Source organism: Kogia breviceps, chromosome 3, assembly GCF_026419965.1.
Source record: "Kogia breviceps isolate mKogBre1 chromosome 3, mKogBre1 haplotype 1, whole genome shotgun sequence".
NCBI lineage: Eukaryota > Metazoa > Chordata > Mammalia > Artiodactyla > Physeteridae > Kogia > Kogia breviceps.
This window is the reverse complement of record NC_081312.1, coordinates 93,594,769-94,081,031: the sequence shown is the minus strand read 5'-3', so window position 1 is coordinate 94,081,031 and position 486,263 is coordinate 93,594,769. Positions and strand designations below refer to the sequence as shown.

At 37.5% G+C, this 486,263-nt stretch overlaps 6 protein-coding genes and 4 pseudogenes across 26 annotated transcripts; 8 read left to right on the top strand and 2 right to left on the bottom strand.

Annotated features, from left to right (window-relative positions):
• Window positions 1-37,093: 37,093 nt before the first annotated feature.
• On the top strand, window positions 37,094-86,517 carry SPPL2A (signal peptide peptidase like 2A). Of its 6 annotated transcripts, XM_067029239.1 has the most exons (18): window positions 37,112-37,335; window positions 43,910-44,037; window positions 44,153-44,281; window positions 55,314-55,433; window positions 56,114-56,296; window positions 56,722-56,811; window positions 57,294-57,427; window positions 61,327-61,478; window positions 65,944-66,040; window positions 66,700-66,801; window positions 67,798-67,879; window positions 68,919-68,993; window positions 72,983-73,039; window positions 73,235-73,288; window positions 73,719-73,821; window positions 76,546-76,620; window positions 78,399-78,559; window positions 86,213-86,517. In XM_067029239.1, the coding sequence occupies exons 4-18, from the start codon at window positions 55,356-55,358 to the stop codon at window positions 86,282-86,284; spliced, it is 1,515 nt and encodes a 504-aa protein (XP_066885340.1). In that variant the 5' UTR covers window positions 37,112-37,335; window positions 43,910-44,037; window positions 44,153-44,281; window positions 55,314-55,355; the 3' UTR covers window positions 86,285-86,517. The 6 variants fall into 6 exon arrangements, with proteins under 6 accessions (XP_058913885.1, XP_066885340.1, XP_066885341.1 ...); XM_067029240.1 differs by lacking the exon at window positions 43,910-44,037; XM_067029241.1 differs by lacking the exon at window positions 73,235-73,288 and having other exon boundaries at window positions 37,113-37,335.
• A 24,934-nt stretch (window positions 86,518-111,451) lies between these two features.
• Window positions 111,452-232,154, top strand: TRPM7 (transient receptor potential cation channel subfamily M member 7). 2 transcript variants are annotated; one of them, XM_059057877.2, is made up of 39 exons: window positions 111,452-111,739; window positions 137,831-137,910; window positions 142,002-142,040; window positions 143,797-143,995; window positions 145,910-146,123; window positions 148,503-148,627; window positions 149,664-149,835; window positions 151,091-151,265; window positions 152,344-152,467; window positions 155,185-155,257; window positions 157,052-157,152; window positions 171,829-171,963; window positions 175,325-175,378; window positions 178,160-178,300; window positions 178,586-178,720; window positions 179,311-179,591; window positions 180,616-180,844; window positions 181,934-182,089; window positions 182,167-182,310; window positions 188,863-188,991; window positions 190,476-190,754; window positions 196,673-196,847; window positions 198,753-198,879; window positions 199,947-200,131; window positions 201,145-201,277; window positions 202,086-202,801; window positions 204,577-204,644; window positions 209,051-209,147; window positions 211,393-211,463; window positions 214,712-214,746; window positions 216,900-216,925; window positions 218,205-218,255; window positions 218,342-218,407; window positions 219,031-219,314; window positions 219,440-219,522; window positions 220,096-220,301; window positions 221,520-221,571; window positions 221,673-221,779; window positions 230,068-232,154. In XM_059057877.2, the coding sequence occupies exons 1-39, from the start codon at window positions 111,737-111,739 to the stop codon at window positions 230,196-230,198; spliced, it is 5,601 nt and encodes a 1,866-aa protein (XP_058913860.1). In that variant the 5' UTR covers window positions 111,452-111,736; the 3' UTR covers window positions 230,199-232,154. The 2 variants fall into 2 exon arrangements, with proteins under 2 accessions (XP_058913860.1, XP_066885337.1); XM_067029236.1 differs by lacking the exons at window positions 137,831-137,910; window positions 142,002-142,040 and having other exon boundaries at window positions 111,514-111,739.
• Window positions 232,155-243,044: 10,890 nt separating this feature from the next.
• On the top strand, window positions 243,045-243,138 carry LOC131753909 (U6 spliceosomal RNA; annotated as a pseudogene).
• Window positions 243,139-246,491: 3,353 nt separating this feature from the next.
• USP50 (ubiquitin specific peptidase 50) lies at window positions 246,492-274,818 on the top strand. Its single transcript, XM_067030614.1, has 8 exons — window positions 246,492-246,509; window positions 246,602-246,624; window positions 251,787-251,981; window positions 252,220-252,415; window positions 254,042-254,251; window positions 255,507-255,649; window positions 259,186-259,318; window positions 274,570-274,818. Exons 1-8 carry the CDS (start codon window positions 246,492-246,494, stop codon window positions 274,759-274,761), a joined length of 1,110 nt encoding a protein of 369 aa, XP_066886715.1. The 3' UTR covers window positions 274,762-274,818.
• Window positions 269,692-270,609, bottom strand: LOC131753076 (acyl-coenzyme A thioesterase 9, mitochondrial pseudogene; annotated as a pseudogene).
• Window positions 274,819-275,803: 985 nt separating the features above from the next.
• Window positions 275,804-375,247, bottom strand: USP8 (ubiquitin specific peptidase 8). 10 transcript variants are annotated; one of them, XM_067029227.1, is made up of 20 exons: window positions 374,806-375,247; window positions 322,385-322,553; window positions 318,575-318,719; window positions 313,295-313,380; window positions 311,429-311,591; window positions 308,803-308,845; window positions 306,901-307,045; window positions 302,824-302,986; window positions 299,389-299,533; window positions 298,867-299,087; window positions 294,872-295,453; window positions 288,349-288,435; window positions 285,758-285,835; window positions 285,087-285,349; window positions 282,944-283,156; window positions 281,692-281,902; window positions 280,567-280,803; window positions 279,698-279,840; window positions 276,874-277,006; window positions 275,804-276,705 (listed from the first exon to the last, which is right to left on the bottom strand). In XM_067029227.1, exons 2-20 carry the CDS (start codon window positions 322,486-322,488, stop codon window positions 276,520-276,522), a joined length of 3,348 nt encoding a protein of 1,115 aa, XP_066885328.1. In that variant the 5' UTR covers window positions 322,489-322,553; window positions 374,806-375,247; the 3' UTR covers window positions 275,804-276,519. The 10 variants fall into 10 exon arrangements, with proteins under 10 accessions (XP_066885328.1, XP_066885331.1, XP_066885327.1 ...); XM_067029230.1 differs by having other exon boundaries at window positions 299,416-299,533; XM_067029226.1 differs by having other exon boundaries at window positions 374,609-375,096.
• Window positions 290,671-291,131, top strand: LOC131753078 (ATP synthase F(0) complex subunit C2, mitochondrial pseudogene; annotated as a pseudogene).
• On the top strand, window positions 362,699-363,013 carry LOC136793930 (peptidyl-prolyl cis-trans isomerase A pseudogene; annotated as a pseudogene).
• Window positions 375,248-375,295: 48 nt separating the features above from the next.
• On the top strand, window positions 375,296-442,464 carry GABPB1 (GA binding protein transcription factor subunit beta 1). 5 transcript variants are annotated; one of them, XM_059057912.2, is made up of 9 exons: window positions 375,296-375,577; window positions 413,555-413,662; window positions 419,407-419,574; window positions 421,187-421,381; window positions 422,606-422,717; window positions 423,105-423,218; window positions 433,235-433,420; window positions 436,665-436,780; window positions 440,961-442,464. In XM_059057912.2, exons 2-9 carry the CDS (start codon window positions 413,555-413,557, stop codon window positions 441,111-441,113), a joined length of 1,152 nt encoding a protein of 383 aa, XP_058913895.1. In that variant the 5' UTR covers window positions 375,296-375,577; the 3' UTR covers window positions 441,114-442,464. The 5 variants fall into 5 exon arrangements, with proteins under 5 accessions (XP_058913895.1, XP_058913894.1, XP_058913893.1 ...); XM_059057911.2 differs by having other exon boundaries at window positions 375,306-375,577; window positions 422,606-422,753; window positions 433,238-433,420; XM_059057910.2 differs by having other exon boundaries at window positions 375,336-375,577; window positions 422,606-422,753.
• Window positions 442,465-458,099: 15,635 nt separating this feature from the next.
• Window positions 458,100-481,405, top strand: HDC (histidine decarboxylase). Of its 2 annotated transcripts, XM_059057899.2 has the most exons (12): window positions 458,100-458,130; window positions 460,424-460,596; window positions 464,098-464,211; window positions 465,338-465,460; window positions 467,751-467,885; window positions 468,134-468,277; window positions 468,746-468,812; window positions 469,675-469,837; window positions 469,913-470,003; window positions 475,311-475,409; window positions 480,422-480,523; window positions 480,659-481,405. In XM_059057899.2, the coding sequence occupies exons 1-12, from the start codon at window positions 458,100-458,102 to the stop codon at window positions 481,403-481,405; spliced, it is 1,989 nt and encodes a 662-aa protein (XP_058913882.1). The 2 variants fall into 2 exon arrangements, with proteins under 2 accessions (XP_058913882.1, XP_058913883.1); XM_059057900.2 differs by lacking the exon at window positions 475,311-475,409.
• The last annotated feature ends 4,858 nt before the right edge of the window (window positions 481,406-486,263 follow it).

Below are 486,263 nucleotides of genomic sequence, written 5' to 3'. Positions count from 1 at the left end.
AAGGCTATTCATGTGTGGAGGCATGGGGCATGTGGGAACTCTCTGTACTTTCCACTCAGTTTTGCTGTGAACATAAAATTGCTCTAAAAAATAAAGTCCATTAAAAATTCTATTCACCATTACTGAATTGAACTTATAAATACTTTATCTAATGGGATAATTATGTTATTAAAAAGAAATTACTAGAGTTTTATCTTGAAATGATTGGCACAGAGTATTCCCAGTACATTTTTTTTTCTCTAGTTGGTGACAACATAAACTGAAGCTCAGATTGAGCCACCTCCCTGACACTTGGGAAACTGATGACAGGACAGATAAAGGCCCGTCACGGCTGATTTCATGTTATGACTTGTTAATGTGTCCAGCCCACCCACAATGGTTCAGGGAATTAAAAAAGGATCCCAAGGGTATGCAGCAAGAACATTTCTTGCATGAGCAGATTGGGAAAATAAAGAACATTTCTTTGAAAATTTGCTTGATGGCCCAGGTTTAAATATAGGCCATAGGATAAAGAGCACTTTTCATTCACCCTCTTGCCAATTATCCTGTTGCTTGCTCTCACCTTGTCTACTGAACAAGTAAACATGGAAAAAGCTATAGGCTCTGAAATCAGTCAGCCTGGATACAAATTCCAGCTATGCCTTGGCCAGATTATTTAATTTTTCAGGTGATTGCTTTCTTCATCTGTAAAATAAGAACATAATAGCACTGACCAATGGTGAATACCCAGGAACTGTTTTGTGCTTTGTTGTTAAAAGATTAAGAACCAGGTTTTGATACAAATTTGGAATAAAGTATACCAATCTAAAAACTCCTGAGGGATTAATCACAAAACTGGTAACAGGGGACTTCCCTGGTGGAGCAGTGGTTAAGAATCTGCCTGCCAATGCCGGGGACATGGGTTCAAGCCCTGGTCCGGGAAGGTCCCACATGCCGTGGAGCAACTAAGCCCGTGCGCCACAACTACTGAGCCTGCACTCTAGAGCCTGCGAGCCACAAGTACTAAGCCCATGCGCCACAACTGCTGAGGCCTGTGCACCTAGAGCCCGTGCTCCACAGCAAGAGAAGCCATTGCAATAAGTCCATGGACCACAACGAAGAGTAGCCCCCACTCGCCACAACTAGAGAAAACCCATGTGCAGCAATGAAGACCCAATGCAGCCAAAAATGAATAAATAGAAAAATATTTTTAAAAAAACAAGACTGGTAACAGGAGATTTTAGTACAAATAATCAATTTATCAATCTCCCCAACCTCTCACTAACCCCTTCAGCCTTCTAATACTAAAAGTTTATACACACAGTTTTGGAATATGAAATATTTTATCAAAATATACTAATGTTCCATATTATTAAGGAACTATAATCTTGGGATTGCTTGCATTTTTTTTCCAATTGTTTACTGTTAAACAGAAAGCCTATTGAGAGATTTTATAAACATTAAAAATTGAAAAATCATTTCTATTTTTTTATCCATCTATTTCCATTTTTTTATTTTTTATTTTTTTTTTTGCGGTATGCGGGCCTCTCACTGTTGTGGCCTCTCCCGTTGCGGAGCACAGGCTCTGGACGCACAGGCCTAGCGGCCATGGCTCACGGGCTTAGTTGCTCCGCAGCATGTGGGATCCTCCCGGATCAGGGCACGAACCCGTGTCTCCTGCATCGGCAGGCGGACTCTCAACCACTGCGCCACCAGGGAAGCCCTATCCAGCTATTTCCATTTTAAAACTGATTTATCATGCAGTCATATTCTAAGAAAAGCTTTCAATGAAATTATATGAAATACAATGAAGTTATAATTTAATACACTTTTATCTAGTTCAAGTGCTAAGAGGTTTAGTTCAGCCCAGGTTAATCTGTGTTGCACAGAGCATAGTGGTTCAGTTCTGGACCTAAGGAAGGTTTGATCTGAAAATTTGGACCTCTCTACCAACTCAAAGAGATTAAAAACCTTGGTTTGGGGCTTCGCTGGTAGCGCAGTGGTTGAGAATCCGCCTTCCAATGCAGAGGACATGGGTTTGAGCCCTGGTCTGGGAAGATCCCACATGCCGCGGAGCAACTGGGCCCGTGAGCCACAATTACTGAGCCTGCGCGTCTGGAGCCTGTGCTGCGCAACAAGAGAGGCCGCGATAGTGAGAGGCCCGCGCACCGCGATGAAGAGTGGCCCCCGCTTGCCACAACTAGAGAAAGCCCTCGCACAGAAACGAAGACCCAACACAGCCATAAATAAGTAAATAAATAAAATTTAAAACAAACAAACAAACAGAACACCTTGGTTTGGCCTAGAATTGAACTAGTCCCTCCAGAAATCCTCCAATGAGAATTTACCTAAAACAAGTTAAAATCAGACCAAGGTCTAAGTCGAGGATGAGAATTTTTCACTTTGATGCATTCTACCTTAATTATTTTTAAAAAATTAACTAAAAAATAATTTTTTAAGTAAATGGAAGATGCAGCAGACAGTAATACTCACACAATACTCATTTTCTCTCATACACTTTCTCCCATTTCTGCTCAGCTTATAGCAAGTAGTTGGAGCCATGTGACTAGATCTGGTCAATGGGCTTTGAGGAGAACTGATGTGTGTCACTTTCAGGCCAAGGCATAAAAAAGCCAGTGCTTGATTCTCTACATTTCTTTCTTTCCACTCTGACTCGAGTGGCCTCATGGATCCTTGAGTGACAATGTGGAGTAAAACCCACTGCCTACCAGTCTGGAACAGTGTGTCAGAGAAATAAATTTTTGTTGTTTTAAACCACTGTGACTTTGGGGGTTGTTTTTTACAATAATTTAATTTAGTCTGTCCCAATTCACAATACTTTCTTAAATGCAACGTGTTCTTTCACTCCTCATGCCTTTGCACATGCTGTTCTCAATACCTGAAAGGTCCTGGCACCTCAACCATCAAGCCAACTCCTGTTTATTTCAGGATCCAGCCCCAGTATCTTCTTGTGCCTAATGAAATGCAGAATGACATACAGAGGAAAGAGTATGGGTTTCAGAATTTGCTAGGCTCAGGTTCAAATGTGGTTCCATCTCTTAAAAGCTAAGCAACGTGAGAAAAGTTATTTAACCTTTCTCTGCTCTGGTTTCCTCATCTACAAAGTGAGGAAAATAACTTCATTGTATATTTGTGAGATTAAATAACATCAGGGGTATAAATTGCTTAGTGCAATGTTTACCACATAGGAAAAATACTAGATGTATTATTTCCAGGCCTCTACCACCCCAGCTAAATTCAGATGCATTTTCCTCTTGGTTTCCATAGCACCTCTATTATAACATTAATTGTCTTCCATTATATTTTTTGCATCCATATCTATATTCCCCATTAACCTATGAATAACTAGAAGTTAGTGGCATTGTCTGATTTTTTTTGCAGTTCTGTTCCCAGCACCTAGAACACTGTTCGGCAATAAGAAGTGTTCTACTAATATTTGTTAAGTAAACTCTTCTTGATGTGCTCAGCACAGTCCATCTTTAATAAATTTTTATTGGTTGGATGAATAGAGCAATGAATAAATCAATTAATGAATAAATGATTATCTCTTGCTTTTCCCCATAAGTAAACTGACTTTTTCAAAGGGGAACCATTTTAACCTACTTCCTATAAGCTTCATTTCATTCCTGCCACCTCTGCTTTCTTCTCTCATGGCAGACTGGCTACCTATTTATTAAAATTGTGTCTTCTTCCATAACATACTTCTGGAAAACATTTATCATTCCCCTTGAAACTAGGCAGTGCTTTGTGACTAATTCTCACCTATGGAAAATAAGCAGAAATGATATATCTTCCTTCAAGCTGAGCCCATAAAGTACCTTCCTTGAGATCGTCCCTATCCATTGGTCCCTTCTGTTGGATGCAGAGAAACTAATGGAGGATGCCAATACCTGAGAAGATGCTGGAGCTACCAGATGAAAAGTGCTTGGAGCTTGAGTGCCTGAATGACTGTGTGGAGTAAACTTCTACTTACTTCATCCCAACCAATCACATTGGACTATGAGATTAATAAGAAATTATTATTCTGTTAGGCATTGGGATTTTGGATTGTTTATCACCTTCAGAGCCTTATATTCACCCATCCAGGGCTGGGATAAAAAGCATTTAAGCAGCCTGGCACACACCAGTCATCCCCCTGAATCTGTAAGTACTTGAAAGAAGCAGGTCCTCTTGTAGTGCTGACCCCTGTCTCCTGTGTTTTCCACCACTTCCTCCCTGACTGAGATCCAGAATGGGACTTGGCCAGTGCTGCCACCGGAGAACTAAGGAGTTGCAGTTCTTTATGCCCACGAGGTGCCCTGTTCTGATAATGGGCACTGCTTCCTGAGGCTGGGTTCCAACACTGTTTATAAAGCTTAGTCCTGCTTTTGGATTCTTTAACTTAATATCCCAGGAGTTCCTAAGAATGAGACCTTGCTTCGCTTTTGCTGGGTCTTGCACCAGAGCTATGCCCCCTAATCCAGAGGCCATTACGTGTTAATTAACCATGGTGAGCATGGTAAGTTGGCTTTCTGTCTGTTTGTAGTCTTGAGTTTTGCCTACCGCCTTCATAACTTATGCTGGGAAACCTTGCTCTGCCCTGATGACCTAGCTGCAGACCAAGCATTTGCTTAAACTATGTCCATTTCTCCTGCAGTTCACTGAGGCACCTTTGCCCTGCTGAGCTGTCAGATCCTTTACACTCAGCTGGGCCCACACCTTCCTTTCACCACCTGGGATGGGTGGATCTGGAGCGAAGTATCCTCCTGACATTCCTCTCCAGCCTAGAGTAAGCAGTGCAGCCTCACAGGGACGTTCTGAGATTAGCACAGTTCAGATGTCATCAGGTCCTTTGTTTTTGCATTGGCATTTAGTATTTCAGTGAATGCTTTATATTGTGATAAATATACTTTAAGTTTAGAATATAGCAAATAGGTTAATGGTTTTAGAGCCTTATATTTTTATGAGATATGGATACACTACATTACATTTAGGGCATGCTTGGCATACACACATTATTTTATTGCACTAAATCAAGTCTGCTGGGACCTCAGCTTAACATTTAATGACTTAATATGCACGTTTACTAAAGTCCCAGCCAGTCGTCTTATTGCCCAGTCACCAAATACCCAAGCATTTAAAGTGCGTTTCTTCCTTAATCTCATTTTTGTCCTACAGTCTTTTCTAATGTGACTTGCTTTCGTTTGCTGGCCTATATCTTTACTGTCCAGCTAAATAGACCAAGTCATTTCTAAACAATGACTTTTATTACTGAGCTTAAGAAAATTAAAAAATAAAATCAAACCTGCTGCTTGTAGGTACAAGTTGCCAATAGTCAATTCTCAGGAAAGCAGCTACTAGAAGTAGTCTGTCCTATACTCCTGTCAGCAACAATGACAATAAAAGCCTTGCCCTACAGATGTCCTGGAAACACAGAGCTTCCATCCTAGAATGGCAGAGAATTGCATTTTCACTCAAACTTTATTATCTACACTTAGGATGTTTGCAGAATCCAGTGAGATAGCTAACACTGAGTGTGAACTATATGACAGATATTGGGCAGCACATTTTACATACTCCTTTACTCATTGCAGCATTTTTACAAGGTAGGTGCTATTATCATTACTATCCCTCCTATTTTACAGATAAAGAAACAGAGGTTTAGATGCTTTAGGGAACTTGGTCAATGTCACAGTGTGTCAATTAGGATGAATTCGGCTGAAAGAAATAAAAACTTATGAGGAGTGGCTAATACCAGTGCCTCTCAGATTTTAATGTGAATAAGAATCACCTAGGATCTTGTTAAACTGCAGGTTCTAATTTAGTAGGTTGGGAATTGGGGGTGAGATTCTACATTTTCAATAAGCAATCAAGTGATGCCAATGCTGGTCTGGAGACCATACACTGAATAGCAAGTGTTTAACCACAAAAACACTTACTGTTTACTTAGTGAGAGGTTTGGAGGTAGGCAGTTCCAGGATTGATTCAACAGCTCTACAATGTCCTTCAGGACACAGACTCTTTCCATCTATCTGATGTGCCATCATAAATAAGTTTTGTATCTTAGGTTATTTCCTCATGGTCACAAGATGGCCATCTCTGCTCCAAGTGTCACATCTGTATGTGGCTAGAAACACAATTCATGCCCCCGGAGACTGGACACATTGCCAGCTTAAAACAATTCTAACAAAAATCTTACATGGAGGTAAGTGGGGAATGGAAGTGGGGAAAGGCATTAAACATGTATGCCATAGCTAAGAAATAGTATAGCCAAGATTCAACCCATCTGTATCCAAGCTATACTACTTTGCATCTGTTGAATTAACTGTAGCTGAGGTGACCTGAAGTCATCTCAGAAGGCAAACCTGGAATGCCATTGTTCTAAACATGCTCAACTTTGATTACTTGTACCATGGCAGCCTGAAGAATGAGTATGCTATATAAAAAAAGGAATGGATTTGTTTGGAGCCTAGAGATGAAGAGCCATATAAGTACAATTCACAAAGATTCGGCTCAGCAGAGAACTGTTCTTCTATGGGGCGGAGATTGTTCAGCTGGATTAGATGTACACATAAAAACATCCCTTAAAATGATTTCTCTTGACTCCATGCTCACCAGGAAATTTTATGGTTCTTCACTTGATCTGCCGAGTAATCAGAAACCAGGAAGGGAGAGGGAGCTCCCCTGGTGAGTCTACAGGTGTTATTGTTTCTCTGAGAGTACAGAGTTCCCACTGGAAAGAAATACTTGCACTTGGACAGAGAGAAGAGCTCAGAGACATACCTATGTCCAAATTGAAACTTATTATGCAATAAAAGTGGAAACACAAATCACTGTAAAAGGAACAAGTTGTTTAGGAGATTTTGGGAAAACTGGCTCCCCATTTGGGAGAAAATTTTTAAACAAAATTTCACAAAGACAATGAGACATCAAGTTTACATCAGTTAGACTGGTCTCTTAGGGAACACACAGGAGGGTGTTCATTAGAGCTTTGTTTATGGTTCTGGAGAGTTGAAGGTAAACTGGGTGGCCATCACGGAGAGAGTGAACAGGTTGAATGCAATGGATTAGAGGTACCATATGGCAACAAGAATAGGTCTTTAATATATAATACTTAATGACAAAAGATATAGAATGCAATACTATTCATGTAAACTAAAAATACAAGCACATAATATACAGTTTGCATAACACATTCAAATAAAAAGATACACATTAAATACATTAAATTACCTATGGGGATGGGGAATGGGAGTAGAGTATGATGATCAAAAAAATGAATGGATGGATAGATAGATATATAAATAGGACAGAGTGGTCTCAGTGGTACCAATAATGATAACATGCCAGCAACTGAAGAATGTCATTAACTGAACCTTCTGCACCTGAGATCCAAATAAATAATTTAGCATCTGCAGGCAAGCACATACACAGACTTAGTTATCTATATATACATATACTGATACAAATTATTAAAAGTTAAAAATGAACATATGAAGATTCTTGTTTGCTCATTCCCTTTCTTGTGATTTCTTGTAGATGTCCTGACAAAAATGAGTCTCAGAGCCTGTGCTGAGTCTGAGCCAAGGCCTAAGACCCATCAAAGTCAGCTCCCCTGAGTAATCCACCTTCCTAGTCCACAACCAGCACATCTCTCTAACTATAACCTTAAGTTTGGAGATTCTAATTATTAAAGTTGGATATCACCTTTCTGTCTAGCTAGAATGCATCCTCCCTTTCCTTCAGATAGAAAGTTCATTTTTATTTCTACTCAGTTACTGTTTCATTGTCTAAGTTCTTCGGTTAATGGAACAAGTTAGACTGTTAATATCTTCTCATTTGCACTAATAGTTTTCATATTGTCACTGCTATTACTACCACAGATAATTTTCCTGGCCAACATAGATTTTTTTTTTTTTTGGTATGAAGATAGATATCCCTTTCTTGTGTTTTAGAAATAACTCCTGATACTATTTGAGGGACTACATTTAAGGTGAGGAGACTATAAATAGAAGAGTAGCTCACTGAATTGTAAACTGGCATTTGGAATGGAAAAAAAAGCGGGGGGAGTGTGTCCTTAAGTGGAAGAGACTATTTGCACAAGAGGTCAACTGTTGTTTTAAATTAACTTTGATGCTAGGATTTAACCCTTTGCTCCCAAGGACATTAAATAGGTTAATTTCTAACTAATTGGAATCCAAGGGTTACAGGGGCAAAATTATGAAAATGCTTAGGTCATGCTTGAATTTGGAAATTCTATAATTTAAAGTGCTAAGGAAAGTGTCAAGACAAATCCTTTTGGGCCTGGCTTATAAAGGTAAGTTGTAAGACATACAATGAAATTTTTAAGGAAAATAGCTGCACGAGCAAAGAGAACTGTCAGACTATTTTCCTTGATATAAAAATCCAAATGAATACACATATACTTTCATAAAAACCAGTGGAGAACTTAGAACAGCTAAAAATGTAAATGCCTACATGGCGTGATTTTTATAGGTACAGTCCAGCTGTAAATTAACGTTATGACTTTGTGGCTTTATGCTTTCTTCTTCTTAAAATGCCATTTATATGCATGCAGGTGTGACTCATGCTAGTGACTGGTGTTCCAGTTTGCCTCTAGGCTAGTCTAGCTGGTAATGAATTTTGCAAATGCCAGATACTCCAGGCTCTTATCTCAGATAAGATGTGGGGCCCAAAGGCAAGATTATAACAAATTCTAATTGTGCACACTTCAGACAAAAATCTGTGAATAAAGTCACTGCAATTCTAGAAATAGAAAGTGGAATCAATCCAATCAAAATGCCAATATGAGGAAATAATTCATAAAAGGGAGTTCTCAGAGGAATCATGTTTTCATAAACAAGCAAAAAGGAAAATATTTGAAATCAAGATTACTAAATTGATGAGTAGCCTTGAAAAGATGTGCCCCTTTAGGATTTTATTCAAGGATCAAGACTTACTAAGTTATCTGACCACTTGCTGAAAAAAAGTAATACTCCACATGCTGTCATATGTTTCCTGGTGCTTTCCAATTTGAGAATGAAATTTGAAAAAGGAGGGAAAGGCTTAGAGATTATTAGGGGCAGCCAACTCAAGGAAGTAACTTTGAGAAGATTCTGCCTTGCACCTATTCTTCAGGCTTTAAGCAGAGAAAGGGTTATAAATAAGGTAACTAATTTATCATCCAGATATTTTGAAAGTGAAAGGGAACACTGGTTAATAAATATACAAGAGTAATAGGTATAAATCAGGACTGTCCCAAGCAAATCAGATGTGTATAATTCCTCTCATTGTAACCATGATGTTATTTCTGAGGATAGATCCTCAGCTGATGTCTGAAATTCCACAATTAGAGCTTTATTTCTTTGCCTTTTTTTGGTTGCGTTGTGTCTTCGTTGCTGTGCGCGGGCTTCTCATTGCAGTGGCTTCTCTTGTTGAGAAGCACAAGCTCTAGGCACATGGGCTTCAGTAGTTGCAGCACATAGGCTCAGTAGTTGTGGCATGTGGGCTCAGTAGTTGCAGCACGTGGGCCCTAGAGTTTGCAAGCTTCAGTAGTTGCGATGCATGGGCTCAGTAGTTGCAATACGTGGGCTCTAGGGTGTGCGGGCCTCAGTAGTTGTGGTGTGCAGGCTCAGTAGTTGTGGCACATGGGCTTAGTTGCTCCACGGAATATGGGATCTTCCTGGACCACAGCTCGAACCCGTGTCCCACCAGAGAAGTCCAGTAATTAATATTTTAACATGAATAAACCTTTCAGATTCTTCCCAGAGGGCAAGCTTGGAGTCTGTTGAATTCTGGACTGTATTTGGCTGAGGGAAAAGGGAAAGAACACTGCATGAGGGAAGCTGGAGAAGTCTGAGGATGACCCTGACCATAAGACCTAGTCTTAACTCAGAGAAATATCCACAAGGATATGAGGCAAGCCTCATTGGCCCAAAGGATCTATGCTCACCTCGCCCCAGGGGACACATCTCTAGCAGAATATAAAGATCTCATTTCTAGCAGAATATAAAGAACGAGCTCCCAGCTGCTTATGAATCACCTTGCTCCAAATAAGCCAGCTTAGATGCTCACAGGATAACTGCAATTTTTATGAAGTTTAGAGACTGCGTTCCCTTCATCACACAGAACCAGCTAGAGAAAAGTCTGTGGTCAGACCACCAAGTTTTGATGGTTCCATTCCTAATTCAGGAAGCACTGGAGAAGTAGGGGGTGAAGAACCCTGAGTTAACCCTCCAAAACATCCTTTCTTTTAAAGAGTTGTTTTGCATTTCTTGACTCTGAGCAATATACATATTAGATTTAATCACTATTTAATGTGAATCCTTAGTATTGAAAACAACCACAAAATAAATAAATGAATAAATTAAAGTCTCTAGGCTATAATTTGGGCCATTTTTGACCAGTAATTTGCATCTACCTCATCCTTGCTTTTCACAACAACAGGTTATACAAGCCAGGTAATAGCTAGTGACCACTCACTTTTTATGAATATATAAATGAACTGGAGGATGTCTCTGGAGAAGATTACAGGTTTTATGTAAAGCTGCTTTCAGAAATAAGGTCCTGAAATAGAAACTTACAATCTGAGCAGAAATCAAATGGCTCCAGGATGCCTGTACCAAGTTGTCCTTGCCAAAAGTTCTGCTAGGGCAACTACACCATCCATAAGTCACTGGAGAAATCAGAATATGTCAAAAATACCTGCAGAGAAATGAAAATAGAAACACAACAATCAAAATCTATGGAATGCAGCAAAAGCAGTTCCAAGAGGGAAGTTTATAGCAATACAAGACTATCTCAGGACACAAAAAAACTTTAAATAAAAAATCTAATGTCACATCTAAAGGAACTAGAAAAAGAAGAACAAACAAAACCCATAGTTAGTAGAAGGAAAGACATAATAAATATCAGAGAAGAAATAAATAAAAGACTAAAAAAATAGAAAAGGTCAATGAAACTAAGAGGTGGTTCTTTGAAGAGATAAATAAAATTGATAAGCTTATAGCCAGACTCATCAAGGAAAAAAGAGAGAGGCCTAAATCAATAAAATCAGAAATGAAAGAGGAGAAGTTACAACCTACACCACAGAAATACAAGGGATTATAAGAGATTACTACAAACAATTACATGCCAATAAAATAGACAGCCTAGAAGAAATGGATAAATTCCTTAAAATGTACAACCTCCCAACACTTAATCAGAAAGAAATAGAAAATACAAAGAGAATGATTACCAGCAATGAAATTAACACAGCAATTTAAAAACGTCCCACAAACAAAAGTCCAGGACCAGACAGCTTAGAAGGTGAATTCTACAAAACATTTAAACAAGAGTTAACACCTATCCTTCGCAAACTATTCCAAAAACCTGAAGAGGAAGGAACACTTCTGAACACATTCTATGAGGCCAACATCACCCTGATACCAAAACTAGGCAAAAACACCACAAAAAAATTACAGGCCAATTCCATTGATGAACACAGATGCAAAAATCCTCAATAAAATATTAGCAAACCAAATTCAACAGTACATTAAAGGATCATACACCATGATCAAGTGGGATCTATTCCAGGGAATTAAGGATGGCTCAATATTTGCAAATCAATTAATGTGATACATGATATTAACAAACCAAAGAAAAAAAATCACATGATTAAAAAAAAAAAAGAAAAAAAAATCACATGATTATCTCAATAGATGCAGAAAAGGCTTTTGACAAAATTCAACATCCATTTATGATAAAAATTCAAAGTGAGTATATATGCAACATACCTCAACATAAAAAAGGCCACAGCCAACATCATACTCAGTGGTGAAAAGCTGAAAGCATTTCCTCTAAGATCAGGAACAAGACAAGGATGCCCACTCTTGCCACTTTATTTAACATAGTATTGGAAGTCCTAGCCACAGCATTCAGACAATAAAAATAAATAAAAGGAATCCAAACTGGAAAGGAAGAAGTAAAACTGTCATTGTTTGCAGATGACATGATACTATATATAGAAAATCCTAAAGATGCCACCAAACAACTATTAGAAATAATGAATTCAGTAAAGTTTTAGGATGCAAAATTAATATACAGAAATCTGTTGTATTTCTATACACTAACAACAAACTATCAGAAACAGAAATTAAGAAAACAATCCCATGTACAATTGCATCAAAAAGAATAAAATACCTGGGAGTAAACCTAACCAAGAAGATAAAAGACATGTACTTGGGAAACTATAACATTGAGGACAGAAATTGAAGACAATACAACAAATGGAAAGATATACCATGCTCATGGATTAGAAGAATTAATATTTTAAAAATAGCCATACTACCCAAGGCAATCTATAGATTCAGTGCAATTCCTATCAAAATACCGGTGGCATTTTTCGCAAAACAGAACAAATAATTCTAAAATTTGTAACACAAAAGACCCTGAATAACCAAAACAATCTTGAGAAAGAAGAGCAAAGCTGGAGGTATCATGCACCCTGATTTCAAATTATAGTACAAAGCTACAGTAATCAGTTCATTAGTTTTAACAATAATTTTTAGATATGTCACCTCAGTCAAGGGAAACAAAAGTAAAAATAAACAAATGGAACAATATCAAACTAAAAAAGCTCTTGCACAATGAAGGAAACCATCAACAAAATGAAAAAGCAGCCTACTGAATGGGAGAAGATATTTGCAAATGATATATCTGATAAGCAGTTAATACCCCAAATATACAAAGAACTCATACAACTCAACATCAAAAAAACAAACAACTCAATTAAAAAATGTGCAGAGGGAATTCCCTGGTGGTCCAGTGGTTAAGACTCCACACTTTCACTGCCAAGGGACTGGGTTCAAACCCTGGGTGGGAAACTAAGATTTCACAAGCCACGCAGTGCAGCCAAATAAATAAATAATTTAAAATGGGCAGAGGACGTGAATAGACATTTTTCCAAAGACGACATAGAGATGGCTGACATATGAAAAATGCTCAGCACCACTAAACATCAGGGAAATGCAAATCAAAACCACAATGAGGTATCACCTCACACCTGTTAGAATGATTATCATCAAAAAGACAAGAAATAACAAGTGTTGGTGAGAATGTGGAGAAAAGGGAACCCTCTGTTAGTGGGATTGTAAATTGGTGCAACCTTTGTGGAAAACAGTATGGAGGTTCCTCAAAAGATTAAAAATAAAACTGCCATATGATCCAGAAATTTCACTTCTGGGTATTTACCAAAAAACACTAATTCAAAAAGATATGTGCATTCCAATGTTCACTGCAGTATTGTTTACAACAGCCAAGATATGAAAACAACCTAAGTGTCCGTTGATGGACGAATGGACAAAGAAATTGTGGTATGTATGTATGTATATATACACACACACACACACACACACAGAGGAATATTAGCCATAAGAAAGAAGAAATTTTGTTATTTATGACAATATGGCTAGATCTAGAGGCTATCAAACAAGCAAAACAAAATAAAAACAGATTTATAGATACAGAAAACAAATAGGCAATTGCCAGCAGGAAAGGGTGAGAGGTGGGCAAAATAGGTGAAAGAGATTAAGAGGTACAAACCTCTAGTTATATAACAAGTAAGTCACAGGGATGTAATATACAACATAAGGAATATGGTCAATAATATTGTAATAATTTTGTAGAGGGACAGATAGTTACTAGATTTACCATGGTAATCATTTAATAATGTATATAAATGTCATATCATTATGTAGTACACCTGAAACTAATATAACATTGTATGTCAACTATATTTCAATTTTCAAAAAATGCACCATCCATGAAAAGGCTAAGAACAAGTGCCCAGCCTATAGTTTTTTGTTTGTTTGTTTTTAAGTTTTAATTTTATTTTATTTACTTTTTTATACAGCAGGTTCTTATTAGTCATGAATTTTTTAAAAAATGAATTTATTTATTATTTATTTTTTGGCTGCATTGGGTCCTCATCACTGCGTGCGGCCCCCTCCAGTTGCGCCAAGGGGGGGCCACTCTTCACTGTGCAGCCTGGGCCCTAGGTGCACAGGCCTCAGTACTTGTGGCTTGAGGGCTCCAGAGCGCAGGCTCAGCAATCGTGGTGCACGGGCTCAGCTGCTCCACGACATGCGGAATCCTCCCTGACCAGGGCTCGAACCTGTGTCCCCTGCACCGGCAGGTGGACTCCCAACCACTGCACCACCAGGGAAGCCCAGTCATCAATTTTATACACATCAGTATATACATGTCAGTCCCAATCGCCCAATTCATCACACCACCATCCTCACCCCCCCATGGTTTTCCCCCCTTGGTGTCCATACGTTCTCTATATCTGTGTCTCAACTTCTGCCCTGCAAACCAGTTCATCTGTACCATTTTTCTAGGTTCCACATACACGCGTTAATATACGATATTTGTTTTTCTCTTACTGACTTACTTCACGCTGTATGACGGTCTCCAGATCCATCCACGTCTCAACAAATGACTCAATTTCGTTCCTTTTTAAGGCTGAGTAATATTCCATTGTATATATGTACCACATCTTCTTTATCCATTCCTCTGTTGCTGGGCATTTAGGTTGCTTCCATGGCCTGGCTATCGTAAATACTTCTGCAATGAACATTGGGGTGCATGTGTCTTTTTGAATTATGGTTTTCTCTGGGTATATGCCCAGTAGTGGGATTACTGGGTCATATGATAATTCTATTTTTAGTTTTTTAAGGAACCTCCATACTGTTCTACATAGTGGCTGTATCAATTTACATTCCCACCAACAGTGCAAGAGGGTTCCCTTTTCTCCACACCCTCTCCAGCATTTGTTGTTTGTACATTTTCTGATGATGTCCATTCTAACTGGTGTGAGGTGATATGTCATTGTAGTTTTGATTTGCATTTGTCTAATAATTAGTGATGTTGAGCAGCTTTTCATGTGCTTCTTGGCCATCTGTATGTCTTCTATGGAGAACTTACTGAAGAGACTGTCTTTCGTCCATTGTATATCCTTGCCTCCTTTGTCATAGATTAGTTGACCATAGGTGCGTGCGTTTGTCTCTGGGCTTTCTATCTTGTTCCATTGATCTATGTTTCTGTGTTTGTGCCAATACCATATTGTCTTGATTACTGTAGCTTTGTAGTATAGTGTGAAGTCAGGGAGTCTGAATTCTCCAGCTCTGTTATTTGTTCCCTCAAGACTGCTTTAGCTATTCGGGGTCTTTTGTGTCTCCATAAAAATGTTAAGATTTTTTGTTCTAGTTCCATAAAAAATGCCATTGGCAATTTGATAGGGATTGCATTGAATCTGTACATTGCTTTGGGTAGTATAGTCATTTTCACAATACTGATTCTTCCAATACAAGAAAATGGTATATCTCTGCATCTGTTGGTATCATCTTTAACTTCTTTCATTAGTGTCTTATAGTTTCCTGCATACAGGTCTTTTGTCTCCCTAGGTAGCTTTATTCCTAGATATTTTATTCTTTTTGTTGCAGTGGTAAATGGGAGTGTTTCCTTAATTTCTCTTTCAGATTTTTCATCATTAATGTATAGGAATGTAAGAGATTGATGTGCATTTTGTGTCCTGCAACTTTACCAAATTCATTGATTAGCTCTTGTAGTTTTCTGGTGGCATCTTTAGGATTCTCTACATATAGCATCATGTGATCTGCAAACAGTGACAGTTTTACTTCTTCTTTTCCAGTTTGTATTTCTTTTTCTTCTCTGACTGCCATGGCTAGGACTTCCAAAACTATGTTGAATAATAGTGGTGAGAGTGGACATCCTTGTCTTCTTCCTGATCTTAGCAGAAATGCTTTCAGTTTTTCACCATTGAGAATGATGTTTGCTGTGGGTTTGTCATATATTGCCTTTATTATGTTGAGGTAGGTTCCCTCTCTGCCCACTTTCTGGAGAGTTTTTCTCATAAAAGGGTGTTGAATTTTGTCAAAAGCTTTTTCTTCATCTATTGAGATGATCATATGGTTTTTATTCTTCAATTTGTTAATATGGTGTATCACATTGATTGACTGCATATATTGAAGAATCCTTTCATCCCTGGGATAAATCCCACTTGATCATGGTGTATAATCCTTTTAATGTGTGGTTGGATTCTGTTTGCTAGTATTTTGTTGAGGAGTTTTGCATCTATATTCATTAGTGATATTGGCCGGTAATTTTCTTTTTTTGTAGTATCTTTGTCTGGTTTTGGTATCAGGGTGATGGTGGCCTCACAGAATGAGTTTGGGGGTGTTCCTTCCTCTGCAATTTTTTGGAAGAGTTTGAGAAGGATGGGTGTTAGCTCTTCTCTAAATGTTTGATAGAATTCACCTGTGAAGCCATCTGGTCCTGGACTTTTGTTTGTTGGAAGATTTGTATTCACAGTTTCAATTTCATTACTTGTGATTGGTCTGTTCATATTTTCTGTTTCTTCCTCGTTCAGTCTTGGAAGGTTACACCTTTCTAAGAATTTGTCCATTTCTTCCAGGTTGTCCATTTTATTGGCATAGAGTTGCTTGTAGTAGTCTCTTAGGATGCTTTGTATTTCTGCAGTGCTGTTGTAACTTCTCCTTTTTCATTTCTAATTTTATTGATTTGAGTCCTTTCCCTCTTTTTCTTTATGAGTCTGACTAATGGTTTATCAATTTTGTTTATCTTCTCAAAGAACCAGCTTTTAGTTTTATTGATCTTTGCTATTGTTTTCTTTGTTTCTATTTCATTTATTTCTGCTCTGACCTTTATGATTTCTTTCCTTCTGCTGACTTTGGGTTTTGTTTGTTCTTCTTTCTCTAGTTCCTTTAGGAATAAGGTTACGTTGTTTACTTGAGATTTTCTGGTTTCTTGAGGTAGGCTTGTATAGCTATAAACTTCCCTCTTAGAACTGCTTTTGCTGCATCCCATAGGTTTTAGATCATCGTGTTTTCACTGTCATTTGTCTCTAGGTATTTTTTGATTTCCTCTTTGATTTCTTCAGTGATGTCTTGGTTATTTAGTAACGTATTGTTTAGCCTCCATGTGTTTCTGTTTTTTACGTTTTTTTCCCTGTAATTTATTTCTAATCTCATAGCATTGTGGTCAGAATAGATGCTTGATATGATTTCAATTTTAAATTTACTGAGGCTTGATTTGTGACCCAAGATATGATCTATCCTGGATAATGTTCTGTGCGCACTTGAGAAGAAAGTGTAATCTGCTGTTTTTGGATGGAATGTCCTATAAATATCAGTTAAATCTATGTGGTCTATTGTGTCATTTAAAGCTTCTGTTTCCTTATTTATTTTCATTTTGGATGATCTGTCCATTGGTGTAAGTGAGGTGTTAAAGTCCCCCACTATTATTGTATTACTGTCTATTTCCTCTTTTATAGCTGTTAGCAGTTGCCTTATGTATTGAGGTGCTCCTATGTTGGGTGCATATATATTTATAATTGTTATATCTTCTTCTTGGATTGATCCCTTGATCATTATGTAGTGTCCTTCCTTGTCTCTTATAACATTCTTTATTTTAAAGTCTATTTTATCTGATATGAGTATTGCTACTCCAGCTTTCTTTTGATTTCCATTTGCATGGAATATCTTTTTCCATCCCCTCAATTTCAGTCTGTATGTGTCCCTAGGTCTGAAGTGTGTCTCTTGTAGACAGCATATAGATGGGTCTTGTTTTTGTATCCATTCAGCAAGCCTGTGTCTTTTGGTTGGAGCATTTAATCCATTCACGTTTAAGGTAATTATCAATGTGTATGTTCCTATGACCATTTTCTTAATTGTTTTGAGTTTGTTTTTGTAGGTCCTTTTCTTCTCTTGTGTTTCCCACTTAGAGAAGTTCCTTTAGCATTTGTTGTAGAGCTGGTTTGGTGGTGCTGAATTCTCTTAGCTTTTGCTTATCTGTAAAGCTTTTGTATTCCCATCGAATCTGAATGAGATCCTTGCTGGGTAGAGTAATCTTGGTTGTAGGTCCTTCCTTTTCATCACTTTAAGTATATCATGCCACTCCCTTCTGGCTTGTAGAGTTTCTGCTGAGAAATCAGCTGTTAACCTTTTGGGAGTTCCCTTGTATGTTATTTGTCATTTTTCCTTTGCTGCTTTCAATAATTTTTCTTTTTCTTTAATTTTTGCCAATTTGATTACTATGTGTCTTGGTGTGTTTCTCCTTGGGTTTATCCTGTATGGGACTCACTGCGCTTCCTGGACTTGGGTGGCTATTTCCTTTCCCATGTTAGGGAATATTTTGACTATAATCTCTTCAAATATTTTCTTGGGTCCTTTCTCTCTCTCTTCTCCTTCTGGGACCCTTTTAATGTGAATGTTGATGCATTCAATATTGTCCCAGAGGTCTCTTAGGCTGCCTTCATTTCTTTTCATTCTTTTTTCTTTATTCTGTTCTGCAGCAGTGAATTCCACCATTTTGTCTTCCAGGTCACTTATCTGTTCTTCTGCCTCAGTTATTCTGCTATTGATTCCTTCTAATGTAGTTTTCATTTCAGTTATTGTATTGTTCATCTCTGTTTGTTTGTTCTTTAATTCTTCTAGGTCTTTGTTAAACATTTCTTGCACCTTCTCGATCTTTGCCTCCATTCTTTTTCTGAGGTCCTGTATCATCTTCCCTATCATTATTCTGAATTCTTTTCCTGGAAGGTTGCCTATCTGCACTTCATTTAGTTGTTTTTCTGGGGTTTTATCTTGTTTCTTCATCTTGTACATAGCCCTCTGCCTTTTCATCTTGTCTTTCTTTCTGTGAATGTGGTTTTTGTTCCACAGGCTGCAGGATTGTAGTTCTTCTTCATGCCCAGTCTATAGTTAATCTCACCAAGGTTACTGCCTAGAGCAGCCCCATCCAATGGAACCTTCTGCAATGATGGGAATGTTCTACATCTGTGCTGTCCTACATGGTAGCTATTAACCACCTGTGGCTGTTAAACACTTGAAATGTAGCCACTGCAAGCATGGAACTAAATTCTTAGTTTTATTTTATTTTAAGTAATTTAAATTGATTTTATTTAACTTAAACTATTAGATTATATTAATAATTAATGTTTAAATTAATTTAAATTTAAATAGCTATCTGTGACTAGTGGCTACCAAGGCAAGTCTAGAGGTTAAACCAGTGGAAGGAAAGCAATTCAGAAGTCACGTTTGAATTCAGCAGGGAATCTAACAAGTTAACATTTGATAATATATTTTAACTCTGTAAAAATCTGCAATTGCTCCTATTAATTTCTCTCAAGTCTTTGCAGTGGCCTTCTAGACCCTTCATATTCTGGCCTTCCAACCCTCTCCTGCTTCTTCATCCATTACCTGCAGGATCTCAGCTCCTAGTACTCTACCCCTTCCTCACTTAGCTCCAGCTCTAGTGGGCCTCTTGCAGCATTCCTGTTTCAGGGCCTTCCCACTGATGCTTCTTTCTGTCTCAACCAGTGTTCTCTTAGTTATATGCATGGCTTACTCCCTCCTCTCCTTCAAATTAATGCTAAAATATTATGTTCTCAGTGAAAACTTTCCTGACTACTTTATTTAGAATTGCAATGCCCATCATCACACACACTCCTTATCTCTTTCTGCAACTTTGTCTGTTTAGTGTTTATCTCCTTCTGACATACTTCTAATATAATTCACTTACTTATTTTGTCTGTCTCCCCAATTAGAATGGAATGTGAGTTCCACAAGGGCAAGGATTTTCCTTGGTTTGTTCACTTCTGTAGTCAGTGGTATGCACATAAATGTTTAAAAACTGGCTCTGTGTGTGTGGGGGAATTTCCTGATTTGTAGCATTTGCCAATTTCTATGGTATAAGTACTCCTACTATGAACAATTTCAGTTTGCCAACAAGAATTTACCCAACGTGGATCTGGGAAGAGATATGCACAATCAACTTGCAAATCAAGCCAGCTCCAGCACACCACTAACTATACCCCAATTCCTAAAACACTTGGAATTTCTCAGACAGCATTTCCTATACTTTGCTCTTGATAAGAATTACTCGGGGCTCTTAAAACAGGCTAAAACCTAGGTAATCCCCTCCCCTGGAGATTCTGATTAAGAGGCTCTGATGGGAACTGGGAATTTGATTTTTTAAATTAAAGTATAGTTGTGTTAGTTTCAGGTGTATAGCATAGTGATTCAGTATTTTTGCAGATTACACTCCATTATAGGTTTTTAAAAGATCATGGGTATAATTTCCTGTGCTGTAACACTATATCTTTTTTATCTATTTTATATGTAGTGGTTTGTATCTGTTAATCCTATACCCCTAATTTGTCCCACCTCCACCTCCCTCTCCCCTTTGGTAATCACACATTTGTTTTCTATGTCTAAGAGTCTGTTTATGCTTTGCATATACATTCATTTCTATTTTATTTTTATATCCCACTTGTAAGTGATATCATATAGTATTTGTCTTTCTCTGACTGACTTATTTCACTAAGTATAATGTCCCATTGTGTATATATAGATAGATAGATATGTGTATATCTTAATCCAACCATCTGTTGATGGGCACTTGGGTTGCTTCCATATCTTGGCTGGGGTACATGTATCTTTTCAAAAAAGTGTTTTCATTTTTTTCTGGCTATATACCCAGGAGTGGATCATGGTAGCTCTATTTTTAGTTTTTTAAGGAACCTCCACACTGTTCTCCATAGTGCTTACACCAATTTACATTGGGAGTTTATAAATATATATATAAATTTAATTTGATCATGGAATTATATGTCAATGGAATTGAAGAGTCAGTATTTTAGGACTTCCCTGGTGGCGCAGTGGTTAAGAATCCACCTGCCAATGCAGGGGACACAGGTTCGAGCCCTGGTGCAGGAACATCCCACATACCAGGGAACAAGTAAGCCCGTGTGCCACAGTTACTGAGCCCGTGTGCCACAACTACTGAGACCACATGCCTGGAGCCTGTGCTCCGCAACAAACAGAAGCCACACAATGAGAAGCCCGCACACCGCAACGAAGAGTAGACCCCGCTTGCCGCAACTAGAGAAAGCCTGTGCACAGCAACAAAGACCCAATGCAGCCAAAAATAAATAAATTGTTAAATAAATAAATAAATTAGCCCACATGCCACAACTACTGAAGCCCACGTGCCTAGAGCCTGTGCTCTGTAACAAAGAGAAGCCACTGCAATGAGAAGCCCGCACACGGCAACGCCACAACTAGAGAAAGCCTGTGCGCAGCAACAAAGACCCAATGCAGCCAAAAATAAATAAATTCTTAAATAAATAAATAAATTAGCCCGTGTGCCACAACTACTGAGACTGCGTGCCTAGAGCCTGTGCTCCTAAGCAAAGAGAAGCCCACAATGAGAAAGCCCACACACCGCAAAGAGGAGTAGCCCCTGCTCGCCGCAGCTAGAGAAAGCCCGTGCGCAGCAATGAAGATAAAATGCAGCCAAAAATAAATAAATAAATTAGCCTGCGTGTCTAGAACCTGTGCTCTGCAACAAAGAGAAGCCACCACAATGAGAAGCCCACACACTGCAACGAAGAGAAAGCTGCGTTGCGTCTTCATTGTTGCGCATGGGCTTTCTCTAGTTGCGGCGAGTGGGGGCTAGTCTTCATTGCGGTGCACGGCCTTCTCTTTGTGGTGTCTTCTCTTTGTTGCAGAGCACAGGCTCTAGGCACGTGGCCTCAATAGTTGTGGTGCGCGGGCTTAGTTGCTCCACAGCTTGTGGGATCTTCCTGGACCAGGACTCAATCTAGTGTCCCTTGCATTGGCAGGCGGATTCTTAACCACCGTGCGACCAGGGAAGTCCCGGGAATTTATATTTTTAACAAATACCCTACGTGCTTCTTATCGTCAAGGTAGCCCAATCCACATTCACATTCCAACTCAGGTTATCCCTTCCAAAGCTGAAAACTAGCCTTTGGCCAGAGAATTTGGAGAAACCAGCCTGTCATCCAAACAAAAATACAGAGACTCGGGTGGGAAAACTCCTGACAACCCTTCAACACACCTCTTTTTCCAGAGAACGTGGAGACTTGAGAGTACTGCAGACATGTTTTGAATCTAGCTTCACAATGGTCCTAGTTCTCTAACCAACAAGTATAAAATACCATTGAAACAGCAGGATATGTAGAAAGCTGTGTTTCAAGAATGCTGTTTGAAAAGAAACATATTTTCCCTTTGAAAATGTGCATATTCAATTTCTGTATTCATCAAAACTGAGGAGAAATTACAAAATAACCAGATCATGTCCTGTTTCTATGAAAGTTTACTAGGTCTTAAAATGATGAGTGTGTATCACTGAATTAATTACTTATTAGATTGTAAAAAATAAATGTATCCAGCCAAACCTGTGCCCACTCTACACTAAGCACCAGAGATAGAATACACAGAGAATAAGGCAGCCTCTCTCCGCAGTCTCCTGGGGACATATTCGAGTAAACTGGCAATGCAGAAGGATAACCTAATTAGACGTTTAGAGGGAGGTGGTTGTTTTCTAGAGGAAAAGGCATCCAAACTGAGACCCAACGGAGGAGTGGGTGTTATCCAGGTTAAGGCATAGGTGGTGGGAAACACGTATTCCAGGAAGAGAGAACCGAATGTTCAAAGGGCCAGGAAATGAGCAAGAGATAGATTCTACAACAGAAAGTTCATCAAAAAATTAAAAATTGAACTACCATATGACCTAGCAATCCCACTTACGGGTATATATCTGAAGGAAATGAAATCAGGATCTTGAAGAGATATCTGCACTCCTATGTCCATTGCAGCACTATTCAGAATTGCCAAGACATGGAAACAATTTAAGTGTCCATCAACAGATGAATGAATAGGGATTTCCCTGGTGGTCCAGTGGTTAAGAATCTGCCTTTCAATGCAGGGGACGCAGGTTCAATCCCTGGTCGGGGAACTAAGATCCCACCTGCCTCCGGGCAACTAAGCCCATGTTAGCAGAGTGCTCTGTAGCCCGCGTGCCAGAACTAGAGAGCCCGAGCCCCCCAACTACTGAACCCACGCTCTGGAGCCCACTCACCACAACTAGATAAGCCTGCGTGCTGCAGTGAAGACCCAGCGCAGCCAAAAAAAAGAAAAAAAACCATGAATGAATAAAGAAAATATGGCATATATATATACAATGGAATATGATACAATACCATAAAAAAAGAAGGAAATCCTGCCGTTTGTGATAACATGAATTTTGAGGGCATTATGTTAAGTGAAATAAGTCAGGGAGAGAAAGACAAATACTGTATGATTTAACTTATATGTAGAATCTAAAAGAGTTGAACTCATAGAAACAGTAGATTGATGGTTGCCAGAGGCTGGAGGGTGGCGGAAACGTGGAGATGTTGGTCAAAAGATTCAAACTTCCAGTTATAAAATGAATTCGTTCTGGGGATTTAATATTCAGCATAGTAACTATAGTTAACAATACTGTATTGTATACTTGAAAGTTGCTAAGAGAGAAGATCTTAAATGTTCTCACCACCAAAACAACAAACAAAGAAACAAAAAACCCCAAGGTAACTATGTAAGGAAATGTATGCATTAATTAAACTTATTATGGTAATTATTTCACAATATACAGAAATATCAATCCATCATATTATACACCTTAAAGGTAAACAATGCTGTACTTCTGTCAATTATATCTCAATAACACTGGGGAAATAAAGAAGTCAGAAAGCAGTTACTCTTGGGAGCGAATACTAGCTACAAAGAAATACAACAGGGATTTCTCAGGAGTTAGTTATGTTCAGTTTCTTGATTAGGTGCTGGATACACAGATGTGTAGAACTGAGGTGTACCCTTACAATATGTGCGCTTTCCTGTCTGTGTATTGTACTTGAAGAAAAAGTTAATTTAAAGGTATAGAGAGCTCTTTTATCTTCATAAGTTGTAAAATACTGCTCTCACTCTTTCTTATTTCCTGTGCTCCACCCTTTTGTTATTGAATTTTAAGCTCCTGGCCTTAAGTCTGTATCTCGTGATAGTGGGTCACCACCCTAATTACACTTTCATTTAAATTGATGTTCTCATCTCAGCTGATCCAAGTGGCTGGAAATGACCAGCTGCAGTTGCTGACTGGGTTGCACACTAATCCCTAGACTGGGCTGTCAATATCACATGGCCCTATCATCGGGATCTCTGGCATGTACACCTGACACAGAATGGCAGGTGTAGGTTAATGAAAAACAAGGAAAGGTGGGGGAAAAGCTCAATACTGTCAAGGCTTGTTAATGAGAAAATATAATTATATACTTTGCATTTTCAGCAAATAACTCATGGAGGTCAGCCTACACATTGGGATGAATGTAATAATTTTCCTACTAAATCAGACAGTTGATAAAACATTGACTTAAAATGTTAATTTCTTTTTGTGAATTTGTGTCATCCTTTATCTGGCAGTGGGGAGGGTGCTGGTTTAAGACCAAAAATATCCCTTATTCATCTTGCACATAATAGAGGCTGAATATAGTTTTGTTGTTGAATTGCACTATTAGCCAAAAAGTCCTGAGTCTGTTTTCTTCTGAGCAGGTAATAATTCTTAGAATCACAGCAAAATAGAGCCAGAAAAGTCATGTGGAAAGTACCCTGTTGTATAATGTATGGCACCTTAGGCTTGAAAGCATCTTTGTGTATCAAAGAGCATCTAGTTGCATATACTTGCTGAGGGTGATAGGTTATTAATCTGGAGGCTCCTATAAATAAGCTTCTTTGGTTTTAAAAGCCCAGAGTAGTCTCAACATGTCAATAGATAATACTGTAGTGCCCAAGCAAGAATACCGTGTCGATTCATTCATTCATCTGGAGCCAGAGGGGGATTTTAGCAACATGTGAGTCAATCTGCTCTGCCTGGGAAGCTTGGAAGCGAGCTAGGCTTTGTCTTTCCCAGAAACATCTAAAATCAACCACTGCTCCTCACACTGATTTATACAGACAATAGCACCTGTTGTTATGCCTCAACAGCAAGAACAATATAACTCTAGTTTACAAAACAATAGGTTATCACTTTCAGAAAGTTTACTTTAAAAGATTCATTCATACACATATGTACAAAAGTATATATACAGGCTTCCCTGGTGGCACAGTGGTTGAGAGTCTGCCTACCGATGCAGGGGACACGGGTTCGTGCCCCGGTCCGGGAAGATCCCACATGCCGCGGAGCAGATGGGCCCGTGAGCCATGGCCGCTGAGCCTGCGCGTCCGGAGCCTGTGCTCCGTAATGGGAGAGGCGACAGCGGTGAGAGGCCCGCGTACCGAAAAAAAAAAAAAAAGTATATATACACATATGGGTATTCTTTTATATGAATAAATTGTATATATAATATTTAAGATTATCTTATGTAGGTTTCAGGTTATCTTTTCATTTTTAGTGTGGAAGTATGTCCTGGAAGGAAAAAAATCAAGCCTATTATTAGGGACTCACTTGGTAAATTTAAACTGTTCAGAAAGTTGCAAAACTTTTAAAAAATTTCTGGGATTTAATAAGTCTTAATGGCCAAAATTATTCATCTTAATATTGAATATGCAACTAAAGTTTCTTCCTCCTTGTTACCAGTCAGTGAGGAGACTTTCAGATTTTCCAGGCAAATCAAAATCCAAAGAACTGATTTTGTTTGAAAAATTAGATCTGGCTATTCCTCAAAAGACTAGATTTCTTTAAGCTTGAGATGATGCTTTAGTTGAACCCCAAAATATTCAAAACCAGAATACAGGCTTCTTAATTACTGACAAATTTTACTAATTTAGGAAACATTTATTGAGCACCTACAATGATATACCTAGGAATCCAACTGGCAGATTCCCGGTGCTTCCTACTCTGCTATCTTTCCAGAATCCTCTCTGATTGGGTTTCAATTCCTGCTCCATAACTTGCTGGGAGATTTCATATGCATAATTTGATATCTAAATTTCCTCATCTGCAAAATGTGAGCAATAATTTATCTCATAAAATTGCTTCAAATGAATTAAATTAGATAATGTATACAAAGCATCTAACCCAGAAGTAAATAGGAGCTTTAAAATGATAATAAAGTAGTTTATAAGACATTATTATTAAACTTTGCATTGCTTTGCATTCAAGAAGTTCCCTTGCTAAGAGCTTACAAAGATTTCCCAAGAGAAGGAGACCAGAGCCTGCATTTTGGTCCTGTCACCTTGGGTCACATGCTCCCCCACAACTGTGAGCTTCATGAATTTTTTCTCAGAGTATTTCCATCTGTTGCATATTTCTCTTCTGCATGCCCTGAGATTCAAGTTAATATGTAAATTCGCCTCTCAGTAGGAAGTGTCTACTATGTTTCACTTACTGACAAAATTCCAACTGGGAGGCAGCTCCGTCAAGAACAGTATATATGTTGCACAGGTAAACAGAAGATCTGGTGATGAAACCACAGCTGTCAGCTTGCGTCTCTGCTCCTAGTCACCTCCTATGACCCAGGAAGCATTCAAATCACATGTTCTGCTCAAGGATAAATACCTCAGAAACAGGTATTAGAGGAGGAAAGTGTTTATCCAAAGCCAGGTAGTTGCTACAGAAAAACAATAGCAGGAAACTAAGCAGCTTTTTAATCTGCTTTCAGGATAATTACTGAGGCTGAGGTGGCAACATTGATTATTCCTATCAGAGTTATAAGCACAAAAATAAACTCAAAATGGGTTAAAGACTTAAACATAAGACCTGAAACTATAAAACTCTTAGAAGAAAATATAGGGGAAAAACTTCACAACTTTGGGCTTCGTAATGATTTCGTAGATAATGACACCAAAAGCACAGGCAACAAAAACAAACAAGTGGGACTACATCAAACTAAAAAATTTCTGCACAGCAAAGAAAACAAACAACAAGATGAAAAGCAACCTATGGAATGGGAGAAAATATTTGCTAACTATATATCTGATAAAGGGTTAATCTCCAAAATGTATAAAGAACTTCTAAAACTCTATAGAGTTAAAAAGCTAATTTAAAAATGGGCAAAGGACTTGAACAGACATTTCTCCAAAGAAGACATACAAATGGCCAACAAGTATATGAAAAGATGCTCAACATCATTAATCATCAGGGAGATACAAGTCAAAACCACATTGATGTATCACTTTATATCTGTTAGTATGGCCATTATCAAAAACCCCCAAAAGATAACAAGTGTGGAGAAACTGGAACAGTTGCACACTGTTAGTGAGAATGTAAAATGATGAAGCCACTATGAAAAACACGATGGAGATTCTTGAAAAAAATTAAAATTAGGACTACTATATGTACCAGCAATCCTACTTTTGGGTATATTTACAAAAGAATTGAAATCAGGGTCTTGCAGAGATACCTGCATTCCCATGTTCACTGCAGCACTATTCACAATAGCCAAGACATGGAAGTAACTCAGATGTCCTTCAGTGAATGAATGGATTTTAAAATGTGATATACACACACATACACATTTAGAGAGATAGATAGATAAAATAGATACACACAGTGGAATATTATTTAGCCTTTTAAAGGAAGGAAATCCTGCCATTTGCAAAAACATGGATGAACCTAGAGGACATTATATTAAGTGAAATAGGTCAGACTCAGAAAGACAAATACTGCATGATTTCACTTATATGTGAATCCAATTATCAAACTCATAGAAGCAGGAAATAGAATGGTGGTTGCCAGGGACTGGGGGAAGGGGAAAATGCGGTGAAGTTGGGCAAAGGGTACAAAGTTTCAATTATGCAGGATGAATAAATTCTTGAGATTTAACATACAGCATGGTAATGACAGTTAACAACACTGTATTGAATACTTGAAATTTGCTAAAAGGGTAGATCTTAAATGAAGTTTTTTCATCACACACACACACACACACACACACACACACACAAATGGTAACTATGTGGAGGTGATAGATATATTAATTAGCTTGCAGTGATCATTTCACAATGTATACATATCAAAGCACTAAGTTGTACACCTTAAAGATATACAATGCTTATATGTCAATTACACCTCAAAAGAGCTGTTTAAAAAAAAAAAAAGGTTGGGCTTCCTGGTAGCACAGTGGTTAAGAATCCGCCTGCCAAGGCAGGGGACACGGGTTCGACCCCTGGTCTGTGAAGATCCCACATGCCCCGGAGCAACTAAGCCCGTGCACCACAACTACTGAGCCTGCGCTCTAGAACCCGCGAGTCACAACTACTGAAGCCCGCGCGCCGAGAGCCCATGCTCCGCAACAAGAGAAACCACCGCAGTGAGAAGCCTGTGCACCACAATGACGAGTAGCCCACGCTCACAACTAGAGAAAGCCCACACGCAGCAACGAAGACACAACGCAGCCAAAATTAAACAAAAAAAATTTTTTAAAAAAAGATTGTCTCCTATAAGTTGTGCTCAGAGATAGATACCAACACATGTACCCAACCCCAACAACACAAATGCTAAATGAAAACTCGTGGGATACTTTTTCCCACTCTTAGAGAAGAAGGAAGGAATGAGATCTGGCCTATAGCCTCCTCTGTTGGAAACGCCTAGAAAGTCTGAGTTTACTAGTAATAACGAGTTGATTTCTCTCTACCAGTAATTCCCAGCTCTGGCTGCACAGTAGAATCACCTAGGGAGCTTTTAAAATATCGATGACTGGCCCTACCCCAGACCAAATAAATTAGAATTTCTTGGGGATGAGGTTTGGGCATAGAATCTTTTCTGGTATCATTTATTAGTGTGTGTGTGTGTGTGTGTGTGTGTGTGTGTGTGTGTGTGTGTGTGTTTACAGTTTTTTTGAGGTATATATGGCTACAGTAAACTGTACATATTGAAAGTGTGACGAGTTTTGATGTAAATATACATTTGTGAATCCGTCACCACAATCAAGACAACAAATATTTCTATCATCATCCAAAATTTCTTTATGTACTCTCGTATCCCATCCCTCCATTCATACCCTCCCCAGGGAATGATGAATCTGCTTTTGGTGACTATTTGTAAGATTATATTTTTCAAATATTTTCTTCATTTTTTTCAATTGCATTTTTTGTCTTCTAATTATTGAGACATGAAAGTTTCTTATATATCCTGGAGACAAGTCTTTGTTGGATATGTTTTGCAAATATTTGCTCCCAGTCTGTGGCTAGCCTTTACTTCTCTTAACATTATCTTTCAAAGAAAATAAAATTTTCATTTTGATGAAGTCCAGTTTACCAATTTTTATTCTTTTATAGTTTCTGGTTTTTGTGTTTTATTTAAGAAATCTTTGCCTAACAAAAGGTAGCAGAGAAAAAGGAGAAAAAGATTTTCTCCTATGTTTTCTCTTGGAAATTTTTTGGTTTTAGCCTTTGCATTTAAGTCTATGATCTATTTCAAGTTAAATTTAGAATATGTCATGAGGTAAGAACTGAGTTTCATTTGGGGGGAAGTTTTGTTTTGGGAGGCATGTACCAAATAACCCAGTTATTTGTTGAAAAGATAATCCTTACCCCATTGAATTGCCTTAGCATCTTTATCAATAATCAATTGGCTATATATGTGTAGGTCTAATTACAGACTCTATGCTCTTTCATTGATCTATATGTATATATGTGTGTGTGTGTGTGTGTGTGTGTATATATATATGTATACACACACACACACACACACACATATATATCCACTACCACACTCGATTACTGTCGAGCTTCTAAAACGTCTTGAAATCATGTATTTAAGTCCTCAATTTGGTTCTTTCTTTTCCTCAAAATTATTTTGGCTACTCTAGCTCTTCTGTATGTATTTCCATATAAATTTGTAATTGGCATCCTAGTTTCAAAAACAACAAAAATCTGGCTGTGATTTTGATTGGGATTGCATTATTTCTAAAGATCAATTTAGAAATAACTGACTTTTTAAAAATACATTTATTTTTGGCTGTGTTGGGTCTTCATTGCTGCACGCGGCTTTCTCTAGTTGCGTCAAGCAGTGTCTACTCCTCGTTGTGGTACATGGGCTTCTCATTGCAGTGGCTTCTCTTGTTGTGGAACACAGGCTCTAGGTGCGCGGGCTTCAGTAGTTGTGGCTCGCAGGCTTAGTTACTCCACAGCATGAAGTATTCTCCAGGACCAGGGCTCGAACCCATGTCCCCTGCATTGGCAGGCAGATTTTTTTTTTTTTTTTTTTTGCGTTACGCGGGCCTCTCACTGTTGTGGCCACTCCCGTTGCGAAGCACAGGCTCCAGATGCGCAGGCTCAGTGGCCATGGCTCACGGGCCTAGCTGCTCCACAGCGTGTGGGATCTTCCCAGACCGGGGCATGAACCCGTGTTCCCTGCATCGGCAGGCGGACTCCCAACCACTGCACCACCAGGGAAGCCCGGCAGGCAGATTTTTAACCACTGCACCACCAGGGAAGTCCCAGAACTGACATCCTAACAGTGTTTTGACTTTCCCAATCCATGAGCATAGTGTATCTCCCTATTTATTTAGGTCCCCCTTTAAGACCTCATAGTAATTTTTTAAACCATCTTTATTGGAGTATAATTGCTTTACAATGGTGTGTTAGTTTCTGCTTTATAACAAAGTGAATCAGCTATACATATACATATATCCCCATATCTCCTCTCTCTTTCGTTTCCCTCCCACCCTCCCTATCCCACCCCTCTAGGTGGTCACAAAGCACCAAGCTGATCTCCCTGTGCTATGCGGCTGCTTCCCACTAGCTATCTATTTTACATTTGGAAGTATATATAAGTCCATGCCACTCTCTCACTTCGTCCCAGCTTACCCTTCTCCCTCCCCGTGTCCTCAAGTCCATTCTCTATGTCTGTGTCTTTATTCCTGTCCTCCCCTAGGTTCTTCATAACCTTTTTTTTCTTTTTTAGATTCCATATATATGTGTTAGCATATGGTATTTGTTTTTCTCTTTCTGACTTACTTAACTGTGTATGACAGACTCTAGGTCCATCCACCTCACTACAAATAACTCAATTTCATTTCTTTTTAGGGCTGAGTAATATTCCCTTGTATATATGTGCCACAACTTCTTTATCCATTCATCTGTTGATGGACACTTAGGTTGCTTCCATGTCCTAGCTATTGTAAACAGAGCTGCAATGAACAAAGGAAAAAATATGTAAAAATACAAACACACAGAGGCTAAACAATACACTACTTAATAATCAAGAGATCACAGTAATGTTTTGTAGTTTTTGATGTTTCAGTCTTGCACATCTTTGCCAAATTTATCCCTAAGTACTTGATATTATTTGATGTTATAGTAAATGGTATTTTCTATTTCAATTTCCAAATGTTTGTTTCTAGTGTAGAGAAATTCAGTTGATTCTTTTATTATTGACCTTGTAGTGTGGAGATGGTGAGGTACATTGATTAATTTACAAATGTTGAATAATCTTGCATGTTTTAGATGAATCTTAATTAGAACTGATATATCATTTTTTTATTTTGCTGGATTCAAAATATGAATTGTGAAGTATTACCCCCTCTTCAAGTTTTGGAAAGTGTTTGTGTAGAATTGATATTATTTCTTCCTCAAATGTTTGGTAAAATTCACTCTTGAAGCCACGTGAGCCTGGAGTTTTCTCTGTGGGAAGGTTTTTGATGACAAATTTTTTTTTTTTTTTCCTGCACCATGCAGCTTATGGGAGTTTAGTTCCCCGACCAGGGATAGAACCCAAGCCCTCAGCAGTGAAAGCGTGCAGTCCTAACCACTGGACCACCAGGGAATTCCCCAAGTTCAAATTTTTAAATAGATAATCTATCACTAATATCTATTTCTTTTTGAGTAGTTTGTCTTTCAAGGACTTTCTCCATTTCACTTAGGTTGTCAAATTTATTGGTATAAAGTTGTTCATAATACTTACATGTTATCCTTTTAATGTCTTTAGGATGTTTCGTAATATTCCTTTTATTGTTCCTGATATTAGTAATTTGGATCTTCTCTTTTTCCTCTAATCACTTGGACTAGAGTTTTCCCAACACTTATCAATTTTCTCAGAAAGCCAGCCTTCGGCTTCACCAATTCTCCTATTGTTCTTTTTTTGTTTGTTTTCTATTTTGTTGATTTCTGCTCAGATATTTTAATTTCCTTTCTTCTGCTCACCTTTGGATTTAATTTGCTCTTCTTTTCTAGTTTCTTAAGATAGAAGCTTAGGTCATTGATTTTATTTATAAATAAATTTATTTATTTATTTTTGGCTATGTTAGGTCTTCGTTGCTGCATGCAGGCTTTCTCTAGTTGTGGCAAGTGGGGGCTACTCTTTGTTGTGGCACGTGGGCTTCTCACTGCAATGGCTTCTCTTGCTGTGGAGCACGGGCTCTAGGCGCGTAGGCTTCAGTAGTTGTGGCACGTGGGCTCAGTAGTTATGGCTCGCGGGCTTAGTTGCTCCGCAGCATGTGGGATCTTCCCCAACCAGGGTTCAAACCCACCTCCCCTGCATTGGCAGATGAGTTCTTAACCAGTGCACCACCAGGGAAGTACCGGTCATTGATTTTAAATGTTTATACCTTTCTATGGTCAAGTGCTACAAATTTCTTTTAAGCACCCCACAACTTTTGACATGTCATGTTTGCATTTTCCTTCAATTCAAAATATTTTCTTAATTCCTGTGACTTCTTTGGTTCATGGGAAATTTAGAAAAGTGTGTTGGGTTTCTAATTATTTGAAGATCTTCAAGGTATCCTTCTGTTATTAATTTCTAATTGAATTATGTTGTGGGCAAAGAACATACTTGGTATGATTTGGAAACTTTAAATTTATTTAGACTTGTTGTATGGCCAAATGGTTTATTTTGGTCAAGGTCCCATGTACACTTGAAAATCATGTGTATCATGCATAAGTTGGGTGGCGTGTTCTATAAATGCCAATTAGGTCAAATTGGTTGATAATGTTGATCAAGTCTTCTGTATTTACTGATTTTCTGCCTACTCATTCTTTCAATTATTGAAAGAGAAGAGTTGAAATCTTTAACTGTAATTGTGGATTTGTCTGTTTTTCCTTTCAGTTTGGTTAGTGTTGGAGCAAAGGGTTTGCTTTTTATTTTAACTTTGCATCTGATTCTAATATGCAGGCAGAATTAAGGAATGTTGCTCTGAAACCAATAGTTCTCAAACTTTAGCATGCATCAGAATTGCTTAGGGGGCTTATTAAAACACAAATTGCTTTTGTTTCTGATTCTATAGTCAGAAGAACCAGAGTTTCTGATTCTATAGGTCTGGAGGAATTTGCACTTCTCACAGTTCTCAGGTGGTGTCAATACTGCTGGTCCATGAGGCCACATTTTAAAAATCACTGATTAAGCCAGTTTCTCAACCTCGGTTGCATATTAGAATCACCTGAGGAGCCTTAAAAATTATTATACAAAAAAAAATTATTATACACAGGCTACATCCAGACCAATTAAATTTAGGATCTGCATGGGGAAAGGGAAGTAGTGGGACCCAGGTATCATTATACTTTAAGCTCTCCTATGTGATTCTAATAAATAATCAAGACTGAGAATCACTGCTCTATACTAAAGTAATGATCTAGATTGCCCAAGAAAGTCTTTGGGGCTCATTACCAACACTTCATCAATGTCCTCTGAGTAAAAAACACTATGGAACTACCAGCAAACAACAGGTTTACTTACTGTTAGTGTACTAAGGTAGAATACTGAGTTTTAGCTCCTCCTCCTCTGCTGTCATCTAGCACATTTGTAAAATGAAGCCAATAGTTCCTGACCATTTCTTAGACTATAGAAAGGTTCTGACAACCAATAACATTCTTTTATCATTGTGGAAAAAATTCCATTAACTAACTATATTTAGAAATTAAAACAATCTTTAATGATAGTTATTTTCCATAATTGGTTTTTTTTTTTTTTTTTTTTTTTTTTGCGGCACGCGGGCCTCTCACTGCCGTGGCCTCTCCCGCCGCGGGGCACAGGCTCCGGACGCGCAGGCTCAGCAGCCACGGCCCACGGGCCCAGCCGCTCCGCGGCACGCGGGATCCTCCCGGACCGGGGCACGAACCCGCGTCCCCTGCATCGGCAGGCGGACTCCCAACCACCGCGCCACCAGGGAAGCCCGGTTTTTTTATACACAGCTTATTTAGAGAAGAAACATATTGACTAAAAATTATGCAGGTAAATTTTATCCTACCTAATACTTCCAGGGAAATTCATGTGTAATAGAGGTATACTCCAAATGTCCTTTAACAGCCATTCCAACAGTAAAGTCATGAAATAAGAATCTTTTCAATATTCCATTAACCCTCCCATTTTCCTTCATCATGCACAGGGACTTTGACCAAGAAGAAAAAATTCTGGCAGAAGAATTATGACAAACAGTGCTGACACTGGACTAAAGTGATAACACAGCCTTCTGTTTTTCCTCTCCTCTCCTTCTTTTTCTTTTTAAAAAAATTTTCAGAGTAATTATACCCAAATTACAAGTCATGTAATTTTTACAATACTCATCTGAGACAGGCAGAACAGGTATTACTGTCCATATTTTTCAGCTGAGAAAACTAAAGCAGGCAAAGAGAGACTGCACAAGGAACTAGCCTATAACACAGGTTCTTTGACTGCAGGTACAAAATTTTCTCCTACTGAGGGGAAGAAAAAATGGGCATAACTCTAGACAGGAAAACCAGAGATCTTCAGCCTGAGGAGCCACTTTGCAGATTCATTAGGCGAAGGGCCATTATGGACAGAAGGGACTATTTAGAGATGAAGTCGTCTAATCACAGTCATTTTACAAAAGGGAAATCTGGCTTGCCCTAGGCAGCTAGAAAATGTGAAAAGAGTCTCGAATTGACAGGCAGGAGACCTGAGTTCTGGCCTCATTGTGCCACTAAGTTTCAGACCAACCCACTTAGCCATCAACCTACAGACATTTGCAATTGGATGTCCCACAAACATTTCAAACTCAAGTCCAAAATTCTTTCCTCTTCCTCACCCATCCCCCACCTCCTCCATCTCCTGGGATGATCATCTCAATAAAGGCCCAGGGCAGGATCCTGGGAATCATCCCTCTCCTTCATCTCTCATGTACCCTCAGTTATACCAAATTCTGCTACGAATTTTCAGATCCACCACCTCCTTCTTTCCATTTCTTCTGCCACTGTCTCAGTTCAGGCCCTCACTATCCCTGCCTGGGTTAGGTTACTACTATTGTCCAACAAGTCTCCTGGCTTCTACTCTTGCCCTGTTTCAATCCATCTGCCATCCCGCCTGCCATCACAGAGAGCTTTCTAAAACAAAAACTGTCTGTCACTGTGCTTTCCATCACCAACTAGACGAAGCTTAAAGTTCCAAGCAGGATACCCCAATCTATTTGTGATTTGGACTCTGCCTTCTTCTCTCTCTTCATCTATCATCACTCATAACTTCAGCCAAGCCCAAATTTGCAGTTCCTCCAATGTCACCTTTGGCTTTGACACTAATGGTGCATTCTTTCTGGAAGTCTCCCCCTTCTCCTACCCATTGCCTGGCTAAAATTAACTCAGCCTTCTAGACTCAGCTTAGGTTGAAATTTTTCCTGGCACCCCTTTAAAATGTCCCTTTGATACTCCCATAGCATCTTGTGCAAACAAAAGGGTCACTACTCACCCTGAACTGTTTGCTCACACATCTTATGTCCTTCACTAAACCATGAGCTGTGGGATGGCAGGGACAGCATTCTATTCAGTGTTTGGTATTGAATATTCATCCAATAAATATTTGAGGACCAACTTTAAGCCAAATGTTGTAATGGATACAGCAGTGACCAAAGCAAAGATACACCTTTCTATCAAGTGGGAATCTACATCATAAATAAACAATGAGATAAATAAGTAAGAGTGAAAAGTGCTGTGCAGAGAATTAAATCATGTGGTATGAAAGTGACTGGGTGGCTACTTTAGATTGGGTATGTCAATAAGTTCTCTCAGGACTTCCCTGGTGGCACAGTGGTTGAGAATCTGCCTGCAAATGCAGGGGCCACAGGTTCGAGCCCTGGTCTGGGAAGATCCCACTGGGCTGTGGAGCAACTAAGCCTGTGTGCCACAACTACTGGGCCTGCGCTCTAGAGCCTGTGAGCCACAGCTACTGAGCCTACGTGCCATAACTACTGAAGCCCACGCACCTAGAGCCCGAGCTCCGCAACAAGAGAAGCCACTGCAATGAGAAGCCCACGCACCATAATGAAGAGTAACCCCCGCTCACCGTAACTAGAGAAAGCCCACATGTAGCAACGAAGACCCAATGCAGCCAAAAATAAATTAATTAATTAACTAAAAAAGTAAATAAATAAGTTCCCTCTGAGGAAGTGACATTTAAGCTGATAAGTGAATGCCAGCGTGCCAGGTATTCAGAGAGAGGAGCGTTCCAGGGAGGACTACCAGTACAAAGGCCAGAAGAACCGAAGGCGGCCCATACGGCTTGAAGAGAGTGTAGGAAAACAGTGAAGATGGGGTCAGACAAGCAGGCACGGACCATGTTATATAAACTTCGTCCTCCAGAGTAGAGTGTTTCCGTTTTTCTAAAAGATAAATTTATTTATTTATGGCTGTGTTGGGTCTTCGTTGCAGTGGCGGGCTTCTCATTGCGGTGCCTTCTTTCGTTGCAGAGCACGGGCTCTAGGTGCGTGGGCTTCAGTAGTTATGGTACACGGGCTCATAGCATGTGGGATCTTCTGGAACCTGGACTCGAACCCCTGTCCCCTGTATTAGCAGGTGGCTTCTTAACCACTGGGCCACCAGGGAAGTCCCAAAGTAGAGCTTTGATTTTATTCTAAGTGTGGTTGGGAGTCACATGATCTGATTTACATTTTCAAAATGATCTCTCCAGTACAGCTGTGTGGATAATGGGCTGTGGGGTGTGGAAACGGAAACCAGTTTGGAGGAGAGAAGCAACGGTGGTCATGGGGTGGTCACTGCGGTTTAGGAGAAGGTGGGCGTTTGGGGGACATACGTGTGGGAGAGCCTAGGACTGCTGATAAGCAGGTGAATGTAGGTTTTTGGCTCGAGCACCTGGGTAGTTGGTGGGGAACTGAACAGGCGCTCCGCCGCTTCTAGAAAGAAGGAAGCCTTGAAAAAGTCCCTTCGCCTGCCCGGACCGGGTAACAGTTCTGGTCACGAAGCTGGAGAGAGACACGCCCAGACCCGCTGCCGGGCCGGGAGCCTGAGCGAGCCCGGCGGGCGGCGCGCGCGGACCCGGCTTCCACGTGCCCCGTGGGGGTTTCCGCGGCCTCCGGGCGGGGCCGGAAGAGGAAGTCGGCGCTGCAGTGGCGGCTCCAGCAGCCGCGGCGGCCCCAGCTCAACCCCGCCGCCCGCCCCTGTCCGGCCCAGCCACCGAAGCAGCGCCGCGAGGGGACCCGGAGCCCGCCCCACCTCGCGCCGCGCCGCCGGGCGCTCACCAGGCAGTCTGATGGGGCTGCAGCAACCGCTGACCCCCGCCGCGGCCGCCCTGCTCTGGGGCTTCCTGCTCCCTGTGGTAAGGGGGACGGGCGGGCGCTCGGGCCTCCCCGGGGCGGGGCCGGGCGCCCCCACCCTCCGCCGCCTCACCACCCCCGGGCTCCCTGCCGGCCTGCACTCTCCCGCGCCTACGCGGCCTGCTCTGGGTTTTTGCTTTCATCCCCATCCCTGTCCCACTACTCCCTTTCCGCCAGCCCCATTCCCGTCCTCTGAAGTCCCGGTACCTACCCCCGAGAAAGCTACCTGCCGAGCCACTAATACGACTTGGACTTTGGTGCTTCTCCTCTATAGTTTTTCACTGAACCAGACGTTTTGAATTGACCTCTGAATTTTATTGTTCAGTCTTTCTTACTGGTGCTTAACCCGCACTCCTCCCAACCCCAACCCCGAAAGAAGGAAGAAAACGTATACCCGATCCCTGGATGTTTAGCGGTTCAAGGACTGGGCTTTAGTTTAATTGCTCTCATACAGATTTTTTTCTTCCTCCTCTGTAGTTTCTGCTTCGCCTTAGGGCTCATTTGATTCCATTCTGGGGCTTTCTGGTAACAGTAATAATTTAAAATACTTTTTTAAAGAACACACCAAAGTGTAATTCTTTTAGTGGGTTTTAGTGGGTTTCAATTCTCTGCCTATTTTAAAGGGGAGGAGAGCCGGTTAAGTAACAGTAACAAATATGTGTACACAAGTTTGTTTTCGTAATTAGAGAAAAGTAATAATGTCTTAAAATTCAACACCAAGCAGAAGCTTCAGTGAATGGGTGGTAAGGACGCCAGTGTTCAGTGTTTCAGTTTTTGTTTCTTGTAAATTTCACTAATGGAGTTTCAGGTTGGAAACTTTTATGAGCTTTATACAGAATTGGTATGGTGTATGCCTGTGTAGTTCTTTCCATTAGAATGTGTAACTTCTCTGAAAGAGTATATTTTGCTTACTCTTCAGTTTAAAGGATTACTACCAGTGAATATATTCAATATGAAAGTGTTTTTAACATTTATTGAGAAACCAAACACAAAGCCTGAAGTGGTTAAGTGCCTTCGTTGTATTCAGAACTTTGCTAGGCAGCATTAAGAAGAATGTATCTAAAAATTGCTTGAGGTGGGTTGGGGGGAGGAGTAGGATATAAAGAGAATAGCAAAGTGGCAGTGTTGGTCTGAATCTTCGAGGTGTTGTTTACCTTGTAATCAGACGTGTCCAAAAGATAATTCAGGTAGTATGTAAATACACATAAAACTGTAACCTAGGTATGAAATTTTTTGAGTGTTTTTGCACTCATTTTCATTTGAACTTCTTAAGCTAATTGTAAGAATATATACATGTGTGTATAAATTCCCACCTGTCCTTTCTCAACACAAATTAACAATTAACCTAATAATACATCAATTGCTCATAAACTCATTGAAATTCTTAATAAAAGCTCTGAAGCCTCTCACTAGAAAAATGGAAGCAAAATTTTCATGTAATTTCAAGTGCTTCACAAGTCTAAAGTTTGTCCATTTTCTAAATTGTAGCTAGTCTGTCTCTCCCATGTTCTAGATTTTATTCTTTTTGTATTGCACATACATATTTTGTTATATTTCACCATGTTAATCTTGAGTTCTATATTCCCGGTTGCAGGGTTGTTGTGAGGACTCAGTAACATCCTTTCACTGCACAAATATTTAGTGTGTTATCTCTTATATGCCAGGAGCTGTGCTGGTAACTGTGAATACACTGACAAGATGTTTCGAAATTGGGAAGATCATTTTCAGTGCTAACTAGTATTATTGATTTTCTATTTCTTAGTGATTTCTCAGTGGATTTTTTTCTTCTCCACTCTTTCTTCCTTTAAATTCCTGAAAGGGTCTCTTTCTCATTCCTTTCCTTTTCTGAGGAACTCAAATAAATCTGGTATCCTTTTTCTCAGCAGGAGCTCTGTCTTTCCTTCTGTTTACTAGATACCTAGTTCCCTTCCTCCACTATTTTAAGTTTTTTGTTATTTTAACCATTTTCTCCCTGAAGCCCTTGTTTACTCCTCTTCCCTACTCTTACAGCCCTAGGTGGCCTCTCTGAGTTCATTTGAATGAATGATGCCAGCTTAATCATTTCTTCTTTCTGGTCTCTGGAACCTGGCCCTACTGAGCCTCTTTCCCCTTGGTCATGTTAGAAAAGGGCCATCATGGGCTTCCCTGGTGGCGCAGTGGTTAAGAATCTGCCTGCCAATGCAGGGGACAAGGGTTTGAGCCCTGGCCTGGGAAGATCCCACATGCCGTGGAGCAACTAAGCCCATGCACCACAACTACTGAGCCTGTACTCTAGAGCCCATGAGCCACAACTACTGAGTCCGTGTGCTGCAACTATTGAAGCCTGTGCACCTAGAGCCCGTGCTCTGCAACGAGAAACCACTGCAATGAGAAGCCCTCACACCACAACGAAGAGTAGCCCCCACTCGCCGCAACTAGAGAAAGCCCACGTGCAGCAACGAAGACCCAACACAGCCAAAAATTAAAAAAAAAAAAAAGGTCATCATCCTCATCTAGAAGCAGCATTTAATCTCCAGAAAGTGTCACATCCTTCCTATTTAGCATTGGAAAGCCCCTTCAACATCATGTAGCCTACCCTACTCTGTTTGTCCTTATCACATCAGAGACCTTACCATGTATCTTGAACACAAGCTACAGCACATCTGGCTGTTTTAATGACTTCTAAACCCATTAAACATTTAAGTCTAGACATGAAAAGAGTGCCTGGCAGGTAATCTCTCTTGGCTTTGCCATATTTCCGTATCACACTTGTCCTTTCCTAGTCCAACTTCCATTGCTAGCCCCAGCTGTTAGACCTTTATTTTAGTGTTATTCGGACCCAGTCACAGGGTTCTGTTTCAAAGAGAATGAGTGAAATTTAGCCTGGATCTGTTTTCTAAAATTGCTTCAAAGTTCTCTGAAGAATCCTGAGTCTTTCTCATAATGTTTTTATAAAAGTTGTATTCATGTTTTAATTACTTCAAAGAATTTGAAGTGTCATTTAGCCACATCTTGAGCTTATGAAAATTAAGTGGTAATCAGAATCCCCAACAGAAAAATCTCTTGCTGAAATCTGCATTCCTTTGGTATACTACACCAACTCAAAGAGTCTTCTTTAATTCCTTCTCTTCTGCCCTCCTCCCTCAACCTCCTGTGGAAACTAGTTGTGTTCTGCTACCCAACCTATCAGAGACATGCTGAGCTACTGTACTATTGACTGAATTGTGTCCTCCCAAAATCCATATTTTGAAGCACTAATCCCCAGTATTGATGGTATTTGGAGATGGGGCCTTTGGGAGATATTGATAATTAGGTTTAGATGAGGTCAGAGAGTAGGTCCCTTGTGATGGGATTGGTGCCCTTATGAGAAAAGACACCAGAGAGCTTGCTCTCCCTGACCCGTCCTCCTCCCCCATCGTATTTTTTTATGGTAGCCCAAGCTGACTAAGATTTTGGTACCAGGAGTGGGGTTCTGTGGTAAATACCTAAACATGTGGAAGCAGCTTTGTAACTGGGTAATGGATAGAGGCTAGAAATATGAACATTAAAGGTGATTCTGGTGAGAACGCAGATGGAAATGAGGAACAGTTTATTGGAAACTAGAGGAAAGGCAATTCTTGTCATAAAGTGGTAAAGAACTTGGCTGAACTATGTTCTAGTGTTGTGTGGAAGGAAGAATTGTAAGCAGTGAAATCAAATATTTAGCTGAGGAGATTTCTAAGCAAAGTGTTGGTGGAGCAGCTTGGTTTTTTTCTAACTGCTTTTAGTGAAATGCAAAGGGGAGAGAGGAATTGTTAAGCAAAAAGGAACCAGAATTTGAAGATTTGGAAAATTCCCAGCCTATCCATGTTGCCAAAAAAAAAAAAAAAAAAAGAGAGAGAGAGAAAGTTTGTTCTGGAAAGAACGCTAAGAGTGTGGCTGAACAATCACTTGATAAGTAGCTTATGGGATTCTATGAGCAAAAACACTGCCACTTTTAGCTCCGGGAGAAGGAGACAGGATGAAGTGAGGAAAGGCTGTTGGACTTTTTGGATCTGACAGGATGGGATGATAGAGCTATTTGGCTGTGAACGTGCATTATTCTTCAAGAAGAGGGAGAAATGACCCCCAAAGGTGATTCAGAGATCATCAGGGCCACAACTTCAGTTTCAACAAGGCTTTTGGCCTCTACCAGGAGCCTTGGGGGTGGTATCCCACAGAGCCAAAGGCTACCCCACAGAGCCATGGGGGTGACACTTCCACCCCAGTGGGCCTGGAAAGTGGGACATAGAGCCAAAAATGATACTTCTTGAGCCTTAAGATCTATGTCTTACTAGGTTTTGGACTTCCTTGGGTCCCTTCACCCCTTTCTTCCTTCTGATTTCTTCTTTTGGAATGGGAATGTCTATCTTATACCTGTCCCACCATTATATTTTGGAAGCACATAACTTGTCTGGTTTTACAAGTTCACAGCTGGACAGGAATCTTACCTCATGAAGAATCTTGCATCTCACCCATATCAGATTTAGATGACATTTAGATGAGCTTTTGGACTTTTTAGAGTTGTTGCTGGAATGAATTAAGACTTAGGGCTATGGGATGGAATGAATGTAAATATTTTGCATGTGAGAAGCATATGAATTTTGGGAACCAGGGGAGAAATGCTGTGGACTGAATTGTGTGCCTCTAAATTCTCATGTTGAAGCCCTAACTCCCAGTGTGATGGTATTTGGAGATTGATCGGGCCTTTGAGGATAATTAGGTTTAGATGAGGTTATCAGGGTGGGGCCCTTACAATGGGATTATTGCCTTGCTCTCTCTCCCCCCGCCCCCCACAACCATGTGAGGACCCAGTGAAAAGGTGGCCATCTACAAGCCAGGAAGAGAGCCCTTACCAGAACTGGACCATGCTGGCACCTTGAAACTTCTAGGCTCCAGGCTGTGAAAAATAAATTTCTGTTGTTTAAACCACCTAGTCTGTGGTACATGTCTAAGCCCAAGCTTAGACATGCTGGTTATGTCACATTCCTCCTTTAACTGTCAGATTCTTCACAATCAGAGCTGTCTCTGTGGATTCTGCATCCCATTGTCCAATTTCTAAGTCACTAATTGCTGTGTTATCTCCTTCCCAAAATACAACACCTAAACATACATCTCCTGAGAATCTCAAAATGATCCTGAGAGAAGTTTCAGGAAGATTACAATTTGTCCTAGACCAGATAGAAAGTCATGAAAAAGAGGACTAGAACCCAGAGTTTCTATAGATCACAAGACTGATTGGATAAATTTGTGAATTTATTTTCATGAAAAAAGGTTTAAAGATATAAGTCATGTTTATTATATATTTAATAATTTGTCTTTGTTAAATATTTACCTGAAATTGGATCTGTTTACAGAAATCTAGACCATAAAGTCTCCAGGTATGGACTCTTACCCCAAGATACTAAATTTTTTTTCAAAAATTTCATTGCCTTTAGGCCAGAGTTTGCCAAATGTTACCATGTCCTATGGTCTTAAATCAACTCTGATTTACCTGCCTGGCCTTTTAGCCATTTGAGTTTATGAATTCTAGTGTAAGTCGTAAATTCTATGATAGTTAAGTAGTAAGATTACTTAAGGAAACCCAGGGAGAAGGCTGGATCTAGGTAACATAGAATATAGGCCCCATGAAGGAGAAGCTACCTGACTCATTCTCTGCTGTCTCCCTTAGCACCTCATAGTTTGCAGAGTACTGAATGAATGAATGGTTACATTGTACCTTCCCTCCACCCTAGTACATCTTAGCCTGTTACATGCCCCCAGATTCTCCAAGTGTAAGGAATGATCCTGGGGATCTACTTTCCCCATGTCCCTCAGACTCCTCTGATTCTCTATAAATCCCTGTTTGGTGCCCTAGCTCCCACTGAGCCTACTAATTAAGTAATTAAGATTTCACTTCATCTCTGAGGGTCTGAGTCTAGTCAGTTTCAGTGCATTATGGTTTCCATTAACCTTGAATATTGGAAGTAGGAGTAGAAAGAACATAGATTGTCTTGATTATATAACTTATTAGTGAGGAAAGAGGCATAGAAAATATAATAGTGAATAGTGAATCAGGAAGTTACTTAGACCTGGCTTTGGAACATGTGTCATTCAGACATATAACCCCAATTCTGCCTTTCCTGTAGAGGCTGCTTTCAACTCTTAATGTATTGCTATTGACTTAAAACTCAATCTGTGTAAAGAGAAAGATGTTTGTAAAGAAAAGGATACCTCCTACATTGTTGCTATGATACAAGGGTAATGCGTAGATGACTGTTACTCTTTGGCATTTAGCACTCAGTGATTACATTTTAACGTTTTATCTTCTGGTTTAGAAATAGAGATTTTTTAAAATTTCTGTTCTCATTTTAAATAAATTCTGTTTATTAGCAAAATTTGCCCCAAACCCCCAGCCCTCATATTCGGTATCTAAAGATAGAGGAGTAGTTTAATTTGTAGATTTTATGAAGAAAGATTGCAGGGGGTGTTAATTGGAGAGAGAGTTCATCATATTCACACATTGTCCCTTGAAACCAAAGGATTAAGTATATCTAATGGATAACAATATGAATAATGTGAACCATGTTTAATTGACAGACTGTGGAGGTGTGTGGGGAAGCTGGGGCCCAGTGATACAAATGCTGAAGAGTTTTAAGTGAACTTATGGGTGAAATGGGGGAACTGCTGGCCAATACATGGACGTTGGCTATACCAGCATACTGCAGGTACAGTGTGACTTTCACCCCTTAAGAAAATTCCTAGGAGAACCCCAGTAATGTTTGGAAATCTGATGAGTTTCACTGCTATTCATGATGAAGTCTATAACCATGTACTCTGCAGACCAACATCAGAGCATCACTTGGAAGCTGGTTAGAAATGTATAATCATGGGCTCCTCCTAAGACCTGCTGGATCAGAATCTGATTTTAACAGAACATTAAATTCAAGAAGCAGTGATCTATAATAAAGGGTAAGAAATTGTTGCCCAGATTACTCACCATTATCTCTAAGAAAAAAGAACCATGCTTGACTAATCTGTTAAGGCTTTTAAAGGGAATTAAATATATACATGGGTAAAAGTTAGCATTGTATTAATCAGAGCTCCATCGTGATCAGGTGAAAATGGGCCAAGATACAGAGTCCTGGCAGACCCAAAGTATGGCATGGATTCAGGGTAGGGGGTAGTATATTAGATAAATTTTTATCTAAAGAATTTTTATTTTCAAAAGAAATATGTGAAGACTTAAATTTGGAAAGTAGATCCAATGCTGGTAGATACCTTTTGAAGGAGAAAGAAGAATAGAAGGCAAACTAAACCTGTGAAACAAAGTCACAGAAGAATCGAACTGTGCTATTAGCTTGGACAGGAGTAGAAAGGCCTGTTTCCTAGGCTAATATTGGGCTGGTGAGTCAGCATCAGGAGGCCGTTTGAACAGAGGCCAGGAATACAAATGCCCATGCTTGGGACTACCAAGAGAGTGGAGTATGAAGCATAGATATAGCCTCAAGAGACAGGGATGTGAAGGTCAGTACAAGACTGACTCAGTGTAAGTACACTGATGAAATACAGCTCCTTATATATGTCCCATTGTTTAACGTCTGATTGGTTTGGGAAAATGAGGAAATAGGACACCTGCAAGGATGTGAGTATAGTGTACTCCATTACAGTTGAGGTGTTTTTAGACTTTGAGTAATCATTTGGCACTTATTATACCAAAAATTATTTAGGAGAAAAATGATCAAAAGAATAGGCGACTCTGACATTAAGATAGACCTAAACATTGATTTAAAAAGAAGATGATATTGAATAAGACTGAAGTCAAGTGATCTGGGTAAAGTAAATTTGGAAATGTTCACAAACAACAGGCATCCGATGAAGTTTTATGTGAGGTAAATTTGAATCAGAAAAACAGGAAGTACTACTTCACACTGTGGGCTAGTAAACTTGCTTCCCTTGCATGTGAGGATCAAGCAAGATGCAGAATATAAAGACACGGGTGTGAGATTGATGATTTGATGGCCATGAAGAACACTTGATTCCACCGCCAGTGGTTGTAGGAACTGCCATTAAGAGGCAGGATTTGGGGTGAGCAGTAAGGAGCACTTGTCATAGGGAAAGGAATTCCATGAAACTCTAGAGTCCTAGAAGTGGGGGTACTTGGAAGAGTATAAGGAAAGGAGTTAGAGTTTGGGATGTTTAGGGTGTGGGAGGAACTAGTTGGGTATTAGAGGAATTTGAGTGGTCGTAGGAGACCCATGCCCAGAATCACAGCAGAGAGGGAGTTAACAGCTAATGCAGAGATATATATGACCAATATTAAAACTGGAGGATGATGATTGGGTACTAAGGGGTGCTGGCGGATCTAGCTGCATAAGGGAACTTGAAGTGATAGCAGAGCTGAAAGACTGCTGGTCTGGTTTTTAGAGAGCTCAATTCTAATCTGGCCCCTGAGACTTCATTTTGATCATTTTAGACCTGTTTGAGCTATGAAATGAAGGGACTAGATTATGTTATCCCTAAATCCCTTCAAGCTCTTGATACTAAGCTTTTTACTAAGAGAATATTTTCATTATTGGTTGAAAATATAAACATTTTTTAAGGGTTGAGTAAAGTCATAGAAGACCAGGCCACAGTTGATTACAAAGGAAAATTCAGATGTCTAGAAGCATGTTTCTAACTTGAAAAATGTAAAGGAAGGTATCCTGTCCTTCCACCATAGGGTCTTTGTCAGATGATCTAATACTAGCACGGGTAGACCACAAGTCTCACCTGATTTGGTACTTGTAATGTTTGAAGGGACACTTGATCTTTCAGGCCTCTGTGCTTCCCAACCTAACTGGCCCACAGTGATGTGGTTTCTACTACAGTTGGCCCTTGAACAACATGGGTTTAAACTGTGTGGGTCCACTTATACTTGGATTTTTTTCAATACATATACTTTGTGTATGATCTACAGTTTGTTGAATTTGTGTGGAATCAAATCTATTGGATTTGAGCATACCTGGATTTTGTTATCTGTCCTGGAACCAGTCTCCCTCAGATACCAAGGGATGACTGTGTTCTTTTTCCCATACAGCTTTTGCTGCTCAAGGTTGGGCCCATAGAGCAGCAGCATCAGAATCACCTGGGAGCTTGTTAGACATGCAGAATCCCACATTCCACCCAGGCCAACTGAATCAAAATCTCCCTTTGAATATGATCACTAAGTGACTTGTATGCACGTTAAATCTTCTTTTGTTTGGTTTTTTTGTTTTGTTTTGTTTTAACATCTTTATTGGAGTATAACTGTTTTACAATGGTGTGTTAGTTTCTGCTTTACAACAAAGTGAATCAGTCATACATATACATAAGTTCCTATATCTCTTCCCTCTTGCATCACCCTCCCTCCCACCCTCCCTATCCCACCCCTCTAGGTGGTCACAAAGCACAGAGCTGATCCCCCTGTCCTATGCGGCTGCTTCCCACTAGCCACCTATTTTACATTTAGTAGTGTATATCTGTCCATGCCACTCTCTCACTTCGTCACAGCACGTTAAATCTTGAGAAGCACTGCTCCTATGGCTATGGTACCCAAACCTTAACAAGCATCAAAATCTCCAGAAGGCCTTGTTAAAAATAAACTTCTCAGAGTTTCTGATTCAGTAGGTCTGGAATAGGGTCCAAGAATTTGCATTTCCAACACCCTAAGAACTACTAAAGGTTTTACTAGAGACTGACTTAAATCACATTCTGTTTGTGATTATCTTTTTCAGGTTTCTTTTTAATCTTCCCAGTAAGACTATAATTTCTTGTTTAGTGTTTCTTGGTGGGGGCAGCTTTATTGAGATATAGTTCATATACCATAAAATTCATGCATTTAAAGTGTACAGTTCAGTGGCTTTTAGTATATTTACAGATATGTACAACCGTTACTATAGTCAATTTTAAAACATCTACATTACCTCAAAAAGAAACCAAATAGGGGCTTCCCTGGTGGTGCAGTGGTTAAGAATCCGCCTGCCGATGCAGGGGACACGGGTTCGTGCCCCGGTCCGGGAAGATCCCACATGCCGCGGAGCGGCTAGGCCCGTGAGCCATGGCCGCTGAGCCTGCGCGTCCGGAGCCTGTGCTCCGCAACGGGAGAGGCCACAACAGTGAGAGGCCCGCGTAACGCAAAAAAACCCTAAACAAAACAAAACAAAGAAACCAAATAGGTAGAGCACAGAGGATTTTTAGGGCAATAAAACTACTTCATATTCCATATGATACTGTAATGGTGTATACATGTCATTACATATTTGTCAAAACCTATAGAATGTAAAACACCAGGAGAGACCCTAAATGTAAACTGTGGACTTTGGGTGGTAATGAATTGTCAGTGTAGGTTCATAGGTGGTAACAAATGTTAATAATGGAGGTTGGAGAGAGGCTATGTTTGTGTGTGGTAAGGGAATATGTAGGAACACTGTACTTCGTGCTCAGTTTTGCTGTGACCCTAAAGGTGATCTAAAACATAAAGTCCATTTTAAAAAAAGAAAGAAAGAAACCTCATATTCTGTAGCTATCACCCCCATCCCCACATCCTACCAAACCCTAAGCAACCACTAATCATCTTGTATTTCTTCTGCGTGGTGCAAGTACTTGGCAAGGTGCTAGATGTATTATTAATAATAATAGTTATCATTTATTAAGAGCTTAATATGTGTAAACATTTGCATCATCTAACTTAATCATCATGACAGCTCTGTGAGGTCTGGACATTTTTTGTCATCTCAAAGCTGAGGAGGGAATCCCCTGGAGGTCCAGTGGTTAGGACTCTGTGCTTTTACTGCCAGGGCCCAGGTTTAATCCCTGGTCGGGGAACTAAGATCCTGCAAGCCTCGAGGTGGGGCCAAAAACAAAAAACAAAGAAAAACAAGATGTTGATGCTTAAACAGTTTAAATGACTTGTAACATAGCCAATAAATGGTGAAACTGCCATTCTGTCCCAGGTCTCTTAATTCCAGAACATATGATATCTATTGTTGATAAACTGAATTTTCAAAGCTATATATCTCTATGAGGAATTTTACTAAGATGTTAAAATGTAGTGGAAATGCTTAAGTTATTTGGATATGTTAGCTTGCTCATGAAATTTGCTGCATGTTGCACATGCAATACAAACTATTCTACAATTATGTATGGTTATACTTTCCTCTCTCATACTAATCTTCCACTAAAATTTGTGTTTTGCCTTAGTAATTCCCATATCAATGAATTTTGCTTATATCAATGATAAATTTTCTACCACTGTAGAAAAGACTGTAATCTGTCTATAGCAATAAATGTTACTCATAGTTGGATCTTTGTACTGCCTTGTACTTTTAAGCTTTTTAAAAAATCCCTTAGCTTTTGTAATTATAAAAGTAACACTATTATACAGTTGTGTAAAAGGAGGTAGTGTATATGTATCAATATGGAAAATCTAACATAAAATTTAAATTTTACGGCTTAAAGACTTAAATATAAAACATGACACCATAATACTCTTAGAAGAGAACGTAGGCAAAACATTCTCTGACATAAATCATACCAGTGTTTTCTTTGGTCAGTCTCCCAGGGCAATAGAAATAAAAGCAAAAATAAATGGGACCTAAGCAAACTTACAAGCTTTTGTACAGCAAAGGAAATCATAAACAAAATGAAAAGACAAACCTACAGACTGGGAGAAAGTATTTGCAAATGAGGCAACCCACAGGGCTTAATTTCCAACATATTCAAACAGCTCATACAAGTCAACAACAAAAGAACAACCCAATTGAAAAATGGGCAAATGAGCTAAATAGACATTTCTCCAAAAAGACATACAGATGGCAACAGGCACATGAAAAGATGTTCAACATCGGTAATTACTAGAGAAATACAAATCAAAACTATAATGAGGTACCACCTCACACCAGTCAGAATGGCCAGCATTAAAAAGTCTACAGGGCTTCCCTGGTGGCGCAGTGGTTGGGAATCCGCCTGCCGATGCAGGAGACACGGGTTCGTGCCCTGGTCTGGGAAGATCCCACATGCCGCGGAGCAACTAAGCCCGTGAGCCATGGCCGCTAGGCCTGCGCGTCCGGAGCCTGTGCTCCGCAACGGGAGAGGCCACAACAGTGAGAGGCCCGCGTACCGCAAAAAAAAAAAAAAAAAAAAAAGTCTACAAATAACAAATACTTGAGAGGGTGTGGAGAAAAGGAAACCATCCTACACTGTTGGTGGGAATGTAAATTGATGCAGCCACTATGGAAAACAGTATGGAGGTTCCTCAAAAAGCTAAAAATAGAGTTGCCATATGATCCTGTAATCCCACTCCTGGGCGTATATCCAGAGAAAACTATAATTCAAGAAGATACATGCACCCCAGTGTTCATAGCAGCACTATTTACAGTAGCAAGAGACATAGAAGGAGCCTAAATGTCCATTGCCAGATGAATGGATAAAGAAGATGTGGTACACATATACAATGGAATACTACTCAGCCATAAAACAGAATGAAATAATGCCATTTGCAGCAACATGGACGGACCTAGAGATTATCATACTAAGTGAAGTAAGTCAGAAAGAGAAAAATACCATACGAATCACTTACATGTGGAATCTAAAATATGACACGAACTTATCTATGAAACAGAAACAGACTCACAGACATGGAGAACAGACTTGTGGTTGCCAAGGGGGAGGGGTGTGGGGGAGGGAAGGATTGGGAGTTTGGGATTAGCAGATGCAAGCTATTATATATAGGATGGACTACAAGGTCCTATTGTATAGCACAGGGAACTATATTCAATATCCTGTAATAAACCATAATGGAAAAGAATATATATATGATGGAATCACTTTGCTATACAGTAGAAACTAACATTGTAAATCAATTATACTTCAAAGAAATACACTTTAAAAAATAAAATTTTATAAAAGCTACACAGTAGTATATATAGTATGATCCCATATGTGTAAAACAGACAACAATGTATATGTTTGAGATCTATCTATCTATCTATCTATGTATCAGGTTGGCCAAAAGGTTCATTCGGTTTTTCCATAAGATGGCTCTGGTAGGGCTTAGTTGTCTTTAACTTCATTCAAAGCAATTTTGTTAGATTGTAATGTGACAGCTGTCATATCAGCGTGCATTAAAAAAAAATCAAAATTGGTGAATTTTTGTGTAGCCATTATTAAATTGAAGATGGAAGAAAAAAGCAACGTTTTCGGTATATTATGCTTTATTAGTTCAAGAAAGGTAAAAATGCAACTGAAACGCAAAAAAGAGAGTTGTGCAGTGTATGGAGAAGGTTCTGTGACTGATCGAACGTGTCAAATGTGGTTTGCAAAGTTTCATGCTGGAGATTTCTCACTGGACGATGCTCCATGGTCGGGTAGACCATTTGAAGTTGATAGAGATCAAACCGAGACGTTAATTGAGAACAATCAACGTTATACCGTGCAGGACATAGCCGACATACTCAAAATATCCAAGTCAAACATTGAAAATCATTTGCAATAGCTTGGTTATGTTAATCACTTTGAAGTTTGGGTTCCACATAAGTTAAGTGAGAAAAACTTCCTTGACCATATTTCCTCACACGATTCTCTGCTGAAATGTAATGAAGTTTCTGTTATTAAAACAAATTGTAATGGGTGATGAAAAATGAATGCTGTACAATAATGTGGTATGGATGAGATTGTGGGGCAAGTGAAATGAACCACCACCAACCACACCAAAGGCCTGTCTTCAACCAAAGAAGGTGATGTTGTGAATATGGTGGGATTGGAAGGGAGTCCTCTATGATGAGCTCCTTCCAGAAAACCAAATGATTAATCCCAACAAGTACTTCTCCCAGTTAGACCAAATGAAAGCAGCACTTGATGAAAAGTGTCTGGAATCAGTCAAGAGAAAATGCATAATCTTCCATCAGGGTAGCACAAGACCTCATGTTTCTTTGACGACCAGGCAAAAATTGTACAGCTTGGCTGGGAAGTTCTGATTCATCCGCCATACTCACCAGACATTGCACCTTTGGATTTCCATTTATTTTGGTCTTTACAAAATTTTCTTAATGGTAAACATTTCCATTCCCTGGAAGACTGTAAAAGGCACTTGGAACAGTTCTTTGCTCAAAAATATAAAAAGTTTTGGGAAGAGGGAATTATGAAGTTGCCTGAAAAATGGCAGAAGGTAGTGGAACAAAAGGGTGAATACGTTGTTCAGTAAAGTTCTTGGTGAAAATGAAAAATGTGTCTTTTATTTTTACTTAAAAAACCGAAGGAACTTTTTGGCCAACCGAATGTCTATCTATCTTAAATATTCATAGATAGTATCTGGAAAGACATAAAAGAAGCCCCTAAGGGGTGACTGTGAGAACCAGGATGAGAGGAGAGGGACTTCATAGCTTTTTGTTTTGTTTGATTGCTTTTTCCTTTTTTTTTTTTGCGGTACGCAGGCCTCTCACTGTTGTGGCCTCTCCCGTTGCGGAGCACAGGCTCCTGACGCGCAGGCTCAGCGGCCATGGCTCACGGGCCCAGCCGCTCCGCGGCATGTGGGATTTCCCGGACTGGGGCACGAACCCGCGTCCCCTGCATCGGCAGGCGGACTCTCAACCACTGTGCCACAAGGGAAGCCCTGTTTTTTCTTTTAATTTTCTCCTTCCAATCTTTTTACACCCTCATCTTTGCTTTTGTTTTCCTCTCCTTTTTTTTTTTAATAGCCTGGTCTCTCTCCACATCATTCTTTAAGTTCACATAACAGTACAAATACATATAGGGAGCTTTGGGGGGGGGGTCATTTTTATAAAAATAGAAAACACTATAAATATCTTTCTGGAACTTGCTTTTCTCACCATGGACATCTATTTATACAGGTAGATCTAGTTATTTCTTTTTTTAAAATTTTTAAATTTTTAAATAAATTTATTTATTTATTCATTTATTTATTTTTGGCTGCGTTGGGTCTTCATTGCTGTGCACTGGCTTTCTCTAGTTGCAGCAAGTGGGGCTACTTTTTGTTGCAGTGCATGGGCTTCTCATTGTGGTGGCTTCTCTTTGCTGTGGAGCATGGACTCTAGGTGCTCAGGCTTCAGTAGTTGTGGCATGTGGGCTCTAGAGCTCAGGCTCAGTAGTTGTGGCGCACGGGCTTAGTTGCTCTGCGGCATGTGGGATATTCCCAGACCAGGGCTCGGACCTGTGCCCCCTGCATTGGCAGGCAGACTCTTAACCACTGTGCCACCTGGGAAGTCCTATAGTTCTTTCTTTTAATAGCTGTGTACTATGCATACCATAATGTAATGGATTCTTATCTGTGGAAGATGTTTTTTGTTTTTGCTATAACATATTGCAGTGAATATCTTTGTACATTTATCTTTGTAATCTTTGTGCATTATGTAATACATCTCTAGGATATGAATCAGATAATTATATGTATTTAAAAAGTTTGATTGATATTGCCAATTGTCTATTTTAAAGGTTATACCACTTAAGCAGTGTGCATTGTTAAAACCCAAATCCTAATTTAAATACAGTTCTCTCTAAAAGGAGCTTAGTAGAATGACTGATTCCAGTCTATGGCAGGTAAAAGATAAAGTCAGCCTAAAAGAAGGAAGTCCTCAAAGACTAATGGGGTCTTGCCAAAAGGATACAAAGAGCAAGGTGGAAGAGGCTCTATTGGCCAAATTTGGGATAATTTGAACATCAAACAAATAATTGTAATTGCACTACATTGAATTTTAAAAAATCAATTAATCTCTAGTGATAGTAAACAAAAGGTGGTAGAGAGAGAGTAAAGCTCTTTTTTTTTAGAAAAGAAGAGTACAAGGGCTTCTGTGGTGGTGCAGTGGTTAAGAATCTGCCTGCCAATTCAGGGGACACGGGTTCGAGGTCTGGTCCGGGAGGATCCCACATGCCGCGGAGCAACTAAGCCCGTGCTCCACAACTACTGAGCCTGTGCTCTAGGGCCCGTGTGCCCCAACTACTGAGCCTGCGAGCCACAACTACTGAGGCCACATGCCACAACTACTGAGCCTTGCTCTAGAGCCCATGTGCCACAACTCCTGAAGCCTGCGTGCCTAGAGCCCATGCTCCGCAACAAGAGAAGCCGCTGCAATGAGAAGCCCTCACACCGCAACGAAGAGTAGCCCCCGCTAGCTGCAACTAGAGAAAGCCCACACGCAGCAATGAAGACCCAAGGCAGCTAAAAAAAAATAAATAAAATAAATTTATTAAAAAAAGAAGAGTACAAGCTAATAAATGTAGAGGATTGACATTCACCATTTCACAACCCCCAACATAATATGTAAAATTAAATCCAGGCATGGAGGCTAAAACACTAGGTGAGAAGTTGCTGAACTGTTCACATTGTGCTACAGATTACTTCCTAATCACAAGGGGAAAAATATTTAACTTTACACTGGAGAAACCCTGCAGTTACTATGTTAACCAAATAATCAAACTCAGCATTGCTAATGGCGGGACATCCTGATATCATGCGCCATTTTGTTGGGTGCAATAAGAAGTACCCAATTCACTTACATAGTATTTAAAAAATGTTTAACCTAAGTCTAATCAACCCTTATGATTATCTGTAGAATTACCAGCAATAGTTAGAACTGTAGATGATGTTAGTGTGACCTTACATAGGTTGTTAGTAACTACTCTGAGTCTCAGAGCCATCATTTATAAAACAGTGACAATGAATCAAATAAATGTATGACAATAACCTAAATATACTTTGTTGAATTTTTGTAGTTTGTTTACAACCTTAAAGTAGTTTGTGTATATTACAGTAAGAATTTAACATATCAGTTTACCTCTTCTGTCAGAATCCATTCATGGCCACCAAGTATATAGCTGAATGAAAACTACATTTCTTTTTTCCAGGTAGATTCCTTATGTAATTACTTTATGTAATCTGATGGCATGTTTCAAGAATTCCCTGTACTTGCTTAGATCCATAAGCTAATAAAGTCCCAAGTATGCTAGAAAGTTTTCTAATCTCGAATGTTCAAGGGAGATTTCAGGTAGGAGAGCATGGATTAGAGCATTTCTGTACTTCTTAGACATTTAGATTGACTTCTATGTAATAAACAATTTTATAGATCAAAAATGGTCAAATATCAGCAATTTCCTGTAGCTTAACCTAATGCATGCTTTAGTGGCAGAGGCTTAGTAGTACAACATATTTATCTGCCAAACAATCATTTTTCTCCCTTATGTTGTAGAGTAAGATTTTCTCAAAGGAAGAGAGAGGAAGGATGTGGACTGATCCAAGTTTGAAGGGAATTGGGATGTGGAGTGGTATTCTAGTTACCTTAGGCTGTTTCTTCATATCATAGGCTCCACTCCCATCCCCCACCCCCATGTACAACGGATATTCTTTTCAGTCACTTCTTACCTCTTGTCTCTCTTTTCTAGGTAGTGAGAAATGAGGCAAAAGGGAAGAACATTTTTCTATATCTTCTTTTTCCACTCTAAACTCTAGACTGGTCGTTTGGAATAGGCAGTTGCAGGGTCTTGAAAACTTGAGATTTCCAGTTTCTCTGGTTCTCTTCCAAAGATAGCACTTAGAAATAATGATACCTTTTTTTTTTTTTTTTTACCCCAGTTGCTCATAGAATGTGGAAGGTAATATAGGTTGTGGGACTTCAAGTGCATTTTCTTTTATAGAATATGAACAATGGAATAATAACTCATAAGAGATTGGGAAATAAAGTTTCAGACCATAAAGGGAGTATTGAACTTATAAAATCATAACAAGATTCCTCCCTGGGATATGGCCCTTATAACAAGGGCCTGTAAGAAAGTGACTTATCTTCCTTAAAGAATGAGTTCTGGGCAACCATGTACAGTTTTACCATTTCCTCAAACAAGAAGAAATCAATTTATTGGAGGACCTTCCCCCTTAAGGAAATGTGGTCAAACCTGTTTTATAAATAGCTTTATTAAAATCCTTAGTTCTTGGCAAGCCGAATTATTGCCACTGTGAAAATTATTGTTTGTGTCCTAGACAGCTGCTCAGGAAGCAATCCTGCATGCATCTGGAAATGGCATGCCTTCACCATCTAAGGACTACTGCATGCTATATAACCCTCATTGGACAGCTCTTCCAAGTACCCTAGAAAATGCAGTAAGTAAATCACAGCTTCTATTTATTTATAAACATAAAAATATTGAATGGTAAGAATGAGTTATGTTTTAGTATATAAACTAGTTATATTATGATTAATAAATATTTATTGCTTTTGTTTAAGTATTTCTCTCTGTGAGAAAAACAAGTTCGAGAATTTAAAAATACTTGCCTCAAAGCCTTATTGTCATCAAATATTTCTAATTTAAAAGAACCTTGGGACTTCCCTGGTGACACAGTGGTTAAGAATCCACCTGCCAATGCAGGGGACATGGATTCGAGCCCTGGTCTGGGAAGATCCCGCATGCCACGGAGCACCTAAGCCTGTGCTCCACAACTACTGAGCTTGCGCTCTAGAGCCCTCGAGCCATGCGAGCCACAACTACTGAGCCCATGTGCCACAACAACTGAAGCCCGCGTGACTAGAGCCCATGCTCCGCAACAGGAGAAGCCACCATAATGAGAAGCCCACGCACCACAATGAAGAGTAGCCCCGGCGCCCCACAACTAGAGAAAGCCTGCGTGCAGCAACGAAGACCCAACACAGCCAAAATTAAATAAATAAATAATTTTTTTTTTTAAAAAGAACTTTGTATTAAACCAATGTTGATACTTTGTCATTGAATGCATTTAGGGTGAAATATGATATTTATAATATTAAAGATATTTCTTCTTTCCAGACTTCCATTAGTTTAATGAATCTGACTACCACACCACTGTGCAACCTTTCTGATATTCCTCCTGATGGAATAAAGAACAAAGCAGTTGTGGTACAGTGGGGAGCCTGCCATTTTCTTGAAAAAGCCAGAATTGCACAAACAGGAGGTGCTGAAGCATTGTTGGTTGCCAATAACAGTGTCCTCGTAAGTTATAAAACTATAATAACTTCTTTTGGGTTCATGATATCAAATTTCACAGGAATTGAACTATCTTCTTTGTGTGTGGTTTAGAGGCTGAGTTTTGAATAATCTGATGGTAGGATTCTTTTTAAATAAACATTTTGGTTATGATCGGTGTTTAATTGGAAAATTTTGTTTCTTTTCCATTCCTAAAGTAGACAAGACCATATTAGGAATGTGTGTGTGTGTATCTGTGTGTAAAGTATCAGTTTAAGTTTATGCTAAACGGATTCCAGTTTGAGAACTCTTACTATAACATTAAAAACACATGAAACTTCGTTTTATAACTTTAAAAAGATGTAATGTTTGTATTTAATGAATAACTTGTATTTTATTCTGTAAATACACTAGTAGTTCATAAGTCTTCACAATATGTTTTTTTCTTTTAGTTTCCTCCCTCAGGGAACAAATCTGAATTTCATGATGTGAAAATACTGATTGCATTTATAAACCACAAAGACTTTAAAGATATGAAGCAGGTAAATTAGTAATTATATATTAGATAAAGTTTATAAATAGTACAACTTTTTACTTTTAACCATGATATTTAATTTAAATTATTATATATGTTCCATTTGCTAACAAGAGGTTATAAAGGCCTATCAAGTTTTTATTTGGAAAGTATGCACCCCCCATTGAGCACAAGGTGTTTCAGAGTCCTGACTTTAGAAGGGATATTTCTTTACTTTGACCTCTTTAAAAATCTTTGTGTTATATCACTTAACTTTAAATCCTTGAACAAAATGTGATTGTGTGGAACATTGCACTTTCAAGATTTAATAAACCAAAGCATAGCCTCATAATTTTGACAAAAGACTATATATCATGATGTCAAAACAGTTGTTATTCTTGGCTATCTTATGTATAGTGTCCATTCCAGAATGAAATTGGAATATTGCTGCCATATGCTATAGTAAAAAAAAACTAATTCCGGTGTATTAACTGTTATTTTGCCTTTCAGACTCTCGGAGGTAACATTACTGTGAAAATGTATTCTCCATTGTGGCCTAACTTTGACTATACTATGGTGGTTATTTTTGTAATTGCTGTGTTCGCTGTGGCATTAGGAGGATACTGGAGTGGGCTAATTGAATTGTAAGCTTAATTAAACTTCATTGTTTTTAAGATAAGTGGTTAAAAATTGTTTGTTAATCATTTTATCGTGTAACAACAGTTAAAGTTCTGCTTGTTCTTAGAATATAGTGCTGATGATTAGATTGCAGGTTTGTCCTCATACAGGTCTTTAACTTTTCACTGAGAAGAAGGGAGTCATAGGTTCCTTTTGTTCTTCTTTTGGCAAGGAAACATTGAAATTTCACCAGACTCTTAAATTAAAATGTTTAATTACCTCTCCCAGAAAAGGTGGAGATAGTTAACATTCTAATGTGCCTATTTATTTAGATTAGAAGAAAATAAAGAGAAGATGGGAAGTTTTTCAGCTCCTCCTGAGTTAAGTCATTACAATGTGACCTCATCATTCTATTTAATGCTTTAGGAATTCTAAGGATATTAATTAAACATGTCCATATTTTAATTTAAACATAGAAATGACAAATGTATGTGAAATTTAGATTTCTCTATTTAATAACAACCTAGGCCCAGTCTTCTTACAGTTATGTACTTTTGGCTATAGACTAAAGCAAGCAATGTAGTTTATTTATTTTTTAAAGATTTATTTATTTAATTTATTTTTGGCTGCATCAGGTCTTAGTTGTGGCACGTGGGATCTTTGTTGAGCCATGCGGGATCTTTTGTTGGGGCACAGGCTTCTCTCTAGTTGTGGCGCACAGGCTCCAGAGCACGTGGGCTCTGTAGTTTGCGGCATGTGGGCTCTAGTTGTGGTGTGTGAGCTCAGTAGTTTTGGCACACAAGCTTAGTTGCCCCGTGGCATTTGGGATCTTAGTTCCCTGACCAGAGATCGAACCTGCATTCCCTGCACTGTAAGACAGATTCTTTACCACTGGACCACCAGGAAAGTCCCAGCAATGTAGTTTAGAAGGATCAGTTCATATTTATAACTCTGAGTAAAAAATTGTGCTCAGAGCATATTATTTTATGCATAAATGACGATATATTCACTTGTGAATTGATCTATAGATTCCATTCAAAAGGGCTTACTTGACCCTAGCCAAAGCTAATAAAGCTTATTTGTAATTTCTTAAAGTACTAAAATTTGATTGACTTTCATCAAGAGAGAAGTCTAGGGTTTAACAAGTGTAGATTCCTAGAGTATTGAGCTTAAAATATTTTACATATTTGGAAAACACATTTCAGCATGTATTAGTCACATGATTTCACATGAGTAAGCATTATTTTTGTTCATTATTAATCTTTATAAAGCATAGTATGTAAGATCTCCAAAATCATTTTCTAGATTATATGGTGAAACTTTATAAATACTTTCCCAAAAGCTACTGATTCATTGAAAATGTTTTTCCATTTAATATATATCTTCACTATACTTACATTATAATGTAAATTGTTTCATCTCTAGAGTAGTGCTTCTCAAACTGTAATGTGCATACAAACTGTCTTGAGAGCTCATTAAAATTTTTAAAAATTCAGATTTAGTAGGTTTGGGATGCGTGGTGAGACTGCATTTTTGACAAACTGGCCCATGGACCACACTTTGAGTTAGCAAGGCAAGCTTCATATACATGTCAGGGCAGGCTCCTCCTCAAGAAAACTGGAGGTGGGAGAGCAGCACATATAAGTTGTTTTATTCATAAAACATGATGGGCAAAAGCAAAGAATGTGTTGCCTTCAGTAGCCAGATTGGGAGAGGAGATGTCCTTTACCTGCAGGATTATGGATTTTGAAATTGAGGAGGCTGATTCTAAGAGCAGGATAAAGATAGAAAGAACTAAATGTGTGTGTTGGTGGCGGGGGGTGACAGTGTAGAGAAAGAGAGTATGAATCAGTAATAAAATGAAGAAAGTTTCATAAAAAGTAGAATTATTGAGGACATAAGGACTGTTCGCAACAACATGGCTGGATTTTGATGGCATTATGCTGAGTGAAATAAGTCAGATAAAGGAATACCAAATGATCTCATTTATGTGTGGAATCTTAAAAAAAAAAAAAGAACTCATAGAGCAGAGAAAAGATTGGTGGTTACCAGAGGTGGGGAGGTGGGGCGGGGGCAAAATGGGTGAAGGTACAAACTTCCAGTTATAAAATAAATAAGTCCTGGGGATGTAATGTACAGCATAGTGACCATAGTTAATAATACTGTACTGCATATTTGAAAGTTACTAAGAAAGTAGTTCTTAAAAGTTCTCATCACAAGAAAAAAAATGTTTTAACTGTGTGGTTATGGATGTGAACTAGACTTATTGTGGTGATCATTTTGCAATATATACAAATATAAAATCGTGTCATACATCTGAAACTAATATGATGTTATGTCAATTATATCTTAATTTAAAAAATAACACAAGGACTGTTACTTAGCAAGTAAAGAGAGTTAGACTGAAAGAAAAGGGAAAAGAGAATAAGGCTTAGGGAATGGAAAATTTATCAGAACAGGATCTCATAACGCAGAACTACCCTGTCAAATGAAAGAGGTACTTTTTGCAAAAGGGAAAAATGCCTTGATTCCGTATAAAGACTTTTCAGTAGAGAGTTAAAGTCTATTATAATGAGTCCTTCTTGTAACAGGTTCTCATCATAAACTCAAGATGGCAGGAAAGAAAGCTTAGCTTCTCATTGCATGTGGCTCTTGAGCTGATTTAGGAGTACAATTTTTTAAAAAGATGAATTGTATTATTTTAACATGATATAATTTTAGTATATGTTTTCCTTCAAGAAATTGCCTGGTGCTTTTTAGTACACTGAATATGAATATATGACTCTTTGATTATTATGGCTTATATATGTTCTGTGATAGAAATGTCTTTAAATGAATCTGTTTGCAATGAGAGATACCAAAGGTTGGCATGTTTTCCCACTCAGGTACTACTTTCATTGAAACTTTTGTTAATACCCTGTCATCTAGCTCTATAGTTTCAGGGAGGTACTGTGTGTCTCTCCCCAGTCCCTCTCCCAGCTCTTTTCCCAGGCAGCCTCCCTAGTGTCACAGATGCCTAGAATAGTAACCATCCCAATCCACAGTTTTCTAATAACAAAGTGGCATGTTGGTAAATAAGCAGTTTGGCAAATGTACAGTTTCATAGAAATAAATCTTTTTTTAACCTAAAGTTTGTATTGAGCCCAGACCTGATGAAAAGGGTCAGGATATACGAAAAGGGAACAGAATTTAGTAGACCAGAGTTGAAGGAACTGGAGCTGGAAGAGTATGTAGTGGGTTCCATATAACTGAGAAGAGACAATTAGGTGACAGAACAGAGACTCACTGCTCAACAAAAGAAGCTTGTGACCCTTTCCTCTTGAACTCCTGTGTCTGCCTTTTATTAGCTGTGTGACCCAGCAAGGTTGTTGGGAGAATTAGAAACTATTTTGCTATCTTATATCAAGGTAGGACTAAGCTATGTCTTGAACTCCTTTTGAATCCTTCATAATATGTCAATGAGCACTGAACAGACATATAGAAAATACTGAGTTGACTGAGAGAAGAATTTAGTGTTTTACATTGAAGAGAAGCTAATTTTAAAAGTACTTTCCTATTTGCAAGTTGGTAATATTAAGTGTGTAAAAAGAATTGGTTATCATTTGAAACTTATTATGTCAATGTAATTTCCAAATTAGATAATATAAACATTAATTTGTTTATGTACTAAATGTCATCTGTTTCAACAATTTTGCCTCCAGAAAAAAATGCTATTTCAAAAGTTAGTGGTTAATAACAGATCAACTCTTGAGGGTAGAATTATAGGGAGTTTTTACTTTCTAGATTAAATATTTCTTTTTTGTGTATAATTTTTAAGTATATTACTTTGTAATCAGAAACAAATCTAAGTTGGTGTTAGAGATAGATTTTTTAAATAGCTATACTTGGCAGAGATTTGCTGAAGTTCCTGTGTATGTTTATGCAGGGAAAGCATGAAGGCAGTGACAAACACTGAAGATAGAGAAATGAGGAAAAAGAAGGAAGAATATTTTACTTTTAGTCCTCTAACAGTTGTAATATTTGTGGTCATCTGCTGTATTATGATGGTCTTACTTTATTTCTTCTACAAATGGTTGGGTAAGAAATCATATTTTATATTAGCTACTTTTAGCATACATCTTTTTATTTACTTTGCCAGATTTATCGTTTCCTTTAAGGCATTCTACCTGGAAAACTTAAGTGAATAGTTAAAGAGTGATATGAACTTTTTAAATTGTCAGAAGTGTTAGGCCCTTATTACTCTGGGATTAAAAAAATATTCCAATTAAAAAAATACTGTGTCCAGTGGGGTGGTGGTGGTGGGATGAACTGGGAGGTTGGGATTGACATGTATGCACTACTATGTATAAAATAGATGACTAGTAAGAACCTGCTGTATAGCACAGGGAACTCTACTTCACTTTGCTGTGCAGTAGAAACTAACACAACATTTTAAAACAACTATACCCCAATAAAAAAATTTTTAAAAAAGAAAAGAAAAAAAATTTTAAAGAGTAGAAATTAAAAACTAGTGTGTCCTACAGAGGTGGAGAACAAACGTATGGACACCAAGGTGGGAAGGGAGGATGGGATGAATTGGAGATTGGGATTGACATATATACACTAATATGTATAAAATAGATAACTAATGAGAACCTACTGTATAGCACAGAGAACTCTACTAATGCTCTGTGGTGACCTAGATAGGAAAGAAATCCAAAAAAGAGGTGATGTATATATACGTGTAGCCAATTCACTTCGCTGTACAGCAGAAGCTAGCACAACATTGTAAAGCAACTATACTCCAATTTAAAGAAAAAAAAAGGAAAAATAATACTGTGTCTTGAAATAAGAACACTTCTTCATGGATGACTTGAAAGAATTACTGTGGCCCTTAAGTTTCCCTCTCTGCAGTTAAAGCGTAATAGGCCAGTATCTAAGCAGAAGACTAAGGATTTCTTGGTGGCTATATATAGTTATATGAAATAGAAGATTATTCAAATTACGGATTTATTGCTTCTGCTTACCCCCAAAGTGTGGTTTGTTCTTTTTGTCATTTTGCAAACCAAGATGTTGTATTGCTCCAATTTTGTTTTACTTATATAAACATTTAAGATCATACTACATCTAAAAACACACAGGTACTTGCCTGTGGTCTAGAGAATAAATTATACTTTTTCCTTTAAGAAGGTAGGATAATGGCTTGCCCATCCCCTGGCCAGTCTTATTAGTGGTCTGATAGGATGGAAATTTGCTATTTGTGGCCAACATATAGCAAAAAGAGGAGGGAGCCCTCTTTTTCCCTCCTCTTTTTGGAGAGGGCTCCAAAAAGAGGAGGGAAAAAGAGAGTGTGCCTGATGAGAATTAAAAACCCTTTGTAAAAACCACCACAGGCTACAATGCTTATTTAGAGAATATTAGTATAAGTTTCTGGACTAGAAAACTGAGGCCCCAAAGTTAGTTTCAGCTTATTGTTCAATTTCTCCTGTCCTATGGCAGCAGTTTTAAAACTATACTTAAGACATATATTTCCAATTAGAAAAATTTTTCTTTGAATATCACTCATATTTCAATATGTTGCTGGGAGAGTGGATAGCAGGGTGATATTTGTATTAGGTCATCATTGCACAGCTAATTTTTCTGATTTAATTCTCAGCTTTCAATTGTTTGTGTCTGACCCTCAGTTGATATAATATAATGGTCTTTGACAGAAAAAAGAGATTTTTCTACCTTACCCTAAAGCATGTTTTCATTTTTGGTAAGGAATTACCTTAAACTCATCCTTATTTTAAAAGTTAACCCTGCTTATAACTGTAATTTTCAACATAGGAGGAAGATCAATTAACCTCATGGTTATCCTAGGACATGGGATTTAATTATGACTCTGACAATGGTGTGTGATATTGCAAGATTTAATATACTTTCAAATGGTTCGTTATGGCTAAAATTGCTGCCATTTCTTAATATGTTCAATGTACTAAATTGCTAAGGTTCTCCTTACCAATTTATGTTGTTATACTCAAGAAAGTAACTAAAGATAGTTATATTAACCAAATTCTTTCTCATGTCAAATCATTTTCTTAGGTATAGTATGACATTGAATGAGACACCTTAAAACTCTCTTAGGGCTCCAGAGCATGATTTCCACCAGAGTTTTAAATCTTGGGTTGGAGACCTTTGGTGGATGACTAACCAAACTCAACTTGGCAATCTTTGACTGTCAATCTTACTACTCAGATTACCATATATATCCAATAATAACAATAATGAATGATAAGGAAATGAAAAAATAATTTGTCCAAGATCACCAATTAGAAAGTTTCTATCCCTTATTTACTGTCTCTAGTTTACTGTCTTTTCTCACATACAAAACAGTTATAGTTTTCTGAAATCTAGTGGAATTTGCAAAATTCAGTTAAAATTTTTCTTTCCATTGTGAAATTTTGAGAAAGTTCAGAAAACAAACACTTTTAGAGTACAATAATTTCTCCCCCTTTTTAACAATAGCAAGATCAAATGTTTATAATTTTAAATAATTCTCAAATAGGTATAGCTAATATGGAAAAACATTTGTGAATTTTAACTACCTTAGTATCGTATCTAGACAAAGAGGCTTGTTTAAGTGGATTTAGTTTTACCACATATAAAGTTGTTAGAGATAAATTCCACCGTAGGAAAATATAGACATCATGATTAACATCTAAGGTAGGTGTCAGTTCTCATCCTTAAGATGCAATTTAAAAAGCATTTATAATGTTTTATTAATTGCTCCATTCATTACATTTAAATTAAATACGCACAGATGTCTACAACTCACTTTATAGACGTCTTTAACAAACGTGAGTTTGAATCATTGAATGATAGAAAATGCAGAGCCACTGACATAAATTGTAGCAATATTTTCTTAAATCAGTCTCCGAAGGCAAAAGAAATAAAAGCAAAAATAAACAAATGGGACCTAATCAAACTTACAAGCTTTTGCACAGCAAAGGAAACCATAAACAAAATGAAAAGACAACCTATGGACTGGGAGAAAATATTTGCAAAAGATGCAACCAACAAGGGGTTAATATCCAAAATACACAAACAGCTCATACAACTCACTATCAAAAAAACAACCTAATCCAAAAATGGGCAAGACCTAAATAGACATTTCTCCAAAGAAGACATACAGAGATGGTCAATAGGCACTTGAGAAGGTGCTCAACATCGCTAATTATTAGAAAAATGCAAATCAAAACTACAATGAGGTTTCATCTCACACCTGTCAGAATGGCCATCTTCAAAAAGTTCACAGATAAATGTTGGAGAGAGTGTGGAGAAAAGGAAACCCTCCTACACTGTTGGTGGGAATGTAAATTGGTGCAGCCACTATGAAAACAGTATGGAGGTTCCTTAAAAACTAAAATTAGAGCTACCATATGATCCAGCAATTCCACTTCTGGGTATTTATTCTAAGAAAACAAAAACCTAATTAGAAAAGATATATGCACCCCATGTTCATTGCAGCATTATTTACAATAGCCAAATTATGAAAGCAACCTAAGTGCCCATCTCTAGATGAATAAAGATGTGGTGTGTATATATATATATATATATATATATATATATATATTCATATACACACACAGTTTAATATTACTCAGCCATTAAAAAGAATGAAATAATGCCATTTGCAGTAACATGGATGGACCTAGAGGTTGTCATGCTAAGTAAAGTAAGTCAGACAGAAAGAGTAACATCATATGATATCACATATGTGGAATCAAAACATAATACAAATCACCTTATTTACAAATCAGAAACAGGCTCACAGACATAGAAGAGAAACTTATGATTACCAAAGGGGAAAGGGAAGGGGGAGGGATAAATTAGGAGTATGGGATTAACAGATACACACCACTATATATTAAAAAGATAAACAAGGATTTACTGTATAGTACAGGGAACTATATTTAACATCTTGTAATAACCTATAATGGAAAATAAGCTGAAGCTGTACACCTGGAACTAACACAATATTGTAAATCAACTATAGTTCAATTAAAAAATATATTAATTTTTTTTTTTTTTTTTTTTTTTTTTGTGGTACGCGGGCCTCTCACGGTTGTGGCCTCTCTCTTTGCGGAGCACAGGCTCCAGACGCGCAGGCTCAGCGGCCGTGGCTCACGGGCCCAGCCGCTCCGCGGCATGTGGGATCCTCCCGGACCAGGCCACAAACCCGTGTCCCCTGCATCGGCAGGCGGACTCTGAACCACTGCACCACCAGGGAAGCCCAATAGTACATTTTTTTAAAAAGAAAGAAAATGTGGAGACAGCTTCAGCCCCTAAAGAAATCTTACCTGTGTGTAATGGAACTAAAACAACACATAAAATACCCACCCTTAAAGCTCAAGATCAAAATATTTTCAGTTTAGTAACCAATTCAGATTATGGTATGGTCTCTGCATTGAAAGTATTATGATCCAGTAGAAAAGCTAAAGAATTAATATTGATTGTATAAATATTTTCTTATCATGTTTCTTTCTGTTCTCATATAATTTAGTATCTTTTTTGTTTCTAGTTTATGTTATGATAGCAATTTTCTGCATAGCATCAGCGATGAGTCTGTACAACTGTCTTGCTGCACTAATTCAGAAGATACCATGTGGACAATGCATGTATGTATCTCTTATGAGGAAGCCTATAATGTTGGTTTTTGTAATTTAAAATAATACAAGGAAAAATAGGAGCATTATTTTAAACCTGTGCAGTCCAATATGCATGTCGCTATTTTAGTTTAAAATAATTAAAATAATAAAATTAAAAATTCAGTTGCCCAGGGCTTCCCTGGTGGTGCAGTGGTTGGGAGTCTCCCTGCCGATGCAGGGGACACGGGTTCGTGCCCCGGTCCGGGAAGATCCCACATGCCGTGGAGCAGCTAGGCCCGTGAGCCATGGCCTCTGCGCCTGTGCGTCCGGAACCCGTGCTCCGCAACGGGAGAGGCCACAACAGTGAGAAGCCCGCGTACCACAAAAAAAAAAAAAAAAAAAAAAAATTCAGTTACCCAGTCTCATTATCCACATTTCAAGTGCTAAATAACCATATGTTGCTAATGGCTACAGTATTGGACAGCACAGATATAAAGCATTTTCATCATCACAGTTCTACTGAACTGATAAATATTTTATTATGTATCATTTGTTGTACTTAAAATCAAGACTTTTAAATTGATATTTCGAAAGTTTTCTTGTCACTGTGGCTAACTTTGTTTGTCACATTAACTGAACATTGTGTTTCATCTACAGGGTAAATTAACATATTTCAATCTCTCTTTTAGGATTATGTGTCGTGGCAAAAGCATTGAAGTGAGACTTATTTTTCTCTCTGGACTGTGCATAGCAATAGCTGTTGTTTGGGCTGTATTTCGAAATGAAGATAGGTATGAATACTCATTGTATTTGCTTTTAGATTAGTCTAAGGATGGATTATTGTATATCTTGCCTTGATAATTGTTCATTATGATTATTATGGATTTTTTTGGCTTTTATCCCAGAACATCATAGTCTTGAAACATGCTAAATAAATTGTTAAATAAACAGATCTTGTGCTAATGGATTTGAGGTTCTCTCGAGAAGGAAATAATGAATTAGGATTTAAACATCTAAGCTGAAATACACTTCAAAAATATACTTAATTATGGTATAGCCACACAATGGAGTGCAATGCAGCTGTAAAGAATGAAGATCTCTCTGAATTAATATGCAGTGATTTCCAGGATATATTTTTAAGTGAAAAAAGAAAATATGAAAGAATATCTAGAGTATGCTACCTTTCATGTGAGAAAGGAAATTTCAGAAAATATACAGGTATCTGTCCATTTGCAGGAAGAATAACCAGAAAAAAAATTTAACAGTTGATTAATAAAATTATTAATACCCAAAAGGATTTAACAGCCTAAAGTTTGGGAGCAAAGCTCGTACAATTTTAGGCAGCTTCAGGTATGATAATCAATTGATAATTTTTCATGTTAATTGTCAGTTTCTGGTAGAGTATGTTGTATAGCTCTCATTTCCTTTATGTTTTAGCTATCTGGCTGTATATTAACATCAATGTCCTTTGTTATGAGCTACCTTTCTTAAAAGAGACATGTATAAATTCAAAGATTAAGGATAAATATGCACTTACGTCTGATATACATTCTTCTGAGGTAGCCTTTCAACTTTTTCTTAGTGTAGTAGTAGTATTCATTATTCTACTAGCACAGTAAATTACTAAATATGGAGAATATAAAAGGTTTTTCTGTTATAATTGCTGCTTAGTAATTGAATACTCATATCATACCAATTGAACAGTATTACTTTAGTGATCTGTTTCTTTTGAAATGTTCCATTTAAAAATAACAGTAAAACAATAGAGTAATTTCTTTTGATTTTAGGTGGGCTTGGATTTTACAGGATATCTTAGGGATTGCTTTCTGTCTGAATTTAATTAAAACACTGAAGTTACCCAACTTCAAGGTAAAGTATACTACTTTGCTAACTAAAATAATTTTTTTCTTTTTTCTTTTTTTTCTGCGGTACGCGGGCCTCTCTCTGTTGTGGCCTCTACCGTTGCGGAGCACGGGCTCCGGACCCGCAGGCTCAGCGGCCATGGCTCATGGGCCTAGCCGCTCCGCGGCATGTGGGATCTTCCCGGACCGGGGCACGAACCCTTGTTCTCTGCATCGGCAGGGGGACTCTCAACCACTGCGCCACCAGGGAAGCCCAAATTTTTTCTTTTTAAAACAACTTTATTAAGGTATAATTTACATATAATGCACCCATTTCAGGTGTACAAATTGTTGAAATTTTACAAATATGTAACTTTGTAACCACCATCCCAATCAATTAGAGAATATTTCTTTTCTTTTCAAAAGCTCTATCATGCCCTTTAGCAGTCAATCCTAATCGCCAACCCCAAGCAAATACTGATTTGCTAGCTAAAATAATTTTGATCATTCATATAATATGCCAAATTCATATAATCTGTGCAAGACTAAATATCAGGGAAGAACATTTCTTTGACTCAGTGATTTTTTTGTGTGTGGGCTCCTTAGTTGTGGCAGGCAGCTCCTTAGTTGCAGCTCATGGGCTCCTTAGTTGCAGCTTACCTGCTCCTTGGTTGTGGCATGTGTGCTCCTTAGTTGCGGCTGGCAGGCTCCTTAGTTGCGGCTCACCAGCTCCTTAGTTGTGGCATGCAAACTCTTAGTTGCGGCATGCATGTGGGATCTAGTTCCCTGACCAGGGGTTGAACCCAGGCCCCCTGCATTGGGAGCGCGGAGTCTTAACCACTGGACCACCAGGGAAGTCCTTCAGTGATTTTATTTTTGAAAGAATGACTTAAAGCAGATAAAAGTTTGAATGTGATTTGTAGAATAAAACTACAAATAGTAATAACATTAATTGCCTTTAAAAAGTGTTCAAATGTGTGTTACATGTTTATTTGTATTTGTAAAATAATATATCTTAATTTAGATATGGGAAGTTTGACCTTTAAATTTGTTTCTTTCTTCAACAGTCATGTGTGATACTTCTAAGCCTTCTCCTCCTCTATGATGTATTTTTTGTTTTCATAACACCATTCATCACAAAGGTATGATATTTTTTAAATCCATGAGAAACATGCTAAAAGATGAGAATCTTAAACGTGCTCTTAGAGTATTGATTTTGCAGATGTTTACCACTGACTGAGTTTTAATTCTCTTAAGAGAATTATCATTGAAATTGGCCTTTTAATAGAGGATATTTTTAAGCCTTTAAGCCATTCTGCTAAATAAAAAAATCTGTCCTGATTGATGTAAACATGAGAATATCTATACATTTTCTTCCTACCCATTTTAAAGTAACTTTTCTTCTTATTGTCAAACTATAAATATGTGCTATAGAGAATATAGACAGCAAAAAGAATAAAAAAGTGTCATTGCTACTTTCATTTCTGTAACCCTAGTGTGAGAATAAGAAAGAGCACCACACTGAAAGTCTGAAGACCTAAAGTGTAGGTCTGTAACTTTATAACCCTGCGCTGCTAGTCACTTAGCCCTCAGTTTCCTAGTCAGTTAGGTGAGGGAGTATTGTTAGCATTCCATCCTCTCTTTCCATCAGTAGGATTCTTTTGGTTGCCACTGCCAGAACCCAACCTAACCTTTCTATATGAAAGAGGTCCCATCTACCCAGGACATGTTCAAAGGCCAGGGTGGGCCTGGCCTCAGGAGAAACTAGACACAGGGGCACATGCTCTTCCTTTCTGCTTCTGTCCATCTGTTCATTGTCTCAGACTGACTTTTTCCATGAGGTTAGAATCATAGCACTCAAATATCTGTCGAATGTTGACTGATCAAAAATCTGGAATCACTTGTCACATTTTAAATCTTAATAAATTCTGCTATGAATGAATTTGAAAGTAATTATTGTGACACAAATAATAGTCCCTTCACTTATAAGTTATATTTGTTCTCATATTTGTATTTTTACTTTTCTCCTGTGTTTTGACCCTCATAAGTGATCAATAAATATCCTTGGAATAAATGAAAGTAAATTTTAAAAAATAGGTCATCTATTCCCAGGTTTTTGTGGTTTTTTTTTTTGGCGGTACGCGGGCCTCTCACTGTTGTGGCCTCTCCCGTTGCAGAGCGCAGGCTCCGCGGCCATGGCTCACGGGCCTAGCTGCTCCGCGGCATGTGGGATCTTTCCAGACCAGGGCACGAACCCGTGTCCCGTAGCATTGGCAGACGGACTCTCAACCACTGCGCCACCAGGGAAGCCCTATTACCAGCTTTACCACTAGCTCCTCAATAAAATCCTGGTGCTGTTCTTAGAATAAGGGAGAGGTGTTCGATGAGTGTTGTAGTCCTTCATTGCCCAGTTTTTCTACCTTGTGCCTATTCCTGTCTCATGAACATATTAATTATTGCTTAATTCTTCCACTTTCCCCACTTTGAGTCTTGCTTTGTAACTTTATATCATTTCTTTATCCCTTGTCACTCTTGTATATTTAGTGTTTGATATTATAATCACTGCTTTTTTCCCTAGTAGTTCTTTATTCTTTAGCCCCTGCTATCTGTGAAATCTCTGCATTTCTGATATTTGCTATAATGGCATAAGACAAACATGTGCTCCATTGGGGAGCTAAAATTGCAACTAGGTAACAAATGTAGTTAACTGTCCCAAAGCATTAGCACCTTTCCATGCTTTAATGATGAGCCATCTGGCTCACTGACTTCATTTGCAATAGTAACCTAAAAAAAGCATAGCACTAGTATTATGGATTATAACAAAAATTGGTAATTTACTAAAGCATATTTTAAAGTTCTATCCAAAGCTGTTCTAGCTTGTGTCAGTTTATTTGGTTAAAATAAAAAATGTTTCAATAAGTCACTCCATCAGAGATCTCATAATGAAAGTAAAGCACTCTCTCTACAAAGCCATTTCCATAAGTCAACGCATAGTCATACCATATGATATATATATTGCACAGTGGACATAGCTATAAACTATAACTAAACTCTATTTATTTATTTATTTTTGGCTGCATTGGGTCTTCATTGCTGTGCACGGGCTTTCTGTAGATGCAGCGAGTGGGGGCTACTGTTCATTGCGGTGCGCGGGCTTCTTGTCGCGGTATTTTCTCGTTGCAGAGCACGGGCTCTAGAGCGTGCGGGCTTCAGTAGATGCGGCACATGGGCTCAGTAGTTGCAGCGCACGGGCTTAGTAGTTGTGGCACACAGGCTTAGTTGCTCCACAGCATGTGGGACCTTCCCAGACCAGGGCTTGAACCCGTGTCCCCTGCATTGGCAGGCAGATTCTTAACCACTGCGTCACCAGGGAAGCCCCTAGCTAAACTCTTTAAAAAATAATTTTTCCATTCTGTTTTAACACTAGTATCACTTTATAAATGCCAAACTTGTCTGCCAACAAGCTATGTCCATTCGCTACACATTAAAAGTTTTAGTATTTTAAAGGTATATGGTAATAATAAAGATGTTTTTGAGTCTTCTTTCTTATGTGCTTAGGGAATTTTTCATCTTTTTTTCCTTCTTTGTTCCCAGGGACTAGGAATGTGATTTCTAGTAATATTATCCACTGGAAAAGATTGAAGTGCTCTTTAGCGTTCACTGTTGTAGATTTACCTTAACACCTTCTTCTCAGTCTGGTTTGTTTGTTAGGCAACTCAAATTGAAAATTAGATACGTGATTTCTGATTTTTGTAGTTTTCACTGAAAATTTCAAGGATTAAATATTAAACATTCTAAACATGTTCTTGACCCTGGTATTAGTAGACTGTTAATGAGTTGTCAGGGCAGGTAGCCATAGGAGTATAGGTAATAAGAGCCTGTCTTCATTTTTTTTTTCATCCACCACCATACTAGGTATAGTATCTTGCAGATAGTAGCTACTCAGGTAGATATCTTTGAATGTATAAGAGGATGTCAATAATGGTCTTCAGTTAAATGTTTTAAATAACAATTCAGAAATGAACCAACATGAATTCTATCTGGAAATTGAATCATATAATGGGAGTTTGCTGTAAAGAAATGTATTTAATATTAGTTTATTTTCATAAACTCCTGTGATTTAACCCTTCTGTAACCCAAAGCTTAACATGAGGAAAAGATTTCTGTAGCTAAGGATTTTATCCTTCTTTCTGCTCAGCTCAGGTATCAGTGAGTCTTAAAAATATTTTTAAGTCTCCTTAAAAATACTCAAGTAATTTCTCCTATGCACCGCACCCACATGGCAAATAGTATAGCTAATCAATCAAATTTTCCTAAAATTCAGCATTTATTTATCTTCCCACTACCTATTTGGGGCATGTATTTATCATAATATGAAGTGTGAGATGGGTGCTCATGCAGTCTTAGCTACATCTAAATGTTTTCCCTCTCCCCAGTAGATTTGGATGTCAGGAAATAACTTTTAATAAACACAGCCCACATAAGAAGACCTTAGGCATACACAAAGAAAAACTTCGGCTAAGGTTAATGTTTTGATTGGTGCATAAAAAGCAGGCAGGGCTGAAATTGGACAGGAGTCAGGATAGAGAAATGTTCTCAAGTTCTTTAGGGCTGGGTCTTTTCAAGTTTGGCTTCATTGTTATTGTGGTGAGTAGTCGGAAGGTCGAATGTAAATAAAGTTACCAATATTTATTACAAATCTAAGTATAAAAAATTTCTATGTCTCTGTTCATTGTTATTGCTAATAAGAATGACTAAGGACACATAGTATATGACATAGTGTAATTAAAAGCACTTAAAATTTATAGCCCATTAGAAATGCTAGATATTAGTTGTCAGCATAAATCAGTGCTCAAGCTCAATTGAGTAATCTTTGTGTGGTTTATCTGTAAGTTTCTGATAATTGTTGAGCTCTGATAAAGTGGAACAGCATGCTAGATGAAATTTGTTTTAGATGACTCCAAGTTTTGCTATCTACAGAGACCGTTTTAGGAAAAAAATCAGTCTACAACCCATTTTTCATCAGCTTACAGTAGGCCATGAGCCATGGGGTCAAATCTTTCTTGAACACTGGAAGATTGTTCTCTTTAAGTGATTGAACAATTTCTTTCACCTTTCTTCTCAATTTTAGAATGGTGAGAGTATCATGGTTGAACTTGCAGCCGGACCTTTTGGAAATAATGAAAAGGTAGGGATGGCAATTAAATACAAATGGCTGCCAGTGTATGTGTGTGTGTCCAGTTAATAATTTTGCCTTCTTGTGTAATTCATTGGTCACGTAGTGCATGTTAAGGTATTGTAAAACTTTATTTCTCACAAAATATAGCCCTTTTATTAGTTATTCTAAATTATTAAATACCTATTGACTTGGGTTTCATCCTAGAATGATGGAAACTTGGTGGAAGCCACTGCTCAACCCTCAGCTCCCCATGAGAAAGTAAGGATTGTATTTCAGATATGTTCATTGGACTTTAAATCATACCCTGTGAGACAAGACTCTTCTTTGGGGAAAAAAAAATCCAGATTGCCAAAAAAAAAAAAAAAAAAAAGTTTCAAGGCCTGAGTCCTATTTTTGGTAAAAAGGAAAGAGAAAAAGGTTAGATATGGGGATACTGGATTAATACTGCTAACCCTACATGTGTGTTGGGTTTTTCCAAAACTACATATCTATTTCTTTCAAGCTTCCTATAAATTCAGAGTATATATATATATGCTTAATTTATATTCTCTGATTCTAAGCTTTTCTAAAATGTTAATTCTCAAATGTTAAAACAATTATTCTAATATCAATCCTTCCATTTCTAAAGATATGGGTAAAGATTCCTAAGAGGTTTATTGGTGGCCTCTTTTTTTTTTTGTAATTACAGTTACCAGTAGTCATCAGAGTACCAAAGCTGGCCTATTTCTCAGTAATGAGTGTGTGCCTCATGCCAGTTTCAATACTGGGTTTTGGAGACATTATTGTACCAGGTAAGCGATTGTTTGTAATGAGTGGAAATATACTGATGGTTTAACATTGTCAAATGTATAGTATCAAATGTCAAATGTTAAAAGTTACCTACTCTGTAGTAAGTATTTCTGGCTATAACTAGAGCTGGGATCAGCCACAGAGACAGAGACAGAGAAAAAGTGTTTTGGGGGGTAGAAGATAAAGCCCAAATAGTAACAACCAAAGTATATTTTCCATGGCTCAAAAAGTGTCTTAGAAGAAATAACTAGTATCAGTTTGACCTTCTTTCCCAAGAAAGTATATAACAAATCCCCTTTTAAAAGTTGAATTTAATATTACCAAATGTATCATAATAAAATAATAGTTATATTCTAGGAGAAGTGGTTTAGGAATACTAAGCAAGGTCATGACCAAGAGGAAAACACAGTAGAACAATAGCTTGTAGGGCACTATAATGCAAAAAAAATACAGCATGTGGTGGAAATTGATCACCTTCTCCTAGCATGTCTTCTCTGACAGTTATTGCAGTTCTGCATTATCTTCCTCACTGGGCTACCTGTAGAATAAAGTTAATCCCAGCCCAGGAATAATATAGTGTAGAAATAATTAATAATGTTTCTCAATCAGCTGAGAGTTTTTCCTTCCTCACTTTTCTTATATAGTCTCCTTATGTACTAACTGCCTGTGGCTGGGTAAAGAATACTGGCTCTTCTGAAAAAGCCCTTTCATTGACATAGTAAAGCTGGATAGAGAGATAAGCAAAATGTGTTGCTGTGTGAGCTGGATGGCAAAGACCAGTGTAGCAGATCTCTTAGCTCAGTGAGTCTCCATTCACATAATTGATAAAGTAGGGAAAGCATTCTGTTGAGTAAACTTAAGGTTTCTTGAATATCTTTAAATGTAACCCCCAACTTTACCAGTCCCACACCATGTGCTATAAAAAGCACATAGCATAGAATTGATGAAAATAGTGTGATCATATGTAAATACTGCATTCTTGAAGTAAATGTTGAAGGTCACTAACAAATATTTCCCCCAAAAGCAGAGTTTTTGATAATATGTGACTTAATTCTAAAAGCTAAATTCTAATTTGGGGGGATGGGTGTCACTGTTTTTAATGTATGGAAATGTTGATTAAACAGCAAATATAGTAAAAAATAACAAGGACCTACCAAGAAACGTATTTGATTAATTATGTAAGGACCAAAACTAATTAACTGAAACAACTAATAATAGTAAAATTATTTTCTGATTTTTTTAAGCAGTTGAATGTCATTCTTACTGTTTCATAATAGTGTTTAGCAAATAAATACAGTCTGAAATTTCTTCTTTGGAGAGGTTCAACACATTTCTTAAATAGGTAATAAAATGGTTTTTTTCCTGTATACTTGCATGCTTACAAATTAGAATTTATATTTCATTGCCATTTGAACTCTCTGTATTAAAATTCTAAATTATTTTATTCTCCTTGGAAAAGAGATTTCTTTGATCACAATTTGAAATTGTCTTCCTTGATGCTCTTTCAATACATTTTTTTTTTTTTTTTTTTTTTTTTTTTTTTTTGTGGTACGCGGGCCTCTCACTGTTGTGGTCTCTCCCGTTGCGGAGCACAGGCTCAGCGGCCATGGCTCACGGGCCCAGCGGCTTCACGGCATGTGGGATCTTCCGAGACCGGGGCACGAACCTGCGTCCCCTGCATCGGCAGGCGGACTCTCATCCACTGCGCCACCAGGGCCCCCTCAATACATTTTTTAATGATACATTTAAAAATTTTTGTCAACACTAAAGACCAAATAGACTAGAGACATGTACAGAATATTCCATCCAACAACAGCAGAATGCACATATTTCCGAAGCACACAGGGAACGTTTTCTAGGATAGATCATATGTTAGGCCACAGAACAAATCTTAGCAAATTTAAGATTGAAATCATACCAAGTATATTTTCTGACCACAGTGGTATGAAACTAGTAATCAGTAACAGGAGGATAACTGGAAAATTCATAAACACATGGATATTAACACACTCCTGAACAACCAGTGGATCAAAGAAAATATTAAAAGAGAAGTAAAAATGTGTTGTGAGACAAATGAAAAGAGAAGCACAACATTTCAAAACTTATGGGATGCAGCAAAAGCAGTTCTAAGAAGTTTATACTGATAAGCATATACATCAAGAAAATAGAAAGATCTCAAATAAACAACCTTTCTTTACACCTACAAGAACTAGAAAAAGAAGAACAAACTAAGCCCAAAGTTAGCAGAATGAAGAAAATAATAAAGATTAGAGCAAAAATAAATAGAGAACAGGAAAATAATAGGAAAGATTAACAAAACTAAGAGTTGAATCTTTAAAAAGATAAACAACATTGACAAAACTTTAGCCAGACTAACCAAGAAAAAAAGAGAGTGTCCAAATCAATAAAGTTATAAGTGAAAGAGGAGACATTACAACTGATACCACAGAAATATTAGAAAAATTTCTCCATGACATGGAATATTAAGCAGCTAATAAAAATCATCTTTAAAGACTGTTTAATAGCTTAGGAAAATGTTTAATATATGGTATTAAGTTTAAAAAAATCAGCATGTAAAATTTTGTCCAGAATTTGAGGTAGTTTAATGTTCTAATGATGCAAAAATGAAGGTTAAATACAATACAAAATGTTCTGTTGCCATAGTTAACAGTTGAATTTGTGTTGCTGTTGTTGTTTTAAGAAAATAATGTAGAGTGTTTTTATAGGCCTGTTGATTGCATACTGTAGAAGATTTGATGTTCAGGCTGGTTCTTCTATATACTATGTTTCCTCCACAGTTGGTAAGTTTTTGTTTTTTCTTTTTATTATATTGAATTGTACTGTCTGTAGGAAAAGGTCTAAAAATAAGGAGTCTTGGATTTTAATTCTTCACCATGAATGAATCAGACATATTTTTTCCATCAAAAAGATAATTATACTTTACTACCTATATCACAAGGTTTTTGAGGTTTAAAGAGGAAATTATATGTGAAAGAAAAACTTTAGGTTCTACACATAAAATGCTTATTAAAGCACATGGCACGTAAGTAGTCAATAAATTCTATAATACTAGATTTTAAAAAAATACAGTATAGGGACTTCTCTAGTGGTCCCTATACTGTTAAAGAATCCACCTTCCAATGCAGGGGACATGGGTTCAATCCCTGGTCAGGGAACTAAGATCCCACATGCTGTGGGGCAACTAAGCCCGTGTGCCACAACTACTGAGCTCACTCACCTCAGCTAGAGAGCCTACTTACAGCAAACTACAGAGCCCACACACCACAACTATAGAGCCCATGCACCCTAGAGCATGTATGCCACAACTAGAGAGAGAGAACCCGTACGCCACAGCTAGAGAGAAGCCCATGCGCTGCAACGAAAGATCCTGTGTGCCTCAACGAAGATCCCACGTGCCGCAACTGAGATCCGATGCAGCAAAAAATAAATTAAATAAATAAATAATAAATCCTTAAAAATACAGTACAATAATTACATATTAATATAAATAAATTTATGACACAATAACATTTCACCTGGGACAGCAGCGGTAGCTGTCACTCATCCTCTTATTTCTATTTTTGAAAACAGGAACAGGCTGTAAGCCAAAAAATACTTTTCTGCTTCTGAACATATCAAATAGATATCTCAAAGCCTGTACACCAAAGTTCTTTATTCTTAGGTAAATGGCTTGCACCAGAGCCATTTAGATACTGTTCTAGCAAGGTTTTCAATTCCACAGTGGAATTAAATCTAGTAAATTAAAAGTGTACATTAGTGGTAGAAAAGGGTGTTGCTAGAAATAGTTACCCTGACAGTAAGAAAGAACAGCTAAGTAAGTGAAAGGATGAAAACAGGGAAATTATAAAGAAATAAGAAAAGCAGTCTGAGGCCATTAAGTATAGTACTCCCCAAAGGCATTAACGTATTAGGGTCCAGCACCAATCAGTGTGATGGAATAAAAGCACTCAATGAAAAGACAGATAATAGGACTGTCAACTCTGCTGTGTAACTTTTGGCAACTCACTTAACTTCACTGGTCCTCCATTGTCTCATCTATAAAGCAAGAAGGTGGACTGCATTGTCCATAAAGGCCCTTCTAGTTCCTATATTCTGAGATCATGTGTTCATAATGAGACCCTGAATCATTAATAAAAGATCAAATGACGTTTGGTATGTGCTTGTTGAAGAAGACCAGGAAGTATATAATCAATATTAGGAAGATTTTTCAAAGCAACCTTTAGTACCTACAGGCACAGATTTTAGTTACCTAAAATGTGGAACAACTCAGCATCCTTAATAGTGGCAGATAATTGAGGCTTCCTTGAATTATTATCTTTTCAATGATTAATGATTAGGGTATAATTATAATGAAAATACTAACCAGTTTCCAAATTTTTCAAAAGCTCTGTAGAATATCTCTCCTAACTACTGTCTAGGAAAATAATGAAATTATGAAAAGAATTCATAGGGCAAAAACGTCCTTAGAAATATTCGAAAACCAGTACTTTAGTGACAGAGTTAAAATCCACCTTTGATAGCATATAGAAATTGCTGATACTTAATATTCTTCTTGCAGCCTATGCTGTCGGTATGATACTTACATTTGTTGTTCTGGTGCTGATGAAAAAGGGGCAACCTGCTCTCCTCTATTTAGTACCTTGCACACTTATTACTGCCTCAGTTGTTGCTTGGAGACGTAAGGAAATGAAAAAGTTCTGGAAAGGTAGCGGCTATCAGGTATGTGCTTATATCTTGGTTACCAAGTTATCTTATGACATTGCCTAACTTTGGATGGGAACTGCTTGTATATATCAAAGCTTTTACATGCGAAAAAGTTGCCTTGAATTTGTCAGGATGTCCTAAGTTTTTTACAGTACTACCCCCTTACTATTCACCTGCTGCATCATCAGTTCTCATCCCCACTGCAATCTGATGCCAAAATTCTGGTGACTGAAGATAAAACTACCAAGAAGCGTGGGAGGGCATCAAAACGGCATTTCAACATGAGTTTTCAAAATCCACACAAAAGTCGCCTTCATGAAAGATAAAACCCTTGTTTAAGTACTAAACTTTGATACTGACATTAGCTATTTATAGTAAGAGTCCTGAGATTTTGCAGATAAAAAGTACTCTCTCCAGCATCTAAATGGGCCTAACAAAATGAAAGAGGGCACTCATTTCAGATTTAAATGGATCAAGATTAACCTTTCTGTAAAATTCCTAGAACAGAGAATATCAGATACCAGAATCTATCATGTTTGAGTTATTTCTTCATTGAAGTTAAACCCCTTTCTTCTTTTCCTAAATGTTCTTGGTATTCCTGTAAAGTTTGTTTGTTTGCTTCGAAATTAAAGAGGGTTGGGAAACCCTTGCCTGTTGAGGTCATGGTCATGGCATTGATCCCTTCATGAGGCAGTTAGCTCTTCTTTGCCCTATTACAACAAACTACCCTCTGTCATCCACCCTCATGCATGCATGTCAGTGATCACATGAACAAAAATAGAGATACTTTGGGTAGATGGCTGCAATTCTGTTAGTAGGTAAACAGTTCAAAGTTCATATCCACCTTGTGGTTGGTTGTAGTGTCATCTTTATTTAACAAGAGGTGATTAGCACATTAAGTTAGACTACTATAATTGAAAAAAGCACCTGCTTAGAATTCTTTGGGGTAAGTCTTATAATTTCTCTAAGATTAGGGTAAATACCTGCCTTTCCTACCTCACAATGCCATTGTCTCAACTTGTATTTATACACATAGAATTAGTTTATGGCCACAAGGTCCTTGACTAAACTAGTAAGACAGCTTGTAACTTCCACGAAGAGGACACCCACATGGAATGTTTTATAGATTTTGAAAAGTAAAAGTATGTCCTACAACACACGCTCTAATACTTCTTTTGTTTTGTTTTGGTTTTAATATTTATTTATTTATTTGGTTGGTTGTGCCAGGTCTTAGTTGTGGCAGGCAGGTTCCTTAGTTGCAGTAGGTGGGCTCCTTAGTTGTGGCATGCAAACTTTTACTTGTGGCATGCATGTGGGATCTAGTTCCCTGACCAGGGATAGAACCTGGGCCCCCTGCGTTGGGAGCACAGAGTCTTAACCACTGTGCCACCAGGGAAGTCCCTAATACTAGTTTTTGAAAGCAACATCCCAAGAAGTGCTCTTTGTCATCATTTTTTAAAAATAGTTTTCTATTTCTTCACTTAGCAAATGTTTATTGAGTAGTTCTATTGAGCCAGGTACTGTTGTAGGTGCTGTTGATAAAAGATGAACAAGTTAGAAGCAGGCCTACTTTCACAGCCTCTTGAAAGTAGAGTCTAGGGCTTCCCTGGTGGCACAGTGGTTGAGTCCGCCTGTCGATGCAGGGGACACAGGTTCGTGTCCCGGTCTGGGAAGATCCCACATGCCACGGAGCGGCTGGGCCCGTGAGCCATGGCCACTGAGCCTGTGCATCCGGAGCCTGTGCCCGCGTACCACAAGAAAAAAAAAAGTAGAGTCTAGTGGAGGATACAAATAGAGTCACTAACAATAAAGTGTGATGAATGTTAGTTATGGCAGGTGCCATGAAAACTAGAAGTGGGACACCCAGTGCTTATGGTTTTGAGACAGTCAAAGGTGATTTGGGTAAGGCAAGCTTCTTAAAGAATGTTAAGTTTATGGGACTTCCCTGGTGGCGCAGTGGTTAAGAATCTGCCTGCCAATGCAGGGGACAAGGGTTCGAGCCCGGGTCCAGGAAGATGCCACATGCCATGGAGCAGCTAAGCCTGTGCTCCACGACTACTGAGCCTGCGCTCTAGAGCCCGCGAGCCACAACTACTGAGTCCGCATGCTGCAACTACTGAATCCCGCACGCCTAGAGCCCGTGTTCTGCAACAAGAGAAGCCACCACAATGAGAAGCCAGCGCACCGCAACAAAGAGTAGCCCCCGCTGGCCACAACTAGAGAAAGCCCGTGCACAGCAACAAAGACCCGATGCAGCCAAAAAGAAAAAAAAAGAATGTTAAGTTTATATTGAGACTTTTAAGACTGAGCCATGTGTTCCATATTGAGAGAACCATAACTTCAAAGGCTTGGAGGGAAGAGCATTGACAGATTTGGGAACGAAATTAAGTTTAGGATGGCTATCCTATTTAGTAAGAATAGGGGAGCAGTAGGAGATGAAAACTGGAGAAGGAAGCAAGGGAAAGAGTCTGTAGGGTCTTGTAAGCCACGTTCAAGAGCTTGGACTCTATCCTAAGAATCCTGGAGACCACTTTAAGAGTTTTAAGAAATCTAGAAAATGGATTGGAGGAGGGAGCAGAACTTGAGGCAGCTATATTACAATTAGAAGCAGTAGTAGCCAGAATTAGAAAGGTAGTGAGATTGAGAGAGGTGAACAAGGTCAAGAGAAATTTAGAGGCATAATTAATGTGATCTGGTGATAGATTCAGTGTAGGGAGAGGAAATGGAGTCCAGGATTTTTGGTTTGGGGGGCTGAGTGGGTGGATGGTGACACCACTCATTGAGATTAAGAAGGGCAACAGATTTGAGAGATAAGATGATGAATTCAATGTGGGACATTTCAGAATACCTATGGGACTACCAGGAAAAGAGAAGTAAACAGTTGAATAAACATCTCCTGATATGCAGGAGACAGACCTAGCTAGAGACAGAAATTTGGGAGTGTCACTAGCATACTCCATGAGTAAGAATGTAGAGGGAGAAGAAAAGGCTCAGGACAGAACTGTGACCAAGAGGTTTCTCCTTTTAGGGGCACTTATCTTATTAACTGATTATGAGGCAAATCAGGACAAAGAGGATGAGCAACATGGGGAAACTTTGTTTAGGGTTAGAGTTTAAATTTGGGACAGTTAATGAGAGCACGTGGTACTATCTTACAGAATTAAGTATGTTTGTTGTTATTTTCATCGCCAGCATTTTATTTTTACTTGTAAATATTTCCTTCCCCTTTAATGCAGCTTTAAGGGTCTGTCCTCCTTTCTCTCTCCATGCTTTTTATTGAGGAGAATGGGGATGGTAGGTAAGAATGGACTTCAACCAAGGGATGCATTTATATTCCCTATGAATAAGTGCTCTGCCCTGGACCATTCAAGTTTCATTCTTAAAAATTGTGACCTTGAAAGAAATGATGATTCTGATTCACAACAGCTGCATATAAAGTTAAAGATCATTGCAGCTGGACACAAAGCCATAGTACATAGTTACAGAAGGATGGACTCCAAGGCCTTCACTATAAGACATACACACTAAATAAGACAGTTGATTGTAGGAAAATCCATTTTAAAGTGTCAAAAAATAGGACAATTTTGGTAATACACTTCTCACTTTTGTAGTGTGGTATCATAATTTTATTACATAAGACATTCAGAATATAAAATACCACATAGTAATAAAAAGCATGGAGTCTGGTGCCAGATGGCCTAAGTTTGAATTCTGATTTTGTTAATTATTAGCCATGTGACCTTAGGCAAGTTACTTAGCTTCTCGGTGCCTCAGTTTCCTCCAATGTAAGATGGGATAATAATCAACCTACTTCAGAATGTTGTTGTAATAGATGCAAATTGCTTAGTACAGTACCTGGCACGTTGTTAGCACTGTAAATGTATTTGCTATTATTATTTGTAGGAATTGAGTTTTTTTGTTTTGGTTTATTTGTTGGTTTGGTGGTTATTTTTCAATTCATTAACTGATTTCTACTTTCCTGGTTTAGATATTAAAACTTTGGGTATTTGTTAAATCTGCTTCCTTTTAACTTATTTGTAAAAGGCCATCACAAGCCTCAGAGAAAAGATTTTGTTAAACATGGTCATTTTCCCACAGAAAATATTAAGCATGGACATTTCCTGAAATTTTAAGCAACCTAGTTGCAGAATATTATAAACTGCTGCCAGGAGAGAGTCTATTTTTCCATAAAACTAGCCTTTTTAAAAGTTATAGAATGTAATGCCTTCTGTTAATGTGAAAAAGAAAATCTCTCATTCCTTTAGTCCAACCTTTAAAGTCCAACTTAATTTAGTTCAAATGTTGTCATTTGTGGAAGACAGTATATTATAGTTTTGGCATCAGTTCTGGCAAATTATTTAATCTCTGAAGACTTCTCGTTCATAAAATGAGGTTGGGTTTACAGGGAGGTAGGAGAATCTAATCTATAGAGGTAGGTTAGCCCAAAGCTTAGTGAGGCAAGTGGATGTTGAAATCAGATAAGGCTATCAGAAGCTTTGGAAGTAGAACAGGGAACCTCAACAAGCCTGGGAAGATAAAGGGAGACTAGGTATGGACTTAGTGTAGGAGAAGCCTGAGAATCAGTCCTGAAGACAACCCTCAGGCCGTTACTGGTTCATCTCTTTGGCTAACAGTATAAGAATCCTTTCCCTCTTCTCCCCCTACCTTCATTATCTGTTTCCAGAATATCCCTTATATAACTCCCAACTCAAAATCTGCCTTCTCCAAGCAGATATCCAAGAGTTCTCCAATTGAAATCAGGTTTACCTTTCCCCATATTTTTTTTAGACTTTGACTTTAAATACTTATTGACACCTGCCTTGTAGTGTAGATATTTGTGTATGCTTCCCTCACTTAAGTTATTAGCTCCTAGGTGTTAGGAACCCACAGTGCTGATAACAGTGTTTTATACACTGTAAATTCTCAGTCTATGTTATTGAACTTCTTCATGCAAAGCAATTATAATGTTCAGTCCTTAAGGCACTGACCTTTAATCACTTTTGTGTGTGTGTGTGTAAGCTTCTGGGTTGTGTTTTAGCAGCCTTCATAAAATTACCAAAAATGTTAATAAGGTATTGTAAAAGTGTGGCACTTTTGAAACATTAAACTAGACGTATCTCTACAGTCTTTATATAACCATTTTTTGCAAGTGCCGAAAGTTTTTGCTACTGTTTTGAAAAAAAAATCAAATGTAAAGCAAGTAATATAAATTAAAATCAGAATCTAACAGCACATTTGTTTATGCTGTTATCATTTGATTCATTCTAATGCCTGATATTAGCATTAAGTATAAGAGTAGTAGAAAGCAGGACTTTTCCACTGGAGATTTTTAAAAGTCACGGGTAGCCCAGATAGCCTTTTTATACTGTTTTCAAAGGGCAAGTTATACCTTGTTTTTCGCTGAAACTTAGAGACTTCATAGAAATACTTTAGTATTTTACTTGGAGTCATTCAGCCCTTCCATGAATTTCTCTAATCAAAAAAGTAAAGTTTTCTGTAGGATTTCATTAAATGATACTAGTTTGGAAATCTTAATTGTATATTCTTTTCTATAGTTCAAAGCTACTTACACTATATTTTTTATGAACTATTTTTCTGGAGTGCTTTAAGAGCTACAATATTCAGTTTCCCTTATTTTATAATGAGTGTAGAGAACGTTAAGGTGTTTTTTCTCTAAGGAGAAAAATTAAGCAGTGGCATAATTACTTTGACATATAGAACAATTAATAGAAATCATCCTTTGGGGAGAGTTTTTTTGTTTCTAATCCTAAATCAGTGGAGTTAGGTTTATACAGCAACCTCCAATGGGCTGTTTTACTCTGGGTGGGAAGTAAATTTTCAGTTTGTTAATATCCAGTAAACAGTGGGTTTGTCTCTGTTAAATGTCACTAGTGCTTCTAATTATTTTTAGAAGTCACAAGCTGTAACTGACAAGTCAGAATACCGAGATACTTAGAACAACTCTGCTGTAGTATCAACAACTTTCCAGTTACTGCACTTTAATTAGCATTTTATTAGACTGTTTCTGGAGATTGGTTCAGAGCTATCAGTAAATGCCAGGTTAGTCGACCCAGTTTCATAGAACATCTTTTCTAAATTGAGCTTGCCTATTTACAAATATTAAGAAAAAAATTTACATGAATTTTCTGGTTAATTTTATTATCGATGTTAATTTTTATTGTTTTTAAAATCCTATTTCAAGTTTGGTCTTTATTTTTCTGTGTTTTTTTTTTTTTTTTTGAAAAGTCACTAAAGAAAAGTAAATACAGAGTAGAGATGTCACTTCTCAATAAGTTGATTTTGCAAGTGTTTTTCTTTTAACTAATATATTTCTGTATTTAGAGATCAGATTACAGTGCCAATGAGGTACCAGAGGATGAGGAAAGAAGAGGCACATTATAACTTAGAGTTATGTAGGCTATTATTTCATTAGGTTACAGTTACCAGAGTCAGCAGGTCTTGGGGAAGAAAGAGGGTTTTTCCCCAACATCCATTCTGCGTTTCTCTGTCCCCACAGCTCCAGCCTCTTACACCGGAGTGTCTATAAATTGCTTGAAAAAGAGGGCGGCTAAATGTATCTTACGTGCTTCTTCTTTCCCTCTCGTATACCCGTGTCCCCTGCATTGGCAGGGGGATTCTTAACCACTGCATCACCAGGGAAGTCCCTTTTTTCCTATTTTTAATTAGTTTTATCTGAAGAACAGGGTAAAAACACTGAAAACATTTAAGTGTTTCTTCCTTCATTCCCAAACATGCAAAGATTTTTATGAGAAAATATGGGAGGAACTGAAGTGATCATTTGAGAGAAGTTTAACTGGTAATTCCCCTAAAATAGTCTATGGCAAGTATATTCGTGTTTTTTTTTCAGATATCATTTGACTTTTAAGTATCTTTAATTTCTTTGCCCTTAGTAGAAATTTTTGTCATACAGTCTTTTTTTTAATATTTCATGTATCATTTTTAAATGATCCTAAGGTCAATTCAAGGTGTCAACCAGGTTATACTGTCCCTGAACCAGCTGGTATTCTCACAGTGATTTGTGGTGCCATTTTTAGTTTTTCCACCTGTAGGAGTGGACACTGTTTGGAATAGTGTCCTCGAATAAGCATCAGGAATATCTTGTGATGGATCTTCCCACTGCCATGCAGGGCAGTATTCATACTGGGAGATGGAAATAGTGGAAGATCCAGAGAAAGCACTTATCAGATTGGCCCTAGTCTAATGATGAAGCTTCCTGAAAGAGTCATTGTCACCCTGAGCATGTCCTTCCTTAGGAGTGTGGATGTTGAAACAGTACATTGCTCCAAAAGGAGTGCTTGGTTCCATGAAGCACTCTGTGTGTCTTAAAAACTGGGACTTCTGGGCTTCCTTGGTGGCGCAGTGGTTGAGAATCCACCTGCCGATGCAGGGGACACGGGTTTGTGCCCCAGTCCAGGAAGATCCCACATGCCGCGGAGCGGCTGGGCCCGTGAGCCATGGCTGCTGAGCCTGCGCGTCCAGAGCCTGTGCTCCGCAACGGGAGAGGCCACAGCAGTGAGAGGCCCGCGTACCGCAAAAAAAAAAAAAAAAAACAAACAAAAAAAAAACTGGGACTTCTTTTGCCAAATTAGTGAATACTGGGGGCAAGTTGAAAATTTGCATTTCCTAACATCTTTTATTTATGCCTAGATGATGGACCATCTGGACTATGCAACAAATGAAGAAAACCCTGTGACTGCTGGTGAACAGATTGTCCAATAATAATATTATGTGGACTTGCAATAATGTGTCAATTGATTTTCTACAAATAGAGTTGGCCGTTTTAAATTGGCTTTTGAATTGACAATCTGAAAGAAACTTCAGTGATGTGCTTGCAAATATGTATTTTTAAGAGCTGGTACTGACAACTACATGATAAGTAATTAAAATACATTTGCTTTTAACTATGTTAAAGTTGTGCCTTCACATTAAATAAAAGCATATGGTCTGTGTAATTTTCAAGATGTAATATATACAGTATATTTTTCTAAAAAAAAATCTTCACCCACCCCTGTACTTTTCTTACTGAAATCTCTTTCTTTCAACTCTAATGATAGCTAAAAGTATTTGTCAAAGTGAGTTTCTGAGCAGATTTTACTGTAAAGAATTATGCAAATTTTATGCTGTATAGAAATAACTGTTTAAGACCATGTAAGAAGGCAGTTCAGCAATGGAATTTTCGAACTTTTTTCACTGCAGAGGTTAGAAATGTATAATTTGGGAATATATATAAATGTGTATTTTTGTAGCATAAGTTTAAAAAAATCCCAATCCTTTTTAAAACTTGAGAACCTAAATTACTTCAGACTACATATATATTATATTAGAATATTTTTCCAGATATAGAGAAACATAATATATAGAACTAGTCATTAAAAGGAAACAAAAACTGAAATCCACAGTTTTCAGTTATGCTGTTTCCTTGAAGATGTAGCTTAAATTTCTAAACTAACATTTAATTCCACTATGGTATTTCTGATCTCTGAAGCTTGGTTCTGCTAATGTTAAGACTTAATATTTTGTAAAAATTATTTTCCTTATTAAATTATGTATTAATACATATGACTCATTGTTTGAGTGTTAACATCCCTAATAATCCCCTCCCCTACCTTTTTTCCCCCCTGATCCTTACTCCTTTCTCTGTAGGAAACCACTGTTAACTTTTTAAAATTTGGATGGAGATTGGTTTACTAATATACAAAGTGTGCTTCAGAGAAAAGAATTAGAGACAGAAGACAGGAGACTGGGTGTTAGTCTCAATTTAATTACAAGAGTTTGAGTAAATTTTATTAGCTCAATAAAACTGTATCTCAGCTTTCTCATCTGCAAAATGAGTATGTTAGACCAACTAATCACTTTGGTATCTTCCAACTTGAAAAAATTTTTCTCATTCTTTGCTAAATCTCAGATGTGGACTTGAACATCATCCTGGGAGTCATAGGTCACATTATCTTTCCATTTTCTTTTATTTTCTCTAAGAAATTCCCAAATGAAAAGTGATTGCAAAGACAGCAGGATTTTGTATTTCTCTGTGAATAATGTACAAGATATGTGAACAAATCCATGATTTTTCATCCTAAGGCCACTTTAACTGATTAAAAGATAAAGCTAATGCCTTTAAAAATGGATCACACCTTTGATGTTTGAACTAAATTTAGTATTTGAGGGAATTAGAAGCTTTTGATTAATTGTTAAGTTGCTGAGTAATTTATAGATGTAGAAGCTCCCTTGACAGTCAGCCCTTCTTTCTACTTAATACACTTATGGGTCATTTGGTTTATGGCAAATGACAAATAAGTATCTGACAAGTAAGAGTTCATGTTAATTTTGCCACTATAATATAAAGTTTGAATTTTTTCCAAAGAATTTAATTTATTTGGCAGACTCTGATAGAGAGAACAGATTAAGTGCCATGTTAAAGCTCCAACTATATTTTCATTTATAATATCAATAAAATGTTTGCCAAAATACAGCTTTGTTAACTAAAATTATCTGCACTCTTATCCCAGCTTTAGAATATTCAAAAGCCTCAACCACATTTTATGAAGAATGTTAAGAGAAAATTTTACATCTAGAAATCTGGAATCTTAATTCTTTGATGCAAATTCTACTTTATCCAACCATTAGTTATCAAGAAGGTAAAACCTTGTTCTAGTTTGCTATTTAAATCTTACAGATTAAATAGAAATAACATAAAAAGTGAAATTTCTTAAGTTTCTCCATCTTCAATATCAACTTTATATTATATTTAGTCCTTCTAGCAACTGAACTGAAAATATTTATAGAAATTACAATAAAGTACAGAAATATTTTATTTGGGGAATCAAAATATAAGCAAAAGATAGCAGAGATGGAAATTTGGCTTTAGAAGACTGAATCATTTCTTCCTCTCTTGCCCTCCCACCACGAATAACTTTAAGGGGAAGAGAAGTTTGTTTTTTTCCTAAACATGTCTTTGAAACAATAATACTGTAGGAGATTACTTACTTCCAAAAAAAAATAGTCTGAGAAATTCCCTATGAACATTCTTGTAGTTTATCAAAGAGAAATTATTAAATACCTCAAATTGTAAAGTCAATGATATTTACTTCAGTTTAGTTCGGCAAAGATAAATATGAGGTTTGTGGGAAAGGACTTTGATATTTTACTATGTTATGTTTCCTTCTAGCTTGTAGATTTTTTTTTTAGATTAGCAATACATTATTAGTAGACTCGGTAATTTATTTCTCTTTTGAAGGAAGAAAATTTTAACCCATCTGCTGTTGGCATTCATTGATTTTAGTTACATGTTCATAGAGATTTTGATGAAATGGTACATTTGGAGTAAATACAAATGAGCTTTCCAGTTTTCCTTTGTTTTTTAAATTTCTGCCTTAGATATAAGCAGAAACTAATTTATTTAAGTTTGGTCTCTAAAATGTCAACTTGATCTCAGCTAATGAGACTTCACAAACAGGAATTGCTTTTCAGAATACTGGATTGTACTAGTTTGAAAGGCTTTATATTTTCCCATTAACAAGGAAAAAAGTTGTTATGCCAAACAACCCGTTTTACAGTTTAAAAAATTTATTTTCAGTGCTCTATTTACCTCAGAGGTAATTCTAAAGGAGGTAGGGGAGGGTAATGAAAATAAAATCAAAATACTGAATAAAAATCAGTTTATGTTTCCTGGAAGAAAGATACTCTATAAATTCAAGAGGTCTGAATCAAATGACTTAACCTTTGGAATTTGAAATAAATTATGTAGTACTCACAATTTGGATTACTGAATTTTCAGAGTAAACAAAATAACTTATAAGAGTAATATACAGGCCATATTACAGTGAAAGTCATATATGTAAATTTTCTTGTTTAATGTTTCCATAAGGACACCTTTTGTATCTAAGAAAATGTTCATTGGCGAAAATTTTTTTAACTAAATTTTTTAGAATAGTCCTACATTATTTCCAATTAAGGGACAACTAAAAGAAAAAAATGTGGAATATTTAATGTCATGATTTGTTTCTTTGATTAGGCATAAAAAGTAAACAACTTATTTTCCTTTGGAACATGGATTTTTTTTCAGTATCTAAAGTTTATCTGGTTAGCCTTGAGATTTCCCAATGAGACAAGTCAATGTAAATTAGGTGGGTTTTGCTTGTTTTATACCTTCTGTTGTCTTTTGATCATATGAGAACCTTTTTAAAAGTACATGATTGAATTTTTACTTCTTAGATGGAGGTTTGAGTGTGAAATTCTTTTAACAGTTTGATATGTTAGTGTAAATTAGTACTTTTATAGCACTACTAGGCTTTATTTTTTTATGGAACATGATTTAAAATTTTTTGAAGTGCTAATTTGGCAGTGCTTTAAAACTCTTCATTATGTGCCAATACTGACAAGAAAAAGTTTTTTTTTAATGTATTGAATTCACTATGGTATTCAATAAATTCTATTTTAAAATAAAATTTGAGTTTGTTTTATTTTGAATGGTGAAAAATAATTGAAAATGAACTAAAAGCTACTAGATCATGTTCACATAAGGTGAAAATGATAATAATGACTTATGAAATTGTGTGGTTATTTTAAATCTGACAAAGTATCCATAAAACTTAGATTCCATAATAGTCATTTACTGGAAATTTATATTGATACATAATAGCTCTTAATAAATATTTATTGAATTGGTATATCTATAGACTTTTTTTTAACCAAGAAACTGTCCTACCTGTTGTAATGAACATCCCTGACATTTGCAGCTTTGCTTATGTTCTCACAAATTACTAAGATCCCTGCTGCCATTGTACAGGGTATTTCTTTTTTTAACTTAGATGTGGATGGCCCAGATATGTATCTGTAGTGGTTTTGTCTTGACCATATGTTGAGGAGTCTTGTTCAGAGGAACCTTGTTTCATCCCAAAGGCCCAGATACCTGAAAAGATACATAAAAAACTGGAAAGAGAGGCTCTCTTTAAGAAGAGAGGGAATAAGATGGGTTGAGCACAGGAGTGAGAGGGAGACTTATTTTTCACTGTGTACTGTTGTACCTTTTACATTTTCTATCATATACTTCTATTAAAATTCAAAATACAAATCATAAAAATCTATTGAATTATTTTCCTCTTAATAGGTATTCATACTAACAGATGGTTAACTAATAAATTACTCATATTTTCCTTAAGATAGTAAGCCTTGGAAACAGTCTAATATGTATAGTGGGAGTAAAGGGAGAAATATTTAACCACTTGTCATGTTTTTTGTCTTAAAATTTATGTTCTGTACAAATTTATTAGCTTGAAATTCATTTTTTGCTAGAAAGTAAGAGTAGAACTAAATTTTATAAGCTCATTCCCATTTCTATAATCCCATGAAGACTCTAGAATTGAGATCAGAAGTTCTCAACTTAATATTTCTTTGTGGCCCTTAACCAAATGACCGACAACAAATTAAAAATAAAGCAAAAGTGGGAATCCCCTGGCGGTCCAGTGTTTAGGACTCAGTGCTTTCACTGCCGGAGCCAGGGTTCAGTCCCTGGTCCAGGAACTAAGATCCCACAAGCTGTGTGGCACGGCCAAAAAAAAAGGCAAAAGTAAAAATAATGAATCACTGAAAAGCATTGACAATGGGAAACAATGTCCAATTCCAGGCAACACTAATGATAACAAAGTATCCTTCCTAAAAATTTTGGAAATTTCAACTACCTGCATATGAGCTCTTAGAATAGACACTTTGCACTTGCAGCAATAGCCAGACTCGGCAGAATTCTGGAGAGCTCTGTAAACTGCAGTAAGGTTACTAATTCTTAACAGCTCTCTTAGGAGGTTATGGGAACAGTAAGTCCCCTACATACGAACGAGTTCCATTCTGAGACCGTGTTCATAGGTCCAATTTGTTCGTAAGTTCAACAAAGCCTAGGTACCCAACTAACACAATCGGCTATATAGGGTAATAAGTTTATAATACTTTTCACACAAATAATACATAAAAAACAAACACAGGGCTTCCCTGGTGGCGCAGTGGTTGAGAGTCCGCCTGCCGATGCTGGGGATACGGGTTCGTGCCCTGGTCTGGGAAGATCCCACATGCCGCGGAGCGGCTGGGCCCGTGAGCCGTGGCCGCTGCGCCTGCGCGTCCGGAGCCTGTGCTCTGCAACGAGAGAGGCCACAACAGTGAGAGGCCCACCTACCGCGCAAAAAATAAAAATAAAAATAAAGAAAACATTTTTAATCTTACAGTGCAGTACCATGAAAAGTACAGCACAACAGCTGGTATACAGGGGCTGGCATCGAGGGAACAGGCGAGAAGAGTTACTGACTGGAGGAGGGAGAGGAGGTGGGTGAAGGTAGAGCTGAAGGATCGTCAGCAATAGGGGACAGAGGGCAAGCTGCAATTTCACTCACGCCTGACGTTGACAGCACAGGTTCTGGTTCCTTGCTGGATTCAATTCTATCTACCCTCTTGAAAAAACGATCCAGTGATGTCTGGGTAGTGGCTCATTTTTTCTCGTCATAGATGATAGCACTGTAGCACTGGATTGCATTCTGAACGGCTGCTGCAAACTTCGTGTACCATTCTATGTTCTGGTCCCATGCCTCAAAAACTAACAGTGCCTTGGGACTTCCCTGGAGGTCCAGTGGTTGAGAATCCGCCTTCCAATGCAGGGGATGCGGGTTCAATCCCTGGTCAGGGAACTAAGATCCCGCATGTTGTGGGGCAACTATGCAGGCACGCCACAACTATTGAGCCCATGCACCACAACTAGAGAGAAGCCCGTGTGCCGCAACAAAAGATCCCACGTGTGGCAACTGAGACCTGACACAGCCAAAAATAAATTAAAACAACACCAAAAAAAAACTAATAGTGCCTCCTCAAATAAAGACAATCCGCCTGCCATTTCCTGCATAGTGAATCTCTTTAGTTCTTCAGCTACTTCTTCCTCTTGTCTCTCTTCGTCCTTTCTCTGGGCCTACAATTCCATCAGGTCTTCATTAGTAAGCTACACAAAGTAAGTACACAAAAGCACAACCACCTGTAGAGGATGCATGCACGTGACAATGTAGGCCAGACATGTGAACTAACTTACGTGATTGGACGTGTGAACACAGGTTTGCATCTTTGAACGTTCACAACTTGAAAATTTACTGTAAATAGTTCTTAACCTTAGCTGTAAATGAAAGTCTATGATTTGGCATGTCATTATGTTAAAAACAACTTTCCACTTTAGATCATAGGGTCACTTCTTTAGATAAGTGGGAAAGGTATCAATTGGATTCTAATTAATAGTTACGTGTTAACAGGCTCTGCTAGCTATGGAAAACCAAGTAACTTTTTACAAATGAAGAGTACTTCATCCAAAAATTTATTATATGTGTTTGGAACACTGATATTGAAGCCTCACATATTATTATTTTTTCTAGAAAATCTACTCCAGCCCCTTTCAGTGCAGAGAAATAAAATAGACAAATGCAAGTGCCAAGTCCTCTCCATACTCTTCCAAATGTCTCTCAAAGAATCCTGGTACCCGCCATTCCCACTGCCACTAACTCAATTTAATTCATCTGTACTGTAACAGACTTTTAATTGGTCTTCTAAATATTAATTTCATTATCAATCCCCCTTCCATATCATAGCCAGTGATCTTTCCAAGATGAAAATCTGATCATGCAATTCAAGCACTTTACAAAAAACCTTTAATAGCACCAAATTGGTTTAAGAATAGTCTAGATACCTTAATGTGGTTTTTCTAGTCCCTGTTTCTTTCCAGCTTAATCTCCCATTATTTTCCTCTCCTTCATTCCTGCCCCCTTACACTCTTCCTAGGAAGCTTTTCTGAACACAGCCCCACCTCCTACACCCAGCCATCCCCTATGGACCCTTCAAATCTCAGTTTAGGTATCACTGTTTGGAATGGGAAGAGATAAATGTGGAAAGAACAAATACAATTCCTTTATGGAGTTTTATTAAAAAGGAAGATGAGAAATGAGCTCAAGAAATAGTTTGGTAAATGGGAAAAGAATTTGAAAAAGAATAGACGCATGTACTTGTATAACTGAATCACTTTGCTGTACACCTGAAACTGTCACAACATTGTTAATCAACTATACTCCAATATAAAAAAATTTTTAAAAATTTAAAAAAATTTTTAAAAAGAAAAAAGTTTGGAATGGGGGTGGGGTATTGACAAGGGAAGAAATAACAGCATTTTTGAATGTTAATGTGGATCCAATAAAGGGGGATATTTTGATGATGTTGGAAGGAGATTGGAGAATTAACTAAATTTATTTCCTTAAGTAGGCCAGAGGTGATGGGATCTAGTGCCCAAGTGGAAAGGCTTGCATTAAATAGAAATATGGAGCGTTTGCCTCCAGTAACTGGAGATAAGGTAGTGTATGTAAGTATAAATGCATAATAGGGGGCTTCCCTGGTGGTGCAGTGGTTGAGAGTCTGCCTGCTGATGCGGGGCACACGGGCTCGTGCCCCGGTCCGGGAGGATCCCACATGCCGCGGAGCGGCTGGGCCCGTGAGCCATGGCCGCTGCGCCTGTGCGTCCGGAGCCTGTGCTCCGCAGCGGGAGAGGCCACAGCGGTGAGAGGCCCGTGTACCGTCAAAAAAAAAAAAAAAAATGCATAATAGGGAGGTGGATGTGATAGGTGTGTGCGTGGGAAGTTCTATTCTGATTGCTTTTATATTCTGCCAGTGAAGTGCTAATCAGGGTCATCAGCTGAGTCAGTTTAGGGAGCAGATGCAGGAAGTTTGAAGAGAAAGAAAAAAGTTAATCTTTCAAAAGTAAGAATGATTGGTATAGGGACAGGTTCTCAAAGTGTGGTCCCTGGCTCAACAACAGCATTACTTGGTTAAATATGCAAAATTTTGGTCCTCACCCAGACCTGAATCAGAAACTCCAAGGGTGGGGTACAGCAATCTGGTTTTTAACAAGCTTTACAGGTGATTCTTTTACAAGCTAAAATTTGAGACCAGGCATATCAGACTCACTTGGAAAGCTTATTGAACCACAGGGAACTGGGCCCCAGTCTCAGATTTTCTAATTCAGGTCTGGGGTGGAACCCAACCAAGAATTTCCATTTCTAACAAGTTCCCAGATAAAGCTGGTACTGCTGGCCAGAGGACCACACTTTGAGAACTATTGGTCTAAGGAAATATAATATGATATAGTTGCATCAGGGGCATATCATGAGGTCTGTGGTCTTAAATTTAAATTGGACTTTCTGTTTGTGTGTGTATGTATGTGTGTGTTTCCCCAGCCACATTCAGTTATACAGGTATAATATTGAATTGAACCAGGGCTGTGATTTAGCCAAGCAAATTCAAAAGCAAAAGAGGAACAAGGGAATTTAGGATGTGTGTGAAGGAGTGAATATAACTTATTAACCATGAAATTTAAGCTAGGTAAAGAAGAACATGAGGGTTTGGGGGGGCAGTAAATGATAGTGAAAATGTGTTAGGATAAATGCATTATAGATACCTATAGAATTGAATGATTGTTGGGTTTGGAATACTAGAAAAAGTTCAATAGATGGAAAGTGGTGGTCCAAGATGATTGTTCGAAATAGAAATTATGAGGAATTGCCACTATTGGTAATGATAAGGTCAATGTAGGTTTCCCAGATCAAATACAGGATGCCCATTTAAATTTGAATTTTAGATAAACAATGGATACTTCTTAGTATAAGTATGTTCCAAAGTATACTTAGAATGGGTTTATTTTCATCCATTATGCTGATCTTACAATGGGACCCTTCAGCCTAGTAACCTCTGTCCTTCAATTTTGGGATATTTTCTTAAATTATTTGGTTATTTCCTCCCCTTCATTTTCTCTGTTCTTTCTTTCTGGAATCCCTTATATATTGATGTTGTCTTACCTGTTTACCTGTCTTACCTGTTTTCTCAAATATTCCACCTCTTGTCTTTTTGCCCATTATCTGGAAGATTTCCTTAACATTATCTAATCCTTTTATTGAATTTATTTCTGCTAACATTTAAAAATTTCCAAGAGCTCTTTTTGCTCTCTGACACTTTATTTTTTATTGTATTCTGTTGCTGTTTCAATAATGCCATATATTCTCTTAACACTCTGAAAATATTAATCATAGGGTTTCTGTTTGCTTGTTTTTGAAACTGTCCTCTGTGTATAACCACCGTTTTCTTCCAATTCCATTTTTGTGTGTTATTTCTTAGAAGCTTTCTTCAGAAAGAAGGTAATCTTTAGTTTTCTGCTCATGTTTAAGAGTGAGAGGCTAAAAATACAGTTGGACACTCTGAGCACATAAAGGGGTTATTAAATGTGAGGTACATTGTAGGATGATCTGGCTTTGCTGCTGGGAAACCCCAATACCAGTATATTTAAATGTTTTCTCTTGGGCTGATCAGATTCCTCAGAAAAATGTCTCCAATCTCTTGGAGTCATGTGGTTGGGAAAATGTTGAGGGTCTCAGCATTCTACATGCAAACATTCACTCAAACACAATTTTCAGTCTGTTACCCATGCACACCCTTGACTGTAACTGGTATCATCCCAGCCAGTAAAACCCCTGTTTTACTCTCTGCAAAGAACAAAGCTCCAGCTATCTGCCAGAGTTAGGGGAAAAAATTTGCCCAGCTACATGAACTATAAGAGGAGATGTGTGGCTCTTCATGAACGATAGGATTAGAAAATAACAATTTTGTAATCCCAAACAAAAGAATTGGTTTAGGCAATGATCATCAGTGTATAAAACCATTAGATGAGAGGAGGGCTTAATGTGTCAGTACCTGAAATCATTGTTAATCTTAGCATTATTAAGTGTGGGACAACCAGACATTGTAGGACTTTCAACATGGTATAGTATGAAGCACAAAGCACCATGAAGTTTTCTTCCAAAAAAAAGATAACCTGGAATCTCATCAAATCTACAGCACAAACTTCAAACTATGGGAAATATAGAGGATGAAGGGAGAAGTTAAATGACACTCAAGGGAGCAAATTTACAAATATAGAATATGCAACATTCTCAAGGACAACTGAAATGGTTCTTGTAATAAATCAATACCATAGGGGGAAAAAGTGTGGAAGGAAGAGCTGTTCTAAATTAAAAGACTCTTCTGTGACATGACATCCAAATCACTTGCATTGATGCTGTTTGGACCCCAATTTAATAAACCAATTAAACAAGACATTTGAGAGCCAACTGGGAAAATTTGGTTATGAACCACATATAAAATAATACCAAATAATTATTGGTTTTTTTAGATGTGATAACAGCATCATGTCCATTTTTTTAACAAATGTATTTTGAAGTATAGAGAAGCAAAATGGCATGCTGTCTATGATTTATTTTATTTTATTTTATTTTAAAAATAATTTTATTTATTTAATTTATTTATTTTTGGCTGTGTTGGGTCTTCATTGCTGGGCATGGGCTTTCCCTAGTTGCAGCGAACAGGGGCTACTCTTTGTTGTGGTGCACGGGCTTCACATTGCGGTGGCTCCTCTTGTTGCAGAGCACTGGATCTAGGCATGTGGGCTTCAGTAGCCGTGGCACGCAGGCTCAGTAGTTGTGGCTCAAGGGCTCTGGAGTGCAGGCTCAGTAGTTGTGGTGCACGGGCTTAGTTGCTCCTCAGCATGTGGGATCTTCCCTGACCAGCACTGGCAGGCAGATTGTTAACCACTGTACCACCAGGGAAGCCCTATGATTTACATTAAAATAAATCAACCTCAGCTAAGAAAATAAGAAAAAAGGAAAAAAACAGATAAGGAGAGGGCAGACAGCAGAAGCAAGAAGAGCTACAATCCTGCAGCCTGTGGAACAAAAACCACATTCACAGAAAGGTAGACAAGATGAAAAGGCAGAGGGCTATGTACCAGATGAAGGAACGAGATAAAGCCCCAGAAAAACAACTAAATGAAGTGGGGATAGGCAACCTTCCAGAAAAAGAAATCAGAATAATGATAGTGAAGATGATCCAGGACCTTGGAAAAAGAAAGAATGGAGGCAAAGATCAAGAAGACGCAATAAATATTTAACAAAGACCTAGAAGAATTAAAGAACAAACAAACAGAGATGAACAATACAATAACTGAAATGCAAACTACACTAGAAGGAATCAATAGCAGAATAACTGAGGCAGAAGAACGGATAAGTGACCTGGAGGACAGAATGGTGGTGTTCCAATACTGTGGAACACACTAAAGAAAAAAGAATGAAAAGAAATGAAGACAGCTTAAGAGATCACTGGGACAACATTAAATGCAACAACATTCACATTATAGGGGTCCCAGAAAGAGAAGAGAGAGAGAAAGGACCCGAGAAAATATTTGAAGAGATTATAGTCAAAAACTTCCCTAACAGGGCTTCCCTGGTGGTGCACTGATTGAGAATCCGCCTGCCGATGCAGGGGACACGGGTTTGTGCCCAGGTCTGGGAAGATCTCACATGCCACGGAGCGGCTAGGCCTGTGAGCCATGGTCGCTGAGCCTGTGCATCTGGAGCCTGTGCTCGGCAGTGGGAGAGGCCACAATAGTGAGAGGCCCACATATCGCAAAAAAAAAAAAAACAAGAAAACCCCACAACTTCCCTAACATGGGAAAGGAAATAGTCACCCAAGTCCAGGAAGTGCAGAGAGTCCAATACAAGATAAACCCAAGGAGAAACATGCCAAGACACATAGTAATCAAACTGGCAAAAATTAAAGACAAAGAAAAATTATAGAAAGCAGCAAAGGAAAAATGACAAATAACATACAAGGGAACTCCCATAAGGTTAACAGCTGATTTCTCAGCAGACACTCTACAAGCCATGATATATTTAAAGTGAAGAAAAGGAAGAACCTACAACCAAGATCACTCTACCCTGCAAGGATCTCATTCATATTTGATGGAGAAATCAAAAGCTTTACAGACAAACAAAAGCTAAGAGAATTCAGCACCTCCAAACCAGCTCTACAACAAATGCTAAAGGAAATTCACTAAGTGGGAAACACAAGAGAAGAAAAGGACCTACAAAAACAAACAAACCCAAAACAATTAAGAAAATGGTCATAGGAACATACATATCAATAATTACCTTAAACATAAATGGATTAAATGCTCCAACCAAAAGACACAGGCTTGCTGAAGGGATACAAAAACAAGACCCATCTATATGCTGTCTACAAGAGACCCACTTGGATCTAGGGACACATACAGACTGAAAGTGAGGGGGATGGAAAAAGCTATTCCATGCAAATGGAAATCAAAAGAAACCTGGAGTAGCAATACTCATATCAGATAAAACAGACTTTAAAATAAAGAATATTACAAGAGACAAGGAAGGACACTACATAATAATCAAGAGTACAATCCAAGAGAAGATATAACAATTACAAATATATATGCACCCAACACAGGAGCACCTCAATACATAAGGCAACTGCTAACTGCTATAAAAGAGGAAATTGACAGTAACACAATAATAGTGAGGTAATTTATCACCTCACTTACACCAATGGACAGATCATCCAAAATGAAAATAAATAAGGAAACAGAAGCTTTAAATGGCACAATAGACCACATAGATTTAACTGATATTTATAGGACATTCCATCCAAAAACAGCAGATTACACTTTTTTCTCAAGTGTGCACAGAACATTCTCCAGGATAGATCACATCTTGGGTCACAAATCAAGCCTCAGTAAATTTAAGAAAGTTGAAATCATATCAAGCATCTATTCTGACCATAATGCTATGAGATTAGAAATGAATTACAGGGGAAAAAAACGTAAAAAATACAAACACATGGAGGCTAAACAATATGTTACTAAATAACCGAGAGATCACTGAAGAAATCAAAGAGGAAATAAAAAAATACCTAGAAACAAATGACAATGAAAACACGAGGATCCAAAACCTATGAGGTGCAGCAAAAGCAGTTCTAAGAGGTAAGTTTATAGCTATACAAGCCTACCTCAAGAAAACAGAAAAATCTCAAATAAACAATGTAACCTTACTCCTAAAGGAACTAGAGAAAGAAGAACAAACAAAACCCAAAGTTAGCAGAAGGAAAGAAATCATAAAGGTCAGAGCAGAAATAAATGAAATAGAAACAAAGAAAACAATAGCAAAGATCAATAAAACTAAAAGCTGGTTCTTTGAGAAGATAAACAAAATTGATAAACCATTAGCCAGACGCATCAAGAAAAAGAGGGAGAGGACTCAAATCAATAAACTTAGAAATGAAAAAGGAGAAGTTACAACAGACACTGCAGAAATACAAAGCATCCTAAAAGACTACTACAAGCAACTCTATGCCAATAAAATGGACAACCTGGAAGAAATGGACAAATTCTTAGAAAGGTATAACCTTCCAAGACTGAACGAGGAAGAAATAGAAAATATGAACAGACCAATCACAAGTAATGAAATTGAAACTGTGAATACAAATCTTCCAACAAACAAAAGTCCAGGACCAGATGGCTTCACAGGTGAATTCTATCAAACATTTAGAGAAGAGCTAACACCCATCTTTCTCAAACTCTTCCAAAAAATTGCAGAGGAAGGAACACTCCCAAACTCATTCTGTGAGGCCACCATCACCCTGATACCAAAACCAGACAGATACTACAAAAAAGAAAATTACAGACCAATATCACTGATGAATATAGATGCAAAAGTCCTCAACAAAATACTAGCAAACAGAATGCAACCACACATTAAAAGGATTATACACCATGATCAAGTGGGATTTATCCCAGTGATGCAAGGATTCTTCAATATATGCAAATCAATCAATGTGATACACCATATTAACAAACTGAAGAATAAAATATATAAAAAATATAAATAAATATTTATATTTATTACAATAACTGAAATGCAATAATATATATTATATATATATTATATATATTATGTCTATATATATAATAATATATATATATATATATTTTTTGGTACGCGGGCCTCTCACTGTTGTGGCCTCTCGTGTTGTGGAGCACAGGCTCCGGATGCGCAGGCTCACCGGCCATGGCTCACGGGCCCAGCGGCTCCGTGGCATGTGGGATCTTCCCAGACCGGGGCACGAACCCACGTCCCCTGCATCGGCAGGCGGATTCTCAACCACTGCGCCACCAGGGAAGCCCAATAATATATATCATTTTATATATTTTATAAATATAAAATATATTTTAAAATATATGATCATCTCAATAGATGCAGAAAAAGCTTTTGACAAAATTCAACACCCATTTATGATAAAAATTCTCCAGAAAGTGGGCATAGAGGGAACCTACCTCAACATAATAAAGGTCATATATGACAAACCCACAGCAAACATCATTCTCAGTGGTGAAAAACTGAAAGCATTTCCTCTAAGATAAGGAACAAGACAAGGATGTCCACTCTCACCACTATTATTCAACATAGTTTTGGAAGTCCTAGCCACGACAATCAGAGAAGAAAAAGAAATAAAAGGACTACAAATTGGAAAAGAAGAAGTAAAACTGTCACTATTTGCAGATGACATGATACTATACATAGAGAATCCTAAAGATGTCACCAGAAAACTATTAGAGCTAATCAATGAATTTGGTAAAGCTGCAGGATACAAAATTAATGCACAGAAATCTCTTGCATTCCTATACACTAACGATGAAAAATCTGAAACAGAAATTATGGAAACACTCCCATTTACCATTGCAACAAAAAGAATAAAATACCTAGGAATAAACCTACCCAGGGAGACAAAAGACCTGTATGCAGAAAACTATAAGACACTGAGGAAAGAAATTAAAGATTATACTAATGGATGGAGAGATATGCCTTGTTCTTGGTTTGGAAGAATCAATATTGTGAAAAAGACTATACTACCCAAAGCAATGTACAGATTCAATGCAATCCATATCAGATTACCAATGGCATATTTTATGGAACGAGAACAAAAAATCTTAAAATTTGTATGGAGACACAAAAGACCCCGAATAGCCAAAGCAGTCTTGAGGGGAAAAAAAGGAGCTGGAGGAATCAGACTCCCTGATTTCACACTATACTACAAAGCTACAGTAATCAAGACAATATGGTACTGGCACAAAAACAGAAACATAGATCCATGGAACAAGATAGAAAGCCCAGAGATAAACCTATGCACCTATTGTCAACTAATCTATGACAAAGGAGGCAAGGATATACAATGGAGAAAAGACAGTCTCTTCAATAAGTGGTGCTGGGAAAACTGGACAGCTACATATAAAAGAATGAAATTAGAACACTCCCTATCACCATACACAAAAATAAACTCAAAATGGATTTAAGACCTAAATATAAGACCGGACACTATAAAACTCTTAGAGGAAAACATAGGAAGAACACTCTTTGACATAAATCACAGCTAGATCTTTTTTGATCCACCTCCTAGAGTAATGGAAATAAAAACAAAAATAAACAAATGGGACCTAATGAAACTTCAAAGCTTTTGCACAGCAAAGGAAACCATAAACAAGACGAAAAGACATCCTTCAGAATGGGAGAAAGTATTCGCGAACGAATCAACGGACAAAGGATTAATCTCCAAAATATATAAACAGTTCATGCAGCTCAATATTAAAGAAACAAACAACCCAATCCAAAAATGGGCAGAAGACCTAAATAGACATTTCTCCAAAGAAGACATACAGATGGCCAAGAAACACATGAAAAGCTGCTCAACATCACTAATTATTAGAGAAATGCAAATCAAAACTACAATGAGGTATCACCTCACACCAGTTAGAATGGCCATCATCAGAAAATCTACAAACAACAAATGCTGGAGAGGGTGTGGAGAAAAGGGAACCCTCTTGCACTGCTGGTGGGAATGTAAATTGATACAGCCACTATGGAGAACAGTATGGAGGTTCCTTAATAAACTAAAAATAGAACTACCGTATGACCCAGCAGTCCCACTACTGGGCAATACCCAGAGAAAACCATAATTCAAAAAGACACATGCACCCCAATATTCACTGCAGGACTATTTACAATAGCCAGGTCATGGAAGCAACCTAAATGCCCATCAACAGACGAATGGATAAAGAAGTTGTGGTACATATATACAAAGGAATATTACTCAGCCCTAAAAAGGAACAAAACTGGGTCATTTGCAGAGACGTGGATGGATCTAGAGACTGTCATACAGAGTGAAGTAAGTCAGAAAGAGAAAAACAAATATCGTATATTAACGCATATATGTGGAACCTAGAAAAATGGTACAGATGAACCAGTTTGCAGGGCAGAAGTTGAGACACAGATGTAGAGAACCAACGTATGGACACCAAGTGGGGAAAGTGGTAGGGGTTGGGGGTGGTGGTGTGATGAATTGGGCAATTGGGATTGACATGTATATACTGATGTGTATAAAATTGATGACTGATAAGGACCTGCCATATAAAAAAATAAATAAAATAAAATTTAAAAAAACCAGATAAATAAATTGCAGTAAAATCTTGATAATCATTGAATCTAGGTGGTGGGTTCTTGTTTCTACTCTTGTATATGTATGAAAGCATTAATTAAATATCATTGAAAATGTTGCTTAATGGTATTTTTAACAAGGGAGCCAAATTAGATGTGTGTTTATTCATCACCTTTCATGTGCAGCTCTCCTTATGTTTTAACTCTTTTCTTCAGCTATACATTTGTAGAAATTTGGTGTGAAGCACCTATATTGTATTTAAATAGTATTCAAAGCACAGAGCCAATTAATCCAATTAATACCTGGTTGCTTGGTTATTTTATGTTTACATGTTTCAGTTTTCCTCAGAGTGTTAGGTATACTGTAATTGGCTTTTATGATCTTAAAGTATATTAGGTTAAGATTAGCTACCTGAAAGTTACCCCTTTGAGATCTTCATGAAACAAGATGAAAATCTCTTAATAGTGAGGCAAGTATATACATACTCATACACATAAACAAACATATATGCTTATAGTAATTCCATTTTAATGCCATTTAACTTGCATTTTAGGACCTTCCTTAGATAACCTTATAATGTTAAAATGTTAATATATCAGTATTAAGTTAGCAGATACATATTAGCAATGCTAATACATAGTAGCAATAATGGTATCCAGTATCAGAAAATCAGATCTTTTTTGAGATCCTTTTTTTCAATTGTTACCAATAACCTATTTAAAGAAAACTTTTTTTTTGCGATCCAAAATAATTATCAAAGCAAACAGCTTAAGTGTCAAACTAGATAATCAAGTTTCTTTAAAAAAATATATTTATTTAGGTTGCACTGTGTCTTAGCTGTGGCATGCAGGATCTTCCTTGCAGCATGCAAGGTCTTTACTTGTGGCCTGTGGGATCTAATTCCCCAACCAGGGATTGAACTCAGGGCCCTGAACTGGGAGCTTGGAGTCTTAACCCACTGGACCACCAGGGAAATCCCTAGATAATCAACTTTAAACAGACTTACCTTTTTATGTATCTTACCTGAATTTTCTTAAAAATATTGATATACCAGTGGAAATGAATAACAATTCACAACTAGAACCACCAATTAATAATTTAAAAACTGACCATGAAAATTAAAATATATAGCACAGACTCATGATCCCTAAGATTCAAAATCACTTTTATGTACAACTTAATTGTTCATCTCCCCATTTCATGTGATTAAGTCTCTGCCTCAGACTGAAATTTAAGGATTAGTTTTTTACATAAACTTCATTATTTTTTTTTCCACTTTCTGGGGAAGAGGAGTCAAATGATTTAGGGCTAACTACACCATCTAAATTAGTTTTAGGAAATTATCATTGTTTATCATAGTTTAATGCATTTATCTTAGACCCCTTTACATTTCCTGTTCAACCAAAGTAATCCATTCATGGTACACTCACATATGCTTCAGAGAAGTTCTTGTAGTCCCCCAAATAACATTCTTTATCAACACAAAGGTTTTGCTAAATTCAAAGGGAAATTTCTCTCTATGTTTACTGGTAATTGGTTCCAGCTTTTACCCAAATCTAGTCACTTGGAGTAGAGTTTTAAAACATTAGGAAGAATTTTTTTTCCCTTAAAAATAAACTAGGGCCAAAGAAAACAGTTATAAAAAATGTTTATCATTTGTATATTGCATAAATATTTGCATACACTCTAATTCAAGAAGCCTGATTTTCATCCTCTCAATTATTCAAGAATTATTTATTGAATACCTATGATATGCCAGGCACTGTACTAAACTATTGGGGTTAGAGATTAGTACTTGAGGGTCTTCCCTGGTGGTGCAGTGGTTACGAATCCGCCTGCCAATGCAGGGGACATGGGTTCGAGCCCTGGTCTGGGAAGATCCCACGTGCCGCGGAGCAACTAAGCCAGTGTGCCACAACTACTGAGCCCACGTTCCCTAGAGCCCGTGCTGCACAGCAAGAGAAGCCACTGTAATGAGAAGCCCGCACACCACGACGAAGAGTAGCCCCAGCTCACCACCAACTAGAGAAAGCCTGCACGTAGCAACGAAGACCCAACGCAGCCAAAAATAAATAAATAAATTAAAAAATATATTTGAAACATTCCAGGTATTTTTGGTGCCATTTTATTAGCTTTCCTCTTACAAAACAGGTTAATTCTTTTGAAAGAATGCCTAAGAAAGAAAAATCCATTAATCCTCAATCCAAATTACTGCAAAATTTCTTGGAACTGGTTTAATCGCTCTGCTTATGCAAACAAAGGATTTGCGAAACATCTATGAGGGTCTAATTTTAAGTGACAGGGAAATTGTACATAAAACAGATACTTCATATATTGGCTCTCTTTTTAATTGTTTTGATGTTTTAATCAATTTTAATTGTTTTAAAGTTGCCAGTATTCTTCAGGTTTGAGACACAGTGTCCCCTTCTCAGGTTGCTCAGGGACTTAACGCTGGTGGCAAATCCGTTTAGGAAGAAGTTGGAGCATGATTAATGTGAAAGCAATCATATAAGCCAAATATTTGGACCTAGTGAAGTAAATAAAGAATCCTGATTAGCTGATTAAATAGTTTGAAGAAAAGATTTTGTGAAAGGGTGAATAATATATATCTGTTCTCTATTATTAGTGACAGCTTTCTCAGTGTGTTTTACTGTCACAAGAGGTAATATAGCAGAAGGATTAAGGACATAAACTCTGGAATTAGGCTGACTTGGTTGAAACTGTGGTTCTGCCCTGTGCCTCAGTTTCCTCCTCTGTACAATAGGGATGATAATAATAGTATGTAGCTCATAGAGTTCAGAGGACTTGAGTTAATACATGTTGAGTGACTAGAATAATACCTGGCAGAGAGAAACCATTCAATAAATGCTTGCTCTTCAGTGTTAGGAAGTAAGGACTCTGATGCTTTCCAACTGTTTTACTACGGAGCCTGCTTTTACTTATCTGAATGTAAACCTCTATACACATTTGTGTGGACATCAAGGTGAAACATGTTTTAAATAATTGTGGGAAGTCATAAAACCTGGCTAGTGTCAGAGATAGTCATCACCCATAAACTGTACTACTTATTGGTCCCTTTAAATATAAATTACAATAAACTTGCAGCATTCTAAAAATACTTTTCCTAGGTTAAAATTTAGCCTCTATATTATTAAATACCTTAAAACTACAAAGAATCTGCTAATGTTTAAAATGGTTGTTTTATAATTGCCACATCCCTACTGCAGCTGTTGATGTGTTTAAAACAGCAAAATGTGCTTCTGAAACATTCTAAATGTAAATACAACACCGAGTATTGTATATTTTTGTTAACAAATAATAAATTACAAAAACCAAGAGGAGACTGTGGGCTAATCACTGACATTTTTTAGATTGACTGAATTTTTGTTTTTGTTTTAATCTATTTCACCTCTCTACAGTTTGGGAGTTATATAATCCATTTCTTTTCTCATGGTTCTTAATCTTATTTTTTTAAATGTCCTTATGAAACTTGAAGTCTAAAATACTATGGCTGTATCTATCTTCTTCCAAAATAATGAAAGAGACTTGGAGTGATGGTCTTCAAGTATTTTTGTTTACATAACATTTAAAATAATTTTGAGAAACTACTATGGATGGATGGATATTAACTAGATTTATTGTGGTGACATTCTGCAATATATACATATATCAAATCATTATGATGTACACCTGAAACTAATATAATATTATATGTCAATTATATCTCAATAAAATATGTATCAATGTAAAAAACACTGTGTAACTCTTGTATATTTTATCATAATTTAAAATATTTGCAATAAATGTAATTAACATAATATTAAAAATTTAGAGATTTTAAAATGTAAATTTTATCACTTAGATTTTAAATATTATTTGATACCCATCATTATTCATTTAAGAAAGGTAAACTTCTCAAGAATAGGAAATTTTGCATTATTCTTTTTTTGTCCTTAACTTGTGTTTCTATTCCACTTTGCCCATATGCTTTTTAAAAAATTAATGCACTTTATTTTTAGAGCAGTTTTATACTTACAGAAAAATTGGGTGAGAAAGTATAGAAAGTTCTCATATACCCCTTTCAAAACCCTCCCCCTCCCCCCAGTTTCCCCTGTTATTAACATCTTGCATTAGTGTTGTACATTAGTCACAATTGATAAGCAAATATTGATACCTTGTTATTAATTAACGTTCATAATTTACATTGGGATTCACTCTTTGCGTTGTACATTCTACAGGTTTTGACAAGTGTATAATGACATGTATCCACATTACAGTATAATACAGTGTAGCTTCACTGCCCTAAAAACGCCCTGTCTTCCACCTATACATCCCTCCCTCCCTCCTCTCAAATCTCTGGCAACCACAGATCTTTTTTTTTTTTTTTTTTTTTTTGTGGTACGCGGGCCTCTCACTGTTGTGGCCTCTCCCATTGCGGAGCGCAGGCTCCGGATGCACAGGCTCAGCGGCCATGGCTCACGGACCCAGCCGCTCCGCGGCATGTGGGATCTTCCCGGACCGGGGCACGAACCCGCGTCCCCTGCATCGGCAGGCGGACTCCCAACCACTGCGCCACCAGGGAAGCCCTACAGATCTTTTAAATGTCTCCATAGTTTTGCCTTTTCCAGAGTGTCACACAGTTGGAATCATACAGTTTGTAGGCTTTCAGATTGGCTTCTTTCACTTAGAAATATTTATGTAAGTTTCCTACATGTCTTTTCATGGCATGATAATTCATTCTTTTATCACAGAATAATATTCCATTCTGTGGATGTACCACAGTTAGTTTATCTATCCACTTACTGAAGGACATCTTGATTGCTCTGAATATTTGGCAATTATAAATAAGGCTGCTATTAACAACTGTTTGCACGTTTTTATGTGGACAAAAGTTTTTACCTCATTTGGGTAAATACCAAAGAGCACACTTGCTGGATCCTATCAAAAGAGTATGTTTAGTTTTTGTCATACTATCTTCCAAAGTGTCAGTACTATTTTGTATTCCCACAAGCAATGAATGAGAGTTCCTGTTGCTCCACTTTCTTGCCAGTAACTTGGTATTGGCTGTTGGGAGGTCTCAACCCCTTGCCACATGTACCTCTTCAGAGGCTGTTTGAGTGTCTTTTAAAAAATATTTATTTAAAAAATATATGTATTTACTTTGGTTGCGGCGGGTCTTAGTTGCGGCATGCATGTGGGGTCTAGTTCCTCCACCAGGGATCAAACCCGGATCCCCTGCATTGGGAACGCAGAGTCTTACCCACTGGACCACAACGGAAGTCCCAACACTTTTTTGTGAATGAATATATTCATCCTTCAGAATTAATTACTCACTGAAGGTCAGCATATGTGAACTTCAGGGCTGTCTGATCACCTGTAAATTAAAGAATTTATTTTCAGTAGTTCAATTAAGGTGTCAGTGGGAAAAAATACACAACCTAAAAGTTGAGAATTATGTTTTATTCAAGAACATTACTGAGCACTATAGCCTGGAAACAGACTCTCAGATAGCTTTGAGAAACTGTTTCAAAGAGGTAAGGGAGGAGCCAGGTTATGTAGGAGTTTTTGCTAGAAAAAGACATGTAGTCAAACATCAAAACATTACTGCTAATTACAAAAAACAGACATCTCAAGTTAATGATGTTAGTGCTTTTCTATGTATGGGAAGATGCAAGAGTCTGGGCTCATTGAGGGACTTCCCTGGTGATCCAGTGGTCGAGAATCCGCCTACCAATGCAGGAGATACCAGTTCAATCCCTGGCGGGGGAATAAGATCCCACATGCCGTGGGGCAACTAAGCCTGAGCACTCCAGAGCCCTCTACATGCCACAACTACTGAGCCTGCATGCCATAACTAGAGAGGTGCCCGTGTGCCGCAACAAAAGATCCCGCATGCCTCAACTAAGACCCGATGTAGCCAAATAAATAAATAAATAAATGGTCTGGGCTCATTGAAATTACTCGTTTGATATGCATCTTAACTATCTAGAGCCAGAATCCTCTCTTTATCCTGAATTCCCCTCAGAGCACAAGTTGATAGTGGCTGATGGCTTGATCATGGGCAACATTCGCTGTTTACTGAAATGGCAAGCAACATTTCTAACTCTAAACTAAATGCTCCAATTTACCAAAAATTTCTGGAGACCAACTATCATGGAGCTATTCTTGTTTCCTTTCTACACCATCCAAACAAGGGGACTTGTGGGTACAAAAAGGCCAGAGACATAAAGACCAAAGAGAACAAAGCACTCTTATCTCATTTTATTTTGATTTTCTGGTTTGTTTCCACTTTCTAGATTATAAACTCCCTAAAGGCAGGAAGTGCTAGGCCCAGCTGAGATCTAGAAAATAAACATATAGCTCCCTGCCCCAAGGGGCTGACAATCTAGTAGGAAAGGTATGACACGTGTTTTAAAACACTTTTTTAGGACTTCCCTGGTGGTGCAGTGGTTAAGAATCCGCCTGCCAATGCAGGGGACAAGGATTCAACCCCTGGTCGGGGAAGATACCACATGCCGCGGAGCAACTAAGTGCACCACAACTACTGAGCCTGTGCTCTAGAGCCTGCAAGCCACAACTTCTGAGCCTGCGTGCCACAACTACTGAAGCCCGAGCGCCTAGAGCCTGTGCTCCGCAACAAGTGAAGCCACAGCAAAGAGAAGCCCACGTACGGCAGCAAAGAGTAGCCCCTGCGCTCAGCCACGAAGACTCAATACCGCCAAAAAAAACCAAACCAAAACAAAAACACCCATCTTTTTAACCTTGGTCCTGCTGGACCTCCCAGATGGGGAAGGAATATACAATACAGGTGTACCTTGTTTTATTGCACTTCACTTTATTGCTCTTCAAAGATACTATTTTTAAAACAATAAAGTATTTAAATTAAGGTATTTAGTTTTTTTAGACATAATGCTATTGTACGCTTAATAGACCTCATTATAGTGTAAACATAACTTTTATATGCACTGGGAAGCCAAAATATTTATGTGACACAGTTTAGTGCAATATTCACTTTATTGCAGTGGTCTGGAATGGAACTTGAAATATCTCCAGGGTATGTCTGTAATTGAAGATTGTTCACAAGTATGGCCAAAGTTTGTTAGGGAAAATGGGTGGATCAGTTTTGTTGAAGAGAAGATCCTACTTCAGTGAACTGTGTTTTAAAAGGTTTACAAGGTTATAGCTATGCTGAGTGGAAGAAGCCAGACCTCCTCTCCCTTCCCCACAAAAAGTACATACGGTATAATTCCACTACATAAAACTTTAGAATATGCAAACTAATCTATAGTGACTGAAAGCAGATCAGTAGTTGCTAAGGGATGGAGATGGGGAGGGACAGGATGGAAGAATTATAAAAGGGCAGAAGGAAAGTGTGAGGTAATGAATACGTTCACTGTCTTGAGTGTGACAATTTCATGGGTGTATAAATATGGCAATACTTGTCCAATTGTACATTTAAATAGGCATAGGTTACTTATTGACATGTCAATTATTCCTCAATAAAGCTGTTTTTAAAAATTATTTTATTTAATTTATTTATTTTTGGCTGTATTGGCTCTTCGTTGCTGCTGACAGGCTTTCTCTAGTTGCGGACCCATCTCATCGAGATGGCTTCTCTCGTTGTAAAGCACAGACTCTAGGCTTGCAGGCTCAGTAGTTGTGGTGCATCTGCCTAGTTGCTCCCTGGCATGAGGAACCTTCCAGGACCAGGGTTCAAACCCGTGTCCCCTGCATTGGCAGGCACGCTCTTAACCATTGCACCACCAGGGAAGTCCCAATAAAACTGTTTTTTAAAAAGAGATAGGATCAGGATCAGACAGAGGAACTCTTGACGTTTTTTTCGGTGTGTGAAAAGCAACAGTTAGTAAACTATCCCTAATAGTCGAGCCTGGGCTGTTGTGAGAGCAAAGGAAAAGGAAAGACAGAAAGCCACAGTCTTTGGTTCAGGTGTGTGGTGTGTCCGCGCCGGTAGGATATATCTCTGGAGGGAAAGGCTAGTGCCCACAGTTAAAGCCAAAAGAATTTTTGCTGGCACAAACAGGGGAAGCTAGAGGAAGAACATGATTTGGGTCAAGATAATTTTCCATATTGCACTAGGAGAGAGCAACATGGAAGGCCTCCACCCTCGCTGAGGCACTGCTACGGGGCTGGAGAGAACGCTGCTCCAGAGCGCAGGCAGACGCCAGGCCCAGTTAGCGGAGACGAGACCACGCCACAACTCCCGGCGGGATCCCAGGGGCCTGAAACCTTAACCCTCAACTATCGCTTCCTTAAGTTCCACTCCTTGAGCTGAGGCAGATGTTTGTGCAAGTCCCGCCTAGGTATCCCACGGAGATCTGGGGAGAACACCCCACCCAACCGGGCAGACCTGAGGCGCTGGGACTGGGGGCGCTCGTGCCCGACGCCTGCGCGCGGCGCGCAGGGAAGCGGCCTGAAAGTGAGGGAGCGCGCGCCTCTCACGTGACCCGGCCCGCGGGCGGCTACGCACACGACGCGCCCCTCACGTGGTGTGTCTTCAGCCCCGTCGCCGGCGGAGGCGGGCGCGGGCGCGTCCCTGTGGCCAGTCACCCGGCGGAGTTGGTCGCACAATTATGAAAGACTCAGTTTCTGCTGCTAGCGCCGGAGCTGAGTTAGTTCTGAGAAGGTTTCCCTGGGCTGTCCTTGTCCGGCGGCCTCTGCTGCCGCCTCCGGAGACGCTTCCCGATAGATGGCTACAGGCCGCGGAGGAGGAGGAGGTGGAGTTGCTGCCCTTCCGGAGTCCGCCCCGTGAGGAGAATGGTACTGGACCCACGCAGGCCCCGGCGGGGGAACGGCCCTGGGGGTTGCGGGCAGGGAAAGGGGAGGATTCGGCTGGCAAGTGTGTGCGCGGAGCCGTTCTTCCTGAGGCTATGGACCGCGGGCTTGCCTTGAGGCTTCCGGACTTGCCTTGGCGGGACGGGAGTGCAGTTCTTTCGCGGGTGAAGAGCAGGAAGCAGGTAGCAAATCTGGCGCGACACCTCGTCCCGGGAATCCCCTGAGCGGAGGCCGGGCTCAAGCGTGGGCTCTTCGGGGCGGCAGAGGCGGGAGCCGCGGAGGTCCTGGCAGAGCTGAGCGGCCGCAGCGCGCCAGAGGCAGCGCTCAGCCTGCAAGCTCCGCTTCTCCCGGGAGCGCGTTCCTCCTGGCGCTTGTTGCTGGCAGATAAGGCAGCCAAATGCTCTGCTCAAGTTCTGCATGGAAGCGGAGGGAGGGCTGAGAGGGAGCAAAAACGGGATAGAGGATACGGCTTTGGAGCTGTGCCTTGTTTGCTGCGCAGCGTGTACTCCACAGGTACATTTTCCTCTGGAGCCCAAGAGGAGGGATTAGACGATATTGACGCTAGATCTGGTTTGGAATTTTCTTTAGCAAGAATTTAGTGTTCTATTGGGGGCGCTGCTGTAGGTACCGAGGCGATATGTTGTCTGGATTTATGTCGAACCGCCTCATCCGTTGCCCTAGAGAAGGGTTGGTCGTGTTTTAAACCAAAGTTGCGAGAGGGATGCGGCTCATTTCACCTTTTGATAGAGGTTTTTGTTAAGGCCAGGAATAAAATTAGAAGATTTTTCACAAAGAAAGTCATTTAGATCAGAGACTTGTAGAGCGGGTAGATATTCCTGGTCTGTAGTTGAATTAGATAGGCTTCATGCAAACAATTCTCCCTCTGCTGGAATCTGGCAGGTTTACTTTTCTCTAGAAACTAATTCAAGTACCATACAAATTGAAACCACGAAAGTAGTTATGCTTTGAATAAATAGTACACCTTTACATTATTTTCCACATTTTGCGGTAAAGTCAATAAAAACGTCGTTTTACCTTTTTTCGTAATTTTTAAAAGAAGGATTTGTTAAGTTCCTCTACCGACGCTAAATTTTAACATTTATTACATAAGTGGATTTTAAGGGAATCTATTTTTTTGGGGGGGGGAAGTTGAATCAAAGTGCCTTTCATTAAAAAAAAGCAAACCATTAATACTGTTCAGTGATGTGTCTAGTTTTCGTTTTTTTACATGGTAAATAGCATACATTTGAACATACCACTTAAGTACTTAGAAAAAAATTTAGATGCGTTAGAAAATGGAAATGAAGATGGATTCATCGTCTTAAAAGCCATTGCTTCCTCCTGTTTGGTTAAAGCAACCAGATGACTTTGTTTCTAGTGACATTCTAGTGAAAGTCAATTTCTTAGTCTTACCTCAGGTGCCGTTCTTAAGTCCCGCCTCTTAATGTCGCTATCTACACACTTTGAAATCTAGCCTTCAAAAATTGATGTGGTCATAGTTTCTCTTGTGTTTGTTGTCTTTCCATTTTTGTAGCAGATGCACCCCCCCGCCCCCGAAACAACGTGTGTATTCAGCATTGTTGTTTCTACAGGGAGAAATTTTCACTTTAAAATTTGAAATTAAGAATCTGATTTTATTTTTTACGTTGCTTGGGTCCTGACTGCTATTGAGTTTTGTGATTTTCCCTACAATTTCGAATTAAATTACAGTGAAACCTTAGGATAACCTAATACTGAGGTTCTCCAATAATGATAATTTGTTGAGCCTCCTCAACTTTAAGGTCAACACTGTGACCTGAAAGTTTCCCTAAGTATGTTGCAGCTACACTGTATAATTCTTATTGTAAACTCTTGTTTAAGGCCTTCGCTTTAAAACTAATCAGCCAAGAGACCAAAAAACAACACAAAACCAGTAAAATACCAAGAAACACAAGGGAAACTGGAGTGGAATAAATTTTGTTACAAAATTAAAAACCATGGCTATTAGAAATATTTGTTTCATTCATTTGTTAAACACTTAGTGTTTAATATATTCCAAGCACTGGAGTGGCAAAGATGTGTTAGACAAGTTTCCCACTTTCAAACCACTTACATTCCAGTTATTTATAAAAGAACTACCTGTCTGTTGTCAATGGAAGATGCATACATCACAAAACAAACGTTTAGTGTCTAGCAGGCTCTGTGATACTCTGTCTTGAAGGGCAATATAGATATACAAAAAGCAAAAAGGTGGTGTGATATTACTGCATAGATTACTGTGAATGTATAGGGTAGTCAGGGAGAAAGGAAAGTCTGGTTAGGCTTGCAAAGGAGCTGATAGGAGAAGTGAGTGTCGTAGAGGCAATAGGAATTAATTAACCGGGTAATAGAAGGTATGTAGAATTTGGTATTGGTGGTTTTTGTCTAAGGGAACTGAGCTTTAGAAGAGAAGAGCATCCAGGGAAATCCCTGGTCCAGTTTTTAGGACTCAGTGCTTTCACTGCTGAGGGCCTGAGTTCGACCCCTGGTGGGGGAGCTAAGATCCTGAAAGCTGCGCAGTGCAGCCAGGAAAAAAAAAAAAAAAAAAAGATAAAAGAGAAGAGCATCCATAGTTTATCTTAAGATCTGTTGTACGAGTACTGTATGTAGTTTATAAAGAGTGGAGTATGGGATGATATATGGGGTACTGGTCTGGGAGTGTTATAAAGATAGGCAGGGATCAGATTTCTGAGGGCAATGTATGTTACGCAAAGAAGTTTGGATTTTATTCTGGAGATGAGGGGTCCACTGAAGGAATCAGTATGGAGGGTGACTTGGTGTGTGTTTAAGGTGAAAATAGAGACCATAAGGAAGCTGTAGCAAAATTGACCAAAATATTTAGGGCTTAAAGTAAAGAAGTAGTAGAAGAAAAGAAGGAACTGATTGAGATGTTTAGGAGTTAGAATATTTAGAACTTGGTTCCTTTGGAGGAGGTGTGTGCATGTGTGTGTGTGTGTTAGCAAATATCACTAATAAGAACCAGACATAAAATGAAAACGTAATAGTTGAAGTCATTACTTAATATGTGCAAATATAATACTTAAAGGCAGTACTTAAAATTGTATTTTTGGCTTTGATTTTTTTAAAATAAATTTATTTATTTATAACTGCATTGGGTCTTCATGGCTGCGCGGGCTTTCTCTGGTTGCAGTGAGCGGGGGCTACTCTTCGTTGCTGTGCACGGGCTTCTCACTGCGGTGGGCTCTCTTGTTGCAGAGCATGGGCTCTAGGCATGCGGGCTTCAGCAGTTGTGGCTCGCGGGCTCTAGAGTGCAGGCTCAGTAGTTGTGGCGCATGGGCCTAAGCTGCTCCATGGCATGTGGGATCCTCCCGAACCAGGGCTTGAACTCTTGTTCCCTGCGTTGGCAGGCGGATCCCAACCCCTCTGCCACCAGGGAAGTCCCTGGTTTTTGTTTCTGTTTTGGGTTTTTTTGCGTTACGCGGGCCTCTCACTGTTGTGGCCTCTCCCGTTGCGGAGCACAGGCTCCGGACGCACAGGCTCAGCAGCCATGGCTCACGGGCCCAGCTGCCTCGCGGCATATGGGATCTTCCCAGACCAGGGCACGAACCCGTGTCCCCTGCATCGGCAGGTGGATTCTTAACCACTGCGCCACCAGGGAAGCCCCTTGGTTTTGATTTTTAAATGAAGGTCTATTGAAGCAAACACTTCTAAAATTTAAGTTTGAGAGTTTTGCCAACCATAGATATTTTTGATACAGTACTCTGATATTCTCTTTCTTTAACATTCTAATATGGGAGATTTCAAACTTACAAAGATATAATAGTAAAATGAATCACCATATACCCATGACCCTTTTCAACAGTTTGAAACATGTGAATATTGTTTCTGCTATTATCCCTCTCATTCCTCCTCAACTGGATAATTTAAAAGCAAATCCCAGACGTTTTCCATCTACAGGTACTTCATTATGTGTATCTCTAAAACTTTAACACATCCACAGTAATATTAGCACACCTAAAATTAATAATTCTTTGATATCATTAAATATTCCGCATATTTCCTTAATTGTCTCGTGTTTTTTTTGGTTTGTTGAATCAGGATCCAAAGAAGTCCACACAGCATTTGGTTGATAAATAAGTCTCAGTCTCTTGTATCCCCCCCACCTTTTTTTGGTCTTGTCATTTAACATTTATTTAATGAAAAAAAGATATCCAGATTATTTGCCTTGTAGAATTTCCCACAGTTTGGATTTGTTGAATGTATCCGTATAGCATCCTGTAACATGTTCCTTTCTCCTCTGTATTTCCTGTGAACGAGTGGTTAATCTAAAGACTATGAGATTCTAGTTTGATGTTTTGGCAAGACTGCTTCTCAGGTTGTGCTGTGTACTTTGTATTGCATTACATTAAGAGGCACATGCTGTCTGGTTGTTTTTCTTTTTTTGATGTTAAGATTGACCAGTGGGTTGGTGTTGTCAGCTGCCTGATCTTTGAGTTGTGAAGTTCCCCATCATACATTCACAGAATAGTAGCAATTGATGATTATTGCCATTGCTCAGTTATTTCACTCTGGGTTTCTGTTTCTCCTTTCTTGTTGGGGGAACCTTTCAGCATATGATTAAATTTTACAGTGGTTTTTTTTTTTGTTGTTGTTGTTTTAAGAGACTGCTCTTTAAATGCCTGTTTTAAGTTTGGTGCCTGGAGGCAAAGTTCAGAGTGGTTGAATTAGTCTAGAACACGAGCAACATTTGGCTATCTGTGGGAATTTGAACTGAGTCATTTATATTAATTGGTATAAAAACACTTAGATGTGTGTCACTTTTAGAAGGGGCTTTGTAATTATTAGATTAGTTTGAATATGAGTGAAATGTGTGACTTGGAGAATTGGACCTCTTATAGTTTATCTTTATAAAAATGTTGGTTTAATTTGAATTAAGGTACTACTTTTAGATATTTTGTTGACCCTTTGGTTCGGTTCACCTAAGATTTAGAAAATTACTCTGGATCTTTTGGGGGAATATGTGTTTAGTTTCCTGACTATCTAAAGGTTTGTTGAACCCTGTTGAAGAAATTTTGGTGTATGGAGGTAAGCAATTCTTTGAAATTGATAGACTTGCCTGTTCACCTAAGCATCTTTGCCAAGTCACACTCTTTTATGAGCGTCACTGTTACTCTGTGAAAGGCAGATGGTAATCTTATTTCTGCTTCACCTCAGGAGCAGTACTAGGATTAAAGTCTGTGAAACACTATTTGTCCCTCCTTGCGTCATGAAAACATGTTAATAACTTAACACCTCAACTATCCCAGCTGCCAGACTTCTGAAAACTCCAGCCTTTGGAAACCCAACTCCTCATAGAAAGAAAAAAAGCTTTTGAGCCAAGCCATTATCAGAAATATAGCACCCTTAAGCCCAGAGTTCACTGGTTGAAAAATATGTGCAAAGTGAAATTTAATAGGCTTAGTTACCTACTTTTCTCTGATAGTTTCATAGTACATTAGGAATGATAGAAGGAAAGTTATCTGGGAAGCAGACTGTTACTATAAGGAGACTGGAGAAACATTAACTAGAATAGAAAGATGGGACTGTAAATTACCCTTCAGTATGTGAACTAGAGCTCTTCCTTGTGTTTGTTTGTTTGTTTGTTTTGCGGTACGCGGGCCTCTCACTGCTGTGGCCTCTCCCGTTGCGGAGCACAGGCTCCCAATGCACCGGCTCAGCGGCCATGGCTCATGGGCCCAGCTGCTCTGCGGCATGTGGGATCCTCCCGGACCGGGGCACGAACCCGTGTCCCCTGCATTGGCAGGCGGACTCTCAATCACTGCGTCACCAGGGAAGCCCCTTCCTTGTTTTTAAGTATAATTTACCATACCCAGTACCTGGAAGGTGCTCTACCCAGAAGGTACTCCTGACTAAACAAAGTGTGTTATAGGCTTTAGACAAGTTTTCACAATATTAGCTAACGTGTATTAGCATTTTGTGGCCATCGTTCTAAATGCTTTACATATATCAATTACATATATCACTCTCAAGACTCCATTATGAAGTGGACACTTTTTCTACCCTCCATTATTTATATAAATAACAGAGAAGCAGAATCACTCACCAAAGGTCATAAGGCTGATAAGTGGAAGAGTAGGTGTTGACTTGCCAAATTATAGAAACCTGGAGAAGGATCTTGATATTCAGGGACATGTATATTAGCAAGGTGTCAGATGACAGGTGTTACTGTTAAGTAGAAAAGTTAAGGTCATTAAAAAAATGTCACCTTTAAAAAAATTTTGTCATAACATGTATTCTTTAAATGCTATAAAGCTTAGTAGAATTTCCTTTACTACCAAATTTCTATGTAATAACTTTAGGATAGGTTATTTATAACTCAGTTATATACCTGGTATTTTGACGAAGTGCAGAGATTTACTCTTCTGAGGGGATCCTTAATAGATTGGAAAAGTCATTAACTAGACTAAATAGATTTTGTTATAGGTAGAACTCATTAATAAAAACCATAGATGCCTATAATGAATGTATCAGGAAAGTATCAGACTACTCAGGGACAGAGAATAGGTTGTTATGGTTTACTCCAATATGAAGGCTCAAGATTTGTAATAGCGAATGTCCAATACTTCTTTAGATTTCTCTTTTTCAGATTAATTTTTGTGGTATCATCTGAAAACATAACAATCAATGGTCATTGAATTAGGTATATGTGATATATCCATTTAATTCAACAGATTCTGTTGCTTTTGAAAAAATATTTTATTAGGTAATAAGGAGCCAGGAAAAAAGGTACAGAATTTAAATTGTACTATTTGACTGAGAGTACATAATATTTTAAAATAAATTATATAATTTGAGTTCTTTGCTGGTTTTTTTTTGTTATGGAATTCAGATGTATAAGTGTGTAGATCATAATGTAGCAGACAGTGCTTATCACCCAGCTTAAGAAATAAAATATTACAGACAAAATTTGATGTACCCCATCAAAATCCCATTCCACTTTCTACTTTTTCAGACATAAATCTTATCCTAAATTTAGCCTTTATTGTACCTTTGGATGCTTTTGTAATGTTGTTACCTAGAGTATGTATACTATATAGTGGTCTTTTGGTATTTCTACATTTGATATATATAGAATTATGTACATCTTTTTATGGATCTTTCTTTCTTTTTTATAATTGAAATATAATTGACATACAATATTAGTTTCAGGTGTACAACATAGTGATTCAATATTTTTATAGATTATACTCCATTTACAGTTATTATAAGGCAGGGGATATGGGGATATATGTACACTTATGTCTGATTCACTTTGTTGTACAACAGAAACTAACACAACATTGTAAAGCAACTATACTTCAGTAAATATATTTTAAAAAATAAAGTTATTATAAAATACAGGATATATTTCCTGTGCTGAACAGTGTATCCTTATAGCTTTTTTTTTCTTTTTCATGAACATTCGGTTTTGGAGATTAATTCATGTTGATACATGTAAGGTTTAGTTTATCCCTTTCAGCTGCTATATATTATTTCATGATAGGGATATTCTGTATGCTGTCCATTTTACTGTTATTGGGCATTTACGTTGTTTACAGTTTTTTTTTTTACAAATAATGATGTAACATTCTTGTATGTATCGTCTTATGTATACATGTGAGAATTTTTCTAGGAAGGATATATCTAGACATAGAATTGCTGGGTCATAGGGTAGGTGCATCTTCATCTTTGTAGATAATTGCCAAAGTGTTGACCAAAGTAGTTGTGCAGTGTCCACTCCGTCTAGAAATATATGAGAATTCTTTTTTTTTCTCCAACGTCTTTGCTAGCACTTAATTGATGAGGTTCTTTTATTTTGCCAGATTCATGAATGTGTAGTAGTTCCTCATTGTTTTAATTTGCATGTCCCTGTCCACCGATAATGTTGTATATCATTTCAGGTTACAAGTTTTTGGCTATGGTTACCTCCTCTCTGATGAATTGCTTTGCTCAGTTTTCTAATGGATTTATCTTTTTCTTTTTTATTATTTACTTCTAGAAGTTCTTTATGTATTCTGGATACTAATTTTTGTTTTTTTTTTGTTTGTTTTTGTTTTATGAGTTACAAGTACCTTCTTCAGTCTCTAGCTTTTTAAATTTTTACTTTGTTAATGGTGGGCTATTTACTTATTTTTAGGTTGTTGGTGTACATTGGTTTTTAATTTTAGTGTGATAATTTATCAGTATTTTCTTTATAGCATGTGCTTTTTCTTGAGGTCATAAAGTTATTTATTTTTTGGTAGAAGTTTTAAAGTTATGACTTTAACCCGTCTAGTATTCATTTTGAATTCTAGTGTGATAGTTCATATACATATAGTATATTGGTATTATCTCCTGATTTGTATTGCTGTGTCTGTCACACACCAGGTTTCCTTAAGTGCAAGTTTCTAAGTGATTTACTCAGTTGTTCTGTTTGTCTTTTGTGTCAATATATTTATTTGGATATTTAGCAATCTTAGGAGTCTGGTAAAATTTCTTAAGTTAGTGTAAGAAATTTAATTTTTTTTTTACCAACATACTTACCGTTTTTTCTCCTAAAACGATGAATTTTGATCCCTTTTCATTTTAATAATAATTCTTTATGGTAAAAATGAATTATTCTGGGTAAGACTTTATCTGGAATACCTAAGGAAAAAATTACTGTTGTTTGAGCTAAACTGAGGTTGGTCACTTTTTAGACTCAATGTCTAGTCTTCTATTTAATGTCTTGGACTCCATGGTATGGCATTATGGCAACTGCTCATACTTATCTTTATCAGTCATTTTCTATCCGTTAAATTGAGGGCAGTATTGGGCTGGTAAGCAGTCAGGGTAGCAATCTCCACGAGGTCAGCAGGACAGCAAAACCAACAGAAAATAAGATGGGTAGTAGTAGTTGGACTCTTTACATAGTCATGGTCTGAATCTGATTCTGTTTATTTTTTAATAGATAACACTTCCCCATCTGTTTATCATTCCACAGAAGCTTTTCAACAGTGTCTTTAAAACCTGTTCAGAGGGTTCACATTTGAATTACCAGTAATATCTAATTATTAATTAGTTATGTGGTTGGCAGCCAGTTAAGCGCAAGAGCAGAACTCTAGTGTAAGGGCCTGTAGGAGTGCCAGGAGATCAAATAAATTGGACTCTGACAGAGGAGGTCAAAGAGTGCCAACTGTTTTTAACATTTTGCTTCAGGCTAGCCTTAATTTTTCTTTGTCATTGTGCTGTTGCCTGCAGGCATGTTGACCTATGTACAAAATTATCATGTAACTCAAAATTTCTAGATCTGTAGTGTCATTTAACTTTTTTAAGCTATTGCTTTTATTAGTAGGCAAATTTCCTTTTAACTTTATTGCCTTTCTCTTGAGTATGGGTCACATTTTCCTGTTTCTTCTTATATCTAGTAATTTTGGATTGTTATCATAGGTGTTGTGAATGTTACCGTGGAGAGACTCTGGGTTCTGTTATAGTCCTCTGAAGACTACTGATTTTGTTTTTTAAAGTAATTGTTATGGACTGAATGTTTGTGTCTTCCCAGAATTCAGTGTTGATGGTATTTAAAAATGGGGCTTTGTGGAGGTAATTAGAGTTAGATGAGGTGATGAAGGTAGGGTCCTTATACGAAGAGACACCAGAGAACTTGCTCCCTCTCCCCGACATAGTGAAAAGACAGCTGTCTGCAACCCAAGGAGGGGGCTCTCACCAGACGCAGACCTTACTAGCACCTTTATCTTGGATTCCAGTCTCTAGAACTGAGAAAATGAATTTTGGTTGTTGAAACCAAAGTTAAGTGTTCCAGTATTTGTTACAGCAGTCAAAGCAGACTAGGATAGTAGTTGATTAACTTGACTGTACTCAAATTCCAAACTGTGTCTCCTTCAGTGGGCAGCAAAAATATCTCTTCAGTTATTTTATTCTTAACTGACATGCTTGAAATCTGCCCCATGTATACGTACTTCATGGGTTAGCCAGATTTGAACAGAGTTAATGTGCAGCATTTAAGGTTCCCTTTCTGTGACTCTGTCTTTTGCAGAGTCACTTTTCCCATCACTTCCCAGCTGCTGTTGTCACCTTGAAGTTGCTATTCTGGTTCTTCAAGCGAGTAAGACTGTGGGATTTCTATTGGAGTTTTAGCTACTTAGTAGGGGTGGAGTGGGGCCTGTCTTAGGCAAAAAATGGGAAACTCAGTCATAGCTGTCCCTTTATCCTAAGTACAGACTTCATCTGATTTCTGCTTGCTTTTGGTTGCCTCTCCAGAGCTGTTAAGTAGTAGTTTTTGTTTTTTTTTTAATTTCTATTTTGTCCAGAGTTTATGGTTATCTGTGGGAGGGTTAATCCAGTAGAAACTCCATAGCTGGAAGCTCCTTTCTAATATTAATATATAGAACCATAGAGTTTATTTAGTTGTAAAACTAGATTGATTTTCACATGTTACCTTGAAGTAGAATTTTTAAAGCAATCTTTTTTCCCCCCAGTTTTTGCTATCAGCATATAGGCAAGAAGGATGTGCTATTACTGACTTGTTTGAAGAGTAGTATGTGGTTAGAAGGTTTATTTATAGCATATGTGCCCCTTATTGCTAGGAGACAGACAGGAAGAATTTATAACTGAATTTTGAAGAATTGTTGAAATATGACTGTGTGTGTGGCATTTTGCTAGAACACGGATCATAGTCTTCAGAGCAACATTGTGAGTTAGGTATTGTTATTTTTCTATATTATAGGTGAGGATACAAGTTCAGAAACTTGCGTAAGTTTGCATCGACAGTATAAACAACAAAGCTAGAATTCTAACAGGTTAATCTGACTCCAGAATCTGTGCTCTTTAACCACTGAAGATCACTAAGTGATCCCTAAGTTTCTCTCTTTTGCTTTTGTTCTGTGGATATAGTTAGTTTTTACTTTACCTAGGACGTTTAAGTTTAGGAATTTTCAGATTTGTGTTTGTAGTGTGCCACCTTTTGGTAAAATTCAGTGATGCAGTCTAGCAAAAGAAGTATAAAATCAGGAATATACATATATTTATAATCCAGGGTACATTTGATTGGATACCTGATGGCAGAGCAGAAACTCAGAATTTCAAAAATTGCAGAAACCAATCATTGAGAAGGATTTGCAATTATCAGCTGGGATATGTGACTATCAGGAATGGGAAACCTGCAGGAAAAATAACTTTGTTAACGTACATCTAAAACTCTTTAGCCCCATCTCTTTTTTCACCTCATTAGAAAGCAACTCTTTAAAAATATTTTTATGTATTTATTTTTTTTGACCACAAGAAAAGCAACAATGATTGCAATTACCAAACACGAAACACACTCATACTATGTTATAATATTGACATTCAGTCCAGTAATCCTCCACTGTAACAGCTACTTTACTTTGCAGTGAAAATTGATTTGTATATTTTTTGTCTCTGAGTCCTTGTGGGATTTTTTAAAATTCAAACAGAAAGTCACAGAAATTATTATCATCCTCATCAGTTCACTCAGTCCCATGTAATTAATTTTTTTTATCTTGATCTTTTGTTAGCACTTTTACGAATTCATCAGTTTTCCATTAGAGTTCTGAAAATGCTTATTCATTCAGTTCAGCAATATAGTCAGTTACCAGAAACTTGTACTTGTCAGTCTTTTCCATGAATTCCTTGAAGATGAAGCCCTTTTATAGGAACATTTTTGCAAAAGCATCAGAGTACACCCAGAACTGTCTGTAAATGACAAAAGACTTAAAAATGACCACGGTTAAAGATTTGATGAAAGTTCATAATAATGCAATTGACAAGGAAATTTAGTTATTTCTGAGATATACATTTTAAAGTAATAACTAGAATTTTGGCTTATAACATTATACCAGAATATATAAGATTTTTAGAAATTTCATGTAATGTCTGAAACATTTATGTTAACATATTTCCATACAGATAATGCAAAGAGAGTTTAGTATTAGTTGTTTTTTTGGGTTTTTTTTAATACTGCAGGTTCTTATTAGTCATCAGTTTTATAAACATCAGTGTATGTATGTCAATCCCAATCGCCCAATTCAGCACACCACCATCCCCACCCCACTGCGGTTTTCCCCTCTTGGTGTCCATGCGTTTGTTCTCTACATCTGTGTCTCAACTTCTGTCCTGCAAACCGGTTCATCTGTACCATTATTCTAGGTTCCACATACATGTGTTAATATACAATATTTGTTTTTCTCTTTCTGACTTACTTCACTCTGTATGACAGTCTCTAGATCCATCCACGTCTCAACAAATGACCCAATTTCGTTCCTTTTTAGGGCTGAGTAATATTCTATTGTATATATGTACCACAACTTATTTATCCATTCGTCTGTCGATGGGTGTTCAGGTTGCTTCCATGACCTGGCTGTTGTAAATAGTGCTGCAGTGAATATTGGGGTGCATGTGTCTTTTTGAATTATGGTTTTCTCTGGGTATATGCCCAGTAGTGGGATTGCTGGATCATATGGTAATTCTATTTTTAGTTTTTTTTTTTTTAAGAGCTTTATTGGAGTATAATTGCTTTACAATGGTGTGTTAGTTTCTGCGTTACAACAAAGTGAATCAGATATACATTCCCATAGCTCTTCCCTCTTGCGTCTCCCTCCCTCCCAACCTCCCTATCCCACCCTTCTAGGTGGTCACAAAGCACCTAGCTGATCTCCCTGTGCCATGCGGCTGCTTCCCACTAGCTATCCACCCTACATTTGGTAGTGTATATATGTCCATGCCACTCTCTCACTTTGTCACAGCTTACCCTTCCCCTCCCCGTATACTCAAGTCCATGCTCCAGTAGGTCTGTGTTTTATTCCAGTCCTACCCCTAGTCTCTTCAAGACATTTTTTTTCTTAGATTCTGTATATATGTGTTAGCATATGGTATTTGTTTGTCTCCTTCTGACTTACTTCACTCTGTATGACAGACTCCAGGTCCATTCACCTCACTACAAATAACTCAGTTTCATTTTTTTTTATGGCTGAGTAATATTTCACTGTATATATGTGCCACATCTTCTTTATCCATTCATCTGTTGATGGACACTTAGGTTGCTTCCATGTCCTGGCTACTGTAAATAGAGCTGCAATGAACATTTTGGTACATGACTCTTTGAATTGTGGTTTTCTCAGGGTATATGCCCAGTAGTGGGATTGCTGGGTCATATGGTAGTTCTATTTTTAGTTTATTAAGGAACCTCCATACTGTTCTCCATAGTGGCTGTATCAATTTACATTCCCACCAGCAGTGCAAGAGGGTTCCCTTTTCTCCACACCCTCTCCAGCATTTGTTGTTTGTAGATTTTCTGATGATGGCCATTCTAACTGGTGTGAGGTGATACCTCATTGTAGTTTTGATTTGCATTTCTCTAATAATTAGTGATGTTGAGCAGCTTTTCATGTGTTTCTTGGCCATCTGTATGTCTTCTTTGGAGAAATGTCTATTTAGGTCTTCTGCCCATTTTTGGATTGGGTTGTTTGTTTCTTTAATATTGAGCTGCATGAGCTGTTAATATATTTTGGAGATTAATCCTTTGTCCATTGATTCGTTTGCAAATATTTTCTCCCATTCTGAGGGTTGTCTTTTTGTCTTGTTTATGGTATCCTTTGCTGTGCAAAAGCTTTGAAGTTTCATTAGGTCCCATTTGTTTATTTTTGTTTTTATTTCCATTACTCTAGGAGGTGGATCAAAAAAGATCTTGCTGTGATTTATGTCAAAGAGTGTTCTTCCTATGTTTTCCTCTAAGAGTTTTATAGTGTCCGGTTTTACATTTAGGTCTTGAATCCATTTTGAGTTTATTTCTGTGTAAAGTGTTAGGGACTGTTCTAATTTCATTCTTTTATATGTAGCTGTCCAGTTTTCCCAACACCACTTATTGAAGAGCCTGTCTTTTCTCTATTGTATATCCTTGCCTCCTTTGTCGTAGATTAGTTGACCATAAGTGCATGGGTTTATCTCTGGGCTTTCTATTTTGTTCCATTGATCTATGTTTCTGTTTTTGTGCCAGTACCATATTGTCTTTATTACTGTAGCTTTGTAGTATAGTGTGAAATCAGTGAGTCTCATTCCTCCAGCTCCGTTTTTTCCCTTGAAGACTGCTTTGGCTATTTGTGGTCTTTTGTGGCTCCATACAAATTTTAAGATGATTTGTTCTAGTTCCATAAAAAATGCCATTGGTAATTTGATAGGGATTGCATTGAATGTGTAGATTGCTTTGGATAGTATAGTCATTTTCACAGTACTCATTCTTCCAATCCAAGAACATGGTATATCTCTCCATCTGTTGGTATCATCTTTAATTTCTTTCCTCAGTGTCTTATAGTTTTCTGCATATAGGTCTTTTGTCTCCCTAGGTAGCTTTATTCCTAGGTATTTTATTCTTTTTGTTGCAGTGGTAAATGGGAGTGTTTCCATAATTTCTGTTTCAGATTTTTCATCATTAGTGTATAGGAATGCAAGAGATTTCTGTGTATTAATTTTGTATCCTGCAGCTTTACCAAATTCATTGAATAGCTCTTGTAGTTTTCTGGTGGCATCTTTAGGATTCTCTATGTATAGTATCATGTCATCTGCAAACAGTGACAGCTTTACTTCTTTTCCAGTTTGTATTACTATTATTTCTTTATCTTCTCTGATTGCTGTGCCTAGGGCTTCCAAAACTATGTTGAATAATAGTGGTGAGAGTGGACATCCTTGTCTTGTTCCTGATCTTAGAGGAAATGCTTTCAGTTTTTCACCACTGAGAATGATGTTTGCTGTGGGTTTGTCATATATGACCTTTATTATGTTGAGGTATGTTCCCTCTATGCCCACTTTCTGGAGAGTTTTTATCATAAATGGGTGTTGAATTTTGTCAAAAGCTTTTTATGCATCTGTTGAGACGATCATATGGTTTTTATTCCTCAACTTATTAATATGGTGTATCACATTGTTGAAGAATCTTTGCATTCTTGGGATAAATCCCACTCGATCATGGTGTATGATCCTTTTAATGTGTTGTTGGATTTTGTTTGCTAGTATTTTGTTGAGGAGTTTTGCACCTATACTCATCAGTGATATAGGTCTGTAATTTTCTTTTTTGTAGTGTCTTTGTCTGGTTTAGTATCAGGGTGATGGTGGCCTCATAGAATGAGTTTGGGAGTGTTCCTTCCTTGCAGTTTTTTTGAAGAGTTTGACAAGGATGGGTGTTAGCTCTTCTCTAAATGTTTGATAGAATTCACCTGTGAAGCCATCTGGTCCTGGACTTTTGTTTGTTGGAAGATTTGTAGTCACAGTTTCAATTTCATTGCTTGTGATTGGTCTGTTCATATATTCTGTTTCTTCCTCGTTCAGTCTTGGAAGGTTATACCTTTCTAAGAATTTGTCCATTTCTTCCAGGTTGTCCATTTTATTGGCATAGAGTTGCTTGTAGTAGTCTTTTAGGATGCTTTGTATTTCTGCAGTGTCTGTTGTAACTTCTCCTTTTTCATTTCTAATTTTATTGATTTGAGTCCTCTCCCTCTTTTTCTTGATGCATCTGGCTAATGGTTTATCAATTTTGTTTATCTTCTCAAAGAACCAGCTTTTAGTTTTATTGATCTTTGCTATTGTTTTCTTTGTTTCCATTTCATGTATTTCTACTCTGATCTTTATGATTTCTTTCCTTCTGCTAACTTTGGGTTTTGTTTGTTCTTTCTCTAGTTCCTTTAGGAATAAGGTTACATTGTTTACTTGAGATTTTCTGGTTTCTTTCTTGAGGTAGGCTTGTATAGCTATAAACTTCCCTCTTAGAACTGCTTTTGCTGCATCCCATAGGTTTTAGATCATCGTGTTTTCACTGTCATTTGTCTCTAGGTATTTTTTGATTTCCTCCCTGATTTCTTCAGTGATGTCTTGGTTATTTAGTAACGTATTGTTTAGCCTCCATGTGTTTCTGTTTTTTACGTTTTTTTTTCCCTGTAATTTATTTCTAATCTCATAGCATTGTGGTCAGAATAGATGCTTGATATGATTTCAATTTTAAATTTACTGAGGCTTGATTTGTGACCCAAGATATGATCTATCCTGGATAATGTTCTGTGCGCACTTGAGAAGAAAGTGTAATCTGCTGTTTTTGGATGGAATGTCCTATAAATATCAGTTAAATCTATGTGGTCTATTGTGTCATTTAAAGCTTCTGTTTCCTTATTTATTTTCATTTTGGATGATCTGTCCATTGTTGTAAGTGAGGTGTTAAAGTCCCCCACTATTATTGTATTACTGTCTATTTCCTCTTTTATAGCTGTTAGCAGTTGCCTTATGTATTGAGGTGCTCCTATGTTGGGTGCATATATATTTATAATTGTTATATCTTCTTCTTGGATTGATCCCTTGATCATTATGTAGTGTCCTTCCTTGTCTCTTATAACATTCTTTATTTTAAGGTCTATTTTATCTGATATGAGTATTGCTACTCCAGCTTTCTTTTGATTTCCATTTGCATGGAATATCTTTTTCCATCCCCTCAATTTCAGTCTGTATGTGTCCCTAGGTCTGAAGTGTGTCTCTTGTAGACAGCATATAGATGGGTCTTGTTTTTGTATCCCTTCAGCAAGCCTGTGTCTTTTGGTTGGAGCATTTAATCCATTCAGGTTTAAGGTAGTAATCAATATGTATGTTCCTATGACCATTGTCCTAATTGTTTTGGGTTTATTTTTTAGGTCCTTTTCTTCTCTTGTGTTTCCCACTTAGAGAAGTTCCTTTAGCATTTGTTGTAGAGCTGGTTTGGTTGTGCTGAATTCTCTTAGCTTTTGCTTGTCTGTAAAGCTTTTGATTTCCTCATGGAATCTGAATGAGATACTTGCCTTGTAGAGTAATCTTGGTTGTAGGTTCTTCCCTTTCATCACTTTAATTATATCATGCCACTCCCTTCTGGCTTGTAGAGTTTCTGCTGAGAAATCAACTGTTAACCTTATAGGAGTTCCCTTGTATGTTATTTGTCATTTTCTCCTTGCTGCTTTCAATAATTTTTGTCTTTAATTTTTGCCAGTTTGATTACTATGTTTCTCCACATGTTTCTCCTCGGGTTTATCCTATATGGGACTTGCTGTATTTCTGGACTTGGGTGGCTATTTCCTTTCCCATGTTAGCATAGTTTTCGGCTATAATCTCTTCAAATATTTGCTCTGGTCCTTTCTCTCTCTCTTCTCCTTCTGTGACCCCTGTAATGTGAATGTTGTTGCGTTTAATGTTGTCCCAGAGGTCTCTTAGGCTGTCTTCATTCCTTTTCATTTTTTTCTTTAGTCTGTTCTGCAGCAGTGAATTCCGCCATTCTGTCTTCCAGGTCACTTATCCGTTCTTCTGCCTCAGTTATTCTGCTATTGATTCCTTCTAGTGTATTTTTCATTTCAGTTATTGTTCATCTCTGTTTGTTTGTTCTTTAATTCTTCTAGGTCTTTGTTAAACATTTCTTGCATCTTCTCGATCTTTGCCTCCCTTCTTTTTCTGAGGTCCTGGATCATCTTCATTATCATTATTCTGAATTCTTTTTCTGGAAGTTTGCTTATCTACACTACATTTAGTTGTTTTTCTGAGGTTTTATCTTGTTCCTTCATCTGATATACAGTTCTCTGCCTTTTCATCTTGTCTGTCTTTCTGTGAATGTGTTTTTTGTTCCACAGGCTGCAGAGTTGTAGTTCTTGCTTCTGCTGTCTGCCCTCTGGTGGATGAGGCTATCTAAGAGGCTTGATGGGAGTGACTGGTGGTGGGTAGAGCTGACTGTTGCTCTGGTGGGCAGAGCTCAGTAAAACTTTAATCCACTTGACTGTTGATGGGTGGGGCTGGGTCCCTCCCTGTTGATTGTTTGGCCTGAGGCAACCCAACCTTGGAGCCTACCTGGGCTCTTTGCTGGGTCTAATGACAGACTCTGGGAGGTCTCACACCAAGGAGTACTTCCCAGAACTTCTGCTGCCAGTGTCCTTGTCCCTATGGTGAAACAGAGCTACCCCCTGCCTCTGCAGGAGACCCTCCAACACTAGCAGGTAGGTCTGGTTCAATCTCCCTTGGGGTCACTGCTCCTTCCCCTGGGTCCCGATGCACACACTCCTCTGTGTGTGTCCTCCAAGAGTGGAGTCTCTGTTTCCCTCAGTCCTGCAGTCAATTTCCCCTAGGCTTCAAAGTCTGATTCTCTAGGAATTCCTCCTCCCGTTGCTGGATCCCCAGGTTGGGAAGCCTGATGTGGGGCTCAGAACCTTCACTCCAGTGGGTGGACTTCTGTGGTATAAGTGTTAGTCAGTCTGTGAGTCACCCACCCACCAGTTACGGGATTTGATTTTACTGTGACTGCATCCCTCCTACTGTCTCATTGTGGCTTCTTCTTTGTCTTTGGATGTGGTGTATCTTTTTTGGTGAGTTCCAGTGTCTTCCTGTCAATGGTTGTCCAGCATCTAGTTGAGATTTTGGTGTTCTTGCAAGAGGGAGTAGTAAGAGCACATCCTTCTACTCCGCCATCTAGGTTCCTCCTCTAGAAAGCAACTCTTAATACAAGGATTTATTGGGATTGTAGGGCTGGTAGAAGGGGTATTAGTAATATCCAAGAAACAGTGTAGGGGAAGAATCTGAAGGGCTTGGTACATACTTGTTAGATTGAATTGACTCAGTGGAATGGTGAGATTTTTTGTGGGAAGCTTTTGTGGGATTTAGAGTGTCAGTTGGCAGACTATGTCATGTATGCCAAATCTGGCCAAGGCCTGTTTTGTATGGCCTTGAGCTAAGAATGGTTCTTATATTTTTTAGTGGTTAAAAAACAAAAGAAAGAATATGTGGTGGAGACAGTATGTGGTTCAAAAAGCCTAAAACATTTACCATCTGGCTCTTAATAGAAAAAATTTACTGATTGCCCATTTAGAGTATAGCCATACTTCTCTAAGAAGCGGGGAAGTTGAAGGAAGCATCAGTTTAAGGGGAAACATGTTCTTTTGGGCCCTGATGAGTTGTCTGTTGTTGGAAAAATAATTGCAGAGGTGAATTTGAAGAAAGGGTGAGACACCAGGACTATATTAATAATTGATCTGTAGTGTTTTTTTTTTTTTTGTAAGGCATCGTGTTAAACTATAAAGGATTTGGAAATTATCTGTTGTATCCATTCCTTTACTAGTCCAGGCTCCCATTGCCCCTCCCCAAAAGACTGGTGGCTCTAGCTTACTTTTACTTATCTCCCTGGATATTTTCCTAAAGAGAGCTCTGATGATTCCTTATGTTAAATGCTACTTGGGATTCATTTTTCTTCCATATGTAAATTAAAATGGCAATGAAAATATTTATATTTACATTTAATAGGAAGGCTTAATGTATGAAAAGTATATATACCTGTGATTTACTTTTATGAGTATTTCAATTAATAAGTATCCAAAGTTTTGCAAGCCAGCATTTAGACTTAACTGGGGCATTAGTTCATTGCTGTAGAACAGTCATTTTGAAATCTATTGATATAATTCTTCCATCCATGTTTGAATAGCTATAGTTAGAGTTGCTTCAGGTAGACTGTTGCTGAGGAGTGGAATTGGAGGAAGAAAAGAGGAAAAGCTAGTACTGGTTAGCAGTAGTTAGCAATTAACAATACCTTTTAGGAGAGGTATGTTAGCCCTCTGTTTTTTTTATTTTTCTCCATGTTCAGAAAATTTATATACATACTGATTACATAGGAATTCTACTTTTGAAAATAATTAATATATTTCTACTCATTGGTTTCAAAAAAGATGTAAGAAAGGTGCTTATTTAAAGCATATCATGAAATGATTTTGAAATGCTTATCTTAAATTTCTCTTAAAAAGCTAAAAAAGAAAGGTAGTAGAGGCTTTGGAGTCAGGGTAAACTACTAGCTGTGTGACTTTGGACAGTCTTGTAACTTTCATGTCTAAGTCTCTGTCCATACCTTGTCTTTTCTCTTTCTGGAACTCTTGATTAAACTTACGTTTGATCTTCTTCTGTTTTACATGTCTTGTAACCCTCCCCTGCCTTTTAAACAGCTTTGTTGTGGAATAATGCACATACTATAAAATTTGCTGTTTGTAAGTATACACATTTGATGGGTTTTTTTGTTTTGTTTGTTTGTTTTTGGCCACGCTGTGCGACTCGTGGGATCTTAGTTCCCCAACCAGAGATTGAACCCAGGCTCTCAGCAGTGAAAGCACAGAGTCCTAACCAGTGGATTGCCAGAGAGTTCCCCATTTGATGGTTTTTAATAAATTTATTTAGTTTTATAACCACCACAGTCCAGTTTTAAACACCTCACAAAGATCCCTTGTACTTGTTTGCAGGTTATCCCTGCTCTCACTCTTAGCCCCAGGCAATTACTAAACTTACTGTTTCTATGGTTTTGCCTTTCTAGCAATTTCATGTAAATGAAATCATAGTATCTTATGTCTGGCTTTCCCCATTACCATAATGTTTTTGAGGTCCAGCAGTGTTGTGTGTTATCATTAGTTTGTCCCTCTTTATTGCTAAGTAGTATATATCATTGTATGGATGTATCACTGTTGGTTATTGTGAATAATGTTTTTAGAACATTCAAATACAAGTGTTTGTGTGGACATTTTTTGGGGGAAGATAGTTTGGAATGGAATCTTGGAATCATATGTAAGTTTATGTTTAACATTTCAATAAACAACCGAACTTTTCCTTTATAAGTGTTTACACCATTCTGCATTCTGACTAGTAAAGTATGCGATTTCAGTGTATACATCTGTGCCAACACTTGGTATTGTCAGCCTTTGATTAAAGCTCTTCTAGTGGTTGTGAAGTGGTATTGCATTGTAGTTTTAAATTTGCATTTCCCTAATAACCAGTGAAGTTGAGCACCTTTTCTTATGCTTATTTGGTAAAATAAGCATATTATCTTTGGTGAAATATCTCTCCATGTCTTTTGCCCATTTTTGAATTGAATTTTTTTTTAATGTTGAGTTTTCTGAGTCCTTTATTTTATTTGCAAATAAGTCCTAAATCAGTATATGCTATTTTGGGTGGAGTATTTTATAAGTTCCATGAGGTAAAATTGATTGACAGTGTTGTTTAAGTCTACTCTATTCTTTCTAGTTTTTCTATCAAGAAAAAGACAAGGTTTTAAAAAAAAAAAAAAAAACAGAGGATGTGAATTGTACACGATTGCATTTCATAGCATTTATCTATGCCCATATATTTCCAAGTTCTCCCTAAGATGTTTTCCTCTTTTGTCAAGTAGTTGTCTTTTGACAGAACTCCTTAGAAAGGTCCGCTGTTAATTAATAAATTTGCTCATGTTGTGTTCACTTTTTGCCCATCTTTCATTCATATTGTAGGCTTTAGGCGTTTGTTCACGAACTGCATATGATTTAGTTAAAAACATATATATATGTAATTCATACCAGAGTAATCTGAGTGCATGAGCTTCTCATGCATGTATATTGCCATTATTTTAGTAGGTTATTTGCATATGTTAAAAGCCTAGTTCTAGAATCTGCTTTTGATGGACTTCATTACCATAGCATGGGACTGAGCTGCTGTCCTTGCCGTTTGTTTGCAAATAAGCTCACAGGGAGAAATTCCAAACAAATCTTTGTCTTGCTTCAACAACCAGTAAAAATATAGCAGCAAGTACAACCACTAATCTGTTTTTCCCCCCCAAACCAGTTCCAATTTTTTCTAGAAGAGAGAAGCAACCCTTTAAATGATAAATCACAGTATAATTTTAGTGCTGCCCCTAAACCCTGCATTTTTAATAAAAGGGGCTTAATGAAAATTTCATGAGTTTAAAGCAGTAGGTTAAGTTGGTTTTGGTAGAAATTCAGCCTCGCATTATCACGTGTCAGAGCAGCCTACCAAATGATATTTTTTTCTAGTTACAAGCAGAAGTCACATGAATAAATGTCTTCAGGTCCAGATGCTCTGCCTACCTTCAGTGTACTATGGTTGTGAAGTGGGAGAAGGGGTCAGGATAGCAATAATATACCAGCAGTTTAACTGACATGGCCAGATCTTTTGGTTCTCAGGAGTGCTCTAAATGTGATCCTGGGGATGGTTCCTTTGCTCTACAGGTGCGTAAGGGAGTAGGGGTTGATGGAGATTGCATTCCTAAATAGTGTAAGTCTCATTGAGAAGGTGACATTTGCTCAAAGACTTGAAGGAGGTGATAGAATGAAAGTAATGAGGCAGGATGCAGAGATCCAGAGCACTAGGACCTTAAAGATTATTGTAAGGATTTTGGCTTTTGTAAAACTTCTTTGAATAAAATATGAAAATATTGGAGAGTTTTGAGCAGAGAAGTGACATAATGACATATTTTAAAAGGACTACTTTAGGGACTTCCCTGGTGGTCCAGTGGTTAAGACTCTGCACTTCCATTGCAGGTGCCATGGGTTCGATCCCTGGTCAGGGAACTAAGATCCCATATGCTGTGTGGCATGGCCAAAAATAAATAAATAAAATAAAATTTTTTTTAAAGATTCTTTTATTTCTTTTGGCAAGGGTGGCATGAGTGGTTTCTGCAGTAAGCTGGGCAAGAGGTGATGATGGCTTGGGCCAGAATAGTAGCAGTGGAGGTTTGAGAAGTGGTTGGATATTGGATGTGTTTTGAAGGCAAGCTGACAGGTTTTGCCATGGGATTACACATGAAGTACATAAAATGAGAGAATCAAGAATGACATTAAAATTTTTGCCTTAAGGGACTTCCCTGGTGGTCCAGTGGTTAAGACTCCACACTTCAACTGCAGAGGGCACAGGTTCGATCCCTGGTTGGGGAACTAAGATCCTGCATGCCACGCAGCCAAAACAAAGAAAGATTTTTGCCTTTAAAAAAAAAGAAAGAATACAACTGGAAGAATAGAGTTACCATTTACTGAGATGGGGAAGAAGACTTTATGAGAAATAGTGTTTGTCTGAAAGATGAGCTCAGTTTTGGCCATGTTACGTTTGAGATGTCTGTTAGACTTCAAAATGAAGCTGTTAAGTAGGCAGTTGGATATGTGAGAATGGAGTTCAGGGAAAGATCTGACATGGAAATACAAATTAGAGAGTCATCCAGTGTATTGATGGCAAACTGGATGTGATCACTAAAAGAGTGAATATAATTGGAAAAAAAGTCCAAAGTCTGAGTGAATATAACTGGAAAAAAGAAGTCTAAAGATTGAGGAGAAGAGGAGAAATCAGCAAGGATATAAATGGAGTGTCCAGTGAAGGGAAGAAAATCAAACTAACTGATGAAAATGTTTTAAGAAGATAAGAATGATTGATTTTGTTAAATGCTGCTGATATATCAATGAAGATGAGTCATGAAAGTTGACCTTTGGATTTAGAGAAAGTCATTGGTGATCTTGTTGAAACTTATTTAAGGAGAGTGCTTGCCTTGAAAGTCTGACTGGAGTGGGTTTTAGAAAGCATAGGAGGAGAAGAAAAGAGGGAAACACTTTTTCCAATCATCTTTACTGTAGATGGAGGCAGAAACATTATGTGTTAGCTTGAGGGGCAAGTGGAGTCATGCAAAATTTGTTGTGTTTAAAATGGGAAGATTAATAGCATGTTGCGTGCTGATAGGAATAAGTTAATAAAGAGGAGAAAAAATCAGGGAGAACTGGTGGAGAGTTAGTAAAGGTGTGGGGTCTAGAGCACAAGAGGATTGATTAGACTTTAATAGGAACACAGTCAGTCACAGGAAGGAAGGCAGAATGTGTGGGTGTAGATACTTATTGGTGGACAGATGTGATAGAAGTTTGTAGAAGTTCTCTTTTTGCTGCTCAATTTTCTGAGTGAAATGGGAAGTAGGTCATCAGTTGAGAGTAAGAATGGTGAAGAAGGAGGGTTGGAGGTTTGAGGAGAGGAGGAGATAGTGTGAAATCATACAGAAGACTGAGAAAATGGACCAGGGAAATATGGTGTGACTGTTGGGCATCATTAAGGGACATTTGAGGTTTGTGGTCAGGGTTTTAAAATGAAACCAGAGGGTGTTGTTTTATTTTTTTCTGTAGTCATATTAATATAGGCAGTTATGGAATAGGTGGGGAATTGGATTGAATCAGGGTTGGGTTTGCTAGGTGTATTCCTAGTACAGTAAAGCTGGAGAGCTTGCTATTTTTTTCCCCCTCCCGAGGGGTATGTAGGGAAGCAGATTCTTCAAAGGAATACTACCAGACTTTAGTTAGAAAAAGAAGGTGGTGGTTTGCAGGATCTTAGTTCCCCAACCAGGGATCGAACCCATGCCCCCTGCAGTGGAAGCACAGAAGAATCCTAACCAATGGACCCCTAGGGAATTCCCTAGAGGTTTCTTTTTGGAATACAGGCTCTTCCTTTTTGTACTGTACTGGTAAGAAAGAGGGGGAAGGGAGAGAGATTTTGAGAGAGAGAGAGAGCATGCTAATATCTATATTTAATATATATCTAATACCTATAGATATATTAGATATCTAATATTTATCTATATGTCTAATATATATATTATGTGGAGGATGAAGCTCAAGATCTTCAATCTACTCAGTCTGAATTTATGGAGTTTCACCTATCAGTATGTAATGCCTCGTCCCTTTAAAAAAAAAAAATATTATTTATTTATTTTATTTTATTTTATTTTTGGCTGCCTTGGGTCTTCATTGCTGTGTGCGGGCTTTCTCTAGTTGAAGTGAGTGGGGGCTACTCTTTGTTGCTGTGCATGGGCTTCTCATTGCGGTGGCTTCTCTTGTTGCAGAGCATGGGCTCTAGGTGCACGGGCTTCAGTAGTTGTGGCTCACAGGCTCTAGAGTGCAGGCTCAGTAGTTGTGGTGCACGGGCTTATGTGCTCCACGGCATGTGGGATCTTCCCAGACCAGGGCTCGAATCCGTGTCCCCTGCATTGGCAGGTGGATTCTTAACCACTGAGCCACCAGGGAAGTCCACCTCATCCTTTTTTTTTTTTTCGGTATGCGGGCCTCTCACTGTTGTGGCCTCTCCCATTGCGGAGCACAGGCTCCGGACACGCAGGCTCAGCGGCCATGGCTCATGGGCCTAGCCACTCTGCGGCATGTGTGATCTTCCCGGACTGGGGCACGAACCCGTGCTCTCAACCACTGTGCCACCAGGGAAGCCACACCTCATCCCTTTTAAATCAATCACCAATAGCAGGATACAGAGTCTAGGGATCCAGGCAGAAGCTTAAGTGGTGGTATAAAAAGTAATTAAAAAAAAACTTTTAGGGCTTCCCTGGTGGCGCAGTGGTTGAGAGCCTGCCTGCCGATTCAGGGAACACGGGTTTGTGCCCCGGTCCGGGAAGATCCCACATGCCGCGGAGCGGCTGGGCCCATGAGCCATGGCCGCTGAGCCTGCGCGTCCAGAGCCTGCGCTCCACAACGGGAGAGGCCACAACAGTGAGAGGCCCGCGTACCGCAAAAAAAAAAAAACAACTTTTAATTTTGAAATTATTTCAGGTTTACAGTAATTGATGGAAATGTGTTAATCTTTTACTGTCATCCTAGATTTGTCTTATTCTCCGTACTGATGTTTTTGCTTTATGTATTTTGAGACTATTTGGTGATTCATATTTAAGATATAGTAAGATATAGTAGTCTGGTGAATCAGATATTTGAAATTACGTAGTAACCTGCACTATCCCTATTGGTGTTTAGCATCTTTTTTTTTTCAGTATTGTCTTTCTTTTGATTAGAATTTGCTTGATATCTCTTTCTATCCCTGTACCATTAGCCATTCCGTGCCCTATGCTTTAGGTATTTGTCTTAGAAACCGAGTATAGCTATTATTAGGTTTTATTTTATTTTATTTTTAGTTGAATATGACAGTCACTTTTAATTGGCCTTAAAATGATCCACTTCCCAGGATCATACCAGCCCCTCTTCAGGTTTTTGGCTGAAACTCGATTTCCCTCCTCTCTGGTTATTTGAAGCCACAGTATCTGCATAGTACTGTTGATTTAGTAATCTCAATCTCATTGGACTTAAATGGAATGATTCTAATATTTTAGGTGTGCTGTCATCAGTAAACATGTTGTATATAGTAAATATTTAGTGAATTAAAAATTGAATTATTTTCATGGATTATTAAATTTTTCCTTGTAATATTAGTTGGTTAATTCATAAACCATCTTTTTTAAACTTTCTGTTTTAGTCCCAAAAATCCTGGATAGAAAGCACTTTGACCAAGAGGGAATGTGTATACATTATACCAAGTTCAAAAGACCCTCACAGGTGAGCATACTTCTCTTTCTTCTGAGTTCTTCTAGAAATAAATAAATAATTTATTTATTTACTTACCTACCTACCTACCTTATATTTTTGGCTATGTTGGGTCTTAATTGCGGCACACGGGATCTTCGTTGAGGCATGCAGGGTCTTTCATTACGGAGCACGGTCTCTTTGTTGCGGCACTTGGGCTTCTCTTTAGTTGCCGTGTGTGGGATTTTTGTCTCTAGCTGTGGCGCACAGGCTCTCTTGTTGAGGTGCGTGGGCTTAGTTGCCCTGCGACATATGAGATCTTAGTTCCCTGACCAGGGATCGAACCCGCGTCCACTGCATTGGAAGGTGGATTCTTTACCACTGGACCACCAAGGAAGTCCCTCTTCTAGAAATTTAGATGTAAATTATATTGCTATTTATTTATTAAAAATTTAAATTATTTATTTGTAGTTACTGTTAACTTTTGTGCTTACTGTTAATTATTCTTTTAGGATTAGGAGAAGGAGCTATCATTAGCAAAATATCAGTATTCTGGAGTTCTTAATGACATTTAACAACATAAAACCTCTTCTTCAAAGTGTTGTTCCATCCCTAATCTCCCCCATATCATACTAGTGTATTACAAAGACAGTTAAGGCTCTCTTTTTTAATTGATTCATTGATACTGAGAACTTAAAAAAGTTTGTGTATCTGTTTAATGGGCATCTACTGAGTGCCCAACACTATGGTTTATGCTGAAGAAACCAATATGAGCCTAATAGTTGCTGGTTTTGTTTGCCAAAATATAGCTATAATGAGAAATTACTGGAAAACCTATCACCAGAGATTCTGTTGGCATCTCTGATTGCCTTTTGGTCTTTAAAATGGCTTTGATAATAGAAAAAATTTTAAGTAAAGGACAGTAGTTAGAATTCAAGAAAAAAAGACCTGTTGAGGTATTTATTGAAGAAACATTTTTCCTAATTTTTTTCTTTTTCTTGAGACCTAAAAATAGCAAGAAGCTTAAAAGGGTGAATCAAAAATACAGTTATTTTCTGGCCTACAGAGCACCTTTTTTCACAGGCACTTAGGAAAAATTAATTGAAAAAGGCATTTACAAGGATTTTTCATCTTCTTACCTTTCCTGTTTCCTATTAAACCTTGTTTTCTATGTAGTTATCTTCTCTGCAACTTTTACTTCCATTTGCTATATGGCTCTTATGAAAATACAGCCAAGTAGGTAATCTTTTATTAACTGATGTATTTTAAGTTATAGCACCCATCACCATTATTGTCCATAGTGAGTTTTTGCTAAATATTTGTTGAATAGAATTTCTAAACCTTTTGTTTGTTACATTACATAAACCTGCTGTTTGAATTCAACATTTCTCTTTTTTTAACAGCCCAAAATACCTAGTTTGAATATATCTCTCATTTAAACAAATTTCCATTATAAGAGGAATGTGCATGATAACTTTTGGAAACTTTTGAGATGCAGAGAGTAGGCTCAGGGACTTCCCTGGTGGCGCAGTGGTTAAGAATCCACCTGCCAATGCAGGGGACACGGGTTTGATCCCTGGTCTGGGAAGATGCCACATGCCGCAGAGCAACTAAGCCCGTGTGCCCCAACTACTGAGCCTGTGCTGTAGAGCCTGTGAGCCACAGCTTCTGAAGCCCGTGTGCCTAGAGACTGTGCTCGGCAACAAGAGAAGCCACTGCAAATGAGAAGCCCATGCACTACAATGAAGAGTAGCTCTCGCTCACTGCAACCAGAGAAAACCCGTGCACAGCAACGAAGACCCAGAGCAGTCAAGAATAAATAAATAAATTTATTTATTTATTTAATAAAAAAAGTTACTCTATCATTAAAAAAAAAGAAAGTAGGTTCAATACTCAGAGTTTCAAAACATGAAGACAGTCATTATTAATAACATTTATTGCACCTATTTTTAATCTTTCCTCAGTGCATAGCTTTCGTTTTAAAATATTGCTAAATTCAGTCTGTACGTAAAACTTTGAATCTGCTTTTTAACAAAATGTTATAGTAATTACATTTTTTCATGATATAGATATTTTATAAGAATGGTAGTTAATATTCTGTTAGTGTATGTATCACGATTCATATACCTATCTTACTCTTGGGCATTTGAGTTATTTTCAGTTTTTAACATTATAAATTAAAATTAGGTCACAATGGAGATCTTAGTTGATAAAACTTTTTTGTGTTTAAAGTTTTATTCCCGCTTAGTATGTATAATGCCAAAAAACTTTCCAAAAGATTAAAGAATACACATTATCACAAGTAGTGATGAGAATGCCTGAATATTGAGTAGAGTAATATGATCCATCATCTTCAAGAAAAAGTGATGAGTAGAAAATAGTATATGTATTAAATTTGCATTTATTTGATTACTGTTGAGAAAACATTTTTAATATTCTTTAATATTCCCCCAATTTTTGGTAATTTCTGTAAATGTCTTTTTAGATCATTAAAATAGATAACCTTAATGTCTCTTCCAATCATTATTCTATGATTGATTTGTATTTCTTACTAATTATTAAAGATAGGTTTTGTTACAAGATAAGATTACATTTCTTAACCAGAGAGCATAAGTGACATTTCCCAGGTCACATGGCTAATAATTCATAAAGATTGGATTAGAATTTAGATCTGCCAGTTCTAAATAAGACTGTGTTGTTCTTTCATTGAGAGAAAATTATGGTTTTGCTTTATTAAAAAATAGATTGTATTATCATTAAGGAGCTTATTTCTTGTAATTTTGTTTTTACTTTTCAGTAGAAATAATACAAGTCCTCATTAGGTGTTAAAGAAATCTCAAGCTGTTATTAAATACCCTTGCCTGTAGCCATCCATATGAGACCTAATTTACAAACACCATTAGCTGGTCATTTTTTCCTACACTAATTGGATTTTAAAATTAATTTAATGTGAATAGGTTAATCATTGATATACAAGATACCAAAAATTATAAGTGAAAGCCTCGTTTTTACCACTGTGCCTTAACTATAAGTTCGCCTCCCTAAAGGAAACTGGTGTTACCTATTCCTTGGGATACCTTTCAGAAATAGATATACTCTTTGCCTGAACAAGCAGATGTATATTTATTCCTCCCTCTTCCCTTTTAAATACATACTGTTTATCTCATTGTGTTTATTATCTTGGCAATAACCACTTTGTTCTTAATTGTTGCATCCTTTTTAATTATATATCTGGATCATAATTTTAGTATTCTCTTAGGACATTTTAGCTATTCTGCTTTTTTGCTGTTAGAAAAAAAATTCTGTTGGGTTTTTTCAGCACTAGCTGTCCCTGACTCCTTGTTTGGCACCTTACAATAAATGCTGCACTTTCCTTCACCACAATAAATGAATGAATGAATGAATGAATGAATGAATGAATGAATGAAAAAATTCTGTAGTGAATAACCTTATAAATGAATCATTTTACACAAATGCTGTAGATATTTTTTAACCTTCAGTCTTAATACTTTAGACTTAGAGAAAGAGTCTTCATTTTTCATTTTGATAAGTATTGCCAAATTGCCCTCCATAGAGAGTTTATCAATTTATACTCCTCCCAGCAAATACGAGGCTACTTTCCTCTATACTCTCACCAAGATATTGTCTTAAAGGATTAAAACAATTTTTTTCTAATCAAATACCTTTTCATATGTTCGTTTTTACTGTGAATTATCTGTTCATATATTTTCCTATTTTATATTGATTCAATGAAGCTAGGAAAAAAGTTAGGAAGAGTAACATTTTGTCTGCAAATATTTTTTCTCAGTTTACCTTTAGACTTTATGAGTGACATATTTTTGCCACATAAAAATGTTGTATTTTTTATGTAGTTAAATCTGTCAGTCTTTGCTCTTATGATTTCTGGTTTTAAGTCACAACTAATTACATTTAAAATATGAAAACCATGTTAGTTTTAAAAAGTAGTTATTTGAATGTGTAAATTAAGGTAAAAATGACTTGTGCTATCTACTGAAAAATTAAATACATAATTTTCCTTTGTTTTGTACTTTTTTATGGATTTTATATAGTTTAAACTAAAAAACATGTTTCCCTTTAAGTAATAGATTTACCTTGTTTTATAGATGCCTTCCAGGATGTCAAATTTGTCAACAACTCGTCAGGTAATTTTCATAACTCCATTGCACAAATTTTGAAAAATAAAACTAATGTATAAAAAAAATCAGAATACATTGGGATAAATTCACAGGCCATTATGTTTAAGGGTTACTTTACTCAGACTTGGGAGGTGAAGGATCAGGCAAAGCTGCTTGAAACTCAAGTGAAGGTATCTGAGCAGAGTTCTAAAACTGAATGTGAATTAGTCAGGTAAAGATTGAGGGGAAGGGATTTTAGGCAGAGAGAACAGGATGTGGGAAGGCCTGGCAGTGAAAGAGATTATGGTTGTGTCAGGAAAGTGCAGGCTGTAGAATGTAAGATGGATATTGGAGAGATCTGAGTCTGGAGAAATAAGTAGGGCCAGATCATTTAGGCTCTTTGTGTACTATGCCACACAGTTTTGATTTCATGTTAAAAGGATATTATATAGGGAAGTAACATGTTTAGTTGTTTTTTTTTTTTCCCCTCAATAAAAGCAGTTGGTATTTTGAGGAGATTGGATTGGGAGAAAAAAATAGTTTAGAAACTTTGGGAGTAATTCTGGCAAAAAATGAGAGCCTGAATTAAGATACTGGCTATGGTGATGAAGGAGAAGTAGGCATAGTTGAAGGGATTAATCAGATAAATTCAATAGGATTTGGTGGATGTATGGAGAAAGGGAAGATTTGAGGATGGTACCTAAATTTCGTACTTAGGCAACTAATTAAAGAGTAATGTTGTTCTTTTAAGCTGTGATGAAAGAAGACAAGAGGAAGATGAGAAGGTCTCTTGGTGGTGGGCTAGGAACAGAAGTGCATAGAATACGTTCATTTAGATATATTGAGTTGTTTTACCATCTCCAGTCCTATTCATTTGTTCCTCTAGCTGGGAAGTTTTCTGTCTGGTGTCTTTCCACTCAGGCTGAAGAGCTTCCTTTAGCATTTGGTATAATGCAGATATACTGGAGAGGAATTTTCTAAGCTTGGTTTATCTGAAAATATGTTTATTTTATACTCTCATTTTTAAAAGATATTTTCACTGAATGTGGAATTCTGAGTTGACAGTTTTCTCATTCCAGTGCTTTGAAGATACCATTATATTGTCTTCTAGCTGTTGGTTTCTAGTGAGAAGTCAGCTGTCGTTAGTGTAGTTGCTCTGCTGTGTGTAATGGGTCTTTTTTTCCTCTGGCTATTTTAAGGATTTTTTTTTTTCCTGTAATTCTGGATTTCAACAGCAGGTCTATGATATGCCTAAGAATGGTTCTTTTTGTACTTCTTCTTGCATAAATATCTGCAAGTTTGTATTTTTCACCAAATTTTTTTTCAGCCATTGTTTCCTAAAATACTTTTCTGCCCCATTCTCTATCTCTCTTCCCTCAGAAACTCCAGTTATACATACATTAGATTGCTTGATATTTTCCACAAGTCACTGAGGCCCTGTTTCATTTTTATTTAATTAACATAATTTTTCCAGTTTATTAAATTAGATCATTTGTATTGATCTGTCTTCAGGTTCACTAACACTTATTTCTGCAATCTCCAATGCTGTTTTGCCCATCCAGTAGGAAGTAGATGCCCCAAACTAAATTTAGAAGACTGTATCATCAAATACTAATGTATTTATACTATTTTAATTCTTTGGTAAAGATATTAATTTACTGATATCCTAAAATCAAAAGGATTAATTTTCATACTCTTTATGAGTTCATTTATTTTTGTATGGTTTTTCATTGACTAATTTTTTAAAAGGTCTTTTTAAAATTTTATTACTTTTTTCCTTTAGGTGTTTTTGTGGTCGCTTGGTCAAGCAACATGCTTGTTTTACTGCAAGTCTTGCCATGAAATACTCAGATGTGAAATTGGGTGACCATTTTAATCAGACATTAGAAGAGTGGTCTGTGGAAAAACATACAGAACAGAGCCCAACGGATGCTTATGGAGTCATAAATTTTCAAGGGGGTTCTCATTCCTACAGAGCTAAGGTATGTCATGTATTTGAGTTTCTTCATTTAACTTATTACCTAATAATGTACGTTTATTACCTGACAATAATATTGTATCAGAAAATTAGTTTCAGTCATTTCATTATGTGTTTTGAAGTTCTTTGTATAGATATATATATGAATATAGAATTGTTATATCTTGTTGAATTGAACCTTTTTTTTAGTTTAGTCTACTATCTCACTTTTTCTTCCTTTTTTTTGTCTTTTCGATTAAGTATTTTTTAATTAAGCTTTCCTTTATAGCACCTTATTTATACATTCTTTTTCTGTTCTTTAGATTAATCTTATAATAAATACTATAAAATGCATTTATATTATATTGTTACTATTATATTGTTACTATTATAAATTAGTACTTTTACCACTTCTTGGACAATGCAAGAAACTTTAGAATACTTGTGACTACATTTTTTTCCCTCATGACTGATGTGCTCTTGTTGGCATGAATTTTATTTCTTTGTGTATTTTAAACCTCCAAATCATAATTATTATTCATTTAGATGTATCAACATATTACCCTGTAGATTGTTCCACCTGCCTCCCTCCCTGCCTTGATTTGATAAGCAGTGCCAAATGGTGGGCCTGTCTCTCCATTTTTTCTATTCTCTTGGATCCTGATCCCACAAGTTGTCACTGCTTTGGTAGCTCACTGATAGCTTAACAACAGGTGTTATTTATCCACTTTCTAGTTTCTCTAGTTCCCAAGGGCATTTAGTCGAAAACAACCTAGTCCATCATTGTTGGAAATGGAATTCCTCATTTATTACTAACATAATCTTTTTTTTAAAATTAACTTTAGATTGTTTTCCAAACACTACTTAATGTACCCAAGTATAATAATGAGTTAAACAGAGCTAATACAGAAAGACTTAGTACAGAACAAATCTCATTGCAAATCATTCTTAAGGGATTCTGGAGTCTTCTCAGTTTTATATGATTCTGATACTTTGGGATAATTTTCCTTGGTGTTTGATCTCTATTTGTAAAGGAATTGGCAGTATGTTGTTTTGCAAAGAAACTTTATTAGAGATGATTAAAAGTGTTTTTCTTCCAACATCTGAATATTTTAGATTTCTTATGAGCTAAGTCATAGGTGCTTTAGTTAAAGAACATGAATTACAGCAGTCATAGAAAGTAAATTTTGTGATGTCACTTACCAGAAAGATCATTTTTTTAATGTTTCAAACCAGAGGAACTTACTCCACAGATATGATAGCTTATTTTCTTATAGAATGATTTTTCAAAATTAAAGTGGTGATTCCATCTGAACACCTTGAAATACTGAGCAAAATTTTTTATTTTCAGTAATTTGTGAGTCAAATCCACAGTTACTTCCAGTGAAGGAAACAATCATCTGTATTAAAAAATCTGTGTTATTTTACTGCATAGTCACAATTCTGATCAATGGATTAGATCATTGATCAAACTTTCAAACAGATAATTCAGTATTTGCCTCTCATAGTTGCAAGAGTTGTAGAAGTCTCCATGTTTTCACCATTCTTCTCTTATTTTCCCTTTTCCCATCATCATACCTATCCTTAACACTTCTCACTCAATGCATACTCATAGTTAAACAAGGCAATGAGTACTGTGGATAAATTTGTAAATCAGATGAATGGTAATTAAGTTTATATAAACAGAAAGAGTAACAAATTTACGTCTTGGTTTAAAAATTACAGTGCCACTACTTCTATACCTCTTACAGAATGATTTTCCAACTTTAAAATCGATTACTATTGCTTATTCCTAGAAGTGTAAATATATTGCATGTGGCCTATGAAATCTATTTTATAATAATCTGATCCAAACAAAATTTTTCTTAAGTCATATAATGTTGCATTTTGAAACCTATGAATATTCAATTATTAATTGTTTTAAAATCTTTTTTATTAGTATGTGAGGCTATCATATGACACCAAACCTGAAGTCATTCTACAACTTCTACTTAAAGAATGGCAAATGGAATTACCCAAACTTGTTATCTCTGTACACGGTGGCATGCAGAAATTTGAGCTTCACCCACGAATCAAGCAGTTGCTTGGAAAGGGTCTTATTAAAGCTGCAGTTACAACTGGAGCCTGGATTTTAACAGGAGGAGTAAACACAGGTAATGTGATTATACCAATTTTATTTGGTGTGCTTGTAAATTCTTCATAATATCTGTTAGGTATTTGAAAAGTCAACACTGAATATAAATATATTCAATTCTTCTGTTAAATAATCTATAGTTCTTAAGTATAAATGCTAACTGAAAAAGTATTTGGTTTTCATTTATTCTTTTAAAAGAATAATACGCTTTATCATTCACTTTTTTTATTAAGACTTTATTTATTTATTTCTGGCCATGCTGTGCGGCTTGTGAGATCTTAGTTCCTGGACCAGGGATCGAATCTGGGACCCCCGCCCCTCCGTGAAAGAGCCAAGTCCTAACCACTGGACCGCCAGGGAATCCCCAAGAATAATATGCTTTAGAGCAGGGGTTTGCAAACTGTGGCTCCATGCACCAAATCCAGCCTACTCCTTATTTTTGTAAATAAAGGTTTATTGGAATGCAGCCACACTCTTTTGTTTTTGTATTGTTTTGTATCATACTTTTGTGCTACAAAAGCAGAGGTGAGTGGTTCTGACAAAGACTGTATGCCCTGCAAAGCCTAAAATATTTACAATTTGGTCCTTTATAAGAAAGTTTGCTGACTCCCTACTGTAAAGCAAAGTGTTTTTCTTATCACTCTGTGACTACTGGTAAATTGAGAGAAGAATGGTAATTCATTGCCTAGACACTGGTAAGAAATAGCTTTTCAAATTAATTTTTAATGTACTATAATCTTTCATTCTAAGTCTTCCCTATCAGATATACAGGTTGGATATATGGAAGGCAAATTAATATCCAAAGTAAAACATAGTTATTATTTAAATTAGCTTGGAAAAATCTAATTTGTTATCAGCAATTGTGCTTTGAACCCCATTGTGTGTCAGGCACTCTTCTGGCTGCTGAAAATATATCATTCCACAAAATAAAATATTTACCTTCATGGAACTTATATTCTAGTGGGGAAGATATAAACAACAAACAGATAACTAAATAATGGATAATAAATTAGATGATAAGTGCTTTGGAGACACATGAAATACAGAGGAGGGATAGTGAGGGATGGTCAAGGGGATTTCATTGATAAGGTGACATTTGAGTAGAGATGGAAGGAAATGAAGTGAGCAAGATAAGAATAATGTGGGGCAGAGCATTTAAAGGAGAATTGGCAAGTGTTGGAAGAATAGTAAGAAAGGTCCAGTGTAGCTTGAGTGGAATGAGCAAGGAGTGCCAAGTGATGAAATCAGAAAGTTATGGGTGAGTGGTGGTGGTGGTAGGCCTGGCATGGGGTGCTGTGGTGAATAGCAGGAGCAATAGACAGATCATCATATAAGGCCTTGTAGGCCATTATAAGCACTATGACTTTTAATCAGATGAGAAGGGGAGGTTTTAAGCAGAGAGTTGACAAGAGCAAAGATCACTTGAATGATGGTTTAAAAATAGACTGTAAACAGGCAAGGCATCACTTGGAAGAGAAGTGAAGGTGCTGTTTCCATAATCCATGTTAGGAATGAGATCTAATGCATTATAAAAATCAAATCGAGTGATGCATTGGTTTGCTAGGGCTGCTATAATAAAATACCACAGGCTTGGTGGCTTAAACAAAAGAAATTTATTTTCTCACAGTTCTGGAGACCCAAGATCAAGATGTTAGCAGGTTTGGTAACATCCTGAGGCATCTCTCCTTGACTTACAGATGGCTCTCTTTTGACTGTGTCCTCCCGTGGCCTTCCCCCTGTGCATGTGCATCCCTGGTGTCTCTTTTTGTGTCCAAATTTCCCCTTCTTATAAGGACACCAGTCAGATTGGATTAGGGCCCACCCTAACAGCCTCATTTTCACATGATAACCTAAAGAACCTATTTCCAAATACAGTCACATTCTAAGGTACTGGGATTAAGGTTTCAACATATGAATTTTGGAGAGGATATAGTTCAGTCCATAACAAGTGATAATGAGAAGTTATGTGCTCTTTTGAATTATCTTTTCTACTTTCCTCCCAATTTTGACTCAGTTGGAAAACTTCTGTAGTTTTTTGTGAGTGTGTGTGTTTTGCTTATAGTCCTGAGCCATACTCTTCTTTTTTTTTAGATGATGTATAGAGCAGTAACAAAAACTACAGTTAACATGAGGAATCTAAGAGAGGAGACTAGGCCTAACAACATGGTAAAAGTTAGTTTTACGTGTGTTTCAGGCAGTTGTAGTGATTTGACATTGTGGGTTTTTTTTTCTTTTTTGTCCTCGTGTTTTCTTTTGTAAGTTTGTCTTTTGGACCTTGTTGCCTTTTATCTAGTATATGTAAAGAAAAATACCACCAATTGTAATGTTATTGAGCAAAGGATTGTTCTGAACACAGTAAAGACTTTCAAATAAAGTGAATTAAATTTTGTATGAACAGGTGTGGCAAAACATGTTGGTGATGCCCTTAAAGAACATGCTTCCAGATCATCTCGAAAGATTTGCACTATCGGAATAGCTCCATGGGGAGTGATTGAAAACAGAAATGATCTTGTTGGGCGAGATGTAAGAGTGCTTTTAAAATTTTCTTACAGTTAAACTTATGTATAAGCAAAATTAGAGCAAGAATAATGCGAAGCCAACCTAAAATATTCATGTTCATACCACAACCCTTTGGAAAATGCATTCATAGATACAAAAAGCAGTGTTAATACATTTTGTTTCTGCCTTTTTTTTTTTTTTTTTTTTTTTTTTTTTGGTGGTACGCGGGCCTCTCACTGTTGTGGCCTCTTCCGTTGCGGAGCACAGGCTCCAGACGCACAGGCTCAGTGGCCATGGCTCACAGGCCCAGCTGCTCTGCGGCATGTGGGATCTTCCTGGACCGGGGCATGAACCTGTGTCCCCTGCATCGGCAGGCGGACTCTCAACCACTGCGCCACCAGGGAAGCCCTGTTTCTGCCTTTTTTTGTATAACTATTTCACACCATTTCCATGTCATGCCAGTTTTTGTAATTTTTAATGATGACATTCTATTAATTAATTGTATTGTCTGTAAGAGTAGTAATCAAATACCGGTGTTTTATTCAAGCAGGTAAAAGACATGTGAATTGGTTATAGATATCTTTCAAGAGATTATTAAAAAGGAATTACTGAATTATAATGATCACTTTCAAGTGCGATTAAATTTATAACATCAATTTTAAAGATTCTACTTATGACTGGAAAAATAACAGTATGACATTTAATGATTGCTTTTATTCAGTGTCCTTTATATATTTCACTTTATTCACTAATAACTTAATATTTTCTTCACATTGTTTGTTTGTTTGTTTGCTGCTGTTTCCGTTGCATGGGATGATGAAATATGGTATTTTCTGCAATGAGAGCCTAAATACAATACTGTGCTTCAGCCCATTATTGAATAATCTTTAGCTGCTTAAAAGCTCATGCTTTTTGATATATTCTTTTACATTTTCTATTTATTGCTATGCATAAATAGAATCTTACCTCCTACTTGCCTTTACAGATTATTTCAAAATTTGTTTTTACTTTATATTAAATTTAATCCTGCCCACTAACTCTCATGTTTGCTATTGTTTAGGTGGTTGCTCCTTACCAAACCTTATTGAACCCTCTGAGCAAATTGAATGTTCTGAATAATCTACATTCCCATTTCATATTGGTGGATGATGGCACTGTTGGAAAGTATGGGGCAGAAGTCAGACTGAGAAGAGAACTTGAAAAAACTATTAATCAGCAAAGAATTCATGCTAGTAAGGGAATTTATAAATTTGTTGTTGTTGAAATTATCCTGGGCTGTATTAATTGTGAGCAGCATTCTAAAAAAGGTAGACTGTTCTTTAAGTGTTCATTTCCTTATGTAGCAGGATAACATACAAAAAAACCATGAATGACTGACCTTACACAAAATAAGATCTAGGAAAGGAAGTCTGAGATCAAATAGGGTACTCAGATAAAAGCCAAAGCCACAGAGGTTCATTGGAAGCTTTGTTGCTATTGTAATCCCACTGCAGCTCAGGGAATTCAGAAATATTCTTAATGTATGATATATTCCATTACACAACTTTGAAATTCAAGATTGAAGAGGAAAAACATACTTTATTCTGAAGTAAGAATCACCTTGCTTAAAGTTGATGACACGAGTAGGTATCACTCTTTGGTAGATGTGTCTTAAAAGTTGGTATTTTTGACACTGGTCTTCCTTTCTGACCATGGTCAAACTTTCTGGCTCAACATCTGGATTTTTATTTTTTTTTAAAAAAGAAATTTTATAATTTTACGACACCAAGAAGGTGAGCTCTATGACAAAGTGAAATAGAAATACAAACTCATAGAACAGTGTTTTCAGATTATAATGGAGTCATAGTATCTTCTAAAAATTAGGAATGTCTTAGAATCCTTCATACCCCACCAGGGAATGCCTATATCTTGGATTCTTTCACTGCATTACAAGTTACTGTAAAACAAAAATTGGTATTCACTAAATTTTTGTTACTCTTAATAGAGGTCTTGGATTTTATTGATCTGTTCTGTCTACGTAATCCTGATTCTGTTGTTAATTTCTATATTAATGTCTCGATGCATTTGAAATCAAAAATAGACATTTTAAAAGTGATTAAAAACAAATACATATGAGAAGTTCAACTCATAAAGTATTAAAAAACTGAAAACCAAATTGGTGTTTTAATTTCTTGTGGAGTTAAAGTAGTGAAATATACAAAATAATTATTGCTTTTCAGTGAATATATAAATTATAAGGTGTGCCTCATTATATATTGGATTTTCTAATTTTGTTATTTAGAACAGACTTAAAGTCAGTGTAAAAATAATTTATTCAGTATTTAATTTATTTATATCAGACTATATATCATGTTGAGTACATAAAATTAAGTCAACACAGTCTTATAAGAAATTATATTTTGGCATTTTATTTTTGATTGAGTGAAAACTAAGATTAAATTACTGAATTTTGCCTAATATCATAATTAATCTTTTACCTTTTTTAAGGAATTGGTCAAGGTGTTCCTGTGGTGGCACTTATATTTGAGGGTGGGCCAAACGTTATCCTCACAGTTTTAGAATACCTTCAGGAAAGTCCTCCTGTTCCAGTCGTCGTATGTGAAGGAACAGGCAGGGCTGCAGATCTACTAGCATATATTCATAAACAAACAGAAGAAGGAGGGTAAGTGTATGATTACAACATATTTTTTAAAATTTTATGTAAAGAGGCTGTGGTTTTTAGAATATTAGATTCATTTCAGTGTTTTATCAACATGAAAATACCTTCTTAAGTCTTGAGGAAATAGCCTGTCTGATACATTATTGGAATGAATTAAAATATAAGTCTTTGTAGTGGACAGTTTTCAAAGATCTGTTAAATATAGAGAGGCATGTATCCTTTGACCCAACAGTTCCATTTCTGATAATTGTTCCTACAAATGTACTTGCACACATGTGAAATAACATATGTAAAGTTACTCAATACAGTGTGGTTTGTAATAGTAAAAGATTGGAACAGAATAGAACATTTATATCAGGGGGACTAGATAAATAGCTTATGGTACATCTGCACAACAGAGTAGTTTGTACTTACATAAGGTTTTAATCTGTATACTAGATTTGGAAAGATTACCAAAATATATATGTAAGGAAAATGTACAGTAACATGTATATTGTGGCACCTTTTATGTAGGAAAAAAGAAAAGGAGATAATTGTATGTATTGAAAGAGATCCTCAAAAGTTCTACAAAGTAATAGTGTTTCTTGAAAGCAATTGAGATGGAATGGCCGATGGAAGACTGGGAAAGACACTTTCACTATGAATTTTCACAGTTTTTTATTTTATATTATATTTTTGAGCCATGTAAATATATTCCATATTGAGAAAAAGAAATAAAAATGCAAATGTGCTGATATTTAACACATTTTGTTAAAATACTGCTTTTTACACCATAATATTTTAAAATTATCTTTATACAATATCTTACATGATAAGATATTGTATAACTGATAACATTAACACATGCCTTGTAAAAAAAATTAGAAATAATTCAAAGAGAAAAATCATTCCATTCCATTTTCCACCCTTATGACTTATAGTGGGAGTCTAATGAAGGAGAAAATTTCACTCAGGGTCAAGTATTTAATATTAATACAGTATCTTTAAATGTCTTGCCTGGATCCACTGGGACTTGATATTAGATTCTGCAAATAATGGAATTTGAAATCAGTGGATTGAGTTATGTTTCCTCTTACTTCAGGAATCTTCATGATGCAGCAGAGCCTGATATTATTTCAACCATTAAAAAAACATTTAACTTTGGCCAGAGTGAAGCAGTTCATTTATTTCAAACACTGATGGAATGTATGAAAAGAAAGGAGCTTGTAAGTAGATTTCACAGAATAAGCCTTTTTTTAAATATAAATTTATTTATTTATTTTGGCTGCATTGGGTCTCCGTTGCTGTGCATGGGCTTTCTCTAGCTGCAGCGAGTGGGGGCTACTCTTTGTTGTGGTGAGTGGGCTTCTCATTGTATTGGCTTCTCTTGTTGTGGAGCTCGGGCTCTAGGCACATGGGCTTCAATAGCTGTGGCACGTGGGCTCAGTAGTTGTGGCACACGGGCCCTAGAGCACAGGCTCAGTAGTTGTGGCGCACAGGCTTAGTTGCTCTGCAGCATGTGGGATCTTCCCGGACCAGGGCTTGAACCCGTGTCCCCCTGCGTTGGCAGATGGATTCTTAACCACTGCGCCACCAGGGAGGCCCAGAATAAGCCTTTTTATTTCATTCAAAGTACATTCTAAATTGGATAAATGCTTTTTAATTAATTAATTATTTTTTGGCTGCTCCCCATGGCTTATGTTATCTTAGTTCCCTGACCAGGGATTGAACTCAGGCCCTCTGCAGTGAAAGCATGGAGTCCTAACCACTGGACCTCCAGAGAATTCCCAATTGGAGAAATACTTTTTTAAAAACTTTGGATTTAAAATTTAAAAATCTTTTCTAACCATGTAAAGATGTCATTTATAATTTTGTTCAAGCTAAGAGCATAGAAGGATTATAGTTTTTTTAAACATTTTATTTATTTATTTATTTATTTTGGCTGTATTGGGTCTTGTTGCTGTGTGCAGGCTCTCTCTAATTGCTGTGAGCGGGGGCTACTCTTCGTTGAGGTGTGTGGGGTTCTCATTGTGGTGGCTTCTCTTGTTGTGGATCAGGGGCTCTAGGTGCGCGGGCTTCAGTAGTTGCGGCATGCGGGCTCAGTAGTTGTGGCTCATGGGCTCTCGCACAGGTTCAATAGTTGTGGGACATGGGCTTAGTTGCTCCACGACATGTGGGATCCTCCCGGACCAGGGATTGAACCCGTGTCCCATGCATTGGCAGGCGGATTCTCAACCACTGTGCCACCAGGGAAGCCCCTAGAATATAGTTTTTATATGGTGTGGAGACATGTATTACACTTCTATTTTTTTTTTTTTTTTTTTTTTTTTTTTTTTTTTTTTTGTGATACGCGGGCCTCTCACTGTTGTGGCCTCTCCCGTTGCGGAGCACAGGCTCCGGACACGCAGGCTCAGCGGCCATGGCTCACGGGCCCAGCCGCTCCGCGGCACGTGGGATCCTCCCGGACCGGGGCACGAACCCGCGTCCCCTGCATCGGCAGGCGGACTCTCAACCACTGCACCACCAGGGAAGCCCTACACTTCTATTTTTGGAAAAGTTTCATAACTAAGCCTCAGTAGATTATGTCCAGGATCAAGGAAGAACTCTAAAGAGTTATTATTGGCTTCTCTAAAATATATTTGGAGGAAAAAAACCTATTTTCCTCTGAGTGAGTGCTCAAATTAAAGATCAGTGCTGCTTGACTATTGATGCTATGTGTAAAATAGATAACTAATGAGAACCTGCTGTATAGTATAGCACAGGGAACTCTACTCAGTGCTCTGTGGTGACCTAAATGAGAAGGAAATCCCAAAAGAGAGGGGATATATGTATATGTATATCTGATTCACTTTGCTGTACAGTATAAACTAACACAATATTGTAAAGCAAGTATACTCCAATAAAAAAAATAGAGACCAGTGTTGCTTAATTTCAGTCATCTAGACATGGGCTTAAGTTTACAGAGACAAAAAATTTTAACAGTCCTCTAAGTAGGTGGGTGATAACATGGTTTGATCTGCTGTTTTCTTTCATGCATTTCATATTTGTATACTTTGAATTGAAGTTAGTTGAAAAATTTGTATTGGGGTTATAACAATAGACTTTTATTTTATGAAAAGGTTATTAAATGAAAACCTCTGTCCAATGATATTATGTTTCAAATAATTTTAAATAAATTTCCAGTAAAAGGATTCAACAAAACACTTCTCATTCAAGAACACATATATTTACTTGAACTGAATAAGTGCCCACTCTGCAGAAGAAACAGCAGGATTTACTCAGATTAGTAATCTATAGCCTTAGCTCATAAATTGCTTATTCTAGTAATGGACATAAAATATATAAAAAAATAATATAATATGAAACCAAACATTTTGAATATACTTGAATTGTATTTATTTTATAATTTTTTTAAAATTTATAATTTATTTTTGGCTTCGTTGGGTCTTTGTTGCTGCACGTGGGCTTTCTCTAGTTGCGGCGAGTGGGGGCTACTCTTCATTGCAGTGTGTGGGCTTCTCATTGCAGTGGCTTCTCTTGTTGAGGAACACAGGCTCTAGGCATGTGGGCTTCAGCAGTTGTGGCACGTGGGGTCAGTAATTGTGGCTCACGGGCTCTAGAGCACAGGCTCAATAGTTGTGGTGCCTGGGCCTAGTTACTCCACGGCATGTGGGATCTTCCTGGACAAGGAATCAAACCTGTGTCCCCTGCATTGACAGGTGGATTCTTAACCACTGTGCCACCTGGGAAGTCCCTACTTGAATTTTATTTGGTAAATGATAACAAATTCTTTAATTTTCTGTGTTTTGATTGTAATGAAATTATTTCTGACCCAAGAAAACTATATCTGCCAAGTAGTTTGCAGTTACTTTGTGATTTATATGCCTTATGTCTTAGCTTATAAAATATAAAGGCATAATATTATGAATTGATCTTTAAATAGATTACTGTTTTCCACATTGGATCAGATGAACATCAAGATATAGATGTAGCAATACTTACTGCACTGCTTAAAGGTAAGACTTAACATTTATTTGTTAGATTTTTCATTTATAGTGTTTTTATATAAGTTAGGATTTTTTAATTTGACTAAATGTTTGAGAACTGAATTTTTCAATAGTTTTTCTTTGAAAAAGACACAGTGTTCACTTTCTTTGACAAAATTGCTTTTGTTTTTAATCTTATAACTTTTTAAAAAGTTCATACCAGGATTTATGCCATTAGACCTATTTAATTATCCTGTTAAGAATGTGTCAAACATGTCACATTTTTAATTGGCTGAAAAATAAGTGTTTAAAAGTAATAGAGTATTAGTGAATAGAAATTAAGGATAGCATTCTTAAATGTGCTATTTTCATTAGGAAGGAAAATTTGGAAAGAAAACTAATGGTATCTTCTAGAACTAAGGGGTTAATGCACATGCAGTTGAATTGTTTTCCTCTCATTATCTTTCCAAAGACATCTAACTGACAAGACAAACAATACTGTAGTGAAAAATCTTTTCAGAAATTAGGAACTAAAATGTTGTTCCATCTGAGTACCTGAAAGTCCAAGTATGCATTTGAGGTGGCAGAAGCAGAGCAAGAGGGCACTATCTTATCATTCACAAGAATTTCCCCAATATTAGACTATAATGAATTGCCAATAGATCAAACATTTGAAAAATACTATAATAAAATATAACATTTACATCATCTGAGAATGAGAGATCATAAGTAATAGGAAGCCCAGAAACCATAAAGGGAAAGATCAATAAATGCGATTGCATAAAAATAAAGAGAGCAGCTAATATTTGCTGTATACTTTCTGTGTACTAGCTGCTGTGCTTTAGTGGTTTATGTTGTTTACCCTTGTGACAGCCCTAAGAGGAAGATTTCCTATTATTTTCCTCATTTCATAGATGAGAAAACTAAGAACAGGAATGTGGAAGGATCACAATAAGGTGTTGTAAATTAGTAATAAAAAGATGAATACCTCATGGAAAAAATGAGTCAAAATTTAAGTAAAAGATTTTAGCAGAATACAAATGCTTGGGGGAAATGTGGAACTGATGGCAAAATGTTATAATTTTTAAAAAACCATAAATTAAAAACAGAAAAAGAAGCTTTTTATCCTCCTACTGGGTATTTGTATACTCCTGATGGATGGTATAACCTTTCTGGAATATATTTTGGCAGTGTATCAAAAGCCTTAAATTATATACCCTTCTACACAGCAATTTGGCTTCTACAGATTCATCCTGTTAAATATGTGCACAAAGATACACTCACCAGAAAATTCAAAATAACGTGAAATGTCCACTAGTTAGAATATTTGTTGAATAAATTTTATTTCACCTTTAAAAGGTATTTATATATATATAAGGTACATCTATATGTACTGTTATTGAAAACTAAATATGATACATAAAGCAGGCTGAGTATTTTGTATAGTATGACCTACTTTTGCATAAACAATTAAAAGTATATGTATGAACTTATATATGCACAGAAAACACCTGTAAGGATATTTTTCATAATATTAACAGTCAGTACTATCGCTGTGATAGAAACAGATCATCTTTCTTTTCTATTCATTCTTGTGCATTCTGGATTGTTTGCAATGGATGAGGCTGTGTCTTTTCTATAGTTGGAAAATAAAAGTCCTCAACCCTGGGGTAACCTTATCTTTCTGAGGCAGGCTACCTCTGAATAATGACTGACACCAGCTGTGTAAGTTAATTAAAGGGCAAGGGGGGGGAATTCAAAAGTGTTCATATTTTATGGAGATAAATTAATTGAACTTGTCGACTGTTTTCTTTATTCGATTAGGCACTAATGCATCTGCATTTGACCAGCTTATCCTTACATTGGCATGGGATAGAGTTGACATTGCCAAAAATCATGTATTTGTTTATGGACAGCAGTGGCTGGTATGTAAATAATCTATATAAACAGTGTAATTAAATTAAGCTAAGTTAATAACAAAGTATTTGCTGAAACTGTGACCTAACTTTATATTTACCTGTCAGTCAAAAGTGCAAACTTATTGTAGCCAAACATTTCTGCAACATTCAGATCCATTTAGGATTTAATAAGTTCTGTTTGCCTCTTGATAAAAGCTGTGTTTTTTATAGGGTATAGATCTTTAAAAATTCTGTAACTGAAAAGAGTTTCAGAAATAGTGCTCTTTGCATCTGTGTTTGTTGGGAATGTTGGCCTGTAATTTTCTTTTCTTCTGGGGTCCTTGTCTGGTTTTGGTATCAGAGTAATGCTGGACTCATAAAATGAGTTTGGAAGAGTTTGAAAAGGATTGATATTAGTTCTTTGAATGTTTGGTTAAATTCACCAGTGAAGCTGTCTGGTCCTTACTAGTAATCAGACTATTCAGAATTTCTATTTCATTATGATTTGGTCTTGATAGGTTGTATGTTTCTAGGAATTTATCTATTTCTTCTAGGCTGTCCAGTTTGTTGGCATGTAATTGTTCATATTAACCTCTTAATGATCCTTTGTATTTATGTGGTGTCAGTTGTAACATCTGTTTCATTTTTGATTTTATTTATTTGAGTCCTCTCTCTTTTTTCTTCCTGAGTCTAGCTAAGGGTTTGTCAATTTTATCTTTTCAGAAAACTAGCTCTAGTTTCTTTCTAGTTGTCTTTTCAATCTGTTTCATTTATATCTGTTCTAATTTTCATTACTTTCTTCCTTGTAGTAACTTTGAGTATCGTTTGTTCTTCTTTTTGTGATGTAAAGTTAGGTTATTTGAGACTTTTCTTATTTTTTGAGGTAGGCTTTTATCATTGTGAACTTCCCTGTTGGAACTGCTTTTGCTGTATCCCACAAATTTTGGTGTGTTATATTTCCATTTTTGTTTTTCTCAAGGTACTTTTTATTTATTTATTTATTTTGGCCTCATTGGGTCTTTGTTGCTGTGCGCGGGCTTTCTCTGGTTGCGGCAAGCGGGGTCTACTCTTCGTTGCAGTGTGCGAGCTTCTCATTGCAGTGGCTTCTTTTGTTAAGGAACATGGGCTCTAGGCACATGGGCTTCAGTAGTTGTGGCATGCGGGCTCAGTAGTTGTGGCATGCAAGCTCTAGAGTGCAGGCTCAGTAGTTGTGGCACATGGGCTTAGTTGCTCTGTGGCATGTGGGATCTTCACGGGCCATGGCTTGAACACGTGTCCCCTGCATTGGCAGGCGGATTCTTAACTACTGTGCCACCAGGGAAGCCCTCTCAAGGAACTTCTTAATTTCTCTTTTGATTTCTTCTTTGACCCATTGGTTGTTGAGTAGTATGTTGTTTGATCTTCATGTATTTATGGATTTTCCAGTTTTCTTTGTGTAATTTCTAGTTTCATACCATTGTGGTCAGAAAAGATGCTTGATATGATTTCAGTCTTCTTAAATTTATTAAGACTTGTTTTGTGGTCTAACATGGTCTATCCTGCAAAATTTTCCATGTGCACTTGAGAAGAATGTGTATTCTCTTGCTTTTGGATGGAACGTTCTGTATATCTGTTAAGTCCATTGGTCTAATGTGTCATTTAAGGCTGATGTTTTCTTACTGATTTTCTGTCTGGATGATCTGTCCACTGATGTAAGTGAGTATTAAAGTCCCCTATTATTTTGTATTGCTGTTTCTCCGTTTAAGACTGTTAATATTTGTTTTATGTATTTATATGCTCCTATGATGGGTACATAAATATTTACATATATTGTATCTTCTTGTTGAATTGACCCCTTTATCATTATGTGCCATCCATCTTTGTTTCTTATTACAGTCTTTTTTTTTATAGTCTACTTTGTCTGATATAAGTAAGCTTTCTTCTGGTTTCCATTTGCATGGAATATCCTTCTCCATTTCTTCACTTTCAGTCTATATGTGTCTTTACATCTAAAGTGAGTCTCGGGCTTCCCTGGTGGCGCAGAGGTTGAGAGTCCGCCTGCCGATGCAGGGGACACCGGTTCATGCCCTGGTCTGGGAAGATCCCACATGCCGCAGAGCGGCTGGGCCCGTGAGCCGTGGCCGCTGAGCCTGCGCGTCCGGAGCCTGTGCTCCGCAACGGGAGAGGCCACAACAGTGAGAGGCCCGCGTAACGTTTTAAAAAAAAAAAAAAAGTGAGTCTCTTTAGGCAGCATATAGATAGGTCTTGTGTTTTTATCCATTCAGCTACTCTGTGTCTTTGAATTGTTGAACTTAGTCCATTTACATTTAAAATAATTATTATAAGTATCTACTTACTGATATTTTGTTAATTGTTTTCTGGCTGTTTTTGTAGTTCCATTCTGTTCCTTTTTTCTCTCTCTCTTGCTCTCTTCTTTTGTGATTTGATGACTTTAGTGATATGCTTATATTTTTTTCTCTTTGTCTTTTGTGTATTTGTCTTTTGTGCATAGGCTTTTGCTTTGTGTTTACCATGAGGGTTACATATAATAATTTATATCTATAATGTCTATTTTATGTTGATAACCACTTGTTTGATCCCATTCTAAATCTCAACATTTTTATATTCCCCTTTCCTCTTTTCTGTTTTTCATGTCACAGTTTACATCTTTTTACCTCGAGTATCCCTTAACTAATTATTGTAATCATGGCTAGTTTTACTACTTTTGTCTTTCAACCTTTATTCTAGCTTCATAAGTGATTAATCTACTAATTTTACTATGTATTTACCTTTTCAGTGAGATTTCTTTCATATGTTTTCTTGTTACTAATTACCACCCTTTCTTTTCAGCTTCAAAGAAGCTCCTTTAACATTTCTTGAAAGGCTGGTTTAGTGGTAATCAACCCCTTTAGCTTTTGCTAGTTTGGAAAAGTCTTTCTCTCTTTCAATTCAGAATAAGAATTTTTGCCAGGTAGAGTATTCTTGGTTGGAAGTTTTTTCTTTCTGTACTTTGAATATATTGTGCCACTCCCTTCTGGCCTGCAAAGTTTGTGCTGAAAAGTATGCTGATAGTCTTATGGAGGTTCCCTTGTATGTAACGAGTTGTTCTTCTCTTGCTGCTTTTAATATTCTTTCCTTGTCTTTAACTTTTGGCATTTCAATTATGTGTCTTGGTGTGGGTCTCTATAGGTTTACCTTATTTGAAACTCTCTGAGCTTCCTGTATCTGGATGTCTGTTTTCTTCCCCAGGTTAGGGAAGTTTCAGCCATTATTTCTTCAAATACAATTTCTGCCCCTTTGTCTCGCTCTTCTTCTGGGAACCCTAAAATGTATCAGTCCATTTGATGTTGTCCCATAAGTCCCTTAAGCTAACTTCACTTTTTTAAAAGTTCTTTTTGCTACTCTGGGTGAATTACACTGCCTTGTCTCCAAGTTGACAGGTCCTTTCTTCTGCTTCATCTAGTCTGCTCTTGAACCCTGATAGTGTATTTTTCAGTTCAGTTTTTTGTTCTTCAGCTCTGTTTGGTACTTTCTTAGATTTTCCATCTCTTTGTTGAAGTTCTCACTGTGTTCATTCTTTTCCACAATTCAGTGAGCATCATTATAATAATTACTTTGAACTCTTTATCAGGTAAATTACTTATCTCCATTTCATTGAGGTTTTTTCCCTGAGGTTTTATCTTGTTCTTTCATTTGGAACATATTTCTCAGTTTCTCCATTTTACTTGACTGTGTTTTGGTTTCTGTACAGTAGATGAAATAACCACCTCTTCCAGTCTTGAAGAAGTAGCCTTGTGTAGGGGATGAGCCTTGTCAATCAACCTTGACTCAGCTTTTTGTTCTCTCTGAAACCTTTCTGCTTGTTCAAGCAATGTATTATATTTTTACTAGCTCCCAGTAATTGATAATGTGCAGTTACCTATCAGTGTCCCTAAGGGGAGTATTTCAGCATCCAGATTCAGACTGACTGGAATCCATACCCTCAGACAATAGCTTTTGAAAATCTTCAACAGAATATTTAGGAAACTGAATTCAACAATACTTTTAAAGGACCATATACCATAATCAAGCGGGATTTATTCTGGGGATCTGCAAATCAGTCAACGTGATATATCACATTAAGAAAAACAATGATAAAAATCATATAATCAACTCAATGGATACAGAAAAAGCATTTCACATGATTCTATATCCATTTATGATAAAGATTTTCAACAAAGCAGGTATAGAGGGAATGCACATCAACATAATAAAGGCCTATGGCTAACATCATACTCAATGGTGAAGAGTTGAAAGCTTTTCCTCTAACATCAGGAACAAGACAAGGATGCCCACTCTTGCTACTTCTATTCAGCATTGTATTGGAAACCCTAGCCACAGCAATTAGGCAGGGAAAAGTAATAAAAGGCATCTAAATTGGAAAGGAAGAAATAAAACTGTCACTCTTTGCCTATGACATGATACTATGTATAGAAAACCCTGAAGACTTCACCAAAAAACTGTTAGAACTAATAAATGAGTTCAGCAAAGTTGTAGGATACAAAACAAATCTGCATAAATTTGTTGTGTTTCTATACACTAATAACAAAATATCTGAAAGAGAAATTAAGAAAACAATCCCACTTGCAATTGCATCAAAAAGAATAAATTACCTAGGAATAAATTCAACCAAGGAGGTGAAAGATCTGTGAACTAAAAACTATAATATGTTGATGAAAGAAATTGAAGAAGATACAGAGAAATGGAAAGATATTTTGTGCTCATCGATTGGGAGAATCATTATTGCTAAAATGTCTATACAACCCAAAGCAATCTACAGATTCCGTGCAATCTCTATCGAAATTCCAATGGCATTTTTCACAGAAATAGAACAAGCAATTCTAAAATTTGTATGGAACAACAAAAGATCCTGAATAGCCAAAACAATCTTGAGATAGAAGAATAAATCTGGAGGCATTATGCTTCCTGATTTTAGACTGTGTCACAAAGCTATGGTAATTTAAACAGTATGGTAGCTACTCATTGATCTGCCTTAGATTTTTAACTTTCACTATAAAAAAAGGAATAGAGAGACGGCTTAAAGATGGCGGAAGAGTAAGACGCGGAGATCTTCCTCCTCACAGAGACATCAGAAATACATCTACACGTGGAACTTCTCCTATAGAACACCCACCGAACGCTGGCAGAAGACCTCAGACCTCCAAAAAGGCAAGAAACTCCCCACATATCTGGGTAGGGCAAAAGAAAAAAGAATAAACAGGGACAAAAGAATAGGGACGGGACCTACGCCAGTGGGAGGGAGCCGTGAAGGAGGAAAGACTCCCACACACTAGAGGCCCCTTCGCGGGCGGAGACTGCGGGCGCCGGAGGGGGAAGCTCCGGAGCCGCGGAGGAGAGCGCAGCCACAGGGTGCGGAGGGCAAAGCGGAGAGATTCCCGCAGAGGATCGGTGCCGACCGGCACTCACCAGCCCGAAAGGCTTGTCTGCTCGCCTGCCGGGGCGGGCGGGGCCGGGAGCTGAGGCTCGGGCTTCAGTCGGATCCCAGGGAAAGGTCTGGAATTGGCAGAGTGAAGACAGCTTGAAGGGGGCTAGTGCGCCACGGCTGGCCGGGAGGGAGTTCGGGAGAAGTCTGGAGCTGCCGAAGAGGCAAGAGACCTTTTCCTCCCTCTTTGCTGCCTGGGCGCGAGGAGAGGGGATTAAGTGCGCCGCTTGAAGGAGCCCCAGGGGCGGGCGCGGAGCTGCCGAAGAGACAAGAGACTTTTTCTTGCCTCTTTGCTTCCTCGGGTGTGAGGTGAGGGGATTAAGAGCACCGCGTAGAGGAATTCCAGAAACGGGCGCGAGCCGCGGCTGTCGGCGCGGACAGTAGAGACGGGTGTCGGACGCTAAGGTTGCTGCTGCCGCCACCAAGAGGCCTGTGTGTGAGCACAGGTCACTCTCCACACCGGCCCTCCCGGGAGCCCGTGCAGTCCGCCACTGCCGGGGTCCCGGGATCCAGGGACAGCTTCCCCGGGAGAACGCACGGCGCGCCTCGGGCCGGTGCAGCGTCACGTCGGCCTCTGCCGCCGCTGACTCACCCCGCCCCCGTGCCACTCCCTCCCCCCAGCCTGAGTGACCTGGAGCCCCCGAATCAACTGCTCCTTTAACATCGTCCTGTCTGAGCGAAGGGCAGTCGCCCTCGGACAACCTACACGCAGAGGCGGGACCAAGTCCAAAGCTGAACCCCAGGAGCTGTGCGAACAGAGAGGAGAGGGGGAGATCTCTCCCAACAGCCTCAGAAGCGGCGGATTAAAGCTCCACAATCAACTTTAAGTGCCCTGCATCTGTTGAAAACCTGAATAGACAACGAATCATCCCAAGTTGAGGAGGTGGACTTTGGGAGCAAGATATACTATTATTTTCCCCTTTTTTTTCTTTTTGTGGGTGTGTATGTGTGTGCTGCTGTGTGAGATTTTGTCTGTATAGCTTTGCTTGCACCATTTGTCCTAGGGTTAGACCGACCCATTTTTCTGTTTTTTGTTTGTTTGTTTGTTTTTTTTTGTTTGTTTGTTTTTTAAAAGGAAATTTTTCTTCTTAATAATTATTTTTTATTTTAATAACTATACTTTATACTACTCTGTCTTCTCCCTTTCTTTCTTCCTTTCTTCCCTCCTTCCCTCCTTTCTTCCTTCCTTCCCCCTTCTTTCCTCCCTTCCTCTCTTCCTTCCTCCCTTTCTTCCTCTGCACCTTCCGTCCTTGCTTTCTTGCTTCCTTCCTTCATTTCTTCCTTCCTTTCTTCCTTCCTTCCCTCCCTCCCTCCTTCCTTCCTTTTCTTTCTTCTCTATTTATTCTACCTTTTATTTTGAGCCGTGTGGATTAAAGGTTCTTGGCGCCCCAGCCAGGCACCAGGGCGGTGTCCCTGAGGTGGGAGAACCAACCTCAAGACACTAGTCCACAAGAGACCTCTGAGCTCCACGTAATATCAGACGGCGAAAATCTCCCAGAGACCTCCATCTCAACACCAAGACCCAGCTTCACTCAAGGACCAGCAAAGAACAGTGCTGGACACCCTATGCCCAACAAAGAGCAAGACAGGTCTACAGCCCCATCCATTAGCAGAGAGACTGCCTAAAATCATAATAAGGTTACCAACATCCCCAAACACACCACCAGACGAGGACCTGCCCACCAGAAAGACAAGATCCAGCCTCATCACCAGAACAGAGGCACTAGTCCCCCCAACCAGGGAATCTACTCAACCCACTGAACCAACCTTAGCCACTGGGGACAGCCACCAAAAACAACAGGAACTACAAACCTGCAGCGTGCAAAAAGGAGACCTCAAACACAGTAAGATAAGCAAAATGAGAAGACAGAAAAACACACAACAGATGAAGGAGCAAGATAAAAACACACCAGACCTAACAGATGAAGAGGTAATAGCCAATCTACCTGAAAGAGAATTTAGAATAATGATGGTGAAGATGATGCAAAATCTTGGAAATAGAATGGACAATTTGCAAGAAACAGTTAACAGGGACCTAGAAGAAATAAAGAGGAAGCAAGAAACGATGAGCAACACAATAAATGAAATTAAAAATACTCTAGATGGGATCAATAGCAGAATAACTGAGGCAGAAGGACGGATAAGTGACCTGGAAGATAAAATAGTGGAAATAACTACTGCAGAGCAGAAGAAAGAAAAAAGAATGAAAAGAACTGAGGACAGTCTCAGAGACCTCTGGGACAACATTAAACGCACCAACATTCGAATTATAGGGGTCCCAGAAGAAGAAGAGAAAAAGAAAGGGACTGAGAAAATATTTGAAGAGATTATAGTTGAAAACTTCCCTAATATAGGAAAGGAAATAGTCAATCAAGTCCAGGAAGCACAGAGAGTTCCATACAGGATAAACCCAAAGAGAAACACGCCACGACACATAATAATCAAACTGTCAAAAATTAAATACAAAGAAAACATATTAAAAGCAGCAAGGGAAAAACAACAAATAACACACAAGGGAATCCCCATAAGATTAACATCTGATCTTTCAGCAGAAACTCTACAAGCCAGAAGGGAGTGGCAGGACATATTTAAAGTGATGAAGGAAAAAAACCTACAACCAAGATTACTCTACCCAGCAAGGATCTCATTCAGATTTGATGGAGAAATTAAAACCTTTACAGACAAGCAAAAACTGAGAGAGTTCAGCACCACCAAACCAGCTCTACAACAAATCCTAAAGGAACTTCTCTAGGCAAGAAACACAAGAGAAGGAAAAGACCTACAAGAACAACCCGAAACAAGTAAATGGTAATAGGAACATACATATCGATAATTACCTTAAATGTAAATGGATTAAATGCTCCCACCAAAAGACACAGACTGGCTGAATGGATACAAAAACAAGACCCATATATATGCTGTCTACAAGAGACCCACTTCAGACCTAGGGACACATACAGACTGAAAGTAAGGGGATGGAAAAAGATATTCCATGCAAATGGAAATCAGAAGAAAGCTGGAGTAGCAATTCTCATATCAGACAAAATAGACTTTAAAATAAAAACTATTACAAGAGACAAAGAAGGACACTACATAATGATCAAGGGATCGATCCATGAAGAAGATATAACAATTGTAAATATTTATGCACCCAACATAGGAGCACCTCAATACATAAGGCAAATACTAACAGCCTTAAAGGGGGAAATCGACAGTAACACAATCATAGTAGGGGACTTTAACACCCCACTTTCACAAATGGACAGATCATCCAAAATGAAAATAAATAAGGAAACACAAGCTTTAAATGATACATTACACAAGATGGACTTAATTGATATTTATAGGACATTCCATCCAAAAACAACAGAATACACATTTTTCTCAAGTGCTCATGGAACATTCTCCAGGATTGATCATATATTGGGTCACAAATCTAGCCTTGGCAAATTTAAGAAAATTGAAATCGTATCAAGTATCTTTTCCGACCACAACGCTATGAGACTAGATATCAATTATAGGAAAAGATCTGTAAAAAATACAAACACATGGAGGCTAAACAATACACTACTTAATAACGAAGTGATCACTGAAGAAATCAAAGAGGAAATCAAAAAATACTTAGAAACAAATGACAATGGAGACACAACGACCCAAAACCTATGGGATACAGCAAAAGCAGTTCTAAGAGGCAAGTTTATAGCAATACAATCATACCTTAAGAAACAGGAAACATCTCGAATAAACAACCTAACTTTGCACTTAAAGCAATTAGAGAAAGAAGAACAAAAAACCCCCAAATTTAGCAGAAGGAAAGAAATCATAAAGATCAGATCAGAAATAAATGAAAAAGAAGTGAAGGAAACAATAGCAAAGATCAATAAAACTAAAAGCTGGTTCTTTGAGAAGATAAATAAAATTGATAAACCATTAGCCAGACTCATCAAGAATAAAAGGGAGAAGACTCAAATCAATAGAATTAGAAATGAAAAAGGAGATGTAACAACTGACACTGCAGAAATACAAAAGATTATTAGAGATTACTACAAGCAACTGTATGCCAATAAAATGGACAACCTGGAAGAAATGGACAAATTCTTAGAAATGCACAACCTGCCGAGACTGAACCAGGAAGAAATAGAAAATATGAATAGACCAATCACAAGCACTGAAATTGAAACTGTGATTAAAAATCTTCCAGCAAACAAAAGCCCAGGACCAGATGGCTTCACAGGCGAATTCTATCAAACATTTAGAGAAGAGCTAACACCTATCCTTCTCAAACTCTTCCAACAGATAGCAGAGGGAGGAACACTCCCAAACTCATTCTATGAGGCCAACATCACCCTGATACCAAAACCAGACAAAGACGTCACAAAGAAAGAAAACTACAGGCCAATATCACTGATGAACATAGATGCAAAAATCCTCAACAAAATATTAGCAAACAGAATCCAACAGCACATTAAAAGGATCATACACCATGATCAAGTGGGGTTTATCCCAGGAATGCAAGGATTCTTCAATATACGCAAATCAATCAATGTGATACACCATATCAACAAACTGAAGGAGAAAAACCATATGATCATCTCAATAGATGCAGAGAAAGCTTTTGACAAAATTCAACACTCATTTATGATAAAAACCTTGCAGAAAGTAGGCATACAGGGAACTTTCCTCAACATAATAAAGGCCATATATGACAAACCCACAGCTAGCATCATTCTCAATGGTGAAAAACTGAAACCATTTCCACTAAGATCAGGAACAAGACAAGGTTGCCCACTCTCACCACTTTTATTCAACATAGTTTTGGAAGTTCTAGCCACAGCAATCAGAGAAGAAAAAGAAATAAAAGGAATCCAAATAGGAAAAGAAGAAGTAAAGCTGTCACTGTTTGCAGATGACATGATACTATACATAGAGAATCCTAAGTATGCTACCAGAAAACTACTAGAGCTAATCAATGAATTTGGTAAAGTTGCAGGATACAAAATTAATGCACAGAAATCTCTGGCATTCTTATACACTAATGATGAAAAATCTGAGAGTGAAATTAAGAAAACACTCCCATTTACCATTGCAACAAAAAGAATAAAATATCTAGGAATAAACCTACCTAAGGAGACAAAAGACTTGTATGCAGAAAACTATAAGACACTGATGAAAGAAATTAAAGATGATACAAATAGGTGGAGAAATATACCATGTTCTTGGATTGCAAGAATCAACATTGTGAAAATGACTATACTACCCAAAGCAATCTACCGATTCAATGCAATCCCTATCAAATTACCACTGGCATTTTTTACAGAACTAGAACAAAAAATTTCACAATTTGTATGGAAACACAAAAGACCCCGAATAGCCAAAGCAATCTTGAGAACGAGAAATGGAGCTGGAGGAATTAGGCTCCCTGACTTCAGACTCTACTACAAGGCCACAGTAATCAAGACAATATGGTACTGGCACAAAAACAGAAATATAGATCAATGGAACAGGATAGAGAGCCCAGAGATAAACCCACACACATATGGTCACCTTATCTTTGATAAAGGAGGGAAGGATATACAGTGGAGAAAAGACAGCCTCTTCAATAAGTGGTGCTGGGAAAACTGGACAGCTACATGTAAAAGTATGAAATTAGAACACTCCCTAACACCACACACAAAAATAAACTCAAAATGGGTTAAAGACCTAAATGTAAGGCCAGACACTATCAAACTCTTAGAGGAAAACATAGGCAGAACACTATACGACATAAATCACAGCAAGATCCTTTTTGACCCATCTCCTAGAGAAATGGAAATAAAAACACAATTAAACAAATGGGACCTAATGAAACTTAAAAGCTTTTGCACAGCAAAGGATACCATAAACAAGACCAAAAGACAACCCTCAGAATGGGAGAAAATATTTGCAAATGAAGCAACTGACAAAGGATTAATTTCCAAAATTTATAAGCAACTCATGCAGCTCAATAACAAAAAAACAAACAACCCAATCCAAAAATGGGCAGAAGAACTAAATAGACATTTCTCCAAAGAAGATATACAGATTGCTAACAAACACATGAAAGAATGCTCAACCTCATTAATCATTAGAGAAATGCAAATCAAAACTACAATGAGATATCATCTCACACCGGTCAGATTGGCCATCATCAAAAACTCTAGAAACAATAAATGCTGGAGAGGGTGTGGAGAAAAGGGAACCCTCTTGCACTGCTGGTGGGAATGTAAATTGATACAGCCGCTATGGAGAACAGTATGGAGGTTCCTTAAAAAACTACAAATAGAACTACCATACGACCCAGCCATCCCACTACTGGGCATATACCCTGAGAAAACCATAATTCAGAAAGACTCATGTACCAAAATGTTCATTGCAGCTCTATTTACAATAGCCAGGACATGGAAGCAACCTAAGTGTCCATCAACAGATGAATGGATAAAGAAGATGTGGCACATATATACAATGGAATATTACTCAGCCATAAAAAGAAATGAAACTGAGTTATTTATAATGAGGTGGATGGACCTGGAGTCTGTCATACAGAGTGAAGTAAGTCAGAAGGAGAAAAACAAATACCGTATGCTAACACATATATATGGACTCTAAGGGAAAAAAATGTCATGAAGAGATTAGTGGTAGGACGGGAATAAAACACAGACTTACTCGAGCATGGACTTGAGGATATGGGGAGGGGGAGGGGTGGGCTGTGACGAAGTGGGGGAGTGGCAGGGACATATATACACTATCAAATGTAAATTAGATAGCTGGTGGGAAGCTGCTGCATAGCACAGGGAGATCACCTCTGTGCTTTGTGACTGCCTGGGGGGGTGGGATAGGGAGGGTAGGAGAGAGGGTGATGCAAGAGGGAGGAGATGTGGGAGCATGTGTGTATGTATAACTGATTTAGTTTGTTGTAGAGGGAAAACTAATACACTATTGTAAAACAATTATACTCCAATAAAGATGTTTAAAAAAAAAAAAAAAAAAAAAAAAAAAAAAATAAACAGTATGGTATTGGCATAAAAATAGATTAATCAGTCAGTGGAACAGAATAGAGAGCCCAGAAATAAACTCATGCACATATGGTCAATTAATTTATGACAGAGTAGTCAAGAATATACAATGGGAGAAGGACAGTGTTTTTCAATCATTGATGTTGGGAAAACTGGACAGCCACATGCAGAAGACTGAAACTTGACCACTGTCTTATACCACACACAAAAATTAATTCAAAATGGATTAAAGACTTGAAAATAAGACCTGAAACCATAAAACTTTTAAAAGAAAACATAGGTGGTAAGATCCTTGACAGGTTTTGGTGATGATTTTTTTAATGAACCAGACTAATACAGGAATGTTATTGTTGGTAACTTAAAATCCATGAGTAACAGAAGAACACCCCTTACAAGTACAGGATAAGAAAAGAAAGGAGAGAGGACCAACTGAGCAATAGAGTAGATGTTAATGTTAGAATAAGTTAATAACAAATCAGATTTGTATGTGATACAAGAAAGTAGGAGATAATCTTAACTAAAATAGGAATAACATGCCATGATCAATTACAGGCTGTTAGTATATGAGAAATTGAATAAGTATTACATCCTTATAAGTTATTTGTGCCTTGTTTTTAAGTGCAATGCCAAAATATTTTCCTTGTTATGAAATAGAACTGAGTGGTGAAAAAAAAATGACAGAAAACATATCTGTCATCTGATCATCATCCATCATGCATAAGGCATGCATTTAGTCTGTATACTAAAAAGATTTTGGAGACCTTATCTTTTGCAAAGTAATGGAAATCAAGGGTAGATTGGGTAAAGAAATGGTAATAGAAACTGTTGTAGAGAAAGAAGTTGTATAGTTGTATGGTAAACTTATGAAGACAATAAAGATTAAAAAACAACAGGTGAAAAAACCCAATGATTTTTAAAAAAATTTATTTATTTTATTTATTTATTTTTGGTTGCATTGGGTGTTTGTTGCTGCATGCGGGCTTCCTCTAGTTGTGTGGAGTGGGGGCTACTCTTCGTTTGCCGTGTGCAGGCTTCTCATTGTGGTGGCTTCTCTTTTTGCAGAGCACGGGCTCTAGGCATGCGGGGTCAGTAGCTGTGGCTCATGGGCTCTAGAGTGCAGGCTCAGTAGTTGTGGCGCACAGGCTTAGTTGCTCCACGGCCTGTGGGAGCATGCCATGGAGCATCTTCCCAGACCAGGGCTCGAACCCGTGTCCCCTGCATTAGCAGGCAGATAATTAACCACTGCGCCACCAGGGAAGCCCAAACCCAGTGATTTTGGTATTGATTTTCACCACAAAGTTTTTTATCCTATGATACCAAAATATTTAAAACTATACAGAAGCAATGAGGTATTATTACTATATTAATATATCAGTAATACTAAATATACTAATATTATTACATTAATAAGATGATTTTTATAATGCTTCTCAGTGAAATTTCTGTATTTGTGTCTTCACTGATTTTAGAGTATTTGATTCAGTGTCTGTTGAAGTCTGTGAAAGTGTCTCTAAAAACTTACAAGGGAGTGCTACAAATGCTGACTGATACGCGTGTTATATTGAACTGCAGTGCTGCATGTTGTATTGCTGTTAAGAGATGATTTTTCTCTGATGGTGAATGGTTTCTGTTAAAGTTCTAAAGAAAACTAAGTACAGTCTTTTCTGACTTATAGTAGTTGTATTTTTGGAAAGTTTGTGACAGAGTACTTTGTGTTTATATGTAAAGCAGAATTAGTGGATTTTCATTTGTGAGAATCTAACAGGATAATAGAAAGTTATATGAGATACAAGGCAATTCCTTTTTGAGTGACATTGTCTGGCATATTGCTTGATTTCTGTTATCTTTTGACCGTGTCCATTAAATGTAGTGGCCCCCAATTATTGAAATGATCCCTCTAAAAAACCTTTCTTAAACACTGAGAACCATTGCTCTAAGGTATTTTTCCCAAAATTTACTTGATTGTGGATTCTTTCTTGTCCCCCCCCCCCTCCCCACGTAACCCTTGCTGTCCTACAGAATGTTTTTTAGGGAATGCTACTCTAGTGAGGTCTTTTAATCTATTCCCTATATACCTTAAGTCCTAGCCTTTTATTACTTTGCATCTTTTAAATTTTGTTCTAAAACTGTTTAGGAACAAATATGTATAAATCCTAAGGACTTGCATGTAGAACTGTTTGTATAATTTTATTAATTTTGATACTGTTTTAGGTTGGATCCTTGGAACAAGCTATGCTTGATGCTCTTGTAATGGATAGAGTTGCATTTGTAAAACTTCTTATTGAAAATGGAGTAAGCATGCATAAATTCCTTACCATTCCTAGACTGGAAGAACTTTACAACACTGTAAGTGTATGTTAAAATTCTTTGTGGACTAAGTTTTATCATCTTTGGAAAGTGTCATTTTACCTGAGTATATTCATTCCTATTGGTAAAACCTTTAATGTTTTGATGGATTACATGGAAAAATTACAGCCAGTCTTAGTATAGATTGTTTATATGACAGTCTGAAACCCTCTCACTGTTTCTGGAGACCTTCTCTGTCACGATAGCCACATAGGAAAGAGATGCAGTGTTAACAACCCTTTCCTTCACCTCACCCCTTTTAAAAATTATAAGATCAAGTTCTTAATTATGGAGTCATTATATTTCTTCTTTTTCTTGGTGGTCATTTGTTACACCAAATTTCTTTTGATTCCTTTGACCAATGGAGAAATTACACATTGCTTTTTCTTTTCTCCTTTTTGTTGTTTACATTCATGATTTTGACCTTGTGGTGTCGTACTTTCAGTTTACATACTGTTTTTCAGTTTTTCTTTTAAAGAGCTCCTGAAAACTAATTATTCAAAGCCTTTCTCATTTTGTTTCAAATTTCATGTCACTAACATTGGAGAGGGTAAATACTACTCTTCTTAATGGTTTTTCATTACTAATGGAAGTATACCTTGAGGAGTACTATGACCAAATCCTAACTTTCTAACTTTGACTTCTCTGCCTTTTATTTATCAGTTTCTACCTATTTATCTCCTTCTTTTCATTCCTAATGTCTTTGTACTACTCAATCATTTCTGGCCTATACCACTTCAGTAATCTAATTTCCTTGTCTATTTTCAAATTTTTAACCTAAATATTCTTATAGTGACATATTTTATCATATCTTTCCCCAGTTTCAAAACTTGATGGCTCCCAAGTGTGTATAGAATAATACTCAAACCCTTCACTTGATTTTTCAAAGCTCTCCAGCTTTTGAAATTTTGCCTCAGCTATTTCTCTCACTTGGCCTTTTAATTCCTGTCTCCCATTTCCACATAGTGGATATTTCAACTATGTCATCTACCTACTATTTCCCCAAAATATAAACTTTTTAAAAAAGCATTAGTTGATTACACAGTGCTGGTATGTGTTTTTCTTCCAGCTGCTACTACCCACTTACTGGATTTTATTCTTTGTTTGGAACCTAGTTCAAATGCCAAGGCAGTGCTATAGTGAAGCCCAGTGGTGCAGTTTGTTAAGTACAGTTATGTCTTCCACTGTGGATTGTAAATTTCCTTTAAGTAGGGATTTGTTGGCGTTCTACTGTCTCTAGCAAATAGATGTAAAAATTAAAAGGATTATTCATTGTGCCGAAGTAAGGTTTATCCTTGAAATGTAAAGCAAATATAAAACACTAAAAATAAAAATTGATACCATTAGCAAGACAAGTAATTTTTTTAACTGTATAACTCAAAGTTATTAAGGTAATAATGTTCAGCATCAATTATTGATAAAATTTTTTAAAGTTTAAGGGATTATATATAACATGATAAAGCAGTGCTTCTCAAACTTTTTGTTATCAAGATCCTATTACATAAAAATTATTGAGGACATCAAAGAGCTGTTCTAGAGTGGTTTTGCTTATGTGTGTTGATATGTAACATTGGAATGTAGCACCAAGAAATTTTAAAAATATTTATTAATTTGTACTTCAGTACAAATAATAAATCCATTACATGTTAACGTATATAACACATTTTTCAAGAAAACAAAAAAGAATTACTGAGGAGAGTAGAATACTTTGATGGCTTACAAATCTCTTTAATGTCTGGTTTCATAGAAGGCAACTGGATTCTCATGTTTGCTTTTGAATTTAATCTTACAATATCACACATCATGAAGCGTCTGGAAAACTCCACTGAACACTGAGAGAATGAGAATGAATAAATGCAAATAACATTTTAACATGATTCTGAAAACACTTTTGATCTCTTGGGCCTCCTAAAAGGGTCTTGAGGGCCTTCAGGAGTCCCCAGATTGCACTTTTGAGAACTGCTGTGTTAAAGTGTACTTATTTTTTACTAAGAAGTTACATTTAATGAATAAACATTAATGGATTAAGATAAAATAGAATTAGAAAAATTGCGTTTCTCTCTGATTATATACTATTAGAGAAAATACAGTGAAGCTTCCTAATACTTAAAAATTATGAAATAATTCACATTCACTTGGAAGACACATTTATTTTTTAAAAATTAACTTACAGGCCTTCTGTCTTTATTTTTTATAATACTTTGCATTTCAGAAATGTTTGAGCTGTAAATATTTTGTAAGTCTATCTAAGTGCACTAAAATATTACCGATTTTTTGTAAATATTTCTACTAAGTTTGTTTCTTTATGTTAAAAATAAATGACCTTTTAAATTAAAAAAAATTAACTTACAGGGGAGAATGAGCTGAGGGAACTCAGCTCTTAAGTCTATAGACTAAATACTGTAAAAAGAATGCAGTATCAGTTATAGCCATCTTTAGATATTATATAGAATTTGAAAGCCAATAATATCAAAGAAAATAATATTGTTTTCAAAGGAATAGTAAGTTTACCCACTTAGATTTGAAAATGTATTACCAAGTATATGTAATCAAAATGGAGAAGTACATTGAATTGATTACTACAATAACCTCATAAAAATTAACAGTAACACAATGGTGGGAGAAAAATCTCATTTGATATTTCTTTTAAACAATAGATTTAAAGTACTGACAATAATTCTCTTGATTTGTGCTGCATAGAATCAAGTGCAGTAAATTTCATATAGGTCAGAGCACTGTCTAAAAAGTTTAGAAGAATATCTTTTTGGCCAGTTTATCTCAGTTTTGATGGGGGGAGATATACTCCTGGGTATTTTTTTCAAAATACAAGATACCATCAAAATAAGATTAATGTAAAAATGAAACTTGTCATTAGTCTACTGTAATATTATATTTAAACAGAATTAAGATAATAGGGAAAAGATGGCATATAAAAATGTTAAAAGTTTGTTACCCAAAATATTTAATGTATTGCTACAGCTTGATGATTAGTGGCAGAAACAGCGGTACAGACATTTTAACAAGAAGAAAGAGAATGTATGGCTCCATTATCAATGAAATATAAATTAAATTTAACATATAATTGTGAAGCTTGCAATGTTTGCATGACTTATAGAAAAGAAAAGCTTTTGTGTTTTGCATAAGTAAAAATGTAAGAGCATAAGAAATTATCTTGTTAAAGGTAAATATGACAACATGAAATAGTTACATCTTTTTCTTTGTTCCATTTTATGAACAGAACTTGTATAACTCAAAAACAATATAATTTGTGTAAGAACAAAAGTCCTGTAACAAAAAGGAAGTTGTTTAAGTTATTTTAGAAGGAAAATAATAGTTTGCTCTAATTATTTTCTCCTTAAAGAAACAAGGCCCAACTAATCCAATGCTATTTCATCTTGTTCGAGATGTCAAACAGGTAAGAGATTATTTTTGTTTTCAATAAATGTTATTTTTAAAAAGTCATTTATACTTCATCTTTCTATAAAGCATTTCAGTGCCTCTTAAAATTAGCAATAAAGTGACTTTTTTTAGATCAAGATTAAAATAAGGGATAAATTTGTAGTAATACAGGAGTAAAGAGCATAATGTATCAGAAATCAAGAGAAAGGAAAGTTCATGAAATTAAGACCTGAGCTTCTAGTCATTCGGGATACAGTATGGTGTATTTCATAATGCTCATTTGTTCATAAAGGAAGATCTTTCTCTGTGTTAAGAAGAAATTTGTTCCCTGGGCATGTAAAGGACATTAAGAGAAACACAGATTGGTGATCTTCAGTGGCAGATTTTGCCAATAAAAAAGCTGAAAATGTTCTTTCTCTCTGTGTATGTCTTTCTCGCTGCCCCCTGGCCACCCCCCAACACCATCTCTGTCTCTCTCCTTCTCTCTCCCTCTTCCCCCCTTCTTTTATATTCACTATTGGTGGTGATTTCATATATAATGCTCTCATATGGTCTGAAGCCATTCTGTGGTGACTAAATTTGATACACTGATATTCCTCTTCTTTTCTACTGGATTCTCTGTGAATTAATAGTTTTAAACACTTATTTTAAAATTATAACAATTTAAACTATTGATATCCAATAGTTTATTTCCCTTGATGAAAAAGTACTCATATTCAGTTAATTGAATTATTTTTAAAGTTTCTGAACTAAAATGCTTTCCTTCTAGAATTCTTCATTCAAATGTTTTACTTGCCATTAAGTGTGAGTGTACTATTAAAAAATGGAAAACTTGATATAAATGTCATTTTCTGTGTTTTGTAATATGTTTAATACTAAACTAACATTTCATAGAAAGAACTTAAGACGTTGTCATACTTAAAATTTTTTTCTTTATTTTTTTCCATGTGCTTTTCTTTGTAGCTTTATTGAAATGTATTTCACATACCATTACATTCATCCATGTAAAGTGTATAGTTCAGTGACTTTCTATATTCAGGGTAGTGCCACCGTTACCACAATTTTAAAGTATTTACAAATACCCCCCAAAGTAACTTCGTACCCATTAGCAGTTTCTCCCCATTCCTGCTTCTTCTCTTCTCCTTGCCTCTGAGCCTGCCCTAAGCGACTGTTAATTCTTTTCTATCTCTGTGGATTTTCCTATTCTGGACAGTTCACATTTATTTTTGTTTGTTTTGTTTAAATAACTAAAGCTTTCTTTTTTTTTTTTTCTTCCCAGAAAGCTTGAATAATGAGGGAGACCTTCAGTCCGGGGATTTCTTAAATACATTTGCATTATGATTTACTTATGTGGTTTAGCAGAACTATAGTTGTTAATTCTGGGAACCTCACATAGGAGATTTGTTATATGTTAACTTCTTTTACATTGATGGCTGTAATAATAAGCCCAGTTTTTCTACTTGCATAAGTGAAAAATCCTGAAGTAAAAGCAATAATTGAATATTTTCTAATTCAAATTAATGAGTTTTCTAAGAGTTATTTGTATAGTTTGAGAAATTGCTTATCATTTTTTTTAGATAACTCACATTATTTTCCTTAAATTAAGTATTTCCCACTCAAGTGATTTCATAACATAAGGGTATTTGTCAGATTAAAAAAAATAAAACAAATATGTATCATACCTGACATCCTTAATCATAGAGCATATTTTGAGGTTGCTTAAGATGATAAAAACAAAAATCTTATATTTAAAATGAAAATGTTTTTTGATTAGTTTTTAAATTAGCAATCTAAAGAATATAGATATCTAGAAATTAGAAACTTCACAGATGCAGCCAAAATATAAAAAGTATAAGCATTTTAAAAAGTACTAAGTTCATGAAGTTATAATTAGGGAAATGAAAAGAATGGTGATGGTGTTAAGAGGGCAGAATTGGTTAATATATATAAAACTCATCTGATGATTAAACCCTTTAACCAGTAATTCTTTTTTTTTTTTTTTTTTTTTTGCTGTACGCGGGCTTCTCACTGTTGTGGTCTCTCTCGTTGCGGAGCGCAGGCTCCGGACGCGCAGGCTCAGCGGCCATGGCTCACGGGCCCAGCCGCTCCGCGGCATGTGGGATCTTCCCGGACCGGGGCACGAACCCGTGTCTCCTGCATCGGCAGGCAGGTTCTCAGCCACTGCGCCACCAGGGAAGACCCCAATAATTCATTCTTAAACAGTTTTTCCAAACTCACAAATGGCTTATGTTCCAAAAGTTCATTTGTAAATTGATGCCCTGGGAAAATGAAGTTTTATCTCTGAATAGTGTTATAGGTGGTAGTTGAATTCTAGTCAAGGCTATAAAAACGTGTAATCTACAATATGGCCAATATAATGGTTAAAAATATTTATAAGTATTAATGGGCCCCTCAGGAAACATTTATAGCATTATTAATGCAGGAAAATGCAACTTATATGCCACCGTGAAACAGAATACTTGGCACTTAGAGGTTTCTTTGCCTGTGTGTGTGAAGTATTAGTACAGTGGAGAGATCAAATTATCTTCCTGTTGTAAGCCATACTCCTGTCCTGAGCTACACTGTTGGGACTTCAAAACTTCAGAATCTCTTCTTAACAAAAGGAAACAGAAACAAGTCACTCCCTTCTTCAGTAAAGGTAGCTGCTGGCAACTCCAGCTTCCTGTAACAAGTAAACGTTTGTTATTTTGGAGAGTAGTAGGCACATTTCTAGGCATGGCATGGAAATATTGAGAAATACTATTCTGTCTTTTTAAATCTAATGCTTTGTTTTCAGGGAAATCTTCCTCCAGGATATAAGATCACTCTAATTGATATAGGACTTGTTATTGAATATCTTATGGGAGGAACCTATAGATGCACCTACACTCGGAAACGTTTTCGATTAATATATAATAGTCTTGGTGGAAATAATCGGGTATGTATATTTGGGGGAAGGTCTATAGATGTGCTTTAAAATGAACTTACACACTTTAAAAGTTAAAAATTACTTAGAATGGTAAAAGTGGGATTGCCTTAAAAACATGAGATTTTAAACTAAGAGTACTTAGAAATATTTTGTAATTGAAATCCTGAAGAAACTATATTTTTATTGGTGTGCGTACACACATATATTTATATATACATACATATGTAAAAACTGATTTTTTGTAGCATATCAGCATATTTCAATCTATAAAATCTTATAAGCTTTTATTTTCAGAGGTCTGGCAGAAATACCTCCAGCAGCACTCCTCAGTTGCGAAAGAGTCAGGAATCTTTCGGCAATAGAGCAGATAAAAAGGAAAAAATGAGGCATAATCATTTCATTAAAACAGCACAGCCCTACCGACCAAAGGTATATTTGTTTAAATATTACCCTTTCTGGCTTTTGCATTTTGTTCTTTCTAAATTACTTGTGTTATGAAGCAAAAAACTACTTGTTTTAGTAAGAATTATCTTTTGTTTTTAGATATGGTATTATATCCTTGATTCTTCATTTTCCTATATGCCAAAATATATTCATTGTTAGTTAATGATTCTGTTATTTTTTAGTATTTAACTATGATAAGGACCAAAATTTTTAGATGTTTTGATTATTGCTTAACTGCTTCCTTTTATTTCATATTTACTTGATTAACAACATGCAAGACAGAGGTATATTATCCAAACTTGCCTTTCATTAAAACTGTTTTATTGGACATTAGTTGAAATATTTAGGCCCTCTCTTTAATCTTGGAAAGCTTTGTTGCAAAGACATTTTTTTGGAAATGACATTCTATAAAATGAATTGGAGCTATAATAAAAATCAGGTATGTAAAATTTATACTATTTTGATTTGTGCAGCTGTATGAAGTTGAAGAATAAAGGGTATTTTATTAAAATTCTCACATGAATGTCATATGGCCTTATTTTGATGAGCCTTGTAACATTTGTTTTCTCTTAAAGATTGATACAGCTGTAGAAGAAGGAAAGAAGAAAAGAACCAAAGATGAAATTGTAGATATTGATGATCCAGAAACCAAGCGCTTTCCTTATCCACTTAATGAACTGCTAATTTGGGCTTGCCTTATGAAGAGGCAGGTCATGGCCCGTTTTTTGTGGCAGCATGGTGAAGAATCAATGGCTAAAGCATTAGTTGCCTGTAAGATCTATCGTTCAATGGCATATGAAGCAAAGCAGAGTGACCTCGTAGATGATACTTCAGAGGAATTGAAACAATATTCCAAGTAAGTTACATTTTATCATTTGAAACATTTTAAAATACAAAATAGATGGGGTTTAAGTGGAGATTATAGTGCCATGCACTAATTAGGTTACGTATTATAATTTTATTGGAAAAATTAAGAGAAACCCATTTTCTAAATGTTTATGTTTTTTTTAGAAAACTCAGAAAGAAACTTTGCTGCCTAGGCATGTATATTGTTTGCAGTTCAAGAGTTAAATATCTCAACAAGAAAGAAGAAGTGCCAGAAATCAGTTTAATAATTAGTTGTACATAATAGCAATTAGATTAGGAAAAGTTCCATTTGAAGTGGTAGGAAAAGGAAGAAGGTGAGGTTTGAGCTGTATTCTAAGGAAATAAATTTAGTTCTGCTGGAAGGGCATTTCAGATGGTGGGACTACATATGTATAAGAATAAAATAGTTCACAAGTTTTACAGTCTACTTAGGGGAGTAATAGAATATTAAGCTAGAAAGGTAGTTTGTAGGAAGCTTTGTAATAGAGAATAGGACCACCCTCCCCCGAAATGGGCTGTCTTTGGAAGAGAGTAAGAGTTGTTACTGGAAATAGCTCAAATAGAGATCCTGTGATCATGTTACCAGGGATTTAAGATTAAGATGTTTTTCATATTAGGTTAGTCCCTATTCAAATTATTCTTCCTCTGTACTGGGTACCAACCCTCTTCTATGTTTGAAATATTGTATAGAGACTTTCTGAACAGAGCATCTGAATATTGTCAGTTTTGGTTTCCTGTGAGTCTATAGGTTTATTTCTAGGACCAGGGCAAAGTGCTCCGGAGTCACATTTTCAGTCTTGTTCCTAATGTGGCATATTTTAATATTTTGTGATTTTCACATAGTAGTGGATATCTGAAAACGTAGGGCTACTATGATTTTGATGCCTCACAATTCCCTAAGTGTGTGTGTGAAAATATTAAAAACTGTAACATGTTATGAATGACTTTAAGGATAATGGTTTAAAACTGCAATTTGGTAATCTGAATATGTTTTCGCTTTTATCTTTTGATAGTGATTTTGGTCAACTGGCAGTTGAATTATTAGAACAATCCTTCAGACAGGATGAAACCATGGCTATGAAATTGCTCACTTACGAACTGAAAAATTGGAGTAATTCCACCTGTCTTAAATTAGCAGTTTCTTCAAGACTTAGACCTTTTGTAGCCCACACCTGTACACAAATGTTGTTATCTGATATGTGGATGGGAAGGCTGAATATGAGGAAAAATTCCTGGTACAAGGTATACCTTAGAAATAATTTAATTTAAAGTGTGTGATTAGGTAATAAAGAACAGAGGAATTAGCTCAGCTGTATAGTAAAATGCCTTGATTTGTGAGGGTGGTAGGGGTTGTGGTGTTGGCATTTTATCCCTCTTAGTCTTCACTCTGAATCCTTTTCAGGTGTGGTGTATAGTGATTGTTTCCCCAGTCTGAGCCAGAAGCATGAGAGCAACAAATGGGAATATTGGCATTTATAGCAGCCATGAAAAAAAAGTTGCTTTATGAAAAGATGATTCCCAAATTCTAAAATTCAGGACCTATCTACTAACTTAATAATCTGTTACTTTTAATTTGCTTGAAGTATATTGGATCTGCTCGGGTTTTATGGTTAAAAATTGGTGTAAAATGTTGTCTGGTACTTTCAGTTTCATTACAGTGAGAGATTTTACTTTAAACTTTCCTTTTTGTTATTTTATGTCTGAAAAAAGGTATAGAAATATAGAAGGCAGAAATCAGGCAAGTAGTTTAATCACTGATCATTGTAAGTGGATAATAAATACTGATCATATACTAAAAATAATGGTGAAGGATTAACCCTGATATACAATTATAATAGAAACCCTGACACACAATTATAATTTCTTTGTGCTTGAGGATTTTGCAGGTAATACATAAAATTTTAGAAATAAACCTTTTTGTTTATAGAGGCACAAGCTGAGTAATCACGTTGTGACATGGAACACTTGCAGAGAGATTTAGGATAAAATTAAGTACATTAACTTCATAAGGCTTACATTTTATTTAGACAAAAATGTATTTTCTGAACAAAATGTAACCTGATTTTTTAACAGGACAAGTCTATAATAATTATTAAATCTTTTCTATACCCTTATATCGTAATACTCAAATGTTTTGTTACTCTTTAAAACAATCCAACCTGGCCTCTTTATATATAAGTAAAATGTGAAGTTTTTGTTTTTCCCCTGCACCACCAGGGGCAAAATGGCTAACTAATAATCAGGAGATTTTATACCTTTTTATTGCTTTTATCATATTCTTGAAGGCTATTAATTTTAAAATGTAAACTTCTGTGTTTCTAAAATTTTTAGGTCATACTAAGCATTTTAGTTCCACCTGCCATATTAATGTTAGAATACAAAACTAAGGCTGAAATGTCTCATATTCCACAATCTCAAGATGCTCATCAAATGACAATGGAAGATAGTGAGAACAACTTTCAAAACATAGCAGAAGAGATTCCCATGGTAAGGAGGAAAAAAAATTTAAAGTAAATATAAATTTGTTGTGAATAAATGTACAATAAATGTTCTTTTTATTTTAGGAAGTATTTAAAGAAGTAAGAATATTGGACAGGAGTGAAGGGAAGAATGAAATGGAGATACAGATAAAATCAAAAAAGCTTCCAATCACACGAAAGTTTTATGCCTTTTATCATGCACCAATTGTAAAATTCTGGTTTAACACGGTATGATTTTTTTTTTTTATTGAAGTATAATTGATACTATATGTTACAGGTGTATAATATAGTGATTCACAATTTTAAAGGTTATACTCCATTTATAAAATTATAAGATATTGACTATAGTCCCCATGTTGTACAGTATATCCTTGTAGCTTATTTTATACCTAATAGTTTGTACTTCTTAATCCCCTACCTTTATATTGCTCCTCCCCCCCTTCCCTCTCTCCACGGGTAACCACTAGTTTGTTTTCTATATCTGTGAGTCTGCTTCTTTTTTGTTACATTCACTAGTTTTGTTTTGTTTTGTTTTGTTTTTTTGCGGTACACGGGCCTCTCACTGCTGTGGCCTGTCCTGTTGCGGAACGCAGGCTCAGCGGCCATGGCTCACGGGCCCAGCTGCTCCATGGCATGTGGGATCTTCCCGGCCCGGGGCATGAACCCATGTCCCCTGCATCGGCAGGCGGGCTCTCAACCACTGTGCCACCAGGGAAGCCCCATTGTATTTTTAAGATTCCACATATAAGTGATATCATACAATACTTGTCTTTGTCTGACTTACTTCACTTAAGATAATACCCTTCAAGTCCATCCATGTTGCTGCAAATGGCAAAATTTCATTCTTTTTTATGGCTGAGTAGTATTCCATTGTATACATTTACCACATCTTCTTTGTCCATTCATCTGTTGATGGACACTTTGGTTGCTTCCATATCTTAGCAATTGTAAATAATGCTGCTATGAACATTGGGGTGCATGTATCTTTTCGAATTAGTAACATGGTATATTTTAAAATAGAGCAAAAATTTTTTTTTACCACATTAAAAACCATTCAGTTTTATTAGTTAACATTAAGTTCACACATGGTTTAAATAAACCTTTAACAATCCATCTGTGATTCTCTATCAAAATACAGATTATAGTAATTCAGAAGAATCCTTGTTCTTTGGATAGAATGATCTAAGAATTGTGATTTTTATGATTTACACAAAGAAGCCTAGTTATTTAGTAAAAATGGATGTACAGTAATTTTATAACTTCTTATGGAAGGGTTACCTATATTTTTCTTAGTTATTGATGAAAATGTATTTGTTTCAAATATGCCAACTAATATTCATGACTTCTATCTGTTGATTTAATGAATGTTTATCAAGATTTTAATGAACTAACATCCTTTTATCCTTAAAATCAAATGGTCACAGCTATTTAAAATTTACAGTGATCCTCTGTCTTTAATACAAAGAATGATTCCCTGAACACTTAACTAATGGTGATCTATAGGAATGATTTAAATCAATGACAAATGTCATCTCCATTTAGATTTTCATTGTACATTTTACATTACAGGGTCTTTAAACACCCATGGAGTAGTAAAAATAAATGATTGCTACCTAATATTATTTTCAAATAATCTCAAATAATGCCAGTATAAAAAAGATGCTGATAATAATTATATCTGCCCAAACATCATTCCCTGTGATCCTGTGATGAATACCAACAAACAATTTTTCTTTTTTTTTTTTTTTGCGGTACGTGGGCCTCTCACTGCTGTGGCCTCTACCACTGCAGAGCACAGGCTCCGGATGCGCAGGCCCAGCGGCCATGGCTCACGGGCCCAGCCGCTCCGCGGCATGCGGGATCCTCCCAGACCGGAGCACGAACCTGTGTCCACTGCATCGGCAGGTGGGCTTTCAACCACTGCGCCACCAGGGAAGCCCCAACAAACAAATTTTATAAGTGTTTTAACTTTAGATTATTTTCTGTAATATTCTCAATTAGAGTAATGCCAGAAAAGTTATTGACTTTAATGCTTTCTACTATGTATTCGGATATTTATTTAGATTTGATTTTTGATTAAGTACTTTCACATTTTTTTTTCATCATTCAAGTTTCTTTCCACTGTGAACTCTTCAGGTATTTTCTGAAGTATATATTTAGGGCTGATGTATTTCATCACTTATTACATTTGTAGGGTTTCTCTCCACTATGGGTTCTGTGATGTTGAGCGAGGTAACAGCTCTGGTTGAAGGTTTTGTCACATTCTCTACATTTGTATGTTTTTTGCTATTATGTTTTTTTTCTACTTTCTCTGCTGTTATTTTCTGATGTTTTTGAGAGCCAGTTAAAGGCTTTGCCACATTTGCTACATTTGTAAGGTTTCTTTCCAATATGAGATCTCTGCTGAATAAGATATGAATGCTGATTAAAGGTACTGCCACATTCTGTACTTTTGTAAGGCTTCTCTGCAGTGTGAATTATGTGATTCTGCTTAAGATTTGAGCCCTGCGTAAAGGCTTTGCCACATTCTTTACATTTGTATAGTTTCTCCCCAGTATGAATTCTCTGATGTTGAGTAAGTTTTGAGCACCATTTGAAGGCTTTTCCACATCTTTACATTTATAAAGTTTCCCTCCAGTATGAATTTTCCTTTGTCTACTTAGATTTAATGATTGATTAAAGACTTTCCTACGTTTATTACACTTGTAATGTTCCTCTCTAGTATGAATACTCTGATGTTGAGTAAGTTGATATTGAAGACTGATTAAAACCTTTATCACATTCACTACATTTGTAAGTCTTCTCTACAATATGAATCCTCTTTTATGTTGTAATATTTGAGCTTTGATAAAAGACATTCCTGTATTTATTACTTTTAGAATGGTTTTCTGAAAATTCAGTGCCCTGATGTTTCATAAGACTTGAGTCTCAGTCAAAGTTATTGTCTGATTCAATGCAGGGATAGCTTGTTACTCCATTATAAATGCTGTTGTAGTTATTGAAAAATAGAGCTCTTGGTTAAGACCTTACACAGTTTATTGCAGTTTAAATTTCCAAGTCGACAACTTTCATGTTTTCCCAGCAGCATTTTTTGGAATAAATCTTCCATGCCTACTTTGTGGTCATCAAAATCTGGGTGTCATAAGAAGACATAGCTGGGTATGTGGCTACTGTCTCCATTCCCTTCACATCCTAGAGATCCTTCTTTTGCTCCAGAAAGGTGACCAGGTCCCTATAGTTCTCTAACATCTGTCCCTGTACAATTCCCATTGATCAAAGTCCAGTCATTCCCACTCCTCTTGAGAGAAATCTATGGCCACATCTTGGAATGTCAGCAGTCCCTGAGAAGCTGCCATTTCCTCCTGTTCTTCCTCCTGCTCTGGGTTGTTTTTTCATCAATATTATGTTGAAGAAACACATCAGCATCTTGAGAATATACCTTCAAAGGTGTTAGCACATCTCCCTCACCAGCTCCTACCCACAAGCCGAACTTTCAAAGTTGACTTTGAAATGCTGAAAAGGCCAATCTCTCCCATCCTTTGTCTCAGGAGAAATACAGGAATAACCAGCTCCTGGCCTTTAAAAATGCTTTGCTGAAAGAAACCCTTTCAGGAGTTTGGGTTTTGGGGGGCATGAGCCACCGGTCTCCTTGCATTGCCCTGCAGTAAACCTTTCTCTGCTCCATACTCCAACATTTAGGTATTATTTGTCTGGGGCTGCGGCCGCAGTGGGCGCCCGCCCCCCACCCCCGGTTTGGGACACCCCCTCCACTACCCCCCTAGGGGTGGGGCCGTGCATTCTGCTCCCTCCCCCAAGTGACTGAGGGCGGAGCGGCCCTGCCCGTAATGGAGCTGGAGCCCAGGTCCCCGCAGAGCCAGCAAAATGTTTTTAAAAGGTAGACTTTAAGGGTACCTTTGGTTTAGAGTCCATACTAATCTTGATATAACTTAGATCACTGGAAATCCATTTCCCACTTAAAAGAACAATACATTCTCTGATACACAATTCTAATTTTTTTGTGCTTTTGGATTTTGCAGGTAATGTTAAAATTTTGGAAATAAACCTTTTTGCGGTGTTAGTTGATGGTGAAAAGTAATCTAGATCATTCATATAGTTTTATTTTTCAGTGATATGATAGCTTATTTCTTTAATCATAGTACATGTTTGGTTATCTGTCACATAATTGGTTTTTTCCTTGCCAGTGGAAGAACAAATTTTACTACCAGGTTAAAGAGCATACATGTCCATAGAGGAGTGGACTCCATCTGAGAAACACATGAGATTGGTGCCTACTTTTATCCAGGGGCCGAGTGAATGAGGTTTTTACTCCCCTTCCCAGGAAAACTTTTAAGTTGTTTTTGGTTTTGGTTGTCATGTTTGTTGTGTTTCATTTTCATCATTATCAGGCTTTTTTTGAATTGCCAAAGTATGCAAATGTTAGTTCTCTATTAGCTTTATGCTAATATGAACATTTGAGAATTTGTTCCTTCAACCATTGCTTTCTCACCTACACACATGCCCATTAACCTGAGACTATTTCATTATGTTTCCTTCCCAATATGAAAATTTTCTTTCTCCATCTTGTTCAGATGTTAAAATTGTAAATCTGAATTACCTAATATATAATCCCCCAATTCTATCTCCACTAATGGAAATAATATAGGTTTCATATGTTTGCATTCGTATGAACAACTATTTAAAAATGGACAATTCAGGTGGCTCTAGGAATTTCTTTTTTCTTTCTTTGCTTATTGCAGTTTACTTCTCTACCCCGCCATAGCTCAAATCAAAGATATGGCTTATTAAAACTGGTAGGGGCAAGGAAAACGATGAGAGAATTCTCAGCCACAATTGTTCAAGGATCAGAGAGTCTGGGTTTTCCTCTGAAATGAAATGACTCTTCAGATGTTATTATATATTGTTCCTTATCATCTCCTTATAACCTTTCTTGTTAAGAGTCTCAAAGGTGGGATGTTCTCTTACCTAGGGAGAATGTTTTCCATATTTGTTTACATTTCTTGGGATTCAACCTCAGTGATTGGGAGCTAAGAAAATATTGGGTTGGCCAAAAAATTTGTTGGGTCTTTTCTGTAAGATGGCTCTAGTAGCGCTTAGTTGTTTTTAACTTCATTTGAAACAATTTTGTTAGACTGTATTGTGACAGCTGTCATATCAGCATGCATTTAAAAACTTACCAAAATTGGTGAATTTTTGTGTAGCCGTTTTAATATTGAAGACGGAAGAAAAAAAGCAACATTTTCAGCATATTATGTTTTATTGTTTCAAGAAAGGTAAAAACACAACTGAAACGCAAAAAAAGATTTGTGCAGTGTATGGAGAAGGTGCTGTGACTGATTGAACATGTCAAAAGTGGTTTGCGAAGTTTCATGCTGGAGATTTCTCTCTGGATGATGCTCCGTGGTTGGGTAGACCATTTGAAGTTGATAGTGATGATCAAATCAAGACGTTGAGAACAATCAACGTTATACCACATGGGAGATAGCCGACATATTCAAAATATCCAAATCAAGTGTTGAAAATCATTTGCACCAGCTTGATTATGTTAATCACTTTGATGTTTGGGTTCCACATAAGTGAAAAAAATCTTCTTGACCATATTTCCGCATGCGATTCCTTACTTAAACGTAATGAAAACATTCCGTTTTTAAAACAAATTGTGATGGGCAATGAAAAGTGGATACTGTACAATAATGTGGAATGGAAAAGATCATGGGGCAAGTGAAATGAACCACTGCCAACCACACCAAAGGCTGGTCTTCATCCAAAGAAGGCGATGTTGTGTATATGGTGGGATTGGAAGGGAGTCCTCTATTATGAGCTCTTTCCAGAAAACCAAACAATTAATTCCAACAAGTACTGCTCCCAGTTAGACCAACTGAAAGCAGCACTCAATGAAAAGCTTCTAGAATTAGTCAATAGAAAATGCATAATCTTCCATCAGGATACCACAAGACCGCATGTTTCTTTGATGACCAGGCAAGAACTGTTATGGCTTGGCTGAGTATTTCTCATTCATCCGCCGTATTCACCAGACATTGCACATTCGGATTTCCATTTATTTTGGTCTTTGCAAACTTCTTTTAATGGAAAAATATTTCCATTCCCTGGAAGACTGTAAAAGGCATCTGGAACAGTTCTTTGCTCAAAAATATAAAAATTTTGGGAAGATGGAATTATGAAGTTGCCTGAAAAATGGCAGAAGGTAGTGGAACAAAAGGGTGACTACATTGTTCAGTAAAGTTCTTGGTGAAAATGAAAAATACGTCTTTTATTTTTACCTAAAAACTTTTATTTTTACCTAAATTTTTGGCTAATCCAGTACCAGTTGTCTTTCTTAGGAATACTACTTGGTTGAGGGAAGGAGGAACCACATAGTATGTGTTTCTTGATGATGGTGATGAAGTTCTATAGTATGATTCTTGAGGTATAATATTAGTTAAGTGAAATTATGTGGACTATACTGAGAACATGAACCTGGTATTATAAAATTCTTCCTGTGAGAAGTACTAAAAAGTCAACTAAAGTCTAGAATAACACACTTTTACCTTGGGGACCATTTATAAGTGCTTGATTGATAGATGCAATGTCTGCATGGAAGAAGAGTTACTTCTGAAACTTTTTTGATGATTGAAGCTGGGAGATACTTCACAGGGGCTCATTTCGTCTCTTTTTTTGTGTATGCTTGGAAATTTTCATAGTAAAGAAATTGTATTTTATAATAAATTTTATTCATATCTTGTATTTTCTTTTTTTTGTTAGTTGGCATACTTAGGATTTCTGATGCTTTATACATTTGTGGTTCTTGTACAAATGGAACAATTACCTTCAGTTCAAGAATGGATTGTTATTGCTTATATTTTTACCTATGCTATTGAGAAAATCCGTGAGGTATGTCTTTAGTTTTTCCTACCAGTAACTTAGTGTATTTATGGAGGGTGTTATGTTTTGTTTTGGTTATGTGTGTGGTTATGTGTTATTCATACCCACACACTTAACCATGATGTAGGTGGGTATATTCATATACCCACCTACATCACCCAGTAGGTGATGATGTTATTGAAGTATAGATTGTTTGGTTTTGCTGTTCTAAAAGTGATGGCCAAAGAATAGAGATTGTGTTGTTAATTTTGTCACAATTACAAAGATAATGATTTGTCTCAAAAAATAGATTTGTTTTTGTTTTATTTCCTCAACATTCATATTTATGTTGTTTGCCATTCTCAAAAAGTATTAAATATATATATAGCCAATCAGGTAGATAAATTATAAGTATATTCTTACTTTGCTCTTAGGTTGTACTGCTCTAAAGTGTACTGTATTGCCCATTGAATTATTGTTTAGATTTAGATCCCTATGTCCCTATGTCTATCAGAGTTTTCAGTTTAAAATTGTAAATTTTCTAATATCCTGATTTTGGAAAAAAAGGTTTTAAATAAATTTTTATACTTTCTGTTTAATCTAGTACCTGTATAAATGTTGTTTTATAACACAGTTATTTAAATACATATGAATTATTTCATGTCTCTACTTTACATTTAGAGAATACATGAAATTGCAAAAATAGAAGGCATTGCACTTCCCTCCCACTTAGGTATAATAGGAATTTAATAGCTTATGCATTTTAAATGCCTTTGAGTGCCACAGCCCATATGTTTCTGAAATCTGTTGTTTTACTAACATGTTTGAAGAAATTAAGTTGTTAAATTGTGAAAGCAAGTTGAAAATACTTTTTTTATTCATAAAACAGTTCTGCAAGGATTTATTAGATAGTAATAAAAGTGATTGCCTCTAGTGGGAAGGAGAATTAGTTGGCTAGGGGTGAAGAGTGGAAGGGAGACTTTTCAGTATTTACTTTTGATACACTGTGATTTTGAAGCTGTAAATGTATTACCATTCCCCACAAAAAATTAAAAATATTTTTTATATTAAAGAGCTAAGTATAGCTACTTAAACCATTGAGTTGTTTACTTTCTGCAAATAAGGCACCTTTGGAAGATCCTACCTGGATATCCTAGTGTTGTTTCAGTGAAAAATAAAACAACTTTTGACAAGTATCTCACATTCCAAGTCTAGAGAATTGTGTTCTAATCCAGCATTTTCAGTGTCTTAGTTGGATGACCTTGGTTGAGCAGGTCATTTATTTGTGGGTCTTTTTTTTTCTTTTTTTCCCCCTGTATATAGAGAATGAGGAAAAGAGGTATCTGTCTTTGATATCTTATTGAATTGTTTTGGTGATCAAATGCCAAGACAGTCAAAATACTTTGAATATTAAATGATATATAAAATTCTGCTATGACAGTATAATTGAATTCTGGTATGTGTTTTAATAGGAAGAAAGTGATGAAACCTTTTTTTTTTTTTTAAACCTGTAGATCTTTATGTCTGAAGCTGGAAAAATAAGCCAGAAGATTAAAGTGTGGTTTAGTGATTACTTCAATATCAGTGATACAATTGCCATAATTTCTTTCTTCATTGGATTTGGACTAAGATTTGGAGCAAAATGGAACTTTGAGAATGCATATGATAATCATGTTTTTGTGGCTGGAAGATTAATTTACTGTCTTAACATAATATTTTGGTATGTGCGTTTGCTAGATTTTCTAGCTGTAAATCAACAGGCAGGACCTTATGTAATGATGATTGGAAAAATGGTAAGTTGAGAGGTGTCTGATAATACTCATGGGTTTATTGATATTTTTTCTTAAAATCATAAAAATATGTTTTTAATATACTTTTACTTGAACCAGAGAATGATAGTTCGTGTTTATTTGCCTCATATTGCATATAGACCCTTTCCTAAGGATATTAGCTTTTTAAAAAATTTTACTTATTTATTTATGGCTGACTGGCTGGCTGGCTGAGTTGGGTCTTTGTTGCTGCGTGTGGTCTCTCTCTAGTTGCAGTGAGTGGGGGCTACTCTTCATTGCGGTGTGCGGGCTTCTCATTGCGGTGGCTTCTCTTGTTGCAGAGCACGGGCTCTAGGTGTGTGGGCTTCAGTAGTTGTGGCCTGCGGGCTCAGTGGTTATGGCTCGTGGGCTGTAGAGTGCAGGCTTAGTAGTTGTGGCTCACAGGCTTCGTTGCTCCGTGGCATGTGGCATCTTCCTGGACCAGGGCTCGAACCTGTGTCCCCTGCATTGGCAGGCGGATTCTTAACCACTGTGCCACCAGGAATGCCCAGGATATTAACTTCTGAAGAAAATATTTGATGGGATAAAGTTAGGAAACCTTATTTTATTTGTTTTCTCTTGAAATACTTTAATTTTTAAATGTTAACTTGCTAGGGCTATTTGAAAAATATGAACTTGCCAGCTCCAATCTATGAGTTTCTTTTCATCTTTACTACTGCTACCCTAAACCCAATCTGTCATCATCTGGCACTGTCAGTAGTATAGTAATCTGTTTACTCACAAGCACTCTGGCCTGTCTTCAATCTATATTATAGCTAGAGTAATATTTCAAAATGCAAATCTGGATATGTCATTTCTCCTTCTTAAAAAAATCTTTTAATGATTTTGCATTACTGCTAGAAATCAGTGTACTTAATGAAACCCATAAGCCTTGTCCAATTTGACTGTTGCTTTCCTTCCTTTCTTCTTCCCTGCTTCCTTTCTTGTCTCCTTCCCTCCCTTTAAATTTTGAGATAGTTACAGATTAACATGCAGTTGTAAGAAATAATACAGAGCGATTCTGTGTACTCTTTACCTAGTTTCCTCCAGTAGTAGCATCTTTCTTGCTTTCTTAAGTCTCACCTCTTACCATTTTTGACCTCTTATTTGTGTTCTAGTCCCACAAACCTTTGTCTTTTTCCTTTAACACAGCCCCTATCAGAGAACCAAGAATAGCTCATGTTCTTTCTGTGTAAAATGATCACCCTCATCTACACGCATATACTTAGCTTTTTTCATTAATTAACTTAGTTTTGTCCTCCAGATCTTGGCTTCAACATGGTTTTTTTTCAGGGAAGCTTTTTTGATCTTTTTCAACTAGATCAAGTTTATTTGCTGTATAATTTTATGGGACCCATGTTTTTCCCTTCAGAATATTTATCTGTGTGTAACTGTATTTTAAACTACATTCTTATTGTATTATTTATATTCTCCTCTAGACTTTAAATTCCTTGGAGTAGGAACCTTGTCTGGTGTTGGTCACCTTTATATCTGTAGTATCTCAGTACTTAATCACTTTAGTAGATTTCTCCTTAGTAAATATTTGTTGGTTGGGTGGATAAAGCCATTTCAAGTAGGAAAATAAACAACATAAAAATACTGAACATTAATTGTATTTTCATAGGTTTGTGGTTAAGATTTTTTTCTCTTATTTTTATATCCTCAGCAGCAGATTATAAATTTAAAAAACTGTAATTGTTCACCAAGTAGTTTTTAATGTTTATTATAGTCTCACTGCTATGCAAGACAATGCAGACTGGTTATTAGGATATTGTCCCTGAACTTTGTGAAACCATATTTCTCTTTTTTGACTTTATCAGTCCTGTAGTTATTTTTAACAGTTGCATAATCTAGCTTGAGGAGCCTATCCTACATAAAGTATTTTAGGAAATTATATGAGATATTAGTAAACTATCAATGTGGTTTATTGATTAAGTTAATGAGTAGGGGATATAGGGATTCATGCAAAGAGAGAAATTTATGGAGGTTTTTGTTAAAGCAGTGGAATCTGAGCCATTCTTCGAAAGCTTGAGAGAGATGGGAGTAAAAAGGAACAGCCTGACTGGAAATTTTTTTGTGATAAGGTATAGTTTGTTAGCAAATTGCCTAGACAGGATGTAGTAGCTTGGAGTATATAGAAGATTGAAAACTAGGACTTTAGAGAAGAAAAATATAGGGGAAACCATTGAAGAGTTTTCCCCCCCAATTTTTGATTTTTCTTTACCGTAAAAGAAGTAGGTTGACATTTCTCTGTCTTTCCTTATCATCTTGGAGTGACTTTTCAGTGTATGGATATTGAAAGCAGCTAGTCAGATTGTTCATTATGATGATTTTCAACCAGTGGGACAGTCTGAAAAAGTCTCACAAGGGTTCCTCATGCTCAATTCCAACCTACCACACTAATCTTCTCCTTTATTAATGCATTTTGCAAGATAATACTAACTAAACAAATACCGTCAGTGGTTTATGTCTTTAGGTACCTCTTTCCTCCTGTCTTTACTGATCCAGACTGTTTTTAAAATTTATATCCAGAACACCTAATCTTTTCCTGATATAATATGCCCAATATTTTGCTCTTTCCCATAGGCTTAACCAACTGGCAGGTTTTGTTTTTTAGATACAGATGTCAGGTTTAATGTGCAATTTTTTATGCACTGAGCTGAAAAAATCTAAAATGTACTGGGCCTACTCCTACCATAAATTTGGGCCTACTCCTGCCATAAATTTCTTTCAGTTTTCATTTGAAAAAGGCAAAAGCTCTGTTATGCTTCTGTTGCTTTTGTGAAAGTAACTTTTCTTTCCTTATTCTAAAATTACTATTCATTGTAGAAAATTTTAGCAAGTGCAGGCAAACTACCCTTCAGAGACATCCAGTATTAACAGTTTGATGTATACCTTTCCATCCTTCAAGACATATATATGAATACGTGTGTTTATTTGTGTCAAACTTCACACAAATAAATGTATATAATAGTTTTATCGAAATGGGCTCATTATGTGTATACTGTTTCTCAGTTCTTTTTAAAATTGGTCTTCTAGATTAAATTTATCTTTTAAGTAACCCCACTAGCTCACAGGATTATCAGCATTGCTTTGCATCATGAAGAAAAAATTTTTACATTTTTTGAATACAGAGTTTCATTATTATACTTGATTTTCCACACTACACGTTTTCCCTCTAGGAGAGTGTATCCTGCTCTCCCCAGTTAAGAATTACTGGTTTATTATTTGTCACATCAAAAAAGTACTTACAATTCATCCATTTTGCATTCTTTCATGAAGTAGTGGTATTTCCAGGAAAAGTTAGGGGAGTTAAGGTTTTGGGGGAGGAACTGGTTTTAGCCTAACGTTTTAGGGCAAAAAACCACTCTAGCTCTCATTGTCTACCAGCTTATTTAGTGACTTAGTGTAATTGGGTTAATTTAATGGTGCGTTACAGTAAATGGAAGGTGCAGGAAGTATAAAAGTGAACAGTCTTAATAACAGATGGAGATGGGAAAAGTAAAGAAGCCAAGAGAAAGTGGAGCTCTCTGGATTTCCATCTGAATCTTACCTCTAATGTACTCCCAACACTCCCACCGGTTCTCCCATCTCAATTATAGGGAGCTGAAATATATATTTCATTTTCTTCTTTACCTTTGATCTTTAGAACCACCCTCCACCAGGATTATGTCTTTCCCCTTGTCAACCATTTATTTATCATATCATTATCTTTTTTCTCCTAGTGCCATCTTCCCTTTCTGCCTCCTTCAGTACTCTTAGATGGTTAATGTTCTAATTATCTGCTTAAAGTAGATGCTGCAGAGTATAAGAAATCCTTCATTAAAGTATACCTTTAATGAATAAAGGAGATGAATTTTATAGTATGTAGTAGATTCCTAGAGTAACTTAACATTTTTTAATCATTGGGTATTTGTTATATGCTATGCATTATACTAAGCTGAGACTACAAAGATGAATAAGATGTGGTCCAGATCCTCATGGAATTCACAGTCTAGTATATAAGACAAGTATGTGAGCAGACAGAGAAAGATATGGTAAACTGTTTTGTGAAGACAAAGCTTTCACAAGGAACATGGTATTTGAAAAAAGTTTAGAAAATAGGAATTTTTCCTGAGCAGGGAATTTCTAATCAGGGAAAACAGCTTCATATCTTTCATAAAGATATGAAAGATTAAAGTAGAAGAAATCTTCACATTTGACATCTTTAATAGAGATCAGACTAATGAAAATTACATGGTAAATGCTGAACTCTTCCTACTCACTCCATATACCTATACATTCAAGCTAGGAACCCTCATTTTAGATATAAGAAATGGGATATTCAGATATTTTAATTAGTTATATTTAGATCAAATATAAGGAAGATTGTCAAATAGGCTTTATGCGAAAGGTATGAAATCCAGAGACCTCTGAATCATCAGCCAACAGACCTTGAATAATTTTAGAATATTTCAGGTTTGGGTTTTGATTTGAATTTTTGAGTTGGGCTTTTTCTTTACTTAATTTGGATTCCAAATTACAGCAAATGCCGTGAATAATGTTTTGATGAATTATTTGCCTTTTAAAAATCTTTTATCCCAAGATTTTGTTTATTGAAAACATATATTCTCTTAGTAGTTCTCTTAAGTGGTCAAATAAGGCATTATTTAACCATTTTACAAAGAAAAAAACTGAATCTTGGGGGGAGTGTATGGGATTTTTTTATTGTAAGTCACAGGGACTCAACTCTAACTTAATTAAAAAAAATTTATTGGCAGATCTAACAATTTTAAAGGTAAAGGATCAAGACTAAATGATTATATATAAATAAATACTTTATAATTTCTCCATCTAGTCTAGACTTACTGTCCTCTTTACTTTTCACAGTCCTGCCTTCCATTTCTACTCTCACTATATACTTGTTCAAAACATATGAAAATGTCTTAGTAATTTCTTTTAGATTGATTTATTACTGCAATTATTGTTAGTTCATAGTAGATTAAAGTATAGATTTATTGTAAATGTAGTCTCTTGATCTCCATGGGATTTTCCCCTTAGATTATTATTTGTGGATGAATATTATTACATATTACTAGAGTGACACTACATTCGCTTTCTTAGATGTAAGTGCTGAACACTTGTGCACATAAATAAGTGGATAGAAATTGAAGTTTCATTATAGCATTTCACTTAATTCTTTGAATTCCTGAGTAATGATGTCAAAATTCACATTGTGATTTAGCAATAAAAATTGTTTTTTAATTTATTATGTGATAGCTCAGGCTCTTTTTCAATTTTGTTGAAATTAAAGAATTGCAAACTACATGACTTGCAAAAGAATTTGTTAACCAGATACGGGTATCACTTATTTTTTCAACACACATACTGATAATTCCGTTTGTTGTTTTATTTACCTCTTAGGAGGTTTTCACAGCCCAGGAGACAAGGCACCATGGTAGGGGTTCAGGATGGGAGAGAAGAATGCCTTTCTTTTGTGAATTGGGCAAAAGATACTATCAAAGGAAGGTAGAAAAGATAGTCTGCCCTCCTGTGTAGGAAAACAAAACAGTTTTAGGAAAGAACTCATGGAAATTGGTTCCCTGAATCTGCCCCTTATGTCTTTACTTCTTTAAAGTCTTCATGGACATGAGATAGGCAGACTCCAGTTTGAGCCTGTGATATGGTTCATTATGTAGAAGATGCCTATGACTTACTTACCTGATGTTACAGATCAGTTTTTACATAATTTCCTTGATGTTAAGGTTTATGTAGTAATGAGGTTCCTTGAATGCTAATGCTAGGAATAAAAAGAAACTAGAAGATTCAAGTTATCTACTGGAACATTAGAAACTTTTTTAAGATGAAGCATTGTCTTTGTGTTTAAATTCCCATGTATTTTAACAGTGTTCATTTTTTAACAGGTGGCCAACATGTTCTACATTGTAGTGATTATGGCTCTTGTATTACTTAGTTTTGGTGTTCCCAGAAAGGCAATACTTTATCCTCGCGAAGCACCATCTTGGACTCTTGCTAAAGACATAGTTTTTCATCCATACTGGATGATTTTTGGTGAAGTTTATGCATATGAAATTGATGGTAAGGATTTATGTGTACAAATATATCTTTTGGTTATTTCATATTTCAAAGTCAAAATTGCATTATAGTAATATTACAAATTTTCACAAATCAAACTGTTACCAACCTAAGTCCTCCCGTAATACATTAGTTAATCCCAGAAGAAACATAACAAAAATTAATTGAAAAAAAGTATTTCCAAATTTTTTTAGCTGCAAATAATGGAATCTGGCCTAAACTGGCTTACACAATAAGGACATATATTAGCTCACATAACAGAAAGTTCAGAGGTAGAGTTGTCTTTGGGATTGGTTAATTCATGCTAAGGACACATTCTTTTTCATCCCAGTCCTCTGTAATAAGTGTCTGATTCATACAGGTTTTCCTTTAGAATTGTAATACTCTGTCACAAGCAACAGGAGGAAAGAGACACTGTTTTACATTGGTTCTCTTCAGGGGAAAAAGTCCCTTTCCCAGATGCCTTCTATTGAACCTATTTTTTAATCTCATTAGCTCAAATTGGCTTCAGTCTGCCTGTCTGTAAACAGGGCAAGGGTAATGGAATTACATTGATTAGTTACTCTTGAATTGTAAAATTCAACTCTGAATACATTCTCTGCATAAAGCTATTCTATTGTTTTAGTTAAAAAGGCTAGATAACTTGTGGACATAGTTGATACTGCCAACTTTCAATGATGTTCTTCTGACCTTCACATTGAGTTATAGAATCTTTGTTAGTTTGCTCATGTTCTCTCTTGCTCTCTCTCTCTCCCATCTTACTTTACTCCTCCATCACCCCCATTCTGTGTTGCTCCTTACCCACCTATTTATAGGTGAGTAGATCAGGGGATGGTCACATAGTAGTCATCAGTTGTTATGAGATGTTGGTTAAAACAGTGAGGTTTTACCAGCCTGATAAAATTTTGTGTTTAATGGCTTCCTGTTTAGTGTCATTTCCAGGTGTTTATTGTCTGCTTTTTCTTATGTGGCTCTAGTTTAGTTATAAAGCATTGGATATAGTTTTTTACTCTCTTGTATTCTCTTTCTTGGGTATTTGCTTCATCAGACTAATCTGAATAGAGTGGAAATAGATTCATAAAATTTTTTAAGAGTGAAAGGACCTTATACATCAGTTTGCCCGTAAAACCATTTTATGTGAAAGGAATGATACAGCCATGATGAGAATTTCAATGATGTATATTTTTTAAAGGCTTACAAAACACCAGGTGCTAAGTGTATTATAAATATTTGTATAAAACTTGTCACTAATTCAAGATTATTTAATTCAAATCCTTGCCCTACTTGAATTTATTTTACTTTATAACTCTGGTGGGTATTAAAGCTCTTCCCTTCCTTAATTCAGCTGTGTTAATGGCTTCAGAAACATTTCAGATGAAGGCAATGAAATGCAAGGAATTCAAATCTAATCATTGTATATTTAAGAGGCACTTTAACCATTCCTTCAACCCTCCTTTGTGGCATAATAAGCTAAAGTCAGTAATCATTATGTTTGTAAGTTTACTATGAGTTTATCATACTCTTTTCTGGTTCAGTTATTTTTCTTATAGAAATGTGTGGGAGTTTTACTGGGAGTTTTTCTGGGAGTTTTACTCTTCTTAATGCTCCTCTGGCTAAAACCTACCTTGGAGGGTAGACATAATACAGAAATATATACTTCCTTGTATGGAGTAGAGTCGTAGAATAGTACCCACATCCTTCACAAAATTCTTCTTTTTTGGAATACTGTTAAGTTGGTGTTTGTATGGCTGCCTGCCCAGAAGCTTTTGCTAGAATCTGTGAAACAGATATGTACATAATCAAAACTTCCTTCAAACAAACGTACACACATATTGACTATAAGCAGTAACTGGTAAATTACTGTTTTAATTTTTTTTTTTTTTTTTTTTTTTTTTTGTCTTTCTCAAGTTTGTGCAAAGGATTCCAGTATCACTGACATCTGTGGTCCTGGGACATGGTTGACTCCATTTCTTCAAGCAGTCTACCTCTTTGTACAGTATATCATTATGGTCAATCTTCTTATTGCATTTTTCAAGTAAGAATTTTATTTGGTTGCTTATTGTAATGAGATCATTTAATATATAGTTCTTTTTGAAGGAACTATACAAAATTTAAAATATAAAGATTTTATTGAGGCTTAAACTACTAAAAATTATTTTTGAAAATTACAAATAAGAAAGCATGCATTTTCAAAATCAAATTAATTCTAAATTTGAGACTCTATGTTTCAACATGCAGTTCTTTTATAAATTTAATCTTTATTTGGTATTTATTACAAGGTGGCCAGGGAATACACATGCAATATACAAAACAGAAAGGCAAATAGAAAATTCTTCAGTAATCCCATTCTTAGTATTTTGGTATACATCCTTTTTATCTTTTATATATATGAACCACTTTTTCTTTTCAAAAATAATGTTCTTATATTTTGTATACTGTTTTTAAGCAAAACATGAATATTATCCTACATTAATAAATATCCCTCTCCAGTTTTTTAATGACTACTTCATATTCCATGATATAGACTGTAATTTTTAAGCCAATATGTTATATTGCTCCATTCAATTGTTTGTAATTTTTTATTCCCCAAAACCACATTGTGGTTAAATTTTTTATTAATCCTTATGTATATTTCCTTAGAGTGTTTTCCTAAAAGTAGAACTATTCAATATATGTATATTTCAGACTTCTTCTGTTTAAGTCAAAATAGGCCTGTGTCTCCAATCTCTGCTAACAGTAGGTATTTTTAATGGTTGCTAATTAGACAGTACATAAGAGTCTTGTTTTTATTTGCACTTATTTTGTTACTACTCAGATTGAATATTTCCTTCTGTTTTTGTCACATATAATTTAAAAAGCTTAAAATCATATTTTCTGCCTATTTTTCTTAGAGTTTATAATTAAGACCCTCAACAATATCAAACTTTGCCTTATACTGTTGCATGTATTTTTTTCCAGTTTCGCATTTGCCTTTTAGTCTTGTTTATGGTGGGGTACTCCTTTGAATCCTTGTTTAGAGCAGAATTACAATAAAATTTTAGTATTTAAAACTTTAAAATGTGATTAGCTAAGTTTGTTTATTTTTATTCTTTGTTATTCAAGCAATGTTTATTTACAAGTGAAGGCAATTTCCAATATTGTATGGAAGTACCAACGTTATCATTTTATTATGGCTTATCATGAGAAACCAGTTCTGCCTCCACCACTTATCATTCTCAGCCATATAGTTTCTCTGTTTTGCTGCATATGTAAAAGAAGAAAAAAAGACAAGACTTCGGATGGACCAAGTAAGTAAAATATATTAAAGCAAATGTTTTTATTTTGTCACTTATCAGTATTACACTGAAAGCTAAGTATTTTTTTTCTAATAAATAAATTTATTTATTTATTTATCTTTGGCTGCATTGGGTCTTCATTGCTGCATGCGGGCTTTCTCTAGTTGCGGTGAAGTGGGGCTACTCTTTGTTCTGGTGCGTGGGCTTCTCATTGTGGTGGTTTCTCTTGTTGTGGAGCAAAGGCTCTCGGCACGCGGCCTCTAGAGTGCAGGCCCAGTAGTTGTGGCACACGGGCTTAGTTGCTCTGCGGCATGTGGGATTTTCCTGGACCAGGGCTCGAACCTGTGTCCCCTGCATTGGCAGACAGATTCTTAACCATTGTGCCACCAGGGAAGTCCCTGAAAGCTAAGTATTAATTTTATTCAGAAGACTTAACTGGTTAATGTTATTGTAAAGACTTTTGTTGAATTTGCCTAAACATAAAAGAATTTAAAGTGCAATATGGCTATCTATAAAAGTAAATTTAGTATTAGACTTCCTTTTTGGTATGGCATCTCAATTCGGTTTTGTTAAAATGCTAGTGTAAACCACAACACTTGCCATTCTACAAACCATTTTGACTTCTGTGTAAACAATAACATTTTTAGTACATTCTGTATACTACGTGAGACATAATAAACTCTGCCTAAAATTTTACAGTGGCTTTTTATTCTACCAAATCAGTTCTTATATTCTTCTACCTGAGTATGTGAAGGAGAGGTGTGAGAGATAGATGGTGAAGGGTATTTTATAGGAAAAGGAGATTAGAAAAGGAGGAAGTACTGGAAACTGTTCCTGCAACATCACATTGTGAGTGAAGAAAGAAGTAGAAATACTTGTCTAGGGCTTTAGAAACACATCAGTAAAAAGAGAAAAAAAAATGCAGATGATTTACATAGCCTTATGAATTCTAAATAACATAAAACTCATGAGCTAAAGTTTATCTTGATGTCTCTGTTGATTTTTTTTTTCTTTTCCCTCCTTAGAACTTTTTTTAACAGAAGAAGATCAAAAGAAACTTCATGATTTTGAAGAGCAGTGTGTTGAGATGTATTTTAATGAAAAAGATGACAAATTCCATTCTGGGAGTGAAGAGAGAATTCGTGTCACTTTTGAAAGGTTCAGAAACTCTTTAATTATAACTGATTTTATGTCAGTGGGTTCTGTTAGTTATGTCTCTTACACATGGTCATTGTTCAATTTATGTTTGTCAAACAAGTAAGTTTAGTAATGGTTTTACATAATATATTGGGAGACAGTTCAGTTCTTTACTTCTAAGACTTCATGTAAGTCAGTCAGTCAGTCTCTTAATTGTTTTTTGACCCTTGTTGCAGAGGACAGAAAAGAGTTGGTGGAGAAAAGTTAAACTGTCTTAATTATTTTAAAACATGTTTCTTTCCATTAGTTTTGCTACGTTCTAAAAGTATATGGTATTTGTGTAGGTACAATAATGGTAATAGTAGTTTATGTGTATGTAGCTGAATACACAGTTTTGTGTTACTCTGATGGGAGAATAAATAGCCTATAGTAGTACAAAGTGTGTTTTAAAATCTTATATTTTTATTATAATAGGATTAGCACTTGATCCTTCTTTTTTTTTTTTTTTTTTTTTAAATATTTATTTATTTATTTATTTATGGCCGTGTTAGGTCTTAGTTGCCATGCGCAGACTCTTTGTTGCAGTGTGCAGGCTTCTGCCTAGTTGTGGCATGTGGGCTTCTTTCTAGTTGGGGCGTGCGGGCTCCAGAGTGTGCAGGCTCAGTCGTTGTGGTGTGTGGGCTCCAGAGCTTGTGGGCTTAGTTGCCCCGCAGCACCTGAGATCTTAATTACCTGACCAGGGATCGAACCCGTGTCCCCTGCATTGGCAGGCGGATATTTTGAAACCATAATTTTTAACATTTGTAAAACTCCTGTGTTTCCCTTACAGAGTGGAGCAGATGTCCATTCAGATTAAAGAAGTTGGAGATCGTGTCAACTATATCAAAAGATCATTACAATCATTAGATTCTCAAATTGGCCATTTGCAAGATCTTTCGGCCCTGACTGTAGATACATTAAAAACACTAACAGCCCAGAAAGCTTCAGAAGCTAGCAAAGTTCACAATGAAATCACACGAGAATTGAGCATTTCCAAACATCTGGCTCAAAACCTTATTGATGATGGTCCTGTAAGACCTTCTGTATGGAAAAAGCACAGTGTTGTAAATACACTTAGCTCCTCTCTTCCTCAAGGTGGTATTGAAAGTAATAATCCTTTTCTTTGTAATATTTTTATGAAAGATGAAAAAGATTCCCAATCTAACGTATCTGGTCAGGATTTACCTGTAATACCTCAGAGAAAAGAATTCAATTTTCCAGAGGCTGGTTCCTCTTGTGGTGCCTTATTTCCAAGTGCTGTCTCTCCTCCAGAACTGCGACAGAGACAACATGGAGTAGAAACCTTAAAAATGTTTAGTAAAAATCAAAAATCAGGCAGTTCATCTAATAGCATACCACATCTATCATCCCCACCAACCAAATTTTTTGTTAGTACACCGTCCCAGCCAAGTTGCAAAAGCCACTTGGAAACTATAACCAAAGATCAAGAAACTGTTTGTTCTAAAGCTGAAGAAGGAGATAATGTAGAATTTGGAGCATTTGTAGGTAAGTTTGGCAAACTGATATTTGTACATCAACATTATTTTTAAATTATAATTATCACCTTAGAAATAAAAATAAATTGCTAATTAATAAAATCATGTACTTGTGTGACAAGTGGACTACCTTTTCATAGAGTATAGTTCTAAAAATTTTTTAAGGAGTCAGAAGTCAGGGAAGTAGGTTGAATTGGGCTGTACTAGTTATATTAGCACATACCTCTTTGGTGCAACTTACTATAACAATTGTATGGAAGGCTTATTTGGACTCTGTCTTTTGAATTAAAGCATAGTCTCTTGAATTTGGTCAACTTTTGTTGAAAGAACTTGAATGATGTTTAAGTGTTGCAAGACAAAGGTATAGGGGAGGCTAGAAGTAACTGGAAAAGAGCAGTGTTTTATAAATAGGCTGACCATATAGTTTTTCATCCAAACCAGTACACTTTTGAGAGTGAAAGGGTGTGTTACTAATATTTACATTAGGATAATCAGGAAAGCCAAGACTCTACTTGGAAAATGAGTATTTATGGTCAACCTATTTATATACCCAGAGATCATTTCAGAAAGGAATGATTCATTCTTATACCTCACCTCAAATAAAATAAGGACTGAAAATATATTTATTTTGGCAATGATAACATGTTAATAACCTTGGTGAAAACTGTTTCAGTGAAGGAAGTGATAGAGGAAGAAGCCTGATTATAGTGAAATAAAGTACAAATGGGAGGAGTGAATGTAGAGTGACTGGTGGGGAGACTCTTAAAAGCTTGGCAATGAAGGCAAAAAGAAGGAACTAATATTGTCGTTTGTATGTTTAAGGTTTTATTTGTTTTGTTTTTAATGATGATGATTTTGTTATTTAAATGTTGACATTATGCCACGTGGAAGGAAAAGGTGAAGAGGGAATGCTTTGTAGAGCTAGCTAAGCCCCAAATATTTGTAGAATATAATGTTCTAACAACCTTCCTCTTAGATTATTAAAGATAAAAGTATTTAACAAAGAATTCTTAGAAAACAACTTGGGTTGTTCGTGGACATAACCAGAATGTTCCAAGGTTTGAAGAAGGCCCTCTGTCTCTTCAAGTTTGAATTTTTCCTTCAGGTGGCTTCCTAACTTCATCTTTAACATTTATATGAGCCTTCCCAGCCTAGGAATTTACCTAGTCACGGAACATGTATAGAGATGGTTCACAGAATGTTATGTCTATGTAAAAATCTCCACATTAGGGCCAACCCCATGGATTATCTAGGTGCTGAGCATGCTGATCTCTACTGCTAGGCTATTTGAGTTCACTGTGGGTTTATAGAGGCAACTTTTCCTACATAAAATCTATCCCAATTTATTTTTAAAAAACATATTTTAGTCTGTTTGTTAATATATTGCCACTGGTATGGATATGTAGATATAGATATGTATATGTTTGATGTCTATATTTATATGTAATATGTATATATATATATATAATAAATATAATGCTTTTTTAATTGAGAGTAAAAATGATTGTTCCCCCTCTTCTAAATTTCAAGCAGTTTACTTCGTATCACATGTTGGATTCTTTTAGGATCCTGTTACTGTAAACTTGAACTACTCATCTTCTCCAGCTTTTTGATACCTATTTTCAGTATTTATCAGGAAAGCTACAGGAAACTTCAGAGCCATCAAAACTACTTACAAGACAACATACATCACTTGTTTGAATAGACTAGGCAATGACATTATTTTGATAGAATTTTAAAAAACAAGTATTTTTTGCTGTAATCTTTTCTTTTTTCTTTTTTAAGGACACCGAGATAGCATGAATTTACAGAGGTTTAAAGAAACGTCAAACAAGATAAAAGAAATATTATCCGTAAGTAAATCCTTATAGCAGTGCGATTATTTTGCTATTTTGGCGTTTACTTCAAAATAGAATTAAACATATTTTTCAGGAAAAATAGTGTTAGCAAAAACCATCGTCAGCGTGAGAGTTCCAAATATTTGAAGCTTATACACAATTTGAAAAAAAGAAACAGTTGAGGAATATGAAAAAATATACAAATACCTTGCATTTTAAAACTGAAGTTAAAAAATCACCTATTTAACATTTCTCTTAAAAAATGCTTCTCCCTATATGGTTTCCACGGACTACTCATTGAGCTCAACTCTTTCCCAGGCCCCCAAATTAATTGGAATATAACCCTGATTCTCAAGGACCCTGTGGCCTAGCAATAAAAAGCTGAATATGCCAGTAACTACAGTATTGCATGCGAGTGTAAGATGTTCAATAAATGTTGGTTAAATGAGTTTTAAAGTGTACAGAACACCTAGCAAAAAGGTGTTTCCTGGCTGAAAATTTTTATTTCTTAACTGTTGCTTTCATAAATTACCAATAACTAATTTGAGCTTTAAGGGTAATAACAGCTACATCAAGATAATTAAGAAGACCTGGAAAAGTGCTAAGCTTCTCCATCCCTTAAGAACTTAAGTTGTGGAAATGATCAAGTGATAAATGCAACAGAAATAAAGTTTTTCCTAAAACTAAAGCCAAGGAAATGATAATGATATAATATAAGCTTTTATAAATGATTATTTCTCATATGATCTATAGTTAATTGTGAAATTACTGTCAGGACATGTTACTTATTACCCTACATCTAAAAGGTAGACTCAAGTGCATTTTTTATAATATAAATACCAACTTTTTTTTGGGGGGGGGGGCATGCCACTCAGCTTGCAAGATCTTAGTTCCCTGACCAGGGATTGGACCTGCACCCTTGGTAGTAAAAGCACAGAGTCCTAACCACTGGACCACCAGGAATTCCCCAACATTTGTATTTTTAATAGCATATATTTTGATTGAACTATTGTACTAAAGTGAATAATTTAATTTAATGTCTATTAACTAGATTTTGTTAACTTTGGATTTAATTGGTAACTATATGGAAATTGAGGTGTAGTGATTCCATGAGGTCCCTTTCTTTCCATATTTGCCTTTAAGTTTGTATTTCTTACCTCAAATAAGACCATCAGAATGATGTAAGAAATACGATTATGGAGTATTCAAAGATGCGTAAATGTCAGGTAAAGTCTCTTTAGTACTTGTGGGAGTCAAAAAGTTAACTTAAAATATACATATACATTTAGATGGAGGAAGTAGGTAAGATAAACTTACCATAAGACTAATTTGCATGATGTATTCTAATTCTGTGACATACTTTGAAAGATCTGAATTTTCCATTATAATGCTTACAGAGAAGGAGAGAACTAAATAAATAGGTTGAATGCATTTAGGTAGCATTAGCTGACACATGATGATGAAAAACAAGGGAAGAAGAAACGAATGAGAAAAAGTAATAAGTAGAAAGAAGAACTGACAAAGCTCTACCAGAGTTGGTTTTATAATTCTTAAAATGTAGACGTGATATGTCTACATTCCATATGGGATTTTTCTTGAACAGGTTTTAACTGCAGTGGATTTTACAGTAAATGAAGTGTTTTATGGACCTTTGTAACTTTTAATAGAGTTTTTTTATAATTTGAAATTATTTAAGTTTAATAAAATTTCTTATCACACTCTCTCCTATATGCAAATACCCTTTAATTAAAAATATGGACCTAGTATGTTATGTTGCTCAATTGTAGACTCTATTTGTGTCAGTGTAAGAGAGCCTAATGCCTCTTATTTTAGTCCTTCCTTATAGTATAATTAGTTGTTCAAGAGAGATGTACATGATAATTTGGGTAGTATATTTGTTCACTTTTTATTAGTGAAAGTAATTTTTTAAATGTTTAAATTTTATAGTTGGGTACTTGGTATCCTAGAATTTTAGAGATATTTATTGATACCTTTTAGCAGTTAATAATAAAACTTAGTAATAGGGGCATTAGTGCCTAAGTGGCATTTGACCCCAAGTTTGACTCTAAACCTGTACACTTGAATTTTAGCCAGGAAAATTCTGAGGCCTAGGAATGGATATGGAGAAAGTAAATCTTTGGAGTGATTATGACTTAGAGAATTGACATGACACCACAGTAAAAGGTTAGAACTGCTAACTAGCTGGAACTCTTAGAGTTGTCAAACTCATCATGTCAAAACCTCAAATTCACCATCATCTCCCCACTCAGCAGACATATTTCTTTTCCTCCTGTATTTCCTACCTCTGTTAATAGCATCAGCATCCTAGTTTACCAGGATAAACTTGCACTCTTACTTCTCCCTTCCAGTCAACAGCCAAGTCTACCTGGTTTTGCTTCCTAAATACTTTTTTAGTGTCTCTACTTTTCTCAATCCTTAGTTATAGTTACCCTGACTTAGGCTGTTAATTCTCTAATTTATATTTCATTGAACTTTTAAGGTATCTTTAACAAGGTGTCACAACAGCAGTTGAAGGAATTTGATGACACTCTGATGGCATTTTGCTGTTGTGAAGCACTTGATATATGGTGGGAAATCATTTATAATAAATGGATATTTCCTAATGGTAAATGGTAGATGTTAGGGTTTCCCCACAGATTGCACCTTTTAACAATGAACTTATTAAATGAACTTAAAACAGGAGTATGCTGAAAATTTTTAAGTGAGCAAATAACTTCCTGGTAAAAACAAGAAGAAATAACAAGTTTCTGTGAGTGGGAAGAAAAGTGGTGGCTATGTTTTAAATTTAACAACTGTGAGTACTTAGAGGAAGGACTGTAATAATAGAATAATGAGCTCTAGCTCATGACGGTTAGAGGTTTTGAGTTCTTGAACATTTGTGGGTTACACATCCCTTTGAAAATGTAATGAAAACTACAGACCACCTCCCCAGGCAAATGCACATATACAAATTTTTTTCTTTTAAAGTATAGAGTTTTACAAATACCTCGAAGCCCACTGATCAGTCTTACACTAGAATTACTATCAAAGATGGTTCTATGAAATTGATGTGTCATTTCATCAAAGAGTAAATATCAAGGAAAGTACTTAAGTAAAACAATCAAGAAATAGCTAGCACTGGTTCCAAAAGAAACAACTAAAATCAGAAAGGAAATCAGAGTTGTTTTGTGACAATAGGAAAAAGGTTAGCACTTTTTGCTTGGCTATATATCAATAAATCAGCTGTAATGTGAAGAATGTGAAACATCAAAGGTAGAAAAACTTAATTTTCTTGGGATGTTTAAGTTAAATTTATTTAATGAAAGTAATAGCTTACTGTGGTAGTAACATTTTAAATCTCATTGTTTCTGAGGGGTGGTAGAGGTTTGGAAATATTTTAAAGTTACATAGTAGTATGACCTGTGTATAGCTGAAAAGAAGAAACAGGGTGAAGGTATCAGATCTTCCGCATTAATTTAATGAATTTTGTTAGTTCATCTGGAAAAACAAATAGGTAAAAAGAAGAAAATGGGGGAGAATTAGTTGTTAGATACTAAAATATCTATACAGGTGGTACAATTGAAACATGAATATTTAGTGAAACATTTTGGTGACTCCAAAATAACCCTTCTACAAATACAAATTTAATAAGGGTTGGATTAGAAATTGATGAGAAAAGGAATGCATTGTCAGTAAACACACAAATTGGACAACTGGGTAGAAATTTGGAAACGTCTGTTTCATATCGCTTCATAAGCTCAGATGAATTCCAGATTTAACTATAAAAATTCAAAGTATAAAACAACTTAAGAAAATAGAAATATTAAGTCAGTAAAGCCAGGAGGGCTTTTAAAACAAATATTAAGGGAAGGATGTAAAGAGATGAGTACCTGAAAATATAAAGCATAGATAAAACAAATCTGAAAAAAATTGAAATTTGACAAATAACGACCAGATAGATCTTTGTTATACAAATAGCTTATACAAAGCAATAAGGAAGCTACCAAAACTCCCCAAAATAAATTTCACCTCCACTTCTTTACTCTCCAAAGAAGAAAGTATTGCTGTTTCAATTTTAGTGTAAAATAGTAGTTTTTTTCTTTTTAAGGTGGATTGATAAATGTTTTATTATTTTCCCTACAGTTTCCTCTTTTCCTCCAATTTTTTAAATGAACTTGTATTGCTATGAAAAAGGATTCATTCAGATGGATTTATGAACAATAAGCAAGTAGGGTGTTTTGATGGCAGTTTTTTGCAATTGACATTGAAGAAAATAACTGTAATTTGTAATATACCCCTTGGAGTCCAGGTAGATTAAAGCATATTGAGCTAAATAGATCCAGAGGCTCTTATACTACTGAGAGCAGTGATTTGAAATTTAGTTCAATTGTTTTATAATTGTATATATGTATAATATGCAGAATGATATTCCTTCTGAAAACACTCTGAAACATGTGAGTTCTCATGCTGGATTTACTGAGTGTCACAAAACTTCTATTCCTCTTCATTCAGAGCGAGGTGAGTATTTTGACTTCATGAATTATGCTAACAAACATACTCATTTAAGCTTTACAGGTATTTTATAGACATCATTAAACTTTAAATGTATTTTATGTATGTCACACACTTGAGCAGTGAATGTTTCAGAAGTCAGAAAATGAAGATTCTGGTCCATCGTTGTTCTTAACCTTGAATATACATAATCTGAACATTCTAATATTTTTCAACAAATTGTTTAGATTTAAAAGGTGAAAGGCGAAGACTCACTTTTTACAAATCTGCTGACTTTAACTTTTACAAATGAATCGGTTGTATTTTAATCTGTATAGTCATTTAGTCAACTTATTTTTCTGCTTTAACCTTTAAAAATAACTAATACATTTATTTGGTTCAAAATTAAAATACACACACAAACACACACACAAGCACTTTGAAAATCAGTCTCAGTCTCACTCCAACCCCATGTGTAACCACTGTTATTTTTGTTTTTTCTCTAGAGTTTCATGCTTATGTAGTCATATATGACAATAGTCTTTTTTACCTCTTCATCTTTTACACAAAAGGTAGCATACCATACATGTTGTTTCCATATCATGCTTTTTTGGGGTCATAGTTATATGCGTATAAATTTATTGTTATCTAACTTTTCAGTTATGTACATGTAATCTTTATAAGGTTCCTTAAGAAAAGCAGTACTTCCTTATTCCCCTCACCATCATTTCTCCTTTTATTCTCTTCAAGTTGGGTTTATTCCTGGAGTGCAAATTAGTTTAACATTCAAAAATATAAGGCATGATAGTAACAAATTAAAGAAGAAAATCATATGATTATCTTAATAGCTGCAGAAAAGGCTGAATTTGATGAAATTCAACATGCATTCATGATTAAAACTCCTAGCAAAGTAAGTATAGAATGGACTGTCCTTAATCTGAATAAGAGTATCTAACAGAAACTTACCACAGATACCATCCTTCATACTGAAATATTGAACACCCCAGAAGGAGGACAAGACAAGGATTCTATTTAACATTTTAGCCAAAGAAGAAAAGGAAGAAAAATAAATGGTAGAAGGGTTAGGAGGAAAGAAATAAAACTCACTATTTTTGGATAACATGGATATTATTTTTAAAGTTAGGATGCCTGTAATTTTATATCCTCGTATTTCAGTTTTAGGCAGTATCTGTTGACCTCCCACTAAAGAAGACAAGGATTGAGCTCTTCCCCACTGCTGTCCCCACCCCTCTCTGTTCCCTAGCCCACATGCATGCACAGATGTCTTTACCCTTTCCCACCACTGTAGTTATGTCATGATTTTGGTTAGATCAATACTGGATTCTCTGCTCTTTGAATAAATTTCTTCAAAATATTCAGTTTCATCATCTTGAAAAAGTTTTGCCCAGTCTCCTAATATATCTCAATCTGCTCTTTTTGCCCTCTATACTTGGAATGTTCTAAGATTTGCTTTCACCGTTCATTCTTTTGTTCTAAGATTTCTCTTCACTGTTCTTTCTGAGGTTTTCCTTTATTGTATCATGAGGTTGTAAATTCTAAATTAATTTAAAATTTAACATCCTCACTTTTTTTGGAAAATAGGCTTAATTCTAAAGTTTGTTTAGCATAAACAAGCAAAATGTGATAAAAGTGGCATCTTAAATGGAGGGAAAGATGAACTATATTTTTTCCATTACTGTAAAATTATGTTTATATAAGATTATTAATTGCAATATTGTTACAGCAAGAGATTGAAATCAGGTCAAATGTCCATCAATAGGAGTTTGGTTAAATAAATTATTGTATATCTATGTATGAAGTTCAGCATAATATTGAAGTAGAATAGAGAAATCCTCTGTGTACTGATATTGAAAGATCTCCAAGCTTAAAGTTAAAAAACCAACAAAAAACCTGAAGATATATATATTATACTAGCATTTATGGTAAAAAAAAAGAAGATTCAGGGGTATATATAGAAACACAAAATATCTTTGGAAGGATACACAAGAAATTTGGGAACAGAGGAAGAGCAAGACTTTTTTTTTCCATACTCTTTTATTTCATATTGCCTTTTCACAAAAATAAATTGAATAATTTTGATATCCTGTCAAGAGACCCGTGTATAACTCTTACATTCAGCAGTGTTGGGGAGAGGATAAGTTATCTTAGGAAAGTTATATTATGCCTCGAAACACTTTGTATTGGGTTAGTTGGTATTTAAAAAATTTTTTTTAGTTGTATAACTTTTTTATTTTTTAAAATTTTCTTTTAGTGGAAAGTAACAGTAGAAGGCCATCTATAGAAGACACTCATGAAGTAGATTCCAAAGCAGCTTTACTACCGGTTTGTACATTTCAATTAAACATGCATATTTTAAAATATTTATTAGAGAAGAGCTAAAAGATGGTGATATTTTATCTGAGATTATATCTAACTTTCAAAAATTTTTTAACATTAGAAAACTGACCTCAGTGCATAGTAGCAGTTATGAAAACTTTTTTCCTGTAGTGAATAGTCAGGAATTATTAAAGAAAAATGTATGCAGAAGAAAGGTAGGAATCTCTGTTTGAATTGAAGCTAATGATATAAAATTATTGCCAGCCAACTGGAGTAATATTTGATTTTACAAACACTCTTTAAAAGCAGACTTTGGCAACCAAGACAAATAGCTTGGGAGAAAGCAAAAACAATTGCTCCTTTCTAGTCAAGTATAGAAATTAGTGCTCATAATTATGATCCTGGATCATCAAGAACATATTAACTTGGCCCCATCCCCCTGGACTGAATGCTACACATGTACTCACACCCTCTTGCTTGCTCCCACGCTGTCAATCAAGGCAACCATGAGAGCCTGGAGGTTCTTCAGAAGACAAAGAGGTCATTCAACCAGGTGTTATCAGCCCCAGGTGGGGCAAGCAAAGGTGATGGAGAAGATTCCAGGAAGCTGCCAGAGCAGGCAGGGGAGAAATCCCAGGTTGTGCATAGAACTGGGCACTGTAAGTGGTTCAGTGTGCAAATGGGATGTGGATTCATCTCCGTGATAAACTGAAAGGGAAACCCCTTGGATATTCCAGTCAACGTATTTGTACACCAGTTTTTTTATTTTTAAATCTTATCCTGTTAGAAGCCTTTGACCTGCTGCTGCTATTGTTTCACTCATTTCCATCATCTTATGCAGAAAGGAAACAAGAGGATCTTCTAAGTCCAACAGATGCCCATTCTTTTTTTTAAAAAATATTACTGTATTTTTATTCATCTCATTTATGCATGTTCCTTTGTTGTGGCCGCAGCAAGGGGGTTGGGGGAGAGGAAACTTTCTTCACACATGCACAAAGGTTGTGATGTTTACTGAAGATGATGGGAAAAATTTTTCGACGCTCGCACCAGCTGAGGCCAGCCAGCAGTGAACCTTGGAAGTGAATTCCAGTGCCCAGAACCGGCCTAGCGTGGGGAGTGAGGAATCCATCCCCTCCCCGGCAGTCGTACCTTGCCCAGGAACATTTGAGAAAAGTATTGCCCAGTCTGCAGTCTGTGACCCTGAGTGGAGAAATGCTCACCAGGAGGATCAGGTCCAGCAAGGCATCCCGGCCTCCCAGTGATCCCAGTTTGCCCTGCTCACTCGCCTGCCGGTTGTCCCAGATGCCTATTCTTTTTTTAAAATATTTATGTATTTATTTGGCTGCATTGGGTCTTAGTTGCGGCACACGGGATCTTCATTGCAGCATGCGGGATATTTCATTGCAGCATGCAGGCTCAGTAGTTGCGGTGCTCGGGCTTAGTTGCCCTGTGGCATGTGGGATCTTAGTTCCCTGACCAGGGATCAAATCCACATCCCCTACATTGCAAGGTGCATTCTTAACCTCTGGACCACCAGGGAAGTCTCCCAGATGCCCGTTCTTATTAAAACATTTTAGAAGCCTGAAGAAAAAAAGAACATATTAACCATATTAACTTACATTGTGCTGTAAGGAGATAGATTGTATTATTAAAAATCATTTTATTAAAAAAATTATTTCAATGGGAAGGGGGTTTAGTGAGTGCAGAGTTTCACAGTAACAAATCCTCCTTTCTGGAAGGACTCATCCTGAACCTAAGCTGCACAGTTTTGCTACAGATAAGGTTCCATTGAAGATGACCTTACAATGCCAAATTACAAAACTTGTGGGAGCCAGCTTATACAAACAGTATTAGACCTCTGATAACTTGAGATAGTAGAATTATTGGTTACAGATTATAAAATAAGTCTGATTAAAGTCATTAAAAAGTATTATAGGGCTTCCCTGGTGGCGCAGTGGTTGAGTCCGCCTGCCAACGCAGGGGACACGGGTTTGTGCCCCGATCCAGGAGGATCCCACATGCCACGGAGTGGCTGGGTGCCTGTGCGTCCAGAGCCTGTGCTCCGCAACAGGAGAGGCCACAACAGTGAGAGGCCCGCGTACTGCAAAAAAAAAAAAAGTATTATAAATATTTCTAAAAAAGAAAAGATACTACTCAAAAATACTGGGAAATTTGGGAAAAATTTAAAATCTCAGTTGGGGGCTTCCCTGGTGGCACAGTGGTTAAGAATTTGCTTGCCAATGCAGGGGACGTGGGTTCGAGCCCTGGTCTGGGAAGATCCCACATGACACGGAGCAATTAAGCCCATGTGCCACAGCTACTGAGCCTGCGCTCTAGAGCCCACGAGCCACAACTACTGAGCCTGCGTGCCTAGAGCCCGTGCTCCTCAACAAGAGAAGCCACCGCAATGAGAAGCCTGCGCACCGCAATGAAGAGTAGCCCCTGCTTGCCACAACTAGATAAAAGCCTGCGCGCAGCAACAAAGACCCAAAGCAGCCAAAAATAAAATAAAATAAATTAATTTAAAAAAATGTCGGTGGGGGTTAAAATAACAGATTGGGCACAGCTGAATGGAGAATTTTGCTAAATTGGACCACAATGTAACAGAATTATAATTAGGTGGGAAATGTGTTAAATGTAAAGAGATGGAAAAATACCTCTGAATTGCCTTTGAGAGAGTAGACAATTTGAAGAGATTATAAATGACTTAGAATTTTCCAAATTGATGAAATATTTGAAGATTCAAATTCAGGAAGCATAGTTCCAAAGTGGGGAGGTAAAAATAAATCCATACCTAGAAATATAATTATAAAACTGCAGAATAAAGCCCACCACATACACAAAAGGGCTTCAATGAAATATGCCTGTTATTAGTGATTTCTTTGTCACAGTTTGCATGATTTTAATTTTTCTCTTTATACTTTGATGTGTTTTGGCAACAGGCACATATTTGTTTTCTAGAGTCATAGAAACAAATATGTATTTTAAGAAAATAAAATTGTCAGCAGACAATTACAGTTATGCTGTAGGAAATAACACTCATGAAATTCTTTATTCTACCTTGTGGAATGGCCTTATGGTAGCTTTTATACCAGTTTTTTATTTTATTAGTTCAGTTGTATAAAACAAATTCATATTAACTTTTCAACCCTTCATTCATCAAACATGTAGGATACAAAACAGAGGTAAACAGTTAGGCTTTATCTAGAGACTTTTTTCTTTAACTTTTTGTTTGTGTTTGTTTCTGACTAAAGGATTGGCTACAAGATAGACCATCAAATAGAGAAATGTAAGTAAGCCTTTTCTCATCGTTAGTGTGAAAAGTATCATAGGTATTGAATGTTGTTTTTTTCCTGCTCTTGGCATCATCTTTTTAACACTTCTTGAAATTATTGCTGATTATTTATTTTGTGATCTCCTGTCTTTACATAGAAGAGATTGGGGAATCATTTATTATAAGTTAATGTATATATTTAAATTTATGATTTTATATAGTTATATTAGTCATTATAACCACAACTCAACTAAAATTTTCATTATAATGATACAATTATGATTTTATTATTTAGTCCTGTTTCCAACTTGCTTTTGAATAAACTTGTTCAACAACTTAGTTTGACACTTTAGCTAATAATTTCTCTGCCCATCGTTCTAATCAACAAGCCTTTCTTCTGCTTTTGGAAAGCACTTTGATAATTAGAGCAGTAATACACAGTGTACATTAGAAAGCCTGCATACAGGAAGATCCACGAGAAAGCTGATGTGGTAATCCAGAACCAAAAGTAGAAACAAAAGGCAATCTTACAAGTAGTCATTCCCAGAAAGTGAAAATTTTCAGTACAGATTAAACATAAAGATAAAGAAGAATCAAAGATAATCTGTTTTCCGGCCTCGAAATTAGTATTTTAGGATTCCAAAGGACATTAAAAAAGAGTAATCTTCTTTTAACACCCATTTGATACTAGAAGCATGGTAAAGTTACTCTCCAATGTGAACTGCTTGAGAAGGGAAGCCAATTTGAGGGAAATTATTATATAGTATACAGTATTTTCCCTATTTCCTTCTCTGTATCAGAAATAGATGTGAATATATAGAGAAGAAAATAAACCAGGTGCTATGTGTGTATGCAGTTGTTCAAATTGTGTAGGAATCCTGGCCCTGAATGGCACTTGGAAGACCTATTTATAATCAGACCTCTTCAGAGAATAATGTCTTTTATAAGTAGAACTGTAGGATTTAAATGCAGAATCAGTACTTAAAGTTGAAGTTAATTCAGCTAACAAGAGAACATTGAGTTACAGAATGCTGACCCATAGAAGTACCCAGAAAGGTGGAGTTGGTCAGTACTCTTTGGGTGCTAAGAGTGGTTTATCAGCCGTAGACAAAGGGCTGAGGCTAGGGTCAAAGTATTTCCTATAGGAAATATTTATGTTACTAAGGTGAAAGCCAACAGGAAATATCCAAATCAGATAGAGTGTAAGAGCTAGAAAGAGATTACCAAGGTCTCCTACTCAAGTGGTCCTTTCTGGATCTAGTTCTTTTAGTCCTGAGCAAGGCCACATAACTATATAATGGGAGAGCTAAGCTTCTGATCTATTTTTCTTGATTCCCATTCCCCTTTCCTTTCCACTACACTTGTCTCTAATTTGCACTGGAATCTTTGGGATTAATAGAACCTACAGGGCTTCCCTGGTGGCGCAGTGGTTGAGAATCCGCCTGCCGATGCAGGGGACATGGGTTCGTGCCCCCGTCCGGGAAGATCCCACATGCCGCTGAGCGGCTGGGCCCGTGAGCCATGGCCGCTGAGCCTGCGCGTCCGGAGCCTGTGCTCCGCAACGGGAGAGGCCACAACAGTGAGAGGCCCGCGTACTACAGAAAAAAAAAAAAAAAAAAAAAAAAAAAAAAATAGAACCTACACTTGGTACCAGTATATGTTGTTATAAATAAATATATTCTTGGAAAAAAATTTTTTTCAACATTAGCAATTGAATTTTGCAAAATGATATATAATTGCTGTTCTCTCTGTTATTTGCCCATCAATTCTGTTGAAGTATTTTTAGAATCCTGCAAAGTCATTTTGAGGCATTATTAAAGTACTGGAATGAATCTCCACAAGTAGAGGAGTCATGGAATATTTTACTATATTAGTACTGAACCTTCAGTTTGGCATCAAACTACTAATAATATTTATGTAGGCATAAATTGGAGGTAAAAGTTGTTGATAAAGTATATGCATATGGATTTATACATATCCATGTATGAATTTGGTACAAGCTTAAGGGAAGTGGCAAATATTCAAACAAAAGTGAATCTGAATCTCAGAGTTCCTTTAATAATGTTATATTAAATAACAGTAACTTCATAAAATAAAAAATTTTGTGGTAGCCAAAACTAATTTTAAGTTACTAAAATTGTAACTTTTATTTTTTGTTGTTTCTTTAGGCCATCTGAAGAAGGAACGTTAAATGGTGAGTCTGTGTGGTAGATTTAACATGAAAAACTGAGGATTGTATATGATCTACGTTAGCAAATACTACATTGTCCTAATTAAGAAATTTTAGACTTCATACTTGAAAAAGCCAAGGTAGTAGAAAGTTCTCCCCTCAGCTTGTTTCTCTTCATTATAAGTGTTTCACAAATCCAAGAACTCACCGTGTGAATGATGATCGTTTTACAAAAGTCTCCCCACTCCCCTTCATCCTTGCTACCCAGACTGCTTCTTCCCTTATATTCCCTGTGTTAGTGAATGGTACTCTTTCAGTCGGCTAGGTGAAACCTGAGCAGGGGGTATTCTTGACCCCCTTGACCTTGCACACACAAAGCCTTCTTCCTCTGAGATATCCTTCAACCTTTCTTCAACCAGGAGACATTTGGTACCCCTCCTCTACAGTCCTGTATTGTGTGCATGTGTGAGAACACACATGCACGTACACACACATACACACACACACACACACACACACACACACTATATTTTATACCTCTCACGCAATGATATAACTGTTAACTAGCTTTCTTCTTCTGCAAGACGATAGGTTCTTTTTCATTTATATTCTAGAAACTTAACACAGCAGGTTCAATTTATTCTCCATCTTTCTCACTGCAGTTAAAAAGTGAAGTCCTCAGGAGTTCCCTGGTTGCTTAGTGGTTAGGATTCTGGGCTTTCACTGCCATGGCCCCAGGTTCAATCCCTGTTTGGGGAACTGAGATCCTGCAAGCCACATGGTGTGGCCAAAAAAAAAAAAAAAGTGAAGTCCTCACAGAAACTAACACAACATTGTAAATCAACTATACTTCAATAAAAAAATAAAATTTAAAAAAAAGTAAAGTCCTCAGATATACTTAGAGGTGGAAGAGGGGCTTTTTTGTTATTTTATATCTTCTCATGGTCAACCCATTAAAATGGTTACAGGGCTACAGCTCCACACCCCAAAGGTCTGACACTTTTCTTTTTGAGTAGGGAATAAGGGAAGAATGCAGTTTATAACAGGAGACTGTGAACCATCATGTGCTTTTTCCCTTCCAGGTGTCATACTACACAGTTACCACTAATCTGGCATAATGAAATAGGGTAATAAAGCACATGATGGACATAATTTATTACTTGTTTTTTTTTTTTTTTTTCTGTTTTTGTGAACAGAACTTACATGAAGGAAACTTGGGGTGATTAAATGAGAATGCTTGAACAAAAATTTATGCTGCATTAATACTTTTAAAAGGGTCTCATTTGTTTATTTACCGTTTTAGGTCTTGCTTCTCCATTTAAACCAGTTATGGATACAAATTACTATTACTCAGGTTAGTAATAGTAAATATTAAAAACAAAATTTAGTAGTTCTTTGAGCTTTTGGGGATTTCATTTTTTCTCTCTCATTTTTATGCAGCTGTGGAAAGAAATAACTTGATGAGATTATCCCAGAGTATTCCCTTTACACCTGTGCCGCCAAGAGGTAAATTCAAAAAGTAAAGAAATAAGAGGGAAAATAAACCCTTAATTAACATGTGGTTTTAACTGTAATATAGAACATGGGTGGTGACAGAAAGAGGAAGGATCACATTAAGAATTGTTAATTTCATATAAATTTTAATCAGCCTGATTACTACAATATTCAGGTATGTTTAAACTGAAGGAAGCATCAGAAGTATTGATTTTCTCTATTTCTGGCATATCGGAAGCAGTGGTGTGTTTTAATTCAGAAGAGCTCTTGATCCGTAGTTTAGCAATGAAAGCGTTGATTAATTTATATTATAGGGTTTGTGGAACAGATCTAACCTCCTGTTAAAAAGTTTATCTTAGAAGTGTTTAGAAGTCTAATTGCTTTCTAAAAGGTTTTTCTTGAAAATTTTCACGATTTCAAAAATGTTTATTATTACCAAATACAGATGAATTTAGAGATACTAGATCCTTGGTTTCTGAGTATTTCTTGCCCTTAAACTTCTTTTATAAAACTACAGCTTAGTCCATCTCATCTTCTATTCCTCACTTAATCTTAACCAATGATACCTGCTAATTTCTACCTTGTGATTTTCAGAGTCATACTTTGACCTTAAAATATGTCTATTCATGTTGCAGGTGAGCCTGTCACAGTGTATCGCTTGGAAGAGAGTTCTCCCAACATACTGAATAACAGCATGTCTTCATGGTCACAGCTAGGCCTCTGTGCCAAAATAGAGTTTTTAAGTAAAGAGGAGATGGGAGGAGGTTTACGAAGAGCTGTCAAAGTACAGTGTACTTGGTCAGAACATGATATCCTCAAATCAGGACATCTTTATATTATCAAGTCTTTTCTTCCTGAGGTGGTTAATACATGGTCAAGTATTTATAAAGAAGATACAGTTCTGCATCTTTGTCTTAGAGTAAGTGCTAGTGAATGCATACAGTGAAGCATTATTTGAGCTTAATGTTTTCACTTCTAAAGTATGATAAATCAAATAATCTTAATTTCAGTGTTGAACGAGGGTTTCTTTTTTCTGTTCCGTAGGAAATTCAACAACAGAGAGCAGCACAAAAGCTCACATTTGCCTTCAACCAAATGAAACCCAAATCCATACCATATTCTCCAAGGTAAATCTTTAAAAATTTTTGAGATCTTTTAGTGTTATGTGTATAGCATTCTCTTTTGACCTTCATTATTGATGCTGAATATTTCATTATTTACCCATTTTAAAGATGGATTAGAATTTTATTAAGAAAACTACTAGTATAGGATAAAATGACTAAATTGAGCAGGAACCTTTCTGAGGGCACTGAACTTGAGTTAAAAAATATGAATAGGGCTTACCTGGTGGCACAGTGGTTGAGAGTCCTCCTGCCGATGCAGGGGACACGGGTTTGTGCCCCGGTCCGGGAGGATCCCACATGCCGCGGAGCGGCTGGGCCCATGAGCCATGGCTGCTGAGCCTGCACGTCCGGAGCCTGTGCTCTGCAACGGGAGAGGCCACAACAGTGAGAGGCCCGTGTACCAAAAAAAAAAAAAAAAAAAAAAGTGAATAAGTGTAGCTGGTTGCAGAGCTGAAAGAATTATATATGGCATAGATTGTGTATTGGTTAAGATTAAATCAATAAACATTGTCATTCGGTTGTTTATCATAAAAATAAAGAAAACTACTAGTAATATCTATAACTGTTCTTCATAAGGTTCCTTGAAGTTTTCCTGCTGTATTGCCATTCAGCAGGACAGTGGTTTGCTGTGGAAGAATGTATGACTGGAGAATTTAGAAAATACAACAACAATAATGGTGATGAGATTATTCCAACAAATACACTGGAAGAGATCATGCTAGCCTTTAGCCATTGGACTTACGAATATACAAGAGGGGAGTTACTGGTACTTGATTTACAAGGTAAATTTATTAAAATATTGCTAAAAGGGAATTATGCATTAGGTTCTCATCTATTCATGTGTTATGAGCAATATACAGAAATCTGCTAATTTATGGGTAGGTAAAATCTTAGGTCAGCAGAAACTGTTAAAAAAGCAAGTCAATAACAGCCATAGTATATAGTCATCAGGGCCCTGAACAGTAGGATGCTATCTTAATTGTTATTTAGGTAATACAGATGTTTTAATAAGCAAAAACATGTGAAATCCCCTATTCCAGTCATAGATCAGTAGCCTTAATTTCTTTAAAAGTATAAAGACCGGGCTTCCCTGGTGGCGCAGTGGTTGAGAATCCACCTGCCAATGCAGGGGACACGGGTTCGTGTCCCAGTCCGGGAAGATCCCACATGCTGCGGAGCAGCTGGGCCCGTGAGCCATGGCTGCGGAGCCTGTGCATCCGGAGCCTGTGCTCCTCAACAGGAGAGGCCACAACAGTGAGAGGCCCGCGTACCACACACACACAAAAAAAGTATAAAGACCATTTCTTTAAAACAATAACAACTATCTGTATTGTTCCTGGTGTTTCTGTTATCTATTACTGTGAACTCATCTACCTAATAGTGGATTAAAACAACCATTTTGCTTGTTTATACTTCTTTGGTTCAGGAATTTGGGGATGGCTCTTCTCTACTGTCCCCTTGGAGGGTTTGAATGGCTGGAGACTAGTTTAGACAGCTTGACTGGAGCCAAATGTCTTAGGTCTCTGTTCAAGACAGCTGAATTACTCTTTATGTAATCTGAATCTTTTGCAAGAAAATGTACTGTGATTTTTAAAAATCCAAAAGACTTTTAAAATGACCTATAGATCATGCGTTCATGTACCTAATTGTTCTTTGCTAACTAAGGTGAAACAAGGGTAGATTGTAAATAAGGAGATATTTACTTCCAGCTTGGCCTTGTTGCATCAGAAACTGGTGTCACCAGGAGATTACATGCCTACTTGCCTATTCTGACGTTTAACTGTTGTTCATGTCGTAGGAACTGTGTTTGTTCCTAGTGCAATGTTGAGGTCATAAGTCAAATTATGAAATATCAAGAGTGAAAAACTATCCTCTTTTGAATAATTTAACATCGTGTAATGGTTGATGATGCTATAGAATCTCTTGTGACTTTTTATTATACTTATGTATTTATATCAATTATATAATATAAATTGTCTTTTTAATATATACATATAAAGGTGTGGGTGAAAATTTGACTGACCCATCTGTGATAAAGGCAGAAGAAAAGAGGTAATAAGTTTTAATAATTTCATTAAGACATTTTTGTAATTTCAAATTCTACATTTCTATTTGCATTAACTGACTTTTTCTTTTAACTACCAATTCCACAGATCCTGTGATATGGTTTTTGGCCCAGCAAATCTAGGAGAAGATGCAATAAAAAACTTCAGAGCAAAACATCACTGTAATTCTTGCTGTAGAAAGCTTAAACTTCCAGGTAAGCATTTTCTTAATCAGTATAATATATAAATTGTTAGCAAAGTTAATTACTACAGAACTTCATAAGGCCAGAAGCATAAATACATATTTTTGGTTATAAATGGATCTATGCTTTCATTCATTACTTATAAAACCACAAAGTCCATTCACTTAATACATATTTATTATGTGTCTCCTGGATGCCAGGAATTGTGTTAGATATTAACAATACACAGTGAACAAGACAAACATGGTCCCTGCACTCGGTGGAGTTTAGCCAGGTCTTGGATACTGACAAGACTAACAGAGAATTATAGGACTATCATAAATGCCAAGCAGAAAAAATAGAACAGGTAAGCAGATCACTTAACACAAACTTAGAAGTCAGGGAATGTTGCCTGGGGAACTAACAGATTTGCCTAAAACTGAAGGATGAATAGACTTTCAAGTTATCCTGGAAAAGAGTTGGGAAAAGAGTATTCTGTGAAACAGGAAGAGGAACTGCAGATACAGTCTCTCATGATAGTAACTTCATCTTTATATTCGAAGAATTACAAGTTATTATTGAATCATAAGTTATATCACAAACCAGTTGTTCTCACCCTTTGGTGTGTGTCAGAATCCCCTGTGGAACTTTTTCAGAATTACAGGTGGCTGGCACTCACCCTTGAGCTGTATTTTTTTTTTTTTTTTTTTTTTTTGCTGTACGCGGGCATCTCACTGTTGTGGCCTCTCCTGTTGCGGAGCACAGGCTCTGGACACACAGGCTCAGAGGCCATGGCTCACGGGCCCAGCCGCTTCGCGGCATGTGGGATCTTCCTGGACCGGGGCACGAACCTGTATCCCCTGCATCAGCAGGCGGACTCTCAACCACTGCGCCACCATGGAAGCCCAGCTTGAGCTGTATTTTTAAAAGTCCCTCTCATTATGACCAATAATATAGTAGTAGTTAAGAGCTTGGACCTGGGAGCCAGACTCCAGGGCCTCAGAGAATACCTACATCATAGAGGTTTGTTGTTTTTTGTTTGTTTGAGGATTAAAAGAGTTGGTATTTGTGAAGTACTTAGAACAGTGACAGGCTCATAGTAAGCATGTTAATACTACTATCTGTAAATTTTAAAAAATTGTTCATTGTTAATAGATACAGAAATTATTTATTTTTGTATATTGACCTTGTATTCTGCATTCTTGCTAAACTCACTTAGTTCTAGGAGGTTTTTGTTTGTTTGGTTCTTGTTTATTGTTTGTAAATTCCTTGGAATTTTCTGGGTAGACAATAGAGACAGTTTTATTACTTCCTTTCCAATCTGTATGCCTTTTATTTCTTTTTCTTGACTTTTTGTAATGGCAAGGAATTCAAGTACAGTGTTGAATAGGAGTAGTGAGAGTAGACATCTTCCATGCCTCATTTCTCGAAGACGCTTATCCTAAATGTTCACTGAATTTGTCAGATGTCTTTTCTGCATCTATTTGTATGACCGTTTGGTTTTTTCTTCAATTGGTTAGTATTACATTGAATTACATTGATTGACTTTTTAAATGTTAAGCCAGTCTTATATTCCAAGGACAAACTCTACTTTGTCATGGTGTATTTTATTTATATATATATATATATATTTTTTTTTTTTTTGGTTGTTCTGGGTCTTTGTTGTGGCAGGTGGGCTTCTTAGTTGCAACTTATGGGCTCCTTAGTTTCAGTATGTGAACTCTTAGTTGCAGCATGCATGTGGGATCTAGTTCCCTGACCAGGAATTGAAACCAGGTCCCCTGCGTTGGGAGTGCAGAGTCTTCACCACTGTGCCACCAGGGAAGTCCCTGTCATGGTATATTATCTTTTTTATGTGTTGTTGGGTTCAATTTTCTAATATTTGTTGATGATTTTTATATCTATGTTCATGAAGAATATTGGTCTATGGGGTTTTTTTCCTTGTACTGTCCTTGTCTTCTTTGGTGTCAGGATAATACTGACCTTAAAAATAAGTTGTAAGTGTTTACACCTCTTTTGTTTGGGGGAATAGATTGTATAGAACTGATTATCCCCACTTCAAATGTTTGATAGAATTGTCTAGCAAAACCATCTCAGTCTGAAGTTTTCTTTGTCAGATGCTTTTTAATTAAGTTTAATTTTTTAAAATACATGTCAGTTTCTTGAGTGAGTTTTAGTAGTTTGTGTCTTTCGGGGAATTGGTCCATTTTATTTATTTTTTTTTTTTCCAGTTTCACTGGGAAATAATTGATATACATATCTATAAGTTTAGAGTGGATAGCATGATGGTTTGATTTACATATATTGTGAAATGATTACCACACTAGATTAAGCTAACATCCATCTTCTTGTATAGATAGAATAAAAAGAAAGAAAAAAAATGCTTTTCCTCACGATAACTTAGTATTTACTCTCTTAACAGCTTTCCTGTATATCATACAACAGTGTTAGCTGTAGTCACCATGTTGTACATTACATCCGTAGTACTTATTTATCTTATAACTGGAAGTTTGTACCTTTTGACCACCTTCCTCCAGTTCTCCCTCCCCTCACCCCTCTACCTCTGGTAATCACAAGTCATCTGTTTCTGTGAGTTTGTTTGTTTTTTTGTTTTTTTAGGTTCCATGTATAAGTGAGATCATACAATATTTGTCTTCATTTTATTTAAATTGTCAAACTTATGGACATAGAGTCAGTGATACTACTATCTTATTTTTTTAAATGTCTGTTGGTGGGGGGGTCTGTGGTGAATCCCTTCTTTCATTAGGGTAATTTGTGGTTTTTGTTTTTTGGTCAGTGTGGCTAAGGTATATCAGTTTTATTGATACTTTCAAAGAACCACTTTTTGTTTTCATTGTTTTACTCTATTTTCTGTTGTCAGTTTCATTGACTTATTGTCTGTTATTTCCATGTTTCTGCTTGCTTTGGGTTTAGTTTGTTTTATCTCTAGTTTGTTAGGGTAAAAATTTTAAATATTCATTTGAGACTTTTTTTTCTAACAAAACATTTTTGTGCTGTAAATTTTCGTCTAAGCATTGTGTTAGCTGCATCCCACAAATTTTGGTATTTAAAAAAAATTTTTTTGGTATGTTTTAGTTTGGTTTTTATTTTATAAATATTTCTTATTTCCTTTGAGATGTCTTCTTTGACCTATGGATTAATTACAGGTGTCTTTTTTGTTTGTTTACTTTTGGCTTTATTGGGTCTTCATTGCTGTGCATGGGCTTTCTCTAGTAGTGGCGAGTGGGGCTACTCTTTATTGCAGTGTGCGGGCTTCTCATTGTGATAGCTTCTCTTGTTGTGGAGCAGGGGCTCTAGGTGCATGGGCTTCAGTAGTTGCAGCACGCAGGCTCAGTAGTTGTAGCTCACAGTCTCTAGAGCTCAGGTTCAGCAGTGGTGGCACAAGGACTTAGTTGCTCTGCGGCCTGTGGGATCTTCTCAGACCAGGGCTCAAACCGATGTCCCTTGCATTGTCAGGCGGATTCTTAACCACTGGGCCACCAGGGAAGTCCCAATGAAGGAAAGTTTTTTGATAGTGTTGTTCTGGTTTTTAATATCCTTGCTGATTTTCTATATATTTATTCTATTTATTACTTAGAAAAAAGGTCTCTAAGTATAATTGTTGATTTATCTGCTTTGCTTTCAGATCTATCAATTTTTTATAAGGTCTTTTTTTTAAAAAAATGAGTTTATATATTTATTTATTTATTTACGTCTGAGCTGGGTCTTTGTTGCTGTGCGCAGGCTTTCTTTTGGTTGTGGCGAGCCAGGGCTACTCTTCGTTGCAGTACGCCAAGGGCTTCTCATTGCTGTGGCTTCTCGTTGCAGAGCACAGGCTCTAGGCACCGTGGACTTCAGTAGTTGTGGCTCGCAGGCTCAGTAGTTGTGGCGCACAGGCTTAGTTGCTCTGTGGCATGTGGGATCTTCCCGCACCAGGGCTCAAACCCGTGTCCCCGGCATTGGCAGGCGGATTCTTAACCACTGTGCCACCAGGGAAGCCCTATCAATTTTTCCTGCATATATTTTGAAGCTTTGCTCTTAGATACATACAGATTTACAGTTGTTATGACTTCTTGGTGATTTAATTTTTATTAAATTAATGCCATGCTAATTCTCCTTGTTCTAAAGTCTGCTTTGTCTGATATTAAGATAGCTTATGATTAGTGGTTTCATCAGGTATCTTTTCCCATTCTTTTTACCTGTATATATTCTATTTAAAGTGGTTTTCTTGTAGACAGCATATAGTTAGTTCCTAGGTTTAATTTGTTTTTTAAAATCTAACCATTTCCATCTTATAAGAGCTGTTTTAGACCCTTTACATTTAATGTAATTATTGATATGGTTAGATTTTGATCTGCTGTTTTATTGTTTTCTGATTGATATCTGTGGTTTGGTTTTTTTGTTGTTTTCTCCACCCCACACCCCACACCCCTTGCTCTCTTTTAGTATTCTGTTTTATCTTTAGTTTTTTTAGTGGTTGATCTTAGTTCCCCTTACCTAAGAATGTATTTCGCTTTCATTCCTGAAGAGTATTTTCACTGGATCTAGAATTTTAGGTTGACATTTCTTTCTTTCAGCACTTAAAAAATGTTCTGCTGTCTTCTAGCCTCTGTTATTTATGATGAAAACTCCACAGTCACTTGAATTGTTCTTCCCTTATACATGATGTATCATAATTATCTTCTTTCAAGATTTATTCTTTATTTTTGGTTTTGAGCATTTTGATTCTGTGGTTATGTTAACTGCAATTAGCAGTTATGTCTAGTTGTAGCTTTCTCTGAGTTTATCCTGTTTCAGCTTTACTAAGCTTCTTGAATTTGCCAATTTATGACTTTTATCAAATTTGGGGATTTTTTAGCTATTAGTTCATCAAATATTTGTCTGCATCAATCTCTTCTCTTTCTGGACTCTAATAAAAAGAATGTTAGACCTTTTGATATTGTCACCCAGGAACTTGTGGCTCTGATTACTTCCTTAAAAATTAATTTTTTTCTTTTGTTCAGACTGGATACTTTCTATTGATCTACACACACGTTCACTGACTCCTCATTCTTTATTTCTTCATTCTGCTATTAGGCTCATGCACTGAATTTTTTATTTCAGTTATATTTTTCAGTACTACAATTTCCTGTTGGTCTTTTTATACTGATTATTTCTCTGCTGAAAACTTATTTTTCCTTTCATTTCAAGTCTGTTTGTCCTATGTCATGGAGTATGGTTCTAGTAGCTAGTTTAAAGTCTTTAATTATTCTACCATCTGGGTAACCTTGGGATTGGCTTCTCTTGGTTGTCTTTTTCTTTGAGAATCTTTGAAATGTTCCTGTTTTTTGTATCTCTAGTAATTTTAGAATGTGTCCTGGATATTTTGAATATTATGTTATGAGATTTGAGATCTTATTAAAAATCCTCTATGGAGAATTTTGAATTTTGAATCCTTGAGATTTTTGGTGTTAGTAGGCAATCAACTCAGTTAAATTCAGTTCACAAGTCCCAGTATATCTTCTGTGTGGCTGTGCCTCTAATGGCAGTTTAGTTTTTAAAGCCTTTGCATTATTAATCAGGTCTCTCTCACACGTGTGTCAAACAAGGGCAAGTCTGGGACACGAGTGAAGGTCTGCACCATAGTTTAGTTCTCAAAGCCTATGCTATGCTGTCTTTCCACATATGTGCCACTGAAGCATGAGTCTGGGATTTCATACATAAATTTAGAGTGGCTCTCTCTCCATTTTCCTCCTCTCCATGATTTCTTCTGTACTTTGTGACTCCTGGGGACCTCTTGTTTCCTGTTTGGTTTTTTTTTGGTACACTGACTAGAAAGCCAGGATTTTGGCATCCCTGCACTGTCACACACATTCTGCAATTAGGTCTGTTTCTGGTGCTGAAAATAATACTTTTTAGATCATAGAGGTACCTATTCTCAATTCTTCTGGTCAGAGAGAAGGGTTTCCTCTTGGAGTTGTAGGTTCTTGCCCAACTGCCACCACTATTGGAATGCCTCTTCATGACCAGGGCTTCTGTAAAGCACAGAAGAGCAAAAAGAATAATTAAAAAGAGGGAATTGCCCTCAACATTTTCCATCCCACAGGGTCCTCCTTCCTTATCCTGTGGCCAGAAGGTCTTGGAGCTTGTGTCCACACTCACTGTATGTTTCTGTGATTGAGCTATCTTCAAGTCTAAGCCCAGAAATAAGAGATGGGAAAAAAATAGGAAGCTCACCACCATATAAATCGTTCTTCAAGTTCTGATTTCCTTCTCCTATATGTCTGCTGTTACTTTTCAGAAATCTGAGATAGTTGCTTTATGTATCATGTTTTTACTTGTAATCAGTTTTTACTTGTAATCATTGAGAGAGAGAGGATGGAATATGCTTAGTCCATTTAAGCCAGAGTAGAACAACACACAATGATAAATTTAACAGGCAGCCTAGATATAATTTTTATTTGGTTTTGATACAATGCAATATTTAATAGCATATCTGTTTTTTAAATTGTCATTTAAAGGATTTTACAGCTTGAAAGGGACCTTAAAAGCAACCCGGTCCAAGTCCATCGTTTCACAGAACATAAAATAAGAGTTTACATGATTTGCCCATGGTTACATCATTAGTTAACAGCATTATAATTGTGTTTGAATTATAATTGTGTTTCTGTCCATTGTTCTTTGTGTACACTTCAGCTGCAAATTAATTTGCATTCCCTAAGGCCTTACTGGCAAAGTCTTGAATTTAAAATTTATCAAAACTTGTTCATACTGTGTAGCAAATATATATTTGGATTATTGAATATAGACTATTACTGAAATTAAAATTAACAGTTCATATTCTGAGTGTTAGTTCTGTTTTACTTGGAGATAAAAGTATAAGGGTATATACATGACTATGGTTTGTTTATAAAGTATAAATTTGATACTACTGCATTGTTTTCCAGTTCTGCAACCATTGTCATATATGTCTATTACTCCCTGAGTTCATCCTATCCCACAGCTATAAAGGCAGTGTACATACTGATAGTACCAAATTTAATTGAAGACTGACTTCTTTCCTGAGCTCCTGTTTCTATATTGAGTATCCTACATTGATACTTGAATTACTTTTAAGTAACACTTTCGCTCCAGAACTTTTGACTTTCATTTTCCACCCCTACCCATGAAATTCTGCTTCCCTGTCTCATTAATGGTTACCCAGTTGCTCAGGCTCAAAACCTAAAAGCTAGCCAGTTCCTTTGTTCTCTTACTTTTCATAACCAATCTGTCAAATTGTCTGCTCAAATTCTGAAATCTCCCTAGAATTTATCAATTTCTCTTCATCATCATTGCCACCATTTTGTTTCCTGGATTCTTGCCAGTTGCCCTCTAACAAGACTTCATGTGATGATTGGAATGGTCATTTTGAACAAATTTGATTACATTCCTCCCTTAGGACTTCTTAATACCTTCCAGTGGATTTTCACCATAATCTGTACTTAGCTTGCAAACCATGAATCAGAGGTCAGCAAACTTTTCTGTAAAAGGCAAACAAAGGAAGTATACATTTTAGGCTTTGTGGGCCATATGGCCTGTGTCACAGCTACCCAACTCTCCCGTTGTAGTACAAGAACAGCCATAGACAATCCGTAAACAAATTTCTATGGTTGCATTCCAGTAAAACTATTTACAAAAACAAGTAGCAGGCCAGATTTGGCACACAGGCTGTAGTTTGACAACTGCTGACTTTTAACGATTGTTTGACCTCATTTTCTCCTAGTCTTTCCCTCATTCACTACATGCAAGCCATGCTGCTTCTTGCCATTCTTGGAACACACCAAGTCCATTTCCTTTTTGCAGTCCGCAGTTAATTTTCTCTGCATAGAGTACTCTTCCTGGGACTTTGATAGGTCATTTCTTAATATTCCGGTCTTATATGTTACCTCCTGTGGCTTTGCTGCCCAGCCCTATCTAAAAGAATCACCTTATACCGTCACCCACCTGACCCTCATCACACTATTTTCTTCAAAGCACTTGCTACTACTTATAATTGTCATTTTTCTATTTGTTTTTCTTCACCTGCAAGAATATAAGCTCCATGAGAACAGGGACCTTACCTGCCTTGTTCACTGCTGCGTTTCTACACTTACATGAGTTACTGACTCATGGTCGGAGTATAATAATTATTTGTTGAATGATTTCATTTTCATGTGTATAAATTTTGAGTTTTGAATTTATAACAACCTTGTAGAAAATAGATCTGGCATGTTTAGAGGGAAATTGATTTAGAAAATCTTCTTAATTTTCTGTTTCTAAGTGATACTCTTTTTTTCTTCTTTTGTTGGGGGTCATGAATATAGACCTGAAGAGGAATGACTATACACCTGACAAAATTATATTTCCTCAGGATGAGCCTTCTGATTTGACTCTTCAGCCTGGAAATTCCACCAAAGAATCAGGATCAACTAATTCTATTCGTCTGATGTTATAATATTACTGGTTTTGCCTACACCTCACAAAAATGTTACTGTCACTTTTCATTTAGGAGGGAATTGTTTGGTAATAAAGAAAATTGTGTGCTAATTGAATATGCTGAACTGGCACATTTAAAAGGTCAATATTGTTTTGACCTGATTAAATTAATCAGGAACTCCCTATACAGTACAGCTGGCAGCTGTTAAATTTTAAAGGTAAAGAAAAATTAGTATTTATAACTTTTTAAAGGGCTCTTTTTAACAGAGGATTTCATTTGGCTTTGTTCTGATGAGGGTAATACCCTCTCTTCATGTGGTGCAATACCATTAACCAAAGTTAGGTGTCCATGCAGATTTTATTGGCAGCTGGTTTATTGCCATTCAGCTAGCGAAATGAAAAAATCACCCAGTCTTTTGGTTAAATGGCAGTCAGGTGTCTTCCTCAGTGTGTTTTAGTGTGTTCAGTGATGATGTCACTAGTGCCCAGCTAGATGCTTGTTGTTTCCCATCTCATGGGAGAGGAGATGGCTTGTTATAATTCTAGATCTACAGGGATATAGAAAGCCCAAGCTGAAAACCATTTTCTAAGAGGGACCTTATGAATCAGGGTTAGGCTCCTATTTAAAAGATAGAGCCAGTTTTTTCATTAAATAGAGCCCAAATTGTGCAAAGTATTAGTGCTTTTTTTTTTTTTTTTTTAACATTGTTAAGTAGAAGAAAGCCATGGTAGACTGGTATAATCTAAATACATCAAAGGAGAAACTTAACTCACTGTCCAAGAGACGTTACCTTGTGAGAAAAGTTAAAGTGCTTTTTTCTTATCTATATCTACTGTAGTTACAACTTGGAAGTTACATACTTCTCAAAAGATTTTATTGACCAGTATATCAAATCAGAATGTAAACATGAATTCTTGCATATATTTAAAGTTGTGTAGGAACATCTGAACATGAATATTGTTTGTGGTACTTAAGAAATTGAATTGGATTATCATTATGTGATGTTGGGAGATTGCAATGCAACATTATGCCAATAAAATGTAATTTAACTGCCCCAGATATTGTTGAATACTCAACAACAAGAAAAGCTTTTCATCTGTCTGAAGTTCTCTGCTTTGACTTTTTTTCTTTTTTTTTCCCCTAGGTACTAATTTTAATTTTTATTTGGGAGGGATCAGTGTAAATCTTATTTGTATTCAGTAGTGTATCTCATAGATACAGACAAGGGAAAAAGAGATAAGCTGTTCAAATAGTGTTTAATATTGATGGGGGGAGAAAGAAAAAATGTATTAAAGATATTATACTGTATACATTTTGTATATCATTAAATCTTTAAAAGAAATTAAATAAATTTATTCTTGTTTACAGATGTCTTACTGAGTTTAATCATTCTGAAAAATTAATATTTTCAGTGTTATTTTTTTCAGAATATCAGGGTTTTTTTTAATGAACCATTTGTACACCTGTGCATTTTGATCTCCTGTCCTGTACAATGTTTAAAGTGATCTTGATTTCCTACTGGGTCTTTATTTATTTATTTATTTTTGGATCTGTTTCTTGTTATGTCAGAAAAGAGGTATATGAATTGTCTACTGATATTTAATTTTTTGATTATTTTTACATGATAATAATAGTAGTTGAGGGCTTCCTTGGTGGCTCAGTGGTTAAGAATCTGCCTGCCGATCAGCGGACATGGGTTCAAGCCCTCATCTGGGAAGTTCCCACATGCTGTGGAGCAACGAAGCCCGTGAGCCACAACTACTGAGCCTGCACTCTAGAGCCCACGAGCCACAACTACGGATGCCCGCGTGCCTAGAGCCCATGCTCCACAACAAGAGAAGCCACTGCAATGAGAAGCCCCACGCACCGCAACAAAGAGTAGCCCCCATTCGCCGCAGCTAGAGAAAGCACGCACGCAGCAAGGAAGACCCAACGCAGCCAAAAATAAATAAATAATTTAAAAACAAATAATAATAGTAGTTAAACACTTATTTAGTACTTAATATGTGTCAGATACTATTCTAAGTACTTTACATACGTTAACCCGTTTATTCCTTACAACAATCTTATGAAATAGTTGTTATTATTATCCTATGATGCTGATTAGAATCTAGATCACAGCATTAGGTAAAGTAACTTTCCTCAGATTCTTATTCTTAGTAAGTAGCAGCACTAGAATTTGAACACAGGCAGATAGGCTTTTTTGTTTGTTTTTTTATACTGTAGGTCCTTATTAGTCATCAGTTTTATAGACATCAGTGTATACATGTCAATCCCAATCGCCCAATTCAGCACACCACCATTCCCACCCCACCACGGTATTGCCCCCTTGGTATCCATACGTCTGTTCTCTATATCTGTGTCTCAACTTCTGCCCTGCAAACCGGTTCATCCGTACCATTTTTCTAGGTTCCACATACATGTGTTAATATACGATATTTGTTTTTCTCTCCCTGAATTACTTCACTCTGTATGACAGTTTCTAGATCCATCTACGTCTCAACAAATGACTCAATTTTGTTCTTTTTTATGGCTGAGTAATATTCCATTGTATATAGGTACCACATCTTCTTTATCCATTCGTCTCTCGATGGGCATTTAAGTTGCTTCCATGACCTGGCTATTGTAAATAGTGCTGCAGTGAACATTGGGGTGCATGTGTCTTTTTGAATTATGGTTTTCTCTAGGTATATGCCCAGTAGTGGGATTGCTGGATCATATGGTAATTTTCAGTTTTTCAAGGAACCTCCAAACTGTTCTCCATAGTGGCTGTGTCAATTTACATTCCCACCAACAGTGCAAGAGGGTTCCCTTTTCTCCACACCCTCTCCAGCATTTGTTGTTTGTAGATTTTCTGCTGGTGGCCATTCTAACTGGTGAGAGGTGATACCTCATTGTAGTTTTGATTTGCATTTCTCTAGTAATTAGTGATGTTGAGCAGCTTTTCTTTTCATGTGCTTCTTAGCTATCTGTATGTCTTCTTTGGAGAAATGTCTATTAGGTCTTCTGCCCATTTTTGGATTGGGTTGTTTGTTTCTTTAATATTGAGCTGCGTGAGCTGTTTATATATTTTGGAGATTAATCCTTTGTCCATTGATTTGTTTGCAAATATTTTCTCCCATTCTGAGGGTTGTCTTTTTGTCTTGTTTATGGTTTCCTTTGCTGTGCAAAAGCTTTGAAGTTTCATTAGGTCTCATTTGTTTATTCTTGTTTTTATTTCCATTACTCTAGGAGGTGGATCAAAAAAGATCTTGCTGTGATTTATTTCAAAGAGTGTTCTTCCTATGTTTTCCTCTAAGAGTTTTATAGTGTCTGGTCTTATATTTAGGTCTTGAATCCATTTTGAGTTTACTTTTGTGTTTGGTGTTAGGGAGTATTCTAATTTCATTCTTTTACATGTAGCTGTCCAGTTTTTCCAGCACCACTTATTGAAGAGACTGTTTTTTCTCCATTGTATATCTTTGCCTCCTTTGTCATAGATTAGTTGACCATAGGTGCGTGGGTTTATCTCTGGGCTTTCTACCTTGTTCCATTGATCTATGTTTCTGTTTTTGTGCCAGTACCATATTGTCTTGATTACTGTAGCTTTGTAGTATAGTGTGAAGTCAGGGAGTGATTCCATCAGCTCCGTTTTTTTCCCTGAAGACTGCTTTGGCTATTTGGGGTCTTTGTGTTTCCATACAAATTTTAAGATGATTTGTTCTAGTTCTGTAAAAAATGCCATTGGTAATTTGATAGGGATTGCATTGAATCTGTAGATTGCTTTGGATAGTGTAGTCATTTTCACAATATTGATTCTTCCAATCCAAGAACATGGTATATCTCTCCATCTGTTGGTATCATCTTTAATTTCTTTCATCAGTGTCTTAGAGTTTTCTGCATACAGGTGTTTTGTTTCCCTAGGTAGGTTTATTCCTAGGTATTTTATTCTTTTTGTTGCAATGGTAAATGGGAGTGTTTCCATAATTTCTGTTTCTGATTTTTCAAAATTAGTGTGTAGGAATGCAAGAAATTTCTGTGCATTAATTTTGTATTCTGCAACTTTACCAAATTCATTGATTAGCTCTAGTAGTTTTCTGGTGGCATTTTTAGGATTCTCTATGTATAGTATCATGTCATCTGCAAACAGTGACAGTTTTATTTCTTCTTTTCCAATTTGTATTCCGTTTATTTTTCTTCTCTGATTGCCATGGCTAGGACTTCCAAAACTATGTTGAATAATAGTGGTGAGAGTGGACATCCTTGTCTCATTCCTGATCTGAATGCAAATGCTTTCAGTTTTTCACCATTGAGAATGATGTTTGCTGTGGGTTTGTCATATATGGCCTTCATTATGTTGAGGTAGGTTCCCTCTATGCCCACTTTCTGGAGAGTTTTTATCATAAATCGGTGTTGAATTTTGTCAGAAGCTTTTTCTGCATCTATTGAGATGATCATATGGTTTTTATTCTTCAACTTGTTAATATGGTCTATCACATTGATTTGCGTATATTGAAGAATCCTTGCATCCCTGAGATAAATCCCACTTGATCATGGTGTATGATCCTTTTAATGTGTTGTTGGATTCTGTTTGCTAGTATTTTGTTGAGGACTTTTGCATGTATCTTCATCAGTGATATTGGTCTGTAATTTTTTTTTTTTTGTAGTGTCTTTGTCTGGTTACGGTATCAGGGTGATGGTGGCCTCATAGAATGAGTTTGGGAGTGTTCTTTCCTCTGCAATTTTTTGGAAGACTTTGAGAAGGATGGGTGTTAGCTCTTCTCTAAATGTTTGATAGAGTTCACCTGTGAAGCCATCTGGTCCTGACTTTTGTTTGTTGGAAGATTTTTATTCACAGTTTCAATTTCATTACTTGTGCTTGGTCTGTTCATATTTTCTGTTTCTTCCTGATTCAGTCTTGGAACGTTATACCTTTCTAAGAATTTGTCCATTTTTTCCAGGTTTTCCATTTTATTGGCATAGAGTTGCTTATAGTAGTCTCTTAGGATGCTTTGTATTTCTGTGGTATCTGTTGTAACTTATCCTTTTTCATTTCTAATTTTACTGATTTGAGTCCTCTCCCTCTTTTTCTCGATGAGTCTGGCTAATGGTTTATCAATTTTGTTTATTTTCTTAAAGAACCAGCTTTTAATTTTATTGATCTTTGCTATTGTTTTCTTTGTTTCTATTTCATTTATTTCTATTCTGATCTTTATGATTTCTTTCCTTCTGCTAACTTTGGGTTTTGTTTGTTCTTCTTTCTCTAGTTCCTGTATGTGTAAGGTTAGATTGTTTACTTGAGATTTTTCTTATTTCTTGAGGTAGGCTTGTATAGCTATAAACTTCCCTCTTAGAACTGCTTTTGCTTCATCCCATAGATTTTGATTCATTGTGCTTTCATTGTCATTTGTCTCTAGGTATTTTTTGATTTCCTCTGATTTCTTCAGTGATGTCTTGGTTATTTAGTAACGTATTGTTTAGCCTCCATGTGTTTGTATTTTTTACGTTTTTTTCCCTGTAATTCATTTCTAATCTCATAGCGTTGTGGTCAGAAAAGATGCTTGATATGATTTCAGTTTTCTTAAATTTACTGAGGCTTGATTTGTGACCCAAGATGTGATCTATCCTGGAGAATGTTCTGTGCACACTTGAGAAGAAAGTGTAATCTGCTGTTTTTAGATGGAATGTCTTATAAATATCAATTAAATCTATGTGGCTTGTGATGTCATTTAAAGCTGTTGTTTCCTTATTTATTTTCATTTTGGATGATCTGTCCATTCGTGTAAGTGAGGTGTTAAATTCCCCCCCCCCATTACTGTGTTACTGTTGATTTCCTCTTTTGTAGCTGTTAGCAGTTGCCTTATGTATTGAGGTGCTCCTATGTTGGGTGCATATATATTTATAATTGTTATATCTTCTTCTTGGATTGAACCCTTGATCATTATGTAGTGTCCTTCCTTGTATCATGTAACATTCTTTATTTTAATGTCTATTTTTTCTGATTTGAGTATAGCTACTCCAGCTTTCTTTTGATTTCCATTTGCATGGAGTATCTTTTTCCATCCCCTCAATTTCAGTCTGTATATGTCCCTAGGTCTGAAGTGGGTCTCTTGTAGACAGCATATAGATGGGTCTTGTTTTTGTATCCATTCAGCATGCCTGTGTCTTTTGGTTGAAGCTTTTAATCCATTCACGTTTAAGGTAATTATAGATACGTATGTCCCTCTGACCATTTTCTTAATTGTTTTGGGTTTGTTTTTGTAGAACCTTTTCTTCTCTTGTGTTTCCCACTTAGAGAAGTTCCTTTAGCATTTGTTGTAGAGCTCGTTTGGTGTTGCTGATTGTCTTAGCTTCTGCTTGTCTGTAAAGCTTTTGATTTCTCCATCAAATCTGAATGAGATCCTTGCTGGGTAGAGTAATCTTGGTTGTAGGTTCTTCCTTTTCATCACTTTAAGTATATCATGCCACTCCCTTCTGGCTTGTAGAGTTTCTCCTAAGAAATCAGCTGTTAACCTTATGGGAGTTCCCTTGTATGTTATTTGTCATTTTTCCCTTGCTGCTTTCAATAATTTTTCTTTGTATTTAATTTTTGCCAAATTGATTACTATGTGTCTTGGCGTGTTTCTCCTTGGGTTTATCCTGCATGGGACTTGCTGTGCTTCCTGGACTTGGGTGGCTATTTCCTTTACCATGTTAGGGAAGTTTTCAACTATAATCTCTTCAAATATTTTCTCTGGTCCTTTCTCTTTCTCTTCTCCTTCTGGGACCCCTATAATGCGAATATTGCTGCGTTTAATGTTGTTCCAGAGGTCTCTTAGGCTGTCTTCATTTCTTTTTCATTCTTTTTTCTGTGTTCCGCAGCAGTGAATTCCACCATTGTATCTTCCAGGTCACTTATCCGTTCTTCTGCCTCAGTTATTCTATTGTTTCCTTCTAGTGTATTTTTCATTTCAGTTATTGTTCATATCTGTATGTTTGTTCTTTACTTCTTCTAGATCCTTGTTAAACATTTCTTGCATCTTCTCGATCTTTGCCTCCATTCTTTTTCCGAGGTCCTGGATCATCTTCACTATCATTATTCTGAATTCTTTTTCTGGAAGGTTGCCTATCTCCACTTCATTTAGTTGTTTTTCTGGGGTTTTATCTTGTTCCTTCATCTGGTACATAGCCCTCTGCCTTTTCATGTTGTATATCTTTCTGTGAATGTGTTTTTTGTTCCACAGGCTGCAGGATTGTAATTCTTCTTGCTTCTGCTGTCTGCCCTCTGGTGGATAAACGGCAGATAGGCTTTTATCTATGCTTTTAAGCCCCGTGCTGTATTAACTTTCAAGCATAATGACCATTGATGATTTCTGTACCAGTTCCTAGTCACTTCTCTGAAACAAATTTACTCCATTAAGTTTTTTTGTTAATTCTAGAAAGTAACAGTTTACCTGAAAACCACATTTCTCATTCCAAAGATGCGTTGTTTTTAGATTACTCATGTTCATCATTATTATTCCTGGTCTGGAAGTGTCATTTACTTTAATTTCTTTAACGGTTCTTCTCAGTCTCATCCTACTTAGAACAGAGCTCCACCTCTTTACCAAATATTACTTCATAAAATATCTCCTGCAGATGTTCTCTAATAATATGCCTTCCTCGGTCTGGTGGTATATGTGAGCCACTATTATTTTAAAAGTAATGCATGTTGATCGTATTGGAACATATGGTAACAATTTTAAATGTAAATAAAATATAAAATTACCCTTCTTTTCGACCTTTAAGTTGAACTGTGTTGCTTTCATAGTTACCATCTGTCTTTATACCCCATTAGACTGTACAATACACAGTGGAAAGGACCCTTAAGATTTTTCGCTCCTGTGGCACCCACCACCTTGTATACCACATGCCTTGTGACAGACATTTCGTAAAAATAATTGAGTTTTTAAATGGTTTTCCACAATATCAAACTTTCTCTTGAGGAAGATAGATCAGAATGATACCATCTTGTGTATTTATGTAGACAGTCAAGGCAAAAGCACCCAGTAAATAGCTGTTTATCAATTACAAGACAAATGAAATAATTATTTGCAGGAAGGGGTGCATCTATGGGCAGGGAGGGATTTTTGAGGTCTCCTTGTTTACCACATCTGATTGTTTCCTAGCTAGATTTCACACAAGGCATCTGTATTTGAGGAACCCAGATCCTCTCAGATCTGTCACGGTTAACCACCTAGTTAAATACTCAGTAATTATATATTGGAATAAAACTACTCAACCACTGTGTGTGTCTCTCAAAACTAGATCGTCTGTGTTACCAACTAAGAGTTGTCTTATTTTTGTATTTCCCTTGGAGCCTTGCTGGATTTTGTAGCATACAATATAGGTACTCAATAAGTACATATTGAAGAAGTACCACAGAATATTTCCAATATTAGATGATCTGTGAGCTCTTTCTTAGGAGAAATCCCAGGGTAATGTTCTGATCCTCTCTGGAATATGTTTTCCTCCCTCTAGGCCTTTTGGAAATTCCTCAAAGCAGAGTTTCTTCCTGGGGTTCTTGATTTTACCTTAGTGGGCATGAGAGGGGTGGGAAAGAGTATGGTTATTCTTCAGAAAAGCTACATGCACCAGTTTACAGTAAACAGTACTTTTCACCAGGGTACTTTCTTTCATGCACTGTCCCACCCCACATTTAGCTCTCGCCCTTGTTTTTTCATTGGAATTTCTGTGGAGTCGTACATTATGGAACTTGACTTTCAATTATAAATGTTTTAGTATATGTTTCTAAAATACAAGAACTGTAGTATCTTCACATCTAAAAAACTTGTTACTTAATATCAGATAATATCTTCACATCTAAAAAACTTAAGTTACTTAATATCAGATAATATAGTCATTCTCAAAAATTTTTTTAAAAATAATTTGCTTGAATCAGGACCCAGAGAAGATTCATGTTTTACAGTTGCTTGATTTGTCTTTAAATTCTCTTTTAATGTATAGGTTTCTCCTCCCACCTTTTTTTTTCCAGTTTATTTTTTGAAGAACCAGTTCATTCATTCTAAAAAGTTTCCCACATAAAAGGTTTTGCTGATTATTTCCTTAGTTGTCATTTTATGTTTATGTTTCCTGTATATGCCACAAACTGGTTGTTAGGTTTAGCGGCTTGGTCAAATTCAAGATGGATTTTTTGAGAAGAATGCTTCATTGGTGGTGGTGTATACTTCCACTAGGAAACACAGGTCTTGTATTTTTGGTGGTCATTGCTTAGATGTATTAATAATTAGGTCAGTGGTTCTCAAAGTGGACCATAGACCCTGGGAGTCCCCAGGACACTTTCACGGGGCCTACAAGGATAAAACTTCTCTTAACTCTAAGTTATTATTTACCTTTTTCAATGTGTTGGAAGTTTTATTGATGTAGCAAAATTATTGATTGGTAAAACTGCTGTTACCTTAGCATGAATCAAGGCAGTAGCACCAAACTGTACTATTGTTCATCATAGTCTTCACCTTCATGCCACAGTTTTTTTTTTTAAAGTTCATTTCAATTTTTAATTAATCTTGACCTTGAAAACATGTCTTTAATAGTCTGGAACAAAATGAAAAATATGCATAAAGCACTTTTGCTACATAATGAAGTGTGATGATTGTTTCAAAGGAAAGGCAGTTATGCAATTGTGTGAGTTACAACTGAACTAATCACTTTTTTCATTGAACATGTCTACTTGGAAGAATGACTGGCAGACAAAACTGGGTTCTTCTGACTTGAGTGTTTGGCAGAAAACTAACAGTACCTGTTACTGCTAAAATTTGAATTTTCAAGAGAAAGTTGGAGTTTTAGGAAACTTGCCTCTTAACACCGTAGCATGACAGCTTCCCAATACTTTTCCAATATAATCAGTGCTGATTTAACAAGAGTTATTTTTGATAGTTTATATGAAATGTGTCAACATTTGGATGATCTGCGAAACAACCAATGTTCTCCAAATGCTCTGTGCATGGATTATAAAATGATCTGTGAGTGAAGAAGTGAGTGAAACTCTAGCAGGGTAGAAGAAGTTTACAGGGGTTTCAGATTCTACACTGCAGCTGACCTTTAAGAAACCACCATTTAGGGGGCTTCCCTGATGGTGCAGTGGTTGGGAGTCTGCCTGCCGATGCAGGGGACACGGGTTCATGCCCCAGTCCGGGAAGATACCACATGCTATGGAGCGGCTGGGCCCGTGAGCCATGGCTGCTGAGCCTGCGCATCTGGAGCCTGTGCTCTACAACGGGGAGAGGCTACAAAAGTGAGAGGCCCGCGTACCGCAAAAAAAAAAACCAAAAAAATCGTTTGTCAAATTTTAGTATTGTCTCAAATAAGAATATCCACAACTATCTAAAAAGCCTGCTAAAATACTCCTTCCCAAATAAAGCTAGACAAATCAAGACAGTGTGTTATGTCTTATAGATTAATAAAATAGAATTAAGAGTCCAGAAATTTGTGGTTTCTGGACAGCTCAATGGGGAAAGAATGGACTTTTCATTAAATTGTTTTGTGACAACTAGATACCCACTTGCAAAAGAATGAAGTTGAACCCGTACCTCACACCATATGCAAAAGTCAACTCAAACTGGATTGAAGGGACTTCCCTGGTGGTCCAGTGGTAAAGAATCTGCCTTCCAATGCAGGGGATGTGGGTTTGATCCCTGGTCAGGGAGCTAAGATCCCATATGCTGTGGGGCAACTAAGCCTGTGTGCCACAACTATTGAGCTCGGCACCTCAAGAGAGCCTGCTTGCTGCAAACTACAAAGCCCATGTGCTCTGGAGCCCACGCACCACAACTAGAGAGAACCTGCACGCTGCAACTAGAGAGGAGGCCAAGCAGATGGCACACTGTAACGGAAAGATCCCGCATGTCTCAACAAAGATCCTGTGGGCCTCAACTAAGACCCAATGCAGCCAAAAAAAAAAAAAAAAAAAGATTGAAAACCTAAATGTCAGAGCCTAAATCATGAAACTTAGAAGAAAATGTAGGCATAAATTTTTGTGACATTGGACTAGGTGATAGTTTCTTAGATACGGCGCCAACAGCAAAGGCAACAAAAGAAAAAAATAGACAAATTGAACTTTGTCAAAATTTTTAAGTTTTGTGCTTTGAAGTACACCATCAGCAGTGAAAAGACAACTCTCAGCATGGGAGAAAAATTTTGCAAGTAATATATCTGATAAAGGACTTGTGTAAAGAACTTACAACACATCAATAAAAAGACAGCTCATGACAAAGCAGTTTTAATCTTTGGTGTATGTTTATACTCAAGAGAAGTGAAAATGTCTACACAAAACCTTGTACGCAGATGTTGATAGCAGCGTTATTGATAACAGCCAAAAAGTGGAAACAACACAAATGTCCATTGGATGAATGGATTAATAAAATATATATCCCAAAGTAGAATATTGTCTGGCTATAAAAGGAAGTGCTGACATATCCTATAACATCCCATGGACCTTTCAATTCTGTAGTAACTGTGTATACACCACAGTGCAAAATGAAGCTGGATAGACTCGGATTCTTATTCTTGTTCTGCCACTTATTCCATGGCTGACCAACTTATTGAGCAAGCCTCTTTGACAATATTTGTCTCATGTTGTTGTGAAGATGCAGTGAGTTAAGTACTCAGTAAATAAAAGTACTCAAATAATAGGTCTCTTCATGCTACCCTTTTTTCTCTTGGAAGTTGCAATAGAGAGAGGAGGGTATGATGAAGAATAGAGAACATTCTGAGAGTGATTTTTCTCTTATAAAGGAACTTATTATCTTGTAGCTTCTTTTGTTAGTATAGTTAAAATATCAGCACATGCTTAAGAGATGTATATGTGTATAATGTGCTCAAAGTGTATAAGTCTTTTCCATCTTCATCTCAACATTTGAAGGCACTTTTTAGTTATCCTTTAAGACTTTAAGAGTGAGATTAGAAAAAAAAAAAAAGATGTAAAAAGTTGCCCTAAGCACAAAGGTAAAACTAAAACATCAAGAGAATTCAAGTCAAGTAGCCATACAAGTGCAAGTGTACGGAAGTCAAAATAATGGAAAATCTGTGGGAAGAGTTGGAAGCACAGAGAATAAATCTAAGTGATCAATAGACTGTGAGTTATATGAAGGTAGAGACTTGTATTTTATTCACTGCTAAACACCCAGCACAGAGACTGGCACAAAGTAGAGTCACAATAAATATCTTCTAGATTAGTAAATGAGATATAATAACTATTTAATAGGCATTCCAGATTAAAAGACCTAGAAGAGAGGAAATAAGTGAAAAGACCTACTTAATGCCACATTTTGGTCACTCTGCAAATGAGCAAAAAAGTAAGCATACAGGGCTTCCCTGATGGCACAGTAGTTGATAATCCGCCTGCCAGTGAAGGGCACATGTGTTCAATCCCTGGTCTGGGAAGATCCCACATGCCACAGAGCAACTAAGCCTGTGCGCCACAACTACCGAGCTTGTGCTCTAGAACCCGTGAGCCACAACTACTGAGCCTGCGTGCTGCAACTACTGAATCCTACATGCCTAGAGCCCGTGCTCTGTAGCAAGAGAAGCCACCGCAATGAGAAGCCGCACCACAACAAAGAGCAGCCCCCACTCGCCACAAATAGAGAAAACCCTTGTGCAGCAATGAAGACCCAACACAGCCAAAAATATTTTTTTAAAAAAGGTAAGTGTACAAAGGGGAGAAAAATTAGATTGACATAAGAATTTTCACCTGTCGTATAGTATCTAGGAGACAACAAAGCAATGTTGTTAAGTGAAAAGGGGGAGCTTGAACCCAGCTATTTAATGGCTTTCTCAGAAAGTTCACAATTTTCTTGGAAAGTGTTAAGGATAAACTCAAGCAAAAAGAAAAATAAAATCTAATTATTGCTTCAGCAGCACATATACTAGAATTGGAATGATACAGAGATTAGCATGGTTCCTGGATTACACACAAATTTGTGAAGTGTTCCATATTTTTCCCCTCAGACCCCGGCCATGCCCTCAAGCATGGCAGAGATTGCCATCACTCCTAGAAGAAGCCCAGCTCCCTCAGGGCTCCTGCTCCAGCCCCTTGGGCCCTGGACTTGCCCCCCTGATGGCAGCAACCACCACTGAACCAGGAGAAGCCCTAGCTTGCAACTGACTCTAGCCCCTCCAACCCCAGCCCTACTTCCCACTAAGGAGGCAGCTGCCGATGCACCCCAGGAGAAGACATGGCCCCTGTTCACTTCGTGTCCCGCTCTCCCACTAAAGCCACTGGCCACACACAAACTGCATAGGGATGTTCCCATACACCATGAAGACTGGGATAGGTAACTTTCACCTAATTTCATAGAGACAGAGAAAATCAAACAAAATGAGAAGACAGGAATATGTTCCAAACAAAAGAGCAAAATAAAACCTCAAGGGGGGAAGAACCCTAATAAAATGAAGATAAGTAATTTATCTGATAAAGAGTATGAAGAAATGGTCATAAAGATGCTCATTGAACTTGGGAGAGAAATGGAGGAACTCAGAGTTTCAACAAAGACAGAACATATAAGAAAGAACGAATCAGAGCTGAAGAATGCAATAACTGAAATGAAAACTATACACTGGAAGGAATTAATAGCAAATTAGGTGACAGAGCAAAACGTACAAGTGACCTGGAAGTTAGAATAATGGAAATCACCCAATCAGAACAGCCAAAAAAAAAAATTGTTTTTTTTCATGATAGTTAAAGTGACTTCTAGGACAACATAAAGTGTACTAAGGTTCACATTATAGGGATCCCAGAAGGAGAAGTGAGAGAGAGAAAGGGGCAGAAAATGTATTTGATGAAATTATGGCTGAAAACTTCCCTAACCCAAAGAGAGAAACAGATACCGAGGTCCAGTAAGCACAGAAAGTCCCAAGCAAGATGAACCCAAGGAGAGACCAAGACATACCATAGTTAAAACAGCAGAAATTAAAGAGAATTTTAAAGGCAGCAAGAGAAAACAAAGAGGTACATCCAGGGCATCCCCCATAAGGCTATCTGCTGATTTTTCAACAGAAACTTTGCAGGCCAGAAGGGAGTGGCATGATATATTTAAAGTGGTGAAAGGAAATAACCTATAACCTCAGATACTCTACCCATCAAGGTTATCATTCAGAATTGAAGGAGAGATAGTATGCCTGACAACAATAACAAAGAGTTCATCACCACCAAACTGGCCTTATAAGAAATGTTAAAGGGTCTTCTTTAAGTAAAAGGAAAAGGCTATAACAAGAAATAAAATATATGAAAGGAAACATCTCAGTGGCAAATGCAAATAACAGTAAAGGCAGTGGATTAACCACTGAAATAAGCTAACATGAAGATTAAAAGACAAAATGGTAAAATCAGCTGTAACTACAATAAACAGTAAAGGGATAGACATAAAGATGTAAAATATGACATCAAAAGCAAAACATGGTGGGGGAGTGAAAAATAGGGATCTTTTAAATTGTATTGAAGTGAAATGACTATCAGTTTAAAACAAGTAGATATAGGTCGATATATATGAACTTCATGGTAACCACAAATCAAAAACCTAAAATATATATGCAAAAATTAAGAGAGGAGCCCAAACATAACACTAAATAAAATCATTAAACAACAAGGAAGAGACTAAGAGAACAGAAAAGAACTACAAAAACAACCAGAAAACAGGTAACAAAATGGCAATATGTGCCTACCTATCAATAATCACTTTAAATGTAAGTGGACTAAACGCTCCAAAAGACATAGGGTGGCTGATTGGATTTTAAAAAAGCAAACAAGACCCATCTGTATGCTGCCTACAAGAAGCTCACTTCAGAGCTGAAAACACAGACTGAAAATGAAGGGATGGAAGATGTTCCACGCAAATGGAAACGAATAAAGCTGGGGTAGCAGTACTCATCAGACAAGGTAGACTTTAAAACAAAGTCTATAATAAAAGACAAAGAAGGGCATTATATAATGATAAAGGGGTCAATCCAAAAGAGGCTATAAATTTGTAAATGTGCACCTATCTGCACTTAATATAGGAGCATCTAAATACATAAAGCAAATATTAACAGACATAAAGAGAGAAATTGACAGTAATACAATAATAGTAGAGCACTTTACCACCTGACTTACATCAGTGGATAGATCATCCAGACAAAAAGTCAATAAGGAAACATTGGCCTTAAATGACTTGTTAGAACAGGTGAACTTAACAAATATGTACAAGATATTCCACCCCAACAAAGCAGAATACACATTCTTTTCAAGTACACATGGAACTTTCTCCAGAGTAGATCACATGTTAGGCCATAAAACAATTATCAATAAATTTAAGAAGATTGAAATTATATTAAGCTTCTTTTTGACCACAACAGGATAAAACTAGAAATCAATTACAAGAAGAATGGGAAAACAAACATGGAGACCTAACAACTTGCTACTAACAAAACCTCCAATGGGTCAATGAAGAAACTGAAGAGGAAAACAAAATATCTTGAGACAAATGAAAATAAAAACACAACTTTCCAAAATCTATGGGAAGCATCAAAAGCAGTTCTAAGAGGGAAGTTTATAGCAATACAGGCCTAACTCAAGAAATAAGCAAAATCGATAAACCTTTAGCCAGACTCATTAAGAAAAATGAGAGAGGGCCCAAATAAAATTAGAAATGAAAGAGAAGTTACAATCAATATCACAGATAAGATATACAATCAAGAGAATACTTCAAATAGTTGTACAACAACAGACATTTGCAGGACAGACCCATGTTTTTCGGGTTCTTCCCATGACAAAGTGTGAGTGGCCTCTGTGGGCATTACTGGCCTCTGTCGGAACACTTGCACTCTACCCACGTGTGTTAGAATTCTATTCCCACACGTCTTTGCAGCCTGTTCCCACTGAAAGTCCACTAAGACTTGCCTACAATTGCTGACAGCCTCATCCCACCCCAACACTTGTACACTCATTCGCAGGCTAAAAAGCCATATTACTTAGTTTCTAGTGCAGTTTTAGTGAACTTAAAGCCATCTGAGAAAAAAGACCAAAAAAAAAAAAGTAATCCATCAAAATCAGAAGCAGAAAATAACAGGGAGAGCCTGATTCCTTTCTTCTTCTCTTCCTTCGTTCTTTCACACTTTAGTCTAAAAGCCATAGTTGAGACAAATCTAGTTAGGCCTTGTATTGTTGCAGGGCAGCAGTGTCTTGACGTGGGGTGTCAGAGAAGCAGGGTAAGGATGGTGTCTGTGTGTAGTGTAATATGGTGGGGATCAAGGGTGGCAGCAACAGGAGATAATTTACATGCATAGGGGTTGATCAAATAAGGAAACATATTGAGAGTAATGGGGGGCTGTGACACTGTAATAGTGTGAGTATACCTAGCTCCCAGATCTTCTAAATACTGTTCTTCTCTAACAGGAACCAGGGCTCTTTGAGAAATGGCTGACTTCAGGACTGGGACAGGGACAATACAAGGTAAGTGTGGAAGACCTTGCTGTACCAAAAAGTAAGGAAATGCCCAAAGAATTATGGGGACATGTCAAACGGGTACAGAAAACATCTTGAAGGGCCTCCTGCTGGTTAATCTTGAGATGATTTATACATCAGAAATAAATGATAATAATAACAGATTCTAATCCAGTGAATAAAACAGAAATTCATGAGTCCACCATGATTATTTTTTTAAAAAAACAAATGAGGAAAAGAGAAAACTTCTCTTTACAGTAGAGGATCAGCTAATGAATGTAATTGGAATAACAGCATTAGGAAATCACCACTTGGCAACCACCATAGTGATAATTAATCCAGCCAAGCAACTGATTGTGTGAAAGTTTGATGAAGAATGGACCATTTACACTGTCTGTAAGTCCTCCCCACAAAATACTGATTACAAAAAGGAAAAGTAACTACATTGGAGAAAGCTGGAAGGCCTCACTTTATCTGAGTGATTGGAGTTAACATTGCCAGTGCTGGGACAGATCAAAATTGTGTTGCACCTAATATGATGCAGTAAGAACACAGCATCTCTTCTGTGATATTTGTATTACAAATGCATGAAGTGAATCTGATCGTGAGGAAACATCAGACAAACCCAAATAAAGGGGTATTCTTCAAAATAACTGGCCAGTAATCTTCAAAAGGGTCAAGTTCTTGAAAGTCAAGTAGATATATAAGAACTGTTTCAGGTTAAAGGATCCTAAAGAGACGTGATAACAAAATGCAATATGTGATCCCAGCTAAGCCACGGCCAGACTCCGACCTACAGAAACTCAGATAATATTGTAAATGGGTGTTGTTTTAAATCACTAAGTATTTGGTAATTTGTTACACAGCATAGAACACTAATCCATGGGTGTTCTTAGTCATGCACATAGATACAAAAATCTTGAACAAAAGATTAGCAAATAGAATCCAGCAATTCATGAAAATGATGCTACATCACAAGTAAGATAGGTTTCTCTGAGAAATAGAATATGGGTTTAACATGTGACCATCATCAATAATTAACCATGATAACAGAATAAAGAAGATAGAATCTCATGATTACCTCAAAAGATACAGAAAAACCTGATCACATTCACAATCTATTCATGATGACAACTCTTAAAAAAAAAACTATGCCTTTAGTAAGCATCACACTTAATGGTGAATTATACAAAGCTTTTCCTCAGTTCAGGAATGAGCTATGGATACATACTATCCCACTTGTATTCAATGTTTTACTAGAGGTGCTAGCTAGTCCAAAAAATAAAAGGCATAAGAATTGGAAAGGAAATAATCCAAAGAACCTAAATAAAAATTAGACTTAAGTAAGTTTATAAAGGTTCCTGGATACAAGATCAACATATGAATATGAATTGTATTTTTACCTTCCAGCATCAAATTAAAATGAAATTTTAGCAAGACTATATTGATTAGGAGAAACTGAAGGTCTTGGGAGAACTTCACTGACAAAAGGAGCAGGATGATAGGATTCACGTCCTCCAGAATCACCACTGTGGTGACTTCAAGAAACTCCTCTGTAAATAGGCTGCAAAGATCAAATAGCTGCAAGAGTTAGCACCTCTAGTTGCCAGGATCCCTTATCCTGGTGTCAAAAAGTGATTATTCTTAATGTCTTTGTGTAGCCTGAGTATAAGTATATAAATTTAAATGTATATGTATAACCATTTGGACATACTATAGGCAAACTCTTAAGCACCTTGCTTTTTGACTTACCAGTACTGTATCTTGGAGATAAATCCAAATTACAAATATGTCTACTACATTCTCATTTTCTTAACTTTTTAGTTTGAGATAATTTCAAACTTACAGAAGGATTTCAGGAAGAGGATAAAGAACTCCAATATACCCTCACTCAGATTCACCAATTGCAGATATTTGGGCTGCATTTGCTTCATATTTGCTTTATCACTCCCCCTTCTCTCCACGTGTGTCTGTGTTTGTGTGTGTTTTCCTGATCCATTTGAAAGTAGGTTGCATAAATCATGCCCCTTTATCCCTATATCCTTCAGTGTGTATTTCTTAAAAACAAGGACATTATCTTTAATAAACAGAATAGTTTTATAAAATTCAGCTATAAAGCTATTCTTATATAATCCATATTCAGATTTCATCAGTTGTCCCAATAATGTCCTTTTATACTATTTTTTTCCCTGACCAAGGATCCCATCCAGGATTGAGTATTTGTCTTGTTTCTCTAGTTTCTTTTTAATCTGAAATCGTTCTCAGCCTTCTTTCTTTCCTGACATTGACAATTTTGAAGAGTTGTTTCTTTTTGTTACCTCATTCATTTTACTAGATGTAGAGTTGAGAAAAGATGAATTGAATTGGCCCTAATGGCTCTTTCTTTACCTACTCTCTACAGATTCTAAGTTAGCTCAGAGGAAGAACACGTTGGTATTAGCTCCGGAACTCCAGAGGCTCCCCCTTTCTAACAAGGCCACTTCCTCTACCGGGTTGCTATCACTGCTATTGGTCGCATGTATCCTCTGACCCCTTTTCATCTAGACAGAGCATTGGGTAGGGGTCCTTTGCAGGGGTTGGGGGGTCCCTCTCTGTTGAAGTGCTTTCTTTTTTTTTTTTAAACATCTTTATTAGAGTATAATTGCTTTACAATGGTGTGTTAGTTTCTGCTGTATAACAAAATGAATCAGCTATATGTACACATATATCCCCCATCCCCTCCCTCTTGCATCTCCCTCCCACCCTCCCTATCCTACCCCTTTAGGTGGTCACAAAGCACTGAGCTGATCTCCCTGTGCTATGCGGCTGAAGTGCTTTCTTAAGCACAGTTCTCTGGGAAGAAAATGAGAGCTCAGGAGCTCATGTGTGCTTTGCTATTTCTCAACTTATAACTTCTTCTTTGATGAATATTTTTATTTGCCCAGTGTGGCATTAGTGGTGTGTGTGTGTGTGTGTGTGTATACCTCTTTTGCACTATAATTGATGACTGTGAAGGGAAATACTCCAGTCTATTCCGATATTATGCATTTTGGGAAGCAGCAAAAGCCATCTGCCTCTTTCCCCGGTGTGAGACACAGTCCCTCAAAGTCCCTGGAGTGGTGTGGTCACTGGGATGGTGGATGAGTGCCCTAAGGGGGCAGAGTTGCCATAGTATCCACTGATATGGAGGCAAATCTTCTGTGTATGTGTGTGTGTGTGTGTGTGTGTGTGTGTGTGTGTGTGTGTGTAATATATATAAACAAGAGAAACTTGGAAAGATGAAGAGAGGTTATATGTTTAGTTAATTCTATGAAATCTAATCTTTTAAGTTTGAAAGCAACCAAGTAACAGTATCTCAGGCAGCATTCTAGAATTTTGAAGTGCAATGTAAAGGATTATGATGTATGGGAAATCCAAGTTGGAAGGTACCTGAAGTACAGATGAAATCAGTTTGCAGCTACTGAAAGTAGGAAGGAACATATAAGTTGTTTATTACAAAACAAGAAGAGCCAAAGTAACAGGCTTGGAGAAATGAAGTTAAAAGGTTTAGACATAGCTCCTGAATAGAAGTGCAAGACCAACGTCATTTCACTAAAATGGCTTTGCAACAGCCTTTCACTGCAGATGACTTCGGTATCTACTATGTCCTGTGAGCCTCTGTCTACTACAGTTTTCTAGATAAGCTTAGCTGGGCTGGGGTGGGGTGGGGGGAAGCCATGCTTAAAGGGGTCAGGAGGTACATGTCATATTTTGAATGGATTCCTCAGGGTTGACCCATTGGAGGTCTCCCAAAGGGAAGGAATGGGAAGATGTTATTTAATATCTAGCCAATAGTCATTCCTAAAGAGTGACAGCCCAGGGCCTCCTATGACATTGGTAAATAAAAGGGGAAATGTCCCTCCGTGTAGAAGAGAGCACTTTTCAAACTGGCAGAATTATAAGTAGAGGTACTGACATGAGGTAGCTGTCTCCTGGAGTCCCAGTTTTAGATACTACATGGAAAGAAAACCCAAATGGATGAAGATACTGGGCTGCCTGGTACAGTAGCCAAATTACAAAAGGAAGCTCTGTGTGGAAAGAAGAGGACCCTCTCCTCTGTGCAGCTCTGGTTGATCCACATGGACACACGAATTCCGTAGCTACTGTTAAGGACATCCTGGATCAGTTATTTCTTTAAAAGAAATTTTTTTTTAGGTTACCATTAACTATGTAATCTGTGCCTCGTTCCTTGTATTGTTTAATCCTCACAATCCAACAATCCTATAAGGCAGGTAACACTATTCCTATTTTATAGATGAGAAACAGATATGAGTCCCAGATCATGTAACTAGTAAGTGACCTTCAAAATTTAAACTAAATGCTCTTCCTCTCCCCCCTCTCTATGTATGTGTGTGTGTTTATATATGTATGTATTATATATACATATATGTATGTGCTCTTAATATGTGTATATATTATGCTCTCAAATGTATATATGGCATATATATGTATACACACACACATATATACTCCTAATATTTGATATATAAATCTAAATAACTCTTGACAGACAGATGATGGGTAGGTAGATAGATAGATAGATAGATATCCCTTCTCTCTATGTGCCACTGCACATGCCTTAGTATATTACCATGGGCAAATGATGAAACCATTTATTTACACATGATATCTCACCTGTAAAACGATTTAAAAATAACTGTACCTACCCCATAGAATTGTTGGAAGAATTAAATGGGAAAGTTCATGTTAAGTACTTAACATAGTGTCAGGTCAATACAATATAGCTATTGTTATTAACTACTATATTGTTATTATTATTACTGCTAATAATAATTAAATTACTTGCCCAGCAAAAAAGGAAATACTTTGGTATTTAGAGAGGAAGTCTGCATTTTAGCAAAGCAATTCTAGGTCTCTGAAAGGCCAATTTTTTCTGTCCTCTTGCTTTGGTTTTAGGAAGAAACTTTATCTCTGCTTATTTGGCGGCAGGCACTGTTCAAAGAGTCCCAAACAAAGTAATGCAATTTTAGACTCCAAGTCCGAATACTTCTGTCTTTGATAGGGAATGTATTTGGTGGAAGTCTTATGAAAGACTCTTCTTTGTGTCATTAGGTTGAGACGGCCTTATTTCATTTGTACGTATTTTGTTTCCTCAAAATGCTTTCCTTTCTTTCCATGTGGCACCAACACAGCACAGAGTGCACAGATCACTATGACCCCTTTCCACTTAATGAGGCTGATGAGAACCAGCCCCATTTCCAGGGCGTGACTGGTCTGCGGAACCTGGGCAACACATGCTACATGAATGCCATCTTACAGTGTCTCTGCAGCATCTCACCGCTGGTGGAATACTTCCTCTCTGGAAAGTACATTACTGCTCTTCAAAAGTAAGACCATTTGCCATCCCTGCAGCCAGGCCCTCACCCCTGCTCTCCAAGGTGAGGTTAGGGAAGGGACCCTCTGGAGTCCCTATGAAGGGCTAAACCAGTTAGGAGAGGCTGCAGTGCCCCAGATCCCATTTCTAGGGTGAGTAAAATGGGAAGGTCAACCAAGAAATGAATGAAGCTTTGTTTGGGGTCTGATGCCACATGCTTAGCCGGAATCATTTCCCTTCCTTCTTCCAAGGGATTGCAGTGAGGTTGCCACTGCTTTTGCCTATGTGATGACAGACATGTGGCTTGGAGACTCTGACTATGTCTCACCAGAGATATTTTGGTCAGCTCTTGGCAAACTCTACCCAGCATTTATGAAAAAGACGCAGCAAGATGCTCAGGAATTCTTGATTTATGTCCTGAATGAACTTCATGAAACTCTAAAAAAGGTAAATAGAATTAATGGCCTTGAAATAGACCTTTAGCTCTATCAGCAACTTTCACTTTTCATTCTTTCATTTGTTCAGTCAGTATTGCCTACTCTGTGCTGAGCACAGGTGCTGGGGTCACTATGGGCAACATTCAAGTTAGTATTTGAATGGGCCTGTATTTCTCAAACTTAGCTGTTTATCAGAATCACCTGGGGAGATTTTATGGCACAGCTTCTTAGGCCCTCTGGTGTTATTGAATTAGAATGTCTGGGTTGTCTTCTAGGAAAACTCACTTGGGATTTCCAGTAATCAGCAGGTGTGGGGACCACTGGTCTAGTTCCCTTTGCAGTAACATCTGCATTGACTATTGTTTTAGAGTGAAAATTACATTTTTTTATAAAAATATATTCCTCATGAGGTATAATATATCAAATTTACAACTTAAAACAAGTGTTCTTGGTAGCTACAAACCCGAGGAAATATTAAGCTTGGTGTGAGGTGAAAGGACAGATCTTGTAACCTGCAGTTTCATCTTTATACTACATGTGCCTAACCTGAGTATTTCACTGGATTGGGACATACATTTAATAAAACATGAAATTGCCAGTTACTAAGGAGGTTGCCTTTATTTATAAGACTCACTACCTTCAGCCTTGATCTGAGACCCGCACTCTCCAAAGATATGCCCTAGGCTTTATACAGTGTCTTTGTACTGCTGTTATCTTACCTCATAGCCAGGAGACACTTATCATGAAAGACCACAAACTATTACTGTTAATCCCTCTCATCTGCAATCCTCAGCTCCATTTTTAAGTTTTACTGAGATAGTCACAGCAGCACTTTTTTTAGCCAGAGGGGAGGGTAATGGTCAGTAAAAATCACTGAGGTCCTCATCTGCTGCCAGTCTGAAATAAATAGCATTCTGGTTCTCAAGGTTAAACTTGGAGTTAGAGGCATCAAACTACTGTGAGGTGGAAGACACGGGCAGGTGGGTGTGATGAAAGAAGCAGCCAAAGCGGAGCCTTGTGCACAGTTCCAAAGTATAGCTGACTGTGGAGCTAAAGCGCCTTCAGAATGTATATTCTGCTGAGGCTGTAGAATCACCAGTCAGGGTGTGCTCCCGGAAATACTGTTCCTGAGCATCAGCTAGATTCAAATCAGGCTACAAGGCTAGTGAAATCGGGCTGCCTTTGGAGTTTAAGATTTGCTCTTAAAAAAATTTTTTTTCTAACAATAAAAGAAGAGACTAAGAAACATAACCTGAAGGGACTGGAGGAGAAATCCAATTCCTTTATCTTACCTTTAGATCAGCTTGCATGACCAGAAGCTAGTTTGCAGCTTACCCTCTGCCCAGGAAAAACTGCCTGCATGACCCTATATCACATTATCATTTACTGTCAGTTTATGGCACCATGGACATGTGTTTTACCAGGGCTAGGGTGTCCTCGTTCCTCAGCTTCACTTAAAGAGGGAAATAACTGAATTATCAGAAATCACACATATTATATGCTCTTAAGAAGATCTTATTCTGTTTATTTTCTGAATTCAAAACTAAGTGGTTTTGGGTAGCATTCTGTTAGAAAAATCAGGTCATTCTATTTAAAAATTTTTGATAACCAGTAGTTGATTTGTTCCTTTATTCAGTACCACCAAAAAAGATCATATGAAAAAAGATCTATTCCGAGATTCTACAGGAAGATGATTGCCAACGAGTCCTCCATCATCACCCGGCTGTTTGAAGGGCATCTCAATTATAGCATCATATGTTTAAAGTGTGAGAACTGTACCTACAAGAATGAAGTCTTCACCATCCTCTCCCTCCCCATTCCATCCAAATACAAGTGCTCTCTTCAGGTAGGGATTCTTACTCCTGGAGACTTCTTTTGTCTATGCCTACCCCAGCCCTGGGTTTTCCCAAGGCTGTTTCCTACATTTTCTAGTATGAGGGGAGCTACTTTATAGCTTAAAAAAATTGGAAACCCGTGATAAGAACGTTTTGTAGAAAAGTGACATACAGCCAAAAGTTACTATGAATTCAGATGTATCTCTAAATGTGCTCAATGAAAGAGCCTCACTGTAAAACTGGAAAGATGGGTGGGCTTTATTCAGTCTATTGAGATGGCTTGGTGCATATAGGGAACTTATACTTATAAAAATTTTATGGCCCTCTCTCATCCCAGAGGTCTGTAGGTACATATTAGGAAATGACTTTGACTCTTATACTTGAGCACTTATGTTTTGGACAAAAGCTGAGGAATCTGGGGGGAAGATAGAATGGAATAGTGCCTTAGTTTACCTCTCAAATTTTCTTTACCATAATACCAACAGTTAATCTGTAAACGGAGGAGTGGTGGGAGTGGGGGGCAGGGTGGGTGGAAGGTGGCAGTAAAAGCCAGGGAACTGTGAGGAGGGAGGGAGCAATAAGTTTCCTTGCAGGAAAACACACATTTATATTTTTCTTCTTAAATTGCTAAAAGTCTTGAAATACCAGAGTTAGAGAAAATAATCCTACTACTTATTCAGAACTGGGCTTTGTTCTCAGATCAAACTGCTAAACACTACTGAAGATGAATTCCAAAGCCTCTAAGTGAGGTGCTGGCAATCTGTGCTCATCTTCCTCTTTAGGTTAATGGTTTGCAGAGCGGGGAGCCTGGCTGGTTGAGGATGTCTACTGTGGGCATGAGATCTAATTCTCTCTGTTCTGCTGTCTTTATTATGGGCCACCCGCAAATACAGGAATACTGTCATTTTTCAGTCCCCAGATCACTTTTCTGATGAGATGAATAACTTAAAGCAGCTGCCTGACTTGGTTAGTGGAAATTGCATAGTTGGTATTATTCTGAAACAAACCAGAAATGTTAAAATGCTGATTCAGTGATTAGAAATGAGATGGACATTTGGATCTATTTCAGTAACTCAGTGAGAAAGCAGCACCTCCTTTGCCAGGTGGACTATATCCAAGCTGCAGCTTGCGGCGCTGGCATCTCTTGGACTTGGAGAAAAGCACCAAGGATTACATTTCTGCAGCTCTTTCAGAGTTCTGATATAGTCAGGACCCCAGGTTGCAGTGGATTCAGTTTGGTCACCAAATGCTTTTTTCCCTCAACAGGACTGTCTCCAGTGTTTTTTTCAACAAGACACACTGACCTGGAACAACCAAATTTACTGTTCTTTTTGCGAAACCAAGGAAGAAACAGCTGTGAAGGCCAGTATTTCTAAAGCACCAAAAATAATTGTCTTTCACTTAAAAAGGTATGGATTTTGACATTTTGTGAGCAGATTTTTTGAACAGCTTTATCATGATATAATTCACATACCATGCAATTCACCTGTTTAAGTGTACAATTCAATGGTGTTGAGTATATTACATTTATTTTTTAAAATCTGTGGTAGGGCTTTCTTGGTGGCGCAGTGGTTGAGAGTCCGCCTGCCGATGTAGGGGACACGGGTTCGTGCCCCGGTCCGCAAGGATCCCACACGCCGCGGAGCGGCTGTGCCCGTGAGCCATGGCCGCTGAGCCTGCGCATCCGGAGCCTGTGCTCCGCAATGGGAGAGGCCACAACAGTGAGAGGCCCGCGAACCACACACACACACAAAAAAAAAAACAACAAAAAAAACTGTGGTAAAATATATATAACAAAATTTGCCATTTTAAGTATATAATTTCACTGGCATTAATTACATTCACGATATTGTGCATCGATTTTCCAAAACTTTTTCATCACCCTCAACAGAAACTCCGGAACCATTAAGCAATAACTCCCCATTCCTCTTCCCTCCCAGCCCCTGGTAACCTCCAGTCTACTTTCTGTGTCTATAAATTTGCCCGTTCTGATACTTCATATAAGTGTAGTCACACACCATTTGTCCTTTTTGCTGGCCTATTTCACTTAGCATGTTTCCAAGGTTCATCCTTGTTGTGACGTGTACCAGAAGTTCATTACTTTTTATAGCTGAATAATACTCTATCGTATGTATGTACATCATATTTTGTTTGTTCGACTTTCAATGGACATTTGGCACTCGCTTTGAGTGCTTTTAAAAAATAAATTTCCTATAAAGATGTTATAAAATAAATAAATAAATAAATTCCCTAGCTCCACCCTTGGGGATTCTGTTCGCACAGGTCTGAGGTGGAATTTAAGCATCACTATTTAAATTTTTAACACCCCCCCACCACGCTCAGTTATTATTTTTATTTTTTATTTTTAAATTTATTTTTGGCAGCTTTGGGTCTTTGTTGCTGTGCGGGCTTTCTCTAGTTGTGGAGCGTGGGTTGCAGTGTGCAGGCTTATTGCGGTGGCTTCTCTTGTTGCGGAGCATGGGCTCTAGGGCACATGGGCTTCAGTTGTTGTGGCTCCCGGGCTCTAGAGCACAGGCTCAGTAGTTGTGGCACATGGATTTAGTTGCTCTGCAGCATATGGGATCTTCCCGGGCCAGGGCTCGAACCCGTGTCCCCTGCATTGGTGGGCAGATTCTTAACCACTGTGCCACCAGGGAAGTCCCAGTTTTTATTTTTAAAAGTTACAAATCTACAGAAAATTTGAAAAGGTATATAATGAATACCCATATACCCTAGAATATTCATTCGTTGGTGCCACTTTGCCACATTTCCTTTTGTTCTTCCTGTCTGTCTCTTTCTCCCTCCAGCCCTCCCTTCCATTTTATTAGCTGAATGGTCTAAAGTAAGATGCAAACACCATGGCATTTCATGCTTAAATACTTCAGCATGTATCACCTGAGAATAGGACATTCTCCTACATACAACACCATTATCATATAGCCCAGGAAATTTAACAATAATATTATATCACCCAAGATACAGTCCATATCTAAATTTCCCCATCCCCAAAATATCTTTCATAACTTTTCTTCCAATCTAGCATCCAGTCAAGGGTCATACATTGCATTTGGCTGTCTCTTTAGTCTCTTTTAATCTAGAAGACTCCTTCCCTCTTTTTTCATATTTAAACATATTTTTCTCATTTTGAGTTTGTTTAGATTATGTCACCCATCCTGGATTTGTCTAATTGTTTCCCCATAGTTAGATTCAGGCTAAACTTTTTTTTTTAGCAAGAATTTGCCATAGCTGATGTTATGGACTTGTCATTACATTACATCAGGAGGCAAATCATAAACGTTTGTCCCACTATTGGTAATGTTAAGTTTGACCACTTAGTTAAGGTAGTGACTATAAGATCTCACTATTTAAAGGTATAGTAGTTTTCCCCTCTGTAACTAGTATCACTCTGGACTCATGGATATTTTTAAACTTAATTGGTTTAATATCCATTACTATTATCATTCTTCACCGTATTCAGATTGTTCAAAGTTGGCCAGTGGGATCCCCTTCAAGCCAGCTCCTGTGACCCCATTAGTTAATTTAAGGTTACTTACATATATAAAATGTATCCTTCTTTTATATAGTTCTATGAATTTTGACAAATGTAATATAACCATCACTGCCAACAGAGATTCTTTCCATCACCCCAAAAAGTTTTCTCATGTTCCTTCATAATCAATTCCTTCTCCCACCCTCAGCCCCTAGAAACTTCCAACCTGATTTCCATCTTTATTGTCTTTTCCAGAATGTCGTATGTTATACCATATATGGCCTTTTGAGTTTGGCTTCTTTCACTTAGCACAATGAGATTAACCCATGTTGTGGAATGTAGTCATGGTTCCTTCCTTTTGATTGCTGTGTAGTATACCCTTTTATGAATGTACCAAAATTGTTGATCCATTCACTAGTTGATGAACATTTGAGTTGTTTCCAGTTTGGGGCAGATATGAATACAGCTGCTATAAATTTTGCATATAGGTTTCTGTGTGGATATAAGTCTTTGTTTCTTCTGAGATGATACCTAGGCATGGGATTGCTGGGTCATATGATATGCTATTCCCTTAGTTTTTTGTTTGTTTGTTTTTTGTTTTTTTTGTGGTACGTGGGCCTCTCACTGTTGTGGCCTCTCCCGTTGCACAGCACAGGCTCCCGACGCGCAGGCTCAGCGGCCATGGCTCACGGGCCCAGCCGCTCCGCGGCATGTGGGATCTTCCCAGACCTGGGCATAAACCCGTGTCCCCTGCATTGGCAGGCGGATTCTCAACCACTGCACCACCAGGGAAGCCCTTCCCTTAGTTTTTGCAAACAAGATTTCTTGCTTTCTGGCACAAGAATATCTCAGCCTCACCCAGTAATTTCCCTTCCTCCGACCTAAACCAGCTGTTTTTCCAAAATGAACATAATTTATTCTTTAAAAAGCTCTGGGGTGATTCTGATATTAACTCAGATTTGGGAACTGCTGATCTGTATAACACAGAGAATGTGACAAGATTTTCACAAAATTTTATCTTATTAAAGATATATTAAAACCTCCAAGTTGGAAAACAGGACACTGCGAAGACAGTGTGTGCTGAAATCAACATAAGGAAAAGCTGAGTCAGCTTGGTGAGAGCGAACAGCATCAGATGGAGGGAAGACTTCTGGAAGTTATCAATGTGATTCCTACTCCCCCAGATGCTGAGCTTGGCTTTATCCCTTTCTTTTTCTCCCGCTAGATTGACTCTACCCTGTCTCACTCCCTGGCCCATTTCAGCCTCAGTTTTGGCTGTGGAGATTCAAATATATGTAGATAAGAAAGAAATAATTTATGTATAGGTCTACACCAAATAATCTTTCCAAGAAATTACTTTTAACTGTACTTGGAACTTGTGAAGGTATGTGGACTTCATTCATGAGTGGTTCACAAACTAACTTTCTATTTTACACATTTATTATATCTCTGCAGGTTTGACATTCTGGGTACAATGAAAAGGAAACTGAGGACAGATATTCATTACCCGCTCACTAACTTGGACCTTACTCCTTACATTTGTCCAATTTTTTTGAAACATCCTAAATATAATCTCTGTGCAGTGGTGGTGAGTAAAATACTGAAACTATTTAAAGTAACACAGGTTTAAAGAAAACTGTAGAATTATCTGCTTGAATGACTACTGCTTCTATCTCTCCCTGACTTCTCCTATACTGCCCTTTTTAAAACAAAATATAGAACCTGGAAACTCCTTGCTTTGACCTTGAACAGTAGAGCAGTGAAAGAATACATGAAAGAATACAATGTCCTCTATGCTGCCTCCCCACTGTCCCTCTACTTTATAATACTACAGAGTATTTATTTATTAGTATTTATACTAATAAATAATACTATAACAATAGTAGAGAGAGGCTATTTCAGATCTAGGGACATGTGTGAGCTGTGCTCTGGGGGCAGCAGAAGTTGGTTCCAATAGCTTTATGTTGAATAATCATGAGCCCCTCTATGGTGAAAGCCCCAAACACTAGGTACACGGTAGTCATAGACTCACTGCTTGTTTGCGTCAATCCTAAGGAAACTCTGGGCGTTCCCTTTCGCTCTAAATCAACTGTCATCATTGAGGATTCCCTGAAGGAAAGAAAGCATGGAGTATAATTCAGACCAAATCGTCTAGAACTTCCCACAACACAAACCACCCCAAGCAACGGGACATTTTCTGGGTTTCTATTCTGGATCACAGTGTTAAAGATCTGCTTCAGAACATTCAGATTTCAGTTGAACCTGGAGGTCCAGTTGTGTCCAATGTCAGATGGGCGGGGCTCCCACTGGAGCCCAGTATTATTCACCAGAGCCCTCTGGTGTACTGAAGTCTAATTTCCCTTTTTGGCTTTTATCACTGAATTAATATAAAATGTTGATCCCACTGGTCTTTCTCTTTAACATCTCTCAGAACCATACTTCAAACTTAAAAAAAAAATCCTTCTTTACCTTCTCCTTTTTACTTCAAGCCTTGACATTCTTTCTAATTTATCCTGCCCTTAAATATGATTTTCCTACTCTCACTCGCCAATTTGGAAATCTAGAGTGACATCCTCTTCCCTATCATAATAGACTCTGATCTGAATTTCAAAATGATACGCACCCCCCCCCCGTATTTTACTGTTTTAACATCTCATTATAAGTGTTTCTGCTTGAAAAAAAATCCAAAAGCAGAATTTATAAAAGATTATGTGGTAATTATTTACAGTTATATAAAGAGTCACCCAAGCTTCCTATAAATTATTAATCCTTTTAGTGTTTAAATTATTAGTTAATTGAAGGGTAAAAATTGGTTTTGAAAGAGAAATATATCTAGAATTTGCTGCAAATTGATGATTGATCAGAAACAAGAACTAGGCATCTTAGAAACTACGATGTATGGTCATAGGGAAAGGCCCAGGCCATCCATAGCTCTGTTACTCAAGGTGTCATCCCCAGGAGACACCTGTTAGAAATAAGGAATCTCAGGCTCCATCCCACAGTTACTGACTAGAAACTTGAATTTTATCAAGATCCCCATGTGATTCAAATGCATATGGAAATTTGAGAAGTACTCAGCTAGACCAGAAGGGAAGGATTACCTCCACACCACCCTTAACAGAGATTTAGCCAGCTTTCGAATAAGCCCTTAAAGAGCTTCCTGCTTTATAAGGAAGGCTCTTTATCTGCCAGATTTGTTTGATTTATTTTACAAACATATAGTGCTTGCTATGTACCAAGCACTGTTCCAAGCACGTTATGAATAATCAATCATTTAATCCTTATGTAGCCCTGTGAAGTGTAGGCACTATTATTATCCCCATTTTACAGAATGGGAAACAGGAACAGAGGTTAAATAATCTGCTCCAATCTACTGCCTACAAAGGGCAGAGCCAGGACCTAAAGCCAGGCAGGCTGGCTCTAAACAGTCCTGCTCTCACTGCCATGTTATGCTGCCTCTGATTGTTAACTTGTCTCTGTATGGGGCACAAATCTACCTTCATCCTTGTAACTCCTTCCATTTGTCCTAATTCTGTCCTCTGAGGTAGAAATAAGTAATATGTATGTGGCTTTTTGGTTAACAAATGCTTGTACATATGTGTTAGTTAAACAGAACACATTCTTCTTTCTTATACATGATGACCCTTCAAATATTTGAAAATAGTGATAATACACCAACAGTGTTTACCTCCTTCAACCCTTTTCAGATGATTGGTTTCTAGAAAAACTTTTTTAAATTATGAAATATTTCGAGCACAGAAAACAGAATACAGTACATGTGCACACAGATGTTAAGAATAGAATATTGTAGAAAAAAATCAAGCCCCTGTGTATATCTTTAATAACCCCACTCCCCTCCCTTCTCTGTCCTGAATTTGCAGGGAATTATACCCATGCATTCTTTCGTATGTGTCTATACTATACTTTCATACTTTTATCACACATGTGTGATATAGTGTTTTGAGTGTTTTATAAATCTAGTAACATTAACTGTACATATCCTTCTGTAACTTTTTTCCTCAGCATCATTTTTATGGTGTTAATCCATACTGATATATTAGCTTTAGTGCATACATTTACCTGCATTTACTAATTCGTTGTGTCTATTTATTTATCATTTCTTGTGTTGCTGGACAGTTAGGTTGTTTCCAGCATTCTGCTCCTACAACTTTGTATAATGCATTGTCATGTGCTAACACATGAAACTTTATATATACGCATGTGTGTGTGTTCTCCAGATCACATTTTTTTTAAACATCTTTATTGGAGTATAACTGTTTTACAATAGTGTGTTAGTTTTTCCTTTAAACAAAGTGAATCAGTTATACATATGTTCCCATATCTCTTCCCTCTTGTGTCACCGTCTCTCCCACCCTACCTATCCCTCTAGGTGGACACAAAGCACAGAGGTGATCTCCCTGTGCTATGCGGCAGCTTCCCACTAGCTATCTAATTTACATTTGGTAGTGTATATATGTCCCTGCCAGTCTCTCACTTCATCACAGCTTACCCTTCCCCCTCCCCATATCCTCAAGTCCATGCTCTAGTAGGTCTGTGTTTTATTCCCGTCCTACCACTAATCTCTTCATGACATTTTTTTTTCTTAGAGTCCATATATATGTGTTAGCATACAGTATTTGTTTTTCTCCTTCTGACTTACTTCACTCTGTATGACACCAGATCACATTTTGAAGATAACTGACCTGAATCTCTCCTTTAATCTATTAACATAAAACAAATTCTTTTTTCTTTGCTAAAAATGTTTTCACATTTTTTTATATCTATTTTCACAGTCGAGAAACTAACGTGTAACTTTCTCATACTATTCTTTTCTGTTTTTGTCTTGAGGATCAGCCTGTTTCTAGCCTCATAAAATAAGCTGGCCATTTCTTTTCTATTCTTTGGCACAGTCTGCAGAAGATAAAAATAACTTGTTTTTTGAAAGGCTGGTAGAATTAAACAAAAAAACTATCTGGTCCTGAAATTTTTATTCTTGGTGGGTGGATTTTTAAATATTTGCTCAATTTGCTTTATTTAGCCAGGATGAGACTATTTCAGGACTTTCTGTTTCTTCATTTTTGAAAAAATAAACTTTTTATTGAGATAAAACATACATATAGAAAAATGCAAGCCATGAACGTAAAACTCAATAAATTTTCGTAAAGGTAACCTACCCATGTAACCAGAAAACTGTTCAAGTAGAATATTACCAGCACCCTAACTGCCCTTGTGCCCCCTTCTAGTCCAGGAGACTACTGGCTGCTGACAGAATAGGTTTTGCCAGCTCTTGTGCTTTATAGAAATGGAATCATACTGTGTGTACTCTTTTGTGCCTGGCTTCTTTTACTCAGAATTATGCAACATTCATTCATATTGTTGCATGTATTGTAGTTTGTTCCTTCTCATTGCTGTATAGTATTACACTGCATGAAAATACCACAAATTGCTCTACCGAAAGATCATGAAGACACTTAGACCTATTCTATCTTGTAAAAGCTTTGTTTTACTTTAGCATGGTTTAAAAAATTATATTCACAACTTCCCATATTAAAAATTTTCAAATTTATTGGCAGAAAATTGCTCACATTATACCCTTGACATTTTAATATCTCTATTGAATTCTCAGTTCTCCCTTTGTTTATTCTTAATATTATCTGTGTCTAATCTGTTTTTTCTTGGTCAGTCTTGCCAAAGTTTATCTATTTTGTTATCTGAAAGAACCAGCTTGTGGTTTTCTTCTTTATTCCTTTGTGTTCTAGTTCATTAATTTCTGGTCTTTATTTCCCTTCTTGTACTTTCTTTGAGTTTTCATCAACATGTTATTTAGAGGTGCATTTGAAAAATTCCAAACATAATTTTACTTAGTCGTCTTTTTGTTACTAATTTCTAACTTAACTGCATTCTTATCAGAAAATATGGTCCAAATGTTATCCATTCTTGGTATGTGTTGATACTCACTTTGTGTCATAGTTTTGTGTGTGCTTGAAAAGAATTTTTAAATTAGGTTCAGGGTTCCATATGTCCATTAAATATAATTCGTTAATTGTGTTGTTTGAATATATACTCTTAATAAGTTTTTGTTTGCTTTAACAAGATTAATAACTGAAAGATATATGATTAAAAAGACTGTGATTTTGCCAAAATTTTCCAGTAATTGTCATAATTTGAAGCTATGTGTGCCATTTTATATCTTTGTAGTGAATTGTTCCTTTTATCATGCTAGGGGAATCTTTTATACTTAGCCATACCTTTTCACCTAAAGTCTGTCTAGTCTGATATTGAAAAAACTATTCCAGCTTTCTTTTGGATGATATTATTTGTTCTTTTTCTGTCCTTTTCTTTCTTTTCATTTTCTTCCAGTTTTATTGAGATATAATTGACATACAGCACTGTATAAGATGTACAGCATAATTATTTAATCATGAAATTATCACAGTAAGTTTAATGAACATCCATCATCTCATGTAAATACAAAATTAAAGAAACAGAAAGTTTTTCCTTGTGATGAGAACTCCTAGGATTTATTCATAACAATTTTCATATATGACATACAACAGTGTTAATTATATTTATGTTGTACATTTCATCCCTGGTACTTATTTATCTTACAACTGGAAGTTTGTACCTTTTGACCACCTTCCTCCAATTCCTCCTTCACCCACCACCCCCCTTTGGTAACTACAAATCTGGTTTCCTTTTCTATGAGTTGGTTTGTTTTTCAAGTATAATTGACTTAAAACAATATGTTAGTTCTTGTCACACAAGAGTGATTTGATAGTTCTCTACATTTCAAAATGATTACAGTAAGTCTATTTATGCTATATCACTACACAAAGATATTATATAGTTATTGACTATATTCCTCACACTGTATATTTCATCCCTGTGACTCATTTGTTTTGCAGCTGAAAGTTTGTACCTCTTAATCTCCTTCACGTCTATCTTTCCTTCGCTTATGCCTCTCCCTTCTGGCAACTACCTGTTTGCTCTCTGTAGCTGTAACTCTGTTTCTGTTTTGTTTGTTCATTTGTTTTGTTTTTCATATTCCACATATAAGTGAAATTGTATAGTATTTGTCTTTCGCAGGTTGACTTATTTCACTTATCATACGACCCGCTAGGTCCAACCATGTTGTCACAAGTGGCAAGATTTCATTCTTTTTATTTTTGCGGTACGCGGGCCTCCCACTGCTGTGGTCTCCCCCGTTGCGAAGCACAGGCTCCGGACGCGCAGGCTCAGCGGCCATGGCTCACGGGCCCAGCCGCTCTGCGGCATGTGGGATCTTCCCGGACCGGGGCATGAACCCGTGTCCCCTGCATCGGCAGGCGGACTCTCAAACACTGCGCCACCAGGGAAGCCCTCTTTTTTTTTTTTTTTTTAATGTCTGACTAGTATTCGATTGTGTATATATGCCACACATCTTCTTTATCCATTCATCTATTGATGGGCACTTGGGTTGCTTCCATATCTTGGCTATTGTAAATAATGCTGCAATGAACATAAGGGTGCATATATTTTTTCAAATTAGTGTTTTGGTTTTCTTTGGATATATGCCCAGAAGTGGAATTGCTGGATCATATGGTAGTTCTATTTTTAATTTTTTGAGGAATCTTCATACTGTTTTCCATAGTGGCTGCACCAACTTACATTTCCACCAACAGTGTACTAGGGTTCCCTTTTCTTCACATTCTCACCAACACTTTATCTTTTTAAATAATAGCCATTCTAACAGGTGTGAAGTGATGTCTCATTGTGGTTTTGATGTCCATTTCTCTGATGACTAGTGATATTGAGCATTTTTTCATGTACCTTTTGGCCATCTGTGTGTCTTCCTTGGAAAAAATTCTGTTCAGCTCCTCTGCCCATTTTTTAATAGGGTTTTTGTTTTTTGGATGTTGAGTTGTATGGGTTACTTATATATTTTGGATATTAACCCCTTATCTGATATATCATTTGCAAATATCTTCTCTCATTTAGTAGGCAGCCTTTTTGTTTTGTTGATAGTTTGCTTCACTATCCAAAAGCTTTTTAGTTTGATGTAGTCCCATTTGTTTATTTTTGCTTTTGTTTCCCTTGCCTGAGAAGATATATGCAAAAAAAATATTACTAAGACCAATGTCAAAGAGCATACTGCCTATGTTTTCTTCTAGAAGTTTTCTGGTTTCAGGTCTTACATTTAAATCTTTAATCCATTTGAATTTATTCTTGTGCATGTTGTGAGAGAGTAATCTAGTCTGATTTTTTTGCATGTAGCTGTCCACTTTTCCAACACCATTTCTCTAAGAGGCTGTCTTTTCCCCATTGTGTACTCTTGTCTCCCTTATCATAGATTAATTGACCATGTAAATGTGGGTTCATTTCTGGGCTCTCTATTCTGTTCCACTGATCTATGTGTCTGTTTTTGTGTTAATTTCTCTTTCTGATAGTTTGTTGTTAGTGTACAGAAATGCAGTAGGTTCTGTGTATTAATTTTGTATCCTGCAACTTCACCGAATTCATTGATGAATTCTAGTAGTTCTTTGATGGCATCTTAGGGTTTTCTTTTTTTATGCTATTTATTTTATTTTATTTATTAAAAATATTTTTATTGGAGTAAGTTGATTGTTGTATTAGTTTCTGCTGTACAGCAAATTGAATCAGTTATACATATACATATACAGACTCTTTTTTTAAGCTTCTTTGCCCATATAGGTCATTACAGAGTATTGAGTCTAGTTCCCTGTGCTATACATACAGTGGTCCTTATTAGTTATCTATTTTATATACAGTAGTGTGTATATGTCAAAACTCCCAATTTATGCCCCTTTCCTTACCCCTTGGTAACCATAAGTTTGTTTTCTACATCTGTAACTCTATTTTTTTGTAGATAAATTCATTTGTACACTTTTTTTAGTTTCCACATGTAAGCGATATCATATGATATTTGTCTGACTTCACTTATTATGACAATCTCAAGGTCCATCCATGCTGCTGCAAATGGCATTATTTCATTCTTTTTTATGACTGAGTAATATTCCACTGTATATGTGTACCACATTTTCTTTATCCATTTCTCTGTTGATGGACATTTAGGTTGCTTCCATGTCCTGGATATTGTAAATAGTGCTGCAATGAACATTGGGGTGCATGTATCTTTTCAAATTATGGCTTTCTCTAGATATATGCCCAGGAGTGGGATTGCTGGATCATACGGTAGCTTTATTTTTAGTTTTTTAAGGAACCTCCATACTGTTCTCCATAATGGCTGTACCAATTTACATTCCTACCAACAGTGTATGAGGGTTCCCTTTTCTCCACACCCTCTCCACCATTTATTGTTTGTAGATATTTTGATGATAGCCATCTGACCAGTGTGAGGTGATACCTCATTGTAGTTTTGATTTGCATTCCTCTAATAGTGATGTTGAGCATCTTTCTCATGTGCTTTTAGGCCATATGTATGTCTTCTTTGGAGAAATGTGTATTTAGATCTTACACCCATTTATTGTTCAGTTGTTTCTTTTTTTGATATTGAGCTGCATAAGCTGTTTGTATATTATGGAGATTAGTTCCTTGTCAGTTGCTATGTTTGCAAATATTTTCTCCCATTCTGAGGGTTGTCTTTTTGTTTTGTTTATGGTTTCCTTTGCTGTTCAAAAGATTTTAAGTTTATGTAGGTCCCATTTGTTTATTTTTGTTTTTATTTGTATTACTCTAGGAGGTGGATCGAAAAAGATCTTGCTACAATTTATGTCAAAGTGTGTTCTTCCTATGTTTTCCTCTAAGTTTTATAGTGTCTGATCTTACATTTAGGTCTTTAATCCATTTTGGGTTTATTTTTGTGTATGGTGTTAGGGAGCATTCTAATTTCAGTCTTTTACATGTAGCTGTCCAATTTTCCCAGCACCACTTATTGAAGAGACTGTCTTTTCTCCAGTGTACATTCTTGTCTCCTTTGTCATAGATTAGGTAACCATAGGTGTGTGGGTTTATCTCTGGACTTTCTGTCCTGTTCCATTGATCCATATTTCTGTTTTTGTGTCAGTACCAAGTGTTTTGATGACTGTAGCTTTGTAGTATAGTCTGAAGTCAGGGAGCTTGATTCTTCCAGCTCTGTTTTTCTTTCTCAAGATTGCTTTGGCTATTCATGGTCTTTTGTGTTTCCATATAAATTGTAAAATTGTTGTTCTAATTCTGTGAAAAATACCATTGGTAATTTGATAGGGAATGCATTGAATCTGTAGATTGCTTTGGGTAGTATAGTCATTTTCACAATATTGATTCTTCCAATCCAAGAGTATGGTATATCTCTCCATCTGGTTGAGTCATCTTTTATTTCTTTCATCAGTATCTTATAGTTTTCTCAGTACAGGTCATTTGCCTCCTTAGGTAGGTTTTTTCCTTGGTATTTTATTATTTTTGATGCAATGGTAAATGGAATTGTTTCTGGAATTTCTCTTTCTAATCTTTTGGTTTGCTATTATTTTGTTGAGGATTTTTATGTCTATGTTCATCACTGATATTGGCCTTTAATTTTCTTTTTTTGGTGATATCTTTGTCTGGTTTTGGTATCAGGCTGATGGTGGCCTCATAGAATGAGCTTGAGAGTGTTCCTTTAATGTGTTGAGATTTCTGTGTATTAATTTTGTATCCTGTAACTTTACCAAATTCATTTATGAGCTCTAGTAGTTTTCTGGTAGCATCTTTAGGATTTGCTATGTATAGTATCATTTCATCTGCAAACAGTGACAATTTTCCTTCTTCTTTTCCAATATGGATTCCTTTTATTTCTTTTTCCTCTCTGATTGCCGTGGCTGGGACTTCCAAGATTATGTTGAATAATAGTGGTGAGAGTGGATATCCTTGTCTTGTTCCTGATCTTAGAGGAAATGCTTTCAGTTTTTCACCATTGAGAATGATGTTTGCTGTAGGTTAGTCATATATGGCATTTATTATATTGAGGAAAGTTCCCTCTATGCCCACTTTTTGGAGAGTTTTTTTTTTTTTAATCATAAATGGGTGTTGAATTTTGTTGAGAGCTTTTTCTTCATCTGTTGAGATAATCATTTAGTTTTTATTCTTCAATTTATTAATATGGTGTATCACATTAACTGATTTGTATAAATTGAAGAATCCTTGCATCCCTGGGATAAATCCCTCCCACTTGATCATGGTGTATGATCCTTTTAATGTGTTGTTGGATTCGGTTCGCTATTATTTTGTTGAGGATTTTTGTGTCTATGTTCATCAGTGATATTGGCCTTTAATTTCCTTTTTTTGTGTGTTATCTTTGTGTGGTTTTGATATCAGGGTGATGGTGGCCTCATAGAATGAGTTTGGGAGTATTCCTTCCTCTGCAACTTTTTGGAAGAGTTTCAGAAGGGTAGGTGTTAACTCTCCTCTAAATGTTTGATAGAATTCAGCTGTGAAGCCATCTGATCCTGGACTTTTGTTTGATGGAAGATTTTTAATCACAGTTTCAATTTCAGTACTTGTCATTGGTCTGTTCATATTTTCTATTTCTTGATGGTTCAGTCTTGAAAGGTTGTCCTTTCTAAGAATTTGTCCATTTCTTCTAGGCTGTCCATTTTATTGGTGTATAGTTGCTTGTAGTAGTCTTTTATAATCCTTTGTACTTTTTTTTTTTTAAATTTTGGCTGTGCAAAGTCTTTGTTGTGGCACTTGGGATCTTAGTTGCTGCACATGGGATCTTTAGTTGTGGCATGCAGGATCTTTTAGTTGTGGCATGCAGGCTATTAACTGCATCACGAGGGCTTCTTATTTGTGGCATTCAGACATACTAGTTGCAGCATGCGGACTCTTAGTTGCGGCATGCATGCGGAATCTAGTTCCCAGACCAGGGATCAAACCCAGGCCCCATGCATTGGGAGCATGGAGTCTTACCCACTGAACCACCAGGGAAGTCCCATGATCCTTTGTATTTCTGTGGTGTCAGTTGTAACTTCTTTTTCATTTGTGATTTTATTGATTTGGGCCCTCTCTCTTTTTTTCCTTGATGACTCTCGCTAAAGGTTTCTCCATCCACACTGCATTAGGAGGCAAAACTCAACTTCAAAAACCTATAGTCTTTGGATCCAGCATGTTAAGAAACATCTCATGTATGGTTGTCCTGTCCTCAGCAGTGGGAGCCATTTTCAGTAATGACATGGAGCTGAAGGCAACCCTTCTCCTCCTTGTTCAATTCTCCTTGTCTAAAGAACTCTTCTTCCTCTGGGCTTTCAAGGGTGAGTGGATTTACAAATGCCTGCCCTTTGTTTTCAGAATCACGAGCCACCATTACAAATGTCACATCCAAAACAGGGGAAAATTCATTGTTGTGTAACTGGAACATATGCATACTCACTTCCATGGACGTCTTCCCAACCCAACTAACACGGCCACTGAACTTGATGTCCTGTTCTGGGCTTAATTAAGCTCTTCTTACACATATCAATCCTGTCCACCAGGGCTGTAACTATCGATAAAGGAGACATCTTAGCTGAATGATTTTTGTTGTGCATGTAGCAAATAAGAACTCCTAAGCTGTCAAGATCCTCAAGAATCCTGCCAAACCTTACAGTCTTTTGCAAATATTTCTCTTGTAATTCAGGCTGACTGCCCAAAGGTAAGAGAACTTCAGTGTAACTGTCTTTCATTCTCCTAGGTGGCAGTCCTTTCTGTGACTTAGCCAAAAAACTATGAAGTAATTTTCTTTCCTCCATTGCTTTCATGTGGTCTCTCTAGTTTGTGGATGCTGCTACTATCTCCCACAACTTATCTGGAATTTCATGAATGTGGAAGACTCTGTTTCTCGGGATTCTGAGATCCTCGAGTCAGTTCTCTGATGGGAGCAAGGAGCCCTTTACTCAGGGTACAAAGCTGCAGCACCGCCCACCTCATTGTGCTTGCCTGCCACTGCACACATGACCACAGACCTGGGCTCTGTGTGCCGGTTGGTGGAGGGAAGTTGAGGCAATGGATGGCAGAAGAGGGAGACGGATAGCGAGCACCGGACTGGACCTTGCTCCCCAGGACTGCACCCTTGCAGTGTGGCCACGGGAGGGGGCAGGGGTGGGCTAGATTTACCAGAATCTTTACCAACCTTTTTGCAAACTAATCCCTCTTATATATTACTTTTTCATTAGTATTCAATTTTATTTTTGTAGGACATATTTCAGTAGACTTTTCAACAAGGGTATCTTATCCTGAAGTCTCCCAAGTTTTTGACTGAAAAAGTCTTTAGTTTACTTTTTTTTTTTTTTTTTTTTGTGGTAGGCGGGCCTCTCACTGCTGTGGCCTCTCCCACCGCGGAGGACAGGCTCCGGACGCGCAGGCCCAGCGGCCATGGCTCACGGGCCCAGCCACTCCGCAGCATGTGGGATCTTCCCGGACCGGGGCACGAACCCGCATCCCCTGCATCGGCAGGCAGATCCTCAACCACTGTGCCACCAGGGAAGCCCTACTTTGATTCTTGAATAATTTAACTAGAGACCAAATTCTAGATTATTTTATCATTTTGAAACTATTTTATGATTTCTGTTTATATGGCTGCCATGGAGTTCTACCATCATGTTATTCTTTTGTAGGTAATCTTTTTTTCTTGTTGCTTTAAAAACTTTTCTCTTTGTGTTTGTTGTCTTGCAGTATTATTTTTATTTATCCTTGGTTCACTGTATTTCCTAAATTTGAAGATTCATGCTTTTCTTTAATCATTTCTAGTCATTATCACTTTCAACATTGTTTTGCTTCTGTATTCTCTGGAACTTCTACTAGGCATATACTGAATGTTCTCATTCAACTTTATTTATTTATTTACTTTATTTGTGGCTGCGTTGGGTCTTTGTTGCTGCGCACAGGCTTTCTCTAGTTGCAGCAAGTGGGGGCTACTCTTTGTTGTGGTGTGTAGGCTTCTCATTGTGGTGGCTTCTCTTGTTGTGGAGCACTGGCTGTAGGCGTGCAGGCTTCAGTAGTTGTGGCTTGTGGGCTCTAGAGTGCAGGCTTGGTAGTTGTGGTGCACAGGCTTAGCTGCTCTGCAGCATGTGGGATCTTCCCGGACCAGGGCTTGAACCCATGTCCCCTGCACTGGCAGGAGGATTCTTAACCACTGTGCCACCAGGGAAGTCCCTCATTCAACATCTCGTCACTACTATACTCAGGGTAATTTCCTGTTTTGTTTCTATAGTTTATTCATTCTCTCTTCAATTCTATGTACTATTTACTCTCTACATTAAAATTTTAATTTCAAGTATCATTTCTGAAAGTTCTTTTTAGGTTTTCAGTTTGCTTCCTTTTCTTAAATGTCTATATACTTTCTGTATCGTCTCTATTACCTAAAGTCCCTGGAGTCTTTAATCTTGCTATTTATTGCCTTCTAACTCTTACTCATGGTGAATTGTTTCCTTGTGTGTTCTGTAATATTGAATTGTGAGTTCAGCATCACTGGCTTTTATATGTGGGTATCCTGTGCAGCCTGAATTAAGGTGCATCAATCAGAAAGTAACTCTTTTCTTTTGCCAAGCAACCCCAAAATACTTTTCATTCTCATCTTAAATTCACAGGATTCTGAGACACAGACAGTAGTGTAAATTTGAATCCCAAACCAAAGAGAAGCCAGGTCTGTGGTAATGACTTTCCAGGAATGACTTTTATTCTTTGTACCCAAAGCCTAAGCTAAGCTAAGCACTGGAGGATGGATTTGTTTCCCCCTAGTTTATTCTTTTATTGAGGGTGACTCTCTTTAAGAGGTTGTGGCTATGTGTGTGGATTTCAACCAAACTCCTCACCTTGCAGGGACTTAAGACTGTTTACCTCCAGCCCTTGTGTGACCTTTAAAACCCAAGCACTGTGGTTCCAGGGACCAGGAACTGTCTTTGCTCTCAGGCAGTCACAGCATTAACCACACATCATGCTCATCTTTTATTTCCTCTGTTCTTGGCCCCTGGAGGTAACTCTCACTATACAATCTTTAGTTAGCCATATATTTCAAAGGGTATTTACCATGTTTTATCCAGCATTCGGTTTTTTTTGGCTGGTTTAGTCTTCATTACTGCACATGGGCTTTCTCTAGTTATGGCACGTGGGGGCTACCCTTCATTGTGGTGCATGGGCTTCTTATTGTGGTGGCTTCTCTTGTTGTGGAGTACAGGCTATAGGTGCATGGGCTCAGTAGTTGTGGCTTGTGGGCTCTAGAGCGCAGGCTCAGTAGTTGTGGTGTATGGGCTTAGTTGCTCTGCGGCATGTGGGATCTTCCCAAACCAGGGCTCGAACCTGTGTCCCCTGCATTGGCAGGCAGTTTCTTAACCACTGTGCCACCAGGGAAGTCCCTATCGAGCATTCTTTACGGTTTCGTAAATAAGGCTTTCAGGCTAGCTGTCTGCCAAAATTACTGGGAATGGAGGTCTAGAATGATGCTTCACCCTACCCTATTCTACTATGTCAATTTTTTTTGTTTACATTGTCATCAAAACAGAACGTATTCCAGCCATAATCTGTCTAATCACTTTAGAACATTACTTCATCATCTGGATCCACCAGATGTTTTGTTTTTCTCAAATTACATCACACTATTATGGGCACCATTTTATAAATAAGGAAGTTTAAGCATATCAGCTTAAGGTCACATGGCCAAGACCAGGACCAGAGCCTGAATCTTTAAAATGTCAGCTTTGGAATATCTCTCTAAGGTGTAACAGGAGATGTGGGGAAGATGAAGGTCTAAGGGAACACTTAATAAGTACTTCCTATATGCTAGCACTATAAGAGAAATAGCAGTTGTATAAGACAAGGTCTTATTACCCATTTTTAAAGATAGGGGAATTAAAGCTCAGAAAGGTTAAATAATTTCCTTAAGGTCATTGTGTAGTATTAGAGCTAAATTCATAGAATTGACTAGAAAAATCCATTTTCTTCCCTCTACCTCAGGGGTCAGCAAACTTAAAAAGCTAGATACTAAATATTTTAGGATTTGCATGCCATGTAGTCTACATTCTCTCTTGTAACTATTCAACTTTACAGTTGTAGTGTGAAAGCAGCCACTTATAAACATAAACAAGTGAGCATGGCTGTGTTCCCATAAAACTTTATTTAAGGACATGGAAAAATCTGAAGTTCATGTAATTTTCACACATCACAAAATATTATTCTTCTGATTTTTTTCAACCATATAAAAATATAAAATGCATTCTTAGTTCACAGGCCATATAAAAACAGGCAGCAGGCTGTCTTTGACCCAGGGACAAATGGTTTGTCAACCCCTGCTCTATGCCATACCACCTTCTGAGAAGTGAGGTTCTCCAATGCCTTTGTTTCAAACATTGCTTTACTGGGTTAGGGAAGACATGGGAAAAAGAGAATAGAACAGGTTCTTTTTTGGGCCTTGGATGACCAAGGGAGCTGTTGCCGGACAACTTCCTCAAATTGTGTGGTAGCAGTTTGCAGTTGTTTTAATGTCTTGTTCCAATGTTAAATGTCTTTTCATGTCTATCTTAGACTGTCTTCAAAATTAAACTCTAAGCTCATTTAGGAAAGATGACTATTTTATTTTAAAATTTCCTTTGATGTTTAATAGTCTATGTACCGTTGGTGCTCAGTAAGTATTAACTGATAAATATTAGAAAATGCCAAATACTAGCCTATTTCATTCACAGAGTCTATTAAATAATCGATGGATACAATATATAACCATTTCAGTGACATGAAAAATATACCAGTCAGGCTATATGTATGACTTAATGTAACGTATGATTTAGCTTTTAATCCAGTATAAGGGACAATTATAAAAATATTTCTTGGCCCTACTGTTTTGGTTCTAATAGTTAAAGTATTCAAATGTAAATACTGTGACATTCCTTTCTCCCCTAGAACCACTTTGGTGATCTGGATGGTGGCCACTACACTGCTTTCTGCAAAAACTCAGTGACTCACGCCTGGTATAACTTTGATGACACACGAGTCAGTGAGATTCCAGATACTTCAGTTCAAACTGCTACAGCGTATCTCCTGTTCTATAGCTGCCAGCCGTTTTCTATACCTATACAAAAACGCAAGAGCTAGGAAAATGGTGTTTCCTGAAAATTGCAAAACTAGCAATTAGAACCTAGTACTTACGTTTTGCTTTGTCATTAAAACTTCTGCAACTTACTTGCATCACTGACATTTTTAAGTCTTTCTGGCATGTTATGCAACCTTTCACAAGGTAAGTCTATAAAAAGATGGGTCCTGGCCCACTGAAAAAGGCAGCATGAAAATGATGCAGTGCTAACAAAGGGGACCTTCAAAGCAATCAGATTATAAGTATTGTGTTCAGGTTTCAAAGTACAGTGTTTATTAGTGTGTATTTTTATCGTAAACTATCTCATAATAATTATATATATCCAACAAATTATTTTCCAAAGATACTTCATGGAGCTAAACCAAAATAACTTTTGTTCAAGTGGCTCTGTGATGTTAAGAATGTGATTTGAAAATATTTAATTGTTCAGATAATTTAGGCGAGAAACTATAATCTCTCAGACTAATTGTAGAACATGAAAAGTTGTCAGTTTCACAATTCAACACCATCCTTTCATCTTCTTCCTGGGAGTCCACTAATGGTGACATCTTTCAGAAGCACCTTTAGAATCTTGTTTTTATATGGAGTGTTATATATTTACTTTACCTATAACAACTAAGTCCCTGAGGTAAATGATAAATTCTAAGCTCCTCTATCCCTTTTAGTACATCACTTTGTAAAGATGTGGTTTATAATGCAGTTCATTTTGCAGTCATGTCTGACTCATCTCTTTTTATCTTAATTTAGTTAAGATAAAAAATCGTCTCTTTTAATTCTTAATCCTAAGAATTCTAGTACTCTTGATAGAATGAGTCTGGGCACTAAATTATTTATATCTTACTCTGACTCCCAACTCTGAGAGAATCATAAGTGCTATATGCAGTTCAAGGTCGAGGTGAAGGATGAGTGGAATCAAGTGATGCAAAGGAATAAATGTACTAAATTTTAAGTCATTGTAGTGGTATAAAGAGTGTATGTATAAAATCTATAATTCTACTGTTCTATGTTTAATAATATAAAATTAAAGACAGAACACTTACAGGGTTTTAAATTATTTTTCTCATTAAGATTTTAATGTAGGTGTAAATGAAAATTCTCATTTAAAAAATTAAAGAAAAGTTTCCATTTATTTTTTTAGAATAAAGATTTAGTGCACAAATACAGCCCAAAGCCAACAGAAAAATAGCTTTGCCCTGTCATTTCCCTAAGAAAGCACTGCAATTACTCAGAATAGGCCAAAAGGAAAGAAGGAAGGAAAAAAAAAAAAAAGCAATCCTCTGAGTTCTAGGCTTCACAAAAGGACCACATATTATACTATGTATATCGATTTGATGTGCAAGTGTGCAATAAATATATACACATACATTCCTATCTGTTTTACATCATTCTAGAGTATTCATAGATCAAGCTGGGATTTAGAAATGTGAAAAGGCCATAACAGTAAAAAGGAAAATGAAGGATACAATGGTTTTTAGACCAGTAGAATAATTATGCTTAATTATTTTAACTTTGGAGCAAACTAAAAAGTTGTTTTGAAATAAATGGTACCTGTAAGGAATGCTTACTGTGATACTTGTTAAATGTTCTTGGTCAGTTTTTTGATAATAGCACTGACCTGAAGTATATGGCATAGTAACACAACTCTCACTGTCCTAGAATTCCTTTAAATGGCCAGCTATAGCTATCCAGAATCTTTAAGCATTTCAAGAGTTGTGTTGCTCAGCCTGTGAAAAGATAACTAGCTTATAACCTACTTCTCCTTATGTGGCTACATCAGTTACTCGTGGTCCCAATGATGTATAAAAGAGGATATAAGCTGCTGAAGATTTCACAGAAGAAACGGAAATATCAGAAACTTCATGATCATCAAATTTAAACCACCGCTGTCTTGCTGCATTTTTACAATAGGCAGTGTAGTGGCCTCCATCCAGCCCACCATAGTGATTCTGTGCCAAACAAGACAGAAAATCAAATCAAATTGAATTATTTAAAATATGTCAGTAACTTCAAAGACTTATGTTGTTCTTACTTTCCTATGAGGTAAGGAACCACTTGAAACTGGGTTTTTTAGTTTGCTTCTAAAGAAAACGTATTTAGTTTAATGAGATACTTACCGAAACAGAAAACAAGTTATATTTCCTCAGAGTGTTCTTTGGACCAATAACATACTGTGACAAGTCAAGATTTTCTAATGGGAAGTCCACAGATGTCTGTAATTTTTGCTTCCATCTGCCATCATAGGAAAAACTGTAGAGCATAACATTACAGCAATTACAGTGACAGACCAAAGACATCAGAATGAACCCTAATTCATTCATTAACAATCCACATTTTTAGACAGGACGATAAAATCCATTTCAAACACACAATCAGAATTTTAATAGTGGAGGGACGTGTTAAAGACACCTGGTTTCAGACTTCCCTGTTGGTGCAGAGGTTAAGACTCAGTGCTTCCAATGTAGGGGGCGTGGGTTCGATCCCTGGTCGGGGAACTAAGATCCCACATGCCACGTGGTGCGGCCAGAAAAGAAAAAAAGAAGAAAAAGATAACGTAAGTCCCCTACATATGAATCTTCAAGTTGTGAACTTTCAAAGATGTGAATGTGCCCCTGTATGCCAGCTGTTGTACTGTATTACTATACTTTTCAAGGTACTACACTGTAAGATTATAAATGTTTTATTTTTTGTGTTTGTCTTTTATGTATTATTTGTGTGAAGTAAACCTATTACAGTACAGTACTATATAGAAGAGTTAGTTGGTACGGTACCTAGGCTAACTTTGGACTTACAAATGAATCGGACTTACAAACACACTCTCAGAACAGAACTCGTTCGTATGTAGGTGACTTGCTGTACTTGGTTTCATTTGTTTTACAAATGAAGAAACTGCCAGTACACAGATATTAACACAGTATTGACCAGAGACGTATTAATACGTCTCTTGTTACCCGAACGTATTGACTGTAGGCATTTCAATATTCATTTACATAACAAATTGCCAGCCACCAGGTGAAACAGCTAGAGTGGTAGAGGTAGGGCCATATCTTGGTCCCTTAACCCCTAGACCAGCTAAAGCTGTTAGATTAGTCTTCCACAAAGGTAAAAAGTTATGAAAACCCCCATTTATAATGCTAATCACCACAAAAGTACAGAGGAATGACAGAGGAGAGCTGCTCTAGATTTAAGCTTGTACTTTTGGGAGCACTAGAGCTGGTAATTGCAAGCACATAAATTAGTGACTGAAATAATGGCATTCCACTATCCTGACATATTCTGCTGCTTTAAACACCAAAATGCTGGTATTTTGGTTGGTGTAATATGGTTATTTCAGAATTATTTTTTAAAAAAGGAACTCTGAACCATTTATACTTTTAGATATTCTCCAAGAGTAACACACAGCATTAAAAATTTTAACAGAACAAATGTGTAACCATTTATAGAATGTTTAAACCTCCACAATCTGCAAGAAGCAGAAAAGGACAACTGATATAATAAGCTTTTGTTAGAAAATTTACACAAGAGGAATCTGAACGTATCAATGTGGAAGTTAACATAAATAACTGCCTAAGAATCGCCAATAATGTAAGATGAAACAAAAAATTAAAAAGAAATGCTTTCTTTGAAACAAAAATTAGAGCTCTCAATAAACAGATGAAACTTCCTTTTAAAGTTTTTCCAGGGCTTCCCTGGTGGCGCAGTGGTTGAGAATCCGCCTGCCGATGCAGGGGATGCGGGTTCGTGCCCCGGTCCGGGAAGATCCCACGTGCTGCGGAGCGGCTGGGCCCGTGAGCCATGGCCGCTGGGCCTGCACATCCGGAGCCTGTGCCCCGCAACAGGAGAGGCCACAACAGTGAGAGGCCCGCATATCACAAAAAAAAAAAAAAAAAATAAAAAATAAAGTTTTTCCAAAAAATGACTTCAAGTTATCACTCCACAGATGGATACCATAAAGACAAAGAATCAGAGCAAAAGACCTGGCACATGTTTTACAACTCTCTCGCCATTATTCTTCTACTGCTGTAGATCCAGATCTTTTTCATTGGCTGGAAAAATCTGGGCAAAAATATGTCTGCACTCTACAATGGCATCTTTAATGTTTTACCTTTTAAAAAAACTCATATTTCATTTTCAGCACAGTATCCTTTTTTGTTATGTTTACTTTATTGTTTGAATGATAAATTTTATCTAATAGTGTGTTAGAGCTATATTGTATAACATTTTTATACATTTTCACTGAATGCTTTGTAATGATTTAAAATTTTCATATTTGAAATGCAATAATTTAGTTTCACTAATTTTTTAAAATTTTATTTTATATTGGAGTATCATTGATTAACAATGTGTGTTAGTTTTGGGTGTACAGCAAAGTGATTCAGTTATACATATACATGTATCTATCCTTTTTCAAATTCTTTTCCCATTTAGGTTATTATGGAATATTGAGCAGAGTTCCCTGTGCTATATAGTCGGTCCTTACTTGTTATCTATTTTATTTATTTTTAATTTTTTTGGCTGTGCTGCGTGGCTTATAGGATCTTAATTCCCCGACCAGAAACTGAACCCACACCCTCGGCAATGAAAGTGCAGAGTCCTAACCACTGGGCAACCAGGGAATTCTCTTGGTTATCCATTTTAAATATAGTAGTGTGTACATGTCAATTTCAAACTCCCAATCTATCCCTCCCCGCTAGTTTCACAGGTTTTTAAAAACAGAATTATATGAAAGAGTGATGCTGTCACTTTGCCCTGTTATTACAAACACTAAGGTGAACTAGAATCTCATTATTTCTGCCTAGTTTCCCTAGAGATACCCTAACCAGATAATCTTCCTTTGTTATACATCCTAAGCAGGTGGTACAACAAAGTGTTTAGAATAAAAGACTTAGAAGTCCTTCATCTAAAAAGTACTAAACACTTAGAAAAATGTGTCCCTTTTACCGTTTCAGATGCACTAAAAGTACAGGTGGCAACTTCCAGATTTCTATCTTTTTTAGTGAATCCCGTCGAGCTCTGCAATGGCTGCAGTAAAACCTGTTGTTATCTGTGAGTTTTTCTTCTTTGGAAAATAATCTAAGGCAATCCTGGGGGCAAAAACAAGTAGTAGATACTTGTTAATATTTTCAACACAGTATCCCTGAGCATCTATTCAATAAGTTACTCTGCCAGGCATGAGGAACACAACAGTAAACTATTACAAAACAGTTCCTGCCCCCACAAAGTTTATGATCTAGTGAGGGATGCAGACCCAGATGGGAGCTGACAGTGACATAGAGTGTGGCAAGTGGTAGTGCTGCCTATGGTGGAGGGAAGAAGTCCTGCATGCCCTGAGAGCACTGAGGAACAACTTCTACCTGGTGGCTCAGGAAGTTCTGACTAACAGGAAGCCAACACTATAAAGGGTGTCAACAAGCTCTCTAAATCACACCGCTGTTGTCTGCAAAACATATTTATTTGACATACCCATGTAGAGCAAATTCCTATAAAAACTGTACCTAAATTAAAGTCAACATACAATTTTCCAAATTAACTTTTAAAACTTCGTCAGTAAATACAAACTTTAAAAAAAATTAACTCAAAGAATATTTTATAGGAAAATATCTTTTAAAAAAGAAAATTTCTTTTAAAAAATGCTGTTTTTTTCCTAATCTACAGAGGCCTAATTAAAACAAAATTTTTGTTTAAGTTTTAACCTATAAAATGTTTATGGGGCAAACAAGAGAAATAAATTACTGAATAAAGTACACCTCTATGTGCATATGAACAGAATTTTTCTTCAACAAATCATTTTCTCTCAATCCTAAACTTACCTGTAATGTACATTTACTTGTAGATGCTAGTGGTAGAGACAGATACATGAAAGCCTCAAATGTCCTAGACTTTTTGTGGCAGGTGAGGCACTGTACTGTGGATTTGAATTGACCCTGAAAAAGGGCAACAATGATAGATTCATTGAGCTGCTTGTGCTTCTGCCACGCATGTTCTGCAGCTTTAAAGTCATCAAGATGATCATTATTTTCTTCTTTATGTCTCTTCCGATTATCAGCCTGGAAATAAAATTTAGACTCTATATTAATATCTCAAAGTCAACATTTAAATAAAAAATTGAAAGAGTATATTAAATACAAACACTCTGCAGATTTAGAAACACTTCTTGTTCTTTTCAGAAAGGAATTCTAATCTCATCAAGTGCTACAAAAAAATTCTAGCCAAAAAAACCTCCTAAAATACCAAAACCCACTTTATCAAAAGGATGTAACTCGTTGCAATTTCTTAACAAATTTTTATTTAAAGAGCTGAAAAGTCTGGTTTTGAAAAGACATTCCACATATAGCTGGAAGTTAGGGCTACAACTAGACAGATGTTATTTTGCTGTCCTAGTCTCATGGATGGATACTATCAATCTATCTATCTATCTACCTTCACACACATATAGACACACACAACATACATATATTCAAACACATACATATACATATATAAGCATGTGTGTCTATTTGTGTATGTATATGGTCACTGGTAAGAAAGGTGACCCCAAAGGTATCTGAAAGAGGACAGCTTGGTGCCAAAAAGAAGCCACAGTACACAGACAAAGATGCCTCAGTAATAACTTTTCACATGAATCATTTGGTCATGTGGGTCACAAACATAGCATCTCTGACAACTATTTTTACAAAGTTACAACATTTACAAACTTCTTGCAGTAATACAACCTGTTAACATTTTCATAAGTAAATACAAATTGCATATACTTCCTTTCAAATATTAGACCTATCAGATATACTTGTTTTAAAGTTCCATGCCATAGTACAGAGTCACTAGGTTTCAATAAATTAGCACCGAACAATCACCAACTATAATTTTAAATTGCTATAAAAATGAGTACAATGTTAAGCAACCCTAAGGGGCCTCTGCAACTTAGAAAAATTTCTTACTTTATTAAGATCTTCATGGAGACCATCCATTAGGAACAGAAGCAGTTCTTGTGAATCTTGCTGGCTGTATCCTGCAAACTGGTCATTGATCTTCCCAATAGTGATTTTAAAGTCTTTTGGACTGATATACCTGTACTGTCCTGTCCATAGGGCTTTCATGATTATGCCAAATTCTTCTGCCACTTCACCTTTATGCCCCAACAAATTTGACCTTCGCAAATAAAATTAAAGTTACAAAAAAGCAATACAGGAATTATAAAAAGCCAAGGTACCGTGGGTTCTTGACATCAACATTAAACTATTCACATACTATAATATGTGACCCTATACTAGAATACTTATTCACAGATTTATTACCAAATACCTATCTGAATCTTACTTTGATTACACCCCTCCAACTTGCTTCCTTTTGGCTGCCAGCCCTGCACGGTCTCCTATTCCTTATCAACAGGCTCCAGTTTATGACAGTGAGGTTCCATCTTCTTGTACTGTTCCTTTCCTGTCTGTCCTTTACCAATCAGAGGAGGCTTTTCTCTACACTGCTTTTTTTTTTTTAAACATCTTTATTGGCGTATAATTGCTGTACAATGGTGTGTTAGTTTCTGCTTTATAACAAAATGAATCAGCTATACATATACATATGTCCCCATATCTCTTCCCTCTTGCATCTCCCTCCCACCCCTCCCTATCCCACCCGTCTAGGTGGTCACAAAGCACCAAGCTGATCTCCTTGTGCTATGTGGCTGCTTCCCACTAGCTATTTTACTTTGGTAGTGTATATATGTCTATGCCGCTCTCTCACTTCGTCCCAGCTTACCCTTCCCCCTCCCCATGTCCTCAAGTCCATTCTCTGCGTCTGTGTCTTTATTCCTGTCCTGCCCCTAGGTTCTTCATAACCATTTTTTTTTTTAGATTCCATATATATGTGTTAGCATACGGTATTTGTTTTTCTCTTTCTGACTTACTTCACTCTGTATGACAGTCTATAGGTCTATCCACCTCACTACAAATAACTCAATTTCATTTCTTTTTATGGCTGAGTAATATTCCATTGTATATATGTGCCACATCTTCTTTATCCATTCATCTGTCGATGGACACTTAGGTTGCTTCCACGTCCTGGCAATTTCTACACTGTTCTTAAGAATATTTTCCTCTTTCCTAATTTGACATCTCTGGAACTGGCTGGTAAGGAAGCATGGTTAGATCACCCTTTTAATACTGTACTGCAAAAAGTATGATATTTCTTTACCTATTAATATCATCCTGATAACAGTTGCGGTTGAAATAATCAGCCAGATGTGGAGTATTACATAGGCACTGCAGTATTGAGTTCATGTAACAAGTATTTCCTAAATTACGAAGTCCAGTGAGAGCTGGTCCAGATCCTCCAAAAACAGGATTGAGGTTCCGAATTTGAGAAGCAGAAAGCCTTGTGATCTCAGTTTTAGGGTAGCTTGCTGGCCTAAGGAAGAAAAAAGTGTACAAGATACCTTAAAATGCACAGCACCTGAAATGAAGGTTCACCTACAGAGGGCAGTAAACTCCAGCATCTGTACCAGAGTATTCAGTAATCTTGCAAATAGTTATTAAGTTAGCTCATAAGGCAATGGGTCTTACAGGACATTTAGTATCTAGGTTAACACTGGTTGTATTCTGTGACCCTCCCATGAAACAAACACCTTTAACCTCTTATGTGAGTCCATGGTTTTTTACAGATACCCTGAGATAGATTCTCTGGCTTCTCATGAACAGGTAGAGTCTTCTAGTAGAGAAGGCTCTTTCAAACTTCTTTAAATGATCCCAGGAAGTTTAGCAAAACCAAATGTCGTATTCAACCAGAATGCCAGACAAGGAATCAAAAAAAAAAAAAGTGTATGTGTGTGTGTATGTATATATATATATATATATATATATGGTACTGTGGAGTATATTATCAAGCAGGCAGAGGTTATTTGGGTACTATAACCTAAAGTCTAGAGCTGTGTTGACAAATATGGTAGTAGCCACTAGCCACAGGTGGCTATATAAATTTAAGATAAAATTTAAAATTTAGCTTTTTAGTTACATTAGCCACAATTTGAAATAGCCACTACCATACTGGACAGCACAGATACAGAACATTTCTATCTTCACAGATACAGAACGTTTCTATCAACATGTCTACTGGACAGCACTAGACTAGAGAATGCCTACAAGACTTTTGTTACTTAGTGTATTTGATTTATATGTGGAACTTCTAGAACTGCTACAGCATTAAGAAAACTCCTCATTGATAAGTCTTTCTTTTATTATTGATCCTAAGTATATTTCCACCTCTGAAAGGAATACTGAGAACAGATTATATTTCAACCACCTTTTCTTTACACATGGCTCAGGTGTATGCACTCATGCTATTTCTCTGTTCAACACAGATAAAAAATACATGAACTGCATATGCTGTAGTTTTTAAAACTCAAATTAACAAACTTTCATAAGAATGATAATTCAAGAAGGAATTACACCTCACTAGCTTTAACAGTGAGCCCTAAAATCTATAACTAGATTTACTAATTTTACAAAATCTCCTCCAGGTAAGTCCTACCTGGCAGGGAAGGTTCTCATGAGGAAAATATATTAACTACTTTCTGCGGAGGTGATTCTGAAGAGGCCAAAAAGACAGCCTAGTTAGAATTCCTTAGCAATTAAGAGTGTATTTAATAAATAGAAAAATCCATTTATTTTCACTTCCATCTATCCTACATCCCCCAAACTTAATGATCAGAAGTGGTAAATAGACTAGCAAACTATCTTCTCATAATCCTATCAATCATAAGCTAGTAGCATTAGAGTATTCAATAAGGGATAAAGCCAGGAATACATCTAAATGAATCACCTATTGATCACTTGTGAACAGAGTAACAGAAATGCAATGAAGGAAAAGTACACAAAATATGGATTAGAAGCTGATACACACTATAATGCTCATTATTTTAATACTATATAAGTTTGCTCCCACATTACTGGCTGAGTTAAAAAAAAAAGTTTGGAATTTAAGAGCTGCAAGACATACTCAATAATCCTATAAATTATGGTCCTCAAAAGGAGATTTAGGGATAACAGGAAGTTTATAAAACACATCTAAGCAGTCTACAGCACACTGCCTTAAAACTTAACAAGGTGTATAGTTTTATATCTATATTATTATGTATGATAATCCTCTGTGATATATTTAAGTTAGCACTTGGGAGAAAAACCAAGGACATTTAATTCTTTTTTCCTCTTTAGTAAATAAAGGCTGGGATAGCCATCCACAGAATTTTCTGATGCCCTGATATTAATAAACTGATATGTTTAGAGTAGCAGTTTTCAAATACAGCAGATGATTCTATTTCTAGGAGTTAGGATAAACCTACTTGTTTTCCCGATTAACTGTTGGAGTTACTGCTGGCCTCCTCTTCTCTTCCTCTTGAATGGCTTGGGTTATATCTGGGGAGGAGTAGGAGCGCTTCAGTTTGGACGGTTCTCTATCCCGCTCGGCAGCAATCTGTGGCTTGGCTTTATGAGTTGGAGGGGTGGAAGGAGGTGCAGATGAAGGAGCCATTTCCGGTGGATACATATGAACAGTGTTGGTGGGCGAATGATAGTAACGAAAAGTTCCAGTGATAGGGTCAAGAAACTTACATGGGGAAAAAAAAAGGTCAAAAAATGATGAACATTGAGTGAACAACAACAAAAAAGTCACTCAAAAGTATTTCACTGCTAAATTTACTTCTGGATTAAAATTATTTGAATAAAATGGTGATAATCACTTCTATAATTAAACTTTCAAAGAACTTTAGGTTTTAAAGTGATACACTGTTTCTCAATGACAAATGCCAGGATGTTCATACACTGTAGCCAGCATCCCAGACTGGATATTGAAAAATCTAACAGTGCTGTAATTAGGGAAATGAGCTATGTCCTTTATAATGAAGAAACAGAATCGACTCTGCATTAGAGAAGATGCAGAATAAACAAATACATGTTTTGATTTTTAAAAAACACTGACCATGTAATTTATTTCTGTGCTAATTTTGAATTTTACCTTGGCCCAGCCTGAAGGCAGTCCTGGTACGATCCTCCCCATTTCTTCACTTCGTGCTCTTGTCAAAGGCTCTCGAGACTAGTTTAAAGAAAAAAAAAACAAAAAAGTAAACGATTTTTAAATTACACTTTGCCACATACAAACTTAAGCTACTTGTACCAAAGAACCAAAAAGCCTTGTGTTGCTGCCCTTAATATTTTTTAAAACAAGTTCAAAGAAGAAGAACTATACATGTTTTCTTTCTTTTTTAAAACAGATCTTTATTGGAGTATAACTGCTTCACAATACTGTGTTAGTTTCTGTTGCACAACAAAGCGAATCAGCCATATGCATACACATGTCCCCATATCCCTCTCCCATTCTCCCTATCCCACCCCTCTAGGTCATCGCAAAGCACCAAGCCAATCTCCCTGTGCTATACTGCTGCTTCCCACCAGCCTACTATTTTACATTTGGTAGTGTATATATGTCGATGCTACTCTCACTTCGCCCCAGCTTCCCCCTCCCACCCCAAGTCCTCAAGTCCATTCTCTATGTCTACCTTTTTATTCCTGCCCTGCAACTAGGTTCATCAGTACCATTTTTTCTTTTTTAAATTCCATATATATGCATTAGATTACAGTATTTGTTTTTCTCTTTCTGACTTACTTCACTCCATATGACAGACTCTTAGGTCCATCCATCTCACTACAAATAACTCGATTTCATTTCTTTTTATGGCTGAGTAATATTCCATTTATATATGTTTTCTTAAAGTCCTAAAATTATCACAGCAAGGGGAAGGGGTGTGTGTGCACAAGCCTATAATAACGGTGACTTTCAAAAGTTTCTCTAAAAAAAAAACCACAGGCTTCCCTGGTGGCGCAGTGGTTAAGAATCTACCTGCCAATGCAGGGGACACAGGTTCGAGCCCTGGTCTGGGAAGAACCCACATGTTGCAGAGCAACTAAGCCTGTGTGCCACAACTACTGAGCCTGAGCTCTAGAGCCCGTGAGCCACAACTACTGAGTCTGCGTGCCACAACTACTAAAGCCTGCATGCCCTAGAGCCTGTGCTCCGCAACAAGAGAAGCCACTGCAATGAGAAGCCCGCCCACCGCAATGAAGAGCAGCCCCTGCTCTCTGCAACTCGAGAAAGCCCAGGCACAGCAACAAAGACCCAATGCAGCCAAAAATAAAAAGAGAAAAAAGTAAATTTATAAAATAAGAAAAAATAATAAATTGGACTTCATCAAAAAAAACCCAAAACAAAAAAACAGAAACACAAAGACAATTTCACTTCTAGGTGTCAACCCAAAAGAAATGAAAATACATTTCCATACAAAGACACTTAGATGAAAATGTTCATAGCAGCATTATTCATAACAGCCCCAAAGCAGAAGCAATCCAATGTCCATCAAATATGGTATATCCATACAACGGAATACTGCTCAGCAACAAAAGGAATAAACTACTGATACGTGGTACAATATAGATGAATGTCAAAAAATTACAGTAGGTGAAAGAAGAAATATACAAAAGACTATATATATATTATTTGTATGAAATGCCTAGAAGAGGCAAATCTGTGGAGACAAAGATTAGATTCATGGTTGCCTGGAATGGGGAGTGACTAGAGCTGGGCACAGAGATCTTTCTGATGTGATGGAAATGTCCTAAAATTGGATTGTGTTAAAACTGTTTCACAACTCTGAACTGAAATCACTGAACTGTACACTAAAAATGGATTACTTTTATGGTATGCAAATTATACCTCAAGAAAACTCTTAAATAAAAACAAAGGCAAAGACATCTTATAAAAGGCCTAAATAGTTTTAAAATTGTGATGAAATATAACATTTACCATCTTGAACATTTTTAAGTGTATAGATAAGTGGCATTAAGTATATTCACACTGTTGTGCAACCACTCTCCAGAACTCTCTTCATCTTGCAAAACTAAAACTCTGTACCCATTTAAACAATTCCCAACTTCTCCCAACCCCCAGGTCCCTGGCAACCACCACTCTACTTCCTGTCTCTATGAATTTAACCATTCCAAGTACCCTATATAAATGGAATCCAAGAACATTTGTCCTCTTGCGACTGGTTTATTTCACTTAGCGTAATGTCATCAAGGTTCATCCATGTCAGAATTCCTTTTTTTAAAGCTGAATAATATTCCATTGTATGTACATACCACATTTTTAATAGATTCATCTGTCAATGTATACTAGAGCTGCTTCCATCCTTTGGCCATTATGAATAATATTCTATGAACATGGGTATATAAATATCTCTTTGAGAGTCTGCTTTCAATTCTTTTGGGTATGTATCCAGAAGTAGAATTGCTAGATCATACAATAAGTCCTAAGTATCTTTTAATTTCATAAAATGAATAGAACATACCATCATACTTTCAACAGGAAGATAAGGATCTATTCCCTTTAGCATATAAGTGGATCCACCATGCAAAAACAAGCAAAAAATGCTACCAAAGATAGCAAAGATTCCCTCAGAGAGAAGATCTTAAGATGGAGGAGGACGATATGGTAGAGATAACCACATGGCTATAATCCATGTTGTTTCTCCTATCCAGTGAACTGTTGCTTACTTTATTTCTTTCAGTGTCTTCTGTATTCTCTCTAAAAGTTCCAGTCTTTAGAATTCCACTTTCTGGTTGTCCTTTAATCTTAACAGGCTGTAAAATTATTAAAATCAGAAGTGAAACAAAACTTTAACTTTTCCCCAACATAAACCTACCTATCACTAGCTAATACAAGCAAATCCATCAGACTGCAAATGTAAAAAGAGAGAAAAAAAAAATGAGGCTCTGAAAAGTTTATTTGATTTCATTGTCAAATTAGACACTTAAAATTAAAGGTGGCGGGGCCCATGTGGGATTTCCTAACTCTAAAGGTAAAGAACTAAGAAACTGATGAATCAGTGGTGGGGAAGAGATGTCAATCACAGTGGATTATGAAGCACCGATTCATAATACATGGCCAAGTATAACATGCTGGGTCATTAGTGTACACACACCATGGCCTCTTGTGAACATTACCCTTTTATTTAAATCTCTTATGATTTTGGCTACCTTGAAAGTGGTAGTGATCTAAAATCATTAACGTATTAAAGAGAATGAAGCGATTATAGAATTTCATACAGAGCAATATTCAGGAGTGCAAAATTCATTTTATATCCTCTTAGAACTTCTCATAGAAGTTCTAAGCTTTAAAAAATTCATGTTAATTTTATAGATTTAAAAAATAACTACAGTAAAGTAAAAACTTAAAAGTGTGATAATTTAAATAAAATTTATTCCAGAATAAATCACACATTTTGCCTACTTTTAAAAGGACCATACAATGAATGCAATCTTAACTTTCCTTCAGTGTGTTACATTACAGGAAACATAAAAAAACTACATGTGATCATCTCAGGGCTATTTAGACTTGTACGGATATTTGGCACCTATACTAAATGACCCCAGAAATACGAATGCTTTAAATTCTTAAGACTATCTGCCTCTGGATAGAAGGTGGCTTTGGAATTTAACTGCATATGTGATTCCCAGGCAACTTACTTAACCTCTAAGCTTCAATTTCATCTGTAAATTGAATTCCTCATAGAGTTATCATTAGGAGGAATAAGTAAGATTATGTATCAATAGAAGAAATACCTGGCATATACTAGCTACACAATGAATAATATTTAAATGCTAAGAGCTCATGAGTTCTGATTCTCCTATGAATAAAGTTAGAGAATTTTAGAACATGGGCTTCATTTTCCTAACTCTGGATGTTTAGAAGGCTTTTGCATGGGACCTACATCTTTGATAATTAAAGTTACTAGGTTAAGTGTTCCCTGGATAAATGTGGCACTAATATGAATTGTTAATTTTGGTATATGCATAAACTGCTGCTTGAGAAGTATGGAAATTGACGTCCAATAAAGGCAGTATTTCGCCTCCAATTAGAATTCATTTTCACACTACCAAAAATATATTTCCATTTATATGAAATGTAGAAAGGGCTATAGCTGTTCTTGCTATTATAAAAACTTATTTGTTAGAAGATGACATGATACTATACATAGAAAATCCTAAAGATGCCACCAAAAAACTACTAGAGCTCATCAATGAATTTGGTAAAGCTGCAGTATACAAAACTCATATACAGAAATCTGTTGTATTTGTATACACTAATAATGAACTATCAGAAAGAAATTAAGAAAAAAAATCCCATTTACAACTGCATCAAAAAGAATAAAGTAGGGACTTCCCTGGTGGTCCAGTGGTAAAGAATCCACCTTCCAATGCAGGGGACGTGGGTTCGATCCCTGGTCGGGGAACTAAGATCCCACATGCCGCAGGGCAACTAACCCTGCGTGTCACAACTACTGAGCTCACATACCTCAACGAGAGAGGCCGCATGCCTCAACGAGAGAGGCTGCATGCCACAAGCTACAGAGCCCATGTGCTCTGGAGCCCACATACCACAACTACAGAGCCCTCATGCCCTGGAGCCCACATGCCACAACTAGAGAGAGAAGACCCGCACGCCACAACTAGAGAGAAGAAGCCCACACCACAACAAAGAGCCTATGCTGCAATGAGAGAGCCCACGTGCTGCAACTAAGACCAGATGCAGCCAAGAAAATTTTTTTTTAATAAAATAAATATTTTTAAAAAGAATAAAATATATAGGCATAAATCTAACTAAGGAGGTAAAAGACCTGTACCTGGAAAACGATAAGACACTGATGAAAGATAATTGAGGATGACCCAAACAGATGAAAAGATAATACTGTGTTCACGGATTGGAAGAATTAATATTATTAAAATGTCCATTCTACCCAAGGCAATCTACAGATTCAATGAAATCTCTATCAAAACACCAATGGTGCTCTCTATTGTCTTCTCTGCACTGGGAGCAGCTCTCCTGCCATGGCCCTTCAGCCCCTGAAAATGTACACTTGCACCAAGTTCATCTCCATCCCCTCCATGATCAGGAGAACCTCTCCACTAATGAGCCGATCACTGTCTGCAGTGGTGCTGAAACGACCGGAGACGCTGACAGATGAGAGCCACAGCAGCTTGGCAGCCCCGAGTCCCCTGACTACCTCACTTATTCCTAGCCACTGTTTCCAAACCAGTGCCATTTCAAGGGACACTGACACAGCAGCCAAGTTCACTGGAGCTGGGGCTGCCACAGTAGGGGTGGCTGGCTCTGGGGCTGGAATTGGGACTGTGTTTGGGAGCCTCATCATTGGTTATGCCAGGAACCCTTCTCTGAAGCAACAGCTCTTCTCCTACACCATTCCGTGCTTTGCCTCTTGGAAGCCATGGGACTCTTTTGCCTGATGGTGGCTTTTCTCATCCTCTTTGCCATGTGAAGGGGCTGTTTCCACCTCCCATAGTTCTTTCTCCCATGTCTTGTCTGCCCTGTATGTTCCTTTTCCTGTGCCACCCCAGGCAGCCCGGGGAAAGGGGTTGGCTCAGGGTTTGACAGAAGGAAGACAAATAAATACTGTATTAATAAGAAAAAAGAAAACAAAACAAAACAAAAAAGACACCAATGGCATTTTCCACAGAACTAGAACAAATAATCTAAAATGTTTACAGAAACACAAAAGACCCCAAATAGTCAAAGTAATTTTGGGAAAGAACAGAACTGGAGGAATCGTGCTCCCTGACTTCAGCTACAAACCTACAGTCATCAAACCAGTATGGTACTGGCACAAAAACAGCCACACAGATCAATGGAACAGAACAGAGAGGCCAGAAATGAACCTACACTTATATGGTCAATTAATCTACGACAAGGGAGGAAGAATATACAATGGGGAATAGACAACCTCTTCAATAAATGGTGTTGTTGATGGATCAGGTCTTTGAGATACATAAGGAAGGAAGTAATTTTTTTCCTCACTTCTTTTTATTGGACGAAATAATTCAAAGTATGTATGCATTATGAAGTTCAGCATTCAAAGAGCACTGACATTTTATTAATATTAAAAATAAGCCAGGAGTTCCCTGGTGGTCCAATGGTCAGATACCACGCTTTCACTGCAGTGGCCTCAGGTGCAATCCCTGGTCGGGGAGCTAAGATCCCTCAAGTTGTGTGAAGCAACCCCAAAAAACCCCAAACCAAAACCAACCAACCAAACAAAAAAACCAACAGAGAAGATGTAAAACAAACAAACAAAAACCCCTAAAACAAAACAAAAATGGTGTTGGAAAAACTGGACAGCTACATGCAGAAGAATCAAACTAGACTATTCTCCTATAACATGCACAAAAATAAATTCAAAATGGATTAAAGACTTAAATGTAAGACGTGAAACCATAAAACATCTAGAAGAAAACACAGGCAGAACACTCTTTGACACTGGTCTTAAGAATATTTTTTTTGCATATGTCTCCTCAGGCAAAGGAAACAAAAGCAAAAATAAACAAATGGGACTATATCAAATTAAAAAGCTTTTGCACAGAGAAGGAAACTATCAACAAAATGAAAAGGCTACCTACTGAATGGGAGAAGATACTTGCAAATGATAATATCTGATAAGGGGTTAATATCCAAATTATACAAAGAACTCAGACAACTCAACATCAAAGAAACAAAAAACCTGATTTAAAAATGGGCAGAGGATCTGAATAGACATTTTTCTGAAGAACATATACAGATGGCCAACAGGCACATGAAAAGATGCTCAACATCACCAGTCATCAGGGAAACGCAAATCAAAACCACAATGAGATATTACCTCACACCTGTCAAAATGGCTATTATCAAAAAGACCACAAATAACAAGTACTGGCGAGAATGTTAAGAAAAGGAGCCTTACTACAACACTTTGGTGGGAATGTAAATTGGTGCAGTCGCTATGAAAAACAGTATGGAGATTCCTTAAAAACTGAAAAATAGAACTACCATATGATCCAGCACTTCCACTCCTGTTTATTTATCCAAAGAAACCAAAAACAGTAATTAGAAAAGATATATGTACCCCTATATTCACTGCAGCACTATTTACAACAGCCAAGACATGGAAGCAACCCAGGTGCCCATTAATCAGCCATTAAAAAAAAAAAAAAGAATGAAATCTTGCCACTTGTGACAACATGGATGGACCAAGAGGGTAGTACGCTAAGTGAAATAAGTCAGCCCCCAAAAGATAAGTATTGTATGATTTGGCTTACATGTAGAATCTAAAAAACAAATGAACAAACGTAAAACAGAAACAGTTATAGATACAGAGAACAAACAGGTGGTTGCCATAGGGGAGGACAGTGTGGGGAGGAAAGAAATAGGTGAGGGAGATTAAGAGTTATAAACTTTCAGTTGCAAAATAAATGTCACAGGGATGAAATATATACAGTGTGGGGAATATAGTCAATAGCTATGTATCCTTGTATGGTGACATATCGTAACTAGACTTATTATGGTGATCATTTTGAAATGTATAGAAATACCAAATCGCTATGTTGTGTAACAGGAACTAACAGAGTGTTATAAATCATTTATACTTCAAAAACAAACAAACACATAGGAAAAAACATCAGATTTGTGGTTATCGGAGGTGGGAGGTGGGAGTAGGGGGAACTGGAGGAAGGTAGCTGTAAGGTACAAACTCCCAGTTATAAGGTAAGTAAGTACTGGGGGTGTAATGTACGACATGACAAATATACTCAACACTGCTGTATGTTACATATGAAAGATGTTAAGAAAGTAAATCCTAAGAGTTCTTATCACAATTTTTTTTACTGTTTCTTTAATTTTGTATCTCTATGAGATGATGGGTGTTCATTAAATTTACTGTGATAATTATTTCATGATGTATGTATATGCTGTACATCTTAAACTTATAGAGTGCTGTATGTCAATTATATCTCAATATAACTAGAAGGAAAAAAATAAAAACAAAGTAGGATTAAAAAAACCCAAAACACTTATTTAGTGTTCAAAAGGGAAAGACATTGTTAACTGCATAATAGACAACAACAGCAACAAAATAAAACAAAAAGGGCAAAAAAAAGCCCATGAAAAGCATACATGATATTATTAGGTTAAAAAAAAAAATCTCCTCCAGGGGACTTCCCTGGTGGTCTAGTGGTTAGGATCTGGTGCTTTCACTGCTGTGGCCAGGTTCAATCCCTGATCTGGGAACTGAGATCCTGAAAGCTGCATGGGGCAGCCAAAAAAAAAAAGAAAAGAAAAGGAAAAAAAATCTCCTCCAAAATTATGAAAATCAATGTTGGGATATAGCCAAGGGCAGAAAAAGGCAACATTAATGGAGTTATTGCCAATATTATCGACTAGATGAATCAACAAACAAAATGACATAGACCTGACAAAAAAAATCATTATACACAAAGATAAATGTTGGTTCATTCAGATGTCACTGATTTTGGACATATTCTAAGCACAGGCAAACTTCATTATATAAATATTTGGCAGCGAATTCCTCCATTTGGAGATCGTATTATATTTCATTCTAGTCTTTTGAGGATCATACATCTAAAGAATGTAGAACTTCCCTAGTGGTGCAGTGGTTAAGAATCCGCCTGCCAACGCAGGAGACATGTGTTTAAGCCCTGGTCTGGGAAGATTCCACATGCCGTGGAGCAATTAAGCCCATGCGCCACAACTGCTGAGCCTGTGCTCTAGAGCCCGTGAGCCACAACTACCGAGCCCATGCACCACAACTACTGAAGCCCTCATGCCTAGAGCCCATGCTCCACAACAAGAGACGCCACCATGATGAGAAGCCCAAGCACTGCGACAAAGAGTAGCCCCTGCTTGCTGCAACTAGAGAAAAGCCCACGCACAGCAACGAAGACCCAATGCAGCCAAAAATAAATAAATATATTTTTTAAAAAAATGAAGAACATAGCTATTTATCTCAATTATCAAAAATATACTGCATTTCATAGACACAAAAAGCAATTCCATTCCCAACCAATCAAATAAGAGTAGGTAAGCAAAGGTAGGTGGATCAGTACAAACCTATCATCTCCTAAGAAAATTACTTAAAATGCCTGCCCTGTTTATGGAATGCTACTGGTGTCATCTTTTTATATACATTTTATTACATTTAGTTGGCAACTTGTACTGTTTGTTTCTGCTTACCTTGCCTGAACTCGAATCTCCTGCCACAGAGGCATGGGGCACATCTCCCGTTGACTTTTTCTGCACTTCTGGGGTTGGACACGTTTTCCCCCTATCTTCCACAGATTTCTTGGCATCAGTAGTTTCGTGTTCGCTTTTACTTTGTCTTTTTACTCCTGTTATTTCTCTACCCTTCTTTGCTGAGGCTTCTTTATCTTCTTTCTTGGCCTGTTCACTTTCTTTCTTTTCCATTTGTTCTTTTGCTTTTTGTTGCTTCTCTGTGATTTCATCTTCTTCAGCTTCTTGTTTCTTTCTGTCTTTTTGTTCTTCTTCTTTCCTCAGTTTCTCTTTCTGTTCCTCTTGCTGCCTTTCTCTAAGTTCTTTTTCTTGTTTGTTTTTCTCCATTAGAAGAGCAGTTTCCACATGAATACGAGCTTTTTCTTCATCTGTTAACATGGCAGTTGGAGGGGGAAATACTGGTTTGGTGGACCGATCAGGAACAACTTTTCCATTCTGAGGAGACTGTTGCTCATGATCTGTACTTTCAGATTTTATTCTATGATCTTCAGGCAATTTGACTGCTGGTTTTTTAGTACGATCAATCTATATCAACAAAAACAGAGAAAAACATACTTTTGTCAAAATCCAGGAACACAGTAACCTCAGTTCTTGATATCAAGTTGTAATAAAAGAACCATCACTGTGTGGAGACAACATCTACCAAAACATCTACTTGTAAATTATACTATGTCAAGATTTCTTGGAAGGCACTTGGCACTTACGTCCTCTTGATTCCACACTTTCAATACCCTGATATGTTCTGTATATGAAGAGTTCACTCTAAAACATAAAACCCAGACCTGGGCATACCTAACGTTCCATTTCTATATAACCAACTGCCTACTCAATATCTTCGTGTGAGTGTCTCACATATACCACAAACCTAAAACGGCCAAAAGTGAATTCATGATTTCGCCCCACAAACACATGGGTGTGACCACTATGCAAATAGTTGCTCAAACTAGAAAATGTATTTCTCCACACTGTTACCAGAGTAATCATTTTAAAGCACAAATCCAACCACCGACTTAAAACCTTATTTTATTTATTTTTTATTTATTTATTTTTTTGTTACGCGGGCCTCTCACTGTTGTGGCCTCTCCCGTTGCGGAGCACAGGCTCCAGATGCACTGGCTCAGCGGCCATGGCTCACGGGCCCAGCCGCTCCGCGGCATGTGGGATCTTCCTGGACCGGGGCACAAACCTGTATCCCCTGCATCAGCAGGCGGACTCTCAACCACTGTGCCACCAGGGAAGCCCAAAACCTTATTTTAAATAGCCATTCACTGTACTTAGATTACATCTAAAATCCTTGCCATGCCTGTGTGGTATCACTTTTGCCTATCTCCCCAATCTTATCTCATACTACTTGTTACATCAGCCATACTTGCCTCCCTCCACTTAATTCTGCAAAGATGCCATGCTCCTTCCCAACTCAGGTCTTTATACCAGCTGTTCATCTAGACAAACCCCACCACAACATTAGATCTTGGCTTAAATATCTCTTCCTTCAACACTTCCCTGATCCCTAAGACTAGCCAAGTCCCCTGATATATGCCCTCATAATACCCTATTCTTTTCCCTCATAGTACTTACTGGGATTCTGATTAAATAACTATAATTGTCTGTTTAAAATCTTTCCTCCCTCTGAGCACGTAAGCTCCAGGAGGGTAGAGATTGTGCCTGACACTTAGTAAATAAATGTTGCAGGGAAAATGAATAAAATATTCCATAACAACTTTCATAAGAGATAAGATACTAAAGACAAACTGAGTAATTACCTCAATTTAACAACATACTAACCATACAAAATTGTTAAAAGTGACCCTAACATCATTTCTTGAGAATGAAGTTTACTGAAACAAAAATGAGAATATCTGCCAGTAACAACCTGTGTAGTGTTCTTACAAAATGAACTATGTTTTTCCATTAGAAACACTGCCATAGGAAGAAGGAATCATTCCTTTGCTCCTTACTTCTCTTTTTGCCTCTTCACTTAAAATAAAAACAAAACTATTCCACGCCTCCTTTTCTAAATTTATCTGAGAATGAAGTGGAAAGAACCACTATGAGAATGAAGTTAATAAAAGGTGAACAAGAACCAAAATAAATGTTTTCATCCATATTTTGGCAACAATCCATTTTCCATTCATATTAAAAGCATAGCTATGATCTTGTTACTTTCAAGTTTAAAATTCTTTAATGGTTTCCTTTTGCCTACGGGATAAAACTCCAAAAGAGATCCAAGTCTCTCTTGATGACTTCTGTCCACTTTTCCAATCTTATCTACCATCACACTCACCTGTCTCCAAATGAGAGCTGTGCCCAAGCATGTCAAAACTACTCACTGACCCCAGAACATGCTTTGTGCCTTCAGTCATACAATTTTCCACTTGTTTCTCAAATCCTACTCAATCCTTAAAACTCAGGTAAAAATACTACCTCCTCCATGAAGAACCCCTGATGATACCCACTCTCAGTCAGAATTTCTCTCCTTGCTGTGTGCTCTAGTGACTATTAAAAACAGTTAGGATATTCTGCATTATGCTGTGGCTGATTTTGTCCATGTTTCTCCTAAATGTCAGATAGAATCCATGGCTTACCTATATTTGTAAACCTTCATGTCTTGTTTCATATAGGAAATCCTCAAAATGTGTTTGATAAATTGTACATATCTCGGAAAGTCACAAAGGGATTAGGGGGCAAATAACATGTTGATTAAGTTGAAAGGAAGTGCAATATCATAAGCTCTTTTTAAAATTTCTTAAATTTCCATTTTAAGAATAATTCATTCAAATACTACTTAGTCTTAAGATTTAATCAGAAATATTAAAAGCAGGCCGTAAAAAATGAAGAAATGAACCACTTCATTTTATAACAAAAAAATGACTAATTTTCTAACCAGAGCCTGCTCCACAAACCAGATGTCATCCACTTCAAATGTGAAATACTATTTAAATATATCTGAGGAAAAAAAATTAAAAGTAAATGCTAAAAAATCTTGTTGGAAAACACACAGCAAAGAATCAGTTAACCTTCCTTTAAGTAAAATGTAATGAAGAGAAAAATGCTACAAGTTTTTTACTGTAACATCTTTTTAAAAAAAATAAATTTATTTATTTTATTTATTTTATTCTTGGCTGTGTTAGGTCTTCGTTGCTGTGCACAGGCTTTCTCTAGTTGCGGCGAGCGGGGACTACTCTTTGTTGCAGCGCGCAGGCTTCTCATTGTGGTGGCTTCTCTTGTTGGGAGCACAGGCTCTAGGCGTGCGGGCTTCAGTAGTTGTGGCATGTGGGCTCAGTAGTTGTGGCTTGTGGGCTCTAGAGCACAGGCTCAGCAGTTGTGGTACATGGGCTTAGTTGCTCCGTGGCATGTGTGATCTTCCTGGACCAGGGCTTGAACCTGTGTCCCCTGCACTGGCAGGCAGATTCTTAATCACTGTGCCACAAGGAAAGCTCCCTATTGTAACATCTTTTATTTAAACTCTTTTAAATAATTATTGTTAAAACATGCCTGTTATTTATGTGTCAAATTCTAAGGAAATGGAACTAAAGAACTATTTCAAAACCAAAATATTGACATCACATATCTATCACCTGTAAGCCAAATTATTTGGGAAAATATTATGAATTAAATTATAATAAAAAACACCTGGAAGTGTTTTTCACCTTCACTGTGCTAATACTGTCTTTCATTAGTACTGCCTGTACTAAGTGGACCCAGCTGGGTTTAAAATCCTTCCAATTAGCTATTCTAATATTGCTGTGGCAGTAAGATAATTACAATGAAAAATTTTTATAGCAAAAAAGGTACCAAAACATATAGATATTTCTCAATATTTTTCTTTCTAAAATATTGAAGGCATATATATGCTAGATACATATTTCTATACTATATATTTAATATAACATTAAAAAAAGAGAGACAATAAAGTTAAAAGAAAATCAAGATCATACCTGTGGAACATTCTTTATAATAGGCACTGACTGAATTATGGGTGAAACATCAGATTTAGAAGCAGCAATTGGTTCAACTGGTGTCGACATATTCAGTGGTCCTACTCTCTCATCTTGATTGTTTATCAATTCTATGTTTTCATTGACTTCTGTAGGAGGTGTCATCTGGGCAGCAGGTTTAGAAGGAACTGATTCTTCCAGTGAGGGGTAAGTAAAATCCACTAAAATCCCCAAAAGAATAAAAATATTTTTGAAAGAACAGCAAACCCCACAAACAGTACTTCATATCTCATGCATGTTATATGTGATAGTTAAATGTAAACTAAGAGGTGACAGCCACAACAGCCTTAAAGAATTAATAAACATTAACTTTCAGGATGGGGACATCTTGTATTTTTATGCCTAAAAGCAAACTGCTATCTGACAGGACAAACGCACACACAACCAAGAACATTACCCCGAGAACATAAATAAAGTTTATTTTACCGAAGCAATTTTAAACAAAAATTTTCACATACATACATGAGACAGACACCTCTTCATTCTTGCCTCGTGGGGGTGGAGTGACTTTAGCATTTGTTGTATACTGTGGATAACAAAGGAGCCAATTTTCATAGCCTCCTTCTAAAACCAAAGGCTCATTGTGCAGGACAGTTTTACTTTCCCACTATAAAATAAGGAAATAGTATGTTTAACATGGAGGCAGCCTCTTGACAGATAAAAACGCAACAAAACTGAATATTAAAATTGCTCTTAAAAGATTCATCTTCTAAATGATTAAAAAAAAGAAGAGAGCTGAATTCAAAATTCAGCATTAAGTGAAACAAATGGATAGATCAGGTTTTTAAAACCACACGAGTAATCCATGATCTTAGAAGAAAAATAGGAAAACAACTTAATACACAATAAAAATCTTCTATAACCTCATCACCCAGAGATACCACTTTAACATTTTAGAGTTTATTTTTACAGTTCTCTACATACTTCTTTTTAACTTTATTTTTATAAAACAATGAAACTTATGCTGCTTTTCTCTTACCTGAACATCTGTTATTAATAAAGAACTATCTCATCATCTGTAATGAACAGATAATATTGTATTTTATACAGACATACACACACGCCAAAACTGAATCAATCATTTGAACAATTAATATTTTTCCTATTTAATTATAAACAATGCTGAGATAAAAACTAAAGATCCTCATACATGTACATACCCAATCAAGTCCATTAGGGAAAATCCCCACAAGTGGAGCTCCTAAGCCAAGGGTCATGAACATTTTAAGGCTTTTAATGTATATTGCTAATCTTTGAAATGATCTTTTAAAAATATGTTTGTGTATTCTGTACAATAATTTCCTAGGGGAACTGTTGGCTTAAAAGTTTGGTAGATGCCACCAAACTGCCCTTCAAAAAGACAATACCAATTTACACATTTACCAGCAGTGTATGAGAATGCCTGTTATAAGTCTTTATAATTTTTATCAAACTGGTGGACATAAAGTAGGTTGTTTTATTTTATTTATTTATTTATTTATTTATTTAGGCTCTGTTTGATCTTCGTTGCTGTGTGCGGGCTTTTCTCTGGTTGCGGCGAGCATGGGCTACTCTGTGAGCGTGGGCTACTCTTCATTGCGGTGCACAGGCTTCTCATTGTGGAGGCTCCTCATTGCGGTGGCTTCTCTTGTTGCAGAGCACGGGCTCTAGGTGCATGGGATTCAGTAGTTGTGGCACGTGGGCTCAGTAGTTGTGGCTTGTGGGCTCTAGAGCACAGGTTCAGTAGTTGTGGCACATGGGCTTAGCTGCTCTGCGGCATGTGCGATCTTCCTGGACCATGGCTTGAATCTGTGTCCCCTACACTGGCAGGCAGATTCTTAACCACTGCACCTCCAGAAAAGCCCAGGTTGTTTTAATTACTATTGATTTGTGAAGCTGAACATATTTTAATATGTTTATTAACCCTTTATAGTCTATGGCTTAACTAATCTCATCTTTTGCCCATTTTTCTATAGAATTTGCTATTTTCTTGGTAAACAGTGAATGTACTCTGAATATTAAGGAAAATAGGTCTTTATCATATTTGTTACAAATATTTTCCCTTAATTGACTTTTTACTTTATTTGCGGTGTTTGTAACATGGTCAAAAATATTAGCTTCTTGGTTCAGGATCAAGGTAATAAAAACACTTATCAATGCTTTTTCCTAGTAGTTCATTGTTTGAATCAACATATTTATATCTTAAAAAAAAAAACAAAAAAACCCATATTTATATCTTTTACCCATTTGGAATCTAGTGTGGTCTAAGAAATAAGGTAGGGATCCCCTTTCTTTTACTTGCTGGCTAGCCAGCTGTCCTCAAACCAGTTATTTCAATCCATCTTTTCCTCACTGATCTGTTATGTCACCTTTATCATACACTAAACTTTCAGGTAACTTTATGAAGCTGCCACTTTTTTAGGTCAAATCCCCTATACACGAACCTTCAAGTTGCAAACTTTCAAAGATACACATGTGCATTCCATCAAAGTCAGGCGTGAGTGAAGTTGCAGCTTGCCCTCCATCTCCTATTGCTGACGATCCTTCAGCTCTACCATCTCCCACCTCCTCTCCCTCCTCCAGTCAGTAACTCTTCTCGCCTGTTCACTCGATGCCAGCCCCTGTATGCCAGCTGTTGTGCTGTACTACTGTACTTTTCAAAGTACTGTACTGTAAGATTAAAAATGTTTTATTTTTTTGTGTTTGGTTTTTATGTAATACTTGTGTGAAAAGTATTATAAACCTAATACAGTACAGTACTATATAGCAGATTGTATTAGCTGGGTACCTAGGCTAACTCTGTTGGACTTACGAACAAATGGGACTTACGAACACGCTCTTGGAACAGAACTTGTTCGTATGTAGGGGACTTAACTGTAGTTGAATATTGGCAATCTCATATGTTGGCCTATAGCTGGGTATATTTCTAGATTCCATACTTTGAAGCATGATTTGTTTCAAGGCTTTTACTCTCCTGGAGGGCAATGTTCCATCAATTGACCCTCTTACCAGCAGACTGAGTTTTATACTTACCCATGCTCACCAGCATTCAGTGCTATTATTGTTTAATAATTTAACAAATTAAACTGAGTATTATTTTTTATCTTTGTTAATTTGATGATGAAAGTGGCATCTACTGTTTCAATTTGCATTTCTCTGATTACTAGTCAAGTTGACATTATGTTTTTGTCACTTGCATATCTTCTTCTGTTCACGTCTGTGTCCACTGCTTATTTAAACATTTTATCTTAAGTAATTTTCTTATTTATTTGCAAAAGCTCTTCAGATTTTAGGTGTTCTAAATCACTGTCATATTTGTTGCAAATATTTTTTTTTGTCTTCCACCTTCAAATCTGGTATTTTTTTGCACACCTAAGTTTTTGTTTTATTAAGTCAAACCTATCAATCTCTTTTTCCTTAGTGACTTTTTCCTTTGCCTTTATGTTTCATAACAAAAAATAACACTTTTTTCCAGACAATTTATGTTTCGGAAAATTCTAATATCCCACTTTATAAAGATCAGTTTATTGTCATTGGGTGAGTCAAAACTGGTCTTTTAAATCTGAATTTTTTTTTTTTTTTTTTTTGCTGTACGCGGGCCTCTCACTGCTGCAGCCTCTCCCATTGCGGAGCACAGGCTCCGGACGCGCAGGCTCAGCGGCCATGGCTCACGGGCCCAGCCTTTCCGCGGCATGTGGGATCCTCCCGGACCGGGGCACGAACCCGTGTGCCCTCCATCGGCAGGCGGACTCTCAACCACTGCGCCACCAGAGAAGCCCTAAATCTGAATTTTTTAAAAGTCTACAACCAAAGCATGTCGGACCTTCATGTCCTTAAGATAATCAACTAGTCGACATACCTTTCTAACAACCAGAGAAGGCTTACAATTACAGTAAACTAATAAGGAAACTTGCTAACCTTGAAAAGTGCATCTTTCAGACTCCGTAGAGTTGTTCCAAGTTGTAAATCTTTTGCAGTACTAAACCAGTCAAGAAGTACCACATAATCCACACTCCCTCTCTTCTTCCATGTGTCTTTAGAATCATCTGGGAGGTTTGCTTCAATCCAAGTAGCAGTGACTCTGAAATGTATTAACATTTGTATTGGGGCAAAAGTAGATGAGAGGTCCTAACATACTAATATAAGACACTGAGTTTTGTTCTTCAGTCTTTATCATACCATAGCAAACTTTTTTTTTTTTTTTTTTGGCCATGCTGCAGGGCTTATGGGATTTTAGTTCCCTGAACAGGGATCGAACCAGGGCCCTCATCAGTGACAGCTTGAAGTCCTAACCACTGGACTGTGAAGAAATTTCCCCATACCATAGCAAACTTTAAAACAGCTTCCTTTCTAAGGTCAGACTGTATGTTAAGATAGTATATAGCCTAAAGTGTTTAACACCTTTACCACTGCATAATATTAGAATATATTATAGTAATTATTAGAGACTGAAATAGACTCAGTTGACCCTTTATGTAAAAAAAAAAAATAGGGCCAAAAATGAAAACACAGGAAGTCACGTGAGTATGTCTCAGCCAAATATAAATAATTGGTGGTGGGGGGGGGCACCTGGGTAACACTTTATATTTTAGTTCTCTTATATCTATAGAGATAATTAATAGTTAACCAAATACCAAAATGCTTATTTAACAAACACATACAGCATTTACTATGTGCCAGGTGCTATTCTAAATGTTTTATTCTCACTGACTCTCACTAGATCCTCACTATACTCCTATAAAAACAGGCATTATTATCTTCATTTTATAGATGAGAAAACAGGCCCAAAGAGGTTAAGTAACCTACCCAAGGTTACAGTTGCCAAGTGGAGCCAGAATTCAAATTCAGGCAATCTGGCTCACGTATATTCTCTACGCTGTTTTGCTGTGCTGCCTTCTACATCATCACCTGTGAACAATACCAACTCTATACTAAAGCATGCTGTTCACGTCCTCCTTCACTCACACAAAAGCTTAAGTTCTTACCTAAGGGCCTTCCCATGGCCTGATGCATGGCCCCTCTCTCCAGTCCTATTACTTCAACTTCCTCGTTACTAACTTACCCCCCCTTTCTCCACTCCACCCTTGGCTCCCTTGTAATTCCTGGTTTATGCAGGTATGCGCCTGCCTAATTACCTTTGCTCCTACTGTCCCCTCTGTCTGGAACCCTCTTCCCTCAGATAACTGCATCACTCATTTCCCTTATCTCAAGATTAGCTCACGAATAACTTTTCCACAAAGCCTTCATGGATTAAAATTTTCAATGCTCACCCCAACATACACACTTGACACAACCATCTCCATAGCACTTATCAACAGCAGATACACATTTTAAGATTTATTGTCTGTCTCACCTATCCCACCTCCCTGTTAAAATATAAGCTCCATGAAGCAAAGATTTTTGTCTGTTCAATGATTTAGCTCCAGCACTTAGAACCACAGTAACTCAGCCCATAATAAGTGCTCAGTAAATATCTGCTGAATGATGGAATGAATAATACAGATTTGCTCCTCCAGGAAAGGAACTACATATTATTCCTAGCAAAGCACATAGGTATTTCAGGTATTTAACTGGCGATATTGGCAAGCTGGGCAGAAACTTGTATTCTAAGTAAAACTAAATGGTTTAACTAATTGAAGGGGAAAAAACCCTGTTCCTATATAATAATGTTGGTTACCGTACCTTCTAGGAAATAAAGAAAAAGAAAGAAATATAAAATACTGTTTCATAATAAGTCTCATTTGATATATAGAGATTAGAAGGCTTGGTCAACAAAGAATGAGAAAAATTGAAACATGATATTCTTAAGGACAATTTCTGATACTAAGGATATACTTGCCTAAATCACTCTAAAAACTCAACATTAGTATTCTGCAGAATGCTAGTTTGGGAAACAATAATATCAGTCAGTACTCCCCAAACTTCAGTCTTTCATGTAACCCCTTCACAAGCTGCTGCAACTCTGCTCTACCTTGTCTAATGTGTAATGTTTTAATGTAATTATTTAACTGAAAGTGATCCTTTACTTAAATTTGTTTTAACAGGAAACGGTATATTCCTATATATATGGAAAATAGCATCATATCCAATAAATAAAGATAATCCTAAAAGTAAATAAAACAGATCAGTAAATTATGCTATGTTCACATAATAGATCACCATATAGCAATGAGAATAAACGAATTACAACTACACACAATAATATACATGACTCTTATAAACATAAGGTTGAGTACAAGAAGCCAGACATAAAAGACTTTAGACTGTATGGTTCCGTTTATATAAACTACAAAAACAAAATCTATTCTGTTGGTGGTTGGTTCCCTTGGGTGGGTGGGGATAAGGGCAGCCAATGACAGGTGGCATAAGAGAGGCTTCTGCAGTGATGGTAATGTTCTGTTTCTTGGTCCAGATGCTAGGTAAATGGATGCATTCAGTTTTTGAAAACTGACTGGGCAAATGAATACTGAGGATAAGAGTGATTTTGTGTGTATATTATGCTGTATTAAAATTTTAAAACAGATAGTAAAAAACTAGTCATATAGTATTCACCATTAGCTAGCTGAAGATACTGTTGCCTACAATGAGCTCTGAGGCCTGCTCTCTTGTAAGAAAGGGTATTATCAAATACTAAAAAGGAATGCTAGCACCAAATTGAAACTTCTTTTAACTAATTCAGAAGGACTGAAACAGAAATTAAAAGGTAATAATTCTCTTGGTATGCAATTCATCTTCAATCTTCAACCTAAACTCATCTTGAGATTCACATTAGTCAAATTCTCACATTTTGGGAAGCAGTTTATAAAAGTCACCAGCTTTCTGTCAGTAAAGATTAGATCATCAAAGATTAATCATAACTTTCTCTTTTCAAATCCTGGAAATATATTCATACCTACTTGATTAGACTATGCACCCTCATCTCATTTTTTTTCCTTTTAAAATTTTTATTTTATTTTAAAAAATTTCTTGTCTCTCTTTTTTTAATTTTTTGTTTTCCTTTCTAATCTCATTTTTAAATATCATACTTACAAAGCACTTTATTCTTCAGGTTGAACATTCATAAGCCTTGGCAATATGCTAAAAACTATGCAAATTTTACTACCTAACTTTAAAAATGTATCTTTTTAAGGTTGCTTAAGTTAGTACTGGAATGAACCATAGATTTTAACTAATCCAGTCCCATAAACTAAGACCTAGAGAGGTTATATAATTTTTATAACACTCATAATAGTTGAAAATGGCACTGGACTGGAGTTTTAGCCCTATCACTATGATGATAGTTTCTAATATACCATATATTCATGCAAGTAACTTTATTTTATAGGTTAAAGGCCTTCTTATCAAAAAAAGAAAAAAAAAGGTATTTTTTTTTAGTAAGTCCTTACTAGTGCCAGGCACTGTGTTATCTGTGTGCATATATAAAATTTGTCATTTAAACTCACAACTTCTGAGATAGGTACTATCATTATTCCCATTTCACAGATGGAAACATGGGCTTAGAGAGGTTAGGCCACTAGCTAGAAGTAATGTAGCTAATAAGAGATGGAGTTATAATATATAGTCTGAATACAGTCTGATTTTAGAGCCTGTAGTTTTTCTTAATCACTTAGCTATCCTGCTTCTTCTTTGAAAAAGTATTTGTGTAATCTTTTACCACAGATAACAGTATGGGGAATTTCAAAATAGAAAGCAATTCAAATAAAAAATAGCAGGAGAAATTAGTCAACAAACACCTGGGGAAATAGGACACACAAGGGAGTTTCATTTCTCTTCTAATAAGACTCCAAATGTCACAGATAAGAAAAAACAGCCAAACTGGAATGTCCTTTACACTACCCTTCAGAAAGGGTAAGGTGTGCCACTAAGGAGCAAAGAATGAAAAGGTCCACAGGAAAAGAAAAGACTACTTTATCACATTTAGCTTGGATGCTAAGTAGTAATATTTACTACTACTATCCACAGTTTACCATTTTATCTAAATATACAGCAACCCACCCTGGACTGATGGCTTCTTCAGGAACACTGAGAGAATTTGAAATATGGGAATCCAGATAATCCTGCATTCTTCGAGCATCCATTATAATCAAGCTGATGTTTTTATCCATCCTCATTGTGTAAAGCTCCTTTGCTGTGATTGCTCCTTGGAATCGAGAGAGACAATATAAGTGACAAGAAACACCTAGTTCCGTGTGCTATCATATCACTAAATACAGGACAAACATAGCTTTTCCTAGAAGTGTCATATACTTGCTATTCTGTCATATTATTTATTACCTTTTAAACTAATTTCAAATACAGTTTATGTTTTTGACATTTATCAAAAAACTAGTTCAATGTTTTGTTTATAAAGACTTAAATACCAAAACTTGCTGGTGATATTACAACTACATTTGGTGTGGGCTCTGCTGCTGTATAAAATAAATTAGTATGTGTGTCTCATGAAAATATTCTATTTTTAAAAATCAAGCCATTTGAGAAATGTCAACCAGAAGAAATACCTGTGGTTCAAAAGTTCTTGAAAGGTTCTATATTCTTTTTTTAAAGTCTCCATGGGGGTCTTACAGGGGCTATCTGAAAAACCTGTAGGTCTCCTAGAATAATAAGCCAAAAGTTTGTTATCTGTGTTCCACATCTGGCATTGGTAAACTATGGCCACTTATTTTCACTGGAACACAGCTACACTCATTTGTTTACATATTGTCTATGGCTGCTTCCATGCAAGGAAAACAGGGCCCCCAAAGCCTAAAATGTTTAATATCTAGCTCTTTAATATTTAGCCAAAATAAATATTCCCTATGTTGCTATTTTCCTCTTCCAGGTTCTACCACCTGAAGTGAAAGATTAAAAAGCACTAAAAGGAAGCTTAAATATGGAAAGAACTATTTCAGCAGTAAGCTGTACGAAGAACAGTCACACCATCTCCTAAGCTAAAATACCCAGTTGCTAATAACCATCTTACTTCCCTTTCTAACCATAAAGATCATTCTGATAACAAAACAATCTAAAGTGGAGAACAAACCACCAAGACGTGCAACACCTAAGCAGGGTGAGACACAAAGGAACACATGGATAAAAACTAATCTTAGAATGAATTGATAACAGCTTTTAGGAAGGTACCTTACTACACTCAGTTTTATTTTTTAAATTGTTGTATGGAAACATTTTAAATAGATAATTAATTTTAGTGTTACATACAATTAATATTTAATTAAACCTTTTCTGAGAGAGGAAAACTTAGGCAATTGCCTAATAAGTCTTGTTGTTTAGGTCTCATACTTGTTACTGGAGCATCAACACCACCTACGGACAACATCCAAATTACTGGTTTAGATTTTTTTTGAGGGAAGTGAAAAAGCCTTTAAATATTTAAGTTTTCCACTTAAAGTCATAAGTACTAACAGCTACTTATATGAAGTTTACTGTGTTCTAAGAGTGTCACATACATTAACTCAGTCAATCCTCACAATAACCCTAAGAAATAGATGCAATTATTATTCCCACCTTACAGATGGGGAAACTAAAGTAGAAAAGTGAAGTAATAAGCTCAAGATGACATGCAAACTCAGAGGAGCCTGTATTCAAACCTAGGAAGTCTGACTTCTGAGAATCCATGCTCTTAACCACTATGCTAAACTATATCTTGAAAAAAAGCAATGACAAGTACCAACTGTGGTTTTCATGTTTTCAAATGCATATTACCATAAATATTCCCCATGACATGTAAATACAGAATATAATACATTTTCAATATTATTGTACAGGTTAGGAAAAATGATAAAGCTCATATATAGACTAAACGCAATGCTAAGAATCTCACTGTCTAAAATCTGAAGCTTATTCTAATTAAAAGATCTCAATAATAGCCTAAAAGAACTCCCTCTTTCTGTGCACACTTACCTTTCTCTGTAGTCTCATTTTTTTCACTCTTTTCACCATTTATCTATTTCATAGGAAAAAAAAGTTTCAACTTTAACAGAAACACACATTTTTATAGAAAGAAAAAGTTCAACTTTAATACTTCTTTGAAACTGAAAGCCTTCTAGGAAATGAAATGTGCAGAGTACTGGCATTTTATAAAAATACAGATGAACAGTAATGCCATTAACGGATTACTCTGATAACAACTAAAATAACTAGTAGCATGTCACAATCATTTGTCATTTCCTCAAAATTTTCTCCAGTTAAAGGCCAAATATGATTTCAAAGCACACATTATTAGAGAAATTTAGTATTTAACTTAACGAGAGAGCACTTCTTACAATGAAATAAAAATTCTGGTCAATCCCTTCAGTGTCCTCCATTACAGAATTACAGGAAAATGAAGTGATACAAAGTTTTATAAATTTGCATTTCCTAACCAAGATAACATGGGATAATTCTCTAAGGTACTAACTCATTTCATAGATGGGGAAACTAAGGACCCACTAGAACCTACTGAACAATTTCTACATCACTAAAAGTAAAAAAGAAATGTATATTATGTGTCTACTAATATGATACAGTATGCAGTACACAGTATCACCTATGAAGCATTCTGGCCAAAAAACAAAAACTGAACCTCAATCTAATTAAGCTCTTAGGTTGAACTTCCAGCCTACAGGAAATATAGGAGACAGAAGAACAAGTTAAGTGACACAAGGAGGAAGTAATCAGACAAATCTACAATGTGGCTGATTTTACAGAACTGATCCAGTATTAAAAAGCCAAATGCAGGAAATGAAAAATGAGAAGGAAACTCAATTAGAGAATGCTATAGAGACTTAAGAGAAATTGCAACCAAAAGACAATGAGTGGACCCTGTTTGGATCCTGATTCAAACATACTGACTTTATCATTATGAGACACATGGGTAAAATATCTGAATAGACTGGGCTTTAGATTATATCAGGGAATTATTGTTAATTTTGTGAGGTGGTAAAATAGCACTGCGGTTATTAATAAAATGTTCCTTTTGGACTTCCCTGGTGGCACAGTGGTTAAGTATCTGCCTGCCAATGCAGGGGACATGGGTTCGAGCCCTGGTCCGGGAAGATCCCACATGCTATAGGCAACTAAGCCCGCGTGCCATACCTACTGAACCTGCGCTCTAGAGCCCGCAGGCCGCAACTACTGAAGCCCGCATGCCACAACTACTGAAGCTCGTGCACCTAGAGCCCATGCTCCGCGATAAGAGAAGCCACTGCAATGAGAAGCACACACACCACAATGAAGAGTAGCCCCTGCTCGCTGCAACTAAAGAAAGCCCACGCGCAGCAACAAAGACCCAATACAGCCAAAAATGAAATTTAAAAAAAAAAAAGATAAAAAAAAAATGTTCCTTTCTTTGAGATGTATACTGAAATATTTAGGGGTAAATGATATGTTGTCTGGAATCTGATTGAAGAGGTGAGAGGTGCAGATAAAAAAACATGGCAAATGTTAGTTGATTACTGAAGCTGGGTAACAGGATTTAACTGTATTCTCTTTTCAACATAAAAATGCTAAACAAAAGTAAAGGTAACGAAAGGTAGTTGGCCCTGCTGCTGGAAAAACAACAAAATGAAGAATTTGAAAAGTCCCTTTCATATAGTTCTTTGGAATCTTAGTATTTTTTTTATATCAGCCATTTGACCTATAAATGAACATGTCTCTAAGACAGTACTATTAATCTTACATTATGAGTTCCTAAAATCAAAAGACTGATTTCTTCACTTCTTTTTACATAGTGCCTAACCCAATGTCACAAGCAATTCAACTACTACTTCTTAATGAAATCAGTGATAACCCACATACAAATGAGAGTTGAAAGCTACAAAATGCTTAAGAAAAATTAAATTAGAAATCTTTCCATGAATTTCAACAGTGCAGAAGAAATTATATTTTAGAAAGAACAGTTTCTGAGGAGGTGAAGGGAGGGAGATAAAGTGACAGCTAGCAGCTACAGGTTGAGTCACCAACAGTTTCTGGCAAACAAATGATGTAGCTGAAAAGACTCCAAGTAGTTGCTGAACAAATAGAACAAGAGGGAGAGAAAGAGGAAGGGGAAACTGAGGCAGAGAAAGGAGGAAAAAGCAAAGGGGAGAGAATGAGACACCAGAAATAGAAAAATAGCTTCACACCAGATAAATAGTGTACCAAATCTTTCCCTAATGTAAATTACATTTATTAGAAAGGAGAGACCTTAAAGATCATCTATTTCAAGATCTTAATTGGCCAAACTGAGTCCCAAAACAGTTAAGCAAGACTTGATATGGGACCAGATAGACTGAATCACAGCCCAAATGCTCTTTCCACTGCTCCAGTCAAGTCTATAGTGACTGCTAAAAACTAACAAATACACACAACATATTTCTTTAGAAGTTTCAAGAAAAACCTGGAATCCACTAAATCTAGAATAATTAATTCAATTTCTAATAAAAACACATTATACTTTATCTTTTTCGCCCAAAAGAATGATATAGTGGAATCTGAACTCTTCTTAAGCAAATCATCTGACAAAAAGAACCAGTCTTTTTATTTACCTAGCAGGATAAATCTGAAATACCTTGTGGGTTTTGTCTTTGGCATCCAATACATTTTCCAAAGAACTTTTAGCTGATGTGCCACCATCCTCTCTTCCTGTTTCCTGCCTTTTCTGTTTCTGCAGCTGCTCTTTCTCCTGTCTGTCCTTTTCTTCAAGTTTTTTCCGAACTTCAGCTTCTTCATATCTAGTTGAAAGAAGAAGTCAGGATGTCTTTTATTGGCATGATGGTGAAAGTAAAGGATTTCCAGCTCCATAAAGTTAATATCCTGCCATGAGGTATTTTATGGCTGCATTCTTTCTCCCTCCAGTTGAAATTCAACTCTGCCAGTGTTCCATTATAAATCACAACTCACAAATTTGTCCTCTGTAGATTTATTTCAAATTGCTCAAAAATCTTGAAAAGAAACTCTATGCTCTCAAGTTGAAGTTGTTCAATATTCTTTTTGCTCTTTCCCTCCCACTAATTTCAACCCTTTAAAGATTCAAATATGCTGCCATTTCCTTTTCAAAGGATTTACAATCCTAAAATCCTAAAATTAACTATAAAGCCCAATTTACTTATAAAATAGCTCAAATACAAAAAAGTACAGACAATAAATAAGTGAAAGAACCTAAAGTCCCAACGATAGAGGAGTAAAGAACATGATTATTGCTAGCAGTAGTATGATTAGGGAAAAACTAGGCAATCTAAGAGAGAAGAGTTAATAATGGGTAACCCAAAGATTAGGAGAAATTCTATTCTACTTAGTTGATTAACTGGCTAAAGGAGAAAGAGAATAGTAATTCTAAATGACTTCATCCACATTAACATAGTCCAGCCCCAAGATTAGTAATTGTGGAAAGGACCAAGGAACACACTAGTTGAAAAAGATAATTTCTAAGTAAAGGCTATGATACATACAGGTATCTCTGCTTTTCAGACATTTTCTTTATGCCACTTCGCTTTTACAAAAGACCTACATTGGTACTTGTTTTTACTAACTGAAAGAAATCTGAAGAGGATATTCACTTATGGAAAAAAGGTGAAAAATGAAAATAGCGTTTAGCACTTGTTTTGCAGCCAGCTGTTAGAGAAGTAACCACACCCTGATCAGAGAGTGGCACCGCCAAGCTCCTTCCCCAGGAATTACACAAGCATCTCAGCATCAAGCTGCTATAGCTTTGAACTGTGTCTGTGAGCATCTGTGCTTTATCTCGATTTATTTTGCACATCTTGTAGCAAGACGTGTCCTGAGGTAGTTGCTTCTTTGCCTTACGTCACTTTGGCTTAGGTAAAAGTTTCATAGGAACACTTTACTTTCAGATAGCAGGGGAAAACCTGTGTAACTATAGCAGTTAACTGATTCAAGTTTAAAAAAAAAAAAGTGGAGTAAAAATAGTTCCCTTTTAATTTTGTTATTTAAAGAGTGACTAATGACTAAATATTGAAACATACTGTTTTTAATTTCTAATTATTTTATAAGCCTGGTAAGTCAGTCATGGCAAATACTAGAGTTCGATTTTTTTAAAAAATATGTAACTTCTGCAACCAGGCAAGTCAAAACTAACATTAAATACTTCATTCCCACAAGCCCAGTGTCCAGTAGCAAGCACATTATGACATGAAGCATATGAGAATATTATGTTTTTCTGAAGAATCCTGTCAGAAACTTAGAAAAAACTGGACCTGAGCTATAATCTAATAGACCAATGCTTATCTTAACAATGTATCAGTCTAAACATTTAAAAATTTTCAGTAAAGAACATTAATGGTAACACATGAATATAAGACTTCTTCTTAGGAATTGGGATTTATACGCATGGTCATATATAAATGGACAAATTCTAAATATAATTTTAATCTTCTAAATTTACATTCTTTTAAAGATTTCATAATAGTGTCCGTACCTGAGTTTAAGGCTTTCAGAGAGTCTCTCAGCTTCTTCAATAGCTTTTTTGATGTTTGCAGGTCCAAGTATTGAATGAAAGTAGTCCTAAAATTATAGGAAAACCATCTTAAACTGTTAGTACTAGCCACTGTACATAGCACTAACGCTAAAAACACAAAATTATAGTGTTCATATGAACAAAAGTTTAGATAAAAATATTATGACTGAATAAAATATTTCTTAAAACGTTTAACCTACAAAAGTGTACAACTTATTCTCCAACTGTCTCAAAAATATTTTTTCATATTATTAGTATGTTAAAAAAAAAGCCAGTAGGTAATAATTTTACTTATTTGTAAGGCACCTTTACGAAGTGTAAATACTATTCTTATTGTTTTTGAATAAGTGCCAAAAAGCAAACCATATATGTTAGGAGCAGAATATATTTTCCTACTGTAAATATGTTACTTAGTTTTTTCTTTTAGTCTCAGAAGCAGTAAAGCAAATTCTGTATTGATCCACAGCATAGAATTTGTTTTGTTTTAAACTGAGATGTTTCCTTCCACCTGTATTTTATTATACCTACCTACCTCCCAACTGGAGTCAAATCACTTTAGACATAAAACAAGTTTTACACTTGAGGAAACCTTGAGTAACTAAAAATCAAATGGTAGAAAATAAATCAATAGTATGATCTACGTTAAAACACACATGTACACATACAAAAGGTTTAGCACATAAATTATTAACAAGCATAATGAATTGAAAAAGAAATAAATCGCTTCCCTAAGGGGTCACCCATTAGATCTTGCCATCAGAGATATTTCCAAATCAAGGCTGCTTTAACATGACAGTAGTGCAGTGGGACTCAGCTAACTGACTAGAGGATCTAACTTGCTGCAACTTATCACTATGACTTTGCAAATAGAGCCTACTAACACAGTTTATCACAAATGATACTGTAATCAGAAATTATAAAAAGAAAGGCCAGGAGGCCAGAAATATCCATCTCTGGCTCTTTGAGAGGCAGTTACAAAGAGCTGGTAAGATAGACCTGTTGATAATAGTTATCATATGTCTGTTTATCTAGCCTAAAAGTAGATCATGTTTTATTTGATTTTATTCTTCTAGATTAGAGATAAAAATATATAAAAGGGCCATTCACTATGTAATTTTTAATAAAAGTATATAGTTTGTTCAATATTATATCAACTGAAAATTACAGTGGAAACTGTAATTACTTCCATTATCACAATGTCCTGACTTCTGATGTAATACTTTTTTAAGAGAAAACAAAACTAGCCATTACTGTAATATTTCTCTGATAAAAACAAAATACAAAGTAAAACCAAAAAACACTATGACTTTTTTTAAAAATTAATTTTTATTGGAGTATGGTTGCTTTATATGACTTGTTTTATTAATTTTTTGACATGAACTCATTTAAAAGCCTGGCTTAACACTGATGAAATGCTGAAAAAATAATGTTTGGGCATGTCTGGTACAAACTCCCAGAAGACACTCCCCTAATATTAATGAGGTTTCTTGTCAATAATTACCTCTCTCTGTGCTCTTAAAGGAACACAGTTGGAATAAGTATAATTTTTTTCCAATTTTCAATAGTATTGACAATTGGCAGAATAAAAAAAAAAGTCCAATTCTTATACAACTAAAAACATTTGCTTCTTAGGTTTACTTAGTAGAACTTTCCTACTCCTGAACACACAAATTCAAGCAATTCTCATGATTTCCCAAACAAAATGGTTCACTACTAATAATATTTAGCATTAATTATCGTGATTGCCATGGATATTTAAAAATATTCTAACTGTATCTAGACTTTGCTATACTAATATTTTCAATATATTTGCCTTCCCCCCTTTTCAAATAACCCTGAAAAAATTGTTCATAAACTAAGTTTTTTCAATGAGTAAACAATAATGTAATATGTCTTCTACTAGTGAGCTTGCTAAATTCACAAGTTTTATCTAAATCTTAGTGTAAAACACGTGAAAAATGTAAGTTTCTGAAGAAGGCTGGTCACATTACATCCTGTTGCTTCCTGATTTAAAGGATAAAAACCAGAAAATATGTAGTTACTAAATTTAACACTTCACATACTTAAAATGCACTGGAGACATTGAGCTAAATAAAATAAAACAAAAAACAGTTCTAAGACAGAAGCAGATGTGGTACCCTGGACAGAGCAAATGGAAACAGTTCCTTTACTAATATCAGGAACTGAACATCTAAAGCATATGAAGTAACAGCCTGGGTTACTTGAGCCTTTGCAGGGAGCTTCCTAACCCAAACAACTCCTGCCACTTTCAACTAGATACTCTCTTTGGAAATGCAATAGATACTATGTGGAAATGGAAAAATTTCTTACTGATTAAAATTTAGTCCCAACCTTCTCAAGTTAAAAAAAAAAAGGTAGCTACAAAACCACTCCCAATCTTGCCAAAGAAAAAAAGTAACCAGGAAGTTTGAAAAGTAAGGCAAAAATTAAATAAGTACATAAAAAATTGGCCCTACCACAACAGACAAAAAAGGAAACACCAAAACTTCCGGGGCTTCCCTGGTGGCGCAGTGGTTGAGAGTCAGCCTGCTGATGCAGTGGACAGGTTTCATGTCCCGGTCCGGGAAGATTCCACATGCCGCGGAGCGGCTGGGCCCGTGAGCCATGGCCGCTGAGCCTGCGCTCCGCAACGGGAGAGGCCACAACAGTGAGAAGCCTGCGTACCGTAAAAAACAAAACAAAACAAAACAAAAAAACTTCCGAAGTTCTCCAAATTCGCAAATCTTTCAAAAATATTTATTTCAGTAAATACTTTTACACTTCTTTTTAAGAAGTATCTTTTTTAAAAAAATTTCTGACAGGGTTCAGATTTATGTTTTAATAAATAAAAGATACATTTACAATAGTAATAAGCAGAATAATTGCCACCATTCATTCATTCACCCATTCAATATTTATAGAATACTTATGACAGGTACGATAATACAAGACTTATCTTCGATTCTTATAGCAACCCACCAAGGAGGTCCCCTTTAGAGATGAATGTACTAGGGGGCTCAGGAAAGATGAAGTAAGAGAGCCCAAAGTGAGAGAGCACATTCCCAACCCAGGTCTACTCTACCCAAGTCTGTGATGTTTTTGTCATGCCACCAGGGTCTTCCAGCACTGGGTTTATCTTTATTATCTCATAAGTAAGCCAAACTTTTAGTTGTGGGTAGTCCTTCATATCCCATAGATCCTGGATATAGCAGAGTAGCTTTCCTTCAATTTTATGTTGGGCAGAAACAACATGACTCAAAGACTCTCTGAGTAAAACGACCATTACATCATTGTTGTTTTCTGAAACCTTCCAGTGGGGTTAGGAAAAATATCAGTGATGACAGAAAGTATTAAACACATGAACAGTATCCTGGCTCTAAGCAGTATCATTTTAACAGATACTGTAAAAACCATCAAAGAGTGAGCAAGACAAGCCTCTGCAGATAAGCATGTCCAAGAATGTTCCAAGGGCAGGACCAACCCAGCCATTTGTAGACAGGAAGATGAATCTCCAAATGCAAGGAGCTACCTAGATCTAAAACCCCATAAAGATTATCAGCATAATTTTGCTGGTGAGAAGAAACACCAGCAATCATCTGTCACCATTAAATAAAACATTAAAGTTATCCCATAACCAACAACCAAAAGAAATTTTATTAGTTCCATTACTGTGGACAAAATAAGGTTATTTCGAAGAATAAGAGAACTTTTTTTTTTCACTTCTATAAGTCAATTTAAATGAGGCAGGAAGATCCCACATGCCACAGAGCAACTAAGCCCCTGAGCCACAACTACTGAGCCTGCACTCTAGAGCCCGCGAGCCACAATTACTGAGCCCACATGCCACAACTCCTGAGTCTACACTCTAGAGTGCATGCTCCTCAACAAGAGAAGCCACCACAATGAGAAGCCCGCGCACTGCAATGAAGAGTAGCCCCCGCTCACAACTAGAGAAAGCCCATGCACAGCAACGAAGACCCAACGCAGCCAAAAATAAATAAATAAAACAAATTTTAAAAAAATTTAAATGAGGCAAGACAATTCTGCCAAAAGTGAACTAAATAAAAATCTCAATATTAATTCAAGAATGGCTTGTCTTGGGCTTCCCTGGTGGCGCAGTGGTTGAGAGTCCGCCTGCTGATGCAGGGGACACGGGTTCGCGCCCCGGTCCGGGAGGATCCCACATGCCGTGGAGCAGCTGGGCCCGTGAGCCATGGCCGCTGAGGCTGCGCGTCCGGAGCCTGTGCTCCGCAGCAGGAGAGGCCACAACAGTGAGAGGCCCATGTACCGCAAAAAAAAAAAGAATGGCTTGTCTTGGACTTCCCTGGCAGTCCAGTGGTTAAGACTCCATCCACACTTCCAACGCAGTGGGCATGGGTTTGATCCCTGGTTGGGGAACTAAGATCCCACGTGCCACATGCCATGGCCAAAAAAATAAAAGAATGGCTTGTCTACCAGGTAAGAAATCTATAAGCAGTATTTTGCTACTATTCTCTAGTAGCAAGATCATTCCTAGGTAAAGGTGGAACCACCAACACAATATTCTTCCCATTTCTTTAACCCGCTCTCTATTTTCTTTTTTTGTCTGTTTCTGGTGTAATAAAAATATAACCATCTTCCCTAGCAACACTTATCCTAGTCATCAGTTCTCTTTACCCATTTACACCTCTCCCATCCTCCCTCCCTCCTTACGCTTCAGCAAATTGGAAGAAAGGCACCTGGCTCAAAAGATTAAAAGCAAAAAATAATAAATAAATAGATAAAAATGATTATCTAAATTAAATAGATTAATCAACATTAATTTTGCAAACTGAGATCTTTAATATGGCTATAATGTCAATTAAATATAAAAAGCTGTCACATAAAAACAAGTGACTAAACCTTGATCCTTGAAAAAGTACAACTATAGTCATATTTTTCTTACTGAATGCATGAGTAAACTGAATCCTTCTATTTGACCTGGCAGTGATTTATTACAACAGAAGACTAATCATGAGTCTGTATGTTGCTATAAACCTGTACTAATCCAAAGCAAATTAAGTATGTGTATATAGTGTGAGTGTAACCATACATATACACATATTGCAAATAATGAAACGAAATCTTTAGTTTGCTTTTTCTATTTGCAAGAGTTTGAACTTGCAGCTACATAGTATCTAAATTTAAGTATTAGTTATAAGAGATCAATAGTTCCACTGTGTAAAATAACTTAGCAAATAAAAACATAGAAATAAAAGGTACCTGCTGTTGCTTGAAATCAGGCCTTTTTTTGATAAGATTATAAACAGTCACATATTTCATATATAGCACATAGGCCCTTTCTTCATCACGATCTAATCTGCTTTCTTCTGCGGTCTTGAAGATCTTCAGGGCACTCTGTACATAACTTAAAATGAGAGAAAAAGTAATTAAAACACTTGACATCTGGGGGAAAAGAGTCATGTATAAAGTCCACAGAGAATCTCAATAAAATACATTTCATAATTTAGGTTGCACTACTTCAGAATTATACAAAGTTAGATATAAGTTTGGATGCAACATGAAAATTTCCCTTATACTACAATTAAATACTTATGTTTCATTAATAGTTGTTTGTATGTCACCAAACTGTACAAAATGCATTCTAAATCCAGTTTTAAAAGATTTGCTACAATAGATAATCCTGAGGCAAATGGTCCTCCGGCATCCATATAATAGTCATACTCTATAATTAAAGAACATAGCTGCATACTACTTGTATTGACGTAGGGGAGCTAAAATATTTATTATTTTAATGTTAAAACAAATACTTTTCAATTCTCCTTACTCCTTTCTAACCATGATGTAAAATTCTCCCCACCTAAAAACTCAAGAAACTAGGTACAGGAAAGGGGACATGAGTTCAATCTTTTAGAGTTTTCTACACAATGGCTGAACTGCACTCTGATTCACTGGCCCTGAAAAGAGAAGAGATTTAAAGTCTAAAAACATGTCATCTTAAAATTCCACTTCAGTAAAATAATTTCATTTATTTTTTTCTTTAAATAAATAAATAAATTTATTTATTTATTTATGGCTGCATTGGATCTTCATTGCTGCGCGTGGGCTTTTCTCTAGTTGCAGAGAGAGTGGGCTACTCTTTGTTGCAGTGCGCTGGCTTCTCATTGTGGTGGCTTCTCTTGTTGTGAAGCACGGGCTCTAGGTGTGTGGGCTTCAGTAGTTGTGGCACACGAACTCACTAGTTGTGGCTCGCAGGCTCTAGAGTGCAGGCTCAGTAGTTGTGGTGCACGGGCTTAGTTGCCCCACAGCATGTGGAATCTTTCTGGACAAGGCTCGAACCCATGTCCCCTGCATTGGCAGGCGGATTCTTAACCACTGCATCACCAGGGAAGTCTACTACGGCATTCATTCTAAGGACATTTTCCTGGTTTAACAGTCTTCAGAAAGCAAATTAATAAAACAGACATTTCTGCAAGAGGAATTCATTTACTTAGGACTAAAGTTTTGGCAACTAAGTTGTAGTGCCAATGCTGATACACAATATGCTTTATCAATAACTTATTTCTATAAATCAGTGCATCTTGTTTTCTATATTTTTCAAACTGTGCTCTACGATTGAGACATGGATTAGTGATGAAGTTGGTCAGGGCAAGGAACTAGAACACCACACAAAGGAACAGGGCCAAACTGGTCTTTAAGACCAAAGATGGTCCTACACAAGGACAATTTCAGTCAGTATGCATGCCCTGCTAAGCATGGCATCGAAGTCCCAGGATAGACGTAAATCAAACCAGAGCTAGCAAGGAGATTCTCTAAGAGTTTAGGAGTGGGTGCAACAGTCCTTAGGTTTTTCCAAATTTCTTTCATTATGATGCATGTGTATCTCATGGGTCCATATGTAGCAGACACAGCTGAGATGGCTACAATGCCACTGTGAGTCCAGTGAACCAGCCAAACATCCTAAAAGGATTCTAGCATTCTCTAGAATAGTGCTACATATTGTGGTGGTACATTTAGGCCAACATACCACTTCCTGTGGGATCAGGATAGTCCTAGAGCTAAACCAGACATTGCTAAAACAGATTTATCTGTTTTAAGATTAGATGAAGCTCTCTGAGAAAGCTTCAAGGTGGTTTTACCCTTCTCACTATTTCCTATTTGAAAATCATTCAATGTGAGTTAAACAGCGCTACTTTCTCTATCACCCCATCAACATTACCAACTAAGCTCAAGAAGCAGGCCAATCCCTCTATTACTCTTCCTATCCCTTCCCCACCCAAAGATCTTTTTAAAAGCCCATTTTATACTTAGTAATGTTTAAGAATATTAGTTCATTCTGGGATTCTCTTTCCTGACCTTCTTTAAAGTTCTTACTACTCTCCTGTCTTCATCCTTAATGTTTTATTTCCTTCCCATCTTGTTTATTTCCTCTAGAAAATGACTCATAAAGATGTTCCTGTGCAAACACAGGTTTAAGATGCCTCTTCACAGGTTCATTTGGGATCATACATATCATTTTTTAGAGCCTCACATTTATCTCCAGCCACAGAACACCTGTTTTCCCCAATTTCTAAAATCTGCTTACCTCAAGTGTAGGGTGTAAGGCTGGCTAGACCCACCTTTCTTTCCGAAACTCTTACTCCCAGATCTATAATAATATAGTTATATATCTCTAAATCTTCTCCTTTGTTGGTCAAAATAAATTCAGAGGAAAAACTCCCCTACTGTCTCCTGTCCCTCCTTAACAGAGATAAAACTATCAACAAGTTAACAATTTTAGTGATATCCCATTTTTAGGAAAATAACTTCCAGTAAATATCAAAATAGGTGGACCTCTCCATCTCTATTATATTTTATCTCAGGACAAATTCTGCAACTGTTATCAGGAAAGTATCATCTCTAGCCTCTACCTCAACATGTAGTCTACCCAACATAGACTACATGCCCTCAAAAATCAAAATACATAAAATAAATCATTAGGGGACTTCTTTGGTGGTGCAGAGACTCCACGCTCCCAATGCAGAGGGCCTGGGTTTGATCCCTGGTTAGGGAACTAGATTCTACATGCATGCCACAACAAATATCACACGTGCCGCAACTATGACCTGGCACAGACAAGTAAATAAATAATAAAACAAACAAATAAGACTTTAAAAAAAAAAAAAAAGAGGATATATAAGAATCCGCCTGCCATTTCAGGGGACACGGGTTTGATCCCTGGTCTGGGAAGATGCCACATGCCGTGGAGCAACTAAGCCCATGCACCACAACTACTGAGCCTGCACTCTAGAGCCCGTGAGCCACAACTACTGAGCCCGTGTACCTTAACTACTGAAGCCCTCGTGCCTAGAGCCTGTGCTCCACAACAAGTGCACCGCAACAAAGAGCAGCCCCCATTCACCACAACTACAGAAAGCCTGTGTGCAGCAATGAAGACCTAATGCAACCATAAATAAATTTAAAAAAAAATCATTAGGTTAAAAGTTCATGTCAAATTGGTAAAAATTAAATACTTTGCTGAATACTGCATAAAAAATACATATCTCTTCTTTTTTAATCAAAGACTATGCTAGACCCAGATCTTATATGTGAAATACACAAGGATAAAAATGATCTTTAATTAAGAAGTACTTTTACATTGTTTTAGGAAAAGACATTAACTGTGGCTGAATGAGTTTTGTAGAATCCTTGCAGTCTTCACCTCTTAAACTTATGATGTAACATAATGTCCAGAAAACAGATAATATGCTTATTAGCAGAATATATATGTATTCTGCCAAGATAAAATTAAGAACTTCTCTAACTCATTTAATAAAATGGAAATGAACTAGAAGTTAACAGCTATCCCCCACTTTTCAAAAGTTCACTTTACACCACTTTGCTTTTACAGAACACCTAACTAAGTACCTTTTTCACTAATCGAAACAAATCCAGAGGCGATATTTGCTTTCATGAAAAAAGTTGTTTCCTCACTTTATGCCATTTTGGCTTACAAAAGGCTTCATAGGAACACTCTACTTTTGAATAGTGGGGGATACCTGTATATGGCTCAAATTAGCAAAGTATACATACTTCCTAGTGCTTATTTTCTCTGGTTTAACTTCTGTCTTCTTATTGAGGTCTTTTAGTGAAGAACTGAGGTAGAGTTCTTTAGGAACTGAAGCCACAGCAGGCATGATGAATAAACTTTACTTCTCCACTTTCACAATGGATGGTGTACTTCATTAAAAGTAGTTCTTTTCTGAAACAAAATGAACACAAATAATCTCATTAGTTTTCCTCATTAACAATAAAACAAGTGAATTTAAAAAACAAACAAACAAACCTCCTAAACTGTGTCCTTTGCTAACAGAGTTAATTTTCAATTATCTTGAATATTTATTTTTGGAGTTCAATATACAGGGTATCAATAAACAATCTACTTTCTCCTCCAAATTTTCATTAACGAAATGAATTACTGTTTGTATCATTTTGCATTAAGTATTAGGAATCTTTCCTGTCAAAGGAACAGAATAATAAAAGCTTTTATATTTTTCTTCTGTTAAATCTGCATTAATGTATAGTTTACAAATAGAAGGCAGTTTCATTTAGAAATATTTCTTTCTCATCAGTTTACAAAAGGAAACAAGTTGGGGGGAGGGGTAGCCACAGTACATTATATGAAGCTGGGGATGTATGAACATGTTTCTGGTAGAATACACCCAAATACTTTGGTTTACTTTGAAAAGGTCTTTGATGTTTCATGACATTCTTTGTTTCCTCATCTGCTCTGGTAAATTCTGACTAGGAAGATGGAGGTAGTAAAAAAAAAAAAAAAATGAAGAAGAAAGGCTAGGTATGTAACAATTAACACGTGTGTGTGTGTGTGTGTGTGTGTGTGTGTGTGTGTGTGTGTGTGTACCTGTGCAGGGATGCATACAGATGGGGCAGATCAGGGTGTGAGCAAACTAAATGGGAATCTTGGCAAAATCATAAGTGTCACCAAATGAAAACTTCAGGAACCCAAGTAAATTTATACAAGGTCTTCAGTTGTAAAGAACTAATTACAATTTGAATAAATAGCTGCATTAATACATTTAAGAGATAACAACTTTTTTTGATACAGCCACTATGGAAAACAGTATGGCGGTTCCTCAGAAAACTAAAAATAGAATTACTGTATGATCCAGCAATCCCACTCCTGGGAATATACCCGGACAAAACTATAATTCATAAAGAAACATACAGCCCTATGTTCATAGTAGCACTATTCACAAGAGCCAAAACATGGAAACAACCTAAATGTCCATTGACAGATGAATGGATAAAGATGTGGTAACATATATACAACAGAATACTCAGCCATAAAAAAGAATGAAGTGATGCCATGTGCAGCAACATAGATGCAACTACAGATTATCATACTAAGTGAACTAAGTCAGAAAGAGAAAGACAAATACCATATGATCTTCTATGTGGAATCTAAAATATGGCACAAAGGAACCTATCAACAAAACAGAAAGACTCACAGACATAGAGAACAGACTTGCGGTTGCCAAGGGGGAGTGGGGGAGGGAGAGGGATGGACTAGGAATTTGGGGCTGGTAGATGCAAACTATTATATTTTGAATGGATAACAACAAGGTCCTAATGTATAGCACAGGGAACTATATTCAATATCCTGTGATAAACCATAATGGAAAAGAATATAAAAAAAGAAATGTATGTATGTGTAAAATTGAGTCACTTTGCTGTACAGCAGACTGGCACAACACTGTAAATCATCTATACTTCAATTTAAAGAAAAGAGAGATTACAACTTTTTTCTATCACTTATTTCCACTACCTTAATGCTCTTCATTCTATCAGTTCACTATTATTAGACGAATGGACATCAATGAACACTGAATCCTAAAATGCTGAGTAAGGTACAACTTTAGAAGTGAAAAGGCTTCTGTTCACCTATGTGAAACTCCAAAAGCACCCCAATTTGCTTTGATTCTTGTCACATTTTATATTAAATATTAATACTTTCTCATTTCTTGATTAGGTATATAATTCATCAACAATGCACCACCAAAACAGCTAAGAGCATCCATTAAAGAACATGATAGGGATCCCCTGAATTTCCTCGTACTTATACAGACAACAGTATTGAGTGTCTTACCTTGTAAAAAAACATTGTTATATGTTAAAGACACGAAGGATACATAAGAAGTGGTCCCTGACCTTCCAGGATAAACAGTTTAACAAGAGAACATTCCCTACTCCCCCATGCTCACTGCCTCCTCAACCCCTGCTTATCCCCCTAAAGCTGAGTGAAAAAGCAGGAATACATATAACATGACACCATTTGTAAGAAGTTTTAAAACAAACTAAACTGAGCAAAATATTGTTTAAGGATACAAATCAGATAAAGTTATAAAGGCAGGAAATGGTAAATATAACGTTCTATTTCTGGAGAGGTAGAAGATACAATAAGGGAGGCATACACAAAGAGCTTCAGCGATATGTAAGGTTTTATTTCTCAAGCTGGGTGGTATGTTCACAGATGCTCACAGATGATTGTTTTGTTTTATGTATTTATTGAAGTATAACTGATGTACAACATTATATGTTACAGGTGTACAATATAGTGATTCACAATTTTTAAAGGTTATATTCCATTTATAGTTATTACAAAATATTGGCTATATTCCCTGTTGTACAATACATCCTTGTAGCTTATTTTACATATAATAGTTTGTACAGATAATCATTTTATTATCAGCCTTTTATAACATAAAATAATATGTAATATACTTAATGTATTTCATTAAAAAATTTTAAAGAAAGCAATTATATCATATAACAATGCAAATATGAATAAAAATATCCAATTGTCTACAAATATGAAAAGAATACCCAGAGAGATGGAAAAGTTAGGAAGTTATGGTTGAAACAAGCAAACGTAAAATATGTTTTAAAATACTCATTAAAAAAAAAAAACAGATTTGGACTACTGTAAGAGCCTAATATATATAACCTCATGGAGCACAGCTTCCATACAGTGGTGTTAAGTGGAAGCAAGAGCACAAGCATTAAGGAATAAAGAAATGGAAGTAGACTGTAGATAACTTAAAAAAAACCTGGCAATGAAAAAGAAAATGATGGGATAGAGTGGTGCTTCAGGAACATGATTTCTACTGAAACATAAGAAGCAACAGTTGAGAAATAATACTTTTGACTAAGGGAAAGCACAGTAAGGCCAAGAAACTAACTTTTCAGGAAGGTGCTTAAGGAAACTTGAGGCCTTAGGGATGCCACAACAGACACCATGGTGGCAGAGGGCAGGGGATGTTGGAGCTTGGACTATTAAGGAGGGCTAAAGGACAGTAAGATAATAGTAACAAGAGTTATCCCTGACTTTCCTGCCCCCACCTAGCTCAGCTAGGATCTTAAGCTTACTCAACCATGAAAAGCCAACATATGCTCCCCTGATATAGGCTAGCTCTTGAAATGTAATTTCCAAAAAGCCCAATGATATTTTACTGGCAACACTAAATGTACTAAGATAAGGATTAACACCAGAGTTAGGCAGAGTGACCTCATACCAGTGTGACAGTATCTGTTTTTCCTACTCTATCCTTTGCCTGCATCTTAAGTATTAGTGGTCTAACCACAGGACATATATTCAAAAAGTCAGGTAGAGTCTATTTTGTTGATTCATGACAATTAGGTTTCTTGGTTGGGAAAAGAAAGCTATTTATTTGAATCCTCTAAAATGAAGGTCTAGAATATGTCTCAGTGAAATCTTTTTCTCATCATTACTTTTAAAGCTTGGATCTTTAAAAGACAAAAGAATATAAAAACTATATATGCTACCTAGGCAACATAAAATAATAAATCATTAGCTATTTCAAAGTTAAATTCCATTCGAACATTCACAGGCATCCTACTGTACAGAAGACATTGTGCTCCCAGGAACTCAAAAATTAGATGTGATCCATTTCCTCACAAAGTTTAAAAAACTAATGTGAAAGAGGAAGTTGTAAGCAGTGTTAATACAACATGTATTATATCAAACTATAAAGAGTTACAAATGATGTACAATAAGAAAAATTAACAAGATCAAGTATGACTAGAGGGATCTTGGGAGGCAGCGTGGAAGAGATAGCATTTCTGTGAGTCTTGGTGAGAGAAGCCTTTTGATAGCGATGAGAAAGAGTATGAGGAAAAAGTCAAAAAAGTAAAGAACACCTTTAGGAACTAGCTAGTATACAGAATGAACAAGGATTTGCTAGGCAGTAAGGCCTGAAAAACAGTCTAGGAACAGATAAATGGAAGGCTGTAAATGTCACATTAAAGCATTTACTTTGTTTTCTAAAGGTAACAGAGAGCCCGAGCAGGATTCTAAGAACAGAGTTATATGATCTAAACTAACAGTACAAGGTTAGGCTTTAAAAGACTGGAGATAAGGAAGACATTAGTTACCCACAATAATGATCCTAAGGAAAGATGATGAAGGTCAGAACTAGGGCAGTAGAGATGGAATGGAGGAGGCAGACAGATACTAGAGACACTGCAAAGGTAGAATGACAGGACTCCAATTGAGTGACAACTGATCAGACACACCAATGGAAACTACAGGGATAAGATTTATGATGACAACAAAGTTTTTACTGAGGGTTTCCAGGAAAAAGATTGTGCTCTTTTAAAGTTACTTTTTCTGTCCTTATTTGATTTTTGAGAACAGTTGAAATAAAGAACTTGCTCTGATAATGTCATCAAAGGACCACAGCTGTTTCCATTTTCATTCATTAAATTATACTTATGCTGTCAAATAAGATGCCTGGTGTTAAAAATACTTCCAACATTGCCTTAATTTCTATTTTAGCCTCTAGAATCACATATACTTCTGCAGAAGTCAAAGCACAAGGTAAAGGGTATTTTTCCCTAATCATATGAGAAAGCAGAGAATACATATCCAACTTAAATGTATGTAAACTTTAATGTATTAAATTTTGATAAGTCATTCTGCTGCATTTTGCCATTAAAGAAATTTCAAAAGAGACTGGCATAAAATAACTTAAGGCCAGAATGACTGAATGGATTTACAATTTCCTTATTTTGGTTGCAACAGTAAAAACAAACCCACTGATACTTATATAGGAGTGTTCAATAACTACAGAACTCAAATAATTTTAAAATCTACTTGTTTAGCTCTAGAACTAAATACAACATATAACCCACTAAAACTATGTTATACTTCAAAAAGGAATGTTAAGTACAAAAAATAAAATAAGTATATGTAAGAAAAAGTTCTCCTAAAAAAATTTTTTTTAAGATGTGTAAACCTAATAAAGATTTAAGAACAACAGCTTAATCAAACAGCAATGCTCCAAAAATGAAATACAGGCAGTGCTGAAAATGAGCTGACAATAGGGAGACAATGGAAGGCATATATACCCCTCTCTCTCTTTCTGACATTTTTCTGATCATTCCAAAGAAAGGAGTAGAGGTTGGACAACCTGAACCACACAGTGATGACTAAGAAGCAAAAAAGTAAAGATTGAGGTTTGTTGTCATTCAAACTGGTCCTGATATCTTAACTAGGGCCTCACACCAGCCACTGCCAAGGTTGCTGGCAACACTGAAAGGAAAGCAGTTTGTCTTTGTTGGCCATCCATCATCTCATCTCACCCCATCTCTGGCCTTCAGATAGCAACAGTATTCATTACATCATCTGACTATCTTAAATTTCATATAATCCATTCTATACTCATTCTAGTTAAAATGCCACAGACAAGTAAGTACTGATGAAATAATCTGCTTTAAAGCAATCCTAAAGTTAAGGCTCAACCCTTTTAAGAATTAATCACTGCTAAAAAAAACCTCTAGTATTTTCTGAGTATCTACTATGAGTCTAGTGACAATAGCAGTGTTTTTTTAAAATCCCTTGAGAAGGTCACAATCACCATTAAAAAAACAAAAACAAAAACAAAACCTGAAGAGAAAATATCAGAGCATGTCACACATAGTCAGGTTAAGAACTGTTTCATGAAACTTTAGTTTTGGCTGTGTACCTGGGTATGTACATATAGAACACTGGATATAAATGTGAAATGTCTATAGGTTACGTAAAAGTCCTGCAGAGCAATGCTACTCCAAGTGTGGTCCACAGACCAGTGCTGGTTGAGGAACTGCTGGCTACCAGTCTGTGATAAAATAAGCTTATAACAGAATGTAAACCTATTAATAAGCACACTGAATTTTTCATAGCAGCAAGACTTTCTTTACAAAGAAAGCAATGTACTGATTTATATTCTAGCACAAGCTGCAAGCCTGTAAGAGACTGGCTACTTTGAGTAACACTGCTCTAGGGAGATGGAGTGTAAGAGGGCGTCTGATCACAAATACCTTAGCCTGTTTATCAAGACCAAATTAATACTCATTAAATAATAAGCCAACAATTAATTCCTACACTGTACATTAATATGTGACTCCAGTCACTGGGAAGTCAAAAGGAGGGAAAAATTCACTGTAACTTGGGGCGAGGGGGGAGCTTCTTCCAGCCCAGAGTGTACTCTTTTGTGCTGATCCCTCGGCCTGCAAAAACCAACTTAAGTTCCACCTCGTCCATCCCTGATGGTCCCAGTTCTTGGAGTTTATTTTTTTATATATATATAAATTTATTTATTTTATTTATTTTATTTTTGGCTGCGTTGGGTCTTCGTTGCTGCGTGCGCGCTTTCTCTAGTTGCGGCAAGCGGGGGCTACTCCTGGTTGCGGTGAGAGGGCTTCTTATTGGGGTGGCTACTCTTGTTGCAGAGCACGGGCTCTACGCATGCAGGCTTCTGTAGTTGTGGTTCGCGGGCTCTAGAGCGCAGGCTCAGTAGTTCTGGCGCACAGGCTTAGTTGCTCCACGGCATGTGGGATCCACGGCTCAAACCCGTGTCCCCTCTGTTGGCAGGCAGGTTCTTAACCACTGCGCCACCAGGGAAGCCCTGGAGTTTACTTCTTGATCTAAATCCTATACTATCAATATTTGTTATCTATACCATTCCTTTAGTACAGAATTTGGACCAAATGACAATTATGACTAGGCTTTAAGATACTCATACCTCATAAGCATGCAGTTTCATGATGCTGTGATAGAAACAGAAACTGGCCCTAAGGATAGGAGTTAGCTATGAATACAGTGAGAAAGGAAGGCATGCCAGAAGAGGAAATCAACACAAACAAAGACACAAAATGAGAAATCAGTATGGGAAGGTAATAAGAAAAATTAAGAATGCTATAGGGATTATTAGGAAATAATTAAATTAGATCAAGGGATTATACTAACATGTCTTTATAAGTCATTACTCTAACATGCTAGATCTCTAACATCTACCTTAGTAGTCCTTATAGTCAACCCTTAATAACTGTTGGCTAGGGCTTCCCTGGTGGCACAGTGGTTGAGAATCTGCCTGCTAATGCAGGGGACATGGGTTCGAGCCCTGGTCTGGGAAGATCCCACACGCTGCGGAGCAACTAGGCCCGTGAACCACAACTACTAAGCCTGCGCGTCTGGAGCCTGTGTTCCGCAACAAGAGAGGCCATGACAGTGAGAGGCCCGTGCACCGCAATGAAGAGTGGTCCCCACTTGCCACAACTAGAGAAAGCCCTCGCACAGAAACGAAGAGCCAACACAGCAAAAATAAATAAATTAAAAAATTAAAAAACTGTTGGCTAACAATAATAAATTCTATTAGGTATGGAAATGGAATTACATGATGGAGGACTTTTGAAGCCACCCAAAATTGTTTATATTTAATTCAGCAGGCAATAAGAAGCCAGATCTTGAATGGAAAATAGTATCTCTGGGCAGGTCAAAGTGGGGATATGCAAGACAGATTTGAAGGAAATGGGAACAAGGGAATGATACTTTAGAAAACAATAACGAGCAGGCCATAGCAAAAAAGAACATAAAAAGGTAGAAATGTACTTCGACCGAAACAGTATTTTCTCTCTTAAGTACACACACACACACACTTTCAACCCTGAGAAATGTGAAGAATGGTAGTGCTGTTAACAAACAGACAAAAAAAAGGAATGGTAGTGCTGTTAACAAAAATAAAAAGTTTAAAAAACTGATCAGTTTACATTAGCATTTCTCAACTTGGGCACTACTCACGTGCTGGACTGAATAATTGTGGGGCTGCCCTACACATTGTAGGATGTGTAGCAGCATCCCTGGCCCCTACCCACTAGATGCCAGTAATATCCACCCTTCTCCAGTTGTGACAATCAAAACTGTTTCCAGACATTGCCAAATGTCCCCTGGGTGGGGGGGCGGTGTCAAAATTACCCCCAAATAAGAACCACTGATTTACAAAAAAATTTGAACATGTTGAATGTATGCAAAAGGAACAACATCTAAAGAAGGATGCCTTGATAGAGATGTAAATACGTAATCAGACATCAGGTTTACAGAAAGACCAGATATTAAATCAACTATTAAGGTGTTAATGTTACTTTGATAATCCTCAGTGTTTTGGGAGATAACAAAGTATTGACATTGAAATAATATGCTATCTAGGATATAGTTTAAATAATTCTATTCTCTTCACTTGTATATTTTTAAACTTCTGTAATAGTTTTAGAAACATAAACATCATTTACACTAGTCACTAAAATCGGGAGAATGAATCACTACGGAAATGAGATCTTGTTTCTCTACAGGTGACAAGATACCTGAAGGGCTCAGAACTTGGGGGGTGGGGGTGGTTCCTAAAGGAGGAAAGAAACACAGAATGAAGGAAAACCAGGAAAGTGCAATATCATGGAAACCAAAGAAAAAGAGAAGTCCAAAGTTACAAAGTTCTTACAATGCTAAAAAGAAAAACAGAGTAAAATAACTAGCCCTAGTTCTGAAGAGTGATTAAAAACCAGCTTCAATGTGGTAAACATTTAGAATACCTATATCTATTCAAAGTGTAGCACTGGGGGCTCCAGGGGATACAAAGAATATACCTCCTAACATAGTTTCTACCTCTCAGAATGAAAGATGAGTACACGGTGGTAATACAAAGCAAAGTTCCATATTACAGGCACTAACGTACCATGCCCACATTTTTTGGTTTTATTAAGGACCATTCCTAGAGAAAACACGAGGGTAACTGTTTTACACATAGGTGTCTATCTACCTATATAACCTTGATCCATTTCTTATCTCCTCTTCCTCTTTATCTCTTTAAATTTTTTTTAGCAGATGCAAAATGGATGAGATAGGAACCCAACTATACTTAGTAACTACCCAAAAAAGAGCTATGGTTCTCAACCCTAGCTGTATATTAGAATCACCTACAGAACTTTAAAAAAATATTGATGCCCAGGACCCATTCCTAAATGGTTCAATCAGAATCTCTGAGTGTGAGACTTGCACATAGGTATTTCTATAAAGCTCCTCAGGTGAATTCTAGCCTGCAATCAAGACAGGGAACCACAGGCATAAAGAATGGATATAAGCATGTTACTAGAAGCAATAAAACACTATGAAGATGAGAATTAGTTTTCAGCTGAAATCAACATTTTTTAAGGTAGAATTTTATTTTTATTTATTTATTTTTAACATCTTTATTGGATTATAACTGCCTTGCAATGTTGTGTTAAGTTTCTGCTGTATAACAAAGTGAATCAGTTATATGTATACATATATCCCCATATCCCCTCCCTTTTGCCCCTCCCTCTCACCCTCCCTATCCCATCCCTCTAGGTGGTCACAAAGCACTGAGCTGATCTCCCTGTGCTATGTGGCTGCTTCCCACTAGCTATCTATTTTACATGAAATCAACATCTTAAGTTATATAACTCCCAACCTACCAAAATTATGAGAAATCATTTTAATTTTTAATATTTTGTAATTAAGAAATTTAAAACCCCAGCATTCCTATACCCACAGCTTTTCAATTTGTTTTGAAATTGGTATTAAAATGCATAATAATTTCATTTTACTACATTACAAAGACATCAGGTCAAATGTTATATTACATGTAGAATCTAAAATGATACAAATGAACTTATTTACAAAACAGAAAAAAAATCACAGACACAGAAAACAAATTTATGGTTACCAAAGGGAAAAGGGGTACGGAGGGATAAATTTGGAATCTGGGATTAACAGATACACCCTACTACATATAAAATGGATAAACAACGAGGACAACAAGGACCTATGGTATAGCACAGGGAACTATATTCTACATCTTGTAATATCCTACAATGCCAAAGAATCTGAAAAAGTATATATATATATATGACTGAATCACTTTACTGTACACCTGAAACACTGTAAATCAACTATACTTCAATTCAAAAAACAAGAAAGACATGTAGGTTCACATCACTGTTGGTACATTTCAGAGAATTTAGTATTATGAAAGACTAAACTGTAATGTGTTAGAAGAGGCAAGGTTTAGCTATCTCAACACTAACTTTATTCACTGTACATGAGTACGTGTTACTTGAATTAGTATGGTTATAAATGTTATTACAAATAAGTTTAACATAACATTTCATCATTTACTAATAAATTTTATATTATAAAAGTCTTAGTCTCATTTTCCACTTATTATCATACAACTCTGGGCAAATTCCTTAAATCCTCCACCACAACCACTGCCACTGCTCAGTTTATTATCATCTGCAAAATGGAAATAATCCACCTGCTTCTATAGAGTTTTCAAAGGTGTCAATGAAAAAATATATACAAAAAGTGCTCCAAAAATTATAACATGCCATGAAATGGCTAAAGAATCAGAAGCGTAACTTATTCTGCATCTACTATTATATCCAAGCATCAGTCAACAAAATTACGGTAGGCTAAAGATGGCCACAAGTTCTTCGGCATTCTCCTCTTCAAAAGGTCTATCATCTGGTTGGGGGAGGGTTCTGACTGCTCTAACCAATACAGAATGTTGGAAGTAACGATGTGCCAATTTCTGGGTCCAGGCTTTAAAAAACTTCAAGAGAAAGCTTCCACTTCCTGACCCTTCAAACACTTGTCTTGGAACTCAGCCTCCATGCTATGATCTGTCCAAGACACATGAAGAGGTTATGTTGTAGGCACTCCAGTCGACATCTCCAGCTGACCTCCCAGCCAACATCAACTGCCATCCATGGGAATGAGCCATCTCGGATGTCCTGCCCAGCTGAGCTTTCAGATGACTCTAACCCTAGCTGGATATCTGACTACAAATACATGAAACCCTCATCGAGAAACAACGAGCTGAGTCCAGTCAGCCCACAGAAACATGAGATAATGAATTGTAGTTTTAAGCCACTTTGTTTTAGAGTGATCTGTTATATAGCAATAGGCAACTGGGACAATGACCAAAATTAAAACAAAAAAGACTCAATAATATCTAATTTTATTAACACCTCATATTTAACAGACACTTTCTTCCCTTTCATCTCTACAAAAATGAGTACATTTTTATGTAGAAAATGTTCATAATAAAATATAATGCTAGACATTTTATGGGAAAAAAATCTGATGTACTGACTCTTAACTTTACAAAAGCCATTTTGGTTCTTTCCCATTACGTTCACGCTAATAAACAAATGACCATAATGACTGACAAAGTTCAAGTAAATATATTAAAAATTAAATTCCAGAAAGACATCTTTAAAATACTTTTGTTTTTTTCACGCAGTTTTCTCAAAAACTACAATGCATACCTATGTGCAATTAATATAAATTTATGTCATTAATGACAGGTTGTGGTTTTTCATTATAGAGTCCTTACTATCTAATTTAAAAGATGCACCTAATGTGTCACAAGAAAAGGAATACACATTTCAACATGTTAAAAACATAGCACAACCTATGGAACCTTTCAGACAGACTGGTCCACTACTCTGGAATCATGAGAAACAATCTAAATCCACCATGAAAGACATTCAACAATGAATCTTAAACAGAATCTGTTGAAATGCAAAATCTGCTTACATAGCAAAGCCGCAGAGCAAGCCTAGAAGAGGAACACTTCCCCAACAAAAATCACCTGACATTTTTCACGGCTGCAGTAGAAAGTATACAAAAATTAGGATGCTTGCTAATGTAGAGAGAGTAAAATCCTTAGTTCGGCATCCCCTACAGCTGAAACCCTCAGGGCTCGTAACAAATATTAAATTCCTTAGACTCTGCAACACCTCTGTCTTCAGGTAAATATTTTGTCAGTGATTAGGGACTTGCTCCAAGGTCACAAAATGAACTGGAGGCAAGATATAAACCAAGAAGTGTGGTCTGCAGCTTTAAGTACAAATTCAGGGTTCTGATAATTTCCGAAGTGAAATTAACTTGTCCCACAACTCTAGGAGAAAGGCCACATTTTAGGAAAGACAAGCTTTTATTTGGGGAAGTCACAGTTTTAACTCTGATGCGCTCGCAGGTTCTTTACACTCATACCTGGACTTCACTACAAGCAAGTTTGACTGTATCAGAGAAGGGATTGGAAAACACTCTGAGAGGTTGTATTAAGGCCTGGGAATGTAGCTCGACGGGCAGAAAATCTGAAAACGGAGGCAAGATGAAAGAGGTCAAAGCCGGTCTGAGTGTCCAAGAAGGTAGAAGAACGGTCAAGGCCACCTTCTAAGACCGGAAAAACCGGAGCCCACACGGAACTCGCTGGGCAACCCTAGGTGGGTAGCGGGAAAGACTCGAAGTAGGGCCCTTCCTCCAAAAGCCGATTCTATGTTCGGGGTTGTCCCACCCCCTCCGAGGACACGGCTTGTCTCCCGGGTGACAAGCAGCTGGTGGAAGGAAAGGGGTTCACTAAGGACGGATTCCCAACAAACAAATGCCAGGAATCAGGCCCGCACTCACCTTGGCGCCGCGCGCGCTTCACTAATGCCAGCCTCCTCGCCAAAAGCCCATCTCCCACCAACTCGAAGAAAATTCTCTATCCCGACGGAAGTCAGCTCAGCTCATCCCTCTTTCCCAATTTGCACTGCGTTGCGACGCGTCGCGTCTCTGACGTCACGCAGGGCGGCGCTGCGCGCGCGTGCCCTTCACTATTTGCTGTTTCTCAGCCTCATCCTAGCTTGTGAAGGCTGCGCGGAAGGGCGGAGGAGAACCGAGGAGGACGTTTTCGATGGACGGTCTGGGTAGTGTCCAGGCTACACTGAGCTGGGGCGAGCTTGTCCGCCTGTCCCCTGCACCCTGCATTTCTCGGGCTTAGTTCTGTCACCCTGGTGTTACTCTCATCCTGGGCCTTGCTGTGAAGGAAGCAGGGCTGCTCGCCTTAGCTAAGCCTCTTCCTCTTCAGGTTGGAGATTTAAGACAGACTAGAAATGGGATTTGAATCTCAAATTCTGATTAAAAGTTTAACGTTCTCCGAAGCCACGCTTCTGGTAAGAGAAGAATAGACACAGTTCTAAAGCACATTATATATACACATACACAGTTAAAAGCCCAGTCTTAAAAAAACAAAACGAGAGGTCTGAATTTTCTCGCGAGGTGATTCTTGGTAGGTGATTGAATGCTCCGATTATCTGTAAACATAAAGTTGCTTGGATGGAGTTGTGGGCCATGGTCACTAAGTCCCCAGGGACAGTCCAAGTGTCTCAGGGATGGAAAAGCTGGAAGGCGAGGTCTAGCAAATGCATTAAGTGAAAGTGTGTGCCACATAGGTGTTCAGTAAACGTGTAATGAATAAATGAAAGGACCTAACCCAATAGTGTTTCACATATAGTGGTCTTTCCATTAATGGTAATTTCCTTTCCATCACAATGAAATACCTGCAAAAATATGGTAGCTCTTTTATACCTATGCTGTACACTATTTTCCCAAAAGATTTAAGACATATAATATGAAATATAGTACCTGAGACTACTAACTAGGAAGCCTTAGCAAATTTTCCATAACTAAGGGGAAAAAATGCATCTATCTTTCGAGGGTGGATCTTAAGAAAGTAAATTGGTTATTAGTTGTTTGCTTTTTTTTTGTTTGTTTTTGGTCTGCTGAGCATCTTGATGAATTTGAGTATGCAAAGAAAAATCCAGAGTTGAGTTTGGGAGTAGGAACCAAACAAAGACAGAGGAAGAAAAGTTCTCTGAAGACAATCTCAGAAAGGGAGGATCCTAGGAATGTGAAGTGATAAAGAAAGATCGAAGCCCATAAGAATGAATCAACCAGTGAAGAGTCTCCTATGGTGGGATGGCAGAAAGGTTTTAATAAATAGGACTCTTTAACATTCACCTAAAGTTATTTTTGTTGCTCTGATGTAATTGCCCCAATACCAATCCCATCCTCCCAGTAAGTGGAATTCCCCAACTTCCCTAAAGCATCAGTCAAGTTTGCTAAAACATAAGTCATTTCCATGTGGTTTTTTTGTTTGTTTTGTTTTGGTTTTTTTGTGGTATGCGGGGCTCTCACTGTTGTGGCCTCTCCCGTTGCAGAGCATGCGCAGGCTCAGCGGCCATGGCTCACGGGCCTAGCCGCTCCGCGGCATGTGGGATCTAACCAGACCGAGGCACGAACCCACGTCCCCTGCAGCGGCAGGCGGATTCTCAACCACTGTGCCACCAGGGAAGCCCTACATGCGTTTTTTGAAAACTAAGAAGTTCCCACATGTGGGTCGACAGGTGTGGGAGAGAAACCAGGAACAAGATGACAAGATGATTTCAAAACTGAACTGAATTGGTGAAAGCAGGAAAAAACAAAACATTCCTGGGAAATTCACAGAAATCTGGGTACGGGCTCTGGACTTTTCAAAATTAGTGGAATTAGAGTTCTTAAGGAGCAGGGTTACCTAGATGAAACTATGCTTATTGAATGGAATTATAAACCCTAACTCTTGTTCAAATTTGTACTGTAACAAACCAGGCGGCAGTATCTATGGTATCCAGGTCATCCAGCATAAGCAGTAGTCCAAAACGTACTGAACCTGATTCACCCTCCATCCATTCAACAACTATATGATGAATATGTATACTATGCCAGGGATTATTTTGGACTTGGGTTATAAAATCCCTCCTCAACAGAGAGCTGACTTACATTCAGATGGGCGAGAAATATGATAAGCAAATACATACACAACATGAGTTTGAACAACATGAGTTTGAACTGCCCAGGTCCACTTAAATGTGAATTTTTTTCGATAGTAAATACTACAGTGCTACACAATCTGACATTGATTGAATCTGTGGTTGCGGAACTGAACTGGCGGATCCGGAGGAACCTGGGCTATGGACGGCCGACTCTAAGTTATACTCGAATCTTCAATGCTGCAGAGGCTTGGTGGCCCTGGTCCCTGTGTTGTTCAAAGGTCAACTGTATACTATGTTAGGTGTTGTTAAGTGCTAAAAAGAAAAATAAAACAGGGTAAACGGCTAGCAAAGACAATGGTATTTTTGATGAAATAGGGAAGAGCTCTCTGACAAAGTGACATTTCCATAGAGCATTTAGTGAAAAGAGGGAGCGAGCCATGGATACGTGTGGGGGAAAAGCATCCAGGCAATTGGAGCAGCACAGGTGAAGGCAGTGAGGGAGGAAAAGGAGAGTGTGCTGGAGGGACAGCAAGGAGGACAGTATAGCTAGCATAGAGTGAATGAGTGGGATCCTGATAGGAGATGATCTCAAAGGGGTGGGGAGAGAATAGAGCACAGATTATATAGGCTTTGTAAGCCAATAAAACATGTTTATCCCAAAATAATACAAGAAGAATCACAAGTTAATATTTTATGAGAAAATTTAGCTTTCATATGTATAATAAAATTTACAACGTTATGTACAAATGTTCATCCCAATTATCTTTTAGCCAAAGCACAAGTGTCTTGTGGTTTTTTTTATTAATCACTTATTCTTTTCTATTCATCTAGGTTTTATTTCCTAAAATCATAATGATCATCGCATTGGGCCAATTGCATGGCCCATCAAACATTTTATCTCTAGGGAATGCATCACCAGAAAAGGGGTGGTAAGTCTTGGCTATTCTCCTGGATATCAACTTCAAAGTTTAGGCACTCACCGCCCTTTGCACTTCACTAAGACTCTACCAGATTGGTTTATCTTAAGTTGTAAAAAATTTACTATATCACCACTTAAGGTGATTTGAGTTCTTTTTTTTCTTAATGTGAAGTTATATTTCTATCTTTTAAAAAAATTTTATTTGGCTGCATCAAGTCTTAGTTGTGGCATGCAGGATCTTCTGTTGCAGTGCGTGGGCCCTTAGTTGTGGCACGCAAGCTCTCAAGAGTGGGGGCTCAGTAGTTGCAGTGCGTGGGCTTAGTTGCCCTGCAGCATGTGGGATGTTAGTCCCCTGACCTGGGATCAAACCTGTGTCCCTTGCATTGGAAGGCAGATTCTTAAGCACTGGACCACCAGGGAAGTCCCTATACTTCTATCTAATTGGTCTAAACTTAACAAAGTTTTAGAGATATGTCCTCATTCTATGATTTCAGGGTTTAATGAACAACTATACTTACTTTTTTCAACCCTTAATGATTTTACAGATTTAGGTCTTCTTTCCTTTCTCCCTTTGATTTTCTATCTAAACTGAAAAGTTTTAATCTGGTTATTATGTTCTTCAGTGGTTCCCCATTGTAATGTTGTCTTCTGGATCTTCCTGCTTCCATTAGATTTTCCTTGCAGAAAGATATTTCCTTGTAATACTCAGAATACAATATTACAAATGGTGATGCACATGGTTTTATCCCAACAAGATAAAGTTTTCAGTTTGTTGATCCTATCACAGAATTTTCACCTACTTGACTGAGGTCATCAAAGAGTTACTTAAACTTCTTAAGAATTGTCTCTGCAGTTTTGTCATGCTAACTCTAACGGGCAGAAAGAGAATCCCATTCAATAACCACAGAAACTGTTGAGCTATCAGTGTATTGAATTGAGATCATAGAATCAACACACGTTTAAGCCTTTTCTACATATTTGCAAAAAAAACTTATTAAGCTTTCGATATAACGACATTTTAAGAAGCACCTAATTTGGGCTTCCCTGGTGGCGCAGTGGTTGAGAATCCGCCTGCCGATGCAGGAGACACGGGTTCGTGCCCTGGTCCGGGAAGATCCCACATGCCGCGGAGCAACTAAGCTCGTGAGCCGTGGCCGCTGCGCCTGCGCATCCGGAGCCTGTGCTCCGCAATGGGAGAGGCCACAACAGTGAGAGGCCCGAATACCGCAAAAAAAAAAAAAAAAAAAAAAAAAGAAGCACCTAATTTAAAGAAGATACTTTTTAAGTCAAAATTCCAAAAAAGTCTTTCTGTAATTTATTCCCATTTATACCACTCTTAACTATCTAAAGTAATGTAATGTCTATGGGAATAGGGGTACGATTTTTGATGTGGTATTTACGTCTTCCAAATTATAGGTAAATATATTAAATAATACATGCCCAGTGGTTCAAACTTCAGTATTATCAAGCAATAGGTGGCTTGAATAAACACAACAACAATGCAGACCCAAAACAAAAATTTACAGACTCCGGGCTAGCCCAATGCTTGGGATCCCCCAGCTGCGAGCCAACACATGGAGAGTTGTGCCTGGACGTGGCACAACTGAATGCACCTTGGAAAATGTTCTGGATGAGGGGTCCCAACTCCCTGCCTCATCACATACTTCTGGAGGAGTGGAGAGGGAGCAAGGATCACCCAGCCAATTTGGAAAACTAAGCTTTTCTATTGGGGTTACAATTTTATCAGTTTAAAAAACAAGGTTTTGGGGACCAATCGCCCGTGAAGTTTTCCTTATCAATTCTAGTTTCTGCCTGAGCCTTTAGAGCCACCCTGCTGAGCTAGCTTGTTGCTAGGCTGCAGAAAGAGAATGAGAGCACCAAGGTTATCCAGCAGACAGACTAGTGTATCTTTACTCAAGTGTGCATAAGAACCAACCTCTAGTTTACATTTAGTCGATAAGGAAAAGGAACAACAAATTTGCGTTTAAAAATATCTATGGTGATACTGATGCTGGTGGTCATGAACTCCCCCTGAAGAAATGACACAACATTCTCTTCAATCTGAATTTACTTTTGTAATAGCTGTCTGTGAGAAATCGTATGGAAGATTTTTGAGATTTTAACTAGAGGATGAGATTCTTTATACATTACTGGGGAGTATATAATCTTGTCTCTGCAATATTTTAAAATCCTAAATCCATCAGTATGTCATTCTATAATCTGCTAAATGCAGAGGTACAATGCCCAAGCCATTTTTAATGGTCCTTTTTGTGGCTGAGATGTGTAAAAACAGGGTGTCATTCGGGTTGATGTTTCTTCCATGTCAGTTATTCTGCTAGAGTTTTATTACAAAGGTGTGAGTATATTGCATATAGAGATATGTAGAAAGAGTAAGAACATGCATCCTCTCAGTGGGTCATATTAGTCTGTGAACTGGATAAATATCTCAGTGATTATGCAGTACCTCTATAGAGAGGTGAGCATATTTCAGAATGTAATAGAGTGAGTGTCTCTGCCTGTCTTTGTATAGTATATTTACAGGCAAAAATGGGATGACTGGATGAGCCTATTTACCAGTCTGTGTCTAGGAGTGTGATGATTTGGGATAAGGGAAAAATACATAAGTAGATTTTTTTCCCCACTGCTTCATGATTGGACTGTATGGAAAAGATCAAATGATTTATACTTTTATGGATTTAAAAGTATAATTAAAGGATTATAACTACTGCCTGGTACATAATTGGCCCTCAATGAATATGCTACCTGACTGTAAAGGTGGCTGGCACCTAAGAGGAAAAGCTGAGGAGTGGTTTAATACCCTTTAATAGACTCCATCAGCAACCACACCCCCTTTGTTCTTTAATGCGATCAGTTAACATTTTTATCAGTTTTTTGGTAAAGTGACATATGTAAAAGCAACTTTAAGCCTGTCCTTCCAACAGTTCCAGTGCTCCCTCCTATACACAAACTGTGGAACCGCCAATGGCTCTCTGACTCACTGACATGTGTTGCCTTTGAGATAATCTTGCTTTCTTTCTGCAATTTATTTTCCACAATTAATTTAGTTCTTCTACCTAGTAGCAAGACAGACAGACAAGGTCATTTTTAATCCCTCCTCTGACTTATCATGGTATTTGAAATGCTACCATTAAAGATTCATTTCTTCATATGAAAATGGGGCATCTCTGAAAAAACCTTCCTTCCTAGTGTTAAAATAGTTTCCCATATCAGGCAGCTTTCTATTAAAGAGAGAGAATTAAACAGAGGACAGGTAAACTTTGATAGGATTTGGAAAGTGAAGATAAGAAGATGGGAGTATTGTGAGAACCAAGGTTTCATAGAAGGCTTTGGGCAGCTGAGAGGCAGCACAGAGATTTGACTATATGAACTCCTCCCTACCAAAGGAGAACACATGGGTGCACATGGGAAGTTACATGGGCTAAAGCTCCCCGCTTTTTTTGTTTATAAACAATTTATTCAGTTTATTGTACTTAAGTTCACAGCTAAATGCACAGAAACAAGCAAGGTATTCCTGGCTTAATACAGGATCCAGTGGGGTTACACGGCACTGAGTGTCAAGTCCGAGGACAAAGCACTAAGGTTTCAGAGTCAGACCAGGCCAGAGACCCTGAGCCAAGGGTGGGCGAATGTCCCGATACTGACAGCTACTTTCTTCTAACATCTAGGCATACTGCAAGGCATGTCTTCAACACTACATCATTTCATTGATTTCAGGGGAACAGATATTAAAGAAATGGAATGCATGTCCTCGTGCATCTCAGCTGTTGTTGCTTTGTAAGTCACATACTAGCATGTGAGCAACTATCTTATAGTATTCCAGTAACAGTGGGCCACAGAGTGATAAAACCTGTATGTTTCTCCCTCAGTGCTTCCTTGACTGTTTTTATTCCTACCTGAATTCCCATCCTCAAGCCATCTGCCTTGATGTTCAATGTCTCACATATATAACAGAGTTTTCTCAGGTGACAACAGTTTTTCCAAAGCAGCATCTTGTGCAGAAAAGTTTATGACATCAAGAAAGTGTCTCTGGGACTTCCCTGGTGGCGCAGTGGTTAAGAATCCTCCAGCCAATGCAGGGGACATGGGTTCAAGCCCTGGTCTGGGAAGATTCCACATGCTGCGGAGCAACTAAGTCCGTGCGCCACAACTACTGAGCCTGCTCTCTAGAGCCAGCGAGCCACAACTACTGAGCCTGTGTGCCACAACTACTGAAGCCCATGCGCCTAGAGCCTGTGCTCCGTAACAAGAGAAGCCACTGCAATGAGAAGCCCCGACACCGCAACGAAGAGTAGCCCCCGCTCGACGCAACTAGACAAAAGCCTGTGCGCAGCAACGAGGACCCAATTCAGCCAAAAATAAATTAATAAATTAATAAATTATTATTTTTTAAAAAGTGTGTCTAGTTAGCTATCCTCTGGGAAAAGAGTCATCCACCGCTGGCTAATGCCTAATTGAAAGTATAATTTAGAAGGCAGATTTAGGAAGTGGAATATGGTTAAAAATAGGAAACAAACTCCAAAAAGCTATGTCTATGAGGGCCAGATAACAATGAATTCATGAATGGTCTCACTTGAACACTACAAAATTGTTGCTTACACAATTATTAGAAACATTAGAGTCCACAGCTGATAACATGCAAACTGTAGGTTAAAACTCTTTGTCTACAGGATGAGATGGTCAGAGTCTAGCTCAAACCTTCTCTAACCCCCACGAAAAATGCTTAGTTGGAAGGGAAGTCACACCACCTACAGCATTTCAAAGGCAAGAAAGACCTGTTAGGATATAGAAGGTGCACACACAATATTACACTTTTAATTTTAAAGGGCACCTTGAGTTCTATTTATCACTTTTCTAAGCTTATGTGTCAGGAACAGACTTAAGGACATTTTACTGGGATTTAACTTTTTGGCAAAATAGAAACTTTATTTATAGCCATTCTATAAAAATGTTTAAAAGGAGTTATTTCTAATTAAAATAATATATTTTCACAAGCGATACATAACAAGAAAGTAAACATCTTCATAACTAACGTAAGAGTAGAATCTCTCTTTTTTGTGTGTGGTCAAGCCACACGGCTTGCAGGATCTTTGCTCCTGGTCATTGAACCCACGCCTTCAGCTGCGAAAGCGCGGAGTCCTAACCAATGGATCGCCATGGAATTTCCAGAACCTCTTTACTAGCATCTTATTTTAAATACAGTAAAAGAGTCAGTAGAGCTTATGAACAGAAGTGGGTTCTCTTATAGGGAATCAGAAAAATAGTGAAATAAGGCAGACCCTGTTTTTGTCACAGATCTGTTAGGCAGTAATGTTCTTTCTGGAAGGCACAAGTTGGCAATCTTTTTTTTTTCTTTTTTTAAAAAATAAATTTATTTATTTATTTTTGGCTGTTGGGTCTTTGTTGCTGTGTGCGGGCTTTCTCTAGCTGCAGTGAGCAGGGGGGTTACTCTTCATTGCGGTGCACGGGCTTCTCATTGCAGTGGCTTCTCTTGTTGCGGAGCATGGACTCTAGGCATACGAGCTTCACTAGTTGTGGCACGTGGGCTCAGTAGTTGTGGCTTGCAGGCTCTAGAGCACAGGTTCAGTAGTTGTGGCACATGAGCTTAGCTGCTCCGCGGCATGTGGGATCTTCCCCGACCAGGGCTCGAACCTGTGTCTCCTGCATTGGCAGGCAGATTCCCCACAAGTTGGCAGTCTTATTACCCAGAGGTTTAAAAAGTGGTTCTGAAGATAATGTCATATGAATAGGTAAGCTATGAACTTCTCCAGGCCACAGCCCTCTTATTTATAAAGTGGAGACATTAATGCACTACCTGATTGAAGCTAAAGATATTTTGAAGTCCATTCCAACTCTAGGGTTTATTATTCTCCAACACTCAGAGAGCCGTGTCTTCCTTTGAGAGCTGTTATCTATCACCACCCATCTGTCTTTTAGTCCTAGGCTACTTGTGTTCTATATCCCATCCCCTCATGCCTCCTCAGGAACCCTGCTTTGTCAATTACCCTTTTTTTCTTGTAACTTCTATCTCTGTCTCTCTCTTATTGCCCTTTCCTCTCTAAACATGAACATGTTCTATCTTAAACACATACCTCCCCCCAACTTTTTCCATCCCATATCCTCCTTTACCATCACTCTCCTACTCTTTTTCCTTTCACATGCAAGATTCCTTCACACTCTTAATAGAATGCTTAAATTCAGGGTCTCTCTTTCCTCACCTCTCTCTCCGGAGTAACTCTTCTTGCTGAGGTCACCAGGGATTTCCTAAATGCAAGAGCCAGTGGAGACATTTCAGTCCTTATCTCCCTTGGCCTTTCTCTAGCATCCATTCTAACTCTCTCCTCCCTTGATTTCTGTGACTTTATGCTCTCTTGGTACCTCTCCAACTTCGTGAATAGCTCCTTCTCAGTCACCTTCAAAGATATCACTTTCTTCATCCACTCCCTCCCTAAGAATGTTGATGTCTCCCATGGTCCACCTTCAGTGCTCTCCCCATCTCACACTGTTACTCTCTGCAGGAAATTTTATTCATTCATAACTTCAACTACTCCTTGGCTCTAAGTTATTCAGCCCAGTACTCCTTCCAGATCTCCAGATACATAAGTAAATATATAAACAGCTCACTAGTCACCTATGCCTGTATGTTTCCCCATTGTGACACTTAATTTTATTTGTTAACTTGGCTAGAGTACAGGTGTTTTTGTAGATGTGATTAACATTTTTTAAACCACTTTATTGAGGTATGAATGGCATACAAACGCAGTACATATTTAATGTATACAACTTGATGAATTTGGAGATAAGTATATGCCTGTAAAACTATCACCACAATCTATGCTATAAACATACCCATTAACTCTAAAATGTTCTCCTTGCCTTCTTTATGATTAACTTTTTGCGAGTGTGTGATAAGAACAATTATAAGATCTACCCTCTGAGTCAAATTTTAGGTATACAACACAATATTGTTAACTACAGGCTCTATGCTGTGTAATAGATCTCTAGGACTTATTCATCTTATGTAACTGAAACCTTATATCCTTTGATCAAAGGAGAACATGGTACCCTTGTACCTTCTTGCTTCCTCCCCTAACCAGCCCCTGGCAACCACCATGAGTTTGACTATTTTAGATTCTTCATATAAGTGGTGTCATGGTTTGTCCAGATGTGACTAACATTTACACAATCAGTTGACCTAAAGTAAAGCAGATTACACTCCATAATATGGGTGGGCCTCATCCTCATCCAACCAGTTGAAGGCCTTAAATGCAAAAGACTGAGGTTTCCCAAAGAAATTAAAAGGAATTCTGCCTCTAGATTGCAACATAGAAATTCTGCCTGAGTTTCCAGCCTTCAAACTCAAAACTACAACATCAACTCACCTGAATCTCTAGCCTGCCAGCTTGTCCTATGAATTTTGGACTTGCTAGCCTCCACAAATACATGATCCAATTCCTTAAAATCCTTTCTTCCCTCCCCCTCCCTCCCACCTTTCTTTCTCCCTTCCCCCTCCCTCCCTCCCCCCCTCTCTCTCTCTTTCTCTATCTCCTATTGGTTCTATTTCTTTGGAGAACAGTGACTAATACACCCATCATCTATATATCATGTCTGAATCCCATAGCACACCCACTTGAATCTTCATGATCTGACTGTCTTCAACTTATTCAGCCTCACCTGCCATTTTTATACATACATCTTCTCCTCCTTTCATACTGACTCTTTGGTCATTCCCAGAGCTTGCCACACTCCTTTATACCTCTGTACCTTTGCATTCTGTTCATCTAGAAAACTTTTCATCCTTCAGAACACAGCTCAAGCTTCACCTAGGCTGTGAAGGAGGCAGGCAGAACAAGCAACTTCTATGTTCCTATTGCACCTTGTACATAATACTTCCTTTAAGCACTGGTCACATTATTTATGGAATAATTCCTTATAAATCTTTTTTTCCCTTCTTTTAAAAATCTTGTTTGAATTTCTAGCATCTAGCATAGGGTCTGGAACATGGTAGGCAACTGGTGATCAAAAAAAATATGGTAAGTAAAACTTCTCTACTTAAGATATTAAATGGCTGCCCATCACTTTCAAGATAAAGCTCCCTCAGAGCAGCAGCAAAGAGGCTTTGTTTGTTTATTTGTTTGTTTGTTTTGGCCACATCTGCGGCTTCCTAACCACTGGGCCACCAGGGAACTCCTCCCTCTCCAAGCTTATTCCCCATCAGGTCTCCACAGCACTTGAATTTCTAGTCATGCTGTAGTAGCTGCAGTTCTCTCAATAAGCTTAGCTTTCTTGCATTTACTTCTGTACCCTTTGTTCACCTAGAATATTCTCCCTCCCCTGAAACCATTTGGCAATTCCCACTGTCCTTTTAATCTTCATATCAAGTTTTCTCTCTCCTCTGGACACTACTCTCATCCCCTCCTTGCTTTTGCCTCTGAGTTCCCTTAGCATTGCATACTTATCCTACTTAGGGTGATTGTCTGTTTCTTAGTCTACCAACTGCAGCCTATAAATCACACTCTATCTCCCCCTTCTATTCTGCAGCTCCTTCCTCTCACCAGGCACTTTCTGCTTTCATGCTGCCACCCTGTCATTCCCAGCTGATCCAGCCTACCTTCCTACTCTCCACCCCCAAGGCCACTCCTCTTCATGGACCTTCTGGAATCCATACTTCCCATCAGAATGAATCCTGCTATCTCAGTCTATCAGCCAGATGACCTAATGGTCTTTGTGAAATATAATGGATGATCTTCTGAAAATCTTCAATAACATTGCCTTTGAACCCAGACCGTTCTGTTAATAATGTCTATGTCTTACCCCAAGGTGCACATTCCCCTCACTAGAACACAGAAGTGCTCTAGATTGTCTACAGAAGTTTCATAACATTTACTAAAAATGTCTTTAAATTTCATGTGTCTCTGCCAATTCTTTCTTGTTACATAATAGTATATTGTACACTCAATGTTTCTTCGTATGCCTTTTTCTTAGGCTTTCCAGGAAATATCTTTCCTACGCAAATGGTATCAAACTGAAGAAGCTAAATCTTTGGCCAATTGTAACAGAAAACCTCCAAAGAAGAAGATTGAAATCAACTAGAGTGTGCAACTTGACATGCATAAACTGAGAATCCTTTTTCACTTTTCTTTCCTTCTTTTTTTCCTCTTTCCTCCCTTCTGTCTTTCTCCCATTTACTCAGCAAGTATAATTCGAGGTCTAGAGCAAAGATTTCCTGGATGAAATGGCAGAGCAGCATAAGGTAATATTTAAGGGAGGACAGGCTCTGGAACCAGATGGCTGTTTTTGAATCCGGGCTCTGCCAGTTAATAATTATGTGACCTTGGCCAAGTTATTTCACTGCTCTGAAACCTCAGTTATGTCATTTGTAAAATGGAGATGATAACACACCTCACAGGGTGGCTCTGGGGATTAAATTATTTAGTACCTAAGAAGTGCTCCCTCTAAATATTAGCCAACTATCAACTGTTGCTAATGCTCGATGGCTGATGGGAATTAATTAGAAGTGCAGCGGGGAGTGAGGAAAAAGAGCTTTCTAGATAGAGGAAACATCATATTTGAAGTCCTGAGGCAGGAAGGAGGTGCAGGGTGTTTGGGAGAACTGATAGGAACTGAGAGTGGCTAGAGTGGGCAGGGACCAGATCATCTGGGGCCTTGTAGACCATACATAGGATTTAGGATTTTGGATTTTGTTTTTATCCTAAAAGCCATGAAAAATCTCTCAAGGGTTTTTAAACAAAGGGATGGCATGATCCGATTTGCTTTTTTACAGATAATTCCTGCTTCTGTGGGAGAGAATAGTTTGAAGTAGGTGAGAGGAAATGTGGGGAGATTGGGGGAGGGGAAAAACATGATGATGCTGAGGACTCTAACTTGAGCCACTGGGTGGATGATAGAGCCATTCATTAAGATGGGGAACACTAGAAGAGGACCAGGCGCAGGGAGAAAAGGGAAGGACTCACTGTTGAACAGGTGTTAGCTTGTAATAACACTTAATGGAGTATAATCTGTAAAAATACTGAATCACTGTACTGTACAACTGAAACTAATATAATATTATAAAACAACTATACTTAAAAAAAATAAAAATAAAAAAATTTAATTTAGTCAGCCACGCCCCCCCATCTCCTCCCCGGCCATGAACATGTGGATTTGAAGTGGCTAGGAGACCTCCAAATGGAGTTAGATATTTAGAGAAGTTGGATACATGGGTCCAGAGCTTAGAGATAAAATTTGACTTGACCTCTCTTGAATTCAGAGTCAAGGTGAAAAAGGAAATTCTCATTCAAGTTAAAGTAGACAACTTCAGTTAAGGATGGAATAGTGATCAGCAAATAAGTATATTTGGTAAGAGAGAAAAAACTTGCCTATAAGTTTTGATTGAAGCACAAGGGACAATTAGACAGCTTAGAAAGACCGAATTTCAAGCAAGCATTTCAGAAAGTGACAATTTAGCTTTTGATAATTGTCAAGTAAACAGCTCATCAAGTTAAGAATTATTTTATTTACTCAAAGAAAGGGGAAAATGGAAAGACAGTTTCTGTGTCTAGTTTTGAATACTTTTCTGCTACAGGTCAGAACTATCAAGCAAGACCTACTAATCTTTTTCAGATTGAAAACTCCCACAGGCTTAGATTTTAAGTGGATACCTGAGATAAGTATAGTGCTTTCTGGGAGTCTAAAAGGTCACTATTAATCTTGCTGAAACATTCCAGGTTAAATTAGCAGAGACTTGTATTTGCTGCATAGCTTTAAAGTTAATCTTTTAGAGACTCTTCAGGTGTTAGATTAAGTCTTTCAGAGATTTTGAGACCAAAGCTCCAGTTATGACGAGATACGGGTTCATATTTTAACAAAGAGCAGGTTATATAAAGTATTATGTCCATAAGGGTGTCAAAAAAGATATTTTTACTATAGGAAATGTCACATGAAAAAATAGAACAGTATAATGAATACCCATGTGCCCATCCCCCAGCTTCAACTACTATTACTTGTCTGCTTGTAAAAAGATATATTTAAAAAATAATTGGGGACTTCCCTGGTGGCACAGTGGTTGAGAATTTGCCTGCTAATGCAGGGGACGTGGGTTTGATCCCTGGCCCGGGAGGATCCCACATGCCACAAAGCAACTGAACCCGTGTGCCACAACTACTGAGCCTGTGTGCCACAACTACTGAAGCCCGTGCACCTAGAGCCCGTGCTCCGCAACAAGAGCAGCCACCGCACCACAACAAAGAGTAGCCCCTGCTTGCTGCAACTAGAGAAAGCCCGTGTGCACCATTGAAGAACCAATGCAGCCAAAAATAAAAAAATAAGAAATAAAAAAATTTAAAAAATAATTGTATATTTTCTTTCACAAAAGTAATACTTATTCATTGATGAAAATATAGAAAATACAGACTACCCAGGAGAAGAAAATATATACTGGTCACAATCCCAGGGCTATCAATAGTCCAGTTGATGCTTCTGAACAATTCAGAAAAAGATATCCCCTTCCCTTGGCTGTAGACAGCCCTGTGCACGAGGTGCAGGGCTAGGCGAATGGAGTAGAACTTGACCTCTGCTCTAACTCTCCTCCTGCTAAGCTCCCTCTGGAGTGCTCAACATGCAACATGGACATGGCACACCTTCCTTCTAACCTTTCTCTGCAAAGGCACACATACATTTACACAATTGTGTTGTACTATACATATTGATTTGTCATACTCCTTTTCACTTAATATTTCATGAACACTTTTCCTTGTCATTATTGAATTATTCTAAATATCATTTTTAATAACTGCACAATATTATTCAATTATCTCTTAATTATTTAACTCTACCATTGGACACTTACATTATTCCTATTTAACAATATTACAAAAAGCACCAAATATAAAAACATATACTCGTATGGATTTGTAATATAAATATTAGTGTACCTCCATGATAAACTCCTTAGAATAATTTTCAGAAGTGGCATTTCTGGGACAAAGGGCAGGGCAAATCCCAAGCTCTTTTATACCTGTTATCAAACTGCCTTTTAGTGAGGTTGAATGAGCTCATACCCCATTATCAAGCTTTTTCCCAAAAGCTTGATAACATTAAATGTGATGATGATAGATATGGATTCATATTTTTACAATAAAACCCCCAAGAGTTTGTCAGTTTGACTACTGAAGAATAGTACCCAGTGTTGCTTTATTTGGGTTTCTTTGAGTAGCGGTAGTGAAAAAACGTTTTTATATGTATATTAGTCTTTCTTTTTCCTGAACTTCCCACATGTATCATTTATCCTTTAGCACTTTTCTACTGGTATATTTTCTGACTTCATAAATCTATGCGGGTAAAAGGTGGATACATGTGTCACACTACCCACACATTACTATAAAAGGCAATTATTGGGGCTTCCCTGGTGGCGCAGGGGTTGAGAGTCCGCCTGCCGATGCAGGGAACACGGGTTCGTGCCCCGGTCCGGGAAGATCCCACATGCCGTGGAGCGGCTGGGCCCGTGAGCCATGGCCACTGGGCCTGCGCGGCCACAACAGTGAGAGGCGCGCGTACCGCAAAAAAAAAAAAAAAAGGCAATTATTAAGGAGCAGTGAATACCATGTTTAAAGAGACGTAAGTATTTATTTGACTTATTGGCACTGAATATTTTGAAGAAAGAGATGTATATGAGGTTGAACCGTGTGAAATTGCCAACCCTATGTGGTAGTGGCTCTCAAACTGTGGTCTGGGGATCCCAGGAAGTTACCAATTCCATTTGGGGGGGCCACAAGGTCAGAACTATTTTCCTAAGAATACTATGACATCACTTCCACTTTCACTTTCATTCTCTTACAAACGTACAATGGAATTTTCCAAAGGCTGTATGATGTGTGATATTCTAACAAACTGTGGAAGCAGATGAGAATCCCTCTGTCTTCTATTAAGCCAGACATTGAAGAGATCTGCAAAAATGTAAAACAATGTCACTCTTCTCACTAAATTGTTTTGGTTGGAGAAAATACAGTTCTTTTTCCTTCTTTTTTTTTTTTTTTTTTTTTTTGCGGTATGCGGGCCTCTCACTGTTGTGGCCTCTTCCGTTGCGGAGCACAGGCTCTGGACGCGCAGGCCCAGTGGCCATGGCTCACGGGCCCAGCCACTCCGTGGCCTGTGGGATTTTCCCGGACCGGGGCACGAACCCGCGTCCCCTGCATCGGCAGGCGGACTCTCAACCACTGCGCCACCAGGGAAGCCCAGTTATTTTTTCATAAAATATATTATTTATGTTAACATAATGGGTTTATTATTTCTAAATGATTTAATAATTTTTTTCAGTTTTAATTTAGATTATGGTGAATGTCAACACATAACCTACATAAACAGAAGCTCTTTAGGGCCGTCAGTTTTTAAGAATGTAAAGGGGTCTTGAGTTAAAACGTTTGAGAACCTCTGCTCTGTGGCATTTGAACATAGTTGCCTTTTATTTCAAAGACAGAGCAAGAGATGTGAAGTGCTTCCTTGACAAGTAAATGAAAGTAATCATGGGAGTGATTGTTAAGGGTTTCATCCCATCCTGAGTGTCAGAGACACTTCTGTGTTCTTTAATAATTTATTTTATCCTGGGCCTAATGGCAGTACTGTAGAAGGGCAATAATAATGAGAAAATTAGCTGATTAGAGGTAATATATTGGGACTTCCCTGGTGGCACGGTTGTTAAGAATCTGCCTGCCAATGCAGGGGACATGGGTTCAAGCCCTGATCTGGGAAGATCCCACATGCCGCGGAGCAACTAAGCCCATGCGTCACAACTACTGAAGCCTGCGCTCTAGAGCTCGTGCTCCGCAACGAGAAGCCACCGCAATGAGAAGCCTGTGCACTGCAACGAAGAGTAGCCCCTGCTCACCACTAGAGAAAGCTCGCATGCAGCAACGAAGACCCAACACAGCCAAAAATAAATAAATAAATAATAATAATAATAATAAAGAATGCTTTGCCTTTCTTCACAGTGTCGTGAGGATGAAAGCTGTGAACCAATAATTTATAAATTAAAAAAAGAGAGATAACATTAATATTTTCACCCCAACAACAGAATGGTAAAACACGACCATGTGTTTCTCTTCTTTCCTTTGTCCCAGCCAAAATAAAAAGATTTATCTGAGGCTACATGAGTAGGAAATCTTTCCTTCCCGAATTATACTAGGAGAGAAACAATTTAAAGAGGTAAAACGATTCACTCTGTGCTCATTTGGGCTCCCTTGGGAGCCCTGAGTCCCCAGGAATTTCAAAGTCGTCGCGCGTGTTTACTTAGAAATTAATTAACGCAATAAGAAATGGGCAGGGCCTAAATGAGAAATCTTTAAAACTTTACATATTAGAACAAGAAAATAAATGGAAACACACATCATATTCCTGGATTAGAAAATGGAACATTATTAAAAATGTCATTTCTTGCAAATCACATTTTCAGTGAAATGCAATACCAATCAAAATGTTCATGCCCTCTGAACCAGTAATGCATTATTAAAAAAATCCCAGGAATCCATGATATTAAGCTTATTTTTATTCTTTAAAACTTAGTTCATGTTTCATTTTTTTTCCTCTAGTACCCAGATGTCCATATTGAAGGTATTTTTACATAGTTAGTTGTCTCTCCAGAATGGTGAGTAACTAATAAACCAGAAAGCTGCCCCAAACAAGGAACTCCTGACTTTAATATCCCTCCATTACCATTATTTTCCCTTGAACTTGGTGTTTACATCCAAAATGTTCTCAAGGAGACCAGAAGACTAGCATGTGGCAACAAGAAGCATCAAAAGCACTGGCCAAACCAAGGATGTCCATAGTTGTAGTAGTGCTGAGAGGAATTTATGGTTGTGAACTCCAAACTAAATGGTTGTTATTATCCATTTGGTTATTTGATCAATTTCATTACAGTTGTGTATTTTAAGGGAGATACACTGTGCTCTATAACACAAAAGCACAGACCACAAAGCACAGAACTTGGGGTAATATTCTCTTGTGTGGAAATTGTTAAAGGGTTTCAAGATGTGGAGAACTGGGCAGTTAGAGATTTGGAAGGTAAAAACTGAGAAACATGAATAATTTAAATAAATATTCATAGATTAAATCAGAAGGAAAATGATAAATTACAATCTTGACCTTGTCTTGATTTAAGCCTATTATGAGAACAAGGCTGACAGACTTGAAAACTCTGACTAAAAAAAAAAAAAATCCTGAAGTATAGCAGGCACACAGAAAAGTACACAAATTATGAATGTACATCTCAATCAATTTCACAAATTGAATGCACCTGTGTACCTATTGTCAGATCAAGAAAGATAACGTTACCCATCCCCATTAATTTCTCTTGCTCCCCCTTTCAGTTGCTCCATTGCCCTCCCCCTGCCGCCCCATCACACACACCATGGGCAACCACTATCCTCTTCTAACTGAATAGATTATCTCTGCTTGTTTTTGCACTCTATACAAATGGAATCATACAGCATGAACTCTTTTGCCTCTGGCTTCTTTTGCTCATCATGACGTAGTACAATTCATCCATGTTGTTGTGTGTAGTTATGGTCCATTCATTCTCATTGTAGAGTAGTATTACACTGCATGAATACACCATATTTATTCATTCTTTCTACTGTAGGACATTTGCATAGAATCCAGTTGTTTCTGCTGAGTAGATACCTAGGATTGGAATTGCTAGCTCACAGAGTATGCATTTGTTCAGCTTTATGAGATATGAGCAAACTATTTTCCAAGGTGGTTGTACCAATTTACACTCTCACCAGCTGTGTATGAGTGTTCTAGTTGCTCCAAATCCTTATCCAACACTTGATATTCTGTGTTTTCATTTTAGCAGTTCTGATGGCTAAAATATTTTATTGTGGTTTTAATGTATATTTCTTTGATGACTAAAGAAGTTGCGTACCTTGTAAAATGTTTATTGGTCTCTTGGATAATCTCTTTTATGAGATGCCTGTTCAATTATTTGCCTGTTTTGCAATTGAACTGTCTTTTTCTTACTGATTTATAGACATTCTTTATGTATTCTGAGTATGTGTCTATTTTATTTACATATTGAGAACATCTTTCACTCTGTGTCTTGGTCTTTTTTATTGTCTTATTAATGTCTTTTGATGAACAAGACTTTACAGTTGTTTAATAGTCCCAGTTTATCACGTTTTTCTCCCTTTATGATTAGCGGGTTTTTGTCCTATTTAAGAAATCTTTGCCTATTCTAAGGTCATGAAGCTATTCTATTATGTTTTCTTCTAGAAGCTTTATTCTTTTACTCCTGACTTTTAAAATGTCTGAGTTGGGAAAGTTGTGAAAATCAACATCTATCCAAATTGAAGAGCTTTTTTTGAGGAGCCAGTCACAGAATATTGTGATATCAAATCTGAAGTGGTTGAACAAGCAGCTCTCTGCAGCAGGAATACTAGGGAAAACAATTACACAACTCCCACTCTACTACAGCAAAGTGTCTCTTACTAAGTAGGCCATGTTGCTAGCCAGTCAGAAATTGGTTTAATTGACAAGGGACTGGAAAAACAAAACAGGGTGAGATTTTCCATACTGGAAAAAAAATATCTGCAAATCATCTGACATTATCTTAAGTAGAAACTGAAATTCTTCACCTCTTATGCCTACAAATTATTGTCACAGAAATAGTTCATATCCTTTCCTCCACTAATACCTCTGAAACTATGACCTTGCCCCATCATTTACTCCCTTCTCTTTCATCTTCAATTTTTGGTCTGCTCTTCATTTTCCCTTTCCACCTACAAATTAGCTCAATCTCTCCAGTTCATCATACAGTGAAAACCCTCAAGATTTGCCTCATAAACTCTTTTCCTTCACTGCCAAAGTTCACAAAAAGTAGTCACATTTGTTGTCTCTTTCTCACTTCCCATTTCTCCTTAACCACTTATCCCATCTTGTCTATTGTTTCTACCAGTCTACTGCAGATTCTCAAAATTAGTGCGTGTACTTTTCACTTCTCCCAAGCCTTATCTCTTATGTTTCTTACTGCTGTTAATGGTACAGCATCCTCTCAAGCACTCAGGTTGCCAATAACCATACCCCATGTCTGCAACACTTCTGCCATTTGGCCTCTCCCTTCCATTCCTCCTGCCACTTTCTACATGATTTCGTTACCTCTTACCTAGTTATTTTAATAGTCTCCTACTTGCCCTCCTTGCTCCTAGTGTGGCCTTATCCAAACTATCCTGTACAAAACTATAAGCTCAATCTTCTTAATTCAAAGTTCTAACCTTATCCTGTCCCAGTTTGAAGATCTTTAATAGTTTTCCCCATTGTCTTTAATCGCACCACAAACTGGATCAAATTCATTAATTTCTACTCACCCATGAGAACTATTTCACTTCCTGCTTTCTTCTGATTTTCCAATCTTTGTTGATGCAATTCTGGATTCTCCCCACTTTTGAATGTCTTAATTCTTCCCATTTTTCAAGATAAAAAGGCAACTTCTTAATAAATATCCTTTCCAATCTTCTCTATCTGGGAAACTCCTCTTTATCCTTCAAGAACCAGCTCAAACATCATTTCTTCCCCAGTCTCTGTAAACTGAGTTAATCACTCTTGATCTCTACTTCCAAAGCACATTGAACATATCACTTATAAAGCACTCAGTCCCTACCACATAGTACCGCAATTATTCTTTCTGTGACTTTCTCCCTTACTAAGCTCTTAGCTCTCCCAGAACAAGTGTGATATAATTTAAATCTTGCATCCCTAGTGTCTAGCCTAATACCTTGCAGAGACACATCTATGATAAATGTCTATTGAATGATTGAGTGAACCCATTTAAAAAAATTAATTAATTAATTTTTTTGGCTGTATTGGGTCTTCATTGTTGTGTGGGCTTTCTTCTCTAGTTGCGGAGAGCGGGAGCTACTCATCGTTGCAGTGTGGGGGCTTCTCACTGTGGTGGCTTCTCTTGTTGTGGAGCACGGGCTCTAAGGCACTCGGGCTTCAGTAGCTGTGGCTTGTGGGCTCTAGAGCACAGGCTCAGTAGTTGTGGTGCACTGGCTTAGTTGCTCTGCAGCATGTGAGATCTTCCTGGACCAGGGATTGAACCCGTGTCCTCTTCATTGGCAGGCGGATTCTTAACCACTGCACCACCATGGAAGTCCCAGAGTGAACCCATTTTTGATCTTCTCCAGCTGGAAGTAATTTTTCCTTATTAAACCGTGATAGCACTTTTATCTGTGTATCTTATATACTTAAAACATACATTACTTTCTACCTTGTGTAACCGTTATTTAAGTAAATACCTTACATTCTCTAATAGATGGTTATCACCTAAGGGGCAGAGACTCTGCCTTGTCTTATCTGAGGACATCATGGAACCTAGTAAGAGGGATCCTTACATACCAATATCATTGACAAAACTAGACTTGTCCTTTGATCAGGACACACTATGATACACCTCAAGAGCACAATGTTCCAAAACTAAACTGCTAGAGACAGGCCAAGGCAAGCTACTAAGAGACCTGGTTTCTGAAGACCTGGTTTCTTCAGGAACTAGTAGCACAGGTTTCTATAAATAAGGTAAATATTACTGCTTGGGAAAGCTGTTCATTTGTTTCTTCATTAATTTGTAAACTACTTTATGGATAAGAAGGGGGATGTGCTTAGAGCAGTTACTATATGCCAGGGTTTTTCACATGCCTTATCTCTACATCACCATAACATTATGAGATGAGCATTATTTCTAAATTTACAAATAAGGAGATTTGAAGGCTAGTAGTATATGGGACTGTCAAGCACGAGCTCTTTCTCACTTCATCATGTAATATACTCAGAAGGTTTCTGGAGAAACCACTAGAGAAACACTTGAATCTAGGGTAGCATAACCTGCCATGACCAAGGATCAGGCTTTTATGAAATTTTTATTGAGGAAATCCTTGAGGAACAAAAATAAACTTGCCAAGTTTTATCTTTTTTTAAATTGTGGTATAATTGACATGCAATATTATATTAGCTTCAGGTGTGCAACATAATGATTTGATATTTGTATGTACTGCAAAATGATCACTAAAATAAATCTAGTTAGCATCTATCACCATACATACTTTTTTTGTGGTAAGAACTTTTAAGATTTACTCTCTTAGCAACTTTCAAAATGCAATACAGTATTAACCATAGTTGCCATCCTGTACATTACATCCCCATTACCTGTTTATGTTATAACTGGAAGTTGTTTGATTCCCCTCATCCGTTTTGCCCACCCTTCACTCCTTGCCTCTGACAACCACTAATCTGTTCTCTGCATCTATCAGTTTTCTTTTTATGACTTCACATATAAGAGAGATCACATGATATTTGTCTTTCTCTAAAGTTTTTATTTTGTTGAAGTGTAGTTGATTTACAGTATTAGTTTCAGATCTATCAGCATAGTGATTCAGTATTTTTACAGATTATATTCCATTTAAAATTATTACAAGATATTGAATATAATTCCCTGTGCTATACAATATATCCTTGTTGCCTATCTATTTTATACATAGTAGTTTGTATCTCTTTATTCCATACCCCTAATTTCCCCCTTTCCCCTCCCCTCTCCCCTTTGGCAACCATTGGCTGGTTTTCTATATCTGTGAGTCTGTTTCTGTTTTGCATATACATTCACTTGTATTATTTTTTTCCACATGTAAGTGGTGTAATACATTATTTGTCTTTCTCTGTCTGACATTTCACTAAGTGTTAATACTCTCAAGGTCCATCCACATTGCTGCAAATGTCATAATTTCATTCTTATTTTATGGCTGAGTAATGCTCCACTGTATCTATATATACCACTTTTTCTTTATCCATTCATCTGTTGAGGGACACCTAGATGTTTCCATGACTTGGCTATTTTAAATAATGCCACAATGAACATGAGGTTACATACATCTTTTAGAGTTAGTGTTTTCACTTTCTTTGGATAAATACCCAGAAGTGGAATTGCTGGATCATATGGTAATTTTATTTTTCATTTTTTAGTGGCTGCACCAATTTACATTCCCACTAATAGCACACAATGGTTACTTTTCTCCACATCTTTGACAACACTTTGTTATTTGTTGTCTTTTGATAGTAGCCATTCTAACAGGTGTGAGGTGATATCTCGTGGTTTTGATTTGCATTTCCCTGATGATGAATGATGTTGAGCATTTTTTCATGTGCCTGCTGGCCATCTGTATGTCTTCCTTAGAAGGATGTCTATTCAGATTCACTACCCATTAAAAAAATTTTTTTTGCTATTAAGTTTTGTAAGTTCTTTGTACATTTTATTTTATTTTATTTTTGTGGTACGCGGGCCTCTCACTGTTGTGGCCTCTCCCTTTGCAGAGCACAGGCTCCGGACATGCAGGCTCAGCGGCCATGGCTCACGGGACCAGCTGCTCTGCCGCATATGGGAGCTTCCTGGACCGGCGTACGAACCCGTGTCTCTTGCATCGACAGGCAGACTCTCAACCACTACACCACCAGGGAAGCCCCTTTGTACATTTTAGATGTTAACCCTTTATCAGATGATTTTCAAATATTTTCTCCCATTCAGTAGGCTGCCTTTTCCTTTTGTTGAGTTTCCTTTGCTGTAAAAAAAACTTTTTAGTTTGGTGTAGTCCCATTTGCTTATTTTTGCTTTTGTTTCCCTCGTCTGAGGAGACATATCCAAAAAAATATTACTGAGAATGATGTTAAAAGAGTGTACTGCCTGTGTTTTTTTCTAGAATTTTTATGGTTTCAGGTCTTACATTTAAGTCTTTAACCTATTTTGAGTTTATTTTTGTATATGGTGTGGGAAAGTGGTCCAGTTTTCCCAAGACCATTTATTGAAGAGGAATTTTTCCCCATTGTATATTCTTGCTTCCTTTGACATATATTAACTAGCAAAATATGTCAATAAATGTGGATGCATTTGAGGCTTTCTATTCTGTCTCATTAATCTATGTGTCTTGTTTTTGTGCCAGTACCATACTGTTTTGATTACTGTAGCTTTGTAGTATAGTCTGAAATCACAGAGTGTGAAACCTCCAGTTTCGTTCCTCTTTCTTGAGATTACTTTGGCTATTTGCCATGTTTTATCTTGAGCACCAGGGAAACACCTGCTTCCCAGTAGTCTTAGGGCACTTACGGGTAGGGCACTTTCCAGAAGGGACAGAGGAAAGATGGCAGTTATGGTTATGGGAAAAGGGAATGGAGGCTACAGGTTTTATAGCTGGGAATCAGAAACATTAAAACAGATTGGAAATGAAACGAAATTCACTCTTGTGGAAACACACTGGAGGGGACACATTTGTATTTTAAGTATAGGTGTGTATGGCCCTAGAGGTTTGGTTCAGTCCAACTAACAATGATTGTGCTGGGCACTTTAATGGGCACTACTAATACAAGGAAAGAGTTCCTGCTTTCAAGACACTGACAGTCTGGCATAGGCAGTCTGTTGACAGAAACAGGAGACTGGGTACCAGGGGAGAGAGTCTTTTTTAAAACATTCCCGAAAACCCAGAATGATCCAGTCCCCAGAAGTAGGATGGAAGGGGAATCTGACTAACACAGTCAGGTTAAAGGTTTTCTCTGTTTACCTAACTCTGGGCTTGATGATCAGTAATCTTATTCATCTAACACCTACATATGAGCAGCAGGATATATGTCACCCACTGCTTAGGCCCTACCCAAAAGAATTATTAAGAAAGTAAACATAAATATGGCTTCACATAAGTAGGTGAATGAATTACAGGCTTTATTGACTTTAAGTTCAATGCTTAGAACAAGGATGAAAACTTCTACCTCCACTTCCAGTATCCCAATTGACAGCTATCCATAAAACCAAGCAGTGTGTCTGGCATTTTCAGTGAACACTCAATAAATTATTGAATAAATGAACAAAGTAGTTATGGGCCAAACACTGTGTGCAGTGCTATAGAAAATACAGAGGAATACCTTCAAAGATGTAAACATTTATGAGAAAAAATTAAGACCCATGAAATCAGCAAATAAGGTATCAGTGAGTCAGTAAAAAGGGAGATTAGCATAGGCTAGAGTAGACAGCACTTATGAAGAAACCTAAGAGAAAAGCACTCAAGAGACCTGTATTCTAGTTCTGTAACAAATTTGCTATGCTATCTCATGAACATTTCCCTCTTATATTCTTTCTTTTTCTCACTTTTAAGATGAAGAAACTTGTAGGTGATCTCTGAAGGTCCTTCCCAACTCTTAAGTTTTAAATTTCTATTTATAGTTGGGAAAGCATCTTTTTTTTCTTTCTTTCAAAGGTAATACATTTAACTCATATGGTTCAAAAACAAAACTATCAAAAGGGGTACATGGAAAGGTCCTGCTCCCACTACTGTCCCCATGGGCATATATCTATATATATCTTCTCTTTTTATTAAAAGGTAGCAGCACACTATATATACTTTATGCACCTTACTTTTTAACTTAGTGATATATTTTTAGAAAATGTGCATGTACTCTTTTTTTTAAATAACGTATTTCTTTTGGCTGCATCGGGTCTTCGTTGCTGCCCGCGGGCTTCCTCTAGTTGCAGCAAGCAGGGGCTACTTTTCATTGCAGTGTGCAGGCTTCTAATTGCAGTGGCTTCTCTTGTTGTGGAGCATGGGCTCTAGATGCATGGGTTTCAGTAGTTGTGGTGCACGGGCTTAGTTGCTCCGTGGCATGTGGGATCTTCCCAGCCCAGGGCTCGAACCCGTGTCCCCTGCATTGGCAGATGGATTCTTAACCACTGCACCACCAGGGAAGCCCTTAATGATATATTGTTTATATTATACTTTTAGTGTTTTTTTCCTCTAGCTCCCTATCGATGGACATTTGATGCTACAGACTGAATGTTTGTGTCCTCCCAAAATTCTGTTGAAACCTAATCCCCAATGTATTGGTATTTGGAGGTGGCATGTTTGGGAGGTGTTTAGGTCATGAGGGTAGATTAAGTAAGTGCCCTTACTTAGGCTTTATAAACTAATATCTAACAGATGCTCATCTCCCTTTATCGCTCTTCTTTGCCAGAATTTTCTGCCCACTTTTGCTTTATTTTTCCCATATAAGCTTTAGAATCAGCTTGGCTAGCTCCTCTCCTCCCATTTCCTTTATTCCCCCCCAGAACCTTATTACTATTTTTGACATGTTAAATAACATTGTTTTTATGATGTTAAATTTCTTAGCCAAGAACAAGGTATGGTTTTCCATTTGTTACTAATTCTGTGACCTTCAAGCTTGTTTTAAAGTTTGAACATAGAATTTGTATTTGTTCATGCCTGATAGATTTGAAGAGGCAAAAGATTGGAGTGAATATATTTCTTGGAGGGAGAATACAGGCATATTTCATTTTATCAAAAAGCTTGAGCTTCACTTTATTGCACTTCACAGATACTGTGTTTTTTACAAATTGAAGGTTTGTGGCATCAAACAAGTGCACTGGCGCCATTTCTGTAAGAGCATTTGCTCATTTCATGTTTCTGTGTCACATTCTAGTAATCCTGGCAATATTTCAAACTTTCACTATATTTGTTATGGTGATCTGTGATCTTTGATGTTACTACAACTCACTGAAGACACAGATGATGGTTAGCATTTTTTTAGCAATAAAGTATTTTTTAAATACAGTGTTTTTTAATTAAGGTATTTTTTTAGACATAATGCTTTACACACTTAACAGACTACAGAATAGTATAAACATAACTCAAAGGCACTGAGACACCAAAAAATTCATGTGACTCACTTTATTGTGATATTCACTTTATGGTGGTGGTCTGGAACCAAATCTGCAATATCTCCAAGGTATGCCTGTAATCTATGAGGCTGGTACAACCATTGGTAGTCTTTGGGACAGTAAAGAAACTAACATGGTAAGAAGAGAAAAAAGAAGTCAATAGTCCTGCCATGTGCCAGGAACGATGCTAGGTGTTTTCACATCCTATCATCTTTGACTGCAGGTCTGCTCATACTCAGGGCTGGATAGGGCCTAGATACTCTGTAGGCTAATGCTCAGAGGAGTCTCAAGATGAAAGCAATATGTGAAGAAGATCATAATGGTAGTCAGGCAGGGTAGTCTGGGGGCAGGAAGGAAAGGTTAAATTCAAAGAGGGCAATAAGACTCAGTCACCTTAAGGAAAAGTGATAAAGACTCATTTAGGGTGAAGTCCTAACTTGTGGAGATACAGGTAAAAACACAAGAGATTTCTTCCCAGGAGGACAAGCAATTTGGACTAAAGAATGAAGAAAGTTTGGCTTTACAGACATCACCACCACCCAGCCAAGTCAACCCTGCTGTGTTCTTCAACATCACTATCCACAGTGAGCCCTTGGACCACGTCTCTTTCAAGCTGTTTGCTGACAAAGTTGCAAAGACAGCAGAAAACTTTCATGCCCTGAGCACTGGGGATAAAGGACTTCGTTGTAAAGGTTCCTGCTTTCACAGAATTATTGTGGGTTTTATGTGCCAGGGTGGTGACTTCACACGCTATAATGGCACTAGTGGCAAGTCCATGTGCGGGGTGAAGTTTGATGATGAGTTTCATCCTGAAGCATATGGGTCCTAGTATCTTGTCCATGGCAAATGCTGGAGCCGACACAAACTGTTCCCAGTTTTTCATCTGCACTGCCAAGATGGAATGGTTGGATGGCAGACCTGTGGTCTTTGGCAAGGTAGAAGAGGCCATGAATATTGTGGAAGCTATGGACTGCTTCAGTCCAGGAATGGCAGAATCACCAAGAAGCTCTTTAATGCTGACTACAGACAACTCCAATGAATTTGACTTGTGTTTTAACTTCCATACCATTCCTTCTACAGCTCAGGAGTGTACCCCACCACCTTCATCTGCTCACTCTATCCTATAATCTTTGTGCTGTCTGAAAATACTCAACATCTATTCATGTGCTGCAGCTCTTTGGGTTCTATATTTTCCTTATTCCCCTCCAAGTCTAGTTGGATTGCATAGTTAAGTTTATGATTATGAAATAAAAACTAAGTGAGAAAAATGAAGATAAAGTTTTGAGCCTGGCCTATTTAGAAAGGTGGCACCTTGGTAAAGATAAAAAAGTTGGGAAGGCTAAAAGCAAAACAAGTTTCATTTGAAGAGTTTAAGGGGAAGAGTGAAACCTAAGTACCTCTTCTAGATCCTGTACACGTGTGCGGATGGCAGAAAGGCAGACAAATCAGTTTTTAGAACATGTGAAAAACTAAACATCTAAATTTAAATCAAGCTATGGGTTTCAGTGCTTTACTAATAATACATTACTCCACCTACTGATTGCCTGCGGCCAGCGAAAGGTGGGTTAGCCAGGGGGAAAGGCGGTTCTCAGCTTTTCATCCTACTGAAAGCCTTCTCAGGAGGCTGGGCAGGGGCATTTTTGAATTTATGTCCTTAAATAATCTGTAGGTATTCTCTTACTCTAACTTGAAACTCTCAATCTCTCATTTCTTAGTTTTCCAACTCTTTGGGCTCAAGCATCGAATCTTTTTTTTTTTAATTTTTTTTAAAGAATCAAACATGCTATAGCTTCTCCAGTTATTCAGCATTCTTGCTTGGTCAAAGGACAGCTCTGTGGATAAAACTGGAGTTTGTGCTCTTACTAACTGTCATGTTAGGTTTCTCTGGCCTAAAGGTGTGGAAATTCAGGGGCAGGGAAAGTACACCATGGAGCTGAAAGTCTATCCCACATGACCCACTCTGTAGGCTAGTCAGCATGGGGTTATTTTAAGCACAGGTAAGTCTAGATTTGCCTAAGTATGGTGATTTTTATTTGGGGATGGGTGGGTGTGTAATAAAGGGAGTGTAAATATCCAGACTGCACATAAAGCCTTTCTTGGATTCAAGTCTTGCTTTAACCACAAGTGCTTATAAAATCTGGTCTTTTCCCTCCACACACTTCAGGATGGGACTTTTGTTAAGCTGTGCCACACTATATATGAAGTATTCTTAAAGCTCCATTGTTACAACTGGCATGGAAGTAAGGGGTTGTCCCAAGTTCCCTTATATTGCAAATTTGGCATGTTCTTGGGAAGAGAAAGGAGAAAGCAATGAGTGGCTGGACAGTCTGCTCAGTGTTTCTACCTTGCACTTAGTCCATTTCCTGAGCTGTGTAGCTGTTGCTTCTGAGGGTGGAGTAGGGATACAGGAGGGAGAAGGAGAGAGGTAAGTGTGTTAGGACTGAGCACCACCATCCCCCACCAGCTTTACTGAGATATAATTGATGCATAACATTAAGTTTAAGGCTCATAACATGATGATTTGATATAGGTTTATATTGCAAAGTGTCTACTGCAATAAGTTTAGTTAACACACCTATCACCTCACACTCACCATTTTTTCTTGTATTTTTTTTGTGGTGAGAACTTTTTAAGATCTACTCTCTTAGTAAGTTTCAACTATACAATACAGTATTAACTACAGTCACTATTCTGTACATTAGATCCCCAGAACTTATCTAGCTTATAACTGAAGGCTGCACCCTTAGACCACCTTCACCCATTCTTCCTTCTTTCATCACATCCCCTCCCCTCACTCTACGCCTGGCAACCACAAGTCTACTCTGTTTCTAAGAGTTCGGTTTTTTAGATTCCAAATATAAGTGAGATCATACAGAATTTGTCTTTCTGTCTGACTTACTTGACTTAGCATAATGCTCTCAAGGTTAGCATAAAGTCCTCAAGGGTGAGCTCTTAATTTATGTTCTGAAAGTGAGATGAGAGTATTAGTTCAGTATCTTGAACAGTAACTGACACAAATATATGTAATAATGGTCAAATGAATTCTTGCAGAACCAAAGGCTGGTGAGTTAGGTCTAGAATTCTATCAATTCATTGCTTCATGGTTTCCTTTAGATGCAACAAACCTTTAACTCCTGCTTTGGGACTCTAGCTGCCCTAACAGGAAAGGAGAGGACAAAGACCCCAGAAATCTTCCACATTTTCATATATGTTTGTACACCTGTTGTGCCAAGCTTTCACTACTAAAAGGAAAACAGCATGGAGGAAAAGGTGGTCAGGTATGTCTGAGAAGCAGCATGGTACGGTATAAATAAAACATGAATTTTGGGAGACAGACCAAATGGGGGGAAGATTCCAATGATGCTATTTTCTACCTGTGTACTACTTATCTAGAGCTTACATTTCCCTCATTTGTAAAATGGGGATGACAACTACCTTTGCGGAGATTAAATGAGAAAAATCTACAGGAAAGCATTTAGTAGCTGCTAAATAAATGCATGGTAAGTAAAGTCCAATTCATGCTCATGGCCAGCATTTAAATTTCTACACTTGAGGACATTTAACCTGAAGATTCTTTATATGTTAATTTCAGCAGGTAAAATTATAAGTCACTAGTTATACACAATCATAAATTATTTTAACAGTTTTTTAGTACAGAAAATGTCAACATATACAGAAGTACAGAACAATACAAAGAACCCCCAAGTATCCGTCATTTAGCTTCTCCAATGATCATATCCTAGACCACTATTACTTCCTTGATACTGCCAACAATTTACACCCTGTTGCAACACCACATTATTTTGAAACAAACCTCAGATATCATGTCTAAAAGACTCTGGGTTAAAAAACTTAATCATAATACTATTATCATAACAAAACATCAAAGTTCAATAAAAGTAATATGTTTTCTTGGTATCATCGAATATCCAATCAATCACCAGTGTGTATCACTACTTACAGCCCATCAAGTGAATGAGTTTAGGCCTGCATTTATATGCCTCTTATTCCAACTCAAGAGACAGAAGGATTCCAAATTCTAAGTCACTCCTGAGATACAAGTTAACATTTGGGTATATTAAATAAATGGAAGGATTCCCCAATAGTCACCTGCCATGCCTAAAGAGGTAACAGTTTCCAAATTTTGCAGGAACTACACAGACAATATGTTGGTTGCAGTTAATCTGACGAAAGACATGACACTATTAATAGTCATCACAATATTTTTTGGATGCACCTTTATGAATCTGTGGAAAACTAGAGATACACTCAGTCAACTTCGGCTGCCATAACAAACTACCATAGACTAGGTGGTTTAAACAACAGAAATTTATTCCTCACAGTTCTAGAGGTTGGGAAGTCCAAAACTAAGGTGCTGGCCGTTTCAGTTCCTGGTAGTAAGCTCTATTCCAGGCTTGCAGATGGCCTCCTCACTGGGTCCTCACATGGCCTTTCCTCTGTGCCTCTGAGCTCCAGCTGGAAAAGATCTCTCTCATCCTCTTCTTATAAGGCCACTAATCCCATTATAAGGGCCCCATTCTCATGACCTAATTTAACCTCAATTACCTTACAAAGGCACCATCTCCAAATACTATCACATTAAGGGTTAGGAGTTATGAATATTTTGGGGGGAGAGGGGGAGACACAAACATTTAGTCCATAACAAGCCTACAAATTTGTAAAATGATTTAAAAGTGCCAACAAGGACCTAATGTATAGAACAGGGAACTATATTTAATATATTGTAATAACCTATATTGGAAAAGAATCTGAGAAAGAAAAAAATATATATATATATAACAATCACTTTGCTGTATACCTGACACACTGTAAATCAACTATACTTCAATTTAAAAGAAAATGTTAAAAAAACAAAAAAAAGTCTGAAAAGTCAGTAAGCTAGCATACCACATTGAACTCTTTTTTTTCCTCTGTAAATTACCCTGGCTCCAAGTAACTGAGATTATCATTCCTGGAAATCTTTCTTCACACTCTAACATAACCCCCAGTGCAGGTGGACCCCATAGCCTAACAGCTCTATTTTCTCCCTCCCTGTGCCACTTGAGCACTGAAGCAAAATTAAATAAAAATCATTTTCAGCTCCTATCATATCAGGGGAATTTTTCATGAAATGAGTAACTCCCTCACTCTTATCAGGTTAATTCTCTGTAATTCAAACAAAGGCTGAAGGATCTTTTTAGATACTGCTAAGCTTGCAAATTTGCCACAAAAAAAAAAAGTGTAGGTGGAGCTGTTTGTAGTCATTCTTGGCACTTTTCCAGGTTTTTGCTGGCTGCTTCCACTGTATAAGCAGCCATGTTTTTACTAGTCGTGGGTGTGTAGCTGCAGGATCTGCAGCAAATAATTAGTGTCCTGAACAAACTGTGTAAACCAAATCTCATTTCCCCCAGTTTAACCAAATGATTCTGTTACTGGTCCTGAAAATATTAGATAGGACTTGAAATAATCTATCTTTCAAAAGTTCACAGGGAAATATCCAAAGATTTGGTAATACTCTAGTCTACCAGCAATGCTGTGGAGAAACATTTGGTACATGGAGGGCAATATGGAAGTACCTATTAAAATTAAAAATACACATACACCCTTTTGCAGAGTAATTCCAGTCTGGGAACTGAGATGAGACATGCTTAAATATACAAGAAAAGATGTGCGTACAACGATACCCATCCAAGCACTAATTAGAATATAAAAGATTAGAAACTCATGTTCTGGACTTCCCTAGTTGCGCAGTGGTTAACAATCCGCCTGCCAATGCAGGGGACATGGGTTTGATCCCTGGTCCAGGAAGATGTCACATGCCGTGGAGCAACTAAGCCCATGTGCCACAACTGAGCCTGCAGGTCACAACTACTGAAGCCCGTGCTCCTAGAGCCTGTGCTCCACAGTAAGAGAAGTCACTGCAATGAGAAGCCCACGTACTGCAACTAGAGAAAGCCTGTATGCAGCAATGAAGATCTAACGCAGCCAAAAAAAAAAAAAGAAACTCATGCTCTTCAATTGGATAATGTGACTGGTTAAATAATCTGCAGTGATAAGAAAAAAGGATGCATTTTATGCATTTATACGGAAAAGCCCAAGACGTCTTAAGTGCAAAGTGCAGAATATTGTATACAGTATCCTCCCTTTTATATAAAAGTGGGGAAAACTAACATGTAAAGGCATGAAATAATTACATGTATAAGCATAAAAAAAAAAACTCTTGAAAAATACACAAGAAAGTAAGAGTAGAGGTTACCTTGGGGGTGGGAAATGTATAGATGGAAGACAGTGATGATGTTTAAAAAGTTTTTTGCACCTGTGGGTGGATTATCCATTTTAACAAATCTGGCTGGAGGCTGTAACCAACCAACAATTATTAATTGCCCACTGCCTTAAAACAGAAAGAAAGAAAATCAAGTTGCCCAAATGCAACCTTTACTCTGGGGTATAAAATATAAGGTTGAGTGAAGTGGCTGTGCCTAACCAATTCCTTGAAATCAAAGTTCTCAGTGCTCCTGAGGGATTCTGAGATCAGTGACTATGCCAAAGACTTTTCACTTGCTTATTGGAGGTCTTCTCTAGAACTCAGAAAGAGGGAGTAGATAAAGACAGAAGACATCATGCTCCTGAAATCAATTTAAAATTCCTCAACAATCTGTTTTCCAAAAACGCACACATTATTCATCTGTAAATCTAAAAACACACAGTAAGAAACCAGTAATTGTATTGTGGTAGAACATTCTTCTTTTACTTTTTTTTAATGTTAAGATGCTATTCTAAGAGTAAATAGTTTTAGCAAACCTAGTAGGGAAAAGTCTTCCTCGTAGATACAGTGGATTACTCTAAATTTTGAGGAGATATTGCTGCTTTCCAAAAGGCAAGTGTTTATCACCAGCAAAATTATCTTTCATTCTAAGTTATAATGTCCTTGGCTGGCAAAGCCATCTTGACCTTTTCTCTTAAAATTTCAGGTGACTGAAAATGCCCTGTAAACAGTGAACACTATTATATAACATTTCAGTGCTTTCCAATGTGAAGGACCCATACCACTGGTGATATGCAAGATGGTTCTTGGCAGTATGCAAACAAAGCAGCAAACAACAATGAATCACGTATGAGTTATTCCCGTTTCTCTTTCATGCTTTGGCATGATTTAACGCACTTGGCAAAAAAGTATCTAGCTAGGCTTTAATAACTGACTTTGTTTTCATTATACTAATTTTCACAGTTACCACCTTGACTTTTTTCTTATTGCCAGAGGTCTAGAACACACGTATGTCTGGATTAACCATGCTCACAGAAGCACAACAAATATGAGAGTACAGGCACTGCTTTATGTTCCAGAAACCCTTGGTCGCAAATCACAAAAATCCAATGTTCTTTTCTCAGGGCATATCTTTCCTTAACTCAAATTCTCCCCATGGACTTAGATACTTGGCTCTACAGGCATGGTGTATTGCACCATACAAGCTGGAGTCAAGCTAGTTTTAAATGCTGGTTCTTTACCTTATTGTGAGTCTACAAAGTCAGTCTACCAAATGAAGCTCAACTGGCTACCCTGGAATTTGAGGGGAATAAACGAGATAACAAATATAGAACAGCTGGCACACAGTTCAACAGGTGCTCAGTAAGTGCTGATTTCCTCTTTTTCCTTTACCTCTCTCCTTTGTCCTCAGTACTGTTTTCCTATATTCTCTTCCAATGATTGTATTCACACCCATGGCTTTAATTATTACCCTTATGTGGGTAATTTCTATCACCAATTCTGACCCTTTTTTCAGAGTCCCACATCTAAATCTGTTTGAAAATTCCACCTTGATGTTCTGGCATGATCTTAAACTCAACACGTATAAAATAAGAGTTTAAATAAAATCTTTCTCCAAATCATTTAGTTCATGCTATCACCATAACCTCCATCACTCAGACTCAAAATCTCAATCATCCTAACTCCTTCCCCCTTTCCCATCACATCCAATTGAACATCAGTAAAAATTTTATATGACATTTTAATAGCTTACGAAGTATTATAAACAAAACAAAAATGTACGTTTTATCAAACTCCCCTCAGCCCCGGGTGGGAAAAATGATATTAAGGCAAGTTAGGAGATATGCCCAGGTCATAAGCTAGAGAGTGGTTAGAGTCTAGATGAAAAACCAGTTAAGTCCTGAACTTGGGACTCCTCACTCCAATTGCTATGCTCTTTCACCATCTCATACTGCCCTAAGTTTTGCAGCATTTTTTTGCATCTGTCTCTCCTCTCCTTCACCACTGCCAACCCCAGAATTCAGTCAGTAAGGTAATAGTTGGTAGTCTGTAACCAGCATGGGATATTTTTTCTAACTTGTTAACTTCAGCAAAAATTTTAAAACCATGAAATATATAATACACATACCGAAGTCATCCACCCCCAAACCGACAGCTCAATGAATCACAAAGTGAACATCTAAGCAACCCCCACTCGCGTCAAGAAACAGAACGCTGCTAGCACCCCAGAAGCACCCCTACATACCCTCCCAAGCATTACTCCCCCACCCAAAGCTAATCATTTCTTTATAGATTTTACTACCTAAACCTGTATCCCTAAATCTAGTTTGGTTTCATGTGTTTTCTTGAACTGTGAATTTTCCAAAATGGCTATACCAATATACATTCCCACCAACAGTGTATAGTTTCATTTGTTTCAATACTTTTTGTTTTGACATTTTGTTTTCCATTTTAGCCATTATTGTGGGTGTGCCACAGTATCTCATTGTGATTTCAATTTGCATTTCCCTAATGATTACAGAAGTCGAGCACCTTGACATGTTTATTGGCCATTTAGATATCCTCTTTTGTGAGTGACTGTTTAAATCTTACCAATTTTTCTGTTGGGTTGTCTCTATTTTTTATTGATTTGTGGGAGTCAATAAATTCGGAATAGCAGCAGAACAGACATATTTCTTTTGTAGAAATGAATGCATTTGTCGGATGCTATTAGAATACCACTAACCCCTCTTACTCTGCAGAACCCCAAATTCACTAATGACCCTCTGGGAGGTAATGCAGTCAACTTTGTGCATTCTCTCTAAACCAATGTAGAGTTACTGTGCCATGGAATCTTTTAGACACTTGGAATACAATGGCAAAAAAAGTGATTAGGGACAACAGCTTTGAAGAGAGACCTGTATTGGAATTCTGTCTCTAACATTTACCAGCTTGGTGACTTTAGGCAAATTATTTAAACTGTTTTAGCCTCAGTATCCTCTTTGGAAAAATGGGGCTAATAATACCTATTTTAAGAGTTGTTATGAGGGTTAAATGAGACAATAATATGTAGCAGGTTTTGCATAGTGGCTGGCAAACAGGAACATTTAATAAGTGGTAGCCATTATAAATTTGGTTATTTCCATGTAACCTTCCATTTCGGTATACTGGGAGAAACTGAGTAGATGTCCATTCCCCTCTTAGCCATTATAGTGCTCACTATAAAGTTAAAAAAAAAAGGCACTGGGTTTAGATTAGTCTTCTGGGAACTTGGTCTTTCTGACTCCCTTCATCAGTGTCTCTAGAGCAGTGCTTCAAAAATAATCTGTGGTGAAAGATCATAGACACTTTTATAAAATATAAAAATAACTAGAGAAGGGAAATAAAGAAAAAAAAACAAAGGCATATACAACAATACAATCCCCCAATTTTTATTAGAACCATAGACATAAAATTAGTCTAACACTAATTGCTATAAAAGTTTCTAATCTCTTACTCTCGATTTCTGTAAATGCCTTGGACCAATAACAAAGGGTTAACAGATGGGCAGTGGCCAGTGGCCCATACTTTTGGTAGCACTGCTCTAGTGCACTGAAAAAATCAGACTTCTGAATTTGAAGGGCTGAGGTAGGTCCTAGAATGTGGAGACTCTACTGAAGGGTTGCTCTTGGTCCTGAGTCATCAGCTGGTCACCTACTGGACTTTTTCTAGCCTTAAGCACAACGTTGTGTCACTCCTTAGCTTAAAAACTACCCACTGTTCCCTCTGTCTCTAGGGTAAGATCCCAATCCTTTAACATGGCATCAAAGGCCTTCCAGGCTGGTTCCACACAACTTTTTTGGTCTGATTTTCCACTAATCTTTATTCTAGTAGACCTGCACTGTCCAATATAGTAGCAACTAGCCACAAGTGGCCATGGAGCAGTTGAAATGTGGCTATTTAGGAAGTAAAATTTTAATCTTAACTTTAAAATAAAAAATCTTATACATAATTCAATTACTGAAAAACTTTTGAAATATGTTTGGAATGATTCGAGTATGTGAATCTACTTTTTCAACTGTAAATTTTATGAAATCAATTATTGCGATATGCTATAAATGTAAAAAACACAGCAAATTTTGAACACTTACTTAGTATTGAGAAAAAGAATGCAAAATATTTAATACTTTTTAATATTGATCACATATGAAATGATACTATTTTGGATATATCAGGTCAAATAAGATTATTTTTTATTTTTTTGTTTTCTTTCATTTTTAATGTGGTTACTGTAAAATTACATATGTGGCTTGTGTTATATTTATATTGGACAGTGTTGGCCTAGACAATCATGTCCCAAACCTTGGAATCACTCTTGATTTTTCCCTTTCCCTGTTTGATTCATTAGCAATATAGGTCAGGTCTAATCACAAAATATATCTTCAATGCATCCACTTTATCTCTACTGTTACTATCCATGTTACTCCATACCTTAAAACCCTTCAGTGGCCTCCAGAGCTCTGAAACTTACCAAGGCTGCAGACTTCATCTTCTACCATTCCTTTCTTTGCTCTCTAGACTTTAGCCACATTGCCCTTCTTGCTTTCTCACCAAGGATTTTGCCTTACTATTCCCTTTGGTCTTGAATACTGCCCTCAATTTATTCCCATTCAGGTCTTAGCTCAAAGAATACCTTCTCAGAGAGGCCACTTTTTTTTTTTTGTCTGTGCCACATGGTTTGCCAGATCTCAGTTCCCCAACCAGGGACTGAACCTGGGTCACAGCAGTGAAAGCCCAGAATCCTAACCATTAGGCCACCAGGAAACTCCCAGAGAGGCCATTTCTGAACAGTCTTCAAAATTATGCCTGCTCTCTCTTCCCAGAGAAATGTTTCATCCAAATACCCTTTTATTCTCTTCATAAAGGATATTATGTGATATTACCTTTCCTCTTCTTTTATAAAACTTGTTTATAGTATGTTCCCTCTATGGAAACAGGATCAGGAAACTTGTTGGTCTTGTTCCTGCTTAATCTGTTCTAATGTGTAAAACAGTGCCAGTACAGTTGCTCTCGAGACAACTTAAACGAAAGAATACCTAAGTGCCTACTAGACATTATCTGCTTGGTTGGCTCATAAGCACTTCAAATTCTACCCAGTTAAAACAGAACCACCTTCCTCTCGTAACATGTATTCCTCTTCCCTTCTAATCTCAGTGAAGACATCCTCCTAAATGCTCCCTCAACACGTTTGGGAGTAATCTTTGACATCTTTTCAGTCATTCCCTATCCAGTCAACCAAATCACCAAGCTCTCAACAATATCTTTGGTCGTATTCTTCACTCCTGTTTGCCACTAACTCAGTCCAAGTCATTACTCTCTCAGATTGCTGTTTTCTCCAAACTGCTTTCTTTGCCTCTGACTTTTGCATAATAGTGATCTGTCTAAAATACAAATCCAATCTGACTATGCTTCTACTTAAAATCTTTCAATGCCATCCTCTTAGCTCTCAAAAGCTAATTTCTGCAAATGGCATTCAAGGCCTTTATGACTAGACCTCTTCAGACATATCTCTAGGCATTCCTGAAGAAGCATTATCTTCTTCGCCCAACAATTTCTCCAGAGTTTTCCTCTTAACCTTTGCATTTGTTGCTTCACCTGTCTGGAAGGTTCTTCCCCAACTCCCATATTAAACCTAATTGCTTCTCCAGTCCCATTCCATGCCTCCCTGACAGGTAAGTAAGGGATTCCTCCTATAATTTCACAGCATTCAGCAGTTTACCCTCATTATACTACTGATGATGCCTATTTACTTGTCTGCATTCTACAGCATAAAATTAATGAGGGCAAGGATTCTATAACAACCATTAGCTGAATGTTTACTCAGATAAACTCAATGTTTAAGAGAAGCATGTGACTATCGAAAGAAGCATTGAAAATATTAAACTGAAAGAAAAACAGAATACAGCTCCTATGCCATTCACTGTTTCTATTTTAAGCACAACGCTTTAATAAGTTACACAGACTTTACGAATCTCTACATCAGTAACACAGAAGGCTAAGTGGAGAAAGACTGTTTATCTAAGGCTACCCCAAATCAGTAGACAACATGTATTTCATTTGTTTGTAAACTCTTCTAGATTAAAATCTTGGCACTCTCTCGCATATTCCCAATTCCTAGATATAGGAAGCCAAAAATTGTAAGGTTAGAAGGTTGGAAAAGTCATTCCCAGGCTCATCTGTTAAAAAACATTACCAGCGTGGTGGGTATTTTAGCAAAATCATCACAATTTAAACTCGTAAGACTCTTACTTTGTAAATCACCATCCACAAATAAACTTTTGCTGCTTTCTTAATAAAATACAACACAACAAAAATCTTGACATTCCAGCCACGGAAAAACAAGACTTCTACCTCTGAGGTGACAGTAATCCAAGGGAATTCGGCGAGCAGTTACGAAAGGTCTACGAAGTATAAGGCATCAAAAGAATGTTTAAGGGAAAAAAAAAGGCGGGGGGTGGCTACAGGAATATGTACGTTTTCGTCACGAACTTGACTTGTTCAGTTTAGGTGAAGTGGAGAAATAACATCCGTAGTTCCGCCCCTTGTACCTCAACAGCGACTCCTGTCCCAGTCAGCCTAGTGGAATCTAGGGCCGCTTCAAGTTAAATCCTAGCTTTCTCACTGCCCTTCCGTCTCCCAGGACTCTGCTAGATGGCTCAGCTTAATCAGGAAGGAGTCAGGATTTCCCGTCTCTCAGCTTTCATGCCGAAGACATAGCGTTAGCACACGCACTTCAGCCTCCCACTCCTAGCCCCGCATAAAGTGGCGGGAAGGCTAGGTGGCCGGCCTGCGGCCCCGCCGCGCACATGGCCGGCCGCAGCTCCTACCCCCGTGCCGCGCAGGCGCCGGGCGAGCCGGGACTTGCGGTCGCCGACAGCGGATCATTCCGCCGCTTTCTTTGTGTGGCTCAAGTTCTAGAAATGGCATATTTTCCTCCCCTTTGTTAAAAAGAAAAATCAGGCCGTCTCGCCCCCTTCCTCCCGCCGGAATGGGATCGGGGAGTGGGTGGGAGAGGGATCTGCTGACCAGGGCAGGGGCGGAAAGGCTCAGACGAGGGGCTGACGAGGGCCGGGTCCGGGAGGGATGCTGGGAGCTTTGACTCACTCGCACACCATGTGTCCCTCCGCGCGCAGCACGGGGGACTTTTCGGTGGGGATTTTGGGCGCCGACCAGACGCGGCATTTTCGGAAAATAGCGCCCTGTGCAGCTGAAGCGCTTTGTGTTTAGCTGGGCCGCGTCAGCCCGGCCGGGTACGAGGCGCCTCGGGTCCCCGAACCACCTCCTGCTGCTCCCCGGTCGCCGCTCCCGAAGCTTTTCCAGGTCAGTGCGGGTCTGTGTAGGGCCCTGTTACCACCGGATGTGGAAGTTGATCTCTTCGCTGGTAAAAAATAATTCCACTTCCCCCGGAACCCAGATCATCCCCGCGATTTCCTGTTTATTGCATTAAGGCGCCGGGTTTCCGGGGCTCTTGGCCCCGCTTATTCCGCGGGGGTCGGCGGGGTCGGCCTGGGCCCCCGTTCCGCCCGCGCCGTCGGCGCGCTTTGTCCGCTCGCACCCCGCTTCTGGGAGGGGCGGGCAGACATGGTGGCGGCCGCCGCCCCCTCCTCGGCCGCGGCGAGCTACGGCCTCCCCGTGGCTCATAGCCCGGCCGGTCCCGAGCGGCCGCCCCGGGGCGGTATGGGGTCGGGCCGGGGCTGCGGGGGATCTGCGGGAAGCGGGCGAGGGAGGGAGGGAGGCAGGCAGGCGCGGCACGGCCTTGGCGCCCGCCGCCCCGGGAGCCACCGCTCTCTTTGTCTGGGCGGTCACGACCACACCGCCGGGCTCGCCGGAGCGGGGAAGGGACGGCGGGGGCGGCCGGCTTTGGGTGAGCTGTGCTGCTGGGCCTGCGGGGCCGGGTGGCGCTCGGGCCGCGGCTGGAGCGGCCGGCCCGGACAGGGTTAACCGGAGCGCTCGGCCGGTCCTGCGCTGGGCCGCCCCGTCGACTGCTTCGGCCTTGGGGACTCGAGTCCCTGAGGGGACGAAGCCAGCCGCTCAGGATGCTGGGCACTTCTGTTCTTGGGACTTAGCCGCCGGGATATGCGGGTGCAGGGCCTCGGGGACGAAGTTGAGAATTTTGCCAGGTCATTTCTGCCTGGGCACAGTTAATCAGTGTGTGTTTAGTGTGTTTCGTTGAAACTCTCCTGCCTTGTTGAACCAGCGTGCCTAGCTTCAAGGGTGCATCGTGAAAACTGAAACCAAAGGAACGATAGAGGCCTGCTTTCTGTGTGTTTTCCCACTTGAAGCCTGTTTTCAGTACACAGATTGTTGCTTTAAACCTGATTGGACTGTGGCGAACAGACATCTGTTCAAAGGAGGGGCAGAGACCACAGTACTTCTGAAGGGGGCTTGGTAATATGGAAATATTTTAAGTGCTCTCTCTGGACACTGATTTGCTGTCTCGATTCAGGCAAGTTACTTTCTGAAGTACAGTTTTTATCTGGAAAATGGTTTGATGTAGTGAGTAAATGATCCTTGTACAGTAGTTTGCCATCCCAGAATTAAAGAAGCACCATAGTTTATTATGCAGAAGTTCGTGGTCAGAAGTTCTTTTTGCAGATAGTTTATCTCACACATAGATCCAGCCAGCTTATTTTAAATTTCTTCTCACTGACCTGTAACCATCGACCTTGACACTTCCACTTGCAGGCTCAGATTTTGAATTTAAGGAAACTAAAGACGGCTTTATCTTTTTTCTTAATTTTTCTCTCGTTTGAAGTATTTATTTTTCCAAAAATAACAATGCATGCTCACATCAGTGACCTTTTAGGCAAGAGTGACATTGTTTTGCATTTCTTCAAGTCTTTAATGTCAGGTTTAACAGAAGATAGCTAGATTCTTAAACCTACTTCTGCATTCAGTCTGATGTGGTGTCACACCATGTAAACCACTGGAAAACACTGTATGCTCATGTCTTTTTTTAAAAACTAAAAAATGTGTCGTTTCTATCCTCTCACCATACAAGTCAAATCAGGATGTTATTATACAAGACACACTTAAAAAATATCGATAAGAAGGTTGATTCCTATGCTTTTTTCTTGGACTCCAACTTCTTTTCAGTTTGGGATTTAGAACATTTGAAAAAAATTTAAGTGATTAAACTTAATTTTTAATTCCACAACTTATTTTTAATGATATACACAAGTAAACCATGAATTCCGTGTTAGATTTGCTTGTGAAAACTTGTATGTAAATGGAATTTTTGAAGATAGGACACTTTCAAAGCAATATAGGAGTGCCAGATTTAAAAGGAATCCTGCAGTGAAACCTTTGGTTAAACAGTGCTTTTGAATTGTAATGTGTATACAAACTTAGAGTTAACTCTCTGTAACTTAGAGTTCGAATTGTCTATCTCTGCATCAGTCTGGGTTTTCTAGGTTGGGGGACAATTAAATTGTAAATGTGTGAAAATTTAAGGCCATACTTACTTTGGTTTAATGGTTTTGAAATGAAGCTAAATTCACTTCTAATTGTTTTGTGAACTTTAGTCTGATTCTGTCAGTCTGTAGTTCTTTTCCATCAACAGGAAGCATCTGGTCATTCTTCATGTAATTGTTAGAAAATGCCAGGTATATTTTTGATGTTTGCTATTCAAATGAAAATAAATAGATTGGATCTTGGTTTGTCCCCCTTACCCTCAACTCTAAGATATATTGTAAGTTCACTGGGGCAAAGCCTTGTTCTTCTTTGATCTCCGACAGTGCCGATAACAGTGACATATAGACATGTGACAGTGCCCACAACATATGCATATCGGCACTTGTGTGCACTAGGTATCTCCCCCACATAACTGCTGAGTAAGGGAGGGAAAGAAAGAATGAATTCCTAGACCCCCGCAGACAGTTGGTCTACGCTATAAGATAAAATCAGTGTCCCAAGAGGTGGCAGAGTAGATCTTTTGGTCTATACAAAGTGGATTTTTGCCTGTTTCTCATTTAATAAGCCAAGCACTCAACATCGTCCATAGAATGGACTTTTTTTTGACCCTTGAGTACCTCAAGTTAGAAATAGTAACAGGTAAAGCAAACAAGTCTTTAGGGATTTAGAAGTCATTGCAAGAAATTTTGACTCATGAATTAATTTTGAGGGTGCAGTGCCCTTTTGCAAGTAGCTTGAGTGTGGATGGGCTCCATCTCTTCTCTGCAATCGCTAAAATACAAACTGAAACAAAACCTTAGAGTTCAGGGCAACTTAGTTTTCTAATGAATCATTTCTTTGGTCCCAGAGCTTTCCAACTAGTAATCATATGTTTCTACAGCACTAATGTGTCTACCTTGGGACAACGATAATTAGTATTATACTTAACTTTTTCTGAAGATGTTTGTTCCATCATGCTTTCTAGAAGGTCAATTTATTAGTATTAGGGCCTGTGTGTTACCTCATAATGTTGACAACAGCGCTCTGCACAGAGAAGATGCTTTGGTGTATTCAACTGTCAGTTCAGTCGTTGGTGGGCTAGTGCACTTTTATTTGGGCTGAGTATGTCCATAATGTAAGTGTAAAGGCTTAAGCATGAAGTGATTTCTCCACTGAAGGTAAATCCACATGCAGGGCCATTGATCCATTTGGAAATAGAAATCTAAAACTCTTAGCCCGAGTTCTCTTACCTTTTAATGGGAGTGATTATAAAGGTTGGCAGTTAGGGCCCAAGATGCTAATGCACAAATAGAGAGTGTGGAAAAGACTTGATCATTTTAACTGTACGTGTTATAAGAATCAACACTTAAAATTTTTTTAAAAGTGAATGTCATTTTGAAGTTGGTAGAACAGCATATAGAAAGAGCAAGGTGTTAGCCCCAGTTTACTTTTTACTGGTTGTGTTATACCTGGGGTATTATGTCAGGTTTTCAGGTAGCATACGATATATCATATTGTAAGTGGGACCTTGCATCAGTTCTCAAACTTTGTATCAGAATCACCTGGAGAGCTAATTTAAAAAAACCTTGGAGGCCCAAGCTTAAGTAAGATAGGAACTAGGCCACTCTGTTTTTCTCACATTCCTTAGGTGATAGACAATCAGGTTTAAAAACCACTGAACTATAGAGCGTAGCCAAAGAATTCTGATCACGGGGGAGATGGAAAGGAGGAAAAGTTGAAAAACTGTGATGTTTGGCCCAAAAAAGAGAAGCTCATCTAAGAAATGATAGCAGTACTTAAATATTTGGAGGTCTGTCACACAGAAAAATCAGGTTTGATTTGACCAGAAAGAAGTAGGATCAAGGGGTAGAAGTTAGAAGGAGGCAGATTTCAGCATTCTTCCAAGAAATGTTTCCTCAAAACAGTAAAAAATATAATGGGTTGTTTTGGGTGGCAGGCTGTCCCCTCCCACTGACAGTGGTCTAGGGATTCAAGGGTAGAGGAAATGGTATGCTGAAAGAGGATTTGGGCCAGGTTTCGATAAGTTCCCTACAAACTGAGATTTTATGAAATCTGTCTAGGTTTGCAGGTACAAAAGTGGAAGAGCAAAAAGCTAATTGAAACAAGCTGGTTAGCTTAACTGGTTCATAGTTTTCATTTTCTTGGATAAAGAGAAATGAGTATTAAGTGAGAGAGCTATTTGATGAAGGTTTTAAACCCAGCTGTAATTTGGCAGATTCAAAGCCTGAAAAATAGGCATACCTTCTGATGTGGAAATTCCTATTTAAGTGAATTTATTTTGGTGTATTAAAGATATGCCAATAAATTGGTAGCTGTTTACATACCAATTGCAGGATTGTTGATAATAAAAGCTGTATATTGACACATTTGATCCTCCTCCCCACATTAATCATGTAGTAGGTTATACTATCTCCATTTTTCAGAAGAGAAAACTGAGGTATAAGGAAATTAGGTAGCTTGCCCAAGGTAGCAGAGTTAGTAATGTAGAGCATGGACTAAATTCCGAACAGTTTGACCCCCAGAGCTGGTGACTCTATGCTCTGGAATTATAAACAACTTAAATATTTTACAGTGATTGTTAGGGTACATCCCTACAGTGGGGTACTGCCTAGCCATTAAAATGGTTAGAAAAATAAAAACATGAAATTATGTCTTGGTATATGTTAAGTGAAAAAAGTAAATTTAAAAACATGATTTTATATATATATATATATATTTTTTTTTTTCCGGTACGCGGGCCTCTGCCTATTGCGGCCTCTCTCTTTGCGGAGCACAGGCTCCGGACGCGCAGGCTCAGCGGCCATGGCTCATGGGCCCAGCCGCTTCGCGGCATGTGGGATCTTCCCGGACAGGGGCACGAACCCGTGTCCCCTGCATCGGCAGGCGGACTCTCAACCACTGCGCCACCAGGGAAGCCCACAAACCTGACTTTATTTTGATTAAATAACATACATTGACATCTGGAAGGAAATATGCCAAATTGTTAAGTGGTTATTTTTGAGTGTAATTTTATAGGGGATTATATTCTTTTTACTTATACAAATTTTCTAACTTCTACAATGAATATGTATTATTGTGTGTTACTTGTGATTAAAAAGATATTAAGGTGTTATATTTCAATAAAAAATTAAAAATACTAGCAGAAGCTGAGGAGTTTGGATTTTATACTGTGCAGTTTATGCAAGTTGACTAACGAATTGCACATAAATGAGAATTTGTAAAGTACATGAAGTGTTCTGTATTTAATGAACACATGAAGTGTTTCTTTACCATTCTAAAAGTAATATGTTAATTGAATAGAGAAAAATATCCCTGACTCCTACTACCCTACTATAATCATTTCTATATTTTGTTATGTTTTCTTCACCTTATGTGTAATATTTTAAATGTTGTATTCATCCCAGCTTAGTCACTCTCTGGCTCTGTGACTTGCTTAATCTCTCTGTGTCTCACTTTCCTCCTTTGTAAAATTTGAATAATTATAATACCTACCTCATGGTGCTTGGAAGGATTAAATGAGTTACTGCATATAAAGTGATCAGAACAGTGTCTGACACATGGTTAATAGCTCAGTAAATGTTAGCAATTATTGTAGGATCGTAGTCAACTAAAACCCTTGTGTTCTAATAGGTTTTGAAATTAAGAATTTTTTGGATATAGCTAAGATAGTGTTATGTAACCTTTCAACAGTCCAGTGCAGTAGCCCTCTTCAAACAAGTTACTATTTCTGCAGCAAAATATATGAATGTTTACAGTAAATGGGGTAAATAAAGACTAAATAGCTTCATGTCAGTTTAGGTAAGGTTTTACTGCCAAATGCATTATTTTGGGTTTCAGCTTTTTTTGGTTTTGGAATTGCAGTTAAGGAACCTGTGGAATTTACTCAATTTTCAGTCCTATTTTATTTTAATATTAAAACATTTTTAATATTAAAGTGTGTCTAGGAGGTCTAAAATCAAGGTGCCAGCATCATTGGGTTCTGGTGAGGAGCCTCTTCTGGGTTGCAGACTTCTCTGTTGTATCCTCACATGGTAGGTAGAAGGGGCAAAGGGACATCTCCCAGGTCTTTTTATGAGGACATTAATATCATTCGTGGGGCTTCCCTGGTGGCGCAGTGGTTGAGAATCTGCCTGCCGATGCAGGGGACATGGGTTCGTGCCCCGGTCCGGGAAGATCCCACGTGCCGCGGAGCAGCTGGGCCCGTGAGCCATGGCCGCTGAGCCTGCGCGTCCGGAGCCTGTGCTCTGCAACGGGAGAGGCCACAACAGTGAGACGCCTGTGTACCACCAAAAATAAATAAATAAATAAAATAATCCCATTCGTGATGTGCCCTCAAGACTTAATCACCTTCCAAAGGCCTCACTTCCAGTGCCATCACTTTGGGCATTAGGAGTTCAACATAAAATTGAGGGGTGGGGAGACAGACACAAATATTCAGACCATAGCATACAGTATGGTGTATAAGTGAATGATCTAAAAAATTTCTTACATCCTAACTGGCTTGTGTGAACTCTGATCTTTGCGATTACTCCACCTATGTTCCTTTACCTATTTTTTTTTCATAGGGACCCTCAATTTCCTCTCCCTTAGCTTATTCCTGTATGCATTGTATATAGCCTGAACTTGCATGAGTCACTTTTTCATATTTTACTGGGCTCCTGTTGTCAAATCTTCCTACCCATCGATTTCCTCTGTTTTTCCTCATAGGTCATAGTGTATTTGTGGAGGAAGGTGAGTAATTATGAAAATTTTTTGCCACTATAAATTTATGCTGGACAGATCCAATGGACCCTTGCTACTTGGTAATCATTTTATTAATCTAATATTTTTCTTTTGTCTCATATATCTTCCTCTCTTTCAGAAGGTGCCATTGACTTCTACTTAATTGGAAAAAAAAAAGTAGAATACAAGCTTGCATTTTTGTTTTGTTTTGTTTTGTTTTCACCATAACAAATCTCTCTTCTTTCACCTTATTTTGTAAACTGAATGAAAGAGGAATCTTGTTTTTCTAGGAATCTTGCTGCCATACTTAACTTTTCCTATGGTCACTTTAATGGTTATCTCCGGGGTTTTTCCTCCTTACCGTCAGGTATATACAGACTTCCATATTTGGGGAGAAAAAAATAAACTTTGATTAACTATTGCTACTGTTCTTTCTAGCTATCTTCCTCATTTCTCTTTTTTATTTAAAAAATTTTAAGACCTTAGTTAAAATTGCTGCCCTCAGCTCTTGGTGCCCTCAGCCCTTTTACTACTTCTTCCCTAACATACTGCAATTTTGTAATGACATTACATGTGAATGTGACGTATTCAGACTGTTGCTTCAAGGGACATCCTTTTTTCCAGTGGTATTGGCTTCATCCTAATTTTATTCAGTCAGTGTATATGTGTTACTGTTGACTTCCACCTAGGCTTGTTAACTTTCTTTCCTTGCCTTTCATGTTAGTGTGCATCCTGATTTTCTCTTTCTGGCTACTACGTTTTTGTTTTTTGTGTGGTTGTTGTTTCATGATCCTCTTAACCACTGTCGTTATTCTTCTCAGTACTTGGCCCTCTGCTCACCTCTCTGTCTCTTCTCCATGGATGTTTTATATGTTGATGACTCATCAGTGGGTACTCTCCAGGTTTGTATCTCCAGTGGTTTACCGAATACTTCCATTGAGAGGCTCAAGGAATTTCCTTCACTTTTTGATTTATTATTACCCACCTTCCACCTACTCTGTTTTTCTTTGTTTTATCATCATCATGCTTAAATCTTTTTTTGTTTAATTAATTAATTTTATTTATTTATTTTTGGCGGCATTGGGTCTTTGTTGCTGTGCATGGGCTTTCTCTAGTTGCAGCAAGCAGGGGCTACTCGTTGTTGTGGTGCACGGGCTTCTCATTGCAGTGGCTTCTCGTTGCGGAGCATGGGCTCTTGAGTGCAGGCTCAGTAGTTGTGATGCGCAGCCTTAGTTGCTCTGCGGCATGTGGGATTTACCTGGACCAGAGATCGAACCCGTGTCCCCTGCATTGGCAGATGGATTCTTAACCACTGCGCCACCAGGGAAGTCCCCATGCTTAAATCTTAAAGTTGTCTGTGATACATGTTTCTTCTTTATTTTGTATATATATCAGTCAGCATGATTCTTTAGATTACTCTTTACTGGATCTCTGTTTTTGGGATTCTACATTGCCTGTTATTTGCCCTTCCTAACTTTAGAGTCACCTTCCTCCAATCCATCCTTCATATGGCTGCCAGAATAATTTTCCTAAAAATTTTTTTGAACCCATTGCTGCTAAACCTAAGCAGTCTGAAGAGAGAACATGTACTGTTGACCTTTGCACTCTCCATTGTGCCAAGCAAAGTGAATTGAACTTGTGCTGAATAAATGTTTGAATGGATCACCGTTTGCTCAAAACATAGAACGACTCCCAGTTGTCTGCAGGATAAAGTCCAAACTCTGCTTTCTGGCTTTCAAATCTTTTCATATTACAGTCTGCTTCTTCAATCTTATTCTTTACTCCTTAACATTACCAAGGTAGTATTTCCTCTCTGTACTACACCATGCTTAGGCATAACTCTATGTGTTCTTCCTTTTCCTTTTCCTTGCCTGTCAGAACCTATTCAGCTTAACAGTGCTCTGTGCCAGGCACTGTTCTAATCTCTGGTGTTACAGTAATGAACAACACAGAAGACAAAGTCTGTTTTCTTGAAGCTGTCATTCAGGGTGGGGGGAGAGAGGGCACAGTAAACAAATGTCAGGTGGTAATGAGTGCAATGAAAGGTAAAACTGGATGAGGGGATAGAATGGTGGGAAGTGGCTCCTATTTCAGGTGATCAGAGAAAGCTTCTCTCTTTGGTTGTCCTGAAATGAGGGAGTAAATCATGGAGTTATCCAAGTAAAGTGCTTTCTAGTCAGAGGAAACAACATCTCCAAGATCCTAAGCTGGGAACATGTTTGGCTTGTTTGAATAGTTACTAAGACCTGTGTGGCTAGAGCAGAATAAATAAGGGGAAGTGATAGATGAGATTAGAGAGGTAGTGGGGAGCCAGATGATGCTTCAGATGGTTAAGTCTTTTGAAGAAGCCTTCCTGACTATATACTTTTGCTTGTTAATTTAAAGCTTCTCCAAACCCATACAACTATGGAAGTAGCTTCCAAATTATTTTTTAATGTGACCCACGGTAAGAAGTGTATTTAACATTGTTAGCATACATATGTATTGTTATTTGTGTATTGTGTGTATTGTGTGTGTGTATTCCAGCACATGTGTATGGCTGGAAGAAATTCATGAAACATGACTTTACTACATTTGATATATGCTGTTATTTTTTAAAGTATTGGTTTTAAACCTATTAAAATTGTTTCATAGTCTGCTAATGGGTTATGACCACAGTTTGAAAAACATTGATCTGTGGTAAATACCCACTTAAAAAAACAACAAACCAAAAAAGTGGAACTACAGACTGCTTTTTAAATAATCTACATATTCTTTCAGGTTGTAAAGTATTTTTGGTTAAAGATTTTGAGTTCAACTTTTTTGTGTATAGGTTTTTAATGTTTACTATAGTGCTGAATAGAGAAGACTTGTTTAATTTAGCAAATAGCTATTCAGTGGGATGCTAGAAACTGCTGGATGCTATTGATAAAATACACGTGAGAATAAGGTAAACCCTGCCTGATTACCTGAGGCTTATGGGAGAGGAGCACTTGTAAACAGTTGTTCATAATATGGTGGAATCCATATATTAATGGAAGTAGGTTCAGGGCATAATGAGAATAGAGAAATGGTTAATCCCTTTTGCTAAGAAGGTCAAGGGGAGCTTGTTGGGGGAGGTAGTGTCTCAACTGGGTTTTGGAGGAAGAATATGAATACTTGATCAGGTAAATTGGATAAGGAGAAGACTTCTCAGGCAGAATAATGAATAAAGGAATGGTCCCATGAGATAGAATAGTACATAGGGGAAATTATAGATAACTGTATTGTTGGAGTTCTCAAGGGGGAAATGGTGAGTTGATGATGCTGCAGTGAGGCATGGGCCATATCTTTAAACATCTGAAATACATTGCAGTCATCACTAATTCAATGATTATGCAATTAGGTGAAAATTATGTATAGTCAAAATTACTCGTAGGAAGTTGCCACATGAGAAGTAGAGCTATCATCTCTCAATAAGTCCAATTCAGCCAACTTTTCCTCTAGTGATGAAACATACAGCTGTTTCTTCAGTTGTGCCCTAGAGGAAGTTGGCCTACATTTATGGGTTCTGTTGTACCAGAAAGAAAATCTTGTTAAACATTAAACTTTCACCCATTGCAATGTGAGGTTCACTTTATAAGAAGCATTTGAGAACTAAGACCTACTGAGGAAATGGGGGAGATTCATGTTTCAGACTAATTCTGGGACTTATATTTATAAAGCAGAATGGTAGGTGGCCAACGATTTAAAGTATTTTTCACTTCAAGTTAAATATACATATGGCTAAATTCTGTTGTATTCTATAGGTGATTGAAATACATGATTATATCTATGTTTTAAAAAGATATTTTAATAAATTTGACCAAACTACAGCTTAAGACAGTGACAATATTCAAAATAGGGACATTTAAAACAGGCTGGGAGGAATATTTGCAACATGTATAATAAACCAGAAATATACATAAAATACACTCCTACAAAGAAACAGTGACATAGAGGGTAAAGAACATGAATAGGCAGTTTCAGAAGAGGAAACGTGACTGACAAACATTTGATAAGATATGCAATCTCATTAAAAATTTGAGAGATACATATTAAAACAGGTAACCTTTTGTACCCATCATACAGACAAAAATTTAAAAAGATTGGTAATATTAAAATTGGTTATTGTGAGGAAATAAATATAAACTATTGTTGGGTGTATAGGTTGGTATAGCCAATTTGGAGGTGTAAATTGGTTTGGGCAGTTTGGTAGTATCTAGTAATTTAAAATGCTATTCTCAACAAATCTGTCCATTTTCTGCACTAGAGGAACACTTACATATGTACATAGGGAGGCATGTACAAGTATGTTTACAGAATTGTTCACAATAGTAAAAAAAACTTGAAAAACAAAACTGATCGTGATTAGGAAAACGACCAAGTAAATTGGTATATTCATGTTATGGAGTAACATGTAACAGTTTAAAAAATGAATAAGTGACATATACTATTGAGTGATAAGTTGTAGAGCAGTATATACAGTATGATATCATTTATATAAATAAGGAAAAAACCCAGAAGAATACTGTATTTTGCAGGGGGTATACAGATACATACATGCAAATGCAAAAAATATGGTCTGGTAAGATAAATACTAAACTGATAATAGTGCTCAACTCTTGGGTGGTGGATAGAGGATTGGGGTTTGGGAGTAAAGATAGGGAGGGATGATCAGTGAGCTTTGGCCTTTTCAGTAATCTTTAAAATTTAAAAATTAGAATTATTATATACTTAAAAATTTATTAAAAATAATAATGGTTAGCTTGACAATAGGTTGGAGAATGGTTGGAGAAGGAGGGAGACAAGTTAAGGGGGTACTTCATTAATACAGGCATGAGAATGCAGTGACAGAGAATGGTGAGTAAAGGACTAATTTTAAAAATGACATGAGGGCAGTTTGGTATCTATCAGAATTACAATTGTATTTACCTTTGTCCCAGCAACCCTACTTAAGGGAATTTATCCTACAGTTGTATGAAGTGAAATGATGCATCTACAAACTTATTCATTGCAGTGTTGTTTATAATAGCAATAACGTCCACCTATAATAAACTGAGGTGTATCCACACAATAGCATACTAAGCAGCTATACAGAAAATGAGGAAGCCCTCTATGAACTAATAGGAAAAGATCTTCAGGATGTGTTAAGTAAGAAAAGCAAGTGCAGAACAGTGTATATAGTAATGCAATCTTTTGGTAACTATAGAAATACTGGAAGGATACCCAAGAAACTAGTAAAGGTGAATAGTTGTGGCTGGCAGGAAGATGGGAATAGCATAAATACTTTCACTGAGACTTTTCAGTGTATACATTTCTGTATTTTAGATTTTTGAACTATTGAAAAAGAAAAGGAGAAGTGAAGTAGCCTGTATAGGACTTGATCAACTGTATATAGAGACATGAGGGAGAGGAAGGAGTTGAGGTTAGCTCCTGGATTTCTAATTTGGGAGGTAAAGGTGGTGGTAGTGTCATCAGGGATACAAGAGGAAGACTAGGTTTTGACATGTGCATGAGAAGTTCTGGTTGTGCCAATTGATGAATGCTTACTCCTTTTCTGGTTTTTTTTGGTGTGTGTATAATTTATGTGTTTTAGATATGGTACTAGAGCTTAAGCATGAATAGTAAACAGTCATCAATAAACATTGTTTATGCTTAGATTACAGACATTTATATTCTGTTTTTTTTGGAGAACAGCTTTGTAATGTCATAATTTTACAGTCAAATAGGGACATTGGTGTGCACAGATATTGATAGAATGTAGATAGAGAATGTATGTCTGATAAATACATAGCTTATATGGGAGGTAGGAACTTAATTTATTAGCATGGTTCCAAATTAATTACATCTTTTGATGCCTGAAATTCAAAGAAATAAAAATGGCTTTTGAATAATGAAGTGATCTTTAAGGTATTTGAGATTATATTATAATATTTTTCTTTTTTTTTTTTTTTTTTGTGATATGCGGGCCTCTCACTGTTGTGGCCTCTGCCGTTGCGAAGCACAGGCTCCGGACGCGCAGGCTCAGCGGCCATGGCTCACGGGCCCACCCGCTCGGCGGCATGTGGGATCCTCCCGGACCGGGGCACGAACCCGTGTCCCCCGCATCGGCAGGCGGACTCTCAACCACTGCGCCACCAGGGAAGCCCATATTATAATATTTAAAACAATATTAAAGTTGAGTTGAGGAAGTTTATAGTAGATCATAAAAGTTTTTTTTTTATATGGTACATTGGGCAGTAACTGTAAGACAAAGAGGTTTTAACCTAATGAAGGAAAGGAATCATGAAGTGCATGGATGTTGCCTAAAACAAGCTCCTGCTGTATAATTTTGTGTTTAAACTTTATTTGAATGACTTATAGTTCAGAATCTGATTTTAGAGGCCCTAATTTATCCATATGAGTTTTGATTTCTATTTGGCTAGAGTGAAAAAAATAAAAGGGGGGCACAGATAAAGCACATACATGCCAGGACTTGCAAATGAATTAGTAGTTCTTTTCTGGGTTTATGTTAACAGGGATTTGGGTGTGGAGTAGCAATAAAAAAGAGCTGTTAAGTGATTCCTACTTGAGATTTAAAATTTTAACCATTTTATATCTGATGAGAAGTTTTACTGGCAATAGTTTTCTTTTAAAAATGCTTTAAAGGTTACAAATAATGTTACATAGGATCATGTAACAATTGGAGATGGTCTTAATTTTTTGTTTTTGTTTAAAAAAAATTTTTTTTTTTGGCTGTGCTGCGTGGCATGTGGGATCTTAGTTCCCTGACCAGGAATCGAACCCGTGCCCCCTGTAGTGGAAGTGTGGAGTCTTAACCACTGGACAGCCAGGGAAGTCCCTGGAGATGTTCTTATTTGAGTGAGAGTGAAACTGTTTTGTAGCCTCCAACCTGTACTTACTCCTTCACCCCATGTTTTTCTCAGTACTGCAGTCCTCTGGAGCTTTTGGGAAATGCTGAATCGGGCTTGGCTACAGTTTTGGCTTGGATCAACTCATATATATCTTATATATCTTTGATATGTCCAGTTGAGTGGACGGTGATGGAAAGGATGGTGATAGCACAGTGTATAGAAATTAACTTTAATTCAAGAAGGATTTAATTAGTGGTTCTCAGTTGGAGTGATTTTGCAATATCTAGAGACATTTTTTTGATGTCATAAAATGGGGAGGGGGTTGCTACTGGTATCTAAGGGTAGAGACCAGAGATGCTGCTAAATGTGGAGAATGCCTTGCTAGTTGAATACCCAGTATGTATGTAGCACTGCTCTAAAGTAGTTATGGGTGCAAATGACACTAAAAGAAAGTCTTGTCTCTCCCCACAAGAAACTTAAAACCTAGCTAAAGCATCTCAAACTTAACAAGTCTGTGGCCAAACTCTTTAACACATGACCCATCCTATCCCACTTTGCCATCTTTATTTCAGTAAATAATCCCACTTTTCATCAAGTTGTTCATACTGAAAACTTAGTTATTATCTTTGACTCCTCTTTTTTGTGTGTGCATTGGCATCTGATACATCAGGAAGACCTGTTAACTCTACTTTGAAACATATCTTGAATCTGGGTAATGGTGGGATAGATTATTTAAACCAGTTCTCTTTTTGGAAACAACTGAAAATGCCGGATAAGATATATAAAGCACTACCTTAAGAGCTTTGAAGAACTGGGGAGATAGTGGAATCTGGTAAGTCAAATTCTGGAAGAAAGCCTAAACCAAGAGAGGTTAGCAGAATACCTAGAGAACTAAAGCCACTTTTGCCTTGAGTATGTTTGCTGATACCAGGAAATTTAGGTTTCTGTTTATCAGCCTTGTGGGATGAGATGGACAGAAATCAAGACTCAGAGCCTACCCACATGTGGACAGGTAAAGTCTTTTAAGAGATCCTTCCTTGTTAGGCTTGAACTCCATATGTCTACACCTGAGAGGAAAGGATGAACCAGAACTAACTCCTGATCCCCTTTCATTGCCTATCTCCCAGTCAAATATCAAGGGACTTCAGGGCAGGTTGTCTTGGTACTGAGCAGAACAGGAGAAAAAAAAGAAAGGAAACAAAACTCTCTACAAAACTGTGATCACAGCCTAGCAATGTAAGGGAAACTTAAGTCACAACTTAATTTAGGTTGGTCCCTGACTGGTATTATCCCTCAGGCGTTTGGCAGAAGCAAATGCAAGTGTTCCTTTGAGGAATGCTCCGTCATCTTATGCCTCCCCACAAGTAATTTTTGAAGGACACTGACCAGCACATAGTCAAAGATAACCAAGCATACAAGGAGACAAGGAACTATGGGTAAGAACCAGTGGAAACAATAGCAGAAAAAGATTGTCATAGGCATTATATATTAGAATTAGAAGATACATGATAAAACAACCATGATTACTGTGTTTATAGAAATAAAAAACTTGAAGACAGGAAACAGGAAAAAGAAGTGGCATTGTGGATTTGAAAAAAAAACCAAATACAACTGCTGGAAATAAAAAATAGAGTAACTGAATTAAAACTTAATGATATAATTTGCAGCAGATTGGACACATCAGGAAAATTACTGAACTGGAATATAGATCAGACAGCATTATCCAGGATGTAGGTTAAAGACAAAAAGATGGAAAATATGGATGACAGGGTAAGAGATATGGAGGAGACAGTAAGAAAGCCTTAATTGGAATTCCAGAAGAAGAGGAGAGAGAAAATAGGACATTTAAAGAGGTGATTGCTGATGTTTTCCAGAAACAACAAAAGATTCCAAACCAGGATTCAAGAATCCCAGTGAATCCTAATTATGATGGAGATAATTCCATCCTAGACACAGCATAATGAAATTGCAGAAAACCAGTCACGTAAAGAAAAATCTAAAAGTAGCTGGAGGAAAAGATAACCATCAAAGTAGCAAGAATTAGGCTAACAGATGACTTCTCAACAACAAAGAAATCAAAAGATAGTGAAATGATGTCTGCAATATGAAATGAAAAAAACCGTGCCAACCTAGAATTTTATACCCAGTGAAAATATCATTGAAGAATGATGGTGAAATAAAGATATTTTAAACAAAAACAGATTGTTACCAACATTTATTAAAGATAATTTAAACCAGCACCATTCAATAGAAGTTTCTGTGATGATAGGAATATTATTTGTACTGTATTGTAGTTATAAGTTACATAGGACTATTGAGCACTTGAAATGTGGTTATTGTTATTGAGGAACTGAATTTTTTATTAATTTAAATTTAAATGGTCACATGCACCATGTTAGTGCAGTTCTAAAGGATATACATCAGGCAGAATGAATCCCACATGGTAGGAATAAAATGTATGAAGCGTTGAAAAGTAAAGAAAGTGATGTATATTTAGAAAATGAAAATGAATATGGACTGCATAAAACAGTAAAAAATATCTAATGGATTAAAAAACAAGGCAATAGGAGAAGGGGGATAAGTGGGGTTTTAGGGTCCTTATCTAGAAGGAGGGTAAATTTAAAAAAAAAAACTGGAAAACTTTAAATATATAAAAGGAAAGGAAAGAGTATAATGAACCCCACATATTCATTACCTAGCTTCAACAGTGATCAGCTCATGACTAATCTGGTTTCATATATTGATATATCCCCCAATTATTCTAAAACAAATTCCAAGTATCACATCATTTAATCCCTAAATATATTATTTTTAATCTCTAAAAAGATATGTGTAAACTGTAATATCATTATCAGATCCAGAAAAACAGTCAACATAATTTCTTAATATCAGTACATATTTAAGCAGTGATCACATTTCCCCAATTATCTCCAAAATGATTTTTTTAACTTATTTTTTTTAGGGCAGTTTTAGGTTCACAGCAAAATTGAGGGGGAAGTACAGAGATTTCCCATATACCATCTTTCCCCATATATGCATAACCTCCCCCATTGTCAGTATCCCCCACCAGAGTGGTACATTTGTTACAATTGGTGAACCTACATTGACACATCATAATCACCCAAAGTCCATAGTTTACATTATGATTCATTCTTGGTGTTGTACATTCTGTGGGTTTGAACAAATGTATAATGGCAAGTATCCATCATCATGGTATCATACAAGTATTTTTTCACTGCCCTAAAAAAATAACTTTTAAAAACGTACATTTAGTTTCTTCAGATTGAATCCAGAGTCCACACATTGCATTTGGTTGATGTGTTGCTTGGGTTTTCTAAACTCTATAGGTTATTTGGGGAAGCGGGAACTAAAGATTTTGATTAACTTAGACTTTAATGCATGGTATAATACCTAGGGAACCACTGAAAGAAGAGGGTATAACTTCCAAATCAGAGGAAATAGATAGAATGTTAAAAAAAATGAATCAATCCAAAAGAAGGCAAGAAAGAGAGAAAAACCCAACAGGGAACAATGGAAAGCACAAAATAACATGCTAGATTTAAACCTAGATAGGTAGTATTTAAAGGTAAAATGTCTAAATGATCACACAGGTATCCTAGCACAAAGCACCATCAGCCCAAAATATTTTCCTAACTAGTATTACTGCCTCAATTCTTGCCACCTTCTATGTATTACCCACATAATAACAAGAGTAGTTTTAAAAAACTAGATCAACCACATCACATGTTTAAAATATTCCAACAGCTTCCTAATAAACTCAATAAAACCCAGATGTAAAGCCCTTAGTAGTGCCTATAAGGCCCTACGTGAAGTGGCCCATTCATCTCTCTGTGATTGCATATCCTGCTCTTCTTCACTCTAGCTCAGGGCACTTATACTTGCTATTGCATCTCCCTGGATCACCAGGAACAGTCAGAACTCTTAGTTGTAAGCACCAGAAACTACCTCTGGTTAATTTTGCAGAAAAGGAATTTATCAGAGGAAGAAACTGCTACCACTGCTGTCATTGGAATCTGCTGCCACTCTTGCCATAATGGATTCTGTGTACTTCCTGCTTTTTTTAATACATTATCATCTAAGTTAAATTCCAGTATAGTTACTTCTCTGTTTGAGAGGAGATCATATGACTTTGCCCTAGCTGCATGGAAAGCTGGGAAAGTATATATCTAGCTTTAGTAATAGGTGGCCATTTCTGCCTTTCAAGACTCAAGAGGAGAATTCCCTAGATATATGAAGGTGTTCTGATGTTGAGCAGCTAAAAGAGTGACATATCTATCATGCTTTTCTCTGGAACCCTTCCTTCCTTTGCTTCTTCCCTTCATTTGTGTTTCTACTTGAATGTCACCTCCTTAAAGAGGCCTGTCCTTAGACTTCATCTAAAATGGCAGTTCTCTGTCCCTAATCCAGTACTCTCCATTTTCTTACCCTGCTTTATATTTTCTTACCCTGTCTTAGATTTTATTCATAGCATTTATCACTACTACTACTACTTTTACTGATTGACTGGTTGATTTCCAGGCTCTCGTTGCAGACCACAAGCTCCATGAGGGTAGGGATTTGTCTGTCATTGTTCACCTTTCTGTTGGCAGATAGTGTATGCTTAGTAAATGTTTGTGTAATGAATTAAAGGGGAATATATGGACTATGGCATAAATTGCTGAGAAAAAATGGAAAGGAAGGATTGTTGAGGAGTAAGCTCATTTAAGGAAAGCTTACTGGGGAAGAGGAATTTTTGAAATGGGTTTTGGTTGGAGTCTAGGATTTGGAGAAAAGGGACGAAGCCATTCCAAACTGGAAAAATAGCATGAGGGGAGGTGCTGGGTCTGGAGTAAAGTGGACATGTATGGGATGAGGAAAAACTGTTTAGATTCTGGTGACTGTTGGGGGTTATTAAGTGGGAGGTGAGAAAACTGGATGAGGTGAACGTGTGAGGTTGAAGCAGTTGATATAGGACCTTGAATTGTAAGTTGAAATCTTGACTTGATTTCTGGAGAGTAAATAATTGCTAGGTTTTTTTTTTTTAAATTAAAAATAAACTGGTATTTTCACATAGCTGAGTACTATGCTACTGTAAAACAGAATGAGGAAAATAAAAAGCAAAGTGCAGAACAATGTATGTACTATGCTCTTTTGGTGTTAAGAGGTGTGTGTGGGGGAGGAATAAGAATATATATACTAATTTGCTTATGTTGCAAAAAGAAAAACAGAAAAGACAAACTAGAATAAAATTGTTGCCCTGGGGTGGGGTGGGTGGGAATGACATGAAGGAAACAGTAATGGAAGTGAGATTTCTCGGTTTACCTTTTTATTTAGTTTTGACTTATTTATTTATTTTTATTTTGCGGTACGCGGGCCTCTCACTGCTGTGGCCTCTCCCGTTGCGGAGCACAGGCTCCGGACGAGCAGGGTCAGCGGCCGTGGCCCATGGTCCCAGCCGCTCTGCAGCATGTGCGATCTTCCTGGACCAGGGCACGAACCCATGTCCCCTGCATCAGGAGGCGGGCTCTCAACCACTGCGCCACCAGAGAAACCCCCTAGTTTTGACTTTTGAAATGTGGAAATATTTTACATATTCAAAAATTACACTAAGTCAAAGTAGATGAAAAACAATTCCTAAAATTGAGAACTTGAACAAATGAACCTATGTATATATCAAAATAGTTATTTAAGTACATGAAGAACACTATCTCAAGTGACTTTTGAGCTCAACACTAAATGGTATATATGCTAAAGACAAAAAGAACTGCAAAGAAATCTTAAACTTCATTCATTTTATTGCTAGTTGTAATATTGGTATTAAAAATTTTTTTTTATTGGAGTATAGTTGATTTACAATGTTGTATTAGTTTGTGCTATACAGCAAAGTTAATCAATATACGTATACATATATCCACTCTTTTTTAGATTCTTTTCCCATATAGGTCATTACAGAGTCTTGAGAAGAGTTCCCTGTGCTATATAGTAGGTCCTTATTAGTTGTCTATTTTATATATAGTAGTTTGTATGTCAGTCCCAATCTTCCAATTTATCCCTCCCCTGCCCCCTGCTTTCCCCCTGGTAACTATAAGTTTGTTTTCTACGTCTGTGACTATTTTTGTTTTGTAAATAAGTTCATTTGTACCCTTTTTTTAGATTCCATATATAAGCGATATCATATGATATTTGTCTTTCCCTGTCTGACTTATTTCACTTAGTATGACAATCTCTAGGTCTATCCATGTTGCTGCAAGTGGCATTATTTCATTCTTTTTTAATGGCTGAGTAATATTCCATTGTATATATGTACCACATCTTTATCCATTATTCCATTGATGGACATTTAGATTGCTTCCATGTCCTGGCTATTGTAAATAGTGTTGCAGTGAACAGTGGGGTGCATGTATCATTTCGAATTATGGTTTTCTCTGGATATATGCTCAGGAATTATTGGTATTTTTATTTTGACAGCATTTGTTAGGTATTATAGGATAAACCCCAAAAGTTTTTATGCTTATATATTAGGAGGTAGTAGAGATACTTGTGTACAATCAAAGAAGTTAAGCAAAAAACCTGACAATGTTGAACTTGAATTATAAATATCAATATGAATTCATGATTTAAAATATTTATTTCTTAATTCTATCCAAATACATATTTCTTTCTTATCTCTGTCCATTGAAAGGACCTAGAAACAGTGTGTCCCTTTGGTAGATATGAGTACTGCTCTCACTCCAATTTTGGTCTTTAAATACTTCTACTTAGAATCCAGCACTCCTCAAAGAAATGACTGATTCCAGGACTGGGGCAGGGAGTATACATAGTGAAACTGGAACATGTTTTGCCAGAAGCAAGAAAGCTTTCAAAGATAACAAAAAGCCAACCCAGAGAAGCTCTTGTTGGCCAAAATTGGGACAGGTTGAACATCAAAAAGAATAAGGAGAGTATTTATTGAAACAAAAAACAAAACAAAACAAATGGAAATGGCCTTTATACCTGTTCTTTACTCTGAAAATTGGTAATTAAACATTTGAACTGCCCTTTTATTTTTTTATTTATTTATTTTTTTTGTGGTACGCGGGCCTCTCACTGTTGTGGCCTCTCCCGTTGCGGAGCACAGGCTCCGGACGCGCAGGGCTAGCGGCCATGGCTCACGGGCTTAGTTGCTCCGCGGCATGTGGGATCTTCCCGGACCAGGGCACGAACCCGTGTCTCCTGCATTGGCAGGCGGACTCTCAACCACTGCGCCACCAGGGAAGCCCTGAACTGCCCTTTTAGTAGAAACTATATTACAGTTAATGAAGAATGCCAGGTAATAAATATAGAAGGAATTATAGATTTAGAACTCACAATTTATTACAACCTGTTATGAAATAATTGACTTGGGCCAGGATCATTAATGGATGCTAAAACCATTAGGCAAAAGGTTCATTGGGTATTGGATATTCACATGGAACCAAAGCAACTACACAGAGTACTGGTTGGTCTCAAAGTAAGACGATAAAACTTTGGATCAGTGGAAGGATCAGGCTATCACCAACCTAATTATTAACTGTAGCATCCCTAAAAATGAACCAAAAAATGTATGCTTCCTGATGTGATTCAATATCAAGTATATAGCATTATCCATGAAATATTTTTGTCTAAAATTTAAAATCTGAGTTTAGTCAAACTTTTAAGACTTTCAGTTTATAAAGAAATATGGAAGATGAAAGAAATTAAGTACTACCTTGAGGAAGCAGTTAGAAAAATCCAGAATGTGAGATACAGATGAAATGGTCATTTAATGTCATGGGGGAGAAAAACAGGTGGGGTAGATGGGGGAAAGGGAAATTTACCTAGAATAAAACTAATTTAGCAATGTAACAACCAACTGCAGTCTGTGTCAGCTGTAAAGTACTTTTTTTAGAAAGGAGTAGGATGAAGCAAGATGGCCAACTTTTAATTTAGAATGTGGGTGATAGGCATATGGATATGTGTGTTTGTGTACATACACACATATATACACATATATGCATATACATATACTTTTCTATATTTGAAAATTTTTATAATAAAAACTTTAAAAATGTTTTTTTGTTGATGGACACTTAAGTTGCTTGTACTTTCTTTTTTTCTATTACAAATAATGTTACTATAGACGTTCTTATACATGTTCCTCTCCTTGTATGCATATTGTAGAGTACACAAGGAAATAGGCTAGCTTCCTAGCAGTGGAATCTGTGGATCAAAGGGTAGATGCTTCTTCAACGTTACTAGATATCAATGAATTGTTCTTCAAAATGATTGTACTGATGAGAATTTTAGACAAAAGGACCATGAAATGGCATGTCTTCTCTAATAGATGGTGAATTCTTTGAGGATAGGTACTATGTAGAGACTCATATAGAGATGTTTAAATTGAATGAAATTGTACTTTAGGGGGATTGCCTGGCAGCAGGATGGAGAAACTAGAGTTAGGTCAGCTAAGAGGCTACTGTGATGTTTAAAATATGAGGCAGTGAGTGTGTAAGACTAGAGGTAGTGACGAGGAAGGGATGACTATGAGAGAAATTTTGGAGAGAAAAGATCAAAGTGTATGCATTCTTGTTGGGCAGGATATTGATGGTTCACTCTTGTGACTTACAACATCTATCAGTTTGTTGGTTTCACTTTGTAGTAAACAGGTAAGGTATGCTTTCCTGATTAATTCAAAACCATCTAATGGTCCAGGTCTAATAGAATTCTAGCCTTATCGTCATTCTCTGCTCATAATCCTTTCAAGCCTCAGTCTCTTCCTGGGGTGAATACATGTGATTTAAAAGAGACTAGTAGTTGAATGTGGTAAAGGGACAGTGGGTTGCAAAGATGAAGAGAATTTAGTAGAATCTATGGATGCCTTCATCTCCAAATCAGTTTGTGAAGTCTTACAAGGGCAAAGGCTATATCCTCCTATAGTTTTTATTTATTTATTTTTTAATTTTTTTTTTTTAATTTTTGTTTTTGCAGTACGTGGGCCTCTCACAGCTGTGGCCCCTCCCGTTGCGGAGCACAGGCTCCAGACGCCCAGGCTCAGCGGCCATGGCTTACGGGCCCAGCCGCTGTGCGGCATGTGGGATCTTCCCGGACCAGGGCACGAACCCATGTCCCCTGCATCGGCAGGCGGGCTCTCAACCACTGCGCCACCAGGGAAGCCCCCTCCTATAGTTTTTAGAGGGAAAGTCTATCCAGTATCATAACAGGGAAAATTCATCAGATGCAGTTTTTCTAAAAGAATGCCCCATATATATATAAAAGACAACCCTCAGAATGGGAGAAAATATTTGCAAATGAATCAACGGACAAAGGATTAATCTTCAAAATAAATAAACAGCTCATGCAGCTCAATATTAAAAAAACAAACAACCCAATCAAAAAATGGGCAGAGACGTAAATAGACATTTCTCCAAAGAAGACAAACAGATGGCCAAGAAGCACCTGAAAAGCTGCTCAACATCACTAATTATAAGAGAAATGCAAATCAAAACTACAATGAGGTATCACCTCACACCAGTTAGAATGGGCTTCATCAGAAAATCTACAAACAACAAATGCTGGAGAGGGTGTGGAGAAAAGGGAACCCTCTTGCACTGTTGGTGGGAATGTAAATTGATACAGCCACTATGGAGAACAGTATAGAGGTTCCTTAAAAAACTAAAAATAGAATTACCATATGATCCAGCAATCCCACTAATGGGCATATAGCCAGAGAAAACCATAACTGAAAAAGACACATGCACCCCAATTTTCATTGCAGCACTATTTACAATAGCCAGGTCATGGAAGCAACCTAAATGCCCATCGGTTGATGAATGGATAAAGAAGATGTGGTACATATATACAGTGGAATATTACTTAGCCATAAAAATGAAGGAAATTGGGTCATTTATAGAGACCTGGATGGACCTAGAGTCAGTCATACAGAGTGAAATAAGTCAGAAAGAGAAAAACAAATATCGTATATTAACGCATATATGTGGAACCTAGAAAAATGGTACACACGAACCAGTTTGCAGGGCAGAAATAGAGACACAGTTGTAGAGAACAAACATATGGACACCAAGGGGGGAAAGTAGGGGAGTGGGTGGTGGTGGTATAATGAAATGGGAGATTGGGATTGACATGTATACACTGATCTGTATAAAATGGATAACTAATAAGAACCTGCTGTATGAAAAAATAAAATAAGATTCAAAAATTCAAAATAACCCTTTTATATTGATATATAACATATAGCCCTGTTAATTATATTAAGCCATGTTAATATAGTATTGTACATTACATTAATATTGTACAACATGAATGTTGTACAACATTAATGTCATGTACATTACATCCCTAGTACTTATTTACCTTTTAACTGGAAGTTTGTACCTTCTGACTGCCTTCATCCAGTTCCCCCTTCCCCCACCCCCTGCCTCTGGTGACCACAGATCTGATCTCTTTTTCTATGAGTTTGTTTTTGAAGTATAATTGACCTACAACACTGTGGTAGTTTGTTGGTGCACAACATAATGATTTGATATTTCTATACATTAAAAATGATCACTACAATAAGTCAAGTTACCATCTTTCACCATACAAAGATATTACATTATTATTGACTGTATTCCCCACTGTCTATTTCATACCCATAACTCATTTATTTTGTAACTAGAAGTTTGTGCATCTTAATGTCCCTTACTTATTTCTCTCATTCCCCACAGCATACCCCTGCCCCATATCTTACTTTAAAATGTTGCAACTTTTTGCAAATTCTAAGGTAGGTGCCTGTTAAGAATTTTTGACTAGTGATTCTAGAACAGCTCTGTCCAATAGAAATATAATGTGAGCCACATGTTTAATTTAAAGCTTTTTGTAGCCACAAAAATTTATTTAAAATAAATTTTAATAAAGTAAAATTTATTTTAAAATAAAAACAGGTGAAATTAATTTTAATATATTTTATTTAACCCCATATATCCAAAATATTTCAACATGTAATCAGTATAAAAATTATTGAGATATTTTACATTTGGACTAACCACATTTCAATGTTCAGTAGCCTCCTATGGCTAGTGGCTGCTGTATTGTATGGTTCAGTTCTAGAACATACTGAGTTGAAACCTTTGAACTCAGTTTGGTACTGATTTGATCCACTGTCATTGAGAGTGGCCCTGAGCTGATCTTGCTTCACTCTCCTGTTGCTGATTATTAGACAAGTTCTGGCTTGCTGTCCAGATTACTAACTTGGCAGGTCCAAGAGTGATTCTGAGGGTCCCAGACAAAGCCATTATCCATACTTACTGATTATGTTCACAATTTTCTCCTTTGACTCAGCAAACATAGAATTGACCTCAGATTATTTTGGATCAAATCTGTCAATTTGAGTCACTGCCAGTAAAAGGAGAATATCCAGGCAAGTCCCAGCCTCATTCAGTTATGAGGAATTTCGTACAAGGTTGATAGGAATTCATTGAGCATTCTATTGATTCTGCTATTTTCTAGAATTTGTGAAGCTCTCAGCCTAATTTATGTTTAAAAAGTCAAATGTTGTGACTTTATCGATTATCCCAAGTATTTCTGCAGTTTCTACAGTGCTCAAACATTGTTTATTTATTCAGTGAAAGAATACTTACTGAGCATTTACCAGGCACCATAGCCCAGGTGCAGTGACAAGTTGTAGCCAAGTAAATGGGCACGTTTAATGTGGTTTGATAAATGCCATGATAGAGATAAACTTAGGATGCTAGAAGAACACACAGAAAAGATAATTGAGTTAATTTAGGGGCCATCAGGAAAGGCTTCTCCGAGGAGATAAACTGAACTCTGAAAAACAAGTAGGAATAAATATGGCAAAGTGGGTATGGAGAGAAGAACACTGTTTTTGGCAGAGGGAATGTTGTGTATAAATGCCCAAAGATGAGAAAAAGAGCCTAGTGCAACATATTGTCTGGAGTATAGAATTCAGTGTGAGTGGGTGGCAACAGCAGCAGATGCCAAATGTGAAAGGCCTTGAATCTCATGGCAAAGAGTTTGACTTTATCTGAGTTAACTGAGGAGGGACATGATTTCTCTTTAAGAATGATTAAGAAGTTTGGCAACAGAGTGGAGAATAAATTAGAGGAAGGCAAGACTGAGGCATAGACACTAGTTTAGATGTGCTCTATGAGAGAAAGGTTGGAAGCATGGGCAAGGATTGTGGCAGAGGAGAAAATCCAGTCAACAAATATTTATTGAAGGCCTACTCTGTATCAGTGGAAAGACGTAGAGGATTTGAGACTTAGGGAGTAAAAGTGGCAGGTCTTGATGATTGTTTGGAATTGAGGGGGTTGTGGAAGGAGGAGGAGTCAAAAATGACTCCAAAGTTTCTGACCCTAGGGAACAAGCCAATACTTGGACAATTTGAATTTTGAAGTGCCTTGGGATGTACAAGTGGAGGTGTCTATGCAGGTGAATACTTGGGTCTAGTGCTCTGGAGAGAGGCTTGGAGTGAAGATAGAGTTGGAAGTTATCAGGTAACCGTGGCTAAGAAACATAAAATCTGCTAGAGGAGAGAATGTAGAGAAAGGAAAAAAGGGCTGAAAAATGAAGCACTGAGGAACTGCCAATACTTAAGGGGAAAAGAAAAGGAATCCTGTGGAAAGACACATTAGCTACCATCCTAGCCTCCAGGCATTTTGGAATTTAGATAAGACATATAAACATGAACAATTTGGTGCCCAATGCAAATCAGAGTATAATTTGGTGGCGAGTTTTGTTGTTTTCCCTCTGTGTTCAATGTGAAATAAAATTAGGTGGGTAGAGATAGTGTTTAGGCCGCGGAGTAGCACTGGTAGTGCCTGCATTCAGTGGGGACATCTGGCCTATGGTTACTAGGAGGTTCAGACCAGGGGTAGAGCATAGTGACTATGAGTCTGCACTCTGGAGCCAGATTGCCTTGGTTCAGATCCCCACTAGCAGGCTGACCTTGGGCAGTGTAACCTTCTGTGCCTTGGTTTCCTCATCTGTAAAATCATGATGATAATAATTCCTACTTTATATTATGTGAGATTGAATAAGTTAATATGTGTAAAATTCCTAGACTGTTTTATAAATGTCAGGAATTATTGTTATTTAATAATTGGTGAGTTGGTGGATCAATTGAGAACACACAGGGTTTTGAGCAGGCTTTCACTGGTAAAGTGGGTGAAAAATGTCATGGGAGAATCCAAGCAGGACATTTTCTCCCTGATTCCCAGCTGGGGGCAAAGAATGTCCTTTTAATAGAGGTTTTAAAGATGGTAAAGAGTTGTGTCTTGTACTTAAGTCTTGCTCTCCTGGTGTAGTAGTGAAATTTCGTCAGGTCGTGATTCCTGAAGAAAGTTATTATGGAAGGAAGTTTTTTCATCAGCTTTGTGAATATGATTTCACTGGATCCTTTGCCTTGACTTTAGGAGATCTTGACCCAGGATCAAGTTCTTAGGGGAGTGGGGAACCTTATGGAGAAACAGTCACTCTTGTACACTGATAGTGGGAGGGTAAATTGGTATAATCTTCTGGTGGATAATTTGACACTGTCTGTTACAATTAAAATGTGATTTAAAACTAGCAACTAAGCTTTTCAGAATAATTTATATAAAAATGCAAACACAAGTGCATGTTTTATGTATGTAGTGTTGCAGCACTATTTGTAAAAATGAAAATATAAAATGGGATTGAATAATTAATGGACTCATACTCCATGTATTTGTTTCCTCTGTCTATAGTGTAATAGTTTCCTATTTGCTGTAACAAATCACCACAAACTTAGTGCCTTAAAACAATGCAAACATATTACTTTACAGTTCTGGAGGTCAGGAGACCTAAAATTAAGATTTCAGCAGGGCTGTGTTCCTGCTGGGGGCTCTAGGGGACTATCCATTTTCTTTCCTTTTCTAGTTTGTAAACCGCCTACATTTCTTGACTGGTGACCCCCCTCTCTGTCTTCAAGGTTAGCGTCTGTAGCATCTTCAGATCTCCCTTTCTTTCATCTGTGCTTCCTTCTCTCAGGCTCTGAACTTCCTGCTTCCCTCTTGTGAAGAAGACCTTTGTGATTACATTAGGATCACCTGGACAATCCAGGATACTCTTCCTATCTCAAGATCCTTAAGTTAATCACATCTGAAGAGTCCCTTTTGCTGAGTAAATGAACATATTCACAGATTCTGGGAATTAGGATCTAGATGTCTGGGGGTGGGAGGCATTATTCAGCCTACCTACCACACTCCTGTAATATTGTGCAGCCAGTAAAAAGGATGTTTAGGTCTGTGTATACTGACAAAGATGTCACTGATAAAAAAGGGAATCCCTGGTAAGTGAAAAAAAGCAAGCTGCAAAACAATGTAATATGTTCCCTTTTTGTGTTTTTTTTGGTTTGTTTGTTTAGAAAGAAGTAGGCATTGTGTGTATGTGTGTTTCAACATGCATAAAAGAGATCAGGAAGGATACACACTAAACATTTAAATAGTGGTTACTTCTGAGGAGTAAAAACACAAGGTGTGGGGATGACTTTGCTTTTGAACTATACATTTCTTGTATACAGTGAACACATTATTGTAATTTTATTTTTATGAAAGTGTACATGTCCATAGTTGAAAAAGTAAAAAATACAAGGCTTATGGTAAAAAAACCTGCAGTCCCTGTGTCATCCCTGTCCATTCCAGAACCCTCTTTCCCAGAGGCATCTATCTTATGTTTTAGTTTTTTTTTTTCCTCTAGTACTTCCCTTCATATTTCTAAATCACAAGGGTATGCTATTTCTTGATTTTTCTATATTAGATATCTTTGACTTCCTACTTATGAAGATGAAGTTTTAGTTCTTTTAAACCAAACAATCTCTATGCATATTTTCCTTGCCCTCCTTATCCTCTCAATAGAATTACACCAAAAATTTTGCTTGGATTAGTTTTCACTGGTTACTACAGCCCTAGAACTATTATTCTTTGCTAGCCCCTGTCATATATGTATATATTGGGATTACAGTTCCTTTCTTGTATAGTTATTTCTCCCTCTGAAAAAGAAATTGTCTAGTCTTTTTCTTTTGCTGAGATTTCTTATATCCATGATTAACCCACCTCAAAAAAGAGAAAAGTTTTACTCTTAGGAGATTTACAAGCATGTATTTTCCTTGGGAACCTCCTCCCTTGGAAACTCTGTCCTCTGGCTCCAGCCTGGATTTGCTTTCCAAGTCTGCAGGATGTTGGGGTCTCTCTTTACCATCATCTGTGGGGTCTTCTTCCACTCTGTTTATATTGGATCCCTTGTTTCCTGAAGCCCTTAATTCTTCTTTCTTGTTTACTCCTGGCTTTGGTACAGCATATCTTCTAGTGGTTTTCTGAAAAAAAGTAAATGAGAGATCATTTTTTTTAAGCTATATTTGAAAACATCGTTTTATTTTTAAGGTTAAAAAACAGGAAAAATTCCACTAGACAAAATGGGAATGGGAGAAAAATCCAAATATATTGGAGTTCATATGATGATTTTTCCCTTCAGAGGAATTACACAGGGAGAGACTAAGCTTAAATCCTTGGAGGACATGCTATTTTACATCCCAGCAGATTCCCAATGTTTTCTACATTGAAAGGAGGTCATAATATGCATCTTATCTTTTGACCAAAACCAGTCCTCTTTGGTAATTTTTACTTTTTGCTTGCCTCTTTTGCAAAATGGAGTCAATAACTGTCTTGGTTAGATGCAGATTAAGACTTAGCAAGATGCCAGTCACTACTTTTATTATTACTGAAGTTGTTTTCTTATGAGAATGTAAAATCTGATGCCCAAGAATATCTTCATACATATAGTTAGACACATGGTTAATAATACGCTTAATTTTACTTGGAGTCCCATTTTACATCTTTTTACCATTAATGTTTTTTCAGCATCTAATTAAAAAGGCTTATATGTAATCTAATTTTGATGAAAAACTTTTAAATAAAAGTTTATTTGATAGGAGTGGATTTATTTATTTATTTTGAAATTAATTAATTAATTAGCTTGGGGGCTGCATTGGGTCTTCATTGCTGTGCGCAGGCTTTCTCCAGTTGTGGTGAGCAGGGACTACTCTTCAGGAAGTCCTGAAGGGGATTTATTTAGAAACACACTCTACAGACAGGGTGTGGGCCATCTCAGAAGGTGAGAAGGGCCTAAAAGTTTATTTTTAATTACATGAGCAATATCTGCACATTATGGAAAACTTTAGAAATAGGGAAGACTAGAAAGAAAGAGAAAAAAATCCGTAATTTTCATTATCATGGTATATTGTTTCTAGGTATTTTTCTATGCATTTTTTACATAGTTAAGATCATGATATATTCAAATTAGAGTGCTGATTCTTATACTATTAACATATTCTTTGTAATGACATTATTATGTTTAAAAGATACCTTTATCTTTTGGACAGACACACTGAAATATTTACAGATAAAATGATATGGGGACCTCCTTGGTGGCGCAGTGGTTAAGAATCCACCTGCCAGTGCAGGGATACGGGTTTGAGTCCTGGTCCGGGAAGATCCCACATGCTGTGGAGCAACTGAGCCCATGCACCACAACTACTAAGCCTGCGCTCTAGAGCCCGTGAGACACAACTACTGAAACCCGCACGCCTAGAACCCGTGCTCCGCAACAAGAGAAGCCACTGCAATGAGAAGCCTGTGCACGGCAATGAAGAGTAGCCCCCGCTCACTGCAACTGGAGAAAGCCCGCGCAGCAGCAAAGACCCAGTGTAGCCAAAAATTAAAAAAAAAAAAAATGATACGATGTTGCTACTGAGTCCAAGCTTGTACTGCTCACCACACAACAGGGCAGTAAATTGAGAGACTAGTTGTTGGGACAAGGAACAGTGATATTCAGAAAGCCAGCAGACTGAGATGATGGTGGACTAGTGACCCAAAGAACCGTCTTACCCTAGTTAGAATTCAGGCTTCTTTTATACTAAAAGGGGAGGGGGCGTGGTTGGTTGTTGCAAACTTGGTGTCGGAATCCTTTGTTCTTGCATCTGTCCAGGTAGGTCAGGTCATGATGCACCCAGTAAACCTCCAATAAGACAGATGCTATTATCTGTTCTGCAATTTTATATCTCTGTGTGAATGGAAAAGTGTTATACCTTTAAAGGTCAGAGCCTTGAGGATGGGCTATCCTGTACATTTCAGGCTATAGACAACATTCTTAACTTGTAGCAAAAGCAATAGAATACAAAGGTTAAAGTAAAAGAAACATCCAATGTGGAGTCAGATTTGTTCTCCCCTATTACAAGGTTGTGAGTGTGGGTGGGAAATGGGCTGGGCATAATCTATATTTAAGCTAGGTGGTGGCTATGTGGAGTTTCATTATACTGTTGTGTATTTTTATATATGCTCAAAATTGTCCATAATAAAAAGTAAAAAATATAAATAAAAGACTACAACATTCCATTATGATCTATCTTAATTTAACTATTGTTTGTAGTAGGGCATTTCAGTTTTTCCCTATTTTAAATAACATTGCTGTTAATATATTTATATTTCAAATAGTTTTCTTATGATTTATATGAGTGGAATTACTAGGTGAAAGAGTATGAACATTTAAAAAAACTTTAGATGCAGGGCTTCCCTGGTGGCTCAGTGGTTAAGAATCCGCCTGCCAATGCAGGGGGCACGGCTTTGAGCCCTGGTCCGGGAAGATCCCACGTGCTGCGGAGCAACTAAGCCCGTGTGCCACAACTACTGAGCCTGCGCTCTAGAGCCCACAAGCCACAACTACTGAGCCCACGTGCCACAACTACTGAAGCCCATGCGCCTAGAGCCCGTACTCTGCAACAAGAGAAGCCACCACAACGAGAAGCCCGTGCACCACAATGAAGAGTAGCCCCCCACTCGCTGCAGCCAGAGAAAGCCCGCATGCAGCAACAAAGACCCAATGTAGTCAAGAATAAATAAATAAATAATTTTTAAAAAATTATATAAAAAATAAAAAACTTAGATGCATACACAGTGCTAAATTTCTTGTTGCAAATAGAAGAGTTTTATTGGATTTATAATTGTACTCATTGAGCATAGGGGTGATATTGCAAATTTTATTCTAACTTTTTTTGGGGGGAGCTATGTTGGGTCTTCATTGCTGCGCATGGGCTTTCTCTAGTTGCAGTGAGTGGGGGCTACTCTTTGTTGTGGTATGTGGGCTTCTCATTGCAGTGACTTCTCTTGTTGCGGTGCGTGGGCTCTAGGGTGCAAGGGCTTCAGTTGTTGCAGCATGTGGGCTCAGTAGTTGCGGCATGTGGGGCTCTAGAGCATGCGGGCTTCAGTAGTTGTGGTGCGTGGGCTCAGTAGTTGTGGCGCGCAGGCTTGGTAGTTGTGGCTTGTGGGCTGTAGAACGCAGGCTCAGTAGTTGTGGCACATGCGCTTAGTTGCTCTGCGGCATGTCGGGTCTTCCTGGACCAGGGACTGAACCCGTGTCCCCTGCGTTGGCAGGCAGATTCTTAACCACTGTGCCACCAGGGAAGTCCTATTTTAAAATTTTTAGTGAGACAAAGTTTATCATTAAGTATGTTATAGTAGACTTACATTTTCTAAGTGTTTTTATTCATATTTTTTTTGAGTGCTAATAACAATTCGAATAGAACTAGTACTTTGTAGTCTTAGAGTTTTCATGTCCAATAGATTTTATAATTCTCACAATAGCTCTTCGAACTATGAATTATAGAAAATCAAAACAAAATAGACTTTAAACTTTACAAATGTAATTATTGGTAGTAATTCCGGTTACCACTAGATGGCCCTCTCAGCATGTACTTTTGAGCAAAAGTAGCAAGTTTTTAAGACAGTTTGAAGTTCCCCTATAGATCTTATTAAAATACATTTTAATTGGAGTTAAAAATGGTTTATATCAGGTTATATGATAAGCTTTTTTAGAAGTAGTAAAGAAATTCAAAGTGGAATTTATTAGTGGGAGTTTTTTGGTTTTCTTCTCAAGAAGAATGGAGTATTAAACTAAATGGCATTCAGTACCATACACACAATATATTTTCAGTAAGTATTTTAAATATTCATTAAAATTTATTGAATTTAATTAGGCTTCTCCATACGCTTTTGGAAAAGTTATTTGCCACACCAAAAAAGCAACCTTTTCTGCTAAGTCTTTATCTAATCTTATGAAATCCAACACTTTATCTCTGAGGATTTAATATAGAGGTAACGAACTAAGAAAACTGAGGGCTCAACATGGAACTGTGGTCCCCTTGGTCAATTTTTTTTTTTTTTTTTTTTTTTTTTTTTTTTGCGGTACGCGGGCCTCTCACTGTTGTGGCCTCTCCCGTTGCGGAGCACAGGCTCCGGACGCTCAGGCTCAGCGGCCATGGCTCACGGGCCTAGCCGCTCTGCGGCATGTGGGATCTTTCCGGACCGGGGCACGAACCTGTGTCCCCTGAACCGGCAAGCGGATTCTCAACCACTGCGCCACCAGGGAAGCCCCCTCTTGGCAATTTTGTTGTCCTAACTCAATTGAGTTCCTCTAAGGGTCAGAATTATTCTAGTATGATGTGCATGTTCCTGTCCAGTGAGAATCAGGAGTGAAATTGCTACATTTTGGTATTTTTGTCATCTTACCTTTCACTAAATTTCTTGACAAGAAAATTAGAACGTCTTTGATTTTGGTCTTACTTGATCTCACATGTATTTTCTTCCATTGATTTTCAATATTATTACATCTATTGCTCTCTTTTATAATAAATATTTTGTATTGCCCATTTTACTAACTTGAAATGAAAATCATAGTTAATATTATCCATCTGCATAATTTCAAAAAATCATTATGATGCCCTAATTTTAATGTAAAGGAGAAGTAGAAGGAAAGCAATTTATAATAAAATGTGTATTTCAATATGTAAGTACTGGAGCAGACTATACTAGATGAAACAAGAGGTAGTCAAATGCTTGCACCTGTACATAGAATGACTATGAATCACTGTGAATGTGATAGCTGTGAAAGCTGATTATAATATATATTGGTGATTCAGATAACCAAGTGGCATTGGCATTGGTGACATGATTTTCCAAAATGGTGAAAAACTCTTAGTAAAGTTCTGAATAAAAAGATGCATTGTTGCAGTCTAGAAAATTTGAGGTGCATTAATAATGTGGGAAAATTCATTTTTTTTACGTATTAGTTAAGTTCTAATCTTAGATATATTCAGTGGGACCTTTGAAAGTCAACAAGACGTGACAGTTCTTTGCCATACTGGATTGTTTCTTGCATTGCTGGACCTCTAGTATCTCTGGCACTTGCCCTTTTTTTTTTAAAGTAGAATTTGATTCTAGTCAAAGTTTTACTACGAGTAAAAACCAGTGAAATGAGGAATTTCCAAGTTGCAGAGCTCTTTAATTGCTGGTAAAGTATTCATCCCATCCCTCCTCCCAGTAATCCCTAAAATGCCTCTATATAAATCCAAAGGATACTCTAGGGGGCAGTGCTGCTACCATTGAGAACCACCAATTTAAAAGTATCTAGCTACATTAATCTACACACCTGTATTGCTCATGGAATTTCAAAACCACAGTAACTTAAGCATCCTAGGTCCTTAAATATGGTGTTTTAAATAGTTAAGAAAATTGCAGAATTATGTAAGAAGTTGATTTGTTCAAATGCATCATTGTTTTGTTGCAGTTCTTATAAGCAGATCAATATGTTAGCTATTTTAGGTCCCTAGTAGCCACCATATTCTTTATTTTTTCCACTCTTTCTGTTTAGTAAGTCAGTAGTATATAACTTTCTTTAATGTCAGCGTTTACTTAGTTAACAGTCACACAATTTGTCCCTTAAAAAATACCCATTGTTTAAATTTGGAAGATATTACAGAAACTTTGTGAAATGGAGGCAAATTTTCCCATAATCATACCACCCTAACAGCTGTTAATATTTTCAGTATTTTGTTCTGTATATGCATATTTTGACATTCAAAAATTAGTTTTGTGTTGTATCGTTTCACTCGACATGGCATAACTTTTTAATATTATTATATAATTTCAAAAATATTTTAGATTACTGCATCTTATTCTGTTAGGTTCCACAATTTATTTTCCTACCTTTAGTTTGTTCACATTATAAAAACATACACACATACATATTTTTGATCCGTTTCAGTATCTTTTTCATTTTTCCTTTAGGATAGGTCTTCAGAACTAGGGTCATTTATTAGGTCATTAGGATAAGGCTAATATTTAACAAAAGTTACATTTTTTTATAACTTCTGTTAAATATTGCAAATTGACTTTAAAAATTATTTACTTCACATTTTTTGAGCATCAGTGATACTAAACATATTTACTCTTGTGAATTATTTCTGTTTTCTCTTATAGAAAGTGTATGGTCTGCCCTTTGACTATTGATCTGTTGGGTGCTTGGTGGTGGTTTTTTTTTTCCTCTCTTTTCGAATCAAACATTTAAAATAATATTTCAGTGTTTCTTACATTCATTTTTGTGCTATCTTTGATTTTAGTTTGATTATTTTATTTGTATTTTTATAAGATGACAGTTATCTACTTGTACAAGATAGTATGTGATATCGAGGAAAGAGCATGGGATGTGGAGTCAAGAAATCAGGTTTCTGGAAGGAGATATTTATAATAAATATTATATTTGACGAAGCACTCATATCCAGAATGTATATAAGAATGCTTATAGGGCTTCCCTGGTGGCACAGTGGTTGAGAGTCTGCCTGCCGATGCAGGGGACACGAGTGCGTGCCCCGGTCCGAGAAGATCCCACATGCCGCGGAACGACTGGGCCCGTGATCCATGGCCGCTGAGCCTGCGCGTCCGCAGCCTGTGCTCTGCAATGGGAGAGGCCACAACAGTGAGAGGCCTGCGTACCGGGAAAAAAAAAAAAAAAAAAAAGAATGCTTACAAATCATTCGTTAAGAAAAAGGCAGACAATCCAATTTCTAAAGAATGAGGAAAAGCCCTAAACCACCACTTCATAAAAGATATCCAGATACTTAAACCATCTGGCAGTATGTATGCTGAATGAATGCAGATTGATTTTATATTGCTGTGTAAGACATTTTAAAATGTGTATTTGGGGGAAAGACTTACTTCATTGTGAAACCAGGTTAATATTAAATTTTGTTCATCCAGACTATAGAACACTGTCTTTGTTAGTATGGCCAGTTTAGATTTTACTGTATTTCTGTAGAAGAGAGATCAGTTTTTTTTTTAACTTATTCTGCCTTTAGTAGGACATTATTATTTCAGATTCTTTGCCTATTGAATATGCTATTGATTTATATCCAGCTGGTACATATTCCCTAAGAAAAATTCTTCATTAAAGAACAGTAATCTCTTGATTTTAGTGCTTTTAGTGGGATTAAGGAGTATTTTGGGTTCCAGTGACTCCACCAACGTATGAATGAGAGAATGGCAGGAAAAAGGAAAGGAAATCAGACATTCAAGGGTGAAAATGTTGTGAATGTCACAAAAAGGCATAAAAGACCCCCCACATAAAACCCACAAGTGTATGTGGTTATTTTTCTTATTCTTCACCATAGGATATATTATGAATTATTTCTATTTTTACAAAGAGAACAACTATAAAAAATTCTTTCCTGTCTGATGTCAAATGCCTGTTTTGGGCATGTACATCTCACCTTATCATTGTGTGAGCTCCCAGTATTAACATCTGCTCCTGGTCACTCTTTTTATGTTTGGTTATTTCTGTGTTATGGAATCTACTAAAAAATACAATAATTTAAGCACAAACTTGTGTTCTTTTGGGGACATTTTTTATTCAACCTTTAATCAACGCTTTTAGATTTCCTAACACCTCTAATTATGTGATGCATTCTGTTCCTTTCCGGTATAATAACCTTTCCAAGCTCTCTCAACATTCTTCTCACACACATGCTCCTTTCCCCTCTTTCTTGAGTAATTCCTGTTCATACCAGATTGGGATATACTAATCTCCTGACATTCCTCTCTTATAATTTATTTCTCCTCAACTCAAAGAGTAGTCACTTTTTGAGACAAATTCATACCCCAGGCACATTTTTTCTTGTGTAAATTTCAGGGGTTCCATATCTTCCCATCCCCACAACCTTCAAATTCTACCTGTTTGCCTTTCCTCCAGATACATATAATATCATTGAATAGTCTTTCTGGATTTGGGAACTTTCTTCTTTTAGAAGTGTCATCTTTTGAATTTGAGCATTTCTGATACTTTCAAATCTTTCTTTCCCTATATACTCCTGACATGATCTTTCCCTAACACATATATCAATATTTCTTATTCAAGATGACACAAACACACATACACACACACGCACACACATACACACACACACACCCATCCTAGGCTGTGACATTTTCAGATATTTTGTATTCAGGATTCAGGATGTGGGGCATACTTACTTTATAGGTTCTTAGTGAGACACATACTCTATTGATAATACTGTTAGACTCTCTTTTCACTATTATCATTGAATGTGAATTGTGCCCTTTCTTTTTTTAAAATAAATTAATTTTATTTATTTATTTGGCTGCATTGGATCTTCATTGCGGTGCATGGGCTTCTCATTGCAGTGGCTTCTCTTGTTGTGGAGCATGGGCTCTTGGCGCGCAGGCTTCAATAGTTGTAGCATGCAGGCTCAGTAGTTGTGGCTTGCGGGCTCTAGAGCACAGGCTCAGTAGTTGTGGTGCATGGGCTTAGTTGCTCTGGGGCACATGGGGTCTTCCTGGACCAGGGCTCGAACCCACGTCCCCTGCGTTGGCAGGTGGATTCTTAACCACTGCACCACCAGGGAAGCCCTGAATTGTGCCTTTTTCTGAAAGAACTTACATGCACATTGCCTGTACAGGGTTGAAAATACTTATTTTCAGATTCTGAGCACATTCACTGTTGCTAAAAAAAGTTATGGTAGATTTATTTTAAATTTTGTACCACTTAAAGATGATAATATATTTACCTTATTTCTATTTACATTTGTGAGAAAACTTTATTGCTGCAACTCCTCCAGTGAAAACAGTTTGTTGCTAGTTTTAAATTCTAGACAAGCTTTCTTTGCCACTTACCTCTTCTGTTTTTTACCAGCTATGTTTGGAGAATTCAAATTAATTTTATTATCCTAGCTAAAATTTGATAAGAAAGAAAAATCTGTTCCCAAAATTCAAATAAAAATTGCTCTTGTGTGATCTGTAGTTTCAGAGGAACTCTATCACAACCTTTTGAAGGTCTAATTGAGAACTGACTTATTAGTAAAGATAGAAGGGAAAAAAGTTATGTCATAATGTATAAATAGAGATGTTAAATTCATCTTTGTTTTGTTTAGATGTCCCTGGTAGATTTGGGAAAGAAGCTTTTAGAAGCGGCTCGAGCAGGTCAAGATGATGAAGTTCGTATTTTGATGGCTAATGGAGCTCCTTTTACTACAGACTGGGTAAAGAATGATTTTAATGTTGTGGGGTTTTTTTGTTTTTTGTTTTCTCCTCCTCCTCCCCCTCCTCCTCCTTCTCCCCCTTGTCTTCCCCCTCCTCCTCCTCCTTCTTCTCCTTCTTCTTCTTCCTCTCATTTTTGAGTTTTTCCAGTTAAAAGTTTAGTCAGTATTGTGTTTATAAGTGGTGAAAATTTAATATTTTTGCAAATTTGTTTGCAATTTTAGAATTATAGCTTGCTTTTAAAGAGAATGGTTCATATAATTTTTTAATATTAGACCACCTTATCCAAATATTCTGTCCACACATGGGTTTTTCTTTAAATTACAGAGTTCAGTAATGTAGGATGAATGTAAAATGTAGCTGCTTGGGATTTAATTTAAAGGCCTTATAAATAGCACAGGTAGAATTTATAATTCAGAAAAAACAAATTTGGTGTTAATGTTATAATTGATTCTAAAAAAGGAAAAATGTTTGCATTTCAATTGATACTTGTAAAACTATTGCAAACATCACCCAGAAGGAAGAAAGGAATGGGAAGGAGTTCTCAGTAATTACAGAAGGCAATTGTGAAGAAGACAGAAACCATAACTCTATTTTATTCTGCAGGTAAATCAAAAGGGATATTCTTGGGAATATGGAGTGTTAGGAATCTGGATTAACTCTCCCACTGGTAACAACTAAAAATTCCAGAGTTTTGATTTTGTTGTTTTTAGCTTACTGGTTCCATGTTCTTTTAAACTTTTCATTCAAAACAATTCGTTTTATTATGGAAAATTTCAAACATAAATCAACCCCTGTATACCCTTCAAAAATTATCAAATCAAATGAATCTTTTTTTCTCTATAACCCTATTTACTTTCTTTGTTGTTGTTGTTGTTGTTTTCCCTGTACGTGGGTCTCTCACTGTTGTGGCCTCTCCCGTTGCGGAGCACAGACTCCGGACGCGCAGGCTCAGCGGCCATGGCTCACGGGCTCAGCTGATCCGCGGCATGTGGGATCTTTCCGGGCCAGGGCACGAACCCGTGTCCCCTGCATTGGCAGGCAGATTGTTAACCACTGCGCCACCAGGGAAGACCCAACTTTCTTTGTTTAGTATTATTTTAAAGTAAATTTCAGGAACCATTTTGTTTCATCCATAGATTTCAGCATCTTTCTTTAAAAGATAAAGATTTTTTGATTGAGTATATTTAAAAAAATATCTTAAGGGCACTGATGAGTTAGAAAGAAAGTAAGGGATTATCAACCTGAAAAACTAAGCAAGGCCATAACCCAGAGAAATTTCACCCTTAGAACATTTGCTAACTCAGTAAATTTGCCAGTTGGTTTTCTATCTCCCCGGCATAGGTTACTTAAGATAAAGACCGGAGACTGCTCATAGAGGGAAGTCTCCTAGAGATCCTTTTCCCATAATACTGGAATCCTAAAGAGATGTACCTTTGTTGTAAGGGTAAACCAGAAATACCCCCTCCCTCCTCCTACCTGATCCTGCCCCTGCCCCTGTTGTTAGGGTGCTGCAAGGCAAATGAACTGGCTTGAACTAAGGTACCAAATGGAGAGAGGAAAATTTTTGTTGATGAGAATTTGGAGTCAAAAGCCATCCTTTGCACACATTTGTGGCCTTAATTCAGAAATACTTATGTATTCTGCAAAACTCTGAACTGAAGAATGAATTTAAAATTATCTTTGGGCTAGAGGTTACCCTTGGTTTTTTTGGAGGAACTGCCTTCATCCCAGGCTTCATATCCACCAATGAAATTCCAAGGAAAATGAACAGTCAAAAATAACTGAACACTGGGACTTCCCTGGCAGTCCAGTGGTTAAGACTCCGTGCTTTCACTGCAGGGGGTGTGGGTTTGATCTGTGGTTGGGTAATTAAGATCTCGCATGCTCCATGGTGTGGCCAAATGAAAAAAAAAAAAACAATAAAAACTGAACACACAAGGACACAAGGCAGCTTGGACAGTAACTCACTGGAACAACTGACAACATAAGCAGATCTACAAGGACTTTAGATAAGATTTTAATAGCAGATTAGGAATAGCTGAAGAGAAAATTAGTAAACTGAAAAACAAACAAACAAAATCATTCCGAATGCGGTGCAGAGAAAAACAAAAAAATATAAAAGATGTCAGCAGGAGTCATGAAGACTAGTGTATGAGAAAGTCTAACATATATCTAATCATAAATCCACAAGGAGAGTGAAAATAGGGATGAAATAATTTTAAAAGATAATGGTTTAGCTTTTCTAAGACTGATGAAAGATGGCAGCTCACAGATTCAAGTAGCCCAGAAAATCTCCAGCAGGATCAATAAAAATAATCTATATCTAGATACATCATAGTGATCCTGTAGTACATCAAGACAAAAAGAGCCTTCAAAATACCAATGAGATATCACCTCACACCTGTCAGAATGGCTGTCATCAAAAAGTCTACAAATAAATGTTGGCAAGGATATGGAGAAAAGGGAATCCTCATGCACTCTTTGTGGGAATGTAAATTGGTGCAGCCACTATGGAAAACAGTGTGGAGGTTCCACAAAGAACTAAAAATAGAACTACCATATGATCTAGCAATTCCACTCCAGGGTATATATCTGGAAAAAATGAAAACTCTAATTCGAAGAGATATGTGCACCCCAATGTTCATAGCAGTACTGTTTACAATAGTCAAGATATGAAAGCAACCCAAGTGTCCATCAACAGGCAAATGGATAAAGAAGATGTGGTATGTATATGTACAGTGGACTATTACTCAGCCATAAAAAAGAATGAAATTCTGCCATTTGCAGCAATGTGGATGGATCTGGAGAGTATTATGCCTAATGAAATAAGTCAGAGAAAGACAAATACTGTATGATAACCACTTATTTGTGGAATCTAAAAACTAAACAAATGTGTATAGCAAAACAGAAACTGGACTCATATATACAGAAAAAAAACTAGTGGTTACTGGTGGGGAGAGTAAAGTGGGGAAGGATGAAATAGGTTATAGGATTAAGAGATATAAACTACTATGTATAAAATAGATATGCAATAAAGATATATTATACAGCACAGGGAATTGTAGGCATTATTTTGTGATGACTTTTAATGGAGTATAATCTATAAAAATACTGAGTCACTATGCTGTACACCTGAAACTAATATAATATTGTAAATCAGTTATACTTCAATTAAAAAAAATCTATAAACCCTGAAAAAAAAAAGACAAAAAAATCTGAAGAAGGATTAGTGTCCATAATACATAGAGATTCCCATGACAGTTTTGAAAAACAAGACAAAGAAGATAGGGCAAATGACTTGATATGGTACTTTACTAAAGAGAATGTTTGAATGACCAATAAACATGAAAAGATGCTCTGCTACATTAATGCTAGGGCAAATGCAAAGTAAAATCATGAAATACTATTGCTTATCCATCAGATAAGCAAAAACTAAACAAAAATGTCTTGCTGTACCAACCGTTGGTGAGGAGATGCATAAATTGATAGAAACATTTTGGAGAACAGTTTGGCAGTACCTAGTAGATTTGAATGTGCACATACCCTCTGGCATAGCTATTGAACTTCTAAGAATATTTCCAAGGGAAGTTCTTGTTCATGTACTTGAGACATGTATAAGACTGTTTTTAGTAGCAGCATTATTCATAATAAAAAAACTGGAAAACTTAATGCTCAACAGTGGATTTGTTAAATTGATTATGGCTTATTCTTTGGTAGAAAATCATAGAGCAGAGAAAATTAGTGAACTATACTTAAATTCATCAACATGGGTGAATCTTACGATATTAAGCCAAAGAAGGCAAGTCTCAGAGATATACATGCAATGTGATTCTACTTAAATAAAGTTCAGAGCAGGCAAAACCAAAGTATATTATTTAGGGTTACATAGTAATTTTTTAAAAAGCAAAGTAAAACAATGTTTATTACAAAATTCAGACTAGTAATTACCTCAGGGGTTGAGGGAAGGGTTTATTAGGGAGTGGCATGTGGGAAGATTCTAAATTGCTGGTAATGTTTTGTTTCTAGACTATGATGGTATTTACCTTATTTTCCTCCTTCAAACTACATATATGTATGTATATATATCTGTATCATCAATCAAAAAGGTAAGGTCTTGAGAAGAAAAAATTGCAAAAGAAACCATTATATCACACTGAGCAGAACTCATGGTTGCTAAATAGGCTATGGAGATATTTCATTAAATATTAGAATTTAAGAGTACAGAAAGGGCCAGTTTTAGAAAAATATGATAGAGCATGGTGAAAGAAAGGATTGTTTAAGAATCTTCTTTAATCTGCTGGAATGACCTTCCCTTAAAAATACAAGGCTTTTAATAGTAATAAAATAATTATTCCCAAGGTAAATGATTTCCATTTTTACCATATATTGAGAACACATACCTAGCTTTGTATTATGATTCTTACTTGTGTGACTTCAGGCAAATTAGTAACCTCTTTGTGCCTTATTAGTTTTCTTAAAATTTTTATTAGAGTATAGTTGATTTACATTGTTGTGTTAGTTTCAGGTGAACAGCAAAGTTAATCTGTTATCCATATATCCACTCTTCTTTTTTTTTTTAAGATTCTTTTCCCATATAAGCCATTACAGAATATTGAGTAGAGTTCCCTATGCTATACAGCAGGTTCTTATTAGTTATCTGTCTTATATATAGTAGTGTGTATATGTCAATCCCAATCTCCCAATTTATCCCCCCCCTTATCCCCTGGTCATGCCTTAGTTTCTTTTACTGCACTAGTACCTGTGTTTTGAGGAGATTAAATGAGACAGTAGGTGTAAACGTCTTAGAATAGTGCTTGCTATGGAAAGTGGTTAAAAAAAACCTTAGTTGCTGTTATTACAACAGTGGTCTTAGCAAATTGCATGTTCTAGTGAACTATCTTGGTTCTTTAGAACATGAGTGCCTTGGTAATCAGAGAATTGTAGGGACTTCTTGCGCTTCTAAATGTATGTGATATAATGTAATTCTAATTTTCACCTATTAAAAATTATACCTCTGATAAGGCTCTTCTTCACATTTTAGTATGTACTTCTGTATATTTTGAATGTAGCATGACTAGGCCACGTGGAACCAATTTCAGAACTGGGCTCTCTTTTGGTTCTTTTTTTAAAAATTTTTATTGGAGTAGAGTTGATTTACAATGTTGTGTTAGTTTCTGCTGTATGTTTTGGTTCCGTCTTAACTCACCTTTAGCAAGTGCACCTCACATCAGATTTTTTCCTTGAAAAATGACTATATGAACTCCTTTAAAAAGATCACTGAGGTGCTTTAATTAAATTATTTTTATGTCCTAGAAACAGTTTAATGTAAAAATGTACACTGTTACATTTATTTGATGTGAATTTCATAGATGAAAAGTTTTGTGTGAATGGTGTGAGGAAAACTTTCTAATGCTCAAAAATTTCTCAGACCCTAATTATGTCTAATTCCTGATGAAATTAATTTTGTTTAGACTATCTGATAACAAAATAAAGAAAGCAAGTTTGAATTAAATGAAATATTGTCATTTCTTCCTCACTGAGAAATGAATGGGAATTCTTGAAGGCCCCTATGAAGAGACTGTGATCAGCAAAAATTACTCCTTTTCAGTTTTGAGTTACTATGTAAACATTTGATATAAAGAGAATCTGTTTGCTCTGTAAACAGAACATATAAAGTAGAAGATAGAAATAGAAGTGTATTTAAAAATGACTATAGATGTGGATTTTTTTTCTTGTGGTATAGCTGGGAACTTCTCCACTTCATCTAGCAGCACAATACGGACATTATTCCACCACAGAAGTACTACTCCGAGCTGGCGTAAGTAGGGATGCCAGAACCAAAGTGGACCGAACACCGCTGCATATGGCAGCTTCTGAGGGCCATGCCAGCATAGTGGAGGTTTTGCTTAAGGTATGTGTTCTCTTTTTGCACTTTGCTTTTGAAAGTAAGACCCCAAAGGCTATAAAACCATAGTGGTTTTATAAGAGGGAGAAGGGAACTAGTTTTGTTACTGACAGGGTTCTTGGACTCCTTAATCAATAGAAATTGATAAGAGGCCAGACAAGTAATTCAGGCAAGGCTTTATTAGGACTTGTGCTGTTGCACTAGGGAGCAAAAACAAGTAACAGGTTCCCTTGATTGCTTCCTGACGGGGGAGGAGTTGGTCCCTTAAATGTGGTGAGGGTAGGGGCCAATCCAGGGGTCACATGGGAGGGGTGGCTTGGGTGGGCTGCCCACCCCATTAGTGGTGCTGTATGCAGTACCCTGCTTTTACTCCCAACACCTCAGAAGTGGCAGTTGGGTTTTTGGTCTTTTTGTATCTTATTGTTCATAATTTGCCCCAACTGCACGTGCACACAGTTATTTTTAGTCCCTTATGTTAGTTTCTTTGTATTCTATTGCTGAAGGAGATGTTTGTCTAGGTGCAAGCACTGCAGCAAAGGGTCCCAGGTCCCAGCCTGTCTCAGTTTTATTGAATGTCTACTTTTCCCCCCCATGTTATCTCATTTTTTGTGTGTAAGCATTCATTTGAGTGAAAATTATCGTAAAGTGTTATTTTGTGGGGGGAAAACTTCCTCATTGCATTTTTAGTTAAGTCAGACAATTGATTTCTTAGATCTTGGTCTTTGCTGTGGTGAGGGACTACAGCTTTGTCTTACTCAACACATTTAAAATGCACATGGAAGGGAATGTTAGGCTTGAATAATTAACAAATAATACAGGTAGGGCTTTTTCTTTAATCATCTAAATGCCAAAGAGAAAATTCTGAAACAGAGTGATAGATTTAGATTTCTTAATTCTTTTGATTCTGGCCTCTAGATTAACTTATCCAAAAAACTACAATGTAAGCCACGAGTACAAATCACATGTAATTTTAGATTTTCTAGTAGCTACATTAAAAAAGTGAAAACAAAATAATTTTAATATTATATTTTATTTAACTCAGTATATATAAAATATTATAATTTCAACATGAAATCAATTTAAAAGTTATTGAGATGTTTTACATCCTCTTTTTGGTGTGAGATATTTGAATTCCAGTGTGTATTTACATGCACAGCATATCTGTATTCGGCTACACGTGTCTAGTGACGACCATAATGGATAGTGTATCTCTTGATAGATCCCTGTTAATTCATTATATAGCACTGGTTTTGAAAGCAAAGGATATTTTTGTGTAAATAAGGAGCTGGAGGGTTTTGGAAGAATGTTCATAGTTTTCCTTCACACCTTATGCCATTCTAGCCCTTCATACTCATGGCTGGATGACTGAAAAAATAATTGCTCTACTCCTAAGAAATTAGAAGGAATACAATTAGGAAAGCCAACATGATAGGAAACTGATTACGTGACAGATGTGTGGTGATTCCTGGAACGTGTAGATTATTCAACACACAAAAATAAAGAGTTGCTCATATTAGTAGCAAATTCTTGGCTTAAAGCACAGTGACTAGTATTTTCATATCAGGACTTCTTTATATTTCGTATTTTAGAAATTTCTTATTTTGAAATATTTGTATAGCATGGCGCTGATGTCAATGCAAAGGACATGTTGAAGATGACAGCTCTACATTGGGCCACAGAACACAATCATCAAGAGGTGGTGGAACTCTTAATCAAATATGGTGCTGATGTACACACACAAAGTAAATTTTGTAAAACTGCGTTTGATATTTCAATAGACAATGGGAATGAAGATTTAGCAGAGATACTACAGGTAACTTGTGGCTTTTAATTTAAGAAAATAAAAGGATCTCTGTCATATGGATGATTTGAACTATTTAGCTTGTAGTTTTTCATTTTGGACTTATTTTGGACAGTCCTATTCCTTTTTCACTTCCTCTTTGTTCATTGCTGTTCATTTTCCTAATTGTAAGACCACAGCCTTTGCATGTAACATTAGAAGATTAGATAAAGTGATTACTTTCAGTGTTTGTAAGGTTCTGAATTCCCTTCTATACATTTTAGTCTATTAATTATTTTGTTGCATGTTTGGATACCTTATGGTTTTTCAAGTCTGTTATACCTCCACTAACATTTTTTTTAGCAACCACAATCATGTCCCCTCAGTGGGTGATGTAGTCTTCATCATTCTGATTGGTTTCTTTTATTTTTCACCATCCTCAAAAAAATCTGTTTATGAACATACTTATTTATGGTTTTTGGAAAAGTTTTCCTACTAACCAACATTACTTCTCTTTTCTTTAGCTAGACAACATTGATGTAAATTTTCTCCTTTACTTATTGCCTCTTCTTGCCTATCTTGTTCTCCTTCCCAGTAGAACTCTTCTCTAAGACTATCTGAGTCTGTTGAACTTCATCTAGTTACTTAAAAGATGTTATGTGTTATGGTAAATTTTGCTGTGCTTCTTCCAATTCTTTTACTCCCAAGAGTGTAGTTGGGAGCCTAGGGTTAAGGATGGAGGACAATTAACTGGGAAGGATGTGCTTTATATAGGTAGTGTTATATATTGCTGAATATGGTAGAGAACATAATTTGATTTAAGTATTTAATTTCTGTAGCCGCAGGGCAGCAGAATATCTTTCAATTGTGTTCTATTTATATATAGAACACAGATTTTTTTTTTTGCCCCGCTGCGTGGCTTGTGGGATCTTAGTTGCCTGACCCGGGATTGAACCTATGCCCTTGGCAGTGAAAGCACAGAGTCCTAACCACTGGACCAGCAGGGAATTCACTCAACTGAGTTCTATAAAATCCTTTCAGATACCTACTTCTCACATGGGATTTCGCTGCTTTACCTAATAGGGGAACTCAGGATATAAATGCATATCTGTGATTTACCACTATACTTTCAGTAGACCATAAACAAAGATTTCCATTTGTATTATATGATTCTTAGATTGCAGGATGTTACATTGAAAGTCTGTCCTATATGTTCTGGTTATAATTCTGAAAACACTGTGGTAATTTGTCCCCTAGATTGCTATGCAGAACCAAATCAACACAAACCCAGAGAGTCCCGACACTGTGACGATACATGCTGCAACACCACAGTTTATCATTGGACCTGGAGGGGTGGTGAACCTAACAGGTCTGGTATCTTCAGAAAATTCATCCAAGGCAACAGGTATTGAGATGCATATAGGATAGCTGTTGGGATTTTATGCTTTAGTAGGTATTCATCCTTTTAAGAAAGGACTGTTGGAGAATGAGGGTAAGATTATATCAGCCACCTTGGTTTTCTTTGTTATAATTGGCAAAAAAAAATTTATGAGGCAAAATAATCTAAAGAAAGGTGATATTGCAAAATGTACTGCAATATTACCTCTCAAAAGCTAATGCTATCCAAGCTTGTTTTTCACAAAACTAATATTATCTAAGCTTCATTTAAGAGTTGAATAAAGTAAAACAGATTATCAGAAAAATTCACTAGATTAAATTCCTTAAAAATTCAAACATGTTTTCTCCTTTCTCGTAGATGAAACAGGTGTATCTGCTGTTCAATTTGGAAACTCCTCTACATCAGTATTAGCTACATTAGCTGCCTTAGCTGAAGCATCTGCTCCATTGTCCAATTCTTCAGAAACTCCAGGTTAGAAAAACAAGTCAAATGTGTACATCGAAAGTTGGAGATTCAAATATTTGCACAGGCCAGCAAGGAAATTTAAAAGACTAAAGGGGGCAGGGTTGAGGTTATAGACATTTGAGGAGAGTGGGGCAGGGCAAGGGTGCATCTCCTACTCAGCTCTAACTGATTATAGTAAAATGCTCAGTCAGTGTTGCCAGGCTCTGAGGGAAGGTAAAAATCTGGATTTTAAAAGAATATTAAATCTTGGCAATTATTTTAAATTAAAATTAAAATTAATTAAAATTAAAAACAAACTTGTGTGGTTCACAGAAAACATGTCTGTGTACCCCATTTGGCTTTGTTTTACTAGTCTGACTTTTTGTATAAATAAATAAGCTAAATATATATGAACCTGCTGTCTTTTTCATAACTTTTAATTTTTGGCAGCTCTATTAGAATGACATAAAATCTTAATGACTGACAAAACTAGGAAATAGCATACCAACAACCACCATTAAAGTGTAACTTGGGGTTAAATGATTACAAACAGTATTAATAGCTGGTTTGATAAGGTTTACCTTTATACTTAACCAAAATAATTCTTGCTGTAATTATGTAAGTAAAATATTTTTTTAATTAGGGAATTTAAAAAACTCCACAAAATTATTTTTCTTACTGCAGTTTAAGCCATTTTATTTGGACCAATGCTTATGAAAGTAAAGAATAATTTGTTGTCATTCATTATTTAATTTTTTTTTCAAAATGTGACTAAAAATAACAACAGTTCACTGCATGTTTACTGTGTGTGCTATGCACTGTGGCTGATATTTTACATGTCTCATTTAATCCTCACCAAAAAGATCGAAGGTAGATATTACTGGATTTGACTCTTCATGGTGATGATTGGATGATGTATTTTTTGGTGGTGGGAGGGGGATGGTTACTTACCTCTCTCCTTTCTCTCTCCCTCCCTCCCTCCCTCCCTCCCTCCTCCCTCCCTCCCCCTATGCCCCTCAACTAGTAATAGTAAACATTTATTCATTCTCCAGCTTCTTTAGCATTGTAATCAATGTTTGAATCTAAACCTTTATATTTGGGAGTCTTAAGATTTTTCTGAATCACTTTTGGCCATTAGCAGTTACGTGTATCATCCTATTGACATGCTGCTTTGATGACCTATGCCTGGATCTCTTCAGCACCTTTGTAATTGCATAAGTATATCGAAGAAAATTAATTTCGTTGGTGGATTTCTATTTGATCAAACTTGTAATTTTTTTGCCTTTTTAAAGTACATATCACTGGAAATTAATCTTTTCTTCAAAGTCAGCTCGAAGTTTTGACATTTAGATGTTTGACTCCACAAATTGGTCATACCAACTTCTCTAACTTCTACCTTTGAAAATGTTATGTGTGGTCTAGTCTGAGAGAATTGGCAATTTTAGTTGACTTTTATTGCATGTGACTTACAGTCTTCTGTGAGCACAATAATTTTTTCATTTCAATACTACATCATAGTGAAATCTTTCTGAAGGTATTTTAAGAGCTTGAATTAAGTTAAAATTCAGGTGAGTACATTGCCACCAGTATAAACAACTCAGCTAAGGTGTGTAATCACATAAAGAAATATCTTCTCACAGGTCAGTTTGCACATGCTCAGTCAAGTTATTTATTTCTCTGCCTCTTGGCCATCCAGTTTCTTTTAACATCATTTGTCAGACTCATCCTGATTTAGAGATGTTTATATGTTTTTTCAAGGACATCTCAGGATCTGGGAAATAAAGTAGTACTCCCATTTTATATATGATGAAATTGAGGTTTGCAGAGGTTAAATAATTTTGTCCAAAGTAGCATGCTATTAAGTGGTGAAAGGAAGTTTGTGCTCAAGGTCTGACTGATTCCAAAGTTGTGTGTCTGTGACCACTAAATACACTGTTTCTTCTATGCAGTTTCTTCAGGTGATCAGTGGATGAGTCTCTTCTAGAATGTTTATAATTTGGTTTGTGATAGGACTAAATATTTGTGTAATCATCACTTTGTCTTATATGAAACAAAAGCATCACTATTGCTAGTTTTACTTCTGAGGTGTATCTTTTGGAGCAGTCTTTTGAAATAAATGTTCTCCTGTTTGCCCTTTTTAAATGAAAAACAAAATATAAGAACCATCAGGACACTAATTGGTACTGCTCTTATTCTTTTCTTTTATTGGCTAAGTACTACAGTAAACACATCTTCTGATAATAAATAGCCAGTGTAGCTGCAAATGGACTGCATTTGAAATGGTAGCTAGCTGGCTGACATGGTCCTGTATATATAGAGGGGAGGTACTTATGATAGTCTAGGATACCATGCTGTTTCATTTGAACTATGGCTTTAAATAGTTCTTTCATGTTTACGTTAGGACTATCTTTGACATATAAAACAAATCTTAATGTTAGTCCAATGGGAACATCATAAAGGAAATCCATCTAGTATAATGCTTTCATTGTGAAACCAAATGATACCTCTGTCTTGATGTTACAAGCAAATATAACTTCAGATTGTCAATGTTTGATGGTTGAATTGCTTCCTTACTAGCATTTTTTATGTGAATATTTCCAGTTTTATTCTTTTCTCATAAACCTTTATTTTTCCAAGCATTTAACTTGTTTGATTAAATTTTTAATCTCCATGTATAGTTTTCATGATTCTTTGTCTGTTTGATAGAAGTACAAAATCTCAGTATACACTGAAGAGTTTGTTGCTAATGTTCATTTTTATTTAATTGGTTTTTTGGGAGTTTTAATTTCAGTTCCTGAGCCCACAGGCCTATGCTAATGTGCATAATTATATTAAATAATCATTAGGTCTATCTAGGTCCAGGCCAGGCCAGAAAAACATGATGAAACGCTTGATGTAAGTCATAAATTTAACTTGGCATAATGAATTATAGAAAAATAATGATTAATATGTATAGGGTTCTTGCTATAAGCTTGTTATTATGCTAAGTGCTTTACCTGTATTATCTCATCTCTCAATAGTCATCTGAATTAAGATACTATCATTGACCATTGACTGAGGTTTAGTTTTCAGCTCTGAGGTGTCAGAAATATTTTATTAATATATCCTGAGTTAATATAAGGGACTACTCACACTCAGCAAACTCATAAGTAAGTGATACATAAATCAAAATACTAAGTTATTTATTTTTAATTTCTTTTTAAGGGAGGATACAACTGTCTTTTGATACATGAAAGTACCTTACTCATTTTGGAAACAAATCAGTGAAAAAATTTACAGCCTTTAAAAGTATGCAGACGCAGTTTTCAAGATACTTGTTTAAAACATCCTTCATAATTTTGGAGTGGAATAATTCAGGAGAAGTATCAGGCAGCTCTAACATTAATATAATAATTGTCCTCTTTTACATTATTATTATTATTTTTAACATCTTTATTGGAATATAATTGCTTTACAGTGGTGTGTTAGTGTCTGCTTTATAACAGAGTGAATCAGCTATATGTATACATATATCCCCATATCTCCTCCCTCTTGTGTCTCCCTCCCACCCTCCCTATCCCAACCCTCTAGGTGGTCACAAAGCACTGAGCTGATCTCCTGTGCTATGTGACTGCTTCCCACTAGCTATCTATTTTACATTTGGTATTGTATATAAGTCCATGCCACTCTTTCACTTCATCCCAGTTTACCCCTCCCCCTCCCCGTGTCCTCAAGTCCATTCTCTACGTCTGCATCTTTATTCCTGTCCTGCCCCTGGGTTCTTCAAACAAACTAGTAGAATTTTTGCTTGGTAATAGTTGGAAATTATCTTGTTAATTTATGTACCCAATGATTAGAAGGCTGTGTTACTTTAAATATTCTGTGATTCAAGTTTTCTACTAATTTGAACTCCTCTCAATTAGTTTGAATTAATATGATAATATCAACAAGAGCAGCATTCTTAAATTTTGTGTGAATCAGAGTCACCTTCTCAACAATCATTTGCCCCAGTTCTACCCCAGTGGATTCTGATTCAGTAAGTTTAGGGTGGGGCCCTGACATCCATATTTTTAACATGCTCTCAAAATTGATCCTATGGCACACCAAAATTTAAGAATTTGACCCAAATTTTAAAAGTTCTATTTCTTACTACTAATAGATTGTATAGTAAATATCTAAAGATTGTGAGTGTACTACAGCAAAGATTTGCTTGAATAATATATATTTCTTATTTATTTCATTTTTATGTGTAATTTAATATTTATTCAACTGTTTATGGGGTGCATAGGTGAATCTCTACTAAGGAAAAGATGTGGGAGAGAGGAATGGCTTTCTTAATAGCTTTAATAGTTGAGTATATCTGTATGCCTGCTATTTAATCTTTTTAAGGACTGAGTAATTAAGGAGCAGGCTTCAGGTAATTAGGATATAATTAAAACAAAAATGTGATTGTCAAAACCACATTTCTCAAATTGAGATGAGAAGAATGTTATCATGCTGAGAACTTTAAATATAAAACAATAATTATTCACTGCCCACAGTCTGTAGATCCGGTAGGGCTTATGTATCTCTAACTTAATGTGCCTCTTTAAGTTTTCCCTTATTTATACATACTGTTATCTAACACACTGATTTCTGCTCACATTAGAGACAATTTTTAGATTATGGCAACTCCTATGAAATTTTATCTCTAACAGGTGCTGATTGGTAAGCTTTGATAAAATTTTGATTTAAAGAAAATTAATATTACTGACCTCTTTATAAAACACATGTATACTGTTTCAGGGAAGTAAATGTGGTTATCTGTTTGAACTAAGGGAATGTATTTCTTTTTCATCTTTTAAATTACCTCTAAGTTAAGAAAGTATCTACCATATTTGCTGGAAGTTCCCTTCATTATGCTTGATAATTTTAGGAATTATGTTTTTCTTTTGGTTGATATTTCACCTTCTAATACCAAATGAGTCGAATTTGCAGTCTAGTTTCGGTTCATTTTTTTTCTCTTTGGTATTTGGGTTCTTTTGCTTTATTTGATTTGTCACAGTAGTTGCCTGGCCAGGTAGGAAATTTAACATCAGAAAATAATGTACAAGTTCTATATGTTCAGACACAACAGAACATTTCAGTTGACTGGGAAGATGTGCAGAGGTTCCATTAAAATATACTTTGTTATTTTTTTCTTATGCTCATTTCACTAATTTTGGAAAAAGCAATCATCTTCCTGAAACGTACATAGTTGAAGTGTTCTCATAGTATATTTGCCTGTGCATGAAACTAAAGGGATTAAACATTGTGACTGCTGATTTCTTTATTTTTGGCCAGCCTATATGCTTTAAGGTACCTGAGCATGTATTCTACACTAAGTTTTATGCCTGCTATGTGCAGAAAACAAAATTTTGAGCTACCCATGAGTGACTGCTTCCCTATGCTATTTTTCTGTATTAGTTTCTGAGCCATCAGAACTTACAAATGGCTACAGATACTATACATCAGGGAGGTTTTGTTTCCTTTCAGGGTTTTAAGCTTGGAGCTTAGATGTCCCTACTTCAGAAGTAGAATGACTAGGCAGCTCTTTTGGAGCCAGCTTGTAGCTACTATTTTTCCAAAAAAATGGTTAACACATTTGAAATTTAGTATTCCAATCTAGGAATGGAGGAGGGAAATTGAAGTCAGGGAAAAGGTGAGGGAAGAGTTATAGTTAGTAGGAACATATAATCTTGTTAGAGAAATGAGAAATAAACAGGTGAAAAGTTAGGATAGGTTAAAATGTTTTAAAATTGTTCTATAAGAGATTTATTTAAAAATTATACAGTTACTATAGTTCTTCAGAGGACAAAAATTACTTTTAGCTGGAGCTGGGGCATGGGGCTAGGGGAGTGGGGTGAGGTTGAGTTGTACCTTAAAGAATGAATGGGATTTAAGGATTTAGAAAGATAAGAACTCATTTCAAGTTATTCCATTTTGGAAGGTATTCCAGAATGAAGATACAAAAAAGTAAATGTTTTCTTTTGGGGATTGCAGCTGCCTTTTTCCTCATAAGAAAACCACCACTTTGTAGTACACTGTTAATAAACAGAGGCAATCTTGTTATCCTATTTTTCTACCAAAGCTTACACGCCAGTCTGTTACAGGTGTTTCCTATTTGGAAAATCAAAATTCCAGGAAGCTCTCACCCTTACTCTCTCTTCTTGCTTAAAGAACAAAATAAAAATATACAAATAATAAAAATTCATGGAGGGATATATCATGCTTATGTTAAAGGAATAACTCAAAACTGTTCTTGAGCTAAATTTTCCACATATTGGTTTACAAATAGCTGTTCATTTACAATTAGAAAAATATTATTTATTCATTCATTGAACAGATTTTTGTTGAATATCTCTTATGTTCTGGTAAACAATCATATACAGTCCCAACCTTTGTGGAACACGTTGTCTTTCAGTAGAATGAGATATTAAAGTTATTCACTAAGATAAATACTTGTGATTCGTGGTATATATAAAGAATACAGGATTTTGACCAAGTTGGTGAGTCTTTCTAGAAGAGACATTTAAACTAAAGACTAAGTAGGAATTAGTGGAGCAAAGCTTGGGGGAAGAACATTTTAGGAAGGAGGACACGTGTGAAGCTTTTGAGGCAGGAAAGCTTGTCCTTTCAGAGGACTCAGAGACCAGCGTGGCCGAATTCAGCAAGTGGGAGAGTAACTCACGGTAATTGAAGGTAAGATTATATAGGACTTTTAAAATGATTACTTTGGTGGGCTCTGGAAGGGACTTTAGTTAGGAGTCTAATTCAGTCACCTGGGGAAGAAATGATGGTAGCATGGATTAGGATTTGGCAAAGAGATGATAAGAAGTGAATAGATTTGAGAGTTATTTGGATGTAGAATCAGAAGTTAAAATTGGTTGGATGTAGGCCTTACATCTGCAGTGTAGTTTAGTCCTTATGAAACTCTCATAAAACTATTTTATGGCTCTAGCCTGCAGTCTTATATTGATTTTACATTGCTTAGCCTTATTCTTTCTTGCGGCCCAGCTATGTAATCCCATTAAATGGACATCTGTGACTACCCTTCTTTCTATCTTTAGAGCAACTTCAGCTAATTGTTAATAAGGTGGTTTTTTCCAAAGGTATAATGCATCTGGTGGCTGTTTCCCTCCTTTCTCCTAATAGTGAAATTTGAGTCAGGTCCCCTTCGCATGTTGTTTTTTTGGTCTGTTCCTAAAGTAGATCAATAAAAGTGAGTTGGCTTTCAGGTATATGTTACTGGGCTTCATAAGACTGTTTTGTTTTTGCCTTTTTAAAAAAAATTTCAGGTTCAATTGCAGGCAGTCCTACTTTTGAAATGTTATTTTTTTCTTCAGTAAGCATAGTTTCTATTTTATTGAAATATTTATATGCATATAGAATTTTCAATCTTATAGTAACATCTCAAAGACAGTTTTTTCCTTGTCTTAGTTGACTTTTATGGCATTAAAATTCAAAAGTCATGTTGAACAAGAGGTCTCAAACATTTTCAGAGATGCTGTAGATTATCTAGGCTCTTTGTATATTACAACTTGACTTTTAAATTAGACCAATGAATATTTATTAGTTATTTTTTTATCTGGGGGTTTTATATTTGGATATATCTCTATGTATATTTTTTTAAATAACATTCTTTTTAAAGTTTTTAGGCTTTCTGTTTTATTCTTACATGTTTCAACATTTCACTGCTGGGTTGTTTTTAGGATTACTGAGGGGGTTCTTTGTTTTCTTACATAATTGGTTTCCTTATAATTTTTTCTTAAATTCCTTACCATAGCACTACTTAAAAAGAAAGCTTTTTAGATGAAAGGCAAGAACTCTCTTATCTTAATGACAGTCATTGCAAATAGTGCAAAGATGAAAGTTCTTGAGTTGTGCCTTGATTATATGTGATCTCAAAAATTTCTTACATATGATTATGTTTTTAAAAATATTTGCTACTTATAGTTAACATTCAACTATAGTGAAAATTTTTTATATGGATATTTTTTAAAAGATCAAAGCAATAGTTAATGTCTTTGAAAACCTCAGTAGTTGTTCTGTTGAATACATTACTGTTTTATGCCCTACATTTCATTTTATAATTATCTTCCTGAAATTTTCTTAAGTGCTTGGTGATAAAGCCTAATTATGGTTTAAGACAAACAAAAATGAGAGAACTCAAAACATAAAGGTTTTGCATTTTGAATATCATCTGTGGTTTGTATTGTGACCCTTGATTACCCAAATAACACAGTAACAGGGTTGCAGCCAGGCCTGTTACCATGAGTTCATCCTTGAAAACTAGGGTCCCAGTACTTATCTTGACTTTTATTTAAAAAGGAGTTTGTTTAATTAGGTCATCTCTGTATTTAGTGAATCCCTTGGTCATTGATATCCATGACATTCTGCTGGAATTTGGTAACAACTTAGTGTGTTTCAGAGTAACTGTGTATCTGAAGGGTAGCGTGACTTCAGGAGAGAATGATTTTATTTCATTACACTTTTGGTAAAGTGTTGCCTCAAATAGCACATTTCAAAAAACCATACCATTTAGAAATAGTTTTTTTGTCATTTCTTTTTTCAGAATTAGTTACATTAAAACATTTTTAAATGTTGATAGTTTTTAAAACCCATAGAAAAATTGGAGAATGAACTTTATACCTTGCATCTGTATTTCACCACCTGTTAACATCTTGCCACACCTGCATGTTCACACACACACAAACACAGACACACACTTTTATTTTGCCAAATTATCTGAAAGTAGGCTACAGACATCATGACACTTCATCCTTAAATTCTTCAGCATGTATCTACCAAGAACAGGGACAGCTTCCTACATATTCACAGTTCTTTTATGTTTCTTAAAAACATCAACATTAATTTAGTAATATTATCTGGCATATGGTCCATATTCAAGTTTCCTCAATTATCCCCAAAATGTCCTTTATAACTATTTGTTTGTTTTCACCCAGGATCCAGTCAAAGTTCACACACTGTATTCGATTATTATGTCTCTTTAGTCTCCCCCAATCTAGGACAGTCCTACTGCCTCACTTGTTCTTTATGACACTGAAAACTTTGTAGAGTTTAAGACAGTTGTCTGCAGGCTCACTCACATCTGGATTCATTTGTTTCTTAATAATTAGATTCAGGTCAAACATTTCCAGTAAGAACACAGAGATATTTTGTAATCTCCTATTGCATCACATCAGGAGTCACTTTAATTGCTGTGTAGTATTCCAGTGCATGAATCTACCACAGTTTATTTATTCTTTCTACTTTTGACAGATATCTGATTTGTTTCAAGTTTTTGACTATTATGAGTAAAGCTGCTATGTGTAGTGTTTTGGGATCAGTAGTTGGACATAGGATTGCTTGTGGGAAAGGATTTTGGCAATTTCTTTACCTAGGCAAGACCTCGAGTGCTGTGTTCAGCTGCCAGAATCCTCTCTGAACCTTTCATAAAACATTGAGAACATAGTTTTGAATTTTATTTATGTAAATGTTAATATATTTTTTCATAGCCTACAGTACCAGATCTATTTGCCACTTATTATGAAGGCAGCCCTTGATCACACAATCCAAAAAGGGAATACTGTTTATTCTCTCTACTTGAAGAATACAAATTTCCATGTTTTGCTGGATAGGAAATGTATATCAACTCATATATGTAAATTTGAATGGAGTATAACCACATACAATATTTTCTTTTTTGGATTGTGGAATCTTATTAAGCTGGCATAACCTTTGTCATATCTGTGACCTTAGGAGAGCTTCTAAATTTCGAACCTCATAGAACTAAATGAAGATAGTTTATTTAAACATGTGCATGCATAGATAGTTGGAACTCACTTATTGTAAATCGTGGGACTTGTAGTCAACTGTTTACATAGGTATATACAACACCACTGGAGACTGAATTTAAAAACCATGTAAAAGCTTTTCTGTATAAGAAAGAAGTAAGGACAGCAAAGGTAGCAGAGCAAAAATAAACTTCTGTTCATACTTTTATATATGTTCACTGATTTTTACATATATATATTTTTTTCCAGTAGTGGCTACGGAGGAAGTAGTTACTGCAGAATCTGTGGATGGTGCAATTCAGCAAGTAGTTAGTTCAGGGGGTCAGCAAGTCATCACAATAGTTACAGATGGAATTCAGCTTGGAAATTTGCACTCCATTCCAACCAGCGGAATAGGTCAGCCCATCATTGTGACTATGCCAGATGGACAACAAGGTTGGTAGAAGGCATTTCCATAAAATTTGTATTTATTCTTAATCCTCAGGAAATTGTGACATGTTTTTCAAAGCATTTATTTTTGCCTTAAATTTTGTTTTTATAACCTTTTGCAGCAGACTTAATTGCCTAGTTTTATTTGCTTAGGCTACTGTTAAAATTAGCTTGCTTTCTGAGTGTATACTAGGTAGAAAGAGGAATTGGCCCCAAAGTATTCTGGTTGGAAAATGAGCTTAAATAAATAATTCAAAATCAGTATTGGACAATACTTTCCTAAGCCATTTAATACAATTCAGATATCATACGGGCTTTTAAAAACACCATGTGAAAAAAGCTACTTAAAAAGAAGTTGGACTTAGGAGTTATGGTAGGAACATAGTGACAACTTTTAGCAGCTTTGTTGATAATTGTCCCAATTTTTTCCTTTTGAGTAATAAGAGAGTAGTAATAAGATAGATGAAACATAAGCCCCAGTTTCATGTTTAGTGAAACTAAAAGACTGAGAAAACCACAAAATTCCATATTTTAAGTGCTTGCCAAAGAACATCTTAAGATCTAAGCCAGGGCAGTAGAACCCTCAGGGAAACCCCCAGTCGTGCATCAAGAAAAGAGGTTGAGCTCAGAAATCAGCAATAAATATATACTTCCAGTAAGAGAGGGCCCAATCTGAGTAGGAAGTGCTGCAAGTAGGATTAAGATAGACTAGAGCATGAAAGCTGGAAGAAGCAGAAAGAGAAGGTGCAGAAAGTTCCTATCTGAACAAGTATCACCCTGTACCCAGTACTCCGTACCCCCCCTACCAAAAAAAAGTATGTGCACACATAACCTTTTAGAAAACAACTAGAATTGCAGAGACCAAGCCTCTTCATGGCCTGTGAAGGTATTAGGGAAGGGAAGGGCTGGAGGTACAAGTTCTCCTAAACCAGGTTTGGTTTAGAGTGATAGTGGAGGTATGGCCCTGCAGAGAGACCAGGTCTCAAAGAACGATTTTGTTGCCATAGCAGTGGAGGAGGAAACCCTTGACCTGTGGAGCCTGGGAGGCTTTTCTCACCACTATTCAGAAATCTCCTGCTGGTGGTCCAAGATTTGGATCAAGCCCAGGTACTTTCACAAAGCTTTAAAGAACTAATTCTAATTATATAGAAAAGAAGAAACTTTCAAGGTATTTGTTTTAAGCAGATATAACATTGTTTCAAAAACCTGGCATTATACACACAGTCTAATCTCATTGATGAACAAATGGAAAGAAACTCATGTTTTTGGATAGGATGGCTCACTATTATAAAGCTCTCAATTCTTCCTGAGTTAATTTATAAATGTAATGAGACAGGAAAAAAAGACTGTATTAGTTTGCTAGGGCTGCCATAGCAAACTACCACAGACTGGGTGACTTAACAGAAGTTTATCTTCTCACAGTGCTGGAAGGTGGAAGTCCAAGATCAAGGTGTTGGCAGGTTTGGTTTCTTCTGAGGCCTTTATCCTTGGCTTGCAAATGGCCGCCTTCTTGCTGTGTCCTTATATAGTCATCCTTCAGTCTGTGTGTATTGTCTGCGACCTAACCTCTTATAAGGACACCAGTCATATTGGATTAGGACCCACTTAAATGACCTCATTTTGGACTTCCCTTGTGGCACAGTGGTTAAGAATCTGCCTGCCAATGCAAGGGACATGGGTTCGACCCCTGGTCGGGGAAGATCCCACATGCCATGGAGCAACTAAGCCCATGCACCAAAACTACTGAGCCTGTGCTCTAGAGCCCACAAGCCACAACTACCAGAGCCTGCGTGCCTAGAGCCCATGCTCTGCAGCAAGAGAAGCCACCACAATGAGAGAAGCCTGTGCACTGCAACGAAGAGTTGCCCCCACTCGCCACAGCTAGAGAAAGTCTGTGCACAGCAACAAAGACCCAACGCAGTCAAAAATAAAACCAAAATCTCATTTTACCTTTTTAACCTATTTAAAAGCCCTATCTCCAAATACATTTTGAGGTACTGGGGGTTAGGACTTAAAACATTTGAATTTTGAGGGGGACACAATTCAAGCCATAACAAAGACCAATAGGTCTTTTTCTGGAATAGCCAAACAGATTCTGAAGTTTATTTTGATGGAGGAGGAGGGAAGAAGAATAAGGATAACTGGAAAAGAAGAGCAATGAGAGGAACCTATTGAATATTAAAATAAACTTTTAAAGCTTTCATAATTTAAAAATTATAACTGGCAAATGAATGTATAGACTATGTAGATAGTCCAGTGAAACAGCTATAATTCTCAGTTCTTCTTGAGTGAATTTATAAGTGTAATGTAATGTGGTATGAGTTAAAAGAAATACTTTAATTCTCAATATTTCTAATGTTTTTAATTACATTGTACTAAATAAATAATAGTTTTACTATTTTTTCATTTGTTTACATTTATAAATGACAGTAGGAGAGTTTTTAATGTTTTGAAAACATTAAAGACTGTAGGACAGTTGTAATTTTTCCCATTGATGATTAAGATTGTTTTGCATAGTTTTAGCTTGCACAGTCATGTTTATGTTCCCGCACTGGTATGCAAAGCAAGGAGAGCCTCTCGCTCTCTGTATATTTACATTTATGTAAAGAGATACTAAAAATTGGGACAGTCTAACAACCTGGTGGAAAAACAAGCAAAGATTATAAACAGACATTGTTCATAATTGTGTATCCTCACAGTGGAATATAATGCAGCTAAATGAAAGAAAGCTCTCTGTGTTGGTGAAAGGTACCCTAGATATATGGAGTGAAAAAAGCAGACACAGAATGATGTAACTATCTTATATATGTTTGAATGTATGTTTTGTATGTATGCTACCTTTTGTGTAAGAGGGAGAAAAAGGAGAATGTATATTCATGTTTGTTTTTACATAAATGAACACAAGAACAATGTATAAGCAACCAGTTAAAGTATCTGTTTTAGCAAGGGTAAAGTCAGACCTCTCAAAATATGCTTGTTAAGTATTATTTTGATTTTGAGCCAATGAATGTATTATCTATAAAATTAAAATAAATAAGTAGGTACCTTAAACAATAAGTAGTTTTCAGTAAATAGACAAGAAGTTGAAGACAAATATGGACATTTCTCATAAAAAGCAAATCAGTGTTTTGAAATTATTGTTTTGGGAATATATTTATTTTAGATGAGTTGCATCAACAATCTCAAGACTAGTTTTAATTCTTCTAAACCTATCTGTAAATGAAGTAATGTGTACATTTTTTCATTTTAGTATTAACAGTACCAGCAACAGACATTGCTGAAGAAACTGTTATAAGTGAAGAACCACCAGCCAAGAGACAATGTATTGAAATAATTGAAAACCGGGTGGAGTCTGCAGAAATAGAAGTAAGGAGTCTTTTACCCGGTGTGTTTTGCTGCAGTCATCCAAAATAAATTCCATTTGCTTTTCTTTCTTTTTTTTTTGTCTTTTATATTTATTACTGACAGTATTGTTTTGATATAGAATGAGTACTTTTTTGTCTAATTATTTTGCCTTATCCATATAGCAAGCCTTCAATAAATAAATATTGAATGAATGAATGAATGAGTAAAGAATTTGTTTGTAACAAAGTCTGTCATCATGGTAACATTGGAATGTCTTTTGTTCTTGTACTGCATCCTTTATTTTCTATTAAATTTACATACATCATTCTCCCAAGTCACTAAAGGGAACGTCACTATATATTGACTAAAAACATTTTTTTCTTTCAAAAGTGAAAGGCAAATACCTATTTGGGCTGGAAAATTCTCTTAAAGAATGTTGAAGTTTGTCAGCTGAGTTATTTTGTAAAAAGCCATACGTAATGCTTATTTCACTATTAAGTCCCTTAAGGAAATTAAATTTAGACTAACTTGATAGGATTCACCTTCTGTTCCCTCTGCCAAACTAGTTTGTAATTGTAAACTAGTTTGTAAGTGTAACCAAACCATAGTTATTACCTCACAGAATTTTTTCTCACATGACTGTAAATAGTTGTTTTCCAAAGTTGATATTAACTTATATCAAATGAAAATAAGATCATTCTTGAATAACTTTGAAAGAGCAACTGCAGTGTAAAGAATTGGACTTGAAATTAAATGAGTTGGATTTGAATCCCACCTCTTGCCCCTCCCTATTAGCTTTGAGGCAAGTTATCTTACCTTTCTGAGTTCCTGTTTTATTTTCTCCCAAACTGGAATTTAAGATAACAATATCTGTATTTTGGGTTTTTTATGAGAGTTGAAAAAGTCAGCATACTCATTATATACACATTCATAATATCTAATATGTGTGAATAGTAAATGTTGGTGAATATTTAGGAATTCTTTGTTATCATAGAAAAGAGAGGATTTTTAAAAATGCCACCTAAAGGCAACATAATTCTGACTGAGGACAATTAGAAAATATCCTTGCCCAAATTCGTTTACATGTGAGACTGGTACATCTTTGGCCACCATCTCAAAGGACATATTATTGAGTTAAGAAGAATTTGATTCATGGTTTAACCAGAATGTTTGATAAAATTATGACTTTAATTATTGATGGTGAGTTGTTTTATTTCTTCAAAATTTAAAGTGATATTGAGTACACTGAAGTTTTTATAAACTAACCATTTATTTCATTGAATGGTGGTATCAGTATACTTATTATTTAAAAATCTTTAATGTCTTTTACTGATAAATCAGTTGATCTTTTTTTCTGGCATATAAGGTGAGAAAGATTTTGTCATGTACTTTGCTTTAACTATTTAATAAAACATTTTAAAATTACTTGAATTTTTAATTGAACATAAACTGACTCAATTCAACATTTCTTTTAATTGAAGTATAGTGGATTTATGGCAATTCAGCATTTTCAAAATGATGAATGTGCAGGCTGTACCTTTATTTACCTAACAACCAGTGAGAATTGCTGTTTTCATCAAAGATCAACCTAATTCCACTCTTACAGTCTTTCAGAGACCAAGGAGAATAATCACAAATAACAAGAAAGTATGAATTGAGGTATATAAATTAACTAGAACCAAGGAGATTAGAACTTCAAGGAGATGGAATTTTAGCTTGATATAAAGAACTTCACGAGTTAGTTTTAGCTTAATTTTAGTAATTAGAGCTTTCTGGTAATGGAAGTCTTATTCTCCATCACTGGAAATGTTCAAGCCAAAGCTGCACGATGTTAGAGCTATTACAGAGAGACTTTGAAGCATATAGTTAGTAGAGATGGTAGAGGTGGGCGATACAGAATGAAGAGAGACCTCCAATGTTTTCTAAAACCAGGTAATCATTTCCTTATAGTACATAAGTAGTTCTTTTGATTTTATTTTCTGAGGTGACCAATAGAGTTATCTTGGGGGTATACTGTTATACTCCTTTCTAAGTGACTGCTTAGCCATTAACCCAAAAAGTTTCTCTAAAGCAGTGCTTCTCAACTGGAGCAATTTTGACCCCAGGGGACATTTGGCAATGTCTGGATACATTTCGGGTTGTCACAATGAGGGACATGCCACTGACATTTAGTGGATAGAGGCTGGGGATGCTGCTAAACCCTATACACATCCTACAATGTGTGTTTTGCCGTTCAGTTCTGCAGTTGTAGTAGGAAAGCAGCCACGGGCAATTTGGAAATGAGCAGGTACGGCTGTATTTCAGTAAAACTTTATAAAAGCAGGATCATACACCCTGCCTAGTTTCTCTCTTTTTAAGAAAAACATTTAATGGTCAAGAATATGAGTCTGGAAGCCGATTTAGGTTTGAATGATCATTTTCTGAGTGTGATTGGTCAAGTTATTTAGCCTTTCAAGGCTTGGCTTCCCCATCAGTAAAAAGGGGAGAATAATAGCATTATTATTATATTATATATAGATATAGATATAGAATTCCTTATATATATATATATATATATAATCAATCACTCTCACATTTGGTGGACCCATGGGAAAAATAAACGTTAGCTCTAGCTTCATTCCCAGCATGGGGAAGGTAGTGGGATCACAGAAAGACAGGAGTATTATCCATGTTCCTCCTTGTGGACCATGTGAATAGTGGAGGGTAGGGAATCTTTTGGTGTTTACAATGGACAAGGGTCTAGGAGGCAGTGGAAGAGACCACAGCATCCTCTTTCCCAGCAAGCTGCTTACCCCTCGCCTTTACCTTCAGTTCTCTCTTTTAAGTGTCTTGTCCAGTGTGAACCTGGCCTCTTTTTGTCATTAGTAGTCCTACCCTCAGCCCCCACGCCAAGCAGAAGGCCTGGGCTTCTGTAATGAGGTTGAGCTTGGACCTGGGCAAGTTGAGTTTTTGTCCATGTGCTTACTAGAGGTATGGGAAAGGAATCTTTGAAGTGTTTTCCCTTAGGCAACCATATTGGGGCAGAGTGAGGAGAGGAGAAAGAATACCACTTACATTGGACCAGATTTGTGTTTTTCCTCTCAATTTATTTAGGAATTTAATACATAGATTTTACAGCATATAATATAATGAATCACAGTAGAGAAATTCGTATTTTATTGATTTGTAAGATGGTACAATTTAGGAAGCATTAATCTAGGCCAGCACTCTTCATTTTAAAGATGAGGAATCTTGCTTGCTATCATAGGGAAAGATAGTTTTATTTATTATTTTTTAAATAAAAATGTATTTATTTATTTATTTTTGGCTGTGTTGAGTCTTCGTTGCTGCGTGCGAGCTTTCTCTAGTTGCAGTGAGTGGGGGCTACTCGTTGCGGTGTGCAGGCGTCCCATTACGGTGGCTTCTCTTGTTGTGGAGTGCAGGCTCTAGGAGTGCGGGCTTCAGTAGTTGTGGCACAAGGGTTCAGTAGTTGTGGGTCGTGGGCTCTATAGAGCGCAGGCTCGGTAGTTGTGGTGCATAGGCTTAGGTGCTCCATGGCATGTGGGATCTTCCTGGACCAGGGCTTGAACCCGTGTCCCCTGCATTGGCAGGCGGATTCTTAACCACTGTGCCACCACGGAAGTCCCAGGAAAGATAGTTTTAAAGCAGTAATATTAGAACCTCATAACCCTGACTCCTTATTGTATTACCACGAGAAAGCTACATTGTCTCTGAGCATCATTTTCCTCATCTGTACAATGGGCATAATGTCTATCTTAGAGACATGTTATTGGAAATCATCTTGTTTATATATATATAATGGGTGCTCAATAAATATTATTTTTTTAAATAATTAGTAGCTTTTTAACATCACAGATAAAGGTGTGAAGAGGTATGGTGTTATATTTCCCTGTTAAAGTTCTTCACAAGTTTTTGTAGTATGTATAAAAGTACAGGTACCCAATTTGGGTTCATTATGTTAGTCTTATTTCTAATTAGAAAATAATTTCCTTGAGGTCAGAAACTAATCTGTATCTCGTAGTGTGGAGCTCGAAATTAGGACTTTAATTATAAGGGAATTGGTGAAAAAGGCAAGATGCCTCAAAAATACCAATACGTGGCTATTTTTAGCTACTACAAATTTTTTTATTTGAAAGATGCATGCTTGTATGTGTTATTGTATTTGTGCAACAATTGAAAAAATACTTTTTTTTTAAATTAGGAGAGAGAAGCTCTTCAGAAACAGCTGGATGAAGCTAATCGAGAAGCACAAAAATATCGACAGCAACTTCTAAAGAAAGAACAGGAAGCAGAGGCCTACAGACAGAAATTAGAAGCTATGACTCGTCTTCAGACTAATAAAGAAGCTGTTTAATTGAAATGAACATATAGTTTGAGTTTACTTTTGGTCAAGAAAGAATACAGTCTTGAACTGCACCCAGTAAGGTGCAGTCATGGGAAGACAGGATAATAAAAGAGACTGCAGCTTGATAATTGGACTTAAGCCATGAGCTCTGAATTCTTGTAACATAAAACTTTACTTTAGAAGTTGTGAAATGTATTTAAAACTGAATTCTGTAAATAGTTTTTTTTTTACAGTTCCAAATGAGTTGATAAAGATTGTTGAAAAGATCCCAAAACACAATAAGCCACTGTTTTTTGTGAATTCTTTTTGATTTTAGTACAAACCTTAATTTCTCAGAAACAGAACAGTTTTAAGGGTGATCGTTGTTGATTAGACCAAATGTTGTGTAATAATTATGTGGTGGACTGATGCTGGAATTGCTCCTGTAGGTATAAACTTCTATATCAAGAGAAGATTTCTCCCAGGAAATCTTGTACAGCTTTAAGTTGTCTCAGATTCTCTGAAAACATTTTTTAGAAAGCAAATTTTTATATTTGTTCAATTTCAGCTATACCCAAGTAGATTTACATGTATATGAAGCAAATATTTTTAAAACTTTCGTTTGTACATATTCTGCATGTTTTATAATTTCAAAATGTATCACTTGCATCGGTATTTTTCCCACAAAGATGATGAAAGTTACTAGGAAAGAAAGAAACCCTTTTATTCTATAGGTCATTGAAACTAAGTAAGCTAGCAGCTGGTTTTATTGGAACGACAATGTTCTTGGAAGGAGCAGCTTACAAGATACCTTGAATTTGCAAACTGCAAAATCTATGCTTTTTTGAAAATTTCATAGTGGGGACGTGAAACTATTCTGTGCCTTCCATCATGATTTCCACATGAAAGCACTTTAAGGCACTGGATTTTAAGATAATGTTTTCAGAAAACTCAAAGCATATGGGTTTCTGAAATATTTCATGGACTCATTTCCCCCCCCAGGAAATTTTTCTTATGGAAAAAAATTGCTTTTGTATGTAGAACAGGAACTTTTTGTACTACGGTGATGCTATAGATATGTCTAACGTAACTTTTACTTTCCCTGTGAAAGCTGTATGTCTGTGCTGTGACTGGCTTTCATCACAATATTGTTCAATTCCACAATGTATGGACATTAAACTCTGACATAGTGTTCCTTCTTTTTTGTAAACATAACTTCAAGTCCTTTTTCTTGTTTTATTTTTTAATGTTTTATTGCTTTATGAAAATGTTTAACCCTGCGACCCTTCTAGATTACATATACTGTATAAAGAAGCAATTACCCTTAAAACTGTACTCTGCCCTACTTTTCTATTTTACAATTAAATATCTTTTCCACATACGTTCAGTGTAGACTTATATTTTGACCACATTTTATTCACACATTAAAAAGTTTGTTCTGTGTATTAGTGCCATATTCCACATTTGAAAATATTATAAATTCTTCACACAGTCTTAAAAGTATCTAAAACTGGGTTTTACAAATGCCAAGTCATATTTTCAGTTGCATGAAGCTGCTCTTCTGTGTCTCTTTTTTAGTGCGTTAGTGCATTTATGGATTTGTTATTTTAGGAAGGGTGCCCTAAGGTATGCAGTGTCATAGAGTGGAGCAGGGGCAGCATGTTCACCCCACTGTATAGTTTTGCTTCCAAGACCAGATTGGCCCTGAAGATCCTTGAGAAAGTGTTGGAAACTAGATGGGAGAAAATAATTGATACTTAAGAGGAATTAAGTGTATGATAGTATCAGGTAGATATTGAAATGTCTTTGGGGGAAGTCCACCTTTTTCAGAGTCTGTTATGTTGAACTTGTTTAATTCCTTAATCTACACCTGATTCACTGTACTATGAAATCAGAACTTAAACAAGAATTTATAACTAAAAAAAGCATTTGCTTTTTCTTTTCTCTTTCTTTTTAGCTTCCGTTTTGAGGTGGGCTGGGAAAGCTTTGCATTCTACTTATTCTCAATGGTGTTATGGGCAGAAGATTAAAAGAACTGACAGAATAAAATAATAATGAAAGTTTTCAGAAATCCACACTTAATGTGTTTCCAGTACATAATGATGGATTCATAGTTAAAGGTCATCAGGTTGCCACATTGATGGCTAATTATTTCCACTTGTGTGTGAACAAACACATTTATTTTATTTTTTTTGAAAACAGTCCATACTTTCCTTTATTTCAATATTTGTGTGGTAAACAGAAATGCATAGGGGTATTAATTTTTGTATTCGGTTAAGGATGTTTCTGTTTGTATATTCATGAAGGGAATGAGATACTGATTTTAAATGAACAAACACCTTGAGCAACCCTTCTCAACCAGGGTTCTGCAAGAGAATCAAGCTCTAATGCCCTAAATGTTAGGGCCTAATGAATTAATTCCTTGTAATGAATTAGTTTCTGTTCTGTGCATCTGGAATAGTACTGGTTTTGTACTGTCTAGACACTGAGTTCATTAGGTGTCTTGATTGCCTAATTACTTGTTTAAGATTTTAAAACTTCACTGTGTACAGTCGCTAGAACTCTGGGGTTACAAATTCTAGGTTGGGTCTGTGATGATTTCAGAAAGCCTCATCTGACGACTGGTATCTGCAGAGACTCTGCTTCTCAACTAATTTTCATTTATTGTTACTTTATTTATGTCTCAGTTACTTCCCCAAAGGGCTTGTGTTGTCATTTATTTTTACTGGCTTCTTTTTTTTTTGCGGTACGCGGGCCTCTCACTGCTGTGGTCTCTCCCGTTGCGGAGCACAGGCTCCGGACGCGCAGGCTCGGCGGCCATGGTTCACGGGCCCAGCCGCTCCGCGGCATGTGGGATCTTTCCGGACCGGGGCACGAACCCGTGTCCCCTGCATCGGCAGGCGGACTCCCAACCACTGCGCCACCAGGGAAGCCCAGAAGTTATTTTTTTATGTCAATATTTCCTGATATCAACAGCAGGTAGTTTTTCTTTTACTCTACCACCGGATTGCTTTATTTGTTTATGATGGTGGAGGGTTGGGAGTTGGAGAGCTTTCTTCTGTGACATTCAAAATAACAAGAGAGAAGGAAATAAATGTGAAATATAATTTGGACTATACTTGTTTTTAACAAAAAGGTCTGTATACAAAATGTTTGTCCAAAACATATTGCTAATGAAAATCTATGCCAGTATGTTTCTTCAACATGGTCATTTATGTTGCTATTTATTGAAAATCAGAAGAAACCCTTGCCCATAACAGGAACTGATGAGTTGATAGACATTCATGGTTGCTTTATGCTGATATGACTAATTTTTTGTATTACTCTGTACAAAGTTTCTTCCAGATGAAATCTGTAAAGTTTCTTTGTGTCTTAATACCAGAAAGATCTTGAGAGCTGACAAAATGTATCAAGAAGACCCTTTTCAGATAAAATCACAAAACAATTGTAGGGACCTTTATATCCATATGGATGGGTTCCCAAGGCATTAGGACTCAGGCTTATATAGCAAATAGAAAAAAAAAAATTCTATTCACCTAGCTTCTATTGAGTAAATATCTCCTTCCATCATGTCAGATCAACTTAGGAATGAACTAACTAATATATTTGTTATTTTATTAAGTCATATTTACTGTACTTGGATTTCATTATAGATAACTAGTCTCGTAGTTTTGAATGATGTTTGCTATTTGCTTTCTCTATGTTAGGTGAGAACATCTCAATGCACATGGACTCAGTTTGACGTAAGCTCTTTGAATTCATTCTCAGATTACTTTGTGTAATTTATGATGGAAAATACGCTTCTGGTTCCAAGTCAAAATTTTGATATGCTTATTTTTGTGACTTATTAAAAGTATTTTCCAAATATATAGATAGTCTTACAGTTTTTTACATCATTTTGATACCCTGAGATCCTTTAAAAATATTTCACATTAATGGTAATCAAGTAGTGAATATAATTTAGATATAGTTCTTGGGGCTCTTCATTTCTAGATAAGTATTGTAATTCTCTCCAAAACTGTTTTCTTCCTGGAAAAACTTTGACCTGATCTCTGTGATTCTATCCACTGTGCTTTATTAATTGCTTACTCAAATTTTCATTTGAACAGTTTAGATCTCATGTGCATGGCTGATATGTAATGTTTTCTACATATATAAATATATGCAATTACAGTCTTACTATTAATTACATGGATTATAATTTCAAATTTTATGAATTATTTTAATGTCTCCTTGGTTTTTCTGTAAGAAAATATTTTTCTTGCATGCCAGATAAAAGTCAGTAAAGCATTCATTTTTTTGTATTACTATTTTTCATAATTATCCTTTGCCTGCCATCCTTATAACTCTCAAGAATTATTTAAAGTTTAAATTGTATTTGCATATTTTGCTATAGAAAAATAAGATACATTAAGAAAGCTTACACTTAAATGAATCTGTAGTCTCTTTTTATAAAAAATTCTCAGTCTGCCAGAGAACTGACTCTACTTCCAAACATTTCTGCCAAGTATAATAGACTCTCAGCATCAAACACTGAAGCATATTAAGAATGTTTACTACTTTAGTTAGATACAATTTAATACTCAGTTGTTTTAATGAAAACTTCAAAACATATAGAAGGGCATAGAGAATAATTTAACAAACATCCATGTACCTACTACTCAAATTTAATAAATTTTTTAACATCTTTATTGGAGTATAATTGCTGTACAATGGTGTGTTAGTTTCTGCTTTATAACAAAGTGAAGCTATACATATACACATATCCCCGTATCCGGTCCGTCTTGCGTCTCCCTCCCACCCCTCTAGGTGGTCACAAAGCACCGAGCTGATCTCCCTGTGCTATGCGGCTGCTTCCCACTAGCTATCTGTTTTACATTTGGTAGTGTATATATGTGCATATATACACTACCACTCTGTCACTTTGTCCCAGCTTACTCTTCCCCCTCCCCGTGTCCTCAAGTCCATTATCTAGTAAGTCTGCGTCTTTTTTTTTTTTTTTTTTTTTGCGGTACGCAGGCCTCTCACTGTTGTGGCCTCTCCCGTTGCGGAGCTCAGGCTCCGGACGCGCAGGCTCAGCGGCCATGGCTCACAGGCCCAGCCGCTCCGCGGCATGGGGGATCTTCCCGGACTGGGGCACGAACCCGTGTCCCCTGCATCGGCAGGCGGACTCTCAACCACTGCGCCACCAGAGAAGCCCAAGTCTGCGTCTTTATTCCCGTCTTGCCCTAGGTTCTTCATGACCTTTTTTTTTTTATTAGTTTCCGTATATATGTGTTAGCATGCGGTATTTGTTTTTCTCTTTCTGACTTAACTTCACTCTGTATGACAGATTCTAGGTCCATCCACCTCACTACAAATAACTCAATTTCGTTTCTTTTTATGGCTGAGTAATATTACATTGTATATATGTGCCACATCTTCTTCCATGTCCTGGCTGTTGTAGATAGAGCTGCAGTGAACATTGTGGTACATGACTCTTTTTGAATTATGGTATTCTCAGGGTATATGCCCAGTAGTGGGATTGCTGGGTCATATGGTAGTTCTATTTTTAGTTTTTTAAGGAACTTCCATACTGTTCTCCATAATGGCTGTATCAATTTACATTCCCACCAACAGTGCAAGAGGGTTCCCTTTTCTCCACACCCGCTCCAGCATTTATTGTTTGTAGATTTTTTGGTGATGGCCATTCTGACTGGTGTGAGGTGATATCTCATTGTAGTTTTGATTTGCATTTCTCTAATGATTAGTGATGTTGAGCATCCTTTCATGTGCTTGTTGGCGATCTGTATATCTTTGGAGAAATGTCTATTTAGGTCTTCTGCCCATTTTTGGATTGGGTGGTTTGTTTTTTTTGTTATTGAGCTGCATGAGCTGCTTGCAAATTTTGGAGATTAATCCTTTGTCAGTTGCTTCATTTGCAAATATTTTCTCCCATTCTGAGGGTTGTCTTTTCGTCTTGTTTATGGTTTCCTTTGCTGTGCAAAAGCTTTTAAGTTTCATTAGGTCCCATTTGTTTATTTTCATTTTTATTTCCATTTCTCTAGGAGGTGAGTCAAAAAGAATCTTGCTGTGATTGATGTCATAGAATGTTCTGCCTATGTTTTCTCTGAGTTTTATAATGCCTGGCCTTATATTTAGGTCTTTAATCCATTTTGAGTTTATTTTTGTGTATGGTGTTAGGGAGTATTCTACAAATTTAATAAATCTTAAAATTACCTTCTTTGCTTCAAATCTTTTCTGTTAAGAAATTGAATGTTACAGATTTAGTTGAAGTCCCTTTTTTTCCCTTTCTCATCTCATTCCTCTCTCCTAAAGACAGCCACTGTCCTGAGGTTGAAATGTATTGTTCTATCTACACTTTCATGCTTTTTCTGCATACCAAATTTCATAAATATAGGGTAAGGTTTCTGTGGTTCTTAAACTTTGTTGAAGTTATCATTTTATACATGTGTCATTCTGCATATTGAGTTTTTCAGTTCATCAATATTTTAGACATTCATATCTGAGTATCTAATCATTCATTTTGACTTATAAAATTAAATAAATATACCATATGTATTTATCCTTTGTTCTATGTATAGATATGTCACTTCCTATTTTTGGCTATTATAAATAGTGATGTAATGAACATCCTCATATGTTTATCTTCTTACGTGCATGCATGTGCTAGGTTTCCCCAGAAAATGGAATTGTTAGATTGAGGGTAGGCAATTTTACCAGACATTGTCAAATTGCTTTCCAGAGTGGCTCTGAATAGTGATGAGAATTCTCATTTCCCCACATCTCACCAACACATGATATTATCACACTGTTTTTGCCAGCCTACATTGATATGAAATTGTTCTCATTATTTGCAATTCCCTATTATTAGTGAGGCTGAACATTTTTTCCCTGTTGTTTCTGGTCCATTAGCATTTATTCTTCTGTGAATTTCTAGTTCATGGCCTATTTTTTATTGGGTAGTTATTGATTTGTTGAAGTTTAATATTTTTCTGGAAACTAATCTTTTGCTGGTTGCAGGAGTTGTAAATATCTTCTCCCACTGTCTGACTTAAAAATTTTTTTAATGGTCTCAGTTAGTACATGTTTACTGAGTATCTATTATGTGCAACTCTCAATACCAGGCTGAGTTAGAATTTCAAGTGTTATATTGGTCTAACACTCAAGGAGCCTATTAAAGGTGGAATGGAATTTTAATTTACAACTTGAATCTTTTTCTCTTTTAGCTGAATACTGTCTCCTTTTTATAGTATATGCTTTTCCAGATAATTAGTGAGGGAAAGATGTAATTTTCACACTTAAACCACTTTTAGAAGATGTAATGTACTACTTATTGTAATTTTTTTCCATTCTTACACTAAGTTTTTCTTTTGATATTTTATAGTTGTGTGTTTTAAATTACACTTGAAAGGACAATGAGTGTTTGGATTATTGCACATGATGTGTACTAAAGTGTTCAGAAGCATTTAGCAGAGCCTCCAAAAATTAAAATTCCACTAGCCCCTTATCCTAGAGGTCTGTAGATACCAAAGTTGAGAGAAGCAGCCTGGTGTGATGGAAAGAACATGGGTATTGAATCAGATAATCCTGGGTTCAAATCCTGGCCCCTTCAATTATTATTTTGTGTAATTTTAGCCAATTGTTTCAATTTCCTTGAGACTAAGTTTCTCAAGGATGAGAAAGAAGATGGCTTTCACTAGGTTGTGAAGATTGAATCTAATTGTGTGTATTAAAAGTGCAAGGTACAGTGGTCAGTACATAGTAAACATTTGCTAAGTATATTTTGAAGAAATATGTAGAAGAGATAGAAACTATTGAAGGTATATAAAAGACTGTCAGTCATCCCAGCCCCACCCTCTCCCTCTGGACAAAAAGGTGTGATTTTCTGCTGTCCTAAGGCAGTATTTGTCAACTCCATCCTTATGCTACCTTCCTAAGTGAGGAGCTAAGCCTGATTGCTCTTTGTACAGCTGGTTGCTCCCTGGAGGAAGTTGGACTTCCTTTTCCCTCCTATCATGTAGCCTCTTGTAGACTAACCCTAGCCTACATCTGTATCACATCTGTACCCAGTGCTTTTTCAGAGGGCAAAATACCATTACAATGGGCACAAAAATCCCCTTTCAATGCATGCTTGAAAATGAAACCAATTCCTCAGTTCTAAGCAGTTCCTTGGAGGGCACAGCTCCCTGTCTTAAGTCCTAGTAATCCCTCTGTTTCCAGTAAAATCTCTTGTTTCCTTAGTGACAGTTGCACCACTTCATTTGAAGTTCACACTCCCCCCGTTAATCAGACAAGCATAATACTTCTTTGTGGAGTTTCTCAGTGAAGTTGGAGTTCCAGGCTTTTATTTCTGTTGTTGCCTGGCTTTCAGGCACACACCATTAACTTCTTTTTTTGCTAAATTCAGCTATAAGCAGGAAGGATGGACCAAATGTGGAAGACTTCACATCTCAGTTCTCTTAAGCAGAATTTAATAAAACATTCCAAACAGCAAATTGTATAAAAGAAGAATTGTTACTACAACTTTTAGTTTTATTTTATATAATTTGCTCACATCTAAAAGAACAGAAGTCACTGTCCCTACGTGTGGAGAGATGGAGAAACACTGATACACTTACTCTATCTTTCTGGAAGGCATTTTGTAAAACCGACCAAAACTTTTACTTAGCAATTCTACTTCTAGAAATTTATTTTAAGGAAATATCTAAGGGGAAAAATTGTTCTACCTCATTCTTATTAATAGTAACAAACAAGCAAAAACCCCAAAACTTAATTGTCCAAATACAGGATTGGTTGAAGATTGCTGTATATGCACGTGATAGAATATTATACAACCATTAAAATGTTAAACATATTCTTTTCCTTGAATGCAGTATGATTATATGTTCAAAAATTTTATGTTACATGTCTAAGTGTGAGGTGTGTGTGCGTGACGAGTCTATACACCAAGTTACAAGGAGGGAGTTACAAGTAGGCATACAATGTGAGTATGAGTATGGCAGGTGAGATGAGATGGGGAGGAAAACTGGGAGTATGAGTGGGCAGGAGTGGAGAATAAAGTGTGAGAACTCTAAATACAAAAGTATTTGGAAGGCTACGTGACACAACATCCTTGTATTTCTATCTGAATATTCACTTGCTTGATGATCTCATCCAGTTTCAAGGTTTTAAATATCTGTAGGCTGATGACTGCCAAATTTGTATCTGCAGCCCAGGCTTTCTTCATGAACTCCAGACTCATCTAACTACTCCCTTGATAGTCCCACTGACACTTCTAATACACGTCTCAAACTTGACGTGCTCAAAACTGAACTCCTCTCTACTTCCTGTTTCTCAGCTCCAAACTTTGAAGTCACCCTTGACTCTTTTCTTTCTTTCATATCCCACATCTGCGAAACCATGAGCAAATCTTATTTGTCTTACTTTCAAAATATATCTATAGTCAGATCACGTCACACTGGTCCATTAGTACCACGATCATCTCTTCTCTAGATAATTATAATTGCTTCCTATCTGGTCTGCCTGACTCCTTGTTCCCCCAAATCAACTCCCAACACAACAGCCACAGTGACTCTTTCAAGAATGAAGCTGGCTCATGTCACTCCTCTGCTCAGATACTTTCACGTTTTCCTCTCCTGCTCAAAGAAAGGTGAAGTACATATAATGACTAGAGAGGCCCTCCCTGATCTGACCCACCTCCTCCCATTACTTTTCTGACCCCATTTCCTCCTAGTCTCTGGCTCCATCACTGAACTCCAAGCTAAGTGTCCTCCTAGCTGTTCCTCAGACACAAGAGGCTCACTCTCATCGTACCACCTTGCATGTACCATTCCCTCTACCTAGAGCATTTTTTGTCCAGATATACCTAAGGTCCCTTCTTTCACCTCCTTCAGACTTTTGTTCAAGTGTCTCCTTTTCTGGGAGATCTTTTCTGACTTATCCTGTCTTACACCCTTTTTACCCCTTCCCTGGCTTTCTTTCTTTTTTTTTTTCTCCTTGCACTTATAACTTCTGACATATTATGTGTTTCCTTTGTTTATTTTCTCTCTGTCCCACCAGATTGTAAGCTCCGTGAGGAGTTCACCGTGACGTCCTCAGCATTCACAAGAGTGCCAGACACAAGGAAGGTCCCTGACAAATACCTGTTGAATGAATGGGTGAGAATCAGCTCTGGTTCTCTGGATGGTGAGGTGTTTTACATTCTCCTCCTTTTGTATCAGAGCTCCTAATTTTGCTAGATGAAGTTTAAAAAAAATGAAATAATGCTAATTGTGTCTATATTACAGACAGGGAAATGAGGGAGATAAAAAAACTTCCCCAAGTAATGAGTGTCAGAAATTAACCCTAGCTCTTTTCCTTTATTTTTTTTTCAAAGAGACAAGGGTTTCTCAACCTTGACACTCTTGACATTTTAGGCTGAGTAGTTCTTTGTTGTGGGCTGTCCTGTGCATTGTAGGGTGTTTAGCAGCATCCCTGGCCTCTACGCAGTAGATGCCAATCACACCTCCCTCCTCTGCTTTAAAAACGATAAATGTCTCCAGACTTTGCCAAGTGTCATCTGAACAAACTACCGGGAATGTTTTGTTCTTCCTTTGCGAAAAGGAATCAACGGGAAGATCCACAGAGACGATCCTGATGCCCAGCCTCATCATTATTGCCTCTGACGAGAGCTGTTAAGCTGAATTTTGATTTGCACCTTTTAGGCAAGCAGCCCATGAGGTGGGAAATAAATTGAGAGTAAATTGAGCTATTTGAGAAGCTAAAAGGAGATCCTGAGGCTGTGGCAGAAGGGAGTAGGGGGTGTGAGTGAGGGAGAAGCTCAGCGAAAAAGGCAAGTCATGCAAGGTCTTGAAGGCCATTTTAAGAGGGTTAAATTTCATTATAATTTTATTATTTAAAAAATTATTTAGTTTGGGGCTTCCCTGGTGGCTCAGTGGTTACGAATCCATCTGCCAATGCAGGGGACATGGGTTCGAGTCCTGGTCCGGGAAGATCCCACATGCCGCGAAGCAACTAAGCCTGTGCGCCACAACTACTGAGCCTGTGCTCTAGAGCCCACGAGCTACAACTGCTGAGCCCACGTGCCGCAACTACTGAAGCCCATGTGCCTAGAGCCCATGCTCCGCAACAAGAGAAGCCACCGCAATTAGAAGCCTGCGCACTGCAAGGAAGAGTAGCCCCGGCTTGCCACAGGTAGAGAAAGCCCGCATGCAGCGACGAAAAGCCAATGCAGTCAAAAATAAATAAATAGGGCTTCCCTGGTGGTGCAGTGGTTGAAAATCCGCCTGCCGATGCAGGGGACACGGGTTCGTGCCCTGGTCCGGGAAGATCCCACATGCCTCGAAGAGGCTGGGACCCTGAGCCATGGCCACTGAGCCTGCACGTCCGGAGTCTGTGCTCCGTAATGGGAGAGGCCACAGCAGTGAGAGGCCCGCGTACCACAAATAAATAAATAAATAAGGTAAATAAATAAAAAAAATTATTTAGTTTAATTTTAATAGGTAGTAAATGCTCATTAAATGAGTAAGTAAATAAATAAATACAGCAAAAAGTAAAGTTATAAATGGTACCTGTGAAAAGTCCTCCTCCCACCTCTGGGCCCATCTGCTCAATTCCTGTTCTAGGTAACTACCATTATTAATTGCTTACTAATAATTCCAATGTTTTCTTTTTTTTTGCATGGGGTGTGGGGCACATAAAAGCAATTATAGTCTGCATTCTCATTTTCCCCCTGCTTTTTGTTCACAAGTGGTACACTCTGTTCTGCACCGTGCTGTTTTACTCATCCCTTGGAGCAGACTGTTCTTGTAGAGTTGCACTGTGTGCATGTGCCTTAGTTTAATTAGTTTCCTAGACATGGACAGTTGTGTTGTTTTCAATCTTTTGCTACTACATACTGGGCTGCAAAGAAGAACCTTGTACACTTGTCTTTTCACACATGTACAAGGATATCCTGAAGTGGAATAGCTGGGTCAAAGGCCGGTATACATTTGCAGTTTCGGTAGATATTTCCAGATTGCCCTGCCACCTCTCTTTCCATGTGAGCACCCGTTTCCCTACAGCCTTGCCCACAGGTTGTATTAGCAAACTGGGGGTGTGCTATTCTGATATGTAGTTGAGTATAGATTTAAGTTGATTTTCTCAGTTATGGGTTTTGTGTTTTCCTTTATGCTAATTTCTCTTACCAGTCTTCGCCCATTTTTTCTGTCAGAGTGCTAGTCTTTTTCTTCTTGCCCTTGTGCTGTGACTTGCAAATAATTTTCCTCAGTTTGTCATTGTCTTTTGACTTTCCTTATGGTTTTTTTTTTAATTTAAAAAAAAATTTTTGGCTGTGCCACTTGGCATGTAGGATCTTAGTTCCCCGACCTGGGATTGAACCTGTGCCCCCTGCATTGGAAGTGCGGAGTCTTAACTACTGGACCTCCAGGGAAGTCCCTGGGTTTTTTTAAAAATATGGTTGAATTTATAGTTTCTGGCTTTTGAGCCATAGTTAGAAAGATATTCTTCACTCTGAAGTTAACCAGAAAAGCACCTAAATTTTCTTCATGAAATTTTCATTGTCATTTTTTAAACAGCTTTATTGAGGTATAATTGATATACCAAAAAATGTGCATATTTAATGTATGTAATTTGATGACTTTGGACATATGAATACACCTGTGAAACTGTCTGTTACCATGATTATAGTGATGGTTTCATGTAATTTTATGCTTTTATTTTTTACATTTAAATCTAATTGTTTTGGAATTTATCAAGATACATGGTGTGAGGATTGGATGCAACTTATTATTTTTTTTCTGGATGTATTTACCCGTAGCATTGATGAACATTTGAATCCAGTGTTTGCCTGTTAGGAATACTGCTTCTGTGAGCATACTTCCACAGTCTTATGTTGATCATATAAAAGTATTTTTGTTGGTTAAGTACCTAGAAGTAAACTTTCTGGGTTATAGCATATATATATATATATATATATATATATATATATATATATACATATAATATGTTCAGCTCTGGAAGATACTATGAAAGAATATTTTCCAGGATAATTATTTCAATTTATACTCCCACCAGAGTGTATGAGAGCCAATTGCTCTTGGTATTTGCTGTCTTTCTCATTTTAGCCATTCTGGGTTTTGTGGTAGCATCCATGATGACTAATGAGATTAAACATCTTTTGCATATTTATTGACTGTTTAGATATCCTCTTTGAAGAAGTACCTACTTAAATATGTTATCTATTTTTCTATTGGGTATACTATCTTTTAAAATTGATTTATGGGTGTTCTTTATATATCTGGATGTGTCCTCTGTTGAAGATAAGAATTGTGAAAAAAAAAGACCAAATGGAAATTCTACAACTGGAAAATATATAATAACTGATATTAGGAAATCAATAAACAGGTTTATCATCATATTAGAAACATCTAAAGAAAGAAATCAAAGATACATCAGAGAATAATTTCCAAGCTGAAACTCAGAGGGAAAAGAAGATGGAAAACAAAGAAAAGAATATAAAAATATAATTTATATAACATATTACATAATATGTAATATATATAAATATATATATGAGATAAGGTAAAAAGTTTAACAATTGGAGTTGCAGAAGAATAAAGGGAGAAAATGGAGCAGAGCAACACTTGAAGAGAAAATAACTGATACTTTTTCATCTAAAGTTCCTAACTTGGTTTTCATGTGCTCAATAAATGTTAGCTATTATCACTGTCAATATTACTATTTTTCCTACTCTTGCTCCTAGGAAAGATTTATACTATTGACAATATAAGTGGAGTCCAGATCCACTAGGACATTTTTTCACCAAAGACCTTATGTTCCTGGGGCATTCCTCTCCTCCTCTTCCTCCTCCCCCTCCTCCTTCTCCCCCTCCTCCTCCTCCCCCCTCCTCCCCCTCCTCCTCCTCCTCCTCCCCCTGCTCTCCCTCCTCCTCCTCCTCTTTTCCTTCTCCTTCATCAAGAGTGTTATTGAGATTGCCATACCTTATACCCTCCCATTTATTTCTTTTCTTTTTTTAATATTTACTAGTTTGCTTTATGTTTTAGATTCTACATGTAAGTGATGTCATATAGTATTTATCTTTCTCTGACTCATTTCACTAAGCGTAATATTCTCTAGGTCCATCCATGTTGCTGCAAATGGCAATATTTCATTCTTTTTATGGTTGAGTAATATTCCATTGTATCTATATACCACATCTTCTTAAACCAGTCGTCTGTTGATGGGTATTTGGATTGTTGCCATGTCTTGGCTATTGCAAATAGTGCTGCTATGAACGTTGGAGCACATGTAGTTTTTTAAATTAGGGTTTTCTTTTTTTCTGGATATATGCCCAGGAGTGGGATTGCTGGATCATACAGTAGCTCTACTTTTAGTTTTTTAAGGAAACTTCATATGATTTTTCATAGTGGCTGCACCAATTTACATTCCCACCAATAGTGCAGGAGGGTTCCCTTTTCTCCACACCCTCTCCAGCATTTATTATTTGTAGACTTTTTTTTAAATTGAGAAAAATCTGAATCTATTATTTTATTTTAAAAATTTTATTTATTTTTTATTTTTGGCTACATTGGGTCTTCGTTTCTGCGCATGGGCTTTCTCTAGTTGTGGTAAGCGGGGGCTACCCTTCCTTACTCTGCGTGGGCTTCTCATTGTGGTGGCTTCTCTTGTTGTTGAGCATGGGCTCTAGAGCGCAGGCTCAGTAGTTGTGGTGCATGGGCTTAGTTGCTCCGAGGCATGTGGGATGTTCTTGGACCAGGGCTCGAACCCGTGTTCCCTGCATTGACAGGCGGATTCTTAACCACTGCGCCACCAGGGAAGCCCAATTTGTAGACTTTTTGATGATAGCCATTCTGACTGGTGTGAGGTGATACTGCATTTTTGTTTTGATTTGCATTTCTCTGATAATTAATGATATTGAACATCTTTTCCTGTGCCTTTTGGCCGTCTGTATGTCTTCTTTGGAAAAATGTCTATTCAGGTCTTCTACCCATTTTTTGGCTTTTTTGATATTGAGTTATATATTTTGGATATTAACCCATTACTGGTCAAATCATTTGCAAATATTTTCTCCCATTCATCAGGTTGTCTTTTCATATTGTTGATGGTTTCCTGTACTGTGCAAAAGCTTTTAAGTTTAATTAGGTTCCATTTGTTTATTTTTCCTTTTATTTCCTTTGTTTTGGGAGACAGATCCAAAAAAATATGACTAAAATTTATGTCAGAGAGTGTCCTGCCTATGTAGGTCTTTAATGCATTCTGAGTTTATTTTAATATATGGTGTAAGAGAATGTTCTAAGTTCATTCTTTTACATGTAGCTGTCCAGTTTTCCCAGGATAACTTATTGGAGAGACTGTTTTCTCCCTTGTATATTCTTGTCTCCTTTGTCATAGTAAATCCCCCCCATTTAAAGTGTCCAATTCAATACATTTAGTATATTCAGTAGTATATTCAGAGTTGGTAACCATCACAATAATTTTAAAACATTTTAATCACTACCATCCCCTCCTCCAATACAAAACCAAAAAAACCCAAACCCTGTTCCCCTTAACTGTCAAACTCTGGTAGCTTGTAATCTACCTTCTGTCTCTACAAATTTGACTATTCTGGACATTTCATATAAATGGAATCCTATAATATGTGGCCCTTTGTGACTGGCTTCTTTCACTTAGCATGGTGTTTTCAAGGTTTATCTATGTTGTAGCTTGTGTCAGTACTTCATTCCCTTTTATTATGGAATGATATTCTGTTGTACAGATGGATGGATGCTTGGATGGATGGAGATACAATAAACTGAGGTGGGGAAGGCTGAACGAGAAGCAGATTTTTGGAGAAAGACTAAAATTCGGTTTTGTAACATGTTAAGTTTGAGGTGCCTAAGAGCCACGCAAGCTTGTTTGTCAGGTAGGCAGTTGGATGTAAGGTTTTGGAGCTCAGAAGACTGGGAGGGCCTCATGATATACATTGGACACAGGGTTTATACTTATAAGAATATCACCTGGTAGCATTTAAAGTCATAGAAATGGATATGGCCACCGAGGAAGAAAGATGAGAGGAGGGCAATCCCCTGAAGCATGCCCACATTTAAGGGCCAGATGGAGGAGACAAACAGCCAGAGGTGGCAGGTGGAGCAGGAGGGGCGATGCCTTGGAAGGAGTAACCATCAAATTCCACCCAGAGGACAAGGAAGATGAAGATTGGAGACAAACCAAATAGTCTGTTCTCTGGCAACCTGAAAGCATTCGATCACTTTTTACTCAGAAATACAGCTCCAAGAGTAGTGTTTCCCCTCCCCACAGTAGTTTCTGCACATCCCTTTACAAGCACACGCACACACAGCATTTTAAGTGCTAAATGTGTTAAATCTGGGTGATATTTCAATTTTTGTTTTTTTGTTTTTTGCTTATCTGCGTTTTCTCATCTCTCTACAGCAATAAGTATTATGTAGTAACAACAACAACAAAAATCAATCGTGTTAGATGATAACATCTGCCTGTTCCTGAGCACAGCGTGGCCAGAAGAGCAGCATCGCTGTAAGTGCCTGTTTCTCCCTCCCTGCCGTGGACACGGACGCAGTGGCCCGAATGATAATAACAATCTTTGCTACTTATTCTGCACACCCTTGCCTTTGTTCTGGGCTACTGAGCTGGGAGCTTTGTGTGAGGCTCGGGATCTCTTGTATGAATCTGGGACCAGAGAGAAATGAGGGCTCTTTACCATATCCACCTGGAGGCTGCCTGCTAAGTGCACTGTTTAATTTAGAAGTGCCTTTTATTCTAGATCTCTGGACCAGCTAAAGTTGTGGTCACTGTTCCCAGCAAGGACTGGGGGAAGGAGGGGTGGAATTAATTAAACCTAGAGGAGGGGCCACTGAAGGGCGGAGCTAAGGTGGAAGAGAGGAGAACCCTTTAAATAAAGGGCACACATGGGCTGCCCAGGAGCACACCCTCCACCTCCTCTGTGTTGTCTGTGAGAAGGAGCCAAGCCCCAGGGAGATGATGGAGCCTGAGGAGTACAGAAGGAGAGGTGAGCCCGGGCATCCCTGGCCCTCTTCCCTGCTGCCACTCTTGTAGCAGATCTGCTGCTTAGATTTGGGGGTATCTTTTGACTGGAGTGTTAGAATTGCCTTCTGAGAGTTGACTTCCACAAAATTCTTCCTGAGAAGGGAATGTGGGATCAGAGTTTGAAACTTTTCTAAACCTCTCTTTCATCCTCCCCCTCATACACCAACTCTCATGTGCGTCCACGCTACAGTGCCAGACTTTTCCTTTCTTCTTTCCCACGGAATAGGGGATTTGGGTTTCTGAAATACTAAATGGGTAAAGGGTGATTATTCATGTTCTGAAGTAGAAAAGAATTTCTCTAAGTCTTCTGCAGTCATGCAAAATCTCATCTTCCTTCCTCTTCATTTCTCTATGTGTGAATCTGTCTGTAGAGTTCTTTCATTTAGTCATTCATTCCATAAATATTTAAAGAGCACCTACTCTGTCTCAAGCCTTGTGTGATGAGCAAAACCGAATGGTTATCTTATCTTCAGGCATGGCTGTCCTAAGAGGGAAAGTAAGTAGTTGCTTATAATTTCTCTCTCCATAAATTTTTATATCCTCATCCCCTCTAGTAGATTATTTTGCCTAGAATTTCTTTGCTGTAAGGCGTGGTCCCATGTTAAAATCCAACTTTTCCTCTCTTTCCTCTACCCAGACATAACTCACTAAGTGGCTATCAGTCTTTTTTTAAAAAAAAAAACTTTTAATTTTATATTGGAGTATAGCCAGTTAATAATGTTATGATAGTTTCAGGTGCACAGCAAAGTGACTCAGCCATACATATACTTGTATCCATTCTCCTCCAAACTCCCCTCCCATCCAGGTTGAATGGCTATCAGTCTTTACACTTCAGTGGACATTAGCTTATTCCATTGCTTTCCAAAGGCACTCAGCCGAGAGCTGGTTTTATCAGCTGTGGATGTTTATCCTGTGAGTGAAACACAAAAACATTCCATACGGTCCCTGGGTAAGTGGAGGGCTAGGTCCAGGGCTCTCAGAGCTCTGGAGGGATGCTGCTGCAGTCATGAAAGTCATCGGGCCGTTGGAGGGTTGGAGGAGAGCACAAAGAAGAGAGAAGGGTGTTGGAAGTTTTCACAGTTTTGTCTGGGACTGGTCGTGCTTATAAGAATTTTGCATGAGCTGATACAGTGGGAAGACATCGGGTTCCCTTTCCTTGTCTCTCTCACTCTCTCTCCCTCTTTTGCAGGGGGAAAAGGAGGCTAGGGAGTACTAAGCAGGAATGATAGATATTGAGAGAGACACAGAGGGAGAGATGAACACACAGACACAAACACAGACAGGAAGACAAGCAATGAGAGAGAGAGAAAAAGAGACAGAGCTGAAGAGACAGAGGCTCTAAAGACAGAGACCCTTTTCTGGAGAAATGAAAGGGAAGAAAGAATAGATAATTTGCAGTGGCTTCAAGTATTCTACTTGGATGTTTTTCTTCCTTATTCTTTTATTCATTCATTTGATAAAATTTGTTGAGCATCTGAAAACTGTTCTAGGTACTGGAGATATTGGTGGAGGTAGAAGCGAGGGAGATAAATTGATTAAGACATGGCCCTGCATTTCCCCAAGATTTCAGGCTAGTGCAAGGTTCTTAGTCTAGACTTTTGGTTGTGCTTTGGGGAGTCCATGAACCTCAGAAATTACACACAAAATTGTGTGTATACAAGTCTACCGTTTTAATCAGATTCTCAAAGAAGTTCACGGGTCCAAAAATGTGGGGAATTACTGGTTCAATGGGAATGGTGAACAAATACATTTTTTACCTTTTATCAGAACCTAGTGTGGGAGCTTGCCATCTGTGCCAACAAGTAGTATAGGGGGTGTGTGTGCGTGTGTGCAATTTCTGGATAGAAAGAGCCACAGCATTTCTACTGAATCTGTAAGGTGATGAATGCATAGACCCTCTGTTTTTGAGAAGAAAAGAAAGGTGGGAGAGCTGATTAAGATTAATATGGAAAAGGGAAAGGGAGGAAAAAGAAATCCTTTACTTTGGTGTTAGAGCTTGATGCCTTGGAGATATTCCCTCTTGTTCATTTATATAGAGTCACACACTCCCTCCATCATTCATTCACTCCTTTGCACACTTTTAAATTTTTTAATTGAAGACAAGCTGTGTGCAGGGGGTCAGACCCTCTGCCATTCAGCCCATGAATCCATCTCCTTCTTCACCCAGTCTCCTGACCCGGATGCTAGGGCGATGGGCACGAATTGGTCAGGCCCAGTCAGGGGACATGAGCCTGCCTTCTCTGTCTCCCTTGTAGGAAAGGAGATGGTGGATTACATCTGCCAATACCTGAGCAGCGTGCAGGAACGGCGGGTGATTCCGGATGTGAGGCCTGGCTACCTGCGGGCCCAGCTGCCCGAGAGTGCACCCGAGGAGCCCGACAGCTGGGACAGCATCTTTGGGGACATTGAGCGAATCATCATGCCCGGGGTGAGACGCAGTCACCACAGGGTGTTTCTGGATGTCGAGGTGTAGGTGGGGTGGGGTGGGGGTGATGGGCCTGGAAAGCCTTGGGTAACCCTGAGATAAGCCCTCAGCCCGTTGGCCACCGACATCCCAGACTGTCTTCTGGGCATATGGAGGGCCGGGACTTTGACTGAAGTTAGGTTTCTGGTGCCAGGGCTGACCTGTAGAGTTGGGTAGGGAGCAGGAGGGAGTAAGGACTGCATCCCAGGGCCTGTCTGACAGAAGGGTGGAAGTCGGATGGGATGAGGTGAGTAGTGAAGATTGGGCCCGAGGGGAAAGGACAAATGCGGGGAGCAAGATGCAGAGAGGAGGTGGGAGATGGTCCCTGAAGCCCCCTTTGGCAGAGCCAGGGAACTCTACTACAGAATCCTGAGACGTGCCAAAGGGAAGGAGGGCAGCCAATGCACGCCTCCCTGAGGGTACCCCGGTTGTCAGGTTGGGTGGGCCGGGAAGCTGATCGAGTCCTGGTCAGCCCCCTCCTTTCTCCTCCATGAAGTGGGAACCCCGTCCTTCCTAACCAAGGGAGGTCTCCTGATGGAACGGCTTTTCAGGAGTAGGACGGAGCTTTCCCTGAATCATCTATACTCTCAGTGACAAGGGGCATAGCCTGGTGACAGTGCTAGTGGGGCCAGGGAACAGACAGAGGCTGGCCGACGCCTGGGGCTTGTGCTGAAGCTGCCTGCCGTGTGCTGTGACAATGTCCCCGACCACCAGGAGCTGGGCCAGGCGCTCCTGCCGAAAGAGCACCATCCTCCTCTCACGGAAGGGCTGGCTTTTATGGTGCTCCACGCCGCGTGCCAGGCACCGTATTAGCCACATGGTAGACTGGCTTGCTTTATCCCCAAATGACCTTATGATCCATGTTTTATGAAGAAACTGAGGCTCAGAGAAGTTAGTTGTCTTCCCAGAGTCACAGGTCTCCCTGCTTGGGGCACTGGTGTCATGAACCACGTGTGTCCAGCAGCTCTTTCCCAGGATGACTTGATATTTGCTCCCATCATCCCCAAAGAGCTTTGGATTTAGATGTGGCAGAAATACACCTGGAGGCGGGGGTGAGATATTTCTGTGTTCTTTCAAACACAGAAAGTGATGACAAGTTTGTACAAAGCCAAATATTTATCTCTCTCTGACCATTCAGCCTATTTCGTAAGCATATTTTGAAAATTTCGGTATCAGTAAAACTCTACTGGGGAGGCTAGCTCCCTGATAAGATTATCTCATGGATTTCATTCTGTAAAATGTGATCTGTGCAGAGGCCAACCGTAATTTAGTAGTGAGACTGAAAGCAGCTGTCAGAAGAGATGGAAATGAGCTGATTCTTTTGACTGAGAGAAATTCCAGCAGTTGCTGGGGGTACGGTTAAAGAGGCTCATTTCTGGACCAAGAGGTCTGTCTGTTTTGATAAGCCTTCCTCTGGCTTATCTTATCTTATATATCTTATTAGAACAGACAATTGCCTCTTGATAGGGCCAGGAGGTGGAAGTCCTTCTCCAGGGTTTCCAAAATAACTGTCACTAATCACATCAATAATGAAGACCCAATCTTTCATCTCATCTCTCAGGCTGCACCAGCCTCTGAGAGTTGGCCTGAAAGCTGTTGGCCCTTTGCTTTTTCATTAGGGTCAGTGCCTCCTTTAAAACTGGATTAATTTTCCCCTCCATGCCACCTCCTGGACACAAGGAGAAGAAAAACTGTCTTTTTGCTTTAATTCCAACCCTGGTTAGAGAAACCCCACCTACTCTTCCTGAGGGAGGGAGAAGAGAGCAAGGGGAGAAGGCAGGGTGCCATCCTGCTTAGGTGCTGGGCTCCAGAGTCAGGCAGCCCTGGGTTTCTGACATCTGTCCCTATGAGGTGTATGTGATCATGGGGATGCTCTCTCTCCACCAGCCCCAACTGTTATCTGTAAAACAGGGATAATGTTAGAACCTACCTAATAGGAGTGCTGTGAGAATTAAACAAGATAAAGCGTAGAAAGTGGAAGATGTTGTCATTACCTATGACACCATCTGCCTGGTGAAAGTTGGAGGACGAGGTCTGATTATCTAAGAGTCAAGTCAGGATATGTGATACATCCATCACCATGTGATTAGCTTACCGTTAACATTAGTGCTTTATATTTTACACATTTCCTCCCAGGCTGATCCGCACAACAACCCCAGGAGACAGGATTTATTTTATGATGAGAAACTGAGGTTGAGAGAGGTACAGGGGAGGATCCTGGTTTTATGAGGTGGGAATTCGATTAAAAATTTGGGACCCCCCCCCTTAAGAAAAAAAAATTAAGACTGGATCTTGAAAGAGAGCCATGAAAACATGAGACCTTGACACTTAAGTTCATTAGCTTCACAATAAATCTACGGGGTCACACAGCTGGTTACAACAGGGGTAGGACTGGAACCTGTGTCCTTGGGCTTAAATCTTATGCTCCTTCTACCATACACACTGTCCAGGATACTGTCCTTGCTCTTAAAGGGTTAAAGGGATTTGTGTACACGGAATAACTCGATAGTACACTAAAATGTTATCTCATGAGTTCTCAGTAGTGTGAAACATCTCGAATGAGAACATTCCATGGGCTCAGGGGAAGGGATCAAAGGCGGATGGGGACCTGGGGAAGGGTTCATGGAGGAAATGGAATATTTAGTGGCTTTCTAAGAGTTAGCAGATTTTGGAAGGTCCCGTCTGTATGAGAAGTGCCTTCCTGTCAGGGGACACAGCTTTGCTCAAAGTCATGAATGCAGATACGAACAGGGTATGATTGTAGAACAGTGAGATGAAGCCAGATTAGATAATCAGTGAGGCCAATGAGCCACCAAAAATGTTTCCAAGAGCAGTTGTAGGAGGCCCTTCCTGTCCACCGGCCCCTCCTTTTGTCAGGTTAATCTAACTGTGGGCTCAAGGGTTAACCTGGAGGCAGTTTCCCATGCCCTTGGGCTGGCACTTTTGTCTTCTAGTCTCCTCTCTCCATCCCCACTGGGAAGCTAAGGACAGCTTTGAACCCAGGCACACTGGCCCTCTGCAAGAGTGCATGCCCAAAGAACTCTGGATACTTTTTGCAAGAGACTGGATGAGACAAGCAACCTGCTCTTCCAGAGCTCACAGTCTCCTCTTCCTCTTATTACTGGGTAGGAGCAGTGCGGGGGGTAAGCTTTGGAGACTAATACAAACACTACCCAGAATCCACAACTCTAATTCCCATAGCAATTTTCATCTTGCAGATTCCCTTCTGGTCTCTGCGTGTGTGCAAAACTCCACTGATGAACTAGCTCAGAATATGAGAAATGTGGGCGGCAAGAACACTGTGACTATGCCTTACTTTTATGGATTTGTGTCACTTGTTGGTTGTCTTAAAAGTGTCAGCCAGTCTCTAGAGTGGGCACTGCCCCTTGCCAGGGAGGGTCTCTGGAAGAGGAAAGCCTCTGGTAGCTGCCCCTGCTGCCACCCGTGTACATGCTCTGCTTCCAGGTGGTACACTGGCAAAGCCCCCATATGCACGCCTACTACCCAGCTCTCACCTCTTGGCCATCACTTCTGGGAGACATGCTGGCTGATGCCATCAACTGCTTGGGATTTACCTGGGTGAGTAACTATGGCTGCAGTTATAACCAGTGGAAAATTGGACATGGCAGGAAGTGAAATCCTGGGGCAGACATATTTTTTCTGGGTCTCTGAACAGGGTTTCAAGTTAAATATTAACAATGGCTACATTACTTGAGCTTAAGCTTTATATAAATGATCTCATCTTATTCTTTAACCCTGTGAAATTATGAGTAGTGGCCCCATTTTGTAGGGGCGAATTAAGAAATGAAGGCTTAAGGGCTTCCCTGGTGGCGCAGTGGTTGAGGGTCCGCCTGCCCATGCGAGGGACACGGGTTCGTGCCCCGGTCTGGGAAGATCCCACATGCCGCGGAGCGGCTAGGCCCGTGAGCCATGGCCTCTGAGCCTGCACAAAAAAGGAAAAAAAAAGAAGAAATGAAGGCTTAAGTAATTTATCTCCCCAAGACCACATAGTTCATCGAGACAGAGATGAGATTTGGACCAAGATCTGGTTATTGCCACAATTTGTTACTCTCTAAACACTTTGGTGCCTGTGGGTACAACCTTCCCCTTGCTCTTGTCTTTGAGGGGTTAGGTATATGCCCTAAGGCTTCCCTTAATAACCCCTTAAGCACCAATCAGCTTTAAATTGTGCCACAAGCCTCCTAGAACAGCTCTCTGTTTTAAGCCTGAACTATTATAGGATGTGTGTGTGTGTGTGTGTGTGTGTGTGTGCATGCGTGCGTGTAGGGGTGGGTGGGTGGAGTGCGTTGGAAGCTGCGAGACTTGCTATCTTTTCCGGGAGGAAGTGCTTTCTTTCTTAGGCTTAAAACTTCCCCCTGACCTTTAGAATGCTTTTCAGAGGGGTAATTTAGGGACTTGGGGGGCCAAATGGAAACAATCATTTCTAGGGCTGTTTTTCCATCGGGCCCTGGAGTCACAGGAGAATCCACCTCATTGAGGATGGCATGAACCAAAACCCCACATTCTTTCCCCTTTCTGGTTTGGCAGAGGATGAAGGAGCCACAGGACCTAAAAGTGACGCCTTCTCCAGGGACAAGACAGGCCTGGGGGGTGGGTCAAGGCAGAGACAGATGTGTTTCTGGGGCTGGTGGGGACACCTTGGTGCCCTGGGGCAATCCAGATGACATAGCTTTCTCTCTTTCAGGCTTCCAGCCCTGTGTGCACGGAACTGGAGATGAATGTCATGGACTGGCTGGCCAAAATGCTGGGACTTCCAGAGCACTTCCTGCACCACCACCCTGGCAGCCAGGGGGGAGGCGTCTTGCAGGTGCCTCCATTGGCAAAACTCCTCCTAGCATAGGGACTAAGTAGGGAAAGATAAGCCAAACTCACCCCGGTGATTCTCATGTTTTCCATGGAGTTTCCCCCATGTCACTCACACCACCACCGTCCCTGCCAGCACCATCACCATTACCATCATAACTATCATGATTGACACCACCATCACCGACACCACCAGCTCCACCACAGTCCCTGCTCCCACCTTACTGCCACTACCATCTTGACTTCCATTGCCTTTATACCATGGCCACAACTGACTCCACTCTTCTTTTAGTTTTTCTTTGAAAAAAATTTAAAAGTCAACACATTATCACATTTCTAGTATTACTTGATTCAAGTTTCTTAGTTTATAATCTGACATCTCCCCTTTCTTGTCCCGTTTTACACCTTATGGTAAGTAGAAAAGAGAAGGCAAGTAGAGACTTCTTTCCCTCCCTCTTAGGTCCAGGAGATTTTTGGCAGTGAGAGAAATTAACAATAGAGATCAATGTGTCTTATAATCCTGTCTTTTGAATATCTGTCAAATGACAGTTGTTCAAATATTTCTTTTTTTATCAAGAGTAGTGAAGCATAGTGGAGCTTGAGGGGTGCCTCCTATAGACCGTGCATGTTGCTAAGTACTTTTGCATCTATAAACCCTTGACGTTCATGAGGGTTTGGTTCTGAGACCTTTGAGAACCCCCAAATTCTTGAATTATTCTGTAATGTGTAATTTTCTTGATCTTATGATATATAAGATAGAGAAATAATAATAATAATTCCTTCAAAACGTGGATGTGAGGATTCAAAGAATTCTTCTATTAAATAAAAACATGCTGCCCTGAGATGAGAACTGGAAAGTTTGCTGGGCCCATTTGCTAGCTAAATGACTCTCTCTCTCTCACTCCAGTCTTGTACCAAGATGAAAATCTGACCCTCACAAGAAAGTCAAATTATTGCATGTTGTGGACCTTCTGGGTTGTTAGCAGATAGTTATAGCTTCAACTATTATATCTAGAAGAACATGCTAAATGCCTGCTGGGCATGATCTTGCTTCTCATCTAATTATCTCAAGAACCCTGTAGGTAAATAGTGTCATCCCTAATTTTTGAAATAAGAGCACTGAAGCTCAGAGAGGTTAAAAACTTGCTCCAGGTCACGCAGCTGGTAAGTGGAAGAATGAGGATTCAAACCTGACCCTGTCTAAATCCAAACCATGCTTTCTCTTGTATCCATCAGCCACATGAACTTGGTTTAGTTCTGTAACCTCTCTGAGCATCACTATTTTCATAGGTAGGCAGGAATCACAAGTGTCGCAGGTTTGATGAGGAGGAAATGCGATAGCAGAAAGTGTTTTGTGAACTATGAATAGCTGTACAGATGGAAGGTGGTATTATTATATTATTATTACTATTCTGCTGGCTTCCTTATTGTGGAGTAATTTTCAGCCACTGAATATCTTGTGGGATCTGGTCTATAACATTTCCTGTGACACGGTCTCTAGGCTTTTCAGCAGGGAGCAATCAGCTGTAGGTCACCTAAGGATTTCAAGAAGCAAAGACACCAAAGACTGAGCAAATGAATGATGAGAAACCATCAAGATTTCTGTGAAGTTGCTGAGGTGGCCCCCAGGATTCCCACAATCATGGCCAGAGCAAAATCCTACACAACCCTTTTTGGTTAATCAATACTCCCACTATGGTAGGCAGCTAAAGGGATGCTCTCTATTTTATAAATGGAAACGAGCTTTCTGGAGGGGCAACATTAGCTCAAGGTCACAAGAGCCATCGTCGGCAAAAGTGAGGCCAAAGTTATCTCTCAAGTAGGCCAGGACCGTCTCTCTCTGGGATATCTCTGTGGAAACAAACTCCATTTCCACACCTAATACATTGAAAGTTCTTTTTTTTTTTTTTTAACATGGGGAGCGAACATATCTACAAGCAGACTTGTATCTAGCATTCTCTGAACATTCTCTTTTTGGTCTTTGTGGCCTAATAAAGTTGTTGAAAATTTGCTTTCATTACTTCCCTGAAAATTATAGGAGAGGGAGGTGTCCCAGGAATGTATAGGAAGTTGTGAATGCAGAATGTAGAATAAGCATGTGAGCTGGGGAGAAGGGCAACTCCTTAGGCAGGAGCTGTGTACTTCTTCAGGAATAGCTATTAAACACACACACACACACACACACACACACACACACACACACACACACACACACACACACACCTACAAAACCTGGGGCAGTTGCCAAGGGAGTTCATGGAGAGGCTGCCACTGGGAACCTTCTTCCATTGCAGAGCACAGTCAGTGAGTCCACCTTGATCGCCTTGCTGGCAGCAAGGAAGAACAAAATCCTGGAAATAAAAACAACTGAGCCCGGGGCGGATGAGTCTTTCCTGAACGCTCGGCTTGTTGCCTATGCCTCCGACCAGGTGAGTTGCCCAACATAAGCCAAACCTTCAGGTAGGGCTTGGCTTCTGGAGTCTTAGTCCTTGAGTGATTTCCCTGTAGACATGAGCCCGCTGGGCTCAGGGCAGCCCAGGCCTCAGAGGTTGTCCAAGGAACCCTGAGGGAAGACAAACGTCAATGCTGTGTTTGCTTCCCTTGGTCTGGTTTCAGCAGTTTCTGGGAGTGCTCATTCCAGGATGACTCTGCTAACAGCTTTCCATTGTCCTTCTAGGCCCACTCCTCGGTGGAAAAGGCTGGTTTGATTTCTCTGGTCAAGATGAAATTTCTGCCTGTGGATGACAACTTCTCACTCCGAGGGGAGGTTCTTCAGAAAGCCATCGAGGAGGACAGACAGCAGGGCTTGGTGCCTGTCTTTGTAAGTCAGACCATGTTCTGAGCTTAGAATGATAGAGCTGGGAGGTGAGGAAGGAACTTTGGCAGAATTCAGGTAAGTAACATGCTGCAAACAAGAGCAGAAAGGTCCTCAAAGACAATGTTTTACAAATTATGAGTTAGTGTGTTAGGAAATAAATTTTGTGGGTCAGAACCAACATTAAAAGAAGAAAAAAAAAGAAATAGAACGGAAAATATGAGAGTACATTCCTATGTTGAGAATATGCATTGTTTGGTAAAACTTTTATTTCAAATATACATGTGTATATGTCCTAGGTTGCTATACAAAGTGTATTTCTTACTGTGGGTCATGGTAAAATACAGTGTGAAACATACCCTGTTCTGGTGGGATGGATGGGGTTGATAATATCAGTGATGAAATCTTTTTTTTCAGGCAGAATGTGTCACACGAGCCTACCTTCCCACGTTAACTTCCTCTGTTTTCCTCCAGGTCTGTGCCACACTGGGGACCACTGGGGTCTGTGCATTTGACCGCCTGTCAGAGCTGGGCCCCATCTGTAAGTGGCTGCCCTGTCTGGCTAGGAAGACAAGTAATGAGTTTTAAAATGTTCCCTAGAGCAAGAGCCTGAAAGCAGCTCAGTGCAATTCTCTGGTCCCTCCGTGGTCGATGCACAGAGCGTAGGAAGAGCCACCAGAGGTCATGAGTACCTTCTTCCAGGCAGCCAAGTCACTGCTTTTCCCAGTGGTGGGACCAAGGGTTAGAGCTGACCCCCTTGCATCCTGTCCTCAGAGGCAACAGTGGGAGGACCTCAGGTCTCTCACTCTCTCACTTGTATGTTGAAATCTGCTTAAAGCAGGACATATCCAAAACACAGGGTGAGTGAGTCATAGTGGAATATTTTCTAGTCTAGGCTGAGAAAATGAAAATGAAAAAGTAGGGTAGGGGAAACCACAGGGTGAGGGAGAGATAAAGGCAGAAAAGAAACCCAAATGTGATTGTTCAAAATCCTCAAGCGAGAAACCCACTAGGAAGGAGAGACACCCCCTCTCTAACATTTGTATTAGATGCGTTAACATTGCTCTCTGGGCCAGTGGTAAGTTGGTTTCTGTTCCAGAAAGCTCTGGGTGGAGGCCAAGAGAGTGTCGACCCTCTGGTCGGTGAATAAAAAGGCCAGGGTGAGGCTCTGTAGGCTTTCCTTGCAGGGGTGGCCTTGCCTCACTCAGCCCCACTCCTTGCACTGACACCCTCCCCCCATGCCCACATGCCTCCGTGTCTCATTCAGCCATGGGCATCCTTTCCCAGCCCTTCCCTTGCAGCCTCCGAGCTGGATGGGCCAGGCAAGAGACGCCTTTTAGCTGGCTGGTGGCAACCCACTCCCACCCCCAGTGCGACCCCCAGTAGGTGGTTTGCCTCCTCAGGTGCCAACGAGGGGCTGTGGCTCCACATCGATGCTGCCTACGCAGGCACTGCCTTCCTGTGCCCTGAGTTCCGGGGGTTTCTGAAGGGCATCGAGTACGCCGATTCCTTCACCTTTAATCCTTCCAAGTGGATGATGGTGCACTTTGACTGTACTGGGTTCTGGTGAGTGTGGCAGCCAAGCTCCCAGACTGTGGGGAAGCCATCCTCAGCTACTAATGCCCATTTGGAAACCCACAGGGTCAAGGACAAGTACAAGCTGCAGCAGACCTTCAGCGTGAACCCCGTCTACCTCAGGCACGCTGACTCGGGTGCGGCCACCGACTTCATGGTGAGTGGCCAGGAACGGGCAGCATGGCAGCCTCTGAGATGGAAATGGCCTGAGTCTGATGAGGGTCTCCTTCCCTCACACTATGAGCCCATCCCGTAATATTGCCACTGTATACCTTTGGTTTCAAGCTGTGCCTAAGCATATAGAATGAAACCCAGAAAACTTTAAAAACCCTAGAGAATGAAACCAACCTTTGAGGTAGGATGTGAGTTTCCTGAGTATTTGTGGCATTTAAAAATTCTCCCAATTCCCTTCTGCCTCTGTCCTGGATAATCTTCTCTGCTCACTTCCTAGCAGCAGGCATCCATTTTCCATGGATAGGAAAAGAGGCTCCTTCCTTAAACTGTTTTCATCCTTTTGTCCCCATCGAGGCACTGTGCGAGGCTCCACGGTGGGGATGGGGCAATAGTTATCCTTCCCGAGGTTCTAGATGCCTCCAAGCATTCCTGCCTTGCCCACTAGCTGCACCTCAATCTCTCGACCCTGCCCACATTCTCAATCTGTATTATCTCTTGGGGAAACAACTTCTTCAGATGTACTCCTCAGTTTGAAGATGAGCCCTTCATTTAATTGTAGGGGAGACAGGGATGTAAACTAATAAGTTACATATAACATGGCCAAGGCTAGGTAGAGTGAGATGAGCTTGATTTGGAATTCCATACCAGCAGTGGGCTTTTGGGAGACATAGTGGACCTCTCTCAGCCTTGACTTTCTCATCTGCAAAATGGGCATGGTGGCACTGATTTCACAGGGTATTGTGAGGCTGCAATGGGAACATACATGTAGATCACTTCTTACTGGGAATGTGGTACATGCTTAATAAATGGTAGGTGTGATATTTCTAAAAGCTCTACTTTTAAGCTGCAGAGATTTGTTATATAGCTAAGAAGTTAAAAACACAGATGACCTGTGTTTGAATTTTTGGCTCCTCCGTTTATTAACTTGTGTGGTCTTGGGCAAATGGCTTAAGCTATTTAGGTTTTCTCATCTGTAAAATGAGGGTGGTAATAACAGTAGTAGTTTCTTAGTTAGGCTTGCTGTGAGGAATAAGTGAATTAATACAGGGAAGCACAGAGAGCAATGTCTGCCATCCGGGAGTCATTCTTTGTGAAGAGATAGTTCTGTCTTCTCTTCTTGGGCTAAAGTTTCTTGTCCTTTTAGTCCTAAAATAATCACTGCATCATCTCTTGATTATATTGGTTATTCTCCCTTGGACCAGTTCACACTTTCTTTAGATTTTATTTTTAAAGCTTTTTTATTGGAATTTCAGGCAGTAAGCTTGTAGTGGTTGGGGAAGACCCTCCAAAGGTTAATAAAAATAGAAGAATAATGGTTCTTTCATCTCCACTGCCCTGTCTGATGTGTTTTCAGCACTTTTTTAATTAAAAAATTTTCACAGCAGCCCAAGGGCCAGATACCTTTAGGGATAATTCTAGGTTTCTCCCCTGAGTGTGAAACAATGACCATTTTTCTTTTTTTTTTTTTTTAATTAATTAATTTATTTTTGGCAGCATTGGGTCTTTGTTGCTGTGCACACGTTTTCTCTAGTTGCATCGAGCAGGGGCGACTCTGTTGCAGTGCGTGGGCTTCTCATTGCGGTGGCTTCTCTTGTTGCGGAGCACGGGCTCTAGGGACATGGGCTTCAGTAGTTGTGGCTCGCCGGCTCTAGAGCGCAGGCTCAGTAGTTGTGGTGCACGGGCTTAGTTGCTCTGCGGCATGTGGGATCTTCCCCAACCAGGGCTCGAACCCGTGTCCCCTGCATTGGCAGGTAGATTCTTAACCACTGCACCACCAGGAGAGCCCAATGCCCATTTTTCTATAAGTGAACTTGGATCATCGTAACTTAAGAGCATTTTCTTACCTTGGCCCATTTTGGATTTTATGTTGCTTTTTTGTGTTTTTGGTTTTTGTCCGCAACAGTATCTCAGGATCTTTTTGTGGTTCATTCCCATCAGTTCGGAGATTTTACAGTGCTCTCTCTCTTCCAGATCACTTATAAAAATGAATGCATAAATGATACTTTTCTTAGCACTGGTCCAGAGTGTGCTACTTTATCTTTTCCTTCCCTCACCTCTAATCCTATGGATTTAATTTTTAAGTCTCAAAGAAACTCCTAGAAAACTGAAGCTGCTGTCTGTTATGATCCTGGGGGTCTTCACTGCTACTTTGCCCCTTGCCCCAAGCTCTTTTTCACCCAGGTGGCTGAAGCTTCAAATAAAAGCCCAGCCATTTTGAGATGAGCCAGAAATAGAGCAGCATCCTGGGAGAGAAGACTTAGGGACTTGATCCCTCAGGCCCTGGAGCCACCTAAAATCAGAGCTAGATTCTTCTGACATCAGGAAGCTCCCTCTCCTCCCCCCAACTAGTGGAGGGGGAATTGTCTTGTTTTTGGCTGTGAGACCAGCAAAACCTTGAAAGGATGCAGAGGAGACTTGGGAATGGCTTGAGTTAATGAAGAGCCATGTCCAAATTTCCTGTTCCAGCAGAAAAATATCTGCTAGAACCACCCTGCTGGGTCAGTATGGATTGGTTTTGGAATACTGACAAGAGGAACAACTGGGGATATGGTCAGACTGTAAAGAAATCAAAATTAAAATCATCTCTGCCTCTCATTTAATTGGCTCATGAATTATTGTAGTCAATCGGCCATAACCATCTGGAAAACAATGTTTTCAGAGGCCACTATTATCCATTCATTAGTCTCCATCTGGAGTGTCCATCTAACAAAGGGTGGAGTTGACGCTCCCCCTGTTACAGGGAAAAGGAAGTCCCCATGCTGGTCCTCAGCCCTGGAGATTTTTGCTTGGAAATCAAAGGCTTAGTGCTTGATATAGAGAAACATTGTCCATCAACCAAGGGGTCATGTCCAAACTGTGCCTGGGTCAGGAAACTGGGGCAAAGGATGAAGGTGTGCACAGTTTTGAGGTTTAGGCAATCCTGTGGAGGAACAGATAAATATTCGATGGGAAAAATATTTATTTTTAGTCAACAGAAATTGTGGTGATGCTTTCTGACATTTGAGGAAGAGGTCATTAGAAATCACACTACTCATCAGAATAATTGCAAATGTGTGCTAAACCCTTTGCTCTGTTTACAGATCTGAGAAATCGATTTGGAATTGGTTTGAAAATTTTCAGACCTTTGGTGCCCGCAACCTTGAACTTTAAGCTCTGTTGAATTTGGTCATCAGGAACAGAGGGTCAGTTTTAGTCTAACAAAGGCCGAGATATAGATGTTTATTTGCAGTCTGAGGGCTGGCGTCCTCCTGAGGGCATAGAACGTCACAGGAAAAATAAGGTCAGAACAGTGAAATTAAATGATAATCATCTTGGTTCTAGGCAGAAACACCATTGTGATTTGTGGCTCACATTTTTATTATCTAAAGAGCCAGGACTTATTGACAACTTCCTGTGAAGCTCTCCACCCTGGTTCTCCTCACACCACATCCCTGGATGTGCTGTTCATTCTTTGTCTCACGAGGAGCCAGTGAGGAGGCAATGCCCAAGTAAGAGGTAGAGATGGGAGAGAAACCCAGGTCTGTGAGGCTCCAGCATCTGAGCTCTTGAACTCTATACTTTACATTTTTGTGGGGAAGAGAAATCAAACTCAATTTTCTGCTATTCAAGTTAGCTTAGGTTCTTTTAGAGAAAAAACGTATTGCCCCTATCTTGAATTTCAGCCTGGGATGAAAAAATTTTTTTAACATCTTTATTGGAGTATAATTGCTTTACAATGGTGTGTTAGTTTCTGCTTTATAACAAAGTGAATCAGTTCTACATATACATATGTTCCCATATCTCTTCCCTCTAGAGTGTCCCTCCCTCCTACCCTCCCTATCCCACCCCTCTAAGAGGTCACAAAGCACGGAGCTGATCTCCCTGTGCTATGCAGCTGCTTCCCACTAGCTATCTATTTTACATTTGGTAGTGTATGTATGTCCATGCCACTCTCTCACTTTGTCACAGCTTACCCTTCCCCCTGCCCGTATCCTCAAGTCCATTCTCTAGTAGGTCTGTGTCTTTATTCCCGTCTTCCCCCTAGGTTCTTCATGACCATTTTTTTTTTTTTTTTAGATTCCATATATATGTGTTAGCATATGGTATTTGTTTTTCTCTTTCTGACTTACTTCACTCTGTATGACAGACTCTAGGTCTCGCTACAAATAACTCAATTTCGTTTCTTTATATGGCTGAGTAACATTCAATTGTATATATGTGCCACATCTTCTTTATCCATTCATCTGATGGTGGACACTTAGGTTGCTTCCATGTCCGGGCTATTGTAAATAGAGCTGCAATGAACATTTTGGTACATGACTCTTTTTGAATTATGGTATTCTCAGGGTATATGCCCAGTAGTGGGATTGCTGGGTCATATGGTAGTTCTATTTTTAGTTTTTTAAGGAACTTCCATACTGTTCTCCATAATGGCTGTATCAATTTACATTCCCACCAACAGTGCAAGAGGGTTCCCTTTTCTCCACACCCTCTCTAGCATTTATTGTTTATAGATTTTTTGATGATGGCCATTCTGACTGGTATGAGGTGATATCTCGTTGTAGTTTTGATTTGCATTTCTCTAATGATTAGTGATGTTGAGCATCCTTTCATGTGCTTGTTGGCGATCTGTATATCTTCTTTGGAGAAATGTCTATTTAGGTCTTCTGCCCATTTTTGGATTGGGTGGTTTGTTTTTTTTGTTATTGAGCTGCATGAGCTGCTTGCAAATTTTGGAGATTAATCCTTTGTCAGTTGCTTCATTTGCAAATATTTTCTCCCATTCTGAGGGTTGTCTTTTCGTCTTGTTTATGGTTTCCTTTGCTGTGCAAAAGCTTTTAAGTTTCATTAGGTCCCATTTGTTTATTTTCATTTTTATTTCCATTTCTCTAGGAGGTGAGTCAAAAAGAATCTTGCTGTGATTTATGTCATACACAAAAATAAACTCAAAATGGATTAAATACCTCAATGTAAGGCCAGACACTATCAAACTCTTAGAGGAAAACATAGGCAGAACACTCTATGGGATGAAATTTTTAAAGCAGCATTTAAAGCAAAGTGTCTTCTCCTTGGTCCAGGGTCATGGACTTGGTTTCTACCTGTGCTGCTCTTGGACAAGGGTTTGGTCACATGACAAGGTAGCCTTTGTGTATCTTGCCTTGGCTTCTCCTTAGCAACAGCCTCGGGGATCATGGTGACACTGTGCATCCCTGGAGGGTTGTGCAGGCAACAGATGATAAAGCTCAGGAGTGTGTGTGGGAGCAGTAGGGGTTCCTGTCTCTAACCATGGCACTGTGCTCCTTTGTTCTAGCACTGGCAGATCCCCCTGAGCAGACGGTTTCGCTCTATTAAACTCTGGTTTGTGATCCGGTCCTTCGGGGTGAAGAATCTTCAAGCGCACATCAGACATGTATGTAGTGGGCAGGCGTTGGGAGGAGCCCAGGCTCGCTTTGTGGCCTAGTGGGTAGGAAGGCTGGTTTCTGCTCTGCAGACCTTTCCCCGGGGGGGATGTGTGATGTATGGCTCAGGTGCCTGGGCCTGTTTGTGAGCTCCTGGGACTTGATGATTCAGGGTGGCCGTCTGTTTGCTAGCTAGAGGATCACTGAGCAGAAGATGACACTGAGGGCTGTCTGGTGTCTGTCCCCCACCTGACTGTCTCACCGTCCCTTCTGCTATCATTGAGCACTGGGGAGGGAAGGCCCGAGAGCCTGGTTTGCAGAGAAAGAAATAGAAAGTAAATCAAAGGGCAGCTTGTGGCCAGGGTAGGAGCCTATCTTTTAAAAAATTACTGTGATTGTCATGGCTATCTGAAAATTTTAGTCACTATTATGGTTATGCCAGAAACAGGGCTCGCCTGGCTTGGACATGTAGACCTGCAAGTCTGGAACAAACATCCCTGCATGATGTCAAGAGCTATTTACTGAAGGGATATTTGGTACAATTTATTTCAACTCAATTCAACAGCAAAATTATTGTGCTAGGAAAGAGACCCAGAGGTGAATGAGATAGGCACAGTCCCTCTGTCATAGTCTTCATAGAAGGGGTGGAACTTAACTAAGAATTTTGGTCAGCAGCAATTTTCTCTCATTTTTATGAGTGCCTATGAGAAAGACAAAGTTATTGATAAATACAACAGGGTTACTCCAAAGATGTTGTCCTTTGTTCCTCTGCATGTCTTTCCCTGGCCACGTTTCCTCTAGGGAATTCCGTCCTCACTAAGCAAACACAAGGCCAAATGCAGTGGTTGAATCAGTGCGTATGACTGGCTTACTGTTGGTAACTTTACATTTGTTATCAACATCAAGGTGTTGGTTAACTGGATGTTTATCAATGAGTGGCTGTCACCCAGGGACATTAGGCATTTTTGCTCTCTCTATAGCCTCAGACTCAAGACGGGAAAGTAGGTAGCTGGGGGGTGAGGTGGTGGAGGTTACAGGTTATCATTTGGTTCCAACTCAGGACTGGATATTCAACGTGCAGGTACTGGCTAATTACCCTCATGCTGCCTCTCCCAACTCAAAGCCCTGAATTCCCATCGGCTCCCCTTTGCCTACACTAGGCCCAGACTCCTGGGCCTGGCTTCCGAGGACCCAATTATCAGCCTCTAAGCTCAGGCTTCTCACTGACCCATTCCAACTCCATCCTCAGTGTGCCTCTGCACCTTCACCTGTGCGTTGCCCTCTTGGATTGCCCTCTCTTCTCCAAACGTTGCTAATGGATTAAGTTCCGCTTCTCCCAGGAGCTTCCCTGACTATTCCATCGCCCTCGTCTCTGCTTGCTCGGCATTCCTAGGACCACCTACTAAAGCACACCTACAAAACTGAGCTCTGAAAGCTACCAGTGTCCCACAAAAGTAAAGGGTGGAACTAAAATGAAGTTGTTTGATGTGAGTTAATTTTATCTCTTCACTTTGACTGCGATCATAATTATTTTTAATTGCACAGTGCCTTAAAGAAATAACTTATACGGTTTCATTAGGTTCTTACAACAATGCTTGGGGCAGTCACCCTGATGACCCCCATTTTATGGGTGAGGCTCAGACATGGTAATTGCCCTGCTTAAGAGAGGAGGGCCTCCTTTCTTTACAGTTCTGGGCTGTTTTCTATTATGTGAGCTCTTGAAGGTCATATAAAACCAAGTTGTGTATCTCCCTGTTACAGACTAGTGCTTTAGAGAATGGGATATGGGTTTGATTTTTTAGTTCTACCCTTTACTATTTGGTGAACTTGGACAAATTACTTAAATTTTCATTGTTTGCCTTCCTAATTTATAAAATGAGAAAATGATAATACCTCTCTCAAAGGTTTACGGTGATAATAAATAATACACATAAAGCCCTTAGTGCAAGACCTAATATTCCACTAAGTACTCAAATATTCCCTATTCCCACTTCGTCTTCCTCCCCTCCCCCCCTTTCCTCTCCTCCTCCTCCTCCTCCTTCCTCCTCTTCTTTTCTTCTTCCTCTCCTTTTCCTTCTTTTTCTTCTCCTTTTCTCCTCCTCCTCCTCCAACTTTTCCTTCTTCTAATGATAATTCAGCATTGTCGTTACCATCATCTCCTATCACCTACAATCGGGGTTTGTAAACTATTTTTTTAAAGACAGATAGTAAATATTTTTGGCCTTGCAGGACATATGGTCTCTATTGTGACTATTCAAGTCTGTCATTGTAGCACAAAAGCCACCATACACAGTACATTGACAAAGTGAGAGAGTGGCATGGACATACATACACTACCAAATGTAAAATAGCTAGTGGGAAGCAGCAGCATAGCACAGGGAGACCAGCTTCGTGCTTTGTAACCACGTAGAGGGATAGGATAGGGAGGGTGGGAGGGAGACACAAGAGGGAGGAGATATGGGAACATGTGTATATGTATAACTGATTCACTTTGTTATAAAGCAGAAACTAACACACCATTGTAAAACAGTTATACTCCAATAAAGATGTTAAAAAAAATACTGTGATGAAAAAGTCAGATGGGGCAAAGATTTTTTGTAATTATAAACTGTAAAATATCACTATATATTTTAGTTGCAAGATCCTCTCTTTTTACTGATCATTAGTGAGAGAAATAAAGATTATAATTACATTTTTTTAAAAAAAGGCGTGGCTGTGTTCCAAAGGACTTTACAAAAATGGGGGTGAAGGAGGTGGGGCTCTATTTGGCCTGGGGGCTGCAGTTTGCCCGCCTCTGCTCTAGGATGGTACAGGGCACTGGTTGTAGTCCTGCTTTCATCTCCGTAAAGGTAGGTGATTTCTGGTGGCGGGATGCTGCCTGTGCTCTTTCCTCTCTCCTCTGGCCCCTCTTCTCTCTTGTTGCCAAGAGCGTGTGTTACAGGAGACAGCAGAGCATGGTAGGGGGTGTGCTTGGCGACCAGAGACCTGCATTCTGCCACTGCTACCTTGGGGACGCCACTTTCCTTTGGCTCTTTCTAGAAAATGAAGAGGTTGAACAAAGATGACTTCTAGCTCTCTTTCCTTGCTCAGAAGTATCAGTTTCATGGTCTTTGGCTAGCCTGATTCTGGATCTGTACCTGAGATGTCTTACTCATGTAGACTTAAGAAACATTTACACAGAAAGATCTCAAAATGGGCAGGACAGGATGGAAACGGGCCTGGAGGGAAGGAGGCACAGGGGAGAATCATGACAAAATTAGAAAGTAAACTGCAAAAGTATAAAACAGCGAGAAAACATTTAGCAGGGTTCCTTCCCAGAGAGAGCCTTATGACTTGACAATGAAAAATGCTTAGGGTAGGGATTGGAGACCATTTTAAACAGACCATACAGTGGAGAGAGAAAGTGGTTCTGGATCGGGTTTGTAGGAACGTGTTAGCTAAATCCTTTGACTTCTCTTGAAATAGAGTACCCAGTATGAGAACCAGGTGATAGCAATTACTTAGAAGATATTTTATTGAGATACTTCTGGATGCCTGGAGAAATTTTTAAAAATGGAAGAAAGGGCAAGTCCTGTCCTTGTTTAGTTAGTAATACTAAGTAAAAAAAATAGGAAATTAAAAAATGATAACTTCAGTGAAAGATTAATATGGTACAAAGTTTTAAAACTTTTTTATTGTGGTAAAATATAGATAATGTAACATTTACAACCTGAACATTTTTTTTTTTTTTTTTTTTTTTTTTTTTTTTTTTTTTGCGGTACGCGGGCCTCTCACTGCTGTGGCCTCTCCCGTTGCGGAGCACAGTCTCCGGACGCGCAGGCTCAGCGGCTGTGGCTCACGGGCCCAACCGCTCTGCGGCATGTGGGATCTTCCCGGACAGGGTCACGAACCCGTGTCCCCTGCATCGGCAGGCAGATTCTCAACAGCTGCGCCACCAGGGAAGCCCATGAACCATTTTTTTCTCTCTTTTTTTTTTTTTATGGTACGCGGGCCTCTCACTGCTGTGGCCTCTCCCGTTGCGGAGCACAGGCTCCGGCCGCGCAGGCTCAGTGGCCATGGCTCACGGGCCCAGCCGCTCCGCGGCGTGTGGGATCTTCCCGGACCAGGGCACGAACCCGTGTCCCCTGCATCGGCAGGCGGATTCTCAACCACTGCGCCACCAGGGAAGCCCCCATGAACCATTTTTAAACATACAGTTCACTGGCATTAAGTACACTCACAATGTGTGCAACTGTCCCTGCTGTCCATTTCCAGAACTTTTCCCATCATCCCCAGCAGAAACTCTGTAATCATTAAACAGGTTTAAAGCCTTCTCCATGGTGTACATGGGTATGATATGTAAAAATATGTTCTTTGTGGAATGTCAGAGAAAAGGGGATGAAGGGCATTTGAAGTGAAAAGGTCTGAGAGGCAAGGGGAAGATGTAGACTTAGGATATGGGGGCAGGGCTGCTGACAGCTCACATGGTGCCTTTATGTACAGGAGAAAGAAAAGTCTCTTCCTCTGAGCATTTGTAGCCCGTAAGAGGCACCTGGCTGGGAATGCAGAACATGGGCTGGGTTGTGGCCCCTGCTAGCCCTCTTGGTTTGTCTGTAAGCCAAGATATGTGAAGCCGGGATATGAGGGTACATTGCCTTGCTGGCAAAGCACATGCCTTCTGGGACTTCCCTGGTGGTCCAGTGGTTAGGACTCCACACTTTCACTGCCGAGGGCCCGGGTTCAATCCCTGGTGGGGGAACTAGGATCCCATAAGCCTTCTGGTTCTGGAAGTGGATTGAAAGAGGCCCCTGAGACATGAGTTCTCAAAGTGGAGCTAATGTGACAAGAAATAGGGAGCCATTGGAGGTTTTATAGTTTGGAATATGAGCAAAATCAAACGGAGAAGAAAATCAGGCAGAAGCCACTTAGGTCTCTATTGTTCAAAGGTGTGACTGATTTAAACCCCTTTAACAGTGTGGAAGTTTATGCACAGTCGTCTCTTGCCTGTTATTAATCTCAGTTCTCTCGATGCTCACAATTCTAGGGTACTGAAATGGCTAAGTATTTTGAATCTCTGGTCAGAAACGAACCTTTCTTTGAAATTCCTGCCAAGAGGCACCTTGGCCTGGTGGTTTTTCGTCTAAAGGTAATGCCATCTTCCATCTCATGTGAAGGGTGTTATTTGGTACATTTTAGCCTCTTGGAAATGTAAATACTGGGCTTCTGGAGATGCTTACAGGGAATGTGATACAGACTTGACTTCTCTTTATCCTTCACACAGGGTCCTAATTGCCTCACAGAAAGCGTGTTAAAGGAAATAGCTAAAGCTGGCCAGCTCTTCCTCATCCCAGCCGTTATCCAGGACAAGCTGATCATCCGTTTCACTGTGACATCCCAGTTCACCACCAGGGATGACATCCTGAGAGACTGGAATCTCATTCATGATGCTGCCACTCTCATCCTGAGTCAGCACTGTACTTCCCAGCCTAGCCCTCAGGGGGGGAACCTCATCCCCCAAACCAGGGGCCCCAGAGCCTTGGCCAAGGAACTGTCCTTTCCATCTGTCAGCGGGGCAGGAGATGACCCAGCCCAGGCCAGGAAGATCATCAAGCAGCCTCCACATGTGGGAGCCAGTCCCGTGAGAGGGGAAGGCATCTGCCACCTTGAAACCCTGATGGACCCACTTGATGACTGCTTTTCAGAAGAGGCCCCAGACCTCACCAGACACAAGCTGTCCTCCTTCCTGTTCCATTATTTGTCTGTGCAGAATAAGAAGAAGGCAGTGCGTTCCCTCAGTTGCAACAGCGTGCCCGTAGGCGATCAGAAGCCACTGCCCACAGATGGCTCTGTGAAGAATGGCGGCTCCTCCCGGGTCAGAATCTTTTCTAGGTTTCCAGAAGAGATGATGATGCTAAAGAAAAGTGCCTTCAAAAAACTAATCAAGTTCTACAGTGTCCCCAACTTTCCTGAATGCAGCTCTCAATGTGGGCTCCAGCTGCCCTGCTGCCCTCTGCAGGCAACGGTTTAGACCAGAGGGTTCAGCCAGAGTCCATGAATGTGTTTCAGGGAGTCTCTGAAGCCCTCAAAATTGTATGCTGAATTTATGTGCTTATGTTTATGTGCATTTTTCTTGGGAGAAAGCCAATGATTTCTTATCAGATTCTCATAGAAGTTCATGACCTATGATAGGATACAAATAGAGAGTTTAAGCCAGCATGATCCAGAAGATTCCAGCAGGCTGGTCAGAGAGAAAGGGTCTAGGGTGGTGTATTGACAGGCAGCTTCTGTGGTTTAGCTTGTGACACTGAAACTTTCAAGTTTCATGAAATATAATGTGGAAATAAATTGTGCTTGTCCCTGAAAAAAACATATCCTGTGTCACTTAATTGACCACTGAAATATTTGTTTTTCTTTTCCAATATGGTTTACTACAGGGTAAAATATAGTTCCCTGTGCTATACAGAAGGACCTTGTTGTTTATCCATTCTATATATAATAGATTGCATCTTCTAATCCCAGATTCCCAAACGATCCTCCCCTCTTCCCATGCCTTGGCAACCACAAGTCTGTTCTCTATGTCTGTGAATCTGTTTCTGTTTCATAGATAAGTTCATTTGTGTCATATTTTAGATTCCACATATTAGTGATATCATATGGTATTTGTCTCTTTCTGACTTACTTCACTTAGTATGATAATCTCTAGGTCTATCCATGTTGCTGCACATGGCATTATTTCATTCTTTTTTATGGCCGAGTAATATTCCATTGTATATATGTACCACATCTTTGTCCATTCATCTGTCGATGGACATTTAGTTGTTTCTATGTCTTGGCTATTGTAAATAGTGCTGCTATGAACATTGGGTTGTATGTATCTTTTTGGATTATAGTTTAATCAGATATATGCCCAGGAGTGGGATTCCTGGGTCATATGGCAACCTATTTTTAGTGTTTTGAGGAACCTTCATACTCTTTTCCATAGTGGCTGCACCAATTTACATTCCCATCAACAGTGTAGGAGGGTTCCTTTTTCTCCACATCCTTTCTAGCACTTATTGTTTGTGGACTTTTTAATGATGGCCATCCTGACTGGTGTGAGGTGGTAGCTCATTGTGGTTTTGATTTGCATTTCTCTAATAATTAGTGATGTTGAGCATCTTTTCATGTGCCTATTGTCCCTCTGTATGTCTTCTTTGGAGAAATGTCTATTTAGATTGGGTTTTTTTTTTTTTTTTTTTTTTTTTTTTTTTTTTTTTTTTTTTTTTTTTTTTTTACTGAGTTGTATGAGCTGCTTTTATATTTTGGAAATTAAGCCCTTGTCAGTAGTGTCATTTGCAAATATTTTCTTGCAGTGTATAGGTTGCCTTTTCATTTTGTTTATGGTTTCCTTTGCTGACCACTGAAATAATGATTAACTAACCAGGGCATGTTCTGGAACCCAGATGAATGTACTTAGGGATTTTGCTTTTTAGTATGCTGAAGATTTGACTTTAATTGTGAGAAAAAGAGTTTGGAGGAGCCCTTGGTATGAAGAAGGCAGACAGCTTGAGTTAGCACTGTGGTTTACAGTTTATAAATGAGAAAACAGAGGCCACAGGTCACACAGCTTATATGTGGGCAAACCCAGGTCTCCTTGTCCTCAGTGAAGCCCATGCTATTCCCAGCAGACCATACTGTTCATGGTTGTCCTTGATCAGAAGTTCACCATTCAGCAGACCCCTCTAGTCCTTCACTACAGTTAAATGTTCCCTCTCTAGGTTTGGAACTTGTACATTTTTTTTTTTCTGCACACTATAGTCAAATAAAAGCTACTCACAAGCAGCTTACCCATGGTGAGTTCATAGGCCAAAAAAATAATTTTCTTTCCATTTCAGATGGTGCTTTTACAGGGAGTGGTTCTGAAATTGGTTATATTAACAGTGTTAAAGGTAAACAAAGCTGGCCACTAGTTAAAGTAGTAAGCACAGATTTTTAATCTGTAATAACTACTGCAATAGAAAAAAGAGTCTGGCGTGAACTGGGCTCAACTTGATTTGTACAGCAGTCACTGGGCATTTTAGAGGGAGAATGGGGGAACAGGAAGGATGCACGCAGGCACTTAGTAGAGTCAGGGAAGTGAAAAATTACAAAAAGCAGGAAGAGGGGGTTGGTCCATGGGAAGCCCATTTGGGCTTGCTAACTGATGCTTATGGAAGTTAGCCTCCTACCCTCCCACAGAGGCTGGGGGAGAGGGGCCCTATCTTCAGGTGTTGGCTGGAACAAACGGTAAATCTTTTGGCAGCCTTGTATTTTCTCAGGCAGGCATTTTAAGGGGATGTAGGATCATCCCAGGGGTGTGGCCTTGAGCTGTTAGAAATTATGCTACTGTTTTGTTCAAGTCTTTATAGGCCAAGGTTGAGGCCTAGTAGGGAGGAGGGCTCAGAGGAGCCTGGTAGAGTTTGGTCGGGGAGAGAATCTTTCTCAAGACCTTATAGTTTCATATTACCCTTGTTCTCAATCGGTGGTCGCAGAACTTTGCTGCATACTGGAATCGCCTGGGAGTCTTTAAAAAAAGTTCTGATGCCTGGCTCTCATTCCCAGAAATCTTGATCTAATTTTTATGAGATGGGCCTGGGCTTTGGGATTTTTGACAGCTCCTCAAGTGATTCTAATGTGTAGCAATGTTTGAGAAGTACTGTTCTAGAGCTGCTTGCTGTTCCGAGGGTTGCGTGCACTAGAAGCATTGGCATCCCCAGGTGCTTCTTATGCACCTTAAAACTTGAGAAGCCCTGCTCTAAGCCAGTGGTTCTCAAATTGAGCCTGCTTCAGAGTCACCAGCAGGGCTTGTTAAAACATAGGTGGTTGGGCCTATCCCCAGTGGTTCTGATTCAGTAGGTCTGGTCATTTGCATGTCTGACAAGCTCCCAGCTGATGCTGATGCTGCTGGTCTGGGACCACTCTCTGGTCTATAAAGAGGTTGTCTCTTCTGTCAGTGCTAGGCGGGAGCTTAGCAATACCGGTGAGCTGTGTGACTTTAGGCATGTACGTCACCTCCCCAGGCTTTTTTTTTTTCTTTTATCAGACAAAGAGGTTTGACTAGACACTCTCTAGGATTGCTTTTAGTTTTGCTGTAGCAAATAATACATATGTGTATATCTAGTAAATAGACACTGTTAATGTGAGTTTTCAAGAACAGTTACAGGCTAAAGATGACAAAGTGCTATTTTCTACTAGGCTTTTCCTGATGCCTGCACTTTGAGTCACACCAGATCTAAGATCTGAGCTTCAGTTAATAAAAGATAATCCATGTCCGAGGAAGTGAAGTACACTAACTAAGAACACATGATGTGTAACTCAGGATGCTTTTCTGTCTGTCAGTGGTTTACCAAAATGCAGCCCCTGATCAACAGCATCAGCATCACCTGGGAATTTGTTAGAACTGCAAATTCCAATTCTAATTTCAACTCTGGGGAATGGGCCCATCAGTCTGTGTCTTAATAAGACTTCTTGGTGAAGGTGACTCTCAGTGCTCAATTTTCTTTTTTTTTTTAAAAAAGCTTTAAATAGTTTATTCTAGACTATATCAATCTCCTAAGTCCTCTCTTACAAAATTATTTCTCTAGATTAATGACTATTATGATGAAAGTGTCACTCTCTTCGTTATAAATTAAACTATTGAAAAATACCTTTAACAGTTAAGGTTTTTTTTGAATTGTATTTTATTTGTTTATTGTATACAGCAGGTTCTTATGCCTTATCCATTTTATACATATTAGTGTATATAGGTCAATCCCAGTCTCCCAATTCATCAGCGCTCAAGTTTGAGACTCACTGCTGTGCCTGAACTAGGAGAGTCAGACCATCTATTTAGCTCATCCTTTCTGCCTCCAACATGCCTCCCCCAGTGCCCATGCACATATAGCAAAGCTTGCATAGGGAACCAGATGTTTATCAGGATTGCTTGATGAAAAAGCAATAGATAATTATTGCCTACCTGGTGCCAGGCACTGGGAATATAATGATGAGCAAAATAGATGGACTCTCTACTCTCACGGAGCTTACAGCTTCATAGAAGCATGACGTCTGTGCAGAGGGAAATTGCCAATCATAATGGAATGCACCATCAGCTATATATCCGTATTACAACATGGCGCTCTGTGCGCTCTGGGGAGATGGCACCCACATGAATTAGAAGACCTGGGTTGGCCAGTCGGCCCGCCTCCCCTGGAACAACGCCACAGTGATGCTGAGGGACACCTTTCCTGTTAGCTGTCTCTTTACAGACTTCATGCAGCCCTACCAACTGCAGTGACAAAATAATTATTTTTGAAAAGTTCAAACACATGGAAAAGACTCTGGCCTTCCTTCTCGGGGTCTTTCCAGTCAGCTTTCTTTGAAACCCTGACATGACTTCCCAGATAGAGGCTTGGAGAACACCATCATACTGTGCTGAGCTCATCTCTTGGTCCTTAGCGGGGACCCACTAAATGCTCATAGAGCTGATGTATGAACGAGCAACACATGTAACAGATCATCTCTTAGGGAGGGTCACTTGGGAGGGTCTTGTTAGCTTCCATTTCAGATGCTGACATTTACTAGTTTTACCCCCAAATTATTTTGGTTTGGAGACTCATTATATGTCTCCAAACAATACTCCTGAAATCAGAGATCTGTTAAATGATTTACCTGGGTATCAGCGTATTAAAAAAAATCCACTTGTACTTTCAAATGAGGAAGATGACTTGTACAGACATTTCTATGGACACGATCTTTGACCCTTTTAAAAGAGAAAAATCTGTCTTTAAAGTTGATTATCGGGCTTCCCTGGTGGCGCAGTGGTTGAGAGTCCGCCTGCCGATGCAGGGGACACGGGTTCGTGCCCCGGTCCGGGAAGATCCCACATGCAG

Coding starts and splice junctions, on each gene's coding strand:
- HDC (XM_059057899.2), top strand. CDS start 458,100: ATGATGGAGCCTGAGGAGTACAGAAGGAGAG. Junction 458,131..460,423: donor TGAGGAGTACAGAAGGAGAG/GTGAGCCCGGGC, acceptor TCTCCCTTGTAG/GAAAGGAGATGGTGGATTAC. Junction 468,813..469,674: donor GTCAGAGCTGGGCCCCATCT/GTAAGTGGCTGC, acceptor TTGCCTCCTCAG/GTGCCAACGAGGGGCTGTGG.
- SPPL2A (XM_067029238.1), top strand. CDS start 44,008: ATGGACGTTGGCTATACCAGCATACTGCAG. Junction 56,812..57,293: donor ACTTTAAAGATATGAAGCAG/GTAAATTAGTAA, acceptor TTTGCCTTTCAG/ACTCTCGGAGGTAACATTAC. Junction 73,289..73,718: donor CCTCAGCTCCCCATGAGAAA/GTAAGGATTGTA, acceptor TTGTAATTACAG/TTACCAGTAGTCATCAGAGT.
- USP50 (XM_067030614.1), top strand. Junction 252,416..254,041: donor TTCATGAAACTCTAAAAAAG/GTAAATAGAATT, acceptor TCCTTTATTCAG/TACCACCAAAAAAGATCATA. Junction 255,650..259,185: donor ATTGTCTTTCACTTAAAAAG/GTATGGATTTTG, acceptor ATATCTCTGCAG/GTTTGACATTCTGGGTACAA.
- TRPM7 (XM_059057877.2), top strand. Junction 137,911..142,001: donor AGTTCAAAAGACCCTCACAG/GTGAGCATACTT, acceptor CTTGTTTTATAG/ATGCCTTCCAGGATGTCAAA. Junction 190,755..196,672: donor TAATGATGATTGGAAAAATG/GTAAGTTGAGAG, acceptor ATTTTTTAACAG/GTGGCCAACATGTTCTACAT.
- GABPB1 (XM_059057910.2), top strand. CDS start 413,555: ATGTCCCTGGTAGATTTGGGAAAGAAGCTTTTAGAAGCGGCTCGAGCA. Junction 423,219..433,234: donor CAATTCTTCAGAAACTCCAG/GTTAGAAAAACA, acceptor ATTTTTTTCCAG/TAGTGGCTACGGAGGAAGTA. Junction 436,781..440,960: donor TGGAGTCTGCAGAAATAGAA/GTAAGGAGTCTT, acceptor TTTTTAAATTAG/GAGAGAGAAGCTCTTCAGAA.
- USP8 (XM_067029227.1), bottom strand. CDS start 322,488: ATGCCTGCTGTGGCTTCAGTTCCTAAAGAACTCTACCTCAGTTCTTCA. Junction 281,903..282,943: donor TATCAGGATGATATTAATAG/GTAAAGAAATAT, acceptor TTATTTGCGAAG/GTCAAATTTGTTGGGGCATA. Junction 279,841..280,566: donor CAAGTAAATGTACATTACAG/GTAAGTTTAGGA, acceptor TTTTGCCCCCAG/GATTGCCTTAGATTATTTTC.